A 576,716-nucleotide genomic window follows, 5' to 3' on the forward strand; every position below is an offset into this window, starting at 1 on the left:
GAACCATCTTAAGATGTGAAATAGTTCAGCTGGAATTCTATCAGCTCCACTAGTTTTGTTCACAGTAATGCTTCCTAAGGCCCACTTGACTTCACACTTCAGTATGTCTGGCTCTAGGTGAGTGACTACACCATTGTGGTGGTTTTGGTCACTGCCTCCTGTACAATGTTAAGAACTTACATCCATAGTTCTGCGGGCTCTCTACCAGATCTAATCTCTTGAATCTATCCATTACCTCCACTGGGGATCAAATTAAATCATAAGGGATTTTATTTAGATCATACCTGTATGGCCTACTGGTTTTCCCTACTCTCTTCAATTTGAGCTTGAGTTCCAATAAGGAGTTCATGATCTGAGCCACAGTCAGTTCCAGGTCTGGATTTTGCTGACTGTATAGAGCTTCCCCATCTTCATCTGAAAAGAACATCATCAATCTGATTTTGGTGTTGGACTATCTGGTGATGTCCATTTGTAGAGCTGTTATTTTTGGATTGTTGCAAAAGGGTATATGCTATGATCAGCATGTTCTCATGAAAAAATTCTGTTAGCCTTTGCTCTGCTTCATTTTGAACTTCAAGGCCAAACTTGCCTGTGATTCCAGGTATCTCTTAACTTCCTATTTTTGTATTCCAATGTCCTGTAATGAAAAGGACCTTTTTTTAGGTATTAATTCTAGAAAGCATTGTATATCTTCATAAAACCCATCAAATTCAGCTTCTTTAGCATCAGTATTTGGGGCACAGACTTGCATTACTGTGATGTTGAATGATTTGCCTTGGAAATGAACCAAAATCATTCTGTTGTTTTTGAGATTGCATCCAAGTACTGCGTTTTGGACTCTTTTATTGACTATGAGGGCTACTCCATTTCTTCTAAGGGATTCTTCCCCATGGTAGTAGGTATAATGGTCATCCGAATTAAATTCTCCCATTTACATCCATTTTAGTTCAATGATTCCTGAGATGTCAATGTTCACTCTTGCCATCTCCTACTCAACCACATCCAATTTAACTTAATTCATGGACCTAATATTCCATGTTCCATTGCAGTATTGTTCTTTAAAGCATGGGACTTTACTTTCACCACCAGACACATTCACAGTTGAGCATCATTTTCACTTTGGCCCAGCCACTTTATTCTTTCTAGTGCTATTTGTAATTGCCCTCTGCTTTTCCCAGTAGTATATAGGGCACCTTCCATTCTCGGGGGCTCATCTTCAGGTGTCATATCTTTTTGCCTTTTCACGCTGTCCATGATGCTCTCCAGGAAAGCATACTGGAGTATGTTGCCATTTCCTACTCCAGTGGACCATGTTTTGTCAGAACTCTTCTCCATCTTGGGTGGCCCTGCACAGTATGGATCATAGCTTCATTGAGTTACATACGCCCCTTCATCATGACAAAGTTGTGATCCATGAAGGGAAAAATAAGCTAGTACAAAGAATTAAAATAAAAAATTAAAACATTGTGAAAGTAATTATAAATGAAATGAAAATATAAAATAAAAAATAGGACATCAGAATCATAAAATGGGGAGGGGAGTAAGAAAATGATTTTTTGAATGTGTTTCAGCTCATATGACTACCAGTCTAAAGTAAGAAGATACAGTAATGTGATAACATACTTGAACACCAGGGTAATCGCAAATCAAAAAACATACAAATAGATTCACAAAAACCCCAAAAAAGAGAACTCAAGCATAATATAAAAGAAAACCTTCAAGCCAAAAAAGAAAAAAGAAAACAAGAGGAACAAAGAAGAAATACAAAATGAACTGGGAAACTAGGTTTAAAGTAGCAATAAATACACAGGTATCAGTCATTACCTTAAATATCAATAGACTAAATGTGCTCATCAAAAAATACAAAGTTGCAGATGGGGTAATAAAAAGACCCTTCAACATGATACCTACAAAAGACTCACTTTAGGGTGAAGGACACACATAGACTGAAAGTAAAGGGATGGAAAAGGATATTTCACGCAAATGGAAATGCCAAGAAAAGGGGGGAAGCAATATTCATATCAGACAAAATAGGCTGTAAAACAAAGACATAAAAAAGATAAACATGGACGCTGTATAATGATAAAAGTGTTAGTTGCTCAGTCATGTCTGACTCTTTGAGACCCCATGGACTGTAGCCCACAAGCTCCTCTGTCCACGGAATTCTCCAGGCAAGAATACTGCAGTGGGCTGCCATTCCCTTCTCCAGGGACCTTCCTGACCCTGTGATCAAACTTGGGTCTCCTGCATTGCAGCCAGATTCTTTACCATCTGAGCCATTTATAATCATTTATAATGATAAAAAAACCTTTTATTTCATTTCATTTTTATATATTATATATAATCTACTATATGTATATATTATTTCTTTTATTATAATGATAAGATTATTTCATTTATTGTCATTTGTAATGATAAAAGGATCTATTCAAAACCCCCTGAAGACAAAACTCAGGCTTCACTGGGGAATACTACCAAACATACAAAGGAGAAATTATATGGATCCTTCTCGAAACTCTTCCAAAAGATGAAAGAAAACACTCTCAAAAGTCATTTTATAAAGCCACCATCACTCTGATACCAAAACCAAACAAAGCCATCACCAAAAAAGAAAACTAAGAACTAGAACAAATAATCATAAAATTTATATGGAACCACAAAAAAGCAGAATTGCCAAAACAATCTCGAGGGAAAAGAACAAAGCTGGAGATATGACTCTTCCAGAATTCAAATAATACAGAGCTACAGTAATCAAAACAGTATCCTATTGGCACAAAAACAGACATGGATCAACCGAACAGAATAGCAAGTCCAGAAACAAATCCACACACCTATGGCCAACTAATCGTCAACAGAGGAGGCAAGAATATACAATGGAGAAAAGACAGTCTCTTCAGCGGTGGTGTTGGAAAAGTTGGACAGCTGCATGTATTAGTAACTTAATGAAATTCAAACACAACCTCATACACCCTTACACCAAACAGAAAAATAAACTCAAAATGGCTTAAAGACTTAAATATAAGACATAATATCTCTGACATAAATTGTAACAATATTTTCTTATGTCAGACTCCCAAGGCAAAATAAGTAAATACAAAAATAAGGCTTTCGCAGAGCAAAGGAAACCATAAACAACAATAAAGACAACTTATGTACTGGGAGAAAATATTTGCAAATGATGTGACTGAGTGTGGCTTAATTTCCAAAATACTGCAAATAGCTCATATAACTCAATTACAGAAAAACAAACAACCTAATTAAAAACAAAAAAAATGGGCAGAAGACATAAATAGACATTTCTTTAAAGAAGATGTGTATTGTCCACAGGCACATGAAAAGATGTTCAACATTGCTAATTATTAAGAAATGCAAATCAAACCTACAATGAAGTAGCACTTCACACCAGTCAGAATGACCATCATCAAAAGGTCTACAAATAATAAATGCTAGAGAGGATATGGATAAAAGGGAACCTCCTACTTTGTTAGTGGGATTACAGGGTAGTACAGCAACTATGGAGAACATTATGGAGTTCCTTGGAAATTAAAAACAGGGTTATCATATGATCCATCAATCCCACCCCTGATTATATATCCAGAATAGATGAAAACGCTAATCAAAAAGACACATGGACTTCCATGTTGAACCTTGAAGTGGCACTATTTACTATAGCCACGACATGGAAGCAACCTAGGTGTCCATCTACATATGGATAGATAAAGATGTGGTATACATATTCCATAGTTGTTCAATTGCCCAGTCATGTCTGACTCTTTGCAACCCCATAGACTGCAGTACACCAGGCCTCTCTTTGCTTTACCATCTCCTGAAGTTTGCCCAAGTTTATGTCCATTGCATCAGTGATGCCATCTAGCCATCTCATCCTCTGTTGCCCTCTTCTCCTTCTGCCCACAATCTTTCCCAGCATCAGGGATTTTTCCAGTGAATCAGCTGTTCACATCAGATGACCAAAATGCTGGAGTTTCAACTTAAGTAAGCATCAGTCCTTCCAACAAGTATTCAGGGTTGATTTCCCTTAAATTAAACAGTTTGATCTCCTTGCTGTCCAAGGGACTCTCAGGAGTCTTCTTCAGCACCAGAGTTCGAAGGCATCAATTCTTCGGCACTCTGCCTTCTTTATGGTCCAACTCTCAGAACCATATATGACCATTGGGAAGACCATAGGCTTGACAATATGGACCACTGTCAGCAGAGTAATGTCTCTGCTTTTCAGCACACTGTCTAGGTTTGTCATAGCTTTCCTGCCAAGGAGCAAACATCTTCTGATTTCATGGCTGAAGTCACCATCTGCAGTGATTTTAGAGCCCCAGAAGAGGAAATTTTCTCCATTTGTAATGGAATACTACTCAGCCATTAAAAATAATGAAATTTTGCTAAACTTTACATATGGAGTATCTCAAAAGACCAGTGCAAAATCAAGTAGTAAATGATGCAAATTCCCAAAAAATACATTTGAAAATTTAACTATTCAAATTTACTTTAAAATTTTCATTTTGAGAATTTCTCACAATTAATTTGTATGATTAACTTTATTTTTTTCAATTAGAATCATCAAAATACTTATTTTATACTTTTGTTTCAGTAAGAATAGTGTTACTAGATAAAATACAGAACTTTTTTGTAAATTGAATTTAAGATAAAAAGTAGATTTTTTTAAGTGTATGTTCCATGCAATATTTAAGACATGCTTAGAGTAGAAAAGTATTAATTGCCTACATGAATTTCAAATTTATCTGAGCCTCTTCTATTTCTATTTGCTAAATTTATAAATCAGAGGGGCTGAAACTGAGACAATTTAATATTTACTCAAACATTTTAAAGTTAATTTGAAAATATATGCAAATGAACATCTATTTTTTTCTGTCTTTAGTATCCATCATAGCAAAGTCTATTAACTACTTAAAACTTTTCAACGGACTTTGGGGTGCTGTTAAAGTGCTGCACTTAACATGTCAGAAAATTTGGAAAATTTAGCAGTGGCCACAGGACTGGAAAAGGTCAGTTTTCATATTAATCCCCCAAAAGGGCAATGCCAAAGAATGTTCAAACTACCATACAATTGCATTAATTTCACATGCTAGCAAGGTAATACTCAAAATCCTTCAAGCTAGGCTTCAGCAGTAGCTGAACTGAGAACTTCCAGATGTACAAGCTGGACTTAGAAAAGGCAGAGGAACCAGAGACCAAACTGAAACACCGGCTTTATCATAGAAAAAGCAAGAGAATTTCAGAAAAACATCAACTTATGCTTCATTGACTACTCTGAAGCCTTTGACTATGTGAATCACAACAAATTACAGAAATTTCTTAAAGATATGGGGATACCAGACCACCTGGCCTGTCGCTTGAGTAACCTATATGAAGATTAAGAAGCAACAGTTAGAACCGGACATGGAACAACGGATTGGTTCAAACTTGGGAAAGGAGTACAACAAGGCTATATATTGTTATTCTGCTTATTTAACTTATATACAAGGCTGGATATGAAATACTGGGCTAGATAAATCACAAGCTGGAATCAAGATAGTCAGAAGAAATATCAACAACCTCGGATATGCAGATGATGCCACTCTAATGGCAGAAAGTGAAGAGAAACTACAGAGCTTCTTAAGGAAAGAGATGAAAAGTAGGCTTAAAACTCAATATTCAAAAAACTAAGATCATGGCATCTGGTCACATCTCTTCGATGCAAATAGAAGGGGAAAAAATTGAAACAGCTACAGACTTTATTTTCTTGGGTTCCAAAATCACTGCAGATGGTAACTGCAGCCATGAAATTGAAAAATGCTTGCTCCTTGGAAGGAAAGCTATGACAAACCTAGACAGCATATTAAAAAGTGGAGACATCATTTTGCCACCAAAGGTCCTTATAGTCAAAGCTCTAGTTTTTCCAGTAGTCATGTATGGATGTGGTAGCTGGACCATAAAGAAGGCTGAGTGCCAAAGAATTTATGCTTTTGAATTGCGATGCTGGAGAAGACTCTTTCGAGTCCTTTGGACTGCAAGCAGATCAAATCAGTCAATTCTAAAGAAAATCAACCCTAATATTCATTGGAGGGACTGATGGTGAAGCTGAAGCTCCAATATTTTGACCACCTGTTGTGAAGAGCCGACTCATTGTAAAAGACCCTGATTCTGGGAAAGATAGATGGCAGGAGAAGAAGGGGGCGACAGAGCATGAGATGGTTAGATAGCGTCACTGTCTCAATGTACATGAGTTTGAGCAAACTCTGAGAGATAGTGAAGGACAGGGAAGCCTGGTGTGCTGCAATCCATGCGGTCGCAGAGTCGGACATGACTTAGCAACTGAACAACAACAACATAAACTGTTTGGTAAATGATGCTGAGGCAAATTTTATTTCTATGGAAAATGCATTTACTCTTCATTCTATGAAAAAAAAAACAATATATTTTAAATGCTAAACTGTGGAAAGTCAAATTTTAGTTAGAAAAGCTTGTAGAAATTTCTGTTTATTTATCTTTGAGTTGGAAAACATTGTTAACAAATCTGTATCAAAAGGAATTAAAAAGTTGACAATTTTGAGAGTATTAATATGAAAAGTATCATATTACTTTCATAGCACCAAGATAAGAATAATTGGGCAAGCCATTAGTGGATATTTGTAAGAAAATAAATTATACTTATATGCAAACATATAAGCATCTCCACCATTTCAACTGGTGAAAGCAAAAACAAGCCAAGAAAATACTTGCCAAAAGTCATGAAGAAGCATTTTGCAGGAAAGAAATCACATGTGGCCCATAAACCTCAAAAAGGATGCTTGGCATTGTAAATAATTTTTAAAACACCTTAAAATTCACCATTTTATTCCCAATAGCCTGATAAAAAGTAAAAAGGCTGGCAATGCCAAATCTTGGCAAAAATAATGCAGACTCTTCTCAAAAGAGCATAAATTGATGCCACCATTTATAATGGGTACTATGATCAAATTCTGAATCTATGCTTCAGATTATTCTTTTTTATGAACTATGATTATTTTAGTTTAGGCTTAATAAAGTATGCACAGATATAAAGAATAAACTAGTATATAAACTAATATCAATATAAAAGTCTGTATATGCATAAACCATACTGACTTCAGGATTGCAGTTTCCTTGGAGAATAAATGATATTTAATGGGCTAGAGGTAGTTCAAATATATCTGTATCTCTTTATATTTCCAAAATTCTTAAATTTCTAAAAATCCTTTTAAGTCTGAAAATACATTTTTAGGTGCATATTATTTCTAATAATAGTTAACTTTTTCAGCATTTACTATTTGGCTAGTTCAATGTTAAACACTTTGCATCTATCATATAGTTTATATATATTTTGTTTCTGCTCAGTATTTAATAGGAACACATTTTATAAAGTGAGTCATAAAAGATAATAAGAGGAAAGTGAAAATATTCTTCTTAGGCATTTCTAGTTTTAGCAAAAGCTGCAAGACATTGACCTTTGCAACACTTTGATCAAACTGATTGGCAACATTTGTTGATAGTGAACGGACAATGTGGCAGAGCACCCAGGATGTTGCTGGATCCTGAGGTTGTTAGTACAGCCAAGGAATCAACTGAGAACTGGTTAAGGCTTGTTAAACTTAAGACAATTGGAGAGTATATGTTCTACAGTTTCACAGAGAAGATGCTGATTGATCTTTCAGAAAGTACAGTTCTCCAAACCAGACTGCTGCTGCTAAGTCGCTTCAGTCGTGTCTGACTCTGTGCGACCCCATAAGACAGCAGCCCACCAGGCTCCACCATCCCTGGGATTCTCCAGGCAAGAACACTGGAGTGGGTTGCCATTTCCTTCTCCAATGCATGCAAGTGAAAAGTGAAAGTGAAGTCGTTCAGTCGTGTCCGACTCTACAACCCCATGGACCGCAGCCTACCAGGCTCCTCCATCCATGGGATTTTCCAGGCAAGCGTACTGGAATGGGGTGCCATCGCCTTCTCCCTAAACCAGACTACGTTAGGGAAATGCCAACCTAAATTAGAAAGAGAAATACAGTTGTTTTGATAAAAATATAAGTTCCGTTGAATAATAATGATTAAGTTATAATGATAAGTTCTGTTGAACAAGAAATAATTTTATTACTATTAGTATGGATGCAACATGCAACGGTTATGGCCACTAAGGTTTCTGCTAATGCATCTTTAAGAAATAGATCAAAATATGTACATAGCAAAACAGATCCTTGTTAAATAAATTGCATTTGTGTGTTCAGTCAGTGGTATCCAACTCCTTGTGACCTCATGGTCTGTAGCCCGCCAGGCTCCTCTGCCCATGGAATTTTCCAGGCAAGAATATCAGAGTGGGTTGCCATTTCCTTATTCAGAGAATCTTCCCGACCCAGGGATCAAACCTGCATTTCTTGATCCTTCTGCTTCCTTACCACTACACCACCTGTTTCAGCAAATCAGCATTTACATTGCACTTAATTTTAACGCTATATATCATTTTTACCATCTTATTTTCATTATCAATTTCCTTATGATGACCTTTACAAAGTTTATTAACTATAAAAATAAAAATAACAAAATCTGTTAAGTTCATCCAATGGATTAGATGCTCTACTAGTATTCTATACATTTTAACACTATTCAACACAAATTTTAACGCTGCCCCCTCCACACTTCACAAATAAGAAAACACAGGCTAAGCTAGAAAATTATTGTTAAAAGAAAAAGATGTCAATTCCAGAACCATCTTTATCAAATTCAATGATTTTTTTCACTATTTTTCAGTGACAGTCACTTTTCATTGTATAGAAAACACAAGCTAATGGAGATAAAAGCCAAGACATTTGATTCTGAAGTATACTGTTTGTGTACAATTTCCTGTTTATCTCACATATGCTGCACAACATCACTTTCTCTAAGAATCCCACATCAAAAGGTGTTTTGTAGTTTTGCCAAATAATGTCTGATATGGTTTTACCATTTGTTTGTCAAACAAGCATGAGAGGAATACATGACTTGTACAATTATTACAATTTTGTGAAGAAATTCAGAAGCATGTTCAGCTTGTTCAAGGTCACAGAGCTAGTATATGTTCAGGATTTGAACTCAGAACTTTCGATTTCCAGAGCAAGTAAACTTCCACAATACTCAGGTGATTTTCTAACATCAAAGACATGTAACATGCTTTGAATCTGACAAAAACACAGATGTCTTATTAGATTGATCATCTTACACCTGTGCTAACGCTGTATCTTCTCTTTCTACCTCTTAGACATCAAAAAGCTATTTCTTTATTTATATTTTTACTTATTATTTTGAAAAGTTTTAATTTTTAACTTATCTAAAATGATTTGTGACTCAGATAAACAGTGCACAGCCTTCGTTAAAATTTGATGCAAACTTGACAGAAAATTTAGTCTCAACATTGTCTTTCCAAAGAAATACAATACTGAAAGGCATACTATGATTAGGAAGAAATTTAGAAGACTGTGGAGATTCATCAGAGATCGATCATATTACATGCAACGTAGTCGAAACTGTTAAACCGCTGGGCATTACTGTCTCCTTTTTATTTCTACCTACCGTCCACCATAGCCTCCTTACCTCTTCTTTAGCAAGCAGAGTCGAGGAGATTCCACTGAGAGAGAACAGAGCTTTGATCCACAGACAGAAATCTTTGTTTTTTCCTCAAGCAACAATATTTTGAAGGAAAAAAATAGAAAGAAAAGAGTTTCAATAAAGGCACACTTTATTTGACAGAAATATTCTCTTCATAGACATTAAGAACATAGCTTTGCATCCACTGCAATAAGATGTATAATTGTAAAAACTGTCCCATAGTCAGAGTCCATTTTTAATACCAAGCATTTTTAAGTGTGTAACAATGTCAATTAACAGTTAAATGGAAATACAGCACTCGTGCTATCATACTTGACTTGAAGTTTAACTTTTCTTAGTTTCCTACTATTATTTTATTCACTGGACCAATATATTTAATTGTGAAGTTAATATTTAAGTGTGAAGTTTCATTTACACTAAAATTGAAATTTTGTGAATTTTAAGAATACTACTTACTGTAGGATAATCTTTTATCCTATCTTTTATTGAGATAGGGTGAAACATAAATTCATATTTATGTTTATATATTTTATAAACATTTATTTTGAAATTCATCATAGAAAAGAGTTGTAGACCATAACGGTCCTGAATTAAATATTTAAATATTACTAAAAGGATTTACATATTACATAAGTATCAAGTTAGAAACACATCCAGACATCTGGTTGAGGAGTGAGTAGATATAAAATGGATACCAGAAGTTATAAATAGCAGGAGGTATAAATACCTTATGAACAATTCCAGAAATGAGGACAGTAGCAAATATTCTTTGTTATATACATATTTGTGTTCATTAACCCTTTTTTCCCTGTCCTCTATCTCTACCATTTTGGGTAAAAGGTATATTTACAGTTTAGGACTTACCAGCAAGAAGCACATGTGGAATGTAGGGGGTAAAGAAGAGATCAGTATAGCTCCAGTAGTGGTAGCCAGGAAAATGGGCTTTCAGCTATGGAAGGTTTCAACTTCTCGTGAAATACACATTTTTTTCCTACATCTCACGTTTTATATATTATTAACGTCTCAGATTAAAAAAAAAGAAAATACATCTAGAAAGGTAACTTGCAGCTCACAATGAAGAGAAGAGGTGCCTTACAGAATGATAAATTAAGTTGCTCGGTTCCTGGCTGGAGTGTAGCCGTGTTGGCCTTGGCAGCAGAAGGCGGGTGGAAGCTCCTTCGCCCAGACAGCTGAGTCAGCCCCGTGTCAGCAGCCGGGCCGGCCGGGCCCCGTCATGCTGGCCCTGGACAGGCTCCCAGGCTCCGAGAATACGCTCTGCATGAAGGTGTGGCACTGCGTCACGAAGCTCCCTCTGGTGATCTCCTTGAGATGTCGGGGACGCAGTTAGCTTTCAAGATCAATGCCTGACGTTGCTTAATGCGGGTCAGGGCCACCTGGAAGGTGACCTTGGAGTGCTCCTTGAACAGACTATCCCAGATGTGAAGCAACGTGGGCTGGAGGTTTACAGACAGGCAGACAAACCAGCGCAACACGACCGGGGTCCACAGCACGCCGTGCCTGCCCCTTCCGGGCCACCACCGCCAGCAGCTTGGTCTTCGCCAGCTCCAGGAGGACCTCCTGGCCTGTCTTCGGGCTCAGCAAGGAGAGGCCGCAGGATTCTGGAAGTATTCCGTCAACTGGGACGTCCAACAGCCACAGAATCAGATATCCCGCTATGTAGCTCACTCCCCGGCATCAACCCACCCCGCGGCTGTGGTGCGGGCGGGTCAGCAGCACGTGATACAGGGTCCTCTGGAAGCAGGGGCCCGCGCCCTTCTGGGGCCTCACGCCGACTGGGAAAGCCCCGTTCAGGTGTGTCCTGAGGGCCTCCTCCAGACTGTCATTCCTCTCTCCTCAGAGAACACAGTGGCGACACCAGGGTTCCGGTCCATCTGGGCCAAGGTTTCTCTCACCCCCACCCAGGCGCGGGCCCAGTGCTCCGGCGGGACGCCCCTTCCGGATATGGTGCTTCACTGTCGTAATCTTCTGGACACCACCGCTTCCCTTTAGAAGTTTGGACCACGTTATGGCCCTTCTGGTATCACCGAACGGGCGGGAAAAAAATTCTTCAAAAGCTGCATAATCGAAGTCCTCAGGCCTTTGCAACGCCAAGAACGGATTGAGCCCTGGATGCGGTTACACGCCACATGGGCGCCCCTCGTGCGCGCACCTGGAGGACCCCAGGCATTCCTGGAGGGGGCGACGGGGGCGGGGGCGGGGTGGCCAAACCCACCGCCCGGGGCTCGCGGCGCCCCGCTTCATTACACAACTTCCAGCAATTCCGTGCCTTCTGAACGCCTGAATACTAGCAGGTGTGGCTCTTTTATTCCTCCAGCTCTTTCAACAGATTTTTTACATCTGTCATTCATGGTATGAACTCTTTCTGCTTGATGTGCCTAGCTTGTTTTCTGTTTTTCTGCAGAAAACTGTGTAATACTGGAGAGCCAATATTTTTGAGGAAAGCTGCCTTCCTGTTTTGCTCCTCTCCACGACTTCTTAGAGTTGTTCACTGGACACTGAAAGACTGCGGAAACATCTCCGTGGCTTTGCAGAAGCTTTTAGCCTTGTTCCCCATTCTGTTTATTGCTCAGAATTTAGCATTGTTCTTTGAAGAAAAAAAAAAAAACAACTGACCATATATTTCAGGCACTTGGATTTTCCAGGTTTTTCAAAAGAACCACTGAAAGCTCAATTGATCTTTCTTTTCTCTATCAAAGGCCCAGAATTCTCCACCCAGAATCAGCAGATATACTAAGGGAGAAATCTTGCTGGTGACTTTTTGCTCACCTAAGAATAGTTCTGCTTCTCTAGATTTTTTTTTTTTAATTTGCTTTGCATTCCTTGCATGGTTCTCAGGTGTCTTTTAAGCTCTGTTTACGTATTTTAACGTAGCTAAATCCCGCCCCCACGCCCCCCCACACAGGTACATTGGCTAACAGCCCAGCTGCCTTCCAATGTAGTGAACTTTCTATTACCAGGAATGCTAAACTGGAAGCTGGATAAACATGTAAGCCATTTTACAGGGAGGAATGGGATTATCATGTTGATAATGGAGAGTTACTCTACTCTAAACGTGGTGTGTATTTTGCAATCTGTGGCTTTATAACCATATTTTTAAAGTAATTACTATATTGCTAAAAGTTATTAGCAGCATTGCATATCACATGTGTATATTTTTGTATTTATATGCAATAGAGTTTAATTAATTTAATCTTGCCAGTGTTATTTTGTTATAAATTATTTATATAAATGTTTAGAGACAATCAAAGATGTGTGCATAGGATATTACATGTTTGGAAATTAAGACAAAATATTGATTTGAGAAGGCAGTGGTCTTAAATTTGCACTTGCGTTGGAATCACCTGGGGGATTGCTAAAACAAACCCACCCTAGAGTTTCTGATTCAGTATGACTGGAGTGGGGTCTTTGTTGTTGTGCTTGCTAACAAGTTCTCACACTAATGCTGCTTCTGGGGAACACAGTTTGAGAATCACTGGTGTAAAAACATAAAACAATTGCATGATTGTACTTCTTTTATGTTTTATGTAAACCTGAAATATGAAAAGTGCAAGTGAGGGCACAATGGCCTCCATAGCTTACAGTTCTGCTCTATAATTTGCCCTTACAAATGGCCTGTCAAGTTGGTTATATGATCAACTATTTAAATATTGATGAGACATTTTTTCCCTCCCTGCCATTCTCAGCTATACCAGCTTGGAACTGTAAGCAAATCATTTTGTCAGTTTTTGTGCAATGCACATTACTTTCTCTTTCTCCCCCTCACTGTATCTTCTTCCAATAATTTCCTGTAAAACTTACTGCTTACCTCTGACGGGAATAGCAGCAGCTCAGGTCATCCATCAAACCAGAGCTCTGTGTCAGCAGCTTCTCAAATGATATAAGGTGATTCTTATATGACATAACCATCAGAACGCCACAAAGAAGAAGTCACAGTTGTCAACTTGGGTCATAAACCACAGGAAATCTCATGAGCCTTCTAGTACCTGCCAAGACTAGTATTAAAGAGACAGGAGGATGGAAAGATAGCATGGCTACAAATGGCAGGTAAATATGTCTTTCAATATTATAATGCATACATTACAGCATCTATTTATAGCTACTGTTGTTACAGTTATGTCACCATTTTCCTAATCTCTAGAAATGGAATTTATAGAAAGCATACTATTCTCAGAGATAATTCACACGTGGAAAATACATTTTAAAATTTTAACTACAAATTTAAACATCAAGGATTAAATTTATATAAAGATAATAACGATGTTATTGTTTTGGGCTCACTGCCTAGGTACATATATTCCTGCCCATAAAATAGCCTTTGTTTTGAAATTTCCACCTCAATTATATTTGATAAATATTACTAGTCAAGTTTTATTTCATTGTAATTTGATAATTTAAAGAGAATAAGATATTTGTCTTTTATTTCTTCCATTTACCTGTTACTATTTTTTTTTTTTTAATTTGGCATTATTTCCAACCTAGTTAAAGAAAGAAAAAAAATATTTAGGGGCTTTTGTGTTTGATTCCATGGAGGTCGTGTTTGCCCATGCTTTGGAAACATAAAGAACGTGTTTTCAAAACCCAGTGGATTAGGTACTATGAAAGAAGAAAGAAACAAAGAAAGAGAGAGAGATGAAAGGAAAAGGAGAGGAGAGAGGAGGGAGGAAAGAGAGAAAGGAGGGAAGAAAAGATGGAAGGAAGGAAGGAAAAGAAGAGGAATAACTCCCTTGACAAAAAATAGCGCTGGGCAACACATAAATTGTTAAAGCTGAAGAGAGTCAAAAAGATATGAAATGCAATTTTAATGCAAAAGTAGATGCTTCCTGCGATTTCTCCATATTATCATAACGGGCAAGGAAAAGCGGGAGTGGGGGGAGGGAAGGGTGCGCGGAAAGGGGGAGGGAGGAGGGAAAGACGAGTAAGAAAAGAAAAATGGAAAAAAACTTCCTATGACAAAAAACAGGCTTGGGCAGCATGTGAATTATTGAAGTTGGAGAGAGTGAAACACTTAGATTCGAAATGCAATTTTAATGTAAAAAGTAGACTCTTGAGATTTCTCCATATCATTATAATGATCAAATGTAGACTGAACCTCTTTGTCTCTTAACCTTTCCGTATTTCTAATTTCTTTGCTGTATTTGGTATAAAAGCTGTACAATTATCTGAACATATTTTCAAGGTTTCAAATATATTTTGTTAGTGGTTGTTTTCTAATATTTTTTGATTGTGGCTTTAATCTCAAAAGGCTTTATATCCTTCATACTCCATATAGCATATATATTTTTTTAGAATGTCATTCCTCTCAGATTATTTTTAGCATATTTGTTAGGGCTTTTTATTTGCATTGTTTTTTCTTCTTTTATTACAATGCTTATTAATTCACTTATGTTATTTATTTCTGAAATTATCTTCTGTATGATATTTTTTCATGTGTATGAATAATTATTATCACTGATATTTATATTTAAGAGAGAAGAAATAGATAATTGCCTGGGTTTCCTGGCAGTCTGATTAGTAGGATCATTTCTTGATATATTTTTCCATAGATGGTGCATCAAGAGAAGTAAGTTAAATTATGCTGTAGTGACAAGCATTTAGTGGCTTGACACAAAGGTTTATTCCTTGCTTGTGTTGAATTTCCATCAGGGGTTTGTGTCTATACTGTGTTTTAAATTGCCCTTACTTTGGAACTTGAGCTACCACAGCACTTACTATTTGGATTTTTATTGATCATTATGGCAGAAAATGAACTCTAATGACTCTTCTGTCAACAGTTAAATGCTCCAGTCTGGAAGTGGCGCTGATTGTCTAGAACTAGTGACAGGGGCCACATTAAACCACAAGAAGGCCACAGATTGCACTGCTGTCATTTTCCCCTTGAAAGTCAGAAGATCAAGATGGGGATTTATAATAATAGTCATTAATCACTAGTATAGGTCAGAATTTGATCAGGGGCTCAACATATGATAGAATGTGGTATATTGATTCCTAGACTTCAATTTATGGTGCTTTAGGTGAGAGACTTCTGTGAGGAAATGAACTTTCTATGTGCCAGAATGAAGAAGGTTTTTCTCTAGGAAACAAAATCTACACTAGATCCCTAGTTTTCTCCAGATTCTTTAATCAACTGCATTAAAGAAAACTGAGTTGCTAGTCTTGATGCCAATTCTCATTGCCTCAATTCTGCATAATGAATAAATGGAAGAAAAGGATTGGAGGTGAGTTCTGTTTTCATCCCTAACTTTCATGCTTGCAGAATTTTGTACTTGATGAGTCAGAGCCAAGACCATGTTAGGGTATCAGTGTGAGGACTGCACTACAATTTCTCTTGCACATCCTCAGAACTTACATTAAACAGTAACTTTTTATGTATTTCAGCCACTAAATATGCTCCATCTAACTTATGATTTGAAGAAATTTGCTGTTATAGGTCGACTCTAATCTGATTTTACATTTTAGTCTCAATAATGTTTCAGGAGAGAGAGCCATATGTATCCAGTATCTTTGCCTGAAAGGAGAAGCTAAAGTGTGGAGTGTTTGTTTGTATTTTTTTGGTTTTGTTTTGTTATTTAATTGGTAAATAAGTATTTTATATTAGAATAATTCAGTTTTATAAAACTTTTATGAAGACAGAAAGTTCCCATATACCCATACCCAGTTTCCCCTGTTAGCATTTTATTTAGTACATATATTTGACACAATAGGTGAACCAATATTAATATATTATTGTTAACTGAAGTCCAGTATTTTAAGCTGTTTTCCTTAGATTTTTGCCTAATGTTCTTTTTGTCTGTTCTAGGATCCCATCCAGGAAACCATGTTACATTTTGCTGTTTTGACTCCATGGGCTCCTATTGGCTGTAACAGTTTCTCATATTTTCCTTGTTTTTGATGACCCTAGAAATCCTGATAAATACTGACCAGATATTTTGCAGGGTGTCTCTCTCACATTTTTCCTGTTTTTTCATGGTGATACTGGAGTTCTTGAGATGGATATCACAGAGGTAAAGCATCATCTTCATCACAATATATCAAGAGTACATATTATCAACATGCAGTCATTGTTGATGTTAGCCTTGGTCACCCTACTGGGTGATACTGGTTAGGTTTCAACACAGTAGAGTTACTTTTTTCCCGCTTTCCACACTCTACTCTTTGGAAGGAAGTCACTCTGCACAACCTCACTTAAAGACTGGGGAGTTAATAATCACCATCATGAAGGTGAAATAACTACATAAATTTAGAATTACTTTGCACAAAATATTCCATCAATCATTTATATATAAGTATGGACTAATTTTGAAAAATACAGAGGGTAATTTCTGTATCATTACAGTCTTATTTCTTTGCTTTCTATTCTGTTCCACCAGTCTGGGCAAGTGTGCCTGCTGTCGCTTTAGCTGTGTCTGACTCTTTACAACCATATGGACTGTAGCCCACCAAGCTCCTCTGTCCATGGGATTCTTCAGGCAAGAATACTGGAGTGGGTTGCCATTTCCTTCTCCAGGGGATCTTCTCGACCCAGGGATCTAACCTGCATCTCATGTCTCCTGCATTGGCAGTCGGGTTCTTTATTACTAATGCTACCTGAGAAGCCCACCATTGATATAGGTGTCTATTATTTTGCTAATGCAACCTGTGTACTGTGACTTTACAGTAAATCTTAAAATCTGATATTGTGAGTCCTTCAGCTTTGTTATTTTTCAATATTATATTAAGTTATTCTAGGTCTTTTGTCCTTTTGTATATTTTAGACAGGCTTCCCTGGTGGCTCAGTCGGTAAAGAATCTGCCTGCAACGTAGGAGACCTGGGTTGGGAAAATCTCCTGGAGAAGGGCATGGCAATCCACTCCAGTATTCTTACCTGGAGAATCCCCATATTTGAGAACACTTTATAGAGGTCTATACAGTAGCTCACTAGGATTTCTGTTGGTATAGGATTAGATCTATAATCAAATTCTAGAAGATTGACTTCTTGTAATAGGGAGTCCTCCAATGCATGACCATGGGATGGTTCTCAATTTGTTTAGAACTCCTTATTATTTTAATCTGCATTTTATAGATTTATGAATATATATTTTATATGTACTTCTAAAATATTTATACCTAAGTATTTAATAGGAAATTTTATATAGTATTTTTTTAAAATCCAATTGTTTAGTACTGAGATACTTGAAAGGAAATTATTTTTGTATATTGGTTTTGTATGCTGTGACTTGCTATACTTACTTATTAGAATACTAGAAAGTATTTTTTGGGGTAGATTCATTGGGAGTTTTATACATAAGTACTCATGTCATTTCTAAAACAAAATAGACCAGAACAATTACTTCTCTTTTTCTAATTTGTGTAGTTCCTAGGACTTCCAGGGTGATGTTGATTAGTAGTGATGAGAGAAATCATCCCTGCATTTTTTTCTGAATTTAGGAAAAATTCTCTATTTTGTCAAACTGTAAAAATAAATTTTGATAGGTGCCCTTTACCAATTTAAGGAAACTAACTGCAATTCCTATTTTGCAGAGAGTGTTTATCAGAATGAGGATTGCATTTTGTCAAATATTTGTCCTACCTCTAATAATATGTTCATATGTTTCATTCTTTAGCTTGTTAATATACTGGGCCACATATATTACACTTTAAATGTTGAATAAATTGCACTAATGGGATAGATTTTACTTGTTTATAGTGTATTACACTTCTGTATTAATTTTGCTAAACATATTTCAGCTCTGATTCTCTGTATTCACCTATATCTGTAGAGTTTGGGTAGTGATTTACAATCTCAGTTCTTGAACGGATCTAAGTCATTGATTTTTAGTGATTCCAACTTTTTCTAATTGTTAGGATGAAAGTGATGACATCTAGGTCTTTACATGTTGGAGTTAAAACCAGTGCCTCTGTGTATACCCCCTATAGTTTAAAAAAATTAGTATCTTATTCCTCACAAATTATTGAGTAATTGCACTCCCCTAAAGTGGTTTATGTGGAATTATTACAGATTAATAACATTTCCTCCTTCAGCTTTTCCATAGGCACAAAATTAAATTTTTTTTCTTTGTATCTTCTTTTATATTGCTCACTTTTCTATTCCTTTAAAGTGATAATATCCAAACAAAAAAATAGATTAAATATGGTCAAGAAAGCCAATCAGTAGTGCCACCAGAAACAATGTTTTATTATCCAATTGTAGAGAGGTTTCTAGACATAGAATTCTCTCCTCAGTTCACACTTGGCCAAGTCATTATTTACATGTATAAGTGATGATAATATTTGCCAGTGAAAGTAAATGAGAGATTATCCTAGCATACCTGTGTTAAATCTGTATCCCAAAACATATAGATAGGAAGGAATGATAAGTCTAAGATAACAAAATAAATTTGATTAGAGTGTCCTATATTATATTCTCTCTGAGTGACAGTTACTAACAATGAAAAAAAAGAAAACCAAATTCAGTTACATTCAACAGACTTCTTCAGTTACAGTAAAATGTCCTACGCATGCATCATTCATAGAATTTTTAGCCACATAAAAGAAATAGCAGTGTAATTATTGTTATAATAATATATATAAACTGAGAACCCAAGAGTTTACTTTTCTTGACTCAAAGTCAAATAGTTAAGTAGTATTAGAAAAAATAATTCAATCTATGTTATATAAACTCACTATGAAATAATAAGTAAAAATACAGTTGTTTTGTGTCACATTCTTATACAAAGCTGGGTTGAATTATTTGTCACATACTTATACAAAGCTGGGTCGAATTATTTATTTTGTTTGTGGTTAATGATTTTTTAAAACATTTGGAAAATTTCAGTGTGCACAGAGTAATGTATACAGTACGAATAAATACTTGGAAAGACATTGAAAATACAATGGTTGAGGATGCTCAGAAAAGGTAATGATAACTCTCATCATATGAAATACAAATGGCCTTAGAAGAATATTAGTGACAGAGTGGGGTTTAGATCCTTAATTTCTTTTGTTTTATTTGTTTGATTTATTGGATCTAAAAAATAAATGCTAGAAATAAAGGAGGAACTACTTTTTTTTTTTTTTTCCTGAAATTCACTGAATGTCAAGCTAGCTGTTTGGCATGTGTGATAGGAATCTCCTTCCATTTCATTCTTATTTCCTGGAAAGCTGGCTGGGATGTGTATCATCTTTCTTAACATTAGTAATCCCCCTGGCAAGTACATTCTATCTGTGTGGACATATGTCTAAAAGAGATAAGACATATGAAAAATCTGAACGTATTTTTGTCTTTTTGCTGCTTTTTTTTTCATAATATTCTATTTGGCCAAAAGTTCCTATCTATCTAGATAATGGAATGTGATCTTCTAAGGTGCAGGGGAGAGATGGTTAGAAATCAGAACTCTTATTGCAAGAATAGATAAAGAAATAAAATCTGGATTCTTAATTTTATGGCAATATAATAGTCTGGAAAGCTAGGTAATTTTTTTTAAAAGAGAAAAGTATATTTATCCTTTAGCATTTTTACAAACCAAGAGTGAGACTTGGACAACCAGATTACAAACAATTTCATAGTGTAGGAAGAAATTCAGAGATTCATGATATATTAAGAATTTTGCTGACCAGTGAGTGGTAGAAGGAATACAAACAAGAAAATAAGAGTGTGAGGTAGGAGAGGAAAGCACCGATTAATATTAAACACTCCCTATGCTGATGAATTTGAGGAAGTGTTTGTTATGTTGATAGTTTGCTATGTTTGATGTTTGGTGAAGAGAAATGCCACCCTGCTTGCCTTTTGGGACTCTGGGAGGAAACCTTTCAAGTGAAGAGGCCTTGCCCTGACACAGGGTGGTCTCAGCAAGTAAAGACAATGGTATAGAATGAATAAGCAGAAACAGGGATTACTTAATAGTCCCAAACTTCACTACTCTTGCTTGAAGTGCATCATCATACAGGATTTCTTCCATTTCCTTGATGATTACAGAGGTCGGTCAGCCTAATTGAAAGCCTGTCAGTCAGATCTAAATGTCCTTAAATTGCCGCTACCAAGTCTAGCAGTTTCTGAGTTGATGGAACAGCAGAGGAGGTGGCATAGAAATCCTGGGCCAGGATTTGTGGAGACAATGTGAAAGACGTTTAGGAGCTTGAGGTAAAGGAGACCTAAAACGATTCAGAGGTGTATATGGAAGCCGACTAGGCCCTAAACTTAAGACAAAAGAATGACCAAATCACAAGTTGAAACAGTTAAGGGCTTCAACAGCAATTAGTCTCTCATCCAGGAAAGGACCAGTCTTATCTTTTCCTATCCAGGGAACAGCTCAAAGTAGCCTCTCCACAGTGGATACTATAAGGAACCAGTGGACAAAACATCAGTGTGTGGATGCCTCTCTCCTCTGCTATCACGAAGTTATGGAAAACCACTAATTTTTCCATGTATGAGGAGCAGGAAGAGGAGAAGTATTAGAGCCAAAGGAACTTATTAGGGAAAATAAATCATCAGACTATCTAAATATAGCACAATAATTTGCTTTCCTTTTTACTCAATCAAGGAAATTTTAATCTGGCTATGTCAGTGTTTTGTTTGTAAAAAACATATGCAGAAATATTATTAGCAATTTCTTTGTTTTGTTACTGATTTGTTTTGATCTTTTAAAACCAGGATATGTTGTTTACTCTTAAGAGAAAATCATTGGGAGGAATGTTTGCTCAGTTGTGTCCAACTCTTTGCAAGCCCAAGGACTATAGCCCTCCAGGCTCCTCTGTCCATGGGGATTCTCCAGGCAAGAATAGTGGACTGGGTTGCCATGCCCTCCTCCAGGGATTGAACACAGGTCTTCCATATTGTAGGCAATTCTTTACCGTCTGAGCCACCAGGGAAGCCCAAGAATACTGGAGTGGGTAGCCTATCCCTTCTCCAGGGGAACTTCCCAAACTAGGAATTGAACCAGGGTTTCCTGCATTGCAGGTGAATTCTTTACCAGCTGAACTACCTGGAAGCCCAAAAATATTTATTTGGCTATGCTAGGTTTTAGTTGTAGCATTTGGGATCTAGTTCCCTGACCAGGAACTGAACTTAAGCCCCTTGCAGTGGGAGCAAAGAGTCTTAGACCCTGGACCACCAGGGAAGACCCCATCAACTTCAAACTTTAATTTTATGTACTTTGAGAAAGTTTTAAACAATGACATGCAAAAACTACATATTTCCATGTATCTGTTCCTGATTTTACATTCTTAAATGTACATTTTCAGGTACCTATGTATTAAAAAAATAGCAATGCCAAGATAGCATATATATGTTATATTATGACAAATTAAAGTACATTTCATTGATAAAGTTATACAAAAAACAAAATATTGATTAACTATTGTCAATGATTCTTCATCTTTTGTTAAAGGGTGCTTGTTTTCTAATGATTCTGATACATATTGTTAAGGGGAAAAACAATGATAAATAGAAAAAAGGATTCCAAGATAAAAAGGAATACAGAAAACAAGTTCTTCTTTTATATAATATTTTAAGATCACACAATTTAGCTCACAGTTTTAGGATAGTTTGAATATTGCATGTGCATGCTTGTTGTCTAGTAATTATGGAAGACAACTGTTCTTAATTGATAAGTAGAATGTTATTAAATGTGCACCTGTTTTTTTCTCATTCTTCCAACGTACAAAAACCAAATGACAGCCCTAATTTTTTCTGAAATTTTCCTCCATTTTAACCAGCCAGAATCTACTTCAATCCTACTCTTAATCCACAATAATGAGACTGTTTAATTCTCTAATCATGAAGAAAAAGATGTTCACCTAAAAAGACACAACGATGTGTGAGCATTCAGACACCTGTTCAACTTTTCTTTGTGGGTGGATTTAGCATAAAAATATTCCATGACATTTGTTAATTAAAACTGAAATCTTTAAGTCTGTAGACATTGAACGTAATATACAAGCTTCAATTAAAAGTTGCATGCCTCCAAATCTGCCTGTGCTCCTACATACGTTGAAGTTAAATTTTCATCTATATGTGAAAGTTAGTTGCTCAATAGTGTCTGACTCTTTGCAACCCAACCCTGTGGACTATATATAGCCCACCAGGCTCCTCTGTCTGTGGAATTCTCCATGCAAGAATACTGGAGTGGGTTGCCATTTCCTTCTCCAGAGGATCTTCCTGACTCAGGGATTGAACCCTTGTCTCCTGCATTGCAGGAAGATTCTTTTAGCATATGAGTCACATAATTCTAAATATCTTATTATTGTAGGGAATACAGTCAGGAATATTTAATTTGATTGACTTTGGCTTATGAGTAGATTGTTCTTAGTTTTATTTAATAGTAAGATACAATTATTTACTAAATAAACTTAGTCCTGTCCCAATTTCATTTGGTTGACTGTCCTTTTTTTGTTATTACACTTTTTAACTCCCTCCTTATTCCTTTGTCCTTTCCCTCAACTATTTTGCTTTTATCTTTGTTTTATGCCTCCCCCAGAGGAATAATATATCCACTTTCTCTCTTTTGGAATATGAAGAATTACCAAGTTACAAGTAACCATTTTATTAACTTCTCTGCTCCACAGCTGAAAAGGATTTTTGCCTCAGGATGCATTATAATCAAAGTCTCTCTTGTATATGACAATTTAACACATGAGATTTAGGATTAATATAAGATTTTGGACTTAGAGTTGATGCTGTAATATTTTGAGAATTTTGGATGTTTGGTTGGGGTGAATGTATTTTGCATATGGGGTGGATAATTAAAATATTTTAGAATAAATTCTATAACATATAGTGCATTAATATGAGAAGAAATATCTCTAAGTACTATCCCCTTGTACCTGATAATACGACCTTGTTTGGAAAGTAGTCCTTTGCATAGGTATTAAATTATGGGTCTCAAGATGACATCATTCTGGATTTAGTGTGGACCCTAACTAAAGAGGGCTTCCCAGGTAAGGCTAGTGGTAAAGAACCTGCCTGCCAGTGCAGGAGATATAAGAGATGTGGGTTCAATTCCTAGGTCCAGAAGATCCCCTGGAGGAGGGCATGGTAACCCACTCTAGTATTCTTGTCTGGAGGATCCCCATGGACAGAGAAGCCTGGCAGGCTATGGTCTATAGGGTTGCAAAGAGTCAGACACAACTGAATTGACTTAGCACACATGTACGCACTAACTAAGCAGTCTCTTGATGAGGGTGAAAGAGGAGAATGAAACAACTGGTTTAAAACTCAACATTCAAAGCACTAACATCATGGCATTTGGTCCCATTACCTCATGGCAATCAGAAGGGAAAAAAGTGGAAACAGTGACAGATTTACCCTTCTTTGGCTCCAAAATCACTGTGGATGGTGACTGCAGCCATGAAATTAAAAAACACATTTGCTCCTTGGAAGGAAAGCTATGACAAACCTAGACAGCGTATTTAAAAGTAAAGGTATCATTTTTCCAACAAAGGTCCAGATAGTCAAAGCTATGGTTTTTCCAGTAGTCATGTAAGGATGCAAGAATTGGACCATAAAGAAAGCTGAGCACCAAAGAATCAGTGCTTTCAAATTGTAGTGTTGGGGATGACTCTTGAGAGTCTCTTGCATTGCACGGAGATCAAACCAATCCTAAAGGAAATCAACCCTGAATATTCATTGGAAGCACTGATTCTGAATTTGGAGCTCCAATACTTCAGCCATCTAATGCAAAGAGTTGACTCGTTGGAAAAGACCCTGATGCTGGGAAAGACTGAAGGTGAAAAGAGGAGGAGGCAGCAGAGGACATGATGATTGGAGAGCATCACTGACTAAATGGACACGAGTTTGAGAAAACTCCAGGAGACAACGAATGAAAGGGGAGCCTGGAGTGCTGCTGTCCATGGGGTCACAAAGAGTTGGACACAACCTAGCAACTAAACAACAACAACTACATCTGGCTTCTAGTGCCCTTATAAGAGACACAAAATGAAAAGACACAGAGATACTTAAAGGGCAAAGTTACATGTAGACAGAGGCAGAGATCGGAGTGATGTATTCACAGGCATGTCAAAATGCACCAGCAGCCACCAAAAGTTAGGAGAATGGAACTGAAAAGAATCTTGAGACTTCAGAAGGAACTCAGTCCGGCTGACATCTTGACTTCAGACTTCCAGCCTACAATACCGTGAGATAAATAAGTTTTTGACATTTTAAGATTCTAAGCTTGTGCTAATTGTTACAGCAATACTCAGAATATTTAATCATCTTACCATATGATCTGCAATCACACGCCTAGATATATACACAAGTAATTATAAAACGTTTAACCATATAAAACATGTATGAAAAGGCATTCGGCAGCTTTATTCATAGTCACCAAAGCTGGAATCAGCTCTTCAATAGGTGAGAGTATATAGGAACTGTGGTATAGCCACTCAATGGGATATTTAGCAATGATAAAAAGCTAGGAAGTCACAAAGGAAATTGATGAATCTTAAATATATATATATATATATATTAGTAGGATAATGAAGCCAGTCTTACAAAGCTACATACTATATGCTTCCAGTTATATAGCATTCTGTAAAAGATCAATCTATAGCAATGATAAAAAGATTAATATTTGCAAAGGGTTTGAATGGGAGTGGTATTGAAGGGGAATTAAGTAGAAGAAGCATAGGGGATTTTTAGAACAGCGGAACTGTTTTGTATGGCAGCATAGTGGTAAATACAAAGCATTGAGCATTATCAAAGCGCCATGCAACCTTCACTTTCTTTCTTTCTTTCTTTTTTTTTTTTTTAATTTGTTGTACCCTTAAATAGCTAAGAGAATGGCAGCCCACTCCAGTATTCGTGCCTGGAGAATTCCATGAATAGAGGAGCTTGGTGGGCTATAGCCTAGGCTATATGGGGTAGTATAGAGTCAGACACGACTGAGCGACTAACACACACAAATGGCTAACTTCAAATGATCTGTCTTCAAGCTCGTCATTTTTTTTTACATGATCAAGTCTGTTGTTGAAGTTCTCTATTGAATTTTTCAGTTCTTCCATTGAATTCCTTGGCTCCAGAATTTTTGTTTGGCCTTTTATGGTGTGTGTGTGTGTGTGTGTGTGTGTGTGTGTGTGTGTGTGTGTGTGTGTGTGTGTGTGTGTGTGTGTGTGTGTGTGTGTGTGTGTGTGTGTGTGTGTTTTAATGAAATTCCTCATTTTGTTCATGCATTGTTTCCTGTTTCTGTTTAGTTGCCTATCTTCATTTCCTTGCATTTCATTCAGTTTCTTTAAGATAATTATTTTGAATTTTTGCCAGGCCAATCATAATTTCTTTAGGGGTAGGTTACTTGAGCTTCATTAGTTTCCCTTCAATGGCATCATGTTTACCTGATTTTTCATATCTGTGTAGCCTAATGATGTCTGTGCCTTTGAAGTAGCAAACATCTCTTCTAGTCCTTACAGAGTGGATTTAGCAGGTAAATCCTCTCAGTTCCCCCAGAGTGTAGAATTGCAGTCTTGGTGAGTTGATGCCAGTTACAAGGCTGTCGCTGATTTTGCAGTGGGGTATGCTGTTGTCAGGCTTATTTCCAGGCTCCAGGTGGGTATAAATTCTATCCCATGGGTACGTCTTCTAAATTCAGTGACCCCTGGAGTGCAGCTGAGGGGGCTAGAGCCAGCTGATGTGCCACATCAGTATCTATACCCAGGGCCAAGTTCTGTCACCCAACACGTGGTGGGCATGACTCCTCCAGGATCTTTGTTATGTAGTACTGGTGTCAGACCCAAAGCCAAATGGGGCTGCAATAGTCCTCAAGGATATGGATGTGTTGTCATTTCTGTAGCCAAGACCATGGGTGGGCAAGCCAGATACAAGTTTGTGAACCTGACTTTTCAATATGGCCCTCTGCAGTCTCGGACTCTGCACTGAGGTTTTACAACTGTTCCTGAATTCCAAAAGCTCCCAGGAAACTTTTGTGAATATATGCCAAGTTATTTTTGTTGAAGAGGAATCTTATTCAGCTACTTGATGACATCATCAGATTCAGATCTATATTTCTTAATATGTAGCCTCACAAACTGATGATAAAAGAAATTCTTACATACAGAAAATGTTGTTACAATTTCATAATAAATTCAAGTAGTATACCACATTATAGCAACACTTTAGTTTATGATAACAAATTTGCTGGTCTGAATTATTGAATTACTTAATAAATATATTAATAACTACCAAAGGATCATGTGAAAAACCAAATTCAAGACAATTTTGGATTACAATACTAAGTATAAAGTCTGCCTACAAAGCATGTAGTAATACATTGCAAATTTTAGATGAAATAAACATTTTTAAATGTCTCATTTTAAAAACATTTATAAATTATGAGTCAGGTGCCTTAAGTGAGTACACTCAACTATTAAATGGTATAGAAAGGAGATAGTTGATTCAATATTTTTCTAGAAATAATACTTCAGTCTAAATTTGGGAGTTAGGTAGAGGCAGACTTTGGTTCAATGTAAACAATGAGCCTAAATTCTGGACACTGGAGTTGTGTCAAAATTTGTTCCTGATTACCAGAGATTTTCTACAGCAGATAGAGGACTCTCTCCCAGTTGTAAGATAGTGAGTATCCCTACCTTTTGTTGTTGTTTATTTGCTAAGTTGTGTCTAACACTTTTGCGACTTGCACTGGGATTACTTTGGTGGCTCAGCAATAAAGAGCCTGTCTGCAATGCAGGAGATGCAGGCTCCATTGCTGGGTCAGGAAGATCCCTTGGAGAAGGAAATGGCAACCCACACCAGTATTCTTGCTTGGGAAATACCCTGGACAGGGGAGTCTTGTGGGCTTCGTCCATGGAGTCTCAAAGTTGGATGGACACTCTTGGTGACTAAACTACAACATCCCTTTATTGGGTCATGAATTAGAGCAGATATTTTGTATTATGTTGCCTTCTAATTAAATATTCTACAGTTGTGTCATTTTTTTCTTGCTAAATATCTCAGTGTATTATTATAAATCAGGGGTTATATCATTTGTTTGTGTTCAGTTGCTCAGTCATGTCCAGCTCTTGGTGACCTCATGAACTGTAGCCCTCTAGGCTCCTCTGTCCATGGGATTCTCCAGGCAAGAATATTGGAGTGGGTTGCCATTTCCTATTCCAGGTGATCTTCCTAACCCAGGGATCAAACCTGCATCTCCTGCATCGGTATGTGGATTCTTTATCACTGCACAATCTGTGCCTTCCTTATATCATTTACATAATTCTTTTCCAGATGTAACTCTCAAATTAGGTTTGATGAAGCAGTGAGTATTCTTGAGTTTTTCATGAAACAACATAACTTAAAAATAATTTACTTCAAATAAACTTGCCATTATTTAAATATAATAGTAAGACCATTTGTATCATCATAGAATGTGCTTCATTCTTCTAACCAAAATATAAACATATTGTGAATCAGTGAGTTACATTTTTATTGTTCTTCTTTTTCTTATTTCCTTTCTGTAAAAATGAGCCAGAAATTAAAGAGTACTTCTGAGTAAAAATTGCTTATGAAAAGAAATTGTACCTTATCAAATTCATCAGCAGCTTGTCTTTCACCTCTTTAGAACTGAAATGATCTTAAAACATGTATTTACTTTATAATGAGTAGATGGCAAATACGGAAATTTTAATAATACTGTAGGTGGTAACCTTTTTAATTTCTAAAAGTAAAGTAGATACAAGATGTCTAATAATTTGCCACTTTATGTCAACTGCATTGTAATAAATAGCAATTATCCTGAACTCTCAGCCCAAATTCTAGTTATCAACTTTCTTTTTCTCAAATAAAATTTGGTTCTGAGACAAAATAAATGCAGGAATAATTAGGTCACTTTTTTATATTGCTAGTGTATCATGTAATTGAATGATGGCTCAGAATACTGAAGACATCTTCGAGTTTGGAACCTTCTACAGTATTGTCATTTATTTAATGACAGCATTCTCTATCCTCTCTGTCTCCCCTTGTGATTAAAATTAACTATGTGGGATGAGACTGCCTTTCAATATGACAGATTTTGTTTCCACTGTAAAAAATTTAGTACTCTCATCCTCTACATGAAAGCATTAAAATATAAAAATATTATTTTCTACATATTCTCTAAACTGATTAATTTAAATAAGAGATGCAGCATTTTGTCCTATCATTTCATATACATGTAACCAATAAAGCAATTCACTAGCCTTTGTCTTTAAAATATATGATTTAATTGCTCCCTCATGCATTTCATCTCTGTGGAACTATAGCCAGAGAGTTGATACTTGTTCATTTTAGAGAGCTCAGATGAGCCTATATTTCATTTCTATTGATGCTAGTTTCTTGATTTCTTATTGAAGAATACAAACACATATATACAATACACAAAACAATAAGAAACTTAAACACATTTTTTAATTGCTGTAAGGACAGAATTATATTACACTATAATTACATGAATGCTTTACTAAAAATAAAGATATATTGATCAAGAATGCAAAGAGTTTGTAGTACTTTAAAATTTATAATAGTGATTTGATTTACATAATATTTTCATCTCTGATTAACTTTTGTTGTTTTCTAGTAAATTTTACATGTTCTTTTCAAAGGTCTTCTCTGCTTGTTATATGTCAGCAGGGAAATTACTTGATTCAATAGCAATTTTTCTATTCTCTAGTACATGAATATGAGATCTACCTTTTTTCTCTTATCCTAGTCCATTGATACATACATCAGTTGAGTTCAGTCGCTCAGTTGTGTCTGACTCTCTGCGACCCCATGAACCGCAGCACACCAGGCTACGTGTCTATCACCAACTCCCAGAGTTTACCCAAACCCATGTCCACTGATGATACATACATAATCCAACATATTCAGAGAAAATCTGAATATACTTAATTTAATTTTGTTTATATTCATAAATTCTCCATAAAAACTATTCAGATACTTGTATCATAAAGTCTGCCTTATTTTATGCACATTTACCCACAATACAAAGATAAGCTTAAAAACTGAAGTATATACCAAATTCTAAATGGAATATGTATATACTAATTCATTGACTCATAAGGATATCTCATTTAAATATAACAGAGACTTCCCTGACTGTCCATGGTTAAGACTCTGCTTTGAATATATGGGGTATGGGTTTGATTCCTGGTTGGGGAACAAAGATCCTACACACATACCAAAAAAAAAATTTAAATGTATAGAGATCATTTCTTTCTCATGACTCGAACTGCTTATAAGCTCTAAACCTGTTAATTTCTACTTGAGCACTGAACATTAAATTTATATAGTTTTATGCAACCAAACACTTAACTTAGAAGCTCTTGGGGAAGAAATGCTGGTTAGCAAGGATGGAATAGGAATAATTTCTAGCCACTAATTTTAATTCTTACACTTGAAAGGTTACTGTGATTCTAAAATATTAGATGACTCTAGTTTCTCTTATACGAAAGATATGAAATAACTTAAATGAATATAACTGAACCCACTCAAAAATAATAACTAAGCCTATTTTGATATGGAATGTGAGAAGCAGTGAAGTAGAAAAAGTGTGGCTGATAGCACTCGTAATCTTTCCTGGAGAAATTTGTGTTTTTTTCAGAAAGCCAAGAAGAATGGCCTTTCTCTCCATATTTGGAAGGAGATTATTTTACTTCTCTTATCATCTTTCTATGTGAAAGCACATAATAAAAATTAATGTATAATTGAAAGCAGCTCTCCTCCTTCACAAGTAAGAATCAGGTTGATTAAATGAATAAGACTTTGAGGTAAAACATGAAAACTCTCTGTAAAACTTGCAATGTTTTAATCTTCTATTCAGAATTTCAAAACCTCTAATAGCAGATTCTATGCTATTTAAAACTTGTCAGCAATGCAGTTATTCTGATGAAATTACAATAAGTGTCAGTGAAGGGAAATTTTAATAAGTAAAATAGTTTCTGAGTTAAGCATATTTTCATCCCCTCAGAATTTTACCACCTGCTCAAGCAGCACATTATTCTGCCTCAGAATAAGGAATATTCATTTCATATTTCTTCAAATGTGACAATTAAGCTAGTGGAATATTAGAGTTGTTTAAAGCATTAAGTTAGCTTAACTTAGCCAATATAGCATAAAGGAGTGGCTCAGGTGCTCTGGGAGTATGCTGACTATATTTCTGACTATATTTCTATTGGATCACTGGTATCTCTGATTTTGACATTAGATAAATTTTCTTAATAACTCTTTGTTTAATCTCTTTACTGAATCTACACAAGGGAAATGTGTGTAATTGCCTAAATTCATTAGCTCTTAGACTAAAAATTGTAATGAGAATAAAATTCAACAACTATCAGAAAGTATTTAGAATACTCAGTAGACCAGATATGGAGGGTTGGCACTTCCTTGTTTCCTTTTTGCATTCATTTGCTATTGAAATTGCAGGCAACTTTTTTTTTTTTTTCATTTGTTATCCATTGCTGCATAACAAACTATCCCAAAATTAAGCATCTTAAACAACATTTATTATCTCACCATTTCTGAGGGTCAAGTATTTGGTGGTTAACTTCTCTGAGTGATTCTATCATCCTAGGTGATGACAATCTAGTTGTCAGCTGGGAATGCAGTCAACTGAGGGCTTCATAAAGCTAGAGAACCTACTTTCAAGATAGCTTTCAGATATAGCTATTAAAAAAAATTCTCAATTCCTTAGTAGCACATGGTAAGAGTTCCACATCATATGAACCTCTGCATAGGGCTGCTGAGTGTCTTCATAATATCCTTATAGTGAATGATTCCTTAAAGCACAAGGTGGCATAAGGGCTTTGATTACCTGGTCTCAGAATCACATATCATGACTTTTGCAATATTCTGTTGATTACACAGGTTGACCCTATTTGTTTTGGGGGAGAATTATAGAGCAGTATGAATGCCAGGAGATGAGGTTCATTAATGTCCATATTGGTCCATACTGGAGACTATGTTTATTTAATATTAAGCTTTATTAAAGGAATATCAAGGAAGGTTGGAAATAAAATTTTTGCTATTTAATGCACATCACTTTTTCAGAAGCTTCCCCATTAGAAGTTGATGAGATTGGCTTTTAAAGAATTTCAAAATATCCTTTCAAAAATATTTCTCATTTTCCCCAATTAAAAGGGCTCATCAAGTCAAGAGAGCTACCTTATATACTTTACTCATTTTCTTCATTTTTTCTTAATTTATTTTTAACTGAAGGATAATTACAATATTGTGTTGGTTTCTGCCATATCATCATTTTCTTCTTTGCAGTTAATGTTTTCATCCACTAATTCATATATAATTCATATATATATTCATATATACATGAATAAGTTCCCTCTTTTCAGGCCTCATTAATGTATTCCCTAATTGACTGTGAGACCACCAGAAACTCTAACTTACTCTAAGCATTCTAACCATCAGTATGGACACATACTGTGTTTTTTTCATTATTATGAAATAGTTCATATGTGAAGATGCTTTTTCTTACGAAGAATATAATTTTCTTGAATGGATAACATATGTTCTTTTCTGAAATTCCTCATTACATCACTCAGGACAATCCTGAACACAAAGTAACATTTATTCAGCTGAATCATCTATACAAAAGTAACCACTGACAGCATCTCAGACAATGCTCTGTGCCAAAAGTACTCCAACATACTGCTGCTGTGGCTCTTCAGCCTACACTAGTCTATTTTCTTTCATTCATTCATGATGATTTTCCTGAAAAATAATAATTTCCTGTTGATCACAGTATACTAGAAAAACAAAGTTCTAGTATATATTTTATCAAGCAATTCTCAAGTCAGTTTTACTTTCTTGTGAAAAGATTTCTTTTAAATTTGAACCGCTATTTTCGAAAAATCTTCATCCTGGGGATTTTGTCATAACTCAATTAGAACTGACAGCACATTTCAAATTCTACTTTTACTTGAACAAATTACTGTACCAAACTACCTTCAGGCTGTACTTTGATTATTAATTAGCACACATATCATGTAGCTAAAGGAAGATAGGCATTTTATGGCAGGGATTTTTGCCTAATTAAGTGTAACATCTTATTCATTTCCAGTGACTTTGAGGTTAACTTTCTAAAATCATGTTTTAACTCCTTCTTTATTATTCTTAGTTATAGAGGACAAAAATGCCTATGAATTTCAGCTGCACTTAAGTGGTAAGTATTATTACCAGTCTATACTCAGTGGTTGTTTTGTCCCAGAAAGGCAGTTTCCTTTTATTAGGTTATTGTTGCCAAGTGTATCAAAGTTTACATGGCTCTGTAATAAACAGGTTTTTTTGAACTATGGGAAAAAAAAATAGAGTTTTCCTAGCTATCTTTTGGAGAAGACAGCTTTCCTGTATTGAATATACACGGTAGGAACTTATTATTAACTTTATCAGTAATGACATTTTCTACTCCTTCAGTTTGAGCTCCAAAGTATGTTTGCAGATGGTTTTCAGTCTCACTTTTCTATTCTCCCTCCTGCCTGGCTTTCTGCTTCTTCTGACAATTCAAGGAGATAACTTAATTCTGATCCTATTCAACAAATCAGTCAAGATTGTTCCTAAGTTTTGAGCCTGGAGTATTTCACAACCACCAGTTCTGCTGTGTCACCTGACTTGGAGACAGCTAAGCAGAGGTCTCAAGAAATGCATCATGGGTGTCTATTGCCACCTCTCACCTTTCACACTTACTCATCGAGACAATGAGCCTGCAGCAGCCTCTTCTAATCACAAGCAACTACTGTAAATGATCACCACCTCTCTGTTAAAGTATAACAGAAAGAAAAAAAATTCAACTTACCTGTCACAGAGTGGTATGAATAGGTGAGAATGTTTCATATAAACTTGGGCCTGACATTTCAACCTAGTTCTAATTAGGTTTAAAATCCCACAGGCAGCTTGAACCATGCTAGATGCTCTAGTGTTGACCATATTGTAGATGTAGATTCATATTCACAACTGTTAGTCTGTTTCTGCAGGATCAAGTCCATGGATTTCATTAATTTTTATATTGTGATTTTTTAATTGGGCTTCCCAGGTGGCACTCTTGGTAAATAACCTGCCTACCAACGAAGGAGACTAGAGTTCAATCCCTAGGTCAGGAAGATCCCGTGGATAAGTATATGACAACCCACTCCAGTATTCTTGCCAGGAGAATTGCCACGGACAGAGGAGCCTGATGGGTTACAGTCCATGTTTTTTCTATTAGGGTACTCATTACTGAGCAGGGTGGTTCATACTATGTTTAAAGAAATACACATTTCAGGAAAAAGGTTATAAAATCTGTTCTTGACCTCTAGGAAGACATATTGGCACTTTATAATTAATTTTCTCCACTGCTTCTCAGAAATCATTAAGTAAGTAAATATATTTTTCACTTACTAAGTCCCTCCTAAGCAGACAAACTGATTACGTATCTGCAAATATGCATATAGATGTACACTAGCATTAGTTTGTGTGTGTGTATGTGTGTTTGTGTGTATATAAATATAATTTGGCGTTTGAGTTTTCTTGCTTTCTTTTGTATTTACTTCATCCTTCTTCAAAATTCTAGGTACATACTGGAAACATATATTAAATAAACTGTAACTGCCCATAAGCATAGCTTGAGCAAGCAGACAAAAGCAAGGTTTTTTTTTTTTTTTCCCCTACTGTGTATTGATGGCACTCCCTACAAGCACTCTACTTATAGACGGGAGTAAAAATAACAATGGCAAAGAAAACTTATATAACTGTATGTTTTAAAAGACAAAAATAATCTATAGACTCTCTTAGAACTTGAAATATGATCCTTTTAAATCATGTTCTTTGTAAAATGGTAGGTCAAACACCTACAAGAACAAATTTTCTGGAAGTTTACCTCTGCTGCTCTGTGTTTATGTCCCCATGTCTTGGTTATGATTTTATTAATGACAAGATTCTGTTACATTTGCTCTCATGGATTTCAGATCATTTTACTTCAGGGAATTGTTCACTAATGCTGTTTCAATTTGTGGTCTAGTAGTGGATTTAATGAACCGCTTAAAATACAGTACACTTTCACCTCATCTGTAAGTTTCTGCATTATCCATATAATGCAGTCTGTTGGCTCCCAAGAATCATAAGCAAAACACAACTAGCTTATCTCAACGTTTCAAACAGTCTATGTAAAATATGCTAACCACATCTCTCAGTTATCAGGTTGTCATACAGTTATATGTTTACAAACCAGCCAATTATATTTAAACTAATCAATTTAATAATTACTGAATATCTCACTATTTTTACCCCTGGTGGCTCAAACAGTAAAGAATCCGCCTGCAATTCAGGAGACCTGGGTTCGATCCCTGGTTTGGGAAGATCCCCTGGAGAAGGGAATGGAAAGCCACTCCAGTATTCTTGCCTGGAAAATCCTATGGACAGAGGTGCCTGGTGGGCTATAATCCACGTAGTCGCTCAGAGATAGACACAACCGAGTGACTAACACTTCCACCATCTACACCAATTGATCAGTGCTAGGAGATATTTACAAGTTTAACACTTAATGGGTTAATATAACTATGATATAAAGTTGAAAACCAATGAAGTGCAGTGATAAGGCAAATTACAGGAAAGGTAATATAAATTATTTACCAATTACACTAAGTGAGAGACATATTAAGTGAGAAAACCGATGAGTATATAATCTTACAACATTACAAACAGACTTTTAAACAGAAAAGTCACCTCATAGTTTGTCTAGATAATTTGTCATTGTTATGGTTCAAATAAATCATTATTTACAGGTACTTTCAATATTCAATTGCCTCAACATTCTGAGACTAGAAAAGCATAATTCTAATGAAATAGTATCTGAGTTGACTTATTTGTAGAAATAGAAATGGAAACGTGGAAAATGTCTACTGTCTTATCCTCCCACCTAAGAATCATGTCACCTAATAGCAATGAGGAAGCAATGCATAACTATTCATGTATGCAATCATGCTAGTCACTTTGAAAATGTTCAATGAAGTCTCCAAGGATTAATTTCAGTTTAAAGACAAGATCTAATCTAAAACAAGTACTATTTATTTACATAGGTTTTTATGCTGTTGTCTTGCTTTTTTCCAATAATTTATTTTCAGTTCAGATAAGTTGCTCAGTCAGGTCCGACTCTTTGTGACCCCATGAATTGCAGCATGCTAGGCCTCCCTGTCCATCACCACCTCCTGGAGTTTACCCAAACCCATGTCCATCGGGTCAGTGATGCCATCCAACCATCTCATCCTCTGTCGTCCCCTTCTCCTCCTGCCCCCAATCCTTCCCAGCATTAGGGTCTTTTCCAATGAGTCAACACTTCACATGAGGTGGTCAAAGTATTGGAGTTTCAGCTTCAACATCAGTCCTTCCAATGAACACCCAGACTGATCCCTTTTAGGATGGGCTGGTTGGATCTCTTTGCAGTCCAAGGGACTCTCAAGAGTCTTCTCCAACACCACAGGTCAAAAGCATCAATTCTTCGGCGCTCAGCTTTCTTCACCGTCCAACTCTCACATCCATACATGACCACTGGAAAAACCATAGCCTTGACTAGACGGACCTTTGTTGGCAAAGTAATGTTTCTACTTTTACATATGCTATCTAGGTTGGTCATAACCTTCCTTCCAAGGAGTCAGCGTCTTTTAATTTCATGGCTGCAATCACCATCAGCAGTGATTTTGGAGCCCCCTGCCAAAAAAGTCTGACACTGTTTCCACTGTTTCCCCATCTATTTGCCATGAAGTGATGGGACCAGATGCCATGATCTTAGTTTTCTGAACGTTGAGCTTTAAGCCAACTTTTTCACTCTCCTCTTTCACTTTCATCAAGAAGCTCTTTAGTTCTTCTTCATTTTCTGCCATAAGGCTGGTGTCATCTGTATATCTGAGGTTATTTATATTTCTCCCGGCAATCTTGATTCCAGCTTGTGTTTCTTCCAGCCCAGGGTTTCTCATGATGTACTCTGCATATAAGTTAAATAAACAGGGTGACAATATACAGCCTTGACGTACTCCTTTTCCTATTTGGAACCAGTCTGTTGTTCCATGTCCAGTTGATTTTAATGTGATATAAATATGATAAAATGCACAGAAAACTCTACAGATCAGTAAATTGTGAAAAATGCATATAGCCTTATAACACATACTTTTTCATGATTGTTCCCTTATATCCCTTCCAGTCAATCCACTATACCTTCTGCTTCCAGGTATTATTTATATAATCATGGATTTATTGCCTGCTCTAGAGCTTCATGATAGTGGAACTGGATAGTCTGTTCTCTTTTGTGTTCCACTTCTATTGCTCACCAAAATGGTTTTCAGCGAATATTTTTTGTTGCATTTTTATTGTTGCATATATCAACAGTTTGTTCCTTTTTGTTGCTGAGTAGTGTTCAGTTTTACTAATATCCTACAGTTTATCCATTCTTCTGTTGATGGATACCTAGTGTCGGTTATTTCTTACAAATAAAGCTACTATGACAATTCTTATTTAAGGTGTTTAGCATTCTTGTTTTTATTTCTCTTAGATAAATAACTAGAAGTGACATTCATAAGTCATAGTTTTAAGAAAATGTCGAACTGTTTTTTTTAATAGTTTATGCTTCAATTGGCAATTTATGAGTCTCAATTGCATTGTCAGTTTTTTTGAATTACTCTTCTAGTGTATATGCAGTGTTATACTATTGTGGTTTTAATTTTTCTTTCTTGGTAACAAATGTTGTTGAATATTTTTTTATATGCTTTTTGGCCATTTGAACATATTCATTTATGAACTGTTTAAGATTTTCCTACATAGTTTTGTCAATATAATGTTATAGCAGAAAGAGTGAAAAGGCTAAAAATAAGAAAATAGGAAATTATTTCTATGCCTATATAGTCATGCACAAATCTTTGTTCTACACCTTTGAACTAAAACTGTGTTCTTGGCTTATCTAAATGTTGTAGTTACAAAAAAATAAAATATTCTCTGCAATTTCCCCTTTTATTTGTGTATGTTTTCCCAATATACCAATGGATAATAAATACTCTTTAGATTTCAATAATTTAACCATATTTTCTATTAAATCAACATTCCAAATATATTATTTCATTATCATTTTCTTTCTATAATATTAAACAGTGATATTTTACATCTATATAATTAACTTTTAAATTCTCTGATTCCAGTACTATGAATTTCATGATAATACATTGAACTAAACTATCTTTGATTGTTCTCAATACAAAGCTTTATAAGTAATAGTGATATCACTATATTAACTATATAATATTTAATGTTGCATTTGAAGTAGTAAGATTAATGCATTACACACATACTGTTATTCATTCTTGAAAGATGATATTTGATATTTTAATCATCCATGATTTCTAAAATGCTGTTTTGTAGTACCTTAAAATGTCAGGTGAAGAGCATACTGAAGATACACTTCCTTTATACAGCTAAGATTTCTGTTCATGCAAATCATGCTGGCAACCGTATTTGTACCTATGTGGAAGCAAATGTTGAGAGAATACGATGCCAAGAAGCAGAGATGGGAAACTGGGCCATGGAAGCTTTTAATTTTCTGTGTCCAGTTATCTTGTTCCAGATGCATTCGGTCTTTGCTATGAGTAGCCTACATTTTCCCATATGTTTTCTGCCACATGTATGTATTTGACAACATAAAAAACATTTGCTGTGGGCCAGGCACCAACAAAAGCATTTTTCAATTATTGACCCAAGACAAAATTATGAGGTAGATACTGTTATATCTCCAATATTACAGATAAGGAAACCTCAGAGAATTTAAGAAATCTGCCCTTTTCAGTTATCTGTTGCTGCATAACAGACCACCCAAAACTTAAAAGGACAACTGTTTATTTGCCTATGATTCTGTGGGTCAGTACTTTCCTCTGGGCTCAACTAGGTAGTTCTTTGATCAGTTTCACCTGGGATCACTCATGCAACTTCAAACACCTGGTGGCATGGTTCGAACACTGGGACAGCATGGTCTCAAATGGTTGTACATATATAACTGTCAGTTGATTCTGGCTATCAACTGCAGTCCTTTGTTCCCCTCTGCAAGACAGCCACCCTTAGGGGGCTAGACCTAGTTTTTTGTTTGTTTGCTTGTTTGTTTTAGATGGATTCTCTCACAGGAATGGTTCAACACTGTGGGAATATAAACCACAATTCTTAAAACTTAGGCTCTGCAAGTTGAGCAATAAAACATATTCTATATTCTGCTGTTTAAAGCAAATCAAAACACAAATCCAGATATAAGGAATGGGAAAATAGATTATACCTCATTATAGAAGGTGTGGTAAACCTACATTATAAAGAAGTGTGAGTTTAAGGAGAGGGATTATTGTGGTCATTTTTATTGCGGTCATTTTTGCAAATATTCTATCACATTGAACAAAGTCCCATAGATAACAAGCTTTAGCAGCCATGGTTGTAATGACTACACTACAGTGCTTTTCATGTAAAACAAGAAGCTAATTTAATAGGACACATACCCACCTTCATAAAAGGAGTATAATATTTTTTTACCTCTCTTTATCTCACAGTGTAATATAAAATAAAAATTATGTTATAGTGTATAATTACTAATTATAAAAATTATACATTCATACAGGTACACACAGTGATTTACTATTTTATTCTTTCCCTATATTAAAGTATTTAAGTTTATGTGCTCTTTTACATTAAATTATTGTATTATAAAAATTTGTATATTTGCACATTGTAGTGGTTAAATTATGTTTTTAGTACATTCACATTTTTAAGTTGTCAACATTCTAAGCTCCTTGTGATCAGTAAAATACATTACATAAATATAATAGTGAAATTAGTGAAAGCAAAAGTTGTTTATTTGAAAATATCAACACAATTGACAAACATTACCTAAAATGATCAAGACAATGAAAGAGAAAATACAGATTTACAAAATTGAGGATAAAAAGGGGAGGAGAATCACTAAAACTTGTGAAAATAATTTTAAAAAGGACATATTACATTAAAAACTTCATGCCAATAAAATAGTCAATTTTGATGACAAGCAAAAGCTTCCAGAAAAAAGTAAAATACCAAAACTGAATTGAAGGGAAATAGAAGGCCACCTATTTTTCGTAAACTCTTCCAGCAAATAGAAGAGGGACACATCGTAACTGATTTTATGAGGCCAATATTACCCTGATAACAAAACTAGATAAAGTTGTGTTAAGAAAACTGAAGACTAATACCTATCATGGACACAAGATGCAAATTCTTGAAGAGCCAAATTTAGCAACATGTAAAAATTATTGTGGGCTTCCCTGGTGGCTCAGTGGTAAAGAATCCACCTGCCAATGCAGGAGATGTGCATTTGATCCCTGGGTGGGGAAGATCCCCTTGAGAAGGAAATGACAACCCACTCAAGTATTCTTGCTTGGGAAATCCCATGGACAGAGAAATCTGGCAGACTACAGTACATGGGATTGCAAAAAGAGTTGGACAAGACTTAGCAACTACAACGATAACAACGATGATTACATACCATGACCAATTGGGATTCATCCCAGGAAATCAAGACTGGTGAAACATCCTGTACTACGACCAGGTGTATCTAGTATGAACTATCATATTACATTGTATTATGTTACGTTACAATATAATAAAACACTAGACCTGGACTTTTATCTCAGGGAATTTATATTTTATAGAAAGAGAAATACAAATGAAGAAAAGTATATTTTGAGATGTTTATAACCACTTAGAAGTTAATAGAACAGTTTCATGGTTTGAAGGGAGTGGTCTACTTTAGATATTATGATCAGAGAAATCCTCTCTGATAATATTTGCTCATTATCTCACATAATTCATAGTATACATTATGTATTAATAGGTCAGACATCTTTGCTAAATATTAGGTCACAGATAACTGAAAATATTTTCTGCTTAGATGATTTGTAAAGAGATAAGTGGATACCCAATTAATGAAAATGAAACTATGGAATTTGAAAAGCAGTATTTCGATTAACAGTCACTAATTATAAACAACTTCCAGATTAAGCATTCATATCAAGACAGACAATGTACTGAGCAAATTGCAAGCCTTATCCCTCTCATATACTACTCACAACAGCTCTGCTATCGTTTTTAGCAGATGCAGAAGCAGGACTTAATAGAAAACACTTGAAACACTTGACTGAGATGCTACTGTAGGGAAGGTGTAGATGTGGGTGTATAATCCAATTCCATCTCACTTTAACATCTGTACACTCTTCAGTACACATTCTATATTCTGATTAGAAACATGAATAATAGAGCAAAACAGAATAACATTCCTAAGGTGAAGTATAATGCATACTGGATGATGCAACAAAAGCATACCAATGAATTAACAGCAGAACTTGATAACACGTGTCATTTGTGATGAAGAATCAAAAACTATTACCATTATCAAAGCAGATTTCACTCTATTAATTAATTGCAATTAATATTTTTTTCATTTTGAGATTTCACAGAAAATAGCCTACCTATGTATGTATAATTCTCTGAGCTGAAAGACATTCATGAAGAATAAAATGTAAACAGATGATGCAGAGGAAAAGACACAGAATTGTACGATAGAAGCCTAATTGTGAAATCTAATCCTAAAATCTGATGACTTTATTAATTGTACTCCAGTGTCCTCCAGTGCAAAATAAATACATATAAAACTAAATCTCTATGTCAGTATCATAGAAAGCTTATTTACTTTTTTCAAACACCAATAGTAAATTATTATTTAAATACAGTTTAATTTTAAAGATTCTATTATTATGATGTTTTTACTCTTGATGTTCTAGATATTGTGGATTGTCTTTCTCAATTTCCATTTCTCACTTCCTTCTTGGAGAAGTTGGAAAGCTACAACTTTATTTCTTGTGATCTCTTGTATCTTTGGGTCTGGATTTAAGAAAAATCTAAAAATGTGCCTAAATTTGGAAGATAAAAGTGAAGTAGAGGCCAATATCCTGGATATGTTTCTTTTGTGATGGCAAAACAGGGTTGTGCACATTTGAAGGTTTCCTGTAGCCACCACTTAGGTCTCTTCATCAGCTTCCACTGTGTTAAGAGATAGTTGTGGCATCACTAAGTGGTAGCTTCTTGACACTGGTTTTTCATCCCTTGACCTTCATTTTCAGGTGTGTATGTTTGATGTCATGGCTCCAGTTCTCAGTGCTAGGTAGTAAGAGAATGGGAATTATTCCTTATTGTTATCTAAGAACTTGTCCTTCAGTGCTTGTGATTTGTGACAGAAAATGTTTAAAACCACCTGTTTAAAACTAGTTTCTGTTTCCTGTACTTGCCTTGGCTGATACCAGCAGTGGGTGCAAAAACAGATATTCAAGGATGAGAATATTTTTGTTGTTGTTTGTTTTGATTTGTTTTATTTGGCCTGCTTGGATATGAGTTGATCTGGTGGTTATAACTGGAGGATGACAACTGTACAGTGTATGGAAAGCAGTGACAGAAAAAGTAGTAAAGGAGACATGGCTTCAGTGAAGAGTCCCTGTTCAATAGAGTGTTGTGGTGAAGATGAGGATTATAAGAACTGGGAGATGGGCTAGTTGCCTCTGACACTACAAATCTTTAAGAAAGACACCTGCAAGCTCTGAGCTTTCTATTCATAATTTAAGATAATTCTTTTTTCTATACTTAGTAGTGTTAGGGTAATAAAAACACAGATCAGATACATGGTTTTATCCAGTTATGGAATTTATAAACAAATTGTTGGTCTCTTATGTGAAGGCTGGAACACTGACTGGGAAAGAGTGGAGCTGGAGAACTGGAATGTGATCCTTTATGTGAAGTTGTCTGGATATGAGTTGTGTAAATCCCTAGCCCTTGTTCTTCTCCTGGCTCATGGGTGTGCATGCAGTGATGGAGAGTTTCAGTCATTCACCTGAGCTTTTTGCTTTGCAATGACACAGCAGTTCTTCTCACTAACCACTCTTACTACCTCATAGCCTCTAGCCAGATAAACTGATTCTGATAGCATTATGTCCCAGAAAGTGAAGTGACAGTGTTAGTCACTCAGTCATGTCTGACCCTTTGGAACCCCATGGTCTGGACTGTAGCCAGCCAGGCTCCTCTGTCCATGGAATTCTCCAGGGAAGAATACTGGAGTGGGTAGCCATTCCCTTCTCCAGGGTATCTTCCCAACCCAGGGATCAAACCCAGTCTGTATTGCAGGCAAATTCTTTATTGTCTCAGCCACCAGGGAAGCCCAGGGGATAACCAGAAGTAGGATCAAGATAAATATTCTATATGCCATGGATTACATTCTTTCACCATTTATTATTGGCAAAAATCTGATAAATTTAGTTAGAGCTGCATTCTAAACGTGACAGAAAGGAAATAAAACGTTAGATTAGGGCAACTTAATCAATATGGCTACACTTACATATGATTCTAATTGTAATGTGCCATTCTGAGCAACAGGAGTAGTACTTCAAGCACCTTGTTCAGTTATTTGACTAAACCTAGTCTTACAGGTTGCTCCCACTAAATGTATATGAGACACCAGGCATTTATTGGCATAACTTACACGTGTAACAGTTCACTGGCTCCAAAACAGTGTTAACCTCTGCAGATGTGTAATACCACTGTGCTCTATCAGAGGTGGGGCTTATAGTCATGTAATAGAGCTTTGGACTGAGTCATTTTCAGAGCAGGTTCTGTACAGAGAAGCTAAAGATTTGCCCTGAAACTTTCCCCTCCCTGGGCTTCTCTGGTGGCTCAAATGGTAAAAATGTGCCTGCAATGCAGGAGACCTGAGTCTGATCCCTGGGTCAGGGAAACTCCTCTGGAGAAGGGAATGGCTACCCATTCCAGTATTCCTGCCTGGAGAATTCCATGGACAGAAGAGACTGGCAGGCTAGTCCATGGTTTGACAAAGAGGTGGACACGACTGAGCACTAACCCTTTCATCTTCTTCCCATCCCTCCCTATCAAAAGAGAACAATAAAAGCAGTGCTGTATTCCTTGGGGAATTTCAGAGATTTAGCACAACTCCATTTAGCATGTCTGTTTGGCTGTTGCAGATGAAACATGGCAGGAATGGGAGATAACCACATAAAATCTGATGATGACTCCAATTGTTCCAGATGTAGTCTCTTTATAGGAGCAATTAACTTTGCCCCTGGCACCTATCATGCAGCTATCAAACTGCCAAAAGATTTTGCTTTCTATCAATAAGTAGAAAACATGAGCAGCAACTGGCTTTCAACTTGCAATGACAGCACTAAAATTCTATTGTCTCTTTTCTTTTTATAATTCTCTCTCATAATTTAGTTTAAGAAATCTATATTAACCCAACATCTCAAAAGACATTATGCTGGTCCACCACATTAATGTCTACATATTGACAAGATAAACACAGTTTATATCCTCTAACATTTGGCAAGAAAAAAAAAAAATGCTTGTTAAAGAGGAATGTGTGTGTGTGCTAAGTTGCTTCAGTTTTGTCCGACTCTGCAACCTATAGACTATAGCCTGCCAGGCTCCTTCTCCATGGGATTCTCCAGGCAAGAATATTGGAGTGGATTGACATGCCTTCCTCCACAGGATTTTCCCAACCCAGAGATCAAACCTGCATTCCCTGCAGCTTCTGCATTTCAGGTGGAATCTTTATCGCTGAGCCACCAGGGAAGCCCTAAAGGGAGATAAAACCTATCAAATTTCAATTTTCTACTTCAGTTACGATTACTGGTGTTTCCTGGCCTGAGTCAAATTAGAGTTACTCTAAAGTCAAAGACAAGTATGATGCCCATTATACTCCCCAGGACTATGCAAGTGGTACATGGCTCATTTGTCCTCTTTTGACTTGAGAGGTATATGACAAATTAAACGTGCTGTATTTTGCAAATTTAGTTTTTGAAGGCTACAAGGTTTTGAATTTGGGGTCCAGTCCTTACAAAGACTCTAAGAGCTGGCCCAAATTTTAGTGAATGTATCTTTGCCACATATGACTTGGCAGAACTAATAATACTCAATATTTCTGTCACAAATGAGGAAGTACCATCAATCTATTGTGAGTCCTCAAAGAGAATTAGAGAGACCCTTAGGGTTTGGAGAAAATCCTCTTTGAGCACTAGGAAAATCTAAACACCACTGGCCTACAACTGAGCATATGCAAATAAACGGGCATTATCTAATCCACCAAGTGACGAATGCATGAGCAGCATTCCTGCTCCATCAAGTGAAAATGTCATATTGAAGAATGGCTTCAAGCTTGTTCCCAAAGTAAAAGTAACTTGTTCAAGCTAGTGGGTCATGGTCCCAGAGCACCTATTCCTGGTATACTGCCACTCGCCCTCAACTTACTGCCATGGTCTCCTAGGGAGTTTGCTATATGTTAACTATGGAAGGTGACATTTTAGTCTGCTTTGCAGTTGGTTCTGCATGATAAGTTGTCATCAGCTTGAGGTGGAAGACTACAGTATTAAAATCTTGTTTATGAGAATAACTGAATTTACAGTAAGAGGCAAAAAAAATGGACTGATTAGCACGGATCTTACTGGTTTTACTCTGTATTCCACTCACCTGGGATAACCATTAGCATCTGGCCTTTCAGGATGCTAGAATGACGTTCTGAAGAAAGCAGAATCCAAGTGCCAAGAGAATGGATCTAGGCGTGGCGTTTTTATACATCATGCAATCCACTCACAGACCATTGTTTATTCCTATCCACAAGACATTATACATCAACAGTTTAAGATTTTTCTTGGCTTTTTTTTTTAAACAGCTTATTGTAGTATAATTGATATACAAGAATTGCACACATTTATCGTGTACAATTTAATGAGTTTGGACATGACCAAACACCCGTGATGCCATCACCACAATCAAGGTAATGATCATATCCAACACTGTCTAAAGTTTCCTTATGTTTTGTGGGTGTGCAGCAAGGACACTTAACATGAGATCTACCCTCTTAACAAATTTTTAAATGCTCAATAGCGTATTGTTAACTAAAGGCGGTATGCTGCACAGCAGATTTCTAGAATTTATTCATCTAGCATAACTGAAATGTTATACCTGTTGAACAGCTACTCCCCATTTCCCCCATTCCTCAATCCATGGCAACCACTACTGTATTCTCCTCAATGAGTCTGACTATTTTAGATGCCTCATATAAATACAATCATACTGTATCTGTCCTTCTGTGTTGACTTATTTTATTTCACATGATGCCCTCCATCCTCGTTGTGCCAAATGGCAATATTTCCTTTCTCTAAAAGGCTGAATAGTATTCTACTGTATGTATTTAACACATTTTCTTTGTTCATCTTTTGATAAACACTTGAGTTGTTTCCATATCTTGGCTACTGTGGATAATATGGCAATGAAACTGGGAGTGCAGTTATCTCTTCAAAATCCTGATTTCAATTATTTTGGATACATGCCTAGAAGTGGGATTTCTACATCATAACATGCATATGAAAGCTATTCAACATAATTAATAATCATTAAAATGCAAATAAAAACTATAGTAAGATATCATCTCATATCTATTATGATGGTTATCAAAAAGCAAAAGATCACAAGTGTTGTTGAGGATGTAGAGAAATTGGAACCCTTAGACACTGTTGGTGGTAATGTTAAATGGATTTGTGTCTTTCCCAAATTCATTATATTGATGCCCCAATCCCCAAGTGATACTACTTGGGAAGTGGGCCTTGGAAAGTAATTAATTTAGTTGAGGTTAGGAGGATGGGGCCCTCCTGATGGAGTTGGTACATGTATAAAAAGAGACACCAGCATTTACTTGCTCTCTTACACTTTCATTTGAGTATATATCAAGCCAGGGAGGGAGATCTCATCCAACAATTCTAGCATTCCTAATCTCAATTTTCAGCCTTTGGAACTCTGAGAAAATATGTTTCTGTTGTTTAAGTTACTGATCTATGATATTTTGTTACAACAGTCCAAGACAAGACTACCTATATTCTCTCTCTCTCTATACACACACACACACACACACACACATATATATATACACACACACACATACATATGGCTAATATATATATATATAGTCTCTTCATTTATTATTTTTATTTTTATGTGCTGGTGGTAATGAATATGAAAATTTAGTTCCTAGACTAAAGGATATCAAGGTCATATTAGATTTTGACAGTTACAGAAAACAAATGAGCACCACCATCTCTCTGCTGAAAATCTATGTCCTCCTTCAGTGAGAGTCTGTTTTGGCAGCAACAAAGCTATCTTTATTCCAATTTTCTGATCCTTTTCCCATAATTATGAAGTTGAGGCAAATAAATATATCAGTTGCTTCAAAATAGTACATACCTTGATGAGTCTATTTTCTGTTGTTTAAAGGGACATTCCTGAACTTCAAACAAAAACTTGCCCCTTCTGACTTTCAAAAAATTTCATTTGCTCAGGGAGTAAAAAAAAAAATATTTACTGCTTAAAATTTTGATATTATGTTTTGAACCATGAATAAAAATTTAAATGTGCTCATTTTGAAGAGTCTGGCAGAATATATATATGTATGTGTGTGTGTGTATACATTCAAAGAAATTGAAATCATTCAAAATTCTACTGTCAAAGGATATCAAGAGATAAGCATTCACTATTAATAATATTTTGTATAAGTGTCCTGATGATTTTAAGTGCGTTTATGATATTTTAAACAAAAATTAGAGTCTATTTTAAATACTAGAAAGTACCACAGTGCTTAAAAAAGACTAATTATCTAAGTATTCTCTCTTTGCTTTCAGGCAAGGAAGCCTATAGAAAATATGTCAGCAAAATTAATATGCAGTTATAAAAGTTTAAAACATGAAAAATTACCTTGAATTTTTTTCTATTTTTTCCTCTTTATTCTCTCTTTCCTAATCAACACATTTAACATCTTTTCCCTTGATCTGCATTTGCTTCATTCATAAATATAGCTATCTTCCTTTCCTATTCTCTCCTGTCATTAAAAGACACTTTAGATCTTCATTTCCATATTTTTCCCTTTTTCCTGAGCTGATCTAGCTTGTTTTATCACATCTTTCATTTTCTAAGGAGCTGTAAGAAACTGAGCCAGCTAAAAACTTCAATATACAATATTCTTAAAATAACACTTTTGTCTTTTAAATAAGTCAATGTCACTATTGGAATTTCTGCCAAGCATTCCTAAAATAATGAAAGATGAACATCTAATATTTCAACATTCTCATGTGTCAATATTAAAGAAAATCTAGATAGTGAGTAACAAAAGCAAGAAATTCTGTCTTCCCCCTTATCCACAGACCTTTTACTCAGCATAAGACTGAAAATATGCAGCAACATTACTGAATCTATTAGATAACCAAGTGACCCTAAGTTAATTTATTTTCAAAAATTTAAAACTATTTACCATTTTACCCATGTCTCAGATGTTGGTAAATAATGATTTAGAGTATGACAGTGATAAGATAAGCGTACATTAAACATATTTTATTTAAAATAATACTTACTTAAAAAAGATTCATTTGGACCTGATCAAAGAACTAGTTATAACCAAAATTATTAAGCATTCCTATTTTAGAAAAATGGTATTGATGAACCTACTTGCAGGGAAAGAATGGAGATACAGACATGGAGAATGGACTTGTGGACACAGTGGGGTAAAGAGAGATTGGGATGAATGGAGAAAGTAGCATTTACACTATCATTTGTAGAACAGATACTTGGTGAGAAGCTGATATATAATACAAGGAGCCAAACCTGTCAATCTGTGATTACCTAGAGGAGTGGGATAGGGGTGGGGGAGGGAGGATCAAGGAGGGGATATTCATATAATTATGGCTGATTGGCATAGCTGCATGGCAGAAACCAGTTCCACATTGTAAAGCATTTTTCTTCCAATTAGAAAATAAATTTTAAAGCACTAAAAAATTCCTATTTTAAATGTATTTTAGTACTTAAATTCCTGTATGTTCTAAATTAAGCATCAAAGTTTTCAGATTAATTTATGTCTGCTTAGTAACTTTCATAATTCTGTAACAATTTATTGTCAAAATCTTATTTCCTCTTAAAATTTATTTTATTAGATTTATAAAATTTGATTACTTTGTCATTAAGTTTAGAAAACAGACCTATTTAGATGTTAAACATATCAATGGTACAATATACAAACTCAAATGAGGTTCATCAAATGATTTTATGAAATTATGCCCACTCAACATATTTCTAAAAAGCAATTATAAATGGATAATAAAAAGAGAATGATTATAATACAATGTATGATGATTTTCTTTAATAAGTCTATTTCTCATCAGGAGATTAACGATTTATAGAAAGTCTCTGCAAAATGAACTAACTAATGTATAACAACATAGCACTTCCAGGATCAATTTTTTTGTGTGCTGTTTAATACTTTTTGTGTTTTGAAACTGAAAGTTCAACAAATAGCTGGAATATTAGTATTACAGATTCCTGATGATCCAGAGCTCCTCTTGCAGTATCCTTCTGAAAATGGCAACTGTCTTCTTGGATTTAAGCTCAGTATCATATTGTGCCTAATTTGGCTTTGCACTAGGCCCTTTCCCAGCGTTTGCTTATTTATATTGGCAGATCAATCTCCCCAAGGATAGCAAGAGTCTCAGCATCTGTGAATACATGTTATTTTACCATCTTGTTTTCATTCACATCAATACAGGATAATTCCAAAAGCTGTTTTATTCCTAAGGAAAGAGAAAAACAAAAGGACTACTAACTCATATAAAGAGAGAATCAGTTTCACCTTTCAAAGAATTTGATGCTTTTGAACTGTGGTGTTGGAGAAGACTCTTGAGAGTCCCTTGGACAGCAAGGAGACCCAAGCAGTCCATTCTAAAGGAAATCAGTCCTGAATATTCATTGGAAGGACTGATGCTGAAGCTGAAACGCCAATCCTTTGGCCACCTGATGTGAGAAACTGACTCATTTGAAAAGACCCTGATGCTGGGGAAGATTGAAGGCGGGAGGAGAAGGGGAAGACGGAGGATGAGATGGTCGGATGGCATCACCAACTCAATGGACATGAGTTTGGTTAAACTCCAGGAGGTGGTGATGGACAGCGAGGCCTGGCGTGCTGCAGTCCATGGGGTTGCAAAGAGTGAGACACGACTGAGTGACTGAACTGAACTGGCTGAACTGATAAATATTTGAGAATCGGTTCCACCTTGTTGCTGTTCAGTCACCAAGTTGTGTCCAACTCTTTGGGACTCCATGGACTGCAGCACGCCAGGCTTCCCTGTGCTTCACTATCTCCCAGAGTTTGCTCAAATTCATGTCCATTGAGTTGCTGATGCTATCTAATCATCTCATCTCGTCTCTGCTGCCCCCTCCTCCTTTTGTCTTCAATCTTTCCCAGCAACAGGATCTTTTCCAATGAGTAGGCTGTTTGCATCAGGTGGCCAAGGTATTGGAACTTCAGCTTCAGTATCAGTCCTTCCAATGAATATTTAGGGTTGATTTCCTTTAGGATTGACTGGTCTGATCTCCTTGCAGTCCAAGAAAAATAATTGTATTATTTGCAATAACTAACACTTGGAGCAACTTAATTATGCTTCAATATATATTAAATTATAGTTCCATTGGTTAGACATATATATGATAGAATAGTTTTCTAATTCCATTTCTTTAATTTATAGATAAAGAATGGTTAACCTATGGCATATTGTAAAACAGAATGCCATGCATCATTAGTGAGACAGAAAGCTCTGTATATACTGATATAGGAATATCTCTATCATGTAGTAAAGAGTATAATCATGGCCACCATTATATGTAGCTTCACAGCTTGTACACTTCACAACTTCAGGGAACTCTAGGTAAGGTGAATTGTTCCCCATAGAGTTCTGATCTGTATAAATAAAATATACATTTTATTAACATCTTGTATTACTTTCCTATTGAAACTCATAAAGTCACCAAAAATTACCCCAAAATGTGGTTAAACAGCACAAATTTATTTCCTTATATTTCTGGAGGTTAGAATTTCAAATGGGTTTCACTGGGCTGAAATAAAAATATCAGCAGTGCTATAGTCTTCCTGAATATTCAAAGTCAGTAACAGTATATTAAATATTATGCAGCCATCACTCTGCTTGTCCTTCTCTCTTGCTCTTCCACTTGTAAGGATTCTATGATTATATTGAAACAACCCAAATAAGAAAATTTCACTATCTTAGAATTCATCCATTTCTCTTGGTTGTCCATTTTACTGGCATATAATTGTTGTTAGTGATATCTTTTTTTAAATTTATTTTTGTGGTTTCAGTTGCAACTACTGTAATTTATGATTTGTTTATTTGGATGTTCTTTTAGTCCATATGCATATGGAGAAAGATTTACCAATTTTCTTTATATTTTCAAAGAACCAACTCTTTGTATCGAAAGTTTTTAAGTTGATCTTTCATAGCAAGATTAAATCAGGAAGAAATACAAAATATAAACAAGCCAAGTGCCAGTAATGAAATTAAATCGGCAATAAAAAACTCCCTATATAAATAAAAAGGTCCCAGACCAGATGATTTCATAGATGAATTCTACCCAAACATTTAAAGAATTAATGCCTATCCTTCTCAAAATAGTCCAAAAAATTAAACAGAAGGAAATGCTTTTGGATCCATTCCACAAGGCCAGTACCAACCTGATACCATAACCAGATAAAACTGCTGAGAGGGAGATAGAAAATTACAGGCTAATATCACTGATGAAAATAGATGCAAAAATCCTCAGCAAAATATTAGCAAACTGAATTCAGCAATTCATTAAAAGGATCATACATTGTGATCATGCAGGATTTATCCCAAGGATGCAAGAATGGTTCAATACCCACAAATCGGTAAATGTGACATAGCATATTTAAAATTTGAAGAATAAAAATAGTTATTCCAATGATGCAGAAAGAGCTTTTGACAAAAATCCAACATCCACTTATGATAAAATAACTCTCCACAAAGTGGATAGAGAGGGAAAATGTCTGTGTTTAGTCACTAAATTGTGTCCAGCTCTTTGGTGACCCCACGAATTGTAGCACACCAGACTCCTCTGTCCATGGAATTTCCCAGGCAAGAATAGTGGAGTGGGTTGCCATTTCCTTCTCCAGGGGATCTTCCCAACCCAGGGATTAAATCTGTGTCTCATACTTGGCAGGTGGATTCTCAACCACTGGCAACTGGGAAGCCTATATCAAATGATGAATGTTCATAAAACTTATCATGGTAATCATTTCATGATGTATCATCATGCTGTATACCTTAAGCTTCTACAGAGCTGTTTGTCAATTTTATCTAAATAAAAGTAGAAAAAGATAACTTCACCATCTCAAGGTCAGCTAATTAGCACCCTTAATTAGATCTGAACCTAATTGCTCTTTTTCATGTTAATATAACATATTCACAAGTTCTCACAATTAAGGCACAATATCTTTGGGATCCGTTATTTTGAGACGGCAATGGCACCCCACTCCAGTACTCTTGCCTGGAAAATCCCATGAACGGAGGAGCCTGGCGGGCTGCAGTCCATGGGGTCACTGAGTCGGACAGACTGAGCGACTCCACTTTCACTTTTCACTTTCATGACCTGGAGAAGGAAATGGCAACCCACTCCAGTACTCTTGCCTGGAGAATCCCAGGGACGGCGGAGCCTGGTGGGCTGCCGTCTATGGGGTCGCACAGAGTCGGACACGACTGACGCGACTTAGCATATAGCATTTTGCCTACTATAGGTTTTGTTAGCACTAAATTAAATAAGGTAGCATTATTAGTAGATGCTTTGGGGAAGAGGATAATTCTTTTTTTTAGCTTTATTTTTCACCTTTCCATGGTGTTTGAACTATTATCATATACATGCATTTTTTATAAGAATAGATTTTATATGTAATATTTTTTCTTTCATTTCAAATGTTCAACTATGTATAAGTAAATATTTTTACTTGTATATATTAACTCCAGCTCCAACTAGCAAATGACTGATGAGACATAGTTGTTGATTCAAGTTTTCTTTTGGGCTTTCCCTGATTGAATGCACACTGCTGCTGCTAAGTCGCTTCAGTCGTGTCCGACTCTGTGCGACCCCATGGACGGCAGCCCACCAGGCTCCGCCGTCCCTGGGATTCTCCAGGCAAGAATACTGGAGTGGGTTGCCATTTCCTTCTCCAGTGCATGAAAGGGAAAAGTAAAAGTGAAGTCGCTCAGTCGTGTCTGACTCTTAGCGACCCCATGGACTGTAGCCTACCAGGCTCCTCTGTCCATGGGATTTTCCAGGCAAGAGTACTGGAGTGGGGTGCCATTGCCTTCTCCGGAATGCACACTATGTTTAGAAACTCAGCTAACTCTGGCAAACCTAATGAGGTATTCGCATAGAAAATGGGACAACAACATTAACTATACCTTGCTATATATCCACCCTAAGTGTCCGTGAACAAATGTGAAATACTATATATATATATATAAAGAATACATTAAAGTAGATATTAAGCTCATGATAGGAATATTTTTTTAACAATATAAACGAGAAATGAACTACAGTTAAACATGAATATTTTTATAAGAAAAGAAAGCAAGGTTTAAATAAATTGTGAAGAATTTTCATTAGGAAATGATATTAAAAAGCTATTTGAAGCCCAACCAATTTTCTTTGATCATAACTAATATTATTTTCAATTTAAGCAACATACCTTTTACTGCACAATTTAAAAATCGGATTGCATTTTTTAATAATGTAGTGTGAATTCTTGTTACCTGAGTAATAGCTATGTGCCTGCTTGTTTGATAGTAATATTGGCAGGAAGTACAAACATCTATTAGGGTAAGTGAATTGGTGAACTAAAGAGCTTCTTGATGAAAGTGAAAGAGGAGAGTGAAAAAGTTGGCTTAAAACTCAACATTCAGAAAACTAAGATCATGACATCTGGTCTCATCACTTCATGGCAAATGGATGGGGAAACAGTGGAAATGGTGGCAGACTTTATTTTTCGGGGTGCCAAAGTCACTGCAGATGGTGATTGCAGCCATGAAATTAAAAAACGCTTACTCCTTGGAAGGAAAGTTATGACCAACCTAGATAGCATATTAAAAAGCAGAGACATTACTTTGTCAACAAAGGTCCATCTAGTCAAGGCTTTTCCAGTAGTCATGTATGGATGTGAGAGTTGGACTATAAAGAAAGCTGAGTGCCGAAGAATTGATGCTTTTGAACTGTGGTGTTGGAGAAAACTCTTGAGAGTCCCTTGGACTTCAAGGAGATCCAAACAGTCCATCCTAAAGGAGATCAGTCCTGGGTGTTCACTGGAAGGACTGATGCTGAAGCTGAAACTCCAATACTTTGGTCACCTGATGCAAAGAGTTGACTCATTGGAAAAGTCCTTGATGCTGGGAAAGATTGAGGGCAAGAGGAGAAGGGGACAACAGAGGATGAGATGGCTGGATGGCCTCACCCACTCAATGGACATGAGTTTGGGTAAACTCTGGGAGTTGGTGATGGACAGCGAGGCCTGGCGTGCTTCAGTCCATGGGGTCGCAAAGAGTTGGATACGATTGAGCAACTGAACTGAACTGAAGTGAATTGGTATGAAGATTAGTTAGCTGTGAGTATGTCACAGAGCTAGAAAGAACTCACCCATGATATTTATCGGAGGACTGATGGTGAAGCTGAAGATCCAATACTCTGGCTACTTGATGCCAAGAACCAACTCAAGGGGAAGACCCTGATGCTGGGAAAGATTGAAGGCAAAAGGAGAAGAGGGCGGCAGAGGATGAGATGGTTAGATAGCATCACTGACTCAGTGGACATGAATTTGAGCAAACTCTGGGAGATTGTGAAGGACAGGGATGCCTGGTGTTCTGTAATCCACGGGGTTGCAAAGAATTGGACACGAGTTAGCGACTGAACAGCAACGATAATTTTTTACATATTGATAGTCTCCCTATATGTACCCAATGCCCTCTTTTGTTTTCTTGCCAGTTCTTTGAAATAGCATAGATCCTATACATTTAATTTTGTGTTTTAAACTTTCATGTACTATTATAACTCATTCAACTTCTCATACATATATATTATTTGTTTTGAAAAGAAAAAAGTGAAAGTGTTAGTCACTCAGTCCTGTCTCTTTGTGACTCCTATATGTGGACTGTAACCTACCAGGTTCCTCTGTCCATGGAATTCTGCAGGCAAAAATACTGGAGTGGGTAGCCATTACTTTTTCCAGGGGATCGATCGATCAATCGATCAATCTATCTATCTATCTATCTATATGATTATATATAATATAGTCTCTGTATAAAATATTTTATAAACTTTTAAATTGAAGGATAACATATATATATATAAAAGTTCACAAAACACAAAACATCAGTAAACAGAATTATCAATTATGAGTGTAAATATACCAAAAATGACTAACAAGGTCATAAAATAGAATATTAGCAGAAGAGTCTAAAGCTCCTTCCCAGTCATCACTACCACTCTGTTCCTCAGGTAACTGTTGTTTAATTTCTAATATCAAAGATTAGTTTTGTCTACTCTTGAAATTTTTATGAATAAAATTAAGCAGTGTGTATGTGTATTTTACATCTTTCACGAATTACTGTGAAATGTAAATTTTATGTACCACAAGTTGTTCTTTTTACTACATTAAAATTTTAAATTTTGAGGCTACACAAGTGTGTTATTTTTGTTTCTTCTGTAGACTAACAATGGGTGTTTATAGTTTGGGCTTATTATAAACAATGCCACTCTGAGTATTTTTATAAATATTTTTGGCATACATCTATATTAATTTTATCATTGATACACATATAAGATAAAGTTCTAGATCATAGAGTATATGAATTTTCAACAGTTTTACTATCTAACAGATACGCAAAAATAATTATATAGTTGTACTTTCACTAGCAATATATAATTGCCATTATTCCGTATTCTTGCCTGCTACCTACCTATGGCATTTTCTGTTTGTTAATGTAGTTGAGCCCACTGTATGCATATTGGCCATTTAGACAGAATTTTTGAGGAAGTGTTTGTTCAAGTTATTTAACAACTTTTAATTTATTTACCTGTTTTACTGTCTATAATTAATTATGAAGATATTCTCCAGACATTCTCACAATTAAGATGTACAATACATCTGGAATTATCTTTGTATATTATGTGAATAATGGGTGAAGATTCTTTTGGTTTTAAAAACTATAGCTATTTAATTGGCCTAGGGTCATTTTGTCTAAATCATTTTGTAATAGATGTGTTTGTGTGTAAACATACACACACATATACATATATGTGTGTGTGTGTGCATGTGTGTGTAAGTCAGATTCTTCACTCTTTATTGTTTACCATTAGTACATCTATTGATACTTCCTTTATGCCATTAGTATATTAGTAATATCATCACACTGTTTTACCATGGCTGTGCATTTAGTATTAACAGTGCACAGTGAAAGTCCTGAAACTTCTTCAGTAACACCTTGGATGTTATTGGACATGTGTATTTCTATGTAAAGTTTAGATCCTGTTTAAATGTACATACACACACAAAATATACTGGGCTTTTGATTGAAATTCAATCTATGTATTTACTAGGAGAATACTGACATTTTCATAATCATGTACCTTTCAATCCATGAATATGGCATAGCAGTCCTATTATTTAGTTTTTTTCTCTGAAAAAGTATTATAAATTTTTTTAATGTAGTTATCTTTGTATATCTGGAATCACTTCTTTTTGCCTAAAGTAATCCCTTTATAATTTTCTTTATAATGACCTGCTAAAATTAGTTTTTTTTCCCACTAATTTTTAAAATTTCAACTTCATTTGTAAAATGGTTGTTTTTCTATATAAAGAAATGTTAGTTATTTTCTTTCTTTAGAAATGTCATTCCAAATTTTTCTGTCAACATCATTTTTGAGAAGTTAACTTCCAAGTTATTGTTGCTCTTTCAAGAGAAATTGGGCCTTTTCTTTTGACTATTTTAAAAATTCTACTTTGTCTTTAGTTTGCAGTCATTTTCATATTTTGTATTTACATGTGGTTTCATTTGTTTTTGTCCTATTTCTAGCACTTCAACTAAACATAAATTGTATTTTTTAACTGTATTTCTTGCATTACTCTTGAATTCCTTTCAGTACTTTTCATCATATTATTTCACCATATTTGCACATTTTTTCAGCTGTATTCTAGTAACTGATTATTTCTTCAGCAGTTTCTAGCATGCCATTAATCAGATTCTTTAAGTATAAGCACAGATAAAATACTTATCTTTATTATACAAGTTTACTTCTTCATTTTTTCCATTGTCATTTAATTTCTTGAACATATTTAAAATTATTTTAAATTTTCTATCTGGAAATTTCTGCATATATATTTTTGTGGTTACAATATATTCTGTATTTTACTGTTTTGGGACAATTATTTACTTTTTAATGACTAGTTATTTTTATACTTGCTTTAGTTTTATAAAGTGACAGAGTATCAAATTTTGTTGAAAATAATGAAGACTCTTGGTGATATTATGTTCCTCCAGAAACAATTTTGCCAGAGGAAAAACAGAGTGAAAGGAAGGCTTTTTTCCTTGTGAGGTCTGGTTCTTTCCTGCCCTCGCTTGCTTCTAGGGAATAGCAGTAGAATAGCCTGGCTATTTATCAGGACCCTCCTTTTTGGTGCCCTGTGGACTCCATTTTTTTCCCCCTGCTCTAGCTCTTGTAAGTTAGTTTGCCTCTCAGTCTTTACACTGAAACTTCTTTAGAATTCATAACTGCCTCAAGCAGAGAAGCAGATCCAACTATTGGATTTAATGCTTTTGGTTCACCTCCTTATTTCATTCTTAAAAAGCTGACTGTCTTGCTAGTTTCTCAATGCCTTCAGAGAGGTATTTTTATTTTTTTCCCAGGTTTTCTGGTTGTTCTCAGCAGATTAGCTTCAAGCAGCACAAGCAGTCATTATCTGAAAGGAAATCAATGATTACCTTTAAATTTACCAAAAGCAGCAACATATATTTATTTTATAAATTTTAGAAACATGAAAGAAAGAGAAAGAGGGAGGGAGAGAGGGACAGACTATATGTATGCAAAAATAACAAAATAAAAATTTAGAAGGAAATTGTCCTACACTTTATTGATCTATTTCTAGGTTAGAAGTCATGGGGCACCAACTCTTCTATTCTATATCGACTGGGTTTTGCAGGAAAATATCTTCAAAGAAAGCATGCATTCTCATATAATATTGGTTAAGTTATGGACCATGGACCATAACAAATTCCTGGACCTCTTCTGAGCATAGATAATGTAGACTTAGTTTGGAATGTGGGATCACTTAGAATTTACTGAAGAAATGTGACAAAATTCTCAACTAAAAAAAAAGTTATGTGTATGTTGGATGTATCTTCTACCAACATGACTTTTGTATTGATTTACTTATACTGAGGTATTATTGATTACAATATTATATTAGTTTCAGGTGTATAGCATAGTGAGTCAGCATTTTTACATTTTATAATCTATTAAAAGTTACTACAAGATAATTTTATAATTCATTAAAAGTTATTATAAGATAATGGCTATAATCACCTGTGCAATTTAGTATATCCTTATTGTTTATTGTATACATAGTAGTTTGTATCTTTTAACCCCATATACTTAATTTGCCCCTCTTTCCTTCCCTCTCCCTGCTGGTAACTACTAGTTTGTTATTTCACATGCATGAGTCTACTTCTGTTTTGCTGTACACATTCATTTGTTATTAGTTTCTAGATTCCATATATAAGCAAAATATCATATAACACTTTTTTGTTTGACTTATTTTACTAACATCATATTCTCTAGTTATATCCACAATGCTGAAATGGCAGTATTTCATTCTTTTTGTTTAGCTAAGTAATATTCACATATATGATTATATATATTCAACATTCTATAAACATATACATACCTACACACACACACACACACACACACACACACACACATATATTCTTCTTTACTCACTCATCTATCTATGAATGCTTGAGTTATTTCCATATCTTGGCTATTGTAAATAGTGCTGCCATGTACTTTGGGGTTGGCACAATCTTTACTAATTAGTGTTTTCACTTTTTCCAGATTTATATACAGAAGTGAAAATTCTGGGTCATATGGTAGTTTTATTTCTAGTTTTTTGAGGAACCTCCATACTGTTTTCCACAGTGGCTGGACCAAATTACATTCCTACCAACACTGTTTGAGGCTTCTCTTTATATTCACATACTCACTAACATATGCTATTTTTGTTGTCTTTGATGACAGATAGCAATTCTAACAGTTGTGAAGTGACATTTTATGTGGTTTTGATTTGCATTTTCCTTATGATGAGTGATGTTGAACATCTTTTCTTGTGTCTATTGTCCATCTGTTTGTCCTTTTTGGAAAAATATCTATTCAGGTCTTCTGCCCACTTTTAAATTAGTTTTTTTTTTTTTTTCCCTTGGGAGGGTGGTGAGTTAATGGGTTTTATGAATTATTCCTATAATTTAGATATTAACCCCTTGTCGGTCATATCACATCATATTATCTCCCATTCTATAAATTGTTTTTCCATTTTGATGATGCTTTTTATCATTGTGCAAAAACTTTTGAGTTTAATTAGGTCCCACATTCTCCTTTTCGCAAAAACTCAACAGTAACTACAGGACTGGAAAAGGTCAGTTTTCATTCCAATCCCAAAAGAAAGATAATGCCAAAGAATGTTCAAACTACTGCAAAATTGCACTCATCTCACACGCTAGCAAAGTAATGGTCAAAATTCCCAAGCCAGGCTTCAACAGTATGTGAACTGTGAACTTCCAGATGTTCAAGCTGGATTTAGGAAAGGCAGAAGGACCAGAGATCAAATTTCCAATATCCGTTGGATCATTGAAAAAGCAAGTGAATTTCAGCAAAACATCTACTTCTGCTTCATTGACTACGCCAAAGCCTTTGACTGTGTGGACCAGAACAAACTGTAGAAAATTACTAAAGAGATGGGAATACCAGACCAACTGACCTGCTTCCTGAGAAATCTGTATGCAGGTCAAGAAGCAACAATTAGAACTGGACATGGAACAACAGACTGGTTCTAAATTGGAAAGGAGTACATCAAGGCTGTATGTTTTCACCCTACTTATTTAAATTATATGCGGAGTACATCATGCGAAATGCTAGGCTGGATGAAGCACAAGCTGGAATCAAGATTGCCAGAAGAATATCAATAACCTCAGATATGCAGAGGACACCACCCTTATGGCAGAAAGTGAAGAAGAACTAAAGAGCCTCTTGATGAAAGTGAAAGAGGAGAATGAAAAAGCTGGCTTAAATTCAACATTTGAAAAACAAAGATCCTGGCATCCAGCTGCATCACTTCATGGCAAATAGATGGGTGGAAACAGTGACAGACTTTATTTTCTTGGGCTCCAAAATCACTGTAGATGGTGACTGCAGCCATGAAATTAGAAAAGATTTGCTCCTTGTAAGAAAAGCTACGACCAACCTAGACAGTATATTAAAAAGCAGAGACATTACTTTCCCAACAAAGATCCATCTAGCCAAAGGTCTGGTTTTTCCAGTAGTTATGTATGGATATGAGAGTTGGACTATAAAGAAAACTGAGCACTGAAGAATTGATGTTTTTCAACTGTGGTGTTGGAAAAGACTCCTGAGAGTCCCCTGGACTGCAAGGAGATCATACGATTCAATCCTAAAGGAAATCAGTCTTGAATATTCATTAGAAGGACTAATGCTGAAGCTGAAACTCCAATACTTTGGTCACTTGATGGGAAGAAATGACTCCTTTGAAAACACTCTGATGTTGGGAAAGATGAAGGCAAGAAGAGAAGGGGACAACAGAGGATGAGATTGTTGGATGGCATCATCGACTTGATGGACATGAGTTTGAGCAAGCTCTGGGAGTTAGTGATGGACAGGGAAGCCTAGCTTGCTGCAGTCCATGGGGTTGCAAAGCATTGGAAATGACTGAGCGACTGAACTGATTCTTCTTTTTGCTTTATTTATTTTGCCTTGAAGGATAGATGTAAAAATATATTGCTAGGATTTATCTCAAAGGATATTCTGTCTGTATTCTCTTCTAGGTATTTTATGGTTTCAGGCCTTAAGTTTATTTCTTCAATCCATTTTTATTTTTTGTATATGGTATGAGGAAATGTTCTAATTTTTCTCTTTTACATGTGGTTGCCCAGTTTTTCCAACACCACTTATTAAAGACTGTCTCTTATCCATTGTATATTTTTGCCTCCTTTGTTGGATATTACTTGACCATAGGTGTATGAGTTTATTTCTGGGCTCTCTTTTCTGTTCCATTGACCTATGTATCTGTTTTGCTGCCAGTAACATGATGCTTTGATTACTGTAGCTTTGTGATATAGTCAGAAGTTTGAGAAGGTGATGCCATCAGCATTGTTTTTATTTCTTAAGATTGCTTTGGAAATTTGAGGTCTTTTGAGGTACAGTGTAAACTTTATGATTACCTGTTCTCTCTGTGAAAATGCCATGGGTATTTTTATAGGGATCACATTAAATTTGTAAATTACTTTGTACAGTATGAACATTCTGTTAATATTAACTGTGTCAACATTATAGCATAGGATAGCTTTATAATTTTTTGTTGTCCAACTGGTTGGCATATAATTGATAGTAGTTTCTCTTATGATTTTTTTATATCTCTGTGGCATTGTTTGTTAACTCTCCTCTATCATTTCTTATTTTGTTTATTAGTGTCTTATCTCTTTTTCTTCTTGGTGAGCTTGGCAATAGATTTATATATTTTTTTTATTCTTTTCAAAAAAACAGCTCTTGGTTTCATTGCTCTTTTCCATTGGCTTTTTAAAAAATCTCTATTATATTTAATCCTTTCTTATCTTTATTATTTCCTTCTTTCTGATGATTTTGGGCTTTGTTCTTCTTTTCCTAATTTCCTTACGTGGTATGTCAAGTTGTTTGAGATTTTTCCCATTTCTTGAGGAAGGCCTGCATTGCTATAAATTACTCTCAGGTTGTTTTGGCTACATCCCATAGATTTTGAAAAGTTGTATTTCCTCACTAGCCTTGAGATATTTTTTGGTTTCCTCCTTGATTTCTTCATTTACTTCTCTCTTTTTTTGTAGCATGTTGTTTAGTCTACATAAAACTGTTCTTTTCCTATTTTTTCTAATTTTTCTTATAAGATCGCTACCTGTGCTTTATTACTGTTTCCATTTGTATGAAATATATTTTTCCATTCCCTCCCTCATTTTCAGACTGTGTGTATCTTTAGCTCTGTAGCAAGCTTCTGTAGGCAGCAAAAGGAAAGGTCTTGGTTTCTGATCCAATTAGCTACCCCGTATCTTTTGATTCAAGCTTTGTTTTTTCATTTAAATTTAAAGTAATTTTTGATAAGTGTATACTTGTCATTTTATTACCGTTTTCTGAGTTTTTGGTAGCTCTTCTCAGTTTATTTCTTCTTTTTGTTTCTTTCCTTGTGGTTTGATTATTTCTCTTAATAGTATGCTTGTGTTCCTTTCTTTTTAGTTTTTGTGTATCTATTGTAGGTTTTTTATTAATGGTTACTATGAGGTTCAATGGAGAAGGCAATGGCATCCCACTCCAGTACCCTTGCCTGGAGAATCCCAGGGATGGCGGAGTCTGGTGGGCTGCCATCTATGGGGTGGCACAGAGTCGGACACGACTGAAGCGACTTAGCAGCAGCAGCATGAGGTTCAAATATGTTGACCTATAACTATATTTACTTGTTTGAAACTAGTAATTGTTCAGGTTCAAAAGAATTTTAAATGATCTTCCTTTTTTATCCCTTCCCCTACACTTTGTGTTTTTGATGTTGTATTTTATATCTTCATGCATAACACTTAATATATTGTAGTTATAGCTGTTTTTGCAATGTTTTCCATCTTTTAATATTTGTACTGTTTTATTTAAGTGGTTTATATTCTTTAGTATACATTTGCCTTTCCTACTGGGATTTTTCCTTTCCTATAGATTCTTACTCGTTTTTCTCTTAGAGAAACCATTCAATATTTCTTTTAGAGTAGGTTTGGTATTGAGGAAATCTGTTAGTTTTCACTTTTTTGAATCCTTTGTCTCTCTCTCTATTTTACATGGCAATCTTACTGGGTAGATTTTCCTAGGTTGCAGGTTTTTACTCTATTAGCTCTTTGAATATATCATGCCACTTCTTCCTAGCCTACAAAGTTTCTGCAGAGAAATAAGCTGACAGCCTTAAAAGGATTCCCTTACATACAAATCTTTCTCTTTAATTATGATATGTCTTCATGTGAACCTATTTGGGTACATTTTATTTGGAATCCTCTATGCTTTCAGTGGGCTTCTCAGGTAGTGCTAGCAGTAAAGAACTCACCTGCCAATGCAAGAGATGTAAGAGACATGGGTTCGATCCCTGGGTTGGGAAGATCCCCTGGAAGAGAGCATGGCAACCAACTCCAGGTTTCTTAACTGGAGAATTCCATGGACAGTGGGGTCTGGTAGGCAACAGTCCACAGGATCACAAAGAAGTGACTTAGCACACAGATGCGTGCTTCCTCTACTTGACTCTCTGTTTCTTTTGTCAGGTTTGGGAAGTTTTCAGCCATAATTTCCTCCAATACATTTTTTTAAATCTCCTTTTTGATCTCTTATCCTTCTGAGATCCCTATAGTGTGAATGTTGGTATTTTTGATGTTTTCTCAGAGATCTCGTTTGATTTTTCTCATTTCACTTTGCTTTTTATTTTACTGGGTGATTTTCATTATTATGTTTTCCAGATCACATACATGTTTGTCTGTATCACTTGGTCTACTATTCATTCCCATTTTTTAATTAATTGTAGCTATTGAATATTTCTGATTGCTTCTTTTTAATATTTTCTAGTTCACTGTTAAAATGTTCAATATGTACATCATTTCTTTTCCCTAATTCAGTTAACATTTTTATTACCAATCCTTTGAGTTCTTTATCAATAGGTTATTTATTTATTATTTGTTTTTCAAGGTTTTCTTGCTCTGTTCATTGAGAGAAGTTTCTTTGCCTTTTCACTTTGGTTACCTTTCTTTACTTCTATGAATGTAGGTGAAACTGTTCCGTATTGCACTTTTAATGGGGTGATGTTATGTAGAAGCATCCTTATACAGATTGCATGAGCTCAGTTTCTTTGTTGGGAGAGCTGAAGTTCACATGTAGGTAAGTCACATCTTTCTCTATAGTGTGCTGGCAGCTCTCACCTTGGTAGGTGGTGAGCTGGAGAAAGAGCAGCTAGAATTAGTGCTGGGTGTGAGGCTGGACTTCTCTACTCAGTTGCAGTCACTGCCAAATCAAGAATGGGTCTGATACTAAGTTGCTGAAACAGCAGCCCTAATGCTCAAGCACAAGCTAGATCTTTTCCCTTTAAATGTGTGTTTTCCCTATTCCAGTGCCTTTTGTTTTAAACATATATATAAAGTGACATTTGTTTTAATATTGTTTTAATTAATTAATATTTATATTTTGAGTTTTTTGATCTCTTGCTTAATGATCGATTTTCCTACATAAAAGGAAAACACATCATTTTTTTTCCAAATTTAGACTTTTGTTTCAGATGGAATTTTATTTCACCTATTATATGACATTACTGTCTAATTTCTTTATTTTCAATATATAAGTCTAGTTATTCTTACTTTATTAAGTTTTTGGTTTTTGTTTTGCTTTGGATAGCAGAGCTTTACATACTGATCTTTAATATTATTTTAGAATACAATAAATAATCTTATCATCATTTATCTGTTTCGGGGGTCTCTGTTTTGATCATAAATCTACTCTTACTTCTGAGTAAATATAAAATGTTTTGTTTGCTATACTTTTCCATAAGTGTTGCTATGGCAATTTCTCTTCCTTTTCCTCCTTCGTCTCCTCTACATCATCTTCGTCTCCTCCTCCCCCACCCCTTCTCTCACTCTGTTCCCTTTTCTCCTTCTTCTTCTCTTCTCCTTCTTCTAAACTCAAAGTTTATCCCTCTTAATTTCCATCACCAATATTACTCATTCCCAATACTCTATATCCTCTGGCTACTGCCTATTTGTTTCCTTGCTATCAAATGTTTGCTAATTTATTTTGTTTTTAGAGTCTACCTATAAGTGAAATCAAGCATTATTTGGTTTTCTTTGCCTAACTTATTTCACTTAGCCTAATAATCTCTCTACTCCAACCAGTAATGCAGAAGAAGCTGAAGTTGAATGGTTCTATGAAGACCTACAAGACCTTCTAGAACTAAAACCAAAAAAATATGTCCTTTTCATCATACAAGACTGGAATGAAAAGTAGGAAGTCAAGAAATACCTGGAGTAGCAGGCAAGTTTTGCCATGCAGAACAAAATGAAGCAGGGCAAAGGCTAACAGAGTTTTTTCAAGATAACGCACTGGTCATAGCAAACACCTGCTTCCAACAACACAACAGGTGACTCTATACATAGACATCACCAGATGGTCAATACCGAAATCAGATTGATTATATTCTTTGCAGCCAAAGATGGAGAAGCTCTATACAGTCAGCAAAAACAAGACTGAGAGCTGACTGTGGCTCAGATCATGAGCCCCTTATTGCAAAATTCAAAAAGTAGAGAAAACCAGTAGACCATTCAGGTATGACCTAAATAAAATCCCTTATGATTATACAGTGGAAGTGACAAATAGATTCAAGTGATTAGATCTGATAGACACAGTGCCTGAAGAACTATGGACAGAGGTTGGTAACATTGTACAGGAGGTGGTGACCAAAACCATCCCAAAGAAAAGGAAATGCAGCAAGGCAAAATGATTGCCTGCGGAAGCTTTACAAATAGTTGAGAAAAGAAGAGAAGCAAAAGGCAAAGGAGAAAGGGAAAGATACACCCATGTGAATGCAGACTTCCAAAGAACAGCAAGGAAAGAGAAGAAAGCCTTCTTCAGTGAACAATGCAAAGAAATAGAGAAAAAAAAAAATAGAATGGGAAAGACTAGAGATCTCTTCAAGAAAATTAGAGTTACCAAGGGAACATTTCATGCAAAGATGGGCACACTAAAGGACAGAAATGGTAAGAACCTAACAGAAGCAGAAAGATTAAGAAGAGGTGGCAAGAATATACAGAAAAACTACAAAAAAGGTCTTAATGACCTGGATAACTACGATCGTATAGTCACTCACCTAGAGTCAGATCCTGGAGTATGAATTCAAATGGGGTTTGCATGTGTCTGTTGGTTAGCTGTGTGTCTTTGGAAAAATGCTTATTGAGGTACCCATCCTTTTTTTTTTTTTTTAATCTTGTTTGCACACTGGTTCAGTAGCCGCAGAGCACGAGTACAGCTGCAGTGCAGCATGTGGGAACTTAGCTCCCCAACCAGAGATGGACTCTGTCCCCTGCATTGGAAGGTAGATTCTCAATTACTGGACCACCAGGGAAGTCCCTACTCTGGGTATTTTAACAAAATTTTGTTTATTCAACTTGGAAAATCAGTGCTTACAAAAATGTTCAATGGGTTGGAGGAGTGGTTTTTAGGCCAAGTCTCTAGCATTTCCCTCTAAATTAGAACATATGCTCTCACATCTGAAGCCTCTACGGGAACCAGTGAGAAAATGCATATTTTGCTACCACTGCTGTGGCTACTGCGACTGTTTCTTGATACCCATGAACAGGTAATTCGGTACTTCCTGACATTTTCATAACAGGTATAAAATATGAAACTCGAGACAAGGACACTGGAACAAGGAATATGACCCATCTGGGCCCAATTGCCTCTTGACATCAATAAATACCGAGAATTAATTAAAAGTTAAGGCTTCAGAAAAGCCTCATATCTCCATTACTTTTCTGCCTACAGAATGCCAACTAAAAGATAGGACATTAACTTTGGCCATATTTCTCCCTACTAAGCCATATGTTACTATATTTACTTTGTGTAATAACTTATACTTTCCCCAATGATAAAGGAGAAAATAGATGACAGATATTGCTTTACTGTTACTTCCCACCATTAGAAAATAAAATACTCAGTGAAAACAAACATTCTAAAGCACTTAGGGATAAATTTAAGAAATCTTTTATAATATTTTTTGGAAAATATATATATAAAATATAGAAGAAGATTTACATAATTGGAATAGCTTAACATGTTGGTTGATATTAAAATTTAATATCATAAAGAAGTGAATTTTCCATGTATGTATTTAAAAATAATAATAATCAAAACATACAGTTTTCAAAGTAACTTGGAAAATTTCAAGTGTCTTATAAAAATGTAGAACTACCAGATCAGACAAGGCAGTGTTCTACAAAGAAGAATAAGGAGAAGAAAAAAAACAAAAAATACAACATATTTTTTACAAAGTGAAAAATAGGACACAACTTTGAATGTTTCTATGGAAATTTTATGTTAATTATAGCCACAGAAAAACTAACCATGCATATGCTGGCGGAAGGCAACAGAAAAACTGAAATTTTCCAGTATTTTAGTTACATAATTTCAGTTTCAGCTGAGGTGTTAAGTAATGAATTACATCTTAGATATAGAAAACATTTTCAGAAAAGCAAACCTACAAAAAAGAGGTAACTTGAAAGATGTGACCATCTATAAAAGGTCACCAAGAGAGAAACAACATGAATCTTACCAACAAGGAATATTCTAAGAAAAGAAGATTCTGTTTCCTTCTAAAGCAAATATTCTCAGAAGAATTTATACTTGAGCTGTCAGAACTCCAATAGTAAAGTCAGCAATTATTTATCTACCTATGAGCAGAAGTCATCCCAAAGAAATAGAAGCAAAAATATCTTTAGACTTCTGAGGGATATATTTATCATATTTGGTTTATATCTATAAGAAATGATGTTGGAAATCTAAGGTAAAAAAGAAAAACCATATAGCATAAACAAGAAAACAATGGAGAATAAATAAACTATTTTAATAATCTCAAGGCAGGCATAAGGAGTATCTGATTTCATATCAAGAATACATGCTGTGTTAAAAAATAAGAATAATTCCTAAACTATCTCAACATAAGTGTAAGTGAACTAAGCAGATTGTATTTTCTTCCTTTTTATCATAAGCATTTAATCCCATAAAAATGTATTCGAAATGGCTAGACTATCAAGGTTATATGATACTGTCAAGAAATGCAGATGGCACAATTCTGTTTTTCAAAGCTCATGTTTCAAGTTTAACATTTTCTTTTAAGTTTTATAAACTGCACCTAATATATATCCTCAAATCAAAGTGGGAAATAACATTATTAAAATAAATTGAATTTTTAAAATCTATTCTATGTAAATTAAATTTTAATTTTTCACATCTTTATCAATTTGCTAAACGCCTAAATAATATTTCCTTCATATACATGTATTCAGAATGCTGACTTCATGAAGCACATGACAGATATCTTAAATTAGATTTTAAACTTAATACTATATTAATTTACAGTCAGGTAGGTAGGTAACTTACATGTTGTAAATACAATAGAATTTTATCATATTTTAATATCCAATGTAACTACTAATAATACAATATATAAGACAGGTCATAATCAAGTATTTGTATAGTCATACAAAATTTGTTCAATATATCAGATATTATTTTGAAACAGAAAATTTAAAAATAGTGATGTATACAGTTTGGGGGTATTCTACCTTGAAAATATAATTAGACTTATTTGCTATGTATTTTGGTATTTTTAGTTAGTATTGATTGAATGTTTCCTTAAGTATTTCAAAGCTATATTTGAATGTGTAAAAGTATTTTGAGTTACCTTGATTTTAGAAAATAACAAAGAAAAAATGGAAAAGGAAAAAGTAAGTCTTAAAATGATTTATTTGATTCAAAAGGAGAAATGTCTGATTCTGGCACCACTTATTCTGGCATCACCAACTCAATGGACATGAGTTTGAGTAAACTGCAGGAGTTGGTGACGGACAGGGAGGCCTGGCGTGCTGCAGTCCATGGGGTCGTAAAGAGTCAGACACAACTGAGCGACTGAACAGAAAAGAACTGATTCTGGCACCACCATATAATATGGATATTGCTAAAAACTCTAAAGTGAAAATATTTTATTGTTCTATAATTAAAATGGAAGCCACTGTGTTCATTCTAATGACAGTATTGTGTTAAGATGTTAAGATGTTGCTCTGAAAAATATGTCAAAATGCATGCAAATTACTGTTTAGGGGAACACACTTGAAATTCTTACTTCTAATTTTAAATCTTTAGTACAAAAACTTTGATGTCAATATACTCCTTATAGGCAATATTTATTGAATGTCTATACTACAAACAAAACGAAACCAAAAAAAGGGTCATTACAATTCTTCAAGTAGCATAAATAGTGTCATTGCATATATTAACTAAATCACTCATAGTAGTTGACTTAATAAAGGATACAGATGATTACTTTCCATTTCTACAATGCAACATTCTTGATAATTCATCATAGCTCAGACTCACACCAACCTAATTTTGACTAAAACACTAAGAATATATCAAATAAATTTGTCACAGCTCCAGTCAAGGAACAATGCTATATTGTTAGGATACACATACAATTTATATTCTGTTGTAACAGGTACATAGGAAAATAAAAATTTAAATGATATTTCACCTAGAAGTCCAGGGCAGATATGACAGCTAGGCTATATCTTTGACCCATATTACTTCTAGCTTTCTCTCCCACACTGAAGATATGGCTTTTATCCTCATGATAGAGGATGCAGCTCAGCCCATCACCGTGTCCTAAACCTCATTAAAAGGCAGAGGTTACCAAGAGAGATAAAAAAAGCAAAATCCAACACTATGATGTCTATCAGAAGCCTCATTTTATTATAAAAGTAAAAAGGCATTAAAATTTGAAGAATGAAAAAGGATATATAACCAAAGAAAGCTGGATTAATTGAGTTCATAGCAAACAAAGTGGATTTAAGAACAAAGTAGGGAAAGGAGGGTTATAAATTGATAAGGGCTTCAATTTATTGAAAAGATATAAGAATTATGTTAATGTATCTAATAGCAGAGCTTCAAAATACAGGAAGCAAAAATGGATAGGAATGTGAAGGAAAAATTATCAATAGACAAATCCACAATTTTGGTCATGGAATTAAATTCCTCTCAATAATTGATAGAACAGGTGGAGAGAAATCTGTAAAGATATAGAAGATTTGAACAATATTATCAACAAAATTAATACATTTTACATTTCCAGAACACCCTACCTAATATATATCAGGAGGAGTGATAGTATGTATATTCTTCTCTAGTGCACATGAACTTTTATCAAGACAGACTATAAAGTAAGCCATAGTAAAAAGTTTCACTAGATTTAGAATACTTAGAGATATTAAAATGATACGTTAATATTACAGTAATTTAATGTCAAAAAGTTCAACAACATGGATAAAATGCATACATTTTTTGAAAGACACAGGTACCAAAATTCACCCAAAATAAAAATAACACGTGTGTTCTTATATTTGTTAAAATAACTGAATTTGTAGTTAAAACTCTTCCCACAAAGAAATCTTCAGGTTAAGATACATTTATTGGGGAGAGGAATTCTACCAATTGCATGTATACTTTACCTCTAAAGTTGAAGCATTAATACTATGCTACTAATGAGTCTACCATTGTTCTGAAATAAGAACCAGGAAAGCTAGTGTGCAATATTAGTAAAGTGGGCAGTAGCAGAAAATGTGCTTATACCACATGTGAGGCTCTACAGTATCTCATGAAAATATATGGTGCTAACTTAAAGATGAGTAATATAAACCCGAGCTGTAGATAAGAAGCCAATAAATATTTGAAATGAAATAATAAAAAGTACTCAATCCAGAAGAGGGAACTAAGAAAGAGAAAACTGATGACAGAAACAGAAAGTAATTATTGATATGCTATATTTTAAAAAAATATATTAATATATATATTAAATGTAAATTGGCTAAGCAATCTAATGAAAAGTGATTTCAAGAAAAGAAAACTACAAACTCATGGGCATAGATGCAAAGATTCTTTAAAAATTTTAAGTCCAATAATAATACAAATTGATAAAATGTTACAACCAAGTATGGTTTATTACAGGAATTTAATGTTGATTAAACATTTTGAAACCAATGAATGCAACTCACAACACTAACAGACTAAAAATATTAAAATATATGATCATCTCTACTGATGCAGGAAAAGCATTGTACAAATTCCAAGTCATTCTCTACAAGTTCCACTAAATTAAGAATAATAGACAAATTATTTCTTAATGATATTTCTCAATATGATAAAGGGCAACTTGAAAAAAGCTCACTGCTTCCAAACTGACATGGCTTCTATTAAAAGTTATGGTGAAAATTTACTCTCAAAAATAACCACAATATTTAATTATTACAGCATAAAATTTCTGTGGCACAGTGGTACGGAATCTGCCTGCCAATGCAGGAGGCACAAGAGACCCAGGTTTGATCCCTAGGTTGGGAAGATCCCCTGGAGTAGGAAATGGCAATCCACTCTAGTATTCTTGCCTGGAAAATTCTATGGACAGAAGAGCCTGGAAGCCTACAGTTCATGGGTGGCAAAGAGTTGGACATGACTGAGCACCTGAGCACAGCATAGAATCATCATATAAAATCAGATGATATCTGATGCTTTCTTTAAATCACTTCAAATTCCTTGCCTCCTGAGGAAAAAAAATCACTTGTATTTTTAGATAAACATATTTGATTTTTTAAAAATTCCTTTACATCTTAAATATTTTTAAAGAGGCATACATTAGAGCGTAAATGATTTTTTAAGTGTTACTTAAAACTAGAAGATGTGTTTTTCCTTTTGCTTAAATAAAAAAAAAAGAAGATGCAGCTAACTTTTTATAAGTATAGTTATGATCTTACATTGCAAAATGTACTATTTCTCTCAACAGTATTCAGGTAGAAACTAAAAACTAGACTATTTGACTGCCTTGAGTCATTTGCCTTAATTTTCCATAAGAATAATCTCACAATAAAAATCAAAGAAAAACATGGGAAAATAAGCCAGCCATTCCAGGATTTGACAGCAACATTTTAATGGTCCTGTTAAACTCAAAGTAATATGTTACAGTTAAGGACTATAGTCTTCCACACTTGGAAGATATTCCTTAGGTTAAATGAACTAGTATATGAATAGATTGTATTTATTCTGTTACTTGGGTATATTTACAGCTCTTTATACTAAAAAAAAAAAATAAGTATACAAACAGTTTTTAAGAAACTTTGAGAGTATAAAATATTTTTCTTTAAGGTTTATTTATGATTATCTAAATTTTCATTTGGGAAAAGATAAGGTGTTGAAGCTTCTTATACCAGTTTGCATATGGCAGATTTCCTCTACAGATGGTTTCCTTGGTAAGAGAAGAGCCAAGGTCATTTTAATGTTTAGCATTCTTACAGCAAGTATATTTTGGCTCATTATGCGTCATGAATCAAATAATGTTATGCTGGTCAAGATGACCCAGACAGAATTTTTTTTTAATTAAACTGATCTCTCCAAGTGATATTATATAAAACAGTTGCACTAAACATACTTGGATTGTCACACTTCCTCTGATTCCTGAAAGCAAATAAGACAAGGAAGGAAACTATTCCCTTGACCCATATTTTCAGGGAAGAAATGTGAACATTATGAAAAATGTGCAAACTTAAAAATACAGAGATAATGTAATTTGAGCAAGATGGACAGTTTTTGCAAATGTCTTTTAAATCTGCTCTATTAACCTGATATTCTGAGTTTGAACATTGTTCCTACAGCTCTACTAGGACTGGAGAGACAAAGCCATGTGCACTCATGGTTCAGGAGTAAAGTTAAACCTAAGCAGCATAAACTTTCCACTCCAAGGGTGTACATGCTGAGAGTTTTATTTCCACAAGGCAGAAATAAGAATTGGTGCTCTGGATCTTCCCAGGATCACAAAGCCCTTACTTCTTCTCCACATGTCTTGTGTTAAATGATGCTTAACCTGTTTATTCACGGGAAGATTGCAAAAATGTGTCTAAAAATTAATGAAGTTTGCACAAATAAATCATTTTGAATATAAGAATTTCCATGCCTCAGTTTAATCAGATAACAGAATGAGTACATGATTAAAGTTCATTTTAGGCTGTGCTTGAGAGTACATCTCTCAGATTTAATTTTATTGTTTAAATGTCTCCTCTGAAAAACCATCACATCTTAACTGCTCCTAGAGGGATGTAACAAAAACTATCTCACAGCTCTTCAGTAAAAACTCTATGATAACTCAATCTTTAAAAAACATTTGTTGAGTTCCCATTGTAAGAAATACGTATCTTTGTTTCTGAGAATTCAGATATAACCATAGAATTCTGTCCCCATTTTATACATGTAGTTTCAATTTGCTCATTGTTATATATCTAACAACTGTTGAACTGAGACATATATAGGTGTATCTGATTTCATAAAGACATGTGCTTTTATGTTTTAACTTTTCTATATAATTGCCAAGTAGAAAAGCTTAAAGTCATGTGGGGTTTAGGAGAAACTGTAAGGAAGGAGAAATTTATGCAAAATAGAATAAAATGAAACTAAAAGGCAAAAATACAATTAGAAAAATTATTCAAAATTTATAAGTTCTCTGATTTACTGGGAAGATTGAAAGTAATAAGGTAAGATTTAAGGTAATGCTCTAATAGAAATGCCTTTAAATCTCTTTATACATTTAAAAAATTTGGTTATATTGCTGTATCAGAGAATGCTTTTCTTCTTGTAGCAGATGATACAAGTTAATGAACTAGACAAGGATCAGGAGAAAACCTGCTGGTTGAACATTAGTGGTCATATACTTTTTTTAAATAATTGTTGTGAAGAATGGATAGGGATGCAGGTCACATTATATCAGAGTACTACTGTAAGAACTAAAATAAAAGTAAATTGATAGTTATACGTAATTTGGACAGAATTATGCTAGTTTCAGGATTTTAATGCTTTTTAAACACATTTACAGTTATATACAAAGTCTGCTAATACAACAGGATTTATATGGTCATATCTTAAGGAACTGCAAAGATACAGCTTGAAAAAGAGGTTGATTTTGAAATAATAATAAAGAGAAAACAGAATAAAAAAGTTTAGTAAATGACTCACAAATAAAAAGGTATTAATTTTTGACAAATTTTTCACTGCAGAACACTGAGGGATTTTATTCTTTTCAGTAAAAGTTTATGGGTCCAGTAAGTGTCCAAATGGACAAAGTATACCATTAACCTACCTCAATCTCTAACATAAATTAAACTCTAGGTGGGCTCCCAATCTAATCTGTGAGTATATAAAACACAAATGTTTCTTGACTTTGGGTTAAAGAATAATGTTTAAAATCAGTACTCCAAAAAAAACAGAACCTAGTAAGTGTCGTAATCATTTAGAAAAAGTCTGTGAATTTAGGCTATGTTAAAGCTAGAAAATTCTGTTAATTAAAGAAAAAAAAACATCTTTAGCAAGAGGAAAAGGAAATTCAGAACATGAACATAAGTAACAATCTAGTAGCAAGTTTTTATATCCAGAATATATTGATAATGAAAACTCTGCTAAGCTTCAGCAATACATACCTCCCTAAGGAATCTTAGGACTGCTGGCTCTTAAGCAACTCATATCAGATTTGTTTAAAACCAGATTTGCCAGCATCTGTGATGTGAAAACTGAACATGTCCAATCAACCACAAAGAATTTACAGTCCACCTTGTCAGCTGAGACTTGCATTTAGAATATTGCCTCATTTGGGATACATGCTTTTTTTTTTTTACTATACACTCTCAAACTTCTGTGTGGAGAAGTACTGTGCAAGTTTTACCTTGCCAGATAAAGATAAATTTCACTTAATTTTAGAATCTTATTGGGACACCCCTTTTTTTTTTAATTTATTAACAATTTAATTTAATCCAAAATAAATGTAAGAGAAGTCAGTCCAAACTGTTAAATAAGTAAAAAATAATGTATGCAATTGGTTGATAAAAACTGAAAATGTGGTTACCTTCCATAATGATCCCGAAAACACATGTTAAAGAAGAACAGGAAGGCAAATTTTACCTCTACAGTCTTAGTTATTTTTCCCCCCTGGGCTTGATAACTAAATTGACAAAATACAGATCTACAGGAGAAAAAGCATAGACATTTATTTAATGCAAGCTTTATGTGACACGGGAGCCTCCATAAGGAATGCAGATCTAAAAAACTGCAAAACCAAAATGCTTTTACACAGTTCAGTTCAGTTCCGACACTCAGTCGTGTCCGACTCTTTGCGATCCCATGAATCGCAGCACGCCAGGCCTCCCTGTCCATCACCAACACCCGGAGTCCACCCAAACCCATGTCCATCGAGTTGGTGACGCCATCCAGTCATCTCATCCTCCATCGCCCCCTTCTCCTCTTGCCCCCAATCCTTCCCAGCATCAGGGTCTTTTCCAATGAGTCAATTCTTCACATGAGGTGGCCAAAGTATTGGAGTTTCAGCTTCAACATCAGTCCTTCCAATGAACACCTAGGACTGATCTCCTGTAGGATGGACTGGTTGGATCTTCTACCTTCAGGTAGAACCAGCATGTTCTTTATTTATACATTATTCTAGACAAGCAGTAGTTACAAAAAAGGCATGTAAAAATCAATACAGGCGTACCTCAAAAAACAAGAAAAAAATCAAATAAATAACCTAACTCTACACCTAAAGCAACTAGAGAAGGAAGAAATGAAGAAACCCAGGGTTAGTAGAAGGAAAGAAATCTTAAAAATTAGGGCAGAAATAAATGCAAAAGAAACAAAAGAGACCATAGGAAAAATCAACAAAACTAAAAGCTGATTTTTTGAGAAGAGAAACAAAATTGACAAACCATTAGCCAGACTCATCAAGAAACAAAGGGAGAAGAATCAAATCAACAAAATTAGAAATGAAAATGGAGAGATCACAACAGACTACACAGAAATACAAAGGATCATAAGAGACTACTTACCAACAGCTATATGCCAATAAAATGGACAACTTGGAAGAAATGGACAAATTCTTAGAAAAGTTTAACTTTCCAAAACTGAACCAGGAAGAAATAGAAGATCTTAACAGATGCATCACAAGCACAGAAATCAAAACTATAATCAGAAATCTTCCAGCAAACAAAAGCCCAGGACCAGATGGCTTCACAGATGAATTCTACCAAAAATTTAGAGAAGAGCTAACACCTATCTTATTCAAACTCTTCCAGAAAATTGCAGAAGAAGGTAAACTTCCAAACTCATTCTATGAGGCTACCATCACCCTAATTCCAAAACCAAAGATGCCACAAAAAAAGAAAACTACAGGCCAATATCACTGATGAACATAGATGCAAAAATCCTTAATAAAATTCTAGCAAACAGAATCCAACATCATATTAAAAAGATCATACATCATGACCAAGTGGGCTTTATCCCAGGAATGCAAGGATTTTTTAATATCCACAAATCAAACAATGTGATACACCACATTAACAAATTGAAAGATAAAAACCATATGATTATCTCAATAGATGCAGAAAAAGCCTTTGACAAAATTCAACATCTATTTATGATAAAAACCCTCCAGAAAGCAGGAATAGAAAGAACATACCTCAACATAATAAAAGCTATATATGACAAACCCACAGCAAACATTATCCTCAATGGTGAAAAATTGAAAGCATTTCCCCTAATGTCAGGAACAAGGCAAGGGTGCCCACTCTCACCACTACTATTCAACATAGTTTTAGAAGTTTTAGCCACAGCAATCAGAGCAGAAAAAGAAATGAAAGGAATACAGATAGGAAAAGGAGAAGTAAAACTCTCACTGTTTGCAGATGACATGATCCTCTACATAGAAAATCCTAAAGATTCTACCAGAAAATTACTAGAGCTCATCAATGAATATAGTAAAGTTGCAAGATATAAAATTAACACACAGAAATCCCTTGCATTCCTATACACTAACAATGAGAAAACAGAAAGAGAAATTAAAGAAACAATACCATTCACCACTGCAACGAAAAGAATAAAATACTTAGGAATATATCTACCTGAAGAAACAAAAGACTTATATATATAAAACTATAAAACAATGATGAAAGAAATCAAAGAGGACACAAATAGATGGAGAAATATACCGTGTTCATAGATTGGAAGAATTAATATAGTGAAAATGAGTATACTATCCAAAGCAATCTATAGATTCAATGCAATCCCTATCAGGCTACCAACAGTATTTTTCACAGAACTAGAACAAATCATTTCACAATTTGTATGGAAATATAAAAAACATCGAATAGCCAAAGTAATCTTGAGAAAGAAGAATGGAACTGGAGGAATCAACCTGCCTGACTTCAGGCTCTACTACAAAGCCACAATCATCCAGACAGTATGGTACTGGCACAAAGACAGAAATATAGATCAATGGGACAAAATAGAAAGCCCAGAGATAAATCCACGCACCTATGGACACCTTATCTTTGACAAAGGAGACAAGAATATACAATAGAGAAAAGACAATCTCTCTAACAAATGGTGCTGGGAAAACTGGTCAACCACTTGTAAAAGAATTAAACTAGAACACTTTCTAACACCATACACAAAAATAAACTCAAAATGGATTAAAGATCTAAATGTAAGACCAGAAACTATAAACCTCCTAGAGGAAAACATAGGCAAAACACTCTCTGACATAAATCACAGCAGGATCCTCTATGACCCACCTCCCAGAATATTGGAAATAAAAGCAAAAATAAACAAATGGGACCTAATTAAACTTAAAAGCTTTTGCACAACAAAGGAAACTATAAGCAAGGTGAAAAGACAGCCTTCAGAATGGGAGAAAATAATAGCAAACGAAGCAACAGACAAAGCATTAATCTCAAAAATATACAAGCAACTCCTGCAGCTGAATTCCAGAAAAATAAATGACCCAATCAAAAAATGGGCCAAAGAACTAAACAGACATTTCTCCAAAGAAGACATACAGATGGCTAACAAACACATGAAAAGATGCTCAACATCACTCATTATTAGAGAAATGCAAATCAAACCACAATGAGGTACCATTTCACGCCAGTCAGAATGGCTGCTATCCAAAAGTCTACAAGCAATAAATGCTGGAGAGGGTGTGGAGAAAAGGGAACCCTCTTACACTGTTGGTGGGAATGCAGCCACTATGGAGAACAGTGTGGAGATTCTTTAAAAAACTGGGAATAGAACTGCCATATGACCCAGCAATCCCACTACTGGGCATACACACTGAGGAAACCAGAATTGAAAGAGACACGTGTACCCCAATGTTCATTGCAGCACTGTTTATAATAGCCAGGTCATGGAAGCAACCTAGATGTCCATTATCAGACGAATGGATAAGGTAGCTGTGGTACATATACACAATTGAATATTACTCAGCCATTAAAAAGAATACATTTGAATCAATTCTATTGAGATGGATGAAACTGGAGCCCATTATACAGAGTGAAGTAAGCCAGAAAGAAAAACACCAATACAGTATACTAATGTATATATATGGAATTTGAAAGATGGTAACGATAACCCTACATGCGAGACAGAATAAGAGACACAGATGCATAGAACAGTGTTATGGACTCTGAGGGAGAAGGTGAGGGTGGGACGATCTGAGAGAATAGCATTGAAGCATGTATATTATCATATGTGAAACAGGACGCCATTCCAGGTTCGATGCATGAGACAAATGCTCAGGGCTGGGGCAATGGGATGACCCAGAGGGATTGGATGGAGAGGGAGGTGGGAGGGGGGTTCAGGATGGGGAACACATGTAAACCCATGGCTGATTTATGTTAATGTATGGCAAAAATCCACTACAATATTGTAAAGTAATTAGCCCACAACTAAAATAAATAAATTAATAAAATAAAATAAAATCTTGTGGTTGAAATGAACTTCTAATTATCTACTTTGAAGAGCAATGATTATCCAAATTTTAGAAGAAGCCTGACTGATAAGAATCTGTAGATTCTCTTAAAAACAGAAATAAGAGCTAATATGTTGAGTGCCAGACATTGTTCTAATAGATTCATATATATTTTCTCCCTTGAAATTAGCAAAAATGTACCCATGGCTTACTGCCAGTGAGCTTTGGTAGACCTTCCGTATTTTTCAGATATTACAAAATGTCACAGTGTTTGTAGTGACAGGGTGAATTTCTCCTAGTCATTACAAACTGCAGAAAATTGCTTCTTATAGCTGGAAGATCTAGAAGTAGAGAAACCCCACCTCCCCTCTGTTCAAGATAGCTCAGCAACTCACTAGAATTGTAATTATTTGCCAAGTTTTTGGCCCCTGACTCATGTACAGAAATGCAGGACTCGCTGCTCATTTCCATCTTCCTTTTAACCAAAGAAACCAATATTCTGCTATATGGAAGTACTGACCACATTGAATATGAAAGAAATTTAAAATTATTTTAAGATAGATTCAGCAACTCAAAAACCCTCTCATTTACATTAAAATTTTAGATGAGTCAAAGGAAATTTGACAAGAGTGACAACTTTTCTGGAGACATCATGAGTGGAATAGAAAAACTTTCTGAACTATATAGTATCATGAAAATGATCTTCATAAATGCAAATGACAAAAGATCAACAGGAAAGAATATGATCAACACTTAACGTTCTAGAAGACCAAGTGAGATATTTGATATACTAAATTTGCAAGAAAATTGATGGTAAATACAAGTGATGGTGTAAGAGGCTTGGAAATAAAGGTGCCCTATGTTAAATAAAATATTTTTGCACTTGTTAAAAGGATAAGGAAGATTTAACCAGGACTATCAAGGCAGATATTAAAACTGTTGCATTAGGAGAGAAAGATCAAATGCAACTCTAAAGACAGCAAGGACAAGTGGGGATTCACTGCCAAAATAGAATGACGCGGTCAGGGGATGGGAATTTACTAACAAGAGACATTAAGGATAAGGATATTCTTGCCAAGCCAACTTAATAGGACTCTTGCTAAAGGCAGATCAGGCTGATAAGATATCAAGGTTGGGGAGATTCTCACTAACCTGATTTAGCAGCAGTCTTGCTATAACTGAGAATGTAAATCTAGCAGGGAAGTAAGAAGGTGTAAACCTAGCACAGAAGAAAGCACAGGGGAACTTCACTCAAGCTTGGGTCAACGAGTCTCTGTCACCCATAATGTGAAAAAATGTACTATTTCTGAATGAAGGAGAAAAAACTGAAAAAAGAAATCAAAATTAGTAAATGAAAACAAATAATAGAACTCAATATCACAAAACTAAAGAAAAACCTGTTTCTTCATAGTGAAATATTTTAATTAAATCACCATTTTTTAAAATAGTTTTTTAAAAAAATCTTATTTATAAAATTTTAGTACAATTAAAATGATATTTTACTTTATAAGAATTATTTAAAGGTTTTATGTTGAGAGCATGTTTTGTTGCTACTATTATTTTAAAACAATATATGTATATAGATAAAAAAATTTAAACTAATCACTTTTTACACTAGATTTCTATGATAATACCCACAAGCAACTCTGTTGACTATTATTATTTTTCCAAAAAATATTATTTATAGCTTTATTGAGATATAATTACATATAACTTTGGATGAGTTCAAGGTGTACAACATGTTGATTTGACACATTTACATACTGCAAAATGATTACCACCAGAGCCTAGGCTAACACCTCTCTCATATCACACAATTATCATTTCTTCTTTATGATGAAAAATAATCAATATTATCAACTTTCAAGTATAAAATAAGTATTATTAGCCATAATCATGATGCTGTACATTAGATTCCAAGAACTCATGCTTATTCTAAGTGGAAGTCTATACTCTTTGGACAATGTCTCCCCATTTCTCCCATTCCCCAGTCTCTAGTAACTACTACTCGATTCTTTGTTTCTACAGGTTGAGCTTTTTCAAACTTTGTATTTAAGTGATATCATACAATATTTGTCTTTCTCTGACTTATTCCACTTAGCTTAATGCCATCAGGATCCATCCATATTGCTGCAAAGGGAAGATTTCCATCTTTCTCATGGCCAAGGCTGAATAATATTTCTTTTTGTGTGTTTCTGTATTACATTTTTTCTATTCATTCATTTGACAGACACTTAGGTTGTTTCCATATCTTGGTTATTGTGAATAATGGTGCAATATATATGGTAGTGCAGACATTTTTAGGTTTTAGAGGAACCTCCATACTGGCTGTACTGATTTACATTACCTCCAACAATACACAAGGGTTCCTTTTTCATTCTCATCCTTGCTAATACTAATTATCTGTTGTATTTTTGTAATGGCAATTATAATAAATGTGAGGTGCTATCTCACTCTGATTTTGATGTGTACTTCCCTAATGAATAGTGATGTTGAGCTTCTTTTCATGCTTTTATTGATCATCTGCAAGTCTTCTTTGGGGAAAAAATATCTATTCATTTCCTTTGCACAGTTTTAATTGTATTTTTTGTTAATGCTGGATGAGTTATTTATATATTTTGGATATTAACTGGTAAGATTGGAATTGGAGAAAATACTTGCAAACCATCTATCTGGTAAGTGGTTAATGCCCACATAAATAAGAATCTCCTAGAAGCCAGTATCAAATAAAGCAAGGAACTCAGTTTAAAAATGGGCAAAGTACTTGAGTAGACATTTCTCTAAAGAATACATCCAAATGACTACCAGGTATAAAAAAAATTGCTCAAAATAACTAATTATCAGAGAAATACAAATCAAAACCACAATGAATATCTTTTCATACATGTTAGGATGGTTATTACAAAAAAATACAAAAGATATTTAAGTGTAGGCAAGGATGGGGAAAAATTGAAACCATTATATACTGTTGGTGGGCAGGCAGAATGGTGTTGTCACTATAGAATACAGTAGGAGATTCCTCAAAAAATTAAAAATAGAACTATCATGTGATCTAGAAATTGTATTTTTGTGTACATGTATCCAAAAAAAATGAAATTAGGATCTTGAAGAGATATCTGAACTCCTATGTTCATTCAGTATTATTCACAATAACCAAGATATGAAAATAAGCTAGGTGTTAATAAATAAATGGATTAAAAAATGTGGTATATACATATGTGCCCAGTCACTCAGTCATGCCCAGCCCTGGACTTAGCCCACCAGACTCCTCTGTCCATGGGATTTTCCAAGCAAGAATTCTGAAACGGGTTGCCATTTCCTTCTCCAAGGGATCTTTCTGACCCAGGGATCGAACTCGTGTCTTCTGCATCTCCTGAATTGGCAGACATATTCTTTACTACCGAGCCACTTGGAAAGCCCCCAATATTACAAATACAGTGAAATATTACACATACAGTAAAATATTACACATACTGTGAAATATTATTAAGCATTTAAAATGAAGGAAATCTAGCACTGAGACATGGATGAATCTAAGGAGAATTATGCTAAGCGATATAAGCAGTCACAGTAAGACAAGTACTGCATGATTCCATCTACATGAAGTTTTAAAATAGTCAAAATTATAGAAGCAGAGAATAGAATGGTGATTCCCAGGAGCAGAGGGAGTAGGAAAGAGGGAACTGTTGCTCAATAGGCATAAGGTTTCAGTTACAAAGTGAATAAATTCTAGAAACTTGCTGTGCAACACAAAACCTATAGTTATTAATATGGTGCTATGTATTTTAAAATATATAAAGGAGCTAGATCACATGTTGTATCCTTAACACAGTAAAATAAACAAAAATAAACACACATATACAGCCAAAAGAATCTAGGAACATTTTTGGAGGTGACAGATATGATTATCACCACCTTGATTGTGGTGATGGTATCACAGGGGTATGAATATGTGCAAATTCATAAAAATATATACTTTAAATATGCATAATTTTTCATGTATCAATTTTACCACAAAGAAATTTAAAATTTTTGTTTTGGTGAAAATTGATGAATTTCAAGAATAAATAGAAAATATTACAATCTCCTAGAGAAAAAGAACAGTGTACTCATAGGGTAAAGAAAACCATATCATATTCAGGCCTCTCACATGTAACCAGAATTCAGCACACTGAAGAGCAGCACCCACAAACTCTGTTGAGAAAAGAGTTCCTCAAGGACACTCTGCCCAACAACATAGCAGTTGTACTACAATTTTTAGGGCAATTTTTAAAAATTTACTCTTATAAAAGTCACTATATCTATAAAAATATCTGAAGGCTAAGAATAAACAAAAACTTGTAGCAATATACCTGACCAAATGACCATTCAATTAGAGCAGGATTTCAAAATAGGCAAAGAAAATATTAAAGGAATAGAAAACAGAAAAAATTGGTCTTATGACATGTTTGTTAAACTTGAAATGATGTTCCTTGAAAATTGTGTGAAATTACTGTATAAGAATTATTGAAATAAAGAGATACAACACTAATGACGTTAATACTGTTAACTAAGTCATGAAAATTCAACCTCATAGAAGTTTACAGTAAGAGCATTCTATTTTTCACTTGATTATGTTGTACACATACTAAATTTTGTGTTAGAATCTATTTAATTTTGTATGAGTCATAATTTATTAATAGAAAAATGTAATTGTGATCACTAAATTTTTTCAATAATCATTTCTAAATATATACATGTATGATATCATTATGTTGCAGGCCTTTAACATATTATGCTTCAATTATATCTCAATAAAGCAGGGGAAAAAGTTTATGAAATGTGAAATAATCAAATACACTTTTTTGTTTGATAGGAACAAGATGGTAAACACCAAAAGAATTAAAACACGTAGTAGACATCAAGATAAATAAGAGGACAGAGTCATCTAGAGGACTAACCAGAGACAATTAACTAAGCAGGGTGAAATACAGAAGGAATAGCAGTAAGAAAACAACTGAAATAAACAGTTTGGGGTAGTAGTTTTATGTTACTGAATTTTAATAGGCAAAGTTGTTTCTTATTGGCAAACCTCTAAAATAAATTACGCTCTTGTTCATTGGACCTATAGAATTTTGTGAATCACATATGGAACAGAAGTTGACAGTACTGTGAGAAGTCACAGGCTGTATACATCAGATTATCTGATATTCAACAAGTTTTCAGTGGTGTTAATTTGGGGGAAAACTGCTTATAAGCAATGGTATTAAATATATTTTTAAAAAATCTTTAAGACTGGTATTGTCACTGAAAATGCAAGAGTCAGATTGCTAGAGGTTAAACTCTGATTCAGTCCTTCACTAGCTATGTGATTCGGGTTTTTGTTGGCTGATGTGTGCCTTAGTTTCTTCATCTGTATAAAAGAGATGATATCTTTATGTTTCTCTTTGAATGAGTAAGGTAAAATGGTTGTTGCCTCTAAAGCACTCACTGTCTGTCACATAGCACTGCCACAATAGTTCTCTACATCTTCCTCTGAGTTCCACACCAAATATACATCCTGCTCTCCTGCCACTTTTTCCAAAGCTGTAGAAAGCTAGTTTGCTCTACACTGGTATACTCCGAAAGTGTGGGAGATTTGATAAGTCCAGAAGGAATCATTAACCTATGGAGTATATAGGGTGGTAGATAAATTCTCCAGTGTTCTTGTTCTCTGATATTACAGTTCTAAGGTGAATTCCACACAGTTAACCAAATGGTCCAAGAAAGAAAGAAAGAATAAGCCTACCTTTTCCATAGTTATGACCAGCTCAACAAACTTTTTTTTTTTTTTCACTTTTATCCTTTCTCTCTTACTTTTCACCACTTTCTCAGTTCTGCTCCCTGGGGTTACCTTCCAAGTAAGCCAGCTGCTACCATATCCTTGATTTAGATATTTTCCATTTTCTTTCATTCTGTGAGAATATGTTCATAATTGATTACAATTAGATATAAAGTTTTTTAAAGGTGTAAATTAGGAACAAAGTTGACAAACAAAGCAACAGTAAATATACATAGAACTAATTCCAAGTACATGATGTAACTCAGAGTCTAGTCTCACTTTATTTTAATATTTAATATTGATAAGGCCCAGAGAGACCATGTGACTAGTCTAAATTATATATTTAGTTCAGCACTAAAGGATGTATTTCATCACAAATAGCAACCCAAATTGACAGTGAACTTCAGGAAAACGAAGAGAGGGGAGGATCTATAGACATTAATTCAAAACAACAAGCACTTAGACATAATTCCATTAAGAGGACTAGACTTGATATGTTATCATGGCTATCTGTTTTTTTTTCTTTTTTTTAACTCTGAAAGTATAATAGCCCCTGGGCCACAAAATTCCATACTTCATAAAATTTTAAAATTCATGTTAAAATTTTTAGCTTTGGAAACCACAAAAAATACTTTCTTTTCTAAATGCTATGGAATTAATAGCTGTAGATATATAACATTCCTAATTATATTAACTAGAGTAAGTAAGAAGAGGCTCATATATCTGCAATCTGTTGGCTAATATTTCCAGTTGAGAAGACAAATTATCTGCTGATTCAAAGTAAGTGCAAAGTAATGCTTTTCAGAGTTTGCTAAATGGCAGACACTGTACATTTATATTCTTATAATCTCTAGGATAGATATTTTCCTTACATATGAGGAAGCAGATGCTATGGAAGGAGACAGGCCATTGGTCACAAGGTCAAAATTTATATCCCAAGTCTTTCTGATTCTAGGGAACATGTTATTTTAAACATGAAACACTGCTGTCTCACAGAAAATAGTCATTATGATGTACAACTGATTGGATTTGGGCTAGTGCTTTTTTAACTATTTGCTTCATAATGAGCTACACTGGATATGAATCAAGATATTTATTTATCAAATGACATACTTTCTTTTTAAGAGTGTTTTTAGATTCACAACAAAATTGAGTAGAAGGTATAGACAGGGATTTCCCATAAACCTCATGACCCACACATGTATAGAATTTCCCACTATCAGTGACCCCCACCAGAGTGGTAGTTTTGTTATTACTGATGAACCTACACTGACACCTCATTATCATCCAAAGTCCACAGATAACATTATGGTTCCCTTTTGTTATTGCACATCCTATGGATTTGAAAAGAACTTTATAATGACATGTATCATACAGAACAGTTTCACTGCCCTAAAATTTTTCTCACTCTAATTGTTCATCCCTCACTCTCCCTAATTCCTGGAAATCACTAATCTTATCATCTCCAGGGTTTTACCTTTCTAAAATGCCATATAACCGGAGTAATACAGTATGTAGCACTTATTTTTACAGAATATAATGCTGGAAATACTTGATTGAAAGTAACAAGATTTGTTTGGTTTTATTTTATCCAGGGTTATATAAAATAGGAGTTTTAACTAGGTCAAATAATATTTCTGAATTACTAAGAATGGAGAATATTAATTTTTTAATTGGCTGAGTTTTCCTATTTAACTTATAATAATGTTACCTTGAACTCTGCATTCTTAATCATAATCTACAATTTTGTATATATAATAGATATGTTAAATTCATGATCATTTTATATACACTTTGTTTCTGGTGATAGCTTTCTATTTCTGTCTGAGATTTTAAAATAAAGTGATTTTAGACATTGCATACAATTTAGACAAAAAACAGGGAAATCTCAGATGTCACCATAGTTCTAATTTACTTTCATGTTTCTTTTTTGAGAATACATTTCTCTGAGAATATCTTGATAATTGTTCATGTCATGTTTGATTTCCTTTTTGAGCTTAAAGATAAACAATGATTTACTAGGCGAATGTGTTTCAGGCCTAAGAAAATGAATATATTGAAACATGTTGACACAAAAGATGAATTCTCCTCTGCCAGCACTTCTGTCCAGTCTCTAATCTTGCTTTATAATTAATTAGCTGTCAGATTTGCTAAAGTTCCATGAAGAGACTACACAGATGTCATGGCAAATTGTTCCTGAAATTAAGATCTGAACTGGGAATGTTCTTCATCCTGACTTACAACTCTCTTTATTGATTTTACTGTCATCTTCACCTGTTCAGAACAGAAAGAAATGGAAATGGTGCTTTATTTGTTTCTAAGAAGGAAGTGTCATGTAACAACTGAAGAAATAGTTTAATGATCATCTCAAAAATTATATATGTGAGTCTATGTATCTTTGAGTAACAACTCATCACTGAAGAGCTGAAGTAGCAACATCAATGTAAGACTATAAATTTTGCAGTTTTGATGATGTTTAACATTTAAAATGGATTTGTAAAATAAAACCATTAAAATAAAATTGGAATAAAGTATTGAAACAATATTTGTCACTTTCCTATTATTCAAATATAGTTTAGGTCATTTATTAGTTGTTAAATTATTGATTTTTATTTGTATAGAAAACAATTTAGACATTTACATTTCCAATGCAAGTCCCACAGCACATTTGGAGTCATTTGAGAAATAAAATGTTCTCTTAATATCTTAAATTAATAAGAAATTATTAAAGTTTTTGATAATATTTGAACATATACTTGTATCTATACATATGCGTGTCTATAAATATTCACATCTTTAATACCTCATTGTAGTAACAAATTCTAATTTTCACCTGTGTGTTCAGCACTGAGTCGCTTCAGTCCTGATGGGCTTTTTGCGACCCCATGGACCATAGTCCACCAGGCTCCTCTGTCCATGGGAATTTTTCCAGCAAGAATACTAGAGTGGGCTGTCATGATCTCCTCCAAGGGATCTTCCCCACCCAGCGATGGAACCCTAATCTGCTGCCTTTATTGCACTGCAGGCAGTTTCTTTGCCACTGAGTCACTGAGAAAGGCCCTTTAAATTTCTCAATGAACATTAAATATTTAGAATGTTCTGGTGGCATTAAAAGGTCCATGTAAATATCATTTTTATTGCATATAATTCCATTGTAAAAATTACAGTCCATAGGTGTGATGGCAATGACACGCTATTTAAGTATTCAGTATTCATGGGGCATTCCAATGTAAGCACGGTGTTAACGCCTGCTTACACACATATTTGTGCTTTTAAAAATCACCTCTTTAAAATGGCTTTCTGAAATTGAGTTGCTGCGCGTAAAACTTGGGTAGTATAAAACCCCTCATTCATGGGAGTGTATAAATTACCTAAAAAAAGTACCTAAAGAAACATACAAGCCCATCTTCGGCCCTTTCACCTTTTCTCTGAGGGGCGCCTCGGAGATTCCGACTCTCACCCACTTATCATCGGGGGAATGAGCGTCCAGTTCACGGATCTCGCGAGCATACGTCGCGGCTCCGGGTAGCCCAGGTGGATGGCGGAGAGGTTGTGCTGGGCCTGCAGCATTTCGTAGACACGTGTTTTTCTGTTTTTAGTAGAAACGTGTGCTTCTGTCAGTGCACGCATGTGAGCGAGGCTCCGCTGCCCTCAACCCGCCGGCGGAGCGTGCCCTGTAAAGGTGCTCTGTCACCACACACCGCCGCAGAAGGCCAAGCAGGCTGCCATTCCTCCTGAGAGCCCTGTGGCAAGTGGAGGCCCAGGAACAGCCACGGGCCAGGCGGGCCTGTTGAAGCTTCTGCAGTTTGAAGTCCAGTCACCGAGCATGGTACCCTGAGTTCACAGTCTTCATTGACTGTCTCCTGCCTTCTCTCAGTGCTGTCCTTCCATACCAGTGTTTTCTTCAACCTAGGGAATGAGCTCCTCTCTCAAAACCAGGTAGGAGTATACTTTTCTTAGCTCACTCACTATTTCTGTAGATTTTTAAATATTTGTTTACTTTTACAAATGACTTATTTTAAGTCAGATATTTGAATATAAATGTGAGGTCTGAAGTGTTATTCCAATTAGTCTGTTCATCATGTCAGTGGTAGAACTGTTTAACTCCTAGCGGTTTGGGGCTTGTTTTTGTTGTTTAATTCCTATTAGTCACACAGTCGTGTCCGAGGCTGTGCGACCCCATGGACTGTAGCCTGCCAGGCTCCTCTGTCCATGAGATTCTCCAGGCAAGAATACTGGAGTGGATTGCCATGCCCTCCTCCAGGTGATCTTCCTGATGCGGGGATCCAGCCCAGGTCTCTCGCATTGCAGGCAGATTATTTACAGTCTGAGCCACCAGGATATAATTCCTAAGAGTTAATTAAGAAAAATGGAGCATATTTAAAAATAAGATCTGTAGGAAGCTATCAGAAGACCAGCAAACGGAAAGGATATGATGGGTTGAGATCCTGGGGTAAAAAGTTCTCTGAGCTAGGCACAATTTATGATGTGACTTTTTCTTGTGTCATTTGGCACCTTGAAAACAGGGCCTTTATAAGTCTGAATAGGATTTTTTCAGTCATCACCTGGGGGCTTGGGGAATACAAGTTAGAATTAAGGATCTGTTGAAAAAGGACACAACATAGAATTAATAGTGAACCATACAGTAACCTAACTCACATTATTGAACTTCAGTTTTGAATCAATTCAGTCATTTAATAAGTGTATCTAACCCGACAACTTGCTGGTCAAAAGAAACTGTCGCTCCTATTGGAAAGCATATAGCGTCATTCAGTCTTAAATTGACACCACATATGTTTAAACAAAATGTTCAGCAGCTGATAAAAATAACCAGGTACACCAAAGACTTAAGTATAAAATGATACAAGAGAAGCAGATCCTTTTAAGACCAGATGTGAGTTTATTTAGGTAGACTTTAAAATATGTGTTTTATTTGTTTAAAAACATAAGCGGTTAGAGAATTCCACCTGAGAACTGGAAACTATAGAAATAAATTGACTTATAAAAAAGAAAATAGATGATAATAGAAAGAAGAACTCAGTAGAGGGATTTAACAATATGTTAGACAAAGGTAAAAAAGAGCCTGAATGAGTTGAAAGACTATGAAAATATCCAAACTAGAACAGTGAGAAACAAATACAGAAAACTTATAGAAAGTGGTGAAAAGGGACTTGGAGAAAAAAATGTAATAGTGAGACCCCAGAAGAATGGGGGAAAGTAAATAGGCAGAAGCAAGGTTTTAAGTGCATATGGCTGGAGAAAGTTTTTAGAACAATAGGTTCCTTAGCCACATATTCAAAAATATTGCAGACTCAAAGCTGAATATATACAGAGAAATCACATGTAGACATAATAGTAAAATAGCTATAATTTAAATTTTAAAAGCTTTAAAGCAATTAGGGCAAAAAGAAAACCTTTTATGTATTTGTAGAATAAATATTAAATATTTGTATTATTTGTGTTAACATTTTAGTACTCACATTGTGACAAAATGTGAGTGTAGTACTGTGCTTTGCTATGAGAGGATTGTCACAGACATTGGTAATACCCCACCTCTATTCCCACCAGCCTGACAGCTAAGGACCTGTTCTTTACTGAGACGTTCAGATCGTATGTGCCAGTGATTTAACTTGTTTTAAGGACTGTCAACAGCCGAGGACTGACCCAAAACACCAACTTCTTTGCCCCTTGTGTTGATAAATGTGAATGGTCTATTGTAGTGACTCCTGGAGTTTCTCCTATAGTTTTAAGTCAAGTCACTCAGTGTGGTTCCTGACTTGATTCCATACCCTCTGACACATATCCATGGCTGTGTCTCCTGACTTCTCTCAGTATTCACCTTTCCTTTATGTAAGTGATAAGCTACTCACTTAAAACCAGGTGAAACTGGAGCCCATTATACAGAGTGAAGTAAGCCAGAAAGAAAAACAACAATACAGTATACTAATGCATATATATGGAATTTGAAAGATGGTAATGATAACCCTATATGCGAGACAGAATAAGAGACACAGATGCATAGAACAATTTTATGGACTCTGAGGGAGAAGGTGAGGGTGGGACGTTCTGGGAGAATAGCATTGAAACATGTATATTATCATATGTGAAACAGAACACCATTCCATGTTCGATGCATGAGACAAGGGCTCAGGGCCGGGGCAATGGGATGACCCAGAGGGATGGGATGGGGAGGGAGGTGGGTGGGGGGTCCAGGAAGGGGAACACATGTAAACCCATGGCTGATTCATGTCAATGTATGGCAAAAACTATTACAATATTGTAAAGTAATTAGCCCCCAACTAAAATAAATAAATTTATTTAAAAAAAAAAAAGAATATATATGTTCTAAATCTTTAAAAAAAAAAAAACAAAACCAGGTGAAAACCCTTACCTATGGCTGATTCACATTGAGGTTTGACAGAAAACAACAAAATTCTGTAAAGCAATTATCCTTCAATTAAAAAATAAATTAATTAAAAGAAAAACCAGGTGAGAGTGTACTTCTAGAATATTAAATAAACTAAGACAAGGATGGCTTTTCTTTATTGTATCAATAACAAGGCAGTCTAAAGGACATATTAATACATTTGGCATTTTTGCTATTCTGTTGTCAAATTACTAATCTAGTGATAAATTAATGGTGCCTTATTAAAAATTTGACAGTGATTGAACTTACAGTGTGAAATTATTTTAATTTAAGCTCTAATTTATCATAGTGATAATGATACCTATAAATGTGATATCTTTGCTTTTGGCTTATAGAGTAAAAACAGCTTACATAGACATTCATACTCATTAATAATTTGATAATATCATATATTATCACTACGTGTGTATATACTGAAATAGATAGACGTGTGTGTGTGTTTGTATTTATTTATTTAAAGGAACTAGTACCACTGTGGAGAAGGCAATGGCACCCCACGCCAGTACTCTTGCCTGGAAACTCCCATGGACAGAGGAGCCTGGTGTGCTGCAGTCCATGGGGTCGCTAAGAGTCGGACACGACTGAGCAACTTCACTTTTCCCTTTCATGCATTGGAGAAGGAAATGGCAACCTACTCCAGTGTTCTTGCCTGGAGAATCCCAGGGACGGCGGAGCCTGGTGGGCTGCCATCTATGGGGTCGCACAGAGTTGGACACGACTGAAGCGACTTAGCAGCAGCAGCATGATGTATATGTGTGTCTGAATTTGTGTTTAAACCAATTTAGGTGATTCTACTAATCCGTGGATAAATATTAAAACTATAGATGTTTTATGGTTAAATATAGCTCCAGTTTGGGATATTCATTTCCCATTTGTTTTTATTTAATGTCATTTGTTTCCTTTTAATAATCTACCTTTTCTGCTAATTATTAAGCAAATATGGACAAAATGAATGAGAGTTTTAAATTTTAATTTGCTAAAGTTTGATATTGAGAGACTTTACTATAAGAAGTAATATTTTAGTAAAGTTTATTGTGAAGATCTAAAAAATTAATATAGTAAAATATCACCATCTTCCTTATCACCATGTCTTATCTCAATACTATCACTTTTGATTCATTTCAAAAGAGATCTTCACTTTTTCTCAACATCAAAACACAAGTAAATTACTATATGACAAAAATTGCTATTTCTTTTTACAATCTTTGATACAGTAAATACAACAAGGGGAATGGAAATGCCACTTGAAAAGTGTTATATGAATACTTTACTAACTCATTTATATGTGAAATTTCAAAGCTCTTTATCAAAAATACATAATGTGAAATATTTTCTTAAAATGAATGAGAAAATGCTTTTTATCTAGGCAGTGCTACTTGAAGATTATAATTTGAGATAATGTCTTTGCAGTTTTTATTTCAGTTTATAGGATGCTTGCTTTGAGTCATTCCAGTTTAGAAAGCTACTCTTTCAGCAATTAAATTTTACCATAAGTGTTTATGAGAATTTAGCATGATCTTTGGAAACATATTTATTGATTATCTTTATATTCATAACATAACTCTATTTTTTTTAAAGTTAACCTTTTATGTGACATTTCAGCCAATACAACCAAAATCCAAGCAATTTGTACTATAAAATGGATCTTGTAAATACATAGCACTGCTAATTTAATGTATAAGACTTATAGATACTTATTTTTCTATTTTATATACCTCTAGTGTGCAATGTAAGAGCATTTTGTAGAGTATGTTTGGATGAGTGCTGAGTTCTTGGGATGTTTTTAGATTTTGATTAGAAAATTTAGATCTATGGTTGTAATAATTTTATACATATGAATTCTTTGCCTCCAAATATATTAGTTTCTCATAAGATATCTTTACAAATTTTTTAACTTCATCTAATGTAACTTCTTCCATTCTATGCTGTAGCCATTCAGGCCAAACCCTTTCTTGTATCTGGGATTTTGCTCCTGATATTTTCTCTATTCTTAGCCCTGTTCTAAAATTTTTTCAAGTTATTTCCTCCTATTCATCTTCTATTCATCAGTCTATGTGTCATTTTCCGTGGAAGGACTTCTCTATCACTGAATTATACTATAAGGCCCCTCCCCACATAGTAGTATTATTTTTACATCTGCTGTACTTTGCATAATTTATAGTTGTTTATATTAATTTAAAATGAAGGGAAAAAAGGAATATTAAAAAAATAGTGAATCGAATGGAAAATACTTCAAGAACATACTATGACTTTCAGAATATGTAAAAAGCAACACACAACTGCAGGCTTCTTTCAAGAGCAATATGCCACATATAAGGATATAGAAAATTTTTAAAGTAAAATATCAAATATATCATGTAAGCACTAAACAAAGCAAACATACTCTGTTAAGAGTAGTCAAAGTACAAAAGCAAAAATGCATCACAGAAAAGGACAGAGAAATATTTTGTAACTTAAATAAAGAAATTAAAAAAGAACACATCATATTTCAAATGTATGCACAAAATAATAACAGATTTTAAATATTTAAAGAACACATAGAAAGAAATGTATTAGGTATAAACATATATATTTTATTATATCTCCTATACATATATACTCAAATTTAATGGGAAATATGCATACATTTGTTGTATTATAGCTAATATAATAAAGAAGTAGCAGCAAAATTGACGTAGTTTTAATGAAGTGAAACTTCACTCAAGCAAGAGTGCACATTGTTTTCAAATGCAAATGGAAAAGTTACTAAAATTGAATGAGCATATTATAAATCAAATGTTAATAAATTTTAAATGCTTTTTATCAAGTTTTTTATCTTCATAATGTTAAGATGGTGGTCTATGTGATAACTAGAAAATTCTCCACTGTGTGTAAAAGGATAGTTTACTTCTAATTAATAAATAGCTCAAAAATGAATAATAATAAAATTTGCAAAATATATTTGAAAATATATGGAAATATTATATGGACTATTAAATTTTTAAGGTGCAGAGTAAACAACGTTTAAAAGTCATTTGATAGTTTTTAATGCATGTTAGAAAACAAGGGAAGTATACTATGAATGATATATTGATAGCATCATGATAATTCAGTGACATCAACTCAAGGGAAAGAGAAGAAAGGAAATAAAGAGCAGAAATGAATATAATAGAAAATAGATGGTTGATATTGAAAATTAATAGAGTTAAAAGTAGGTTCTTTGAAAACATGAATAAATTGTGACTCCTCGGAAGACTGAATGGAAGTGTGAGAAAATTGAATGGGATGAAGTTACTACAGATCCAACAATTTTTTCAAAGAAATAAGGAATTCTACTTATGTACCTAAATGGGCAGCTGGAAATCACTTAACTTTCCCCCATAAATGACTGAGAAAGTTGCAAAATAACTGCTTTATGACATTGGAAAAAAAGTATAAGATTATTAACATTGAAAGAAGCAAAGCCAATTAGGTACATCGTACAGTTGCCTCCAGATTTCTCCCTGGAATTACTTCGTGAATCATGGTGCAGGAGAGCGAATCCCAATAACACAGTGGTGTTGCTGAGTTAAGGTGAAGTTAGAAAAGTCTTGCAAATTAAACCCAGCATAAATAGAAGAAACAGAATAAGTGTCCCCAAATTAATCTATAGGTTCAGTACAAATTCAGCTAAATTCCAACAGGTTTTCTTTTTTTTTAAGAAATAGATAAGATGATCCTAAACTTTATGTGAAAAGAGCATATATTTTATATATATATATATAATATATATGCATATATTTGTTATATATATATATACACACAAATATTTGTTTTGTATATATACGTGTGTGTGTATATATATATATATATTTGTCCAAAACATTCTTAAAGAAAAAGTACCAAGCTGAAGGATTTATGCTTACTTACTTCAAAACATAACTATAAATCTATACTTGATATAATGTGATAAAAGTAAACAGAACAGAATAGATAGTCCAAACATATACCTACGCATATAATAGGTTTATACTTTTACTTAGGTTGCCAGTGTTATGAAATATGGAAAAAAAAGTTTTAAAAAAGCTGTTGGTTTCATGTATTAATTCTGGTCTCTTAAGATGAGTTAGTGTTTCCTTTTGATTTTTGGAAGATTTTACAAAATTATTATTTCTTCCCTATATCAAATTATACACCTAAAATTAAAGACTAACCATATACACCTTCTAAAAAATAGGAAAAAATATTTGCAGTTTTTATCAGGCAGAGATTTTTAAATAGGATACATAAAGCATGAATCATAAATGAAATAGAGAAAACAATGATTAACTGGGCTCCATCAAGATGAAAAGTCCACTCTTCCAAAGTCTGTGTTAAGAAAATGAAAATGTAAATGACAGAGGATAAATTTCTTGTAGTATATATAGGTAATGCAGGATATGTATCCAAAGTATACAAATAACTCTTGCAAATCTAAGATAGGAAAAAATAACCCAATCTATATTGCTAAGAACAGACACTGCAGAGGGGATAAAGATAAAATTAATTATCAATATTTAGAGAACAGATGCCAAACTTCATTGGGTGTCAGACAAACCCACAATAAAATATTGCTGTACGTATACTCTAGACTTGCTAAAGATAATATCAAATATTAGAGAGAAGGTTGTGCAACTGATAATGTCATAATTTGCTAGCGGAAACTTAAAATGGTGTGATCACTTGGGACAATATTTTTCAGTTTTAACAAAATTAAGCCTAAAATGACCACATTACTGGAACTGAATATGTATTTTCAAAGTAAATGAAGTAAGCATCTAAGTCAATTGTTTTGCATTTATAACATGTTATAAGTGTTTATAACAGCTTAATATACAAACACAAACTGGAAACCATCCACATGACCCTCACCGTTTGAGTGGATAAACACATTGTGATGTATCCATTCAGTTCAGTCACTCAGTCATGTCCGACTCTCTGCGACCCCATGAATCCCAGCACGCCAGGCCTCCCTGTCCATCACCAACTCCCGGAGTTTACCCAAACCCATGTCCATCGAGTCAGTGATGCCATCCAACCATCTCATCCTCTGTCATCCCCTTCTCCTCCCGCCCCCAATCCTTCCCAGCATCAGGGTCTTTTCCAATGAGTCAACTCTTCGCATGAGGTGGCCAAAGTATTGGAGTTTCAGCTTCAACATCAGACCTTCCAATGAACACCCAGGACTGATCTCCTTTAGGATGGATTGATTGGATCTCCTTGCAGTCCAAGGGACTCTCAAGAGTCTTCTCCAACACCACAGTTGAAAAGCATCAGTTCTGCGGCGCTCAGCTTTCTTCACAGTCCAACTCTCACATCCATACATGACCACTGGAAAAACCATAGCCTTGACTAGACGGACTTTTGTTGGCAAAGTGATGTCTCTGCTTTTAAATATGCTATCTTGGTTGGCCATAACCTTCCTTCCAAGGAGTAAGCGTCTTTTAATTTTATGGCTGCAATAACCATCTGCAGTGATTTTGGAGCCCCCAAAAATAAAGTCTGACACTGTTTCCACTGTTTCTCCGTCTATTTCCCATGAAGTGATGGGACCATTCAAAGGGATATTTTAAACTACTGTTATAAATGTAGCAGCCCAGGTAAATCTAAAAATGGTGCTGAGTGAATCAATCACACAAAAGAGTAATTACTGAATGATTCAATATTTTAAATTCTAGGTAAACTAAATCCAATGTATTGTAACAGCAGATCCAGGATTGTCTGAGGCCAGGAATAAAGAAGACTGATTTTATAGATAAAGTGGTGGATAGAAAAATTTTATACTGTAAATCTAAATGGTGTCTAAAGGAGTGTAGACATTTGTCAAAGGTCATCATACTGTACACTGATAGTGCAGACTCTGTAATGTAAGTTTTACTCGATATTATTTAAAGGATATAAAGAGGTATTATGAAAAAATTTATGTTCATATATATTCAATAACAAAATAAATGATCAAATGTCCTGAAAAACATAATTTATCAAATGTATACAGAAATAGATATAATGTTTGAAAGATCTTATATCTTTTGAATATAGAGTATTTTTAAAAATTATTATAAAGAAAAGCTTAGATTTAGATAAGCAATGAATTCAATACTTCTAAACCTTCAAAGATTAGTAGTTTTTCAGAGGTTTGAAAAGCGATAGAATACCTCTGTGTCTAAAAGCATTTAATATATCCAGCATATATTAGGTAACAAATCCTGACAAGGACATTATTGAGAGAGTAATTTAGAAGCCAACCTCTGTCAAACATGGATGCGAAAATTATCAGAAAAAATCAGCAAATGAATCCAGTAATACATGAGTATAATGTAAAATATCACCAACAAGGGAGATTTATATATGCAAAATGCAGAGTAACACTTGAAAACTTAGCATTGTTGTTGATGAAATTGACAAAGGCAAAATATTCATATAATTATCTTGATAGGTAAAGGCAAATTATTTGATGTAATTGAAAGTTCATTGATGAAAAAACAAAGTTTTGACAAAATATGGTTAAGAAGACAACTTCAGCAAATTTCATATTGAAAGTGAAATATTGAAAACTTGTCATCTCATGGATAGTGAGATAGGGAGCTCCACTATCTGGCTTCAACTCAAAATTATACTGAAAATGTTGTAAGCTATAACTTTTCATAAGCCAGTCTGTCTCCTCCCAAGAAGTGTATCCATATTATATAAACTTTTAGGAGTGGACACAAAATTAAGAATGAATAACACTATATAGTTAAAGGAAAAAGAAAGTCTAGATAAAGGTTGGCCATTGGAGTATAGACAAGAACTTTCAGGAACCAAGTCACCGTATTTTTTTGCACTCCAAGAAAACAACAAAAAACAAAACTTCTTGAAGTTTACAAGGATATCCTGAACTTTTCTTCCTCCTAAAAGTCAATAGAATTAATTTTACAGTCAAATAAACATCAGAAAAGCATTGATGTAAGATTCCATACTTGGTTAAGAAAAATGAGATTAAGAAACAATATTAGTATCCCTTGTGACTAGGACTCCAAGCCAGTTTGCACCAAGAAGGAATATATATGTAGTTGAGCATGTTGGGTTTATTGCTCTTTGCAAGAGAAACCACACAACTGTGGTGACCTGTGGAGTATTTCAATTACAAATGCCAAAAAAAGAATTTTAATAGAATTTGGCCTCATTTTAGGTGACCTTAGAGGATGATTTACTGAGGTTTAGTTTATTCTAGATTGGTTGATCCCAGAAAAGAGGGATAAATTTGTGACTCGTTGTTGTTCAGTTACTCAGTCATGTCTGACTCTTTGCAAGCCTGTGGACTACAGAACACCAGGCTTCAACCTCCTTCACCATCTCCCGGTTGCTCAAACTCATGTCCATTAAGTCGATGATGCCATCCAACCATCTCATCCTCTGTCACCCCCTTCTCGCTCTCTAACTTTCCCAGCATCAGGATCTTTTGCAATGAGTCGACTCTTCGCCATCAGGTGACCAAAGTATCAGAGTTTCAGCTTCAGCGTCAGTCCTTCCAATGACTATTAAGGGTTGATTTCCTTTAGGATTGACTGGTTTGATCTCATTGCTGTTCAAAGGACTCTCAAGAGTCTTCCCCAGCGCCACAGTTTGAAAGCATTAGTTCTTTGGTGCTCAGCCTTCTTAATGGTTATTTCTCCCAGCAATCTTGATCCTAGTTTGTGATTTATCCAGCCAGGCATTTCACATGATATACTCTGCATGTAAATCTTATCTAGAAGAAGGAAGCCTGCATCAAGGCTAAAGCTTTAATTACTAAAGAAGTAGCAGTCCCTGACATCCAATATATTTTGCAGTAAATATGTCTTCAGTAGAAACTTATTGAGCAATATGTTATCCTTAAACTTTAATACTTCTATGGTAAGCTTAATAATTTGTTTTCATCATCTTTAAGCTTTTTAATGATCAAACACATTAATATTTATATAGTGAAACAGATAGAAATTCACATTAGGTGGAATGTGGGAAAACCATAGATAGCTTCAGGGCTCCCAGTTCAAGGTCATCACAAAACTCAAGTCAGCCTAGTTTACTTCCAAATGAGTTCTACAAAAACCTTGCAGTTTTCAGAGTTTTCTGGATTTTATACTGTATTCTCTCTCTCTTTTTTTCTATTTTTGTGGGTAGCTATGGATATTTTTTAAATTGATTGTGGTGGTGATTTCAATTATATATACATATTTTAAAATCAATACACTTTAAACATATGCTTTTACTGTTTGTCAGTATTGCAATAAATATAATTTAAAATGATGCAACAATTATGAATAAAAACATAGTCATTTGAATTATAATTAAACAAATATACATCATTATCTGTTTGGTTTATCTCAAGAATGCCAAAGTATTTCAATATCTAAAGTCTCTGGAGGTGTAATACAACATATTAGCAGGTTAAAAGGGAAAAAATATAATTGTTGTAGTATGTACAGAATCTGATAAAATCCAATACTCAATTATGATTTTTTTTGCCATCTTAAATATATTGATTGTATTTTCCCTTGGATATTTTTAGTGTAAGGTAGGCAAAACAATCATTCTTTTTATTTATTTTGTCTAGTATTGAGATATAATTGACCTATAACATTGTATTCGTTTTAGTGTACAGTGTGATGATTTGATTTATATATATAAATTGCAAAATAATTATTAGAGTAATTTTTGTTATATCTGTCAGTCTATACAATTACATATTTTTCTTATGACAAGAAATTTTAAGATCTACTCTTAGAAACTTTCTACTACATGACACATTATTGATAACTTTTGTCACCATACAGTAAATCACATCTCTAGACCTTATATATCTTATTACTGGAAGCTTTTACTGTTTGACCACCTTGACCAATTTTACCCAGCTCCTCCAACCCCACCAATTCCTCTGGAAGCTATCAATCTGTTCTCTGTATCTGAGTTCAGGGTTTTTGTTGTTGTTGTTTGTTTGTTTTTAAGAGTATACAAGTAAATACAATCATACAGTTTTCTCTTTCTCTTATTTATTTCACTTACCAGAGTACCCTTATGGCCCCTCCATGTTTTGAAGATAGCAGTGTTTTCCTTTTGGCTGAAAAAATTTCCGGAGTGTGTGTGTATGTGTGTATCACAGTTTATTTGCTGATTCACCTGAAGATGAATACAGGTTGTTTCCATGTTTTGGCTACTGTATATAATGAAGTAATGAACCTGGGGGTTTACATAACTTTTAGAGAGTGTAACTTTGTTTCCTTCGAATGTATACTCAGAAATAGAATTGCTAGATATATGGAAGTTTTTTATATATATATATATATATTTTTTTTTTTTGAGAAAATTTTCCATAGTAGCTGTTTTCCATAATGGCTGCACCGCTTTACATTTCCACCAGCACTGCACAAGAGTCCCCTTTTCTCCACATTTTTGCCAACACTTATTTTATTTTATGATAATAACCACTTTTAACAGGTGTCAGGTGGGTAGCTTATTGTGGTTTTGATTTGGATTTTCCTGATGATTAGTGATGTTGGGCACCTTTTCATGTACCTGTAAGTAGTTTTTGTATCTTCTTTGGAAAATGTCTACCCAATTCCACTGCCCAATTTTAATCAGATTATTTGCTTTTTTTTTTGCTATTGATTTCTATAAATGCTTTATATGTTTTCCAAATTGAACTCTTATCACATATATGATTTGAAAATATTTTATCCCATTCTGTTGATTGATGTTTAATTTTTTTGATAGTTTCCTTTGCTATGCAAAAACATTTTAGTTTGATATCATCTCACTTGTTTATTTTTGTTTTTGCTGCTTTGGATTTTGGTGCCAAATCCAAAATAATCATCACTAAGACCAATATCAAGGAGTGTACTGCTTACTTATATTTTCTGTTAGCAGTTTTTTGGTTTCAGATCTTATGTTCAAATCTGTATTCATTTTGAGTTGATTCTTGTGTATGATGTGAGATAGAGATCCAGTTTCATTCTTTCACATGTAGCTATCCAGCCTTCCCAGCACCATTTATTGAATTCACTTTTTCTTGTTGTAAATTCTTGGCTCCTTTGCATAAATTAACTGACCATATATGTGTGGGATTTTTTTTCTGGACTTTCTAGTCTGTTCAATTGATCTGTCTTTAATGCCAATACTTTACTGTTTTTATTACTATAACTTTGTAATATAGTTTGAAATCTGGAAGTGTGGTGCCTCCAGTTTTTTTTTTTCTCAAAATTGCTTTGGCTATTCAGTGTCTTTTGTGGTTCCATACAAATTTTATGATATTTTTCTTCTATTTCAGTGAAAAAAGAAGTTGGGATTTTTGATAGGTATTGTACCAAGTTTATAGATTGATTTGAGTAGTATGGATATTTTAACAGTATTAATTCTTCCATTCTATGAGCCTGGAATATCTCTCCATTCATTTGTCCTCTTCAATTTATTTCATCTATGTATTACCATTTTTTAGTGTACAGATGTTTTATGTCCTGGATTATATTTATTTCTAGATATTTTATTTTTTGGTGCAATTCTAAATCAAGCTGTTTTCTTAATTTCTCTCTCTGATACTTTGGTGTATGTGCAGCATCAGTTTTTTACTTTTAATTGCAAATTGCAGATTTTTTTTTTTTATTGTGCCAAATGTCTTATTGGCTATTTCTCTTTCCTAACATGAATTTCTACATGCTTTGACACAGAAAATTCATCAGGTGTTCTCTTACCTTCTCTTTGATCCTGACTGTGCCAACTTAGCTAGCATGGTACTTCATTTTGAGTATTCATACGTTTTGTTTTACTGGTGACAGTTTTTTGTTTTCTGTTTTGTCAAAATCACTTGCTTCCCATTATCTAGACATTAATATGACTAGGAAATGATATTTGACTATATATAAAAAGCAGAAACATTTTAACAAAATTTCACAAAATTAATAAAGTTTCATTATAAGAAGAATGTAGATTCTGATTTCGGTCTTAAAATATTTTATTAAAAATTATAAAGTTCAGTTACAAAAATAATAAAACATTTTAATTAATTATTTCTACCTTAGGTTCTCCCCATCATATCTGTTTAAGAGTTGAAACTCATTGGCAGATTCAGGAAATCCTAAAATGGAGAATAACATTTAAAAAATTTCTGGGTATAATAATATATTTTGTGATATAGTGTCACTTTACAGTTGACAATGATTAGTTACTATCTCTAATCCTTCCCAATGGTGGAATACTATGCAAAATACCTACATTACCTGACATGGTATCTGAATAATGTTACCTTCTAACTGCAAGACCTTCTTTGTGCTATGGATGAAAGACAGAAAAACAAACAAACAAAAAAACCCCCTTGTTTATCTCTTTGAAATATTTATTTTTGATTGTCTTATTGCAGTTAATTTTAAGGAAGATAAATATTTGAAAGAAAAAATAACGCCAAATATAAACAGAGAAAGTTAGAAAAAAATTAAGTAGCAGATACTTCTGACAATTATAGCACCAGCTATATTAATGAGCAATGTTCATGTTCTCTAGAGATTTCTTAAAAAATTACATAAAAGTAAATTTTCATAAGAATTATGTTAATAGTTATGTTTAGTAATGCTTACATGAATGGGGAAGGGATATTAAAAACAACAACAACATTTAAGAAGCACATAAACACTCATTCTACTAGTTTTGGACAAGTATTACCTCTGACTATGATACTGCTTCCGTTTCCTCTTTCAACATCCTTGTAGGATTCATTTGAAGTCCTGATTATGATATCTGAAATTTGTAGAATGAAATTTTCCAGTCCATTGATCTGAAATGTGATTAAAAAAAGATAGCAGTTTGCATGAAAATATGGTTAGACCATTAAAATTCATCTATGAAATTGTATACTAATGCCTTGAAATCTGAGATTTGTTTAAAGTTTGGCATTTAAAATATTTCCAAAAATCACTAGTTTCCCCAGTTTAGGAGGTAATGGGTTTGGTTATTGCCTTACATTTTTAAAACAGTGAAGTAAAATAAAAAAATATTCTTTTGTGGTCCTATAATAATTTAGTCTCTGCAGGCAATCTAAAAATTTCCTTCAGGTGAATATGAGTGTTTCCTGGATAATGTGCAACAACGTGCATACTTGGATACTTTGTTTGTAGAATTTCTAATTGTCATTATAACTATTTTGAAGTTTTCAGTCAGTTGATAAAAATAAAGTATATTAAATTTTAAGCACTAGTTATCAAAAGAAAATTTTTAGCTTTTATTTCACATTTCAGATTTTATTAAAATATAACATATTTATATCGCAATTTTAATAAAATGAAATGTAGAGTAAATAAATGAAAGGATAATTTTATACCTGTGAATTATTGCTACATTCTTGTATTTGTGTTAATGCTATGCACCATATCTTCAAATATAGCCCCTAAATAGCAGTCCTTCACTTTAATAATTGCACACAGTCTCCTTTTCTTTTCCTCTAGGCTACAGAATCTACCTTAGCTTCATGGCTTTTGTAGTAACTCATTTCCAATAACTGAAAGTTTATTTACCCCAAATTTTGGCTTTGTGAGTACAGGCTTATCATTCAGTGCAATGCCATAAGTCAGAAAAGTTACTTCCTGTAATCATAGTCTGTTTTACCTCCTTCTTTAATGTATCACAATCTTAAATATTATTTATTATTTTGATTGCATGTTTACTTATTATTCTTTTAGAGTACAAAGAATGTGAGCCAAATACCTTACCAATTAGAAAACACTTATATCTGGTATTTACCATTATAGATTTTGAGAGAAGAAGATGGAATAACTATAAACCTTATTTGGCATGCAGTTTGTATTTTTAAACTTATTCAGTATCTCTTCATTCTTCGAGAACAAAATAAGACCTCTGAACTATTATGTCTCATCATATCCTCATATCAGTTATGCTATGACTTAAATTTTTGCTTATGTTTTATCATATTTAAATTTAGATATAATTATTATTCTTTTCCTAAATTGTTTTCAGTACAAAGATATATGTGCTAGGATTATTAAAAATGCTTGCACAGCATATATATTGTAACATTTCATCATTTTCAGTTTTATGACAGTGCTATGCAGTATTTGGTATTGTTAGAAAATACAACCGGTAGCAAACCTCACATAAGAAAAAATAGACCTTAAAATAAAGGATATTACGAGAGATAAGGACGGACACTACAAAATGATTAAGGGATCAATCCAAGAGGAAGACATAACAATTGTAAATATCTATGCACCCAACATAGGAGTACCTCAATACATAAGATAAACAATAACAGACAGAAAAGGAGAAATTGACAGTAACACAGTAATAGTAGAAGACTTTAACACCCCACTCACACCAATGGACAGATCATCAAAATGGAAAATTAGTGAGGAAATGGAAGTCTTAAATGATACATTAGATGAGGTGGATCTCATTGAAATCTTCAGGACATTCCATCCAAATGCAGAAGAATACACCTTCTTCTCAAGTGCACATGAAACATTCTCCAGGATAGACCATATCTTGGGTCACAAATCAAACCTCAGTAAATTTAAGAAAGTTGAAATTGTATCTAGCATCTTTGACCACAACACTATGAGTAGTAGTGTAGCGTTAGTCGCTCAGCCTTGTCCGACTCTTTGTGACCCCATGGACTGTGGCCTGCCAGGCTCCTCTGTCCATGGGATTCTCCAGGCAAGAATACTGGAGTGGGTTGCCATTCCCTTCTCCAGGGTGATTAGTAGTAGTAGTAGTAGTAGTAGTAGTAGTGTTAGTCGCTCAGTTGTGTCCGACTCTTTGCGACATGAGGGACTGTGGCCCACCAGGTTCCTCAGTCCATGGGATTCTCCAGGCAAGAATACTGGAATGGGTTGCCATTTGAGACTAGATATCAAATACCAGAAAAAACTGTAAGAAGCACAAAGACATGGAGATTAAACAGTACATTTCTTAATAACCAATAGGTTACTGAAGAAATCAAAAGGGAAATAAAAAATTTCTAGAAACAAATGACAATGAAAACATGACAACTCAAAACCTATGGAATGCAGCAAAGGCAGTTCTAAGAGGGAAGTCTACAGCAATACAATCCTACCTCAATAAACAAGAAAAACATCAAATAGACAACCTAAGTTTACAACTAAAGCAACTGGAAAAAGAAAATCAACAAAACCCCAAAATTAGTAGAAGGAAATAAATCATAAAGATCAGTCCAGAAATAACTGAAAAAGAAATGAAAGAAACAATAGTAAAAGCTGGTTCTTTGAGAGGATAAATAAAATTGACAAGCCTTTAGCCAGAATCATCAAGAAAAAAACAGAGAAGAATCAAATCAACAAAATTAGAAATGAAAAAGCAGAGGTTACAACAGACAATGCAGAAATACAAAGGATTATAAGACACTATTATGAACAAATATATGGCAATAAAATGGATAACCTGGAAGAAATGGACAGAGTCTTAGAAAAGTTCAATCTTCCAAGACTGAACCAGAAAGACATAGAAATTATTAACAATCCAATTACAAGCACTGAATTGAAGCTGTGATCAAAAATATCCCAAAATACAAAAGCCCAGGATCGGATGACTTCACAGAATTCTATCAAACATTTAAAGAAGAGCTAATACCTATCCTTTTAAAACTCTTTCAGAAATTTTCAGAGGAAGGAACACTTCCAAATTCATTCTACAAGGTCACCATCACCCAGATACCAAAACCAAAGACAGCACAATAAAAGAAAACTACAGAACAATATTACTGATGAACATAGGTGCAAAAGTCCTCAACAAAATTTTAGCAAATAGAATTCAGCAACACATAAAAAAGCTAATACCTCATAATAAAGTTTGGTTTATTCCAGGGATGCAGAGATTCTTCAATGTATGCAAATCAATGTGATACACCATATTAACAAATTGAAAGATAAAAACCATATGATAAGTGCAATAGACGCAGAAAAATCATTTGACAAAATTCAACACCCTTTTATGATTAAAACTCTTCAAAAAATGGGCATAGAAGGAACCTTTCTCAACATAGTAAAGACCATATATGATAAGCCTACAGGAAACATTATTCTCAGTGTCTCAGTGATGAAAATTGAAAGCATTCCCCTTAAGATCAGGGACAAAACAAGGTGTCCACTTTCACTACTATTATTCAACATAGTTCTAGAAGTCCTAGCTACAGCAATCAGAGGAGAAAAAGAAAAGGAATCCAGATCAGAAAAGAAGTAAAGCTCTCACTGTTTGCAGATGACATGATACTATACATAGAAAACCCTGAAGATAGTATCAGAAAATTACTAGAGCCAATCAGAGAATTTATAAAACTTGCAGGATACAAAATCAATACACAGAAATCACTTGCATTTCTATATACTAGCAATGAAAATCAGAAAGATAGATTAAGGAATCAATCCCATTCACCACTATGACAACAAAAAAATAAAATATGTAGGAATAGACTTACCTAAGAAGACAAAAGAACTGTACACAGAAAATTATAAGACACTAATGAAAGAAAACAAAGATGACATAAACAGATGGAGAGATATTCCATGTTCCTGGGTAGGAAGAATCAATATTGCCAAAATGACTGTATTACCAAATGCAATCTACAGATTCAATGCGATCCCTATTAAATTACCAATGGCATTTTTCACAGAACTAGAAAACAAAAATTTTTCAATTCATTGCAAACACAAAAGACCCTGAATAGCCAAAGCAGTCTTGAGAAAGAAGAATGGAGCTGGAGGAATCAACCTTTCTTACTTCAGATTATACTACAAAGCTACAGTCATCAAGGCAGAATGGTACTGGCACTAAAACAGAAATATAGACCAATTGTACAAGATAGAAAGCCCAGAAATAAACCTTTGCACCTATGGGTACCTTATTTTTAACAATGGAGGCAAGAATACACAATGGGGCAAAGACAGCCTCTTCAATAAATGGTACTCAGAAAACTGGACAGCTACATGTAAAAGAATGAAATTAGAACACTTCCTAATGCCATACACAAAGATAAACTCAAAATGGATTAAAGACCTAAATGTAAGACCAGAAACTAAAAACCTCTTAGAGGAAAACATAGGCAGAACACTCGATGACATAAATCAAAGCAAGATCCTCTATGACCCACCTCATAAAGTAACAGAAATAAAAAAAAAAAAGTAAACAGGTGGGACCTGATTAAACTTAAGAGCTTTTGCACAACAAAGAAAACTATAAGCAAGGTGTAAAGACAGTTCTCAGAATGGGAGAAAATAGTAGCCAGTGAAACAACTGACAAAGGATGATTTTCAAAATATATAAGAGCTCATAAAATTCAATGCCAGAAAAACAAACAACCCAATAAAAAAGTGGGAAAAATACCTAAACAGACATTTCTCCAGAGAAGACTTACAGATGGCTAAAAAACACATGAAAAGATGCTCAACATCACTCATTATTAGAGAAATGCAAATCAAAACTACAATGAGATATCACCTCACTGGTCAAAATGGCCATCACCAAAAAGTCTACAAACAATAAATGCTGGAGAGGATGTGGAGAAAATGGAAGGCTCTTGCACTGTTGGTGGGAATGTAAATTGACACAGCCACTATGGAAGATTGTATGGAGATTCCTTAAAAAACTAGGAATAAAACCACCATATGACCCAGCAATCCCACTCCTAGGCATATACCCCGAGGAAACCAACTTTGAAAAGGACACATGTATCCCATTTTTTTTTTTTTTTTGCAGCACTATTTACAATAGCTAGAACATGAAAGCAACCTAGATGTCCATCAACAGATGACTGGATAAAGAAGTTGTGGTACACAGAAAAAGTTTATAAACTCGAACCCAAAGGAACAAAGTAAATGGCAACGGGATCATGATTATCAATAATTACCTTAAATGTAAATGGATTGAATGCCCCAACCAAAAGACAAAGACTGGCTGAATGGATACAAATACAAGACCCCTATATATGCTGTTTACAAGAGACCCACCTCAAAACAAGGGACACATACAGACTGAAAGTGAAGGGCTGGAAAAAGATATTTCATGCAAATGGAGACCAACAGAAAACAGGAGTAGCAATACACATATCAGATAAAATAGATTTTTGAAATAAAGGCCGTGAAAAGAGACAAAGAAGGACACTACATAATGATCAAAGGATCCATCCAAGAAGAAGATATAACAATTATAAATATATATGCACCCATAATAAGAGCACCACAATACATAAAGAAAATGCTAACAAGTATGAAAGGGGAAATTAACAGTAATTCAATAATAGTGGGAGACTTTAGTACCCCACTCACACCTATGGATAGATCAACTAGAAAGAAAATTAGCAAGAAACACAAACTCTAAAAGATGCAATGGACCAGTTAGACCTAATTGATATCTGTAGGACATTTCACCCAAAAAACAATGAATTTCACCTTTTTCTCAAGTGCACACGGAACATTCTCCAGGATAGATCACATCCTGGCCAATAAATCTAGCCTTGGTAAATTCAAAAAAACTGAAATCATTTCAAACATCTTTTCTGATCACAATGCAGAAATATTAGATGTCGACTACAGTAAAACAACTATTAAAAATTCCAACATATGGAGGCTGAACAGCAAGCTGCTGAATAACCAACAAATCACAGAATAAATCAAAATATGCATTTTCAACGAAAATTTCAATTTCAACGAAATTGAAAACATGACAACCCAAAACCTGTGGGATCCAGTAAAAGAATTGCTAAGGGGAAGGTTCATAGCAATACAAACTTACATCAAGAAACAAGAGAAAAATCAAATAAGTAACCTAACTTTACACCTAAAGTAACTAGAAAAAGAAGAAATGAAGAACCCCAGGGTTAGCAGAAGGAATGAAATCATAAAAATTATGGCAGAAATAAATGAAAAAGAAACAAAGGAGACTATAGCAAAAAATCAACACACTACAAACTGGTTCTTTGAAAATATAAATAAAATAGACATAGCATTAGCCAGACTCATCAAGAAGAAAAGGGAGAAGAATCAAATCAACAAAATTAAAGATGAAAATGGAGAAATCACAACAGACAACACAGAAATACAAAGATCATAAGAGACTACTATCAGCAACTATATGCTGATAAAATGGACAACTTGGAAGAAATGGATGAATTCTTAGAAAAGTATAACCTTCCAAAACTGAACCCGGAAGAAATAGAAAATCTTAGCAGACCCATCACAAGCACAGAAATCAAAAATCTTCCAACAAACAAAAGCCCAGGACCAGATGGCTTCACAGATGAATTCTACCAAAAGTTTAGACAAGAGCTAACACCTATCCTACTCAAACATTTCCAGAAAATTGCAGAGGAAGGTAAATTGCCAAACTCATTCTGTGAGGCCACCATCACCCTAATACCAAAAACAGACAAAGATGCCACAAAAAAGAAAACTACAGGCCAATATCACTGATGAACATAGATGCAAAAATCGTCAACAAAATAATAGCAAACAGAATCCAACAACATATTAAAAATATCATACATCATGCCCAAGTGGGCTTTATCCCAGAGATGCAAGGATTCTTCAATATTCACAAATCAATCAATGTGATACACCGCATTAACAAATTAAAAGATAAAAATCATATTATTATCTCAATAGATGCAGAGAAAGCCTTTGACAAAATTCAATATCCATTTATGATAAAAACCCTCCAGAAAGCAGGCATAGAAGAAACATACCTCAACATAATAAAAGCCATATATGACAAATCCACAGCAAACATTATCCTCAATGGTGAAAAATTGAAAGCATCTCCCCTAAAGTCAGGAACAAGACAAGGGTGTCCACTCTTACCACTACTATTCAACATAGTTCTGGAAGTTTTAGCCACAGCAATCATAGAAGAAAAAGAAATAAAAGGAATCCACATTGGAAAAGAAGAAGTAAAACTTTCAGTGTTTGCAGATGACATAATCCTCTACATAGAAAACCCTAAAGACACTACCAGAAAATTATTAGAGCTAATCAATGAATATAGTAAAGTTGCAGGATATAAAACTAACACACAGAAATTCCTTGCATTCCTATACACTAACAACAAGAAAACAGAAAGAGAAATTAAGGAAACAATTCCATTCACCATTGTGACAAAAAGAATAAAATACTCAGGAATAAATCTACCTAAAGAAACCTAAAACCTATATATAGAAAACTATAAAACACTGGTGAAAGAAATCAAAGATGACACAAATAGATGGAGAAATATACCATGTTCATGGATCATAAGAATCAATATAGTGAAAATGAGTATACTACCCAAAGCAATCTATAGATTCAATACAATCCCTATCAAGCTACCAATGGTAATTTTCAGAGAACTAGAACAAATAATTTCAAAATTTGTATGGAAATACAAAAAACCTTAAATACACAAAGCAATCTTGAGAAAGAAGAATGGAACTGGAGATATCAACCTGCCTGACTTCAGACTATACTATAATGCTACAGTCATCAAGACAGTATGGTACTGGCACAAAGACAGAAATATAGATCAATGGAACAAAATAGAAAGCCCAGAGATAAATCCACACACCTATGGACACCTTATCTTTGATACATATATACAATGGAATGTTACTCAGCCATAAAAATGAACACATTTGAGTCAGTTCTAATGAATTGAATGAACCTAGAACCTTTCATACAGAGTGAAGTCACTCAGAAAGAGAAATATAAATATTGTATTCTAATGGATATATACAGGGGATCTAAAAAATGGTACTGAAGAATTTATTTACAGGGCAGCAGTGAAGCAACAGACATAGAGAATAGACTTACGGACATTGGGGGAGGGGAGGAGAGAGTGAGATGTATGGAAAGAGTAACATGGAAACTTATATTATCATATGTAAAATAGATAGCCAATGGGAATTTTCTGTATGGCTCAGGAAACTCAAACAGGGGCTCTGTATTATCCTAGAGGGGTGGGGTGGGAAGTGAGATGGGAGGGAGGTTTAAAGAGAGGGATATATGTATACCTATGGCTGATTCATGTTTAGGTTTGACAGAAAACAATAAAATCTGTAAAGCAATTATCCTTCAATAAAGAAAATAAATTAAAAAAAGAAGAAAACAGAACTAGAATTTACTAGAGATGGGATATGTTAATTGTACAGAGTAATATTGTGCTTACACAGTAATAAGATTAAAGTTATTTGTCATTCAGTTTATGTAATATAACCAAACATATGTAAATAAGCATGTTACCTGTTTCAGTTAAACCTCTTAAATTTAAATATAGAAAATATATAATCTTATTTTCATAATAATGTCATCATGATATTAACATCATTGATATTATAGAAATTGGTATAGATAGAATAGCTTTCATGTTTTGAAGGTTCTGCTTGTATAACATTGCAGTTTTATATGTTGAAGCTGTAGAATGCTTTTTAAAAGCATTATCAAGAACCTTATGATTTAAAATTCCTTTATACACTCAGGACACAAAATTTTCCTGAGTTAACTCCTGAAAATTTCCACTAAAAATTCAACCAAGTTAAAATTTATTTTTCTATTTTAATATAAATGAGGTATAATGATAAATTTCAGAAATACATTTGTAGAAAAGTGCCTGTTCATGTCTTTTGCCCATTTTTAAATCAGATCATACATTTTTTGCTCTCTAGCTGTATGAATTTCTTGTAGTTTGGGGGCATTACTCTTTTACAAGATATACGATTTGCAAATGTTTTCTCAAGTTCATTGCTTGCGTTATCCTTTGTTTTATACAAGATTTTTTACTCTGAGTCTCTCATTTTTGTTTTTGCCTGAGCTTTGAGTATCATATCCAAGAAAAACGTTTAACCTGAATGGACATTTTTACAAAGCAGACATACAAATGACCAAAAGGTATATGAAAAGATGCCCAGCATTATTAATTATCAGGGAATTTGCAAATCACAACCAAAATGGTATATTACCTCACATCTGTTAGGATGGCTTTTTTTCATAAAAAGAATACAAGTGTTGGCAAGACTTGTGGAGAAAAAGGAATCCTTGTACACTGTTGAGGGGAATGTAAAGTTATGGAACCATTATGGAAAACAGTATGGTGTTTTCTCAAAAAACTAAAAATGCTACTACCATATGATCCAGAAATTCCTCTTCAGGATTTATTCCTGCAAGGAAGTGAAATTAACACTTCAAAGAGATATCTGCACTCCCATGTTCATCGCAGCATTATTCAAAAACCAAAGTGATTATTGATCGATGAAGAGACAGTTGTTATGTATGTACAATGGAATATTATTATATTTATCCTTAAAAATAAGAACATTCAGCCATTTGCAGCTGTATGTATAAATCTGGAGGACATTATGCTAAGTGAAATAAGTCAAACACAAAAAGAGGAAAAAATGCATATTATTGCACATACATATGGAGTCTAAAAAAAAAACTACTTAGAAGCAGAGTTTATAAACTTGGTTACCAGGGACTGGAACATGAGACAAGCAGGGCAAACTTGATCAAAGGGTACAAAGTGGAAGTTATGTAGGATGACTAAATTCTAAGACCTAATGTACAGCATGATGACGACAGTAAATAGTATTGTATTGAAGACCAGAAATTTACTGACAGTAGATTTCAGGTAGTTACATAAAAAAAAAAGGCAACTAAATTAGACATATATATTAGCTTGACTGTACTAATCATTCACTATGTATATCATTTCATCATGTACACCTCAAGTATATTTTATTTGAAAAGGAAACACATTGGCAAAGTTAATTCTGTTGTCTCTTTAAGTATTTTTGATAGACTTTTGAATGAGTGTGAATCATGGTAGATGCCATAAAAACACATATGTTTGAATAAATGTGTTAGACTCCTGTTTTTGAAGGATCAGTTCAGTTCAGTTCAGTTCAGTCGCTCAGTCGTGTCCGACTCTCTGCGACCCCATGAATTGCAGCACGCCAGGCCTCTCTGTCCATCACCAACTCCCGAGTCTACCCAAACCCATGTTCATCGAGTCGGTGATGCCATCCAACCATCTCATCCTCTGTCGTCCCCTTCTCCTCCCGCCCCCAATCTTACCCAGCATTAGGGTCTTTTCCAATGAGTCAACCCTTCGCATGAGGTGGCCAAAGTATTGGAGCTTCAGCTTCAACATCAGACCTTCCAATGAACACCCAGGATTGATCTCTTTTAGGATGGATTGATTGCATCTCCTTGCAGTCCAAGAAACTCTCAAGAGTCTTCTCCAACACCACAGTTCAAAAGCATCAATTCTGCGGCGCTCAGCTTTCTTCACTGTCCAACTTTCACATCCATACATGACCACTGGAAAAACCATAGTCTTGACTAGACGTACTTTTGTTGGCAAAGTAATGTCTCTGCTTTTAAACATGCTATCTAGGTTGGCCATAACCTTCCTTCCAAGGAGTAAGCGTCTTTTAATTTCATGGCTGCAGTCACCATCATTTTGAAGGATACTCTTAACTTATGGGTACACACATTTTATCATGTCATAACAGGTTTTGCCTTGACAGGATGCAAATATGTTATTTGACAGATAATGCTAAAACAAAATTGCTTCTCCAGAGTGCCATACTGATTGATTATTCAGTATTTTTAACTTTTAAGGAATGAGTGGTGAAGAAATTGACTCTAATTTTGACTCAAGACAGTGGCAGATCTCAAATGACTTATGTGAATATTTACATATTTACATATGTTGATCAAATAAATTTGTCATAATTATATAGGAAATAAGTAGATATTTGTTTCTTATGTTGGTCAATTCTGTGGACATGTATTACAGAGGATAGTTCAACAGATTTAACTAATTTGATTTTTGAAATATTAAATGTGTAGCATCAGAACAAAATTGACTTGCATTGTGCAAATAGTTATCCATTATGTTAGCAAAACAAGTAAGACTACAGTCTGATCACAGTCTGTGTTCTTAAGGCAGGGGGATTGTTTGATCCTATCTCCGATTCTGAGGTGTGAGAGAAGCCAGTTCAGCACTTTTCTCTGGTGTTCTCTAAATCCCTGAGGTCATTTCCTCACCTCACATGGAATTTCTGACATGGAGTTGCTTCTCTCTGAAACTTTCCAACAATTAAAATCATGAGTTTCAAGCCCACAATAATACATTCTAGTTTCAGATAAAACACAATGAACAGTTTAACAATCAGTTCAGTTCAGTCACTCAGTCGTGTCCAATTCTTTGCGACCCCATGGACTGCAGCACACCAGGCTTCTCTGTCCATCACCAACTCCTGGAGTTTACTCAAACTCATGTCCATTGATTCGGTGAAAACATCCAAACATCTCATTGTTTGTCGTCCCCTTCTCCTCCTGCCTTCAATCTTTCCCAGCATCAGTGTCTTTTCAAATGAGTCAGCTCTTTGCATCAGGTGGCCAAAGTATTGGAGTTTCAGCTTCAGCATCAGTCCTTCCAATGAACACACAGGACTGATCTCCATTAGGATGGACTGGTTGGATCTCCTTGCAGTCCAAGGGACTCTGAAGAGTCTTCTCCAATACCACAGTTCAAAAGCGTTCTTTGGTGCTCAGATTTCTTTATAGTCCAACTTTCACATCCCAACATGACACTGGAAAAACCATAGCTTTGACCAGATGGACCTCTGTTGGCAAAGTAATGTCTCTGCTTTTTAATATGCTGTCTAGGTTGATCATAACTTTTCTTCCAAGGAGTATGTGTCTTTTAATTTCATGGCTGCAGTCACCATCTGCAGTGATTTTGGAGCTCAAAACAATAAAGTCTGTCACCGTTTCCTTTATTTCCCCATCTATTTCCCATGAAGTGGTGGGACCAAATGCATTGATCTTACTTTTCCGAATGTTGAGTTTTAAGCCAACATTTTCAGTCTCCTCTTTCACTTTCATCAAGAGGCTCTTTAGTTCTTCTTCGCTTTCTGCCATAAGAGTGGTGTCATCAGCATATCTGAGGTTATTGATATTTCTCCTGGCATTCTTGATTCCAACTTTGGTTCATCTATTACAGTGTTTCTCATGATGTACTCTGCATATAAGTTTAAATAAGCAGGGTGATGATACAGCCTTGACGTACTCCTTTCCCGACTTGGAGCCAACCTGTTTTTCCATGTCCAGTTCTAACTGTTGCTTCCTGACCTGCATACAGGTTTCACAAGAGGCAGGCAGGTGGTCTGGTATTCCCATCTCTTGAAGAATTTTCCACAGTTTGTTTTGGTCCATGCAGTTAAAGGCTTTGGCATAGTCAATAAAGCAGAAGTAGATGTTTTTCTGGAACTCTCTTGCTTTTTTGATAATTCAGCGGATGTTGGCAACTTGATCTCTGGTTCCTCTGTCTTTTCTAAATCCAGCTTGAACATCTGGAAGTTCTTGGTTCACATACTGTTGAAGCCTGGCTTGGAGAATTTTGAGAATTACTTTGGTAGTGTGTGAGAAGAGTGCAATTGTGCAGTAGTTTGAGCTTTCTTTGGCATTGCTTTTCTTTGGGATTGGAATGAAAACTGACCTTTTCCAGTCCTGTGGCCACTGCTGAGTTTTCCAGATTTGCTGGCATGTTGAGTGTAACACTTTCACAGCATCATCTTTTAGGATTTGAAACAGCTCAACTGGAATTGCATCACCTCCACTAGCTTTGTTTGTAGTGATGCTTCGTAAGGCCCACTTGACTGCACATTCCAGGATGTCGGGCTATAGTTGAGTGATCATATCATCGTGTTTATCTGGGTCGTGAAGATCTTTTTTGTATAGTTCTTCTGTGTATTCTTGCCACCTCCTCTTAATATCTTCTGCTTCTGTTAGGTCCATACCATTTCTGTCCTTTATTGTGCCCATCTTTGCATGAAATGTTCCCTTGGTATCTCTAATTTTCTTGAAGAAATCTCTAGTCTTTCCCATTCTATTATTTTCCTCTGTTTCTTTGCACTGATCACTGAGGAAGGCTTTCTTATCTCTCCTTGCTCTTCTTTGGAACTCTGCATTCAATTTGGCATATCTTTCCTTTTCTCCTTTGCCTTTCACTTCTCTTCTATTCACAACTATTTGTAAGGCCTCCTCAGGCAACCATTTTGCCTTTTTTGCATTTCTTTTCCATGGGGATGGTCTTGATCCCTGCCTCCTGTACCTGTACACTGTCACGTACCTTCTTCCATTGTTCTTCAGGCACCCTGTCTATCAGATCTAATCCCTTGAATCTATTTGTCACTTCCACTGGATAATCGTAAGTGATTTGATTTAACGTTACTAACATCTATCTTACTTTTCTATGATATTTCTTCCTTACATGACATAAAATCTACTGTTTTACTCCTTGCAATTTATGTTCTTTCTTATGGTTTATTCTCTACCTTCCTGCATATCAACACTCATTTGACATTCCATCTTCCAAACCTGCTACTGGATTACTGTATTTTTATTCCAGTCTGACATACAGTGGCAGGTGTCTTGTGTCACACAGACAATATTTTCAGCCTATTCACACAAATGGAATAAAAAAGGTTATTTTGTTTCTCCAGAGAAGTAGAAATTATTACTTCTATTGGAATAATCTCTTTAACTTCTCCAACTTTTCATCCACAAATGTTCTTAGGAATATTATCATTTCCAGATCTGTTATTACTTTTCCAGTAATAGTAATGTTATTGGAAATGAAAGAGCATTTGGACATGCAAATTGTACTAGGATCCAACTCTCATAATAATTCTATACTATCACTCAAGCTATCATTGCATTTAAAATAATATATATTCTTGAGACTACTCCACTCTTCTACCAGTTTCTGTGCAATTTTAGTACAATACAAAAGACAGGGTAGTTGGAGAGCAAGTGAGGTGAAGGATTTGGTAAAATAATATTTATTAAATGGTAGAGTGTTGTGGTAAAAGAGAGAGGAAATAGAGGAAAAACTAGAAGATAAACTTTGTGTGTGATAGTCATGATTGAGTATCACTTGTATAAACAGCAAAAATTGATTTCTCACTCATTTAGAGGGGAGTGAGTTACCAATATGTGATGCTTTCATCTTGTTTTACCAAAATCTCAAATTGAAATCTGCTTAGATACCATAACTTTGGAACAAATGAAAAATTGCATAATGAAAATTTAGTTTTGTCTAAAAGTAATATGTTGTCTTTCTTTAAAGCCCACTAGTGAAACTAGTCAAATGCTTTTCCTATATGAAATGAACATGGGAAATTAAGTGTGCCAATTGCCACAGAGGTAGGATTGCTGGAAAACAATACAGGATATCCAATTGAACTTTAATTTCACACACAAAACATTTTTAGAATAAAAATTGTGCATACTTATATAAAATCTTTTATTTGAAATTCAAATTGAGCACATTGCTCAATTTGCTGCCTTGTCCAGAAATCAAAAAGAAATAGATAGTGACAAACACCGTTAGTATCTACCATAGTCCATATTTTTATAGCAAACTATTTGGTTTACTCTCTCTCACATGTTGAGTACACTCCCTGTGGCAGACAACCCAAACCCTATCCAATCAAAAGGGTTCCTATCCAGTTCAAAAGTCCTGGATAGTCCTGGATAGAGGTGATGCCATCGCTCCATCAAGAACATTTCCTTTAGACACACACTCTAAAAAGAAAAGCTATCTGTCTAACACACACACACAGAATGGGTACACCAACTGCAAGGAACATTCTCGGGTAGAAAAGAGAAAAATGGGTGACATAGTACTGAGCAACTTCACTTTCACTTTTCACTTTCATGCACTGGAGGAGGAAGTGGCAACCCACTCCACTGTTCTTGCCTGGAGAATCCAAGGGATGGAGGAGCCTGGTGGGCTGCCGTCTACTGGGTCACACAGAGTCGGACACGACTGACGCAACGACTTAGCAGCAGCAGCAGCAGCAGCAGTAATTACTGGTTCTGACGTCTCACTAGACAGACAATATAAGACTGCCTGTATTGGGATAAAGATATTCATTAATTATTCCCTGATACTCATCTCTCTGACGGAGAAGGCAGTGGCAACCCACTCAAATACTCTTGCCTGGAAAACCTCATGAATGGAGGAGCCTGGTGGGCTGCTGTCTGTGGGGATGCACAGAGTTGGACACGACTGAAGCAACTTAGCAGCAGCAGCAGCAGCAGCATCTTTCTGAAAAGAGTTGTAATGTGCACAATGCACAGTTTTGTTGTTGTTTTCACTCTTCCAGTCTTTTTAGAGTTTCTTCTTTCATCATATTTGAAATAAGTGGTGAGTCTGTCCTTTTAAGGGCTTCATAATGTTAACAGTGATATGTTAACTTTTAAGTATTGAAGTGTTATTTTAAAACTCAGCATTTTGCTTGTATTTGTATACTATATATACCTAACCTATATACAAACTACTACACTGTGTTTGTATTATTTCATTTGTACAAAAGTATCAACAATTTAGCAAGCAATTTTTTCATGTATTTGCTGCCAGCACATATAGTTATCATATATTTTTTTTCCTGACATAATCCATGACTGTAATAACTTCATGAGGGCAACATAAAGGCCATCTGAAACATTTAGTTTGGGTGCAAACTGACCCCCAAAGACTCAAATTAGTACAAAGCAACATTAAAAAAAAAGTGCATTTTGTTTACTTTTGGTAAAGAGATCCAAGAGTAAACAAAGCAAAATGCACGAACATTCTGACTTTTCCCATTCAATTCTCCCATAGCTACACACTTAGTATGTAGTGTGTAGTACTACACACTACATTTACATGTAAATTAGTAGGTTAGAAGATATACCTCCTAATTTTTGCAGATGAAAGTTTTGGGTATTTTTGTTTTTTCTTCGGTCTTTCTTCCTTCCATTTTATAATATTAAGTAAATAGTTTTGGAAATAGAATTATTTTTATATACCACTTTGTAAGATATATGATTTCATGGTTTCATATTCAGATATTATCTAGAAATATACATATATATGAAATCTAATATTTAGAAGTACAAAAATGATAAAAGGCACGTTCCTTACTGACTGAGCCACTAGGGAAACCATTCTAAAGTATAGTGATTTTAAATGATTTCAGCAGTTTTAATGCTGAATATTAAGTATTAACTAGAAAATATTTCCCTAAGGATACTTTAAACCAGAAACTTGTATGGAAACATAGGACTTTTTTGTAATTGCTATTTTATAGAATAGGGTTCAATGATAGCCAGGTAAAACTTCCAAGTCTTATCAATGCTAATTAAATTTTAACTGAATAAAGACACGTTTTGGAAAAATAAAAGTGAAAGTCACTCAGTTGTGTCTGACTCTTTGCGACCACATGGACTATACAGTACATGGAATTCTCCAGGCCAGAATACTGGAGTGGGTAGCCTTTCCCTTCTCCAGTGGATCTTCCCATCCCAGGGATCGAACCCAGGTCTCCCATATTGCAGGAGGATTCTTTACCAGCTAAGCCACAAGCAAAGCCCTTGAAGAAAGAAAGTTCCGCTTCAAAAAAACTAGAGACCAGCATCTTTCAGACTTTTCTACATTACAAATTATTAATATATAATTTGCATATTTTGCAAGCAACTATAAAGATAACTCCTTATAAGTACTTTCATCATATGTAAAACTCTTGTTCTATGGTTTCTTGCAGGACTTTTAAGATGTTAAACACACACACACAATATATGCAGTCCAATAAATACTCATCTGAATTACTCCAAAAGTTTCTCATTTCATTTTTATTGTCTTGCTCAGATTTAATATATCTCTTCCACTGACATCCACAGTAATGTCATTCTGTATGCAAGTTAGAAAATACATTCAAATGGAATAATTAAATTGCAGAGAGAATATATTGAATAGGAGTATGATAATTATCAGTAAATTATTCAGTAAAACTTGCTCTTCCCACAAGAACTGCAATTTAAGCTGTGCAATATAATTTCCATAAGATGAACCTGATAATCTTAATGAGTCAAATCTAAAATATTTTCATTCTCCTCAGGTGGGCAGAGTCATTTTTCTATGCAATTAGTTAATTATAAAATAAATATTATTTCAGATATGTTTTTCCTGAAAATGTCATTGTATGTGGTAAATTTTGAAGGCTTCAACTTCTGAAAAATTTTTAAAATACGGATTAATTTCTCAGAGCATAAAGAAAAAATCTAAATGTGTCACCAACCAGGAACTTTCAGTCTTTTATCATTTTTGTACTTCTGAATATTAGATTTCATATATATGTATATTTCTAGATAATATCTGAATATGAAACTATGAAATCATATATCTTACAAAGTGGTATATAAAAATAATTCTATTTCCAAAACTATTACTTAATATTATAAAATGGAAGGAAGAAAGACTGAAGAAAAAACAAAAATACGCAAAACTGGAAATATTACTGGAGAAGTAAATGGTGACTTACTCCAGTATTCTTGCCTGGGAAATTCCATGGACAGAGGAGTCTGGCAGGCTACAGTCTGTGGGTAGCAAGAGTTGGATATGACTTAGTGACTAAACCACCACCATACTTTTTAGAAAAGACCACTATAAATTGCCAAAAATCAGGATATTCCTTTATTGTTCATAGTGAGTTGGAGCTTTAACAAGATTGATTCTGCGATGAAATTATGAAAGGAAAGTCCTTTGTATTATTGACAAATTTGTCAAGTTTTGCGCAATTATAAAGACTTATTGTGTACTCCTTCCCATATATGAGTGCACTCTTAAGTTTTCCATTCTGTACCATTGATTTCTTTCCACTATTATGTCAACAACTCCACATTGTGTAAATTATGGTGGGTTTCTGACATCTGAAAAGCTAGCTTCCCTTCATTCTTCTTTTTTGAGAATTCCTTGTTAAATATTACATGTATATTCTCCACCTTGCTTATTTACAAAAATAGCTTCATATGTTTCTACTGGATTCAGTATCTTATATATATTGGATAGCAAAGATATAAAAAGTTGAATTTTTACTGGATTATAGTAAAGCTATAAAAGAATTGAATTTTTACCTTAACTTTCACTTTTTTTCACTTTTTAACTGAATATTTGTATTTTCATTTCTTTAAGGCTTTGCTAAAAGTATATCAATCTTTTAAGTTTTATATATGTGTTCATATTAAAAAAATCATATCAATTTATTGTTTTTGTTCTTTTAAGTACAATCTTTAGTTTTATTTTTTTCTGAAGAGAAAATCAATTATTTTTTTCTAAATTCTCTCTACATTAGTATTTTTAAAATTCTTTGTAATATTTTCAGTGTTCCTATGATTTTTCCATTTTATAAAGCTCTATCACCAGTGAATTCAATGTCTAGTTGACAAAACACTTAAACCACCTCTGAAAATTTTATGCTATGTGCCAATTTCCTATTGCTGCTTTATAAATTTTCACACTTTAGTGACTTAAATAAGTAAAACAAATTTATTATCTTACCGTTCTGGAGGTCAGACATCTGAAATATTCACCGTGGGCTAAAATGAGGTGTTGATAGGTATGAATTCCTTTCTGGATTCTATAGGAAAGACTCCATCTTGTCTTTCCAGAGGCTGCCCAGATTCCTTCACTCATTGTCTCCTTCCATTCTTAAAGCCAGCAATGGCCAGTGAAGTGTTTCTCATACTGAATCCATTCTAATACTAACTTCTCTCTCCAACTTTCACATTTAAAGGATCCTTGTGATTGCAGTGGGCTCGGACAGATATTCCGGAATATCGCCTTATTCTAAGGTCAGTGAAATAGCAATCTTCTTTCCATTTTTAAATTGTATTCTCCTTACCGAGTAACATTGTCACAATTTCCAAAGGCTAGGGCATGGACACCTTGGAGGGGGGACGTTATTTTCCATACCACAAACAATTATTATTTATTATTATTTTCTCTGGTCTATCTATGCTGATAAGTAGATGCAATCAATGTTAAAAATTTAGTATGAAAGGACACTTTCTGTTATATTTTGTTTCATATGCATGAATATTAAAATGTAAGGACACAGCCTATATTCAAATTTTATTATAAGTTCTATATAAATGAATACTGAATGTTGAACTTTAATGAATATAGCTTTAGTATCTATGCAGATAATCCTTTGATATTTTTCTGTGATTCTCTTGAAGTAAAAGATATACTCCTAGGTTTCCTAGTATAGAGCCATATTTCTTTCCATGTAAGAAGCCTATTTGGTCTTGTAATACAGTTTCAAGGATCTGATTTTTATTTTGTTAATTTTATTTGAGATGTTTGCTTCAGTATCTGCAGGTGAGACTGACCAATTGTTTCTATTTTCAAGCTGTTAGTTTTGATAACAAATCTCACTTTTTACTTACTTTTTAAATAAAACATATAAGCAAAGCTTGCATATCTGTTTTTCATATTAGTATACATATTCCTATAGTGTGATGTTTTAGACTTGTATTAATTAAATTATCTGTAAAAATGAGTCTTTCAGTGTGACTGCAGTGTAATACATCTGTGACTACTCTTTTAAACCAAACTCTGAAATCTGAATTATTATGAACAAATAAATATATTAATTATTTTATGAATAAATAAACACATTTTATGAATAAATAAATGAATGTAATCATTAATTTATTCATTGGTGTATTTATGCAGGTATCACTTTAAGAATCATTTCTTTACCATCCATTATTTCCCATTATGGTTAATTTTTCATAAATTTTTATTAATTTCTGGGGTTCTTTTAAATGACAGTTTCATATCTGTGTCTAATTAAGAAAAGTTTTCTTTGATTTCATATATTTGAGGTTTATTGAGCTCAAAATGTATCCTAGTGATTTCATGTCCTTGTGTTTTTACATAAAAGGAAACAGTCTTTGAAAAGTGGCAGTATCATTTACTGTTTTTAGAAATTACCACTTAAAAAAAGCTATGTAAATTCCATCAGCTCCAGGATATTTTTATCTCCATCTCTTTCTACAATTTTTATCATGTTTCATAATTCAAGACTCATTTGCTCTTTACCTCCCTCCTCTGGCCACTCCTTATACTACTGAGTTAGAGGTATCCAATCTGAAGTATGATTTAATAACCATAATACACTGTAATAGGAAAAGATAAATTAATTCATTGTTAATAACAGAAGTTACCACTTTAGAAATTATCTGTTGAAAATAATTGTTTCCAAATACAGAAAGGATTATTAGAAATCCTCTAATAGCTTCTTGGTTGGCAAAAGGTATTCTTTCGCCTCCATCCATTTGTGGTTTTAATTTAGTTTTCCTCCATGGTCTCATCCCTAGCATTTTTGTTGTTCAATTTTGCACCTACCCCTATGTGTTACTTCAATAGAAAGCAGATGGGGAATTTTTTTTAACACTAAATTTATATTTTAAGTAGAAGTCCCTTATCTCCTTATAATTCTCTTAACAATCAGAATTCAGTAATATGATGATTCTCCTCCTACTTTGATTATTTCAGTTTCTATATTGTTTTTCCTTAGAATCTTTCTGAAAATTTTTCATTTTTTACATCATTCTCATAGTACACATCTCCTTAGAAATATTTCTCTACCAGTGACTTTAGCGTTGATACTACCTATTTTCTCATGACTTTTACATCTTTATATGCATGTACACTGGCTTCCCAGGTGGCTCAGTGCTGAAGCATAAGCCTGCCAATGTAGGAAGCAGGGGACTAATCCCTGGGTCAGGAAGATCTCCTAGAGAAGGAAATGAAACCTACTCCAGTGTTTTTTCCTGGGAAATTCCATGGACAGAGGAGTGTGGTGGGCTACTATCCACGGGGTCGCAAAAGAGTTGGAGGCAACTTGGCAACTAAACAACAACAATTCATATACATTCTAAACTCTCTTAACTTTCTTATAAACTTCAAATACTTATATGCAACTGCCTGATAGACATTAATCAGTATTTCAAAAATCTGTGTGTGTGTGTGTGTGTGTATGTGTATATGTAATCGCTTATACCTTTTATATATATTTCATATAATTATACTCTTTAATATAGTAGATCTTTGGACCATATGGAAAAGAATATATGTGCATGAACATGTGTTTGTAAAATAGCATTTATGTTTAGAAGTCCTATGAAATATTTGAAGTATTTTCACATATATGATAAATGCATAAAATCAAAAAAATCACTGAAGTCTTTTAAAAAAAGTAATGATTTGTCTTTACAAAGTCATTTATGAGGATAATGCATTATATTTTATCAAATATATTTCTTATAATATGAATTGTTAAATATGTCAAATCTCCATTATTCAAATTGATATTTTCATATTTATTCTCATCAGTCACTCAGTTCAGTCACTCAGTCGTGTCTGACTCTATGCTATTCCATGAACTGCAGCACACCAGGATTCCCAGTCCATCATCAACTGTATAGTATTTTTATAGAAGCTTTTTTTAAATTAAATACTTTATGATATTTTTATTTTACTTTAAATATCATACATACATTTTAAAACCACATGATAGAATAATGTAAATGTATGCTTTCTTGGACTTGCCTCAGAGTAATTTAGGTTTGGGACACGATGGGCAAGCGGATGACTGACCATAGTTAAAAAATTTTAAATTTGAGTGACAGATGTACTGTGGTCATTATGCCTGTCTCTGTACTTTTTAACATATTTGACTTATTAACATAAAGTTTTATCATTAAGCTTATATCATTTCCTTATAGCTAGTTTATACTTTATTGTTCAGGATTATATCAGGTCACTGAATGCTATAATATTTATTGTATATTTGTTTGAAATGCAAGAGCATTTATGAAATAATTTTCCACTTCTTTTTTGGAATTCTTTCTAAATGTATTCAGCCCAGTTATTGGGTGAAAAGCCATATGGCATCTGTCATGTGTGTTTTATTTTTTTAAAAGGCCATTCAATTTCTTCTCATCTGCTGTCACTATTTTTTAAACAAGAATAAACATGACATATTCATGGTTGGAGATCACAGGAAAAACAACTTGTCAGTCATTCTTGAAATTCTAGTTGTATATCAGTACACAGAAGAGGCTGAATGGTAGTGAAGATTATTTTGATAATATTATTATTACATATCCTTTGCTGGTTTTTGCATTTTAAATAGATGTTTAATATTTTAATTAGAAGTATTCAAATTATTCTTAAATGATTTAAATATTGATCTAAATTGCATTATAATACATTTATTGTTTCTGTTTTTCAAAATATTTCAAGCTTAAAGGAATAAAACAGAGAATGTGTAAAGGAAGTTGGATGATAGTTCTAACTCAGCCAACCAAAAATTGTTTTTCAACAAAAAAGACTTAAACCAATATTTTTCCCCATTTCTTTACTCCACTCTACCCACACATCCCTGTGTAGTTGCAATAAGTAAATATACAATAAGGCAGAAGAGTATGATAAAATTGTTCTAAATGAGAAGAAATATTGGCATAATGATATAAATTAAGAAGGGGTGATTGAAAAAAATTACAATATAGGACTAGGTTAGTAAGAAACACTTGCCAATTTACCAATATTTTTGGACATTGAAGTTGTTTGATTTACTTTCTTAAACATAACTACATGATTTTCTTTTCAAAATAACCATGCACAATTGAAAAAGTCAAAGTCAGAAGGCCATTATGGTGGTCAACAGCCATAAGTTGTGAAACAATGAATAAATTACCTATCTTCAGGAAAAAAAAAATTCTTAAAATGGGTCAGGCACTGAAATTATGTGTCAGGTTTCTTTTTCTTCCTCTTGAGATAGTTATTGCCTTCACCTAATAGCCACCATTTGTTTTGTGGGATGCATAAATAGAATATAAAATGGAAAGCATGCTACTGAATTTATTTAACAGACTTGCCAGTATTCCTTGGAAGGAATTAGTTTTAAAAGTCTGTTTAGTTTTAATTCTATGATAAATAATTTTCAGAACTAAATGCTTCATTAATATTTCAGGTTTCACCCAAGTATATAAAATAATAATTATTATAATGTAATTTGCATAATTATTTGGTGCATATATCTTGGAAACTTAATATGATTTTACTGAGGGAATGTGACACATAAGAAAAATTATATATATTAATTGATATACATAATTATATAATTGATCAGAATATCCTGATGGTTAATTCAATCCCAAATATATAGTACGTGATTAAATATAGTTGTTCAGCTAGAATAATACTGAGTTATAAAAGCTACTTTAAGTTATTTGAAGCCCCAGAAACCATTTTTGAAAAAAGATTGTATGTGTAGTTTTGTGTGTATGTGAGAGAGTATGTATTTTTGTGTGTCTGTGTGTATGACATTGTCTCCCTACTATACTTTTGAAAAAGTTTGCTAACTACATTCACTTTTGATCTGATAATACAGAAGCTGAGTAGCTTTCAAAATTTAAGGCACATAATATTACTCTTGTCTTTCATAGCTTTGGTGCCAGTTATAATGACCAGCACATTTTATATGAATTGACACTCTTATCTGTTGGCCAGAATGCAGAATGGATCAGCTCCTTTGGAAATCAGTTTGGCAATGTTTTAGAAAGTTAAACATACAACAGCCATTTGACAACAACAATTCTATGCTGTTTAAGTATCTTCCCATTGGAAATGAAAATGTATTTTTATACAAAGACAATGACACAATTGTTCATATCATCTTTATTCCTTGATCACTAAAAACTGGGAAGAATACAGACATCCTTTAACTAGTTAGTGGACTAACAATTGTAGTACATTTATGCTGCTGCTGCTGCTGCTAAGTCGCTTCAGTCGTGTCCGACTCTGTGCGACCTCATAGACAGCAGCCCACCAGGCTCCGCCGTCCCTAGGATTCTCCAGGCAAGAATACTGGAGTGGGTTGCCATTTCCTTCTCCAGTGCATGAAAGGGAAAAGTGAAAGTGAAGTCACTCAATCGTATCCGACTCTTAGCGACCCCATGGACTGTAGCCTACAGGCTCTTCTGTCCATGGGATTTTCCAGGCAAGAGTACTGGAATGGGGTGCCATTATGCAATAGAATATTAATTTGCAGTGAACAAGGACAAACTGTTGATGCATACAATATGAAAGAAATCCAGAAACAATTTACTCTAAAGAACCCAGACCTCAAACATGATATGTTGTATACTTCATTTCTTGACGTTTTGGGTAAAACAAAAGCTATAGAAATGAAAAAAAAAAATCAATGATTTTTAGGATTTGAGAGGCAGAGGCAAGGATTGACAGAAAAGAGTCAGTACAGAAAGTTTTGTTGTGAACCAAGTGCTGTATACAACTTTATAACTGAAGCAGTGGATGCAGTAGTCATGGTTTCATGGCTCTGTGGGTTGTTCAAACTCATAGATCTTTATACTACAAAGAGTAAATTTTAATTAATATAAATTTATAAAAAAATTAATATGTGACTGTACTCAAGGTTCAGAGGAGATTGTGACAAATGAATATAAGTGTATTACAAATTAATCACTACCTTTAAAGTTCTTAGGAAGAGGAGCACTAAGTAACTTGGGAAAATAATGTTCTAACAGGATACCGAAGGCTAAGGTCAAGAACTGTATGCACGCACTGTGATTTAAAGTGGTAAAATTCTTCTTTAGAATGTATTGATTAACAATTCTAAAATTAATTTGTGTGTGTAATAGAAGTGAAAATATGCATATGCACATTACTGTAGAGAGTAAGGCCCTCATTTCTGTCTGTAACAGAAGGAAGTTACAGTTTTAAATAAGGGAAGGGGAAAAGCTAGAACAAATCATGTGCTCTGTTGAGTTAAAAGTAGTCACAAAACCTAGAAGTTGAGAATTACATTTTATTCAGTGGTAAATTTTAGGACGTCAAGCCTGGGAGACAACATCTCAAGTGACCTGAGAGAACTGCTCCAAGGAGGCAGGGAGAGGAATCAAGTTATGTAGAAGTTTGCAACAAAGGGCAGGTAGTCTCACCATCAGAAGTATTTTTGTGAATTAAAACTAGATATTTCAAGTTAAGGAATCTATATATGGGAAGATTCAAGAGTCTGGGCTCACTGAAATCATTCCTTTCATATGCATCTCAGCTGTCTGGGGCCAGCTCGCTGCATTTTTCTTCAGTGCTTACCTTATGGATTTTATGCAGCCTCATGGCTGCCACATCACAGGTATTGTTCTCCTTCCTGGTTGGCCTAGAGGGCTGGAATTGTTGATGACTGTGACATGTCTTCTCCAACACCATAGTTCAAAAGCATCAATTCTTCGACTCTCATCTTTCACATCCACACATGACTATTGGAAAAACCATAAGTTTGACTAGACAGACAATCGTTGGCAAAGTAAATTCTCTGCTTTTAATTCTCTGTATGCTCTCTAGGTTGGTCATAGCTTTTCTTCCAAAGAGCAACAGTCTTTTAATTTCATGGTTGCAGTCACCATCTGCAGTGATATTGGAGCCCAAGAAGATAAAGACTGTCACTGTTTCCATTGTTTCCCCATATATTTGCCATGAAGTGATGGGACCAGATGCCATGATCTTTGTTTTTTGATTGTTGAGTTGTAAGTCAACATTTTCACTCTCCTCTTTCACTTTCATCAAGAGGCTCTTTAGTTCTTCGCTTTCTGCCATGAGGGTGGTGTTATCTGCATATCTGAGGTTATTGAAGTTTCTCTTGGAAATCTTTATTCTAGCTTGTGCTTCATCCAGCCCAACATTTTGCATGAAGTACCCTGCATATAAGTTAAATAAGCAGGGTGACAATGTACAGCCTTGATGTACTCCTTTCCCAATTTGGAACCTATCCATTGTTCCATGACTGGTTCTAACTGTTGCTTGTTGAACTGCATGCAAGTTTCTCAGGAGGCAGGTAAGGTGGTCTGGTATCCCCATCTCTTGAAGAATTTTCCACATTTTGTTGTGATCCACACAGTCAAAGGCTTTGATGTAGTCAATAAAGCAGAAGTACATGTTTCTGGAACTCTTTCACTTGATATGGTCCAATGGCTATTGTCAATTTGATCTCTGGTTCCTCTGCCCTTTCTAAATCCAGCTTGAACATCTGGAAGCTCTTAGTTCAGGTACTGCCGAAGCCTCACTTGGAGAATTTTGAGCATTTCTTTGCTAGTGTGTGAGATGAGTGCAATTGTGCAGTAGTGTGAACATTATTTGGCATTGTCTTTCTTTGGGATTGGGATGAAAACTGACCTTTTCTAGTCCTGTGGGCACTGCTGAATTTCCAAATTTTCTTGTATATTGAGTGCAGAACTTTAACAGCATCATCTTTTAGGATTTGAAAAACCTCAGCTGGAATTCCATCACCTCCAATAGCTTTGTTTGCAGTAATGCTTCCTAAGGCCCACCTGACTTTGCTCTCCAGGATGTCAGGCTTTAGGTGACTCATCACACCATCATGGTTATCTGGATCATTAAGACCTTTTCTGTAGAGTTGTTCTTTGTATATTGCCACCTCTTCTTAATATCTTCTGTTTCGGTTTGGTCCATACCATTTCTGTCCTTTATTGTGCCCATCTTCGCATGAAATGTTCCTTTGGTATGTCTAATTTTCTTGAAGAGATCTCTAGTCTTTTCTTTTCTTTTTTTTTTTTAATAAATTTGTTTATTTTAGTTGGGGGCTAATTACTTTACAATATTGTAGTGGTTTTTGCCATACATTGACATGAATCAGCCATGGGTTTACATGTGTTCCCCATCCTGAACCTCCCTCCCCATCCCATCCCTCTGGGTCATCCCATTGCCCCAGCCCTGAGCATTTGTCTCACGCATCGAACCTGGAATGGTGTTCAGTTTCACATATGATAATATACATGTTTCAATGCTATTCTCTCAGAATGTCCCACCCTCACCTTCTCCCTCAGAGTCCATAACATTGTTCTATGCATCTGTGTCTCTTATTCTGTCTCGCATATAGGGTTATCGTTACCATCTTTCAAATTCCATATAGCTACATTAGTATACTGTATTGGTGTTTTTCTTTCTGGTTTACTTCACTCTGTATATTGGGCTCCAGTTACATCCATCTCAATAGAACTGATTCAAATGTATTCTTTTTAATGGCTGAGTAATATTCCATTGTGTATATGTACCACAGCTTCCTTATCCATTCGTCTGCTGATGGACATCTAGTTTGCTTCCGTGTCCTGGCTATTGTAAACAGTGCTGTGATGAACGTTAGGGTACATGCGTCTCTTTCATTTCTGGTTTCCTCGGTGTGTATGCCCAGCAGTGGGATTGCTGGGTCATATGGCAGTTCTATTCCCAGTTTTTTGAGGAATCTCCACACTGTTCTCCATAGTGGCTGTACTAGTTTGCATTCCCACCAACAGTGTAAGAGGGTTCCCTTTTCTCCACACCCTCTCCAGCATTTATTGCTTGTAGACTTTTGGATAGCAGCCATTCTGACTGGTGTGAAATGATACCTCATTGTGGTTTTGATTTGCATTTCTCTGATAATGAGTGATGTTGAGCATCTTTTCATGTGTTTGTTAGCCATCTGTATGTCTTCTTTGGAGAAATGTCTGTTTAGTTCTTTGGCCCATTTTTTGACTGGGTCGTTTATTTTTCTGGAATTGAGCTGCAGGAGTTGCTTGTATATTTTTGAGATTAATTGTTTGTCTGTTGCTTCGTTTGCTATTATTTTCTCCCATTCTGAAGACTGTCTTTTCACCTTGCTTATAGTTTCCTTTGTTGTGCAAAAGCTTTTAATTTTAATTAGGTCCCATTTGTTTATTTTTGCTTTTATTTCCAATATTCTGGGAGGTGGTTCATGGAGGATCCTGCTGTGATTTATGCTGGAGAGTGTTTTGCCTATGTTTTCCTCTATTTTTTTTTATTAATAGAAAATAGTCTTTTCTATTCTATTGTTTTCCTCTATTTTTTCCACTTAGGAAGGCTTTCTTATCTTTCCTTGCTGTTCTTTGGAACTCTGTATTCAGATGGATATATCCTCCCTTTTCTCCTTTGCTTTAGCTTCTCTTCTTTTCTCAGCTATTTGTAAGGCCTCCTCAGGCAGCCATTTTGCCTTTTTGCATTTATTTTTCTTGCAGATGGTCTTGGTCTTGATCACTGCCTCCTATAATGCCAGTGTTGAACTAAATATAAAAGAGCTGCAACAAAACCCAGATTTCACTGCAGTTTGCTGTGTCCATAGTTTTCAAGCACTCTGTCTTTCAGATCTATTCCTTTAAATCTATTTGTCACTTCAACTGTATAATCATGAGGGATTTGGTTTAGGTCACACCAGAATGGTCTGGTGGTTTCCCTACTTTCTTCAATTTAACTCTTAATTTGGCAATGAAAAGTTCATGATTTCAGCCATAGTCAGCTCCTGGTCTTGTTTCTGCTGACTGTATAGAGCTTTTCTATCTTTGGCTGCAAAGGATATAATCAATCTGATTTTAGTATTCACCATCTGGTGATATCCATGTGTAGAGTCATCTCTTGTGTTGTGGAACAGAGTGTTTGCTATGACCAGTGCATTCTCTTGGCAAAACTCTGTTAGCCTCTCAGTTTAGTTCACTCAGTCGTGTCCAACTCTTTGTGACCCCAAGGACTGCAGCACACCAGTCTTCTCTGTCCATCACCAACTCCTGGAGCTTGCTCAGACTTGCGTCCATTGAGTCAGTGGTACCGTTCAACCATCTCATCCTCTGTCTTCCTCTTTTCCTCCTGCCTTCAATCTTTCTCAGCATCAGTGTCTTTTCCAATGAGTCATTTTTTCTAATCAGGTGGCCAAAGTATTGAAATTTCAGCTTCAGCATCAGACCTTCCAATGAATATTCAGGACTGATTTCCTTTAGGATGGACTGGTTTGATCTCCTTAAAGTCCAAGGGACTCTCAAGAGTCATCTCCAACACTGCAGTTCAAAAGCATCAATTCTTCGACCCTCAGATTTCTGTTAGCCTTTACCCTGCTTCATTTTGTACTCCAAGGCAAAACTTTCCTGTTACTCCAAGTATCTCTTGACTTCCTACATTTGCATTCCAGTCTCCTGTGATGAAAAGGACATATTTTTGGTGTTAGTTCTAGAAGGTCTTATAGGTCATCACAGAACCATTCAACTTCAGCTTCTTCAGCATTCGTGGTTGCAGCATAGACTTGGATTACTGTAATAATGAATGGTTTCCCTTGGAAACAAACCGAGATCATTCCGTCATTTTTGAGATTGCATCCAAGTGCTGCATTTCAAACTCTTTTGTTGATTATGAGGATACTCTGTTTCTTCTAAGGGATCCTTGCCCACAATAGTGGATATAATGGTCATCTGAATTACATTCACCCATTCCAGTCCATTTTAGTTCAATGATTCCTAAAATGTTGATGTTCACTCTTGCCATCCCCTGTTTGACCACTTCCAATTTACCTTGATTTGTGGACCTAACATTCCAGGTTCCTATGCAATCTTGTTCTTCACAGCATCGGATTTTACTTTCAACACCAGACACATCCACAACTGTGCACCGTTTCCCCTTTTGCTCATCCTCTTCATTCTTTCTGGAGCTGTTTCTTCGCTTTTGCCAGCATATTGGATACCGACCAACCTGGGGGACTCATTTTCTAGTGTCATATCTTTTTGTCTTCTATTCTGTTCATAGGATTCTCAAGGCAAGAATACTGAAGTGGTTTGCTATTACCTTCTCCTGTGGGCCATGTTTGTCAGAACTCTCCACTGTTAAAATTCACTGTAATATTAGTGAACATAATTCAGATATGTTTTCAATATTGTCTCTTAGATCATATAATATATATTCCCTAATGATGTTAAATTCTTTGTAAAATAGTTCCCATAATTTGGCCATTTATGGATTTATTTCTGTTGACTATTTTTTACCCTATGTATGTATTTAACATTTTTCTGCTTCTTTGCTTTTATTATTTGCCAGAATCATATGCCAAACAAAAATGGAGAATTTTTTATACTTGTTTGTATTCAGAAAATGACATACACCTAAATTGCAAACATCTTTGTCAAAATATTTATATGAGAAGGAAGCCAGTCAGATCCATAGTGAAATCTGGGTTTTGTTGCAGCCTTTTTTATATTTAGTTCAACACTGGCATTAAAAGTTATTAAGACAGGATCACTGCTTCTGTTTAAGTAGGATCTACATCTTTGCTGTGGTGAAATTTCATAGAACTCTTTATATTTTGTATACAAGCTACTATATACATTGCAACCAATTCGTTGGTTGGTTTAGAATCTTTCTCTCTGATATATAGCATGATAGCTAGACTTTGGAGTTCTTGAAAATTTTCTTCACACAGAGACAAACCTTAAACTAGTTGGTGCTTTGGCAATTTCTCTTTGTTTTGCTACCTTCTTCCCTCACCCCACTTATCTTTGTCCATGGTAGTGTACTTTATGAAAGTCTAATGTACCTTGGAGGGATGTCTCTCATTTCTTCTCTCTCATTTTCATCCTTCAAATGAGATGAAGGATCCCAGTGCCTCAGGAATAATTTTGATCAGCTTTCCTTCCCAGCCTCAATCCATGGAATCCACAGGCTTGTATTCAGTAGGAGAACTGTGCAGCTTATAGAAGGGTTATCTGTTGCTAAATCTCCTGAACAGTTTCCAGGCTACAGAGGTTATACTGTATGCTCTGAAAACATCAGTGGAAGAAATGGCAGGTGCTAGCTCATCATGTAATTATGGCTCCTTTTATTTCCAAGTCATCCCTTTACCTCTTTACAGTGGTTAAAAGTTGGGGTGATTTCACTTTACCACTGTTCATGTTGTATTCTCTCCTTTTCTTGCTGACCTTATAGGTTTGAAAACAGCCATGTGTTGCTTATATGGGCTTCCCTAGTGGCTTATATAAAGGAAAGATATGATATTGCTGAAAACTTAAGTCATTTAGTTTCAATCAGTTCACTTCAGTCGCTCAGTCATGTCACACTCTTTGCGACCCCATGTACTGCAGCATGCCAAGCTTCCCTGTCTATCACCAACTGCCAGGACCTACTCAAACTCATGTGCAATGTGTCAGTGATGCCATCCAACCATCTCATCCTCTGTCGTCCCCATCTCCTCCCGCCTTCAGTCTTTCCCGGCATCAGAGTCTTTTCCAATGAGTCAGTTCTTCGCATTAGGTGGCCAAAGTATTGGAGTTTCAGCTTCAGCATCAGTCCTTTCAATGAATATTCAGGACCGATGTCCTTTAGGATGGACTGGTTGGGTCTCCTTGCAGTCCAAGGGCCTCTCAAGAGTCTTCTTCAACACCACAGTTCAAAAGCATCAATTCTTCGGTGCTCATCTTTCTTTATAGTCCAACTCTCACATCCATACATGACTACTGGAAAAACCATAGATTGACTAGACGGACCTTTGTTGGTAAAGTAATGTCTCTGATTTTTAATGTGCTGTCTAGGTTGGTCATAACTTTTCTTCCAAGGAGCAAATTTTTTTTTTTTTAAATTTCATGGCTGCAGTCACCATCTGCAGTGATTTTGGTGCCCCCAAAATAAAGTCTGTCACTGTTTCCCCATCTATTTGCCATGAATAAATGGGACCAGATGCCATGATCTTAGTTTTCTGAATGTTGAGTTTAAGCCAACTTTTTCGCTATGCTCTTGCACTTGCATCAAGAGACTCTTTAGTTCTTCTTCTCTTTCTGCCATAAGGGTCGTATCATCTGCGTATATAAGGTTATTGATATTTCTCCTGGCAATATTGATTCCAGCTTGTGCTTCATCCAGCCCAGTGTTTCTCTTGATGCACTCTGCGTATAAGTTAAACAAGCAGGGTGACAATATACAGCTTTGACATACTCCTTTCTCGACTTGGAATCAATCTGGTCTTCCATGTCCACTTCTGTTGCTTCCTGACCTGTATACAGATTTCTCAGGGGGCATGTCAGGTGGTCTGGTATTCCCATGTGATCCACACAGTCAAAGGCTTTGGCATAGTCAATAAAGCAGAAGTAGATGTTTTTCTGGAGCTCTCTTGGTTTTTTGATGATCCAACAGATGTTGGCAGTTTGATCTCTGGTTCCTCTGGCTTTTCTAAATCCAGCTTGAACATCTGGAAGTCCACAGTTCACGTATTGCTGAAGCCTAGCTTGGAGAATTTTGAGCATTACTTTACTAGCATGTGAGATGAGTTTAGTTTAGCTTTTTTTTTTTTTTCTTTTGAGTCCTTATCACCATGTTTGTTTTTAAATACTGAAATTTTCTGGTTTATGTGACTTGTTCTCATTGGTGAAATGATAGTCATCAGTGAAGTTCTGCATTCTAATTGACAGTGGAAAGCCATGAAATCTACTTTTAATTGTTCTTTAAGTTAAACTTAATTTTGAAGTAGAATAAGAAAGGACACTCCTTCTGAGTTACAGAGGATAGAAAAAAATAATTGCCATCTGTGTAATGATAGTAGGCACGATCACTTCACTCTCTCATGTATATCAAGTGTAATAAAATACAGTTATGCTGGCTAACGCACAGATGATCTGTCCTTAGATGAGTGATTTCCAATTGAATAATGTGAAAAATCAACCTTCCTCATAATGAGCATATAAAATATCCATTAAATTTTTGCTATAAAGCAAGGGACTGACTAAGGGACTAGATCAAAGGAAAACCTTACACACAGATATTTAATAAAAAAATGCCACCACATATGTAGTATTAGCCCATTCTACTTATGAGTATTCAAAAAGCTGAAATATTTTGAAGGACTTCTTTGCTCTTTAACAATAATTAATTAAAAGTTGTATATTTTTAAAAAATGTTGAAATTTTCTCCACTGGTATTTATCATTTAGGTTTATCAATTAGTCTTTTTGTAGTGATTAGTCAGACCATGCTGTGGATAGGATAGAAACAACATTCCTAGAGGAAAGTGGAATATACATATATTTTTCAATATACTATTAACAAAAATGGGGAGAGCATATATATCCTTACATATACACATCCCTACATATACACTTCTCTAATTGTTAGAGCTATGAGCTGAATTAACTGGATTTTTGGTTGTTATATAGGATATCATTTTTACTAAAATGAATGATAACGTGTGCTTATTCAGATTTGGATTTTGGCAGGTATTCTCTAGGAAATGACTGGTGTAGATCATTTACAGGAAAAAAAATGGCACTATTTGTTGCCAATAATAAAATTTGAATGTTAAAGTGAAAATTTGAATTTTGGAAAGCATACTTGGCACTGTTTGCTTGTAAGCTTACCAATCTTAAATTGCTTTAAAATGAGATTGTAAGTGATATTTAAAAATGTGATTATATCAAATAATAAAATATTTCAGCGTATGAAAACTTTGTACAACTCCATGAACTAACATTTTCTAAGTGATCAGTGCATGCTGCTGAAAAATAATATACCAATTAAAGATCTATTCAAAGTGTAAGATAGACCAATAAGCTATAATTTAATATACTATAAAATGTAATCAGTATGATTTCATATTCTGCACTTCAATAACTAACATTTAATAAATGACCACTTGTCAAATTTTATGTATTATCTCAGTATATTCACAATTACCTGGAAAAGCTACTGAGACATACTATGCTTTTTCAACTACATATTTTTTCAGCACTTTTATTGTTTTATGATTCACAGATGAGAAGTGTGCATATTTAAACTGTTCAGACTGACATTTTGATATACATCTATGTTGTGAAATGGCCAATATCAAAGATACACGAGTCTTTGATTTTGATCAGAAATCTCACTCACGGAAATCTGTTTCAAAGTTACAGTGACAAAAATACAAATATGTATGTCTGTTTATTTTGTAATTAATTGTTATATAATAATGAAATTATAATGTAAATTTAAACGTAACATATTGCAAATCGAGGCAGATGAGTAAATATTTATTGTGACTCGGATCTTAGATTTTGGCATGGGGGAAAGGAGAAAGAAATATTATATAAAGTTAAGAATAAAAATCCTGTAAACTTAAATTTGAATTGGAAATGTCTGTGCAAACTCATGAAAATTGATTTTGGAAAAATTAGGACTTTGATTTTCTTTTAATAAGTACAAAACCAACCTTGCTTGGGGTGGGGGGGCACACATAACTCAAAGGTTGCTGGCTCTAAATGCCATTATCTATTTGTGAGTTAGTTGATTTTTAAGGCTGGAACTGCAAACATTCAGGATGAGCCTGTAATATTTTGTAATTATCATAAGCAAGGTGCTATTAAACATTGTTAAGCATTTATCAGGTTGACTCAGGAAACAATTTGAAAGGGTTTCCTTGCCAAAGATGGATATTTGTAACATTGGTAATTTAACTGAATGACAAATAGAAGGAAGAAAAGTAGAAGCAGTAACAGATTTTATTTTCTTGAGCCACAAAATCAGCCACAAAATTAAAAGACACTTGCTCCTTGGAAGGAAAGCTATAAAAAAACTAGACATCATATTAGAAAGCAAAAGCATCACTTTGCTGACAAAGGTCCATTTAGTCAAAGCTGTGGTTTTCCAATAGTCATGTACAGATGTAAGAGTTGGATCATAAAGGAGGTGGCGTGCTGAAAAACTGATGCTTTTGAACTGTGGTGCTAGAGATGACTGTTGAGAGTACTTGAATAGCAAGGAGATCAAACTAGTCCATTCTAAAAGAAATCAATGCTGAGTATTCATTGAAAGGACTCATGCTGAAGTCTAAGCTCCCAAAATTTGGTCACCTGATGCAAAGAGCCAACTCATTGGAAAAGACCTGATTCTGTGAAAGATTGAAGGCAAAAGGAGAAGAGGGTGCCGGAAGCATCAGGATCTTTTCCAGTGAGTCAGTTCTTTGCATCAGGTGGCCAAAGTATCGGAGCTTCAGCTTCAGCATCAGTCCTTCCAAAGGATATTCAGGACTGATTTCCTTTAGGATTAATTGGTTTGATCTCCTTGCTGCCCAAGGGACTCTCAAGAGTCTTCTCCAACACCACAGTTCAAAAGCATCAATTCTTAGGTACTCAGCTTTCTTTATAGTCCAATTCTCACATCCATACATGACTACTGGAAAAACCATAGCTTTGACTATAAGATACTTGTTGGCAAAGTAATGTCTCTACTTTTTACTATGCTGTCTAGGTTGGTCAGAGGTTTTTTCCTGAGGAAGAAGCGTCTTTTAAATTAATGGCTGCAGTCAAAATCTGCAATGATTTTGGAGACACAAAAAACAGAGTCTCTCACTGTTTCCACTGTTTCCCCATCTGTTTTCCATGAACTAATGGGACCAGATACCAAGATCTTAGTTTTCTGAATGTTGAGTTTTAAGCCAACTTTTTCACTCTCCTCTTTCACTTTCATCAAGAGGCTCTTTTGTTCTTCTTCACTTCCTGTCATAAGGGTGGTGTCATCTGCATATCTGAGGTTATTGATGTTTCTTCTGGCAGTCTTGGTTTCAGCTTGTGCTTCATCCAGCCCGGCATTTTGCATGATGTACTCTGCAGGTTGCATAAGCAGATGACAATATACAGCCTTGACATACTCCTTTCCCAATTAGGAGCCAGTCCGATTTTCCACGTCCAGTTCTAATGGTTGATTCTTGACCTGCATACGGGTTTCTCAGGAGGCAGGTCAGGTGGTCTGGTATTTCCATCTCCTGAAGAATTTCCCACAGTTTATTGTGATCCACACAGTCAAAGGCTTTGGTGTAGTCAATAAAGCAGAAGTAAATGTTTTTCTGAAACTCTCTTGCTTTTCTGTGATCCAGTGGATGTTGAAAATTGATCTCTGGTTCCTCTGCCTTTTCTAAATCCAGCTTGAACATCCTGAAGTTCACAATTCATGTACTGTTGAAGCCTGTCTTGGAGAATTTTGAGCATTACTTTTCTAGCCTGTGAGATGAGTGCATTTGTGCCATAGTTTGAACATTCTTTGGCATTGCCTTTCTTTGGGATTGGAATGAAAACTGAACTTTTCCAGTCCTGTGCCACTGCTGAGCTTTCCAAAATTTCTGGCATATTGAGTGCAGCACTTTTGCAGCATCATTTTTTAGGATTTGAAATAGCTAAACTGGAATTCCATCACCTCCACTAGCTTTGTTCGTATTGATGTTTCCCAAGACCCACTTGACTTTGCACTGCAGGACGTCTGGCTCAAGGTGAGTGATCACACCATCATGATTATGTGGGTCATGAAGATCTTTCTTGTATAGTTCTTCTATATATTCTTGCCACGTCTTCTTAATATCTTCTGCTTCTGTTAGGTCCATACCATTTCTGTCCTTTATTATGCCCATCTTTGCATGAAATGTTCCCTTGGTATCTCTAATTTTCTTGAAGGGGAAATTAACCTTTGTCACATACTAAACATGAGAAAATGTTAGCTGATTACCAGTCTCAAATGCATCTGCAAACTTATTTCCCCTTTACATGATCCAGAAGCTATTATTTTACCTTATTTGTATTTGGACCTGTATAATAGAAACAGGTCTTATAGGCAGCCATTTGACATAAAAGCCAGAAAACTCAGTTGTCCCTCTATATCCTAATTTTGTTTCCCAACTGTAGATTCTTGAATGCTTTTTTGAAAGGAAAAATAAACACTGGGTGGCCAGCACTTCTTTAACAGTATTTGCTAGTACATGCCCAGAATTGCCACATGTTGCCAGGTTAAAGTCTGTAAAGTCAGTTTACCTCACTGAGGTCTCCTCTCTTTGGAGTGTTCCCTCCTCAAGGTGTCCACTTTTCCAGTTCTCTGTCTTCAACCAGTTGGTTTGTATGCTATGAATTATTTTTTCCTAGTGGTTTTGCTAGGCCTTTACTAGCTAATAATCCCTCATGGAAGTTGAAGTCTTCCTTTATTTTATGTTTCAACCTAAAAATATGTAACAGAATTTTTTAAATTTACAGATAAAAAACAACCAAAGAAAACAATAAAATGTCCAGTGATGGCTTGTCTGCTATTGTGGTGTTTAGGTGATAAGACTAGTATAATCTTGATATTTAGACTGTAACTTTTCACATTAGACCATTCTGACATAAATAACATAATTCCATCTTCGGTTATAGAAAGTGCCAAGAAAGTTAAATACTTACAGATACTTTATAACGTATAAGGAAACTTCATAAATTGCTGTCTAAAAATTCTTTAACTTCAGAACTTTAATCACTGGTCAAATGATAGTTTGTCCTGTAACAGATGACTTAAAATATTTTCTTTCTAATATTCCATAAGTGAACAATACTAGCTGGAAATTAGATTAACAATATAACTATATTTTTAGATTATGAATTATGTATAGCTCATGTAATAAAGCACTGTAGATATTAAAATCTAAAATCCCTTCAGAATTTAAAATTTTTTAAATATATATAAAAATGGAAACAACATTGGATATTTTTTGAAATATCACTAGCTAAAAGATAAGTCATGAAGAGTTTAGATCAATAGTTTAAGTTTTCATAAAAGCACAGGCAATTCCTGTAGTGCCTAGATGATGACTCTAAGCTTGGATTTATCCTAAGAATTCAAGCCTTTTACATCCCCTTAGGAATTCTCTAATAATTTCTATAAGCTCTTCATGCAATCAAAAGTTATTTAAAAGCTACTATTTTATCCTTAAAATGAATTCATACTCCATTGCTTGAAGTTGAGCTAGTGTGGTAAAAATGGTCCTTTTAGACAGCATTTGAGATAAAAACCAGAAAATTCAATTGTCCCTCTTTATTCCTGAAATTATAGCTCAATTGTACATCCCTGAATTTTTTTTTTTGAAAGAGAAAATGAAGAGTTACTGGACACAACATTTCTTTCACTATATTTACTAATTCTTTTCAAATGTACTACCTTGCAGATACACAATCTTCAGCCTTTAACTGCTCCTTTGTTAAAAGAATGCAGATAAAAATCTCATTTCCTGAAAACTGAAGAGACAAAGAGAGTACTTTTGATTTCTTCTGATATTATAATTCTGAAGGGTTAACAATTCAGATTGATCCCTGTAAAGCAATAGAGAATAATGTATAAAAATGAAGAGGCTGGAAGCCTGATAGCATATAATGCAGTCCCTGCATTCAACCTATTGACTGTATAACTTGCACTAACTGCCCAGGTCTTAGTTTCTCTATTTGTGAACAGAGATAACAATAGTAACTTGTTTCATTGGTTTATTGTAAGAATTAAATATTTTAAGATTTAAAATCTATAATAACATTCCTTAACACATAGTAAGTGCTCAATGAGTGATAGTTGTTTTCGAATGTGTGGTGCATGCTTGAAAAGCTTAGTAAAGGCAGTGTGTATGTGTGTGTGTGGGTGCGCAGGTGCTCAGTCATGTCCAACTCTTTGCAACCCCATGAAGTGTAGCCCATCAGGCTCCTCTGCCCATGGAATTTTCCAGTCAGGAATACTGGAGTGGGTTGCCATTTCCTCCTCCATGAAAGGCACTGTGTAGCGTCAACTAATTGAGATGCTTTATTAGTGACAGACACCAGACATTTAATATCATGCATATACATACATTGGCAGTGCTCAAACAGGAGATAGCAAGAGTGAACATCGACATTTTAGGAATCAGAGAACTAAAATGGACTGGAATGGGTGAATTTAACTCAGATGACCATTATATCTATGACTGTGGGCAAGAATCCCTTAGAAGAAATGCAGTAGCTATCATAGTCAACAAAAGAGTCCAAAATGCAGTAGTTGGATGCAAACTCAAAAACAACAGAATCACCTCTGTTCGTTTCCAAGGCAAACCTTTCAATATCACAGTAGTCCCAAGTCTATGCCCCGATCAGTATTGCTGAAGAAGCTGAAGTTGAACAGTTCTATGAAGACCTAAAAGACCTTCTAGAACTAACATCCAAAAAAGATGTCCTTTTCATTATAGGGGACTGCAATGCAAAAGTAGGAAGTCAAGAAATATCTGGAGTAACAAGCAAGTTTGGCCCTGGAGTACAGAATTAAGCAGGCAAAGGCTAATAGAGTTTTGCCAAGAGAATGCACTGGTCATAGCAAACACCCTGTTCCAACAACACAAGAGAAGACTCTACACATGAACATCACCAGATGGTCAAAACTGCAGTGGGACTGATTATATTCTTTGCAGCCAAAGATGGACAAGCTCTATACAGTCAGCAAAAACAAAACCAGGGGCTGACTATGGCTCAGATCATGAACTCCTTAAGGCCAAATTCAGACTTAAATTGAAGAAAGTGGGGAAGACCACTATACCATTCAGGTATGATATAAATCAAATGCCTTATGATTATACAATAGAAATGATAAATAGATTCAAAGGATTAGGTCTGATAGAGTGCCTGAAGAAATATGGATGGAGGTTCATGACATTGTACAGGAGGCAGCGATCAAGACCATCCCCAAGAAAAAATAATGCAAAAAGGCAAAAGGGTTGTCTGAGGAGGCCTTACCAATAGCTATGAAAGAAGAGATGCAAAAGGCAAAGGAGAAAGGGAAAAATATACCCATTTGAATGCAGAGTTCCAAAGAATAACAAGGAGAGATAAGAAAGCCTTCCTCAGTGATCAATGCAAAGAAGAAGAGTAAAACAGTAAAATGAAAAAGGCTAGAGAGCTCTTCAAAAAAATTAGAGCTATCAAGGGAACATTTCATGCAAACATGGGTACAATAAAAGACAGAAATAGTATGGTCCTAACAGAAGCAGAAGATATTAAGAAGAGGTAGCAAGAATATACAGAAAAACTATACAAAAGAGGTCTTCATGACCCAGATAGTCACGATGGTGTGATCACTCAACTAGAGCCAGACATCCTAGAATGTGAAGTCAAGTGGGCCTTAGGAAACATCACTACGTACAAAGCTAGTGGAGATGATGTAATTCCAGTTGAGCTATTTCAAATCCTAAAAGCTGATGCTTGAAAGTGCTGCACTCAATATGCCAGAAAATTTGGAAAGCTCAGCAGTGGCCACAGGACTGGAAAAGGTCAGTTTTCATTCCAATCCCAAAGAAAGGCAATGCCAAAGAATGCTCAAACTACCGCACAATTGCAGTCATGTCACACGCTAGCAAAGTAATTCTCAAAATTCTCCAAGCCAGACTTCAACAGTACATGAATCGTGAACTTCCAGATGTTCAAGCTGGATTTAGAAAAGCCAGAGGAACCAAAGATCAAATTGCCAACATCTGTTGGATAATCAAGAAAGCAAGAGAGTTCCATAAAAATCTCTACTTCTGCTTTATTGACTATACCAAAACCTTTGACTGTGTGGATCACATGGGAATACCAGACCACCTGACCTGCCTCATGAGAAATCTATATGCAGGTCAAGAAGCTGAGATTTATTCACTTGGTAATCTATTGTCTTATATTTAAAGTATCCTTGGGAAATGATATAGTTATCCAGGGTTCCATTGTTTTTTTTTTCTGTTCAACAGTTAGAACTGACCATGGAACAACAGACTGGTTCCAAATCGGGAAAAGAGTATGTGAAGGCTGTGTATTGTCACCCTGCTTATTTAAGTTATATGTAGAGTACATCATGAGAAGTGCTGGGCTGGATGAAGCACAAGCTGGAATCAAGATCGCTGGGAGAAACATCAATAACCTCAGTTATGCAGATGACACCACCCTTATGGCAGAAAGCAAAGAAGAACTAAAGAGAATCTTGATCAAAGTGAGAGAGGAGAGTGAAAACGTTGGCTTAAAATTCAACATTCAGAAAACTAAGATCATGGCCTCTGGTCCCATCACTCCATGGCAAATAAATGGGGAAACAGTGGAAACAGTGACAGACTTTATTTTTTGGATCTCCAAAATCATTACAGATGTTGACTACTGCCATGAAATTAAAAGACACTTGCTCCTTGGAAGAAAAGTTATGACCAACCTAGACAGCATATTAAAAAGCAGAGATATTACTTTGCCAACAAAGGTCCATCTAGTCAAAGCTATGGTTTCCCCAGTAGTCATGTATGGATGTGAGTGTTGGACTATAAAGAAAGCTGAGCACCCAAGAATAGATGCTTTTGAACTGTGGTGTTGGAGAAGACCCTTGAGAGTCCCTTGGACAGAAGAGGTCAACCTAGTCAATCCTAAAGGAAATAAGTCCTGAATATTCATTGTAAGGACTGATGTTGAAGCTGAAGCTCCAATATTTTGGCCACCTGATGCGAAGAGCTGATTCATTGGAAAAGACCCTGATCTGGGAAAGGTTGAAGACAGGAGGAGAAGGGGACGACAGAAAATGAGATGATTGGATGGCATCACCGACTCAATGGACATGAGTTTCAATACATTCCGAGAATTGGTGTTGGACAGGGAGGCCTGGCGTGCTGTAGTCCATGGGGTTGCAAAGAGTTGGACACGACTGAGGGACTGCACTGAACTGCAGTGAATATACATACAGACTCATATTTACACTTTAATATTATGTGATCCGGAGAAGGCAATGGCACCCCGCTCCAGTACTCTTGCCTGGAAAATCCCATGGATGGAGGAGCCTGGTAGGCTGCAGTCCATGGGGTCGCTAAGAGTCGGACACGACTGAGCGACTTCACTTTCACTTTTCCCTTTCATGCACTGGAGAAGGAAATGGCAACCCACTCCAGTATTCTTGCCTGGAGAATCCCAGGGACGGCGGAGCCTGGTGGGCTGCCGTCTATGGGGTCGCACAGGGTCGGACACGACTGAAGCGACTTAGCAGCAACAGCATTATGTGATCATTATGCTAAATGTACATGTATACATTATGCAAATCATAGTTATCATCATCATCATATTTATCCTTGCTGTCAAATATTGAATGCTTACCATTTGCCAGGCATTTTGTTGTGCTTTGCATTAATATATCTTTTTATCCTTAGAACAACTATTTGAGATGGGAACTGTTATTATCACTATATTAATGAGGTATAGAGAGGTTAAGTAACTTACTTGTCATATATCTAGAAATAGCAAGGCAAGGATCAAACTGAGTCATTACTTGACCCTAAAGCCAGTTCTCATAATCACTTCACTGCCTAGGCAATGATGAGATCAATTTATACAGTAAAACTGTAGAGTTGGATTAATTATGTGAAAAAGTTAATTGTTAAATAAAAGTCTTTTAAGAAATTTTGCTCTTCTGCTGCTAATGAAAAAAAAAAAAGGGTGAAATGAATTGCTCTTCCCTCCACATTCTCTTTAGCTTTTCACAGGTACTTTTTTCTTTTTTGAACTTGTTTTTCAACTCTGAACAGCATACTTGACATATATTGGAAAATCAATTTTCTTTTCTTTTAAGCCAAGAGACTTACTGGCAGTAGCATTAAAACCTACAAATCTCCAGAGCACTCTGAAATTTACCATCTAAAGAGACAGACTTTATTTACCTAGTTAATAATATGGTACTTCACAGCTCCAATCCTCCAGAAAGAAGATTGGTTGGGCTGGACTACATTTTATTGAGAATGACACTGGTAAATAAAAAGAAAAAAAAACTGAAAAGTATCATGTTCTATCATCCAAATTAGTATTTACAGAAAAGAATCATAATCAAATATTTTCTTCAAAAGATAACTTTTATTAAAATGTATTTAAATACTTTTAGAAAGCCTTATATTGACATTCTGTATTAGAAGAAAAATGATTTAGTGTGATAAAATGACACAGTGATATGTCCCTCTCATATAGTTAGAAGGAACTGATTTGAGATTTATTCACTTGGTAATCTATTGTCTTATATTTAAAGTAACCTTGGGAAATGATATAGTTATCCAGGGTCCCATTGGTTTTTTTCTGTTCAAATAGACTACTCTAGAATATGTTCGATACATTCCTAAGTCTTCTGATTCCTTTACTTTGGTGCATTAAACATAGCATTGTGTTTAAGGAAGTGCTGTAAAAGGCAGGAAGCCCTTTGCTTGTCATGTAATTAGATAAGGTGAAAAACTGACTACACAACAGCCTTTTTAAATATTTTACCACAGTCCTAATATAGCGCTTACAAGAAGGAACTCTCAGGATACGGAATTAAAATCAGCATTTGTGAGTGAAGCATGCAGGAATTATAGACTGCTTTGAAAAGTCAAAGTGTTTGTTACTCAGTCATGTCCAACTCTTTGTGACCCCATGGACTGTAGCCCACTGGGCTCCTGTGTCAATGGACTCTCCAGGCAAGCATTCTGGAGTGGGTATCCATTCCCTTCTCCAGGGGATCTTCCTGACTCCTTCTGGATCCCTGGATCAAACCCAGGTCTCCTGCACTTCAGGCAGTTTCTTTAGTCTGAGCTACCAGGAAGTCCCCATAGCAACTTTAAGCATCTGTCTAAGAAGCGCATTCTAAGAAAACCTAGGGAATTTGTGACGGGTGAAGATTTTGAAATACTTCAAGATGGTGTACTAAAGGTATAGGTTTAAGAATGAACTGCTTTGAAAGACCTGGATGCAGAGATTAAGAAGATGCATTTCAGCATTAAGATCTGCAGCATGCTCACCATCCGGCTTAATGAAAGGTTAAATTTGTCCTGTAGAGTTGTCTCTATAGATGATTTATTTAGTCTCTTTTTATTCAAATGTGGACATCAGTTTGTCACAAGTCCCATCATTCACTGTTGCCATAAATCTTGCCTGGAACACTTAACACTTTCACTTAACCATATTTTATGATCCATGCAGGGTCACTGCCTCACCTCCTCTTAATATTCTAGTTACTTGTCTGAATGAAATTAAGAACATTGGAAAAATAATATTTAGTCCACAGTAACATAATTCTGAAAGAAGTTAATAAATTGGAAAACGTATTTCTCTGTTCATCTGTTTATGCAATTTTAATACATCAGAAGTTTTTTGTTTTTTTTTTTTTAAGATGGAGGAATATATAGAAGGAATACATTGTTTCAAAAAGATTCACACTACTCAGAAATTAGTACCTTGCTTGAACTCTTATGTGATTTTGAAGGAACTGTAAGATCTTCTGAAAAGAAAATACATTTATTTATCTCAGAATCTTTAATAAGAGATGGCAAAATCCCATTACTAGGAGGTACTCAAGAAATAAAATAAAACTTAAATAGTAGTCTAATCAAATCACTACCTAATTTATCTATTCATAATATGTAACCACTTTCCAAAATATTATGTCAGAGGCCTATAAAATTCCTTGAATAGAAATAAATATATTGGCAAATTAGAGGAAACTACTACAACCTGAAGGGTCATATCAAGATGAATATAGTTGATTTGCCTAAGAATAGAGCTGTGTTTGAGAGTGAAACAGCTGGCCCGGTAGCAAGTGGCAAAGAGATAGGATCTTCAAGATGAGTTGACATTCTCTGAGGATTGCCTGAGAAAATGGACAAAGAGAACCTGTATAATGCTTGACTTCCTGGAGCCAGTCAGTATTTTGCAATAACCAAATGGGAAAAGAATTTGACAAAGGATACATGTATTTTTATCACTGAATCACTTCACTGTACACCTGAAACTAACACAACACGTTAATCAGCTATACTCCAACATAAAATAGAAATTAAAAAAAAAAACTTAAATAAATGTAAGTGTTGGATTGCTAGATAGAGAAAATAGAAGTCAATATGTTAAAAAGGCACACCTATTTGAAAATGACTTTATTATAATGATATAACATGTCAACATTTTCTTGTGTAGCACATTATGTGCCTTATATTAACAGAAGGTGATAATGATATTAAGCAACAAATTGCAGTTGCAGATTTTTCAGATATTACTCTTAATCCTTTACATGTACTATTTCATTAAATTCTCACTTACACTTTATAAATTAAGTACTCATTATACAGAGAGTGAAACAAACACAAGAAAAATATGTGCAAGGTTACAGATTTAGACAATGGTCTTGCCAGTACCTATGAAAGCTTTATCTACTAAAGGCATTTTTCCTAAAACTATTTCACTCCCAGGTATATACCAAACAATAATGAGTACTTAAGTTCAACAGAAGATTGTCATAGTAAACATTATAGTTATATATGATATATTAAAAGATGCCACAAGCAATGAAAAAGAACAAACTGTTTCTATGTGTAATAACATAGATTTGTTAAAGATAGATGGTGGGTTTAAGAATCTTTCTAATGAATTATCTGTCTTTTTCCATGTGCTTTATTTTCTTTTTTGACAAGTGACACTAAATATTGCTTAAATTATTTTAAATTGATAGATTATATAGTAACACCTCTTTTTGTTATCTGTCTTTATATCTTTTCATCAATTAATTCTACAGTTATTAAGTTTTTCTGTTATGTCTGTGATCGTCAAAAAAATATCAGAATCTCCTTATATAACTAATTTATGAGTGTGTTTATGTATTCATACATATGTATATAATATCTAATTAATACCAACAAATATTTTTGGGTCAAGTATCTGTTTAGTCTTTTTATAAACTTTGCCATATTGCTTTCATGGATGTGTATCATGAAATAGTAACAATATACTGTGTTTATCATAGTGATGTACAAGGGAACCTAATTTCCAACTTAATATGCTACCAAACACTTAGAACTGAGTTGCTCTAAATGACTGAAAATATATTTCAGCTTAATTAAAATATTCATTTCTCTTTCATTAGTGCAATGAGTATTATCACATCATATTTAAAGGACATCTTTGCCTCAATGTGGGCTTCCCTGATTGCTCAGTGGATACAGAATCTGCCTGCCAATGTAGGAGACACAGGAGACCCGGGTTCGATCCGAGTTGGGAAGATCACCGGAGGGGGAAATGGCAACCCATTCCAGTTTTGTTGCGTGGGAAATCCCACGGACAGTGGAGCCTGGAGGGCCACAGTCCATGCGGTCACAAAAAGTCGGACACGAATGAGCAGCTAAGCACACATGCGAGGATTGCATCAGTAAATTTACTGTGTAAAACACTTTTCAATTTGATATTCACCAGTTGACCTTTTTTATTGATTTCTAATTCTTTATCATTTAGAGAAATTATTCTTTTTAGTGTGCATTGCAAATGTTTTCAATTTGCTTTTGTCTCTTCAAGTATTGTAGTGGGACTTTTATCCCCACATGCTTTTTTAAATTATATATTATATTCTGCAATCCTAGAATTTCTGGTATTTTCATTTATTTTTGTCTAGTGAGAAAAGACTTTCACATCCTGAGATTAAAAGTTTTATCATGATTAATTCTTTCTCTCTGCTTTTCTTTCTTTTTCTGGTCCTCTTCTACAGTTCTCCTCTTCTCCTTCTTTTTTTTAATGGTTTTATGCATCTAGAGATATTTAAAAAAACTTTATTATTTAACTTATTAATCTATTTGTGTACCAGTATGACATGATTTAATTATCATTGCATAATAATATATCTTGTCTGTTATGACTAGTGTTGCTTTATTATTCTTAATTTTCTGAATTTTCCCAGATATTTTTACTCTGTTTTATTTTTTCTACAAAATTGAAAATCATCTTTTCTAGTCAAAACTCTTCTGTAGGTGTTATTGAGAGTACATTAGATGTATTAACTGCTATAGGGGAAACTGATAGTTTAGTTGTTTTGAATCTTTCCATCTATAAACCTGACTTACATATATCTTTGTTCTGTTCTTTTAAGGAAATGGTAAAAGATTTTATTATATTTAATTCTGTTTATATTATTATATATGTTTTATATTTTTTGTTTTATTATTTTAAATGAAAGTTATTATTTTATTTTCTGATTGGTAGTTGTTTCTGTATGAGAAGGTTATTGATTTCTGAATAGTATTATTTTTTAATCAGCCAGCTTCCTCTAGTCTCTTAATTTTTTGTATTGTTTTAGTTAATCTGTTGGATTTTCCATTTATCAAAAAACAATGTAGGCAAGTAGTAATCCTTAAAACTCTTTCTATCCTGTTGTTATATCTCTTATTTCATTGTCTTTACAGACAGTATTAACTAGAACTTCCAAAGCATCTTTGAATAATAAAAATAATGGCTACAAAATATATCTAGGTTCTGAATTCAATGGTACTGCTTCTAGTATTCCAGTTAAGCATGATGATAGCATTTTTGTTGCTGTTGTTGTTAAACTAAATATGGTTTTTAATTTTTAAATAGTTTTCTGCTATTATTTTACTTTAGCTTTTTTCTTTTTTATCAGTAACCTAATGATGGGTAATTTTTAAAAAGTTTCTTCAGGATATAGAAATTGACCAGCATGTGGTTCCTTTTTCCTCCTTAGAATATTTATCATATCCCATTTTCTGATTCGTTAGAATCTTTTGGTGCTCTTTTTTGGGAGAATTCTCAGTCTTTACGATAGCCATCCTCTACCATATTATAATTCACAAGACTTATTTAGTGAGGACCAACTATGATCTTCCCAGTGGTCATGTACAGTTGTGAGAGCTGGACTGTAAAGAAGGCAGAGTACCAAAGAATTGATGCCTTTGAACAGTGGTGCTGAAGACTCTTGAGAGTCTCTTGGACAGGAAGGAGATCAAACCAGTCAATCCTAAAGGAAATCAACCCTGAATATTCATTGGAAAGACTGATGCTGAAGCTGAAGCTCCAGTATTTTGGTCACCTGATGGGAACAGCAGACTCATTGGAAAGGTCCCTGATACTGGGAAAGATTGAGGGCAGAAGAAGAGGGTATCATAGGATTAGACGGTTGGATGACATCACTGATTCAGTGGACATGAACTTGGGAAAATTCTGGGAGATGGTGAGGGAGAAGGAGGCTTGGCGTGCTGCAGTCCATGGGGTCACAAAGAGTCGGACACAACTAGGTGACTGAACAGCAACAACAATTTTAGATCTAGGTCCAAGAGAACCAGAAATTCATCAAAATGTTAATACCTACTCCCAGAGACTTTTAGAGTCAGGAACTTGAATATTCAGAATCTCTGTAGAATTCATTTTGTTGGCAAAAGTACCTAAGTTTCATTATCAACAGTGGTGGAAGAGAAAAAGTCAGCTTGTCAAACCAAGTTCATAGCATTCTTCTGGATATTATATCTGGTAGCTAAATTCATGCTTTCTAGTTCAGTTCACCAGTGATTTAGCAAGCTATTCAATATCCTTTTGTTTAATTGGCTACCACAAATGATATATGTTTATTAAAGTTAATTACTATGAATCTATATAATTTGGTAGTAAGTATGAATAGAAAATAACTCACTTTCATGGTACTTTTGGAGAGGAGAATTGATCTTCTGGCCTACTTTGAAATTCTGTTGGTTATAGACAGACTAAATGGATTAAGATAAAGGTAAGTTAATAAATGTATTAAGATGTGTGATTCATGGCAACCCATGCATTCCATGCAACTGAAAAGTAAATAATTTACCACCTATGGATAACCAGAATAAAGTCCAAGTGAAGCCATTTACATAGAAAAATATAAAAGACATGAGGAATCCAAGGAATATGTGTGATGAACTTTTCTTTATCTATACTGGATCTTCAAGAAATGGAATGAAAAGCTCAGTGTCACAATTCTTCTGTTCAAGTAAGAGATGGTATATAATAGCATGCCTGTTACTGCATTTAAAGAATTTCTCATCAATTACAGCTCCTGCTGCTGCTGCTGCTGCTAAGTCACGTCAGTTGTGTCTGTGCGACCCCATAGACCCCATAGACGGCAGCCCACCAGGCTCCCCCGTCCCTGGGATTCTCCAGGCAAGAACACTGGAGTGGGTTGCCATTTCCTTCTCCAGTGCATGAAAGTGAAAAGTGAAAGTGAAGTCGCTCAGTCGTGTAAGACTCTTCGCGACCCCATGGACTGCAGCCTGCCAGGCTCCTCCATCCATGGGATTCTCCAGGCAAGAGTACTGGAGTGGGTAAATTAAAATAAGACCCCGTGGGCTTACGAATTACAATGCCTGATAAACTCTGAGCTTCAATATAATGGTTAAATATAAAGCCTATTTTGTTTTAAGTTCTGGTTCTGCTGTTTTCTCACTTTTTATCTTTGGGCAATAAAACATCACTGTGCTCCAGTTTTCTCATTCAAAGAATATTAACTTCTTTAAAATTTTGTGAAAGGTAAATAAGTTAATACATATGACGTGCTCAAAATAGTGTCTGAAGCAGTACTTACTCATTGAAGTTTAGGCATTATTATTTACAAGAATCATTATATCATGTTAAACTCAGGTTATTAATAAAGTAAATGAAAGAATATGAACATTAAAACAGAAATGGCTGCATGGTGGAGGGAGTGGTGTGTAATTAGACTGCTGGAGTACTCTAAAACCCCACCAACCACACCTCCTTTGTCAGCAGAAGCAGACTTATCTCCCCAGGATCCCATGAGACTATTCTTGCATTGCTTGAACACTCTTCACACAACCCCTGGGGCAATCAAACCTCCTCATGCACACCTCCACTAACTCTAATTTTATAATTTTATCCAAATCTGTAATGAGACTGAGAATCTAGCATTCCCCAGGGGCCAATTATAAAGTTAAACTAGAAAAAAAGTAAAAGGGTTGCAAAGCTTTGTTAATTTATATTGGAAGAAATCTATGAATGATATTTGTGAATATGGATTCTGAGAGTGTTTGATCAATGAGAAAGAAACATAGTTTTAGTAAAGCTGATTTTTTTCAAGAGTACATTGATTGAGAACTTCATATTCCAACTGGAAATAAAAAAGCAACTGTTTCTAGATTTTGTTAACTTAAATACTTTTAACTCAGAGTTATCTCTCACTGAATGGGGATGAGATGCTGGAAATTCCTTGGTCTTATGTAGTGAAAGAAATAGAAAACATATTTATCAATATCAAAATATATTTAAAATGTGCAGTGAACTCCTATTGAAATTCATCAAAGCATCAAGAACTGTCAGTTTACGAGAGTGATAGTATTGTTGAAATGTATTGTGGTGATATTTCTGTGAAAGTCAGAGATGTTGCTAGTAGATTCTACTTTTTAAAATATGTTCCCTAATATTTGAGTTGGTGTAACAATTATAGATAATGGAGGCCAAATAACTTCATGTAAATGCAAAAGTTATTCAGTGATTGTGGAGTTATTGGTACTGAAAGAGGCAAGACATTAAAGTCCAATTGGTTTATAAGAAAGATAAATAACTATACAAAACTAAACGGAATGAAACAAACAATATAAATCTAGATCTGGCAGCTAAAGGTTTATCCTTAATCAGTGTAATAGAAACTTAAATTATCTTAACATGTTCTCAAAAATCTGTCATTTCATAATCCCAGGTTCTATTCAATGAAGTGGAATCTAAGTAAGAAAGAGAAAAGGTTTTATGATAACATAGGAAGTCTACATTATAAATCTTCATTTTTGCCTTTCCCAAAGTGACTTGTCAATTGTACACCATTGTAATTGTTAAGGATTTGGGGATTATTGGATATACCTATATTGTGGTTTAGTCACTAAGTCATGTCCAACTCTTGTGACCTCGTGGACTATATAGCCTGCCAGGTTCCTCTCTCCATGGGATTTTTCCAGGCAAGAGTACTGGAATGGGTTGCCATTTTCTTCTCCAGGGGATCTTCCTGACCCAGGGATCAAACCTGGGTCTCCTGCATTGCAGATGGATTCTTTTCTGACTGAGCCACTAGGGAAACCCTTTGGACATATGTCTATGTGAATGCAAATTCCCTGGGACACAGAATAAAATTGTGTTCCACAGATCAAGATTGAGGGTTAGCATGGTCTAGTGATAGAGTTTTACTCATGGTTTATATATAGTTGGTCCATGATGCTGCAAGCATGTTCTTTGATTAAATTTTAAATGACTGGATATAGAATTTTAATAAATTCACTTGGTAGCTGGAAAATTGTCCATGTTAGCTTACTGATTTCTGGAGCAAAGTCTACTATAGAATATAAACAAGCTTATGCTGTATATGTTAATTGATCCCTCAAATATCTTCATTTAGTTTACTTTTGAACTGTACAGAATGTGAATAGGGCTTGGGAAATGACCTTGGATTGTAATACATTAATAGAGTAGTAATCCTAATTGAAGTTTCCATCTGGATGTGTTCTCTATCATAATAAATTAACATAGTTAGTGTTATTTACTACTCTGGAAGTTACCTTGTTTATTCCTACTAAAATAAGTTAAAATTCCTTTGGTGGATTTATATTCCTAAGGATTCTATAAACTGGGGGACATTTTTCTTAGAAAAATTAAGTATACATGTATATATTAATTTAAAGTTGATAAGACATTTCTCAGGGATATGTAGGAAACTATACAATTGATGCGTCCTAAAATTAAAGCTTTATTAGCTTCTTGAAAAATCTGTCTTTGAGCACAACGTCACTGTTTTGTTTCAGGACTCCATGAACTCTTCTGCTCTCTTACACAGTGTAGTCTGAAGGAGCCTTCCTATTCTCCATATTCGGTAAAAATATAATGGTAGCCCAGTGAAAAACAATCTGATGACATTTCCTGGATAGATCCTTGATATTTTGAAAAGAGACATGTATTCCCAGGTTAGAAGGTAATTCGCAAGGAAATATTTGGGCTTGCCATCCAGTCAGATTATGGAATTGTGTAGCTTAGGACATTTTAAAATAACCCCTCTAAAGAATATTTACAACACAGTTATGAATGCAGAGTCACTATGCATGGTAGGTATAAGTAAAGGTTACAACAGACCTTTTCCTCTTCTATTCTCTCTCTCCCCCAGTGTATATGGGCCTTAATTTTGCCACACGCTAATTACAGAAACCTGAGAAAAGTATCGGAGAAGGCAATGGCACTCCACTCCAGTACTCTTGCCTGGAAAATCCCATGGATGGAGGAGCCTGGTAGGCCACAGTCCATGGGGTCGCTAAGAGTCGGACACGACTGAGCGACTTCACTTTCACTTTTCCCTTTCATGCACTGGAGAAGGAAATGGCAACCCACTCCAGTATTCTTACCTGGAGAATCCTAGGGACGGCGGAGCCTGGTGGGCTGCCGTCTATAGGGTCGCACAGAGTCGGACACGACTGAAGAGACTTAGCAGCAGCAGCAGCAGCAGCATTCCCATCTCTTGAAGAATTTTCCAAGTTTGTTGTGGTCCACACAGTCAAAGGCTTTGGTGTAGTCAATGAAAAAGAAGTAGTTTTTTTTTTTTTTTCCTGAAATTCTCCTGCTTTTTCTATGATCCAGTGGATGTTGGCAATTTGATCTCTGGTTCCTCTGCCTTTTCTAAATCCATTTTGAACATCTGGAAGTTCTTGGTTCACGTACCATTACCTGGCTTACAGAATATTAAGCATTACTTTGCTAGAATGTGAGATGAGTGCAATTGTGCAGTAGTTTGCACATTCTTTGGCATTGCCTTTCTTTGAGATTGGAATGAAAACTGACATGTTCCAGTCCTGTGGCCACTGCTGTTTTTTCAGTTTGTTGACGCATTGAATGCAGCACTTTCACAGCATCATCTTTTAGGATTTGAAATAGCTCAGCTGGAATTCCACCACTTCCACTAGCTTTGTTCGTAATGATGCTTCCTATGGGCCACTTGACTTCGCATTCCAGTATGTCTGGCTCTAGGTGAGTCATCACACCATTGTGGTTATCTGGGTCATTAAGATCTTGTGTGCATGGTTCTTCTGTGTGTTCTTGCCACCTTTTCTTATCTTTTGCTTCTGTTAGGTCCATACCGTTTCTGTCCTTTATTGTTCCTATCTTTTCATGAATGTTCACTTGGTACTCTAATTTTCTTGAAGAGATCTCTAGTCTTTCCCATTCTATTTTTTCCCTCTATCTCTTTGCGTTGATCACTGAGGAAGGCTTTCTTTTCTCTCCTTGCTATCCTTTTAATTTCATGGCTACACTCACCATCCACAGTGATTTTGGAACCCGAGAAAATAAATCTGTCACTGTTTCTATTTTTTCCCCATCTATTTTCCATGAAGTGATGGGACCAGATGCTATGTCTAGACTAGGTGACTATTAAAAAACAAACTAATAAAAATCTGGGCAAAGCCATGGCCTTGGGTTTTTCTCAGCTTGGTGATTGAATCTCCTCCTCTTTTGGTAAATTGGAAACTAAACTTGGAAAACAGAAGAGAGATTGATTCCTATGTGGAACTCAGAATTCTAAGTCAGTGTGAACCCCTACACCTCTCCATGGTCTCATTCTCCGCATTGAGCTGCCATTTGTTAAGGCTAATAAATAGCTCCTGTGAATTTGCAAGGACTCCCATATAGTCATTGCTCTTGATGCTGGCATGCTGAGCTTCCTATTGTGGGGTTTTCTATAAATCTGGGAAATCTAGTGCTGGATGTGGCCTCTTTCAATCTCATGAATCTGAAATCTCCAATTGAACCTAAAATTGTCAAGATTGGTTGTCACAGGTGACACTTCAGAAATTTGAGGGCAACATATACCACATCTGACAATAATATTTAGAACAATGTGTTAAACAGGTGGCAGGACTGCCACGTTTGAGCAGAGGACAGAAAGCTCTTAGTTGAATAGAGACTATGAGTGAGAGAGTGAGAGTGAAAGTTGTTCAGTCGTGTCTGACTCTTTGTGACCCCATGGACTATACAATCCATGAAATTCTCCAGGACAGAATACTGGAGTGTGTAGCCTTTCCCTTTTCCAGGGATCTTCTCAACCCAGGGATTAAACTCAGGTCTGCTGCATTGCAGGCAGATTCTTTACCAGCTGAGCCACCAGGGAAGCCCAAGAACACTGGAGTGGGTAGCCTATCCCTTCACCACTGGATCTTCCCAACCCAGGAATTGAACCAGGGTCTCCTGTATTGCAGGCCAATTCTTTACCAACTGAGCAATCAGGGAAGTCTGAATAGAGACTGTAGTACATCTATAACCTGCTACTTGATCCTTTTGTTTCAGTTAGTCAAATGTTGATATGTGTGTGTGGCAAAAGAGGCTGAATGAAAATATGCCAAACTCTATTAAGAGTGGTACAGAGGAGACCTCTAGGGTACTGGTGTGATGCCCTCTTTGGTAAGTAGCTTTCCTCACTTGACAAATATCTATGTTTGCTCTTGGATTAGGTGACTAGATAATCATGGTTCACAAGGTGATGATGGTATTTGCACTACCGATTTTAAACTGTGTGTTATGCAGTTCACTGTATACTCATAAGGGATTTGATCTAGGTCATACCTGAATGGTCTGGTGGTTTTCCCTACTTTCTTCAATTTAAGTCTGAATTTTGCAATAAGCAGTTCATGATCTGAGCCACAGTCTGCTCCTGGTCTTGTTTTTGCTGACTGTATAGAGTTTCTCCATCTTTGGCTGCAAAGAATATAATCAATCTGATTTCAGTGTTGACCATCTGGTGATGTCCACGTGTAGAGTCTTCTCTTGTGTTGTTGGAATAGGGTGTTTGCTATTACCAGTGCGTTCTCGTGGCAAAACTCTATTAGCCTTTGCCCTGCTTCATTCTGTACTCCAAGGCCAAACTTGCCTGTTACGCCAGGTGTTTCTTGACTTCCTACTTTTGCATTCCAGTCCCCTATAATAAAAAGGACATCTTTTTTGGGTGTTAGTTCTAGGAGGTCTTGTAGGTCTTCATAGAACCGTTCAACTTCAGCTTCTTCAGCATTACTGGTTGGGGCATAGACTTGGATTACCGTGATATTGAATGGTTTGCCTTGGAAACAAACAGAGATCATTCTGTCGTTTTTGAGATTGCATCCAAGTACTGCATTTCGGACTCTTTTGTTGACCATGATGGCTACTCCATTTCTTCTAAGGGATTCTTGCCCACAGTAGTAGATATAACGGTCATCTGAGTTAAATTCACCCATTCCAGTCCATCTTAGTTCGCTGATTCCTAGAATGTTGACGTTCACTCTTTCCATCTCCTGTTTGACCACTTCCAGTTTGCCTTGACAAACTATGGACAGAGGTTCGTGACATTGTACAGGAGACAGGGATCAAGAAAATCCCCATGGAAAAGAAATGCAACAAAGCAAAATGGCTGTCTGAGGAGGCCTTACAGATAGCTTGGAAGAGAAGAGAAGCAAAAAGCAAAGGAGAAAAGGAAAGATATTCCCATCTCAATGCAGAGTTCCAAAGAATAGCAAGGAGAGATAAGAAAGCCTTCCTCAGCGATCAGTGCAAAGAAATAGAGGAAAACAACAGTTTGGGAAAGACTAGAGATCTCTTCAAGAAAATCAGAGATACCAAAGGAATATTTCAAGCAAAGATAGGCTCGATAAAGGACAGAAATGGTATGGACCTAACAGAAGCAGAAGATATTAAGAAGAGATGGCAAGAATACACAGAAGAACTGTACAAAAAAGATCTTCACGACCCAGATAATCACGATGGTGTGATCACTCACCTAGAGCCAGACATCCTGGAATGTGAAGTCAAGTGGGCCTTAGAAAGCATCACTACGAACAAAGCTAGTGGAGGTGATGGAATTCCAGTTGAGCTATTTCAAATCCTCAAAGGTGATGCTGTGAAAGTGCTGCACTCAATATGCCATCAAATCTGTAAAACTCAGCAGTGGCCACAGGACTGGAAAAGGTCAGTTTTCGTTCCAATCCCAAAGAAAGGCAATGCCAAAGAATGCTCAAACTACCGCACAATTGCACTCATCTCACATGCTAGTAAAGTAATGCTCAAAATTCTCCAAGCCAGGCTTCAGCAATACGTGAACCGTGAACTTCCAGATGTTCAAGCTGGTTTTAGAAAAGGCAGAGGAACCAGAGATCAAATTGCCAACATCCGCTGGATCATCGAAAAAGCAAGAGAGTTCCAGAAAAACATCTATTTCTGCTTTATTGACTATGCCAAAGCCTTTGACTGTGTGGATCACAATAAACTGTGGAAAATTCTGAAAGAGATGGGAATACCAGACCATCTGACCTGTCTCTTGAGAAACCTGTCTGCAGGTCAGGAAGCAACAGTTAGAACTGGACATGGAACAACAGACTTGTTCCAAATAGGAAAAGGAGTACGTCAAGGCTGTATATTGTCACCTTGCTTATTTAACTTATATGCAGAGTACATCATGAGAAACGCTGGGCTGGAAGAAACACAAGCTGGAATCAAGATTGCCGGGAGAAATATCAATAACCTCAGATATGCGGATGACACCACCCTTATGGCAGAAAGTGAAGAAGAACTAAAGAGCCTCTTGATGAAGGTGAAGGAGGAGAGTGAAAAAGTTGGCTTAAAGCTCAACGTTCAGAAAACTAAGATCATGGCATCTGGTCCCATCACTCCATGGGAAATAGATGGGGAAACAGTGGAAACAGTGTCAGACTTTATTTTTTTGGGCTCCAGAATCACTGCTGATGGTGACTGCAGCCATGAAATTAAGAGACGCTTACTCCTTGGAAGGAAGGTTATGGCCAACCTAGATAGCATATTTAAAAGCAGAGACATTACTTTGCCAACAAAAGTCCGTCTAGTCAAGGCTATGGTTTTTCCAGTGGTCATGTATGGATGTGAGAGTTGGACGGTGAAGAAAGCTGAGCACCGCAGAATTGATGCTTTTGAGCTGTGGTGTTGGAGAAGACTCTTGAGAGTCCCTTGGACTGCACGGAGATCCAATCAATCCATCCTAAAAGAGATCAATCCTGGGTGTTCATTGGAAGTTCTAATGTTGAAGCTGCAACTCCAATACTTTGGCCACCTCATGCGAAGAGTTGACTCATTGGAAAAGACCCTAATGCTGGGTGGGATTGGGGGCGGGAGGAGAAGGGGATGACAGAGGATGAGATGGTTGGATGGCATCACCGACTCGATGAACATGGGTTTGGGTAGACTCCGGTAGTTGGTGATGGACAGAGAGGCCTGGCGTGCTGCAATTCATCGGGTCGCAAAGAGTCGGATACGACTGAGCGACTGAACTGAACTGAACTATGCAATTCACTGTCGTATACTCTTATTTTCATAAATCTCTTCCTTTAGTTTGCCTTATACTTATTCTGTTGTGCTTTTCTACTATCTTATTTTTGATGTTAAATATAATTTGATTCCTTGATTTATTACTGTTAATACATAAGACTTTAAATTGTCTTCTAAAGACTAATTTAACTATGTTGAGATTCTTTTTTGTTTAATGTTTTTATTTACTTACTTTTGTCTGTGCTGGGACTTAGTTGCTGTGTGGGCTTTTCTCTGATTGTGGTCAGCAGGCACTACTCCCTGGTTACAGTTCATGAGCCTCTCATTGCATGTCTTCTCTTGTTGCGGAGCACAGGCTCTAGAGCGTGCAGACTTCAGTAGTTTTTGGTTTTGTCTCCTAGGCTCTAGAGCACAGAGTAAATAGTTGTGGATCATGGGTTTAGTTGCCTTGCCGCATGTGGGATCTTCCCAGATCAGGGATCAAACCTATGTCTTCTGCATTGGCAGGTGTATTGTTTACCTCTGAGCCCTCAAAGAAGCCCTGTTAAGATTCTGATATTTAGGTTTTCACATTACTCTAGCTCTTGTATTTTTTAAAATATTTTTAATTTGACCCAGAATATGTTTAGGAGGGAATTTATTCTGTTGTATAATTTCCTTTAGAGAGGGCCTTTTCTAATTTTTTTTCCTCTAATTGTGTTTTATCGTGATAAGGCAGTATCATCTGTACTTAAAACTTTTTTTTTTACAACTTTTTTATATTCATTTTAGTTTAGAGCCCAATATATGACCAATTTTCATGAATATTCCATTGCCACTAAAAAGTTGTATTGCCTTTTTAATTTCTGTTGTTGATGTCTGCATATTTATTCTGTGATTTAACTTCTCTATATCCTTACTTAAATACCTTTAAATTTTTACTTCATTGGTCATTGACTGAGAGAAAATTTTAAGTTTTCTACTATTAAAGTATTTGTCCACTCTAGCTCCTGTATTGTTGAATTATAATAATTATGTTGTTATTAAGCTGCAAACATATTAATTATATCTTTTTTATAAATCTTTCTCCTAAGCATCATAAAGTTATGAGTGCCTTTCTGAGTCTGAAAGTCTCAGCATATGGCCCAACAGTCTGTGTTTTAATACTCTTCTGGTGATTCCAAATGTAAAAGAAAGTTTGGAAATCGCAACCTTGAGGCATTGCCCTTGTGAGCATCCTTAAAAGTGGGCCCCTGCCTTATCCAAATCTGATATTAGAATTAGTGGCAAACACCTAGTGTACAGCAAAAGTAGATTGTATTCACTCTGTAGAGGATTCATATGCACATACCATCTACTGCTTACAATCCAATGGTTCAAATTTATAGGGTCATATCTAATTAACTGAAGAGAGACTTACTGGCATGGGCTGGATGTTTTTGTCCCTCCCAGATTCGTATGTGAAGTCCTAACTCTCAACGTGTTGGTGTTTGGAGATGGGGCTTTGGGGAGGTAATTAGAGCTGAATGAGGTCATAAGGATGGGCCTTGGCCCCATGGATTAATGCTCTTATAAGAACACTAGAGAGTTTACTCTTTTCCACTTGTACGAAGAAGAGCTCATGTGAAGACATAGTGAGAACGTGGCCATCTGCCAGCCAGAAAGAGATTTCTCCCCAGGAACTGATTTAGTCTCTGTCTTGATCTTCGACTTCCCAGCCTCCAGAATTATGAGAGAATTTTCTGTTGTTTAACTCAACCAGCCTGTGATGTTTTGCTATGGCAAACCGGGTTTACCAATACACTTACAAATGTAGAATCTATTTAATAGAACATGTGGCTAGGCAGAGTCACTGTATGTGACTACATAGCTTGGTCAACATTCATATAATCTGTAGTATGAATTAACACTATTTAGGTCATACAATACAATTGCTCTGTGGTGGGAATAAGATGATAACTGATTTGAGGAAACAAGTAATACCCACAACAGTTAATTACTGTAAATGTTAGTGTCTATTTTCTTTTCAATATGCAAACATGTTCATATATATATGTACACACACATATATACACATACACACTTACACACACATACACAGTCACACACATACACATAATGTTCTTGACTTTAAAGTTTAAATAATACCTTTCAAACTAAAGAGTAATGGTAAGGAAATCAACATGGACAGTTCTCTGACATCATTTCCCATCAGTCAACAGCTTGTTTACTCTGTTTCAGTCACATCAGCCCCTTGTGGCTTCTCAAGGAGTTCAGGGATACACCTACCTTTTTTTTTTTTTTTTTCTAATTTCTTGGTTTCATTGCCAGAATGCCAGTCTTGCAATTGTTATCTTAGAAAATTCACTTACTTCCTTGGTATCCCTGCTCGTCTTACCTAACAATACTTTATTACATTGCCAGCCACCTTTATCCTCATATATTGACCTTGTTTTTCATATTACTTGTTACTTTCTTACATAGTGTATCATTTATGTATTTATTACCTGTTCCAGTATCTTAAGTTGCTCAAACAGTGCCTGTCATAAGATCTCAGTAATTGTATGATTAATAAAATGTTCTTTGAGTGAAACAAATTCACGTTTTTTCTGAGCTCATTCAGTATTACTTTTAAAATCTCTATTACTTTACACTTTTTCCTTGAGCTCTTATATTTCTGTTATATGCTTGTGATTCATAGCGGTGATGACTGTATTAAGCATATTATTTTAACTCTGTTTTCACCAAGGTGTAACTATATTTTTAGTAACTATTTTTTGTCTGTTTTTTTAAAAGTTGTCTTTCCTGGTAATATCTTTGTGCTGCCTGCCTGAATACTCATTGTTGAAGGAGGGGAACATGCCTTAGATTATATATTTGTAGGAGTTCTATGTAGAAAAATGGTTATTATCACTAACATGAAGATTACTTGTTATTTATTTATTTATTTTTGCATCAGAATTTTGAGAGTATATGTGTTTATCCTTCCTTCTCACCAGTCAGAGAGGATAGTAGCTCCTTTACCTCTCTGACAAAGAAACAGGTATCAGCTTACTTGTGTGATTCCTTAGCCTCTTGTTTGTAAGAAGCAGACTGGTTCCAGAGATGATCCTGATGATATATGCCATTGTCTTTCTCTGATAAACAAAAGGAATTAATTGCATATTTGGCCATCACCTTTAAAAAACTTATTTTTCTGGTGATTTCTGATATTGATTGTCATAATTCTGTTTCCTAAACAATCATTACTATTTGAAGCTTATTGCACTTGGTGCCTTTTCTACTCACTTTTTAAATATGTTTTTCAGAGGTAATTAACTGTGTCTGAATTTTTGTATAAATGAAAGTTACATTTCTCTCTCTCAGTTTTCTTATTACTTTTACGTGATTTCCGAGGAAAAAACAGGAAGAACCACTTTCCTCAAATCATTGTATGTCTACCTTCCAGAATTGAAAAATATAATTCATTTAATCTAAAAGTTTATTATTCTTTTTTCTAATCACCTGTATTTAATTGTTATATTTAAATACTGCTTTAGTAGCATCCTATGATATTGATATATAACAACAAATTTTAAATCAGTTCTAAATAGTGTATTTGTTTTTTGTTTGCTACAAAATGATACCACAAACATGATGGTTTAAAACAACAAAGATTTATTATCTTTCAGTTTTTGATGTCAGAAATCCCATGCCTTTCTGACTAGGTTAAGATCAAGTGTCTGTAAAATTGTATTCCCTTTTGGAGGCTGTAGGGGAAAATTCCTTTCCTTGCTTTTTCCAGTTTCCAGAAGCTACCTATATTTCTTGGCTTTGGGCCTCCTTCCTCCATTTTAAAACCTGCAAAATAGCATCCCTGTTTTCATGGTCACACCTCTTTCACTGACTCTGACACCTTTTCTGCTACCCTCTTCCATTTCTAAGAACCCTTATAATTACATTCTGTTCAGTTCAGTTCAGTCGCTCAGTCATGTCCAACACGTTGTGACCGCTTGAACTGCAGCATGCCAGGCCTCCCTGTCCATAACCAACTCCCGGAGTTTACTCAAACTCATGTCCAATGAGTCGGTGATGCCATCCAACCATCTCATCCTCTGTCATCCCATTCACCTCCCGCCTTCAATCTTTGCCAGCATCAGGGTCTTTTCAAATGAGTCAGTTCTTTGTAACAGGTGGCCAAAGAATTGGAGTTTCAGCATTAACATCACTCCTTCCAATGAATATTCAAGACTGATTTCCTTTGGGATGGACTGGTTAGATCTCCTTGCAGTCCAAGGGACTCTCAAGAGTATTCTCCAACACCACAGTTAAAAGACAAAAACTCTAATTCAAAAAGATATATGCACACCAATGTTCACTGCAGCACTATTTATAATAATGAAGTTCTGTTCAGTTCAGGTCAGTCACTCAGCCGTGTCCAGCTGTTTACGAGCCCATGAACCGCCGCACGCCAGGCCTCCCTGTCCATCACCAACTGCCAGAGTCTACCCAAACCCATGTCCATTGAGTTGGTGATGCCATCCAAACATCTCATCCTCTGTCATTTCCTTCTCCTCCTGCCCTCAATCTTTCCCAGCATCAAGGTCTTTTCAAATAAGTTGGCTCTTCACATCAGGTGGCCAAAGTATTGGAGTTTCAGCTTCAACATCAGTCCTTCCATTGAACACCAAGGACTGATCTCCTTTAGGATGGACTGGTTGGATCTCTCTGCAGTCCAGGGGACTCTCAAGAATCTTCTCCAAGACCACAGTTCAAAAGCATCAATTCTTCAGCACTCAGCTTTCTTCACAGTCCAACTCTCACATCCATACATGACTACTGGAAAAACCATAGCCTTGATGAACCTTTGTTGACAAAGTAATGTCTCTGCTTTTTAATATGCCATCTAGGTTGGTCATAACTTTTCTTCCAAGGTGTAAGCATCTTTTAATTTTATGGCTGCAGTCACCATCTGCAGTGATTTTGGAGCCCCCAAAATAAAGTCTGTCATTGTTTCCACTGTTTCCCCATCTATTTCCCCATCTATTTGAAGTGATGGGACCAGATGCCACGATCTTAGTTTTCCAAATGTTGAGCTTTAAGCCAACTTTTTCACTCTCCTCTTTCACATTCATCAAGATGCCCTTTAGTTTGTCTTCACTTTCTGCCATAAGGGTGGTATCACTGGCATACCTGAGTTTATTGATACTTCTCCTGGCAATCTTGATTCCAGTTTGTGCTTCTTCCAGCCCAGCATTTCTCATGATGTACTCTGTATACAGGTTAAATAAACAGGGTGACAATATACAGCCTTGAGATACACCTTTCCCTATTTGGAACCAGTCTGTTGTTCCATTTCCAGTTCTGTCACTTCCTGACTTGCATACAGATTTCTCAAGAGGCAGGTCAGGTGATCTGGTATTCCTATCTCTTTCAGAATTTTCCAGTTTGTGCTTATCCACACAGTCAAAGGCTTTGGTATAGTCAATAAAGTAGAAATAGATGTTTTTCTGGAACTCTTGCTTTCTTGATAACCCAAGGGATGTTGGCATTTTGATCTCTGGTTCCTCTGCCTTTTCTAAAACCATAATTACATTAGGACTATCTATATAATGCAGGATAATCTCCTTATTTTAACGTCAGATGTTTAGCAAACTTAATTTTATCTGCAACCTCAATGCACTTTGTCACGTAATTTAAAGTAGTCACAAGTTCTGAACTTTTGCAACTAAGACATTCTGGGGAGGAGAGGCAGCATTATTTTTCTTAAAACATTGATTTCTTGTTTTAGTTGGATTTTATATATCATGCATGTCTTTAGTCACATACTTTCAAGGTATAAGTATATAGTGTTATGTTACCCCGGTGGCTCAGCTGGTAAAAAATCCACCTGCAATGTGGGAGACCTGGGTTCTAGCCAGGGTTGGAAAGATTCCCTGGAGAAGGGAACAGCTACCCACTCCAGTATCTGCCTGGAGAATTCCATGGACTCTATCTTCCATGGAGTCATAAAGAGTTGGACTCAACTGAACGACTTTCACTTTCACTTTAAATACAAAATTTAAAAACTCAGAATTAATGCAAAAAAATTCATAATGTGCAACTGTTGAGTAAAAACTATAAAAAATTAGATAAGGACACAGTGTTTGTTTTATTACCTCAAATTATTGTGCATTGGGAATGGTCTTTCCAATAATCCCATACTTCTGGATTCATGAGTGTTTACAATGCCTAGGAATGAATTGGGCAGCATGGAGTTTTGTACATCAAATATTTTCTGATTGGTCAGCATTAATTCACTTTTCCCTGTTGGTCACAATGTACAAGGAAATTTTGCTAAAAGTATATGTATATATCTGGGCACCTTTTTTTCCTTTTGCCTCAGGCTCTAATATGGTGTGGCATGAGCTTATCCTGCTGTTCTACCCCCAGGCCTGAGTGGAGGTCATGCTTTGCAATGTCTGCTTGCTTTTTAACTGTCTTTCACAAATGAAAAGAACCTTCTCATACCACTTTTATCCCACCTTCCATTGCCTCAATTTCAAAAAATGAGACTGGATCTTATTTCTTAGCCTCACTAAACCTTCAATGCTTCTACTTACTTCTGGAATGAAAGCAAAGCTGAAGTGACTTTAGCACTGATCACTGTGGTATATGTTCTGATGTTTGGAAATACATATCTTGATTTGGAGCCATCTTTGTTATCTAATTATCTAAAATTTTTTGGTAAACTTTATGAACCATTTCTATGTGTTTGAAAGAGAGGAAGCACGTGAAGAGTGAGACCTTATTAAGTTTCTTTGATCAGTAGTACATTTTTTTTAACACATGCAGTCTAGAGAGATGATAGTTTTTGTAATGAAAATGGCACTGATGATGTGTCATGTCACATCTTTTATTTCTCATACATGCTTTTACTTAAGGCTTCTGCTTACTAAAATCTAATTAGACATTACAAAGAAATAATACTAAAGCACATGTAACTAGGGCAGTTTGCTTCATCTCTGACCTTCTGCTATCAAGAATTTAATACTTTTACAAGGTTATTTTTTCCTTTGTGGTAGTGGATCTAAGTATACAAACATATGAAGAAAAATGTTACTTATTAGGTGTATATTTCTTTCTAATTTTTCCTTGTAGTATATGATTCCTTCTGTAAAGGAACACTGGCATAGCTTTTCTATTATAAGAAACTATTTATACCTTTGGTTCTTTACTCAGTTTGTTATAAAAGATTGAAAAATATCCTATTCTATTTCACATATTTTCCTTAAATTGTGAAACTTTAAAATGCCAGTGGTTCTTGTTTTTGTTGTTGTGGTTCAGTCACTAAGTCGTGTGTGACTCTTTGCAACCCCATCGACTGCAACATGCTAGGCTTCCCTGTCCTTCGCTATCTCTCTGAGTTTGCTCAAACCCATGACCATTGAATCAGTGATGCAATCCAGCCATCCAGTCATATCCAACTTTGTGCGACCCTGTAGACTGTAGCCTGCCAGGTTTCTCTGTCCGTGGGATTTTTCAGGCAAGAATACTGGAGTGGGTTGCCTTGCCCTCTTCCAGGGGATCTTCCCAACCTAGGGGTCAAACCCAAGTCTCTTACATCTGCTGCATTGGCAGGCAGGCTCTTTACCACTAGCAGCACCTGGGAAGCCCCAGATCATTCCACTCTGTGACAACTTTTACTTATTTCACAAATATATATTCATTATTCATCATTAGTACAAAAGATTGAGAAAAGTCAGATAGCTAAATCTGAAAATTTTAAAAGAGGACATCAGTCAGTTCAGTCAGTTCAGTCGCTCAGTCATGTCCGACTCTTTGCGACCCCATGAATCGCAGCACGCCAGGCCTCTCTTTCCATCACCAACTCCTGGAATTTACCCAAACCCATGTCCATCGAGTCAGTGATGCCATCCAACCATCTCATCCTCTGTCATCCCCTTCTCCTCCTGCCCCCAATCCTTCCCAGCATTAGGGTCTTTTCCAGTGAGTCAACTCTTCGCATGAGGTGGCCAAAGTATTGGAGTTTCAGCTTCAACATCAGTCCTTCCACTGAACACCCATACACTTTATCAAATGTTGATCATGATAACAGATGTAGTCCATTTACTTTTGGGTAACTATATCAATGAGTATTATTTTAGTACCTTTAATATGAAGTAAAAGGAAACATGAATTATTAATGATTATGCAGATACATAAAACTTTTGTAAGTTTTATATAGTCATACATTTTGTATAGTAATATTGACCTGTAATGTTAATTTTGATTTTCGTGGCTAATAGTGTATGTTTTTAATTATACTTTTAGTATTTGTTTATAAACAATTGATAACAAAAAAACTGGTCTTTCAGAAAAATTGAGAAAGCTTTTGATATGTTGAAAATGAAATTTGGAAATTTAAAATCTTGATTCAGTTATAGACCCTGCTTTAGTCTCATTTGACTATATGTGGTTGTGTTACTCTTGCAATTTGATTTGATCTACTATTCTCTTCTTCAACCTCATTATTCAAGAGCTTATCAACTTGACGTATAATTATTACCCTAATCCAACTGCTAAGTGCAAAATCTTTGCACAGTGCTTTACATTTAATGAGCACTTAGATATAGTGTGTGAGTGACATTAAAAACCAATTGTTGATCCTATTGTAAAATTTCAAGATTTTCTACAAACATTTAAAACAGCCTTAGTCCATTTTCCTATTTGTTCCTTCTACTGCTGTTCATGTCATTAAGGATTTTTTTTGAGGTGGGGGATGATTGCTTTACAATATTGTGTTGTCTTCTGCCATACAACAACGTGAATCAGCCATAAGTATACATATGTCCCCTCCCTCTTGAACCTCCCTCGACCTGCCACCCCATCCCACCCCTCTAGGTTCTTTGTTATACAGCAACTTCCCGTTAGCTATCTATTTTACAAATGGTAATATATATGTTTCAATGCTACTCTCTCAATTTGTCCCACCCTCTCCTAGTTGTACGTTTTAAATGACAGTGCATATGAAAGACAATGTTTGGCATTAAAATAGAGCCCTCAATATCCCTTATCTGTTTCTTATAGACATTTTACTTTTACATTAAAACCTCTTCCTCTATATGTATTTATCCCTGAATGAAAAACACCAGGAGGGTATACTATGAAGATACTGAGTTTCATAATGTTCAAAGTATTATTTTTACTGAAGTGTAATTTACATACCTCCAACTCACATTTTGGTGTACAGTGCTGAGTTTTGACAAATTCACATACTTATATAACTATCACCACAGTGAAGATATTGAACTGCTGCATCATCGCCTGAAATTCTCCATGTTCCTTTGTAATCAGTACCTCTCTATCCAATCTCAGTCCCCAAAAACACTCTTCTGTTTTCTATTCCTATAGTTTTGACATGGTCAAGAGGTCACAGAATTTAAAAAAGTATAGCACATAGCTTTTTGAATCTGTTTCTTTCATTTAGCAAAATAAATTTGAGTTTGATCTGTATTGTGCATAGCACAGGTTATTAGTTTTTATTACTGAGGAGTATTTTCCTGTATGGGAAAAAAACAGATTTTGTCTATTCACCATTTGGAGGACTTTAAGTAGTTTCCATACGTTAATGATCATGAATAAACCTGTTGCACATATGCAATGGATGAACATGCGTTTTAATCATTATGAAAATAATTTCTCTCAGCAAGTATGACAGAAAGCAGGGAAAATGCATGTTTCATTCTGCCTTGTTGTCTGAACTCTGAGAATTTTTCAGTTGGTTAATCACATGTTAAGGAAGATAATAGGCTTAAAATCAAGGCATCACAACTGATGCATTCATTTCTTTTGATTCAAATATTTAAAGAATAAGGAGGTTAGAAATAGTGGAATATTTGACAAATTGTGAACTAAATGGAGTTTAAAAAGAACTGAATTACCTTACTCCACGTTTTAATGAAATAATTCATAACTACTGATTTTATTAGGAGACAGATGTTGATGAAAATATCCCCAAACCATCACTCATGAAGATCATTACTTGCGATTTGTCACAAAAAATTTCAGCCTTTGATACATAAAATGTTTATATATAATGGACTGAACTGACATCACTGCAATATGCATCAGCATTTAGAGTCACAATATGGACATAAATGTCAACATCTATCAAATAATGATAATTAGATATCTATATAATTATCCTTGCCTGGAGAATCCCAGGGATGGCAGAGCCTGGCGGGCTGCCATCTATGGGGTCGCACAGTCGGACACAACTGAAGCGACTTAGCAGCAGCATATAATTATCATTTTGCTTGTGTTTCCTTCTATTAATAGATATTCTAAATAATCTACTAATTATAAAATAGTAAATGGGTCATGCACAATGCCAAAAATTTCCTCTAGTTGTAAATTAAGGAAAATATACTCACAAAAATGCTATATACTAACAGAAAAAGAAAAAAAAAAAGCTGATCATGAAAAATATCATATTCAGCCACTGGCCTGGGAAGGCAATGGGATTATAATATTAGGTAGCAAAGACTTCCACTGTGATGAAAAACAGTTCAAAAATATTACCTCTGTTATAAAACTTCAAATTCTATTAGATTTCTTATGGTTCTGGTTTTATGATAGGAAAAAATAATATGAACTATAATATACTTTTGACGCTGGGAGAAGAAAGAAGGTAAAATGGCACAGAGTAAAAGTGGCTTTCATATTTCTTCACAGAAGCTGTACCCTATGAAAATTTGTGATATAAAGGACTAGGTGATAAAGAACCTGGCTTTTATTAAAAGGAAGTAAAACTATTTCAAAGGTTTAGAACAATCAAACAAATACTAAATCTGATTTGAGAATTTTTTCATTTCCTTCCTGTGGAACACTTAACCACTTTTTGAATAACTGTAAGAGGTGGATTGAGTCATTTTCTTACTTTTTTTTCCATTGATGAAGCTACTGTCCACAGCTTGACAAAGTTCAAGGGGAGGGCAGAAGTTAAACACTAGCAGCGCTGCTCTTCTGCTCAACGTGGAGATGACTCTGGTAAACGCAATATCCTGCAAGGGATCTCCCCAAACCTGTTGGTTGGCATTATGCTTTTATTTCTCCCACAAAATTGGCAATTGAAATACAGATTAAAAAAAAATAGTTCTAAAATATACTATCACCTTAAAAACTGTTTTAAATATACTTTTTTAAATTCTGTAAGTATCGTAAATTCTAAGTCACATATGTGTGTGTACTCAGCAGCCTCTGACTGTTTGCAACGCTATGGACTATGGCCTGCCAGTCTCCTCTGTCCGTGGAATTTTCTGGGCAAGGATACTGGAGCAAGTTGCCATTTCCTCCTCCAGGTGATCTTCCTGACCCATGAATGGAACCCATGCCTCCCATGTCTCCTTCAGCCACTGGGGAAGTCCAAGTCATAAGTACCTGGAATGTATAACAGGAGAGAAATCACTTTGACAAGAAAAGTTTTTCTTAGTTTGTTCTGATTAAGAAAAAGGAATGTTTTAAGTTGAAATTCTAAGGAGACAGTTTAATTTAACCATTTATTAGGCTCATCTGATAGCATAGGATCAGTTTGGCTGTAGTAAGGTATGGTTAGATTGCACCTAAAACTGTTCCTAATCCTAAATCTGAAAATGCAAGAATGGGGATAGTAATTCAGTTTTACCACAGTTAGCAATTTTAACATGCTCAACATTTAATTTCATCATAATTCAAATAGTAACAAAATACAGAACAAAATTATGAAAATATATTTTATTTGTTGTAAAAATGAATGTTCAGCTTTAGTATTATACTCAACACACATAAACCTTAGGCATTTGAAGAAAGAAGTTGCTGTATCACTTTAAGTGGTAGTTAAAATTGTTTTTCAAATTGAAAAGCCGAGTTCTGACATATTATGGTGATTTTTATCACTAGCCCATGAATCCACAATATTCTCTAAATATATTTGTGTGTTTCAATGCTTCAGGAGTTGGTGATGGGCAGGGAAGCCTGGCATGCTGCAGTCCATGGGGTTGCAAAGATCAGACATGACTGAGCAACTGAACTGAACTGATTCATTTAGAGCATATTTCCTTTATAACAATGATATTTATCTTTTTACCCTAAGTATCCTTAAACTATAATATTTTGGACCACAGCTGTCACCTGGTTTGTAGCCACTTATATTTTGCATACACATAAGAAACACCAGACTAGTGTTAAATATCAGCTGTGATTTCTTAGAACTGCATCCAAGAAACATTGGAGAAACCTCAGTATAAGGTTACTGTATGCTAATGGTTATCTCAGACTGTATAGCTCATTGATAGTCCTCATTTTTCTGTCCGTGACTCAAACCCAGGTCCTACTTTTGCTGATTTAAATTCTCATGAATTCTGGAGTTGTAGTAGTTAGTACCTCTTTTCCATTGATTTTTCCTGGACATGATATTTTAACGACAATATAGCTAGTTAAGATAGCTTAACTAAATGTTGGGCTCTCTCTTCTTGGACTGATATTTCTTATGGGTAAGTTTTATCCTGACTCTAGTGACAACAGATGGCAATGTCAGAAGAAAGCTGTGAAGAGGCTATATGGAACTGGATAGATGTATGTTTGGGATTTTGCTTATTTCAGCTCAATTTCCCCAAACTTAAGTAAAACAAACCTTCAATTACAGTTGATTTATGGAGATTTATATACAAGTGAAACAACAGCAACAATTAAGAATTTTGTTTTCTGATTTGTTGAGAAGTACATGTTGTTATTTAAAGAGATGGATTAAAAATCATTCTATTATAAATCTATATTCCAGAAGGCCCTTATTTAGATTTATACTGTTACTAATATTATATACAGAATGAACATTCTTAAAGCATTATCTGAACTGTGTTTATATACAGATTTATCAGGACTTCCCTATAGCTCAAATGGTAAAGAATCTGCCTGCAATGCAAGAGACCAGTGTCCTATCCCTGGGTGGGGAAGATCCTCTGGAGAAAGGGAATAGCAATCCACTCCAGTAATCTTTCCTGATGAATCCCATGGACAGAGAAGCCTGGCGGGCTACAGTTCTTGGGGTTGCAAAGAGCCAGACATGACTGACCAGCTAACACACACACAGATTTATCAATTAATCTGTTACATATACAAAAAGCTAAAACCTAGATTTTTTTTTTTTTTTTTACCTTTGGGGAAACTCTCTGTTTTAGTAAAATAAATTGATTTAAAATTTAATGAATATTTTAAATTCTAATTGGGAAAATATTTACATAAAGGATTGCCAAGGGCAACAGTTTCATAACAGTTCTAAAGGTACATGTTTAATAATACCCCTGCTGTGTGTGACCTATAGTTTGCTATAATAGTGCCTATATAACTCTGTGTATCTATAAATTTTGAATTTTGTTCTCCTTCATATATAATTTAATCACAATAAGAACATTTTAGGGCAGCTAGGATCTATAGGAAATTCAAGCAAAACTAATACATTTGATATTTCATAAAGATTCATATTGTAACAGTTTGCAGGAAAAGATAAATAGAAGTTAAGAGAGACAGAGGAGATAGACAAGATATACTCTTATCACATAATTCCAGGAATAAATTGATACATCTTAATTTTTACTTCAATGTCAATATTTTCATACAGTAATATACTGTTCATATTTTTCTCCCTAGTTTTCATGAATCAGACTACTGCTTAGAACCTCTCTAATTTTTTTGCTCGTTATTAAAATTCAGAATTGCTTGCGGCTCATGTTTCCTTCCCTTATTTTAAAATTCTCCTCTAGGCTGTTTTGTTTTTTTTGGAAAAAATCAACACCACTTAATGTATTGACTATGTAATGACCAAGTTTTATTCTTAAATTCTGAATATAGTAGTTCTTTCTCAAAACACAAAAAGAAAAACTTTGAATATTACTCTTCTTGTAGACTTGTGTGATTGTGCTTAATGATGAAGATCCAGAATGACAGCCCAAAGCAGGCTATCTCTCTATAGCATAATGGAAAGGTACACAACACAATATATTTTATTTTACATCATATTCAGATTGGATATTCGATTGTAGATTTTAGTGGCAATCAAAACATTTAAGGAACCATGTGAGGAAAAGTACACAGAAATGCAGAATTAGACACTGCCCTCTCAGTGGCTTATAGAACCAAGAGTGGGCCCAGATACCCCCAAAAGGGTCATATCCTCCCAAGTCAGGATTTGTAATTGGGATTCAAAGATGTTAGTCAGATTCTGCTGGTCATAAATAAGAGTCATGTGAACTTTGGAGGTATAGGATGCGTAACTTCTGCCACAAAGCCAGAAAAAAAGAGAGAAATCTGTTTGAAAAGGTAAAAGGATAAGAAAATATAAAAATACAAGGTGGGGAGGGGGTGAGGCCTGTTGTCGTAGAGGGATAGAGGGACAGAGGAATTTTCAGGCTTGTTTTTTTTTTTTAAAACAAGTTTCTGATTTAATATTTATCTGACTATGTTTTCCACACTTAGGATTCCATGGAATATCTTTGTCTTCTTTTGATAAAGTCTACCTTTTCTGTTTTTCCCGCTTATGCTCATTTATGTAGTTTTAAAACTTGCAACAAAAAGATCCTTGATTAAAGCCTCAGGCTGTGCAACACACATGCCAGCAGAAGCCACTCTTCCTGGAATGGCCATGTGCTATACAGTCCCAGAAAATGAAGCAACCAGTAATTCAGTCTCTGGCTTCAAGGAAGAAAAATTGAATGCTATGAACCATGAGCAAAGTAAAGGCTAAGATTCAGGGAGAACAAACCAGATTGGAGTCCAAGGGGAAGAATTCAGAGAATTTCTGAAATGGCTTATTTGCAGGTTACTGTGAAGTCAGTGAAATAATCTACATAAAAAGTGCTTTCTCCATGTACACCTGTGGCTGATTCATGTCAATGTATGGCAAAAGCCACCACAATATTGTAAAATAATTAGCCTCCAATTAAAATAAATGAATAAAATTTTTTTAATAAGTGTGTTTTCTCCAGAATAAAGGATGAGCTAATTTAGTGGTTCAGGGCACAGATTCTACAAATGCCAGAGTTTAAATCTTGGTTCTGCTGCTTTCTGGCAAAGTGACCTGCAATAAGTTTAATTCTCTTTGTCTCAGTTTCTTTAATATTCAAATTGGAAATGAGAAAGATTTTTCTACTACATAAGATTACTTTGTTGATTAAATGAGTTAGTACACATAAAGCGCTAAGAACAGCTCCTGGGACTTGATAAGTGCTATTGAGTCTGTGTTAAGTGTTTGCTGTTATTAGTGTTTGTAGAAGTACACTGTTGGCTTTCTTTGTCACACAGCCATTGTAATACTTGCTTTATAATAAATGATGATTTTCTACACTATAATCTACAGAACACACTGAATGTGACATAGATTTCCCTTGAGGTAAGATTATATGGTATTAAAAATGATAAAATTAAAAAAGCAAGAATACAAAACTAGGAAAGAAATCACTATTATATGACATACTGGTAGACATCATTGTTAAAAAATGTATTCACTAAGAAGATATTCTACAAATGATACACTGAAAGGAAATGCAACATAATCCTGATATAGTAAATCATAAAAAGGAAAAAACATATTGGGAAGTAAACTTAATAATGTTACAATGATGAAGTGAAGTCCAGTTGAACTACCCACCCCACACAAACATAATTAATAAGTTAGTAAATACTTAAGCAAATTGCTATAGAGTTAGTTGCAGAGGCTTTAGGTGCTTGACATGGCACAAACAGTTACTCCTTAAATGAATAATATCACCAAATACAAACTTCTGTTTAAAATAAAATAGCCAATTATAGTTTCTTCCCTGAATGTGATTTATGTGACTACTGTTTCTTAAAGATGATGACTGACACACTGAGAAATGGGAAGGTATAAAATATTGTGATTCTTAAAAAAACATCTCCAGCAAAATATGTCTTCAGTTTCATCCCAGCAGAGCATTGTGTGGTGTACGCTTAAAACAATGAAGTGGTTGAATCCCTTTGTGTTTACCTTTGACATTAGACCTTCATATAACATTAGTTAGTTGTAAAGACAGTAAAGAATGTCTGGGACCTTTTCATGACAGTTATTTCATCATTTTTGGCTAGCACTGCCTTATGTAACTAATGACACAAATATATAAGCTTAATATACTTACCAATACATCAAATCAGAACCTCCAACATATACAGAATCTGCTAATTTAGCAGAAATTTTCTTTAAGGCAATATTAAGGTACTATTTTTTATAAAAAGAATTTTTCCTTTGTTATACAAGCTTTGGCTGGGTTGGGAAGAGCCCCTGGAGAAGGGATAGACTACCCTTTCCAGTATTCATGGATTTCCCTGGTGGTTCAGATGGTAAAGAATCTGCCAGCAATGCAGGAACCTGGGTTAAATCCCAGGGTTGGGAAGATCCTCTGGAGGAAGGGCATGGTGACCCACTCCAATACTCTTGCCTGGAGAATCCCCATGGACAAAGGACCCTAGTGGGCTACAGTCCATAGGATCACAAAGAGTTGGATGCGACTTAGCACACACACACAAACTACTATGCTTAGGGAAAATACTGGGTTAGATTCCTGTAAGCCTCTGGTCACAATATTCTCCTCGACCAAAATGCCACATGTGTTGCACAGTTCACTTACCGAGGTCCTAATAAAATAAGCTAGTCTTATCAGCATTGAACTCTGTGGTTTGTTATAACCCTTCTTCTATATAGCATTTATCAGTAATTAAAAAAAAAAAGAATCATTCTGTAGTTCTTCCAATCTGTAGAACCTGCCCAGCCTACAGGTTTATTTTTTGCACCATGTTGCCTTTTGAAACATAAGAGCCAGCCAGCACTGACGAAGGGCTTAGCATTTTTCTGACCTTTGGTAATGTGACTGTGTACTTCTTGATCTTGAATCCCACAACAGTACTGTTCATTATACATTTTTATAGTTGTTTCTTGAATTCACAAATTTAATGTCTTTTCCTTTCTTTTGTAGAACTTCATCATGAGCTATAGATGTTGCTTTAGCACTTTACAAAGTGGATTTATGCACAGATCAGTGAATTTTCTCTTTCTTTTTCTGGATATGCATATTATTGGCTCATTAACACAAAACTCATTGCCAAGAGCACTAAAACTCATGCATGAACGAAGCTTGTCTAACACATGTATTTCTCCATAGGGCACACTTGTGTTTAGGAACATTAGATAGCAGTTCCACACTGTGTTTGGGAGCTATTATAAACAGCAAAAGCACCAACAAAGAGCACAAAATGTGGCACTAATTATAACATGAAAATGGCACTGTCTTACAGCATGACAGCAAAATAAGAAGGCATGTTTTCTTATTAGAATTCAGCTGAGAACATGGACTTTGAAGAAGTCAGTTTCTGAGATTCTGTGTATATCTTTAAATGATTGTGAAAGTCGTGAATATTGGTTTTGAAGTTATAAATAAATAAGGGAGTTACAAATATGAAATCCACGAACAATGAGTATATATAGGTGAACCAATATCTATTAATAATTGAGTATATGATACTATATAGTTTAATTACCTTAAAAGGAAAGCATTTATGGTTAACAATGAATGCAAACATTTATGTGATAATTGTCTCTGTGTTAAGCACTTTAACTTGATTATCTAATTTAATCTTTAGAACAACTCAATATAAAGACACTATCATATCTACACTTTGGGGGGATAGAAGAAATTAAATTCATTTAAACTAAATAAATTAATAAAATTTAAGATTGTATGGCTGTGAGTTATGGAGTTGGTGTTTAATCACATGCAATATGACTCCACAGCCTGCGATATTCACCACACCATTACACACTGTATGTCAAGATTCCTTCTAGACATCATGGCTGATAGAGCTTAAGGAAAAAAAAGTTACATAACAGAAGAGGAATTAGTAAGGTCACAGAACCTAGCGTGGGTGCTGTTGGAGCAGAGCTGGTCACAGGCTAAAGTCAACAACCACATTAATAGATGTCATTACTTAAAACTAAAAGAAGTTGTAGAAACAGGAGTCAGAGAAATAGCCTGAGGGCAGGGCTTGTGGTACTGATAAGAAATCAGACCAAGGAGTGCAGAACACACTGTTCTGTTGAGTACTGTTGTCTTCAGGCAGCTCATACCTCTAGTGTTGTAGGTCGGAGTTTTCTATTCTCACACATATTCACATCTGATGCAGGTGGGTTTTTTACACTGCCCCATCTGCATTAGAAACATTTATGACACAAGCCACGTTACTTGAATTATATTTGGAAGAACCAGATATATATGTTTTTTAGTGTCCCTAACAAAGAAATAATTCAGTTCTGCCGCCATCAAAATTGCCAATAGCCCATAGCCTGGCATCTGCAGTAGCAGATGGCCCATGATATTAAGATATCAAGTCAAGAAGAGTATTGTCACAAATGTTCAACCAAAAATATCCATGTGAAAATGCTATACTTTAATTATGGTCATAGCCATCCTTATAAGAGCTCAAAAAATTGTACACATTTTAAAATTATGACCATGGTTGCATATATGTGTATCTTCTGAACATTAATGATAAAAGCAAGGGATTATTTTCTGCTAATTTCTTTACAGAAGGTCTATTAGTAGGTGGCACTGCTTTTGTGTAAGTAACAATTTCTCATTACCATATGGAAATTTTTTTTCAATAAATTTGTGGTAGACCATAGTCAATCTAGGGCTTTCCTGGTGGCTCAGATGGTAAAGCATCTGCCTGCAATGTGGGAGACCCAGGTTCGATCCCTGGGTTGGGAAGATCCCCTGGAGAAGGCAATGGCAACCCACTCCAGTATCCTTGCCTGGAAAATCCCATAGACAGAAGAGCCTGGTAGGCTACAGTCTAAGGGGTTGCAAAATTAGACAACGACTGAATAACTTCACTTTCTTTCTTTCTATAGTCAATCTATTAAATTAGAATATACTTGAGAGATAAAGTTAACTCATTTCTTGCGCCTTTTTCATTGAATGTATCAAAATATATTAAACCACATTTTATAGGTGTTACATGGTTTTCAGTGTTTCACTCTTATTCAGTTCAGTTCAGTTCAGTCTTTCAGTCGTGTCCGACTCTTTGCGACCCCATGAATCGCAGCACGCCAGGCCTCCCTGTCCATCACCAATTCCCGGAGTTTACCCAAACCCATGTCTATTGAGTTGGTGATGCCATCCAACCATCTCAACCTCTGTCATCCCCTTCTCCTCCCGCCCTCAATCCCACCCAGCATTAGGGTCTTTTCCAATGAGTCAATTCTTCGCATGAGGTGGCCAAAGTATTGGAGTTTCAGCTTCAACGTCAGTCCTTCCAATGAACAACCAGGACTGATCTCCTTTAGGATGGACTGGTTGGCTCTCCTTGCAGTCCAAGGGACTCTCAAGAGTCTTCTCCAACACCACAGCTCAAAAGCATCAATTCTTCAGCACTCAGCTTTCTTCACCGTCCAACTCTCACATCCATACATGACTAATGGAAAAACCATAGCCTCGACTAGACGGACCTTTGTTGGCAAAGTAAGCTTTGAAATATGCTATCTAGGTTGGTCATAACTTTCCTTCCAAGGAGTAAGCGTCTTTTAATTTCATGGCTGCAATCACCATCTGCAGTGATTTTGGAGCCCCCCGCCAAAAAAGTCTGACACTGTTTCCACTGTTTCCCCATCTATTTCCCATGAAGTGATGGGACCAGATGCTATGATCTTAGTTTTCTGAATGTTGAGCTTTAAGCCAACTTTTTCACTCTCCTCTTTCACTTTCATCAAGAGGCTCTTTAGTTCTTCTTCACTTTCTGCCATAAGGGTGGTGTCATCTGCATATCTGCGGTTATTGGTATTTCTCCTGGCAATCTTGATTCCAGCTTGTGTTTCTTCCAGCCCAGCGTTTCTCATGATGTACTCTGCATATAAGTTAAATAAGCATGGTGACAATATACAGCCTTGACGTACTCCTTTTCCTATTTGGAACCAGTCTGTTGTTCCATGTCCACTTCTAACTGTTGCTTCCTGGCCTGCATACAGGTTTCTCAAGAGACAGGTCAGATGGTCTGGTATTCCCATCTCTTTCAGAATTTTCCACAGTTTATTGTGATCCACACAGTCAAAGACTTTGGCATAGTCAATAAAGCAGAAATAGATGTTTTTCTGGAACTCTCTTGCTTTTTCAATGATCCAGCGGATGTTGGCAATTTGATCTCTGGTTCCTCTGCCTTTTCTAAAACCAACTTGAACATCTGGAAGTTCACGGTTCACATATTGCTGAAGCCTGGTTTGGAGAATTTTGAGCATTACTTTACTAGTGTGTGAGATGAGTGCAATTGTGCGGTAGTTTGAGCATTCTTTGGCATTGCCTTTCTTATTAGTGCTGCAATTTTCATGGTCTCCACTTTTGTTTACCTTCAGACCATTGAAAGCTATCTTCTGTTTGTAATGGTCAAGGTGCTAAAATCTTTCAATGCATAATTGCCCAGATGAGTTAATCCTTTTAAGTGTTGATTTTATTTGTTTTGTTTTCTTTTTGTATTTAATTCTCTAAACAATTAAGGGATATTAATTATAATGTGCATCCTGGATAACTGATTGGTGTAAATGATAAGAACTCCTGTGTCAGGGTTTAAAAATGAATGTGTGTATGCTCAATAGCTCAGTTGTGTCCATCTGTTTGTGATCACATGGACTGTAGCCTTCCAGGCTCCTCTGTACATGGGGTTTTCCCAGCAAGAATACTGGAATGGGTTGCCATTTCCTCCTCCAAGGGATCTTCCTGTCCCAGAGACTGAACTTGCATCTCCAGGGACCAGACTGTCTCCTGCATCTCCAGCATTGACAGGCAGGTTCTTTACTACTGAGCCACCTGGGAAGCCCTAAGAAGATGAATAAATGTGAATAAATGTAGCTATATATATGTGGTTTCATGAGAAGATACACATAAGAGCTTCTGTTGCCCTTTTGTGAGTTTCTTCCTTAGTATTGCCACTACCAGGTCAAAGAATAGATGAGAAAAAAATGTAAAGAATTTTAATTTTATAGAATTCATAAATGTTAAGACTGGGATGAGATCATGAAAAAATATAAATTACTGCTGCCCTGTCTGTTGAGAATACACAACTACTGCTTTTTTTGTGGTGAGGGGTGATGGTTGGCAGAAATGGAGATATTTTTGTTGTGTATATTTGTATCCTTTTGTCTTTTTATACAGTTCATAGGGTTCTCACGGTAAGCATACTGGAGTGGTTTGCCATTCCCTTCTCCAGTGGATCATGTTTTGTCAGAACTCTCCACCATAACACGTCCATGTTGGGTGGCCCTGCACGGCATGGCTCATAGCTTCATTGAGTTATACAAGCTCCATCACCACAGGGACAAGGCAGTGATCCAGGAAGGGATTCAAGGGATTAGATGTAGTAAACAGAGTACTTGAAGAACTATGGACAGAAGTTCATGATATTGTAAAGGAGGCAGCGAATAAAACCATCCTGAAGAAAAAGAAATGCAAGAAGGCAAAGTGGTTGTCTGAGGAGGCTTTGCAAATAGCTGAGGAGAGAAGAGACATGAAAAGCTTCATGTGGATGTATGGCAAAAACCATCAAATGTACGATTTCAATGTCCCGATTAAACTTGAGATGTTTTGAAGACTGGGAAATTGTACTTTATAGATTTGAAAACAGTGTATTTTCTACAGTTGTTTTGTGTGCTTTTATCAATTTAATTTAACGCAAGGTGATTGAGAGTGTAATTTCAATCTTCTAAAATTTCGTTGAGTTTTTGCCTAGCTGTTGTTTGAATTGCTGAGTGATTTCAAATCTGCAGCTGTGTCAGGTTGTTGATTCCTGCCTATGATTCTGCTAAATTTTAATTCATTTATTTTGAATCTTTGCTATTGGGCAGATGTGCATTTATGATTGTTAATCATTCACGTAGATTGACCATTTCATAATTTTTAAATGTTAATATTTCTGGTAATACTTTTTGTTGTGAAGTCTATATTATGTAATATTAACAAATCCTCTTCTGTCATCTGTTGTTGCTATTTACAGGGGTATCAGGGCTTCCCTGATGACTCAGACGGTAAAGAATCTTCCTGCAATGCAGGAGAACTGGGTTCAGTCCCTGAGTGGAGATGTCCTGGAGAAAGGAATGGCTACCCATTCCAGTCTTTCCTGGGAAATTCCAAGGGCAGAGGAGCCTGGCAGACCACAGTCTCTTAGTTGCAAAGAGTTGGACACCGCTTAGCGACTGTCACTTTCAGAATGGTATCACTTCCATCCATTTGCTTTTAGCAGATTCCTTTATGTTTTTCATTAATTTTATTTAACTGTAGTCATTTTACAATATTGTGTTAGTTTCTGCTGTACAGAAAAGTGAATCAGCTATACCTACACATATATCCACTTTTTAAGATTGTTTTCCTATATGGGTCATTACACAGTACTGAGTAGAGTTCCTTGTTTATTTGTTTTAGAGCATATGCGTTTATGGTTAAAGAATTTTATATATATATATATATATATATATTAGGCAGCATATAGTTATTTTTCTTTTTAATATATTTTAATTTTTGCTTTTTAAATTGAGAGCTTATCAAGTGATAATGTAATTTTACATGATTAGATTTGGGTCTATCATTTATGTTTTTTTGTACTTGTCTTCTTTGGTTTTATTTCCTTTTTTAAAAAAATGTTGTGTTGGTTATTTGAATAAACTTAGGAACTAATTTCAAATCTCATTTTTCTTATCGCTAGTTTTTATTGTGGGCTGTGTGTGTGTTAAGTTGCTTCAGTTGTGTCCGATTCTGTGAGACTCTAGGGATTGTAGCCCGCCAGGCTCTTCTGTCCATGGGATTCTCCAGCAAGAATACTGGAGTGTGTTGCCGTGCCCTCTTGCAGTGGATCTTCCCGACCCAGAGATTGAACCTGCATCTCTTACGTCCCTTGCATTGGCAGGAGGGTTCTTTACCAGTAGTGCTCAGTCTCTTCAGTCGTGTCTGACTTTTTGTGATCCCATGGTCTGTAGCCTGCCGGGTTCCTCTGTCCGTGGGATTCTTCAGGCAACAGCCACCTGTCTTTATTGAGTATCAATAATTATGTGTCTCAGTGTGTATCAATAATTATTATCTGTCTCAATATGAGCCTCTTTGGATTTATTCTGATTGGTATTTGTTTAGTATTTTGTATCATTTATTGCTCTTTTCATATCAGATCTGAGAAATTTGGAACTTTTTTTTAAACCTATTCCACATTACAATTACATATTTTGGACCACATCTTACTCACCTGTTCTCTGTAGCTCTGGTCATTTCATTCAGTCATTTCTGTATTCTTTACTGTGAATGATTTCTGAGATCTACCTACAAATTCACTTTCTCTTTCCTCTGGTCTTCATTTGGCTGTTAAGCAGTCCGACTTGTTTTTCTTTTTAAAATTTTAGATATATTTTTCAGTTCTACGATTTCCATTTATTTCTTTTTAACCTTTTCTAGCCCATAACTAATATTTATGGTCATTTTTTCATTTTGCAACTCTTGATTTGATAGTGATAATTAAATAATTCAAAATATTTGGGTATTACTTCTGTTAATAACATCTAGTTATTCCATATCAGTCCTAGTTGTCTTTCATCTGAAAAAAAAGTTTCATTTTATTAATTATTTACTTTGAGTAATTCAGATTTGTTTTAAATATGTTATATGGTTCATGCATCAGAGATATAAGTGTATTCCCTTTTTGTATTTCAGGATCCACCCCACCCTCTAGTAGTCTCTGTCTCTTTGGATTTATTTTTTTTTCTAGTTCCTCAACCCAGAAAGATTGATTCTTTTTCATTGCCATCTCAATTGCCTCATATACACATTATATCAATTATCTTTACCTGAGACTAAAACATGAAAACAGAAATGTACATATTACAAGTCCTATCTGTCTTTCAGTATGTACTTCTGACCACAGTGTGTCTGTTTCTATTCTGTTCTCTTTAGTGCATCCTATTTAATAAATAGGATGTATTTTAAAATACTTGTAATTTTATGTAATATATATATATTTATGTAATTAAAATTATATTAATGCAGTTAGTTTTCTTGGTTAAGTGGTCATCTTAAATTTCACTTTAATAATTGTCTTCCAACCATCCTGCTTCATTTAAAAAAAATATAAACTTTATGTTGTATCATATTGAACTCTTATTACAAACTCTAAAAATTTATAAAAATGTTTTCCCTTGGGAGGTAAGAGGGGGATTCAGGATGGAGGAACACATGTGCACCTATGGTTATTCATGTCCATGTATGGCTAAAACCATCACAATGTTGTAAAGTAATTATCCTCCAACTAAATTAATTAATTTTTAAAAATGTTTTTCTCTATCAAGAGGAAATTGAAATATTTCCATATACATATAAATGAAGCACATGTACTATTAAAAGAAGCATACATCAAAAACTTTAAAAATAAATTTTCTTAAGTCTATATTATGGAAAAAATGATTATGCCATCTGTGTTTTCTTGTAGTCTAAATTGAGTCTTGAATCTATTTCTATCTCAAGTAATCTTTACCATAAACTTTGGTTTGAGATTTCTTTCCAAAGAGATTTACCTCATGTCTCTCAAATTTACAGTGTTATAGTTTATAAGGCAGTCACTTTGATATTTTTCATTCTTTCCATGATTTATATTGTTAAATGCTAGCTTATGGTTAATGCAAGGGAAAATCAAACCATCAATGAAATGATTTTTTTAAATGAATATTTTCTTTGGTAAAATTTCCTGCATTTACTATATTGTAGTTAATTTTATGGATATCTTGCTCTCTGACAATATTTTTACCAAAAAATCATTTTTACAAATAGGGATACAGTGTCAGTTCTTTTAATTTTAATACTATTATTTTATTCTTATGTGTTTAAAGTAGTAATGCTGTAATTTTCCACCACTACTTCATATTTCCCTCCTTAAGGTAATAATAGATATTTATTGTTTTTGCATAGCTTTGTTTTTAGCTAAACATTTTAAAATCATTTTATTGCATGTTAAGAGGCATATTTTTTCATCAGTAGTAGAAATATTGGCTAATGCAAGGGTTTAGCCCTTGAATTTTTCTATCAGCCCCTTAGTGACCAAATTTGTCCACTGTTGATTGACACTGGACTTTCACAAATTTATTTTTCGGGCTTTGAGTTCTTAACTGAAGCCAGGTCACATCATACAACTGCCTACTTAAAATCTCTTCTTGGAAGCCTGATATGATATTTTTGCAATTATATTTTGTTCTTTAGTCCAATCACCAGTCTACTTCTTTAGCAATCCTTCCTATCCTTTATTCATCACTATGGATCTGGAATATGGAAATTACCACCAATCTTTTTTATCTTATGTTCCATAATCAACTCTACAGTAAACTTTCTCAGTGTTATTATAAGGAAAAAAAAAATTGTGTTGTTTTAACAAAGGATTATCCCAGTCCATGCCTTCATAATCAAGCCCCATCTGTTTAATATAGGAATATTTTCCTAAAGATTTTCCTTCTGCCCTTCCTCCGTTTAGCCTGTTCCTTAAACTATAGTAAGAATGTTATTTGTAAATCAACTCTTTCATTAAGATGCTCCTTCCATCTGTCAATACCTTCTTACTTCATTCCAAGTAGAGCCAAAATCTTACATTAGTCTTGGGAGCCTATATGATGTAACATGGTTTCTTGCCTCTGTACCCTTCTAAGGTTGTTTTCCTGCTTTTCTCACTCTGCACCAATCATACTGGTCTCTTTTCCAACTCTTCTACTGCAGGGATTTTCATTTGTTTTTCCTTCTAATAACAATAATATCCATTATCTGCAATAAGATATTCATTCAACTGTCTATTCAGTTCAGTTCGGTCTCTCAGTCGTGTCCTACTCTTCGCGACCCCATGAATTGCAGCACACCAGGACTCTCTGTCCATCACCAGCTCCCGGAGTCTACCCAAACCCATGTCCATCGAGTCGGTGATGCCATCCAACCATCTCATCCTCTGCCGCTCCCTTCTCCTGTGCCCCCAATCCTACCCAGCATTAGGGTCTTTTCCAATGAGTCAATTCTTAGCATGAGGTGGCCAAAGTATTGGAGTTTCAGCTTCAACATCAGTCCTTCCAATGAACACCCAGGACTGATCTCTTCTGGATGGATTGGTTGGATCTCCTTGCAGTCCAAGGGACTCGAAAGAATCTTCTCCAACACCACAGTTCAAAAGCATCAATTCTGCGGCGCTCAGCTTTCTTCACCGTCCAACTCTCACATCCATACATGACCACTGGAAAAACCGTAGCCTTGACTAGACGTACTTTTGTTGGCAAAGTAATGTCTATGCTTTTAAATATGCTATCTAGGTTGGCCATAACCTTCCTTCCAAGGAGTAAGCATCTTTTAATTTCATGGCTGCAATCACCATCAGCAGTGATTTTGGAGCCCCCAAAAATAAAGTCTGACACTGTTTCCACTGTTTCCCCATCTATTTCCCATGAAGTGATGGGACCAGATGCTATGATCTTAGTTTTCTGAATGTTGAGCTTTAAGCCAACTTTTTCACTCTCCTCTTTCACTTTCATCAAGAGGCTCTTTAGTTCTTCTTCACTTTCTGCCATAAGGGTGGTGTCATCTGCATATCTGAGGTTATTGATATTTCTCCCCGCAATCTTGATTCCAGCTTGTGTTTCTTCCAGCCCAGCGTTTCTCATGATGTACTCTGCATATAAGTTAAATAAGCATGGTGACAATATGCAGCCTTGACGTACTCCTTTTCCTATTTGGAACCAGTCTTTTGTTCCATGTCCACTTCTAACTGTTGCTTCCTGACCTGCATACAGGTTTCTCAAGAGACAGGTCAGATGGTCTGGTATTCCCATCTCTTTCAGAATTTTCCACAGTTTATTGTGATCCACACAGTCAAAGGCTTTGGCATAGTCAATAAAGCAGAAATAGATGTTTTTCTGGAACTCTCTTGCTTTTTCGATGATCCAGCGGATGTTGGCAATTTGATCTCTGGTTCCTCTGCCTTTTCTAAAACCAGCTTGAACATCTGAAAGTTCACGGTTCAATCCAAGTCTATGCCCCGACCAGTAACACCGAAGAAGCTGAAGTTGAACGGTTCTATGAAGACCTACAAGACCTTCTAGAACTAACACCCAAGAAAGATATCATAAACTCAGTGGACTTGTTTGAGTAAACTCCAGAAAATGGTGATTGACATGAAAGTCTGGCATGCTATAGTCAATGGAGTTGCAAAAATCTGGACATGACTTAGTGACTGAACAACAACATAATAAACTATAATTATATCTTTTATAAGTTTGAATCTTTTTCTAAATTATGATATTTTCACTTACTGATTGCCTTAGTGCTGTAATGATGGAATTTGAAAGCAAGTGAAAGTGAAGTCGCTCAGTCATGTCTGACTCTTTGTGACCCCGTGGACTGTAGCCCACCAGTCTCCTCCGTCCATGGGATTCTCCAGGCAAGAATACTGGAGTGGGTTGCCATTTCCTTCTCCAGGGGATCTTCCTGACCCAGGGATCGAACCCAGATCTCCCGCATTTCAGGCAGACGCTTTAACCTCTGGGCCTCCAGGGAAGCCTATGGAATTTGAGCTACTGTTTAATTCATAGTCACCAATTATATCATCACCAAACCAAATTTTATACTAGGTGATTAATAAGTTGTTGTTGAGTTCTGGTTTCTATCAGAATAGAAATAAGCTGTCTTGAATTATTTTGTATTCTTCCTGATCCCTGAAAAGTCTACATTGAATATATTTTTACTTTTTCTTTTCTTATAATTTTATTCCACTGTTTTCTGCTTCTGTTTCAAAATACTCAGTTTACTAACTTCAGCTTGAAATTAATGTTAAAATATTCAACTTTTGCAGGGATTCTTTGGTCCAAGGAATGCTGTGTGTGAGAGTATTCAATTTGCTTAGTAGTTCCTCTGGGAAGTACCAAGTTAAACCTTTATTTAAAAATTGCTGTAATTATGTTTCTGTATCTCTTCAGTTACTGGTCTCTTTAGAAGTCTGTTTGCAATTTTTCTATCATGAAAATAAAATGTAATTCCAAGGAGTCACATAGTCACAAGGATTAAACAACTAGAGGTGGAAATTAAGGAGATAAATGCCCCTTTACACTTTATTCAGCATAAAAGTATTTATCCAGTTCATCAGAAAATTAATATCAATTCTTATGACATACTAGGATACAGATATGCTTTTTATTTCAAATTAACAAATCTAAAAATATTGCTATTATTACAGTTTGCCACTCATGAAATGATGCATTTTTTTCCCATTTCTCTCTTTGTTTTTTTTCATTTATTTCCTTCCTTTCTCTTTTTCTCTGAATTACCTCATAAACTCAGAGAAGTCACCTCTTCTAGTGACTTGCCTCAGGAAAGCATCCCATGCTAAGTATCTGAAATGATCAACTAGTTTCTTAAGCCTTTTAATGAGTTTCTTAATCAAAAATATCTATTGAAAGTGAAAATAAAATTTGCTAAGTCATGTCCCACTCTTTGAGACCCCATAGAGTATGCAGTCAATGGAATTTTCCAGGCCAGAATCCTGGAGTGGGTAGCATTTCCCTTCTCCAAGTGATCTTCCCAACCCAGGGATCAAACCCAGGTCTCCCACATTGCAGGCAGATTCTTTACCTGCTTATCCACCAGGGAAGCCCCAAAATACTGGAGTGGGTGGCCCATCCCTTCTCCAGTGGATCTTCCCAACCCAGGAATTGAACCAGGGTATACTGCCCTGCAGGCAGATTCTTTATCAGCTGAAGGCTACCAGGGAAGCCTTAAGTACTTATATTCAAATCAAAATGAGAAGCAATGAGGATGTTCATTAAATATAATGTTTGTCATCCCAACATCAATTTTAGCCAACCCATGTTAAAAAGTTTTTGACATCAGATTCTATTGAGCGACACCATTGATTTGAAGCTAGGGCCTGGCTTTTCTAAAACACTGATTCTCAATATGAAGCAATACTTCAGCACCATCTGCCATTTCATTGGTGTCAAATTTTTGCAGTCATATAGGGTCCCTTGTTTAGAAGAGTTCATGCTTGGCTTAATGCTCTGTTGTTACCATCTTGAAATTTTTAATGATATCTCAACATGGAATGTCTATTCTCATCTTGCACTAGGCCTTGAACACTGCATTGCCTGTCCTGGCTCCCGAAGATGTTCAGGAAGCGTGCTCATGTTTGCCTTTCACAATTACTGAAGGTTGCTAGTGATATTCAAAACCCAGATAGCAGAGATGGTAAATGTTCTGAAATGCACCACTTTAAATGTTAAACACATAGAGAGAAGCACTGTTATAAACCAATCAGGATAATCCCCAAATTCTTTGCAAAAGTGATTGCAATGGACATGAAATATATGACTAAACCAGTAAGATCAAGATTGCGGCATTTCTTTAACAGATTGACTGAGTTACAGATAGTGCAAGGAATGAATCTTTGGATTTGTGCTTAATATTATTAAAAGGTATAGGAATCATTATATTATTTCTCTCTCTAAAGGTAAGCAATAAGGCATGTAATTTCAGTGGCTATAAACATACAGGGCAGAGCTTAGAATGGAAGATGACTGAGCTGAGAGGACCAAAGGAAGAAAAAAATAAATAAATAAAAGAGGCATGACCCAGGTTAAGACATTTAACTCCTAGCATTTTTTGATATAATATGAGCAACTTGAGTATGGCTATTGGCTCCCTGCATCCAAATTTTCTTTACTGTTAGAATTTAATACCAGAGTACAATTATCAAAGAAAGAAACACTAATAGGAAAACTAGCTGATGTGAAGCATTGAACACTGATGTCACCACTGCATGGGGTTAGAACTTTAGCAGTCACGGTTATGTGGTGGAGTGATAGTTTGTGACTGCTTTCCGTTGTCCCTTGCAGTTGCAATCCATCTTGACTGTTTCTATAATGTTTCACTTTGTTGAAGACATTCATGGTTTCAATTTCCTCTGACCTTAAATAATTTCTTAGTGAGTTAAGATACAGACCTGAATAAAGTCAGAAAATGAAGCAAATATATCTATATCAATCAGTAGAATAGTCATTCATCCTGATAACAATGGCTTAAATCAATAGAAATTTGTTTCAGTTTCATGATACCTGATGTAATTTCTGTGACCCTCCATGATTTATTACCTGATTGTCTGGAAAATTTGTTCCCTAAAGATGATGTGCCTGAGGAAAGAGGCTTCAACCCAGAGGTCAGTAGTCACAACTAAACCTGTGGCCTCACATAATATATAATAAAGATTGAAATATACAAGAAAGAATTTAAAAATTTGACTTGGATTGTCACTGCTAGAGTTTAATCAGATTATAAGGAAGCCTTGCAAATTAGCTAATTTAAAATTGGTTATAACAGTATGTCAAAATATTATTGCTTTAAAGAAAATAGACATTAATTTCTTGTCCATGTATGTTTGTCTTTGTATAGGTAATCCAAGGCTAGTATTAGTGCCATTTCTCAAAGTTCTCAGGGATCCAAGCTTCTTCCAGCTTACTTCACAACTGTTCTTGGTGTTTGGCCAAAGTCACCAAGATCCAAGATGGTAACATCTACGTTTCAGGCCCTAGAAGAGATGAAGGAACAAAGCAATAGAGAGAAAATTGTGAGTGCTAATTAGTTCTTAAGAAGTATGGAAACTGATGCATGCTATTTCTCTTTCATTCTACTGTCCGCCATTTTGTCACATGACCAAGTCTAACTGCAAAAGGGTTTGGCAGTCATGTTCTCAAGCAAATACTAACATATATAGAGGTCAAAGGGATAGAGTGGGAAGTCCAGCAGTCTCTGTCATCAACACCATAAATTAGTTGAAAAAGCAAGATAAACAGTCTTAACTCCAGGGGAAACGTAATGAATTAATTTTTAAGTGTTCGTTAACAAACAGAATTTTTAAATACATAATTTTATACATTTTACTACACAAACAACCAAAGGGAGTTTTTCCTTATATCCACACTTACCATGGTGCCTTGTTTTTCTTTGATTTTAAGAAATGGATTTATACATAAATATTTATAATTTTCTTATTATTCTCTATATCTTGAAGCTAACAAATTTTACCTTAGGTCTCTATTTCAGGTTATTTCTGCATTGTAATTTTGGTACTTACTCTTTAAAGCAGATGAATATTTATACAAATGTAGTCTTTCATTGGAGAAGGCAATGGCATCCCACTCCAGTACTCTTGCCTGGAAAATCCCTGGACGGAGGAGCCTGGTAGGCTACAGTCCATGGGGTCGCTAAGAGTCGGACACGACTGAGCGACTTCACTTTCACTTTTCCCTTTCATGCACTGGAGAAGGAAATGGCAACCCACTCCAGTATTCTTGCCTGGAGAATCCTAGGGATGGCGGAGTCTGGTGGACTGCCGTCTATAGGGTCGCACAGAGTCGGACACGACTGAAGCGACTTAGCAGCAGCAGCAGCAGTCTTTCATTCAACATTTTTGAGAAAATGCATTATTTTGAAAGTGCTATTCTCAAAATAATATTGTGCAAAACCAGTTGAATGTAAAATTCTTCTTTTAAATAATGAATGAAACTATTTTGAGTCATTTCTAAATAGATCAGAGTTCTGTCAGAAAATAAATTATGTTAATTAATGTTGCATTCTCCATTTAACAAACATGGGACAGGTTGATTAAAGAAACTTTACCCTGAAGAGCTGCTAATGTTATTATCATAGTTGACTTTATTAAACTTCTATAGTTCTATTTTTTCTTTTCTACTTTTTTAATTATGGAAATATAATAACACATTTGTAAGAGACTTGGAAAGTACAGAACAAAGTTACATATAGTTCCACTATATATTAGAATTATTTTTAAGTAGATTACCTAAGATTAGGAGTTTCAATATCAAACTCTCAAAAATTAATGGAATGAATATATAGAGATGTAGAAGGATTTAGTAGGCCTGAAAAGCACCATGAACCGATTCAACATAAGTTAGATTTATACAATTTTCACACAACAGTAGGAAACAAATTCTACTGAAGTTCCCATAGACTATAAACTAGGAGACACTGGAACATATCCAGGACATAAAACAGGGCACAAAAATTTCATGGTATAAAGGTATTGAAATCATACCAAGTCTGTTTTCTATCACTGTGGAACTATGTTAGAAATCAATATCAAAAGATATTTGAAAATAACCCATATATTTTCAAGTGCTATATGATATTTACCAAGAGAGACCTTTGACTTAGCCATTGAAAGCCTAAATAAAGTTAGAAGACGGCAAAAACACAGAGGGTGATTGCAGAGAAGAAAGCATTTACGTGAGAGATTAATATCAAAATGGGAAATTAATATCAAAGATATTTAAAAGCCACATATATTTGGAAATTAAATGGACAACAGTTGTATTTTATTAGTTTATTTTCAGAGGATAATTAGTCTAGAAAGTTATAGAACTTTTCAAAATTTTAGAGTGACACATGAATGTAAAAGTTATTATTTAGTTGTTACTAGACCAAGAAATGGACTTTCCTGGTGGCTCAGTGGTAGAAAATCTGCCTGCCAATGCAGGAGATGCAGGTTTGATCCTTGGGTCTGGAAGATCCCCTGGAGAAGGAAACGGCAACCCATTCCACTGTTCTTGCCTGGGAAATCCCATGGCCAGAGGAGCTTGGTGGGCTAATGTCCACAGGGTTGCAAAAGAGTCAGACATGACTTAGCGACTAGACAACAACAAAATCATAGATGATATAAGTAATTTTCCCAATTACTAACAATAAAGGAAAATATGAATAAATTTGAGAACATAATAGTGTTATCTTTTAGAAACAGAGTATCAGAAAGAATACGAAATGAACATCAATTGGGAAAATTATTCCAAAAATTGTACAGCAAAAAAAGTATGTGTGCATGTGTGTGTGCATGTAGTAAAACTTACCTTCTGAATACCTGAAAATATCTTTGAGAATATGAAAAGGAAGTGATGCTTGGGAAAACAGTTGAAAACTATGGTGAAACAAGTATTATATAAACAGTTCTAACACCAAAAATATAAAGTTGATCAAAGATGTGGTCGATCTCAAAAAAATAAAGATAAAATGTTAGTAAAAATAAATAAAAATTTTAATATTACTATTAAAAAAGGATATAAGTGAAAATGTTAATTGAAATTTAAATTACAATTAATTCCCTCTCAGTTCAGTTCAGTCACTCAGTTGTGTCTGGCTTTTTGTGACCCCAGGGACTGCAGCACGCTAGGCTTCCCTGTCCATCACCAACTCCTGAAGCTTACTCAAACTCATGTACATCGAGCTGGTGATGCCATCCAACCATCTCATCCTCTGCCATCCCCTTCTCCTCCCGCCTTCAATCTTTTCCAGCATTAGTCATCATCTGCATTGATTTTGGAGACCAAGAAAATAAAATCTCTCACTGTTTCCATTGTTTCCGTATCTATTTGCCATGAAATGGTGGGAACAGATGCCATGATCCATGATTATACAGTGGAAGTGACAAATAGATTCAAGGGATTATATCTGATAGACAGAGTGCCTGAAGAACTATGGATGGAGGTTCATGACATTTTATAGGAAACAGGGATAAAGACCATGCCCAATTCCCTCTCAGGAGCATATTTATAATGAAAAAATATATAGTATAAGTCTCAGTTTTAATTCCAATCCCAAAGAAGGGCAATGCTAAAGAATGTTCAATCTATCTCACAGTTGCACTTATTTCACATGCTAGCAAAGTAATGCTCAAAATTCTCCAAGCCAGGCTTCAACGGTATGTGAACCGAGAACTTCCAGATGTTCCAGATGAATTTAGAAAAAGCAGAGGAACCAGAAATTAAATTGCCAACATTCATTGGATCATAGAAAAAGCAACAGAATTCCAGAAAAACATTACTTCTGTTTGACTTTGCTAAAACCTTTGACTATGTGGATCACAACAAATTGTGGAAAATTCTTTAAAGTGATAGGAATACCAGACCACTTTACCTGCCTCCTGAGAAATCTATATGCAAGTCAAGAAGCAACAGTTAGAACCAGACATGGAACAACAGACTGGTTTCAAATCAGGAAAGGAGTAGTTCAAGACTGTGTATTGTCACCCTGCTTATTTAACCTATAAGCAGAATACATCATGTGGAAATGCCAAACTGGATGAAGCACAAGCTGGAATTAAGATTGCTGGGAGAAATATCAATAACCTCAGATATGCAGACAACACCACCCTAATGGCAGAAAGCAAAGAGAAACTAAAGAGCTTCTTGATGAAGGTGAAAAAGGAGAGTGACAAAGCTGGCTTAAAACTCAACATTCAAAAAATGAAGACCCTGGCATCTGGTACCATCATTTCATGGCAAATAGATGGGGAAACAATGGAAACAGTGACTGACTTTATTTTCTTGGATTCCAAAATCACTACAGATATTGACTGCAACCAGGAAATTAAAACAATTGCTCCTTGGAAGGAAAACTATGACAAACCTAGACAGCATATTAAAAAGCAGAGACATTACTTTGCCAACAAAGGTCCATATGGTCAAAGCTAGGGCTTTTCTAGTAGTCATGTGTGGATGTGAGAGTTGGACCATAAGGAAGGCTGAGCACTGAAGAATTGATGCGTTTGAACTGTGGTGTTGGAGAAGACTCTTGAGAGTCCCTTGGACTGCAAGGAGATCCAACCAGTCCATCCTAAAGGAAGCCAATCCTATATATTCATTGGAAGGACTACCATTGAAGCTGAAGCTGCAATACTTTGGCCACATGATGCAAAGAGCCGATTCATTAGAAAATACCCTAATGCTGGGAAAGATTAAAGGCAGGAGGTGAAGGGGATGACAGAGGATGAGATGGTTGGATAGCATCACTGACTCAATGGACATGAGTTTGAGCAAATTCTGGGAGATGGTGAAGGATAGAGAAGACTGGTGTGCTGCAGTCCATGGGGTCACAAAGAGTCAGACACAACTGAGCAACTGAACAACAACAGTAAGTCCCTCTGAATGGCAGCAATGTCTTTATGCTTGAAAGAATCCTCACTGCATTAAAAGCTGAAAGATTAAAGATATAAATAGTTTACTTGTTTTAACAGTCTTTTCAGATCCTATGTTCCAGGACATTTTTTGTCATAATATAGAAGGTGGCATGAAATACAAAGGAGTTTGGCTCTAAGAAAAACAATATTTGGTACAATTTCTAGTTTAGCAGCTTTTTTACTTGATAACTACCTACCTGTTGTTTTGTTTGTTTTTAAGTACCACATTTCACACCCAGTAGTCCTATAACACTATAGAACTCCAAGTAGCTTTATTTTTATAACTCTTTATTTCAGAAGTTCTTTTTGGCTATCTTATCAGTGCTTTGAAATTTTGTAATGTCTTTAAAGAAGACAACAATGACAACTTTGGAATAACTTTAAAGAAATTGCTTATTCTTAAAAGGATGCAGACCTTTGAGTTTTCTCTTTAAAAAAGAGAGATTTTTTGATATATTAAACTGCCTATAAAATTGAATGTAGGTTTATATTGTTGCTAGAAAAAAATATAGTTACAGGCATTTCATCCTAGGTAGTGAAAGGGAAGTTCATGGAAATGTTTTCCAAAAGAAAACGCATTAACAGCTTGCATTACTCATAGGCACTCAATGACACTCTGTAGAGTATTGCTTTGTAGTCTTTGGCATAATGTTTGGGTGTTGGTGATAATAAGTTAGTTGTTTGTGGGAAAACTTGTTTTGTTCACGTTGAACAAGTTTACATCAATGAAATAGGTGAAGATAATTGTAATTTAACAGAGTATTTATTTCTTACTCTAATTTATTGATCCAATGTAATTATATAATACAGATCCTTAGTTTATCAAAATATGTAAAGTGGTTTGCCAATTTTATTTATCTTCTCAAAGAACCAGCTTTTGGCTTTGTTGATTTTTGCTATGGTCTCTTTTGTTTCTTTTGCATTTATTTCTGCCCTAATTTTTAAGATTTCTTTCCTTCTACTAACCCTGGGGTTCTTAATTTCTTCCTTTTCTAGTTGCTTTAGGTGTAGAGTTAGGTTGTTTATTTGACTTTTTTCTTGGGGTTCTTCATTTCTTCCTTTTCTAGTTGCTTTAGGTGTAGAGTTATGTTGTTTATTTGACTTTTTTCTTGTTTCTTGAGGTAAGCCTGTATTGCTATGAACCTTTCCCTTAGGACTGCTTTTACAGTGCCCCATAGGTTTTGGGTTGTTGTGTTTTCATTTTCATTCATTTCTATGCATATTTTGATTTCTTTTTTGATTTCTTCTGTTATTTGTTGGTTATTCAGCAGTGTGTTGTTCAGCCTCCATATGTTGGAATTTTTAATAGTTTTTCTCCTGTAATTGACATCTAATCTTACTGCATTGTGGTCAGAAAAGATGGTTGGAATGATTTCAATTTTTTTGAATTTACCAAGGCTAGATTTATGGCCCAGGATGTGACCTATCCTGGAGAAGGTTCCATGTGCACTTGAGAAAAAGGTGAAATTCATTGTTTTGGGGTGAAATGTCCTATAGATATCAATTAGGTCTAACTGTTCTATTGTATCATTTAAAGTTTGTGTTTCCTTGTTAATTTTCTGTTTAGTTGAGCTATCCATAGATGTGAGTGGGGCATTAAAGTCTCCCACTATTATTGTGTTATTGTTAATTTCCCCTTTCATACTTGTTAGCATTTGTCTTCCATATTGTGGTGCTCCTATGTTGGGTATATATATATTTATAATTGTTATATCTTCTTCTAGGATTGACCCTTTGATCATTATGTAGTGTCCTTCTTTGTCTCTTTTCACAGCTTTTGTTTTAAAGTCTATTTTATCTGATATGAGTATTGGTACTCCTGCTTTCTTTTGGTCTCTATTTGTGTGGAATATCTTTTTCCAGCCCTTCACTTTCAGGATTCATGTCAATGTATGGCAAAACCACTACAATATTGTAAAGTAATTAGTCTCCAATTAAAATAAATAAATTTATACTAAAAAAACAAAATATGTAAAGTGGGGAAGATGAATAGAAATGTTAACATCCAAAAGTCGTTCCTTCTATTTATTTCACATACCTAAAGTTGTATAAAGGCATGTCCTTGATTTACAACTAATTTTAGGCAGAAGCACCGGTGAATTATAATTTGAACTAATAAGAAAATGAACATGTCATTAAATTGGTATGTAGAAATGAGATATTAGAAAAAACATAACCTTCTTTAACACTACACTGATATTTAATTCCTCTATAAAGTAGTTAAACTTTGAAATGTCATGCATAGTTTGTTTTCAACATAGCTATTTCTATGTAATTTCATCCCACTATTGCGAACTATAAACATTCATTTCTACTAGGAAAATACAGGTGTTTATTATTTCCTTAGGCAAAGCTATATGCTGAATGATATCCAGGGAACAAGGAAAGAAAGACAGTGCTTTTACAATAGTCTAGGCCTGTACTCTCCTTTCTGAAATAACATGATGGCACTCTCCCTGCTGAAGTAACATGATTATACCCTACCTTCTTTAGTTTCAGAATCCTTGGTACATTACTCAAATTTTTCAATGGTAGACCACCACTATATTTTCCATTCCTATGACTTGTAAAACATACAACATATATTCAAACATAGTATTTGAATCAAATTAATTTATCTAAACCAATACAAATATATTAGATGTTTGAATATCTACTATATACAGCATACCTGGGAGTACAAAGTAAACGAGATCTTTATCTATGGAGACTTATATCTAATAGGTAGATATCTACTCCAATTCCCAATGATTATTATAAAATTATATGTATTATAATGAAAATATATTTTAAAACCCAGGAGGAGTGTAAAAAAGCAATGCCCTTAAGCTAATTTTGGGAGTTTATGCAATACTTTACCAAAGAGATGGAATTTAAATTGAGACTTACAATAGAAATAGAAATTTCTGAAGCATATGGACAGCTAGTATATTGATAAGGAATTCTCACAAAGAACAGATGCTTATTCAATGATTTGATAGCATCAAAAAATTCAGTATTTCTCAAATTGCTGGAGCATGCACTGCATTTGAGGAACACATTATTGAAATTAGTCTTGATAGGAAGGTTTAAATGGAGATATATATATATATATATATATAAAATTTATTCAATAAACTTTATATTCATGAACAGTTATACAATTGGCTTCTACTCTTTTCCTGGTGGCTCAAAGGTAAAAAATCCACCTGCCAGGGCAGGAGACGTGGGTTTGATCCTTGGGTCAGGAAGATCCCCTGGAGAAGTAAATGGCAACCCATTCCAGTATTCTTGTGTGAGAAATCCCATGGACAGAGGAGCCTGGTGGGCTACATACAATCCATGGGGTCACATGGAGTCAGATATGACTTAGCGATTAAGCAACAGCAACAAATTCTCTGGCCAGACTTTTCTTAAAACATGTGAAGCTCATTCCTATCTCAAGAACTTCACATTTGTATTCTGCATCTGGACTGTTTTTACCTCAGTTTGTCTCATATCTGGCTCTTTGTCAGTATTTATGTCTCTCATGTGACATATCCTCTAGTTTCCCACTGACCATTTTTCACTAACTTTTTACTTTTTCTTAAGAGTCTCTTAAACAGCAAACATTGTTCACTGATTTGTGTATGTGTTTATGTCCTTCTCTCTAAAGTACATGCTTAGTGTAAACAGATGACTAGTTCACATCATTGTATCCAGTACTTACATATATTAGGCCCAAATGAGAATAAATTTAAAAATTAAACACATGTTATTTTTGATCATTTAAAAAGTCTTTATTTTCAATCCATAGAGCAGCCTAAAAGGACTTCAGCCAGTGTTTACTGTACTATAATTAACAATATAACATATAATAATTTGTAATACAATAAAATTAAATGAATTAATACACAATTTTTGTCATAATTTAAAGTGTTTTAAATAATTTCCAGTGAAAAATTAAAGCACAACTCTAACAAACTTAGTTTTCTAATGTATATTGACATTTTTATTTTATTGTATATTAGTAGTCATGTCTGATACTATTTTACACGTAAAGAGCTTTGTAATCAGAAAACTGAAATTTAGAAGAAAAATATATTTTCTTCCCTATGGTGCTATGAATAATAGAATCACAGGAAAATATTTATTTCATGTATGTTCTTTATTCCATCTATAAAAATATGTGTTGATTAGAAAGATTTTAGCATTTCTTACTTTCAAGTCAATTTGTATATAGTAAATATCCTCTGTAGCAGTCTCAAAAATTAGACTAAGAACTCCTGTAAAAATTAATGATCATTTTTTTACAACTTACAAAGAAAATAAGGGACCACATTTTCCTCAAGTGTTAAACTTAGCTGCAGAAAGAAATACATCTTTTTATCAAAATGCCATATAAAATTATTAGAATAAAATTTAACATATGTGTTGAAATATCAAAGAAGATCTATAAATTTAAACATCTCTAAGGCTAGTTCACCCAGAAACAATATAAACACAACAAATTCAATACAGAAAGGAACAATATGAATATGACGGTGGCGATAAATTAGTCCTGTATACTTAGCATTATTCTGAAAACTGTGCCTTTTCACAGTAGACATTTTTACTTTTTTTATTTTTCTTCTTTTCTGTCTGGCTGTCATGGGGAATTTGAGCAATTCAAAAATCATAGTTCCAAATGCTTCTGTTGATAAACCCAATTACAGTCCAAATGATTCTGTATGGTTATAGGAGAGAAATTTGTGATGAGAAGGATGAGCTTTGTTAATACATTCCTCTGTTTTATCCACCATATACTAAACAATCTAATGTAACAGGCAGTTATTACAAATCTGCTTTTCCTTTTGTATATCTCACCACAAGCCTTTGACTTTACAAAATCTAAGCTCTGAACAGGATCATGAAGTTATCTTATTTATTCCTTTGCCTTAGATCAGTGTTCACTTTAATTATTCCCATGAGGAAGGGAAGGGTACATCATCACATATCTACTCAGTGGCATTGAGATAGGAGGTAGATAGGTCCCCCCCAGGGTAAAGCAATTGGAGATTCATTCCCTATGGACTGAAACTTCAAGATGAGAATGCATGCGTGCAAGCTCAGATGCTCAGTCGTGTCAGACTCTGTGATCCCATGGACTGTATAGCCCACCAGGTTCTGCTGTCTATGGGATTTTCCAAGTGAGAATACTGGAGTGGGTTGCCATTTCCTTCTCCAGTGGATCTTTCTGACCCATGGATCGAACCCAGGTCACCTACATTGCAGGCAGATTCTTTACCATCTGAGCTGCCAGGAAAACCTGAAACTCCGAGAATAGCAGGACAATTAAGGGAGGAGGCTGGGCCTGCCCAGACCACATATTTCTCATTCTTGAAGTCAGGAGACCTCCTCAACCAGACATGTGCAAGGAGTGATGCTACCCACAGGCCTTTGCAGTAGGATCCATCTTGGCTAGGATCCATCATCCATGTGCACACATGGAATGATCCTGAGATATGCCAAATATGGACTTGAACCAGGCAAATCAAAATGATTAGCCAAAGGAAAACCAGAAGTAATGCACCATATAAGTGATTTAACTGGCCCAAGGGTTACAACACAGGGACTCTTCCTCTGAGTCTACCCGTATGTCTATCCATACCTACTGCACTCTTGCTGTTCTTCATTCCAAAGTAATGGTTCTGTATCTGGGCCTTTAGTGGCTTCATATAGGGGCTTTAGAGGTTTCATAAAGTCCCTGATGCTGGGAAAGATTTATAGCATATTGAGAAGAGGGCATCAGAGGATGAGATGACTGGGTGACACCAGTGATTATTATTTTTCTTTCTCTATTTTTAAGTACCTTGTGAACATGCATTTGACAGTGTTGTAAGCTATGACAACATCTTTATAAACATGGAAAGTTTAGAATAAGGTCTATTTTGGGTTTAAAATTTAGAAATAATAGATAATAAGTCAAAACATACAAAATAACTTTAGAGACAAGTACAATCTAACCAGCTTGAGATTCTACAATAAACAAACTATGATAAAACCTAACTTTAATAATTGCATTAATCAGAGTGAGAATGTTGATCAGAAATGTAAATGCAATAAAAACTGTCAAAGTAGTGATCCAGAGATGAGACTGATAGAAGTGGCTCTTAGGGAAGAGAAATCTATACCCCAAGGTATCTTTTAATTGCAGATTTTATATTTCTGGATGTATGCTAATCCAGATGATTTAGTCAGATACTGGTAAGCATGTAAAATATAGAGCATGATCTTTTTATTTTGATTTTATGATCAGTAAGCAATCTTCTATTTATAGTTTAGTTTTCCATACATGATATGATTTCATAGAGAAAATATTTAGAAAAGAAATTTAATTTCTGCTTCGTTGCCAATTACATTTTACTGTTCAGTTAATTTATTTTTATTATCCTTATAAGTGTGGGTCATATAATCCTGTCCCTGATGACTTAGAAGCATCATTCTGACAAACTATAATTTATGTCTGCAAAACTAAGAGAAATGCCCTCCGAGATATTTTGGGAGACAATAATGTGGTCTTTTCTAGGAAACTACTCTGAAATCTTTGTGGGCCATACATTTACTCCAATACCTGTCTCTCTGATTTGTTTTATGTTTAATCTCTTGTAATACATTGCCAACTATTTGAAAGTATAGCTATTAACAGTTTTTCATATTCACTTCAGACTCATGCATTTTCTTATTCAATAAATATTATTTGAAGGTTTACTATATTCCAGATATTCTTCTGGATTAACTGAAAATCAAAACATAGCAAAACAAAAATCCTTACCCTCATGGACATACCTTGCAGTGTATGTCATATATATAATATGCAATAGATATATTTAACTTGTAAATGATTTACTGTATTGGGAAATGAAAGTAGAAAGAAGACAGTAAAAATTTCATTTTACAAAATGGAAAATCAATAGATGTTTCCTATAGTTTGTGAGTCATGGAACAAGAAATTGCGGTACAAGTATATTATTTAAAATTGCAGAGGCATAGAACTTGCAATTTCAATTCTGACACTTAAACTCTTACTCTCACTTTTACAGCTAGAAAAATAGTGAACAAACAAAAAGGTGAAACTTTTTTTTCTTGAATTTATCTAATAGCTGATGTTGCAGAACAAACTGCCACCTAAAAATCTGAAGAAACAAAGGACTTTGATAGAGCCGAAATCAACTAACCTGGAACAGAAAGAACTGAAAATGTGAACTGTTGGGTTTATTTAAATGCTAATTTTGATAATTTGCTGGAAGCTAAATATAGACTGACATAAGACTATAAAATTTCTAAGAGCCACAGTCTAAGGGATGGAATTTTACCTCCAACAACTTCACCAAGTTCTCTTAGTGAACAGCCAAGAAATATCCTCTGTTAGCTTGTCATGGGAAGGGAAAGAAATAATTGAAAAATAAAATGCATTAACAGCATTCTCCATTTAAAAAGGCCTATCCTATAGTGTAAAAACTTTTAACAGAGCCTTATCCAATGGTGGCAATAGTGGTAAAGAACCTACCTGCCAATGAAGACATAAAAGATGCAGGTTCTATCCCTGGCTCAGGAAGATCCTCTGGAGAAGGAAATAGCAACCCATTCCTGTATTCTTGCCTGGAGAATCCCATGGACAGAGGGGCCTGGCAGGTTATATATAGTGCATAGAGTCACAGAGTCAGACACAACTGAAATGACTTAGTACATATCCAACCTGGAAGAAGGTATTCTCTTGACTCCAGGTCCTGCTCAACAGGTTTTTTTGTTTCACCCAAGGAAAAGGGAGCTAAGAATCACTTGTAAAGTCATAGCCAGAAACAGATATCCATTAAAGACTGAAATTTAATCATAAGATTGTTGCAAAAAGAACAAATTCTGATCCCATGTTGGAACTGTTTCTTTGACCTACTTTTCATTGTTACTATTGTTCTTATAATCATACATAATGGCTCACCTCAGAGGTCCCTACTCCTCTGCCTGACTGTTAAAGTGCCTTTGTTCAGCTCACAAAGAGATAATCTGACCCTGCCTACCAGTGAATGGCTGCAAGAAAGAAGAGATTAATACATCCCTTCCAAAGGCTGGCCATTCCTGGAGATGTTTTGCAAGACTGATGACCTTTTTTACTTTACTTCCTTATTTCCCTGCCCTTTCTATTATGCCTTTTGAATTTAGTTTCTCACCACTTCTCTCTCTGGTTTGATAAAAGAATCTGGCATCCAGACTCTGACAAGATGGTTATTTTGAGACATTAGTCTGTCAGCTTGTCTGTAGGCTGGCTTTCCAAATAAAATTGTATCCCTTGCCTCAACACATCATCTCCAATTCATTGACTTGTTTTGCAGAGAGTAGAGCAAGCTTGTACTTGGTAACAGATCACCGAATTCTCTTGCACCACACCACACCATCACTTCAACAAAGCCCAAGTATTAAAAAAAAAAAAAAAAAAAGGCATAGCTGAAAGAGCTGCAAGGCAGACTCTAAAGAAAGCAGAAAGACAACAGGAGATGCAAGAATAGGGACATTAGAGGGATTTGAATGATCTGGGTACAGAAAATATTAAAGATAACTCAACTCCTACCCAAAATAGCATAAAACCTTACACTTCAGCCCTATTAACATTAATCCCTAAAGTCCAATATGTCCTTTCTGAGTTAAAGCAAAAAAAAAAAAAAAAAAAAGCAAAGCATACTAAAAATGCAAGAAAAAAATTTGAAGATACAAAGCAAATTGAAATCACACCTAGGTAAGAAACAGATTTTCGATCTCTGTAAAGTGTAAAATAATCAGGATTAAAATGTTAAGAGCTCTAATGAAAAAGATACTATGCAAGAACAAATAGGTGATGTAATTAGAAAGATGGATACTCTGAGAAAGAATCAAAGGAAGAACTAAAAATCAAAAATAGTGTAACAGAAATGAAGAATGTCTTTGACAGCTGATTGGTAGGATGGATGAAGCTGAATCAGTGAGCTTGAAGATAAATGAATAAAAAGTTTCCAAAGTGAAAGGTGAAGAGAAAAAAAAAAAAAGAATAATAAACAAAGTTGTGAAGTTATGAAGAATTTTCTCATCCTGACTTCCATTTATTCATTCAGCAAACATTTATTCAGTACTCAATATGTGTCAGTTTCTTTTCAGCACTGAAGAGAGTCAAGATAGTGACATGGTTGCTACTCTTGAAAATCTTTATTTCTAGAGTGACAAGTTAAAAATAAATGTAAAATCTGCATCTAAGCTATGTCTAAGCATCTTTTAAAAAGGGAAAATCTATCTAGTCATTTAAGGTCAGGATAGTTTTCCCTAAAGCATAATAATCAAAATAGCCACCACTGACTGTTTTGTGTTTTTCTGATACTTTTCTATACTGTACTGTGTATTAATTCATTCATTCAATATTCATAATCATTTTATGAGGCAAATAACATAAATTCCCCATGTTACAGGTTAAGAAACTAACCCACACAATGTTTGAATAATTTACCTAAGGCTCCACCAGATTATATATTAGAGCTTGAATTCTAATTCAGTCTTGGATGTTATGTTCTGCTATCTGTTAAAGAAGTGATCTTTGAGCTGAGTATTGAAAGATATTTTATTGAAGAATAAAACTTTACTAAGTGGAGTAGAAAGATTGACACAAATCTCCTTTTCTAATAAAGAGGAGACGTTATATACAAAAGGTCTCACAGAGGGAGGGAAGAAAATAATTAAAGAAATGAAGGTACATCAGTGCAGCTGGAACATGGGAAGAGATTAGAATTGAGGAAAGAGAATACTGAGGAAGGTAGGAACAGACCAAGCAGAGTTCCTGGATTATATTAAAGTTGTTATTCTTCACTGAAAGGACAATGGGGAAATAGTGTGATGTTTTAAGTATGGAAATTATAGTATTCTATTTGCATTTGAAATAAACATTTTTGGTTCTCAGAGGATAAGTGGTTGTAAGAGAAACCACAGAGTTGGCTCTGAGAAATCAAGAAATTCACGATGAGAATTATAGACTATTAAAAAATACAAAAAAGCAAACTTCTCTTTCGTGGCTTGCCTTCCTATAGTGCAAAGAAAGACAAGCAACCTAAATACTACGTTACTCATGTTTATTTGCAGCTAGGATTCTTGTGATCAAATTTTCATGAAGCAGATGTACTTGTGAGAAACTTGATGGTGGAACAATAATTTTGTTTTCAGCAGTGTCTGAAACCACAAAATCTGACTGTGGGGCAGGGGTTGGGGTTAACTATAACCTGACTCACTGCAGTGCAATATGTGCCTCTCAGGTGGCTCTAGTAAAGAACCCAACTGCCAGTGTAGGAGAAGTAAGAGATGTGGGTTCAATCCCTGGGTCTGGAAAATCCCCTGGAGAAGGAAATAGCAACCTACTGCAGTATTCTTGTCTGGAAAGTACCATGGACAGAGGAGCCTGGCAGGCTACAGTCCATGGGGTCACAAAGAGTTGGACACAACTGAAGCAACTTAGCACACCTGCAGTGCAATAAGAACAGCTTTGTAAGGAGTATAAGCAGTACTTGTGTATCCTCAGTTAGCTGAATTCTCAGGAGCAGGATTGTCACACTGATTCTTTGGCAACAGTAAGGTCTTAATACTTTTTTGCACAGATACATCTTAAGGCCAGCAACCAACTGTGGATCTTCGGTTCATTAGAACATCAGTTTTGATGGTATCCCCTTAATAAGGAGCTCATCTAGGTTTTATTCTGTTAATTTAGCCCAGTAACTGATTACTATGACTCGGTGGATTAATATGTTAATACAACTTTGGTACACTAATATGGAACTTCACACACTGCTTTAGAGGAAATTGTTGTTCAAAATGCATTTCTGAATTCTCCTAGATATGTCTCAGTCTTTGATATCTTTAGCCCATTAATTCTTCTTCTGGGTCTTTGTTGTTTAGTAGGCTGCTCTAAATGAAAAGCAAAGCTCTAGCCTTAGATATTGGAAGTGCTGAATTAAATGTGCACAGATAACAATACTGAGGACTCCACCAAGCACCATTATAAAATTTTTGAATAAAGTTTATTTAAGTATATATAATTTACACATTATATTTTAATACTTTACATTATTCCTTTTTGACAATGTATTATCTTTCAAACACATATCTGTTTCAGTGCTATAAATAGATACTACCATACCTGAGAAAACCATAATTGAAAGAGATACATGTACCCCAATGTTCACTGAAGCTCTAATTACAATAACTAGGATATGGAAGCAACCTAAATGTTCATTGACAGATTAGTGGATAAAGAAGTGTGGTACATATATACAATGGAATATTACTCAGCCATAAAAAAGAACACATTTGAGTCAATCCTAATGAGGTAGATGAACCTAGAACCTGTTATACAGAGTGAAGCAAGTCAGAAAGAGAAAAACAAATATTGTATATTAATGCATATGTTTGGAATCTAGACAGATGGGATTGATGAGCCTATTTGCAGGGCCACAGTAGAAATGCAGACATAGAGAAGAGCCTTGTGGGCACAGTAGGGGGAGGACTGTGGGATGAATTGAGAGATCAGCATGGAAACGTTAAATTACCATATTTAAAATAGGTAGCCAGTGGGAATTTGCTGTATGACACAGCTCAAATCAGGTTCTCTGTGACAACCTAGAGGAGTAGATTGGGGCGGGAGGTGGGAGGGAGATTCAAGAGGGAGAGGGCATTTGTATACCAATGGCTTATTCACATTGATTTTTGGCAGAAACTAACACAGTATTGTAAGTCAATTATCCTCCAATTTAAAAATTGTAAAAAATAGAGATTATCAAAGCATTATCAATATATTCAATTGTATCCTTTTTCTTTTTTAAGTTTCTACATTTAAAATGTATCTCTTAGAACCATATTTTACCTATGTTCTCATCATAATAACATTCACTTAGTGAAGTCACTGCACTTGTAAAAAAGCATCTAAAATATAGAAAGAATTATATAGAAAAAATATGTATATAAACATGTTCATGCACACATATATATCACCTTGCACACAGTAAGAATTCAATGCACATTTGTTGTGGCTGAAGTGAAGTAGTGAAGTAATAAATTGTTAATTAGTGCCTACAGAAAAATAATGATACAATTCTAGAGCATATGTACAAATTTTCAAGATATTGATGGAACATGCATTTAAGTCTAGCTTTATCTCAGTTTTTTAATTTTCTTTGCATATAGTTTAAATGATGTTATGTAATTACTAACTTACTAAAAATACAAAATGTGTAAAACACATGTAAGAAAATTTCCAAAACACTAGAATGCATAATAACTAGTCTGATATCTTTAGTTTTACATTCAAACTCAAATCTTTAAACACCTAAGATCATGGCATCTGGTTCCATCACTTCATGGCAAAGAGATGGGGAAAAAGTAGAAGCAGTAACCTTTTATTTTCTTGGGCTCCAAAATCGCTGCAGACAGTGATGGCGGCCATGAATTTAAAAGACGCTTGCTCCTTGGAAGAAAAGCTATAACAGACATACACAGCATATTAAAAAGCAGAGACATCACTTTGCTGACAAAGGTCCAGATAGTCAAAGCTATGGTTTTTCCAGTAATCATTTATGGATAGGAGAACTGGATCATAAAGAAGGCTGTGTGCTGAAGAATTGATAACTTTTGAATTATAGTGCTTGAGAGTCTATTGGATAGCAAGGAAATCAAATCAGTCAGCACTAATGGAAGTCAATGCCAAATAGTCATTGGAAGGACTGATACTGAAGCTGAAACGTCAATACTTTGTCCACCTGATGTGAACAGCTGACTCATTGGAAAAGACCCTGATGCTGAGAACGATTGAAGGCTTATTGAAGGATAAGAGGGTGGCAGAGGATGAAATGGTTAGTTAGCATCACTGACTCAATGGACATGAATTTGAGCAAACTTTGAGAGATAGTGGAGGCCAGAGGAGCCTGGTGTAGTGCAGTCCATTGGGTCACAAAGAGTCAGATACAACTTAGCAACTAAGCAACAACAGCATAGTTCTTTTACAGTATTATCACTTGTAGAGATATAAATGCAGTGTGTTTTAGAAAGAAGTGTTTCTATAGTAAAAAAAAAAAATCTTTTGAAATGTTAATAAGTAAAAATGTTTATAATTTTTGTTGGCCCTAGCAAGGTTTTAATCAGGTTTTCTGGAGTTAATGAAAATGCTTGAATTGAAACACATGATGCTTTTTAGAGTCATAGGGCAAACAATGGGATAAAAGGGCAAAAAAATCATGAAGTTTTGTCATATTTTGTCATTTCTTTGTTTTATAAAAATTCATTAGCCTTCAAACTAATTCCATAATATATGCTATATATACAAATAAGATTCAATTTGATAGTATATACCTCATACATTTGAATGCTTTTATTTTCAGAATGGATACGTTACAGCAAAAAAGAATTTAAAAGTAAATTACTATTCATTTGTATTTCAAGTATTAAGAAAATGAATTATGCAGCTTACCTGAGAGATAACAATGCCTACAGTTCATACTGTAACTATGAAAAGAAGCATCACATGAACTATAATTTTAGTAATACTGTGTAGTAGACACCACTTCGGAGACTCAAAGTATATTTTAAAAGACTTTACAATTTATACCCAGTTGGTTCTACAAGAGGCTTTTCCATTTGTTTTGTTGTTGTTGTTTCTTCATTTAACTAGTTTCTCAGATACTGGGGGCTGTGTAATTAAGAATGTTGAAACTGCCTAAAATAGGAATTGCTGATATTGTAAAAAAATAAAGATAAAAAGTCCTGGAGAAAAATGTGAAGTGGGACAAGCTCTTTCAGTGCCCTGGTATCTCCTTCAATTTTTGTATCTCAGTCATCAGTGCCCTGGGCTGCTGCCTTAATTCCCAGGACACTCAGCTGCAGACACACTAAAACTTTCCATCCCAATATATTTTTTTTGCTTTCCTGTAGCCTAGTTTATACAACTTATGTTTATCACATATCATATTAACTTTGAGCTTCTGTTTCCTGTTAGTGAACTGAGATATGTTCTTTAAACCAGAAATCTTAGTTCTCTAATAGCTGATATCCCAAGAGCTCCTACATATAGCCATACTAAATATAAATGCACAGCAAACAAATGGATAAAACTATTATTAATTGGTATCATGTTAAGAACTGAGCCACACCTGTAAAGCACAACATGCACACACATGCATGTTCTTTTTATTATTTTTTAAAATTAGTTTTTTTATACTTTTCACATGTATAAAATTATTACTTTTATTTAGAAAAATGCTTAGTGTTTCATAATGAGTGGAATTTCCTATGGCATAGATTAAATAATAAATATTATGAAGTAAAGTACTCTGAATACAAAAGGAAACTGAGCTTTTATAATTAAATTCTTTTAATGGGTGTTTTGTTTTATTGTGTTAGTCTCTTTTCATGGCTTATTTGTTATTTCAGAAACTGAGGAATATTTTATATTTGAATATTTTCCTTTGTGTGTGCTCTAATAGTCTCAACTTTTTAAAGTTTGAGGTAACATATACAGTGGTAATGAAATACAGTTAAGTTAAATATATTCTTACAGATGAGATATTGCTTTATCTGAATAAGATGAGGTTTTCCTTTCCTCTGCTTCTTTTTATTTTTATAAAAATTTCTTGGTTGGAGGGCATATTCATATTAAAATGTAATACACTGAAAATTCTTTAGATGACTGGAGTTTAAGTAATGTTAATAACAGTTCTTTTAATCATGTAGAGATCACCCAGGGATGAAATCTTACTTTTATCATGATGTTTGAAGGAAACATGCTACAAGTAAATACTCCTATCTGAATGGGAAGTTCACACCACTGGGAATCCCAATGCCTTTTCACTGAAGATTGTGGCTTCCAAGGGGGAAAAATTAATGACAGTATAATTTATTTTTCTAAACACATGATAACACTTTATGTTAGTATAATTTGTTAGAATAATTTGTGTACATTTTTTTTTCTTCCTTCAGTTCAGTTCAGTCACTCAGTCATGTCCAACTCTTTGCAACCCCATGGAGTGCAGCATACCAGGCTTCCCTGTCCATCACCAACTCCCAGAGTTTACCCAAACTGATGTCCATTGAGTCGGTGATGCCATCCAACCATCTCATCCTCTGTCGTCCCCTTCTCTTCCTGCCTTCAATCTTTCCCAGAATCAGTCTTTTCTGAGTCAGTTCTTTGCATCAGGTGGCCAAAGTGTTGGAGTTTCAACTTCAACATCAGTCCTTTCAATGAATATTCAGGACTGATATTCTCTAGAATGGACTGGTTGGATCTTCTTGCAGTCCAAGGGACTCTCAAGAGTCGTCTCTAACACCACAGTTCAAAAGCATCAATTCTTTGGCACTCAGCTTTCTTTATAGTCCAACTCTTACATCCATACATGACTACTGGAAAAATCATAGCTTTGACTAGATGGACCTTTGTTGGCAAAGTAATGTCTCTGCTTTTTAATATGGTGTCTAGGTTGATCGTAACTTTTCTTCCAAGGAGTAAGCGTCTTTTAATTTCATGGCTGTAGTCACCATTTGCAGTGATTTTGGAGCCCTTAAAATTAAAGTCTGTCACTGTTTCCACTGTCTCCCCATCTATTTGCCATGAAGTGATGGGACCAGATGCCATGATCTTTGTTTTCTGAATGTTGAGTTTTAAGCCAACTTTTTCACTCTCCTCTTTCACTTTCATCAAGAGGCTCTTAAATTCTTCTTCCCTTTCTGCCATAAGGGTGGTGTCATCTGCATATCTGAAGTATGCATTTTCTTCCTTAGACAGTCCTTAATTTTAACTTGTGTTTTTTTCAGAATTAAAGGTAAGAAAAATATCTATTTTTGTTCCCTGATATTTTCACAGGAAATTTTTATTCTCAGTGTAACATAGCTTGACAAAATTGAATACAGTGCAATACACAAAAGGTATAAATGAAGCTGTAGTTTCTGAAGAAATGGAGCTATTATTCAGGATCAAGAGCACTGGGAAGAATAGTTTATGTTATTTTTCCTTCAATGGTTGTAAAAGATCAATTTTTACTTCATATTATATTAAATGAACTGACTTAAAAAATAATGTCTATTGCTTTTCCTACAAAAGAAAAAAGTGTCATATAGCTCATTTCTAGGACATTATCTAGTCTTATAAAGATCTTGCCATATGTTTCTAGGTAAGAATAATCTCATATGCAGTACCTATCTCAAAATATTTCAGTTTGTAACCATTTTTGTGGTTAAATGCTCACACGTGGCACAATGAAAAGAGTAACTGAAAAATTTATTAAGTGACAATTTATAAATTTCTTTTGGAATTGAGTCAGGAACCAATAAAAGGGAGTTGCTATGAGAGAAGTTCTGAGGGAAAAGAGCTGTTGCTCTAGATCAGCAAGCTCTTTAGTTAGGATAGAGGCACTACCTGCCATCAGCTATGACCTTCGTTTGAAAGTGTTGACAGTGGCAAATAATGCCAGTCAAAGAAGCATAAAGACAAACAGATAATACTTTGACTTCATTTTCTCCTCTTGTCATCTGAGCTAATGATAATTGACATGGAGGTCAGCCTGAGTTAGTACATGAAGGGCAGAAGCCAAAACCCAAGTACTGCAAAAATGTGACAAATAGATCTAGAGTGGTAAAGAGGAAGAAATACAGCACAGCACTTTAGATGCTGCAGTTTTAAACACAGTTAACTGTTATTTACAAGTTAGGCACAAAATGCATAAGGCATTTCTCTTTCTAACCATAAAGGAATAACTAGAACTAAAGCTCCTCTTGCTATAAGTAGACAGCACTATGAAATATACACAAGTTTGGTTTTAGTCATTGGAAAACAGGAAGTGAATACATGTGATCTATGAGGGAATATAACTGAATGATGTGAGCTCTGTTACTGCTTGGCTTTCTGCTCTAAGTCATTGTGTGTACCACAGTACAGGGAACGAGACTCATAGCAGGGGACACTAATATAAGTCGACTGAGGCAACTGATTTTTGCTGGTTGAAGTAATAAACATGAAGTAGTAGTGAGCTTAGAGAAATTTTAAAAACAATGAATTAATGACCCAGAGGAAGATGTACTAAAGAGACTTTTGATGAAGGTGAAAGTAGAGAGTGAAAAAGCCGACTTAAAATTCAATGTTCAAAAAATGAAGATCATGGCATCTGATCCTGTCACTTGATGGCAAATAGATGGGGACAATGTGGACAAAGTGTCAGATTTAATTTTCTAGGGTTTCAAAATCAACGTGGAGGGTGACTGCAGCCACAAAATTAAAAGATGCTTTATCCTTAAATAATAGCTATGACAAACCTAGACACTGTATTAAAAAGCAGAGACATCTCTTTGCTGACAAAGATCTGTATAGTCAAAGCTATGGTTTTCCAGTAGTCATGTATGGATGTGAGAGTTGGACCATAAAGAAGGATGAGTGCCAAAGAATTGATGCGTTCAAATTGTGGGGCTAGAGAAGACTCTTGAGAGTCCGTTGGACAGCAAGGAGATCAAACCAGTCAATCTTAAAGGGAATCAACCCTGAATATTCATTGGAAGGACTGATGCAGAAGCTGAAGCTCCAATTACCTGATGCGAGAGCTGACTCATTGGAAAAGATCCTGATCCTGGGCAAGACTGAGGGCAAGAGGAGAAGGGGGCGACAGAGGACAAAATAATTGGATGGCATCATCAGATCAATGGACATGAGTCTGAGTCACCTCCAGGAAATAGTGAAGGACAGGGAAACCTGGTGTGCTGCAGTTCATGGGGTTGCAAAGAGTGCGACATGACGTAGTAATTGAACAACAACAACAGGACAAGCTCAAGAAATCAAAAATTTATGTAATTGGAGGAGAACAAATGAATGATGATCAAATGATTTCAAAATTTTATGAAAAAATAAACCCACAGATACTAGATGCTCAAAAAATCTAAAGATAAATCCAAAGAAAACTGTAGCAAATCTCACTAAATTGAAATTATTGGACTCCTACTTACATATAACTTGATCCTATATGTAAAAATGTTGGAAGTTGTCACTCCCACTGTTACAAAAAAGAAATGCTAAACAACTTTAAAGTAATGACTTTTCTTCCACCCATCAGAGAACTGGGGTTTCAGGGCAAACTACCACCCGGAAATCTGGTGTTTGTTAGTTGATCAGTCATGTCTGACTCTTTGTGACCCATGGACTCTAGCCCACCACGCTTCTCTATCCGTGGAATTCACCAGACAAGAATACTTGAGTGGGTTGCCATTCCCTTCACCAGGGGATTTTCCTAACCCAGGGATTGAACCCGGGTCTCCAACATTGTGGGCAGTTTCTTTACTATCTGAGCCACCAGGGAAATATGAAGAGTAAGGTTATTTACCAAGTGAATCCAGAGTCACAGCCTAGATCCACTTACCTGAAACAGAAATAGCTGAAGGCATAAACTGGTAAGACTACTTCAGTGGTGTTTTGATGAATTGCTGGAACCTGATTAGACCAGAATGAGAATCACAGACTTCTTGGGGCCACAGTCTTGGGGATCCCATACAGTTTTGTGGATTTTACCTCTAGGAACCACGTCGGGCCTCACAGTGAGAGCTGGAAATGTTCTCCCATGATTATGGCAGGATGGGCAGAATAATCTTGTGAAATATTTCAGATCATTTTTCATAACCAACATCTACTTTTCAAGGGAAATATTTATCAGTATCTTATTCCATCTGGGGAAATGGCATTTCTTCCACTCCATTTCCTCTAGCCTTTTTATATCTGAAGACTGGGAGAAAACCAAGAAACTCTTGTGAAGTTAATCCCCAAGAAACACCAACACATTGATAGACAAATTTAATCATAAAGTTTCAGAGCACACCATAGCAACAAGATTCCAGTATAATAACAATGAATTATGGCTGCAAGACACAAGCACTTTTCCTAGAGAAGTGTTTAAGAGATCCAAAGTCAACAAGGGAGATGTAAACAATGACATTAGAAGAATGTGAAGCCTCTGATGTCAACAGATACAGCAAACATTGAAAGAAGTGAAAGTGTTAGTTGCTCAGTCAAGTCCAACTCTTTGCAACCCCATGGACTAAAGCCCTCCAGGCTCCTTGGTCCATGGAATTCTCTAGGCAAGAATATTGGAGTGGGTCACGATTCCTTTCTCCAGGGGATCTTCCTGACCCAGGGATCGAACTCAGGTTTCCTGCATTGCAGGAGGATTCTTTACCATCTGAGCCACCTGGGAAGGCCAACAAACATTAAACACAGCCAAACTTGGCAGATTAAAATAAAACCTTGTACCAAAGGCCTCTTTACCTCAGTGCCTGTACATCCCATGTGGTTTTTAACAAAAAATCACAAGGAATATTAAAATGCAAGAAAAATCGTAGTCAGAAGAGGCAAAGCAGGTATCAGAATGAGACATATACGGCAAAGCTGTAGGAATTATAATATAGGAAATTTAACATAACTACTATTAATATATTGAGGACCCAAAAGGAAAATGCCAACAGCATGCAGGAACAGGTGGGGAATGTAAGCAGAGCAATAGATAAGCAGAGAGATATAAACTCTAAGATAAGGAAAAAGAAAATGCTAGGGAAAAAAAAAAAACCCGACAGAAATGAACTGCACTTTTGATGGGCACATCAGTGTACAAAAAATTGCCAAAGAGAGGAATGAGTCTGATGAAAGACCAATAGAAATTTCTCCTGCTGAAATGTGAAGAGAAAAGAGAATGCAAAAAGCAAAATAGGACATCAAAGTCAGTGGGACAATTTAAACATGTGTAACATATGTGTGGTGTTCAGTCGCTTCAGTTGTGTCCAACTCTTTGCGACCCATGGACTCTAGCCCGCCAGGCTCCTCTATCTATGGCATTTTCCAGGCAAGAATACTGAAGTGGGTTACCGTGCCCTCTTCCAGAGGATCTTCCCAAACTAGGAATCAAACCCACATCTCCGGCGTCTCCTGCATTGCAGGCAGATTCTTTACCCAGTGAGCCACCTGGGATGCCCGTTGGCACACTAAGAACCCTTAAACCTTGTTTCCATTAGCTCATGGTATCAGAATGTGGAGAAGCAAACCTCCAGATCTGTCTCCAGACTACCTTCATAAGGCATTAATTGGTCTGTTACCAACTGCACACAGTCCTGAATGCAGGGTTTCTCCAGCCCTGCAGAGTTCCTTAAACTGCTGCTGTAAGCGATATATGCAGTAAGCAAGGGCACCAGTATAAAGACAAATGCTAATTGAATAGTGTCAGAGCAGCATGTCACACACTCCCATGAAGCAGAGGATATGAAGTAAGTGAGGAACAGAGCCAGGAGAAATCGTGTCCTGGAGCAGGGCTGGTGGGCACTGCGAGTGGGCTGTGCAGGAGTGTCCTGTGCACTAGGAGGAAGCCAAGAGATGCCCTCCACACCATGCTTCTACCAAGAAATGGGAGAACAGGGTCTGACAGGAAAACGTTCTATCCCTCAATAAAAACAGAGCATGGTTCATGGACTCTGAATGCACATGTATGGCATAAAAGAATTTCAGTTCTCTGTTTTCATAAAGCAAAACCTCAAGTCTTTGTGATTGGGTTTCACATTAACTGGCATTTTATTTGCATATAGTTAAAATACCAAGGAGAAGAAAGAGAAACTGGAGTAGAAGAAATATTTGAGGTAACCAAGACCTTTCAAAGTTAATAATATATACCAAACCATGGATCCAGGAAGCTGAAATAACACTACGCAGAATAAAAGCAAAACAAAACATGACCCATAGGAATACTATACTCAAACAGAAACAAAATCCAGAGAAAAATTGTGAAAAAAGCCAGAGGAAAATAAAACCTGACCTAGAGAAGTAAAGATAAGCACTATAGTGGGCTTCTTGTCAGTAACTGCAACATAAGTGTTTTTTTTTTTTTTAAACTAGAATTATGTATCTAGTGAAACTGTGTTTCAAAAGTGGAAGAGAAATAAATATACTCTCAAGAAACAAAAACCGATGGAATTCTGTAGACTTTCCTGTGAAAATATTAAGACATTCTTCAGGCAAAAAGAAATACCTGAATATCTAGATTTATATGAATTTTGTCACATAGGAGAAGGAAAATATTGGGGTTAAAATGTCTTTTACTTTCCTTATTCTTCATATACATAAAAGTAACCATTTAAAACAATAGTAGTAACTTACTGGGCTACTGTACCATAGGAGTAAGTGAAATGGATAATAGTAATATCATAAAGATTGGAGGGAAGATTAGGGAATGTTCTCTGGTAAAGTATGTGAACTACATCTGAAACAGTAGGATATTAATTCTCTTTCCTTCAGTTCTTGAAGAACTGGCCATTCTAGGGTTTAGGACCTGATATCCAAGATATGTATGGAGCATCTTTCAGTGCCAGAAAGTAAGGAAGTGCTAAGAAATAAAATCAGTGTGTCAAAGAGACACAGAAGTTCCCAACTGCCAAAGCTGCAACAATTTGAGTCAGAAATTAAATGTATTAGTATTGCATTATAAACCTAAAAGTACAAAATATATACCCATATTGTTTTTCTCACCTTTAATAAACTTTTGCATGCCCTGAAGAAATAGTCAAACATTTAAATTTGTTTTGGATGCTGAAACTGGTGATACAGGCCAAAAGCATGAAACAGTTTGGGACTTACATAATAGAGACTGCTGGGGAGAGACCAGGGCAGGCCTCACAAGCAGATCCAGAACAGCTTGAGAGAGTCAGATGAGGAAACTGGCTCTGGGCTTTTACTGTGATTAGAGGATGGGGTCAGAAGAGGGTTTGGGACTGTGGACTGGGGCTTGCAAGGTTTGACTCTTCCACCTGAGCCAAAAGGAAGACCACCCAGGCTTACTTAGCAACTCCCTCCTTCCTTGTGTGAGGCACAAAGGGAAAGGGAGGGGTGTGGCTCTAAAACTATCAGCAATCACACATCAAAAAATTCAACCAGACTCCTATCGTTCATGAATCCATACTGATACATACAAATGATGAAAAACAATTAAAGAAATGAAGGAGAAGAGACGAATCTTCTGTGTCCAAGAATTCCAAATATTTTTTAAAGAGACTTCATCTGCAAAGAGGGATGGTAGGATATGATTCCCCACTCCTTAAGTGTAGAAGAAAGTATGAGACTTCTTCCAAAGACTGTAATACAGAAAAAGAGAGAAAAAAATAGATTCTTTAGTGTAAAGAACTTTAATATTAGTTTATGTCTGTGATTAACAGTAAGAATGGAAATTCATGTTGATAATATGAACCTTTGATAACAACTTGATCAGAAAGGATTTTGCCTCTATGGTCTTTCTTCCCACGATAACCTCAGTTTAATCATGAAAATAATATCAGACAAAACCCAATCGAGGGGAATTCTGCAAAATACCAGAAGTTTTGGTATTGATTTTGGTTTGACAAAACTGTCAAACTCATTAAAAGAAAGAATGTCTAAGAAACTGTCACTGTCAAGAGATGCTGAGGGAGATATGAAAGTTAATCATGGTGTCCTGGATGGGATTCTTGAACATGAAAAGGACATTAAGAAAATTTTGATTATTTTAATAGTATTTGAACATTAATTAATAAATATATGTCAATATTGGTTCATTACTTGTAACCGACATACCATACTATAGTAAAATTTTATTAATAGAGAAAACTGGGTGTGGGATACAAGGAAACTGCAGTTTCTAAATCTTTCTCTAATTGTATAGCTTTTGAAATGAGGATATTAGTAAAAATAAACAGCAACATTCTAAAAAGTTGTGATAAATAGAAAATATTAAAGCTACTAAAGAATAAAGACATGTTATTATTGTACTATTCATCTCTAGAAGGTCCATATTTTAATCTTTCATTTCATTATTTATACATTTCACAATAAACACATGAACATATTTACAGTAACCCTTTTAAGGTCTTCATGTGTATAATTCCATGCATATATTTCATTGTATCATATCTGTGTTTGTTTCTGTTGACTGACTTTTCTTCTGAGAATGCAAGACATGTGCTATGCATGTGCTAAGTCGCTTCAGTCATGTCCAGCTCTTTGCAGCCCTATGGACTGTAGCCCACCAGGCTCCTCTGTCCATTGGATTCTTCAGGCAAGAATGCTGGGGTGGGTTCCCAAGCCCTTCTCCAGGGAATCTTCCTGACCAGGGATCGAACCTGTATCTCTCATGTCTCCTGCATTGGCAGGCTGGTTCTTTACCGTTAGTGCCACCTGGGAAGCCCATGCAGGACATATTTCCCTGTTTCGTCATATATTCTTGAATTGGATGCTGGATGTTATAAACTTTACATTTTTGAGAACTGGATTTTATTGTTTTAAGATTGTCAGAATTTGTTTGGCAGATAAGTTATTTGGAGATAAAATGAATCCTTTCAAGTTAGGCTTTTAGGTATCATTAAGGCAGTTAGAAATCACTCTAAGATGAGATGTTGCAGAATGTTCTCAGTGATTAATGAGGACATCCCACTCAGTCTGGTTGAACATTAAGGGTCTCTAGCCCTATATGGAATTGGAATATTAAGCAGATTTCCAGTTGATTCCATGACTCTAGTGAAGTATCATCCGAAGTATACACAGTTTAGTATTTAGTCACAGGCTCAAGAGAAACACTATGCATATTTCTGTAGTAATTTCTCTATATAGTACTGCAAGTTGTCCTTCATATTCCATATTCAGACATCTAGACCTCCAATTCTTTCTATTCAAATCACCAAGACCTCTAACTCTTGCTTGGACCCTCTACTCTGCACTGCATTACTAATTGTGAATGTTGAAAAAAATTTGGATCAGTCATGAAATTGACATCATTTGTTTTATTATCCTGTATCAGGTATCATAATCTTGTGCTATCTATTGTTCAATTTCAAAAGAACAGTTGCCTTGTATATTGTGTACTGTGTTCTTGTTTATGCATGGAGGGTTACTAGTGCTAGTTATATTATAATGGATGAGAACAGAAATTCCTCTGATTAAACTTTATTTAATATTCATAAAAATTAAAGATTTCTTAAAATCTGAACTCTTTCTTACATTTAAGTTTCATTTGCATGATTCTTGAGAGATTTGGTCATAACTTCTGTAAGTGTTACAAAGGAGTAATGCTCCATTGTAAATTACTTCCCACAATGAACTTTTTAAGATATCTTACATTCCCAGGATATCTACATTCTCACTAGAATGACTTTTCTCTGTAAATTGACAGAGTTTCCTGAAATTTCTAATTATTTTTCTAAATTATATCTTATATTTATTATTTTTGCTTTATTGAATCTGAGTGTTCCTAGGTCTCTGTTATGTGAGGCAGGGGACATATTTTTCACCCGTTTTCTTCAAATTATGTAGTGTAATTTTTCTAGGTGGGGTAGCTGAAAGAACTAGAACATTGATGTGAAGAGCCGCATATTTTGTCACCACAGTTCTCGAGTGGAGCAGTTCATTCCTCAAATAAGGATATGCTTTGACCAGTAAACCACTAAAAGAATAGTGGTTTATTCTTTTTGTTATTCTCTGAGTTTACGTCACAATCAATTTTAATACTTATTCTTTATAACACCAACTCCTAAAACATAAGGCCTGATGTTTAATGAGTTGTATTTGGTTTAATAACAGCAATAGTAACACTAATAGTAATGGTCACGTTATACTCTCTCCTCACAGAATTAAGGGCATGAATATACATTGCAGTCTTCTTGTACTATGGGATAAACCATTGTCTTCTGTAGCTTACACTTTTGTAAAATGGAGAAAAAAATGAGGAACCTAAGTTTATAAGAATATCTTGAAGACAAAATATGAGATAATATCAGTCATTTGATCAGCAATACAAACAGCATAATGGGGAGAAAAAAGCAGTTCCCCTAAGATATGTTTTGAACAGGAAAGTGATAAAATTCTACCATTTTTTGTTTCCTATTTCAGCTGGGGAAGAAGTACTCTTTAAGAGAGAAAAATGATTGAAAATAAGAATAGATTGAAATGAATGCCAATGACCAATGAAACAGTAGCAAATAAATTAAAATGTAATCTATTATGCTTTAAAATGTAATATAATTATAATTTGTACTTGATTCCCACAGAAATATGAAAAGGTAATGGTTCACTTAAAATAATTTGTAAAATAATAACAGCTTTTACAATGTTGTGTTGTTTGTTAGTCACTCAGTCATGTCTGACTCTTTGCAACCCCATGAACTGAGGGCCACCAGGTTCCTCTGTCTATGAGATTCTCCAGGCAAGAATATTGGAGTGGATTACCATGCTCTTCTCCAGGGGATCTTCCCAACCCAGGGATTGAAACCTTGTCTCCTGCATTGCAGGCAGCTTCTTTACTGTCTGAGCGACCAGGGAATAACATCAGTTTGTAAATCCAAAATTCTCACTGAAACCTAATCAAAACAAATTACTCATAGGCATTCTCATACTACTACTGACAGCATTCAAATATAAAGAGAAAATATTTAAACATCCAAGAGAAAAATAAATATTATACAATGAGTGACTTTTTAGTAGCAACAATGAAATTAAAAAGATTCATGTTGATGTATGGCAAAAACCATCCCTTTATTATAAAGTAATTATCCTCCAATTAAAACAATAGGAGGAAACACTTAAAGGGGAAATAAAATTTGTCAATCCAGAAAAATTTCTTAACATATTAAAGTGATATAGAGTCAGTTTCAGATAAAATATAGCTGAGAAATTTTACATGCAGCAGACTTATGTTAGCTAAAGGAAGCTGTTTAGACTGAAAATGACAAAAGAAAAAAATTGGAAGCTTGGTTCCATAGGACAGAATGAAGAGCAATAAAATGTAAATATTTGAGAAGAGGTTAAAGGTATCTTTTATTTCAATTACTTTATTGAAACAAAACTAACTGTAAAACAAAAGTAATAGTATTTTGTGTAGTAGCTTACAAAAATAGACATAAAATACAAGACAATGTTGGTTTATCCTCTTAGGCATGGATTTGGTTTTAATGCCAGTTAAGCCTTCATTAGGGCTTCCTTGATTGCTCAGTTGGTAAAGAATCCTAAAATGCAGGAGACCCTGGTTTGATTCCTGGGTCAGGAAGATCTGCTGGAGAAGGGATAGGCTACCCACTCCAGTATTCTTGGGCTTCCCTTGTGGCTCAGCTGGTAAAGAATTTGCCTGCAATGTGGGAAACCTGGGTTCGATCCCTGGGTTGGGAAGATCCCCTGGAGAAGGGAAAGGCTACCCACTCCAGTATTCTGGCCTGGAGAATGCCATGGACTGTATAGCCATTTGGGCTCACAAAGAGTTGGACACGACTGAGTGAGTTTCACTTTCACTGTCAAGCCTTTATTAGCATTACTACGTATGGGCAAACAGAATTTCTGATACAAAAACAAAGTGTCTCATATGACATGGAACTCATTCAGAAGATTGACATCAGAGGAAAGAAGTTCTTTAGTGGGTCCATTAAGATGTGATCCATTGGCCATCCAGAATAAGTCTTCCTCATATAGCAATGGAAACTGCCATAGAAAGCAGCTTTGAAATGACAACTAGGGAAGAAATTCTAGGAAAAGATGAATTTCATTTTTCAATATGCACTGTGCAATATAGGTTGTTGTTGTTCAGTCATTAAGTCGTGTCTGACTCTTTGCAACCCCATGGACTGCTGCATGCCTGGCTTCCCTGTCCTTCACTGCCTCCCATAGTTTGCTCAAATTCATGTCCATTGTTCTGATAATGTCACCTAACCATTTTCTGTTGTCCCTTCTCCTCTTGGCCTCAGTTTTTCCCAGCATCAAGGTTGTTTCCAGTGAGTTGGTTCTTCACATCAGGTGGCCAAAGTATTGGAGCTTCAGATTCAGCATTAGTCCTTCCAATGAATATTTAGTATTGATTTCCTTTAGTATTTACCGGTTTGATCTCCTTTCTATCCAAGGGACAGTTTGAAAGCATCAATTCTTCACCGCTCAGCCTTCTTTATGGTCCAACTCTCACATCCGAACATGACTACTGGAAAAAAACATAGTTTTGACTATAGGGACCTTTGTCTCAAAATGATGTCTCTGCTTTTTAATATGCTGTCTAGGTTTGTCATGGGTTTACCCTGTGGTTCAACAGTAAAAAAAAATCTGCCTGTAATGCAGAAATGGCAGGAGATGTGAGTTTGATCCCTGCATTGGGAAGATCCCCTGGAGGAGGGCATGACAGCCCACTCCAGTATTCTTGCCTGGAGAATCTCATGGACAGAGTAGCCTGGTGGGCTACAGTCCATGGTGTTGTCTCATGGACAGAGTTGAACACGACTGAAGAAACTTAGCACACATACACAGAGGTTCATCATAGCTTATCTTCTAAGGAGCAAGCATCTTTTAATTCATGGCTGCAGTCACCGTCCACAGTGATTTTGGAGCCAAAGAAAATAAAGTCTGTCACTGTTTGCGTTTTTTCCCCACCTATTTGCCATGAAGTAATGGCACTGGATGCCATCATCTTAGTTTTTTGAATGTTGAGTTTTAAGCAAGCTTTTTCACTCTCATCTTTCACCTTCATCAAGAGGCTTTTTATGGTCCAACTTAGTTCCTCTTCATTTTCTGCCTTTAGAGGGATATCATCTGCATAGCTGAGGTTAACACTTTTCCTGGCAAACTTGATTCCAGCTTGTGATTTATCCAACTCAGCATTTCACATGATGTACTGTGCATATAAGTTGAATAAGCAGGGTGACAATATACAGTTTTGTCATACTCCTTTTCCAATTTTGAACCAGTCCATTGTTCCACGTCTATTTCTAACTGTTGCTTTTTGACCTGCATACAGGCTTCTCAGGAGGCAGGTAATGTGGTCTGGTATTCCCATTTCTTGAAGAATTTTCTACAGTTTGTTATGATCTACACAGTCAAAGGGTTTTAATGCAATATAGGTACATTGTGCTGTATAAGTACATATGTGTCTGGGAAAAAGGGAGAGAATTCTTATTGACATGCTAGGATTATAAAGTTGGAAGTTCTGATTTTCCATGTGTTTGACATGTGCCTTCCAGTGGATACAAAAAGCCTTCCATTGAACTATAAGCTATAGCTTCCATCTGGGCACATTGGACTTCTATCCAGGAACCAACAGTTGAAAGAGGATTACCATTTTGATAATTGACCCTGATCAGCAGGATGCTATAGGCTGTTTTCACACAAAATGAGATGAAGGAATATGTGTGGAAATGCCACCTTCACTTGTGCTCCTCCTGTTCCTCTTTTTAACTGTGTTTGTACAAATACAGCAACTGTGGCTTGAAATTACCAAGTGATACCAAAGCCCCAGACTCTCTAGGAAGGAGAGTGTAGTCACATCAAAGCCAATACTTTCTAAGGTGATAACTGGAGGGGAGGAAATTTGTAATGGATGATGCAGAAGACAGTCATAAGTATTAAACGCTGAGGCCGACTGCAACAAAGGGTGCTGTATTACCCTTACTATTACCTTCTTCTGAATTTATCCTCAGGAAGATGGCTCCACAGGAAGTATGGATGAGCTCCTCCACAATTCTTTGTAGAAAGGGGTGTGCTCTACTGGCCATTGAATGTGCCCTACTCAGGTCTTTAGGCAAAAAATAACCTACTTCAAACAGTGTTGATAGTGGAATCCATGGACATCTAGACAAATTATTTTCCATTTAATTCATTAAAAAGTTGACAACATATATGATTTGAATATGTTTGAGAAAAGCAAGTGTAGAGAAAAAACAGCTAACCAGGATACTTGGAATTATTGAAGTAAAAAAAGGAAAATAACAGATTGAAGAGCTATGAAACTCCTATAACCCGTTTAGTCAGGAAGTGATTAATATCCACTACAGGTCAGTGGGTATAGTAATGAAGAATAAAGTGCAAGACTAGTTTATCAGTAACTAAAAAAAACAAATTCAGTGTGGAGAGGAGTTCACTGAAGTGCTTATTGTATCATCATAAATGCTACCAATGTTTTCAAATACTATTATGTATAAAAACATGGAAAGGTGACAGAGGATTCATTTCTGAGAGATAAACAGATACGGAATAAATTTAGGGAACAAAATTTTGGGTATATCAGTGAATATGAAAATTTAAGAAAAATAAAGACTACTCATCAATATGCAAAGTTTTAATAAAATATGACATAATGGAACAATGTATTAAAGTCTGCTAAACCCGATTATCACTAATAATGACAGGACTGTGATGTTTTGGATATGCAAAAGAGGGGTAAAGTAGGGGTGGAAAGAAAAACACATAAAATGCTGTAGTGATTTATCTTTATCAACACCTTGGAAGACAGCAGGTTACAAATAGCTAGCTCATATTGCAACCAATTTAAACAATTCCCTGAATATAATAGCAGCAAGATGAGTTTGTTTGGAACCTCAATTCAGATCAAATATGTAGACAATCTATCATAATTATTTATGTCACCATCATCTTTTATGTTGACATATGCTGAAAACCTGTTCCCTAAAGTGATTATTCTGAACTAAATACTTCAGAGTCAGCCAAAAATAAATATACCTGCATCGAGTATTATGTAATATATATCTTCAAAAATGGCTTTTGAATTGTGAAATAGTGGAGCAAGAGAATTAGCTGGTAGTTTGGCCTCTTGGGTTTGAAATTTTCTTTGAAGCTTGTGTAATTTAACCACTTGACCTCTGAGCTTGTCTTACCTCATTTGTAAAGTGGAAATAATAACTCTTCCCTGAAAGCATTTGAAAATTAAAGGCTTCATCATAATTAATGTTATTCATTTTAATATGTTGAATTAATGCAGCATGGCCACTTAAAGTAGGGAACTGCAAATACTATTATATTGAATTTTACCTAATTAAATTTGGCTAGGAAAATACAATTTCATATGTGAAATTATCCTTTCAAACTGACAGAAGAGCATGTTTGTTATAAGAGTGTAATGGTCTGAATCTGATGTATGCATTAAATATGTTATATTCATGATATATATCTACATATGGTATATATTATACACATACATGTTGAATTTAAATATGGAGTAAATTAAAATGTACACAGATGTAAAATAAAGCTATTAATATGAATACTAAAAAGCCTGAGAAATCAGAGGAAAATAATTAAAAGTATGTTTAAATATTATTTTTATGCCACTATTATGAGAAATAAAGTTAAGTAGAATTGCATCTGGGTAAGTAGTTTTTAAAAAAAAAATAGCGTGGTTTTTTGGGGACTTAACTTCTGATAAGTTTCCTCACCCGAAAAATAAAAAGATGAATATTTGCTTTAGGAACAAGTGAATGACTCAATGTCTGAAAGCTTCAAAGACTGATGGTAGTTGGCAATCAAAAAAAGTTGCCTTATTTTACCTCATGTTAACTTAAGGACACATAAAGATACAAAATTTGTAAAAGTTATAATGGACTTCACCAGGAAGATGAGTTACCTTATATTATTTTTTTAGCAATAACTTTCTGCAAATCATTAAGAAAGAATATCTAGGAGAAATCACTTTAGAGTAGTAATTATCAGTGGTCTTGGACTTGATAAAACTACATAGGAGAGTAGTGGACTTTTCCATCATGTACCGTAACTCTCCTGCCTTTCTAGTAGTATCTCATCCATCATGCCTGTCTACCACCACTGTTTCACTGCCATCTGAAACATTTATTTATTTATTCTTTAAACCGGTCAGGGTTTTGCATGCTTTGGTTTACTGCTTTGGAACAAGCATCAACTCCTCATCCAAAAAGTAAAGACTGTTCACCTTCCAATTGATAAGTTTCACAAACAGCTGTCAGAGCAAATGTATTTTCTTTCTCTCTTTCTAAACCATGTCTTTTTCTGTTTTAAATTGAGGTATAGTTGATTTACATTAATGTGATTCAGATATAAAGAATATATATATATATATATTCCTTATATATATTCAGATATAAAGAATATATATATATTCCTTATAAAATTGTTTTTTATTATAGGTTATTAATAAATATTGAGTTAAGTTCCTTGTGCTATACAGTAGGTCCTTGTTGATTACCTATTTTGTATATAATAGGGTGTATATGGTAATATCAAACTCCTAACTTATCCCTCCCACCTTTCCCCTTAGATACCCATAAATTTGCTTTATTCTTCTGTGGTTTTATTTCTATTTTCGTATATAAGTTAATTTGTATCATTTTTCTTTCAGATTCCACATGTAAGCAGCATAATATGATATTTGTCTTTGTCTTGCTAATTACTTCACTGAGTATGATAATATCTAGGTCCATACATGTTGATGCAAATGACATTATTTCATTCTTTTTTATGGCTGAATAATATCCCATTGTATAAATATACCACATCGTTATCCATTCCTCTGTTGATGGACATTTAGGTTGATTCCATGTCTTTGCTATTCTGTGTAAGGCTTCAGTGAATATCAGGATGCGTTTATCTTTCCATATTATGGCTTTCCCCAGAGGTTATTGTTCAGTTGCCCAGTTGTGTCCAGCTCTTTGCAACCCCATGGACTGCAGCATGCCAGGCCTCTCTGTTCCTCACCATCCCCCAAAGTTTGCCCAGGTTCATGTCCATTGCATCTGTGATGCCATCTAGCCATCTCATCCTCTGACACCATCTTCTCTTTCTCCCTAAATCTTTCCCATCATCAGGGACTTTTCCAATGAGTCAACTGTTTGCAACAGATGACCAAAAACTCCAGTGGAGTTTCAGCTTCAGCATCAGTCCTTCTAACAAGTATTCAGCATTGATTTCCCTTAATTGATTGATTTGATCTCCTTGCTGTCCAAGGGACTCTCAGGAGTCTTCTCCAGCAACATAGTTAGAAGGCATCAATTCTTTGGCATTCTGCCTTATTTTTCCTCAGATATGGAAACACAAAATACTCTGAATAGCCAGAGCAATCTTGGTAAAGAAAAATGAAGCTTACTGACTTTAGGCTATGCCACAAAACTACAGTAATCAAAACAGTATGGTACTGGCACAAAAACAAATATAGATCACTGGAACAGGATATGAAGCTCAGAAATAAACCAATGTACATATGGGAAATTAATCTTTGACAAAGGAATCAAGAATATACAATGGATAAAAGACAGTCTTTGCAATAAGTGGTATGTATAAAACTGACTAGCATCCTGTAAAAATAATGAAAATAGAATATTCTCTAACAATACACTAAAATAAACTCAAAATGGATTAAAGACCTAAATGTGACACCAGATACTATAAAGCTCCTAGAGGAAAGCATGGGCAGTCTACCCTTTGACATTAATCGCAGCAGTGTCTTTTTGGATCCTTCTCCTAGAGTAATAAAAATAAAAACAAAAATAAACAAGTGGGACCTAATTAAACTTAGAAGCTTTTTACACAGCAAAGGAAACCATAAACAAAACAAAAAGACCACTTACAAAATGGGAGAAAATATTTGGAAAAGATTTGCATAAGGAATTAATATTCAAAATATGCAAACAGTTCATATAACTCAATATTAAAAAATAAAAAATGATCAGAAGATCTAAATAAACATTTCTCCATAGAAGACCTGCAGATGGCCTAAAGGCATATGAAAATATGCTGTAATCACTGATTATTAGAGAAATGCAGATCAAAACTATAATGAGGTACTACCTCCCATCAGTCAGAATGGCCATCATCAAAAAGTCTGTGTCTTTCTGGTGGTTAACATAGATTATTCTCTAAAAATATGTTTTATGTTAAATAGATATATGTCTCTTGACAGTTTTTGAGTTCCCACTACCGCATTAGTTTAGTACTGCTTGTTAGATGGCAGGTTGGAGCAATTTAGACACTTTGCAGTTATTACAATTTCTCTTGAATGGAAAGGTAAAATCTAAAAACAGCCTCTTACTTTTTATTTTCTTTACTGTATTAAAGATAATGAAACCTAAAGATTATCACTCTGGTGTCTTAAATAAATCTGAATTTGGCAGTAAATATTTTGATACTTATTGTACATTTAAGTAATGTTTTTTTCACACACTAATTTTAATCTACATTAACTTGAAAAGAATTAAATTGGAAGGTCAATTTTAATTTATGGATCACTAAGTGGATTTGACAAGTTTGATTATGACATTTAACCTGCAAATGGGTAACAGAATCAGGGACTAAAATGATAAATGGTTCCCTGTAAGCAAATTACAAACATTTTCACAACAATTGTGTTAGAGTTGAATTCCTTGTCTCTTTTGTCTAATTGGAAAACCTTTTTAATTACATCTGACTTTGTATTATGCTCCATTGTACACAGATATCAAGAGTGCTTTGAATAAATTTGTTTTTAAATATAGCATAAATGAATAGTATGACAGATTTTTTTTTAGTTCAAAACCTAGTTTGTTTTTTTAAACTTATTTTTAATTGAAGAATAATTGCTTTACAATATTGTATTGATTTCTGCCATACATTAACATGAATCAGCCATTGATATACATATATCCTCTCCCTCTTGAGCCTCCCTCTCACCTCCCACCCCATCCCACCCCTCTAGATTGTCACAGAGCCCTGGCTTGAGTTCCCTGAGTCATACAGAAAATTCCCACTGGCTCTATGTTTTACATATGATACTATATATACTTCCATGCTTCTCTCTCCATTCATCTCATCCTCTCCTTCCTGCCCTGTGACCACAAGTCTGTTCTCTATGCCTGTGTCTCCATTGCTGCCCTGCAAATAGGTTCATCATTACCATCTTTCTAGATTCCATATACATGTGTTAATATACAAAATTTGTTTTTCTCTCTCTGACCTACTTCACTTTGTATAATAGACTCTAGGTTCATCTACCTCATTAGGATCGACTCAAGTGTATTCCATTTTATGGCTGAGTAATATTCCATTGTATAAATGCATCATAGCTTCTTTATCCATTCATCTGTCAATGGACATCTAGGTTGTTTCCATGTCCTAGCTATTGTAAATAGTGCTGCAGTGAACACTGGGGCACAAGTATCTTTTTCAGTCATGGTTTCCTTAGGGTATGTGCCCAGTAGTGGGATTGTTGGGCCATATGGTAGCTTTATTCCTAGTTTTTTTTAAGGAATCTCTATACTGTCTTCCATAGTGGCTTAATCAGTTTACATTCCCACCAACAGTGCAGGAGGGTCCTCTTTTTTCCACACCCTTTATAGCATTTATTGTTTGTCGATTTTTTGATTATGGCCATTCTGATCAGTGTGAGGTGATATCTTATAGTAGTTTTAATTTACATTTCTTTAATAATGAATGATGTTGAACATTTTTTTCATGTGTTTATTAGCCATTTGTATGTCTTTGGAGAAATGTCTCTTTAGGACTTCTGCCCACTTTTTGATTGGGTTGTTCAGAAGGTATTCAGTTGCATAGACTGGTTTTATATTTTGGAAATTAATCCTTTGTCAGTTATTTCATTTATTATTCTTTCCTCCCATTCTGAGGGTTTTCTTTTCACCTTGTTTATAGTTTCCTTTGCTGTGCAAAAAGCTTTTAATTTTAATTAGATTCCACTTGTTCATTTTTGTTTTTATTTGCATTACTCTAGGAGGTTGGTTATACAGAGTCTTGCTGTGATTTATGTCATAGAGTGTTCTGCCTGTGTTTTCCTCTAGGAGTTTTATAATTCCTGGTCTTACATATAGGTCTTCAAGCTATGACAACAGTAAACTATCAGATAAATTAAAAAGAAAATTCATTTAAAATAACATCAAAAAGAGTAAAATATTTAGGAATAAATTTAACCAAGGCAGTAACACATCTGTACACCAAACCCATAAAATATTGATGAAATAAATTGCGTGCTTTTGCTAAGTAGTTTCAGTCATGTCTGACCCTTTGTGACCCTATGGGCTGTGTCCCGCCAGGCTCCTCTGTCCATATGATTCTCCAGGCAGGAATACTAGAGTGGGTTGCCATGCCCTTCTCTAGGGGATCTTCCCGACCCAGGGATTGAACCCGCATCTCTCATGTCTCTTGCATTGGCAGATAGGTTCTTTACCACTAGTGTCACCTGGGAAATAAATTGAAGAAGACACAATTAAATGGAAATATAAACTATACTCATGGATTAGAACAATGATTATTGTTAAAATGTCCATCTTATCCAAAATGATCTGCAGATTCACTGCAATTCCTATCAAAATCCCTAAAGCATTTTTCACAGAAATCGGAAAAAAACAAACAAACAAACTAAAATTGGTTTGGGATCACAGAAGACCCTGAAGAACCAAAGCAAACTTTAGGAAGAACAAAGCTGGGTGGATCACATTTTCAGATCTCAAAATGCATTACAAAGTTTTAATCATCAAAATAATATGGTATTGGTATAAATGCAGAGACTTAGATGAGTAAAACAGAACAGAAAGCCCAGAATTAAGCGCATGCATATATAGTTAATTAATTTACAACAAAGGAGTCAAGAATATACAAACGGGGAAAAATAGCCTCCTACATAAACGTTGGTGTGAAAACTGAACAGCAATAAGTAAAAGAATGAAATAAAGTTAGAAAAGTCATTACCAGAGGTGGCTGCATGGGGAAAATAGGAAGAGATTGATAAAGGAGTATAAACTATTAGCTTGGAAGACCCATAACATTTAAGAGCTACCCAGGTGGCTCAGTGGTGAATCTGCATGCCAATGCAGAAGACATGGGCTCCATGCCTGGGTCAGGAATATCCCCTGGAGAAGGAAATGGCATCCTACTCCAGTATTCTTGCCTGGGAAATTCCATGGACAGAGGAGCCTGGTGGGCTATGGTACATGAGGTCGCAAAGAATTGAACATGACTTAGCAACTAAATAACAACAAAAATAACGTTTAAGGATATAACATGGTGATGTAGATAATACTGTTCAGTTTGACATATTTGCTAGGAGAGTAGAACTTAAATGTTTATATATAAATATAATAACATATAATAAATATCTAATTACCTAGATGAAAGACAGTCATCCTTTCACAATGCATATGTTATCAAAACATTATAATGTGCACTTACAATTATCTTAAAATTTTATTTTTCAGTTATACCGCAATAAAACAAAGAAAAAAAAAAAACTCTCCTTCTTTAGTTCAGAAAAACTAAACTCCAGTTACGCTATGTGAATTGGTATGCCTGTGTCTAGTAAAAACATTTTTAAATAACAAAAAGTATTTTGGTCCTTGAGAGAGAAAGTCGCTCAGTCGTGTCTGACTCTTTGTGACCCCATAGACTATACAGTCCATGGATTTCTCCAGGCCAGAATGCTGGAGTAGGTAGCATCCCTTCTCCAGGGGATCTTCCCAACCCAGGGATTGAACCCAGGTGTCCTGCATTGCAGGCAGATTCTTTAACAACTGAGCTATAAACCAAGGGTTCCTTCTAATTCTGTCCAGTCTGTTCTTTGGATCACGTCAAGCACTCAGGCCATGGAAGGTGGTCTAACTTGTATGCTCCTGAATAAGGCTCCTCATGACAATGGTACATTCCCCTTTTCCCAAATTCTTCCCATGGAAACTCACTTTACTAGTGGGAGACAGCCTATTGTGTGTTTGAGACTCACTCCCTGAATCAGTTGAGGTTCCTCAGTTTTAGAAATGAAATCCCTACTATGTCTGGACTGTCAAAGGGAAAGAAAATTGAAAATACCTTATAGGGAGAGCCGGACTCATAAGGACAGCTACATTTCCACTAGCATGTGAATTTCTCTCCAGCCCTATACAGCTGGTTTTGACCAACATCCCCACCAAGTCCTTTGAAAAGCAGAGGCAGCTTCCATTGGCTACCAGAGCACCTCTTCCTACAAGGTGTCAGCCATCTCTTTAAAAACTTCTTTGGAAGCTGATACCTGGGTCTCCTGACTTCATCTCCCAATCAAACTGGAAGATTTGGGGAAACTCCCAGCTTCCATTTTTAAACCCCCATTTTAAACACAAGAGCAACTGAACACCAGCCCCTGGAGATCAGGCAGTGCATAACTGATAACTTAGACACAGTTTAGAAATGCACTGTAGTCCTGTGGGCAAGAGACATGGAGAATTCTATGTCTTCCATGTCATGGCTGAAGGAGGCTGGTTGTCATGTTCCTGTCCATAGAACTCTATAAGAGAACCACTGAATCACACCCTAATGAACAGCCCAGTCATCAGTGATCCAGAGTCAAGAAACTGTTTCAGCACCTCTTGCAGGTCCTTGCTGCTTTGGGTCTTTAAAATTCTACTCTCAGGGATGCAAACGGTTCAAGAAAGCTTGGAATGAGGCATACTCATCCAGTCTCTGTTTTTCTCTCTATCACATCTTAATAGAATGTTGCCATCGTTTCCTAATCTGAACTTCTTGCTTTGCTTGAGACCAGGCATGCTATTCTTTGAAAAACATTATTTATTTAAAACAAATACTGGAGTGGACCTGGTTGCCATTTCCTCCTCCAGGGGTTATTCCTGACCCAGGGATCAAACCCACATCTCCTGGATCTCCTGCATTGACAGGCAGATTCTTTGCAGAGAGTGACATGGGAAGCTATTAATTATTAATGAATGGATTTTTAGCTTCATTATTATGTATTTATGGAGAGATAAATAAGTTATACCTTTAATAGAACAGGAAAGACTAGAGATCTCTTCAAAACAATCAGATATACCAAGGGATCATTTCATGCAAAGATGGACACAATATGGACGGAAAAAGGAAAAAGGACACAAAAAGGACGGAAACAATATGGACCTAACAGAAGAATATATTAAGAAATGTGGCAAGAATACATGGAAGAACTATACAAAAAAGATCTTGATGACCCAGATAACCATGATGGTGTGATCACTCACCTAGCCAGACATCCTGGAGCCTGAAGTCAAGTGGGTCTTAGGAAGCATCACTATGAACAAAGCTAGTGGAGGTGCTGGAATTTCAGCTGAGCTACTTCAAGTCCTAAAAGAAGATACTGTGAAAGTGCTGTACTCATTATGCCAGCATATTTGGAAAACTCAGCAGTGGCCACAGGACTGGAAAAGGTCAGTTTTCATTCCAGTTCCAAAGAAAGGGAGTGCCAAATAATGTTCGATCTACCACACAATTGCACTCATCTCACACACTGGCAAAATAATTCTCATATTCTCTAAGTGCAGCTTCAACAGTATGTGATCTGAGAACTTCCAGATGTTCAAGCTGGATTTATAAAAGGCAGAGGAACCAGAGACCAAATTGCCAGCATCCATTGAATCATAGATAAAGCAAGAGAGTTCCAGAAAAACATCTGCTATATTGACTACTCCAAAGCCTTTGTGTGGATCACAACAAAATGTGGAAAATTCTTTAAGAGATGGGAATACCAGACCACCTGACCTGTTTCCTGAGAAATCTGTACGCACGTCAAAAAGCAACAGTTAAAACCGGACATGGAACAACCGGACTGCTTCCAAATTGGGAAAGGAGTGCGTCAAGGCTATATAGTATCAACCTGCTTATTTAACTTACATGCAGAGTACATCATGTGAAATGCTGGGCTATATGAAGCACAAGCTGGAATGAAGATTGCCAGGAGAAATATCAGTAATCTCAGATATGCAGATAACACCACCCTTATGGCAGAAAGCGAAGAGGAACTGAGGAGCCTCTTGATGAAAGTGAAAGAGGAGAGTGAAAAGCTGGCTTAAAACTCAACATTCAAAAAGCTAAGATCATGGCATCTGGTCCCATCACTTCATGGCAAATAGATGTGGAAACAATGGAAACAGTGAGAGACTTTCTTTCCTTGGGCTCCAAAATCACTGCAGATGGTGATTGCAGCCATGAATTTTTTTTTATTTTTTATTTTTTATTTTATTTTATTTTATTTTATTTTTTTTAATAAATTTATTTATTTTAGTTGGGAGCTAATTACTTTACAATATTGTAATAGTTTTTGCCATACATTGACATGAATCAGCCATGGGTTTACATGTGTTCCCCTTCCTGGACCCCCCACCCACCTCCCTCCCCATCCCATCCTTCTGGATCATCCCATTGCCCCGGCCCTGAGCCCTTGTCACATGCATCGAACATGGAATGGTGTTCTGTTTCACATATGATAATATACATGTTTCAATGCCATTCTCCCAGAACGTCCCACCCTCACCTTCTCCCTCAGAGTCCATAAAATTGTTCCATGCATCTGTGTCTCTTATTCTGTCTCGCATATAGGGTTATCGTTACCATCTTTCAAATTCCATATATATGCATTAGTATACTGTATTGGTGTTTTTCTTTCTGGCTTACTTCACTCTGTATAATGGGCTCCAGTTTCATCCATCTCAGTAGAACCGATTCAAATGTATTTTTTTTAATGCAGCCATGAATTTAAAAGATGCTTGCTCCTTGGCAGAAAAGCTATCACCAACCTAGACAGCATATTAAAAAGCAAAGATGTTACTTTGCCAACAAAGGTCGGTCTAGTCAAAGCTATGGTTTTTCCAGTAGTCATGTATGGATGTAAGTGTTGGACTATAAAGAAAGCTGATATATATGTGTATGTATATATATATATATATGTATATATAATTTACAAATATGAAATATAAAAATTGATATATCCAAAATTCATATGTAGAGTTTATATACACATGTATGTATAGACTATTTTTCTAGCTTATGTGTGTGTATAAAGTTCTCCTAAATTGTTCATATATATTTGAATAGCAGGAAAATTCAGCTGTTTTTAAACTAAATATATTTAAGAATCTGCTACCAAGTTTTTAAAATTGCAGTCTCCTATGTCACCTCACTAGACTGATTTTCTCAAACTTGGAGTCCATCCTTTACATTTTCTACAAACACCTCAGGAGAATAGAAAGAAAGTGATATTGAGCCCATTTTGAAAATTAAAATTCAGAATGTTTATTGACATAAAGCATTTTCAGAACAAGTATTAAAAGATTCTATGTGTGCATATTTTCTTGGGCTCCAAATTCAATGCAGATGGAGACTGCAGCCATGATATTAAAAGACACTTTCTCCTTTGAAAAAAGCTATTATAAACCTAGACAGCATATTAAAAAGCAGAGAGATAACTTTTCCAACAAAGTCCATATAGTCAAAGCCATGGTTTTTCCAGTAGTCATGTAGGGATGTGAGATCTGGACTAAAAAGAAGGTTGAGTGCCAAATAATTGATGCTTTTGAACTCTGGTGTTGTGCGTCCCTTGGACTGCAAAGAGATCAAACCAGTCAATCCTAAAGAAATCAGTTCTGAATATTCATTCGAAGGACTGATGCTGAAGCTGAAGCTACGATACTTTGGACACCTGATGCAAAGAACCGACTCATTAGAAAAGACCCTGATGCTGGGAAAGATTGAAAGCAGGAGGAGAAGGGGATGATAGAGGATGAGATGGTTGGATGGCATCACCGACTCAGTGGACATGAGTTGAGCAAGTTCTGGGAGATGGTGAAGGACAGAGAAGCCTGGTGTGCTGCAGTCCATGGAGTTGCAAAGAGTCAGACATGACTGAGCAACTAAGCAACAACACATGTGTGCATATATTATGAAAATATATATCCATAAGCAATGGGAAAGGCATTCAAGATACCACAATGTTACCAGTATTTAGAAGGTTTGAGGGGGGCTATCATAGTTTACTTCTTATATAAATTAAAACGCTTGACACATTTATGCAAGAAATGCATTCAAGAAATTATATGTATATTTCATTACTTGTATTTCTGTATAATTTGTTTGTGTAGCTATTCTTCCTGAGTTTAAAATATCTAGTTGCATGCTCTTCTTAAATCTTACAGTTTAGATAAATAAACAAATCTTATTTTCATAGGATTACTTTTGTAGCATGAAATATTAGGTGTTATATAAATTTCACAGTGAATCCCTAAGGGTCATGATTTCATGATCATCTAGGTCATGTCACTGGAGGAAAAACTAAGGCTTTGTATGTAGTATCTCAGTACAGTTTCAATAATACTATATGTCTCTAATGGAAAGAAAATAATATGAAATATATCACATTTTTTCTGTAACTTTTCATAAATGATGATGAATGTTTTATTAGCATTATTTGTGATTCAGACAATGGGGTAACAAATGGCGCTGCCTTTGATTTCACTGGTATATTATGTCAGCCAATGAGGACATTTTTCGATGTACACAAGCAGGAAGCAGAGTGAATTTGCTCAAGCAACGTTTATGTTTGTGCGATGAGGCAGCATAAGCTAAATAAATGATCTTTCCATGACATTTTAATAATCCAGGAGGAGAATGGTATAAATGCACCCAAGGGAAAAGGAAATATCTTTTATTGTTGAGAAATTTAAAGGTTCATGGAAATAATGGAAGCTTAAAAGTAGAAGCTGGCTTTTTATTTTAAAAAATGCTGTGTTCAGAATTAAATATGCAGTTATAATGATGCTGCATGTCCTACCTAAATTAGTTACAGTAGCCTCAGATCACAGGATCTACAGTTTTTTAGTACCTATTTTGCCATAAATAGGTACTATATGTATAAATTGTTAAAATTCAAATAAAAATTTCCAAAAGTAATTTATTACTTTTAACCTAATTATTGTGCATTCTCATAATTCATATAACATTCCCTTTATTTGGCAGTAAAAGTGCCATCAAAGTCTTAGTTATCCTTTCCAAACACATGAAAACATTGACACTGTGAATTTCATGTCTTGGTAGGTATGTATTTCCCATAGTGACTGGGATGGAAATTCATTAAAACTTAATAATTATTTGAGATTTCAATTTCTTTCATTTAAAATGTGAATGTAGCAAAAGCATATGATACAAAAATTCAGTATGAAAAATTAAAATAAGTAGTTGAAATTTCTATTCTTCTACACCTAACTTTGAGTCAATTCAAATATGAGTGGGTTTTTCTCTCTGTTTTTGTTGTTGTTCAGTCCCTCAGTTGTGTCCAATTCTGAGGACACAAGAACAGGAATCCCTGTCCTTCACTATCTCCCAGAGTTTGCTCAAACTCATGTCCATTGAGTCAATGATGCCATCTAACCATTGTCGCCCCTTCTCCTCCTCCTGCTCTCAATCTTACCCAGCATCAGGTTTACAGTTAAACAAACGCAAATGGCCTAAACATATCATATACAGTTACATTTTACACTTAATGAAGTATGTATTACACAGAACAGTGCAGTTGACCCTTAAACAACACAGTTTTGAACTGCATGGGTCCACTTATATACAGATTTTTTTCAGTTAAATATGTACTACAGTACTACAGGAATGTCTATTGGTTCAATCTTTGAATGCAGAGCCATTGAAACATGGGGCTGACTGTAAAGTCATATGTAGATGATGACTGATTTGAGGGTTGTTACTCCTACTCCCCAGTTGTTCAAGGGTCAACTCTAAGTGCATTTTGGACATTTATCAGGCTTTAAACATTGAAGCCATTCCCTTTAAACTTGCGTAGTATTTTATTGTATAAATACATTATGTTTTACCTATTCTACCATTGTTGTAAATCGCTTCCAGATTTGTTTTAGCTATGCAAACTATTAATATACAGCAAGAAACATTTTCAAAGTACATCTTTGTGGACATATGCGTGTACATCATTAGGTTAAATTGTTACCAGTAGAATTAAGTGAGCCAGTGGTTTTGAGTGATATTGCTAAATTGATCTTTGAAAATAATCTCACTTTCTATTATCATTAATACTTTATAGGAGATTCTGTTTCCTTCTCTCCAATCCTAAATTTAAAATATAATTAGACTGTCTCAGTTTGGACCTAGTACCTGCTTTCATTATAAACCACCACACTCAGATCTCTCGTAACTATAAATATCAACTCAGCTTGAAATAGCAGAAAGATCTCCCAAGTAATAATTGAGTTTTTAACCATTCATTATTTCTGCAACCTGGGACTATAAAAGTGGTTATAGCAAAGGTGATTACAGCCTAGAAAATATGGACAGATATACAGGTCAATGTGAGTTTAAAGACAGTCATCAGTCAAGTATTTTGAAATAATATTTAACTGAAAATATACTGCTGATATAAGAAATTAGACCAATAATTGAAAAAAAATCACAGGAAACAGGTTGTATGTTCTCAGTCGCATCTGACTCTTTGTGACTCCATGTACTGTTGCATGGCTCCTAGCCCGCCAGGATCCTCTGTCCAGGGGATTTTCCAGGCAAGAATACTGGAGTGGGTTGCCATGCCTTCCTCCAGAGAATCTTCTCAACCTAGAGACTGAACTGGCTTCTCCTGTGTCACCAGCATTGCAGGCAGATTCTTTACCACTGAGCCACCAGGAAAGCCTAGGAAACAAGTTAGCATGTCCCAAAATTTAAAAGACATAAGGAATTTATTTTTATTAGTACACAATTCATTAAAAGCTAGTTCTATAAACTCTATCACCTTCCTCATCAGACTACTTACTCTCTTTTATCTTTCTCCAGTCTAACTCAGTTAAAAATATAATTAACATGAGTAGAGTGACATTAGCGATGATGTCCAGTGAAATTTTTTGATAAGATTTGTTTGCACTGAGCCTCTACTTTGGGACTACCTTGTAAGACAGCCTGACTGAATACTGTATTGTGCAGAAGAGAGACCTCCAGTCAGTAACTAGAGGAGACATTCTCAGTGACCTTCTTATCCCCGTGACCCTGACTGTATCCCTGCATTCAACCCCCAAACTTTCAATTTTAAGTTCTTGAAAACTCTGCCTGATAATTTATCTGATTGTTCCATTGTAATTTCAAGGTCAGTTAATGGTTTTCAGGAGCAGGTCTCAACCAGTGACTGATAATATTTGGTAGATAAATACTTCGCTTCATTCTAGTGAGATGATTGAATGTTGTTCCCTCTCAAAGTTCCCCCTCAAAGTTCCCCAGTTGGGAGAGGGCTTTTCCAATCATGTGTTCTTTATTAGTTCCTTTTCCTTCTCTTTTTCACTTGTGGACCCTCAAAAAATTGAATTCAATTTCTTTTGTCATTTTTTCCCCCTAAGGGTAACTCCAGGGAAGAGAGAAACTTTCCAGGCACTTATATTATTATATTTATATGATATAAATATATAATATATATTATAATATTGGGATTATATTATAATATATATTATCCCGGGCATTTACATTAAATATATATTTTATTTATCATACCATAGCCATACCCAAGTAACAAGCAGGATTAAATCTGATTTATAGCACCAAACTGAGTTTCAATCCCGTCCTACCTCCGTCAAAAATAGAACTTAAAACTCATGCATATGTGTGTGTGTGTGTGTGTGTGTGTGTGTGTGTGTGTGTGTATAGCAAACTTTGTGCAGTCTAAAATAAAGATATAGGATAATATGATCACAACAGCAGTTTAAAACTTGGGTTGAGTGTGTTAAATTAAAATGTAAAGTAAAGTGAAGTGGAAGTTGCTCGGTTGTATCCGACTCTTTGCAACCCCATGGATTATATAGTCCATGGAATTCTCTAGCCAGAATACCAGAGTGGGTAGCCTTTCCTTTTTCCAGGGGAATCTTCCCAACCCAGGAATTGAACCCAAGTCTCCCGCATTGCAGGCGAATTCTTTACCAGCTGAGGCACAAGGGAAGCCCAAGAATACTGGAGTGGAAAGCCTATCCCTTCTCCAGCGGATCTTCCCCACCCAAGAATCAAACTGGGGTGTCCTGCATTGCAGGCAGATTCTTTACCAACTGAGCTACCAGAGAAGCCCCAAATTAAAATGTGCATATCTTTATTTGGTCTTCCCTCCTGGCTCAGCTGGTAAAGAATCCACCTGTGAGGCGGGAGACCTGGGTTCGATCCCTGGATTGGGAAGCTCCCGTGGAGAAGGGAAAGGCTACCTACTCCAGTTTTCTGGCCTGGAGAATTCTGGAGTCGCAAGGTCGCATATGACTAAATAACTTTCACTTTATTATTATTTTAAAACTCTATACCTCAATCATTACTAGGCGATAAAATTAGTAGCCTGCTTTGTTGGGTAATCACATCTATTTGACATACAGTGTATCATCTATTGGAGGAAGAAGTTAAACTAGTTATAAAGTTTGTTCATATAGAAACTGCCCTCAACCTTTACCTGTGGAGAAAAATCATGAAATTTAATTGAAGCTATAGCGCCTAATCAGAGATATGTGGTGCACCTATGCATGGTTAAAGTTGTAATAGAAACAGACTCTTTAAGTCAAAGTTAATAGAGAGACAATTCAGTTCAGTTCAGTTGCTCAGTCCTGTCCGACTTGTTGCAACACCATGAACACAGGCACACCAGGCCTCCCTGTCCATCACCACTCCCTGAGTCCACCCAAACCCATGTCCATCGAGTACGTAATGCCATCCAGCCATCTCATCCTCTTTTCTCCCCTTCTCCTCCTGCCCTCAATCTTTCCCAGCATCAGGGTATTTTCCAGTGAGTCAGTTCTTCGGATCAGGTGGCCAAAGTATTGGAGTTTCAGCTTCAACATCAGTCCTTCCAATGAACACCCAGGACTGATCTCCTTTAGGATGGACTGGTTGGACCTCCTTGCAGTCCAAGGGACTCTCAAGAGTCTTCTCCAACACCACAGTTCAAAAGCATCGATTATTTGGTGCTCAGCTTTCTTTATAGTCCAATTCTCACATACATACATGACCACTGGAAAAACCATAGCCTTGACTAGAAGGACCTTTGTTGACAAAGTAATGTCTCTGCTTTTTAATATGCTATCTAGGTTGGTCATAACTTTCCTTCCAAGGAGTAAGTGTCTTTTAATTTCATGGCTGCAATCACCATCTGCAGTGATTTTGGAGCCCAGAAAAATAAAGTCAGCCACTGTTTCCACTGTTTCCCCATCTATCTGCCGTGAAGTGATGAGACCGGATGCCATGATCTTAGTTTTCTGAATGTTGAGCTTTAAGCCAACTTATTCATTCTCCTCTTGGTTATTGATATTTCTCCCGGCAATCTTGATTCCAGCTTGTGCTTCTTCCAGCCCACGTTTCTCGTGATGTACTCCGCATATAAGTTAAATAAACAGGGTGACAATATATAGCCTTGACATACTCCTTTTCCTATTTGGAGCCAGTTTATTGTTCCATGTCCAGTTCTAACTATTGCTTTCTGACCTGCATACAGGTTTCTCAAGAGGCAGGTCAGGTGGTCTGGTATTCCCATCTCTTTCAGAATTTTCCAGTTTATTGTGATCCACACAGTCAAAGGCTTTGGCATAGGCAATAAAGCAGAAATAGATGTTTTTCTGGAACTCTCTTGCTTTTTCGATGATCCATCGGATGTTGGCAATTTGATCTCTGGTTCCTCTGCCTTTTCTAAAACCAGCTTGAACATCTGGAAGTTCATGGTTCACGTATTACTGAAGCCTGACTTGGAGAATTTTAAGCATTTCTTTACTAGCGTGTGAAATGGGTACAATTGTGCCGTAGTTTGAGCATTCTTTGGTATTGAGAGAGACAATATTATAAAGTAAAAGCAAAACAATTTTTATAATTCTTGTAAAATTTTGGAATTCTAACATAAATATATGTGCTCCAAAATAGCTTGATGCCAAAGATGTTTAAAGTCAGTGTTCTAAATCATGATCAATTACAGTAATAAAGTTAAATGTAGTAAAATAGAAAACAGTAAAATTAATCTTAAATATTAGTAATAATATTAAAAATATTAAATGATAATAAAACTAATACAGGAAATACTGGTAAAATAATATAATAAGTAATAGTAAATGTAGTAAGTAATAGTAAAAATAGCAAATAGTAGTAAAAATAACAGTAAAAATAATTATTTTTTTAAATACAAATATTTTGTTGAAACAGTTCTTCACCTATCTCAAGGCAATTAAAGGCTACATAAAATAAAGTATAAAATAATTTCAGCCCCAAATTTGAACATCTTTTCTTTATAATTCAAAGTGCCATTGTAGACAATAAGTATTTCTATGGATATACAACTTATATAGAATGAATTACTCTTTTGTAAATAAGTTATATTTTTGTTTTAACTCTTTGTCTCTTTGGCTATATTACAAATATACTTTAAATTTCCACAATGGGTATTTAATACATAATGTTTTCTGTAGGTCATATACTGATTATATCTGTAACTATTAATGTTGTAATAGTTAATTATAATGGTATCTATTAACATTTCTTGAAATAGTGTTTGCTGAATAGCTTAGGAAGTGCTCATCTAATTTTGCCCAAAGGTTTTATGATCAATTTTTACCAATTATAAACTGTTTTTTAGCATGACTGTTCTGCTTATTTCAGTGACCTTTATATCAAATGAATATGTTTTACTTTGAATGAAATTACTATTTTTAAAGACACTCAAGAACTACCATAAGAGAATAATGTTTGAATATATGTAGACATCAGAGGATAAAATGTTGTTCACATTTTATTTCAGTTAAGTGGTTTTTACATAAGAATGCCAATTAGAATCAGTCAATAAGATTGTCTAAATACAACTTTCTTGCTTCTTTCTCTGTGACTCAAGATATTTATGTAGACATATACCTGGGTAGGCATTTGCTAGAAGTTCATGCTAGATCTGAAATCAATTGACACACTTAAGTACTTGCAGAAACTAAGTAGAAGAATGGGCACCAGGAAGGGCTGGAGTGAAAGTTCACTGCCATTACCCTCATTCATTTATTTTTTATTCATTTATTTAACACATTTTATTGTGACTCTGCTCCAGGGACTATGGTGCAGCATTGGACATATAATGGTAAATAAGCAGGCCTCCTTTTTTTTTGTTTTTTGGTTTCCTTTGTTTCTATGTTTCCCCTAATTTTCATTCTCCTATTCTATCTTCTGTTATCTCTTTCTACTCCTCTTTTCCTCCTCCCCCAGTTTTATCTTCTTTATTTCTTCCAATTCTATTTCTATTTCCTCTTTTCATCTTGAGTAGAAAATAGGATCATTGCTGGGCCTGAAGAAGTTACAGATTTGGCCACGCAAGGGAGAATTTTTGTGGATTCCCCTCCATCCCCATGGTAAAGTAACAACATATTTGAGGAAGAGAGTGTGTGGTCCAGATTGAGTTGCCCTTATCTATAGGCAATCAGTTGTGTCTGGGGAATAGTACTGAGAGCTAAGGGCTACTGGAGTTTGCAATGTAATAAATGATACCTTTGAAGTAAATATATAGATGACCGAAGTACTAGGTATAATTATTTGAAAATATTTAACGCTCCTCCTGTTAGGGTCTACTTTTGAACAATAAAGAAGAAAGAAACTTTAACAAATCATTTTCCCCCCAGTTCACTCACTGATATATTTAAGCCTAGTATACACCATGGAAAATTGTAAAAGTAATAGATGTGTCTTAAGTATCACACTTTTTCAATATGTTCAGTGCCCTACTGTCTCTACTATGGCAATATAGGATTTTCACTATGTCTACTACACAAAGGTTGCTGTTATCAAAGAAAACATATGTTTCTGTTGTCTCAAGCCCCTCTTATAGAAAAAAAAAATGGAAGAATCTCTTCTAGCGCATTCCAGTTAGAATATAGAAATGACTAAGTTGTAAATGCTCAAACTACTGCACGATTGCGCTCATCTCACACACTAGTAAAGTAATGCTCAAAATTCTCCAAGCCAGGCATCAGCAATGTGTGAACCATGAACTTCTAGATGTTCAAGCTGGATTTAGAAAAGGCAGAGGAACCAGAGATCAAATTGCCAACATCCACTGGATCATCGAAAAATCAAGAGAGTTCCAGAAAAACATCTATTTCTGCTATATTGACTATGCCAAAGCCTTTGACTGTGTGGATCACAATAAACTGTGGAAAATTCTGAAAGAGATGGGAATACCAGACCACCTGACCTGCTTCTTGAAAAACCTGTATGCAGATCAGGAAGCAACAGTTAGAACTGGACATGGAACAACAAACTGGTTCAAAATAGGGAAAGGAGTATGTCAAGGCTGTATATTGTCACCCTGCTTATTTAACTTCTATGCAGAGTACATCATGAGAAACGCTGGGCTGGAACAAACACAAGCTGGAATCAAGATTGCTGGGAGAAATACCAATAACCTCAGATATGCGGATGATACCACCCTTATGGCAGAAAGTGAAGAAGAACTAAAGAGCCTCTTGATGAAAGGGAAAGAGGAGAGTGAAAAGTTGGCTTAAAGCTCAACATTCAGAAACCTAAGATCATGGCATCTGGTCCCATCACTTCATGGCAAATAGATAGGGAAACAGTGAAAGACTTTACTTTTTGGGTTCCAAAATCACTGTGGATGGTGATTGCAGCCATGAAATTAAAAGACGCTTACTCCTTGGAAGGAAAGTTATGACCAACCTAGACAGCATATTAAAAAGCAGAGACATTATTTTGCCAAGAAAGGTCCGTCTAGTCAAGGCTATGGTTTTTCCAGTGGTCATGTATGGATGTGAGAGTTGGATTATAAAGAAAGCTGAGCCCTGAAGAATTGATGCTTTTGACCTGTGGTGTTGGAGAAGACTCTTGAGAGTCCCTTGGACTGCAAGGAGATCCAACCAGTCCATCCTAAAGGAGCTCAGTCCTGGGTGTTCATTGGAAGGTCTGATGTTGAAGCTGAAACTCCAGTACTTTGGCCTCCTGATGCGAAGAGCTGACTCATTTGAAAATACCCTGATGCTGGGAAAGATTGAGGGCAGGAGGAAAAGAAGACAGCAGAGGATGAGACGGTTGGATGGCATCATCAACTCAATGGATATGAGTTTGGGTGGACTCCAGGACTTGGTATTGGACAGGGAAGCCTGGCGTGCTGCACCTCTTGGGTCACAAAGAGTCTGCCACGACTGAGCAACTGAACTGAACTGAACTGAAGTTGTAAATAACTGCAGTTTTTTCCTCCACAAATAATACTCATGTAGAAATTTGGAATAAGTATTATAATTGTAGACTATTTTTAGTTATTTTTCTAGAATCACATACCAAGATTGTGAAATAGACTTAACAATATTACGTTTAATGGAGTATTTCTCTTTGGAAATATGTCTAAAAAGTTTGCTTACAGATAGCTCCAAAAGCCTTGGTGCATTCCACACCTCCTAGTGTTTCCCTGGTGGCTCAGATGGTAAAGAATTCGCCTGCAATGTGGATGACCTGGGCGATCCCTGGGTTGGGAAGATTCCCTGGAGGAGGGCATGGCAACCCACTGCAGTGTTCTTGCCTGAAGAATCCCATGGACAGAGGGCTACAGCCCATGGGGTCGCAAAGAGTCCGACATGACTGAGGGACTAAGCACAGCATGCCGACAGCTCAAAGTTTGGTTTGTTGCTAAGTTAGTGCTTGTTGAATGAAACATTTTATAAAAAGAAATTGGCAAGATAATGATTTTACAGAACAAAAAATTTCTCTGTTGACGATTCCATTTCAGAAAAACATTACCATTTGGGGATGTTACAGACCCTTCCAGGTTGGTCCCCAACAAGGGTCTCTCGGCCTGATATTGCTAGTACCAATAGAACAAGATAGACTTCTGTTTGGAAGGAAAGGAACGCCTCTGCTCTTTGATTCGAGAACGAGAGGTGCAAACATGCCCACTAGAGCCCGTTCTTGTGCCCACTGACTGTGAGCGGGACTACTCTAGGGATTTGTCAGTGAGGAGGGAGTGGAATTCTCCCAGGATGTGGACACAGCTGTGTTGCTTAAGGCTGCAGATCACAGAGCACAGGAGCAGCGTCTCTGTGTAGCCGTACTGCCTCCGCCATCTTGAATTGAAGTATTGTGCCTGGTACTTAGCCCGGACAAGCTGAGATGTCTGCATAGCCATTTCACACAAAGAACTTGGATCTGGAGTGCTGGTTCCAAGGTCTTTGCCTGCGGCGCCCTATGAGTAACTGAAACTAGACAAAGCACAAAGGAAAAGAAAAAGGTTAGACTTTATTTTATTATCCAGATACTACTTTCATTTCCTGAGAATTGTTAGTGGGCTTTGCCAGTGACAGTGACTCATCTCTCTCTCTCTATATATATAAATCTCTCTCTTTGAAACTTATCCTCAGTGTGGCATACAGAACAGATTCCTGGACTGTCTGGAGAATTTAGGGCATATTAGCTCATATTGATTGGGAGAGAATGGTAATCCTAGTTACCAAATCAGCTTCTGCAGCTGTGGTGTTTCCTTAGAAAAATGTATTCAGTTATCAGTCATGCCACACTCAGCGACTTAAGATTGACTGTATAATATCACGCCAGTTTGGATGTACCCCATTGCCTCTGCTCTGAGACTCTCACATGTAGGTATAGTAACAAAAATGTCGTGCTAGCCTTGGAAAGGGCATTCCTAGAGATTGATATTAACCTTTAGCTTTTTGAAAACCTCTATTCAGAGTTATCAATCGTTTGAAAATGTATTTTGACACTTGGCTATTACAACTGAATATGTAAAAATTAAAAAAAAAAAACAGAAAGGAAAAAAAATGTTAAATTGAGTTTTGCGTTTCTTTGGGCCAGGTAAAGTTGAAACATATTCTTGAATAGGGCAAATAAAATTTTGAAGACTGCTACATTATGAACATTTAGGTTACTATTAATGATGAGTGAATGTGGCTACATTAGATCAGTGCCTTTCAGGTTCACTTATTCTGAGATGTTTATTGGAAATTAACCTTGTATTTGTGGCTTTCCAGGCGGTACTAGTGGTAAAGAGCCTGCCTGCCAATGCAGGAGATGTAGGAGACATGGGTTCACTCCCTGGGTCAGAATGCTCCCCTGGAGAAGGGCATGGCAACCTACTCTAGTATTCTTGCCTGGAGAATCCTATGGACAGAAATGGAGCCTGGCGGGTGACAGTCCATAGGGTCATAAAGAGTTGAACATGACTGAAGCAACTGAACATAGCATAGCAACCTTGTATTTATGTTTGCTTGCAAATTAGTATGAAAAATGTAATCTGGCTTACTATTATAAAAATTCATTTTTTCATCTTTACATTTAAAATATATTGTGTTCAAGACTACACAAAACAAGAATATACAGCTCATTGAATTATTATAAAATGCAAAATGAACCAAAGAAATCATGTTTATCACCTTGGATCACCATCCCTGCCTCCAAAATAAGAACTCTTTGATTTTCATAACATATGGTTTCTTTTCTTTGTTCTTTTTTTGTTTTTTCATTGAAGCACAAATATCTAACCGTCATACTATAGTTTTACCTGTTGTGGAACTTCGTATAAATCAAACAGTACAGTGAATATTTTATTTTCTCTTGCTTCTTTTGTTCAGTGTTGTTCAGCTCACCTCTGCTGTTGATGTAGGGACAGTAGGCTCATCTTTATTGATATGTAGTATTTTATTGAGTATTCCATAGTTCATCCATTTTCACTTTATCTTAGCCAAAAGATCAAGAATGGATTTGTCATCCGTTTTAATATTGATAGATTTTTGAGCTTTTGCAGTTTGACATGTTTGCAAACTCTATATATATTTGTAGAATTTTTTTACTGCACATGTGCACATGTTTTTCTTGGTGTATACCTTGTGGTGGAATTATTATTACAGTATGTGTGTATGTACAAGTTTAGTGACTGATTCCAAACTTTTTTTAAAATGATTGATTTAGTGTTATAAAAGTTCATTTTATTATAACTAATTTTTACAATGTTATTTTATTTATAGGACAAGAGTTTCAAAAAATGTATGGGAAAACTATCATCTGAGATCTGTTTTGCTGATTCTAATCAAATAAGTTGAAAGTGAGGTAAGTTCAAACTAATGAATAGCACAGTTACAGCAGATAATAATTCATGACAGATTATTAAAGCATACTGCTTTACATTTCCATGTAAACTGGAACTTCTAAAATTTCTTATGTTATACAAATAATTTTATAATTCTTAATGATTTGTTTCTTTAAGATTTATACAGTCTATATATAATTAAATCTAGAAAAACTTGAAATTTTAGAGCATAATGTAATTTACTCAAATTAATGTTACTGAGTAGAGCAATTGTCACAGGTGGTATTAGAAATATGATAGAATATTTGACATTTTAATGGCGTTATCAATGGTTGAATTCCCATGCAACTCCTTAGAAAGCTTGTAATATCATTTTTAAAAATTATTCTAAAGACACATGATGAAATTTTGGCAAGATATTTATAAAAGTAGCCTAATAGTACAGGTAAAGTTTGATAGTACAATATGAGAATCTATACAAAAAACTCCACAAAAAATGTGTAGGCTGTTCTAAATAAATGTAAAAATTGAGTAACATAACCAATAAAAAGTTTGAAAAACTTCAGGAAATTATAAATGAGATGAGGCTGTGGAGACATTGTCTGGAATGAACAGAAACTGTGTCTGCAAACCAATAGATTATTAAGCTAATCAAGAAATAAATCCATACACTGAACTGGTCATCTGTTTTATATATGGTAATATACATGTTTCAATGCTATTCTCTCAAATCATCCCACCCTTACCTTCTCCCACTGAGTCCAGAAGTCTGTTCTTTCCATCTGTGCCTCTTTTGCTGCCCTTCATGTAGGATCATCGGTACCCTCTTTCTAAATTCCATATATATATATATAATGTACAGTATTTGTCTTCCTCTTTCTGACTTATTCACTCTGTATAATAGGCTCCAAATTCAGCAACCTCTTCAGAACTGACTCACATGTGTTCCTTTTTAGAGCTGAGTAATATTTCATTGTGTATATATACCATAGTTTCCTTAACCATTCATCAGCCGATGGGCATCTAGGTTGCTTCCATGTCCTAGCTATTGTAGATAGTGCTGCAGTGACACTGGGGTACATGTATCTCTTTCAATTCTGGTTTCCTCAGGGTATATGCCCAGCAGTGGGATTGCTGGGTTGTATGGCAGTTCTATTACCAGTTTTTAAAATAAATCTCCACACTGTTATCCATAGTGGCTATACTAGTTTGCACTCCCACCAACAGTGTAAGAGAAATCCCTTTTCAGCACACCCTCTTCAGCATTTATTGTTTGTAGACGTTTTAATGATGGGCATTCTGACCAGTGTAAGATGATACCTCATTGTGGTTTTGATTTGCATTTCTTTAATAATGAATGATGTTGAGCATCTTTTCATGTGTTTATTAGCCATCTGTATATCTTCTTTGGAAAACTGTCTGTTAGGTCTTTTGCCCACTTTTTGATTGGGTTGTTTGTTTTTCTGGTATTGAACTGCATAAGCTGCTTGTATATTTTGGAGATTAATTATTTATCATTTGTTTCATTTGCTATTATCTTCTCCCTTATTGAGGGTTGTCTTTTCACCTTGCTTAGAGTTTCCTTTGTTGTGTAAAAACTTTTAAGTTTAATTAGGTCCCATTAGTTTATTTATTTATTTTTTTAATTTCCATTACTCTGGGTGGTGGATCATAGAGGATCTTGCTGTGATTTATGTCATAGAGTGTTCTGCCTATGTTTTCCTCTAAGAGTTTAACAGTTTCTACTCTTACATTTAGGTCTTTAACCCATTTTGAGTTTATTTTTGTGTGTGGTGTTGGAAAGTGTTTTAGTTTCATTCTTTTACATATAGTTGACTAGTTTTCCCAACAGCATTTGTTGAAGAGATTGTCTTTTTCCCATTGTCTATTTTTGCCTCCTTTGTCAAATATAAGGTGTCCATAGGTGCATGGATTTATCTCTGGACTTTCTATTTTGATATATATTTCTCTCTTCGTAACACTGTTTTTTTTTCTGTATCAATTCAATGGGTGTTTATTGATTACTGTTATAAGATGGTTACTCTTCTAGTTGCTAAGAATACAGCAGTGAAAAAAGATATCAGTACAAAAATTACTGCCATCAATGATAAATACAGCACAATAAACTATAAAATATTTTATTTTAGGTATTCATGCATGATATAGCTGTAATATAAAACACAAGAGGAAGATTAAACATAAAATGTCATCACAAAAGTTAAATAGCAAAATATGTGTCAATTTAAAATATGTTTTCATCATTTTCTTTTCCCCTGCTGGATAGACAGTAAAAAACTTGTTAAGAAAAATAAACAAAAATAGTGTTCATTGTTTCTCAGCATCAACTATGGATGATATTTTCCCATCATGCTATTAAAACCTACCCAAAAGAGTTTTAGGGTTTTACTTGCCTGTGGAAATAAGTACTGTATTCTTTAATTCTTCTGAATCTTGATTTCTTTAAACTATTGTTTAACATTAGCAGTTGAAAACAAGGCTGAAAGCTTGGTCAAAAGTGTTTTGAATTTGGGTTTATTATCATAAGGAGATAAGAAGAAAATGAGGATTTGCTTCGCTTTTGGTATTCAAATAATTAAAAGGAAAAGAGATTGCATCTATATATTTTGGTTTACATAGGGTAAAATGTCTTTATAATGTATTTTTTTTTTAAGATGACAGGAAGAGATATAATTAAAGACCTACATAAGCAACACTTGTTTTTTTTTTAAGAATATAAATGCATATATAATGAAATATTAGATAAAAAACACAAGTCTCACTCTTTAATAATTGGTAAAATAGTACATTTAACAACATTGCGTAAGAGTGAAACAAGCATTACAGTGGTCCTGCACTATTACAGGTGTCTCTTTTACAGTGTCTTCTCTTTCCTTTTGAAATACTGTGTGGATGTTTGGAGACTCCAAACCCAGGAGTTTCCTTGCATGTGCTCTCACTCATTTCAGTTACTGCAGTTGATGTTATATATTTATGTTTCACTGACTGCCGTTGATGTTCTATATTTATATGATATAGCACAGGTAAGAGTGGTCTCAACCATTAATCTTTATGTTTGATGCAGACACATTCCTTGTTGTTTTCTGTTCAATATTATATCCCTAACCGTCTGCAATGTCTTGTGTGTGGACACTATTTTCCCTACTGTTAAAGAATGATATAAGCTCTGAGAGAGAAAAGGTTTGGGGGCAAGAATTTCTTTTCATTTGCCCCCTCATTTTACTGTTCCTAATTCTAAACCCCTACACCTAAGAGAGTTAAACAAAAAAAAAGATTTGCAATGAATCTTCTGCTGTTAAAACCAGGTATTTCAGAGGAGATTTACTTGTCTTTTTTGTGCTGTATTTGGAAACTTCTTTGTGTTGAAGAGAACAGATTTCTCTTAAGTGTTAGGTTATGTTTCTAATTCAAAAATATTCATATCAGTAGAGGAATTAATGAAGAGTAATATATTAATGCAAATTTAATTATGGTAATTGAACATCAGCCTTTTCTTCTTGCTTTCTAAATAAAGTCAGAACAGCAAAAAGAGATTAATATTTATTTCTAATGTTCAGTCAATTAATGAATCTATGTGGCTTGCCAAGATTCACTGTAGGTTCTGAGATTAAATTAGTCTTGAATTAGTAATACAGATTTTATATAGAAGATGTATGTATCCTAGTGGAAGGAATTATGAAAAGATACTTTATAAATTTGAATACCAATAAGAATTTACAAGTTTTAGCTTAGTTACATTTATGTGCTTAAGGCCAACCATAGAATGATTTTGTATTCATGTTTTACTATACTTTGAAAATCCACTTTTAATGAGAAAAACTGAAAAAGTTGTGTATTCAGGGTTGTGACTAAAACTTACTAATGGAAGTAGGTGACTAGAAAATTAATTGATATGAGTCTATGTATCTCACTTGTGAATGTTATCTTTTTTCAATTGAGCATGCTGCTTTCTCAATTTAATTATTGTACATTAGTAGATATATCATGGCTTTCACAGCAGGAAGTCATACTTATAATTTTCTATTATTTCTAACTTGAAATCAAAGCATAGAGTTTCACTGAGATAAACAAAAGTATTTGGAAGCAAAATAACTTCTCACATCTTAATTATTTTTTCTCACATTTTTGCTACTTATACATTAATTATTGCATAGAAAAGCAAAACAAGGCTGAAAATGTACAAAGATTTCTGTGTATGTGGGGTACATGTTACATTACCAAAACTGATACCAGGTTTATGTCAGTTATATTATCAGTGTAGATGAAAATATCCCTAAAGTATCTTACAGACAAATTTTGAAACTATGGAAAACTATTAACTATAAAGAGCTTGATAGTAAACTTTACCAAAGGCAAAAAAGAAAAGATTTTTATTTGTATTATAGCACTTATAATTTATCTTTGAAAATAAAACTATCTCTTTGACATCAAACTGAAATTAACAGATTTTATTGGTATTTTTAATAATTCAATAAATTATGTAATTTTAGCTATTGATGTGGCTTCTCTCATGGCTCAGTGGTAAGGAATCCTCTTGCCAATGCAGGCAACATGAGTTCAGTTCCTGGGTCAGGAAAATTCCCTGGAGAAGGAAATGGGACCACTCCAGTATTCTTGCCTGGGAAATCCTATGGATAGAGGAGCCTGGTAGGTTACAGTCCATGGCGTGGCAATGAGTCAGACATGACTTAGTGACTAAATGATAACAAATGTAAATTCACTTATGAAAGCTTTTTCAAGTAACTTAAAAGTAACTTAAAAGTTTTCAAATACTGAAATGTGTTTAAATTTAAGTTTAAGTTGAATGAATTTTTCTTTTTAAACTAAGGTCCTCAGTCACACTAGTCATGTTTCAAGTCTTAAGAGCTATGTGTCACTGGTGGGTACCTTCTAGAACAGTACAGATCTCTAGAGTGTAAATCTTTTACATATATGGAGCTATTCTTTTCCTCCAAGGCAAATTGAAATGCAATTAAAAGTTATTTGTGAAATTTGAAATGTTGTCACTCTAATTAAAACATATTCTATAAATTCATTACCTTAAAAAATATTTCCAATTGAGTAGCTCATTACATGTATAAAACTCATAAGATAAATTTAAAGTTTTATGTTAAATATGCATAATAAAATTGCAACAGTTTTGGCAATTTGAGATATTTAAGCCAAGACTTTATTAGTCTCTCTGAGAGAGTTTTATGCAATTGCACTGTTCTGTTCCTTTCCACTATTCTGTAGATTTAATCTTAGATGCCTCTAAACATATCGTGTATCAGAACTTCAAAGGGTCCACCAACATTTTTTTTTGATGAAACAAAGTATAAGATTTTTTGTTTTTTTCCATCTGAGCAGAAATCTGGCTTTAATAATCTGTTACTGTTTAGTTATTCCATCTTAAACTTCTCTTTCAGTTCAGTTCAGTTCAGTTCAGTCGCTCAGTCGTGTCCGACTCTCTGCGACCCCATGAATTGCAGCATGCCAGGCCTCTCTGTCCATCACCAATTCCCGGAGTCTACCCAAACCCATGTTCATCGAGTCGGTGATGCCATCCAACCATCTCATCCTCTGTCGTCCCCTTCTCCTCCCGCCCCCAATCCTACCCAGCATTAGGGTCTTTTCCAATGAGTCAACTCTTCGCATGAGGTGGCCAAAGTATTGGAGCTTCAGCTTCAACATCAGACCTTCCAATGAACACCCAGGATTGATCTCTTTTAGGATGGATTGATTGGATCTCCTTGCAGTCCAAGGGACTCTCAAGAGTCTTCTCCAACACCACAGCTCAAAAGCATCAATTCTGCGGCGCTCAGCTTTCTTCACCGTCCAACTCTCACATCCATACATGACCACTGGAAAAACCATAGCCTTGACTAGATGGACTTTTGTTGGCAAAGTAATGTCTCTGCTTTTAAACATGCTATCTAGGTTGGCCATAACCTTCCTTCCAAGGAGTAAGCGTCTTTTAATTTCATGGCTGCAGTCACCATCAGCAGTGATTCTGGAGCCCAAAAAAGTAAAGTCTGACACTGTTTCCACTGTTTCCCCATCTATTTCCCATGGAGTGATGGGACCAGATGCCATGATCTTAGTTTTCTGAACGTTGAGCTTTAAGCCAACTTTTTCACTCTCCTCCTTCACCTTCATCAAGAGGCTCTTTAGTTCTTCTTCACTTTCTGCCATAAGGGTGGTGTCATCCGCATATTTGAGGTTATTGATATTTCTCCCGGCAATCTTGATTCCAGCTTGTGTTTGTTCCAGCCCAGCGTTTCTCATGATGTACTCTGCATATAAGTTAAATAAGCAGGGTGACAATATACAGCCTTGACGTACTCCTTTTCCTATTTGGAACCAGTCTGTTGTTCCATGTCCACTTCTAACTGTTGCTTCCTGACCTGCATACAGGTTTCTCAAGAGACAGGTCAGATGGTCTGGTATTCCCATCTCTTTCAGAATTTTCCACAGTTTATTGTGATCCACACAGTCAAAGGCTTTGGCATAGTCAATAAAGCAGAAATAGATGTTTTTCTGGAACTCTCTTGCTTTTTCGATGATCCAGCAGATATTGGCAATTTGATCTCTGGTTCCTCTGCCTTTTCTAAAACCAGCTTGAACATCTGGAAGTTCACGGTTCACGTATTGCTGAAGCCTGACTTGGAGAATTTTGAGCATTACTTTACTAGCATGTGAGATGAGTGCAATTGTGCGGTAGTTTGAGCATTCTTTGGCATTGCCTTTCTTTGGGATTGGAACGAAGACTGGCCTTTTCCAGTCCTGTGGCCACTGCTGAGTTTTCCAAATTTGCTGGCATATCGAGTGCAGCACTTTCACAGCATCACCTTTGAGGATTTGAAAGAGCTCAACTGGAATTCCATCACCTCCACTAGCTTTGTTTGTAGTGATGCTCTCTAAGGCCCACTTGACTTCACATTCCAGGATGTCTGGCTCTAGGTGAGTGATCACACCATCATGATTATCTGGGTCGTGAAGATCTTTTTTGTACAGTTATTCTGTGTATTCTTGCCACCTCTTCTTAATATCTTCTGCTTCTGTTAAGTCCATACCATTTCTGTCCTTTATCGAGCCTATCTTTGCATGAAATGTTCCTTTGGTATCTCTAATTTTCTTGAAGAGGTCTCTAGTCTTTCCCAATCTGTTGTTTTCCTCTATTTGTTTGCATTGATCGCTGAGGAAGGCTTTCTTATCTCTCCTTGCTATTCTTTGGAACTCTGCATTCAGATGAGAATATCTTTCCTTTTTTCCTTTGCTTTTCGCTTCTCTTCTCTTCCCAGCCATCTGTAAGGCCTCCTCAGACAGCCATTCTGCTTTTTTGCATTTCTTTTCCATGGGGATTTTCTTGATCCCTGTCTCGTGTACAGTGTCACAAACCTCTGTCCATAGTTCATCAGGCACTCTGTCTATCAGGTCTAGTCCCTTAAATCTATTTGTCACTTCCACTGTATACTCTTAAGGGATTTGATCTAGGTCATACCTGAATGGTCTAGTGGTTTTCCCTATGTTCTTCAATTTAAGTCTGAATTTGGCAATAAACAGTTCATGATCTGAGCCACAGTCTGCTCCTGGTCTTGTTTTTGCTGACTGTATAGATCTTCTCCATCTTTGGCTGCAAAGAATATAATCAATCTGATTTCGGTGTTGACAATCTGGTGATGTCCACGTGTAGAGTCTTCTCTTGTGTTGTTGGAATAGGGTGTTTGCTATTACCAGTGCATTCTCGTGGCAAAACTCTATTAGCCTTTGCCCTGCTTCATTCTGTACTCCAAGGCCAAACTTCTCTTTACTTGATGTATAAACTATTTTTCTAGAATCACACATATCTCAAACTTCTTGATCAATATTATGCAATGATAATTTAATACATGTGTTAAAGTATGCATGAACTATTTACTCCATAGATGCAGTTTAAATGAAGAATAAATATAAATTAAAGAAATGCATGCATGGGTTATGAAATGGTAGAAAGGAAATGCAATAAACTTTTTCTGTTTTAGTTTTTTCCATCAGAAACAGCCAATGACATTAATCACAGTTTATGAAAAAGAAGTCTGACTATTTCACAGGGATTCTAATGATCTCACCAAAATTTGAAATTATTCCAAGTAGTTTGGTATTATGCTAAGTGAAAGAAGCCAATCACAAAGGATCACATATTGTATGATTCCATTCATATTGAAACTCCAGACTCGGCAAATCTACCCAGACAGAATGTAGATCAGTAGTTTCTTGAGGCTCTGGAAGAAGTGGAGGAAGTGATGAATGGGAAATGACTGCTAATGGGTATGGGATTTGGGAGTGGTGGTGATAAAAAAGTTCTAAAATTAGATTGTGGTTATGGTCATTTTAAAAGAGTCAGACATGACTGAGGGACTGAACTGAACTGAATACTCCATACACTTGTACCACAACTATAAGGTCAACTAGCTTTTTCTCACTCTACTCTTTCCTTACCTAAGTGTTTAATTGTAGAGACTGGAAATCTGTTAGTTTGTGTTCACTTACCCAAGAATTAATCTTTGAAGTAGTCAAGGTCATGAGCATCAATCCTTTCTTTTCAGTGGTATCATAGAATGAAGTCCCTAAAAGCAAAGCACCTTGGCATAGCCATGAGAGTAGAAAATTGTCTTTGAGTTTTTATTATTCAATCAGTATGAAGCCTGAAATGAAGAGATAGGTAGATTCTTAGAGAGTGTGTTTGACCATAAATGCATTCTCTCATTAATCTGTGAGTCCAAAAGTAATTTTAAAAATTTCCTAGTCATTTGCATATGTGGTGAACAAATCAACCTGGATTTTGTGCTCCTGAACTTGATTGTGTACCTAGTATTTGCTCAAATTCTTTTAAAATTTGTAAGTGTGCAAAGTGGTCCCCATTCAAAGTGCAAAAAGAACAAATCACTGTGAAATATAGCTTAGACTCCAGAGTTCTGAACAGCTTCCCTGGGGAAACATTTTTAAAGATAAAATCTGGAGACTAAAATTGACTCATACAGAATAATGTATATTTATCTCACAGTAGTCAATGAGGTAAATGAAATTATTACATTTCCTCACCAGAGAAAAACTAAATGAATGTAGGCTGGTTTTTTTACACTATTTTAGGAACTGTGCATAATAACACTCAAGCAACTCAAGAAATTATTAAAAATATTTCACCAATAATGAATTACCAGTAAAGTTGTGGCTGTTACTCTGTTTGTTGGCAATTAAAATCCTAGTCATTCTTGCCATTAACATTTGGGAAAATAAAGCAAAAAGAAAAATGCAGTGTAAACACATGAGATTATTTTTCAGATGGAGAGGAAAAATTATAACATTAATAGTTATCATTTTTTAAAATCTGATAACAGCTATCTATCTAAAATTAGGTAGAAATGATTATATTAGATTCAGTTAGAGAGAAATGATTACATTAAGAAAATGAATCAGGATGATTCCTTTTACATTCAAGTTACATTAGGAATCTTTAAAAATGATAGCTACTTGTCTTTATTTTTTAAACTACTTATTGTGGTTTGATTAAAATACAAAAAGCTGCACATATTAAAGTATATACAACTTGACGAGTTGAGAATAAGTATATGCCAGTGACACTATCACTATAGTATCTGCATAAACATATTCATAACTTCTAAAATGTTCTCATCTTCATTATTATTATTTATTATATATTTATGATAATACTTAAATGTAAGTTCTGCTATCTTAGCAAACTTAAGTATGCAGTGTGATACTGTTAACTATAGACTCTATGCAGTAGACCTCTAGAACAGATACATTTTGTGTAACTGAAATTTTGTACCCATTGACTAACATCTCTTTGTTTGGCCTCCCTCTAGTGAAAGTAACAACCATTCTATCCTCTTCTTCTATGAGTTTTACTATTTTATATTCCTTGTAGAGTTGATATACTATAATATTTGATTTTCTGTTTGGCTTATTCCACTTAGTATGTCTTCCAGGTTCATCTATATTGTTGCAAATGATAGTTTATTCTTTTATAAAGATTGAATAATATTAAATTGTATATATATAAAACATTTGTATATCCATTTGTTGATTGACGTGTAGGTTGCTTCCATCTTTTGACTATTATGAATTAAGTCACAATGAACATGAGTATGCACATACTCTTTGGGGCACTGTATTCAGTTTTCTTTTTAATATAAACTCAGAAGTGGAATTGCTGGAACAGACATGGTCTTTTAAATAGAAAACCCTAAAAGAATCTATATAAGTTACTACTAGAGTTAGTAAGTTTATCAAACTCATATACAGAAAAGTCAATTTATTTGTATGCACTAGCAATAAACAAACAGAAAAAAAATTAAAATACCATTTATAAAAGCATAACAATATTTAATATTAAACTTAAAATATATGCATGGTCTATATTCTAAAAATCATGGGGATATTGCTTAAAAAATTAAAGAAGACCTTAATAGAGAAAAAAGCTATCATTTTCATAGACTGAAAGTTAAAATATTTTTAGGATGTTGGTTCTCCTCAAACTGAACCAACAAAATCCAAGTAGAAATCCCAATAGGCTTTTTTGGAAAAATATATGAGAATGAAAATGATCCTAAAAAAACAAAAAATGAACAACAGCAACAAAAAAAGAAGCCCGCTAAAAAAATGTGAATTATAATATCATTCTTTATCCTGTCTCAAGGTGAGTTAGATATTCTCATTCTTTCATTAAGTACTTACTTAGCAGCAGTCATGTTTTGGGCACAGAAAACATACATAATAAGAAAAATGAATGGGTAAATGAATGAATAAATGGTGGATTATCTTACATCAAGGTATTTACATTCTTTGAGGGGATATACGTCGCTGTAAAATCACATAATAATTATGAAATTACTTCTTATAACACCATTGTGTTGCTATGCTATAATAATTCTATAGAGATAGAAATTAGCAGTATTATCTATTAACAAGTAAACATTCTTGTGTAAATATTGGACTGAGATTTAAGAGAAAATGTGTAGAGCTTGGAGTAATGTTGGCAAAGTGTGATGTAACTGAAAGGGCCTTTTCAGTTTTATTTGGGCAGAGAGTTAAAGTTACTCCTTATAAGATTTGACCAAAAGTTGTTAAGATAAATTAATAATATAAATAACTTCTATTGCTCAGTCCTTACCTTTTAAATTCGATAATCATACTCACTATTTGTATATAAAATATGTATAGAGATGATCTCTATAGAAATACAGACATAAAATAAATATAAATGTCAGTTAATTATATGTAAAATAATCATTTAACTATACTTTTAAATTGCTGGCTTACTCAAAATTATTTTTCAGAAAATTATACTGATAATTGGGCTTCCCTTGTGACTCAGCTGGTAAAGAATCCACCTGCAATGCAGGAGACCTGGGTTCTATTCCTGGGTTGGAAAGATCCCCTGGAGAAAGGAAAGTCTACCTCCTCCAGTATTCTGGCCTGGAGAATTCCAAGAACTGTATAGTCGCTGGGGTTGCAAAGTGTCGGACATGACTGAGCAACTTTTCACTTTGCTCATATACTGATAATTAGCATAAATATGCATGTATGTGTATATTATGTTATATTTATAACAAATATATTCACATATAAGTATCATTTTAATGAAACATATTCATTATGAAATAATCTTATTATGGAAATATAAACTATTATAACCTCATTATCATTTTGCACTAACATAAAATATACACCTGGAATGGAACTAATCATAAATATTTATCATTGAATTTGCACTGCAAGGAGATCAAATCAGTCAATCCTAAAGAAAGCAAACCCTGAATATTAATTGGAAAGACTGATGCTGAAGCTGAAGCTCTTTGACCACCTGAAGCAAGAGCTGATTCATTGAAAAAGAACCTGATACTGGGAAAGATTGAAAGAAGAAGCGGGCAGCAGAGGGTGAGATGATTAGACAGCGTCAGTGACTCAATGGTATTGAATTTGAGCAAACTCCTGAAGATAGTGGAGGACAGAGGAGCCTGGTGTGCTGTAGTCCTTCGGTTTGCAAAGATTTGGACGTGACTTAGCAACTAAGCAACAACAGCAAATTAATATAAGATTGTTTAGAGACTCACTATTTTATGAAGAACTTCATTCTGATAAAGAAGAAATTATGTTTTCCAAAGGAATGTGACACAAAAAAACTTATGCCTTTCAGAAAACAGTATTCTAATAATGACAAATGATATAAAAGAAATTGAAAAATCTGGATTTCCCCCCCAAAAAATCTAGAAGCTATATTAAACATTTAATTCTTTTAAATTAAAAGAACAAAAATGTCAAAGTAGATTAATTTGATAGCTCTCATTCACTGAAATTATTTCATGACTCTGATAACATGATAGTAACAGAAGGGAAAATATTACTGTTGTAATAGCAAATGAGTCAGCTAAATATTCTTATCTGTGTAGGACCCATGAGATAGAAAATCATCAGAGGCAACTAAAAATGCAATGTCAACAAGCTGCAATATATCCACAGGGAATCTGCGGCAACAGAGAAAAAAAATGAACAGGCAATAGCAGATGTTTTCTCCTAGGGACATTTATAGAGCAATAATTAAAAATCAAGACAGTATCTAAAAAGGAGCATAGTAATACTAACAGGAGGAAGAAATTAAGAGGATGATGAAACCCTTTTAAAGCAGTTATACCACTATTTGCTACAAGTTGATTACCCTAATCAAAAAGACACACAAACAAAAAAAAGTGAAAAAATACTTGATTATTCGAGCAAAGTTGCTTCTATAGAGCATATCCATGATTTGTTTCACCAATGACTTTAGCATCAAACAATAACTTTCACAAAGCTACTTTTTATACTTAGATCATTTATGTATTCTCTTTATAGAATTAATCCAGTTCAGGATATGGAACAAAATATTCTAATTTAGTTTCTAGTCCTCCCTATGCCACTAACCTACATTGTCCTCGATATAGTCTCTGATATTCTTTGAGATCCATTTTTTTAAACTGTTTCACACAAAATGATCTGCAGTTGCCTTTGTCTGATCGAACTTTCCGTGATATGTCTTGTCATCAAACATATATGTGTTTGATTTTAAAATATTTTCACTAAAAGGTCTTGTGCATGCATGCATGTGTGCTAAGCCACTTCAGTTGTGTTCTACCCTGTGTAGTCCTATGAGCTGTAGCCTGCCAGGCTGCTCTCATCCATGGGATTCTCCAGGCAAGAATACTGGAGCGGGTTGTCCAAGCAAGTAGATTATTCTTGGAAAACCAAGCAAAGTTTTTACAAATACTACATCCAGTTTTATTGCTATTTAGTATAATGACAAAAATCTGAAGATATCTAACAATATTAATTCTATTTTATAAAATATGGACTTTTAGAGTCTGTTATATAATTAATTTATATTCCGATTCTGTTATTAAACATCTATTAACTTTGACAAAATCAGGTCTAAAATTTAATAGTATTATTTTAAAATATATGAACTAATTTAGAAGATAATAATGAGTTGTGTTATTACTACTTTAGCTGTAAAACTCATCACTTTGTGTAGAATAGGAAGTTTTGGAGTGCAGACTTTAAACTTTCCTTATAGCATAGTATATAAACATTTGGTCTAAGAAAGAAGAAAAGAGCAAAGAAAGTGTTACTGGCTGAAGCTGGAACCAAGCTGAGGTGGTGCTGCTCATTTCTCAAAAGTCAGTGTTCATCATTGCTCAAAACTCAGTGTTTCAGAGAAAAGGAGTGGTGGAGAAAGAAAGATACTTCATTCAGGAAACCGACACCCTGGGAAGATGGCAGACTAGCGTTTCAGACACCATCTCTGAATTGCCAATTAGAGGACCAGAGTTTTCAAAGGAAAGTTTCAGAGGTATACAGCTGAGGCTACCAAGGTACACCATAGCCATCTGATGATCATCATCTGATGACCAGGGGTATTCTGGTCAGCCTCAGCTTGATTGTATAAAGAGAGCAGAAAATCTAAAGCTGCAGAGTTGAAATATCCTGTAGTTCCTGGAATGTCTTAAGCATGAAAGAGGGTATTCCGTAAGCATTTAATCATATTACGGCTTATTCAGGGCTGTTGTTGTTTAGTTGCCAAGTCCTGTCTGACTCTTTGGGACCCCTGTGGACTGTAGCACACTAGGCTCCTCTGTACATGGAAATCTCCAGCAAGAATACTAGGGTGGGTTGTCATTTCCTTCTCAAGGGAACCTTCCTGACAGGGATCAAGCCCACATCTCCTGCATTGGCAGGCAGATTCTTTACTGGTGAGCCACTAGGGAAGCTCTCCTTAGGACTAGGTCATTTTTTTGTTTTTCCCCTAAAAATGGAACTGGAGCTTCCAATATGGATTTGCCTTCTCTAAGCTAGAAGCTCAGGTTCCTTTACCTCTTTCTTGAACAAGTGTTTCAGAGCCTGGTTTCAAATAGAAGAAGGAAAAATTGGGTTATTTTAGTCAAGCACAGCTTCAAGTTACATTGTCTGACTAATAGTAAACTACATGCCCAGAGTCTCCCTTTGGAAGGAAACTTAATGAGAATCAAAAAATTCATGTGCTTTATAGTAAAGATTAGATGGTCACATCTAGCTCTTCTGTTTAGTCTACTTTAGTTGAATATGCTCGTATCTATTTTACATTGACAAAATCAAGTCTAAAATTTAATAGTACTATTCTTTATTGAAGTAGAGTTGAGGTATATTACTATATAAGTTATAGATGTACAAAATAATGATTCATAATTTTAAATGCTATACTCCATTTTTAGTTATTTTAAAATATTGACTGTATTCCCTATTTTGTATAATATATCCTTGTAGCTTATTTTATAAATAATATTTTGTATCTCTTAATCCCCTGCCTATAAATTGTCCCTCTCCTGTTCTCTTTCCCCTCTGGTAAGCACTAGTTTGTTCTCTGTATCTGTGAACCTGCTTCTTATTTTTTATATTCACCAGCATGTAGTATCTTTTAGATTCTGCATGCTAAGGATTACCACACCAGTTTTAATTTCACCAGTAGTGTGTGAGGGTTTGCTTTCTCCACTTCTTTACCAGCATTTGCTGTCTGTGTTCATTTTGATGATAGTTACTCTGACAGATGTGAGGTGATATCTCATTGTGGCTTTGATTTGTGTTTTCCTGATGATTAATAATGTTTAACATCTTTTTGTAAACATTTTTGCCATCTTCATGTCATGTTTGGAAAAAAATAAAGGTCTATTCAAGTGTTCTGCCTATTTTATAATCAGGTAGGTTTTTTTATGTTGAGCTGTATGAACTATTTCTATATTGTGGATATCATCCCCTTAAGGGTCACATCATTTGCAAATGTTTTATCCCATTTAGTTGGTTGTCTTGTAGTTTTGTTGATTTTTCTTTGCTGTGTAAAAACTTTTAAGGTTAGTTAGGTTGCATTTGTTTACTTTTGCTTTTATTTTCATTACTCTAGGAGATGAATCTAAAAAAAATATTGCTATGATTTATGTCAAAGAGTATTATGCCTATGCTTTCCACTAGGAGTTGTATGGTGTCATGTTTTACGTTTAAGTTTTTAATCAATTTTGAGTTTACTTTTGTATCTGGTTTGAAGAAACGTTCTAATTTCATTGTTTTGTACATAGATGTCCAGTTTTCCCAGTACCACTTATTGAAGAAATGTGTCTTTTCTTATATAGTCTTGCATACCTTGTTATAGATTAGCTGACCATAAGCACACAGTTTTATTTCTGGGCCCTCTAGCCCCCACATTAATCAGTGTGTAAGTTTTTGTGCCAGTACCATCTGTTTTGATTAATATAGCTTTATAGTATAGTCTGATGTCAGGGATTATATTCCTTCAGCTCTGTTCACTTTTCTCAAGATGATTTTGGCTATTTGGGGTCTTTTGTGTTTCCATACAAAATTTAAAAGTTTTTGTTCTAGTTCTCCAAAAAATACCATTGATATTTTTATAGGAATCTCATTGAGTCTACAGATTGCCTTGGATAGTATGGTCATTTTAGCATTGTCCATTCCTCCAATGCAAGAATATGGTATATCTTTCCATTTGTTTGTGTCATCTTCTTTCATCAGTGTCTTATAGTTTTCCTAGTACAGGTGTTTTACCTCCGTAGGTAAATTTATTCCTAGGTATTTCATTCTTTTTGATGCAATGAAGGATGAAATTATTTCCTTAATTTCTCTTTGTGAAATTTAGTTGTTTGTGTAAAGAAATGCAACAGACTTCTGTATGTTTATTTGTATCCTGCTATTTACTGAATTCGTTGATAAGTTATAGTAGTTTTCTGATGGTATCTTTAGCATTTTATATATATAGTATCATGTCATCTGCAGACAGTGACAGTTTTACTTCTTCCTTTCCACTTTGATTTTTTAAAATTTCTTTTTCTTGTCTGATTGCTGTGGCTAGGACTTCCAGTACTATGTTGCATGAAAGTAACGTGAGTGGGCATTTTTGTCTTATTCCTGTTCTTATAGAAAATGCTTTCAGATTTTTTACCGTTGAGGGTAATGTTAGTTGTGGGTTTGTTGTAAATAGCCTTTTTTATGTTGAAGTATGTTCCCTTTTTGCCCACTTTCTGTAAAGGTTCTGCTATAAATGGATACTAAATTTCATCAAGAAGTTTTTCTGAATTTATTCAGGTGATCATACGACTTTTATTCTTCAATCTGTCAATGCGATATATTACATTCATTTATTTGTGTATATTGGAAAATTCTTGCATCTCTGGGATAAATCTGACTTGATTGTGGTACATAATGCTTTTAATCTGTTGCTGAATTTGGTTTGTTAATATTTGTTGAGCATTTTTGCATCTATGTTTGCCAGTGATACTGACAAATAATTTTCTGTTCTTTTAATATCATTGGTTTTGCATCAGGGTTATGCTGGCCTCATAGAATGAGATCAGCAGTGTTCCTTCCTCTGCAATTTTTTGGAGTAGTTTGAGAAATGATCTTGTCTTCTCTAAATGTTTGGTAGAACTCACCTGTGCATGTGTGCACAGTTGTGTCCAACTCTTTGTGACCCCATGGACTATAGCCCATGAGGCTTCTCTGTCCATGGAATTATCCCAGCAGGAATACTAGAGTGGGTTGCCATTTCCTCCTCCAGAGGATCTTCCCAACCCAGGGATCAAACCCACATCTCCTGTGGCTCCTGCATTATTCTCAGGCAGATTCTTTATCACTGAGCCACCTAGGAAGCCCAGAATTCACCTATAAAGCTATCTAATTCTGGAATTTTGTTTGTTGGAAGGTTTTTTTTTTTTTTTTTTTTCTGAATTACTGATTCAATTAGATCACTTGTAATTGGTCTATTCATGTATCCTATTTTTTTCCTGGTTCAGTCATGGGAGACTTTACATTTCTAAGAATTTGTTGATTTCTTCTAGGTTGTTCATTTTAATTGGGAAATAGTGGTTTGTTGTAGTCTGTCATGATGCTTTGTATTTCTGTGCTGTTGATTATGACCTCCTTTTTCACTTCTGGCTTTATTGATTCAGTCCCTCTTCCTCTTTTCCTTGATGAGTTTGGCTGCAGGCTTATCAATTTTGTTTATTTTTTCAAAGAACCAACTTTCAGAGGCATTGATATTTACTAAGTTTTTTAGTCTCTATTTCATTTATTTCTGCTCTGATATTCTTTTTTTTTTAAACTTTGGTGTTTGTTTATCTTTCTTTCTCTAGTTCCTTTAGGTATAAAATGAGGTTGTTTACTTGAAATTTATCTTGTTTCTTGAGGTAAATTCATATTGTGATAAATTTTTCTCTTAGAACTGCTTTTCCTGCATCCCAGAGGTTTTGGCTCATCTTCCTTTTGTTTTCAATTGTGCCAAAGTACTTTTTTATTAAATTTCCTCAGTGATCCCTTGGTTGTTTCATAGTATATTATTTAACCTGCACATATTTGTGTTTTTTGTAGATTTTTTTTCCTGTAGGTGATCTGTAGTTTCATATAGTTGTGGTTGGAAAAGATGATTGATATTTCTTCTTTAAAAATCTTTATAATGCAAAAATATGTGTGATTTTTATTTTTTTTAAATTTTAATTTTTTTAGTTAAATTTTTTTTGGAGTATAGTTGATTTACCGTCGGAGAAGGCAATGGCACCCCACTCCAGTACTCTTGCCTGGAAAATCCCATGGACGGAGGAGCCTGGTAGGCTATAGTCCATGGGGTCGCTAAGAGTTGGACACGACTGAGCGACTTCACTTTCACTTTTCCCTTTCATGCACTGGAGAAGGAAATGGCAACCCACTCCAGTATTCTTGCCTGGAGAATCCCAGGAATGGCGGAGCCTGGTGGGCTGCCGTCTATGGGGTCGCACAGAGTCGGACACGACTGAAGCGGCTTAGCAGCAGCAGCAGCAGTGATTTACTGTGTTGTGTTAGTTTCAGATGTATAGCAGAGTGATTCAGTTATACATATACCTATATTCATTCTTTTTCAGATGTTTTTCTCATATACGTTATCACAGAAGTTGAGTAGAGTTCCTTGTACTATATAGAGGTCCTTTTGGTTATATGTCTCGCATACATTAATGTGTGTATGTATTTGCAAATTCCTGACTTATCCCTCCACCCCAAGTTTCCTCTTTGGTAACTTTAAGTTTGTTTTTTTATATCTTAAATCTGTCTCTGTCTTGTAAATAAATTTATTTGTATCACTTAAAAAAAATAGATTCCATATATGAGTGATATGTTTGTCTTTCTCTCTTTGACTTACTTCACTTGTATGATAATGTCTAGGTCCATCCATGTTGGTGCATATGTCATTTCATCTTTTTATGACTGAGGAATATTTTGTTGTACACATGTACTACATCTTATTTATCCATTCATCTGTCAGTGGACATTTAGATTGCTTTGATGCCTTGGCTATTGTAAATAGTGCTGCAGTGAACACTGGGGTCCATGTATTGTTTCGAATTATGGTTTCTTCTGGTAAATGCCCAGGAGTGGGATTGCTGGATCAAACAATAGCTCTATTTTTAGTTTTTTAAGGAACTTCTATACTCTTCTCCGTAGTTGTACAAATTTACATTTCCACCAGAGTGTAGGAGGGTTCCCTTCTCTCAACACCCTCTCTGGTTCTACTTGTCTGTAGATTTTTTGATGATGAGCCTACTCACCTGTGTGTGGGGATACCTCATAATTTTGATTTCCATTTTTCTGATAATTACTGATGTTGAGCATCTTTTCATGTGCCTTAGTTGATTTCTCCCTTTATTTCTGTTAATATTTGCCCTATATTAATTATATGCTCCAATGTTGGAGAAGGCTCTTGAGAGTCCCTTGGACTGCAAGGAGATCCAACCAGTCCTTCCTAAAGAATATCAGTCCTGAATTTTCATTGGAAAGACTGAAACCACTACAATATTGTAAAGTAATTAGCCTCCAATTAAAATAAATAAATTAAAAAAAATAAAAAAGACTGATGCTGAAGCTGAAACTCCAGTACTTTGGCTACCTGCTGTGAAGAACTGACTCATTGGAAAAGACCCTGATGCTGCGAACGATTGAAGGCAGGAGGAGAAGGGGACGACAGAGGACTAGATGGTTGAATGGCATCACCGACTTGATGGACATGAGTTTGAGCAAGCTTCAGGAGTTGGTGATGGACAGGGAAGCCTGGTGTGCAGCAGTCCATGGGGTCACAAAGAGTCAGACAAGACTGAGTGACTGAACTGAACTGAACTGTTTGGTGCTATATGTATTTGTAAGAATTATATCGTCTTGGATTGATCCCTTGATTATTATGTTGTGTCCTTCCTCGTCTCTTGTAACAGTCTTTAAAATCTGTATTGTCGTATGTAAGTACTGCTACTCCAGCTTTCCTTTGACTTTCATTTGTGTAGAATGCCTCTTTACCATCCTGTCAGTTTCAATCTGTGTGTGTTTTAGATCTGAAATGAGTCTCTCCTAGAAAGAGTATTTATGGGTCTTGGTTTTGTATCTATTCACTCCCTCTTTCTTTTAATTGTAGCACTTAGTTCATTTATATTGAAAGGAATTATTGATAGATATGCACTTATTCCCATTTTGTTAATGGTATTAGAATTGTTTTGTAAGGAGTTTTTTTTTTTTATTGTTCCTTTATACTTTTTCTGTCTTCTCTGGTGACTTGGTGACTATCTTTAGTGTTATGTTTGGATTCCTTTTTATTTTTTTTTTTGGGTGTATAAATCTATTACAGATTTTTGGTTTGTGTTTACCATGAGATTTCTATGTAGAAATGTGTGTGTATACATACCTATGTACACACACACACACACACCTGATTGTTCTAAATTGCTTGTCTGTTAATTTTAAATGCAGTAAAAAAAAAACCCTGGGTTTGTGTTATTCTCTGCTTACAATTACTGTTTCTGATATTATATTTCACATCTAATTGTTTTGTGTATTTATTAACTGCTTTAAGAATGCATATGATATTACTGCATGTCTTTTGACTTCCTCCTAAATTTGTGCATGGATGATTTCTTAACTTTATTGTACATTTGCCTTTACCTAATGTGCTTTTTCATTTTGTAATTGTCTTGTTTCTAGTTTTGGCCTTTTCTTTTTCTTCTGGAGAAAATCTTTAACCTTTGTTTCAAAGCTGATTTGGTGTTGCTAAACTCTTTTAGCGTTGCTTGTCTGTAAAGCTTTTATCTCTCCATAAAATCTGAAAAAGAGCCTTGCTGTGTAGAGTGTTCTTGGCTATATTTTTTTGTCTCCTTTCGTTGTTTTAAATGTGTCCCTCTCTTCTAGTCTGAGAGTTTCTTCTGTAAAATCTGTTGATAGCCTAATGGGAGTTCCTTCGTATGTTATTTGTTGTTTTTTCCCATGCTTCGTTTAAAAGCCTCTCTTTATTTTTAATTTTTTTATTTTAATTGCAGTGTGTCTTAGTGTATTCCTCCTTGGGTTAACCCTTTATGGTACTCTGTTCCTCCTGGTCTTCGATGACTGTTTCTTTTCCCAGGTTAGGGAAATTTTCAGCTATCATGACTTCCAGTATGTTCTCAGCCCCTTTCTTTCTCTTTTCTCCTTCCTGGAAGGCTGTGATATGAATATTTGTACAATGGATGTTGTCCCAGAGGTCTCTTAAACTGTCCTAATTTCTTTAGTTTTTTTATTTTCTTTTTTTTTTTGCTTTAGTGTCAGTAATGTCCACTATTCTGTCTTCCAACAAACTGAACATTCCTCTGTATCACTTACTATAGCTTTGATTTTTCATTCGTCCTACTGTATTTTTCATCTTAGTTATTATAGTTATCACATTTGGTTTTAACTTATTTTTTCTTAGAAACTTCTAACTTTTCTTCCTTTGAATCTATTCTTTTCCTGAGCGCTTTTGTCATCTTTATGATTATTTCCCTGAACTCTTTCTTATGCATATTGCCTATCCTAGCTTCCTTCTTCTGGGGTTTGATCTCGTTTCCTTGTGTGGAGCATGTTCTGCTGCCTCATTTTGCCCAACTTGTTGTTTGTATTTTTATGTATCCAGTAGGTAAGTTACATCTCTCAAACTTTAAGTGCCTTCTGTAGGAGATGTCCTCTTCATCTCAGCAATTCAATCCCCTCTTGTCATCCTAGCTGTATGTTTTAGGGGTTCCCTCTGTGAGGGCTTGCTGGTCCTTTCTGTTGTGGCTCGCTATGTGGGCAGTTTTGTAGGTTTGTGTTGGCCCCTATTCTCACTGGTTGCCAGCCCTTGCCTTGTGCAAAATCTGCCAGGTACTGGTTTTTGGGATCTGGTCATGAAGCTGCTGACTGTAGAAATGCAGAGGGTCCCAGGATACTCATGTAGGTATGATCTGCTAGGTATCCTAGCCAGGATAGACCTGCTATCTCATTGATGGGTGAAGCCCAGTCCTGGGATTAGTGCTAGACTGTTGGCAGGCAAAGTCATGTCCTGGAGTCTTACTGCAATAACCAGGGTTCCCATAGCTCATGACAGATCCCTGGACTGGGGTGTGCGGTAGGGATAGTGGGTGATTACTGACAGAGTTGGTAATCCTGGTGTGTCTTGAAGTTTGCCTTAGCCTGCTAGTAGACAGGGCCAGGACCCAGTTGGTCCCAGTCAGGATCTTGCCTGCTTTGGAAAAGCTGGTCCATAGAGTGGTTTTCTTGCATCAGAAGTGTGCTTCCTGGTAGGTCAGGTTAGCCCAGAGGCTAGAGCAGGTCTCCTGGAGGGGAAAACTAGTAACTGCCCACTTGTGGGCAGAGCTGGATCCTGCCTGGCCTGTGGTTGGCTGAGCTATGTCTAGAAGCAGGTCTGGAGATGGCTGTCAGCTCAGGAAGTTTTAGGCAGCTAATCTACTGTACTTGGGGGTCGGGTCTTGGTGCTAATGAGCTAGAGGATAGATTCCACAATAGCATTCACCAATACTAGTGTCCATGTAGTAGAAGGGTCTCCTGAGAGTGGTTGCCACCGGTGTCTGTGCGCATGCTGTGAATCACAGCTGCTTCGTACCTCTCTGGAATATTCTCCAAGACTAGCAAGTAGGTCTGGCTCAGGTTTCTGTCAGTTTGCTGCTTTTGCCTTGGGTCCTGGAGCATGTGAGATTTTGTGTACACCCTTTAAGAGTGAAGTCTTTGTTACTCTTATTCTTGTGTGACTCTTGAAACTAAGCCTCACTGGATTTCCTGGCACAGAACTCCTGGGCTGGGGAGCCTCTTGTGAGGTTCAGAACTCGCACTGCTGTGGGAGAATCCCTGCTATATAATTATTCTCTAATTGGTAAGTCACCCACCCAGGGGTATGGGACTTGATTTTATCTAGAGTCCGCCCCTCACACCTATCTCCTTGTGGTTCCTTCTTTATGTCTTTACTTATAGAAGATCTTTTCCAATAGGTTCCAATCTTTTTTATTGATAGTTATTCTGACAACAGTTATGAGTTTTGTTGCACTCATGAGAGGAAGTGAGCTCAGCGTCTTTCTACCACACCAGCTTATATGAAGTAGTTTAGAAAATAGTAGTGAATTTCCTTATTGTCATTTTAGTTATAAAACATCACTTTGGGTAGAATAGTAAGTTTTTGAGGACAGGCTTTAATATTTGTATAGTTTTATATTTCATAAAATATAAAACCTATGCTAGGACCTATGCTAGCATATTTAACACTATAAATCTTATTACATCATGAAAAGTGGCTCAAAATAGACTTTCAAAAACCAGACATCAGCTGTGTCTTGTATGTTCAATTCTACTATATTGAAGACTGTGATTTTCTTATCATGATATATAATAATGGACTATAATAAATGACCCTTGCTATGAATTTTCTTTAACTGAGTATAGACCTCATCCTTACATCCTATTCTCAATCCTATATTGAAGGCAATATATTTATGTTTATAGAACTAGATATTATTTGAATTTAACACAGTTTGTTTTTTAAACTGAGTTCATGAATAAAGGAGTTGTATTTGAGTTCTCCCTACGAGATTTCCAAATCCTCAGTGACATAAATTGAAAAACCCAATATTCATACTATGATAATTGACCTGGTGATGTTAAAAAAAGGTAACTTCTTTAAAGAAATAGGTTACATAGATTCACTCTAAATGGTTTATATTATTGTAATTGGCAAACAAAATACAAATCCAATGTATTTGAATACAAAGTTCTAGGATAATTTTATGAAAGGAGAAATGAGTCCAAAGAAAACTTTCTGAAGGAAATAAGCTTTGCAAATAAAAGCTGTTACCTCTGTGTTATTTTTCACTCCTATAATGATAAACACCTTTCCATTTCAGTAGGTAACACTGCAGAGATGACAATATGAGTACCTAGTTGATGGAATATATCTGCTTTTATGCATCATGAAACTTACATTTCTGAAGATTTTTTTCAAATTTTTACTGGGCTTTATTTATGAAACCAAACTTACAAAATTCAAAATATATATGCTAAAAATTAATCCCATCTAGTAAACTAAAAGTTTTAAGTTATTTTTTCTAAGGTGACTTCCACTGTGTTCAGCTTGATTTATTTAACTAATGATCATCTAATTTAAATGTGCTTGCAATGTTAATTTCTAAGTAATTTGTATCAACTCCAAAATTCCCAAGTGTTGTTGTCTCTTGAGTGTTATATTAAGGAATGGAAAAACCTGTATCATTTGGAAAATTATTTTAAGGCAATAAGTTTTCACATCAACTTCTTTTGGCAAGAAGTCAATTCTAGCTGGTATTTTTATTAGCAGTGGAAGAAATGGAAAAATGGGAAGAAATGCAATTTTATTGCCAGAATCTCATTGTTAACACCTGGGGAGAGAGGTACATCGATATCAGGAAAATGGATAAAAACTGAAATTTCAAGTCAAATAACATGTATGTCTGTTAAATAAGTCTATTAAATAATAAGTCTGTTAAAGAACAATAATGAAGAGAGAAAAAATACATTAAATTCTTGAGACAGTGAACAGCTTAAATGTTATTAAGTATGTTTAAACACGTTCTACCTAATTAATAAAATTCCTGATTAAAGTGATTATTGTATTATTAAAATTTTTATATAAGAATGTCAGAGTTGATTACACATACTAACTTGCTAGTTGAATTACTATGGTATTTTGGGTTGGATTCAAAAAGTCATAAAAGAATCTAAACTATTAGGGGAAATGAATTAAATAAAGTAGTTGGCTGAGTTTTCACTTGACCCTTTAACATCTCTTGATGCATTAGGACAAACATTTATTTTGCAGCAAGTTTTGAGTCATATGTTGCCCTCCATTACAGATACAAGCCGTCATTTAAGATAGATGGTATTTTTTGTCAAGAATATGTTGCTATATTGTCATTGTTGTTTTAGTTGCTAAGTCATGTCCAACTCTTTTGCCACCCTATGGACTATAGCCCGCCAGGCTCCTCTGTCCATGGGATTTCCCAGGCAAGAATATTGAAGTGGATTGCCATTTCCTTCTCCAGGGCATCTTCCCGATCCAGGGATCTAACCCGCATATCCTACATTGCCAGGCAGATTGCTTAGCACTGAGTCACCAGAGAAGCTCATATTGTGATACAGTTGCTTCAAATCAGTAATAAAACTTAAGAAAATATTTTAAAATGTGTTATCATACAAATGAATATTTTTTTTTCAGTTACAGTGAATGTTAGTGAAATAATTTTCATTTGGAAGCATTTTTTGGTTTCTCCTGTTGGAAAGCAATTATTTTGCCATGATTTTAGATTTGCCACATGTATTTATCAAAACCATATGTGTTGTACTTTTCCAAACCATATGGGGTTAAATTTAAGAATGCCCAATTGTTTCACATAATTATGATATGGAGATGATATTGTCTTTCAATGATTTCATTTAAAGAAATAATGACCAGGTACTTCATGTAGCAGTTTTCAAAGGAAATATCCACACAATTAGTATCTCCAGCTATAGAATTGGTTCCCTAACACTTGTATTCATATTAGAAAGTTAATCTCTATATAAATGCATTTAAAAAGCCTTATTATTTTTGAGTCTATTAATTTCAAGGACATTGTATGTGAATGAGCTGATAATTTTACTGATACCCACACAACTGCTCGAAAGTCTAGTATATGAATAATTATTCATAGTACTATGTTTCAGGGAATTATTTGTTGTGAAAGTCTTTATGTCTTAAATTTAGAAGAACAATGTTGATTTAACAGATAATAACAGCTAATGAAAAGTTGGCAGAATTAGGGATCCCAATTATCCCAGTTATGTGAATATAATTAAGTCTTTTTTGAAAATGTAGCTTTTAAATCATAATCCATAAAGTGATAGGTTATGCATGCAAATGACAACTTACAAGGTAGGATACTTTTAGAAATCCACAATTTCTCATCCAAAAACCTCTATTTCTAACCTATATCAAGACTTCTTTTATCTAATGTGACTTTACTGCTTTGTATTGTAATATCTATTTGTATCTTAGAAAATTATCTTTGTAAAATCCATGCCAAGTTGCCTTAACATTTTCTTTCATTGTTATTGTTGTTAAGTTGCTAAATCATGTCTAATTGTGACCCTATGAACTGCAGCACTCCAGGCTTCCCTTTCCTTCACTATCTTCCACAGTTTGCCCAAATTCATTTCCATTGAGTCAGTGATGCCATCCAACTGTCTCATCCTCTGTTGCCCACTTCTCCTTCTGCCCTCAATCTTTGCCAGCAACAGGATCTTTTCTAATGAGTATACCATTTGCATCAGGTGACCAAAGTATTGGAGCTTCAGCATCAGCCCTTCCAATGAATATTCAGAGTTGATTTCCTTTAAGATTCATTGGATTGATCTCCTTGCTGTCCAAGGGACTCTCAAGAGTCTTCTCCAGCACCACGGTTTGAAGGCATCAATTCTTTGGTGCTCAGCATTCTTTGTGGTCCAGCTCTCACATCATACATGACTATTGGAAAAACCATAGCTTTGACTATATGGATCTTTGCCAGCAAAGCGATCTCTCTGCTTTTTAATATGCTGTCCAGGTTTGTCACAGCTTTCCTTCCAAGAAGCAAGTGTCTTTTAATTGCATGGCTGTAGTCATTGTATGTAGTGATTTTGGGGCCCAGGAAAATAAAGTCTGTCACTGTTTCTACTTTTTCCCCATCTATTTGCCATGAAGTAGTGGGATCAGATGCCATGATCTTAGTTTTTTGAATATTGAGTTTTAAACCAGCTTTTTCAGTCTCCTCTTGCTCCCTCATCAATAGGATGTTTAGTTCCTCTTCAATTTCTGCCATTAGAGTAGTATCATCTGCATACCTGAGGTTGTTGATATTTCTCCGAGAAATATTCGTTCCAGCTTTTGATTCATCCAGGCCAGCATTTTGCATGCTATACTCTGCATATCAGTTAAGTAAGCAGGAGGACAGCATACAGCCCTGAAGTACTCCTTTCCCAATTTTAAACCTATCGGTTGTTCCACATGTGATTCTAACTGTTGCTTCTTGTCCAGAAACAGTCCAGGTTTCTCAAGAGACAAGTAAGGTGGACTTCTATTCCCATCTCTTTAAGAATTTTCCACAGTTTGTTATGATTTGGGCCACACAGTCAAGGCGTTAGTGTAATCAGTGAAGCAGAAGTAGATATTTTTTTCTGGAATTATCTTGCTTTCTCTATGACCCAACAGATGTTGGCAATTTGATCTCTGGTTCCTCTGTCTTTTCTAAACACCACAGGTACACCTGGAAGTTCTCTGTTCACATACTGTTTAAGCTTAGCTTGAAGGATTTTGAGCATTACCTTGCTAGCATGTAAGGTGAGCACAATTGTGTGGTAGTTTGAACATTCTTTGGCATTGCCTTTCTTTGGGATTGGAATGAAAACAGAACTTTTCCAGTTTTGTCAGCACTGCTGAGTTTTCCAAATTTGCTCACATATTCAGTGTAGAACTTTAACAGCATCATCTTTTAGATTTTTAAATAGCTCAGCTGGAATTCTATCACCTCCACTAGATTCATTCATAGTAATGCTTCCTAAGGCACACTTGACTTTACATTCTAGGATGTTTGGCTCTGTGTGAGTGATCACACCATCATGGTTATCCAGGTCATTAAGATCTTTTTTTATATAATGTATAAAAAAGTGTATTCTTGCCACCTCTTCTTAATCTCTTCTGCATCTCAGGTACTGCCATTTCTGTTCTTTATTGTGCTCATCTTTCCATTCTATATTTTTCCTCTATATCTTTGCATTGTTCACTTAAGTAGGCATTTTATCTTTCCTTGCTATTCTCAGGAACTCTTTATTCCCTTTCTCCTTTGCATTTCACTTCTCCTCTTTTTTCATCTATTTGTAAAGCCTCCTCAGACAACCATTTTGCCTTCTTGCATTTCTGTTTCTTGGCAATTATTTACATCATCTCCTCAATGTTATGAACCTCCGTCCATAGTTCTTCAGGCCTTCTGTCTACCAGATCTAGTCTGTTGAATCTATTAACCACCTCCACTCTATAATCATAAGGGGTTTGATTTAGGGCATACCTGAATGGTCTAGTGATTTTCTCTTCTTTCTTCAGTCTAAGTCTGAATTTTGCAATAAGCAGCTTATGATCTGAGCCACATTCTGCTCCAGGTCTCATTTTTGCTAACTGTATAGAGCTTCTCCATCTTCAGCTGCAAAGAATATAATCAATCTGATTTCGGTATTGACCATCTGAGATGTCCACATGTAAAGTCATCTTTTGTGTTGTTTCCAATGACCAGTGTATTCTCTTGACAAAACTCTGTTAGCCTTTGCCCTGCTTCATTTTGTACTCCAGGGCCAAATGTGCCTATTACTTCATGTATCTCTTGACTTCCTACTTTTGCATTCCAATCCTCTCTGCTGAAAAGGACATCTTTTTTTGGTGTTAATGCTAGAACATCTTGTAAGTGTCATAGCACCATTCAACTTAAGTTTCTTCAGCATTAGTGGGTGTAGCATAGACTTGGATTACTGTGATATCAAATGGTTTGCCTTGGAAATGAACCAAGATCACTCTGTCATTTTTGAGATTACATTTAAGTACTGCATTTTGGACTCTTTCGTTGACTATGAAGGCTACTCCAATTCTTCTACAGGATTCTTGACCACAGTAGTAGATACAATGGTCATCTGAATTAAATTTGTCCATTCCAAATATTATTTCATCATTCTGTGATTTATCATGGGATTTCATCAATTAATCCAACATGAAAATAAAACACATTTGATTATTCATTCTTTTAACTTCTATGGGATTTTTGTTACTCAAAGTTCAATTATAAAGATCATTTGCACAGAAAGATAAAGAGAAATCTTTTTATATTAATTTTGCTCCTCATTGAAACACAAAAATAACTTGTTTGGGGCCATATTACACATAAAACTGCCTGTTAAGAATCATTATATATAGAATTCACTTACTGTCCTTCAGAATATCCTTGTATTTGATCCTATGATCAAATGTTTTGTGGTTCAGTCACTCAGTCATGTCTTACTCTTTGTGGCCTCATGAACTGCAACATGCCAGGCTCCTCTGTCCTCCACTATCTTGCTCAGCTTTCTCAGACTCATGTCCATTGAGTCAGTGATGCCATCCAACCATCTCATCCTCTGTCTCCCCTTTCTCCTCCTATGCTTAATATTTCCCAGCATCAGGGTTCTTTCCACTGAGTTGACTCTTCACATCAGGTAGCCAATGATTGCAGCTTCAGCTTCACCATCAGTCCTTCCCATGAATATTCAGGGTTGATTTCCCTTAGGATTGACTGATTTGATCTCCTTGCAGTCCAAGGGGCTCTCAAGAGTCTTCTCCAGCATCATAGTTCAAAAGCATCAATTCTTCAGTGCTCATCCTTCTTTATAGTCCAACTCTCACATCTGTACATGAATACAGGAAAAAACATGGCTTCGACTATACAGACCTTTGTCGACAAAGTGATGTCTCTGCTTTTTTTTTTAAAATAAATTTATTTATTTTAGTTGGAGCTAATTACTTTACAATATTGTAGTGGTTTTTGCCATACATTGACATGAATCAGCCATGGGTTTACATGTGTTCCCCATCCTGAACCCCCCTCCCACCTCTCTGCCCATCCCATCCCTCTGGGTCATCCCATTGCCCCAGCCCTGAGCATTTGTCTCGTGCATCGAACCTGGAATGGTGTTCTGTTTCACATATGATAATATACATGTTTCAATGCTATTCTCTCAGAACGTCCCACCCTCGCCTTCTCCCTCAGAGTCCATAAGACTTCTATGCATCTGCGTCTCTTATTCTGTCTCACATAGGGTTATCATTACCATCTTTCAAATTCCATATATATGCATTAGTATACTGTATCAGTGTCATTAGTATACTGTATCAGTGTTTTTCTTTCTGGCTTACTTCACTCTGTATAATGGGCTCCAGTTTCATCCATCTCAATAGAACTGATTCAAATGTATTCTTTTTAATGGCTGAGTAATATTCCATTGTGTATATGTACCACAGCTTCCTTATCCATTCGTCTGCTGATAGACATCTAGGTTGCTTCCATGTCCTGGCTATTGTAAACAGTGCTGCGATGAACATTGGGGTACACACGTGTCTCTGCTTTTTAATACATTATCAAGGTTTGTCATAAATTTTCTTACAAGGAACAAGGGTCTTTTAATTGCATGGCTGCAGTCACCATCTGCCTTGATTTTGGAGCCCAGGAAAATGAAATTGGTCACTGTTTCCATGGTCTCCTCATCTATTTGCCATGAAGTGATGGGACCAAATGCCATGTCTTCATGTTTACATCTTCACATCTTTAGAAATAGCAGAGTGTCTAATGTAATGAAAATAGTTATGATGACCAGTAATGGACTTTCTTCCTTGACATCATTTCTAGAGGAGCAATCAGGATTGATCAATAGGACTGCTTTAATGATAGACCCTGTTATAGTCAGATAATTTTTCATGATCAAGGGACTGTGTTAGTGTCATTGGGATCATGGACTACAGATCTGCAAAGCAGTCCAACAAAAATAGTTCAACAAAAAATCCTGATGATACTATGTGTGACAAATTAGAGGAACTTGAGAGAGCCCCAAAGAGCATATTTAGGCTATTCTTAAATTTATTTATAATAGATATATTGATTTTCTCTATAAAAAATAAAATTTTGATAAAAATATAGCATTCACTTAAGTGATATGTGGTTTGAATTGTCATCTTTCTTCTTAGTTTGAAGCATATGGAAATCAACAGAGTTTTTAGACTCACAAAGCTCAGGAAAATGACCCAAGGCTTAATTGCTTACAGCATTGCATAGCATTACATCTTTGCTTTTTAACAGTAATGGCACTATGTGTCTTAAAACAAATGCTGGAAATAAGGCAATTTTGATTTTTGAAAATATGGTATTTTTGACCAAAAATTTACCCTACAATCAATAATCTTTTTTTTTTTTTTTTTTTTAATTTAGGGATACCCTCTGGTTTTGAGAATGTTTGATTCTTGTTTTGCAATTCATTTGAAGATATGCTGGGGATCAAATTTCTTTTTATCTAGTATTTTCTACTATTTGGCTATAAAAAGTGATATGGTATTGCAAATATGCATAGTGCTTTCCTTTAGAGAGATTAAAACAAAGACTATTGATTTTTTTTTTTCTTTTATTCCTTTAGAGTTCTTAAAATAAATATTTCATAATTCCATTGATAGTCAACTGGCTGTCAGCCACCAAACTATTAACGGAGCACTTATTATAGGCTTTGGATTTCAATTTAAGCAAACTACTTCTTGACCAATTTTCTTATACTAAGGAAGCAAAGAAAAATAATAACTGATAAAAAATAACTGATCTAGTCACAATTTTCAATAAATATTGAAGCTATCTTCACAAATCAAAGTTACAAAGAATCAATAATCTTCTAAGGAAAGGTATATATGTTTAATTAATGACACTTTACTAAATATGTATTGCATATTCATTTATATCATATATTTATCATAAAATATTAATGAAGAATCATCTTTTCCCTGTGTTCTGGGAATGTAGAGGTGACATATAATTCAAAGTTTCTGCTATCATGAAGTTGGCCTTTTAATGAGGCAGGACTGAAAATAAGTAAGCAAATACATATGATATTAAAGAATATAAGTGAATAAGTTAATGGAGAATGATAGTGGAAATGGAGCACATGGGCAAGAGGGTTCAGTTTTGCATAAAGTTTTCAAGGAAGACCTCCCAAATTAATAGACATTTGAGCTAGATGAAATCCAGATAAGTGAGGAAATAGTGAGAATGAGGATGAGAGTATACTAGGATAAAAGAATTGTGAGATGATAAAGACAAGGGCAGGAGTCAGCTTATTTGAAAGAAAATAGGATTAGAGATTTAGTTTGATGCCACATATCAGAGTTAAATCCCTGGGTTGGGAAGATTCCTTGGAGAAGGAAATGGCAGCCCGCTCTAGTATTCTTGCCTAGGAAATTCCATGGACAGAGGAGCCTGGTGGGCTGCAAAGAGTCGGACTTGACTGAACAATGAACACACTTTCACTTTTTTTCACGTACTTGTACAGTGGAACTGAACTTACTAGCTATCAAATAACAGTGCCTGATGATGTCATGAGGAAAACAATCATTTACTTACAAGTTGTAGTATAATCTTCACTCTAACTAAAAGGAGAAAAACAAATTATTTTCCTCACTTGGGAATATAGTTTCAAGAGAAAGTAATTATAGTTTTCCAACATGCATTGCTAATTTAGTTCCATAATAAGTGAAAGACCCTGTGGCTAAATGATACTCATTCAATCAAGATTACTATGCTTAGGGGAGTAAAACCTAAATATCCTCCTGACCCTTCAGATACTTTAGCCACTCTTGCCAAAAAGTCTCATCAGTGGCTTATTTAGAGATATCATTTTATAGTTGCAGATATTACTATGCTGTCAGAATTTCCAAATAAATCTGAAAACAGTGATTTTCAAAAATGGCTGTGTAATATAATGATCTATCTTTATGTATGGTTATATTGCAATTCTGAGGGCCCATCACATACCTGCTAACTTAGAATGTCCAGGTCTAGAGCCTGAAAAATGTATTTTATGGAGGTTTATTAGTGACTTTGAGGCCTCTGTTATTTTAAATTGGGATATAGAAACTATATGCAAGCACACAATGCATCCTCATATTTATATCCAATTATGTTCTAATTATGCAAAATTCAGCATACTAAACACTGGTTTATCCACATGAAACCCTTAAGGAGATATGTATCTGTGTTTGTTAGCTTGATTGTCTAGACTTCACTAACATTGTTTCAAAATTATAGTAACTTAGAATTTAATTAGCTATTTTAATATAACTAATTAAATTAATTGACTTAATTAATAATAAACAACAGGCTGGTTCCGAATCATGAAAGGAGTATGTCAAGGCTGTATATTGTCACCTTGCCTATTTAACTTTTATGCAGATTACATCATGTGAAATGCTGGGGTGGATGAAGCACAAGCTGGAATCAAGATTTCTATGAGAAATATCAATAACCTCAGATAGGCAGATGCATTATGGCATGAAAGCTAAGCAAACTAAAGAGAACCTTGATGAAAGTGAAAGAGGAGAGTGGAAAAGTTGGCTTAAAACTCAACATTCAGAAAACAAAGATCATGGCATCCAGTCTCATCACTTCATGGCAAATAGATAGGGAAACAATGGAAACAGTGAGAGACTTTTTTGGGGGGGAGGGCTCCAAAATCACTGCAGATGGTAACTGGAGCCATGAAATTAAAAGACGCTTGCTCCTTGGAAGAAAAGCTATGACCAACCTAGATAGCATATTAGAAAGCAGAGACATGACTTTGCTGACAAAGGTCCATCTAGTCAAAGCTATGGTTTTTCCAGTAGTCATGTATGGATATGGGAGTTGGACTATAAAGAAAGCTGAGTGCTAAAGAATTGATGCTTTTGAACTGTGTTGTTGGAGAAGACTCTTGAGCGTCCTTTGGACTGCAAGGAGATACAAACAATCAATCTTAAAGGAAACCAATACTGAATATTCATTGGAAGGACTGCCACTGAAGCTGAAGCTCCAATACTTTGGCCACCTAATGCGAAGAACTGACTCACTGAAAACGACCCTGAAGCTAGGAAAGATTGAAGGCAGGAGGAGAAGGGGACGACAGAGAATGAGAGGGTTGGATGGCATCACCGACTCAATGGACATGAGTTTGAGCAAGTGCCAGGAGTTGGTGATGGACTGGGATGCCTGGCATGCTGCAGTCCATGGGGTCGCAAAGAGTCAGACACGATTGAGCGACTGAACTGAACTGAACTGAAGGCATTTAAACTTAATCTTTCACTATCATAATATTCCAAACAGATGTTCAGATCAGAGACACATATCTGCATCCCTTTGTTATTCAGGGACTCATAACTGGATTTTTCATCATAGTCATCTGAAAAGGGGAAGGGACATAAAAGATTCGTATTGGAAATATTAATAAGCTGGGTACAGAAGTGGTAAGCACTTCTTCTGTTCATTGTCCAGTGAAGACAATTTAGTTACATGTTAAGTATAAGGGAAACTAAGAAAGGTAGTCTATCTTTATGCTCAGGAAATGGAAGATAGATTTTATTAGAAATCTGGTTGTTTTGACTTCAGTGTGAATGTTATAGTTTAGAAATGAGTCCTGGTCAGTAACGCATGGAAAAAACAAATTTTAAAATCCTGTCAACAACAATATGTACTTCTGCAATGTAAGATGAATACAGAGGAAAGAGTGTATTTGGTTGTAGTATCAAATTATTGGACCACTATCCTTAGATGGGAAAGTTGAGTTTATGCTTACTGGGATGTAATAATTTGAAAGAAGTAAGTGAGGTAGAATTTTTCTTTTTCTTTTTTTTTTTTCTCTTCAGCTATTTTAAGGGAGAGAGATTTATCTGATACATCACTTGAAAAATAGAGGAACACAATCACTTGTGAAAAGTTAGCTCCTTAGCAAAATGGTTGAGATTAGAGCTTAAAATGTAAGTTGCAGTTTATAAAAATATATATTAGGTACATGTATGTATATATATGTAATATACATATGTATTCTTTAATATGTATGGATGTATGCACATACACACATACCTGCTGGGGGAAACACTGAAATTCAGGAAAGGTGATTTTGGTATTCAAGTTTCAGCTTTTTGTGTTTTATTGTTTGCTATTATGATACTTCTAAAATTCATACACATCCTCTTGTATAGACTATTGTTTGCTTCTGGTTTCTTTGTGAATGGATAAGGTGATGTGCTAGCTTGAATACTGGGGAGATATAGACAATGTGGAGTAGGAACAGCATGGATGGTTATTGGAAAAATGAGAAGAGCTCACACCATGGGAGCAGACAACTAATCAGTAGTAATAAAACTTGGGGCGAGAATAGGGTTTTTAATAATACTGAGACAAAAAGTCCTGTTATTTTCTGGATTGTTAAAAAAAGGTTTACCTCCTAGTTATAACTTTATAAGTTATACAAATATGTATTAATTAGTTATATAATACAGTGGGATAATGATATGAAGATGGCATTCTAAGGAAGGCAAATAAGAGGGACATATCATCCAGAAGAGGACATGCATGTTTATCTACAGGAAGTACCATCTTTGAATAAGTATAAAAGATGACTGGATCAAACCACACAAGATATAAATGGGAGAATTTCAGGAAAATATAGTAGCATACATAAAGGACCTCAGTTCAGTTCAGTTCAGTTGCTCAATTATGTCCAACTCTTTGCAACCCCATGGACTGCAGCACGCCAGGCTTCCCTGTCCATCACCAACTCCCGGAGCTTGCTCAGACTCATGTCCATAAAGTTGGTGATGCCATCCAACCATCTCATCCTCTGTCATCCCCTCCTCCTCCAGCGTCAGTATTTCCCAGTTATCAGGGTCTTTTCCGGTGAGTAAGTTCTTCGCATCAGGTGGCCTTGGTCTTATTTTCCTGAAAGTTGTATTATAAGCCAACTTTTTCACTCTCCTTTTTCACTTTCATCAAGAGTCTCTTTAGTTCTTCACTTTCTTCCACAAGGGTGGTGTTATCTGCATATCTGAGGTTATTGATATTTCTTCTGGCAATCTTGATTCCAGCTTGTGTTTCATCCAGCCTGGCATTTTGCATGATGTAATCTGCATATAAGTTAAACAAACAGGGTGAAAATATGCTCTCTTAATGTACCCCTTTCCTGGATTGGAACCAGTCTGTTTTTCCATGTACAGTCCTAACTGTTGCTTCTTGACCTGCATACAGATTTCTCAGGAGGCAGGTAAGGTGGTCTGGTATTCCCATTTCTTTAAGAATTTTCCACAGTGTGTCATTATCCACACAGTCAAAGGCTTTGGTGTAGTCAAAAAAGCAGAAGTACATGTTTTTCTGGAACTCTATGCTTTATCTATGATCCAGTGGATATTGGCAATTTGATCTCTGGTCCTCTGCCTTTTCTAAGTCCACCTTGAATGCCTGGAAGTTCACAGTTCACATACTGTTGAAGCCTGGCTTGAAGAATTTTGAGCAATATTTTGCTAATGTATGAGATCAGTGCAATTGTTCAGTAGTTTGAACATTCTTTGGCATTGCCTTTCTTTGGGATTGGAATGAAAACTGACCTTTTCCAGTCCTGTGGCCACTGCTGAGCTTTCCAAATTTTCTGGCATATTGAGTGCAGCACTTTCACAGCATCATCTTTTAGGACTTGAAATAACAGCTGGAATTCCATCACCTCCACTAGCTTTGATCGTAGTGATGCTTCCTAATGCCCATTTGACTTTGCATTCCAGGATGTCTGGCTCTAGGTGAGTGATCACACTATCATGGTTATCTGGGTCATTAAGATCTTTTTTGTATAGTTCTTCTTGTATTCTTGCCATGTCTTCTTATCTTCTACTTCTGTGGGATCAATACTATTTCTGTCCTTTATTGTGCCCATCTTTGCATGAAATATTCCCTTGGTATCTCTAATTTTCTTGAAGAGATCTCTAGTCTTTCTCATTCTATTGTTTTTCTCTATTTCTTTGTACTGATCACTGATGAAAGCTTTCTTATCTCTCCTTGCTCTTTGGAACTCTGCATTCAAATAGGTATATCTTTCCTTTTTTCCTTTGTCTTTCGCTTCTCTTCTTTTCTCAGCTATTTGTAAGGCCTCCTGAGACAACCTTTTTGCTTTTAATTAATTTTTCTTGGGGGTGGTCTTGATCACTGCCTCCTGTACAATGTCACAAACCTCCATCCATAGTTCTTCAGGCACTCTGTCTATCAGATCTAATCCCTTGAATCCATTTTTCACTTCCACTGTACGATCGTAAGGGATTTGATTTAGGTCATTCCTGAATGGTCTAGTTGTTTTCCCTTCTTTCTTCAATTTAAGGCTGAATTTGGCACTAAGGAGTTCATATTCTGAGCCACACTCAGCTTTCGTCTTGTTTTTGCTGACTTTATAGAGCTTCTCCATCTTTGGCTGCAAAGAATATAATCAATCTTATTTCAGTATTTACCTTCTGGTGATGTCCATGTGTAGAGTCTTCTCTTGTATTATTGGAAGAGAGTGTTTGGTATGATGAGTGTGTTCTCTTGACAAAACTGTCACCCTTTGCCTTGCTTCACTCTGTACTCCATGACCAAATTTGACTGTTACTGGTATCTTTTGATTTCCTCCTTTTGCACTCCAGTCCCCTATGATGAAAAGGACATAGTTTCTTTTTTTTTTTTTTTTTTGGTGTTAGTTCTAGAAGGTCTTGTAGGTCTTCATAGAACCATTCAACTTCAGCTTCTTCAGCATTACTGGTTGGGACATAGACTTGGATTACTCCGATATTGAATGTTTGCCTTGGAAACTAACAGAGATCATTTTGTTGTTTTTGAGATTGCACCCAATTACTGCGTTTCAGACTGTTTTGTTGACTTTGAGGGCTACTGCATTTCTTCTAAGGGATTCTTGCTCACAGTAGTAGATATAATTGTCATCTGAGTTAAATTTGCCCATTCCAGTCCATTTTAGTTCACTGATTCCTAAAATGTTGATGTTCACTCTTGCCATCTCCTGTGTAACCACTTCGCAGCATCACGCAATTTCAATTCACATCTGCAGGACTTAACAGAGGGCAGGTGAATTTGGTTATAGGGGAAGAAATGGAACAAGCTCAGAAGCAATAAGAAGATAGAGCTAAGCAGGAGCTAAATTAACATTATACTATATTGGTTATAGTTTATATTTTGACTTTCAGAGCAACAATTATTGGGTGACCAATAATTATCAGGTATTAGTAATAGGGCAAGATTTATGACAATATATTGAAAATCCAATTATAGCTTATGTGCTTAAAAGCAAGATTGGTAAAAAGATACGTTATTGCTCCAAATAAAAATATATGCAAAGGTTAGGAAGAGAAGATTAAGAGAGTGATTATTGTGTAGGATATGTTATCATGGAAGAGATGAGCTTCTAATAAACATAATACACATAATGTTGAAAATAAACTTCTTCCCTCCCTTCTATCCATTGTTTTTTTCCTTCTCTCATATCACTCTCCTTGCTTTCCATGGAAATTTGTTTTAAAAGAAAGAAAGAAAGAAAACTGTTATTCTTAAACTAAGAAAACCAGAGTCTTTGGTCGACAAAAGTGAAAGAGAATATCTACATTAGAGTGATGAATAGGATCAAAGAGCTCATAAATGGAGTAGAATCTGATATAATTCCTAATGTCTGGGAGTTAGGGCTTAAACTCGGTAATAGAAAGGATATTATGAAAATAGTTTTCTTTTTGTAGAACCAGACTAAGCTAGATAAATGAAGCTGGGAGTCATGAAACTGTCTACTGTTGGAGATATAGAAAACAGGAAAAAAAATTATCTCCTGTACCAAGAGGCAACAAATAGATTGGCTGGCTGTCCTGGGCTGTGAATAAATAGCATAGTAATAATCTATAATAAATCATAATCATAGGATTCCATGGAAAACCATTGTGAGGTTGCCCTACAATGATGTGATTAGAAATAACAATCAACCTTAAAACCTACTTGGCCTCAGTAAAGCCATAAGCCTCAGAAAGAGTGAAATTCACAATAACCTTATAACAACACATTCAGATTCCAGGACACATGGGTTCTCACAGATAACATCCACTGAAAATATGTTTGCCATTAGAATCATTGTAAATCACATGTATAAATAAATCATCTTGAAGGATAGTCAGCAAGACAAAACAAATAGAATAATATGCAGTCTAATAAGCAGAGAAAAGATGATAATAATAAGGGTATTTCATAACAATGAATGAAATGATCATAGATGTTGGAAAACAATGTAAAAATGAGCCAAGACCAGGATGTCATGGAAAATGTGTAGGCAAATTTTAGAAACTATGAAAATTGAAAGAAAAAACATAATTTTAAAATATAATCTCATGTATGGCTGCTGCTAAGTCATCTCAGTCGTGTCCGACTCTGTGCGATCCCATAGACGGCAGCCCACAGGCTCCCCTGTCCCTGGGATTCTCCAGGCAAGAACACTGGAGTGGGTTGCCATAGGAGAGCAAAATAGACCATCTGTAAAGAATAACTGATAATTTATAGATGTGTTTGAAGGGTAAAACTAGATTAGACACAGATGAATATATTAAAAATATTTCAAAAGATTTTAAAAATGAAGGATAGTATGAAAAGTCTGGGTACAGTGATAGTCTTTAAGGATATACCTAGATGCAGAGTAGAGAAGGCAATGGCACCCCACTCCAGTACTCTTGCCTGGAGAATCCCATGGATGGAGGAGCCTGGTGGACTGCAGTCCATGGGGTCGCTAAGAGTCGGACACGACTGAGCGACTTCACTTTCACATTTCCCTTTCATGCACTGGAGAAGGAAATGGCAATCCACTCCAGTATTCTTGCCTGGAGAATCCCAGGGACGGCGGAGCCTGGTGGGCTGCCGTCTATGGGGTCGCACAGAGTCGGACACGACTGAAGCGACTTAGCAGCAGCAGCAGATGCAGAGTGAGAACTCAGCTTACGCAGGTCCTACATCTAGCTCGGAACTCTAGCTTGGAATGGGAGCATAACACAGAAGTGAGTTATTTGTACTGCGTAACAGTGCTCTAGATTTAAGACATTTACATATAAAATAACCTTAGAAATGAGGCAGGAGATGATTTGTATTCATAAGTTTGAAGAACCTTCTGTACCTACATCCAATATAATTAAAAGTGCCAGGAAATAGCATTGCTCTGTCATTTCACCTTTGTTAATGACAGTTACCTACTTGAGATCTTGTTTTCAGAAGTAAAATCTGGGTCCCAATCCAAGAAATATTTTCTAACACATAGCATTTCTTTAAATACAGAATAGATTAGACATCTTTTTAATTATCTTTATTACAGATTTTTTTAACCAATAGTCTTACCATGAAGTAGCATGTATATTCAAAATAAAAAGGAGGCTGAATTAATGTAAATTTCTTTACATGTTCTTTACATATATATATATATATATATATATATATATATATATATATGATCTGTAACTATTAAAACTTTAGAAATGCATTAGTATTGAATAGTGACTCAGAGTTACCATGGGTCTTTAGGAAACAGTATCTATTTGGTTATATTTATGATAAATAATCATGACTATTTCCAAAATGATACAATATTCATGTTTTTAATTATATACAAACTACCAATGGGAATTAAATTTGAAAAGTGCCCCAAATCAAATTATGCTAATCTGCTTTATTCTGTGAAATACCTCTTTATTAAATTTTCTAAGCCTGTTGTGTTATTGCTAACAACTGGGTTAAATGAAAATATTGTAGAAGACTGATAATTTTTCACCTAGGAATATTCAGATAAACAGGATTTACCTAGACTCTCATGCCAAATTGGAAAATGAAAATCTTCTTAGTGGTTGGTAAATGAAATACCTGTATGGAATAATTTCATATCTTTTCAAGCATGTATTTATTTGTAAAATAAAATTCCCTAAAGACTTGACAGTGAATTTACTAGTGTGCTAAGCATTTCCAGGAAATTCAGAGGAACAAATTGATGTAGGATTGATTACGAACAGAAACTGATAAAAAAATAAAATAAAATATTGGTGTGAATCAGAATTTTGGGGTGGAATTTGTATTCCCCCTCTATAACTTCAAAAAGCATCAGCAATGTTTCTCAATCTCACACTCAGAGAAAAAGCAAATTGGGACTTAAATAAGGAGAGACTGGATTCAAATGCATCTCTTTTGCAAATGGGATAAAAGGGACTATTGTAATAGAGGAAGGGATACTGTTATGATAAGGATAATACTTTGACCATGAGATCTGTAAGCAACTCAAAAATTGGATAGAAAGGGGCTTTTAATTTACCAATGCTCAGTTAAAGTAATTTTTTTTTTTAATTTTGGAAATGAAATTGTGGCTTAGATTCTCAGTGGACTTAATTTGGTGTAAGATAAATATAGATGGAAAGGCTAAAGAACTATAGTTTATTAGGTGGCACTGAGAATATAACAGAAAATTGCAGAAATCTTGAACAGAAGTATAGAATTTCCATGAACTATTTAATTAGTGTAGATTCTATTAAAATTAATCTTTATCTACAGCCATTAACATTAACTTGTTACTATTTTATATCCTCTTTCATGGACACTCCAAGATCTATAATGTGATGTTTTTATTTCACCTGGAGTGAATATACGTAAACTTGAGTTCTAAAGTGTATTGGTTTGGTAAGGGTATGCTTATTTCAGAAGCACATTGTAAAATAACCAAATTTTAATTTTCCATTAGAGTTAAGATTATAGATGGAGCAGTGGTAAAGAATTTGCCAATGCAAGAGACTCAAGAGACTCGGATTCGATCTCTGGTTTGGGAAGATCCCCTGGAGAAGGAAATGGCAACCCACTCCAGTATTCTTATCTGGAAAATCTCATGCACAGAGGAGCACAGGATCGCACAGATTTGAACATGACTGAACTTACACGTCCTAAGCCTAGACCACAATTTAAAATCAACACAAAACAAGGTGCTATACTATTTAAAAACATGAAATCAAACACCAGAAATAAAGTAAACCAACATGAAATTAAACACAAAAAGGAAGATAAATCAGAAAGCTGATAAGATTTAAATTGGCTTGACATGGAAAGACAGGGATTACAGTGAAGAGAGCTGTGACAATGGCTACCAATTTATTTATATTTTTACTTCATTTTTAAAATATATATTACCTAAAATTAATGTAAATTAAATGAATTTAAGAATAACAACTCACTAAAATTGTTTCTACAGAAGTTCCTCAGAATCAATTAATTATTTTTTCCTTTGTGCCATTTTAACTATATTTCTTAAATTGTCCTTTGATGAGTAATGGATAGGGTTTGCGAGGAAAGAAGGCATGGGAAAATTAGTTGTTAAATCTAAAAAATAATTCTCAAGGAGTTTTATTTTGATGAGATATTCTTTGCTTAGAAGTCTTGAAAAGTCAATAGGTTTATAGATTTTTTTTTAACCTTCAAAATGGAAATAACAGTGTAAGTGTATTTTGCAAAGGTGTTAAGAGAATAAATTATTAGCGATAAACCTGACACTCAATATTTTTACACATTTGTACTTCCCTTGATAGCCTCCATACCTCAATTCTTGATTTTTAAGAGCTTCAAATTTCACAGAAATAACATCTAAGGGAAGGGAGTAAAAAAGAAGGTGAGATATTTATGTCAAAATCAGTGTAATCTTAAACCAAGAAGATATTTAGGTCTTCCCAGTGGCTGCTTTACTTGTGATAGGATCCTCTCCATTTAAGTCAGCTCAAGCTGTTCATGAATGAGTCCTCTGCAGTTTCTCCTTTTACCAGCTGTGGCTACCCACTAACTTCTGCTTTATAAAAAAATGCTTTAAATCTGAAATAAAACACACAATTAGAAGTTTATGTACATATGGTACTTTTATTCACTGCATGAACTTTCTACAGTATTATACACAAAATGGCATCTTTTCTGAGTTCAAGACAATGTAAACGTATGAGGGTTAGTTAATTACTAACAGGGGTAATTAAGTAGCTGCATATACCACTTTGCAGATTTTCATGTAACTCACAGTTGAAAATTCAAACCTGTATTTCTATTAAACTTAAGAGAATTGTAAAAACTATTGTTTTTCCCCTTCACTGTTCCTTTGCAAGTGATAGGCAATATACAGCATGAGCATATTTAAGTTTATTTGAGCTGTTTTACTTTATGTGATGATTTCCATTATAGAATCTTTTCTAGGGTGTTCACTGTTTGGTCACAAGAGTCATTTGGAGAAAAAAATGGTTTAAAGTGAAAGGTGTTTTGTAATGCAGATAAGTTTCAGTGATTCTACTGTTACTTGTACTGAAGACTTCCAGGAGCTTACCTAGAGTATTTATAAACTACCATTATAGGAAAAACAATATTGCATTTAACAAATAGTTATCCTTTCTTGTGCTCTGACTTCTCTGAAAGAAAATGAAATAAAAATGCCCTAAATATTTTCTTTTTAAAAAAAATTTATTTATTTATCTATTTTTTTACTTTACAATATTGTATTGGTTTTGCCATACATTGACATGAATCCGCCATGGGTGTACATGTGTTCCCCTTCCAGAGCCCCCCCTTCCACCTCCCTCCCCATCCCATCCCTCTGGGTCATCCTGGTGCACCAGCCCCGAGCACCCTGTATCATGCATCAAACCTGAACTGGCAATTTGTTACACATATGATAATTTACATGCTTCAATGCCATTCTCCCATATCATCCTGCCCTCTCCCTCTCCCACAGAGTCCAAAATAGTGTTCTATACATCTGTGTCTCTTTTGCTGTCTCACATGCAGGGTTATCTTTACCAATTTACTAAATTCCATATATATGCGTTAGTATACTATATTGGTGTTTTTCTCTCTGGCTTACTTCACTCTGTATAATAGGCTCCAGTTTCATCCACCTCATTAGAACTGATTCAAATGGATTCTTTTTAATGGCTGAGTAATATTCTGTTGTGTATATGTACCACAGCTTCCTTATCCATTCGTCCGCTGATAGACATCTAGTTTGCTTCCATGTCCTGGCTATTATAAACAGTGCTGTGATGAACATTGGGGTACACGTGTCTCTTTCAATTTTGGTTTCCTCGGTGTGTATGCCCAGCAGTGGGATTGCTGGGTCATATGGCAGTTCTATTCCCAGTTTTTTGAGGAGTCTCCACACTGTTCTCCATAGTGGCTGTACTAGTTTGCATTCCCACTGACAGTGTAAGAGGGTTCCCTTTTCTCCACACCCTCTCCAGCATTTATTGCTTATAGACTTTTGGATAGCAGCCATTCTGACTGGCATGAAATGGTACCTCATTGTGGTTTTGATTTGCATTTCTCTGATAATGAGTGATGTTGAGCATCTTTTCATGTGTTTGTTAGCCATCTGTATGTCTTCTTTGGAGAAATGTCTGTTTAGTTCTTTGGCCCACTTTTTGATTGGGTCGTTTGTTTTTCTGGAATTGAGCTGTAGGAATTGCTTGTAAATTTTTGAGATTAATTCTTTGCCTGTTGCTTCGTTTGCTATTATTTTCTCCCATTCTAAAGGCTGTCTTTTCACCTTGCTTATAGTTTCCTTTGTTGTGCAGAAGGTTTTAATCTTAATTAGGTCCCATTTGTTTATTTTTGCTTATACATATTTTCTAAAAATGAATATATAGTATATATGCTGCCAGCCCTTTTGAACTAATAGAACACGAGAAATTTTGAAATAGAGTAAAATAAACTTAAAAATATGCTTCAAAGTGCAGGTTATAGGCAGAGAACAGTGATTTTTGGAAACTCAAACACATGTGTTTTTTTCAGCCCCTATTAGGACATATCACAAATGTCACTAAATAAAAATTCCACCTTTTTGAAATCCCATTCACCCTTGCCTATCCTGGTAGGGGAGGTCATACTGGTTAAGAGAACATTCTGAATATCCCTTCTGTGAAAGTAATTATGCCAGCTTTGCTGAGGCCCAACGGGTCTCTTCCCAGAACCAGCCCTGTGTTTTGGAAAAGCTTTCCAATGAGCTTGTTCTTCTTGTCTGTTCTATGTGAAAATAATCCAAAAAAAAACAAACTAGACTCACGTTGTCTACTTCTACATGGTTGGCTGTGATAACACTAGTGTTTGCTGAACCTCATTGATAGGATCACTTCATCAAAATTAACATATCTGGTTTGTGTACCTTCTGGTTTGATCCATATCCATCATGAAGTCAAGTAAAACTGAAACATTTATATTTGCCACTTGCTCACATGAAATATTAAGTAAAAGATTATTTTAAAGAAAATGTGCTACTTAGTGAATCTTAGTCATTTTAGAAAATTAATTATTGACTGCACATTCTAATAGCTGAATCACTTCCTATTCAAACATGCCCCTCTGCCAAGTTCAGCTTATTGTCTCCTCTTCCACTACTCAGCAGAAAGAACTCCAACCCTCCACTTGAGCATTTATCACATCCTTATGCCGTTTATTGTTTGCTACCTTTTATTGTCTAAATGATGTTTTAATAGACTTTGCATTCAGCTATATTTTTTTTCTACAGATAGATTGCTGTGTAACCTAGAACCAGCAGTAAAGCTCTTAAGGTCTTTTCTACAGGTATCTCCACAAGCAAAAAAAAAGGATACCTTTGAAACATTGTTTTTTGATGATTGATAGGGAAATTTTAATAGAACATTTAAAAAAAAAGGAAAGTGATAGAGCCAAAATCTGTTTGCCTACTTTCATGTTTGCCTTCCTCTCTGTTCTTCCAACTCATCCCACTTCAGCCTTCTCAAAGTAGCCCTTGCTTTAACATACAAACTGTTTCACAGCTCTTCTTTGTTTGAAATCCTTCATAAGTTTCCCTTTGACCTACAATAAGTTTGAATTTATGAGTGACTATCTACTCACCTCAGGTTTCCCTGATGGCTCAGTGGTAAAGAATCCACTTTCCAAGGCAGAAGACATGGGTTCAATCCCTGGGTTGGGAAGATGCCTTAGAGCAGGAAGTGGCAACCTACTCCAGTATTCTTGCCTGGAAAATCCCAGGAGCCTGGCAGGCAATAGTTTGTGAGGTTGCAAATGAATTGGACCTGACGTAGCGAATAAACAACAAAAATCTACTCACCTCACTCAAATGTTATAATTAAAACCCCAGTCCAAATTCTGTCATGTATACAACTGTGTATCAGAAAAACATTCATTAGAAAATAAGCACCAATAATTCATGAGCCTGTTCATTCAGCTCTCTGTCTTCTGTCATACACTCCTTCCTCTTGTACATAAAGTTCTTCAAGTAATATGGGACAGCAACCCGTAGGTTAGGTTCTGTAGCCTTGTAGCTGGCGTAAGACAATGGCATTCAGCCCATACTAATGGCAAGATCATGCTGATTAACAAGCTATGCTGCTGCTGCTGCTAAGTCACATCAGTCGTGTCCGACTCTGTGTGACCCCACAGATGGCAGCCCACCAGGCTCCCATCCCTGGGATTCTCCAGGCAACAACACTGGAGTGGGTTGCCATTTCCTTCTCCAATGCATGAAAGTGAAAAGTAAAAGTGAGGTCTCTCAGTCGTGTCTGACTCTTTGGGACCCCATGGACTGTAGCCTACCAGTCTCCTCCATCCATGGGATTTCCCAGGCAAGTGTACTGGAGTGGGTTGCCATTGCCTCTTCCGAACAAGCTATGATTCACTAGCAAAAATTCACATCTCATATTTATCATACCAACTGGCAAAGCCTCATGCCCTCTGATGGGATTATAGTAGTGCCTCTGAAGTGTGATCTTTCCGAAATGTCAGTTGACTACTACTCTTTATAGATTTTTTCTAAGTATAAATTGTCACCTTGATTTGAAACTAGAATTAACTAGGAAAATATAATATAGTTTCTATGCTGAAGTATGCAAAAAACTCATAGGCATCCTAAAATGATTTTGACTTTTTCCCATATTGTTAAATTTTATTCTTCAAAGTATTACAAACTTCTTATTAAAAACTAAAAAAGTAAGGGAGGTATAAAATTAAAACAGAAGTTCTTTTTCAAAAGCGATCCTTTTTTTCATGGGAGGACCCATGTCAAAGGCTAGAGAATTAGACAGTTGGAGGAAAAGGGAAGATGTCAACAATAAGAACATTGTGTGAAGCATGAGAATTTAGTAGATTTGGGCAAAAGAACGCAGAGAAGAGAGAGATTGCTACCCATAATTTTAAGTCAAGGGCTGAATAGCAACCACCCTCTGGATTTAAAAGAAAATGAAAACCAGCCATCATTCATGGATTTAATTTCAAAGTCTGTTATTCAATTACATGAATATGCTTTGGTACCATGGTCATTGTGAGGTTAGCTATGGTGGGCCATGATAAAACTAAAAGTTGTGATAATATATCCTTTCTAATAATTTGGACCAGTTTTAGTGCTATGAATATGAGCTAATGCTATAAAATAATTTATTATTCATTAGCAAAGTATTAGAGAATACTTGTTTTGAAAAGTTCTGTAATGTAAATTAATTGTTAGAGAAAATAAATGTAGAAATGAATTCAATTGTTCCTCACCTGCAATGGCTCAAAAAGCAGAGCTTTACCATCTTTCACAAGAATCTATTATTGTAAGCATACAACACAGGGAGCAATACAGTGCTCATATATATCTATATTGACAATCCATATGTTCACTCACTGAAGTTTTGATTCCCATTGGACATTTGATTTTATTCAAATGTACCTTCCTACAGGGGAAATTGTTTATTGATATGTTTTTTTGTGAAAAGCAGTTTCAAGGAGTTATGGTACAATGATCTTAGTAATTCACAATATAAATTGCTAAAGTAAAAAAATGTTAACAGTGTAATTGAACTACTATGCCTCTGACTATAGTAATAGGTTAAGAGTTATACCTATTCTTATCCAACATTATCTGATATAAGGAATAGGGGGGAGAATTCAGTTCAGTTCAATCGCTCAGACATGTCTGACTCTTTGAGACCCCATGGACTGCAGCACGCCAGGCCTCCCTGTCCACCACGAACTCCTGGAGTTGACTCAAACTCATGTCCATTGAGTCAGTGATACCATTGAACCATCTCATCGTCTGTCATCCCCTTCTCTGCCTGCCTTCAATCTGTGCCAGCATCAGGGTCTTTTCAAATGAGGCAGTTCTTCACATTAGATGGCCAAACTAATGGAGTTTCAGCTTCAACATCAGTCCTTCCAATGAATATTCAGGACAGATTTCCTTTAGGATGGACTGGCGGGATCTCCTTGCTGTCCAAGGGAATCTCAACAGTGTTCACCAACACCACAGCTCAAAAACATCAATTCTTTAGCTCTCAGCTTTCTTTATAGCCCAACTCTCACATTCATTCATGACTACTGGAAAAACCATAGCCTTGACTAGATGGGCCTTTGTTGGCAAAGTAATGTCTCTGATTTAGAATATGCTCTCTAGGTTGGTCATAACTTTCCTTCTGAGGAATAAGCATCTTTTAATTTCATGGCTGCAGTCACCGTCTGCAGTGATTTTGGAGCCCCCAAAAATAAAGTCTCTCACTGTTTCCATGGTTTCCCCATCTATTTGCCATGAAGTGATTGGACCAGAGGCCATGATCTTAGTTTTCTGAATGCTGAGTTTTAAGCCAAATTTTTCACTCTCCTCTTTCACTTTCATCAGGAGGCTCTTTAGTTCTTCTTCACTTTCTGCCATAAGAGTGGTGTCATCTGCATATCTGAGGTTATTGATATTTCTCCCAGCAATCTTAATTCCAGCTTGTGCTTCATCCAGCCCAGCGTTACACATGATGTACTGTGCATATAAGTTAAATAAGCAGGGTGACAATATACAGCCTTGACATATTCCTTTTCCTATTTGGAACCAGTCTGTTGTTCCATGTCCAGTTCTAACTTGCTTCCTGACCTACATACAGATATCTCAAGAGGCAGGTCAGGTGGTCTGGTATTCCCTTCTCTTTAAGAATTTTCCACAGTTACACAGAGTCAAAGACTTTGGCATAGTCAGTAAAACAGAAATAAATGTTTTTCTGGAAATCTCTTGCTCTTTCGATGATCCAGTGGATGTCGGCAGTTTGATCTCTGGACACTCTGCCATTTCTAAAACCAGCTTGAACATCTGGAAGTTCACGGTTCACATATTGCCGAAGCCTGGCTTGGAGGATTTGGAGCATTACTTTACTAGTGTGTGAGATGAGTGCAATTGTGAGGTAGTTTGAGCATTCTTTGGCATTACCTTTCTTTGGGATTCAAATGAAAACTGACCTTTTCCAGTCCTGTGACCACAGCTGAGTTTTCCAAATTTGCTGGCATATCAAGTGCAGCACTTTCACAGCATCATCTTGTAGGATTTGAAATAGCTCAACTGGAATTCCATCACCTCCACTAGCTTTGTTCATAGTGGTGCTTCCTAAGGCCCACTTGACTTCACATTCCAGGATGTCTGGCTCTAGGTGAGTGATAACACCATCGTAATTACCTAGATCATGAAGATCTTTTTTGTACAGTTCTTCTGTGTATTCTTGCCACCTCTTCTTAATATCTTCTGCTTCTGTTAAGTCCATACCATTTCTGTCCTTTTTTGAGCCCATCTTTGCATGAATTGTTCCCTTGGTGTCTCTAATTTTCTTGAGGAGATCTCTAGTCTTTCCCATTCTATTATTTTCCTCTATTTCTTTGCATTGATCGCTGAGGAAGGCTTTCTTATCTCTCCTTGCTATTCTTTGGAACTCTGCATTCAAATGGGTATATCTGTCCTTTTCTCCTTTGCTTTTTGTTTCTCTTCTTTTCCCAGCTATTTGTAAGGCCTCCTCACACAGCCATTTTGCTTTTTTGCATTTCTTTTCCATGGGGATGGTCTTGATCCCTGTCTCCTGTACAGTGTCATGAACCTCTGTCCATAGCTCATCAGGCACTCTGTCTATCAGATCTAGTCCCTTAAATCTATTTCTCACTTACACTGTATAATCGTTAGGGTTTTGATTTTGATCATACCTGAATGGTGTAGTGGTTTTCCCCACTTTCTTCAATTTCAGTCTGAATTTGGCACTAAGGAGCTCATGATATGAGCCACAGTCAGTTCCCGGTCTTGTTTTTTTTTGACTGTATAGAGCTTCTCCATCTTTCGCTGCAAAGAATATAATCAATCTGATTTTGGTGTTGACCGTCTGGGTATGTCCATGTGCAGAGTCTTCTCTTGTTTTATTGGAAGAGGTTGTTTGCTATGACCAGTGTGTTCTCTTGGCAAAACTCTATTAGCCTTTTTTCTGCTTCATTCTGTACTCCAAGGCCAAATTCACCTGTTACTCCAGGAATTTCTTGACTTCCTATTTTGAATTTCAGGCCCTTATAATGAAAAAGACATCTTTTTGGGGTGTTATTTCTAGAGGGTCTTATAGATCTGCATAGAACCATTAAACTTCAGCTTCTTCAGCATTCTGGTGGGCGTATAGACTTGGATTACCATGATATTGAATCATTTACTTTGGAAATGAACAGAGATCATTCTGTCATTTTTGAGACTGCATCCAAGTACTGCATTTCGGACTCTTTTGTTGACTGTGATGGCTACTCCATTTCTTCTAAGGGATTCTTGCACACAGTAGTAGATTTGATGTCATCTGAGTTAAATTCACCCAATCCAGTCCATTTTAGTTTGCTGATTCCTAAAATGTTGACGTTCACTCTTGCCATCTCCTGTTTGACCACTTTCAATTTGCCTTAATTCATTGACTAATATTCAGGTTCCTATGCAATATTGCTCTTTAAATCATCAGACCTTGCTTCCATCACCAATCACATCCTCAACTGAGTGTTGTTTTTGCTTTGGCTCTGTCTCTTCATTCTTTCTGGAGTTATTTTTCCACTGATCTCCAGTAATATCTTGGGCACCTACCAACTGGAGGAATTCATTTTTCAGTGTCCTATCTTTTTGCCTTTTCATACTGATCATGGGGTTCTCTAGGCAAAAATATTGAAGTGGCTGCATGGCGCTGGAGCAGCGATTGGCCAAGAGAAGATACCCTACATCCAAGGTCAGGAGCAGTGGTTGTGCTTTGCTGGACCAGCCGTGAGGAGATCCCCCATGTCCAAGGGCAAAGGAGAAGCCCCAGCTAGACCATAGGAGGGGTGAATTCGCATTTAGAATAAAACCTCATTCCCGCCAATGACTCTCAGAGGCCTAAAACAGACTTTGTGCACACCAGGACCCAGGAACTCCACAGAGACTGAGACAGATCTGTGTTTGAGCATCTCCTGTGGAGGTATGGGTCAGCAGTGGACTGACACAGGTACAGGGGCTCTGGCCCAGCAGACTTAGGTATGGCATAAGCCCTCTTGGAGGAGGTCACCATTAACCGCATCATAGAGCCACCAGAACTTACACAGGGCTGGGAAATAGACTCTTGGAGGGCACAAACAGAACATTATGTACCAGGACCCAGAAGAAAGGAGCAGTGACCCCACAAGAAATCAACCCAGACTTGCCTGTGAGTGTCCAGGAGTCTCCAGCTGAGGCATGGGTCAGTGGTGGTCTGATGCAGGGTTGGGGGCACTGAGTGTAGCAGTACATGCGTGGGATCTTTTGAAGGAGGTCACCATTATCTTCATTACCTGCACCATAGTTTGGCCTCAGGTCAAATAACAGAGAGGGAACACTGCCCTTCAACAGAAAATTGGATTAAAGATTTACTGAGCATGGCCCCACCCATCAGAACAAGACCCAGTTTCCTTCTCAGTGCATCAGGAAGCTTCCATAAGCCTCTTATCCTTCTCCATCTGAGGGCAGACAGACTGAAAACCACAATCACAGAAAACTAACCAATCTGATCACATGGACCACAGCCTTGTCTAGCTCAATGAAACTATGAGCCATTCCGTGAAGGGCCACCCAAGATGGACTGGTCATGGTGGAGAGTTCTGACCAAACATGGTCCACTGGAGAAGGGAATGACAAACCACTTCAATATTCTAGGGAGGTGAGAACAATGATCAAAGAAACATAAAAAAAAATCGCCACATAAAACCAGTTTTCCCTTTAAATTAGAAGCCTTTTATGCTTGCTTATATTTCAAAAAATGTATTTTGTTTATTGTGAGAAGCCTATTGAGGAGCCCATAAGCCCTTGTCCCTAGAGTGGTTAACGAATACAACTCTATATCCTCATCCCTTCTCTTCTGTTTTTTCAAAGCTGAAAAGCAGCACAAATCCCAGGAGAATAGCCCCAGTTATGAAAGCAAGCCTACTTGTATAGCTGAGAGGAATCTCATAAGGGCTCATGTGAAATATTTCATACAGAATATATTTTCATTCTCAGATAACTTATCATTTACTGGGACGTTTTTGTGGTTTGGTTTCTTTTTGCTCTGAACATCATTACAGTGAGCTGAGTCATTGACATTGCTTTAGAGAAAACTGCACACTTTGGGAATTAAGCCTTGAATATTTATTATCTACAAACAGAGGTTCATGACATTGTACAAGAGGCAGTGATCAAGACCATCCCTAAGAAAAAGAAATACAAAAAGGCAGAATGGTTGTCTGAGAAGGCCTTACAAGTAGCTGAGAAAAGAAGAGAAGCTAAAGGCAAAGGAGAAAAGGAAAGATATACCCATTTGAATGCATAGTGCCAAAGAACAGCAAGGAGACATAAGCAAGCCTTCCTCAGTGATCAATGCAAAGAAATAGAGGAAAATAATGGAATTGGAAAGACTAAAGATCTCTTCAAGAAAATTAGATACCAAGGGAACATTTCATGCAAAGATGGGCATGAAATAAAGGACAATAAAAGACAGATATGGTATGATCCTAACAGAAGAAGATGTTAAGAAGACGTGGCAAGAATACACAGAAGAGCTGTACAAAAAAGATGTTCATCACCCAGATAACCAGGATGGTGTGATCACTCACCTAGATCCAGACATTTTGGAATGCAAAGTCAAGTGGGCCTTAGGAAACATCACTACGAACAAAGCTAGTGGAGGTGATGGAACTCCAGTTGAGCTATTTCAAATCCTACAAGATGATGCTGTGAAAGTGCTGTACTAAATATGCCAGCAAATTTGGAAAACTCAAAAGTGGCCACAGGCCTGGAAAATATCAGTTTTCGTTCGAATCACAAAGAAAGTCAATGCCAGAGAATGTTCAAACTACCACACAATTGCACTCATCTCACAGGCTAACAAAGTAATGCTCAAAGTTCTCCAAGCCAGGCTTCAACCTTACGTGAACTGTGAACTTCCAGATGTTCAAGCTGGTCTTAGAAAAGGCAGAGGAACCAGAGATCAAATTGCCATCACCTGTTGGATCATAAAAAAAGAAAGAGAGTTCCAGAAAAACACCTATTTCTACTTTATTGACTATGCCAAAGCCTTTGACTGCGTGGATCACAACAAACTCTGGAACATTCTTAAAGAGATGGGAATAAAAGACCACCTTACCTGCCTCCTGAAAAATCTTTGTGCAGGTCAAGAAGCAACAGTTAGAACTGAACATTGAACAACAGACTGGTTCCAAACCAGAAAAGGAATGTATATTGGGTGTATATCGTCACCCTGCTTATTTAACTTATATGCAGAGTACATCATGAGAAACGCTGGGCTGGATGAAGCACAAGCTGGAATCAAGATTGCCAGGAGAAATATCAATAACCTCAGATATGCAGATGACACCACCCTTATGGCAGAAAGTGAAGAAGAACTAAAGAGCCTCTTGATGAAAGTGAAAGAGGAGAGTGAAAAAGTTGGCTTAAAGCTCAACATTCAGAAAACTAAAATCATGGCCTCTGGTCCCATCACTTCATGGCAAATAGATAGGGAAACAATGGAAACAGTGACAGACTTTATTTTTGGGGGCTCCAAAATCACTGCAGACGGTGACTGCAGCCATGAAATTAAAAGACGCTTACTCCTTGGAAAAAATCTATGACCAACCTAGACAACATATTAAAAAGCAGAGACATTACTTGGCCAACCAACGTCCGTCTAGCCAAAGCTATGGTTTTTCCAGTAGTCATGTTTGGCTGTGAGAGTTGGACTATAAAGAAACCTGAGCATGTAGAACTGATGCCTTTGAACTGTGGTGTTGGAGAAGACTCTTGAGAGTCCCTTAGACTGCAAGGAGACCCAACCTGTCCATCCCTAAGGAAATCAGTCCTGAATATTCTTTGGAAGGACTGATGCTGAAGCTAAAACTCCAATATTCTGGCCACCTGATGTGAAGAATTGACTCATTTGAAAAGACCCTGATGCTGGGAAAGATTGAAGGCGGGAGGAGAAGGGGATGATGGAGGATGAGGTGGTTGGATGGCATGACCAAGTCAATGGACATGAGGTTGAGTAGGAGCCGGGATTTGGTGCTGGACAGAGATGCCTGGCATTCTGCAGTCCATGGGGTCGCAAAGAACTGGACTGGACTGAGTGACTGAACTAAATTTCACTGATGTATTATCTTTCTAGTGTATTTGGTTACTGTTTTTTAATCCCTGAGCTTAAGTTTTAATGATTCATTTATACTCTCTTCTATACTATATGTAATTTCTTTCATCATAGACTTATGATTTAATATGAGTTCAATTACTCCAAAAAGTTTAACTACACACAAATAAGGTATTATACTCATTTTCCAATTGTCATATCTTCTACCAGTAGATACCCTGATAAACAACATAAACAACACTACTGTTCATTTGACCAATACTGAACTTCACACTCATCTTGACTTCTCTTTCAACAGAGTAAGTAAAATAAAACTATATTTTAAAAAAATTTGAAATAGTATTTAAGTATTATTAATTTGAAGGGAAAAATACATATTGAATAGATAATACATGACACAGAATAAATAGTTATTCTAGGGCAGCTTTTCAAATGGAAATTTAGCCAAAATTTCATACAGTTAAAAATATAGAGATTTAAGAAATCCATGCTCTGTAGTAAGACTTTCTTTCTAAGAAGAGTAACTAATGCATTGGAGTTCAAAAACTTGATGTTGCTCTGCAGATGCTAACAGGTACCATATTTGTTTTGAATTTAAGTATGTGTGGGTGGGTGTCTGCTGGAAGAATAAATTTTCATTAGTATCTGCATTTCCTTCCTCTTGTAATTTATGAGAAATGATTATCAGTTCAGTTCAGTTCAGTCACTCAGTCGTGTCCGACTCTTTGCAACCCCATGAACTGCAGCACGGCAGGCCTCCCTGTCCATTGCCAACTCCTGGAGTCTACCCAACCCATGTCCATCGTGTTGATGATGCCATCCAACCATCTCATCCTCTGTCGTCCCCTTCTCCTGCCCTCAATCTTTCCCAGCATCAGGGTCTTTTCAAATGAGTCAGCACTTCGCATCAGGTGGCCAAAGTATTAGAGTTTCAGCTTCAACATCAGTCCTTCCAATGCACATCCAGGACTGATCTCCTTTAGGATGGACTGGTTGGATCTCCTTGCAGTCGAAGGGACTCTCAAGAATCTTCTCCAACACCACAGTTCAAAAGCATCAATTCTTCGGCGCTCAGCTTTCTTTATAGTCCAACTCTCACATCCACACATGACCATTAGAAAAACCACAGCCTTGACTAGACAGACCTTTGCTGGCAAAGTAATGTCTCTGCTTTTTAATATGCTGTCTAGGTCAGTCATAACTTTCCTTCCAAGGAATAAGCGTCTTTTAATTTCATTGCTGCAGTCACCATCTGTGGTGATTTTGGAGCCCAGAAAAATAAAGTCAGCCACTCTTTCCACTGTTTGCCCATCTATCTGCCATGAAGTGATCGGACCAGATGCCATGATCTTAGTTTTCTGAATGTTGAGCTTTAAGGCCTGATGACATTTGTACATGCAGTGAGTTATGATAGAATAGAGGACCTCTCAACTTAGGGGTACCCAATTTTTTTATGAAGGGCCACATTCCAACTAAATAAAACTGTTTCTTAGAGAGAGGCATTATCTTTATTATACTAATCTGGAAACAATTCTTATCTCTTGTGGCTCATCTGGTAAAGAATGCGGGAGACCTGGGTTCGATCTCTGGGTTGGGAAGACCCCCTGGAGAAGGGAAAGGCTACCCTCTCCAGTATTCTGGCCTGGAGAATTCCATGGACTGTATAGTCCATGGGGTCGCAAAGAATTGGACACAACTGAGCCACTTTCACTCACTCACCACTCACCTTGAATTGAAGTATTTCTCACTCTTTCAAGGCCGTGTCTCTATTCACATCTCTGAAAAGATAGTCTGGAACAAAATGCAACCAGTACCTCTCCTCATACAACATGCAGAAATGCACAGAACCCATAAAGTACTTAATAAACAATTAAGTTTATTTCAATAATATTCCAATAAATATTTTGTATACTGAATGCATCCATGTAACTGACAGGTCAGGGAAAGAATATTGCCAGCATTTGTAAAACTCCTCTCATTTCCCTTTTGATGAACCCCTCCCTCACCAAGTATAAGCACTATTCTGAAATGTAACAGAATAAGTCAATTTTTCATCTTTTTTTACTTTCACTTTTTTTTACTTAAATACACACACACATATGTATATGTATAGTGTGTACTTTGACATGGCTGGCTTTATTCATTCAAATTATATTCATGAAATTATTCATGTTGCTGTGTGTAGTTATAGTTTTTTTTTTTAAACTGAGATGTAATTGACAACATTCAAGTATACTGAATGATGATTTAATATTTATGTATATTTAAAAATTATCACCACAATAAGTGTAGTTGAAATAGGTCACCATACATAGTTTATTGATTTTTGTTCTTCCTTGTGCTGGAAACTTTTAGGATCTACTCTCCTAGCAACTTTTAAATATGCAGTACTGTGTTATTAGCTATAGTCATGATGTTGTACACTACATTCCCATGATGTATATATTTTATAACTGGAAATTATACCTTTTGATTCCCTTCAACCATTTCATCATCCCCCATACCCTGCTTCTGACAACCACCAATATATTCTCTGTATATAGATATAGGTTTTCATTGCTATATGAATATCTCATTTTCAGTATGAAGTTGGTAGTTTCTAATTTTGGCACTTTAAAAATACAACTAGTTTTGTAGCCTTTAGAGATCATTTGACTGTTGAGTGTTCTTTATCTTATCACCACACAATAAAACAATATTTCTGATTATAAGAAAAAAAACTTAATATGAAAATGCTGGCTTTACTTTCAATAACAACCAACACAATGCCTTTATTCTTTAAATTTAGCAGATCTTTGGGTCCAAATGTTTATTTTGGCATATAGTTAAGATATGCTAAACAACCAAATTCTATTTTGAGATGATTTATTTTCTCTTGAGGCAAACATGTAAGACTGTTAAGAGAAATAGAATGTTCTCTGACTACTCTGCATGGTAAAACTGTGACCCAAATATTTGCCATAATTCAATGTAATTAAAATGGGCTTCCCTGATAACTCAGTTGGTAAAGAATCTGCCTGCAATGCAGGAAACCCTGGTTCGATTCCTGGGTTGGGAAGATACACTGAAGAAGGGATAGGCTACCCACTCCAATATTCTTGGGTTTCCCTTGTGGCTCAGCTGGTAAAGAATTCGCCTGCAATACGGGAGACCTGGCTTAGATTCCTAGGTTGGTAAAATACACTGGAGAAGGGAAAGTCTACCCAATCCAGTATTCTGGCCTGGAGAATTCCATGGATTGTACAGTCCATGGGGTCACAGAGTCAGACACAACTGAGCGACTTTCACTTCACAAGGTAATTAATGTCCACGCTGCACCCTAAATAATGATACATGACACAAATATATGCTTTATGTATTCTATTTATCACCAGGACCATTGGTTAAAAAAAAATCCCTAGATTTAAATATAAAGATCAGAATCAAAATCCTTATGAAAATGTATGCTATGTACCACAGAAATTGTGATATATCTTAAAGATGCAATTTTCATGCCATATTAAAATGTCTTTTGTGAAACCCTAATGTCCCAAAATTTATTTGTTTGTTGTTGTTGTTTTAAAATGGAACCAAATATTTAAATTGTAGAACATAGAATGGGTAAGGCCCTATCAAAAGATCTTGCTCTAAATAGGAACATCAGCATATAGACATTGCAAAATAGATATTGACTGAAAATATGCCTTATTTAGAGACCACTGTTTAGATACCAGACCACCTGACCTGCCTCTTGAAAAACCTGTATGCAGGTGAGGAAGCAACAGTTAGAACTAGACATGGAACAACAGACTTTCTGACGTACTCCCTTTTCCAGATGGGAAAAGGAGTACATCAAGGCTGTATATTGTCACCCTGTTTATTTAACTTATATGCAGAGTATATCATGAGAAATGCTGGTCTAGAGGAAGCACAAGCTGGAATCAAGATTGCCAGGAGAAATATCAATAACCTCAGATATGCAGATGACACCACCCTTATGGCAGAAAGTGAAGAAGAACTAAAGAGCCTCTTGATGAAAGTGAAAGAGGACAGTGGAAAAGTTGGCTTAAAGCTGAACATTCAGAAAACTAAGGTCATGGCATCTGGTCCCATCACGTCATGGCAAATAGATGGGGAAACAGTGGAAACAATGGCTGACTTTATTTTGGGGGTCCAAAATCACTGCAGATGATAACTGCAGCCATGCAATTAAAAGATGCTTACTCCTTGGAAGGAAGGTTATGACCAACCTAGATAGTATATTAAAAAGCAGAGACATTACTTTGCCAACAAAGGTCCATCTAGTCAAAGCTATGTTTTTCCAATAGTCATGTATGGATGTGAGAGTTGGACTATAAAGAAAGCTGAGCACAGAAGAATTGATGCTTTTGAACTGTGGTGTTGGAGAAGACTCTTGAGAGTCCCTTGGACTGCAAGGAGATCCAACCAGTCCATCCTAAAGGAGATCAGTCCTGGGTGTTCACTGGAAGGTCTGATGTTGAAGCTGAAACTCCAATACTTTGGCCACCTGATGCGAAGAACTGACTCATTTGAAAAAACTTAGCCTAATGCTGGGAAAGATTGAAGGCAAGAGGAGAAGGGGACAATAGAGGATGAGATGGCTGGATGGCATCACCAACTCAATGGACCTGAGTTTGGGTGGACTCCAGTAGTTGGTGATGGACAGGGAGGCCTGGCGTGCTCTAGCTCATGGAGTCGCAAAGAGTCAGACATGACTGAGCGACTGAACTGAACTGAATTGATTTAGATACTATTCCTTAAATTTTTATCAATTTTGGATATCAGAATCTTGCTAGTAAATGAATTAAGATGGTAGTGGTTCGGATACTTTCCTTTAAAAATATTTGAAATGGTTCTTTTAAATAAGAAAAGGTCCATTAAATAAGAAAAGTGATTAGTTTCTGTTAAATTTCTGAAGTCATTTGGTTTATGTAAGTGCTATACTCTAGGTCCAGTTGATATTCCCCCCTGATAAGTTCTATTGTATTTCTTTTTGTATTTACAAGTTTTGGCTAATCTTAGACTTCTTATCACCATATACCAACAATTGGAAAACTCTTCTAGACACCTTACACTTAGAGTTGGCCTGACTTATTATGTTTATCCCAGTCTTTGTCTATACTTTTCCCTTTCTTGTCCTACTGCTAGATCAATTTACATTACAGTCTGCTCTATATAATTATGTTAGCTTTATAGTCAGGTTTTTTTTGTTTTTACTTTTCTGTTGCATTTTTAACCATGTCAGAATATATGACAGTAATTTTAAAGGGCACTGGATAAGAAAAGAAGCCTTTGAAGCATAAAATATATTATCTGAAATCTTCTAGTGTTGAATTTATATCCGCAACTCATATAATAATTCTTCTCTTCATATCATTATTTGGAAAGATATAAGTTCACAGCCATTCTCTTCTCCAGGGGATCTTCCTGACCCAGGGATCAAACCCTGGTCTCCCACATTGCAGACAATTTTTTTTATCATCTAAGCCACCAGGGAAGCCCACTTACAAGAAAGGTTTCCCCAGTGAGTCAACTGGTAAAGAATTCAATCCTCCTGCAATACAGGAGACACAGGAGAGACAGATTCAGTCCCTGGGTTGGAAAGGGCCCCTGAAGAAGGACATGGCAATCCACTCCAGTGTTCTTGCCTGGAAAATCCCATGGACAGAATATCTTGCTGGACTACAGTCCATGGGACTGCAAAGAGTCAGACATGACTGAGTGGCTAACACACACACACACAATCTCTAAGTCACGTCTAACTCCATGAAACTGCATGGACTATAGCCCTCCAGGCTTCTCTACCCATGATATTTCTCAGGCAAGAATACTGGAGTGGGTTGCCATTTCCTTCTCCAAAAGATCTTCCTGACCTAGGGGTCAAACATGTGTCTCCTGCTCGGCGGGTAGATTCTTTTTCACTAGCCACCTGGGAAGCCCGATTCAATTCTACATACATATATATCTTTATTTCATATTCTTTTCCCGTATAAGTTTATAACGAAATATTGAGTATAGTTCCCTGTGCTATATAGTAGGTCCTTGTTGGTTATCTATTTTATAGATAGTAGTATATATATGTTAATCCCAAACTTCTAATTTATCTCTCTGTTCCTTTCCTCTTTGATCATCATAAATTTGTTTTCTATGTCTATGGGTCTATTTATGTTTTTATATAAGTTAATTTGTATCTTTTTTTTTTTTTTTAGATTACACAAATAAGCAATATTGTATGATGTTTGTCTTTCTCTGTCCGGTTTACTTAGTATGAGAATCTCTAGGTCCATCCAGGTTGCTTCAGATGGCATTGTTTCATTCTTTTTATGGCTGATTAATGTTCCTTTGTATAAGTTACCACATCTTCCTTATTCATTCATCTGTTTGATGGGCATTTAGGTTGCTTCCATGTCTTGGCTATTGTAAACAAGGATGCAGTGAACATTGGAGTGCCTGTATCTTTTTGAATTATGGTTTCCTCTGGATATATGCCCAAGAGTGGGATTACAGAATCATATGGTAGCTTTATCGTTAGTGTTTTGAGAACCGTCATACTGCTTCCATAGTGATTGCACCAATTTTCATTTCCACCAATGGTGTAGGAGTGTTCCCTTTTCTCTACACCCTCTCCAGCATTTATTATTTTTAGACTTTTTGATGATGGCCATTCTGACCAGTGTGAAGTGGTACCTCATTGTAGTTTTGATTTGCATTTTTCTAATAATTAGTGATGTTGAGCCTCTTCTCATGCCTTTTGGCCATCTCTATGTCTTCTTTAGAGAAATATCTATTTAGACCTCCCACACATTTTTTGATATAGTTGTTTGTTTTTCTTGATATTGATCTGCCTAAACTGTGTATATTTTGAAGATTAACCCCTGTTCATTGCATCATCTGCAAATATTTTCTCCAATTCTGTAAGTTATCTTCTCAATTTGTTTATGGTCTTATTTTTAATGTTATTCAAAACAAATTTAAATCTACCCTTCTATTTCACAGTCATTGTGGTAAATGGTGGGAATAAAGACAACTTTGTCATCATATGTGAACTCCAGACCTCACAGACTAGAGGAATAGGAACTAATATTCTTTTTTTCTTATAATGTTTTGCATTATGCTCACAGTTTCTTGTGGAGAAGGCAATGGCACCCCACTCCAGTACTCTTGCCTGGGAAACCCCATGGACGGAGGAGCCTGGTAGGCTACAGCCCATGGGGTCGCGAAGAGTCAGACACGACTGAGCGACTTCACTTTCACTTTTCACTTTCATGCACTGGAGAAGGAAATGGCAACCCACTCCAATATTCTTGCCTGGAGAATCCCAAGGACGAAGGAGCCTGGTGGGCTGCCGTCTATGGAGTCGCACAGAGTCGGACACGACTAAAACGACTTAGCAGCAGCAGCAGCAGCACACTTTCTTGTAATTAAAATCAGTTCCAATCACAAACTGTGAGGAACAGTTACCTTTTTCTTTCCATTTATGAGAAAGTAGAGACTTAGAAGTGCCTTAAAGTTCACATATTTAATGAGACACAGTCATGACTCAGATTTTCTTAATCTGACTCAAAATTCCATTATTTTCCTCAAAACAAATAATAAACAATAACAAAGAAACAAGACCATGCTGGTTCCACAGATGGCTTGTAAATGATGGAGGTCTTTTCCTGTCCCAAGAATATTTGGCTTTATCTCTTCTTGTGACAACTAATATTTTGTTTTGTTTCCTCACTTGCTACTCTTGGCTATGGGCTCCAGTGATTTAGAGACATGTAGAGGAGACATCCTGAGTATGTCCATAAGAAATAAAGAATGCTTGGTGTTCTGTCTGTTCCTTTTGTCAAAATTTAAAATGATACCCTATGTAGAAATTGCAGCATTCTGGGCAGAACTAAGAAATAAACATTTTTATATCCACAGGTCAGTTTAATTACATGATATTGACTAAAGACAATTTTAATGTTAAGACTATTTCTAAACAGTCACATTATTACTAATGTCAAATTGCAGGAATTGCTAGAATCAAAAGTAGAAAAGGCTTAAATTCATGAATACTAAATCCTAGTCCAGAGATGACTCAATATCTTTAATGTTATTAATGAGAATCAATTGGTTAAAAGGGAAAAATGATAGACTTAGTTGAGTGAAATATTTTTGAGAAAAATATTGTTTTACATGTAAGTTAAGAAAGTTAATTCACAATGATTGCCCCAGGAGGAATATGATTTATACAAGAATTATTAAAATGCAGATTAATTGCACACTAGCCAGTTTTCCTTAGCATGTATGCTAGATTTCATTTGAGTTTCATTTAGTAGAAACAAATGTTTGCCTCTGACAATTTGTATTTTAATTTCATTTCAGGAATTTAATAGAACCAGTTATCTTATATTTCTATGAGGCAGATATAAATCTTCATCCTGTAGATCTCAAGAAGGGCAATGTATTTTGGAACTTATTTATATGTGTAGCACATCATTTTATTTAATAGTGTAGTACCTTGCTCAGAGAAGTTAAATAGTTGATTTAAATCTCAGGTTTCATTTTATTTTTCCAATGAAATTGTCCCTAATTATCTCAGGTAAAATATCTTCTACATGGCTCTGTTTTTTCCATTCACATTTTTCTAGAAGGGAACCTGTCACATTGGATTGTACTTATTGTTTTATTTATGCTCCTTTACACCATGAATGGTTAAAAGGGACAGTTTAGTCAATACATATATTTTGAAAGCCTCTTCTGCTTTTTATTTTTTTAAGAAGATGGATTAAACATTCATAATCCCCAATATATGGGTTGGGTTAATTATTGATCTTTAACAAGTTACTCCAAAACATAGCACCACACGACAAACAAACAAAAGTTCATTATCTCATCATGTTTTCCTTGGATCAGTAATTCAAGATCTGTGTTGCTGTATGGCTCTGTTCTGGCTGTCTGAGAAAGTTGCAGTGAACAGATCAGTCTGAGATGCAGTCATCTGAAGTTTCTGAGATGACTAATTTACATGGCAGGTAACAGGAAGACTTGAGTCTTGGTTAATATGGTTCTGCCAATTAACCAAGGACTGAAAGAATATCCTTATAATATGGCAGCTAGCTTTCCCAAAAGTGAGTGACCTAAGAGAAAGCAATGAGGAAGTCACATTACTTATATTACCCAGTACCAGAAACACCATCTTACTTACATTAGAAGTTGGTCATTAAGTCCAACTCATATATTTATAGGCTCACATGATTATGGAGGCTCAGAAATTCCATTATCTGCTTTCTTCAAGCTGGAGAATCAGAAAAGCTGGTGCTGTAATTCAGCCCAAGTCCCTTGAAGGTCAGGGAACCAGAATTGCCAATATCTATGGGCAGAAAATAGATGTTCCATTTCCCAGCTTAAGCAGACAGCAGATGCATCCACATTCCATCTTTTGGTTCTATTCAGGTTCTCATAAAATGGGATAATGTCCACTTGCATTGGTAAAGAAGATCTTCATAAGTCAGTCTACCGATTCAAATTCTAATCTCTTCCAGAAGCATGCTCAAATGCATATCCAGAAATGCTTTACCAGCTATCTGGTCATCCCTTGTTGTTCTTCAGTCACAAGCAGTTCAACTCTTTGTGATCCCATGGACTGCAGCACACCAGGCTTCCCTGTCCTTCACCATTTCCCAGAGTTTGCTGAAACTTGTCCATTGAGTCAGTGATGCCATGCACGCATCTCATCCTCTGTTGTCCTTTTCTCCTCCTGCCCTCAATCTTTCCCAGAATCAGGATCTTTTCCAATGAGTTGGCTGTTCGCATCAGGTGGCCAAAGTATTGAAGCTTCAGCATTAGCATCAGTCCTTCCTGTAAATATTAAAGGTTGATTTCCTTTAGAATTGACTGGTTTGATCTCCTTGTTGTCTAAGGGACTCTGTAGAGTCTTTTCCAGCACCACAGTACAAAAGCATCAACTCTTAGGCACTCAGTCTTCTTTATGATACAGATCTCACACCCATACCTGAGTACTGGGAAAACCATAACTTTGACTAGACAGACCTTTGTTGGCCAACTGATGTCTCTGCTTTTTAATATGCTGTCTAGTTTTGTCATAGATTTCCTTCCAAGGAGCAAATGTCTTTTAATTACATGGTTGCAGTCACCATCTGCAGTGATTTAGGAGCCCAAGAAAATTTATTTATCTCTCACTGTTGCCAGTTTTTTCCACATGTATTTGCCATGAAGTGATGGGACCAGATGTCATGATGTTCGTTTTTTGAATGTTGAGTTTTAAGCCAGCTTTCTCACTCTTCTTTTTCAACATCATTAAAAGGCTCTTTAGTTTTCTTTCTCTTCCCGCCATTAGGGTAGTATCATCTGCATATCTGAGGTTGTTGCTGTTTCTCCCAGCCATCCTAATTCCAGCTTGTGATTCAAACAGCCTGGTATTTCACATGATGTACTCTGCACAGAAGTTAAATAAGCACGGTGACAATATACAGTCTGACCTTAACAATATAAAGCCTAAACCTTTCCTAGTTTAGAACCTGTCTGTTCCTCCAAGTCCGGTTCTAACTGTTGCTTCTTTACCTGCATACAGCTTTCTCAAGAGGCAGGTTAAGTGGTCTGATATTCCCATTTGTTTAAGAATTTTCCATAGTTTGTTGTGATCCACATGGTCAAAGAAGCAGAAGTAGATATTTTTCTAGAATTCGCTTCCTTTTCCTATGATTCAACAGATGTTGGCAATTTGATCTCTGGTTCCTCTGAATTTCTAAATCAAGCTTGTGCATCTGGAAGTTCTCGGTTCACATACTGTTGAAGGCTGTTTTGAAGGATTTTGAGCATTACCTTGCTAGCCTGGTAATTCACACATAATTAGTCTAATCAAGTTGACACGTAAAATTAACCATCACAGGAGTGTCAAAGAATCTGTGGACATATTTTAAACTACCACATCCAGTAACTTCCTACTATATCGACAAATATACATACATATATTTGTTGTTTTGTTGTTTGTTTGTTTCCAAGGATCATTTAAGAACTTTCAGCTAACTATAACTGGTCTTTGTAGGTATATTAGGTTAGGCAAGTATAAACTCATGGATATCTTTTATTTACACTTGTTTAAAAATTGATTTGCATCCTTCACCAAGCTTCAGCTATTCTTTTTTTGATCTATAACAGTAGATTTGTCATAAGGATTTATGAGAGTTAAATGAAAAAATGCATGTCAGTGCTAAATTTGCGACTCCTACATAGCTGTTAACATTAAGTGTTGAGAGCACTAACATTAACTGCCATCACTGTGGTCATAGGCAGACACGAAGTTCCTTCACCATGTGGTTTTCTTTGTTGAGTTGTGTTTTGTCTCATCACAAGGGCGAGAGGGATCCCCAGTTCACGAACAGCCCTAGTTTTCTTCCACGTGGTTGAATGGAAAATGCAAAAGAAGAGAAGATCATGTGGAAGAATTGAACTTTTACCTCCTTACTTATCTCACTGGAAAATAGGTCTCTAATTTTAAAGCTTCTATGTCATGCTTAATATAGATCCAAACATTCCCTTTTGGTGAATAGGAAGGAGAGGAAGAGCACCCATAGACTTCAGAAGTTTTGCACGATAGTTAACACATTGCCTGATAATGTAAAATCTCAAGTAAAATGTGTTGGCTTAATTTATATATGAATGAATAGAATTTGTGAGTACCATAGAGCTGCATATTAATAAGTAACACTTTACTCATTTTACTTGAAATGAATAGATAGTCACTGAATACTTTTTTACCTCAGCATATTCTTTGATGGCTGGATACAAAAAAGAAAACATAGAATTTGGGGTTAAAAAGTTGCCTAACTGACTTCATTAAGTGGGCAGTCAGGCCATTTATTTCCTAAATAATTACTTTCATCTAAGTCTCAAAATGACCACTCATTCTATTTTATCTTGCCAATTTAGAGTTGTTTCTAGAACACATAAAGAGAATAGAGATAAAATTTATTGCTTTCATTTTCCTACTCTTACTAGGGGTGAAATTAAAATACATGCATAATTCTATTTTTTCTCAAAGGAAAATTATTCCCATTTACTCTCATTTCTATAAATAACCTGAACACAATTTTAAAAGCTACTTTCTTCAAATCCTATATTGCTAACTAATGAGTGGTTGAAACATATGATGTGCCCTAGATATGCTAATGACATAACATGTCGTAACACTAATGAGTTTTACTAACGAGTGGTAACACTCAACTCATGAAGCCAAAGTCTTTCTATTTCCCTTCTCTTTCTTTTCAACTGACTTGACATTTGGTAACATTTCTGAAGTTAGTGTTAGCCTTTTTGTTTAGATGTTTTGTTCAGGTTATACATGAAGAAAACATGAAATCACGGCAAAAAATACCTGAATTTGGATCCCTCTTTCCACATGGTTTTCCTCTCAGCATTAGAAAAATATCACAGCTTTTTTTTTTTTCCCCTAAGAGTCATGGCCTAGACAGGGATACAAATTCAGGTATTTTTTTGCTGTGATTTTGTGTCTGGGTTGTTCCATGCAAAATAATTACATAAAGAAGAAAAGGGTACTGGTCAAAATATTATTCATTTGAAAATAAAATATGAATAATTCTTCTGACCTCATGATGGGAAAAGCTAGATTCATTGTTAATCCACTCTTCACTGTCTGTTGCTACCTGTCTTTCCTGCCACATCCCCAACCTACCATGTCAAAGCAGGAGAAACAGACATTGAAAATCTACATGTGAAGACTAACACAGAAAGTGCCTTTGCAGAAAGTTTAGAAAGTTCTAGGGACATTCTCTAAGACCCAACCTTAAAACTTTGGTTTTTCTTCAAACTTATGAGTTCCTAGTATAAGTTCCATGCTAAATTTTTTACAAAGTGAATTCATTTTATTCCATTTACTTTTACACTATGGGTATTAATAAACCTACTGAGCTTTGCTTTCTGAAAGAACCTTGTTTTTAGGACAGTAGAATGAGAAGAAGAAGCAAAGATGAAACCATTTGTCAGTTTTGGAATACATTTTCTTATTTGATGTCCTTTTCAATAGCTTGAATGTTAAAGCTATTTTTGTTATAATTCATTCTTTCTTTCATTCAGATTATAAGTAGTAATTGAAATAACCATTACAAAGTAAGTAGGAGATTGAACCTGAGAAAATGAGGTAGTGATAAACCAAACATTTAAAGAAGTTGATGGTACATTTAGGCCAAAGAGCATAGTTGAAGAACATTCTTCACATTTGAAGGATAATTTTGGACTACTGAACTGGACATTCGTGCCTGGAAAATCCCATGGACAGAGGAGCCTAGGGGAGCTACAGTCCCTGAGGTCACAGAGTCAGACGTGATTGAGTGAGCACACACACTGAACTAGATGTTAGTGGAGTAAAGAAGTGAAATGAGTTAAAGAAAAAAAAAATCACAGAATTCTGCCTAGACTTATCCTAGGGCAAGTTATTGTTTGCGTTTTATCTTATTAATAGTTTGTATAAATTCTGTTACTATAATCCCATCTGACTGAATCAAAAATGTAAAGAAATTTAATGTTGATTTGTTTTTCAAAGACACAGTGCAAGCTAGTAGATTCATTATGAATGCAGCTGTTTGGAGATTATTAACTTAGAAAAATTTTAGTAAGTTTGAAACTTTGCATCAAAACTAGTGAGGAACTTGCTGTATTATAAACCATGTCAGGTAGTACATACTTGAGATGAATCCTTTGATATTATTAAGAACTCCCACAGGTGAAATAGTTGCTAGATGTAAAATTTCACAGTGGTGAATTAACTGGAAGGGATATCTCTGACAAACTTCAAAATGGGTAATCTGATGAGCAAGGTAGAAGAAATTAATTTGCATAACAATGTGGCACGCACAAATTGTACTGTTTCTTCAGAGTTACGTTGAGTGTTAGCTGTTGCATGTTTATGATTTGAAACATATCAGCAAATTCTAACTCCATCACTTTCCACTTCTTAAGTTTTTCAACAATAAAAGTTGAATTTCAAACTATTGACAGTGTCCTTATAAAGATGATTTTCCCTCTTTCTGTTTATACTTAGGATATAGAAAACAGAAAAGAGTTTATCTCCCAACCTAACAATAAGAAAAACCAGACAGACTGAGTGTAAATTTATAATTCATCTTGAAACTATCATAAAGTTAAGGTTGTAGTGTAGCCAAGTAGCTTGAAATTCAAGGAAAGAAAGGTATCACCAAAGAGATATGAGTTTCAAACTGTAGATAACCTTAGATACAGTACAGCATTAATAACATTTCAGCTAAAACTTTGAAGCAGTTCATAAGATAATGTGAGTTAATGTAATAGTATAGAATCCATGGGGCTTTCAGAAACAATGCACATCAATTCTCACTTGAGTCTCTCTTCCACAGATGTCATCACAGGCGTTTGAGAAGGATTATTGTTGTTGTTTAGTCACTAAGTCGTGTCTGACTCTTTTGCAACCACTTGGACTATAGCCCACCAGACTTCTCTGTCCATGGGATTTCCCAGGCAAGAACACTGGAGTGGGTTGCCATTTCCTTCTCCAGGGGGGCTTTCTGACCCAGGCGTAGAACCCACATCCCCTTCATTGACAGGTGGATTCTTTAAAACTGAGTCACCAGGGAAGCCCTGAAAAGGATTAGATAAAATAAATAAATAAATAAATAGTGTTAGTCCTGGGTAGTGGAAACAACAAAAATTCTTGCCTTGAACTTCATATCTTAAGGAAAAAAGGCTGAATCCCTTGATAAAAGGACAGCAAACACTGAGATCTTAATGACAGCTGAAGAGCATTGCAACTGGAGGAGAGAAATAAAGAAAAACAAAGAAAACAAAAACCTCTACATCTGGGAAATGAAAATGTTTTGGTCCCATCTAATGCTGGGGAAGGAGCAGGACCACTGTAAAACCCCACAACAAAGATCCAGAAATATAGGCAATGCTTACATCGGTGCAAGAGACAAGATGCCCCCATATCCTGAACACAAACTAGAAAATATTGAGAATGTTAGTTTGCTAGAGCTGCCATTAACAAAATATCACCAACTGGGTAGCTTAAACAACAGAAATTTATTTCCTCACAGTACTGGAAGCTGAAAGTCCAAAATCGAGTTGTAAGTAACTCTCTCCTTGGCTTGCAGATAGATATCTCCTTGCTGTGTTTTCACATGGTCTTTCCTCTTATGCACACAGTTCTGGTGTCTCTTTATCTGTCTAGATTTTCTCTTCTTACGAAGTCATATGTTCAGTAGCATTAGGGCCCACCCTAAGGGCCTCTTCTTAATGTAATCACCTCTTTAAAGTCCTTATCTCCAAACATAGTCACACTGAGAGCTTCTGGACCAGAGGTTAGGGCTTCACCGTAAATTCTGAGGCCACACATTTAGCTAAAGCACTGAGTAACCAGTAAAGCAGCTGTCTGCCGCTGAAGGAGAGGCTAGAGGGCAGAGAGAGACCGTCTGTGAGTAACAGGCACTCAGGAACACTCCGAAGCTGAAAGTGAACAGGAACATTGAGAAGATTACTCCAGGAACCCTGCTCCCGCACTAAGCAAAAGGCAACACTGGAGAAATACGAAGCCAATGTTAAATGAATAGAAGGGAATCCTAAGCACACATCCAAATTCAGTATACCTCTTAGTTCCCTCACAGACAGCAAAGTTCTAGCAAATAGATGCATGCACATTTTCTAGCATAAAGATCATTCATCTCAGTCTTTCCTACACAAGTTTTACAGAATCAGAGTACAAAACAAAAAGCATGAACACACATGTACACACACACACACACACACACACACACACACAAACATGCACACATACACACATTGCAGAGACAAAATAATCAAGAGCACTGGAATTGGAAATGACCCAGATGTTGCATTTCTCAGGGAATGCAAAGTAACTATGATTAATATGCTAAGGGTTTAATTGCCTATAGTGGATAATATGAATGACCACATGGGAATTTTAGTGGAAATGTGGAAACTAATGAGTTAAATTGAAATGCTAGAAATAAAAATAAATTAATAACAGATAAAGAATGTCTTTGATAGAATTATCAGTGAATTCAACACATTTGAAGAAAAAAATCTGTGAAATTTGAGTATGTCCAAATAAATCATTGAAACAGAATTGCAAAACAATAAACAAGTAAACAAAGCAATAATCTAAGATGTGTTAAAATAAAAAATGGTGATCAATTCCATGAACAGACAAAGTCAATTTAGTCATACACACAAAGTTTGGTTTATTTTGCAGGACTAATTTTATCCTGTGTCATTTCTTATTTGTGCTTCTGGAATTTATTAGGGAAACTTAAAGTGTTTCCCAAAAATTAACCAATTCTCTATCATTTAAGAAAATTCTAACACTATAACTACTGAGAAGCATAAGCAGCCATTGCTTTCTCACCGTATAAGCTGCTTTACAACAAAAGCCTAAACCTAACGCTGTGTTTGGGTTTGAAATGTTCCATTCATCAAGTGTATCTTGGGTGTGTATCCAATAAAGTTTTACAATACTACTCTGTTTATTCATTGGCAGGATGACTTTTTGGCAAAGCTCTGGGATAATATCAAATCATCTGATACCTGTGTAATTGGAACCTCAGAATAAAAATAGAGAGTAATCAAGAAAAAGTCAGACTTATTTTGGAATTGTAAGACATGTTAAGATTCAAAAATTGATCACTGAGATGCATTCATTAAAACACTAAAGAAAATTAATGTGATAATGTTTAATAGATGTATAAAATGTGACAATATTCATTACTATTGTTGATTTTTTAAGAGCAGTTTACAAATATAAAGGGAATACTTCATCCTGATAATGAGCACCTATAAAAGTAATCTGTATTTAGTACCACATTTATTGGTAAAAAGCAACAAAAATAACAAAAAATGAGAAACAACTTTCCTGAAGTTAAAAACTTCTGCTTTGCAAAAGCTGTTAAGGAAATGAGAGAAGAAACCATAGGCAAGAAGAAAGTATTTGCAAATTATATACCTGTTAAAAAAACAAAAAACTGGAAGTTGGCATTGAGATCTGACCTCTTAAAATTGGTGAAACTGATGAAAGTTTAAATATTTGCACTAATTTAAATACATAGTCTTATATATATAAATATGCAACCTTAGAAGGACCTGTAGAGTATGGTTACCAGAATTTGAAAGTCTGTTCACATCTCTGAGTTACAACTCCCTGCATCTAAGCTGTATAAAAGTCCATTTTGACCTTTAGTATTTCTAAATATGAAAAAAAAATCCCAGACATCCTAAAGGAGAATCTCAAGTTAAAAAAGAAAAGAGAAAGTGATGCAACACAAAATCTAAGTTATGTGGCAATAATATTTGATAGACTATTTATTAAGATACTCAGATACAGTGTCTTGATTATATATATAACCCAACCATATGCCATTGTCATTCTTTGCTTTAGGATCTATATTTGCAGGACTTTAAATTTCACCTCATATCTGCCAAAGATTTCTGTATTCTCAAAGATTTATATTTATGAATATACATAGATAAATTTATGTCTTTATTCCCTTGAATTATCTTAATATCATTGGTTGGATGGCATCACCGACTCAATGGAGATGAGTTTGAGTAGATTTCGGGAGTTGGTGATGGACAAGGAGGCCCAGCGTGCTGTCATCCATGTGGTAATGAAAAGTTGGACACAACCAAGTCACTAAACTGAACTGAACTCAGCTGATTGGATAAAGCCCACCCACACTGAGAAGGATAATCTGCTTTTCTCAGAGTCCACCAATTTATATTTAATCTTATCTAGAAAACACCTTCCTAGAAACATACAGGTTAATATTTGAGGGCACTTCTAGTCACTGTGGTCCATCCAAATTGACACATAAAATTATCCAACATAATACTATATATTATGAACTTGCTATAGAAAAGGTAAATAGGCATTGCATTAGTCACTTTATTTGTTTAATATCATCTACTTTGCTACCATTATGGATCTTTTAACATTATCATATTTGAAGTTGCTGTTTTTAAAAAAGAAAAATGCTTATTTTTCCTCTTTGACAATTGTGGTGTTAATTTTCAGTAGAAAACCCTTGGATATTATATTTTACATATGATAAAGCATGAAAAAGTCATCCAATAATATAACCATCTAAAGTTGAAAATTTCATTTTGTGAGTTTGATATAATTTTGGCATTTATAGAAAAATGTGTAAGAACTAGTATTATTATTTAAGTGAAAATTTAGTATAACTGGAGAAGGAAATGGCAACCTGCTCCAGTATTCTTGCCTTGAAAATTCCATGGACAGAAGAGCCTGGCAGGCTTACAGTTCATGGGGTCACAAAGAGTTGGACACGACTGAGTGACTGACACACATTTAGTATAAGAACTTAATCTTAAGCATGTTCTCTAAATTGTAAACACATCAAGTAAATCTCTAGAAGTTGCCACTCTTAGATTCCGACAATGATTATCTAGGAGGCAGGATTACGAGCAGTTCTTATTTTATCGTTATATAATCTGAATTTTAAAAAAATAAAAATGTGAATCTGCAGTACCAAGCAATGTTCATACAGTCATCCCTCCATCTCTGGGGGACTAGCTGCAGGACAAACGTGGAATCTGCACATGAGGAGCGTCCATTGTAATATACTGTTGCTGTTGTTGTTTTTATGCTATCTCACTGAAAACAGAATGACTCCTCTTCACAACTGCTTGATTAGCAAACATTACCATGTATTAACACAAGCTGAACAAAGCTGTTTTATCTTTCTAGACCCAGATAGTAATTATTTATAAGTCAGAACAGGCTCTTATTTTCAACAAATGATAAGGAATTTAATGTAACCATTGTAATCAATTTAGCTGCATTTAGGAAAGTAACTGAAAATTTATGAAATGAGACTACTATTAAGTAGAGATGAAGTTGAAGTCATACCACATCTTCCAATTAATCATTCAGTATTTATTAAGACATTTATGGGACCAGGTAAGTATTCTTTGAATAGCTAGTTGAAAGCCATTTGCTGCCATCTGCACATTGATGGTCAAGTATTGCAGTTGTGATGCAATTGATTTCCTCATGACTTTAGCAAAATAGTGTGAAATAACTCAATAAATGTATAGAATATCTTCCAGTAGCATATATTCTTAGTTACAGCCATGCCAATTTGGATTTGAATTTATATATGAAATTCTAGATTGGCTTCCTTTGTACTGTAAAATGATACTTAATTGAGATATAAAATCAATGTGTTGATCAGCAAATATTTGTAAAGCTAGAAATTCTAATAAAGTAAAACATAGAGGCTAAAAGACAAACTTTTTAATATCAACATGGGAATGTGCCTGTGACTCAATTTTTAGAGCTGTTCTTTTAAGACAATAATGGTATGAATAATTAGTGCACCATAACTTTCATCAGGTAGTTAATAGTGAATGGGATCTACATTTTAAATTCACATGACAGTCTTTGGAGAAATTGAGAAAAAGAAATATGACCAATGTAATTTTTTGAATAGTTTCTTATTCTGTTATAAAATGAATTAAAGAAGCAATTAGTCTAAAACAGCTATTTGAGATGAAGTGGAAAAGAGTATTTCTGTGATGCAGAACATCAGTTAGTTAAGTCGCTCAGTCGTGTCTGACTCTGCAGCCCCCTGGACCACAGCATGCCTTGCTTCCCTGTCCATCACCAACTCCTGATGCAAAACATATTCTAAATTAAATTCTAAATATTAATAAATAATATTTCAAAGGATAATATGTCTCAATTTACAGGGTTGGCAACTCTATTTTGTAGCACATTCAATTTGTTAGGAAGTAAAAATGGTGGTGTATAAACACTGTCATATTGGAATGAACTCTTGCCACATGAAGAAACATTAACTTATTATAATCAAATAGCAGTATATTCATTTAGAGGAAACATGTTTCATGTTATCCTATGTAAGTTGATACCTACCTATTTGTTTTCTCTAAACAATTTACATCAAGGTCAAGTTACAGAGCTTAGATGTTATAGCTTACTCTTTCATCTGAACTTGGAGTTAAATCCTAGATAGTTGAAATACACGCACAGTAATGCAAAATCCCATGTATCTAATTTCCAGGAAATTTTCTTCCAACTTCATTCAAATATATGGTGTAGGAAAAAGTACAGTCTATGAAAAGTCTTTTGATAATAGCCCTCAGGCTTGAAACAGAGGGTCACATTCCTTTGCCCTTTTCCTCAATCAAACTTAATATGTTTCTACCAGGTAAATTGCAAACTTAATATCCAAGAAGTTGGGATAAATATTAAATGTATGTGTTAGTCAGTCAGTTATGTTCAACTCTTTGTGACCCTATAGATCGCAGCCCACCAGGCTCCTCTGTCCATGGGGTTCTCCAGGAAAGAATACTGGAGTGGGTTTCCATTTCATCTTCCAGGGGATCTTCCCAACCCAGGAATCAAACCCAGGTCTCCCACATTGCAGACAGATTCTTTACCTTCTGAGTCACCTGGGAAGCCCAAATACTAAATAAATTATAATAATAATTGGCTAATTGTTGGATCTATTTGAGATGAAATATATCCTCTCTAAAATTTATCATAATAATTGTACATGCAATACATTATTACAATAACACTAAATTTATTAAAATCTGTAAGTCAATATTTTGGAAAATGTCTTTTTTTCATTTTATCGTAATCCATGGTAAATAAAATGTTAATTTTTATTGCAACCCTGTACACATATATACATAGTCTCTAGATGTATCTATAAATTAAAATATAGAAAAAATTTAGTTTAACAAATGCAATTCTTATGCATTCTTTACTTCATGATATGAATTCTGGTATGTGCTACTTTATATTCTACTTTCTTTTAATCCATCATCACACTAAGATTTCTTCATACAAAAATTTGGCATTTGTTTTTCCTCTATCACTAGGGAATAGATCTAAAATGTGCTACCCTGAAAAAAGAAGTGGTAATTATGTGACATGCCAGAGGCATTAGCTAATGCTATGGTGATAATCATTTTACAATATATCAGTATATCAAATAAACATTTTGTACACCTTAAATTTATGCAATGCTATATGTCAGTTATATCTCAGTAAAGGTGGAGAGGAAAAAAAGAATGTTATTTGAGCCTATCATCACACAGCTTCTTCTCAGCATTCGTGACATACTTTATATCCTTCCTCAGAGAAGATTCCCTGAATACCTTTGCCAAAATATCTTTCTCTCCCCACCCATCTCTCTTTCTCTCTCTCTCTTTCTCTCTCTCTCACACACACACACACAAATACACACACAGATTCCCCACTTTGGCCTATTATTTCCTACTATTCTATTTCATTTGTGACATAACAGTTTTGAACACAAAAATCTGTCTTATTTTTCTGTTTATGTCCTAGTTTATTATCTTGCCAAGTAAGCAAGACTTATAAAAGCATATTTTATTAGTTACTTCTGTAATTTCCAGAACTTATGTGATAGAGAATAAAGGAAATTTTTCTAAATGGATAAATCCATTGATAATTGAATATATAGTCAATTCTGTGAGCTACTTTAATAAATATCTTGATAGTTTACTGTATAGATCAAAGAGCAAAGAGATTTGGTGACTGCTGAGCACATAAATGAAATCTCTTATACAACTAGTGTAGACCCTATACAAGAAGTATAACAATAAGCAAATATAAAAGCTTTTTTCTGGTTTTAAAAGTATTTAAAATGCCTAAAATATGTGTTTTTTTAATTCTTAATCAAAAGTTTTTTATTTAACACTGCTGTTAATGCTTAAATGCAGTGATTGTTTCATGTGATATCTCTTAAATGTATACTTCCAAACATTTGCAACAAGTTCTATCAATATTATCATATATTTACTTATCTATATTAGTTGTGAAAGGAAAGAATTTCAAAATAAGCATATAAATTCTGGACTAGTGACAATGTCAGATATACTAGTATCACCGTGAAAATATATGAAGTAGCTCTAGGTTATTCATCAAATATAGCTTATATTTCATAAAATTTATTTTCTCACCCTCTGGCTTGCTAAACATTAGTTTCTAGCCAATGTTGTATGTAATAAAAATAAGTATCAAGGGAATTTTTCTTTGCAAGTTCAATGTATTTTTCTCTATATAGGAAGAGAAGATTAAGCCTCAAGTGTTTTTAATCAGAAATTAGATTTGGGAATATCCGTATTACTTGGTTGACAATGGCTACAAAGCAGACTTCAAAACTCTTTAAATCTATTTTAAACATGTTTCAAACTTATACAGGTTCCGTATTTCCCAAGCTTCAGTAGACTCTTGAAGCAGAAATACTATGGAAATAACAGTGATTTAAACAGATCATGATATATGGGTCTCTATACAACCCATATTCATCTTAATGGTGGTTAAAACTGACAGTCACTGCCAGAGTCTATCAAGGAGTGTGTGCACCTTTACAAAAAGACAATTCCACTAAGGCATATAAATGTTAATATAATAATTCATTTTTAATGGAAGGTGAAAGTGGTACAGAATTTGAATTGTAACTACTATTCACTATCCCCCTTTATCTTAGAAATAATCTCTTTTGCAAACTATATGCAATATACAGTAAGGATGCTTATTTATAGGATGTTGGATATATTTATGGGGCTTCCCTCATAGCTCAGTTAGTAAAGAAACTGCCTGCAATGCAGGAGACCCTGGTTTGATTCCTGGGTCAGGAACATAAGTGCCTTTTTTTTTTTTACTTTTTTATACACAATAACTGAAAAATTTAAGATGAATAAAAACAGTAAAAAAAAAAAAAGGTAATTTGTAAACTCCCTTATGTAAATAACATAATAATTTTGTATTTTTTTATGACATGAAAGAAAATTCATTAGAATGTAATGAAAAAAATATGTTAAGAAAAAGAGTAAAGAAACAGTGTGTGTGGGATATGGAGTAAAGAGCCCTAACTCTTTACTTAATTATTTTGGTCATTTAAATATGCAAAGCACTTTACTTATAACTTGAAGTGACCTGAGATAAAACCAATCTTTCAGTGTTAATAAAAAGGGAATACAAAATAATACTGAGTAAAACAAACAGCAGCGACTCACATTGATTAGGGCTTCCCAGGTGGCGCTAGTGATAAAGAACCTGCCTACCAATGCAGGAGCCGTAAGAGATGCACGTTCAAGCTTTGGGTCAGGAAGATCCCCTGGAGGAGGGCACAGCAACCCACTCCAGTACTCATGCCTGGAGAATCCCATGGACTGAGGATCCTGGTGGACTGTAGTCCATAGGGTCGCTTAGAGTTGGACACAACTGAAGCAACTTAGCATGCACAATGATTAAGTACTTATTGTATTCTAGTCCATAAATGATCATGTTTTCCTTATGTGATAGATATTGTAAGCCTTTTATACCAATAAGTTAACATGCTTAAAAATTTTAAATGTTTTACTTAAGAATAAATGATTCATAAAAAATTTAATTTAGTTTTTTGTCATTATGTATAATTTGTTCTTTAGATCACTATGCAACACCCACTTATTTGCCTATATTCCCCCTAGTCATGCCAGAAGCTGCCTCTATGATTTTCCTTTCCTTTAATATTCCAGTTCTAATGAGCAGTGTACAGTAACATTTACTTTGGACTAAAATGTATTATGTAATTCTGGTACTTCTGCATTGAGAAATAAATGTATTTCTCTTATTGCTAAAAGCAATGATTACCATCATTCTTAAAATTTTATAATGAGAATGGCTATAACTAAGAAAATCATATATCAGTGCTGTAAACAATATAGCAATTTATTTTAGTATTTTTTTTAACCACCTTACTCAACCTGGAGGCAAGACACGGTCCAAAGTTAGGATAATGTCTCTGCTCTAGGAAATTCTCAACTCACAGTTAACTCTTCCACCAATCCTAAGACATGGTTCTAAACCATATGATGCAAGATGTTGCATCAACTTTTTAGGTAGTAGTCAAATGGAGGGCCAAAGAAAGTGAAAGGATCTCTTAAGAAAAGTAGCTAATACAAGTCACTTTGGGTTACTTAACTTTGGACAGACTTTAGTTACGTGTCCACTGTTATTTACAAGGAGATTTTGATCAATAGTTATTATTTGGTCTAGGAGATCTGGTATGTTGCTAAGAGCAGTTGATATGAAAAAAAAAGGGTATTATCTCTGTTGTGTTTCATATAGCATATGAAAAATAGGGGTCAGATCAGAAGATTAAATATATATATATATATATATATATATATATAGCAGTTTTTTGTTTGTTTTTTAGTGAAGAATTTTGGGTAGGATTGCTATATGCCAAGAGTTGTGCAGTTTTTATAGGTAGAAATGCAAATAGCTTAGCCAGTTTGAATGGCATTTTGACCACAACAGATTACATTAGTCATCTCCTCTGAGGTTCCATAGATACTCAAAGATATTAATGGTCAAAAGGAAACGACTTCATTAGAACCTATTTCATGTTGCGAATATCTCATGAATTACTGGAGACAAGGGTCATAACTACTGAGCAGGAAATGCTCAGATGTGATGTCATAAAGAAAAATTTAAAAGAGAAAAGCATAGTAAGAACAATTATATGACACTGTTATATCTTTTCAAAAACACAATGGTGGAATGTCAGTACTGCCTTTGAGTTTGTGCAGGTGATGTTAAAACAGATGTGATTCATGGGGATTTTTGTGCATCTTGATCTGCAGATAAAAACAAAAATTCCAAAAAATAAATAGGATATCAGTATCATTGAGCCTGTCTTTTTGGCATCTTAAGGGAAGTATGCATGAAGTTTTATTTTTCAGTGCAAAAACTGATTTATTTATTCTATATTCTGTGTTTATGAGCTAGCCAGTGCCAACAAACCTGTTATTTAACAGTCTTAGCAGGATGATGAGGTAAGAACAATCCTACTTCTCAGAAATAGAATGTTTCTAAGTGTATTTGTGTGGAGAGCACTACAAAGTTTGATCTTAGTAAGTAAGAAGCTACAACAGCAACTTACTTAGTTTATACAGGTGATGCTCTGAGTCCCAATGTAACCACGAGGACTTCAACTTCAAGAACAATAGAGCCATGTTATGGTTTGAGAGTCAAGTAATGGTCCAATCCATGGTCCAACCTTTGCCAGCTTTACTAATGTGAAGAAAACACAGAAAGCATATGATGTTTGTAGTTAGGTCCAGTGGTAGAAGTTCAGTAAATGAGGAATTCATGGCATTTAGCATTATTTTCTTTTCACTCCATTTCATCTCCAAATGATTAAGTGGGGTGAAACTGTCAGTTGTTTCAGAGTGTGTGTATAAGCTAGAGAGGATTGAGATAGATTATTCTAATTTCTTGAGCAATTAACTTTTCTGCTGTGCTGTCCAGTGCTTAGTTGCTCAGTTGTGTCCAACTCTTTGCGACCACATGGACTTAAGCCCCCCAGGCTCCTCTGTCCATATACTTCTCCAGTCAAGAATACTGGAGAGAGTACCCATTCCCTTCTCCAAGTTGCCCACATTGCAGGAGATTCTTTACTGTCTGAGCCATCAGGGAAGCCCAGAGGATAGGTATTATGTCTGTTTTAGTTAGTATTCCATCCTCAGAAATTGGTATTGTGCTGGCACACAGTAGCCAATGATTTTTTTTAATTAACTGATACATTAAAGAGATGATAGAGGCATTACATTTTGGATATATAGTGGACTTCAGAAACACGACAGTGACTTTGACATCAAATGTACCGGTAACAAGAATAAACAGTGATGCAGAAGAGAGGGTAAAACAAGAGATGCATAGCATAGATTCAATAAAATAATTCAGGAAACTAAGGAAAGCATTACTTGTGAACTCTAGGCAGTAATTACAAAGTAGATATCCCCAAGAGTAAAATAACTCACTAAAAAGTCACCCTTATTACTTTATAACAGTTTTAATATAAAACAGTTACAATATGTAACAGATATATGTCATAAAATTCAACCATTCAGTGTACAATTCTATGATTATTTTTAACAACTTTACTGAGTAATGTGACCATCAACATATCATTTCTAGGACATTTCCTTCTCTACAATAAATTCCCTCATGCCTCTTTATAGCTAATTCCCACTCCTACCACCAACTCCCAGCCACCAATAATGTATTTATTTATTGAGAGAATAACTCAATAAATTTATATTTTCTGGGCATTTTATGTAAATGGAATCCTAGAACAGTCTCTTGTGTCTGGGTACTTTCATAGAACATAATGTATTTGAGCCTGTGTCAGTAGTATGTACCTTTTTTTGCAACTGAATAATGTTCTATTGAGTGGATATAATATTTCATCACTGTGGTCTGTAAACACACACACACACATTTGTATATATGTATGAAATATATAATTACATATTTTATACAAAACACATATCAGTTCAGTTCAGTCGCTCAGTCATGTCTGACTCTTTGGGACCCCATGAATTGCAGCACATCAGGCCTCCCTGTCCATCACCAACTCCCGGAGTTTACCCAAACCCATGTCCATCGAGTCAGTGATGCCATCCAACCATCTCGTCCTCTGTTGTCCCCTTCTCCTCCTGCCCCCAATCCTTCCCAGCATTAGGGTCTTTTCCAGTGAGTCAACCCTTCGCATGAGGTGGCCAAAGTATTGGAGTTTCAGCTTCAACATAAGTCCTTCCAATGAACACCCAGGACTGATCTCCTTTAGGATGGATTGACTGGATCTCCTTGCAGTCCAAGGGATTCTCAAGAGTCTTCTCCAACAATACAGTGCAAAAGCATCAATTCTGTGGCCCTCAGCTTTCTTTACCGTCCAACTCTCACATCCATACACGACCACTGGAAAAACCATAGCCTTGACTAGTTGGACCTTTGTTGGCAAAGTAATGTCTCTGCTTTTAAATATGCTATCTAAGTTGGCCATAACCTTCCTTCCAAGCAGGGTACCTCATGTGAAATGCTGGGCTGGATGACTCACAACTCATTTGACTGGAAAACTCATGACCCACACTCCAGAAATTCATCACATGGAATCAAGATTGCCAGGAGAAATACCAACAACCTCAGATATGCAGATGATAACAGTTTATTGGCAGACAGTAAAGTGAAACTAAAGAGCCTCTTGATGAATGTGAAAGAGGAGAGTGAAGTTCAGATCAGTTCAGTCGCTCAGTCGTGTCTGACTCTTTGTGACCTCATGGCCTGCAGCACGCCAGGCTTCCCTGTCCATCACCAATTCCTGGAGCTTACTCAAGCTCATGCCCATTGAGTCAGTGATGCCATCAAACCATCTTATCCTCTGTCATCCCCCTCTCCTCCCACCTTCAATCTTTTCCAGCATCAGGCTCTTTTCTAGTGAATCAGTTCTTCGCATGAGGTGGCCAAAGTATTGGAGTTTCAGCTTCAGTATCGGTCCTTCCAACGAATATTCAGGACTGATTTCCTTTAGGTCTGACTAGTTGGATCTTCCTGCAGTCCAAGGGACTCTCAAGAGTCTTGAGTGAAGAAACTGACTTAAAACTCAACATTCAAAAAACAAAGATCATGGTATACTGTCCCATCACTTTATGGCAAATAAATGGGGGAAAAGTGGAAACATTATCGGATTTCATTTTCTTGGGCTCCAGAGTCATTGCAGACAGTGACTGCAGCCATGAAATTAAACGTTGCTTGCTCCTTGGAAGAAAAGCTATGATAAACCTTGATAGTGTATTAAAAAGAAGAGACATCACTTTGCTGACAAAGGTCTGTATAGTCAAAGCCATGTTTTTTCCAGGATTTATGTACAGATGTGAGAGTTGGACCATAAAGAAGTCTGAGAACCAAAGAATTGATGATTTCAAATTGTGATGTTGGATAAGACCCCTGAGAGTCCCTTGGACTGCAAAGAGATCAAACCAGTCTACTTGAAAGGAAATCAACCCTGAATATTCATTGGAAGGACTGATGCTAAACTCAAGCTCTAATACTTCAGCCACCTGATGAAAAGAGTGGACTCATTGAAAAAGATCCCGATGCTGGGAAATATTGTGGGCAGCAGGAGAGGAGGGCAACAGAGGAGGAGTTTGGACGGCATCATCGACTCAATGGATATGAGTTTGAGCAAATTCTGGAAGATAGTGAAGTACAGGGAATCCTGGCACGCTGCAGTCCATGGGGTTGAAAAGAGTCAGATACGACTTAGCAACTGAACAACAAAAGCAACATCTATAATGAGTGAGGAAACTATGGAAAAAATATAAAAGTGGCTAAATTTGGAATTCATTTGATGAAGACTGATTTTTTTTTTTTTTTAATTTAGCATGTGGCATTTTTATGAGGCTGAAAACTCACTCATGACTATATTCACCCAATGGATGGATTGAACAAAAAGTCCCAAGGTCATTCCTGCTGGATGCCTCAATTTTCTGCCATATGACCTTTCATCTCAAGTAATTTAGACTAGGCTTCATACATAAAGTTCTCAAGTTTCTAAAATGTGAGAGCAGAGGGTGCAAGCCCTCTTATGTTCTATGTTCCAGAATCATCTATTTCTTCTGCCACATCATATTGGTCAATACAAGGCTCAACCAGTCCAGATTCAAGAATATGAATAATTATTTTTCATAAGAGGACCCAGAACAGTTATATGACATGCATGTTTGGACACGAGAAGATGTGATTCACTGTAATGCATTATGAAATTGCTTACTACACTGGGTATCCTTTTTCTAGAAGGGGAGAGAATCTTTCCCATTCCATTTGAAAACATACTTCAAGCAGTACAAGCTGAACTTATGTAAACTGGTCTACATTTCACATACCCTCTGTGAAACTGAGACAATCTCAATTCTCTGTAATATGAAGTGACATCTCACTTAAAAAATTTTACTCATTCTATGAAGCATGTATATAAATACAATATAAACACTGAAAAGCCTTCTAATTACCAAAGAAATTGAATCATTGGATACGTATCTGCCTACAGTAAAAAGCCATAGGATAATTCCTATACAAAACCTTTTAAATAATAATATAATAAGGATATGTATGGCTGAGTCCCTTTGCTGTCCACCTGAAACTATAACAGTATTTTTAATCAGCTATACTCCAATATAAAAAAAGTTTAAGACAAATACTAAAATAAGGATATTCCCCAATGAATTATATGATTCAAGAATATTCTTGGTACACAATAGTTAACTGGAAAATTAGAAGTCAGTTACATATATGAACATAGCTGCGACAAAAATCACGTACAAAATATTCTTAACCCAATATGACTAAAATGGTAGATGAAGGCAAAATCCTTTAGAAAAGATTGAGATTCATTCTCATCACTGTTCGAAAAATAGCTATGAAAAAAAATGTCCCAGAAAATATACAAAATGAAAGCAATAACCTAGACATGGACCTTGCATATTTTATAGAAATTGACTCAAAATGGAATGTATATCTAAATGTAAAGTGTGAAACTATAAGACTTCTAGTAGGAAACTAGAAGAAAATCTAGGTGATGTTCAGTTTGGTGATGAGTTGTTAGATGCAACATCAAAAGCAACATCCATGAAAAAAAAAATTGACGTGTAGCACTTTATTAATATTAAAAACTCTTTTCTCAGAGCCACTGTTAACAAAATATAGACAAACCACTGACTGGGAAAAAATATTTGAAAAGCATATACATAGTAAAGCTCCTGATATTCAAGTTAAAAAGAATTCATAAAAGTAAACAATAAAGAGAACCCCAAAATGGGCAAACGGAACAGATACCTAACCTAAGAAGATATATAACTGGCAAATAAGTATAGATCATGAACATCAAATATCATTAAGGAATTACAAATTAAAGCATCGAGATACTGGTAAATGCCTATTAGAATGACGCATATGCAACAATCCTGGTGAGGATGAGGAGAGGCTGGAACTCTCATTTATTATAGTTGGGAATGCAAAATGGTACAACCACTTGGGAAGAGTTTGGCTGTGACATACAAAGCTAAACATAGATTACCAACCAGCAGTCACATACTTAGTTACTTATTAAACTGATGGAAAACTTACATCCACCAAAAGACTGTGCATAAATGTTTATAGCAGGTTTATTCATAATTGCCTAAAAATGAAAGCAGCATTATGTCCTCCAATAAGTAAATGGACTTCAGAAAATCTGTGTGATATCCATACAATTGAATTTTATTCAGCAATAAAAATGACTATCAAGCCATCAAAGACATTGATGAATGTTAAATGCACATTACTAAGTAAAAGATGTCATTGTGAAAAAAGTATGAGTTCTGTGATTTGAATTACATACCATTCTGAAAGAGGCAAAAGTATAGACAGACAAATATAAGCATGTCATACCGTGAAGGCAGGGGAGAGGAAATTTGAAAAGGTAGAGCATAGGGGATTTTTCAGAGGTTAACCTGTTCTCTCTGATATGTACTGCAGTTATATGACTTCTTGCCTTTGCCAAAATCTGTTGAAATTTAATGTATTTAAAAATTTTAAGAATATATTATTTTGGAGTTCAAGGGTGCCTAGAACAAAATGCAGAATGACAAATAAATCACCTGTATTTCACATATATTTAACAACCTTTTCCATTGTCTTAGTCCATTTTGATTGTTATCACAAAACACCACAAGCTAGTTGGCTTATGAACAGCAGAAATGTATTGTTTCTCCATATACCTGGAGCCTGGAAGTGCAAGATCAACCAGCGTGATTGAATGAGGGCCCTCCCACAGCGGAAGGAGAAGCTCTGTGGGATCTCTTTTTGTATAATGTCATTAATGCCATTCATGAAGTCTCCTTCTTCATGACCTAATCACTTCCCAAAGGACTTATCCACATATATTATCATGCTTGGGAGTTAGAATTGCAATACATGATTTTGGAGGGATCAAATTTTCAGTTCATAGCACTAATTAAAGGGAGTGAAGTAAACTATGCTGACCTGAATGACTATGTCATGGACTATTTCAAACTGAAGGCAAAAGGAATTATACTGTAAACATTCTAATGTAGTTTTCTATTTGATAAAGTTCTTTCCATGGGGACATAGATTAATAATTCTGATAGTGCTATACATGTGCAGAGGAATTAAACCATTAAGTAAGTGGATAGTAGAAGGTGAAAGTCAGGTTTTTCACTTTTAGAGTGGGCATTTATACATAATCATGGGGGTGAGACTATAATGGCCCATGAGATAATGGATTAAAATTGTAGAAGTCAGTATGAACATGTGTATATGGATGGCTAGATATAGAAACAGTTACAAATGTATGCCTACCTATAGGTTAGCTCTTTACATATATTTTCTTGCTCTGTGAGCTGGAAGTGCCTAGAAGCAATGAAACTCAGTAGCAGTGTTCATGGTTGATACCTGGATTACAATTTCTAGTACCATTCTCCAAAATAATAATCAAGGGCTATTGATTGTAGGACTAGTAAAGGAAATGCATAAGATGAGCCTGGAGGATCTTGTAATGCCAGAGGATAATTTATAGCTTAGTACACAACTCATGATCACACACAGAGACATGTATACACACAATGGTGGTGTTATGTCAAAGAGACTTGAATGTCAAGTGAAAGGGCTTCTGATGGTCAAAGCTACAACAACTTGAGTAAAACAGTAAGCACATTTGTACTGGATTATACTTCAAAATAAAAAAAATATTCTTGAGTCCATACTGACATAAATAAATTACTTTATAAGTAAATAAATAGAAAAAAAGAAAAATTTTCCATGCAGATATAGTCCAAATAATATAGATGATAATATAGATATTTCACCCTGGAGATGGATCATAACTCCTCATTACTTAAATGTAGATTGTACTAATTGACTTGATTTCAAAAGTGCAATGTGAAAGTGGAGATGGTGAGTAACTTTACAGTGGAGAAATTACACAAACACTACCTCAGGCAGGTAATTAAGGTCAGTATCGATATGATGGCAATAAGTCTGTAGCTTATGGTATGTACCCTTCATATGATGTCATAAAAATGATACCTTGCTTATGTGGCCTTGCTCTCAAAAACCAATAATTCCAGTCTAATTATGAGAAAAAACATCAGACACATCCCAACAGAGGGGCATGCTACAAAACATCTGTTAAGTTAATTAAACAAGGAGTCTATTAGGCTGAAGTAACGCTAATGTTTTGGTAGCCAATGTAGGCAAAGCAAAATCTAAGCCTGTAAATGCCTCAAGATTAAGAAATCAAAACCTAGCTACAACACATCACAAATAGTCAGCTGGCTTTACAGTCAATCAATCAAATAATTTTCTTTCTTTGATTCTATAACTTGCCTACCTAAGTCTTTCCCCTAGCTTTCCTCAGCAGAGCACTTCTAATCACCTTGAGCTTAGCACTGCCATTTCTACTGCATTTTTGCTCAAATAAACTCTTAAATGTTTTAATATGCCTCAGTTTATATGTTAACACAACTTACCAGCATCTCTCAAAATATTCTTTAGAAACAAGGAAAGTCTAAGAAACTGGCACAGATGAGAGAAGCCCAAAGAGATATTACAACTAAATGCAATGTGGTATCCTGAATGGGTCTCTTAAGCAGGAAAAGAGGGTAAGAACTAAAAATGAAGGAAATCTGGATAAAATACAAACTTTATCCATGGGGTCACTTTAATTTCCTTAGGTAGTAAAATCATATTAACATTGTTTCATTAGTTTTAATAAATTTACCATAGTAATGTAAAATGTTATTAGTAATGGAAAGTGGATGCAGGATATATGTACTAAATTTTCAATCCTTCTGTAATTCTAAAGCTATTCTAAAATATATATACTTAAAATTATAATTAGTATTATTCTAAGTAGGAATATTTGAAACCGTTACAATCAGCAACAAAATATTTCCTACTATTAATACTTCTATCATTATTCAGAAGATCTAGGTAACAAAATTAGGCATAAACTCAAGAGAAAATAGGAGAAGGGAATGGCAACCCACTCCAGTGTTCTTGCCTAGAGAACCCCAGGGACGGGAGAGTCCGGTGGGCTGCCGTCTATGGGGTCGCACAGAGTCGGACACGACTGAAGAGACTTAGCAGCAGCAGCAGCAAGAGAAAATATGTAACATTTTGAACGTGAAAAACAGCACTCCTGTTATATGACACAATGCATTGCTAAAATTTAAAACAAATTTACAGGGCAACTGTCAGAATTTTTAGGTGATTTTAATTTTTAAGATGGTTGGCCAACCTATAGAGTAAGGCAACCTATGAAATGGGAGACAATATTTGCAAATCATATGTATGTTTGGAAGTTAGTATGAATTCAGAATATATAAATAACACAACTCTCAGTAACAAATAACAAACAACATTTAAAGTGTCCATTTAAAAATGGACAAATGGACGGGCCCGGCGGCCGCGGTGTCTTCGGCAGCCCTCAGTACAGGACGATGCGGAAGGTGGCGGCATTGTTGGCGGCACCGGGAGGGGGCGCTGTGGCAGCAGTGGCGGCGGCGCCCGCGGGTGATATAAAATGGCGGATTTCGAGGAGTTGAATATGTTTTCCAGTTTTAGGGTTTCTGAACTAGAAGTGTTACTAGGCTTTACTGGACGGAATAAAAGTGGATGTAAGCATGACCTCCTGATGAGGGCATTGCATTTATTGAAGAGTGGCTGCAGCCCTGTGGTTCAGATTAAAATCCTAGAATTGTATAGACGCCAATGCCCACGGACACTTGAAGACCTTTCTGATTTATCCACAATCAAATCACCGGTTTTCAGTTTGGATAGGAGCTCGTCACCTGAAGAACCTGACTGGGCTGTGGCTGGAACCCACTTGTTGCCTTCCACTTTAGTTACACCTCACTTGCCGTTCCCTCCTGTTGGTTCTGTGCTGCTTCAAGATACTAAACCCACGTTTGAGGTGCGGTAGCCAACTCCCCCAGTCCCTCCTGTCCAGCGTGATGTGCAGTAAAAAAAAACAAAAACAAAACAAAAAAAAACACTTAACCGTTTTATGATGCCCTTAATGTTCTCATCAAGCCCACGAGTTTAGTTCAAAGCAGTGTACAGCGGTTTCAAGAGTTTTTATTTTCACTCTTACACCTCAACAAGTTAGAGAGATGTGCGTATCCAGGGATTTTTTTTTTGCCAAGTGGTAGCAGAGGTTATGCAGTACAAGTTCAGCTGAGACTTTGCCTGGCAGAGACAAGTTGCCCCAAAGAAGATAACTATCCCATTAGTCTCTGTATGAAAGTAAATGGAAGTTGTTTTGTTTGCCTGGCAATGCACCACCACCTAAAAATGGGATTGAACAGAAGCGCCCTTGACGCCCATTGAGTATTACATCTTTAGTTAGGTTATCCTCAGCTGTGCCAAACCAGATTTCCATTTCTTGGGCATCAGAAATTGGAAAGAATTACTCTATGTCTGTGTATTTTGTATAGCTCACATCAGCCATGTTATTACAGAGATTGAAAATGAAAGGTATTAGAAACCCTGATCATCCCAGAGCACTAATTAAAGAAAAACTGAGGATTCTGACAGTGAAATTATTATCACTAGCCTTCGCGTGTCCTTGATGTGCCCTTTAGGGAAAATGAGGCTGACAATCCCATGCCAGGCGGTGACTTGTGCACACCTACAGTGTTTTGATGCTGCTCTTTATCTGCAAATGAATGAGAAGAAACTCACCTGGATTTGTCCTATGTGTGACAAAAAAGCTGCCTATGAAAGTCTAATTTTAGGTGGGCTTTTTATGGAAATTCTCAATGACTGTTCTGATGCGGATGAGATAAAATTCCAAGAAGATGGTTCTTGGTATCCAATGAGACCGAAGAAAGAAGCTGTGAACCTATCCAGCCAGCCATGTACAAAAATAGAAGCTTCAAGTGTCCTCCGTAAGCCTTGTTCAGTGACTGTAGCCAATGAGACAAGCAAGAAGAAAGTGGATGTCATTGACCTAACAATAGAAAGCTCTTCTGATGAAGAGGAAGACCCTCCTGTCAAAAGGAAAGGCATCTTTATGTCAGAAAAACAAAGCAGCCTAACCAGGGGTTCTCATGTATCAGCCATCTTCTGTAAGGGTGCGCAGTGTGACTTCCGTTGATCCTGCTGCTATTCTGCCTTCATTAACAGACTACTCATTACCATTCCACCACACGCCAATCTCAAGCATGTCCTCAGATCTGCCAGGTTTGGGTTTCCTTTCCCTTATTCCAGTTGATCCCCAGTCTCACCTCACCCTTAACAGAAAGCAGTATGTCTGTCAACACTACCAGCCCCTATGAAAGCAGTACTCATGTGAGTTCATCCAGCAGCAGAAATGAGACAGGGGTCATAACCAACAGTGGAAGTAACATTCCTGACATCATCTCACTGGACTAAAGAAGGACTCACTCAATTCTAGAAATCATTCATCAGAACTGCTCTTTCTTGGATCTTTGCTCCATGGAAGCTATTTTTTGCTAATGATTACTTTGATATTTATTGAAATGTCAGATGGATTCTTTTGCCTTCTGAGAGATGAACACAGATGATTGCAACAAGAACCACATGACATGCAAGGATTTTTGTTACTCTTGGTGTACTCTTGAGCATCAGATACATTCAACTGTAATTATATCCTCCTGAGAAATGGATTTCAATTTCATGTTACTGGATGGATTCTACAAATCAGGTAAGTTTTGTTATACACAACGATAAAATTATGTAAACATTCAAGTATACTTGTTTCTAATTAAAAAAAGATGTAATCAGTGATTCTAAAATGACAACTTTTCATTTAACCTGAAGTGAAGGAAAAATATATGGAAAGAACTTATGTTTGCTGAGTGAATCCTTTCCATGGATCTGTTCTGTTTCATTGAAGTAATGAAGTCTAGATAAGTGGCCACAGCTTGGGTTCCACTTTTATCCGTTTCCATCAAAGAAAAATGGCCTTTGTGTTAAGCATTTCCCCTGGTGGTTGTTTCACTCCGGTATTATGTGCCCGTGAGTGCAGAGTGGGGTTCTGGGATTTGGCTGCTCCCTAGTAGTGATTATGTTGAAGAACACCATGCAGAGTCTGCCCTGATATAGTGTGTGCTGTTTTTGGTAATTGAACTTTCTCATTCTAGAGATGTCTGTAAATTAGGGGCTTACCTTCTCAAAGAAATTCTCTGCAACTGTTGAATGAAATGCTTTTGGATTAAGGTGTGGCTGGAATGTTTGTTAAAATTTTGTTCACACTGTGCAGAAATATTGAGAGCATGGGGGCAGTGGAAGAACAGATTTAGGGGCAGTGGGAATAGCAAAGTTTAATTTCTTCCTAAGAACTTCTTTTACTCGTTTATTTTATAGGATAATGCTCAAATCTGTGATGAGTAATACTGACAAAGAAAGTATGTCATAGATCTCATTTTGCTCATAGCAGTGATTTTTAAACTTAAAGAACAAACAATAGCAAAGGGATGGAGATGGCATCAGGTTTCCTTTTTTTATAAAAGGAAATGTTTCCTGAAACCACAAAAGATAAAACCAGAATTAGAAGTGTTTGAGTATAGGAAAAGTTTGAAGAGGAAAGGATGGACCTGAAACCACTTTGCAAGCCACTCTCTTACTATGTGTTTGATTTTAAATCTCTCAGGAAACTGAATTTTACCCTTAGGGAAATATTTTTATCCAAAGTTTATACTTAGCTTTCATTTGGCTGCACAATTTTGATTTCTCAAGGAGTCAATTCCTTCCTAATGTTTAGTTTCCTCTCCCTAAGCTGTATCTAAATAAACCTTTGTTTAAAAATCATTAATCTAGCTGATTTCTCAGACTGAAATGCCCAGATGAAGAGTCTGATCAGTTTCATATAGGATAGGGAACAGTCAGGGTTGGTGCAGCTTCAGGGAGCTGCCTTGTCACTGCTTGGTTCTTCACACCTTCTCAAGTTCTCATGACCCTTGTGCTGTTTTTGTACTCATTTAATCTTCTGTGATTTTCTACATCATCGCCTCTTTGGCTGTATTGTCCCCTTAATGTATTACTCCTTTTGGAGAGTTAAAAACATGGAAAACAAACCTGAATCTTCTTGCAGTCGTTGCATCATAGTTGCCAGTTTTACCTTTTTAGGACATGTTGCAGTCCTTTGGTCCATATACAGAATTTCTTCCTGGTAAAACTTTATGTTGCTGCTCTAAATGTGGATGCAAGTTCTGTTAACTCTGTAATCATACAGAAAGAGTAACGTGATTTGTGTGGTATAATTTGTTAATAAAGAAATGCTGTATATTTGTTATCATTTCATTACCCATTAGATTTTCAGAGACCCTCCCCTCTGCAACTTAACCAATAAAGTTTTAAAAGGTAAATGAGAAAAAAAAGAAATTTATTTATTTACTTGATTCCTGTAACTGATAACCTCTGCACTTTTATAGTTGTACTTTGTTTTCTTTTCACTATTTTATGTGAACAGTTTTATTGTTCATTTTTGGTACTTTACACTAAATTACATAAAATTTTAATTTGTCCCCCCAAAAATGGACAAAGGATTTTAATAGACATTTCACCAAGAGTGATATACAAATAGATGAGCATATGAAAAGGTGCTCAATATCATTAATTATTGGAGAAATGTAATCAAAACCACAGTGACACAGCACATTGCAGGCATTATGATGGCAACTATCAAAAAAATAAAACAGTAACATTTATTGGCAAGAATATGGCAAAAATCAAAACTATGTAATGCTGGTGGGATTGCAAAATATTTCGACTGCTATGTAGAACAATCTGGCAGTTTATCAAAAAATTAAAAATAGAATAACTATATGATCCAGCAATTCTGCTTCTTAGTATGTAATCAAAAGAATTGTAAGCAGGTTCTAAATGAAATGTTTGTATACCCATGTTCATTGTAGCATTTTTTAGATAAAGCAAAATTTGAAAGCAACCAGAGTCCTTCCTGGCAGCTGAATAGATAAGCTAAATGTTGTATATAGATACAGTGGGATATTTAACATTGCAAGGGATGAAAGTTCTGCCATAGGCTACAGTAGGAGTGGACCTTGAGGGAAGTATGCTAAATGAAACAAGCCAGTTGTAAAAAGAAAAATTACCACTTATAAAGGATACCTACAGAAGTCAAATATATTGAGACAGAAAGTAGGATGATGGTTGTCAAGGGCTACAAGGGGTGAGGGGAATGGAGAGTTGTTGTTTATTGTGTATAGTGTTTCAGGTTTTTAAGATGAAAATAATCCTGGATATATATTTAGTGTGAATATACTTGAACTACTGAACTGTATACTGTAAAATGGTTGGATGGTGAATTTTATGTGTATTTTGTTGTTGCTCAGTCATTAAGTCTGGCTCTTTGGGAATCCATGGACTGCAGCACATCAGGCTCCTCTGTCCTACTGTCTCCCAGAGTTTTCCCAAATTCATGTCCTTTGAGTCAGTGATGCCATTTAGTCGTCTCATTTCATCCTCTGCTGCCTCCTTCTAACTTTTGCCCTCAATCTTTCCCAGCATCAGGGTCTTTTGAAGTGAATCAGTCCTTCCCATCAGGTTGCCAATGTACTGCATTTTCAGCTTCAGCATCAGTCCTTCCAATGAATACTCAGGACTGATTTCCTTTAGGATGGACTGGTTGGATCTCCTTGCAGTCCAAGGGACTCTCAAGAGTCTTCTCCAACACCACAGTTCGAAAGCATCAATTCTTTGGAGCTTAGATTTCTTTATGGTCCAACTCTCACATCCGTACATGACTACAGGAAATACTATAGTTTTGACTATAGGGACCTTTGTCAGCAAAGTGATGTCTCTGCTTTTTAATACGCTACCTAGGCTTGTCATAGCTTTCCTTTCAGGGAGCAAGTGTCTTAGAATTGCATGGCTGCAGTGATTTTGGAGCCCAAGAAAATAAAATCTGCCATTGCTTCTACTTTTCCTCTTCCTATTTGCCATGAAATGATGGAACCAGATTCTAGGATCTTAGTTGTGTGGTTTTTTTTTTTTTTTAATGTTGAGTTTCAAGCCAGCTTTTTCACTCTACTCTTTTACCCTCATCAAGAGGCTCTTTAGTTCATCTTCACTTTCTCCCATTAGAATGCTATCATCTGCACAGTTGTTTATCTGTGTTTACCTCGTGTTTTTCTCAGGTATAGAGGCTGGTACATGTGTGCTTGCTAAGTTGCTTCAGTCCTGTCTGATTCTTTGCACTCCATGTACTGTAAGCCACCAGGCTCTGCTATCCATGGGATTCTCCAGGCAAGAATACTGGAGTGGGTTGCCACGCCTTTCTCCGGGGAATCTTCCCAAGTCAGGAATCAAACCCACGTCTCTTATGTCTCCTGCTTTAGCAGGTGGGTTTCTTAGCGCTAGCACCACCTGAGAAGCCCATAGAAGTTGGGAAGATGGACAAATGGAGGAGAATATAAACAAGTAGAATGTGCAGGTAACGTTCTACTGCTTAGGTTTGATGTTGTCTTTACAGCTATATATTTTAAAGAAAAAAAATGGAAAAATTTAAATAAAAGAAAATCAATTTGTCAGCAATTTTTACCCTTATAGCAATCACTTTTAAATTTTAAGTAGAATGATTTTTTTTTTCAGTAGAAAGATTGGATTTGGGAATTCAAATAGTTTACCTTAAAGAAGAAATCCTACATGTGATATTCTTTTAGAAGAAAAGCTGAAACATAAGTGAATTATGTACTCAGAAGCAGCAAAAAAAGTGACAGCATTCCTCCTTTCTGTTTTCTCTAATTCTTTGGATGTATTGTTTTATGACTGCAAGCTCATAATACACGTGAGTTCTGATACTCCTCCATTTTACCAGTTACCACAAAGTGGAATAAGTCTATCTGAGGACCTGCTTCAGCTAATTTTATTATCATTCACTTAAATATCATCTTCTTTGGCACATAATCAGCCAGGATGGAGTGCATCAAATTGCTCTTCACTATTACTATTGCTGCATTCTGGACTTTTATGCTGCCAAACATCATATTGAGTATGATCATTTCATATAAATTTGGTATAGAAGAATGTTAAGAATATTGGTGTTTAAGACAATATGATAGAGTATATGAATAGAGAACACCTTAAAACATGAGACAGCTAATGCAGCCAAATATTCTAAATCATTTTAAAATTGACATTTGGATTTCTAAACGGCAAAGTTAAATAACAAATTTATTCAGCTCTAATGAATATTTGATTGGTTTTCAAAGATAATTGCCCTCTATCAGGGTCATAGTATTAACATGAAGATTAGTCATTATCTTCTTTATGAGAATTGGAAAGAAATCCCTATTAAGATTTTTGAAGGAGCTTGTCAATGAAATGGCTTTGCTTACTGATGGCATTATATGATTTGAAAATGTTTCTTCAAACCTGCTTTTTATATTTTTTCTAAGTTCTGTTTTTATATTCATGGAAAAGGACTTCAAAAACTTGGGTATAATATATATCTTCACATAATTTTGTGCAATAATATTCATTTTAGTTCAGGTGCTCAGTCATGTCTGATGCTTTGCAACCCCATGGACTGCAGCACACCAGGCTTCCCTGTCCTTCACCAGCTTCCCTGTCCATGACCAACTCCCGAAGCTTGCTCAAACTCATGTTCATCAGGTTGGTGATGCCATTCAACCACCTCATCCTCTGCCGACCTTTCTTCTCCTGCCTTCAATCTTTCCCAGCATCAGGGTCTTTTCCAATACCCATTGCAAAGTATTGGAGCTTCAGCTTCAGCATCAGTCCTTCCAATGAATATTCAGTCCTTCCAATGATTTCCTTTAAGATGGACTTGTTTGTTCTCCTTGCAGACCAAGGGACTCTCAAGAGTCTTCTAAACACCATAATTCGAAAGCATCAATTCTTCGGCACTCAGCTTCTTTATAGTCCAACTCTCACATCCATACATGTCTACTGGAAAAGCCATAGTTTTGACTAGACAGACCTTTGTCAGTAAAGTAATGTTTCTGCCTTTTAATATGCTGTCTAGGTTTGTCATAGATTTTCTTCCAAGGAGCAAGCTTCTTTTAATTTCATGGCTGCAGTCACTATCTGCAGTGATTTTGGAGCCCAAGAAAATAAAGTCCATCACTGTTTCCATTGTTTCTCCATCTATTTGCCATGAAGTGATGGGACCAGATGCCAGGATCTTAGCTTTTTGAATGTTGACTTTTAAACCAGCTTTTTCACTCTCCTTTTTCACTTTCCTCAAGAGGCCCTTTAGTTCCTCTTTGATTTCTGCCAGGTGGTGTCATCTGCACATCTGATGTTATTGATACTTCTCCCAACAGTCCTGATTCCAGCTTGTGCATCATTGAGCCTGGCATTTTGCGTGGTGTACTCTGGATATAATTTAAATAAGCAATGTGACAATATATAACCTTGACGTATGTCTTTCCCAATTTGGAACCAGTCCACTGTTCCATGTCCGGTGGCAACTGTTGCTTCTTGACCTGCATACAGATTTCTGAGGAGGCAGGTGAAGTGGTCTGATATTCCTATCTCTTGAAGAATTTTCCAGTTTGCTGTGATCCACATAGTCAAAGGCTTTAGTGTAGTCAATAAAGTAGAGATGATGATTTCCTGGGATTCTCTTGCTTTTTCTATGATCCAACAGATGTTGGCAATTTGATCTCTGCTTCTTCTGCCTTTTCTAAATCCAGCTTGAACATCTGGAAGTTCTTGGTTCATGTACTGTTGAAGCCTCACTTGGAGAACTTTGAGCACTACCTTGCTTGCGTGTAGTTGTGCAGTAGTCTAAACATTCTTTGGCATTGTCCTTCTTTGCGATTGGAATGAAAACTGACCTTTTCCAGTCCTGTGACCATAGCTGAGTTTTCCAAATTTGGTGGAATATTGAGTGCAGTACTTTCACAGCTTCATCTATTAGAATTTGAAATAGCTCAGCTGGAATTCCATCACCTCCACTAGCTTTGTTCATGGTGATGCTTCCTAAGGCCCACTTGACTTTGCATTCCAGGATGTCTGGTTCTAGGTGAGTGATCACATCGTCATGGTTGTCTGGGTCATTAAGATCTTTTTTTGTATAGTTCTTCTGTGCATCGTTCCCACCTCTTCTTAATATATCTTACTTCTGTTAGCTGAGAAAAGAAGAGAAGCTAAAAGCAAAGAAGAAAAGGCAAGATATTCCCAGTTGAATGCAGAGTTCAAAAGAATAGCAAGGAGAGATAAGAAAGCTTTCCTAAGTGATCAGTGCAAAGAAATAGACAAAAACAATAGAATGGAAAAGACTAGAGATCTCTTCAAGAAAATTAGATATACCAAGAGAATATTTCATGCAAAGATGGGCACAATAAAGGACAGAAACTGTATGGACCTAATACAAGCAATAATATTAATATAGTGAAATTAGGAAGAAAAACAGGCACATTCTTTCTGTTGGTTTATCTGTTATGAATTATTAATTGTCATATTTAGCAATTACTAAATTAAATTGAATAAAAAATTTTGGGAAAGTAATTTTAAAGATTATCTAAGCCATATACCTTTAAATATGAATTGTTATTAAAAATAACAGCCTTCAATATTGTATAGCTGAAATGATTTAGGTGACCACAGAAATTAGATATTGCCGTTGAATCTAATCATAGTTCATGAAAATTGCATCCAGTGCTTATATTTTGTCAATAAGAGAAATGTGCCGAAATTCCACATCAAAGTATAGTAGAAAATCCCCAACTGTGATACACAATGGAAGAGTTAGGAGGAATCATGCATCTAAGATACATTTGACATGGTACTCTTTGAGTAAAATGGCTATACAGGACAGAAATAGAATGCATGTAAACTCTCAAAAAGATCTCTGGCATTTCCACATGAAATTTGCTAGAGAAATACTTCAATGTTGTAACATCAAAAATAAAAGCGAAAGATTGAAACCTAGCAGCTAATAGCAGTTTGCAAACTGTTACAGCACAGATAAGAAAGGCATGGCGTTATCCCATTCCCATTAAAAACTGGTCTGAATAGATAAAAGCTGAAACTATTAAAATCATGACAAAAGACAAAGAGTAGCACTCAATACATGGACTCCATGAGGACATATCACACTTACAGGAACACATTTTACTACTGTATCACTGTAGGATTGTAGAATTTAGACACAGAAGAGTGATATTATTAGGTTGGTGCAAAAGTGATTGCAGTTTTGCATTTTTGAACTTTGCCATCTGATATTGGAATATATTCTTAAATAAGTTGTTATGTTATACATCATTTTAATGCACATTTCTTGCTTTCTTTCTGTATGTTTTTCTATTTTTGCTAATGACTTATTACCTGTTCTTTATGTTTATTTTAGGCTACAGAAATGATGTTAGTGAAAAAGCAAATTCAAGGTATTTTTTTTTAATTTGAGTTCAAAATGTGTCATAAAGTAGCAGAATGAACTCACAATATCAGCAATGCATCTGGCCCAGGAACTGCTAACAAATGTACAGTGCAGTGGTGGTTCAAGAAGTTTTGCAAAGGAGACGGGAGCCTTGAAGATGAGGAGTGTAGTGGCCAGCCATTGAAAGTTGACCAAGACCAACTGAAAGAATCATCGAAACTGGTCCTCTTGCAACTACACGAGAAGTTGCAGAAGAACTCACTGTCAACCATTCTAACGTCATTCAGCATTTGCAGCAAATTGGGAAGATGAAAAAGCTCTATAAGTGGGTGCCTCGTGAGCTGACTGAAAATAAAAAAAAATCATCATTTTGAGGCATCAACTTTTATTCTATGCAACAACAATGAACGATTACTCGATCAGATTGTGACGTGAGAAAGTATGCATGTTAAGTCACTTCGGTCCTCTCTGACCCTTTGCAACCCTATTGACCATAACCTGCCAGGCTCCTCTGTCCATGTGATTCTCCAGGTAAGAATACTGAAATAGTTTGCCATTTCCTCCTCCAGAGGATCTTCCCAACCCAAGGATTGAACCAGCGTCTCTTACGTTTCCTGCATTAGCAGGCAGAGCTCTTTACTACTGCTGCTGCTGCTAAGTTGCTTCAGTCGTGCCCAACTCTGTGCGACCCCATAAACAGCAGCCCGTGAGGCTCCGCTGTCCCTGGAATTCTCCAGGCAATAACACTGGAGTGGGTTGCCATTTCCTTCTCCAATGCATGAAAGTGAAAAGTGAAAGTGAAGTCACTCGGTCGTGTCCGACTCTTCACGACCCCATGGACTACAGCCTACCAGGCTCCTCCATCCATGGGAATTTCCAGGCAAGAGTACTGGAGTGGGTTGCCATTGCCTTCTCTTTACTACTAGTGATTGTCAGAAAAGCGGATTTTACAGTTGACGACAGCCAGCTCAGTGGTTGGGCAAAGAAGCTCCAACACACTTCCGAAAGCCAGTGAAGTGAAGGTCACTCAGTAGTGTCTGACTGTTTGCGACCTCATCAACTATACAGCCCATGGAATTCTCCAGCCCAGGATACTGGAGTGGGTAGCCTTTCCCTTCTCCAGGGGATCTTCCCAACCCGGTGATCAAGCTTAGGTCTCCTGTATTGCAGGCAGATTCAAGCTGAGCCACAAGGGAAGCCATCCCAAAGCCAAATTAGCACCAAAAAAAAGGTCATGGTCACTGTTTGGTGGTCTGCTGCCTGTCTGTATCACTACAGCTTTCTGTATCCCAATGAAACCATTATATCTGAGAAATATGCTCAGTGAATTGATGAGATGACAGCTGCAGCCAGTATTGGTCAACAGAAAGGCCCCAGTTCTCCTCTAGGACAACACCCAACCACAGATTGCACAACCGTGGCTTCAAAAGTTGAACGAATTAGGCTACGAAGTTTTGCCTTATCTGCCATATTCACCTGACCTCTGGCCAACTGACTACCACTTCTTCAATTATCTTGACAACTTTTTGCAAGGAAATGCTTCCGCAACCAGCAGGATGCAGAAAATGCTTTTAAGAGTTTGTTGAATCCTGAAGCATGAATTTTTAAACTACAGGAATAAACAAACATTTCTCACTGGCAAAAATGTGTTGATTGTAATGGTTCCTATTATGATTAATAAAGATGCTTGAGCCTAGTTATAATGATATACTAGCTGCATTTACTTTTATAACAACCTAATATGTTCTTTACTTACATGTGCTGCCATAAACTCCCTTTCTATTCTTTATGACATAACAAATATTACTTATCGCTTATGACATAGCTTAAATATCCTCTCCTTTGTTCTCTCAAGAAAAATAAATCTTAGCTACCTCTATTTTCAGTTTGTCTTCTCTCTACCACTTGATAGAGCATTTATCACACTGATGCAAATATCATATTGTAGATATTCTAAATGCATATTTTTCTACATTATAACACCTATAAAATATGGATATGTGTTATAATTGATGCAATAAAAGAAGATTAGATCTTTTTAATTGCACTTTTTTCTTTCTTATTAGAATATAAAATAATGATGTTATAATCAGTAGCAACAATGTCTCTGATATACAGTGGTAAATATACAGTTGACTATTCAAGGATGAAATTCATATCTTACTCCTTTGTGTTTCTTAGAGCCCCAAAGAGTGGCTGTCACATAATTGATGAGTAATAAATGATAAGGCAATGTATCTCATCAGTATCAGTCTGATAACTATTGCTCCATTAAAAATAACAAATCTTCAGAACTTTTTATATAAGCACATGTAGCCAAAAAAATAGTAAATAAAAACAGTAACATGTCTCTCAGGTGCAGATTATTTACACTACCTGCTTCATGAAGAATTTTTTCAATACATTCATAAACAGAAAGATGGAGAGCGGATTCATGTAAAATAGGGAGAGGATATAAATATAAAATCAGCAATAATTTGTGTAACATTGTCTTTAGAGAATATATTTTTGTATTTTATTATTCCCTGATTATTGACAGTGGTGCCAGCTTATTATTGGACAGGGTTAAAAAAGTATGCATAAGAATAACCAAGAAATTTAGCATATACCTTAGGCCTAATGAAACAGAATTTTCTCTTCAAATACAAATTAAAACTGAGACAATGAAAATTATTATCATCTCTCAAGTGTTCTAACAATTGCATCAAGCTAAATTTAAGATTTTTCTTTTGAAAATTTATCTGTACATTGTAAAATATAGAGACCAAACCATTTGCAACATTAGTGAATTATATAACAGTATGCAGTTATTAATTTTTGCAAAAGATACTTTTGAAGGAAAAATAGTGATAGAGTTAAAAATGAGATTGCTTTCAAAATGACTCCTAGTTTTTATGTATGTTTCATTGATAATGTATATTTTTCTCCTCAATTTTGTTGTGGATTGCATTGTTTCAGTCAACTCAGCTTATAACCACTGTGCTCTTTGTCCATTACTTACAGTGGCATTATAATCCTGAACCCTAATATAGTGTATTTCTCAGCACAGGGAAGTGAAGGGAAGTTAAATTTGATGTTGATAAGTGAAATGAAATATTTATTTTCACATCAAGTATAAAATCTCCCTTATTTGCTTCTAGACTACATGGATATCAGTGACCTTTATGATAATTCATCCTTTAAGCAAAGAAAATAATTGCTCTGGCTCTTACCATTTTTAACAGTAGGGTGAAACTATGAAGTAGAATAAGTTACTGTAATAATTTTCGTCTAACAAGATTTGAAGTGTAATTAATATACTGAATAGGATATTTTACTTAGAAGAAGTGATTATAACTTTATTGCCTTTAAGTTATATAGTGTGTGTGTGTGTGTGTGTGTGCACCAAGTAGCTTCAGTCTTGTCTGATTTTTGTGACCACGTAGACCATACCCCTCCAGGCTCCTCTGGGATTTCTCAGGCAAGAATAATGGAATGGGTTGTCATGCCTTCCTCCACAGAATCTTCCCAACCCATGGTTCAAACATGCATCTCTTATGTCTCCTACATTGACAGATGGGTTCTTTACCACTACTGCCACCTGGGAAGTCCTGTGTTGTAAATTCTGTACATTAAATTTCAACTCAGTCTGCTAAGCCCTAGGTTATGCCTGACTACAAAATTTACACTTGATAGATGCTACTTTAAAATTAGGATTTGATGTAGTGTTTATTTTATTAGTATTTATATCTTGACATTCTGGAACATAGCTATTTATTACAGTATGTTTTAGTTGTGAGAGTCAGATTATTTTCACCTTTTTCTTGACACACAACTAGATTCCATTTCCCAGTTTCTCTTGCAGTTAGATGAGGCCATGTGATTATGTTGACAAACGAACTGTGACAGAAAGTAATGTTCAAGACTTTCAGGTCCAGCCCATAAAAATTTCCCACAGATGATATTTCTTGTTCTTTTCCCTTATAGCTGGATGGAATAGAGAAAACTTCTAGAACAAATTCAGTAGCCATGTGGGGAAGAGCATAGATCACAGGATCACAACTGAGAGGAATGATGTCCATTCTGCAATATCAGTGTTGGATTGTGAGGTAAGGGGGAAATAATGTATTTCTGAATTTTGGGGATTTAGTCATTTCAATAGGTAACAATAACTGATGTAATGTAGTTGGTGGATAAAATACTGAACTGACAATGACAAAACATTACTATTCATACCTCTGGTCTTCAACCAATAGTACTGTGAATTTAAGAAAGCTTTAGACCTCAGTTCTGCTTTATTGACCAGGACAAAGCCTTTGACTGTGTGGATCACAGCAAACTGTGGAAAATTCTTCAAGAGTTGGGAATACCAGACCACCTGATCTGCCTCCTGAGAAATCTGTATGCAAGTCAAGGACCAACAGTTAGAACTAGACATGGAACAGCAGACTGGTTCCAAATTGGGAAAGGGGTATGCCAGCGCTGTATATTGTCACCCTGCTTGTTTAACTTATATGCAGAATACATTGTGAGAAATGCTGGGTTGGATGAAGCATAAGCTGGAATCACGATTGTTGGGAGAAGTATCAATAACCTCAGATATGCAGATGATACCACTCTACCACTCTTATGACAGAAAGTGAAGAAGGATTAAAGAGCCTCTTGAAGAAAGTGAGAGGAGAGTGAAAAAGTTGGCTTAAAACTAAACATTTGGAAAACTAAGATCATGGCATCTGGTCCCATCACTTCATGGCAAATAGATGGGGAAACAGTGACAGACTTTATTTTTTTGAGCACCTAAATCACTGCAAGATGGTGACTGCAGCGATGAAATTAAAAGATGCTAACTCCTTGGAATAAAAGTTATGACCAACCTAGACAACATTGTTAAAAAGCAGAGACATTACTTTGCCAACAAAGGTCTGTCTAGTCAGAGCTATGGTTTTTCCAGTAGTCATGTGTGGATGTGAGAGTTGGCCTATAAAGCAGCTGAGCGCCTAAAAATTGATGCTTTTGAACTGTGGTTTTGAAGACTCTGGAGAGTCCCTTGGACAACAAGGAGACCCAACTAGTCCATCCTAAAGGAAATCAGTCCTGAATATTCATTGGAAGGACTGATGCTGAAGCTGAAACTCCAATACTTTGGCCACTTGGTGCGAAGAATTGACTCATTAGAAAAGACCCTGATACTGGGAAAGTTTGAAGGTGGGAGGAGAAGGGGCCAACAGAGAATGGATGGCATCATCAACTCAATGGACATGAGTTTGAGTGAACTCCGGGAGTTGGTGATGGACAGGGATGCCTGGCGTGCTACAGTCCATGGGGTCGCAAAGAGTTAGACACTGAACTGAGCGACTGAACTGAACTGAGCATAAAAAAATGAGTTCCTAAGCATCTGTAGGTAAATAGAGAGGTAGATAGGTTGATAGGTAGATAGATAAATTGAAAGATAAAAAGCTACATATCTTAAGATATCATAATAAAATGAAAAATCACACAACTTTTTTGAGTCTGTTTCCACTCGAGTTATAAAATTTTCAGTAAACACCAAAATTCTTGATTAAGTATCAATATCATATGGTATATGAAAAATGCACATTAAGACAAAATATTTACATACAATTTTGATATATTGCTTTAAAAGGGATAATACTTTACATTGTCAAAAAAAGCAATATAGATTGTTTTGCCCATATATCTTATTCATGAAAATGTCTTTTTGCCAATTCATTTTCACACAAGTTGAATGAAATTTATTAATTCTTTATTTTCTTAAACATTTAGCCTACATGTGATTAACCTGTAATAATGTGATATAGATGTAAATCCATTGCATAAAATGTATTAAAGTATAAATATAATTAGCTTGCTTAGCAGTAATATGCTTTAATTAGCTTATTATTCTCTCATATTACATTTTACTGCCTTTGACATTGGCCTCTTTAAAACAAATTTAGTAAACAGTATCAGTCAACCATGCAAATAGATGAAAACTATTTACCAGCCCACAAAATGTTTTACCAGCCCTTCTGCTTTGGTGATATCCCAAATGTAGTAAAATTAATGTGATTAGCATCCTTTATGAGTCACTCAGCAAAAGCTCTCCTTCTCTGAATCCATAATGAATGAATGATTAACAAATGTTAATCATTATTTCTGTATTATTTCCAGCTTGAAACTGTGAATGTAAAGTCATGATCTAATAATGTCTTGATTGTCACCAAATAAAGTAATTCTTCCATAACCAATATTTAAATATGTTCATGTATATTTTAAAACTTGAATATTTAACAGAATAGGAGAGAAGAGTGGGAGTATAGTTAGGACAAGAAATTATTGAACAAATACCTCTCCTGCGATGACTACACCTAGGTAATCACTAACCACTTTCCATAAGAACTAAATTCATTTGTTTGTAAAGATAGCTGTAAGGTTTTTGCTTCAGCCACTACTCAACAGTTGCTTTTGCATTATTCACAGAGAGATCAGTGACTGGGAATTGACAACAGGAAGGAACATGATAAAAGGTAACTCAGGCAGATTGCTGTGACCATCTTGGACTTTTAATACTGTGACAGTTTCCTTGGTAGTTAGTTGCTGAGTGACAATTGGCATGTGACTCTAGAAACATGATTCTTCTCTCACCTCTTAACATTATTATGCAATGTAGGGCCTAAGCTTTGTCATTTAAACTTGTTGGACTCAGATATCTGTAATATTAGAGTAGGATTATATAATTAATTAGAAAATACCTAAGCCCATCTGGATCATTAGAAGGTTGCACCATTGCCTGGCCTGTTTAGTGCAGTGTGACATAGCATAGCTACTGACAAGTACATCCTCAAGGCCACTTTGCTTAATATACGTGTCACTTTAAAATTCATGAAAAATCATTGGTAACTCTATACATTAATTTATCAACAAAAGATAAATGTCGTTTATTCTAGGCAACTAAGAAAGGTGGGGAAAAAGTAAAAACAGTATCTAATATTGAAAAAAAATTATACAACATAAAAAAATAAGTGACAGTAGGAATGTATACTTATAGGCATAAGCTGGTAGTAGTCCATGTAGAAGGATTTTCACAAAAAATTAAAGAGTTCAAAAGGTACAGAAATGGTAAGGCTTGAAATTTTAAGAAAACTGACATTTACAGTCCAGACAGGAAGCTACGAGTCTAAAAGAAATGGAAGGGTTATAGCATTGGTCAAAAAGTGGGGGAGTTTATCAAAGATATCGAAAGGAGAGAGTTCTATGATTAGAGGAATCATCAAAAATGCCAAATTCTCCCAAGAGCCCAAATGCTCAGTGTCATAAAGGTGACACTGGTGAGCCTAGCAAGGACAGGTTAAGAATACATTAAGTCCTTCCTCATAGTAGTCAGTTGTCTTTTCCCACTGCTTATAAAGCTCCTATCGGCTCCTAGACTCACGGACAGAAAGAAAGCTTCCTGAGACATAGTAAAGTCTGCATAGGCACAGAGAAGACATCAAGTTGGAAGTTGTCATATTCTTTTTATTAAAATATTTGTGTTTGCTCTTTTACAGTTGTTATTTATTTACCTTTTGTTCCCAACTTTCAACAATGTGGTTTCAATTGTTAGGTTTGATAAGTGTAAAATGAGTTATATAGACATTTATATCTATAAAGAGACTATTCTAAAATTATAATGACTTCTATTTTGTGAACTTATGGACTTTGTTTCAAATTTCTTGAGAGATTTACATAACTCTATGATGCAAACAAAATGATCTAGGTTAATAGGATTGTTTTGGGCTACATATACTTAGATTTTTTTTTTTTTTAAGTAGTAAATTTCCCAGCAAATTCACACATGCTGAAGTGATGTAATCCTCACCCACACTGCCTATGCTTATTCACAAATCAGACTTGAAAATTTTCTAAGCCTTTTCTTTGTTTTGTGCTCAGTGTCCATTTGCTCTGCATTTCTCTTTCAGGATAGAATTGTGAAATAGGATTTTCGTCCCCTCGATGGCCTTAGTTATGTGTGAAGCTGTGATTTCCGGCAGGTTCACTAATTATAAAACAGATCTCTGTATGAGGCAAAAAGCTTAAACACGCCTCATCAATAAAACCCAAAGAAGAGAGTTCCTGGAATTCATCCCCAACACTGTATGAATTTTTAACTTTTTTCTAGTCATACCTATGAGAAGCCTTTCCAGGAAGATATGTTCATGCTGCTTCAATTAGTATGATCTCTTCCTGGACTTGGTGAGACAATATCTTACAGATTTCAATTAGAATGGGCTTTTTATTGTTAAATAGGTGAAGTCAGGACAACCTATATTCAAAATCTGCTCTTTCATATTTCACACATTTTCCAGGCACTGAGAACTTTTTGTCTAACCACTGTGGCATTCCACCTCTTACTTCTTCACAGTTTATGTGGCTGAGTTCCTCAGTAATTTGTTAACTGACAAATTGATGTTAATGAGCATCACTCTTTTACTTCAAATGAATCTTAAATAGGGGAAAATACGACCTATCTATGAATGAAAGCTCCTACAAATGCAGTTGGGGAGCATGAGTGAAGGGGAATATTCTGAAGCACACGAGTTACCCTTTTCTTCTAGTTTACCCTCCTTCATGCCTGAGAGTGGTCCATCCAACCAAAGATTCAAGTCATGTTGGTAACTTAAAAAAAAAAAAAAATCTATTGATTCTTACTGACTGCCAGTTAAAATCCAAGCTGTTAAACATATCATGCATTGCTTTCCAAGATTTGATCACACTTCTTTACAGTTGATTCCACATACTCTAGTGCAATACTGGAAGAGTAAAGGTATTGCTTGAGTTTTTTTAACTAAAATAAAGATTGAATTTGTTTAAGAGATATTTAACATGCTGATACTTATAGGAAAAGGGCTTCCCTGGTGGCTCAGTAGTAAAAGAATCTGCCTGCCAATGCAGTAGACGTGGATTTGATCCCTGGGTCGGGAAGATCCCTGGGAGGAGGAAGTGGAGACCCAGTCCAGTATTCTTTCTTGGAAAATCCCATGGACAGGGGACCCTGGCATGCTACAGTCCTTGGGGTCACCAAGAGTTGGACATGACTGAGCGACTAAACTACCACCACTTAAAGGAAAATAATTTGTCCATATGATCGTTTTTATCTGCACACGAGAGAGAAGTCCATGCCAATATATAGGGTTTTAATATTCTCTGCCTTTTTTAATGTAGTGCTTTTAGTTTATATGTCCTAGGTATGTGAATTCATAGCAACAAAATATCTAATGTTATTAACCCTCATGAGATTAAGTACCCGAAAAATACAAAGCTCCCGGAAGAATAGAATCCTTATACTGCAAGTAAGACTAGTAAGTAAGCAGAAAAACACAAATAGGCCAGCAGTTTTATTACACATTAGAAGCAACATCATTGACTCAAATTTGACAAGAAGTTGTCCCACAAAGTTGGAATTTTCAAAGAAAAAAGACAACTTGAAAGAGAGATTTGTGTCTATTGCTGTTAAAAATAAATTTCTCCCTAGGAATACAGTATGCTAACGTTATTTATAAAACATAGTTGAAGACATTTACAAACTAAAACCTAGAACACAGCCAAAAACATTCATAGTAGAGAAAAAATTATACAATATCATTTATTTCATATTTACTTACCCTATGAAATGTTCCCTAATGTATCACTGGAAATACAAGAGTAGATGTATATCATTTATAAATAGAAGAAAATATCTATATTGAGGTTTCATATTCTTTTTGTCTTTCTTTTTGTTTGTATTGATGATTTCAAGGCTTTAGCATGCCAGCATTAATTATAATATGAATGCACTCCTTCACATGCGCAATACAAAGGCTCTGGATGCATCAATAAAAGAGATGAAATAACATTCAGGCACTGTATCCAGTCACATGTCTCATTCTTCTAGGCTATGAATTCTCAAAGGAAGAAATCAGTTCAGTTCAGTCACTTAGTCATGTCCAACTCTTTGTGACCCCATGGACTGAAGCACGCCAGGCCTCCCTGTCCATCACCAACTCGCGGAGTTTACCCAAACTCTTGTCCATTGAGTCCATGATGCCATACAACCATCTCTTCCTCTGTCATCCCCTTCTCCTCCTGCCTTTAATCTTTCCCAGCACCAGGGTCTTTTCAAATGAGTCAGCTTTTCGCATCAGGTGGTCAAAGTATTGGAGTTTCAGCTTCACCATCAGTCCTTCCAATGAACACTCAGGACAGATTTCCTTTAGGATGGAATGGTTGGAATTCTTTGCAGTCCAAGGGATTCTCAAGAGTCTTCTCCAAAACCATGGTTCAAAAGCATCAATTATTTGGCTCAGCTTTCTTTATAGTCCAACTCACACATCCATACATGACTACTGGAAAAAACCTAGTGTTGACTAGACAGACCTTTGTTGGAAAAGTAACATCTCTACTTTTTAATAATGCTGTATAGGTTGGTCATAACTTTCCTTCCATGGAGTAAGCACATTTAATTTCATGGCTGCAATCACCATCTGCAGTGATTTTGGAGCCCAGAAAAATAAAGTCTGTCACTGTTTCCACTGTTTCCCCGTTTATTTGCCATGATGTGATGGGACGGGATGCCATGATTTTAGTTTTCTGAATGTTGAGCTTTAAGACAACTTTTCACTCTCCTCTTTCACTTTCATCAAGAGGCTCTTTATTTCTTCTTCACTTTCAGCCATAAAGGTGATGTCATCTGCATATCTGAGGTTATTGATATTTCTCCGGGCAATCTTGATTCCAGCTTGTGCTTCATCTAGATCAATATTTCTCATGATGTACGCTGCATAAAAGTTAAATAAGCAGGGTGACAATATATAGCCTTGACATACACCTTTTCCTATTTGGAACCAGTCTGTTGTTCCATGTCCAGGTCTAGCTGTTGTTTCCTCACCTGCATACAGATTTCTCAAGAGGCGGGTCAGATGGTCTGGTTTCCCATCTTTTTGAGAATTTTGCACAGTTTGTTGTGATCCACACAGTCAAAGGCTTTGGCATAGTCAATAAAGCAGAAGTAGATATTTTTCTGGAACTCTCTTGCTGTTTCGATGATCCAATGGATATTGGCAATTTGATCTCTAGTTCCTCTGCCTTTTCTAAATCCAGCTTGAATATCTGGAAGTTCATAGTTCATGCACTGCTGAGGCCTGGATTGGAGAATTTTGAGCATTACTTTACTAGCGTGTGAGATGAGTGCAATTGTGCAGTAGTTTGAGCATTCTTTGGCATTGCCTTTCATTGGGATTGGAATGAAAACTGACCTTTTCCAGTCTTGTGGCCACTGCTGAGTTTTCCAAATTTGCTGGCATATTGAATGCAGCACTTTCACAGCATCATCTTTCAGGATTTGAAATAGCTCAACTGGAATTCCATCACCTCCACTAGCTTTGTTCGAACTGATGCTTCCTAAGGCCCACTTGACTTTGCATTCCAGGATGCGGCTGTAGGTGAGTGATTACACCATCATAATTATCTGGGCTGTAAAGATCTTTTTTGTAAGTTTTTCTGTGTATTCTTTCCACCTCTTCTTAATATCTTCTGCCTCTGTTAGGTCCATAATTCTCTGTCCTTTATTGTGCCCATCTTTGCATAAAAAGGTCCCTTGGTATCTCTAATTTTCTTGAAGAGATTTCTAGTCTTTCCGATTCTGTTGTTTTCCTCTATTTCTTTGCACTTATCACTGAGGAAGGCTTTCTTATCTCTCCTTGCTATTTTTTGGCACTCTGCATTCAAATGAGTATATCTTTCCTTTTCTCCTTTGTTTTTTGGTTCTCTTCTTTTCACAGCTATTTGTAAGGCCTCTTCAGACAGCCATTTTGCTTTTTTGCATTTCTTTTCCTTGGGGATGGTCTTGATCCCTGTCTCCTGTACAGTGTCACAAACCTCTGTCCATAGTTCATCAGGCACTCTCTCTATCAGATCTAGTCCCTTAAATCTATTTCTCACTTCCACTGTATAATCATAAGGGATATGATTAAGGTCATATCTAAATGGTCTAGTGGTTTTCCCTACTTTCTTCAATTTAGGTCTGAATTTGGCAATAAGGAGTTCATGATTTGAGCCACCGTCAGCTCCCTGTCTTGTTTTTGCTGATTGTATAGGGCTTCTCCATCTTTGGCTGCAAAGAATATAATCAGTCTGATTTCGGTGTTGGCCATCTGGTGATGTCCATTTGTAGAGTCTTCTCTTGTGTTGTTGGACGAGGGTGTTTGCTGTGACCAGTGCGTTCTCTTGGTAAAACTCGAATAGCCCTTGCCCTGCTTCATTCTGTACTCCAAGGCCAAATTTACCTGTTACTCCAGGTGTTCTTGATTTCCTACTTTTGCATTCCAATCCCCTATAATGAAAAGGATATCTTTTTTGGGTGTTAGTTCTAAAAGGTCTAGTAAGTCTCTATAGAACCGTTCAACTTCAGCTTCTTCAGTGCTACTGGTCGGGGCATAGAATTGGATTACCGTGATATGGAATGGTTTGCCTTGGAAATGAACAGAGATCATTTTGTCATTTTTGAGATTGCATCCAAGTACTGCATTTCAGACTCTTTTGTTGACTATGATGGCTACTCATTTCTTCTAAGGGATTCTTGCCCACACTAGTGGATATAATGGTCATCTGTGTTAAATTCACCCATTCCAGTCCATTTTAACTCACTGATTCCTAAAATGTCGATGTGCACTCTTGCCATCTCCTGTTTGACCACTTCCAGTTTGCCTTCATGGACCTAACATTCCAGGTTCCTATGCAATATTGCTCTTTACAGCATCAGACCTTGCTTCTAGCACCAGTCACATCCACAACTAGGTGTTGTTTTTGCTTTTGCCATGTCTCTTCATTCTTTCTGGAGTTATTTCTCCACTGATCTCCAGTAGCATTTTGGGCACCTACAGACCTGGCCAGTTCATCTTTCAGTGTCGTGTCTTTTTACTTTTTCATACTGTTCATGGGGTTCTCAAGGCAAGGAAATATGTGTGTGTATTTATGTATATACACATATATATGTATTTTACACACACACACACATATATATATATTTATAGTTACATGTGTTTGTAACACAGTGCCTTAGGGTCTCCCGGGTGGTTCACATGTTAAAAAATCCACCTGCATGCCAGAGACCTGGGTTCCATCCCTGAGTTAGGAAGATCCCCTGTAGAAGGAGATGGCAACTCACTCCAGTATTCTTGCCTGGAGCATATCCATGAACAGAGGAGCCTTTTGGGCTACAGTCCACAAGGTCTCAGAATGACATGACTGAGCGACTAAGCACTATATAAATGCATCAAATCTCCCTGTTGATCACCCCAGGCTTCTGGAAATCAGATTGTCTGATATTTTTCAGTAATTATAGCATAGCATATTTTCCTGAAACTTATTTAATACTTGAAAAACAGTGCTGTTAGATCAAAGGTAAAAATAGTTTTGTGGGATTTTTTTTCTTTTTTTTTCAATGCTATCTAGAATAGAATTCTTTCACAGAAGTAAAAACACTTTGAGTGACCTTGGCACGTGGTCAATGGCAGAGACATTCTGTACACATTATTAAACACTCATTTCAACTATAACTAAAATTTGTGGTAAAGAGAATAATTTTCCTTCATTAGTCTCTATTGTGCAATATCAAAAAGAATAGAAGAGAATTTCAGATAAAAAGTCCCAGTGACCTTCAAACATCCCTAGAAAAACTTCTTGTAATTTAGAGTTTTAAAGTTTTTTAATACAAAATGTATTTCACTGAATATTTAAAATTGTATAATATACCATACGTATTTATTATAAAAACTTGAGAAATTTTAGAAAGGAAGATGAATAAAATTATCTAAGTACACAGTCTAGAGAAAATTAATACTAAAATGTTTAGTATTTATTTTTTATTTCTGTATTGTGTATATGTTATGAGGTTTAACAGAGAATATTTAATATTAAAAACTAAAATAAGTTAAAGATGCTTTAGGGTATTAGTTTCATACAACAACTTTTTTTTCCATGTTTTTTTTCTTATGTAACTCAGGGCTACAGAAATAAAATAATTAATATTATTGGTTCATGGATGCCCCTTTCCTCTCTAATAAAGTAGATTTCTTTTAATAAGGGAATAAGTAACTTTGAAATCACCATCTGACATAACCTATGACTTTGGTAATAAATTTTATCTAGCTCTGTTGTGCTCTATCATTCCACTACTGTTTATTATATAACTTCCTTTATCCTATTGTTACAAATTCATTTTCTTTTTATGTAATTTTACTTTATTAGTATGTATTCCAGAAGCATTATTTTTTGGTGTGTTCATTTTTTAACATGAGAAGAGTGTAATTCAACTTTTGCCACATAAGTTAAATTTATCAACTCCCTTGATCTGTTTATTATTAATAATTTAAAACTTGTACGGCCAAATATATCCTTTAAGATAATTTACATTTTTCTATTAATAAGGTTTGTCATACAAAATTAAAACTTGTCCCCAAAGTAATGTATATTCATACTAAACTCTTCAAATAATAAAAAGAAATCCATAAACTGGAAAATGAAAGTTCATCCAATCTCACCATCAAAAAAGGCCAGAGCTAAAAATTTGATATATCTTCCTCCAAATAAATATTACACCTAATTTTGAAAACATTAGTCCCAGTTAGTATACACAGAGCAACATCAGTTTTTATAGATATGATATAAAATGTAAATGTGTCTAATTTAGGGTCCTTTGTGCCAAATCATATTTATAATCTTTTAATTTGTATATATCACTATTATTGTACATCTCTGTACATGTTCCTAAAGAGACATTTAAAGGTGCAGAACATTAAAATTTTGAATTACAAAGAGATTACTTCACATTGGGGGTGTTCTAATTCACACTCACAAACATTGTTTGAGAGCTTGTTTATCTCCACTTTAATAGTCATAATTATCAATCCTTTTAATTCTTCTGTACTGTATTAAAAGGTAAAAGCAGTAGTCAAACTGCCATACAGAAGAAAAAAATTTTTTCTGAATTCTGAACATTTTCTTTATATTTAAATAAAATGTACTTTGGAAACGTATTCAAAGCCACATGGTGAAACAGACAATTTCACTCTTTGGGAAAGATATAGCTTAGTTTTTTGTGTATTAACACAAGAATATATCCAGAAAAGAGGGGTTAATGGTTGTTGGCTCAATTAGTGCAACTTGAATGAATAACTTTTTTTTTTTTTTGAGAGCTTGAGGGTAAATTAAGACAACATTTAGCTCTGCTTCTTATTAGCTGTGCATAAATTCTCCCAAGAGCCTAATTAGCTCTGTCACAGTAAGTGTCTCATCCATTTACACAAGAGAACATTTTCCTTCCCCTTACATTTTCTCATGTAATAAATGATTGTGATACTGAATTTAAACTTGCTTTTAGAGTAATGATATGAAGTTTGCTGAAGGTTACAATATTTCCCACATCTAAATAGACCTTTATGTAATTTTTTTTTCTTTTGAACCTTGAGATATCGACCTAATATTAAAAAACAAGTAGTAAAGTCTCCTTCCTCCTTCTTTCCCCCCCACATAGCCATTATACGCTGCACTTGATAAAAGTTTACTTTGGTGTTTAAAATGTATCAGCTATTATTTTAATAGTTGTTTATTGGGAGTTAAAAATGAAAAAGGAAAGGTGGTAAATAAAAAATTGAGAGAAGGAAGAGAAAACTCTTTTAATATAGTAAAACAAAATTGGTGGCTTTTATATCAAATATTTAAAAAATTTTTGTATTATATTTTAAGTCAAATGCTTGCTCCTTGGAAGAAAAGATATGATCAACCTAGACAGCATATTAAAAAGCAGAGACATTACTTCGCCAACAAAGTTCCATCTAGTCAAAACTTTGGTTTTTCCATAGTCATGTATGGATGTGAGAGTTGGCCTATAAAGAAAGCTGAATGCCGAAGAGTTCATGCTTTTGAACTGTGGTGTTGGAGAAGACTCTTGAGAGTCCCTTGGACTGCAAGGGGATCCAACCAGTCCATCCTAAAGGAAATCAGTCCTGGGTGTTCATTGGAAGGACTGATGTTGAAGCTGAAACTCCAATACTTTGGCCACCTCATGCGAAGAACTGACCCATTTGAAAAGACTCTGGTGCTGGGAATGATTGAAGGTGGGAGGAGAAGGGGATAACAGAGGATGAGACAGTTGGAAGGCATCACCAACTCAATGGACATGAGTTTGAGTAAGCTCCAGGAGTTGGTGATGGACAGGGAAGCCTGGCGTACTGCAGTCCACGGGGTCACAAAGAGTCAGACATGACTGAGCGACTGAACTGAACTGAACTGAACTGACATATTTAAAATTTTCGATCAAGATAATGATTAAGTGTAAATCACAGAGGGGCACATTCCTTTCATTTTATTTTCCAAGACTTCCCTTGATCTCCTGCATGAAGTCCCCTGCCCTGGCTGAGAGGTATAGTGGGCTTGGCTCTCCTATTATTTGACTTTGCACCATGATTGAGAAGACTCAAATTGCCAACATCCACTGGGTCATCAAAAAAGCAAGAGAATTCCAGAAAAACATTTATTTCTGCTTTATTGACTATGCCAAAGCCTTTGACTGTGTGGATCACAACAAACTGTAGAAAATTCTCAAAGAGATGGGAATACCAGACCACCTGACCTGCCATTTGAGAAATCTGTATGCAGGTCAGGAAGAAACAGTTAGAACTGGACATGGGAGAACAGACTGCTTCCAAACCAGGAAAGGAGTACATCAAGGCTATACATTGTCACCTTGCTTATTTAACTTATATGCAGAGTACATCATGAGAAACGCTGGGCTGGAGGAAGCACAAGGTGGAATCAAGATTGCTGGAAGAAATATCAATAACCTCAGCTATGCAGATGACATCACCTTTATGATAGAAAGCGAAGAAGAACTAAAGAGAATCTTGATCAAAATGAAAGAGGAGAGTGAAAAAGTTGGTTTAAAGCTCAACATTCAGAAAACTAAGGTCGTGGCATCTGGTCCCATCACTTCATGGCAAATAGATGGAGAAACAGTGGAAACGGTGGCAGACTTTATTTTTTTGGGCTCCAAAATCATTGCAGATGGTGACTGCAGCCATGAAATTAAAAGACATTTACTCCTTGGATTAAAAGTTATGACCAACCTAGACAGCAAATTAAAAAGTAGAGACATTCCTTTTCCAACAATGGTCCATCTAGTCAAGGCTATGGTTTTTCTGGTAGTCATGTGTAGATGTGAGAGTTGGAATATAAAGAAAGCTGAGCACTGTAGAATTGATGCTTTTGAACTGTGGTGTTGTAGAAGACTCTTTAAGAGTCCCTTGGACTGCAAGGAGATCCAACCAGTCCATCCTAAAGGAGATCAGTCCTGAGTGTTCATTGGAAGGACTGATGTTGAAGCTGAAACTCCAGTACTTTGGCCACCTGATGTGAAGAGCTGACTCATTTGAAAAGACCCTGGTGCTGGGAAACATTGAAGGCAGGAGGAGAAGGGGACGACAGAGGATGAGATGGTTGTATGGCATCACTGACTCAATGGACAAGAGTTTGGATAAACTTCGGGAGTTGGTGATGGACAGGGAGGCCTGGCGTGCTGCGATTCATGGGGTCGCAAAGAGTCGGACACGACTGAGGGATTGAACTGAACTGAACAAGGCTTTTTTAAGATTTCCTGTCCTTCATTTTGCAAAGGAAGCAATTGTTCCTCCTATCTTTTCATCTCTATTTCTATTTCCTTTATGAAGTACAGTAGTACCCCTCATTCATAGTTTCCCTTTCTGCAGTTTCATACCCATGGTCAACTGCAATCTGGAAATATTAAGTAGAAAATACTAGAAACATAATTTGTACACTTTAAATTGTACACCCTTCTGTGTGGTGTGATGATATCATGCCCTTCTTCTTCCTGCTTGGGATTATCAGCTGTTGGTGTTGTGTGCTTCTGACATCCAACTATCTATGTCATCATGGCTTGATGATTCAGGGTCACTAGAAGCAGATGATTCTCCTCTGATATACTGTCAGGACATCAGTAGTAGCCTAGTGTTACCTCACAATGCCTAGATCATTTACATCACTTCATCTCATGGTGTAGGCATTTTATCACTTCACATCATCACAAGAAGGGATAGTGTGTTACAATATTTTGAGAGAGACTGTTGCAGAATCCAAGCTCATACTACTGGCTGCATGACATGTCAATAAATCAAGAGATGAGTTTGGGACAAGTAATACTGACTTTATTTATAAAGCCAGCAGACCAAGAATATGGTGGACTAGTGCCCCAAAGAACCATCTTGCCAGATAGAATTCAGTCTTCTTTTAAACAAAAAGAGGAGGGAGTAAAGTCAAATATTTTTTGTTCCAGTCAGCCTCTGGAGGGGATGTGTTAATTTCTTCCTTCCTGCAGTCATTCACCGGAGAAGGCAATGGCACCCCACTCCAGTACTCTTGCCTGGAAAATCCCATGGATGGAGGAGCCTGGTAGGCTGCAGTCCATGGGGTCACGAAGAGTCGAACACGACTGAGTGACTTCACTTTCACTTTTCACTTTCATGCATTGGAGAAGGAAATGGCAACCCACTCCGGTGTTCTTGCCTGGAGAATCCCAGGGACGGCGGAGCCTGGTGGGCTGCCGTCTATGGCGTCGCACAGAGTCGGACACAACTGAAGCGACTTAGCAGCAGCAGCAGCAGCCTAAATGTATTAATAACTGCACTTAAGAGAAAAATGGAGATTTGACCAGAGAAGAGAAGGAAGCAGAAGTTGGACTGAAGCAGCCAGAAGTGAAGTAAAACCTGCAGCCAACAGAATCTAAAATAGACAAAGAATGCACACATTTTCTTCTGGAGCCTCCTAAAGGAACCAGACCTTCTGAGGACATCAAAGCCATTCTTCTTAAAATGTATTCACACAGCTGTCCGAAAAATACATATTCTTTTCATCTACATTTTACAGATAAAGGAAACTAAGTCTCAGCAAGGTTAAATAATTTGCCCAAAGTTTCCAAGCTACTTAGTAGAGGCCTTGACTTTCAAATGAAATTTATAATCTACTCATTTAATTTTTTATATCTATTATAAAGCATGCTTATATATGTTTCATTTACCACATTTCAAGTCCCCTAATATCAGATACCATACCTACCTCAGACCTTAATATATGTCCTTAGTACATGCCGCATAAATCTTAAGCAAGCTTTCCCATTGTCATGTCTGTGAGGCCACTCACAATCTTTAAATGATGCCTCATTTTCTTTAAGGTCTCAGAATTTAAAAATTTTATGTTGGTATTAACATACAATTTTAGAGTGAAATTTACTCAGATTTACTCATATTTGTCATATCTAGACTTTTTTAAGTAGCAGAAAAAATGCTTTAAATTAAAAGAGCACGAACATCAAGCCGAACAACTTGAGTTTATGTTCTGTTTCTACTACTGTTATTGTCGCTTTGTTCGGTTGCCAGGTCATGTCCAACTCATTGCGCCCCCAGGGACTGCAGCGCACCGGGCTCCTCTGTCCTCCACTGTCTCCCAGAGTTTGTTCAAATTCATGTCCACTGAGTTGGGACTGCTATTAAGTTCTATTTCCAATTTATTTCTCTTTTAAATGATGATAATTATACCTTCCTCAATGATTCATTGTAAAAACTACTGAAAAATGTGAAAGAAAATATCAAGGATGCATTTTGACAAATATTTATTAAAACTAGTGTGAGTTTCTCTCTCCAGGGACAACATATATGAAATCAGGAATTTTAATTAATTTTGTGCTTTGTTTAGAAACTATGCTACCACCTTCTCTTGCTGTTAGCTCATGGCATGCTTTTATTTCTGATTTTGTTTTTCTGAGAATACCACTGGCATTTTTTCTTCATATTTATGTTAAGAATCCATCAAAGTTTAAAATTATATATGTATAAAATTTATAATAATATTCTTCACGAATTTTTTCAAAGAACTGATTAAAAGATATTCTCTAGAAAGCATTGAGTTTATGGATGACATTTATCTCTTGATGTTCTTATTCCGTAGGAGTTACAGGAGCTAATTTTGAAAAGAAAACATTTGTAATTGAGAGACTATCAGTTCTGTTACTTATTTGAGGAACCAAGTAAGAAAAGTGGCTTTCTTTAAAACATAGTCACAATGTATATACCCTTGTTGTTCTTGAAGACTATATTATGGCTATATGACCTCTCATTACTACTGGCATTTTCAAAGTAAATGTCAGAATTATACTTCAGAGAAAACCCAGTGTGCCATGTCACTTTCTATATTATAGGTTTGTCAACCATGAGATCATCATAACCATAGCTTATAATATAAGAAAAGGTAAATGTGACTCTCTGTATTAATTACTTTGGACATGTACTCAAAAGAACAGATGTCACAGTATAATTTCACTATTATAGATTTAGATTCTTTTGCTATACAGCTTCTTAATATGTACATCTCAATTTTTTTGAGAAAAAAATCTCAATTTTTTTATTTTAATAATTTTTAACTAAAATGTCATTGCTAATATCAAAATAATTCATGATTAGGAATTTAATGTTCACAGATTTAGAAATCTAAAATGTCTAAAATAATTTCTAAAAGGCAGAGAATAGAAGGCACTATTCAATTCTGTGAAGCAGTTAGCAAGATTCTCTTTTGTGGTCACCAGTTATATTGCACCCTTGACTGACCTCAGTCTTAGGTGATAAAAGCAAGTGTCTTGCAGTTTAAGTTGCATAAGATCAAAATCACACCTGATATGTATTATTCACTCCTTCAGACCCCTCTAGAAAGTTTCTTAGCTGAAATAAATTCCAACAACAAAATCAGCAACTGTAAAGTATAGGTGTCAGCCTGACTTTAGCCTCCAACATTTTCCATTCAGTTCAGTACAGTTGCCCACTCATGTCTGACTCTTTGTGACCCCATGGACTGCAGCACACCAGACTTCCCTGTCCATCTCTAACTCCCAGAGCTTGCTCAGGTTCATGTCCATCAAGTCGGTGATGCCATCCAACCATCTCATCCTCTGTCATCCCCTTCACCTCCTGCCTTCAACCTCTCCTAGCATCAAAGTCTTTTCTAATTGAGTCAGTTCTTCATATCAAGTAGGCAAATTATTGAAGCTTTAACTTCAGCATTAGTCCTTCCAATGAATATTCACAACTGATTTCCTTCAGGATTGACTGGTTTGATCTTCTTGCAGTCCAAGGGATGCTCATGAGTATTCTCCAACATCACAGTTCAAAAGAATCAATTTTTTTGATTCTTTTTCCCCCCAAATAAATTCTGTCACAGTTTCCATTGTTTCCCCATCTATTTGCCATGAAGTGATGGGACCAGATGCCATGATCTTAGTTTTTTGAAGGCTGAGTTTTCAGCCAGCTTTTTCACTCTCCTCTTTCACTTTTATCAAGAGGCTCTTTAGTTCTTCTTCACTTTCAGCCATAATGGTAGTGTCATGCATATCTGATGTTATTGATATTTCTCCTGGCAATCTTGATTTCAGCTTGTGCTTCATCCACCCTGGCATTTTGCATGATGTACTCTGCATATAAGGCTTCTCTAATGGCTCAGATGGTAAAGCGTCTACCTGCAATGCAGGAGACCTGGGTTCGATCCCTGGGTTGGGAAGATCCTCTGGAGAAGGAAATGGCAATCCACTCCAGTACCCATGCCTGGAAAATCCCATGGATGGAAGCCTGGTAGGCTACAGTTCATGGGGTTGCAGAGTCAGACACAACTGAGCAACTTCACTTATGACTCTGCTTATAAGTTAAATAAGCAGGCTGACAGTATATAGCCTTGATGAACTCCTTTCCCAATTTGGAACCAGTCTGTTGTTCCATATCCAGTTCCAACTGTTGCTTCCTGACCTGTATACAGATTTCTCAGGGAGCAGATCAGGTAGTCTGGTATTCCCATCTCCTGAGGAATTTTCCACAGTTTGTTGTGATCCACACAGTCAAAGGCTTTGGCATGGTCAGCAAAGCAGAAGTAGACATTTTTTGAAAATTCTCTTGTTTTTTCTATGATCCAACGAATGTTGGCAATTTGATCTCTCGTTCCTCTTCCTTTTCTAAAGCCAGCTTGAACATCTGGAAGTTCTCGGTTCACCTACTATTGAAGCCTCACTGAGAGAATTTTGAGCATTACTTTGCTAGCTTGTGAAATGAGTACAATTGTGAGGTAGTTTGAACATTCTTTGTCATTGCCTTCCTTTGGGATTAGAATGAAAACTGATGTCTTCCAGTCCTGTGGCCACTGCTGAGTTTTCCACATTTGCTGGCATATTGAGTGCAGCACTTTCACAGCATCATCTTTCAGGGTTTGAAATAGCTCAACTGGAATTCCATTACCTCCACTAGCTTTGTTTGTAGTGATGCTTCCGAAGGCCCACTTGACTTTGCGTTCCCGGATGCCTGGCTCTAGGTAAGTGATCACACTATCGTGGTTATCTGGGTCATGAAGATCTTTTATTGTATAGTCCTTCTGTGTATTCTTGCCACCTCTTTTTAATATCCTCTGCTTCTGTTAGATCCATGCCATTTCTGTCCTTTATTGAGCCTATCTTTGCATGAAATTTTCCCTTGATATCTCTAATTTTCTTGAAGAGATGTCTAGTCTTTCCCATTCTATTGTTTTCCTCTATTTCTTTGCATTGATCACTTAGGAAGGCTTTTTTAAATCTCTCTTTGCTATTCCATTAGCACAGATTAATTTGTCTGTTTAGCAAGATGTCAAGAGAGAGAACACCAGTTTAATATCTACTAAACCTCAACTGCCATACCTCTAGTTGCATGTCTCTTCTTCAGTCTCCACAGCTATACAATTAGCCAGGAAAAAATATTTTCATTTTAACAAAGAGGAAACTGAGGTTCATTTCTGGTAAGAATCAACTCTTCAAAATGTGCAGAGCTTAGGATTTAAATCTAAGTAATTAAGATATCAAAATATATGATGTTTGGTGCAGGCTAATGGAAAAACATAATACAGTGATAAATTTTAGTAGTAAGTTAAAATATGAGGGAGGAATGGGTCCTAAGAACATATCTACCATAAGCTAGGAAACCAAAGGAACTTCTGGTCTCAAATTGTTAGGGCAAACCTCTCTAGTCTCAAACTGTTACCTAGGACTTCACCTAGTTAATGCAGACAGAAAATAAGGAAATAATAGTATGTCAACGTATAAATAGAAAGAATGAAATGGAGACGAATGAAGAAAGGAAAGGATTAATAAAACAGAGGAGAAAAAATTAGTAATCTATCTCTCTCTCTCTCTATATATATATATGTGTGTGTGTGTGTGTATATACAGGTTATGTAGTGTCTATATATAGGTTATGTATATACAGGTTATGTAGACAAGTTTGTTATTTTAATGAATTACTCATTTCCTTATATTTTGCAAGTACAAAATACTTTTTTTTACTTATTATCTCCTAGTTTGATATGTCTTGATCACTGTCTCCTGTACAGTGTCAGGAACCTTCATCCATAGTTTTTCAGGCACTCTGTCTATCAGATCTAATCCCTGGATTCTATTTGTCACTTCCACTGTATAATCTTAGGGATTTGATTTAGGTCATACCTGAATGGTCTAGTGGTTTCCCTACTTTCTTCAACTTAAGTCTGAATTTTGCAATAAAGGCGTTCATGAGCTGAGCCACAGTCAGCTCCTGGTCTTGTTTTTGCTCACTGTGTAGAACTTCCTCATCTTTGGCTGCAAAGAATATAATCAGTGTGATTTCGGTACTGACCCACTGGTGATGTCCATGTGTGGAGTCATCTCTTGTGCTGTTGGAAGAGGGTGTTTGCTATGACCAGTGCGTTCTGTTGGCAAAACTCTGTTAGCGTTTGCTCTGTTTCATTTTGTATTCCAAGGCCAAATTTGCCTGTTACTCCAGGTGTTTCTTGACTTCCTACTTTTGCATTCCAGTATTCTATGATGAAAAGGATATCTTTTTGGGGTGTTAGTTCTAAAAGTTCTTGTAGGTCTTCATAGAACTGATCAAATTCAGCTTCTTCTGCATAAGTGGTTGGGGCATAGACTTGGATTACTGTGATACTGAGTGATTTGCCTTGGAAATGAACAGAGATCAATCTGTCATTTTTGAGACTGCACCCCCTGTACCGCATTTTGACTCTTTTGTTGACTATGAGGGCTACTCCATTTCTTCTAAGGGATTCTTGCCCTCATTAGTAGATATAATGGTCATCTGAGTTAAATTCACCCATTCCAGTCCATTTTAGTTCACTGATTCCTAAAATGTCAATGTTCACTCTTGCCATCTCCTGTTTGACCACATCCAATTACCTTGATTCATGGATCTAGCATCCCAGGTTCCTATGCAATATTGTTCTTTACAGCATTGGAGTTTACTTCCATCATAAGTCACAATACAACAATACAACTGGGTATTGTTTTCACTTTGCCTCCGTCTCTTCATTCTTTCTGGAGTTATTTCTCCACTGATCTCTAGTAGCATATTGGGCACCTACAGACCTGGGGAGTTCATCTTTCAGTGTCCTATCTTTTTGCTTTTTCATACTGTTCATCAGGTTCTCAAGGCAAGAATACTGAAGTGGTTTGCCATTCCCTTCTCCAGTGGACCAAGTTTTGTCAGAACTCTCCACCATGACCCGTCCATCTCAGGTGAACCTACACGGCATAGCTCATAGTTTCAGTTAGACAAGACTGTGGTCCATGTGATCAGTTTGATTAGTTATCTGTTATTGTGGTTTCCATTGGGTTTGCCCTCTGAGGGATAAGGATAATAAGCTTATGAAAGTTTCCTGATGGGAGAGACTGACTGTGGGGGAATCTGGGTCTTGTTCTGATGACAGGGCCATGTTCAGTAAATCTTTAATCCAATTTTCTGTTGAAAGGTGGGGCTGTGTTCTCTCCCTGTTTTTTGACTTTATACCAAACTGTGGGGGAGGTAATGAAGATAAGGTGACCTCTTTCAAAAGGTCTTATGCAGGCACTGTTTTATTCTCTGCCCCTGACCTGCAGCAGGCCACTGTCAACCCTGGCCTCCATCGGAGACTCCTCGACACTCACAGGCACATCTGGGTCAGTCTCTTGTGGAGGTGACTGCTCCTTTCTCTTGGGTCTTGGTGCACACAGGGTTTTGTTTGGACCCTCCAAGAGTTTGATTACCCAGCCCTGTATAAGTTCTGTAATTAAATCCCACTGGCCTCCAAAATCAAATTCCCTGGATGTCTCAGTCCCTTTGCCAGATGCCCAGGGAGGGACATCTGTTGTGGGTCCTAGAACATTCTTAATGGTGTGGGGATGTAATTGGCATAATTATTCTGCAGTTTGTGCAAGTTTTATGAAGACCATCCCAAAGAAAAAGAAATGCAAAAAGGGAAAATGGTTGTCTGAGGAGGCCTTACACATAGCTGAGAAAATAAAAGAAGCTAAAGGCAAGGGAGAAAAGGAAAGATATACCGATCTGAATGCAGAGTTCCAAAGAATAGCAAGGAGAGATAAGAAAGCCTTCCTCAGTGATCAATGCAAAGAAAGAGGAAAACAATAAAATGGGAAAGACTAGAGATCTCGTCAAGAAAATTAGAGATACCAAGGGAACTTTTCATGAAAACATGGACACAGCAAAGTACAGAAACAGTATGGACCTACCAGAAGCAGAAGACATTAAGTAGAGGTGGCAAGAATCCACAGAAGAACTATACAAAAAAGATCTCCACAACCCAGATAATCACAATGGTGTGATCACTCACCTACAGCCAGACATTCTGGAATGTGAAGTCAAGCGGGTTTAGGAAGCATCACTACGAACAAAGCTAGGGGAGGTGATAGAATTCCAATTGAACTATTTCAAATCCTAAAAAGATGATGCTGTTAACGTGCTGCACTTAATATGTCAGCAAATTTAGGAAACCCAGCAGTGGCCACAGGACTGGAAAATGTCAGTTTTCATTCCAATCCCAAAGAAAGGCAATGACAAAGAATGTTCAAACTACTTCACAATTGCAATCATCTCACACGCTAGCAAAGTAATGCTCAAAATTCTCCAAGCCAGGCTTCAATAGTATGTGAACTGAGAACTTCCAGATGTTCAAGCCGGATTTAGAAAAGGTAGAGGAACAGAGATCAAATTTACAACATCCATTGGATCATAGAAAAAGCAAGAGAGTTCCAGAAAAACATCTATTTCTGCGTTATAGACTACATCAAAGCCATTGACTGTGTGTATCACAACAAACTGTGGAATATTCTTAAAGAGATGGGAATACCAGACCACCTTACCTGCCTCCTGAGAAATCTGTATGCTCTCAAGAAGCAACAGTTAGAAATGGACATGGAAAAACAGAGTTATTCTAAACTGGAAAAGGAGTTTGTCAAAGCTGTATATTGTCAGTCTGCTTATTTAACTTATACGCAGAGTACATCATGCGAATTGCTGGGCTGGATGAAGCAGAAGTTGGAATGAAGATTGTTAGGAGAAATATCAATAACCTCAGATTTGGAGATGACATCACCCTTATGACAGAAAGCGAAGAAGAACTAAAGAGCCTTGTGATGAATGTGAAAGAGGAGAGTGAAAAAGTTGGCTTTAAGCTCAACATTCAAAAAACTAAGATCATGGCTTCTGGTCCCATCACTTCATGGCAAGTAGATGGGGAAACAATGGAAACAGAAAGAGTCTTTATAATCTTGGCCCCCAAAATCACTGTAGATGATGACTACAGCCATGAAATTAAAAGATTCTTGCTCCTTGGAAAAAAAGCTATGATCAACATAGACAACATATTAACAAGCAGAGACATTACTTTGCCAACAAAGGTCTGTCTAGTCAAAGCTATGGTTTTTCTGGTAGATATGTATGGATGTTAGAGTTGGACTATAAAGAAAGTTGAGTGCTGAAGAATTGATGCTTTTGAACTGTGGTGTTGGAGAAGACTCTTGAGAGTCCCTTGGACTGCAAAGAGATCAAACCAGTCAATCCTAAAGCAAATCCACCCTGAGTATTCATTGGAAGGACTGATACTGAAGCTGAAACTCCATTACTTTGGCTACCTGATGCTAAGAGCCAGCTCATTAGAAAAGATCCTGATGCTGGGAAAGGTTGCAGGACGGAGGAGAAGTGGATGACAGAGTTTAAGATTACTGGATGGCATCACCAACTCGATGAATGTGAGTTTGAGCAAGCTCTGGGAGTTCATGATCATCAGGGAAACCTGGCGTACTGCAGTCCATGGAGTCACAAAGAGTTGGACATACTGAGTAACTAAACTAAACTGAGTTTGAGATACTTGTTTCATTTAGATCATGTATGTGTGTGTGTGTGTGTGTGTGTATATATATATATGCATATACATATACATATATATGAATCTAGTTCAAGATGAAATCTCATCAGAAACTGTATAAATCAGAAATGGCGCTAATTGGTATATTTTCACTTGATTATCTTTTCTTGCATTTGAAATTCCATGAAATTTTTTAAAAATATATATAATATTTATATAAAGCAGTGAAGTCCTTATACTTATATTTAATGTATAAATATATATATGTATATCTGTTGTAATGTTTAAGTAGTCAAGAAAAATGTAGTGTTTAATTTTTTGCTTATAGAGCAGCTACATTATCACTTGGTTCTTTAGCTATGAAAGAAAAGTTATGAGGAGGGTGTATGAAATAGGCTTCTTTTACTTTGCATTACACATAATTTGAAAAGACCCTGATTTGGGGAAAGATTGAAGATAGGAAGAGAAGGGGATGACAGAGGATGAGATGGCTGAATGGCATCACCGACTCAATGGACATGAGTTTCAGTAAACTCCGGGAGTTGGTGATGGACAGGGAGGCCTGGCGTGCTGCCGTCCATGGGGTCTCAAACAGTCGGACACGACTGAGTGACTGAACTGAGCTGAACTAAACACATAATTTAACAGTGTTCTAATAATCCTTTTGCAGTTTAAAGGAGCTTTTATCCTGAAAAGAAAACATAGTGAAAAATATATTTTAGTGATGTATCCTCTCACATTGATACACATGTGGCTGCCCTATATACAAAAAGGCAATAACCACATTTTTATTGACTACTTAGACATTACAATAGATATACCAATATACACATGTATATTCTAATTAATTTCAATTATGAACATTTCACTGCTTTCCCTAGCTGCATATGCAATTTGTAACTTTTGCTCTGAAACACAACGTACATGAGGTTTCCTTTTAGTAATTTAATTGAGGAGTATCCTAAAGAGAGGATTTGCTTGTCTCAGACATCAGGATATTTCCAGATAGATCTGACATTGAGGAAAGTTATGACGAAACATAGTAATTATCCACTGGAACATCATAAGGATTTTCTAGCACATGTAATGCTTATTATGGTTCTTGATTTTAAAATAAAAGTTTCCCTTTGTTGTATTCTCTATTGCCTTTCAAGCCAGAGTGTGATCCAGGATTCTGGTTCCCCATAATGTAAAGATGTCAGTTTACTTTACCTACAAATTTATTCCTGTTAAGCAGTGAATTCAAGCTCTTGTCCTATAAGAAAAAGTTAATTCGTATGTTTGTACTAGATAATAGGATATGGTGAATCTGGACTGATTTCAAAATGTTCTAAAACACATAGAACATACTTTAGATTGCTGAGAAAGATTGAGGGCAAGAGAAGGGAGCGACAGAGGATGAGGTGGTTGGATGTCATAACTGACTCAATGAACATGAGTTTGAGCAAACTCTGCGAGATAGTGAAGTACAGGGAAGCCTGGTGTGCTGCCCTTCATGTGGTCACAAAGAGTCAGACAGAACTTAGTGACTGAACAACAGTAACAATGCTTTAGATTGCTTATCTTCTGTTGACTTTTTTGTTAGATACTATGTATCAATTAGGAAAGATCAGTTCATGATCTAATAACAAACAACAACAAACTCTAATTTATAGTCCATGAGGCTATAGAAACAAAGATTTGTTTATTGGTTGTGCCAAATATACATCAGAAGTTGGCTGGAAACTGCTCATCATAATCTTAAAGAAATTCAGCTGACTATGGTTCAATTTTCAAATGTACTTCCATGACCATTGAGTTAGAAGGATGAAGATACAGTGGATCTAAAAGTTTCAACTCAGAAGTGATACACATCACTTCACTTCTGTATACATTTTATTGTCCAAAACAAATTATGTGATGTTATTTAATCCAAGGGGCTGAGAACATGCAATCCTATGAGAGTCCAAAATGGAAATGAATATTTGATGAATAGGGCCAGTGAATACACATAGTGCGTTGGTTGTTTCTCTAAGGAGTTTTCAATTTCTCATAATCTCTGAATACATCCTGCTGTTATATGAGTTACAAATATTTATTTAAATTCAGTCCTTTATCTTTTCATTTTACAAATCATATTTTCTGTGCATGTGAAGCATTTTTATATTCAATATGTAATGGCTTCTGATTTATGGGCTGTTGTCAGAAAGAGCTCCCCTACTCGAGTTAAAATATATGTTTCTAGAGTAAAAATAAGAGATCTTCTATGTTTTATTTACTTGACAAAATAACTATAAATCTGATGAATTAAGAGTGTGTTTCTATGTGAGCTGGCCATTTTACTTCTGGGTATATACCCAAAATTCAGTAAAGGAAGTTACCGCAACAGGTTTGTACACTCATGTACATTGCATCATTATTCACAGTAGTCAAATTCTGGCAGCAGCCCAAGTGATTATTAACAAGATGAATGGATAAGAAAAATGTGATATATAAATCTTTAGCCTTAAAAAGGAAATTTTGATACATACTACAACATTGAAGACATTACACTAAGTGAAATGTTAGCCACAAGAAAGGACAAATATTGTATTACCCCAAAACGTTTCTAGAGATGAAAATTAGAATGGTGGTTGGCAGGGGTTAGAGAAAGGGCTGAATGGGGTGTTATTGTTTAATGGATACAGAGTTTTAGTTGGGAAAGATGAAAAAATTCTGCTGGTGAATACTGGTAATGGTTGCAAAACAATGTGAGTGTACTTAGTGCCACAAAATTGTACATGTAAACATAGTTAAAATTAAATTTCCTTCTCTCTGGAGAGGGAAATGGCAATCCACTTCAGCATTCTTGCCTGGAAAATCCCAAGGACAGAAAAGCCTGGCAGGCTACAGTCCATGGGGTCACAAAGAGTCGGACAAAACTGAACATGCACACGTATTTTACCACCAAAAAAAAAAAAACCTACAAGGAACATCTCTGATGAAGTTGCCAAGTCCCATTGTCAGTAGGCAAATTGTATTTTAAGGTGTTAGAGCCTCTGATGCTAATGCAGATTGAAGTGAAATGCAATCAACTGAAGACCCTCAAATGTTCATACATCACTTCAAGTCATGAATGTCCTCAATTTATAGAGGAAGTTTGGATTTCTCTTGCTGTTGATATTGTATTGGTTATAGGCAGTTTTTGTTTTAACCAAAAATAATGGAATTTTGAAATTTCCAAAACAGCTCCCCCAAAAAGAAATAGATATCCTTTTCTGTTGATGATGCCATTTGGGTTTGACTTTCCAAAGAATTGTTAAAATGTTGTCTTACACATTGAAGCAAATAACCCAATTTACAGTTCTTCAAAGAACCATGTTGAAATGTAATAAAAATATATTAATGATTCTGAGTCAAATGGAATGCCACTGTTGCCTTTTCTTTCTCTTGTTTCAGTAACAGGTGTTCTGGACTATTTCCAAGCTTGATCATTCCCTCTCTATTAGTATTCATCATAGCATATATTTAATAGGAAAATAATACTAACAGCTGATATTTCTGGAATGTTGAGTGCTTGTCAAATAAAATATCTAGGTTATTATGACTATTACCTCAAATGAACCCAATATAGATTGTCATGCATCATTCTTTTGAGTAGGAAATTGAGGTCTACATAGACTGAAAAAAACTGACTGATACCATTTGAAATCAATCTGAGAGAGAGATCAAATTTAATTATCTTTAAGTATGTTTCTGTATGTATGTGCACAAGTCTGCTCTTAACCAAATGTTTGTATTGTGAATCAATAACAATTCTAGGTTTTCGTGACCAGGCTTTTCTCTTCTCTAGGAAAAATCTCAATTCTGACATTTTCAAATCATCTTCTTTTCTGTGTGTGAAAAAAGATTGTAGCTGTTGATTTTTAGGATGGACTGACATACATGGTTCTCAAGGTATTTTGGTAAGAATGTTATTAATAGTTTCATTGGCAAAGACATCACTTCTTAAGAGACTCTGGATATTGGTCTCAATGCTTATAGATGAGTATCAGAATAAAGGTAGTAAAAACTTCTTTATGCTAGTTTCACTTGATATTTTCTATCCTTAACTCTAATATAACCAAAACTAATATTTGTATTCTAACAATAATAAGCTACCTTTCATAACAACCTGCATTCATAACTTAGCCACTTGACACTTGCTTCAGAAGTGCACACTTTAAAATACACTTAAATACTGTACATTGTAATTTGGCATTTTTAACAGAGGACTTTTTAAATAGCATGAAAAATGCCTGAAGAGAAATGATTATCCATATCTGAAAAATTATTGCTTGTTTGAGTTAAATTAGGGATATTAAAAACTATCAGTGACAATGTGGTAATGTTGAGAAATAAGTGTTAACTCTATACACTAGGTAGAAAAAAAATGAATCAGGAATGCATATGGATTACTGTGTCTACCCCTGTACGAAAAAGCAACTGATTACTAATATAATTGCAATAAATCCTGATTTTAGAGAGCAGACTGCTATCTTCAATAAGGAGTATGAATGTTTAAGTCACTAGAAAGATGTAACCTCCTATTTTGCATTCAACTCATTTTCCATTCATCAGTCTTAAGTAAATTTTATTTTTATGAACACTTCACTGAGGTCTACTAATTTTCTAAGTGGACAGATAAAAATAAGTTTAACTGCATGACAGCGGACCAAAACTCCAACTGACAGTAAATTAACCATATTCATGCTTCTCCATAGAGTAATTTATCAACCTTTTGCTGAGCATTTTCTCTGAAATGAAATGCAATAGTTTCATATTCATACTCTACACAGAAAAAATGGTGAATTATTCAACAACTCTCAATAATATCAAATGTTTTTGTTTTGATATTTTTTTTCCCTTGGCTTTTATACACAAGGTGCAATACTTTAAGAGCAAACCAAGTAACTACTCAAATTACTGCATATGTGTATACATACATGATGTATATTACATATATCTATGTATATAATTTATCCATATAAAATGTGTTGATAGACAAATAGAATGAAGGCTGAGGTCGCACGGGTAATAATCTCATAATCTTTTACAATATCTGCTGAACTCCATAATTTGATTTTACTGTTTTATTCTAATATTAAATTAATTTTTCCATAAAAATTCAATTGCAAGTAGAAATCAATCCAATTATATTAAGATCACAGTAAAATAGAATTTCCTACATATGGTTGTATACTGAAACTGAAATACTATTACTAATGCATTTGACCACAAATTGTATTAAGACCTACAAAATATTCTATTTTTTTTTAAATCTGACAATTTACTTTAGGTATTCTGTAGTAAGGAAATAAAATCAAATAAAAAATTACAGAAAAGTGCTATGAATGATGTTATCCATATTATGTTGTTAAAATAGTGAAAAAATTGAAAGTGACACAAACATCCAAATATATGGCATGATTAAGTCACTAATAGAGAATTAATAAATGAATGCTATTTAGCCACAGGAATTATGTAAGTAATTGATAATAAGCTGGAAATTATTTTGTGCAAAAAGCACATAATTGAGAAACAAAGAGCACAAAATATTGATTTCATCTTCTCAGCAATATTGCTATTGTTACTGTTCCATCACTAATGATAATACTATGTATTCTAAAGAACTTTAATTTTCTCTCTGAACTATTCACTGGATAATCCCTGATTTAGTTTTATTCTGAGAGATAAAATGTGTGCCTCCCTTTCTTTTAATAAAATACATATTTAATATTAAAATTTTATAAGCATTTTCCGTTACTTTTATCATTCTGAGGGAATATCTTCCATGTTTGTTTACTGAAAGAGACATCTTTTTTATTAGAAAATATCACGGTATGTATCATTTCATCAAAATTTCCTTCCCAGTATCTATCAATACATTTGTATCTGTTATTATCAATTGAGGTGTTAGTAATTCTGTCTCCAATGAAGCATGTGGCAATGCCCTGAGATATTTTTGGTTATCATTGCATATGATTCTGTTGCTGGTGGATAAAGGCTTACAAGCATCCCACGGTGAAAAGGACAACCAGTCCCTGGCTACAAATAAAGAATTATCTAGCCCAACATATCAATAGTGCCAAAGTGAAAGAATACTAATTTGTACTTCCATTATTTCGCATTTTTTAACAAAAGTAATTAGGACAGAATCTGGCTAATTCATAAAGTTAGGTAAATGACTTCTTGATCTATGGGATGCAGAATGGATGTTGTGTTGGCAGGCATGAAAACATTCTTCTAATTATACATCTTCATCCGAGCTCTTGGGTGACCAAGTACATTGTTAGTGAACAGTAATATTTTGAAAGAATCCTTTTCTCTTTTTTTTTCTGAGCAGTAGGTCTAAATAGTGGGCTCAAAATATACAGTGGCCATGCTGTAAACAGATGTGCTGTCATCAAGGCTTTGCTGTTCATTTAAAGTGCACAAGCACAAGATTTAGCACAATTCTTAAGACCCTAGGATTCTTAGAATGGTGATGGAACACTGACTTCAAACTTCATGTTGCAAGCTGCATTAACCCTTAACAAGAGAATCAGCCTGTCCTAACTTTGAGGCCAGACACTGACTTATCTTCTCCTCCTATGAAAGTCCTACTTGGTATCTTCTTGCAATAGAAAGCTGTTTCATATGCATGGAAAATCTCTTGTTTAGTGCAGCCACTTTCATTAATTATCTTAGCTAGATCTTGTGGATAACTTGCTGCAGATTCTACATCAGCACTTGCTGCTTTACGTTTTACTTTTTTGTTGTGGAGGTGGCTTCTTTCATTAAATCTTAAGAATCAACATCTGCTAACTTCAAACTTTTCTCTGCAGCTTTTTCACCTCTCTCAGGTTTCCTAGAATTGATGAGAGTTAGGGCCTTGCCCTAGATTAGGTTTTGACTTGAGGGTATATGGCTGGTTTGATCTTCCATCCTCCTTATCAGCATTAAAGCTGTTTGGCTTTCCTATCATTCATGTGTTTACTGGAGCTGCACTTGTAATATCCTTCAATAGCTGTTCCTTGGCATTCACAACACAGCACATCTATTATATTTGGTACAAGAGGCCTGGTTGTAGGCCTGTCTTGGTTTTTGACATGCCTTCCTAAAAGCTTAATCGTTTCTAGCTTTTGATTTAAAGTGAGAGACATGTGATTCTTCTTTCACTTGAACACATAGAAGTCATTGTTGTGTCTCAGGAAATAGGGCTGAGGAGAAGGAGAAAGATGTGAGAATGCTGGTCAATGGAGCAGTCAGAATACACACAGTATTTATCATAAGTGATACCTCAAAGTAATCAGATTACCATAAAAATATAATAATAATGAATAAGTTTGAAATATAGTGAGAATTACTAAAATATGACACAAAAACAAGAACTGAGTAAATGCTTTTGAAAAATTGCACCAACACATATTCTCAGTACAAGACTGCCAAAAAATCTTCAATTTTAAACAAGGCAATATCTGCAAAGCTCAATAAAGCAAAGCACATTAAAACAAAGTATGCCTGTATCCTTTTTTTCTGCCATATATGCCAGGTGAATTCTTCCCCTTAATGCTTTCCTCCCAAATAAAGATCAAGTACCATACTCTAGACACAAGAAGCAAGAAAAGCATCTGAAATTTTCAGCTTCTCTTATGAATATTGGAAGAATTTTTAGCTGTTGAGCTGACAAAATAAAGAATGAAAAAATCTTCAAATATCTTTCTTTACTCAGTATTACCAACTTGAAATGATTTTTTAAAAACTACTTTGATGCTATTTAAATCACTTCAACAATTTAAAATGCAATATGTTTATATAGTAATGTCCATTTGAGTATAGCTAAATATACATTTATAAACATCATATTTTCCTGTTTGGTATAGCTTACCTTGAAATCAGTTTAGTTCAGTTCAGTCGCTCAGTCATGTCCAACTCTTTGCAACCCCCTGGACTCCAGATTCCCTGTCCAGCACCAACTCCCAGAGCTTACTCAAACTCATGTGCATCGAGTTGGTGATGCCATCCAACCATCTCATCCTCTGTTGTCCTCTTCTCCTCCACCTTCAATCATTCCCGGCATCAGGGTCTTTTGGTTTTAAAGTGTAATAACTGCTGCTGCTGCTGCTGCTAAGTCGCATCAGTTGTGTCTGACTCTGTGCGACCCCATAGATGGCAGCCCACTAGGCTCCTCCATCCCTGGGATTCTCCAGGCAAGAACGCTGGAGTGGGTTGCCATTTCCTTCTCCAGGGCACGAAAGTGAAAAGTGAAAGTGAAATCATTCAGCTGTGGCCGACTCTTAGCGACCCCATGGATTGTAGCCTACCAGGCTCCTCTGTCCATGGGATTTTCCAAGCAAGAGTACTGGAGTGGGTAGCCAGTGCCTTCTCCGGTATAATAACTAATACATAACAAATTCTATTTATTATAGTCTATATAAATATTAATTATATGCAGTCAAAAATAAAGACATTATCAACAAAATAATATGTCCAACAAATCTATTCTAATTGGTAGAAAAATTTTCAAGATTGCCTTATAAATTACAAAAGTCAGTTGGGTATGTTAATGTATCCTTGTTTTGTACTTCTGAAAATTGCAAAGGCAAGGATGTCTGGGCATCCGTCAATTCAGCTTCTTTGTGGAAGCTCTATTCCAGATGTGCCATTCTACATGTAATGCTTGGTTCTTACACACACTTGAACTTGTTCATGGATAAGTATATCTCTTTTCCAACTTTCTCTGAAGAATTTTTATACATATTATGTTGTTTGAAAGTTGTATACTTTGGAATTCCAAAATTATCTACCACATTACATAAAATAAATTACATAAAGCAAAGTAGTTAATGAAAATATGTTTTAAATTATCTGAGTACATCTACAGAAATCAATTACTTTAAAAACATAATAGGAAACATGTTCATTTATAATAACAATACTTAGGAATAGGTATAATACAAAATAAGCAAAATATTAAAATATAAAAATGTCTCCTTACCAATCTACCACTCAAAATGCAGAAAATAATAGGATTCCAGGTATGTAAGTAGAAGATAATCTCATAAATATTAATTCTACTTACATTAAAATTACATCAAACTGAATCAATCAAACCCACCAGTAGAAAATTAGCTACTGTAATTTATCTATATAATGAAATCATTTGAAATTAAAAGTCATGTTTCTGTATTGATGCAGAATGATTTATAAGATATGATATAAATTATAAAACATACTATAATGTGTTGAACACACTATCTTTTGTATAAGAAAATTAAAATATAATATATGCATTTATCTTTGTACAGATGTAGAGATTTTCTAAAAGCTGAAAACCTTGCCTGGCTATCATGTAGGGAAACTGATTGGCTGGCTGTTAGGAAGGGAGACTTTTCACTATATACTTCATAACTTATTCAAAGGATAAACAGATTTGAAGTAATATATTCCTCTCTAAAGTCAGACCATAGGCAGATATTTATGCTATTTATCTTCTTTCTTCTCTTCATTAATTTGGGATAAGTTACAATATTGATTATATACTACCTCTCTGTTATTGCTGTTTTTATTCAGTCACTAAGTCGTGTCTGACTATTTGCAACCCTATGGACTGCAGCACGGTCTTCCCAGGTGGCATTAGTGGTAAAGAACCTGTCTGCTACTGCAGGAGACATGAGAGACTTGGATTCAGTCCCTGGGTTGGGAAGATCCCCTGGAGAAGGAAATGGCAACCCACTTCAGAATTCTTGCCTAGAGAATTCCACAGACGAGTCTGGGGGACTACAGTCCAAAGAGTCCCACACAACTGTGCCACTTTCACTTCGGCCTTCTTTATGGTCCAACTCTCACATCCATACATGACTACTGGAAAAACTATAACTTTGACTATATGGACCTTTATCAGCAAGTGATGTTTCTACTTTTTAATACACTATCTAGGTATGTCATAGTTTTCCTTTCAAGGAGCAAGCATCTTTTAATTTAATGGCTGCAGTCAGAGTCCGCAGTGATTTGGGAGCCCAAGAAAAGAAAATCTGTCACTTTTTCCACTTTTTCCCCCTTTTCCCCTTTGATTTGCCATGAAGTGATGGGACTAGATGCCATGATCTTAGTTTTGTGAAGGTTGAGTTTCAAGCCAGTGTTAACCACTCTCCTCTTTCACATTCAAAAAGAGATTCTTTAGTTCCTCTTCACTATCTGTCATTCATTGGTATCATTTGCATATCTGAGGTTTTTAATATTTCTCCCAAGAGCTTCCAGCTTGTGATTCATTCAGCCCAGCATTTCACATGATGTGCTCTGCTTAGAAGTTAAACAAGCAAGGTGACAATATAAAGCTACCTATTCCTCTTATATTCCCAAGAAAAATTATGTTCCTTTTTCAAGTTCAGTTCCATTCAGTCACTCAGTCGTGTCCAATTCTTTGAAACCCCATAGACTGAAGCACGCCAGGCTTCCCTGACCGACACCAACTCCCTGAGCCTACCCAAACTCATGTCTATCAAGTCTGTGATTCCGTCCAACCATCTTATCATCTGTTTTCCCCTTCTCCTCCTGCCTTCAGTCTTTACCAGCATCAGGGTCTGTTCCAATGAGTCAGTTCTTCATATCACGTGGCCAAAGTATTGGAGTTTCACCTTCAGCATCAGTCCTTCCAGTGAATATTCAGGACTGATTTCCTGTAGGATGGACTGGTTGGATCTCCTTACAGTCCAACGACTCTCAAGAGTCTTCTCCAACACCACATTCAAAAGCATCAATTCTTAGGCACTCAGCTTTCTCTATAGTCCAACTCTCACATCCATACATGACTACTGGAAAAACCATAGCTTTGACAATACTTTGTTGGCAAAGTAATGTCTCTGCTTTTTAATCTGCTGTCTAGGTTATTCATAGCTTTTCTTCCAAGAAGAAAGCATCTTTAATTTCATGGCTGCAGTCACCATCTACAGTGAAAAACTAAAGTCTCTCACTGTTTCCATTGTTTCCCCATCTATTTGCCATGAATGGAAGGGACCTGATGCCATGATCTTAGTTTTCTGAATGTTGAGTTTTAAGCCAAAATTTTCACTCTCCTCTTTCACTTTCAACAAGAGGCTCTTTAGTTCTTCTTTGCTTTCTACCATAAAGATGGTGTCATCTGCATATTTGAGGTTATTGATATTTTGGCCAACAATCTTGATTCCAGCTTGTGCTTCATGCAGTCCAGCATTTTGCTTGATGTACTCTGCATATAAGTTAAATAAGCAGGGTGACAGTATACAGCCTTGACGTACTCCTTTCCTGGTTTGGAACCAGTCTCTTGTTCCAGGTCCAGTTTTATCTGTTGCTTATTGACCTGCATACAGATTTCTCAAGAGGCAGGTCAGGTGCTCTGGTATTCCCATCTCTTTAAGAATTTTCTACAGTTTGTTGTGAGTCCACAGAGTCAAAGGCTTTGGTGTAGTCAATAAAGCAAAACTAAATGTTTTTCTGGAACTCTCTTGCTGTTTTGATGATCCAGTGGATGTTGGCAAATTGTTCTCTCATTCCTCTGCCTTTTCTAAAACCAGCTTGAACATCTGGAAGTTCACGGTTCACGTACTGTCGAAACTTGACTTGGAGAATTTTGAGCATTATTTTGCTAGCGTGTCAGATGACTGCAATTGTGCAGTTGTTTGAACATTCTTTGGCATTGCCTTCCTTTGGGGCTGGAATGAAAACTGACCTTTTCCAGTCCTGTGGCCACTGCTGAGTTTTCCAAACTTGGTGGCATATAGAGTGCAGCACTTTCACAGCATCATCTTTTAGGATTTGAAATAGCTCAACTGGAATTCCATCACCTCCACTAACTTTGTTCATAGTGATGCTTCCTAAGGCCCACTTCACTTTGCATTCCAGGATCTGGCTCTAGGTGAGTGATCACACCATCGTGGTTATCTGGGTCATGAATATCTCTTTTGTATAGTTCTGTGTATTCTTGGCACCTCTTTTTAATATCTTCTGCTTCTGTTAGGTACATACCATCTCTGTCATTTATTATGCCCATCTTTGCATTAAATGTTCCTTTAATATCACTTATTTTCTTGAAGAGATCTCTAGTCTTTTCCATTCTGTTGTTTTGTCCCTTTTCTTTCCATTGATCATTGAGGAAGGCTTTCTTATTTCTCCTTGATATTCTTTGGAACTCTGCATTCAAATGCGTATATCTTTCTTTTTCTCCCTTACCTTTATCTTCTCTTCTTTTCCCAGCTATTTGTAAGGCCTCCTCAGACAAAAATTTTGCCTTTTTGCATTTCTTTTTCTTGGGGATGGTCTTGATATTTGCCTCCTGTACAATGTCCCGGTCCTCTTTCCAGAGTACGTCAGGCACTCTTTCTATCAGATCTAATCCCTGGAATCTATTTGTCACTTCCACTGTACCATCATAAGGTATTTGATTTAGGTCATATCTGAATGATCTAGTGGTTTTCTCTACTTTCTTTTAATTTAATTTTGAATTTGGCAATAATGAATTCATGATCTGAGCCACAGTCAGCTCCCGGTCTTGTTTTTGCTGACTGTATAGAGCTTCTCTATCTTTGGCTGAGAAGAATATAATCAATCTAATTTTGATATTGACCCTCTGGTGATGTGCACGTGTAGAGTCTTCTCTTGTGTTGTTGGAAGTGGGTGTTTGCTATGACTAGTGAGGTCTCTTGGCAAATCTATTAGACTTTGCCCTGCTTCATTCTGTACTCCAAGGCCAAATTTGCCTGTTACTCCAGGTTGCTCTTGACTTCCTACTTTTGTACTCCAGTCTCCTATAATGAAGAGAACATCTTTTTTCGGTGTTAGCTCTATAAGTTCTTATAGGTCTTCATAGAACCATTCAACTTCAGCTTCTTCAGCATTACTGATTGGTGCATAGACTTTAATTACTGTGATATTGAATTGTTTGCCTTGGAAATGAGCAGAGATCATTCTGTCATTTTTGAGACTGCATCCAAGTACTACATTTTGGACTCTTTTGTTGACTATGATGGCTACTCCATTTCTTCTAAGGGATTCTTGCCCACAGTAGTAGATATATTGGTCATCTGAGTTAAACTCACCCATTCCAGTCCATTTTAGTTCACTGATTCCTAAAATGTCGATGTTCACTCTTGCCATCTCCTGTTTGGCCACTTCCAATTTGCCTTGATTCACGGACCTAACAGTCCAGGTTGCTGTGCAATATTGCTCTTTGCAGCATCAGACCTTGCTTCCATCACCAGCCACATCCACAACTGGGTGTTGTTTTTGCTTTGGCTCCGTCTCTTGATTCTTTCTGGAGTTATTACTACACTCTTTTACAGTAGCATATGGGGCACCTACTGACCTGGGGAGTTCATCTTTCAGTGTCCTATCTTTTTGTCTTTTCATACTGTTCATCCGTCTAGTCAAGGCTATGGTTTTTCCAGTGGTCATGTATGGATGTGAGAGTTGGACGGTGAAGAAAGCTGAGCGCCGAAGAATTGATGCTTTTGAACTGTGGTGTTGGAGAAGACTCTTGAGAGTCCCTTGGACTGCAAGGAGATCCAACCAGTCCATCCTAAAGGAGATCAGTCCTGGGTGTTCATTGCAACGTCTGATGTTGAAGCTGAAACTCCAATACTTTGGCCACCTCATGTGAAGAGTTGACTCATTGGAAAAGACCCTGATGCTGGGAAGGATTGGGGGCAGGAGGAGAAGGGGACCACAGAGAATGAGATGGTTGGATGGCATCACCGACTCGATGGACGTGGGTTTGGGTAGACTCCGGGAGTTGGTGATGGACAGGGAGGCCTGGCGTGCTGTGATTCATGGGTTTGCAAAGAGTCAGACACGACTGAGCAACTGAACTGTACTAAACTAAACTGAGTCTGTTTCTCCAGTCCTGTGTAAGTTCTGGTGGTTCTGTAATGAGGTTAATGGACAGCTCCTCCAAGAGGGCTTATGCCATATCCAGTCTACTGCACCCAGAATCCCTGCCCCTGTAGCAGGCCACTGCTGACCCATACCTCCACAGGAGGTACTCAGACACAGTTCTGGCTCAATATCTGTTGGTTGGGCATGTGTTTTGTGCCATTCCCAATTCCAAAGAGCTCAGGCGACCAGGTGCTTGGTAAGTGCACTGTCCCAGGTGGGTCGTGCATCCACCTGCCTGGTCCTGGCTACTCATTTTCCTGGGTGTACTGTGAGAGCACCATCTCAGGTGTGCCGTATGTCTCCTCTGGAGAGCTGATCTCAGACTGCGACCGTGTGGTGGCTGTCAACTATCCAGGATCTCAGGAAGACATGGGCAGCAGCTGGGAGCCTGCTCACAGTTTGGTGGAAGCTGCCATCTCTGGAGCTGAGATTGCAGCAGCCCCTTGCCTTCTGGCTCTGGCTGTTGCAAGCCTGCCTCTCTATCTCCAGGTGAGGAGAAGCTGTTATGCAGCAGACTAGCTCTCCTTTGGTATTCTTTCAATCCTTTGTTTTGTGAGCAAGCCAGGCTGTGTGTTAGGTTGTTAGGTTAGAGCCTTTTGTGTTGCGATTAGGCATGTATTCTGTGCGTTTTTCTTTTCTTTTCTTTTTTTTCCAGTTATGTTGCCTTCTGAGATTCCGAAACTCCCCACAGACCTGTCTGTAAGAGGGTTTCCTCCTGTGGTCCTTTTTTATGTGATGCTTATTCTTACCCCTGCTCAGTTTTTGTGTTCTATTTAAAAGAAAGAAAGGAAAAAAATTTGAATTTTTCAGCCTGTCTTTGATTATACATATATGCATTGAGAGTTAAAGAAAAGGAATCTGGACCTTATCAAAATGAAGAAAATCACATGAAATATTGAAACAAGTATCTTTTTAATTCAAGTTGAATATTACCAACTTTTTCAGGTTTCATTCCATGCTAGGTTTTTGTTTTTGTTTTTGTTTGCTCCCGTATTTAGACAAGCTAGACTAACCTAGCTGGAATTTTCTGCTTTCTAGTAGAAGCCTAAGCTGAACCAACATACAACTACTATCAATACTAATAACAATGACAACAGTGATTATAGTAACCCAAACAAAATCCCTAGAAATAACGAGATAGCATGTAATAAGTTATATTGAACCATAGTCAGAGTCTCATACATAGGGTAGCTATGTCTGTTACCCTAGTACTTTTAAATACTTAATTCAGAATATAAAGGTTAATATATAACATTTCATTTATGTAAATTTAACTAAGTTAATTCTTCAGTTTCATTTTCCTTTTATAAAACAATAAAATGTGTAAAAACTGAAATTTCTCTCGAGTACACTATTTAAAATATGTTAATTTAAAAACATTATATATATATATATAAAACTGACAGTATAATTCTGAGGAATATTATAAACAATGTTCGTAGTAAATCCTAATATATTTTTAATTCAAATTCTCAGAAATTTATAACAGAGCCAACTTCTAAACAATGTGTAGTATTTTATAATGCATGTATTACACAGCAAACATAATGAGGTGACACACTCATAAATGTATTGCTTCTGAGATTAATAATGAAATATCATGCAGTTCTATAGCCCCTTCAGCAATTACAGAAGTTGGTCTTTATTCTAAAGATGTATTCATGTATATCCGATGAAACGTGACCAAGAGGTCTTCACCTCTATTTTGGTGGTTAACTCTTGCTCAGTGATCTTCTGAGAACAGCTTGCCATAGGTTATAGCAGTTTAATGGCCTAGTTGGCCATTTTTACCATCTCCTTGAACTTACAAATGAGAAAATTTAGACATCCCACAAGGGATTTTGCTCCAATTGCCCTCAGAAAAAAATGCATATTAATAATGATTATCATGATTACCATGTTAATAATTAGCATGTGAATAGGCAAATGTACTAAATAATTAACAGTCTAAATGGATAGGAGGAAATGAGGTGGTAGTTGAAGAGAGTACCCCATCTGCAGTATGAACATACCACATGACCGTCATGAATTGCACTAATATTGTTAAATCTAACATTCAGTCTCTATATTTCCATATGTAAACAATCATACATTTTATCATATATCAGCTGTCTTTGTCATTGAAATTGTTCAGTAACAGGGAGTCCTGCCTGGAATTACATATCTGTATTGATCAGCAGCTCTTCTCCTGGTTGTCCTTCATAGTCCATCTTCTCAGTGAGGCTTTCTCTAAACCCCATTCAAGATTGGAGCATTCTTCGACTCTCTTTGACCTGTTCATGTTTTACTTTTCCCCCATCACTTGTCACTATATGACGATATACCCTATAATCTCTCTTTTTTCTTTATTATCTCTCTCACCTAACTAAACAGGAAACTCTTTGACTGCTATGTTCACTGATATATTCATAGTCCTGGAACATTGTCTGGAACATAGTGGGTTCAACAGATATTTATTAAATAAATTGGTGAATATATGAAATAGAAAGAGATGATTAAAGAGTAGGAGTCTTTTAGATGTTATATTTTAGATACCAGTATTTTATATACACTTTCAGTTGTGACAAACCACTCTAAATTTGAATTATATCAGTGGTGCAAATTTTAGATGACATTTCAAAGGTGACCTATGTTGCTGGCTAAATAGAATGGATAGATAAAACATTTTGTGGAAAGTTGTACCAAAAAAGTAAAGAATTTTAGTACATGGTATGTATACTATTTTAATTTTAGCCATTCTAATAGATGTATAATGGTATTATGGTGAGTATTTAAGTTCCCTATTAACAGATCTTTTCATTTGCTTATTATAAGTAAAAGTCGCTCAGTCATATCCGATTCTTTGCAACCCCATGGACTGTAGCCTCCCAGGCTCCTCTGCCCATGGGGATTCTCCAGGCAAGGATACTAGAGTGGGTTGCCATGCCCACCTCCAGGGGATCTTCCCAAGCCTGGGATCGAACCCAGGTCTCCCATATTGCAGGCAAATTCTTTACCAACTGAGCCACCAGGGAAGCCCTGCTTATCATATGTACCATTTTGTTTTTAAGGATGCTGGATCAAACATATCCATTTTAAATCTTCTTTGTCTTGTTAAGTTGCAAGATTTTTTACATTTTTATAGGTATTTAAAAAATTATGTATATAGATATATAAATTTTACATATACATGTAATTTCACCCTAGAAATTATATAGATATTTAGTTAGAATTATGAGGATATATTGTTTTGATGCTGTAGTGTTAGCCTTATTCTATATCTTATAAGATACTTTATTATACTGATAATAACATTATAATATAAAGTATACTTATATACTTATAAGTATAAATTATAAATTATTATAAAGTATTATGTTATGATACATCATATCAGTAACTTGTACTGTAAGACAGTATTTTTATATTATTTTCCAGCTGTTCATTAATTGTGTATATATGTATATGCATTTATATATATTTTTTATTTTAATATATTGAATATATATCTTCCTTATCTTGCAAAATTCTTATTAGTTCTATTAACTTACTTGTAGATTATTTTCAGCTCAATGCAAAAAATGTAGGAAGAAATATAAAACAAAATAATCAAAAGCAAATAGAATGCTTAATATGTATTTCTCTCCTATTTCTTATGCTGAGTATTCATGACTACATGTTTTTAAAAATTACTCCTTACAGATGATTCACAACTTTTCATATAGCTGTGTGTGATTGACTATTTTTTATAGAAATTGCACTTTCAATTAATATGTCCAGTTTGTACTGTGTAATTTATATTTTTTAGTGCTTGGTTTAAACTCTTTACATGTAATATTAAAGAAATCAAATCCCTTTCTATCATATATATTGCAAATATTTTTACTCAATATGGCAGTTTGCTTTTTAACTTGTATTTTGTTTTTTATTCATGTTCAAAATGTTAAATATTTATGTAGTTAAATTTATCACACATTTTCCTTATTGTCTCTGAATTTTATGTCTAGCTAGAAACAATTTTTCATTCTGCAAACATTTATTCATAATTTGGGAAGTTTTATGACTTATTTTTTGCTCAAATATTTGATTCATATAGAATTGATTTTAGTATAAAGAATATACAAGGAGAGAGAGTTAAATTTCTCTTTATATATATTTGGGGAATAGTGGTAATAAGTTGTGCAGTTTGTCTTAGCAGCATAAACTGCACTGTATAAGCCGTCTTTTACTCACTATCGTAAAGTGAAGTCTTGCATGTATGCCTATTTTTAGAATTTCATGCATTTAATTTACATTTAATGTTATCACTTCTCTAGAATTCATAATTCTGTGATCATAATCATAATTACCAGAGATTCATGGCTTGTTTTACTATCTGGAATATTGGCCAAATATGTTTATTTTTCCTTTTGCTTTGTAAGTTTCCAGAGCAAATCTGTCGTCATTTTAATTGGGATAACACTTAATTCATTGCATAGTATTATGTTTTCAGTACTATGTCATTCTTAATTATCATTAATGCAAGAGTCAGACTCCCATACTTCCCTGATTTTATACCCAGAGCACAGCAGATCCGATGTGCCTGGGTTACAGATATGTGTTCCAGTTCCTCTGTAGTTCAATGAGAAAAGAAAAATTAAAAAACTATAATTTTATTGTAACAATATATTTTAATTAAAAATTAACTTTTCTTAATTTTAAAGACTTATTTTTTAGAATAGTTTTAGCTTCATAGCAAAATTGAAGGGAAGATAGATATCACACATACCCCCTACACATGCATAGCCTCTCCCATTATTTATTGTTGTTTTGGGAATGGAAAAAGAAGTTTGAAAATGGATCTCACAGTGCATTTTAAGTACTATCTGGTAATACTGTGTTTCAAAATTATTTTAAAACTTTTCTTCTGAGAAATTTGAGCATAACCCAAGTTGAACTCACCAGTACACACACAGAAAAATCAATACCTAACAAGTAGAAATAATGGAAATTATTTAAATGGTTATGATTTGTTTACCTCTGAGTACTCTTTAAATTCTAAAAATACATTTGAATTTACCACTACTGTTTCAAGACTGATCAAGCACATATGCTATAACTTCATAAGATTTTCAGTATTTATGATTTAAGTACCATTTTCCTCTCTCTCTCTCTTTCTCTCTCTCTCTCTCTCTCTCTCTCTATATATATATATATATATATATATATATATATATATACACCTCTCTCTTAAATTATCATGCCTTTAAAAAATATTCTAAACAACTGACCAAAAAAACTCAAGAGAGTGAGAATAAGTAGCTATATTTCCAAGCATGAATACACCTACCCCAGAGATAGTTTTGCTTCTGTGCTATGTTTAAACATCTCCTGGGAGGGATATTTCAAACTTCTTCCTTACTATTTCTTTTGTTTCCCTGACAACTTAGGCACTTAAGACTTTTGGGACTGGTAAAGGTAAAAAATAGCTGAATTTACAACACGCTTAGACTTTAAAATGACATCATTGATTCCTTGGTAAAGATACATCTTACAGTGAGGTGAATTAGTTGTCAGAAAAGTGGCAGTGATGATCTAATCATAAGCCAGGAGCAAGTAGATATGATCTAAGGAGAAACAGTGGTTCTCTGTTTGGAGAAATTGAAAAATTTCTTAGGTTTAACTAGTGTTAAAGCCAACATTCCCTAGGTTCCTGCTCCAGCTGATGGGGAGACAAGAGTCATAACATTTTAAATAAAATAAGGATGTGAATTTGAATATTAAGCATCCTGTGAACAAGCAGTACAAAGAGAAGAAAGGAATAATTGCTGAAATAAACATCTGTTAAAAATTAATTGTATAGTCTTTCAATTTATCTAAAAAGCAAACAAAACTGGAATGCATTTATATTCAGCTGTAAAATATTTAACAAATGTTAAATGTCATTGGAAATAATTAACAATTTGTGATTTACATTAGAAACAAATTAGAATGCCAAAGCAGCAACATGAACACCTATGTATGTGTATTTGTGTAAATCAGAAACAAAGCAATGTGTAATATATACACCATATATTTTGATTACCTATATGCATAAATATGGAGAAGAAAAAACAATTAGATGGGATGTGAGGTTTGGAATTCACCAGAGGAGGTAAACACATTAAGAGAATTGAAACCAGAGATTATGAGAATAAAGCAGGGCAAACCAGGGATACTACAATGAAAAAGTAGTGTCAACAGGGAGAGGCAATTTTTTTTTCTCTTTTTAGTCTTGTCTTTTTCACATATGGTCACATATACACAAAATGTATTGACATAAATGTGCATTTAAACACAAATACATGCAAATTACAGCAGCACTGTATTATCTACAAATCATTTCACATAATAAAACACTGTTTCAGATATATTATCATCACTGAACAACTTGGAAATATAAAGCACTGACATATGCATATTTTCAGAATTAGGGTGTTAGATATATTTTGCATCTACCACTCTACCCTATCCTGTCCTCTTTCAGGTTACCTGATCCATATGATTCACATCTAAGAGTTTGTATGTCCCTTGCCTTCCTGTTGTGTTTAACCAGTGGGGAACCATGGAGGATCATTGAAGAGTTTGAGGAGAAAGGGGTCAAAGTATACAGTTCCCTGTACCCCACACTGTGAGTCTACCCTGTGCCTGCTGTGTCCCTTCACAGAAGGGTGCTGCTTCTCCTAAAAAGACCTGTTCTAGAGAATTCTCCTTTCTTTTGGAATTGTAAGCTCCTTCTTTATCTCTATTATTTGGATCTAGAGGTGGTGATAGTTGTATTGATGCCAATCTCAGATTCGAGCACTATTCATTATGGTTCCCCCATGTACGAGCCAAGCTTTTGAAATTATTTTTTGTGATTAAACTTTTAGGTATTCAAATTTGTTTCTGCCGTCTGTCTCTCATTGGGTCCTGACTGAGACAGTGAGAAAATGAAATTGATAATGAGAAAACAAAGTTGATCAATGCAAACAATGGAAGTGGCAAAGCTTTATGTAGGAAATACATTCTGAGGTGGCTCAGCAGTAAAGAATCTGCCTGCAATGCAGGAGACAGGGGTTCAATCACTGGATTGGGAAGATCCCCTGGAGAAGGGAATGGCTACCCACTCCAGTATTCTTGCCTGAAATTCTGTGGACAGAGGAGCTTGGCAGGCTGCAATTCATGGCGTCACAAAGAGTTGGACAGGACTGAGGAGCTAACAATTATTACTTACATAAATGATAATTTAATCAAAGGAAAGAAGAATGAGAAGCATGCTATCAACTATCATTACAATGCACTCTGATTAGAATATCCTCTACACGTTCTTGATTCTCAGACTTCATTTTCAGTATAATTTACAGGAAGTTGTTAAGATTCCTCGGACCTCTCCGTAGAAATTGTGGTTTAGCAGATGAGGAATGATTCATGAAGCTGCATTTTAAACATTGCCACAGATCATTATACTACAGGTGTTCCAAAGAGCATGCTTTGAAAACAATGCATGGGCATAAATAAGATTACGTTACTTAAGAACAAACAAAATAAAAGATAACACTGCAAAACACTTAGCTACTTATAACTGAAATATCTCCCTAAACACTTGCTTGAGAACTTTAGCCAAACCACTACTGCATTCTTTATAAAGTAATATAAATGAGAAACTGCAACAAATGGTTGCAGGATAGTTGTTTAAAGAATATGCCTTTTGCTTGTTGAAATAATTTATCTGATTTTGCTTATAACAGACATTGTTTCTACAGTTTCATGAAAGAAGCACTATGTTCAAGGTACAATAGATTTAAATATATGTCTTGAATTTTATTTCTGTGATTATCTAAATTCAAGATTGGGGAAAGGAGGAATAATTTGAAGGTTTCTCTTGAAATCAACATTTTTTGATAATATAAAGATTTATATTGATAATATAAAACATCAATTAAAAAAACCATAATATCTTAGAAACTGAACTTACCTAAGTTAGTAAGCACGAATGAACTCAGAAGGTTATTTGGTTAGATTTATAAGTAATGTGACCTCTTTTTTGTGGCTACCTAAATAACTAACATATGTAAAATGACTTTTGATTAAGATTATTCTAAAACATTTAATAGGTGTCTTGGCAATACTCCTAAATACATATAATCATCATTATGCTTGTCAGGCATTAAAATGTCTGTATAATATTTTCAGATCCTATTTTTCTAACTTTGGGAGTTTATCAGGTTCTTTGATGATGTATAATTTCTCATACAATATTTTTGAATGTTAAATAGAAAAGTAAAAGTCTCAATAAATTCACTGAAAGCTGCAACTTGAAGTTCTTCCTTCAGATGGAGTTGTCTCCATGATTAATGAAAAGTCAGTCATGAGTAATGAAAATATTATGAAATGAAAGAGATAACAGTATAAAGCACAACCTCATCTTGAATAGACATGATTACATAACTTGATTATCTGGTAGAACTAAGGACATGTTCTTGAGTACCCTGAATATTTCCCATTCAAAAGTCATCTCAATATGTAATTTAATGTAATTCATCCTCACACTGTTTCTTGTTTGGTTTCATTCTAATTACAATACAATCACAGAAAACATTATTGAACATTTGTATTAATCCTTGATCAAATACTCAAATTTGTATTTGATGACTATTTCTTGAATTAATACTGCTTTTGTTTCTGCATACTAATACATATAAAATTATTAAACTACAAATTAAAATTTTCTTTTAAAGAAATCCTAAAGAGCCTTCATTAAGGGAGAAATTAAAAGTAGAAATATAAATTTATTGATAACATATTTCTGGAAGCCACAGTGAAAATATGTTTGAGATCTATCATAGGAATTATCTTTCATGGTGAAGAGCTATAGGGATTTTTACCTTAGCTAGAATTTGTTCTTAAATTATTTTGTTTAGAGCTAGTTTGATTATAGTGATTACTTATAATAGTCAAAATTGAATGCTTATTGTATGCTCTGCATGCCCTAATATGTTATATTTCACAGCTGCTAATGATATAGGTATTATGAATTAAAACATGATGATTAGCCTCTATTTTGAAAAATTTTAATTATAAAGTTAAGTTTTGAACTCAGATCCACTGTATTTTGGATTGGCCAGAAAGTTTATTGGGGTTTTTCTGTATGATGTTACTGTAAAACTCAAACAAACTTTATGGCCATGCAATATTTTAGTAGACTGCATTTAGAAGTATATGTTTTTGAATTATTTATCAAAGTCACACAGAATAAAGAAGCATATGGTTTTAAACTGTTCTTTATTTCTCTGTAATGCATGGAATTTAAAAGCATCCAGATATTTACACAGTGGTACATATGTAGAATATTAGAATAACTGGAATGCAACCACATTCCCCAGGAACCCTAAGAAAGCCTTACAGTTCCTGTAAGCTCTAAAATAGCCTTGTATTTCATATTTGCTTACAAGAATCCTTTTTCTCAAAAAAACAATTATCATCCTCATTTCCATTAGGAAGGAGTATCTACCAAACATGATTTTATAGATAATAACAGTTTTCCCTTTATCCAAATTGAATCAAACTCCTCTTCCATGAATTTTCTGTCCCAAGTCTCACATAGCATGCTAGTATGCTTAGATTTTACACTATTTCCTTCATGTTGAGAGTATAATTTTGTATTATAAGCAGCAGGAATTATATCTGTGTCTCCAAATCTTATCATTGTATATATAAGATTTTTTTCATTTATTTCAGGTAAACTGTTTAGTGTAAATAGAAATATGTACATGAAAGACATATAATCACTTGATATATTGCAAATTAAATGAAAAAGGGGTAAAATCGTATCTTCAATAGCTGGATATTGAATATTTCCTGTTGGAAATTATAATTTGGGAATGTCTCTGCAGACTGTTCTATATTTTTTGTCAATGGAAGGGATGTAGTAAGAGGAACAGGGCATAATGTTAATGGCACATTCTCATTAGGACCAGGAATTAGAGGTAAATGTCTATACATTTTTATACCTCATCCTTGAAAACTTTGGAAAACATATTTAAGAATATTTAGGAAAACACACTAGATTTGTTAATATAGATTTTCACAGTCAAATGTATTTTTTAAATTCAGTATCAATTTAATTTCCATTTACATCATCACTTGAAACATCAAATGTGGTATTTCATCATCACATGAAGCATCAAATATAATGTGATGAATTCTCATTGAAATATTCAAAGCTATAAAAATATTCGAGTGTAGGCAGAGAAAGATGCAATGTTGTTATTTAATAACAAAAAGTCAGGTGTTGTGTTGAACTTCTTACCTGCTTTTGTTATCTTATACATACAATACTCCTGAAAGTTTGATATTTCTAGGAAGCTCAGAATCAAATATGTGTGAATTTCAATAGAATATGTTCTTTAAAATATTCTTCTAGTCTAATCCTGCTTCTCCACATGAATGTTCTCTGGACTTGAGTTTTTACTTTTTAGTACATGTATTATTCCCCTTCATGTATCATAACCTTGTCATGGAGAAGGGGCTTGTGTAACTCAAAGAAGCTATGAGCCATGACTGACGGATCATAGTGGAGAATTCTGACAAAATGTGGTCCACTGGAGGAGGGAATGGCAAACCACTCCAGTATTTTGCTGTGAAAACTACATGAACCGTACGATAAGGCAAAAACATATGACACCGGAAGTTGAGCCACCTAGTTTGGATGTTGTCCATTACGCTACCGGCAAAAAGCGGAAGACAAATACTAATAGCTCCAGAAAGAGTGTAGCTGTGAGCCAAAGTGGAAACGACGCTTAGCTGTGGTTGTATCTGGTAGTGAAAGTAAAGTCCAATGCTGTAAAGAGCAATATTGCATAATACCTGAAATGTTAGCTCCATGACGCAAGGGCAATTAGACATGGTCAAGCAGGAGATGGCAAGGATGAATTTCAGCATCTTAGGAATCAGTGAATTGAAACGGATGGAAATGGGCAAATTTAATGCAGATGACCATTATATCTACTAATGTGGGCAAAAATCCTGTAGAAGAAAGAAAGTAGCTCTCAAAATCAACAAAAGAGTCCGAAATGCAGTACTTGGGTACAACCTCAAGAACAACAGCATGACCTAGGTTCGTTTCCAAGGCAAACCATTCAACATTACAGTCATCCAAGTCTATGCCCCAACCGCTGATGCTGAAAAAGCTGCAGTTGAACAGTTCTATGTCAACCTACAAGACCTTCTAGAATTAACAGCAAAAAAAAAAGATGTTTTTTTCATTATAGGGGAAGGAAAGCAAAAGTACGAAGTCAAGATATTTCTGGAGTAACAGGCAAGTTTGGCCTTGGATTGCAAAATGAAGCAGGGCAAAGGCTAACAGAGTTGTGTCAAGAGAATGCACTGGTCATAGCATACACCATTTTCCAACAACACAAGAGACAGCTCTACACCAGGACATCACCAAATGGTCAATACTAAAATCAGAGTGATTATAGATTAATTATAATATTTGCAGCCGAAAATGAAGATGCTCTATACAGTCAGCAAAAACAATACATGGAGCTGACTGTGACTCAGATCATGAGCTCCTTTATGCAAAATTCAGACTTAAATTGCACAAAGTAGAGAAAACAACTAGGCCATAGAGGTATGACTTAAATCAAACCCCTTATGATTATACAGTGAAGGTGATGAATAGATTCAAGCGATTAGATCTGATAGAGTGCCTGAAGAACTACGGACAGAGGTTCATAACAGTGTACAAGATTCAGTGATAAAAACCATCCAAAGAAAAAGAAATGCAAGAAGGCAAGGTGGTTGTCTAAGTAGACTTTATACAAAGCTGAGGAAAGAAGAGAAGCAAAAAGCAAGGGAGAAAGGGAAAGGTACACCCAACTGAGTGCAGAGTTCCAGAGACTAGCAAGGAGAGACAAGAAGGCCTTCTTAAATGAACAGTGCAAAAAGTAGAGAAAAAAATAGAATGAGAAAGACTAGAGGTCCCTTCAAGAAAATTAGAGATATCAAGGGAACATTTCATGCAAGAATGGATATGCTAATGACAGAAATGGTAAGGACTGAAAAAAAAAAGCAGAAGATATTAAAAAGAGGTGGCAAGGATATCCACAAGAACTATACAAAAAAAGTGTTAACGACCCAGATAACCACAATAATGTGGCCACTCACCTAGAGCCTGACATCTTGGAATCTGAAGTCAAGAGGCCCTTAGGAAGCATTATTGTGAACAGGACAGCTGAGCTATTTCAAATCATATCAGATCATGCTGTTAAATTGCTGCCCTCAATATACCAGCAAATTTGGGAAACTCAGCAGTGGCCACAGGACTAGAAAAGGTCAGTTTTCATTGCAATCCCAAAGAAGAACAGTGCCAAAGAATGTACAAACTACTGTACAATTTCGTTCATTTCACATGCTAGCAAGATTATGCCCAAAATCCTTCAGGCTACGTTTCAGCAGTGCATGAAGCAAGAACCTCCAATTGTAGAAGCTGGGTTTAGAAAAGGTAGAGGAGCCAGAGATCAAATTGCCAGCATCTGTTGGATCATAGAAAAAGCAAAGGAATTCCAGAACAACACCTTTTTCTGCATCATTGACTACACTAAAGCCTTTGACAGTGTGATCACAGCAAACTGGAAAATTCTGAAAGAGATGGGAATACCAGACCACCTTACCTGTCTCCTGAGAAACCTGTGTGTAGGTCAAGAAGCAGCAGTTAGATCCTTACATGGAACAATAGACTGCTTCAAAATTGGGAAAGGAGTATGTCAAGGCTGTATATTGTCACTGTGCTTATTTAGCTTATATGCAGAGTACATCATGGGGAATTACTAGCTGGATGCAGCTCAAACTGAAATTAAGATATCCAGGAGAAATATCAATAACCTCAGATATGAAGATGACACCATCCTAAAGGCAGAAAGTGAAGACGAAATAATGAGCCTTTTGATGAAGGTGAGAGAGGAGGATGAAGAAGCTAGCTTAAAATTCAACAATCAAAAAACTATGATGTTGGCATCCAGTCCCATCACTTCATGTCAAATAGATGGGGGAAAAATGGAAACAATGACAAAGACTTTATTTTCTTGGGCTCCAAAATCACTGGGGATGGTGACTGTAGCCATGAAATTAAAAGATGCTTCCTCCTTGGAAAGAAAGCTATGAGAAACCTAGACATATTAAAAAGCAAAGACAACCTTTACCAACAAAAGTCCATGTAGTGAAAGCTATGGTTTTTCCAGTAGTCATGTATGGAGGTGATTGTTGGACCATAAAGAAGAAGAATTGATGCCTTCAAACTGTGGTGCTGGAGAAGACTCTTGAGAGTCCCTTGGACAACAAGGAGATCAAACCAGTCAATCCTAAATGAAATCAACCCTGAATATTCATTGGAAGGGCTGATGCTGAAGCTTAAGCTCCAGTACTTTGGCCACCTGATTTGAAGAGCTGACTCACTGAAAAAAAACTCTGATGCTGGCAAATATTGAAGGCAAAAGGAGAAGAGGGTGGCAGAGGATGAGATGCTTAGATAGCATTTCTGACTCAATGGACATGAATCTGAGGAAACTTCAGCAGATAGTGAAGGACAGGGAAGACTGGCATGCTGTAATCCTTGGGGTCACAAAGAGTTGGACACAAGTTAGCAACTCAACAGCAACAACAACATGTATTCTCTGAATGACACAAATAATTGGAGTAACAAAATTACATACATGCTGGAAAGGGTACTTAAAATCATTCAATAAGTTGCCAAAGGCTACATATGAAGACACATTTTTTTTTTAACTCCAAATCAGGTACTTTTTTGTTGTTGTTGTTTTGCTATGTATAAATATTTTATTTAACATAATTAAAGTGGACTAACGATGTGAGATATCATTGCTTGTACTTTTTAATGATATTTTTGTAGTTTATTGATCCCATGCTTTCTAAGGAGTATTATGAAGACATAAGAATACAACACATTAGGGTTTATAATTCATTAGATTAAGCAGCATATGTCAATGACTTGGGTGTTTTTCTTCAAGGTGTTCCTGAAGAAATTAGAACTCAGCTCAGCTAGCAGCAAGTTCAAGATACGGAGTTAGCATATTTTTTTTTCCTCAGAGTATGCCCATGAATGTGCTAGAGTAGCTTTTTTGTGTGAGAGCTGAGCAGAATTACTGAGAGCCAGAGAGGAAATAGGCATCAGGTACACAGTAACCCCGTGTGGCTGTGTCTAGTTTGGTATATCAAGAAAGTAAATGTTAGGATCATTACTGAGTAATTAGCACAGAGGCAGTGGAGGTCAGTGTTTCCCCTGGCCAAATAAGAATACTTTATTACTTTAGAATAAAGTGATTTTTTTTCTTATTTTTTGCAATTTATTAGATAACTGTTACCTTCAGTTCAGTTCAGTCTCTCAGTCATGTCTGACTCTTTGCGATCCCATGGACTGCAGCACGCCAGGCTTCCCTGTCCATCTCCAACTTCCAGAGCTTACTCTAACTCATGTCCATTGAGTTGGTGATGCCATCCAACCATCTCATCCTCTGTCATCCCCTTCTCCTCCTGCCCTCAATCTTTCCCAGCATCAGGGTCTTTTCCAATAAGTCAGTTCTTCACATCAGGTGGCCAAAGTATTGGAGTTTCAGCTTCAGCATCAATCCTTCAAATGAATATTCAGGACTGATTTCCTTTAGAATGGACTTGTTGAATCTCCCTGCAGTCCAAGGGACTCTCAAGAGTCTTCTCCAACACCACAGTTCAAAACTGTTGTCTTAGTTTTAGCTACGATACTAACTGAAAATTGTTTTCTAGTTTTCAAGAAAAAGCTAGAGACAAAATATTTCAAGTTTAAAATAACCATATGCAGAAGACTGGTTATTTTTTAAATTACCAATCCTAAACTAAGTTAGATTTTCATTCTCCACCTTCTAGAAAAGGACTGTGTTACTGAATAAAATCATAATTGACTGAAAACATTTAAAGAAAAAAAATAGCTTTTGTGGTTACATCTCAGAAGATGAGAACAGACTCATCAGACATGCTAAATAACCTTGGGGGTTGTCCCTAGAGAAGGTTCCTATAGGTGGAGTTAGATTAAACTGGAGTGTTAAGTGACAGGAAGGGTTCCTATCAGAGGTGTAAATACAGATTCCAGGATGTAAAATATTCACTCCAATATAGGAGGAATCCCAGGTCAATGTCATTGGCCTAGTCTTAGGGATGCCAATGAAAGTAAGAGATAACAGACAGATCAATTCAGTTCAGTTCAGTTCAGTGACTCAGTCATGTCCGACTCTTTGCAACCCCATGAATCGCAGCACACCAAGAAACAAGAATTCAATGGAATAAAATTAATTATATAAGAATACATTGTATCAGTTATATAATTGATGTATTATATATTGAAAGCATGTAATAGGTTCCGGTTGATTCTTATAAGCTCAACTAAGAATAGACTGCGCACTCCTTCCTGAGCTCATCACGTCTTGACATAACTTAGTCTCTATCACCTCTCCAAATATATCTTCACCCTTTGCCTTCCTAGTTCACTACATGCCATACCTACAGGTTTGTTTTTCTTTTCTACTTATATGCTCTATTCCTGTTTCCCAGACTTTGTAGTTTCTGTAAACTGTGCTAGAAATTTGTGCCTTCAGATCTTAATGCTGTTATTTTCTTCTTATTTTTCATGTTTTAGCTCAAATTTCATACTCCTGAGACATGCCTTTCTGATAATCCCATTCAAGTCCTAAAACTACCCAGGGCCAAAGACCCAGTGTAGATCATCAATAGTGCCTACCACTCTTTTTCTTTTGTTTGTTTACATATTTGTTGGTTTTCTTCTTCATCACAAATGTCAACTTCATGAAGGGGAGGAAGGGGGTTCCCTCTCATGCTAACATCCTAGTAATGATTGGCACATAGTAGGCAAAAATGTATATTCACTGAATGTGTATTAGTCAATTTTTATTAAATTCCGTAGAAACAAATACCCATCCCCCATAATCTCATAAGGCTATTTCTTGCTTGTATTTTATGTTTGCTGCCAGTTAACAGCCAAAATGCTTCAAAAGTTTTTATTCTAGGTCCCCGAATGAAGTAGACACCTTCAGCTGGGTCATGAGATTGTTGTTGCAGAAGGAAGATAGGTAATGTGAAAAGAATTCAGTGAAACTTAAAGTTATCTCTTCTGTGCACATTCTGTTGTCTTACCAAGTGACTTGACCAAGTCTGATTACAGTGGGAATTATTGCAATTCACATGGCAGTGGTCAAAGTTGTACAGTTCTGGCAACATGTTATAGGCATAGGTTAATTAAAGTGGATTATGCTAGAAGAAATTATACACACTGTTCTGTGCCTTATAGGGAGGAAAATCAGATAATTATGAACAATAATTCACTTTATCATAGTATAAGAGTTGATAAAATTAGCTGCAGCAAAAAGCCATAGAGAACATTATTTTCTGAGTGAAGCTGAGTGAATTTTAGGTAAAGTTATCAACCTGTAACTCAGCTCTCAAACACAAGTAACATACTGACCTAAGTAATACTGCACACTCTTTCTAAATATATGTATTTCATGAAACTAAGTAATCAACCATCCTAAGACAACAGTATTTTACGTATACCTATGAAAGAAAAAAATAGCCAGTGAAATAGACACAATGTTAAGAAACATTTATCAGAGCTAATAAAAGGAGACTAAATACAGATATTAAAATTGATAAAAGATGATGGTGTTAGACATTAATTATTCAGATAATTAGTAATTAGTATTCAATATTATTTAAGCTTATGGTACTTTCCCACAAGCTGAATATATATTTATTTTAGACTAAATAAAGAGAAGATTAACTATGCAAATTAACAGATCAAATATCCTTATGGGAGCATATTTAATCTGCTTAATGTTCTTTAAAAATAATCAGCTATTAATTTTGATCTATAAATGATTATTATTTCTAAGAAAATATTATCTGCATGTCAGTTGGACAGCTGTTGATATTTCAGTTTGAAAAGCTACTGGGAGGCAAGATAGAAAATCTGGTTCTTAGCATCATTTCCGCTAATGAGCAATACTTCTTTGCAAATAAATGTTGACCTAAATGTGTCTCAGTTTCACATTCTGTACAATAGGATTGGATTAGAGCAGCTATTTTCAAGCTGTGCTTCATGGAGTCTTAGGATTTACGTGTTGGTATTCAGGGTCCATTAAGGGGTAGGGATGTGGAGGAAGTAGGAGTTAAAAAAAAAAAACAAACCCTTTATATTTTCCCTAAGTAGATAACTTCATGGATCATCTATCAAGTAACATCTCATGTAAAATTTTTAAAGGAAGAAAATGTCTTTCTGACAAAAAGTTGAAGACTAGATAATTTCTATGAATTTGTGTGTTCAAAAATTTAAATGAGAAATCACATATGTAAATTTCATGATTTCTTGGCATGTCAGTCTTAGATACTAGAACAGACTAGTAGTTTAGGGTCTGTCAGGAAGTGTGAGTTTTATACACTGAGGTTCAATTCACAGTATGAACTAAAAAGTATATTAAATGATTTCTGATTCTTATTAATAAAATATATATAATACCATGATTGCCAGTTCTAGAAGGTCTGGAATTATTTGAGCCATTTTACTGAAGTAAACCATGTATTTTTATGTAATGCTAATCCCTAGTCAAGCCATGTGTTTACAAATTAATACTGTTGGCCTTATAACCTTTTATACAAAAACCAGTTTAAGCGTAAGAGCATAGTTTATTCATAATAGAGATAAATGATTTGCATGTAGTCTCTGGCAGACCCACAAGAACAAGCTGCGATTGCAGTAGGTCACATAGTACAACTAAGCCTGTGTGACCTGCAGGGTATAAGAAGTCTGGGCTTATACCCTGTTGTGGACTACCAAATTCCATGGTTCTCTGTACATAAGATAGTGATTCCTGACCCCAAAAGAAAGCAGATCATGGTACCCCTGCAGAGGAAGGATGGTTGGAGTTTGTATGGAGATTCTTCGAACCTCAGCTATGAGCCAGCCTTTCAATTGTGATCATTATTATTTCTTTAATGCTTGCTATATGATTTCAGTATCCTGCCTTAAACCTTAGATTTTTAAAACTTGTCATTTTAATCCTGTGGGTCATCTGTAGCAAATGAATCCTGTCTGGCTGGCACCATTAACATGTGTGTGGGCACACACCTAAATTTGCTGTTTCCTAAATGATTTACTATACCTTTTACATACCTCCTGTCATTTGACACCTTTATTAAATGACAATAAGAAAATTAATGGATACTGATGAGACAGGAAGAAAATATGGGTGGTGTCCTCAACATAGACAGTTTACCGTCCTGCAAGACAAAGAGAGTGTACAGAGACAGCAGATCACAGCAAGATTTGTGGAGTCACACAAACCAGAATTTGAGATTGGTTCTTCATTTATTCTCTTCGTAATCTTAACCAAGGATATTAAACGCTTCAAGGATTATATGTAAAGGGAAAATAAAATAATACCTTGCATGTCCTTATCATGTTGTGTATTAGAAAAAATATATCCCTATCTATGTCTATATATATATATATATATATATATATATATATATATATATAGTGCCTTTTAAGCTCCAGTCCATGGGGTCACGTGGAATTGGACACAACTTGGCGACTGAACAACAGAAATAGAGCTATATATATATATATTCTTTGTAAATATACATATATATGTACATATGTATATGAATAGCTATACATCTATATCTATATATTTCATATTAGTATTAAAGTTACCTGCTTCCCTGCTGACTCAGATAGTAAAGAATCCACCCACAATGCAGGAGACCTGGGTTCAATCCCAGGATTGGGAAGATCCTCTGGAGGAGGGCATGGCAACCCACTCCAGTATTCTTGCCTGAAGAATCCTCATGGATAGAGGAACCTAGGCGTCTACAGTCCGTGGGGTTGCAAAGAGCAACTAAGCAACTGAGCAACTAAACACGGCACAGCATTTGGCTGGTACTCAGTAATACCAAAAATAAACAACAAACAAACAAAAAAATCCAAAACCAAAAACAACTGATTTAAACTCCTTTGACATCCTTGGAACTTTCATTTTACTAAGTAAATGTAAAATTCCTGATATCATGGCCACACTTGATGACTCTTCTTTGAAACAGTTTATATAGTAGCCACAGAGAATTGCTGCACTTAACTCAAAAATAAGACAATTAGAAATTAAAGGCAAACAAAACGACAAAACAAATTTGTCACAGAAGAAAATACATGTATTGTTAATTGTATATTATGGACTGTATAGCATGTAAAATGTATCATAATCTCTACTTTTTCAAATAAACTTTGAACTTTTAAAAATGTTTCTGATCACCTGAGCTGGGAAACAAAATTAGATGTTAATGTATCAAGGATCTAATTTGGAAAGCATGAAACAAATTATTTCTCAAATAAATATATGTTTGATTCCTGTCCATTTTTTTCCAATAATAGTTTGTAATATTGAAATTATCATATTAGTGACAACAGAGGTATGAAATTATAAATCAGAGATATATTTTGCAGTGGTGTTTATAAAATAGTAGGTGCAATATTCCTGTGCACTAATATTCATATGCATAATAAATAATTGCTATGAAGTATAAATAAAGTAGACATAATGTTACAGATGTTTACATGTATAAGAAATTACTTTAGACATTCTGAAAAGTATCACTCAGGAAATGGTATTTCAGCCATGAAAATTTAGGACAATTTGAACTTGGACAAATTGGCGTGGGTGATACTACATTTGGAGTAAACAGAGCAAGAAAAGTACAAGCGTGGGAGAAAAGGGCAAATAAAATTCCTTTATTTTTCCTCCTAAATCACGTTTTATGTTTTAAAAATGAAAGTGAAAATGTTAGTTGCTCAGTCATGCTTGACTCTGCGATCCCATGGACTGTAGCCCACCAGGCTCCTCTGTCCATGGAATTCTCCAGGCAAGAATACTGAAGTAGGTAGTCATTCCCTTCTCCAGGGAATCTTCCTGTTCTAGGGATCAAACCTGGGCCTTCCGAGTTGCATGCAGATCCTTTATAATCTGAGCCACCAGGGAAGCCTCATTTTTTTGTTTGAAAACCTTTTAAAGTCTACTCTCCTTTGCCTATAAAATCTGCTGCTAACATTTTCTCTGCCTCTTTCAAATGATCAGCAAGTGATTCATGATTTACTCTCATGGAATTTATTCAGTTCAGTCGCTCAGTCATGTCCGACTCTTTGCAACCCCATGGACTGCAGCACGCCAGGCTTCCCTGTCCATCACCAACTCCTGAGCTTGCTCAAACTCATGTCCATCGAGTCCGTGATGCCATCCAACCATCTCATCCTCTGTCATTCCCTTCTCCTCCTGCCTTCAGTCTTTCCCAGCATCAGGGTCTTTTCCAATGAGTCAGTTCTTCCTGGAATTTATACTCTCCCACTGAACATGAAGTGTGAAAGCGAAAGTGTTAGTCGCTCAGTCTTGTCTGACTCTTTGTGATCCTATGGACTATACTATCTATGGAATTCTCCAGGCAAGAATGCTGGAATCGGGTGTCAGTTCCATCTTCAAAGTGAACATGAGATATTTTAAATAAATAAAGAAATTCATGTCATATTTTAACATGTAACTTGAAGAAAAATTGAGTAATGTAATGTAAGACTGCCTCAAAATACTGGGTATACTTTAGTAAGAAAAATAGACAAGGCTTTTCTAAATGTATACACTTTGATTTGAGAACAGATTTGGCAAGAAGATGCAACAGGAAGAATGGCAATACAATCCTAGTGAACTAGGAGAATCTTGTGCATTTAAGTTGAGGAAGCAGGCAGGATCTTTTTAGTTAGGAGGAAGGAGTTTGGATTCATTCTAAGTAATGGGAAATTTTTTTGAAGTCTATAGGGAAGAATGATATTGTAAATTGGATTTTCTTTAACATTAACACACTTGCTTTTGTGAATCCAATTTTCTCACTTTGTTTTAAAAAAAAAAAGCTATTTTTTGTACATTTAACTTTTATCAGGGAACTTGACTGAATTATGTTAATTCTAATAGTTTCTTTGATACTTCTTTTAGATTTTCTGAGCAAACATCATATCATCTGCAAATAATGAATTCTGTTTATTGTAAATTTGTCTTTTTGCATTGATTAAACCCTCTAAAGCCATGTTTATTAAGAGTAGTGTGCATCCTTATCTTATTCTTCACTTTGATGGCATAGATGCTGTTTCTTTTTTATATGCGTATTTGTTTTCCTATTAAAGTTTCATTCTATTTCTAATTTATCAAGACTGTTAATTTAGAATGGCTTTCTCAAATTCCTTCTTCTAGAATATTGTTCTCCTCCTTTAATGTAAAAGTTTTATTAATACATTTCCTAATGTGCATCTAATTTAGCCTTCCTGAGATAAAATATCTCAAAAGGGTACATTATTCTTATGGTATAATGCTAGGAGTAATTTTTTATAGTTGGTGCAAGAATTATTTAGAATTAATTATTTATATTACATATTGTTAAGTTTTTTTCATTCCAGTTTTAATGTATTTTAAAATATTATAGTCAGAGTATATCTAACGAGAATTCTATTTTTTTTAATTTAGTAAAATTTGTCTTTTAGCCAGTTTTTCTAAATATCTTATATACATTTATTAGCAATATATAAAATGCAAAGCTTTAAGTGTATCTGTGTAGAATGTAGGGTTCTAAATCTGTTATATTAAAATTATTAATACCATTCAAGATGTTTCCATTCTTATTTTTTCAACATTCAAAATATTCTCAGGGAAATGTTCAGTAATTCTCACTATGATTTTATGTATTTTTCTCATATTCCTTCTGGTTTCTTCTTTATATATATGTGTCTATTTGATAGGGGTATAGTGGTTCAAAAAAGCAAGAGAGTACCAGAAAAACATCTATTTCTGCTTTACTGACTATGCCAAAGCCTTTGACTGTGTGGATCACAATAAACTGTGGAAAACAAAGAGATGGGAATACCAGACCACCTGACCTGCCTCTTGAGAAACCTGTATGCAGGTCAGGAAGCAACAGTTAGAACTGGACATGGAACAACAGACTGGTTCCAAATAGGAAAAGGAGTACATCAAGGCTGTATATTGTCACCCTGCTTATTTAACTTATATGCAGAGTACATCATGAGAAACACTTGGCTGGAAGAAGCACAAGCTGGAATCAAGATTGCCGGGAGAAATATCAATAACCTCAGATATGCAGATGACACCACCCTTATGGCAGAAAGTAGAAAGAACTAAAAAGCTTCTTGATGAAAGTGAAAGAAGAGAGTGAAAAAGTTGGCTTAAAGCTCAACATTCAGAAAACTAAGATCATGACATCTGGTTCCATCACTTCATGGCAGATAGATGGGGAAACAGTGGAAATAGTGGCTGAATTTATTTTTCTGGGCTCCAAGATCACTGCAGATGGTGATTGCAGCCATGAAATTAAAATACGCTTACTCCTTGGAAGGAAAGTTATGACCAACCTAGAGAGCATATTAAAAAGCAGAGACATTACTTTGCCAACAAAGGTCCATCTAGTCAAGGCTTTGGTTTTTCCAGTGGTTATGTATGGATATAAGAGTTGGACTATAAAGAAAGCTGAGCGTCGAAGAATTGATGCTTTTGAACTGTGGTGTTGGAGAAGACTCATGAGAGTCCCTTGGACTGCAAGGAGATCAGTCCGGGTGTTCATTGCAAGGACTGATATTGAAGTTGAAACTCCAATACTTGGGCCACCTCATGCGAAGAGTTGACTCACTGGAAAAGACCCTGATGCTGGGAAAGATTGAGGGCAGAAGGAGAAGGGGACGACAGAGGATGAGATGGCTGGATGGCATCACCGACTCGATGGACATGGTTTGGGTGGACTCAGGGAGTTGGTGATGGACAGGGAGGCCTGGCGTGCGGCGGTTCATGGGGTCAAAAAGAGTTGGACACGACTGAGTGACTGAACTGAACTGAGCTGAAGTGGTTCACAGTGTCTGCTTTGTGAATTGTACCTTTTATCATTAAAAATAGTCATTTTTGTTCCACTTACTTTTTTTGCATTGGAGTCTGTAGGCTGTTAGTATAAGTTATATAGTTAGATAGACAGTTAGTCTCTCAGACTTATGTGAGACATTACTTTGAACTGAACTGAATATTCAATAATAGGTAAACATTAGGTTTGGTGCAATAATGACCTTTGGTAATTTGGCAGTGATTATTTCTGTGAGGAGGAGACGTGCTTTATCAGAGAAGATTAGCAAAAAAATAAATGATGAATGTGAAGCCATTGAGTATGTACAGAATGTTAAGCCATTGAGTATGTACAGTCTAGAGGGTTTTCCTGTGAAGTAGAGGAGAGCAGACTGAGGTAGTCTGAGGGGAACAGAGTGATGTGAGTGCATATTTCTCATAAAGAAGGATATAGTAAAACTATAACAATGGGTAAGATAAATAGAAGGAGAGCAATCAGAGGAGCAACATCCTTGAGAAGACAAGAAAGACCACCAGATAGTTAGTATTACTGTTTACATTATATCAATTGGGAAGACATTGACAATTGGTTTGGTAGATATGAAATGTGGTAGTTCTTAATTACTTTCATTTCCATTGTTATGGAAGTGCTGGTTGATAGTTTCAGATGAAGGTAAAAAAAAAAAATGAAATAATTATTGGGACAGTTGAAAATATAGAAGGATTCCCATGCAGTGATTCTACCCATTTGAACTCTTTGGTCATCAATGCAAAGTGAGACTAATCAACTCTATTCTTAATCTTAGATTGTTTTTTCCCCCATAAGTTAAATTGCTTGAGAAAGATCTGGATGGGCCAAAGAGATGACTGGTGTAATCTAGGCTGTACCATTTACAAAGAACTGATTTTAATGATTGAAGATGGACAACTTATTCAAAAGGGTATCTGGGACCCAACGTTTAGGACAGATATTACATACTTCAGTGAATAATAAAGTATGTGGGACACAGTGCTGTAATGACACTGTGCTAATTACAGCAAATATTGAGAGAAGAGTGATGGGAGAAATTAAAAATAAAGTTAACTTTCAGAATCATAAAGAAGATCCAAGTGATTAAAAATTGTTTTGTAGGTTTCACCCTGACTCATACATATTTGTAAACAGAAAAAGAAAAAAAATCATAATGGTAATGTACATTTTGGTATTGAAAACTTGAATCTTGTAGGAATGAACATGGAAAATAATTTTAAAATCAGGTATAGAAAAAATATTTGCATGATTATAGTTTGGTTGCTTGTGTGATGTCATAATTGATATATTAACTAAGTGATAAATAGATAAAACAGGAATATTTTCAGAGCCAAATAATATTTTCGTAAACTCCCTAATATAACTTGTCAAAATCAGTTTCTCCTGAGAGTATATTTTACTCATTGTGTTTTTATGACCCATTTTTCTAATAGTTTGTCATCCATGCAATGAAAATCATAATCTCTAACTTTACATATTTTTCCAATTAAATTTTATCTGTGGACTTCTCTCTTTAAAGTGTTATATTTTTAACACTCATATTAAAAGCTTAATTTGCTCTGAACAAATTGGGTTGGAAGATGCCTATTTTTTAAAGAATTAAACACATGAAAAAAGAAGAGTTTAAAAGTAACAATGTCATTTTTGTGGAACTAGTGAAGGCAGATCACAAGTTTCAGATAGTATAAGAAGAATAAATCAAGTGAGAAAAGGAAAATTTTGAGGACTAAATAGTAAGAAATTCTTGAGTGACTAAAGAGAGACTGTGTTATTGGTGTTGATGAGGATTGGAAGAAAAATAAAAATTACCAGATTTTCCTGGAATCAGATTATACTTAGATGATTTTAAAATGAATATATGGGCTGTCATTTTTATAAATTATATTTTTGTGTAAAACCTAGTTCCTGTAATTTCCAATTTTGTATATATTTCTTGCTCAAAATCTTAATAGCTATGTAAACTTCAGAAAGTGTAACCTTGCTAAACTATTCATTTCTATAAAATGAGTATAAAATTGCCTCAAACATTCAAAAATGTATTTAGCAAGTACTGTTTACTATAGTGTATTGCAGGCATTGGAACAATGTTGACAAAACAGGCATAGTCTCTGCCCTCCATTGTAAAGAGAGATAATTAGCAATTATGTAAATGAATATTTAATTAAACTATGAAAGAGATATGGAAGAAGATTACAAAAGCATTAATAAAGGATAGCTGAAGAAACTAGCTCAATGTAGGGCAGTCTGAAGTAAAACTTTTCTGGGAAGTGAAATGGTACTGAGGAACAGAGTTAGTTAGCTCATTTGAGAAAATATGAATGCAGCCAATTATTATATTTTTAAAATCTTCATTGTTGTTCTTCAGTCATGGAGTCATTTGCGAACCCATAAACTGCAGCACACTATGCTTCCCTGTCCTTTTCTACATCTCAGAGTTTGCTCAAACTCATATCCATTAAGGCAGTGATGCCATCCAACCATCTCATACTTTGTCACCGTCTTCTCCTCCTGCCTTCACTCTTTCCCAGCATTAGGGTGTTTTCCAAAGAGTCAGCTCTTTCTATCAGGTGGTCAAAGTATTGGAGTTTCAGCTTCAGCATCAGTCCTTCCAATGGATATCCAGGGTTGATTTCTTTAGGATTGACTGGTTTGACCTCCTTGCTCTCCAAGGGACTCTCAAGAGTCTTCTTCAGCACCACAGTTCAAAAGCATCAGTTCTTCAGGGCTCAGCCTTATTTACTGTGCAGCTCTCACATCCATACATGACTATTGGAAAAACCGTATCTTTGACCATATGGACCTTTGTTGGCAAAGTGATGTCTCTGCATTTTAATATGCTGTTGAGGTTTGTCGAGGTTTCATAGATTTTCTTCCAAGGAACAAGTGTCTTTTAATTTCATGGCTGCAGTCACTGTTCACAGTGATTTTGGAGCCCAAGAAAATAAAGTCTGTCACTGTTTCCATTTATTCCCCATCTATTTGCCATGAAGTGATAGGATCACATGCCATGATCTTCATTTTTTGATTGCTGAGTTTAAGCCAGCTTCTTCACTCTCCTCTTTCACCTTCATCAGAAGTCTTTTTAGTTCCTCTTTGCTTTTTGCCGTTAGGGTGGTATCATCTGCATATCTGAGGTTGTTGCTATTTTTCCCAGCATTTTTTATCTTTTTCCAGCTTTCGATTCACCCAGCCCAGAATTTCACGTGTTGTACTCTGCATATAAGTTAAATAAGCAGGGTGACACTAGACAGCTTGAAGTTCTTCTTTCCATAGTTTGAACCAGTCAGTTGTTGCATGTCCAGTTCTACCTGTTGCCTCTTGACCTGCATTCAAGTTTCTCAGGAGGCTAGCAAGGTGGTCTGGTATTCCCATCTCTTGAAGAATTTTATAAAGTTTGTGGTGATCCACACAGTCACAGACTTTAAGCGTAGTCAATGAAACACAAATAGAGGTTTTCTGGAATTCTCTTACTTTTTCTATAATCCAATGTGTTACTTGCTCAGTCACTTCTAACTCTTCACAACCCAATGGACTGTAGCCTGCCAGGATCCTCTGTCCATGGGATTCTCCAGGCAAGAATACTGGAGTGGGTTGTCATTTCCTCCTCCAGGGGATCTTCCCGACCCAGGGATTGAACCCGGATTTCCCGCATTGCAAGCAGATTCTTCACCATCTGAGCCACGAGGGAAGCCCTGTGATCCAATGTTGCACTTTGATCTATGGTTCCTCTGCCTTTTCTAAATCCAGCTTGTACATTTGGAAGTTCTCAGCTTACATGCTGTTGACACCTAGCTTGAGCGATTTTGAGCATTAACTTGCTAGCACGTGGAATGAGCCCAATTGTCTGGTAGTTTGGACATTCTTTGAAATTGCCCTTCTTTGGGGATGGAATGAAAACTAACCTTTTTCAGTCCTATGGCCATTGCTGAGTTTTTCAGATTTGCCCACATATTGGGTGTAGCACTTTAAAAGCATCCTCTTTTATGATTTGAATAGCTCAGCTAGAATTTCATCACCTCCACTAGCTTTCTTTACAGTAATGCCCCCTAAGGCCCACTTGACTTCACACTGCAGGATGTCTGGCTCTAGGTGAGTGATCACACCATCATGGTTATCTGGGTCATTAAGACCTTTCTAGTATAGTTCCGTGTATTATTGCCACCCGTTCTTAATAACTCCTCCTTCTGTTACGTCCTTGCAGTTTCTGTCCTTTACTGTGCCTATCTTTGCATGAAATGTTCCCTTGGTATCTTTAATTTTCCTTGAAGAGGTCTCTAGTGTTTTTCATTATATTGTTTTCCTCTATTTCTTTGCATTGTTCACTGAAGAAGGCATTCTTATTTCTCCTTGCTATATCTTGGAACTCTGCATTCAGTTGGGTACATCTGAATGCAGATACACCCTTTCTTTTTCTTTTGCCTTTTGCTCCTCTTCTTTTCTTGACTATTTGGAAAGTCTCCTCAGATAACCATTTTGCCTTGTTGCATTTCTTTTTCTTTGAGATGGTTTTGGTCACCATGTCCTGTATAATGTTATGAACCTCCATCCATAGTTCTTTAGGCACTCTGTCAGATCTAATATCTTGAATCTATTTGTCACTTCCACTGCATAATCATAAGGGATTTGATTTAAGTCATATGTGAATGCCCTAATGGTTTTCTATACTTTGTTCAATTTAAGCCTGAATTTTGGAATAAGGAGTTCATGATCTGAGCCACAGTCAGTTCCAGGTTTGTTTTCATTGACTGTAGAGAGCTTCTCTATCTTGGGGTGCAAAGAATATAATCATTCTATAATCAGTCTGATTTCAGTATTGATCATCTGGTGATGTCCATGTATAAAGTTGTATCATGTGTTGTTGGAAATTGGTGTTTGCTGTGACTAGTTTGTTCTCTTGACAAAACTCTGTTATCTTGCCCTGCTTTACTTTGTAATCTAAGGCTAAGCGTGCCTGTTACTCCTGGTATCTCTTGACTTCCTACTTTTGCATTCCAATCCCCTATGAAGAAAATGACATCTTTTTTTTTTTTTGGTGTTAGTTCTAAAAGTTCTTGGAGGTCTTCACCGAACCATTTAACTTCTGCTCCTTTGGCTTTAGTCATTGGTATACAGACTTGGATTGCTGTGATATTGAATGATTTCCCTTGGAAACAAATCGATATCATGCTGTCTTTTCTGAGATTGCACCCGAGTACTGCATTTTGGACTCATTTATTGACTATGAAGGGTACTCCATTTCTTCTAAGGGATTCTTACCCACAGTAGTAGATATAATGGTCATCTGAATTAAATTTGCCCATTCTCGTCCATTTTAGTTCATTGATTCCTAAAATGTTGATGTTCAGTCTTGCCATCTTCTGTTTTTCTGCATTGAATTTACCTTGATTCATGAACCTAAATTCGTGTTTCCTATGCAATATTATTCTTACAGCATTTGACTTTCCTTTAACCACCAGACACATCCACAACTTAACCACCAGACACAACCACAATTGGGTGTCATTTCTGAAGTCATTAAAATGAAATTTAAAATATTATTTTTTCTCCCTCTATATAGCAAAATATGATGGTATCCAATACTGAAAAGGACTTGGAGAAATGAACATTTTGAGCCAATGCTAGTGAAAGTTTAAAATATTACAAATAGCAAATTACAAATTACAAATATTACAAATACTTTTTTCTTGTTTTGCCCAATATATAAAAATTATCAACCCTAAACTATTATAATAACAGATGTTATTATATAGCATCTGTTCTATAACATTATATATTATATAATATTGTATATTATATAACAGAATAAGGTTATAATTAAATATTATATATATATAAATAACTAAAATTATTATTTTAGTGGTTCTTATTATATTTTCAGTTAAAGAATTTCAAGTTTGAATATGTTATGACTAGAATACACATAATTGTATAAGTTTTATTACTAAAAAGTATATGAAAATGCATTCACCAAGTTTGAACTGTTGTTCTGTCTGAACTTTGGGATTAAGAAGGATTTGTATTTTATTACTTATTTTTACTGTAGCTGTAAGAACACTTTCATAGGTTAAAAAACACAATGTTTACCTATTTATCTTGTCTATCAAAGAATTGGGCTTTCCAGATGGCATTAGTGGTAATGAACCCATCTGGCAAGGCAAGAGATGTAAGAGACGTGGGTTCAATCCTTGGGTCCGGAAGACTCCCTGGAGTAGGGTATGGTAATCCACTCCAATATTCTTGCCTGGAGAATCATCGTGGAGAGAGGAGCCTGGTGGGCCACTGTCCATGAGGTCACAAAGAATCGGACATGACTGAAGTGACCTAGCATATGGAAGGATTATGACATATCTTTAATAATATTGAATACTTTCATTAATTATAAGATATTATTGCATGAAGAATATATTTGAGATGTAATAGATTTGTTAAAGTGAACATGGCTGAAATATACATTTTTTTCAGGTTAAATAGAAGTAAAATAGATTACAAAATCAAATGTTAGAGGAGCACCAGTCATAGTGCTACCTTTACAGAGTTGGCAGGAATTGTTCCTGATATGGTAAGTAATATTTTAATAAATCTGTTGCCTTAGACTTCTGCCTAATGTAAACGTTATCATGTCCTATGAAAAATGTGAATAACTTTCTATACAAAAAAAAAATTCACAGATTTCTCTGCAACTGAGAAAATATTAAATGAACTTGTGCCATTTATGTGTCTCTGACCTACCAAAAACACGAAACACAATTAAACAAAACTCAAATATTGATAAGCCTATCAATTTACAGATAGTCTATAAATTGTATTCTATGATATTCCAAACACTCCTAAGTCATTTGTGCTGAAGCATGAACATGTGCTTTGAAACAGGAAATAGTAGTGTCTTTTCATCAATTAGGATTATAATTTTTATAGAATTGCTTGCATAATCCAACTAGAATTCTAGTACAGTTTGGAATTGAAATATCACAGTTTCCATTAAGACTGTGCTCAGGATGCTGGGCTAAATCTGGTAGTTCTTAAAAATGTATAATGAGTAAAATGTTTCAATTCGAACTTGAAAATTCACAACATATTTTATGTTGGAGCATCTCTGTTCAGCTCTGACTCCAAAGTCTGCTGCTTTGCAGACAAACATTATCCAATTTCTGCAGCAAGTACTGTGGAGATGGTGCTTCCGTATAGGTCAAATATTGCTTCCACACAGGGGATATTTATTGTGTTCTACTTTGCTGGAGAAACGCTGACATTGCAATACTATATTTAACTTGTGAGCTCAGATACCAGGTTGGGTTGATAATATTAGTTCCCGCTTTTACATTTCACCTTTCTTCCTTCTTAGCCCATTTCTGTGAATCACTCTATCTACCTATGTGCACGCATGGCATGTCTATCCATTCAGGGAAATAACTGTTCCCTATTTCTGTTTCCACACTTGAGCATGCACTTTACCTTAAGAGGCACAAAATGAAAATAAAGTAAGTCAGACTATTTCTCTAAGCAAGCTGATAAAAATGCATAGTGTTCTTGTTTTTTTTACCACCCTCAGAAAAAGCAGTACATGCAGTCATAGGCTCATGTAAGTTCAAAAGCACCAAATACTGATCTAAATATGCAGAATCACTAGCACAAATCAGTGGAGCCACTTAACCCTAACGGAAGTCTCTTACTGGCTCAAGCAGCTACAGCATAATTAGAGTATATGCAGATTTGACATATATGGCATCTATGGTTAATTTACGGAAGAAATATGCTACAAGTATCACTAACTAAATAATAAATAACTAAAATAAATAACTATATCATTATACTTGTCTGATTTTTAGTGTCCTTTCACGAATTTACACCTAACCACCCCAAAAACCCTAAACCAAAACTTTCCATTGAGTATATATTACGGCCAATAAAAATAATTTTCAAGGTATATAAAGGTACCTTCTTGAACAAAGTTCATTTGAATAATATAAATATGAACTGAGATTGTCCTCATCATGAATATGAAAGAGTAATGAAGTTAAGAAATTCACAGCGCCAGTATGACTATCAACCTTAAATCATCTCAGCTTGTTTTACCAAAAAAAGACTGAAATATTCAAAACAGAAAGTTATTAGAATAGGCACAATCAAACTTTCACCACAAAATGTGTGAAATTTAACAATGAGGGCAAATCTTTGGAACATTTAGTTACATAAGGATTTCTTAGGAAGGGCACAACAAGCATGAGTGAATAATCAATAAATCAATAGTAAAATTTTTAAAATTAAATTACATTTCATGACACTTGATAAAATGAAAAGGTAAAGTACAAACTTCACAAAACATCTAGGAAGTCATCTGTTCACAAAGTATGTAAGTAACTCTTACAATTTAATAAGATAAAAATCTCAATAAAAAGAGGGAAGTTTTTTGAACAGTTTACGAAAAAAGATGTGGTTAAACTCACCAAACTGCATTTATGTGAATTCAATTTAATGTAAAAAAGAATGGCTAATAAGCACATTAAAATTTCTCCAGATAAGTAGTTTCATGAAATGTAAATTAAAAGCTCAATGAGAAACGTTTACACACAAAAGCATAGCTAAAATTTAAAAGGATGACAGTAGTAATTATTGGCAAGTATAGGAACATCTAGAACGTTCATTCGTTGTTGGAGAGATTATAAATAGTATGACAGTTTCAGAAAACAGTTCAATTGTTTCTTATAAAGCTTAACAGACCAGAGAATCCAGTCAATTGATTTTTGATAAAATTTCGATGTAGTCCAAGGCACTTTGTACTTTTAACAAATAGTGCTGGAACAGTTGTATATGACTATGGGAAAAATGATGCACAAACCTTAGTTAACACCCTACAAAAATTAACTCGAAATGAAACATACTTCTATATATGAGATAAAACACAAAATGTGTGAAATTTAAAAATGAGGGCAAACCTTTGCAACTTTCAGTTAGATAAGGATTTCTTAGCAAGGGCAGAACAAACATGAGTGAATAAATGAATCAATCAATCAATAATAAAAGTTTTAAATGTATTTACCAAAAATCCTACAAGTTCAGTTCAGTTCAGTCACTCAGTCATGTCCAACTCTTTGCAACCCCATGGACCGCAGCAAGCCAGGCCTCCCTGTCCATCATCAACTCCTGGAGTTTACTCAAAACCATGTCTATTAAGTCAGTGATGCCATCCAACCATCTCATCCTCTGTCGCCACCTTCTCCTCCCACCTTCAGTCTTTCCCAGCTTCAGGGTCCTTTCAAATGAGTCAGCTCTTCGCATCAGGTGGCCAGAGTATTAGAATTTCAGCTTCAACATCAGTCCTTCCAATGAATATTCAGGACTGATTTCCTTAGGATGGACTGGTTGGATCCCCTTGCAATTCAAAGGACTCTCAAGAGTCTTCTCCAACACCACAGTTCAAAAGCATTCTTTGGTGCTCAGCTTTCTTTATAGTCCAACTCTCACATCCATACATGACTACTGGAAAAACCATAAGCTTGACTAGACGGACCTTTGTTGGCAAAGTAAAGTCTCTGCTTTTTCACCTAAGATAAATAATTAATATGTTAACCCAAAGATTTAGTTGCAAAGGTTCATAACAACATTCATCTTAATATCCCAAATCAGAATATCTGTCAACTGGTGAATGAACAAATTATAGTGAATGGATAATACCATTGGTATGTACAACATGGATTAATCTCAACATTAATATACAGTTTTCAGAAGCTAGACAGAAAAAAAAACAATTATGCACTTTATGCTTCTATTTACAAGCAACTTTAGAAAAGGCAAAACTATAGGAACAGAAAGCGGGCCAGTTTTTCCATGTTACTGGGGCCAAAAAGATCAACTGCAGGGAACACAAGAAAATTTGGGGGAGATGAAAAAATAACGTATACCTATATTGTGTGGATTCATTGAGCTGTGCACTTAAAATGAGTGAATTTTATTTTGTGTAAATTAACCTGATTAGCAATTTTAGAATGTGTTACCATTCTCCTTTTCCTCACTTGTCCTCCTATTTTTCCCTTCATGAAAGAATCAGTCTAAAGCTACCAGATAGGGTTAAAAAGGCAGGCAGACTGTTGTGCTGGTGTGGTGGCCATGTTGTCTCACTAGATGTCGGGGAGTGCTTCTAGGCCGGAGAGTGAAGGCCAGGCATAGGAAGAACGGGAGTCAGAACCTAGGCAGGTCAAAGTTCTTTCCTGGGGATGTTGCTAGTTGAAGGTGTATAAGCTTTGTTGTTGTGGTGGTGGTGTAGTCACTCAGTCGTATCCAACTCTTTCCAACCCCATGGACTACAGGATGCCAGGCTTCCTTGTACTTCACTATCTCCCAGAGTTTGCTCAAATGTCGGGAGCCGCGATAGGCATTACTGACAAAATGGAGGCTCGGCCCCAACCCCCTCTCCTCATCTCGCAGGCACGGTCCCGGGATGAAGGAGTTAGGTCTTGTGATTCTGACTTGTCCTTTCCTTCCTCCGGTTGAGTTGGCTGGAAAGAAGGTTATAATCCATAAAGTTAACTATTGACATTTGTTCAAGGATCTTTACAAAGAATGCTCCAGGATGAGCACATAGGCTGCAGCTTGAGACCATGGGAAACATTGTTATCTGAAACCTGCCTGTAAGGGGAATGTTTATGGCAAAAGAAGTTTGCTGAGTTTAGGGGTTAGGAATAATTAAGAATAGTTAGAAGCTAAAAGTTTAAGGTATGTTGTAGTGTTGGCATATTTTACTATAGCTTATGGAAACTAGGTATTTTAGAGATACTAATAGCTAAAAGCCTTTTTAGGAGATGATGAGCTTAAGTTACTAGGGGATAGCAGGATTTAAAGAGATAAGAAATAAACTGAGGAATGTGGTATACAGCCCAGAGACAAACTTGAGTTACAATGTTATCACAAGGACACTTAAGAGGGAACTCTGAAGGACAACAATGATTTATGGAGACAGTAAATATGGGTGAGGGGAAACTGAAGATGTCATACCTCTGACCTAATGCTTTTGTAAAAGTATAAAAGAAAACCTGATGCTTAAAATAAACATGCAGCCCAGTGCTTTGAGAGAGAGACTGCATCATTTTCTCCGCCGAGATGCAGTCCAAATGAGTGAGAGGCTGCATCATTCGCCCACCCAGTTCATCCCTTCAGGGCGATTCCCTGGCTGCAGGAGCTGGACTCCGGCACTCAAACTCATGTCTATTGAGTCAATGATGCCATCCAACCATCTCATAATCTGTTGTCCCCCTCTGCTCCTTTCTTCACTTTCTCAACACCACAGTCTTTTCCAACGAATTGGCTCTTCGCATAAGGGACCAAAGTATTGGAGTTTCAGCTTCAACATCAGTCCTTCCAATAAATATACAGGACTGATTTCTTTTAGGATGGACTAGTTGGATCTCCTTGCAGTCCAAGGGACTCTCAAGTGGCTTTTCCAACACCACAGTTCAAAAGCATCAATTCTTCTGCGCTCGGCTTTCTTTATAGTCCAACTCTCACATCCATACATGACTACTGGAAAAATCATAGCATTGAAAGATGCACCTTTGTGGGCCAAGTAATGTCTCTACTTTTTAATATGCTGTCTACGTTTGTCATAACTTTTCTTCCAAGGAGTACGCATCTTTTAATTTCATGGCTGCACTCACCATCCACAGTGATTTTGGAGCCCCAAAAATAAAGTCTGCCACTGTTTCCACTGTTTCTCCATCTATTTGCCATGAAGTGATGGAACCAGATGCCATAATCTTTGTTTTCTGAATGTTGAGCTTTAAGCCAACTTTTTCACTCTCCTCATTCAATTTCATCAAGAGGCTCTTCATTTCTTCTTCACTTTCTGCCATAAGGGTGGTGTCATTAGCATATATGAAGTTATTGGTATTTCTACCAGCAATCTTGATTCCAGCTTGTGCTTCATGCAGCCCAGTGTTTCTCATGATGTACTCTGCATATAAGTTAAATAAGCAGGGTCACAATATACAGCCTTGAGATACTCTTTTCCCTATTTGGAACCAGCCTGTTCTTCCATGTCCAGTTGTAGCTGTTACTTCCTGACCTGCATACAGGTTTCTCAAGAGGCAGGTCAGGTGTTCTGGTATTCCCATCTCTTTCAGAATTTTGCAGTTTATTGTGATCCACACAGTCAAAGGCTTTGGCGTAGTCAATAAAGCAGAAATAGATGTTTTTCTGGAACTCTCTTGCTTTTTTGATGATCCGGCAGATGTTGGCAATTTGATCTCTGGTTTCTCTGCATTTTCTAAAACCAGCTTGAACATCTGGAAGTTCACGGTTCACGTATGGCTGAAGCCTGGCTTGGAGAACTTTAAGCATTACTTTGCCAGCGTCTGAGATGACTGCAATTTTGTGGTATTTTGAGCATTCTTTGGCATTGCCTTTCTTAGGGATTGAAATGAAAAGTGACCTTTTCCAGTCCTGTGGCCACTGCTGAGTTTTCCAAATTTGCTCGCATATTGACTGCAGCACTTTCACAGCATTATCTTTTAGGATTAGTAATAGCTCAGCTGGAATTCCATCACCTCCACTAGCTTTGTTCACAGTGATGCTTCCTAAGGCCAACTTGACTTTGAATTCCAGGATGTCTGGCTGTAGGTTAGTGATCACACCATTGTAGTTATCTGGATCATGAAGATCTTTTTGGTATAGTTCTGTGTATTCTTGCCACCTCTTCTTAACATCTTCTGCTTCTGTTAGATCCATGCCACTTCTGTCCTTTATTGTGCCCATCTTTACATAAAATGTTCCCATGGAATCTCTAATTTTCTTGAAGAGATCTCTAGTCTTTCCCATTCTATTGTTTTCCTCTATTTCTTTGCATTGATCACTGAGGAAGGCTTTCTTATCTCTCCTTGCTATTCTTTGAAACTCTGCATTCAGATGAGTATATCTTTCCTTTTCTCCTTTGCTTTTCAGTTATCTTCTTTTCTCAGCTATTTGAAAGGCTTCCTTAGACAACCATTTTGCATTTCTTTTTCTTGGGGGTGATTTTTGTCACGGCCTCTTATACAATGTCATGAACCTCCACCCACAGTTCTTCAGGCACTCCATCAGATTTAATCCCTTGAATCTACTTGTCATTTCCACTATATAATCATAAGAGATTTGATTTCGGTCATACCTGAATGGTCTAGTGATTTTCCCTACTTTCTTCAATTTACGTCTGAATTTGGCAATCAGGAGTTTGTCACCTGAGCCACAGTCAGCTCCCAGTCTTTTTATTGCTCACCGTATAGAGCTTCTCCATCTTTGGCTGCAAAGAATATAATCAATCTGATTTCAATGTTGACCATCTTGTGATGTCCATGTGTAGAGTCTTCTCTTGTGTTGTTGGAAGAGGTTGTTTCCTATGGCCAGTGTGGTCTCTTACCAAAACTGTTTTAGCCTTTGCCCTGCTTCATTTTTTACTCCAAGGCCAAACTCGCCTGTTACTCCAGGTATTTCTTGACTTCTTACTTTTGCATTCCAGTCCCCTATAATGAAAAGGACATCTTTTTTCGGTGTTAGTTCTAGAAGGTCTTGTAGGTCTTCATAGAACCGTTCAACTACAGCTTCTTCAATGTTCCTGGTTGGGACATAGACTTGGATTACTGTGAGATTGAGTGGTTTGCCTTGGAAATGAATAGAGATCATTCTGTCATTTTTGAGACTGCATCCAGGTACTGCATTTCAGACTCTTTTGTTGACTATGATGGCTACTCCATTTCTTCTAAGGGATTCTTGCCCACAGTAGTAGATATATTGGTCATCTGAGTTAAACTCACGCATTCTAGTCCATTTTAGTTCGCTGGTTCCTAAAATGTCGAGGTTCACTCTTTCCATCTCCTGTTTGACCACTTCTGGTTTGCCTTGGTTCATGGACCTAACATTCCAGGTTACTGTGCAATATTTCTCTTTACAGCATCGGACCTTGCTTCCATCACCGGTCACTTCCACAACTGGGTGTTGTTTTTGCTTTGGCTCTGTCTCTTCCTTCTTTGTGGAGTTATTTCTCCACTGATCTCCAGTAGCATATTGGGCACCTACTGACCTGGGGATTTCATCTTTCAGTGGAATGGCAAACCAATTCAGTATTCTTTCCTTGAGAACTCTATGAACAGTAGCTTTGAGTAGACAGACCTTTGTTGGCAAAGTGATGCCTTTGCTTTGTAATGCACTAAGTTTGTCATAGCTTTTCTTCCAAAGAGCAAGTGTCTTTTAATTTCATGACTGCAGTCATCATCCACAGTGATTTTGTAGCCTAAGGAAATAAAGACTGTCACTGTTTTTATTTTTCCCCATCTATTTGCCATGAAGTGATGGGTCCAGATGTCATAATCTTAGTTTTTTGAATGTTGGGTTTTAAGTCAGCTTTTTCACTCTCCTCTTTCACTTTGGTCAAAAGGATTTTTTGTTCCTCTTCTCTTTCTTCCATTAGCTTGGTGACATCTACATATCTGAGGTTATTGATATTTCTCCTGGAAATCTTGATTCAAGCTTGAGCTTCATCCAACCCCACATTTCACATGATGTGCTCTGCATATACGTTAAATAAGTATGGTGACAATATACATCCTCTACAATATGCATCTTTTCCCAATTTGGAACCAGTCCATTGTTCCCTGTCTGGTTCTAACTGTTGCTTATTGACCTGCATACAGCTTTCTCAGGAGGCAGGTAAGGTGGTCTGGTATTCCCATCTCTTTAAGAAGTACAAGCTTAGAAATGGTAAATAAAATAAACTTGGGGGAGATCATCATTTAGAGGACCCAGCCTCACTTCTCTGATATTCCTGCCAAAGAATAATTGAACAGTTTAATCATAACTTCAAAATTAAATTATTTTCAGCTGCTGCTGCGTCGCTTCAGTCGTGTCCGACTCTGTGCGACCCCATAGACGGCAGCCCACCAGGCTCCGCCGTCCCTGGGATTCTCCAGGCAAGAACAATGGAGTGGGTTGCCATTTCCTTCTCCAGTGCATGAGAGTGAAAAGTGAAAGTGAAGTCGCTCAGTCGCATCCGACTCTTCGCGACCCCACGGACTGCAGCCTACCAGGCTCCTCCATCCATGGGATTTTCCAGGCAAGAGTACTGGAGTGGGGTTTCATTGCCTTCTCCTATTTTCAGCTAGCAACTTCCAAATTCTCATAGAATATCACGACAAGAAGGAAAAGATACAAAGAATGTTAAAATATAGGATAGAAGCTTTTGGTCTGTTAAGGATATATTGAATGTGTGTATGAGAACCAATGCTTAAACTGATTAATATTTGCATTTTAATGTTTAAAATATTTTCAGCTAGCAAATTCCAAATATTTTAAACATTAAAATGCAAATATTAATCAGTTTAAGCATTGGTTCTCATACACACATTGAACATATCCTTAACAGACCAAAGGCTTGTATCCTATATTTTAACATTCTTTGTATCTTTTCCTTCCTGTCGTGATATTCTATGAGAATTTTATTTTGGCAGGAGGATGTTATGACCACTGAAAGTGAAAAATGAAAGTGACGTCACTCAATCATATCCGACTCTTTGAAACCCCATGGGGCTCTACAGCCCATGGAATTCTCCAGGCCTGAATACTGTAGTGGGTAGCCTTTCCCTTTGCCAGGGGATCTTCCCAACCTAGGGATTGAACCCAGGTCTCCCGCATTGCAGGCAGATTCTTTACCAACTCAACCACAAGGGAAGCTTGAGAATACTGGAGTAGGTAGCTGATCCCTTCTCCAATGTATTTCCCAACCCAGGAATCATACCAGGGTCTCCTGCTTTGAAGGTGGATTCTTGTACCAACTGAGCTATATGACCACTGAACATAGTACAGATGATTTTTCAAAACTTCTAAAATAGTTAATATAATTTAATTTAAGTAAAATTATTAACACATTTCTCACCATTCTTTTTTGCCTTTATTTTCTTCCAGGAACAATTTATCAATCAATCCTAAAAATATTTTCTTTTTATTATTCTCGGGTTTATTTGAAAACTTTATTTATATATGCATGTATGTATGTGTAATCAGACAGGATTCTTGTAAATACACAGCACATAATCTTAGTGTGATCTTTCACATGTAATGAAATATTTTTTAATCCCTCCAATAAAAGAAAAGGTAGGATAAATTGTAGTCTCAAAGTTAAAAGACAGTTGTTTCACCCATTTCATGGAAATGCTTAGTTTCATGATAATGTTTTTTCATTTTAATCTTACAGAGTTTCTTGATCTATTGCTATTATTTTTCATTTAATGGTAAATACAAGGAGCTGTGCATGCAACTCACAAATCTCTTTAATTACTTATATTAGCACAACAGAACAAACAAGTGAAGAGGAGCCTTCAGATATGATCAGTCCCAAAACTAGTTTCAGAATCAGCTCAATTAAATCTTATCTGGCAATTAATAAAGTGAATGGTGAATGTAATCTCAAAGCTGTACAGATATTTTCTCTAATATGGCTACTTTTATTAAATACTCCAAAGCATTGATGACATTAGAATATTTTATGTATCTTAGAATCCATTATTCAGTTGCCCTTTTTTATTGCCCTGCATTTGCTCTCTGTGACTGGACTGTAAATAGTGTCCTTATTAAGCCTTGACATTTGACAGATGTTCTTTATCATTGATAATTTAATCAAAATTTAGTAATATTTAAATCTTTTCTAGTGAGGCTTAGTGTAGTTGAAAAACAGCAGGTAAATTAATTATATGTAAACAGATATATGAAATCTCAAATTCTCTAACCATCATCTTAAATATTTTTTGTTTTCTACAACATTTTCTCTCACCCTCTGTTACTGTTCTCCATTCCTCTTTCTTTTGATCTTAGTCTTTTCAGCATAAGGCATTTATTATTTATTCAATAATACTATAATTTATGTCTTCCTATTTTTTCTCCAAGAGTTTATAAAATTTAGGGAAACAAGTATAAGACACCATATTTCCTTCACCCTAATATTTGTGGAGTATATGCCACAAGCTTTTTTATAGGTATTTGCCTACTGACAAGTTATTAATTCTATATTTGAAAGGTGTTATTAAGTTTTTCCCCATGAAAAGCCATGAGATTTTCCATATCCTTTTAGAAAGGTAAGTTTTACTAAAAAGAAAAGAAAGTAAACATTTTTAAGAATATTAAAATACATACAACTATGGTGGAGGTGATATGATTTAAAATGCTTCATCATGACTCAGTATTTCATTTTATTGTACATATATTTTCTGTTCTATTCTGACAAGAATATGGGGAATAGTGGTTAGAAAAAAGTATTTAATATTCAAGGGCTCAATCATATTTTACATAAATCAATCTCCTTAAAAAGTTAAATTCCAAACCTTCCCTTTTTAAATTTAATGATATATTTAAAGTCGTAGATGTTACCTAGGGATACTTCATATTCAGTTGGACTGCAGTTATTTACATATTGTATGAATATTCATGGAGCTCATATATAAGTACAAGTCAAATGTGGATACACTGCATTTGATTAATGCCTCCTAAATAAAATGTTATTTACTGTTTCAGCTCAATACAAATTGCCAGTCAATATAGCTATTATTCACAAGAGAAAAATATAGATCTTCATCCTAGTGTGCACTTTTGTCATATTAGAACAATTGTGATTAGAGACATTCTGGATAAAATAACTCAGTTCAGTTCGGTTCAGTCGCTCCGTCGTGTCCGACTCTTTGCGACTCCATGAACCGCAGCACGCCAGGCCTCCCTGTCCATCACCAACTCCCGGAGTCCGCTCAAACACATGTCCATTGAGTTGGTGATGCCATCCAACCAACTCATCCTCTGTCATCCCCTTCTCCTCCTGCCCTCAATCTTTCCCAGCATCAGGGTCTTTTCAAATGATTCAGCTCTTCACATCAGGTGGCCAAAGTATTGGAGTTTCAGCTTCAACATCAGTCCTTCCAATGAACACCCAGACTGATCTCCTTTAGGATGGACTGGTTGAATCTCTTTGCAGTCCAAGGGACTCTCAAGAGTCTTCTCCAACACCACAATTCAAAAGCATCAATTCTTCAGTGCTCAGCTTTCTTTATAGTCCAACTCTCACATCCATACATGACCACTGGAAAAAATAACTAGACCTTTACCAAAGTTTTCTGTAATATTATAAGAATAAGCACAATGATAATAATCCTTTAATTTTATGAATATATTTCCCCTTCATTAGCATTTACTTAAACATTCCTTTACTTTTAGTGTTATCTCTAGAGATTTTAAGATGAATATAACATCATCCATTTATATTATATCAAGAGGCACCAGCCCCTGTGAATCTAGATTAATTTACTGACATTTTAGCCATCATTTTGAATTTAGCAATATGTAAACAGGGACAAGTGATGCTGATTAGAGCTCACAAATCTTTTCTTCTTTAATTTCTCTGTTAACCATTGTGCTATTAGCATATATTTTAACTCCCCATCTATTTAAGATCAACAGGTGAATATTGTTATTTCACATAGGAAAAATTTATTTGCATTTATCACTAATATGCTTTCCCTGACAAATGCTTAAAAATTTCTTTCTCTCCCATTTGTCAGAACTGCAGGAATTATTTTTCTACTGCATGAATAACGTCACTTTCATCCCAGTTTGTGTACTTCTGTTAGTCTCCTATTTTAGGTCCCATCCCTTAATCCCTATATGCTTTAGTATGTTTATATTGTTCTGAACTGTATTTCAGTTCACCAATTCTCTCTTAGGATCCCTCAAATCCTCTTAAATTCATTGACTGAATTCTTAATTTCAATTTTTATATTTTTTTAAAAAAATTCTGGGATATTTGTTTGCTTTATTTTTATAGTTGCTGATTCTCTGCTCGCTTTCTCCATCTCATGTTCCATTTCCCTGAGCATATTATGTACAATAATATTGAAATTTGTATTTAATAATTGTATTATATTATCTTTTTGATCTTTTTCTGCTGTTCAACTTTGTGTTCATATTTTTGGAGATAGCCCTGTATTTTTATAGGTCTGTCATTCAGATGGAGAGATGCTTCTTCTTTATGAAAAATCGTGTAGATAACTCGAAGCTCTGGCTTATGTTTCCCCATTGAGGATTTAATTTTGCTTCAGGCTGTCAGCTGGGCTGGAGGCAAAAGCAATCATAGATCAACATAATTTAAATTAATTATAACTGGGCTTTGATTCCTATGAAGAGTGGTCTATTTCTGATGTATGCTTGCTCTTAATGTTTGCCCACCATAGTTTCATCCAAAAAATGTCAGTTATACCCTCCTTTCCATTGTCTATAGGTGCAGCTTATGTTTCTCCATTGTTTCTTCCCTTATACTTAAACATTTCACATTCATCATTCACCAGAAGGGAAAAGTAATACTTCATGAAACTTACAATTTTGGTTTTCCCTACTTTTCAGGATCTTAACTGCACAGGTTCTTATTAGCTTGTTAGCTACCTAATGACTTCACAGATACATTAAACATTTATCAGCATCATGATACCAGGATTCATCTCAAAAATATAGAACTAGAAACACTTCAGTCTCCCATATCCCCAACAAGACAGAAGGTGAACTGTACACTAATGGCTTTGTTGAACATATCAGAAAACCTAAGTCACAGAGAATGGTGAATCAAGGGGGAAACCTGAGCTTTTAGGTACTTGTGGAAATGCCACATGATATACAAAATCATAAATTTTAATGTCCCTACAAGAACGTTTTATAAATTGCTAAAGTTTAAGACTAGAGATCTCTTCAAGAAAATTAGAGATACCAAAGGAACATTTCATGCAAAGATAGGCTCGATAAAGGACAGAATTGGTATGGACCTAACAGAAGCAGAAGATATTAATAAGAGGTGGCAAGAATACACAGAAGAACAGCACAAAAAAAGATCTTCACAACCCAGATAATCACGATGGTGTGATCACTCACCTAGAGCCAGACATCCTGGAATGTGAAGTCAAGTGGGCCTTAGAAAGCATCACTACGAACAAAGCTAGTGGAGGTGATGGAATTCCAGTTGAGCTATTTCAAATCCTCAAAGGTGATGCTGTGAAAGTGCTGCACTCGATATGCCAGCAAATTTGGAAAACTCAGCAGTGGCCACAGGACTGGAAGAGGTCAGTCTTCGTTCCAATCCCAAAGAAAGGCAATGCCAAAGAATGCTCAAACTACCGCACAATTGCACTCATCTCACATGCTAGTCGGAGAAGGCAATGGCACCCCACTCCAGTACTCTTGCCTGGAAAATCCCATGGACGGAGGAGCCTGGTAGGCTACAGTCCATGGGGTCGCTAAGAGTCGGACACGACTGAGCGACTTCACTTTCACTTTTCACTCTCATGCATTGGAGAAGGAAATGGCAACCCACTCCAGTATTCTTGCCTGGAGAATCCTAGGGACGGCGGAGCCTGGTGAGCTGCCGTCTATGGGGTCGCACAGAGTCGGACACGACTGAAGCGACTTAGCATAGCATAGCATAGCATAGCATAGCATAGCACATGCTAGTAAAGTAATGCTCAAAATTCTCCAAGCCAGGCTTCAGCCATACGTGAACCGTGAACTTCCAGATGTTCAAGCTGCTTTTAGAAAAGGCAGAGGAACCAGAGATCAAATTGACAATATCCGCTGGATCATCGAAAAAGCAAGAGAGTTCCAGAAAAATATCTATTTCTGCTTTATTGACTCTGCCAAAGCCTTTGACTGTGTGGATCACAATAAACTGTGGAAAATTCTGAAAGAGATGGGAATACCAGACCATCTGACCTGCCTCTTGAGAAACCTGTATGCAGGTCAGGAAGCAACAGTTAGAAGTGGACATGGAACAACAGACTGGTTCCAAATAGGAAAAGGAGTACATCAAGGCTGTATATTGTCACCCTGCTTATTTAACTTATATGCAGAGTACATCATGAGAAACGCTGGGCTGGAAGAAACACAAGCTGGAATCAAGATTGCCGGGAGAGATATCAATAACCTCAGATATGCAGATGACACCACCCTTATGGCAGAAAGTGAAGAAGAACTAAAGAGCCTCTTGATGAAAGTGGAAGAGGAGAGTGAAAAAGTTGGCTTAAAGCTCAATGTTCAGAAAACTAAGATCATGGCATCTGGTCCCATCACTTCGTCGTAAATAGATGGGGAAACAGTGGAAACAGTGTCAGACTTTATTTTTTTGGGCTCCAAAGTCACTGCTGATGGTGATTGCAGCCATGAAATTAAAAGACGCTTACTCCTTGGAACGAAGGTTATGGGCAACCTAGATAGCATGTTTAAAAGCAGAGACATTACTTTGCCAACAAAAGTCCATCTAGTCAAGGCTATGGTTTTTCCAGTGGTCATGTATGGATGTGAGAGTTGGACGGTGAAGAAAGGTCAGCGCCCAAGAATTGATGCTTTTGAACTGTGGTGTTGGAGAAGACTCTTGAGAGTCCCTTGGACTGCAAGGAGATCCAATCAATCCATCCTAAAAGAGATCAACCCTGGGTGTTCATTGGAAGGTCTGATTTTGAAGCTGAAACTCCAACACTTTGGCCACCTCATGCGAAGGGTTGACTCATTGGAAAAGACCCTAATGCTGGGTAGGATTGGGGGCGGGAGGAGAAGGGGACGACAGAGGATGAGATGGTTGGATGGCATAACCGACTCGATGGACATGGGTTTGGGTGGACTCCGGGAGTTGGTGATGGACAGGGAGGCCTGGCGTGCTGCAATTCATGGGGTCGCAAAGAGTCAGACACGACTGAGCGACTGAACTGAACTGAACTGAACTGAAAGTTTAAGTGTGACTTACTGTGAAGCTCCTGTTGTCCACAGACATGGGGAAGTTCCCACCCACTTGCAGACTTTTAATTGAAGGATATCCATCTGGCTCATAAAAGAAGGATTAAAGAGAATTTAGAGATAACCTCCCTTCCCTACATGGTGCTACTTGGTGGAGAGGAAAAACAGCTACTGTTGAAATTTGTGTAAATCTGTGATCCCTATTTCATTTATGGAACAAATAATTTATTCTGCTGGGCAGAATTTCCACAGCAGCTGTTGGATGACCAGGAAAGCCACATTCTGCCAGGACTCATTTTTCTTATATCCCTCAGGTAACCAAGTATATAATCTGCAGAGGGAATGACTCCTAAACTGTAAACACTGGAGGACCTCAACTCCAGATGGATAGATTCCAGAAAAAAGAAACTCAATCCCTAGAGGAGGGAGAGAAAACCTGTGAAGTCTATCTTGTCAGCTCAGGTCCATAAGCTGAAGCTTGAGATGTTCCAAGCTCGGAACATCATAGACTTCTCCCCCTGACCCTTCCCCTTCAGCACCATACTAAGTCCCAAGGAAAAGCTATCAGTAATAGTGGAAAAATTAGGAAAGCTGCAACAAAGAGGCACTTTTGGGGAAGCAGAACAAAGGAAAGCCCAAAACCCAATCAAGGAGATTAAGAAAAAAAATGTATTACTACAGGAATTTGATGTATTCAGTGAACAAAACAACAAAAATTCCAACTCTGGTAATCAGAGTAACAACAAACTTTATAGAAATCTGACTCCTGAATAGATTCATTCAATCCTCATACTAAAGGCCCAGGAGAAGGAAATAGTGCTCTTCTCCAAGCATTAAAAATAAGTCCCCTGTTTCTGTTATCTTATACACCATGTCCAACTTCCATCCAACAATTACCAAGCATACCAAACTCGAGAAAAAATACTCTGAATAGATGAATCAATTTTGACAAACACAGATATGACACAATTATGGGAACTACCAGGCACAGGATTTTAGATAACTATGATTTATGTGTTAAAGACTAATGGAACTCACAGAAACAGATAATTTCAGAAAAGATATGGAAAAGATAAGAAAAAAAGCCAACCTCTGCCCCCCCAATAAAGTAAACGTAACTGAGAGAAATTAGTAACCATGTAACAGAAATAAAGGATGCCTTTGATGGACTCCTTGGTAGCCTCCGCAGGACAGATAAAATAAATGTATGGTGAGCTTGAAGACATTTTGTGAAATTACGCATACAGAAAGCATCAGACAAACCTAACTTGGAAAAACCTTCTCCAAAATACACGGCCGGAACTCCTCAAGATTGCACAAGTCATGTGAAATAAGAAAAGACTGAGAAACATTTACAAACCAGAGGAAACTGTGAAGGCATGAAAATAAACAAGTTTGTTATCCTGTATTGGATTCCTGAAACAGAAAAAACAAACAAACAAAAAAGAACACATTGGTAGAAAACTGGAGAAATTCTGAGCTTGATGTATCTATTGTAACAGCAAATTTGGGCAAAAGGAGCTGCATCTTCAATGATAAAGAGTTCCTTAAAGCTTTACCATTTTTATTGTGTCAAGACATTTCCAAAAAACTATTCAGGAAAAAAAAAATCCATGTACCTATTAGGACACAATAAACAACAGTTTATTCTCAGAACACTAAAGAATGTGAAGTGGGAATTTGGAGTTTCAAAATTATTGTTAGCCTTCCTGGAGTAAATGGAAACATTTTCTTTAATGGGTTAGTAATTCTGAGGCTATCTTGGAAACTGGAGTCACTACCATAAAAAAGGATTATGGAAAGCAATATCCTTTTAGTTTTTTCAAAAGCAAATGATCAGTTAGTGACATTTCAGTAATGCTCTTCTGAAAATGAATTAATTAAATATTTTTTCCAACTATCGTTCTGAGAAACGACAGCAATGTTCTTTGGTTATTTAGGTTAATGGCAGTTGTATGTTTGCAGCAAAGCTCCTTTTAGGACAAATAAACTATCTGTCTCAAAGGTCTTCTAACACAGCTGCTTCAACAGATTTACGGGTAAAATACCCAGCGGCCTGTACGTAGGGGTTTGTGTGTGTGTGTGTGTGTGGAAAACATCAGCTTAATACAAAAAATCCATAGATTATTTATAAATGATGTTTTAAAAATGGAAAAATAAAGACAAATAAGGTTTTATCCAGTTCCATAAAATGTAAAAGATAGAAAAAAAAATGTAAGAGATGGAAAAAGAGGAAAAACTTGCAGAAATGCACGATGAGTTTTAGCCTACGTCAGTGTATTGAAATTAATCCCATAAAGCAAAATCTAGAATACAGTTATTGTTTTAGTCATTTTGGGCTACTATAACAAAATGCCATAGACTTGATGACTTACAAACAACAGAAATGTATTTCTCACAATTCTGGAGTCTGGGAGGGAGTCTGAAATCGAGGTGCCAGTGTGTTTGGGTTCTGATGAGAGCTGCCTTCCTGTTTTCAGGCTGCTAACTTCTCTTTGTGCTCTAATATGGCAGAAAGAGAGGAAGCAAACTCTTGTGAGTCTTAAAAGGGCTTTAAATCCATTTATGAGAAGTCCACCTTCAAGAATTCAGTTAATCTTAATTACCTCTCAGAGGTCCCACCTCTTAAAACCTTTACAATGAGAAGTAGGATTTCAACATGTGGATTTGGTGGGGGGGCACATATAAATATTCAGTCCATAAAAAATGTTAAAATTAATGTTTACAAAAATCTTGTCTGTAATTTTCTTCCTGATATAAGTTTTCAGTGATGACAGTGATATTTTAAAGACAATTTTCTACTTAAAATTGCATGTGCCTTTCAAGTCACAGGTCTACATAAAGATCAGCATCACTTATGTCCGTATCCTGATGGACTATTCTGATTACCTCAATCTTTAAATTTTGCCTGAGTCAGAGCTAATAGTGGAACCAATTGCTGCTACACATTGTCTCATTCTCAAATGGCAATTTGCAGGAGTGCACTTTGAAAAATATGAAAATGTCTTGGGAGAGATATCTCAAACTTAACACACATTGTAGTGATAAATACTCAAGAAGATTTTTCAATTATTTTCCACATGAAAGGAACAAAAAGATCTTTTGAGTAATGAATAGTTGGTGATATGTATTATGCAAGCTGGAAAGGAGCTTAAATTTTTTTTTCATATATAAATTTTTGCATCAATCATAAGAATTTTACAGATCCTCTGTGAATATGTCCTCTGTAGTAAAGGAGTTCACTAATGCAATTGCCTATATTATTTTAATTGGAAAAAGAAACCTTGTTTGTTTTTTTTTTAGTGTTAATTGCTTGCATAATTGTTCATAGAGACTACATTTGGTATATTTTCGTTGGAAAGGGCATGCATGTTATTTGGAATTACACATATATTCATTCAAATGCCTGCTCTACTTTATGACCTTGCAGGCATCATACATAAAAGTTACCATTCTATAGAATCTTCAAAATGTATTAACTCTAAAATGAAAATAATTACTGATAGTTTGTTGAAAGGTTTAAAAGAGGAATTTATCTATGTGTGCTAAAGAAATTATTTCTAAGGCTTAGTTTCCTAGTCTGTTATTGTTATAATGAAAATTATATTCTATAACTTATTTCAACATAAAACAATATAAGTCTATATGTTAAAGGTGAATATTTGTATATATGATATTTATAATATATAATAATATATTTTCCAAAAGTTTGAAATACATATACATATGTATAATTATATAGATAGATAGTAGTTTGATATACATCTAATGGATTCTCTATAATACAAAGGAGATTCAAATGTGCTGTTTTTTTCCCAGCCTTTGAAACATTATCATGAAATATCACATAAAAAGACTGTATATGCACATGCTCAGTTATTTTGTGTGTATTTGTATTCTATATAAGTTGAAACAACAGCAAGAAAGATTTTTAAATATTCACATAGCTTTGGCAGACTGCCACTGGTTCTAGTCTGAATTCAAATTAGTCCATTGCTGAAATTTAAATTGGAATAAAAGAGTTATGCTTTCTTTTTAAATACAGATTTCACGGATGTTTATAAATTTTTAGAACAAACACAATCAATGCAAACACACGTGAATGCTATTATGTTTTCAAATAAATATCAAACTATAATAAGCAAATGTGAGGCTGTAAACTGATATTCTACTTTTTCATAGAATACATGCACTATTTTTACAACATATATGTTAATAATAAACAGTTTTCAGGAATCATAGGTAAATATTGCCTTCTCTAAAGAGTTAAATCAACCTAAGACACTTTTTAAAACAGTCAAAGTAGATAGAAGTCTATTTTGAAGATGTAGCAATTCAAATTTTGAAAATTATATATCTCAGCATGACTTTATCAATCACTGTTTGTTACATGTAAAATAATGTCATACTGCTTAGTAATGTTTCCTTATCTGATGAATTCACTTCATAAAACTTTTCAACTTTGAGTTACAAAATAGTTTATAAGAGCCATTGCCTAAAAATCGTTTATAATTATTTCGCATATTACAAAATACTTATTGCTGGATAATTTTTCTAAATTATGTTAAAAATTCCTCAATATGTCAAAAATTTGAGCATCTGATATGCTTGTTTATTATTACATAATTCAGTTCAGTTCAGTTGCTCAGTCATGTCTGACTTTTGTGACACCATAGACTGCAGCATGCCAAGCTTCCTTGTCCATCACCAGCTCCCAGAGCTTGCTCAAACTCACGTCCATTGAGTCGGTGATGCCATTCAACCATATCATCCTCTGTCATCCCCTTATACTCCAGCCTTCAGTCTTTCCCAGCATCAGGGTCTTTTCCAGTGAGTCAGTTCTTTGCATCGGGTGGCCAAAGTATTGGAGCTTCAGCTTCAGATCAGTCCCTCCAATGAATATGCAGGAGTGATTTAATTTAGGATTGACTGGTTTGATCTCCTTGCAGTCCAAGGGACTCTCAAGAGTCTTCTCCAACACCACATTCAAAAGCATCAATTTTTCAGTGCTCAGCTTTCTTTATAGTCCAACTCACACATCGATATATGACTACTGGAAAAACCATAGCTTTGACTAGATGGACCTTTGTTGGCAAAGCAATGTCTCTGTTTCTTAATATGCTGTCTAGGTTGGTCATAGCCTTTCTTTCAAGGAGCAAGCATCTTTTCATTTCATGACTGCAGTCACTATCTGCAGTATTTTTGGAGCCCAAGAAAATAAGGTCTGTCACTGTTTCCATTGTTTCTCCATCTATTTGCCATGAAGTGATGGGGCCGGATGCCATGATCTTAGTTTTTTGAAAGTTTGAGTTTTAAGACAACTTTTTCCCTCTCCTCTTTCACTTTCATCAAGAGGCTCTTTAGTTCTTTGCTTTCTGCCATAAGAGTGATGTCATCGCATAGCTGAGGTTATTGATATTTCTCCTGGCAATCTTGATTCCAGTTTGTGCTTCATCCAGCCTGACATTTCGCTTGATGTACTCTGCATATATGTAAGTTAGATAAGCAGGGTGACAATATACAGCCTTGAAGTACTCCTTTCCCAATTTGGAACCAGTTGGTTGTTCCATGTCTGGTTCTAACTGTTGCTTCTTGACCTGCATACAGATTTCTCCGGAGGCAAGTCAGATAGTATGGTATTCCCATCTCTTTAAGAATTTTCCACAGTTTGTTGTGATCCACAAAGTCAAACTATGTGATCCACACACTATTCTTTGGCTCAGTCAATAAGACAGAAGTAGATGTTTTTCTGTAACTCTCTTGCTTTCTCTATGATCCAACAGATGTTGGCAATTTGACCTCTAGTTCCTCTCCCTCTTCTAAATCCAGCTTGAACATCTGGAAGTTCACATCTCTTGTACTGTTGAAGCCTGGCTTGGAGAATTTTTAATGTTGAGTTTTAAACCAACTTCCTAAAACTTCTGCATCAGTTTCTGTATTAGTGTCAACTTGGCAACCATATGCAACTCTTTAAACCATACTTAATCTCCAAATAAAGAAAGTAACAAGATCTGTGGAATGACTACCCACTCTAGCCGGGAGAATTCCGTGGACACAGGAGCTTTGCAGGCTACAATCAATGGGGTTGCAAAGAGTCGGACATGACTCAGCAACTCAGAAACACATTCAAAAACATGATTCTGTGGATGATGTAATTTCAAGAATTGACAATATTATTATAAATGCCATAATTTTAAGAACATCCTTATAAATTCTTTTAGACCTGTAATGCCCTTAGAATCTAGTAATCACTTTTTTCCCTGAATCATGACTAGTTTAGACTATTTACATGATATAATGGTTATTGAGTTCAGTTGGGTGAGAAAATATGTATTTATATATTATAAATAAATATATCCATTTGTTGTAGCCACACGTTCTGGGAAACAACTCACTCAGAAGGACAATGCAGGTAGTGGAGTGCAGTTTATTACACCAGTGGGCCCAAGGCAGAGTCTTCTCTTAGCCAAGGACCCCAACCAGCATTTGTGAAAATCTTTTATACCTCACGTGTATGTGTCTGAACCAACCACCCCGAATTCCTTGAGACTTACATAAACAAAGGAAGGGTAAATACAATAACCCCATCATTCATGTGTTATAAGATTAGATAAACAGTGGACATTTGTCAATAGGTTTGTGGTCATATCCTGATAAACATAATGGAATTTATGACTTTGTTCTGTTACAGAGATAATTAGCATATTCTTTTAGGCAAAGGAGAGTCCAAGTACAAGTCTAAGGCTGTTTTATTGGGGTGGGGAGGGGTCTGGTTTTCCATTGGTGTGCCATTTCTATAGACACCGGGCACAAAGTTCAGAGTCCACTGGGAGGGTGACCTTGCATGTAGCCTAATATTCGCAGCCTGGCCTAAGATGGAGTCCAGCTCTGTCTGTTTCCTCCTTCAATTTTATTTTCTCTGCTTGAAAATAGATGTAAAAGCTAACATTTAACTCACACTAAGACTTTTTTATCTTCCTGTGCCTGTGTGTCAAAAAATGCTAAATTTCTTCAAACTATGTGTGTGCTGAGCAAAACTAAATTAGTCACCAGTAAAAGATTAGTCTAGAAGCCATTTAGCAACAAAAGCTATACAGACTTTTGTTGTAATTGCCAATAAGTAAAAAGTACAGACTTTTCCTGGAGTAGCTCCAGGAGTTAATAATGGACAGGGAAGCCTGCCAAGTGGTAGTCCATGGGGTTGCAAAGAATCGGACAGGACTGAGTGACTGAACTGAACTGACAGACTTTTCCATGAAGTATAAAAATTATAATTAAGAAATGAGTAGGCAAAACTGAGGCCCCACTTTCCATATTAGAATGTTGCTACCTAGTCCAAGCTCACTCTGTTCCCTGCATGATAGGTCAATAATTCCAGGAGATGAGGTGTTGAGGCAAGGAATATGACTTTATTTGGAAAACTGTGACCGAGAAGATGGCAGACTAATGTCTCAAAAGACCATCATGTGGAGCTTTGAAAGCCAGGTTGTTTTAAAGAGCCAGAGAGAGATCGGAAATAAGGAAATAAAGTCAAAAGGCAGAATAGAGAAGGAGAGGCAGTAAGGAAGTAAAATAAAAAGGGTCTTCAGACTTGCAAAACATCTCTAGGAAGGGCCAGCCTTTGGAAAGGATGTGTTAATCTCTTCTTTTTGTTGTAGCTGTTCACAGGTGGGCAGGGTCAGATTATCTCTCTATGAACTGAATAGAGGCAGAGGGGCAGGGTCCTCTCAAACAGGCTATTATGTATGATTATAATAGCAAAACTCAACATTCAAAAAACTAATTTTTTTAAACACTAAACACTAAAACTCAGCATTCAAAAAAACTAAGATCAATGGCATCTGGTCCCATCACTTCATGGCAAATAGATGGGGAAAAAATGAAAACAGTGACAGATTTTCTTGGACTCCAAAATCACTGCAGTGTCTGAAGCCATGGAATTAAAAGACTTTTGCTCTTTGGAAGAAAAGCTATGACAAACTTAGACAGCATATTTAAAAGCAGAGACATCACTTGGCTGACTAAGGTCCACATAGTCAAAGCTATGGTTTTTCCAGCACTCATGTACAGATTTGAGAGTTGGATCATAAACAAGGCTGAGTGTCAGAGAACTGATGCTTTTGAATTGGGGTGCTGGAGAAGACTCTGGAGAGTACCATGGACTGCCAGGAGATCAAACCAGTGAACCCTAAAGGAAATCAACCCTGAATATTCATTGGAAAGACTGATGCTGAAGCTGAAGCTTCAATCCTTTGGCCACTTGATGCAAAGAGCTGACTCATTGGAAAAGACCCCGATGCTGGGAAAGATTAGGGCAGGATGAGAAGGGGGCGACAGAGGATGAGATGGTTGAATGGCATCATTGACTCAATGGACATGAGTTTGAGTAAACTCCAGGACATAGTGAAGGACAGGGAATGCTGGCATGTTGCTGTTGATAGGGTCTCAAAGAGTCAGACATGACTGAACAACTGAACGACAACATATAATAACAAAAGCAATTAAAAGCAAGTCAAAGAAACAGTTTTCAACATGGAGTCAAATTTGGCTTCTTCTATGCAACACTGTTACGTAGGAAAGAACATAGTGGTATTCTAAGCTATGTCCAGTGGTAGGAGTAGGCAGTGGACACATCTGATGAACTGATTGACCCAGATTAAATAAAGGAGTTTTTACATTGATAGAGAAGAGAGAAATGAGACAACAGATCCATTTTATCTTTCAGTTCAGACTAGCCTTTTAGGTCTGGGTTTGATTTAGATTTCTATTACTTTGAGAAGACATCAATACAAATTTAGTGGCTAAAAACAATAAATACATTGTCTCGCAGTTCTGAATGTCAGAAGTCTTACCTAAGTCTCACTCAGCTAAAAACAAAGTATACCCTCAAAGGGGGACGCAACACAAGATTTTTTGATCAAATAAATATTCTTCCTCCTTAAAAAAAAAAAAAGTATAGAGAGGGATACATTTTTTCTAAAGACTTAGGAAGACATCTGTTTTCTTTTTATTAAGCTTGTCAGAATTCGGTTGCTTGAAGATATAGTACCTATGTCCCTATCTAGTTTCTGGTTGTCAGTTGAAGGCTATTCATAGCTTTTAGAATATTTCACATTCTTTGCCTCAAGGCTTCCTTCCTTCATCATCAAGGTCATAAATGATGATTCTTTTTATAACTCTCAGACTCACTCTTCTGTTTCCCAGAACTCATGTGATTTAAATGGTTTGTGGACAAAGAATGTTGCTTGCCCTTTCAGTAAATAAAGAATGTTACCTGCCATCCCAGTAAACAAGGAATGTTGCGTGCCTTCAAGCCATTAGCCAGGGTAGGCAGCTGTCTCCCAAGGTGTGATAGTGGCCATAGTAGTTAAGATACATATCAAAGGAGTAATTTCAATGATCCCAGATTCTTGCATCCTCCCATATAGAGAAAAGCAGAAAAGTAATTAACTTGAGATGTCTGGGAGTTCTTGTGATTAGTAGTAGTGTTTTGATATTCCACTGTATATTTTGTTTTGTTTTTCAGCAAAAGCTCTTATATATCCTGACTCTTCCCTTAACTCTTTGGAACAATTCCTCAGGGCTATCTGACAGGCTGTCTCACAGGCAGTAGTTGCCAATAAGTAAAATTTACATCTATTAAGATCAGCTAATATAGCAACCTCAATTCCCTCTTCAAATTTAATTACTTTTTAACATGTAACTTTAATAGATTCAAAAGGTCTGTGAATTAGGAAATGGACATCTTTTTACAAGCATTTATTCTGCCAACCACAGAGTTCAAAAGAGGGTTGATTTCTGTATTGATTGCAAAGAAACTATTTTGTAAAAGCCGTGGGCAATAACTGGGGACATAAATAGCACTGCCTCAACAGAGACATTAGAATTCTGAGATTTACACCAACAACAGAAACAATAATTAGTTACCCTTGTAGGGGAGTAAAACTTGCTGCCCCCAAATGTCTCCTTAACATGAAGAATATTCTGAGCTGAAACAATCAAGACCACAAAGACTCAGGAAGAAACTTCCTGACCTTCCCCCTTAGTGCCTAATAAATGTAGATGAAGCACCTGTTCCAGAATGGGAGCTATTCCATAGATAACTATAGCATGAACATGTTTGTGAACAGGGAAGAACCCAGCAAAGTCTGTCAACATTCCTTTCTCTGTCCCATTGTTATCAAACATTTGCTTTTCCAACTTCATGGCAGTTGCCCTCCTCCCCTCTAACATCCCAAACCACTGTTCCCACCATTGCCTTTAGCTGAAGATGGTACCTCAGCTGAGGGTTTCAGCCATTTTGATGAGTTAATAATTTTCCTGGGTCTTTCGCACGTGTGCTCATGCCTGCTCATTTGTATCAACTGTGTCTGACTCTTTGAGCCCCCATGGAGTATAGCCTGCCAGGCTCATCTGTCCATGGAATTTTCCAGGCAAGAAAACTGGAGTAGGTTGACTTTTTCTCCTCCAGGGGCTCTTTCTGACCCAGGGATCAAACCTGCATCTCCTGTGTCTCCTGCATTGGCAGGCAGATTCTTTACTACTGAGCAAACTTTTGTTTGATTTTCTTGTTAATCTGTCTCATGTCAATATATGCTTAGACCAACCAAAAGAACCAAGAAGGGTAGAGGAAGATTTCTTCCTCCTAAACACCCTCAAACAGAATTACAGCGGAGGTGTTTGGACATAGCGGGGAGAGAAGGAAAACAATAAAAAAAAAAAGCACTGTTACATCTGTTATTGACATACTTGCTCATGAAAAATCATCTGGAGATGCCATAGAACTAAATGGTGTATTCTTCTGTTGTTACTATATTACATGCAGCACTTGCTAGTCTCTAAGAGTGTCTTAAAGGGGCTGGTAGACCCTGTTATGTAATTTGACACAAGAGCATAAATGTTATGTTACTACCTAAAGAATTTCTTTATGACCTGCCTGAGGTGTGGAGAAATTATTTTTGAAAAATAATAAAACTTTGCAAAATCTGCAGTTTATCCATCTATGCATATAGATTATTGCTACTTAAGGAAGATGATTGAAAAGTCTTACTCTGACACCAGTGAGAGGACAAGCCAGAATATTGAATATTACATCCAATAATGGCAAGATTGAGAGTCCTAAGCAATGTCATGTTAAGGGGCTTGATCAACAACTCTAATTTAGGGGACATGCATGAGAAAGAATTAATTGCTTCCTAACAGGTTACTGACATGACTTTGGCTATGAAAGAGGTAGGAATGAAAGAATTACTTGTGCCACCACCTCTTCAACAAGCAGGAATAAAGAGATATAATTTAGGAAGTTCAGACATTATAGTGAGTACTAATATTAAGTATTTCTTGAACAACTCAAAATCTGGCCTCTTCCTGGTCTGTTCTTTCCAAATCTAATATGATTTCCAAAACAGATAATTTATTTTGTGTGCCTGTACATCTAACACTTGAACTCTGAATTATCTACCACTGTTTTCCATATCAGTAAAATGTAAAATTGCCCAATTTTCTCACTAGCATTGGATTCGATGTGCATTTAGTAGATATGATTTTAACACTTGCAGAGTTTTATTTTATTTTATAATAAATGTTTATAAAACTAGAAAATCAGTTTAGATAAATATTATAGGCATTTTAAAAAATAATATGCCTTATTAAAACTTGAATTTTCTTATCATGTAGGTAGTGGTAATGTATTGTATACCTACTGAAAGCTGACATGTAAGCTGTATTGACACTTTCAAGTAATACTGTAAAGTGATAGCTGGGAAATGGCAGAGTAAGACCACTGGAAATTCTCTCCATAAAATCCATGTCAATACTGCACAGAATTTTCAGAATTAACTTTTTCAGACTTCTGAAAATTGGCAAGAGGCATGCAGCAATGGGAAGCTTTTAGTTCAAGAAAATGGCTGAATCTCTCTAAGAACAGCACGGTTTGTAGCATTTTAATGACTCTATTCTTTTTTTCACCAGGTTGTGCAGTAGCTTTAAAAACTCACAAGATAATTTTATTAGTCCCAAGATAAAAGCCTGTAGCCTGGCAGCCACCTGAGGGGTCAGAATGTGATTGAAAGTTTTCTCAAGGCTTCATTCTCAGATAATTGTCATTATTTTAAATTTCCTGGGAAAAACCACTTGCTGATTTTTCAGTTGATTTATTTGACCTGACTCCAAATTTACCCAGTTCAAAAACATATTCCATGAGATAATTATCAATAATGATTGATAACAATTATTTAATTCTGTGGCTTCCTAGAGTAGTGGATAGCTTTTATAGCAAATTATAGACAAACTTGAAAGGGAGAGGTGGAAAATGAAATGTTTATAAGGACTTAGAAATGCAATGGAATAGTCCTGAGAATCTGGAAGGTCACTTGCAGTCATAGGACTATGTGCATAGTAGGAGAGCACAAGCTTATGAGAGACCTAAGATTTCAACTTGTATCTGTAGATAAAATCTTGAGGCTCTGCTTAATTAAGAAGTAAAGGCTAAAGTAAAGAAAATTTCTGGTGAAGTGTAAAGACACACCCAAGCACATGTACAGAACCCCTCGGCAAAGACTGGTTGAATTACTGATTTCAGGCATTCAAGAAAATTTCTGTGGAAACATTAGCTGACCCCTAAGCTAACCAATCAAACACATCAGTGTCCACCAATGACAAAAAACACAGAATTATATCCAGAAACAAACAACAAACAGCAACTCTGGAGAGGAGAAAGAATATAATATTCAGCGTTGCCACTTTATATTATTTACATGTACAGTTTTCAATCAAAAATTAAGAAATGTATCCAAACAAGCAAACAAACAAGATATATAGGCTCATAATAGGAGAAAAAAGACAATCAACTGAAACTGTCCTTGAGTATGTTGAGGCATAAGAATTACTAGACACATTTTTAAAATCAAATTTTTAGAATATGCTAAAGAACTAAAGGAAATATGTCCAAAGAATCAAAGAATAAGAATAATGTCTCAACAAATGGATAACATCAACAAAGAGATAACAGGGAACCAAATAGAAATTCTGGATGTTGTAAAGTTTAATTACTAAAGAAACAGCAGATTTGAGCAGTCAGTAGAGAAAAATCACTGAATTTGTAGATTGGTCAATAAGTTAAACATAGAGTTAGCATATGATTTGACAATTCAACTTCTATGTGTATACCCTTAAAATTGAAAACATGTTCATATAAAAACTTGTACTTGAATATTTATGGCACTGTTATTCATGATAACCAAAAAATGAAAGCAGCCCAAAAATCTATTAACTGATGAAAAGATAAAATATATTACTATTTTACTATTACAAACTGGTCTGATTTCTTTATTGTATTACACCAAGCTATATTTTTTTAAACATGTAGCAGCAAACATGTAGCCCTTGCGTAGAACCCCATGTACAGAGTAGCCTGACAGGGTACAGTCTATAAGGTCACAAAGAGTCAGACATCACTGAGCATGCACGCATGCACAATACATAATATTTATACAATCATTAAGACAACTGAAAATGCATGTATTTCCAAAATGCATCTTTGTGGGAAATAGCGTCCCCCTTGAGAAAGATTCTCTAGATTCTGAGTTTCGTTGTTATTGAATATGTGAATTGTATTACTTCCTATAATTGTATCTGAACACCATTCTATGTAAGGCCGTGAAAAGCAACATTTACATGTATAATTTTATGAATATGATAGTAAATATCTACATTTATATTGATAGTTTTAGCTTTGAAAATTCAAACATGTTGCCACATAGATCTATTATATTTCAGATATGCTTAGCCTGAAACATAAGTATGAGGAATGAAAAATTAAAAAAATACAAAAGAAGTGAATAGCATTGATCAATGCTAAATTGAAAGAAAATAAATCACAATTTTAAAAGGGTCCTATTTGTTTCCTTTTTGAAAAATGTTTTAGCTTATTTCAAAGCATGTGAGACATATGATTCCTGAATTTGGTAAAATAATATGATTAATGCTGTGTTTTTATTTAATATATATTTCCAGAGAAAATATAAAATTAGAAACTAGGTTTTCTTCAGTTTTGTTTAGATGAGAGAAGACTTACACTAGGTCTTTGCACACAGTGATTTTAGAAATCAGAGTGAGTAATTTCAAAAAGAATATAAATGATTCTTTGCCTCTTTCTGCCGTTGTGCCAGAAGCAAGACTGTTGCTGAGGAAAGAAATAGCATCTCCTGCAAGGCCCCATCTTAAAGGAAAACCTGGAATCTGAGCCTCCACTCTTTCCTCAGAAACTAAAAGGACAGCAATTATTGCAGGGTTTTTTTTTTTTTTTTTTTGTGGTACCTACCACAGGCAGAGTAGGAAAGAGACTTATGATCCTCAGCACAATGATGAGATATTATTATGCTTAGAAGACAAATCCTTTTGAACAAAAGGACTATTCATTTTTCAATATACTATTAGGTTGTTGCCACAGAGAGAAAATGACGTGTTAGACAGAGGTGCTTAATTTATAGACTAACGGGTAAGTGAAACTGAGTTCCTCTGCTGAATTTATAATTGACCTCTCTATACAAAATGTTATTCTCAACACCTACCCCCTCAAGACTGAGGTGTATCAAAGGAAAGGGGACGTGAAGGTAGGTTTAAAACCAAGGAGAACCCTTCAGGACCCTCTCAGGTATAAAAAGCCTTCCTGGGTCCCCTGTTTCTTTGTAGGAAAAAGGCCTCAGGCCCCCAGGTCTTCTTGAGTTCCAAAGAGCTATAGTCAAGCAGTTAAATATTAGGACAGTAGAGTCACAGGACTAACACTTCCTGAAAGGATGTAGTTAATAACACGATGCATACTTTTAGATAGTGATTACATGCTGACCACAGGCACTAGATAGACCTCATACTGGTTGGAACCAAAAGATCAAGATTCTGGACACAGGACCCTGTTTGTTACTTTACCACCAATCAGTCAGAAGAAGGTCCGTGAGCTGATCACACATCCTGTGATCTTCTTCCCTAACACTGTCTTTGAAAACCCTTACCTGAATGCCATAGAGGAGTTCAGGTCTTTTGAGTACAAGCCAGCCACCTATTCTTGCTTGATCCTTGCATTAAAACTTTCTCTGCCCCAGACTCGAAGTTTTGTTTTGTTTCACCTCACTGTGAGCTGAACACATGAATTTGCATTTGACAACATAAAGAAGCCTGCTGGCATGCCCTTCTCCATTAAGGCATCTTTGGGATAGAATTTAATTCAGCTTCACTGATTAGTGTTCATAACCCACCCCAAGCCTTTACACTTTTGTAAATGCAAACACTTATATCCTCCTTACTAAGACCTCTGATATTAGGTGAGAATAAGAATTTTGGGCAAATCCCAAAGCAACACTTTCTTTTACATATATGGTGTGATTTGCCAAAGAGTAGGAGAAGTGTGTGTTTTCAAACTGAAAGGCTTCCAGGTGAGGAGAGAGTGAGAGAGAACACGCCAAAGGGAGAATAAGGTGAGGAGTACAAGCTTTCCAGTTGGTGCAATGGTAAAGAATCTGATGGCCAGTGCAGGAGACGAAGTGACGTGGTTTCGATCCCGGGGCTGGGAAGATCCCATGGAGAAGGAAAAAACAACCCATTCCCATATTCTTGCCTGGAAAATCACATGAACAGAGGAACCTGGTGGGCTACAGTCCAGAGGGTCACAAGGAGTCGGACAAGACTGAGCGACTGAGTACACACACAAGGTGAGGAGTAGAAATGATGTTCATGGGATACAAACATCTCTCAGTTCAGTTCAGTTCAGTCGCTCAGTCATGTCTGACTCTTTGTGACCCCATGAATCGCAGCACGCCAGGCCTCCCTGTCCATCAGCAACACCCAGAGTCTACCCAAAGCCATGTGCATCGAGTCGGTGATGCCATCCAACCATCTCATCCTCTGTCATCCCCTTCTCCTCCTGCCCCCAATCCTTCCCAGCGTTAGGGTCTTTTCCAGTGAGTCAACACTTCACATGAGGTGGCCAAAGTATTAGAGTTTCAGCTTCAAAATCAGTCCTTCAAATGAACACCCAGGACTGATCTCCTTTAGGATGGACTGGTTGGATCTCCTTGCAGTCCAAGGGACTCTCAAGAGTCTTCTCCAACACCACAGTTCAAAAGCATCAATTCTTTGGCACTCAGCTTTCTTCACTGTCCAGCTCTCACATCCATACATGACCACTGGAAAAACCATAGCCTTGACTAGACAGACCTTTGTTGGCAAAGTAATGTCTCTGTTTTTTAATATGCTATCTAGGTTGATCATAACCTTCCTTCCAAGGAGTAAGCATCTTTTAATTTCGTGGCTGCAATCACCAGCAGCAGTGATTTTGGAGCCCAAAAAAATAAAGTCTGACACTGTTTCCACTGTTTTCCCTTCTATTTCCCATGAAGTGATCGGACCAGATGCCGTGATCTTAGTTTTCTGAACGTTGAGCTTTAAGCCAACTTTTTCACTCTCCTCTTCCACTTTCATCAAGAGGCTCTTTAGTTCTTCTTCACTTTCTGCCATAAGGGTGGTGTCATCTGCATATCTGAGGTTATTGATATTTCTCCCGGCAATCTTGATTCCAGCTTGTGTTTCTTCCAGCCCAGCGTTTCTCATGATGTACTCTGCATATAAGTTAAATAAGCAGGGTGACAATATACAGCCTTGACGTACTCCTTTTCCTATTTGGAACCAGTCTGTTGTTCCATGTCCAGTTCTAACTGTTGCTTCCTGATCTGCATACAAGGTTTCTCAAGAGACAGGTCAGATGGTCTGGTATTCCCATCACTTTCAGAATTTTCCACAGGTTATTGTGATCCACACAGTCAAAGGCTTTGGCATAGTCAATAAAGCAGAAATAGATGTTTTTCTGGAACTCTCTTGCTTTGGTGGCATTAAATTTTGATCTTCCCTTATGCATAAGAATAGAAAGTTAGATTTTGTCAGGACTTCAGATTTTGCTCTTCTCAACCTTGGTTTTTCTGAGGGATTGCTCTAGGGCTTGTACTTTCAGGTCAAAATTTTTACATGTGCATATCACTCCTTTGTATTTGTTTTTTCTTAAAGGAAATGGCAGTTAGAAGATCCATTGAAAGAAATTCAGAGGTTGAGATCATTATTCCCTTGAGTCAACTTTGATTACATGTAGAAAATTTCAATAAATGAAAGAAATTGTTGATGTCCATAGCAAATGGGTGCTTTGTGCTTTATTTACAGAAGAATTATGTTAACAACTTCATATTTTAGGATAACCTTAAAGATCAGTTTAGTCAAAATCATGTTATATGTTTAAACAAATGGATGTTTGATAATCTTTTTATTCCTTACACGTTGACTATTTTTTAAAGCAAAAGCTATTATTTAAATAGTAGTACTAAGGTGAGGGAAAACAGAATAGGTGACTAAAATTGGGAAGAAGAAATCAAAACATCTTTACAATATATTCCATCTATGAAACAGAATACCTACATTCATGTTGCAAAACTAAAAATGTGGTGCTACCCATAGATATACAGAGATTATTGGTTCCTAAAATTTTGTACTTGGTCATTATGATAAACAGACAAGTCAACATTTTGTGCAGCACCTATGCCATGAAAAGCACATTATTGAATTTATTTTTCAGAACAATTCTGCAGTGTAGATACCACATTCTCATTTATAGGTAATGAACTAGGCTCAGACATAGTAAGTAACATACTCTGTATTCCAGTCATCATTTAATAGTGCAGAGCCCAAATGCTCATGTGTGCTACCCCAGGAGACCTCTCCATCTGCTGACCTTCTCTATCATTGTTTATAGATTATGAAGTATTTGTCATATAAATAACTTTACAGTATAGGGAATAACATATACTGCATTCGGTTATTATGCAATCTATTATTTTAAAGATTCTATTTGAACAAAATCATAAAGGAATGTATTTATGTGCCTTGAAATACCATGGCCAACACAATTTTTGTAAAAGCGTTCTATCATATTTGAAATTCTTATTCCTTTATCAACCTGTCAGATTTTAAAATATATTGTTTTACTTGCTCCATTGCAAAAGGTATAGTTCAGTAAAATAGTTGTTTATAACTATTTGGGTAAATTTTTTAAAACCCATTAGCTAAACCAATGTTTTACACTGCTGTGTCCTAACATATGATATCCACTAGACATATTTTTTTTGTTGAGTTAAATTTAATACAGTTTTGGTAGAACTAAAAATTAAAACCTGATTGTTGGATAACAAAAATAAAAAGAAATTGTAAGTTTAGAGGGATGTATAAATTGTTAAAGTTCTAATGTGTATAAGCTTTTTTGAATTACATATGTCTCTGAGGAAAAGATACCTGAGATATTTTGGAAGGGCAAATAATGATAAAATTGTCAACTGTATCACTTTTAATTTTTTTTTGTTTTAAATGTATATAAATAGAAGTATATAACTAAAAATATGACTGGCAACTAAAATGCATATTTTCAGAAATACTGGCAAATTCAAATATGACATAACTCAAGGTTCTATTTTTTGGAAACAACTATACATTCCATAAAGGCATTAAATTTCCTCAGAGCACCGGCCCAGCTGTGAGAAAGTGATGCTGAAATCTCAGCCTCTGTACACCGATGCCAAATTGTGTCTTGGAGACAAGAGCTTTAGATGAAGTAGAAAAGAATATCTTTATTGCTTTACCAGGTAAAGGGGACACAGTGAGCACCTTCCTTTGAAAACTATGTGTCCCTGTCTGTGAGGATCTGATGAGGAGTTTCATAGCAAAGGTTCAAGAGTGGAGTTGCTGATAAGATGTGTACAGGGCCTCTGTTCCTCTACTCTGGTCTCAGGTAATCTTCTTGTTGAGTTTCTCTGTTTCCTTTAGTGTAGTCTCAGGTGGTCTTTCTCGCCTATGAAGAATGCTGACATCTTAAGGAGCTAAAGGACATTGTTATGTGTATTCCTAGAGGCTGATCAGTACTCTGGCCCAAGGCTGAACTATTGTTTCTTGACTGCTTCGGTCTTTGCTTCCCTTCCCAGAATAGCAGTGGTTGGAATCTGCCTTTTGGAAGTCAGGGAAGGTCATGGAGACTGGAGATGTGTTCTCTCCAGAAATGGTACGGGACGACTTTCACACACAGGAGCCCAACTGGGTCTTGTTTGGTTTCAGTGTGCTTCAGTCCCTTCAGTCCTGTCTGACTCTGAGATCCTATGGACTGTAGCCTACCAAGCTGCTCTGTCAAGGGATTCTCCAGGCAGGAATACTGGAGTGGGTTGCCATGTCCAGGGATCAAACCTGTGTCTATTATGTCTCCTGCATTTGCAGGCAGGTTCTTTACTACTAGGGTCACCTGGGAAGCCCCAAAGAATCATCAAAAATTCAACATCTGCCACTGTGAACACTTGCATGGCAACATGGCCGTGTAGTTTCTATGAAGATCACCCATGGAGAACCTCTGGAATTCTGTCAGCAGTCAAGATTCTCCCTACAGGTGTGTTAATAAAAGCGAAAAGAAAGTTGTATTCAGGATTACTTGTCAAGAATAGTTTTAAATTGTCTGTAACACCTTTAAAGAAAGGACTTTAATTGAGGCTGATGCTCCGGTTTTTCTCACGATTTAGAAATGATTAAATACATGATTACAACGTTTAACTGGGAGCCAGCCTAATGCATTGGAAAAGTAAAACATTTATTGAATGTAAAGCATTTATTTGGTTGAGTATAGTTTTCTATGTGCTGGATGTGGGTGACCGCAGATGAGAAATGGTTCTGACTGTGGAAAAATACAAGAGTCCAGGAAGATATAGTGAGATTCTCCAGGAAGTATTTAATAATGACCATATGGCAGATAGACTTTCATATTTGGCTAATTGATTACCTTTTATATGTTTACTTTTTAGTAGAAAACTCACCAGGGAACAATCTAACACAGCATTCAGTTCTTTCATGCTTCTGAAGAGTTTGAGCTATATATTTTGAATGCAGAACTGTTGCGTGCTCCCAGATGGTTTTCAGGGAAGAGTTTTTATAGGCAAAATTTGGAGGAGGACCACAGGGTATGTGGCCTTCCTCTGATTGGTTGGTGGTGAGCTAATAGGGTGGTGTTCCAGGAAACTCAATCATCAGCCTTCACCTTCCAAGCCGTCTGGGGTCCACATGCTTGTGCTCAGCTTGAAGCTACTATCCTCCACGTGGGTGGGGGCCTAAGTTCATATAGAAGAACTTAGAGATATATACCGAATTGTTATGCATATCCCCTGTGGAAGAACCAGAACCAAACCCCAGCCTGCACTATTTCTTTCTGCATTACCTCACCTGCAGTTAATTAGTAGCTGTTTGCCCTGCGGACAGTGCTCAAAATTCTCCAAGCCAGGCTTCAGCAATATGTGAACCGTGAACTTCCAGATGTTCAAGCTGGTTTTAGAAAAGGCAGAGGAACCAGAGATCAAATTGACAATATCTGCTGGATCATCGAAAAAGCAAGAGAGTTCCAGAAAAACATCTATTTCTGCTTTATTGACTATGCCAAAGCCTTTGACTGTGTGGATCACAATAAACTGTGGACAATTCTGAAAGAGATGGAAATACCAGACCATCTGACCTATCTCTTGAGAAACCTGTATGCAGGTCAGGAAGCAACAGTTAGAACTGGACATGGAACAACAGACTGGTTCCAAATAGGAAAAGGAGTACGTCAAGGCTGTATATTGTCACCCTGCTTATTTAACTTCTATGCAGAGTACATCATGAGAAACGCTGGGCTGGAAGAAACACAAGCTGGAATCAAGATTGCCGGGAGAAATATCAATAACCTCAGATATGCAGATGACACCACCCTTATGGCAGAGAGTGAAGAAGAACTAAAGAGCCTCTTGATGAACGTGAAGGAGGAGAGTGAAAAAGTTGGCTTAAAGCTCAACGTTCAGAAAACTAAGATCATGGCATCTGGTCCCATCACTCCATGGGAAATAGATGGGAAAACAGTGGAAACAGTGTCAGACTTTATTTTTTGGGGCTCCAGAATCACTGCTGATGGTGACTGCAGCCATGAAATTAAAAGACGCTTACTCCTTGGAAGGAAGGTTATGGCCAACCTAGATAGCATATTTAAAAGCAGAGACATTACTTTGCCAACAAAAGTCCGTCTCGTCAAGGCTATGGTTTTTCCAGTGGCCACGTATGGATGTGAGAGTTGGACGGTGAAGAAAGCTGAGCGCCGCAGAATTGATGCTTTTGAACTGTGGTGTTGGAGAAGACTCTTGAGAGTCCCTTGGACTGCAAGGAGATCCAATCAATCCATCCTAAAAGAGATCAATCCTGGGTGTTCATTGGAAGGTCTGATGTTGAAGCTGAAACTCCAATACTTTGGCCACTTCATGCGAAGGGTTGACTCATTGGAAAAGACCCTAATGCTGGGTAGGATTGGGGGCGGGAGGAGAAGGGGACGACAGAGGATGAGATGGTTGGATGGCATCACCGACTCGATGAACATGAGTTTGGGTAGACTCCGGGAGTTGGTGATGGACAGAGAGGCCTGGCGTGCTGCAATTCATGGGGTCGCAAAGAGTCTGACACGACTGAGTGACTGAACTGAACTGAACTGCCCTGCGGAACTCAGGGAAGATCTAGGAGGCTGAATCCCTTTTTCTACAAACAAGAAATGGGGAACACAGAAAGGCTTCTGTACTTGGGAGAGCCCAACAGAGTCCTACCTGGTTCCAATCCCCCGTTTTTTTTGATACTCCTCACTCTTGAGGGGAATAGGTGTTGGACAAGAAAGGGAATAAGATTTTGGATAGAAAGGTTAATCATAAACTTAGCAGAGGAATTCAGTGTTAGCAGGACTCACATTCTGGGCCACTGTCAGCCCTCCTACTGTCTCTGCCACCATCTGGTTTCTTTCTCATTATTTCTTTCCATTAATTCTTTGACTAAGTTTTATAGAACTAAACCTGCACAACCACACACACAGAAACACATTCACACAGTAGACAGATTTTTTGGCTGTATATGAAAATAACAACTGACAAAAAGGTAAGTATATATATATTTGTTTCAATTACCAAGAATTTTGATAATAAATTATTTTAAATTGATATTTCAGTGGTCAATAAGATGTTGCTATTTAAAACATATTCAACAATTAATAGACAGTAAAATTATGATTTAGGATGAAATTTTTGTCTAAAAGAGTTAAGTATGAATGGTATTCAATTCATTCATTAATTCATTCAATGGTTAATTCATCTTTCTTCTTTGGAATCTCACAAGTATCAATTCATTTAAAAAACTGGACTCAAATTATTTACAAATATTTGTATTATCATATTGTTCTATCAAATTTAGTTACCATCCAACCAGGTAGTAAAACTATCTGTTGTCCTTTTTGATTGCTCTTAGTGTCTTTGAAACAACATTAATTTACTCCTGAAAAATAAAATGTCTGATTTCTATATAGATGAATCCTGCTAACACTGGATGATGTGAAGGATGACACATTTAGGCCACACTTGTGAATCAGATAATACTATACCAATTTGATCAATTCTAACAAATTTAATTTGGTATTATGACATAGAAGTTCAGTTTATGCTGGTTGATTATATATGACTGTATATGGGGACTTCCTTGGTGGCTCAAATGGTAAAGAATCTGCCTGCAATGCGGGAGACCTGGGTTCAATCCCTGGGTCAGGAAGATCCCCTGAAGAAGGGAATGGCAACTCCAGTATTCTTGCCTGGAGAATTCCATGGATAGAAGAGGCTAGCAAGATACAGTCTATGGGGTTGCAAAATGTCCGATGCAACTGAGCAACTAACGCACACACACAACTATAGGTGTATGTATATGTTGTGGGAAGGGAGACCCTTTCCAGGGCCCGAGAGTGGGCTATTGTGTAACACTTGGAAATGAATTGTCTGAGGAGACACAAGTACTGACAAAGCAAGAGACTTTATTGGGAAGGGTTGCCTGGGTGGAGAGCAGCAGATAAGGGAACCCAGGAGAAGTGCTCTGCCACAAGGCTCACAGTCTCACATTTTATGGTAACGGGGTTAGTTTCCAGGTTGTCCCTAGCGAATCATTCTGACTCAGGGTCTTTTCCTGGTGGCTCATGCATCCCTCAGTCAAGATGGTTTCCAGTGATAATGACTGGAGTCTCTTCTCTCATTTTGACATTGTCCAAATTCTTCCAGTTGGTGGTAGCTGTTTATTTCCACGTTTCTTAGAGAGGAACTCTTGTTGTAAGATAACTCATGTAGGTGCTTATTACCTTGCCTAGCCAGGGCAGGGGTTTGAGTCACTGGTTCCCCTAACATATATATGATTATAAGTGTATATGTTTGTATATGCACAAATATACACCCATACATATGTGCACACACACACTCACGGTGGTCACATCTATAATTTTATAACTTTAATTTCTAGAGTCATAGATATTTAAGGGTTGTTTTAACAAGCAGATAATATTCAAATACATTCTTACAATTTTGAAGAGTAATGTATACAAATTATAGCATGTCAGAATTTCTCTGACAGATTGTTATAATACCAAATAGATATATAGGGTAGCTGTTGCTATAGCAACAGGATAGGCTTAGGGAACCAAATGCAGGATAATTTTTTTTGAATGATCATACTCATTCACCTCCATCCACTTACATGATCATTTTCCCTCTGTATATGTATCACTAGCTATACATTATTATCAATAATTTGAAAAGTCAGATTGAACTATACATCTGTGATATATTTATATGCAAGTATATTCTAAAAACTTTTTAAAGATTGAGACTGGTTTTCTGTTATTTGCTCTTGATTATGTTATGGTTTCATTCTCATGAGTAATTATTAGATAGATACATGATAGACATGGAGATTTATATTTTTGTAATTTTGTATGCAGTTTCATTCTAATCATTGAGAGACTAGAACTATATATCTCAATTTCAAATGCAAATATATATATATATATATATTCAGTTGCATATATATGTGTGTGTGTGTGTGTATGTGTATATGTATATATATATTCTAAACATTCCCATAAAGACATTTGGAACCAGTAACTCTTTATTAGGGGAGGCTGTCCTGTGCACTCTGGGATGTTTAACCTCATCCCTGGTTTCTGTGCACTAAATGTCAGTAGCAACTCCCACCACTCCCAATTTTGAGAAACAATGAACATGTAGTAATTCAAGCATTGTATACCAAAGATGTTTCTAGATACTGCCAGTTGCTACCTTGGACATCAACTGGCCCCTGTTGTGAAAAGCTGGTCTAATGTTTTAAAAATATACCCTACCAGCCAAATATATATTCAAGATTATCAGGAATAGATTAAATATTTAAACATTTAAACTAGTTGAAAAATCCATACACATCTTTGATGAATTTTCATCGACTCTTCCAATCATTACAATCTTGAGTCTTTAAAATATTTTAAAGTATTAGGTAAATAAGCATTTTTTCTTTCTTAAAAGTAAGTCATTTAATAATAGAAAATATAGTAAGAAAAACCACATAATATGTATGTTAGGGAACTTTAAATCATCTAAGATTTTATATTTACAAGCTAATGAATTAACTTGTCTTGATTTTATTTATGCTGATAAATGATGTGAGATTCTGGAATCTAGGATGGTCAGCTTTAGGAATAACAGCAGCCAGAGAATCAGTTTTATTTTGTTGGTTTCCTAAATTCCAGTTCCCACAGGGAGACCCAAAGATTCATACAATAACTGCCCAGGTGGAGTGGATTTGTATTATGAGAAAGGAATGCTGAGTTTAATGTATTCAAATCTTTTCTAATGTGGAATTAATATGCCTGCACTTTGATCCAGAGGGTGACAGTATCTCTAATATCTCTATCTTCAATCCTGTTTGTTCTAAAAATATTGTTTATATCAATCCTGTTGCATATAAAAATGTCCTTAAAATAGAAATCTGGAAGAAAAGGAAGTCAGTTCTTTGCTTACAATATATACAAAATATAAGAGACCCAGGGAGAATTCTTTCCCTCCAGGTACTGCATGCATAGAGATTACATGAAACCTAAACTTGAATTTAATTATTGTTAAATAAATGCTGAAACAATTTGAAATAAAATTTTTCCAATATATATTGATTTTATCATCAGGACAAAGATATGTAAAACCCATATAAAATAAATACGGGCCTGAATTTTAAAACATAAGTTACCTGCCTTTTTATTTTTCACTTCTAGAAAAAGAATAAGCTGTATTAATTACAGAATCACTTGACAGCACACAAAGGTGATGAATAAACTTGTGCTTGAAAATAGTAGGATATAGCTAGTAGATATAATGGGGAATAAATTTAAGACAGAGGGAGCAGAAAGGGGAAAAAGATATTGAGCAGTTTAAGAGCAGAGTGTGTTTTACTGAAATCACAAGTTGAGTATGTTTGGAATAAAGGTCATGTGATGGGTGAGAAGCTGGCATGGTTCTCTGAATATTAGTTTAGGATGGGTCCAGTTATTGGGGAAATGATATTGCATGCTATTATTGCATTAGACTTTAAGTAAGATGTGACAAAATCACATTGATATTGAAGGCATTTGACTCTGGAAGTAATACAGAACTAGATCATATATGTTAGCAATATCACAAAACTGAAATGCTATCTCACCTATTAAAATATTTGTTTTACATGTTGTTAATATATATGATATATATATGATACATAATTTTATAATATTGCATATATTTACTATATAGTATTTTTTGGTCTGGCAATTACTTTTATATTAATATCTTATAAGTACACATGTTTTCTTATTGTATAAAATGTATATTGGCTTAACAGACATTAATAGATTTACATAAAAATGTCTTCTACTTTATATTTTTTCTAAATATCTGATGTAAAATTTTTCTCATTCCAAATTAATATCCGTAGGGCATCCCATTCTACTTATTTATTCTGGCAATTATCTGTTTTTCTTAGTTTTAGTTTTATATATTGCAGGCTGTAATATTTTCATCCATTGCCATCATTCATTCTTCAGTTTTTAAAAACATTAAATGCTCATTTCCAGAACACATAACAAATCATCTTCAAATGTTTCTTATTTATCTGTCTACTATTCTAAGAAAGGCATATAAGACCAGTATTCCATGAGATTTTGCATTTTTATTGTCTTTTTGTCCCATTTATTCTTTAAAGACACTATTGCTTGATACAAAACCCAAATATCCTATTATAAAAATGTCACTCTGTTCTGTTTTGGGATAAAATGTTGCTTTAAACAATTCATTTTCTTTCTTATATAAATCACTTGATGTAGACATCCAAAATAATTATTTTATTTTCTTCGAAATTTTTCCTGTGTATTTTAAAATCAACTCTTATTCTGTTATCTAGTTAATGTTCACCTTTTTGTTACACACACACACACACACACACACACACACATACACATACACATATAGGTAAATGGATAATCATTCTTACTCACTTTTCATGCTTAAATGAGGAGTGTTTTTCTTGGTTATTAGGAGGTACTTTCCAAGTACAGTGAAGTGATAGAGCAGATTAGCTTTCCAAGTCTAGTAACTAATTACAGATTCTTCCCTTTATATTTGTACCATGATGTACTAAAAAAAAGTGGTCTCTCTCTCTTTGAAGTTACATCTGAATCCCTCACAGATAATTCAATTCAGAGGCACTTTCTTTGTATCTTTTTGTATTTTTCAGAGCTCAACAAACCTTTCCTTTCAAGTGAGTCTCTTGTTTCTGAAAAATGTATTTTGCTGCTATACTATATTCTGAATTTGCCATCCTCGGAACCTCTCTTCCTTTATATTACTTCTCTGTATCTAGGAGTTTTGGCATTTGTTTGCAATACTTCTGCTGCTTGCAGAGTCTGTGTTAAATTTCTATCCATTGGAAAAAAAGTATTCTATTCGTACTTTTCAACAACTTGAAGCCAGTGTGGATTTTGAATTGTGTCAGTTTTCTCAGATTTACTCACCTGGTAGCTACTTAGCCAGGTAACTCTCTTTGGGGTGTAAACTTTATTGGCAGTACCTTCATTCTGAGACTTGTTAGATCTTTCAGTACAATGCTTTCCTTCTATCACTTCTCCAGAGGAGTGCTGATACTGGTCACCCATCCCTGTGTTCAAAGATTGACGAGATCCTTCTTAACCAGTGTTGTTGAAGATGCCATATATGGCTTTTTTTTTTTTCCCTTTAACTCTGCAACCCAGTCTTTCTTTTGACTATAGTAAAAAATAATACAGTTGGCACTATATATTCATCAATGGGAGTCTTCAGTGATATTAAGAAGCATGAAATTGAATGATACAGCCTAGGAAGTAAACATAGATAGAAAAAAGGTCCCGAAGAAACTTATAAGGATATAAGAATTGGAAAGTGGAAAGGACAGAGTAGATGACACCAGTATAGGAAGTCAAAGTTGCCATTTTGGAAACCAAAATTTAAAATGTTTCAACAAAGAGAGTATGTTGCTGATAGGTGAAGTAAGATAAAAACTAATATAAAATGGGATTGGTTTTATGTTAAAATAGTAAAACACCTCCATAGAAGTTTTAAAATCTGGTGTCACTCTGATCAATATTGCAGATGCTCAGCTCAAGGGTACCCTATTTTTTTAAGGATTGGCTGTCAATATTTGTCTTAAATATTATAAATGCTAATAATATTTGTGGATTTTCCAATACACAAAGATTTCTGGACTCCACACTGGAATGAAGTATGTCCAATAAGTTAGCACAAGGAATATAATTATAAATTTTCATATTGAATTTTTTGTAATATGGTGTCAGATATTGACTTGTCACCTTCAGCTCCGAATTCACCCTGTCAGATTGCTCTGTGAAAATGGTACTTGACCTTTTAAATACTTTTTTTCCCTATGTCCCAGCTGGCAAGAAACTTTGTCAGTAGAAAGGGCTGAAGAGACATTCCAGGAGCGGGAGACTCCCACAAGCATTTCCCATCTTCACTGCCCTTTCCTGAGGGACACGGTCAGAGTTGCAGGGGGGAATGTTGAAGCACTAAGTACTAAGCACCCAGACCTTCACCAGGCCCGCCGGTAGCTCTCCGGGTCCCAGCTCCTGCATTGCACAGCTGTGAGCACTCTGCTGTGGACATCCTCCCACACCACCGTTCCCAACCATCAGGCAGTTTTTCAGCAGAGTCCCTTGAACCCCTGCATCACATTTGGCTTCCCCAATGCCCTACCTCTGCACTGCACCTCTAGCACCCTGAGGGTAGATTTCAGGCAGGTTCCAGCACATGTGGAAAAACAAGTATTTCTCTGCCATCCAGTCAGTCAAAGAGACACTTTCTCCAACAAGATCTGGATATCCATCTAGGGAAGCATCAGCATTCTGTCTCAGTCCTAGGGTTAGTAACTAGTTTTTGTATAATTAGATTTCCCTTTACTTCTTAGTAGTTGACCCTCCTTACACTAACACTTTAATAATTAATAATACTTGGTGTCAAACTTCCCTGTTCAAGTTATCATGTCATTATTCTCTCTTGATTGAACATTCATTAACTAAGTGTTCGTGCAGGACAATGCAAAATTGAGTACAAAGATTCATTTATTTGACTGTCTCAATATTTTAGCATCATTATGATTGTAAGCCTCATCATCACCATATGTTGTATTGAATATATAATTTTAATTGGCACTGTTTTAATATGTTCATATGGTTACCAAGTCAGTTAATCTTTACAAAAACCATGTAAGAAAAATAATATTGTTTTCCTTTGTTTAATAGATGAATTAGTTGATAGTAGGTAGATTAACTGCCTTGTCTAAGATTATATAGCTCAGTTAAGTAGCAAAGCTGAGTGGGTTTGGCTCCAGAGTCTGTGTTTTCAGCACTTTCTGTACTTCAATTATTTTTTCCTTTTAAATATGTGTTTATTTTCTTTACAGTTAAAAAAAAAATGACTGGAAAAATGCAATGTATCCCAATTTCGTAAATCACATACACAGCTAATTGAATAGCAAATTCTTACTGTGTTGCATTTCCTTCCTGATATCCACTACTTACCAGTATTTGGGTTTTGTGTGACTAAATACATTTTAGATGCCATACATTGTGAAATATGAGCTATTTGTGGAAAAGGGTCATGTTCATCTCATTCTTTAAAGCTTAGCACAGTGCCTGCTTGTGTTGAATGAATGGATGCATAATAGAAAATAAATAATTCTACCCAATTTTTTTATAATTCATACATTTAATCTGGAATAAATTTTTCTTTGCAGGGAGAAAGATCTGTTTTTACATGTGTGATTCATCAGACTGCACAAATTTAGTTCTTCTCTCATCACATGGTATGTCAACACCATCCTCTTAACAGAAATTCTATTATTTTACTATTAAACTACTGTCTATATTTGATAAATTCTGAACCTTTTGTCGGAGAAGGCAATGGCATCCCACTCTAGTACTCTTGCCTGGAAAATCCCATGGACGGAGGAGCCTGGTAGGCTACAGTCCATGGGGTCGCTAAGAGTCGGACACGACAGAGCGACTTCACTTTCACTTTTCCCTTTCATGCACTGGAGAAGGAAATGGCAACCCACTCCAGTATTCTTGCCTGGAGAATCCCAGGGACGGGGGAGCCTGGTGGGCTGCCGTCTATGGGGTCGCACAGAGTCGGACACGACTGAAGCGACTTAGCAGCAGCAGCAGCAGCAGCAGCAGCAGCAGAACCTTTTGTGCTCAGTAAAAATTGTTGATGGGTCCTTTAATCTACGGCTTTTAACTCTAAAGGAGGAAGTATAATGAAGTAACGCAATGCATTGCATTTTCTAGGTGTCAGTGCTTGGAATTATGTGTTTCTTCTAATGATACAATGTTGAGGAAATGGAATGTAAAGTATCATTTTGAGCCCATAAATGTGGCATGTTGCATAATGAAAAAGAAAAAGTGGCAGTTGTTCAGAGATATGTTGGTGGAGCCTTATAGCAGAATTTTACCAAAGAATACTGAGAGCAAGTTAGAGGATATTTTAAGCCCTGCTCTCATCTCTTTTATTTGTTTCTTCTCCAGCTCTATGTTTTAATTAAGAGAGTAAATTGAAACAGCCTGAATCTTTTAGCACCAATGTTCTCAAGGGATATTATGGAGCCAATTGGGTTAAGAATCAGGAGTCTGCAACATAATTTTCAGCCAACTACTCAATGACTATCACTCTGGCCCCTGATAAATCTCATAATCCCTTTGTAACAGTTTCAACACTGGCAAAATATAATGGCAAGTTTGTAAACTCACAGTTCTACTCACTAGGAATAAAACATCTCTAAAGCAACATTCATGCCAATGGACTTCTGGATTCATTCCAAATCCAGTACTACAAAGGGAAAAAAAAAAGTCGACAGATCTTGATGATTACTTTAAATCATGATGCAATAATTTTATTAATAATTAAAAGCGTAGAAATATTTAATCAAAGAATAGTGAACATGCAATATTTGGTTGAACAATAGTGCGTGCATGCTAAATCATTTCGATTGTGTCTGACTGTGCGACCCTTTGAACTGTAGCCTGCCAGACTCCTCTGTCCATGGGATTCTCTAGGCAAGAATACTGGAGACTTATATTCACTCCTGTGGACCAGCTCATTGACATTTTTCACTTTCATTTACTGATTTCTGTGTAAGCAGTCTGTAAGATTTATAATTTCAGATACGAATGTGGCTTTGAACATTAAGTTGAATTTTTATTTAGACAGCTATGGTTTTCATAAAATTTTTACACTTTTTTCTTTACTGTACTAAAGGATCCAAAACAAACCAACCTACAATTAATATGTTATTGAAGCAAAAGTAGTCATATAAAGGAAAGCAACAGAGTATTTCCCCCAAGTCTTTGTTCTGGTGGGAATGTGCAAGTAATACCCAGGCAGTACAGATTTATATTTTCAAGATAATCCACACATATGAATTTCTGTTTAATGTAGTTACATAACAATACCTTCTATTGAAGAAACTCATGCTACTGTTCATGAGTGGATTCTCTTAAATTGTAGCAGCCTAGGGATTTCTCTAGTGGTCCAGTGGTTAAGAATCTGCCTTGCAATGCAGGGGACCCAGGTTCAATCCTTGGTGGGAAGCATACCGCAGAGCAACTAAGCCAGCACACCACAACTACTGAGCCAGCACATCACAACTAGAGGATCTGTGCGCTGCAAGAGAGATCCCGCATGATACAGCAAAGATTCCACGTGCCGCAACTGAGACGCCACACAACCAAATAGATGAATAAAGAATCGTAGAAGCCTAATAGTAACACTCTGAAAAACCGATATAAATGCAGAGCTGGATCGATGTCTATTCCTTTATCTCCTTTCCTAATACTTCAACATTTTTGTACGCTGGCTCATTTAATTGTCATTTCATAGCTAGCGTCTTATGTGTGTGTGTGCCTGCATGCGTATGCATGTCTATATGTTTTAATGAAGAATCAAAGATTACTTCAACCAGAAGACATGAAAGGAGTTCAACAATCTAAAATTCCTAGAATTCCTACACAATTTGGGAAAAAAATATTGTAATGAAGCAAAGTAGCATAGATATTGCATTAAGAAGAAAGAAATGTAAAAACTGAGAAAGGAAAAAGGAAAGACATTAAGGAAGCAGGAGAAAAATGGAAGAAAATGGGAGAGAGAGAAGGAGAAAATGGATTTCATGATTCCTGGCCAAAAAAGTTTATATTTTTAAATACTTTAAGTTGTTTAAATGGCTGCCTAACTTAGAATCATTCTCTTGTACACAAAATATACTTGTAAGTAAATGGATGGTTAAGGGAAAGGTGGAGAATTTTTCCCATTGTAAATCTCACAGCTTTCAGCAGACTGTGAGACATCTTTCCTTTTTGGTGTAAACTTTTTGTCTCCTCATGTTTTCACCAAATGGACTTTAGGCTTTCACCACACTAACAGTTCAAGACAACTACATGTGGTAATTCTGTATATGCTACATTCAGAGGGCTGTTCACATTGGTTGAAGACTAACTTGGGCTTACCGATTAGGTCCTATTTGATGCATCAAGCTTTCTCTGCACTCACAAATTCAGGCAGGGCTTCTCACTTCATGACTCCACAAAGCATTGTACCTCCCTTCAATGTCATTTACCATGGTACATTGCTGAGGCCTATTAACCTGTTTTCCCTTCCATTCAATTGTAAGCTAAGCAGTAAGGCTACAAAATAATGGTAGTCATGTTTTATAATATCTAAAATGGCCTTTATGCCAAGCAGAGTCCTTTACACAAATTATATTCCTAAATTTGTTACCTTCATTTAATCCTTCCGATGGAGGATTAAATGAAAGGTAGCTGATATCTTCTACTCATCATTAGAGAGAGGCAAACAAAAAGAGATTAAAGAACTTGCCCAGAGCTGGTAAGTGATTAAGACAAGATTCTCACACAGAAAAACTGGTACCCAAGACTTTGATCTTAGCCATTATAGTGTTTGTATCATTATTTTATCCCCAAGTTTTAGCATGAGTATCTGGGACATAATATGCACTTAGATATTACTCAAAAAAGAATTTCTTTATTATGTGCAAATTAAAACTGTATGAAAAATAAACCTAGTATCTTCAGGTGTTTTTATTCTACAGTCAAACTTTCTCAACTGATTCTATTTGCTCTACTAGCATTTTGCCATCAGAAATGCATTATCATACCCTTAAATGTATGTTTGAATTTTCTGTTCTGTTTTTCTTGCTAGTTATCTAAATGAGAGGACAAGGAAAAGAATATCAAAACAAAGTCTCGTATAGAGAAGTAGTCTGTGGAATTATGCAAATAATAATCTCCTCCTGAAAAGAAAAAAAAATTCAGTATATGTTTTAAAGTTTATTCACCCACCTCTTAATGGATCAATCTATTAAAAATGTTAATTGAGTTCCTACTATAAGCCAGATAGTATGTTAGACCTTGGACATATTAGGCTTTATAAGAATGAGTTATAAAGCATGACCTTTCCCTCATGAAACTTAGTAGATTAGGGGTGCAAATAAGCATAAACAAAATAAGATATGCATGTAATTCCAAACCCTGGCAATGCTCTGAAGGAAAAGTATGCAAAATTGTCAAAGCTCACATATAAGGAGCAAACCACAGACTGTGAAATCAAAGAAATCCTAAATCAGGAAGAAGCAAGAGTAACCTAAATAGAGTCTGGAAATAAACTTGGAGAGAATCCTGAAATTACATTACTAAGGGCCTCAGCTGCTGCTGCTGTTCAGTCACTAAATCGTGTCTGACTCTTTGCAACCCCATGGACTGTATAGCACGCCAGGCTCCTCTGTCGATGGGATTTTCCAGGCAAAAAAATGAGTGAGTTGCCATTTTCTTCTTCAGGGGAATTTTCCAACACAGGAATGGAACATTCATCTCTTGTGTCTCCTGCTTGGCAGGGATATTCTTTACCACTGAGCCACCTGGGAAGCCCAAGGGCCTCAGAGGCAGTATTATTTGTTTTGTGTTTCCTTCTAAGAAAAACAGAAGAGAATTGATGAGTTTTTGGTTGAAGGATGGCATGGCGAAATTGACATTTTAAAAAGACTGTTCTTGCTCAAGTTTGGAGAACTGATCAGATTGAAATATCAAGCATATATTTATAGTTACTCTCTCATGCTATTCACAAAAGAGATTATATAAAAGCTAAGTTTAGCAAAACTGTACTAACAGTGTTATGCATATATTAAATGTGTGTCTATCTATCCCTCAAATCACCCTAATTATTAATCCCAATTTTATAGGTGAGGAAACCAAAGCTTAGAGTTTGTATAATTTACCAAATGTAAATTTAGATGATGTGAAATTTTGTCCCCCTTAAAGCATTTTGGGCCAGTGAAAACAGAAAGAAGAGTTACTTGAGAGCTATCAAGGAGATAAAATATGAACGACTTCATGATTAGATTGATTTGGGGTAGAGTTGACTCTGAGGCTTCTCATTTATGCAGCTCAGTACGGTGGGTCATGCTCACTGAGATGGGGAAAAAGACTCTTGCAGAGGAGATGAAAGTTTAAGCGTTGGACATGATGTCTGTAGATGATTTAGAGGTGTTCAGGGTGCAATAGCATCTGAGTCAAAGGTGAGACCTGTGACAAAGGAGGTCCTAAGTGCTTGGGATACTCAATATATCAGCAAATTTAGAAAACTCAGCAGTGGCCACAGGACTGGAAAAGGTCAGTTTTCGTTCCAGTCCCAAAGAAAGGCAATGCCAAAGAATGCTCAAACTACTGCCCAATTGCACCTATCTCACATACTAGTAAAGTAATGCTCAAAATTCTCCAAGCCAGGCTTCAGCAATATGTGAACCGTGAACTTCCAGATGTTGAAGCTGGTTTTAGAAAAGGCAGAGGAACCAGAGATCAAATTGCCAACATCCACTGGATCATCGAAAAAGCAAGAGAGTTCCAGAAAAATATCTATTTCTGCTTTACTGACTATGCCAAAGCCTTTGACTGTGTGGATCACAATAAACTGTGGACAATTCTGAAAGAGATGGGCATACCAGACCACCTGACCTGCCTCTTGAGAAACTTGTATGCAGGTCAGGAAACAACAGTTAGTACTGGACATGGAATCCAAATAGGAAAAGGAGTATATCGAGGCTGTATATTGTCACCCTGCTTATTTAACTTATATGCAGAATACATCATGAGGAATGCTGGGCTGGATGAAGCACAAGCTGGAATCAAGATTACCGGGGGAAATAACAATAACCTCAGATATGCAGATGACATCACCCTATGACAAAAAGCAAAGAAGAACTAAAGAGCCTCTTGATGAAAGTGAGAAAGAAGAGTGAAAAAGTTGGCTTAAAGGTCAACATTCAGAAAACTAAGTTCATGGCATCTGGTCCCATCACTTCATGGGAAATAGATGGAGAAACAGTGGAAACAGGGGCTGACATTATTTTGGGGGGGCTCCAAAATCACTGCTGATGGTGATTGCAGCCATGAAATTAAAAGACGCTTACTCCTTGGAAGGAAGGTTATGACCAACCTAGATAGCATATTAAAAAGCAGAGACATTACTTTGCCGACAAAGGTCCTTCTAGTCAAGGCTGTGGTTTTTCCAGTAGTCATGTATGGATGAGAGAGTTGGAGTATAAAGAAAGCTGAGCACTGAAGAATTGATGCTTTTGAACTGTGGTGTTGGAGAAGACTCTTGAGAGTCCCTTGGACTGCAAGAAGATCCAACCAATCCATCCTAAAGGAGATCAGTCCTGGGTGTTCATTGGAAGGTCTGATGTTGAAGCTGAAACTCCAATACTTTGGCCACCTGATGAGAAGAGCTGACTCATTTGAAAAGACCCTGATGCTGGGAAAGAGTGAGGGCAGGAGGAGAAGGGGACGACAGAGGATGAGATGGTTGGATGGCATCATCGACTGAATGGACATGAGTTTGGTCGGGCTCCTGGATCTGCTGTTGGACAGGGAGACCTTGCGTGCTCCAGCTCATGGGGTCGCAAAGAGTCGGAGACGACTGAGCAACTGAACTGACCTGAACTGAAGTGCTTTGGGTGGGCGTTCATAAGTATTGATAGCAGTTGTTGGGAAGGGTAGCCAGTGGCAAAATTGTGCCTTTCCTCAAGGCAAGAATGTTCATGAAAGTGAAACTAGGCCTATGTTTTTAGAACTCTTGAGATTTAAAAATAGATCTATATGTTTCAGAAGAAGAGGCTATAGTTGTAGGAAAAGCTCAGGGAATTAGAGCATATTTCAGTTGGAAGAGTTATCAAATATATAGAATAATAATATAAAGTCAGGTTACATAAGAAAGAAAATATATCTTTAAATTTTAGTAATAGATGTATTTTCTCACCTTAATGATATCTTCTTTTAGTGTATTGACAGGCGTAGAGGCAAGGTAATTTAAGAAGTGAGTGTTAGATACAGAAATAAATACAGAATATGAGGAATATGTAGACTATTAAGAGAAAGGTCAGGATAGCAGTAAGAAAGGGAATGGATTGGAATAAACATGCTTGATTTTTAAATATAACAAAAATTTGTGGCATTTGAAGGATATGACACCGTGGTGAAGTTGAAGATAGAAGTAAGAGGTAGAGACAATAATATATGTCATTAGAGTGTCAGAGAAAATGTGATCATGTGCTAAGAAAAGGAACCGTTCTTCAACTGAAACAACACTAAATAATACCCATGTCTATATTTAAAATATAGAATGAATAAAAGAAAACTCTACATCAGTATGTACAATTACATTGAGTATGTTTTGTTTTCTAAATAGAAGTAAACACCATAGCTTAATCAGGTTAATATATTTGAGCAAATACTAAAGAGAGCTCTGTACTTGTAGAACTCTCTTCTGATAGGTATAGAGAACTAGTTGAGACAGATGTGTGAAGAGGCCAGTGTTAATGAACAAGAAGGATTTGTGGCATGAGTTCAAACAGTAGAGCCTCTGAGTATATGTCTATCTGGTTCATGTAACATTTTAAGACCAGCAAGAAAAGGAAGCAAACTACCTGAAAATCAACGGTTTTAAGCAGTGAAGTTTCTTGTCTTAAAGAAATAAGCAGCCACTTCCATCCAGACTTGCATGATACACAGGCTTTCCTTGTGTCTTCCATTGGGACCTCGGCTGGAGAATGGAGAATGTATTAACAGCGTCTTGCCTTTATCCTGTGCTCTTGTTTGTTTGATTGTTTGGTTTCCATTTGCATATTTATTTACTTATTAAACCATAATACCTACTACACCACTAGCCTATCTTCTTTGAGGGCTTAGTATTGAGTACTTTATTTGGTTGACTTAAAAAGATAGTACAAGAAGGATTTGCATAAATGAGCCCCTTAATTCATGTAGCTTAAAAATCCATTCTCTGATAACGTAGCTTAAGAGGGGTACAAAATCTTGTTCAAACAAAAATTGCATGAAAAGTTCTGCATTTTAGGATAATGGCAGATAGGAAGATAAGTATTACATGCACAGTTACAAGCAAACAGGTATAATATACGGTAAAACAGAATCACGAAAGTTTCTTGTATGTTAAACACAATAAATCATGGAAACAACTCTACCAAACTGGATTTCTTTGCAATTTTATAAACATTTTGGATTCTGATGACATTTCAGTTGATAAGCTAATAAACAGGTTCAAAGGTGTATATTTAGCTTAAATACAATTTTTACTGAAAATGTATAAATGCATATTTTCCACTAAGGTTTTTATAGGCAAATGATTCCTTTTAACATGCATACATAGTAATAAGTATCTGGCAAGATTTTTGCAGAAAATACAAACATAGTGTATTTTCTGCTGTCTTCATCTTTTTCTTTAGAAAAGATCAAGAAGTTAGACACTTTTATAAACAATCTATGTGTAGAATTCTTATATTTTTTAGATAATTTGTCTGTTAAATACCTGGCATACATTGCTATTTTGAAAGGCTTTCTCAAACTTTTCTAAATATTTCAACAATGATTTTATAGAAAAATACTATTTCTTTTCAAATCCTAATTTATGTAACAGTTCATAAGATAGTTTGTAATATTTAATGAAATAGCTATCATGAGTAAAACTTGCAGAGACTTGAGAGCAGACATTTATAAAATTCACTCAACTAGTAGGATTAGAAGAGAGCATGAAGTAACCCATTATAGTTGGGGCTTTGTGGTCCATGAATACGACACACTAAGTTTAAACAAGAAGCAAGTATGCTTTAATCCAGTAGTCAGCTTGTGTTAAAAAATAATGCCATAGAAGTGTGATAAAAGTATATAGATTAAGAAAAGAAAGAGTAATTATTACTTATTAACAACTAAACATAAATATTGTGGTAAAGAATATAATGTGTTTTCATTGGAGTGAAATAATTAAAACATTGCTAATATTCATTTTTAGAGAGAAAAGAAGGAATACTCAATAAATATTAAAGCATATGTATAACGTCTCTTGACACCAAAGAAACTAACACTTTCATACACTACCTAAAATTATGTATGATTTTCTTAAATAATATGGATGGCTGTAAACACTTTAATGTTCTTGAAAATATGACTAATCATTTCTATTTAGGAAATAAAAATAAAAATTGAGAAAGGAAGAAAGTTAAATATTCATTATAATACGATCCCAGACAATGAGTGGATTGTATCTTTAAAGGATTTATCATATTAACAAAACTAAGTGATTTTTTGACAGAATTGCTACATATGCACACTGACATAAATTGGAGTTATTAAAATGTTGAATATGATGTTAAATGTAATATTATGCAAATGTATTCAAATTTGTTGGGACATGAACAGTCGTGACAACTGATTGGAAAATAGCATATTGTTTAATGATGAATAGAAATGTGTCAAATTGATGAGAAAGCATCGAACTGAGTGCCACAGAATCTGTAATGTTTTCATGTGTACCTAAAATTTTCATGTAATCCAGAAGAGAATTAACAAAATAGTTACTATAAATAAATATTAAATATCAAATTTTCAATTATGTGGGAGGGTTTAGTATACTGTATGATAAAAATATATATTCATAAAACATGTGCTTATATTCTGGCTTTATAATTTATGATTATCTTTTCCCCTTCTTTCTCTTCTGACATTTATAGGTATCTGGAAAAATCTCTACTTATTTGAATTTTCTTTAAAATGTACAATATCACAATAAGTTGAATCTCAGAACGAACTTTGGTTTAAAATAATTATCATTTTTATACTTTTGTTTTTTATTTTCTATTAGTGGTAGAAAAAAAAACAAGATGACAAAGTTGCTATTATATGCCTAGAGTTATGTTTATAAAAGTAACAATTCTCAAAGATATATAAGTTAATGTATCTAACATCTATGACTGTTACCAAATAGATATTCTATAAGTAAAAATATGTCTTCAAGTTTTCCACTAGCAAAGGAGTAAATATTATACTTAAGTAATAACCTCATGTCCTCTTTACCCTTCTTAATATTAACTTTTTCTTTTCCATTTTTTCTTAAAAATGTTACTCAAGATTTATTTCTGTGTAAACTATTTTAAAGGACTTTGTTTTCTTGTATGTCTATTTTTCTTTTACTCTTTTAATGATTTTCTGTTTCGGTTTTCTTTTCTCATTTTTTAAATTTATTTTGTTGCACTTTTATAGAATTATTTAGTAGAATGTTTGTAATTTTTAAATTTTTAAATTCTTTAAACAATTTTTTTAAACCTTGCTATAAAATGTTTAAAAGTTATTTTTTCATTTATAGTTACTACAAAATATTGATTATATTCCCCATGTTATATAATATACACTTTCTTATTGACTAAATGTTTCATACATTGAAACTTTCTCCTGTAACGTGAAGATGTTAGGAAACAGGGGTTTGGGGAGGTAATCGTGATTAAGTGAGGCCATGATGGTGGAGCTCTCGTGAATAGGATCTGAATCCTTATAGAGTCACAAGAAAAGTTTCCTCCCCTATCTGCTCTCTACGATCTGAAGATACAATGAGAAATTTTCAGCCTACAAACAGGAAGAAAGTTCTCCCCAGAACTCATGTTGGCACCTTGATCTCAGACTTTTAGCCTCTCAGTTCAGTTCAGTCTAGTCGCTCAGATATATCGGATGCTTTATGATCCCATGGACTGCAGCACACCAGGCTTCCCTGTCCATTACCAATGCGCAGAACTTGCTCAAACTCATGTGCATTGAGTCAGTGATGCCATACAACCATTCCATCCTCTGTTGCCCCCTACTTCTCCTGCATTCAATCTTTTCCAGCATCAGGCTCTTTTCCAGTGAGTCAGCTCTTTGCATCAGGTGGCAAAAGTACTGGAGCTTCAGTATCAGTGCTTCCAATGAGCATTCAGGACGGATGTCCTTTAGAATTGACTGGTTTGAACTCCTTGCAGCCCAGGGGACTCTCAAGAGTCTTCTCCAACACCACAGTTCAAAATCATCAGTTCATCAGTGCTCCACTTTCTTTATGGTCTGCTCTCACATCCATACATGACTACTGGAAAAACCATGGCTTTGACTGTATGGAACTTTGTCAGCAATATCTCTGCTTTTTAATATGCCATCTTGGTTGGTCAAAGCTTTTATGTCAAGGAGCAAGCATCTTTTAATTTCATGGTTGCAATCACCATCTGCAGTGATTTTGGAACCCAAGAAAATAAAGTCTTGTACTGTTTCCCCATCTATTTGCCATGAAGTGATGCCATGATCTTAGTTTTCTGAATGCTGAGTTTTGAGCCAACTCTTTCACTCTCCTCTTTCACTTTCATTAAGAGGCTTTTTAGTTCTTCTTCACTTTCTTCCATAAGGGTGATCTCATCTGCATATCTGAAGTTACGGATAATTCTCTCAGCAATCTTGATACTAGCTTGTGCTTCATCCAGCCCAGCGTATCTCATGATGTACTCTGCATAGAAGTTAAATAAGCAGGGTGACAATATACAGCCTTGACATACTCCTTGTCCAATTTGGAACCAGTCTGTCATTCCATGTCCATTTCTAACTGTTGCTTCCTGACATGCATACAGATTTCTCAAAAGGCAGGTCAGGTGGTCTGGTATTCCCATCTCTTTCAGAATTTTCCGCAGTTTGTTGTGATCCACACAGTCAAAGGCTTTGGCATAGTCAATAAAGCAGAAACAGATGTTTTCCTGAAATTCTCTTGCTTTTTTGATGATCCAATGGATGTTGGCAATTTGATCTTTGGTTCCTCTGCCTTTTCTAAAAACCAGCTTGAACATCTGGAAATTCATGATTTACGTACTGTTGAAGCCTTGCTTGGAGAAGTTTGAGCATTACTTTGTTAAAATGTGAGATGAGTGCAACTATGCAGTAGTTTGAATATTCTTTGGCATTGCTCTTCTTTTGGATTGGAATGAAAAATAACATTTTCCAGTCCTGTGGCCACTGCTGAGTTTTCCAAATTTGCTCGCCTATTGAGTGCAGCACTTTCACAGCATCATCTTTCAGGTTTGAAATAGCTCAACTGGAATTCCATCACCTCCACTAGCTTTGTTCAGAGTGATATTTCCTAAGGCCCACTTGACTTTGCACTCTAGGATGTCTGGCTCTAGGAGAGTGATCACACCATCATGGTTATGTGGGTCCTTAAGATCTTTTTGTATAGTTCTTCTGTGTATTCTTGCCACCTCTTCTTAATATCTTCTGCTTCTGTTAGGTCCCTACCATTTCTGTCCTTTATTGAGCCCATCTTTGCATGAAATATTCCCTTGGTATCTCTAATTTTCTTTAAGAGATCTCTAGTCTTTCCCATTCTATTTTCCTCTATTTCTTTGCATTAATGACTTAAGAAGGCTTTCTTATCTCTCCTTTCTAATCGTTGGAACTCTACAATCAGATAGATATATCTCTTTCTTTTTCTCCTTTGCCTTTTACTTCTCTTCTTTTCTCAGCTATTTGTAAAGGCTGCTCATACAACCATTTTGCCTTTTTGCATTTCTTTTTCTTGGAGATGGTCTTGATTCCTGCCTCCTGTACAATGTCACGATACTCCATCCATAGTTCTTCAGGCACTCTGTCAGATCTAATCCCTTGACTCTATTTCTCACTTCCACTGTATAATTGTAAGGAATTTGACTTAGGTCATACCTGAATAGTTGATAAAGGACAGAAATGGTATGGACCTAACAGAAGCAGAAGATATTAAGAAGAGGTGGCAAGAATACACAGAAGAATTGTACAAAAAAGATTTTCACAACCCAGATAATCATGATGGTGTGATCACTTACCTAGAACCAGACATCCTGTAGTGCAAAGTCAAGTGGGCCTTAAGAAACATCACTCTGAACAAAGCTAGTGGAGGTGATGGAATTCCAAATAAGCTATTTCAAATCCTGAAAGATGATGCTGTGAAAGTGCTGCACTCAATATGCCAGCAAATTTGGAAAACTCAGCAGTGGCCACAGGACTGGAAAAGGTCAGTTTCCATTCCGATCACAAAGAAAGGCAATGCCAAAGAATGCTTGAACTACCACACAATTGCACTCATCTCACACACTAGTAAAGTAATGTTCAAAATTCTCCAAGCCAGGCTTCAGCAATACGTGAACCATGAACTTCCAGATGTTCAAGCTGGTTTTAGAAAAGGCAGAGGAACCAGAGATCAAATTGCCAACATCCACTGGATCATTGAAAAAGCAAGAGAGTACCAGAAAAATATCTATTTCTGCTTTATTGACTATGCTAAAGCCTTTGACTGTGTGGATCACAATAAACTGTGGACAATTCTGAAAGAGATGGGAATACCAGACCATCTGACCTGTCTCTTGAGAAACCTGTGTGCAGGTCAGGAAGCAACCGTTAGACCTGGACATGGAAAAACAGACTGGTTCCAAATAGGAAAAGGAGTACATCTTATTTAACTTATTTAACTTCTATGCAGAGTACATCATGAGAAACACTAGGCTGGAGGAAGCACAAGCTGGAATCAAGATTGCCGGGAGAAATATCAATAACCTCAGAAGTGTAGATGACACCACCCTTATGGCAGAAAGCGAAGAAGAACTAAAGAGCCTCTTGATGAAAGTGAAAGAGGAGACTGAAAAAGTTGGCTTAAAGCTCAACATTCAGAAAACTAAGATCATGGCATCTGGTTCCATCACTTCATGGGAAATAGATGGGGCAACAGTGGAAACAGTGTCAGACTTTACTTTTTTGGGCTCCAAAATCACTGCAGATGGTGATTACAGCCATGAAATTAAAAGACGCTTACTCCTTGGAAGGAAGGTTATGACCAACCTAGATAGCATATTAAAAAGCAGAGACATTACTTTGCCAACAAAGGTCCATCTAGTCAAGGCTATGGTTTTTCCAGTAGTCATGTATGGATGTGAGAGTTGGACGGTTAAGAAAGCTGGGTGCTGAAGAATTGATGCTTTTGAAGTGTGGTTTTAGAGTAGACTCTTGAGAGTCCCTTGGACCGCAAGGAGATCCAACCAGTCCATCCTAGAGGAGATCAGTCCTGGGTGTTCACTCGAAGGACTGATGTTGAAGCTGAAACTCCAAATTCTTTGGCCACCTCATGTGAAGAGCTGACTCATTGGAAAAGACCCTAATGCTGGGTAGGATTGGGGTCGGGAGGAGAAGGGGACGACAGAGGATGAGATGGTTGGATGGCATCACCGACTCGATGGACATGGGTTTGGGTAGACTCCGGGAGTTGGTGATGGACAGAGAGGCCTGGCATGCTGCGATTCATGGGGTCGCAAGAGTCGGACCTGACTGAGCAACTGAACTGAACTGAACTGAACTGAATTGTCTAGGGGTCTTGTTTTTGCTGACTGTATAGTGTTTATCCACTTTGACTGCAAAGTATATAATCAATTATTTCAGTATTGACTATCTGGTGATATCCATGTGCCTTTAGAAATAAATAAATTTCGATTATTATCTACGAATCTATGGCACTTTGTCAGAGCAGCATGAACTAAGAGTTTGTTGTACATTTGTTTTCAATACATATTTATAAAAAATACTTTATTACTTCAATAGTATATTCAATTACTACTATAGTTTTATGCCTTCTAATTTGATACATGGTGTCATTACCATTTAGTTTTAAATATTTTTTAATTTCCAGTGTGGGTTCTTTCTAATGCTTGGGTTATATTGGACTCTACTAAAAAAAAAAAAAAAAGAAAGAAATTTAACATATTTGTAAGTCATTTTTATTTCTAATTTAATTACAGTATTATTTTTAAGGTTAGACTCTTTGGTAATATTTCTGATTTTTTGAAATCTTTGAGAATTCTTGTATCTATATGATCCAGTTAACTCAGTATTTGTATGTACATAAAAATGAACTTTATCGGGAGAGAAAAAGAGATGTATTCATTCATGTAAATTTTGTTCACATAATTTTGATTTTTAATGTTTTCTATCTGAACTATGTACAGGGTTTTTTTTTTTTTTTTTCATTTTCTAAGGGAATTTATCCCATTCATATTGAGTGGAATAAATACATGTGGTTATTTATTGTATTTCATGATTTACTATTATGCATTTAAGTTTGTTTTCATTTCCTCTTTTCCAGTTTCCTTCCTTTACTGCAGTCTCAAGTTTTGATGTATTTCTTTTGTTCCTAGTTTGTTTAAGATTCTGTGATGGCAAAGCAGCCGTGAAAGCAGACCAGTAGCATTAAGGCTTTATTGTATAATACATGACTATAAAATGTCAAACCTTTCAAAAACGCTAAAATATACATAAAGATCTTCAAAACTAGTATCAATTGGAAAATTGGTACTTCCTGATTTTACGTGTACAATGACAATCTTTTACAACTCTCAGTATTTTTGTAAGTATATGTTGTCGCAGCTCCTTGAGATTATATTTTATTTGAATAACTGCTTATAGTATCAATTTTCTCACAAAATGCGTATTGATATTATTTATTGTAGACATAAATTCATAAGATGTACTTTTGTTTGAATTTAACATTCATATTTTATGATAAAAATATTGGATTTCTAATCATAAACACATAGTGTGCTCACTTTCATTTTTTGTAGTTACATATAAAATGTCAAACATCTTAAGGGGAAAATACATCTTTAATAAAAGAGAATATTACATAGATAAATCAGGTAGTATTCAATGGAATTATGATGTATATATTCCCAGTGTATTTATGAAATAAATCATTGATTTTTCATAAAAGATATCCAATCGAAATCAGTTTATTTATATTTCCCAAGACATGTGTTTGTCTCAAGTGGAGCATTTAAAAGCTAAATGATTTTCTTTTAAGCATCAGGAAGGATACTGATAGCATAATTTAAAGGATTTAACTTCAGAAGCCGTGATGAAGGAAATAGTCCTAATGGTGTTAGCAGGATAAAAGGGAACATATATAGTTGTTAACTGTCAGGCACAAGTACTGTGGGAAACTGTTATGCTCCCCAAAGGTACCAAAGAAACAGAGTTAAAGCCTTGAAGAGATCAGAAGCCTGAATGAGTGGATAGCCTCGCTAAATTTGATAATCCAAACAATCTTATTTGGTAAGAATATATGAATTCAGGTTGTCGACTGAAATACACAGAAGTTAAATGATTTGCTCAAGTCACACCATTCAGAATTCCCTATCTCCTCTTGCATCTAGGAAAGCTTATGGTATTGAATTCTGGCTGAAAGAATTCAGGGTATTTCATTGAATTCTGGCTGAAGGAATTCAGACTAGTTCTTCTTCCATCTATAAGCAGAGTGAGCACATCTCTAAAGTGACTTTGGAAACTATTTGTCAAAAATTAAAGATCCTCCATTTTTTTTCATCCATTAATAACCAGATGAAACAATATTTTCTGATTAATATGACCACCATTAACTAAGCTCAAGCACACATGGAAAAAAATTCTCCTTTGTATTAAGACACTGAAGTTTCAGGAAATATCTATATTTCAGCTAATATCAATACTTCGCTCACCTACAAACAGGGTCTTTATTCTCTTTAGAAGAATGTAATATAATACTTGTTATATGAGTTTCTAGACAAGTTTAATCAGATGTATGTTTATTCATGTGTAGTAAATGTAATAGAATATAGAGATAAAGAAATAAGGACATAATATAACAATGAGATGTTAAGATATTATTCTCATTCCAAAAGCATCAAAGTTTCATTTGGTATAATGCACACACAACGAAAGGAAGGTAAATCTATCTAGTGACTCCATAAAGATAGAGCCCACATCAAAGTAAGTAGACTATTCTTACAGTGGAATCCCACCCAAAGTTCAAGGGGGTAAGAGATGGTAGGTTACAGAGAATTTGAGGTTGTGGTATATTTTAAAATGTATGATTGTCTAATTATGCTGGTCAAAAATCAATCACTTAAGAATTAGCTAGAATAGTTTATGGCATTAACTATAAAGTCATAACTGATACGGAAACAACATCTACTTTTTAGTGTTTAATTAATTATTCAGAGGGATTTACACAGTTAATTATGAGTAATAAATACAATAAATTATTAGAGTGCAAAATTCTGCTAAGGACGAATTTTAGGTGCTTTGTGGATAAGTAATAAAGTGACCACATCAGTTCATACAGTGTAAGTCAAGCTGAGCAAATTGTGAGCCAGGTTCCTCTATCAAAACAGCCCTATTAGAGAAACAGTCACTGTTGTAGCTGAGCTTATTGTCGCCTATAGAATCCAATGGACAAAGGAGCCTGGTGGGCTAGTCTATGGGGTCACAAAGGGTCATACCACTGAAGGGACTGAACATGAGAGAAAGTAGCCACAACACCTAAGAAATCAAACATTCTATAATATGATAAAATTACCTACGTACACTGTATACCAATTATCCTCTTAAAATGGAATGTCTAACAATTATCACATTAAAGCTAAAGTTATGTTTTCTTTTATTTTAGTGGATTTTTTATTAGATTCCTCAAAGACTTATTTTCTGTCAGAATTCTGTATGAACCTTAAAGCAGAATAACTAGATATCCCCTTTCATTAAAACAAAAAAACCCCCAGAAACCAGGAAAAAACATACTGACCAAATAAATTGCTTTAGCAATTTAATAGAAGCATAATCCAAAGAGAAAATATGCCTCTTTGAGAGAGAAAAGTATGTCAAGAATTACATATATTCTTTTCATACATATATTTATCAGTGGGCATTTCCCAGTTTTCTATAGCAAATACATGTGCTATGACCAAATGTATATGATGAGAAGCAGTATAGTGAAAAAAGAATGCATATTAGTTAATAAACAAGTAATTATAGTATAATTAATTAAATATTAATTAACAGTGAAAATCCTGTTTATTTAGTTTCTAATTAATGATATTTTATTGTAGGTTGTGTTGGTAATTTTGATATCTCGTGTGAGAATCATTTGATTCACATATTTAATGCAATTCTGTTTTTGAAAATTTGTATATGTCTTAAAAATAATGAGAGCTTTTCACAATATAGATTTTATTAGACACTTAATAGTTTTCTTAAATGTGAGAACCAGCTCAGCAATTCTGATTCGTGTGCAAATGCGTACATGTAAGGGAGTTAAATGCAATTAGAAACTGTGATTGAAATATATATGTACATATATATATATATATACACACACATACATACACACACATATACTCAAGGAGTCAATTCTCAGGTGCATTCTACATAACCCTTTAAACACCCCAGTGGGATCAAACTCTAGCTCCCCAGTATAGTATTTAGCTCAATAACCCACAGCTGGATTGTGTTTTGTAAGGTCAGGCCACTCAAGATGACTGTTCTCTTGTTCTCTGTGTATCCACTGCCTGAGCAGTGCCTGCTTTTACCTCTGTCCTATGCATATAACTGATCTTCTTTTGTATTTGCCTCAGGCCCCAGCTGGTGATTGTTCTCATCAAAGGCCAGGTGAGGGGCTTGCTCCTCTACTGGTTTCCCTGGTAACTAGTGAGCCCCGGCTGAAATCAATTCCACTTGTAACTGATAAATCTCCTCTCCTGGCAGGAGCAAAGACTGCCGCCAAGTCCTGCCTGCAGACCACAGTGCACAGTGGGGCACGGCTCCAGGACCTTGCCTCAGACAGGTAAGCCTCCCCAGCCATTAAACTGTTGATCTCTCTCCTGCTGACTCTATCCTCTTTCTTTGGTCTTGAAGCTAGGCAAGCACAGGCATTATAGGCCTGTGCGGTGTAGCTCAACCATTTTTGTACCGTTTCCTCTTCACAGTCTCTCGTTCCTGCTCCTTGGGGTCACTTTCCCAAGTAATCGGCCTGCATGCAAGCCCTTGACTCCAGCTTTGCTTTAGGGTGCAAACCCAGGTTACAATTCTTGGTTGTAGTGGCCCTTGAGAAAGTATAATTTCAGGATGGGATTCTGAAGGTGGTATTTAACCCATTGGTCAGATATTGAAAGTAATCACTTGTGGTATATGGGGAGGTAAAAAATATAAAATAAAGCATTATTTGCTGCAGCTCTTGACTATGGTGTATTCAGAAGGTGAACCATTGGTGTTTTGAGGTAGCAGTATCATATGTAATGTATCATATCTCGCAGTCAAAACTGTGAGAATGGTAGAGTGAGAGGACTCAGTAAAACGCTTTACATACCTTCCAAAGCTGCCTACAATCAGAATAGCCAACCAACAAATCCAGGCATACAACTAACAACTAATGCCCCAAGGCATTATTAAAGCAACTTATCCCTTATAGACTCGGGGCAAAACATATTGAAAATCAGACACAGGACTTAATTTTAAGTAAAAGCTACAAAATATGAATAGATAGTTTCAACAAGTCTCCTAAATGGAAATCATGGCCCCCACAGGAAGGAAAAAAAAATGAGACCCGAGTTGTGGGACAAAGTCATTAGGGAAAACAGTTAAGGACCTTCTAGCGCAGATCTGTTGATAGCTGGAGCTGTGTTCCCTCCCTGCTATTTACCTGGGGCCAAACTATGGTGGAGGTAATGAAGATAATGGTGACCTCCTTCAAAGGGTCCCATGCTGTACTGCTACACTCATTGCTCCCAACCCTGCAGCAGGCCACCACCGACCCGCGACTCTGCTGGAGACTCCTGGACACTCCCAGGCAAGTCTGGGTCAGTCTCTTGTGGGGTCACTGCTCCTTTCTCCTGGGTCCTGGTGCACACAACTTTCTGTTGTGCCCTCCAAGAGTCTATTTCCCAGTCCTGTGTAAGTTCTGGCGACTCTATGGTGGGGTTAATGGCGACCTCTTCCAAGAGGGCTTATGCCATACCCAAGTCTGCTGCACCCAGAGCCCCTGTCCCTGTGGCAGCCCACTGCTGACCCACACTGGTCATAGCAAACACCCTCTTCCAAAAGCACAAGAGAAGACTCTACACATGGACATCACCAGATGGTCAATACGAAAATCAGATTGATTATGTTCTTTGTAGCCAAAGATGGAGAAGCTCTACACAGTCAGCAAAAACAAGACCGGGAACTGACTGTGGCTCAGATCTTGAACTCCTTATTGCCAACTTCACACTTAAATTGAAGAGGGTAGGGAAAACCACTAGACCATTCAGGAATGACCTAAATCAAATCCCTTATGATTATACAGCAGAAGTGAGAAATAGACTCAAAGTATTAGATCTGATAGAGTGCCTGATGAACTATGGACGAAGGTTCGTGACATTATACAGGAGACAAGGATCAAGACCATCCCTAATAAAAACAAAATGGCTGTCTGAGGCCTTAAAAATAGCTGTGAAAAGAAGAGAAGCAAAAAGCAAAGGAGAAAAGGAAAGATATACCCATATGAATGCAGAATTCCAAAGAATAGCAGGGATCAGTTGTGTGGCCAGCTTATAATTACCTGGTGTTATCACCTAGCAGATCCTTTGGGGCTATCTGTGATAGATTAAAATGCTGGGTGTTGCCCTTACCACCCCTCTATGAGAATCACAGAGTACAATTCTCTGATTATGGAGAAAATATTTATTTTGCTGCCAAAAAAAATGACTTATCACTTGTAAAGTAAGTCCTTTCATGTTACTGGTTGATTCTAAATGACTGTGAGAGCAGAGCTGTTCATCATGAGCTTAAATTTATTTCACCTACTGAGCCGTAACCTGGAGTAATGTGATGGCAGTCCATTATATAACAGACAAAAACCACATTTGGCATTAGATCTGAGAAGATCCAGAGGGCACAGATTGGTTATAAAAAAAGACTACTCAGAGAGAGATACATTTTTAAAAGTCTTAAAAAATGTCTTCAAAGTATTTTGAAAGTTAATATATGCATAAAGCAAAAACAGAATGTGATATAAGAGGAATTCTGAGACCATAAGAAAAACATCTTTAAGAGAAAAAATGGAAATATTCACATGTCCTCTCCCTTCTGTATCCCTTTCTCAGAACACTAGCAAAACCAATCTATGTTATAACAAAAATAATCTCAAGCTACAAACTTTTTATGCTATGTGACTGCTTTTAATTTTCTCCTGGAAATATATCATCACTTCATTTTACATTGAATATTATTTATGCAATTGTTCTAATCCAAGCATTCTTCATTAATTTTTTTTTCTAGAAATAAAAATTAATGAAGAATGCATTTTAGGTGAACAGCAAAAGGTAGTTTTCATTACAAAATGAGATGTGTACTTTATAAACTATGAAGTTACAAAAACAATGATAAAGGGGGGGAAATTATCCTACAAAATAGTGAAGAATTCCCATATACAGATCCAAGAAACAAGTAATTTGGAGGAATAAACTTAATTTTTGAGAATTTTATATTATAGAAATTTTATGAAAATAACAAATTGAATTAATGGAAACAATTGTATATCTAAAAAAAACTCAGTCACATATGAAGGAGGCTCTCAGGAGGTGATAGTTTAGTCAAGTGAGCTGAAATTATCACCTATGTTTTTTTCTTGATGCTGCCTAAACTGACTAAAGCACATATGACTCAAATGAAGATAATAATAGGGTTGGTTTAGTCGCTAAGTCGTGTCTGACTCTTGAGACTCCATTGATTGTAGCCTGCCAGACTCCTCTGTCCATGGGATTTTCCAAGCAAGAATACTGGAGTGGGTTGCCATTTCCTTCTCCAAATAACAGGGTTAAGTGGTCTAAAACTCCATGTTCTAAATTTCCAAATTTTGCTTTCTGAACATTCACTCCATATCATTCCACTATTGTTTATTTTTCCTTTATTGCTTTTTGTTGTTTGATGTATCTTTTAGAGCTGAGTGGTTTCTAAGTAAGGTTGCGTTCTCTTAAAAGCTAGTTGTAACTTGTTTCTAGAGCTTTTTGCAGTGGCATGTAGCATTATAGAAAACTATTGTATTTATTTATTACTCTTGCCAAAACATCCTCCCATGTGGTCAGTTAAAACTTTCCTCATGATGCATTGAAACAATATATGGGCAGTACAAGGAGGATTCCTCTTCATCTGTAGAATTATGCTAATGTTCTTAATTTTTCCTTGAATGACATATGAAATTATTATAAATGTGGTCATTCTATTCTTGTATATAACTGTGGTTGCACTCTGGTGTTAATAAAAATCTATAGATTTTTTTCATACTTCTTGAATTTCAATTATGTTTTTTATAAATGGCATGCATTTTTCTCAGTTCCAGTCCATAAACTTTAAATTTTTTTGCAAATTCTAACCCAAAAGCTATCAGTTAACAAAGAATGATAAAAATATATCCCTATAATCACTCAACGTTTTCATTTCACTGTGAGTATGAAGGGAAGGGAAGGATTGATGAAAATAGAGGATGAACTCTTTCTTCACGGCATTCCTTCTTGCATGAAAGGTGAGTAGTTGTAGCTAGGATTTTGCCATAGAATAGATGACTGTTGGAGGAGGTCATCAAGGAGACATGACCACTGGTTGACCTGGGAGGGGTGGAGCTAGGCAAGACAATTACAGGCTCCCTCCCTTCTCCCCCAGGGCTTCCCTGGTGGCTCAGACAGTAAGGAATCTGCCTGCAATGTGGGAGACTCGGGTTCGATCCCTAGGTCGGGAAGATCCCCTGGAGAAGGGCATGGCAACCCACTCCAGTATTCTTGCCTGAAGAATCCCATGGACAGAAGACCCTGGCAGGCAATGTCCGTGGGGTCGCAATGTGTCAGACATGACTCAGTGACTAACACTTTCACTTTCCCTTCTCCCTCATCCTTGAATGTACATTCCACTTGCCCTTCCCTGCTCCCAGAATCTGCTCCAGGATACAGCTTTGAAATAGAAATGTGTGCTGAGACTGTCTGGACTGGGTATATGACTGAACTCAAGTAAAGCCTCTATGTACAATTTTAGTATTTGGTGTGCAGGTGCAGAAATCTACTCATCTTGGTCATCCAAGAGAAGTATTTACATTCCCTGGCTTATTAAACTGGCCCCCCGTCAATCTGGAGTGGTCTGCCTCTTTCTTTGGTCTCTCCCTGCCCTCTGAGTGTGGATGCCAGTTTCAGATTATACCCAGCAAGCTCCTGAGAAGGTTGGGAAGCAACAGTGGCATAGCAATTTGATTAAATTCATATTGAATTTCTCATTTCATATCTTCTAAACACCATTAAGCATTTTTTTCTTCTCCTTGACTTTGTTGCATTCTCAGCTGTAATTCTTATATCTTTAGTTTTTCACTTTTCACTTCTACAGTATAAAATATTCTTTTAATTGAAGCACCAAGGTTTTTAATTCCAAGGTCAAAATTTTCTTATATCTTTCTTTACTCTCCTAAACTATGATTACCTTTTAACTTTTTTATTTAATAGTTTAAAATGTATAACATTTTTACTTTGGTATCTTAATGATAGCATAGTTTCTTTAATATCTCTGAAATTATATCTACACTATTTTTCTTAGTTTTTCTTCTGTAAATCATTTCTTTTTGGGGAGTGGGAGGCTATGTGTACTGAGTTTAATGTCTTTCTTTGTATGTTTGTATTATCCTCAAATATTTAATGATTATTTGATGACTATTCAGCTTGAAGATGCTTTTTTTTTTTTTTGATGCATATGTTTTTTGACTTGTAATTTAATATGGTCTCTAATTATGCTGGTTGCCTTCATTGAAATTTTGGTAGGACAAAATGAGTTCTATACCCTAGTGAAACGAAGGTGTAGTTCATTTATATGTCCATTCTTTCTGATGCTCATAATTTGAGACTTTGGTCTTCTTCTCCAACCTTGACACCTACAGTGAATGCCACCATTTTCTACACTTTTATGTCTTTTCCTTTCCTAAATAACATCAATTGCTGCTAAGTCACTTCAGTCATGTCCGACTCTGTGCGACCCCATAGACGGCAGCCCACCAGACTCCGCCGTCCCTGGGATTCTCCAGGCAAGAACACTGGAGTGGGTTGCCATTTCCTTCTCCAAAATAACATCAATTATTTTTAAAGAAATTAGCTTGCAGTGCTTTATAGTTTGATCATGCTACAACAACTGATACATATATGGAGAGCTGAAAAGCCCTGGCTATCCCAGCAATTCTGAAAGCATTTCTTTAATTTTTTCCTGATTAATTTTGAAGATGCTCCAATTTCTTTGTATTTGCTGACTTGTGCTTGAAGTTTATCTGTTACTACTTTCCCTTTCTTTGAGTGTGTGTTCCTTTTCCCATCCTTTGCATTTTTAAAGAATTATTTTTAAGAATTCTTTAATTCTTAATTCATACTTTTAGGAATTATTTAATTATGTAATTCTATGGCATTTTGATATATTTTAGTTTTCCATTCTTATCCAAACTCGAACCTTTTCATTTCAAATTTCATGTGCTTCTGTGACATTAATATTGTTGAATACACTTTGGTAATTACTTTAAAAAATGTATTTGTCTAATTTATTATGCTTATAAAATAATAGTTCATAGCTGACCCACTTTTCTAGGAAACATAAAAAAAAATTGTTTAACAGTAAGAGATAGCTTGTTTAATTTCTCTAGGCATTTGCACTGATGTATTCCAACTTCTAAAAATTGTTCACTTAATAAAATATGATTAGGTTAAATTATCCATTTCAATTTTATCTCAAAGCTATTATCTCATATAACTTCAGTTTGGTGATGTGAAGCATCTCCATTAACCGTTTTTCAACTTCTCAGTTACCACTGCCAATTTCACTAGAAGTATTAGTGGGTTTAATTATTTCTCTATAAACATAAACCTATGTTTATTGAATTTAATAAACACACACTACATTTAAGATGCCGATTTCAAATGGATTTCATTTATACAAGTCCTCTGAACTCTATGAAGAACTATAGCACAATATAGGTGCCATGAGGACAGTTCTGTAGAGCTGAGTTAACAACATTGTTAGTGAAGCTCTATGAAAGTAGAGACTTAGTTTCTTTTTTTTTTTTTTTTACTTTACAATATTGTAATAGTTTTTGCCATACATTGACATGAATCAGCCATGGGTTTACATGTGTTCCCCTTCCTGGACCCCCCACCCACCTCCCTCCCCATCCCATCCCTCTGGGTCATCCCATTGCCCTGGCCCTGAGCCCTTGTCTCATGCATCGAACATGGAATGGTGTTCTGTTTCACATATGATAATATACATGTTTCAATGTTAGTACTTGGATGGGAGACTTAGTTTCTTGATGAAAGTTTTAAATACTAAGTTAGTTGGATTTTGATTAATTCAGAAATGTTATTAAGATTTATCTAAACACCTTATTAAATCCAATCAAGGCTGATTTAAAAAAATTTGAGAAAGTAAGCATAATTAAAATCAGGGTACCCCCAAGAATATAATTTCTAACAGGTCTGGCACACTAAGACTAATTTTAACATGAATAATCAACTCTTCTATTTTTCCTGTTGCACAATAAGAAAAAATAACATTAATAGTCTTTTTAAAATTTTTTAATCTGAAGGAATTTTTCATACTTTACATTTAATGTCACTTTCTGACCTCTTTGCTACCAGAAATAACCTTCAAAATAACTAATTATACTCATAAAATAGTTCCCATATAGTTTAAAAAAGTGCATTTAAGATAAAACTTAAAAAAATAACATACTTTATTTAAACTTTTCTCTTTCACCTTGAAGCTTACCTAAAGCTTTATTCTTATCCTACAGTTCATTAAAGCAACCACTGTTATTTAAATTAAAATAGTGTTTTCACAAAAAGGGGCATAATAAACTGTGGGACCTCAGGGTAATCTGACCTATATCTAATTCTGTGTCTACTCTCCACCTTCTAAAATATAAAAGGAATCAGAAGAAATTTTGTGATTTCGAGTGTTGACAGATGTTTGTGATCAAAGGTGCCCAATAGATAATAACCAGCTTCAAAGCTAAAAACAAAGGAATATTTTAAGAGGTTAAGTTTATACCTTATAGATAGATTTTGGTATTTTATTCCAATTAAAATTAATTTTCTACATTTGCAAAAATAAATAGAATTATTCCACATTGTTACATAGACATGGCAAGCTATGTTTCTATACCAGAATTTAAACTTTCGTGATGTAGAGCTAGGCTCACCTGGTTACTCAGCTGATAAAGAATCCACCTGCAATGCGTGAGACCTGGGTTCAATCCCTGGGTTGGGAAGATCCCCTGGAGAAGGGAAAGGCTACCCATTCCAGTATTCTGGCCTGGAGAATTCAATGGACTGAATAGTCCATGCAGTCACAAAGAGTCGGACATGACTGAGTTATACAGAAAGGTCACACTATTTACATCAGATGATTTTATGCTATTTGTAAAATAATTCCTATCATGCTGATAGACACTGCATTGATCAACTTGGGCTATGCCACCACAACCAAGTTTTTAGTTTAGACAGGTCCAGTAGCAATCCATCACAAGATGAAGTGATTTGGAGCTGAACCTGGGTAGGGGCATGATTCAGAAGATGAATATTGTCAAGATTGTAATAATCTTCAAATTTCCTATAGATAGGGACTATGTATACCATAGACGTGAAGAACCGACTCATTGGAAAAGGCTCTGATGCTGGGAAAGTCTGAAGGCAGGAGGAGAAGGAGGCGACAGAGAATGACATGATTGGATGGCATCACTGACTCAGTGGACATGAGTTTGAGCAAATTCCAGGAGATAGTGAAGCACAGGAAAGCCTGGCATGCTGCAGTCCATGGGGTGGCAAAAAGTTGGACATAGCAACTAAACAATAGCATAGGAATTATCCTGTATAACATTTGTAGATGGGGATGCTTAAAGACCTGCTTACATAAAGTAAAAAATCAAAACAGCTTCAGTATATAAACATGTGGACTAGGAGGTTTTCTTGCTTTGTCCCCAACTGACTTGTAACCCACAACCGAATCCTGGTCAGTTGTCATGATGTCTATTAATAAAAGCAAGTATATGATCAAGGGTTGATTATACTAGATAGGCATAGTAAATATCTCTGTAATTCTTACTGATTTCTTCTGTAATGAACTGACTTATGCCAAGATTATACAATGATATAGTGGAATACTGTCATTGTCAGTAAGAATATGTAAATAAGTTCTATAATAATAATGGCATTGATTATCAAAATATTGGGAGATCAAATTAAAGTCTTTTAAAACTGTATTCTGATGGAAAATTACTGCCTAAGGAAAAACTGGCTTTAGCTAACCATCAGTTTGTTTCTATGCTAAATATTCCTGTTCAAGTTTATCACATGGTCCATAGATTAAGGAGGGAAATTGAGTAATTAAATAACATAAAAATATGAAAATATATGTAATGGCTGTATAGAATGGATTATTTTTTTCAGTCCAGCCTATACCACACTAGACCCCTGAAATGTTAAGCAAATGCAAAATGCTGTTCCTTTTACTTTATCAGGTGCATAATGCTATACTAAATGTAAATAACCAGGAAAATATTATCATGTATTTTGCAATTGAAGGCATTTAAGGGCCATGTTTAAATCGGTTAATTCAGGAAAAACTTAACTCAGTTGGTTGGGTTATGTAAACCCTGCGTATTTCTAGGAAATAGCTGTCTTTAGCCAGGGCCCTTTGCTGATTCCTGAGATCTAAGCCCTTACAATTTTATACCGGATAAGAGTGTTTTATCTGCCAGAGGCCTTTGCAACATTCACTGCCATTTGTTTAAATAGTTAATGCTAACGGTATGATTTAGGGTGAAATTCTGTCTTTGTATGCTTGAAACCTTGGACCATGTAGTATCAGTTGATCAGAGAGTTTATGCTAACAATATAATTTATGAGTAATGTCTTTCTTTGCTCTGGACGGCTGGAGTCTGAGCCCCTGAGGTCAATTATACAGATGCATGCCTATACATTTGAATCTCAGTAAAACTCTGGATACTGAGACTTGGGAGTTCTTCCTTGGTTGGCAGTGATTTACACATATTATAATACATAGTTGCTAGGAGAAACAAGTGAATTCATGCAATTCTAGGACAGGACATTTGGAAGCTTGTGCCTGGTTTCTCCCAGGCATTGTTCCTCACATTTCTCCTTTTGCTGGAGTATATGTGTACCTATATGTGTAATAACCTAGAACGTTGAGTATAACAGCTTTTCCCAGTTCTGAGAGTCCTTCTGGTGAATCATTGGTCCCAAAGCTGGTCTTGTGAAACCCCAACTTACAGCTCCTATCTAATAGCCTCTAATTAATGGCAGAACAATTGGCTCATATTTACAAAATATGTCTGTTCTTTGAGCTTTTTGGAATATAATATCTAACCTAGAATTACCATCAATTTTGCACTTAAAAGATCAAAATACAAAGCCATTGTTCTCTAGTAAAGTAGATTTCAAAACACACACACAAAAACAAAAGAATTAAATGTGTGGATAGCAGGGATTGATATAAATATAAACTTTCAAGGTATGTCAATATATATAGTCAGCATATTTTAAAAGATAATTTATGTCCAGGTTATTTATAAAAAAAAAAATCTGATTTAAGAAAATACATTACCAGGCCCTCAAGTAGCTCGTGCGTAACTAATTTTTCAGTATTTCTTATTGCTAATATAATTTATTATTAGAAAAAATATTGTTGACCCTTATAATAAAAATAATGTTATCAAGTTTAATGCAAAACATATGTCAGGTTCTGAGTTAAATTATTCACATATCTTTTCATCATTTGTTATAATCCTTGTTGTTGTTGTTCAGTTGCTAAGTTTTATCTGACCGACTCTTTGTGACCCCATGGACTGCAGCATACCAGGCTTCCCGGTCTTTTACAATCTCCCAAATTTTGCTCTAACTCATGTCCATTGGGTCAGTTATGCCATCCAACCATCTCATTCTCTAATGACCCCTTCTCTTCCTGCCCTCAATCTTCCCAGAATCTGGGTCTTTTCCAATGAGTTGGCTCTTCACGTCAAATGGCCAAAGTATTGGAGCTTCAGCATTAGTCGTTCCAATGAATATTCAGGGTTGATTTCCTTTAGAATTGATTGATTTGATCTCCTTGCTGTCCAGGAGACTCTCAAGAGTCTTCTCCAGCGCCACAATTTGAATGCATCAATTCTATGATGCTCAGCCTTCTTTATTGTCCAACACTCACATCCGTACATGTCTACCGGAAAAACCATAGCCTTGACTAGACAGACCTTTGTGGGCAAAGTAATGTCTCTGCTTTTTAATATGCTATCTAGGTTGGTCATAACTTTTCTTCCAAGGAGAAGGCATCTTTTTATTTCATGGCTGCAGTCACCATATGCAGTGATTTTGGAGCCAACACATATACAGTCAACCACTGTTTCCACTGTTTCCCCATCTATTTCCCATGAAGTGATGGGACCAGATGCCATGATCTTAATTTTCTGAATGTTGAGCTTTAAGCCAACTTTTTTACTCTCCTCTTTCACTTTCATTAAGAGGCTCTTTAGTTCTTCTTCACTATCTGCCATAAGGGTGGTGTCATCTGCATATCTGAGGTTATTGATATTTCTCCAGGCAATCTTGATTCCACCTTGTGATTCATCAAGCCCAGCATTTCAGGATGTACTCTGCATATACATTAAATAAGTACGGTGACAATATACAGCCTTGACATACTACTTTTCCTATTTGGAACCAGTCTGTTTTTCCATGTCTAGTTCTAATTGTTGCTTCCTGACCTGCATACAGATTTCTCAAGATGCAGGTCAGGTGGTCTGGTATTCCCATCTCTTTAAGAATGTTCCACAGTTTATTGTGATCCACACAGTCAAAGGCTTTGGCATAGTCAATAAAGCAGAAATAGATGTTTTTCTGGAACTCTCTTGCTTTTTCAATGATCCAGCCGATGTTGACAATTTGACCTCTGATTCCTCTGCTTTTTCTAAAACCAGCTTGAACATCTGGAAGTTCACAGTTCATGAATTGTTGAAGCCTGGCTTGGAGAATTTTGAGCATTACTTTGCTAGTATGCGAGATGAGCACAATTGTGCAGTATTTTGAGCATTCTTTAGCATTGTCTTTTTTAGGGATTGGAATGAAAACTGACCTTTTCTAGGCCTGTGGTCACTGCTGAGTATTCCAAATTTGCTGGCATATTGAGTGCAGCACTTTCACAGCATCATCTTTTAGGATTTGAAAGAACTCAACTGGGATTCCATCACTTCCACTAGCTTTGTTCGTAGTGATGCTTCCTAAGGCCCACTTGACTTCACATTCCAGTATGTCTGGCTCTAGGTGAGTGATCACACCATCATGGTTATCTAGGTTGTGAATATCTTTTATGTACATTTCTTCTGTGTATTCTTGCCACCTCTTCTTAATATCTTCTGCTTCTGTTAGGTCCATACAATTTCTGTCCTTTATTGAGCCCATCTTTGCATGAAATGTTCCCTTGGTATCTCTAATTTTCTTGAATAGATCTCTAGTCTTTCCCACTGTATTGTTTTCCTCTGTTTCTTTGCACTTATCACTGAGGAAGGCTTTCTTATCTCTCCTGGCTATTTTTTGGAAGTCTGAATTCAAATGGGTATATCTTTCCTTTTCTCCTTTGCTTCTCTTCTTTTCTCAGCTATTTGTAAATCCTCCTCAGACAGCCATTTTGCTTTTTTGCATTTCTTTTTCTTGGAGATGTTCTTGCTCCCTGTTTCCTATACAATATCACAAACCTCCGTCCATAGTTCATCAGGCACTCTATCAGATCTAGTCCCTTAAATCTATTTCTCACTTCTGCTGTATAATCGTAAGGGATTTGATTTAGGTCATTCCTGAATGGTCTAGTGATTTTCCCTGCTTTCTTCAATTTCAGTCTGAATTTGGCAATAAGGAGTTCATGATCTGAGCCACAGTCAGCTCCTGGTCTTGCTTTTGCTGACTGTATAGATCTAGCTTCTCCATCTTTGGCTGCAACAATTTAATCAATCTGACTTCAGTGTTGATCATCTGGTGATGTCCATGTGTAGAGTCTTCTCTTGTGTTGTTGGAAGATGGTGTTTGCTATGACCAGTGTGTTCTCTTGGCAGAACTCTGTTAGCCTCTGCCCTGCTTCATTCTGTACTCCCAAGGCCAAATTTGCATGTTACTCCAGGTGTTTCTTGACTTCTTGCTTTTGCATTCCAGTTTCCTATAATGAAAAGGATATCTTTTTTGGGTCTTATTTCTAAAAGGTCTTGTAGGTCTTCATAAAACCATTCAACCTCAGCTTCTTCAGCATTACTGATTGGGACATGGACTTGGATTACCGTGATATTGAATGCTTTGCCTTGAAAATGAACAGAGATCATTCTGTCGTTTTTGAGACTGCATCCAAGTACTGCATTTCGGAGTCTTTTGTTGACTATGATGACTACTCCATTTATTGTAAGGGATTCTTGCCCACAGTAGTAGATATAATGGTCATCTGAGTTAAATTCACCCATTCCAGTCCACTTTAGTTCACTGATTCCTAAAATTTTGACTTTCACTCTTATCATCTCCTGATTGATCACTTCCGATTTGCCTTGATTCATGGACCTAACATTCCATGTTCCTATTCAATATTACTCTTTACAGCATCGGACCTTGTTTCCATCACCAGTCACATCTACAACTGGGTGTTGCTTTTGCTTTGTCTTCATCTCTTCATTCTTTCCGAAGTTATTTCTTCACTGATCTCCAGTAGCATGTTGGGCACCTACCGACCTGGGGAGTTCATCTTTCATGTCCTATCTTTTTGCCTTTTCATACTGTTCATCAGATTCTCAAGGCAGGAATACTGATGTGGTTTGCCATTACCTTCTACAGTGGACCACATTTTGTCAAACTCTCCACCATGACCCATCCATCTTGGGTGGCCCTACATGGCATGGCTCATAGTTTCATTGAGTTAGACAAAGCTGTAGTCCACATGATTAGATTGGTTAATTTTCTGACATTGTGGTTTTCAGTCTATTTGCCCTCTGATGGAGAATGATAAGATGCTTATAAAAGCTTCCTGATGGGATAGATGGACTGAGGGGAATACTAGGTCTTGTTCTGATGGGCTGGACCATGCTCAGTAAATCTTTAATCCAATTTTCTGTTGATGGGTGGAGCTGTGTTCCCTCCCTGCTATTTACCTGAGGCCAAACTATGGTGCAGGTAATGAAGATAATGGTGACCTCCCTCAAAAGATCCTAAAAGATCTCATAGCCATACTGACAAAAATCCAGGAGAGTCTTATGAATTTTTTTAAACAGTTAGGTGTTATATTAATAATTAATTTAATTCATTCATTTTCAAGTAGATATTGTCTTCCACATTCTAGAAAAAGTGTTAGTTTCTAGAAATAAAAAAGATGCAAACCAGGTGTTATTCCTCCAAGTACTATCAACCAGTCTTTATAGATAAGAACAGTTGAGAGATTGAACCTGGAAAATGTCATTCAGGTCAACTCCAAGGTCAAATTGCCCACATATATATTTAATAAAGGTTTTTTTTTTTTCTTTTAAAGTAGACATCATCTCGCATGAGACAGGGTGCTCAGGGCTGGTGCACTGGATGACCCTGAGGGATGGGATGGGGAGGGAGGTGGGAGAGGGGTTCAAGATGGCAGGACACATGTACACCCATGGCTGATTCATGTCAATGTATGAATGTATGGCAAAAACCACTACAATATTGTAAAGTAATTAGCCTCCAATTAAAATAAATAATTTAATAAAAAAGATAAAGAAGGCATCTCTAATATTCAGTGCCATCCAAAGGTAGATTTGCCTTTCTTCTTATTATTATTATTTTTTCCTATGCTGTGTGGCTTATGAGATATTAGTTCTCTGATCAGGGATTAAGTCAGGCAGTAAGAACTGCCTGGCAGTGAGAACACAGTCCTAACTACTGGATCATCAGGGAATTCTCTGGAGTTTCTTTCTTTGTCTTCTTCGACAAGTTCAGTTTGGCTAATTTGGAATACCTAAAGTAGTGTTTTGTAGATTGAATATTAAGAAATTATTCTTCTGTCTCTCTACTTTCCTTGGTCATTGTTTTGCACCAGTGCTTCCTGTTTCACTTAGGACAGTTAAAAAGGTTTTGAAAAATCAAATATATCTTTTAGTCAGGAAAATATATATAATGACTTTCTCAAATATTATTTGATAACTGATACAAAATCATGGAAGAAGACAACTCAGGGGTTGTGGCTGTTTCTGATGTTTCCAGTTTCCATTCCATGGCAAGTAAGTAATGGTTAAAACTTACTTCCAGGCAACTGATGAGTTCTTTACTGCCACACCCCATTAATGAATGGAAATTGAAGACTACCACAGAGGAAGAGCAGCAGACAGAGAATATGGTCAGACTCTGCTTTGAAGTAAAAATTGTAGCTCTAACGATCAAGTTAGCTTATAATTTAAAGTGTCTGGTTAAATAATTACAAGAGAAATGTTTCAACTTACAAAATCTAGACAGAATGATATCTCCTCTTGCTACACTAATTATAACTGCTATTTAAGGATTTCTCAAATATATGTCTCCAGATAATTACTTGCAGATACTGCCAAATTCAGAATATAACTGAAATTTGCTTTCTTAAATGGAGTAAAGATGGCTTTATGGTTTGCTTCTTACTTTTATTTTCACAAGATCCTCACAATTATGTTCTTCATGGAGATAATGGTTTTCTAACTGAGTCTTCTATGGATAAAATATGTTTTTTCTGCTTTCACTTAGCAGTGTCCATCCTTAGGAATTATATGACAGAATTTAACCGGACACACTATAGATTATGACAAAAATATTCTTGCTTTTTAACCAATCTGTGTAATTCTTTGAATCCTTTTCATTTTTCTGTTATTAGAGATTAGAGATAAGTGCCTTTGTAACTACCTTTTCAGAAAAGGTAATGAACACCTGTGCCTGATCTGAATTATGAAAAATCTTATTTTCCTCATGAAACACATGAAAAACACAGTGGAATTCTGTTACAATAATAAGGATGAGTAGTTTAGATTAATCATTTTTTTTAAATGATCACTACAGGCCAGTAGCCCTCCCCCCCCCCCAATGCTTACTGTTACTGATTCAAGCATTTCCAAAAGATAAAATCGTTCTCTTTCCAAGGAAAATATATTATATAGGGTATGGACTTGCTAGACAAGTTATTATGAACTATAATTAGGAGTGTCTATACCTGTAACAACAAAGTAGCTCTCAAAAGTTTTTAAATTATTAAAGCTTTGTCACAGAAACTGAAAATTTTTCATTTTTCAAGATCTAAACTAGCTAACCCTTTGTCTAAGACTCTAATATTTGGGAGAAAGAGTCCCACACTTGAATTTAAGTAATTGCCAGCAAAACACTTGTTTCAAAAGTTTTGTTATCCCTGTCAAGTATATTATCTGCAACAGTATGTAGAATTATGTGCAGTTGTATTTTTAAGGAAAGAGTTTTCTAAAATTCCTTCAAAATAATAATTTCAGAGTAATGAATGTTTCCTGAACTAAATTAGCTATTCCAAGAGGTGGGAGAACAAACAAGTGGAACGAAGAGATGGACAGTATATCCTGCTAAAGAATTGTCCTTCAAGGAAGGAAAGTAGATGTTCTTTAGTTTGTAACTCAACTAGCCATAGGTGATGAATATTACCTATATACTGAGATGGGAAAATAGGTTATTTGTTGTTGTTCAGTCACTCAGTCATGCCCAACTCTTTGTGAGCCCATGGACTGCACAGCACACCAGGCTTCCCCATCCTTCACTATCTCACAGAGTTTGTTCAAACTCATGTCCACTGAGTCGAGAATGCCATCCAACCATCTCATCCTCTCACCCCCACTATCCTCTTGTCTTCAATTTTTCCCGTGGTTTTTTCTAATGGTCATGGTCTTTTCTAATGAATTGGCTCTTGGCATCAGGTGGCCAAAGTTTTGTAGTTTTGGTTTCAGCATCAGTGCTCCCAGTGAGTATTGAGGTTGATTTCCTGTAATATTGACCAGTTTGATCTCCTTGCTGTCCAAGGGACTCTCAAGAGTCTTCTCTAGCACCACAGTTTGAAAGCATCAGTTCTTCGGCACTGAGCCTTATTTATGGTCCAACTCTCACATCCGTACATGACTACTGGAAAAACCATAGCTTTGACTATATGAAGCTTTGTCAGCAAAGTGATGTCTCTGCTTTTTAATACACTGTCTAGATTTGTCATAGCTTTTCTTTGACAAAGAATAAAAACAAGCATCTTTTAATTTCATGGCTACAGTCATTGTTTCCTCATCTATTTGCCATGTAGAGATGGGACTGAATGCCATGATCTTAGTTTTTCCAATGTTGAGTTTGAGGCCAGCTTTTTCAGTCTCCTCTTTCACTTTCATCAAGAGGATCTTTTGTTCCTCTTCACTTTCTGTCATTAGAGTGGTGCCATCTCCCTATCTGAAGTTATTGATATTTCTCCCATCAATCTTTATTCCAGCTTGAATTTCACCTAGCATGGCATTTCACATGATGTACTCTGCATATAAGTTAAATAAGCAGGGTGACAATATACAACCTTCAAGTACTACTTTCCCAGTTTTGAACAAGTTCATTGTTCCATGTCTGGTTCTAACTGTGGCCCTTGACCTACATACAGGTTTCTCAGGAGACAGGTAAGGTGGTCTGGTATTCCTGTCTCTTTGAGAAAAAGTAATAGATGAGCTCAAAATACAGTTATCAAATTAAAATCTTTCTGTACTATATAGAAAAAAAAATCACTACTTTATTGCTGACAAGACAAAATACTAAAGGATGTAGATAAGTTAAGGATATAAAGATCATTTGATTGGAGGTTTTAATCTTCAGCACACTCAATTAGGGCCTTAAATATTAGGAATACAGTAACTAAAGTTTGAATTTAGTGAGGTTGGTATTAATTGCGCCAAAAGCTTAGAGGGGATAATGATAATACACAATTATAAAATAATTGTTTCAATGTGGCAATGGTAAGATCATGAGGTGACACCTGCTGTTGTTGAGTAAATGAAAATTATATGCTGCAAAGTATTTGGGAGTTAAAATACAAATGATAGGGATACCACCTTGTAAAAATATCAGTTGAACATTTTTATTATAAGTAACTCAAAAGGTGGACAAAAATTTTGATTTATCCATTCTATTAGTGGACATTAGTGTCAAATTTTAAGTCATTCATTTGTGTAGAGGTGTTTGGGTGGGCATACGCTTTTATTTATTTTCTTTTTTTTTTGAAAAAATTAGGAATAGAATGGATGGATTGTATGACAGGGAAATTTTTAAGATAAGCCCTTGTTAGTATGTAGATCTTCCCTTACAGCTCAGTTGGTAAAGAATCTGCCTGCAATACAGAAGATCCGAGTTTGATTCCCAAGTCAGGAAGATGCCCTGGAGAAGAAAATGGCAACCCACTCCAATATTTTTGCCTGAAGAATCTCATGGACAGAGGAGCCTGGTAGGCTACAGTCCATGGGGTCGCAAGAGTCAGATATGACTTACTGACCAAACCACCAGCACCATTGTTAGTATGTAAACATATAAGAGAATTATATGTGTTGACAAGGTATAGTTCAACATTGCTAAAGTCTTCTGAGTTCTAGTTCATGCATGAGCACTAAGTCGCTTCAGTCATGTCTGGCTCTGTGACTCAGTGAACTGTAGCCCACCAAGCTTCTCTGTGCATGGATTTTCCAGGCCAAGAATACTGGAGCCAGTTGCTATATCCTCCTCCAGGGGATCTTCCTGACCCAGGGCTCAAACCTGTGTCTTAGGTCTCCTGCTTTGGCAGGCAAGTTCTTTACTGCTAGCACCACCTGGGAAACCCAGGTACTAGTAGGCTTCTTTTATAGATTCCTTGGAAGTTTCTACATAGAGAATAATGCCTGTCTCTAACCTCTTGAGACCAATAGGCTAGTTTGTGAATGTCCTTCTTTTGGCAGTGATGGAAAGGCAAGAGAACAGAAAGCAACTCATCAGCTTGCACCAAGGACCATTCATGTGAGTGAGACTGTCTTGGACTCTCAGTTTTAGTTAATACGTCAGAAAAATGGCTCAGCTTAGCCAAGTCCAAATTCCAACCCATAGAATCCTAAGAAAATAATAATAGTTTTTCCTTTAAGCTGCAGAATTTTGGGGATTGTGTATTTTGAAGTAATTGATAAGTAAGTCACAGACCATTGAAACTATATAAACTATAGATACTTTAGAAAACATATGTATACCATCATTTCTAGATTTAAATCAAAATTAATGGATCTTTTTATATTATAAATTCTGTTCCATTGATTTGACAATAAATATCAGAAATATTTTATCATTTCTATTTAAATATCATATTTCTGATATATTTTTAAAAACTCACTATTTTGTCCTCTAAGTGATTTTGTCTCATAGAAAATATTAATGCTTTGTTGCTGAATTTAGTGGAATCATTCAAGTGCATTATAAGTTATTTGTTAATTTAAGCAGATTCTCTATCCTGGTTGAATTTTCAGTCTTGGTTCCGTAAGGGTTAGAATCTGGACCCCTCAAAACCTTAAAGCCTTCAACAAGAATAAAAACAAAGTACTAGGCTGTGTGCACAGGTAATTGCGCTAGATGCTTTTTATTGCAGAGATCACAGAGAAATTCAGCCAGGGAAGTGAAGTTTGAAAATCATAAGTGTTTAAAGGCCAGTTATCCATGTCTCAGTCTAGTTGTCATTCTATGTGTGATATGTCTTATTGAACCACTTCTACCTTTGGCACAAGCAGGCAGTTTTCCAGTGGGTTCAATTGTGATGTCAAAGGTTAAATTGATTTGGAATTATCTGGGACCCTCAAATGCAGAGTTGTAAAGCCATTTCTGTTAAGGTGGAGAAGATACAGTAACTTTGAAATGGCACAGGATTTATAATAACTGATATAAAAAAATGTCTAAAACTCTCTAGCATCTTAAATATAATCATCATGCCGTAGTTTTGAATCATATTGTAAATATACAGCATGTAATATATACTGTATATAACATAATACAGCATATTTATTAGGTTTAAAATACATAAAGAGGAAACTAACGTTATAAAACCATGCCATAGGATAAATTGTTGGAATAAGTCACCTTCATGATGCTAAAAATTTTAAAAATATGTATTTTACTTGCAAAGTTTTTAAGAAACTTTTAGAAAACAAGTTATTGATACAAGTTAGTTGAAGAATGCAAAATACAAAATTAGATATCATCCTTCATTAAGAAAAACATGGAAGATTTTTTGAGACTATTTAAAGACCCAGGTGGCTCAGTGGTAAAGAATCTGCCTGCATGCAGGAGATGCACAAGACACTGGGTCAATCCCTGGATTGGGGAGGTCTCCTGGAAAAGGGCACGGCAACTCACTCCAGTATTCTTGCCTGGAGAATCCCACGGACAGAGGAGACTGGTGGGCTACAGTCCATAGGGTCGCAAAGAGCTGGACATGACTGAAGTGACTGACACGCACATATCATTATCGCAACATGAGAAAGAATTAGTGTACTAAAAAGTTAAAGAAATTTAAAGCTTCTAATATTAAACATTTTAAGTTGTAAAAAACCATGAATGTGACAATTAAATTAGCGTGTTAACTTATTTAGTAAAATCAATAAAAGATACATTTATAACATTATCAAAAGCAGTGACATAAGTCGATAAGATTCAAATATCTACTCCAAACATTTGGTAGACTATGTTCCTTAATAAATTTGAGAAATTAAAAAATCTTCCATCACTTTTCTCAAGCCACCAGAGTGCTTAATGAAAATATGCGAGACAGAATAAGAGACACAGATGCATAGAACAGTCTTATGGACTCTGAGGGAGAAGGTGAGGGTGGGACGTTCTGGGAAAATAGCATTGAAACATGTATATTATCATATGTGAAACAGAACACCATTCCAGGTTCGATGCATGAGACAAATGCTCAGGGTCGGGGCAATGGGATGACCCAGAGGGATGGGATGGGGAGGGAGGTGGGTGGGGGGTCCAGGATGGGGAACACATGTAAACCCATGGCTGATTCATGTCAATGTATGGCAAAAACTATTACAATATTGTAAAGTAATTAGCCCCCAACTAAAATAAATAAATTTATTTAAAAAAATAAATACATAAATAAAGGTCCCCATAACCCTCAAAAAAAAAAAAAAGAAAAGAAAATATGGTGAGCAGGTGTGGTCATGTTTTATTGTCAAAAAAAATTTTTTAAAAGGTGATGCTATAGAATTTGCAAACTTATTTTTAATTCTTAAAAAATATAAATATCCATTCATTGTGTCACCTGAATTACATTTCTAATTGTAAATTGTAAAAATTGTGATTCTTAACATTTTGACTAGAGATAATTGGGGATCGCCAAGGTCCTTTTAAGTTCTGTGTAAGATAAGTACTATTTTCATAATAATACTTAGTTGTAACTTACTTTTTTAATCTTTTTGTACCCTGTATGTACCTTCATGAATGTACAGAGTACAGAAAGCTTATTGAAATGGTTTCTGATTCCATATTTTATTAACCCTTAAAAATACTAACACTTGTGAGCTTTAGTGTACTATTACATTAGAATTTCCATAACTATCTGAAAAGTCTGTTAAACTTTTTCCCAATTATCTCTCTGGATACAGAATTTTTTAATATATCTCGGCCAAAACGGCATATTATGACAAATGAGAAGCAAGAACAGATATAGCAATCCAGATGCCTTACAATAAAACATTAGAAGAAAATACTTATTTGGATCTACTGGTTCTTAGTTTCAATATGTGGGATCTAATACCCTAACCAGGGATCAAACCTGGGCCCCCTCCATTGGGAGCATGTAGTTTTAGCCATTGGACCACCAGGGAAGTCTCTCAAAAAGATATCTTTTAAAATTTCATAAATGTGAAACAAAGGCACTGTCACAGTGTTTTGCTTTGAAATAGTATATTTTTAAAATATATGCTGTTTATGTTAATGTATCTGCCTGCAGTACAGGAAATCTGCGTTCGATCCCTGGGTTGGGAAGATCCCCTGGGGAAGGGAATGGCAACCCACTCCAGTCTTCGTGCCTGGAGAATGCCATGGGTAGAGGCTACAGTCCATGGGATCAAAGAGTCAGACACAGCTGAGCAACTAACACTTTCACACTTTCACTGTGTTAATGTGTATATCCTTAATAATGTCTTTTCTGACAAAAATAATATAGACTTTGGTAGTTAATTCCAACCAAAATCTGAAGAATAAATGAAACTTTTGCTTCTGTATCATGTAGTAAGATTTGTTCTCCTCTAAATCTTTCATGCTGCAGAAAAATAGTGACATGAGAACAGTATTGACAACAAACTTCAAATTTGATTATCTGCTGTGTTAAGAGCATTTCTTGTACAATATCTGTAAATATTTTACATGAGTGACAGTTGTTATTGTTAGTGCTTAACTTAATGTCACTTAAATTGTCAGAAGTGATCTCCTCTACAACAGACATTTGTAATGGAAGTACTAACAAGAACCATGGTTGTTGTAAAGTAGAGATTTGACCTTAAGTTACTTTGCTGAGCTTGTGATCAATCAATTTCAATATTAGAAGTTGAAAGACTTTACAGTTTTTAAGGCATTAAACATTTAGCTGTATGCACAGGAATCCACTTAACAATGAGTAGCTCTGAAAAATATTCAGAAGAGCAACAATGTGCTATTATATATTTTTAAGTGTGAAGAGAAGTTATTTTTAGAAACAGTAAACTATAAGACACAAAATGTGTTCCAAAAAAATCCGATTTAAGGAAAGTTAAACTAGCAAGAGCCAAATTATTTGTAGATTGTTAAAAAATGGACCTGTTGTGCTCAATTATAACCTCACCATAAACATGAGTACTTTTTCGAACAACAATAGAGTCTTAAATTCTACCTGTCTTTTGCTTCTGAAATTAACTCAGTCATGTTGCATGTTTATTGAAACTCGTACAGGTGAACATCTAAGTTCAGTACCTGCAAATCTAACTCTCTTGGCAAAATAGCAGGAGACAAGGCTAAATGGTAGAAATAAATAATCACCTTTCAAAACCTTCTGAGAAGAAATGCATAGATCATATATCTGCCACTAATCCTCAATCCCTTCTTTGTTACAAATTGCAAACGCAGCTATGGAACATTTTTCCATACAATTCCTCTTGAGAAGTATTAGGCCTTAGTAAAAAAAAAAAAAAAATCACGTGTTTTTCCCTGAAAATATCCAAAATATCATAGCCCTATGAACAGCTTTTGATGTTGGAATCAAAATGACCTATCTTACATGTGAATGTTATCTTTTAAACCATCGTATGACACTTGTACTGCTAAGTCACTTCAGTCGTGTCCGACTCTGTGCAACCCCATAGACGGCAGCCCACCAGGCTCCGCCGTCCCTGGGATTCTCCAGGCAAGAATACTGGAGTGGGTTGCCATTTCCTTCTCCAGTGCATGAAAGGGAAAAGTGAATATGAAGTCGCTCAGTCGTGTCCGACTCTTGTACACCCTACACTTATAACTTAAACTTTAAATATTACTATATTTAATTCATCCTACTGCACTCCAGAAATAATATTTTTAGTTGAAAATAAATGAATGACTTGTGCCTTAAATAATTATTTGAAAAGCAATTGCAGATGCTTTTAATAAATGCCATGATACAGGCATAAACCAGCCTTTTGAATACTTGAGAGATAATTTTATTTACTTAAAACTTGAAAAACTATTGGTCTATAAGCCTCTAGCTTATTCTTATTCTCAAGAATCAATACCCAAATGCAAGATTTATTTTAATTTTTGTTTTTATTTTGTTGTGCTGGGTCTTAGTGAGGCACATGGGACCTTGAGGCATTGCAGCATATGGGACCTTTTTGTTGTGGCCTGAAACTCTTAGTCGCAGCATATGAGATCTGGTTCCCTGCATTGGGAACATGGAGTCTTAGGGACTAGACCACCAGAGAAGTCCTGCAAGGTTTACTTTAAAAGAAATACTATTTTCTAATAGTGTGGGAAACTACAAACATAAGGAAAATACATTGTGATTAATTGATGGAATTTTTTTTAAAAAAGTAGATATAAACTCTTAATCTTAAAAGAATATATAAAAATTTAGCAAGATGATAATTTTTTTCAGTTCATCTATTCCTTGAATTGATGTAAATAATACCTCCCAATAAAAGCAGAGAAACTCCATAACACCACTTGTTTTTAACAAAAATAATAATTATGTATGTCACATAAATTCAAGAAATGTAACATCGGTATGTCAGTGATGGACTAAACTGAATCTAGTTACCAAGGTCCAGAGTAGTGTTCTTTAGAAATGTTCTAATTTTGAAAGAGATAAGTAAAAGATTATTATATTCATGCAACCCCAACAAAACTCTTTAGGCTAAAAGAGCCCAAGAAAACATGAGCATCATTTTTTCTTCAGAGTTTGTTCAAAATTATGGATCAAGTTTCTGGAAAGTTTCAGCTTGTGGCATAGAGAGCTATTAATAATTTGAATTCAGCCTTCCACTCCACAATACTTTCCCAAGGATATCCTTTGTCTGTTTTGGGAAGAAGATTGCTTCCCTACCCACTACAAGTGCTAAAACATACAAAGTACACTTTGGAGGAAAACTATCTGACCTATCCATATTAGAATCAGTAAATAATTTTAGATTAAAGCACTTCATAGATAAAAAATCAATATAACAAAAATTTGATTCAACTGTATGATACATGTATTTTAAATATGCTGTACTTGAAACATAGCCCGTATACCATTAGTAAAATAGCATGAATTATTGAAGAAATCCATTATTACAGTGGGAGATTTAAATGGAATTTTCATTAATTGACAGATAAAACAGATAATAACTAGCAAAATAGTATTGAACAGCACAGTAACAAGTATGATATAGAAAACCTGTAAAGAATTCCACTTTCAGTAATTATTATTGTTCCTTATTTGCAAGCACGTACGGAACATATGCATGTAGTAGTTATGATGCAAATCTCAGCAATTTCATTGACAATTTATTATGTGTATTGTATTTTCTAACTACAGTGTAATTAAATCGGAAGTTAGTTTTCAAATAATGAATTAAAAAGCCAATATATTTGTAAATTAAAATAAAAATACTTAATTGAATTATATAATCTTGAATCATTAAATAATTTATCAAATATGAATTATAAATTTATATTTTAAAGCATTTTAAATCAAGCATACATGAAGGACTAATCAAAATTTATCATATATCATGCAAGTACAGTTTCAGTTTCACATTTATAGTACTAAAAGGCACTTGAAAAGCAGGTAAAAGTTAAATATTCTTGATCTGGCAGGCAGTTTCTAACACATATAGAAAAATGTTAGGTGACTAAAGATTAAACTTAAAGTAAATTGAAGGAAGTCTTTAGCAAATATAAAGCAGAAATAAATATGGAAAGAGGAAACAAAAGATTTGTTCTTTGAAAACTATCAAAATAGTTTTTGGTTAAAAAAAACATACTATTACATTCAAGCAAACAAGCAAAAAACATCTTTGGTTAATTAGGAATGAAGAGAACTGATCTCATAAATCATATCTTCAACACATTAATTTAGGAGACCCTGAAAACATTTCCATTTAAAATCAAGAAGATGATAAGATGATTTGTACCACTAAGTTTATTATTATTGTTTTGAAAGTCATAGTGATATAATAAGAAAAGGAAAATATAAAAGTATTAAAAAGGTGGCAGTTAAACTTGCATTATTTGCACACCATGTGATTATATAGAAAAAAAAATACACTTAAAGCTAAAATTAGTATACAAAAGATCTCAATGTATGGAGTCAATTGCATTTCTATACAATGGAAATATTAGCTCTCAAATATTAGAGTTGTAATTTTAAAATGTCACATTTTACTATTGCAAAAATCTATATGCAAAAGATCTATACTGCAAAAGCTATATCTATATCCCAGGCCCCTCTGTCTATGGGATTCTCTAGATAAGAATACTGGAGTGTGTTGCCATTCTCCTCTCCAGAGGATCTTCTCAAATATATAGTATATAGAATTACACAAAAGAATTATAAAAACTTACACAATAGGCATTTACTTAACTAAATCTTATTAAGTCTATAATTATTATAACCATAATTTGCCAATAAGTCACTTGTAATAAGAACATCAGACTCAACATTTAGCAGGTGAGCTGTTACAACCTTTCAAGGTTGCTATAAACAATTACCTTTTTTGTACACATATAAATTATCAACACATAAAATCTCATGTCCTGCTAAAACTAAAACACAAATTAATAAAATGTTATGTGAATTATGTTTCAAAAAGTGAAAAAAGAAAATCCAAAAATCTATAAGAACCTGAACTCTCTGTTGGACACAAGGGGAAAGACATCTCTGTTTACTATGAACTTCCCTGGTGGCTCGGTGGTAAAGAAATCACTTATAATGTAGAAGATACAAGAGATGTGAGTTGATCCTGGGTCAAGAATATCCCCTGGAGTAGGAAATGGCAACCCTCTCCAGTATTATTGCCTGCAATAATCTATAGACATAGGAGCGTGGCCAGCTACAGTCCATGGGGTTGCAAAGAGTCGGGTACGACTGAGCGTGCACACACACACACCTCCCTTTCCTTGCAGCATTTATTTAAAAAATCAATTGTATCTTTTTGTTCTGTTCATTGGAAATGTGGGTATATCTCAAGGATCTAAAAGTCATCACTTTGAAATGTGTTTATCAAGGAAAACTGTGCTCTTAGCTCCCTCTTTCTTTGGAAGGGTAAGAGCCAAAATTTGTTGGCATCTAGCTCCAAGATGCAAACATCCCTCCTCCCTAAGGATATGAGAAGCTTATTTTTCCTTTGGATAAATACAATTAGCTAACACAGAAAACCATTCCAAATACCAATTGAATTTAGGATGGAGTATGTCTGACAAATAGATCGTGTGGTCAAGTCCTGTTATTTGAGGACTAGGTACTGTTCATCTTGAGGACATGTATGAGGTGGGTTATATTTGCTTGCCTACGTAAAGAAGGTGAGATTTCTTTCAGTCTTTGCAGTCCCTTTAGTGGATTATCTGTGATGCAATCCACATTGTGGCTTAATGCTTATTCATTATAAAATTATTTTCTTTCACATCTCTATTTGAGTGAGGAGGTTTTCTGGTTTGGAGGGAGAGTGTAATTATATTTCCCCAACAATTCTGGTGATGAAGACTGTCTGGCAGCTACTGATCAAGACTAGTGAAAGATCTATGGCTACACCAGTCAGTTCAGAGACCCTCCCTCCATTATAACAAGTTCCTCTTCTGGCTCTCTACTCGTTTGGAATACTAGCTGGACACAGGTTTCTGTTCCTGGGGACTTAGCCCGAAGTTCATGCATTAGACCACCTTCCACCTACTATAGTCTCTTCTTATCCACACACCATGTAGCTAGGAAGAGAGATCTAATCAGGGACTAAGGATAACTTGGATAAACCGTGACTCCTATGAAGGCAACAGGATGGAGAGTTGTTACTCTCCATAACTGTAAAAAAAAAAAAAAATCAATCAAACAAGGCATTAATCTGATAAATGTAAACACAGAAAGAAAAAAAGTGATATATAATTTAATTCTGTTGTTTTGTTGCAGTGCTAGGAAAACCAGCTCTGTTTGGATTCCAAACAAATGCCCTGAGAAGCTACCCAGGCTTAAAGGTACCTCTGTTTCTATCTATGTGAATTAAAGTTAATTGAGCCTAATATGAAATATTGACATAATATCTGGTTTAGCATTGTTGAGAATTAATAAGATAATGTATGCAAATCTCCTGATATATTTTTGGCACTTAGCAGGCATTTATTTAATGATAGATCTTATTAAGGTTATAATTATCATAATCATAATTTGCCAATGAATCACTTATAATAAGAGCATCAGACTCAACATTTAGTAAGTGAGCTGCTTTAATCTTTCAAGGAATATATACATCACTGACATAAACAATTCAGTTATCTTTTATTGTGGAAATAAAACACTAATAAATCAAGTCTAATATCCAGCTAAAATTAAAATATACCACAATGATATTTTTTTAATTTCAAAGATGCTAGCGGGGCCCGATAATTTACTGAGATATTAATTTGTGTTTTATTCTCCTTTGTACTCCCCATACCCCATTGAAGTGGGTAGAGACACTGTTAGTTTTTTGCCCCTTCCTTTTGTGTTGCAGGCTAAATAAGAGAATCATGTATACAACTGTGTTCCTGATTTTTGAGTTCTAGATACTTGAGGTTCCTGAGGGTATTTTGCTGATAGAGAAGAGAAACAGGTGGATGGCTTTTAAACTTGTGAAAAAGGGAGGGAAGCTCCCCTAAGATCCTGAATAGATGCTAACATGAAAAGTATGCTGTGACTGACATTCTTGAGACAGCAGGATGAGAGTTAATAAATATTAAAGGCAGTGTCTGAATGTGAACCTTAAGGGAGCTCGAACTCCATGGCTCCAACTCTTAGAACTGAAAAATCCAAGTCCTTATAATCTGGAAAGTTAGCGTACAGAAAATGATGATGCAATCAAGAAAAAAAAAATACACTTTCTTCAGTTTGAAATCATTGCTTAAGACTCCTTGATTCTTCTGTAAAGAGTCTCAATAATGACTGAGTGATTTTCCTAACAGGCTTTACAGGTTCTGAGCCATATTTAATCTGACTAAAAAATACAGATTTATTTGATGTGTTATCTCTTGCATAATAATTTTTGGGTGTAAAGTTCACATAAAAGAGAGTTTAGTATTTTATTTTTTCTGGCAATCCACTCTTTTTAAAATGTATTTTGCTGAAGTATGGTTGATGTTAATGTTGTATTAATTTCTGCTGTACAGCAAAATGACTCATTTACACATATATATGTTTATTTTTCATTTCCTTTTCTATTATGGATTAACACAGGATATTGAATATAGTTCCCTGTGCTATACAGTAGGGACCTCATTGTTTATCCATTCTATGTTTAATAGTTTTCATCTGGCAATTCACTCTTTTTCTTTAAGCTTTTTATTTTATATTGGAATATAGTTGATTAGCTGTGTTGTGTTAGTTTCAGGTATACAGCAAAGTGATTCAGTTATACATGTATCTATTCTTTTTCAAATTCTTTTCCCATTCAAGTTGTGACATAATATTGAGCAGAGTTCCCTGTGCTATACAGTAGGTCCTTCTTGGTTATCCATTTTAAATATAGCAGTGTGTACATGTCAATCCCAAACTCCCTAACTGTTCCTCCTCCCCACCGTCCCCCCAATAGTTTAATATTTTAATATAACAGTCTATAATCCAAAGATATCAAAGTACCAAAATAACCTTAAGTGTTGCATAAAACAAATTTTACATTTCTTCTTGCTGCTCATGATATTTTTTGTCTGTCTTAGACAAGTCATGGCACTTCCATCTTAATCCTCCTGTTTAACTGTAAATATAAGGAGCCCAACAGCTCAGCCAGGTTCCATGAAGAGCCCTCACTCTGTGCTACATGAACCATATATTATAGGAAATTGAAGACCTATGTTAAAGACTATCTGGGCCTGTGATAATAACTTTTCCTGGGCCCAAATTGGGAGATAACATGGACTTGTCCTTTGACGCCACTGCCTTCTTTCCTGCAACATCTTTAAAAGCCTATATTTAAAGTATTTGGTTTAAAAATTGATTCAATTGAATTAAACATCAAGGGGGAGAAAGAAGAAAGAAGATAGGTAAAGTATAAAATCCGCAAACTAACCTGAAATATATTCTGCAACAAAGATGTCATGCTGACGGGCTGGTTGATTAGAACAGACATTTTGAGTTCAGTGATCCAGCAGCCCTTAGGAGTCCTTGGAGAGAGCTGCCACTTCTGAGAAATACATTTTTTTTCTGTTTGGCTTTACTGATTAGTTGAAACAGTATTGCCGAGGCCCAAATTTCAGTCATATCTTTATTGTTGCTCTGCCATTATAATGCTTATAAGGTGTGTCTCTTCCTAGTCTTACCACTGATGCTTACCTCCTCATAGTGTCATATGAGGAGGGACCGCAGAAGTACCAGATTTCTGCTTTGTTTAAGAAAATGCTGGGGCTTCCAGCACAGCTGCTTCTCAAAGCTGTTGATTTGCAGTATAAAAATTGATCCAAATGGTTTGTTCTCCATCTGTCTCGTGGCCTGCTCTTGCTCCTCCAATTAGGAGGTGCTAGTTAGCTCTGCTAGTGTCTCTTCTTTTGCTGTTTTCTCAATAAGTGGAATTGCACGTTGAAGGTATTGCCTCTGATCAGGCTAGCCCCTCTGCATTTGACCAGGGGAAAACATCATAATCAACAACAATAATAACATAAATTTCTTATCTATGCAATGTACTCATCCTTATTCTCTTATTTTTTTTGTACATAAGAGTATCTGGAAGCTTTTTTTTTTTAAATAATTTCAGTGCACATGTAAATGGAGCATAAAACAGATCCCTGAGTGATCCATGTACAAAAGATTGCATTACATCTATTCCTGTCAGAATACATAATAACTTAAAACAATATTTTAACTAGGTGATCCCTGATCACTTTAGTCAAGAGTATGTCATTCTTCAGATAAACATCACCACTGAGTTTTCCTGAGAGCCTTAATTCTGTTTTCTACAATTTACATTCATTCCATAACAGTGAATGTTGAATTGCTGAATGAATTAATAAATAAATTCATTAATAATGTGTGGAAATAGAAGAGTTAGAAAATGGTAAATAGGATGAAAAATTCTTGTGTAAAGGAAACCATTATATTTTATGCCACCAGAAGGTTCTTTTATGTAATGAAGGAAATAAAGTAGGGACAGGAAATAAAAGTAATTTTTAAATAATCTTGTGGCATAAACTAATTTTTTCATGTAAATGGCTATAGCATTTTAAATGGTCATCCTTATATATAGACTTTATATTAAGTGGATGATTTTTTATATTAAGTGGAAGACAAATAGATATAAGGGACTAGATCTGATAGACAGAGTGCCTGATGAACTATGGACAGAGGTTTATGACATTGTACAGGAGACAGGGATCAAGACCATCCCCATGGAAAAGAAATGCAAAAAAGCAAAATGGCTATCTGAGGAGGCCTTACAAATAGCTGTGAAAAGAAGAGAAGTGAAAAGCAAAGGAGAAAAGGAAAGATATTATCATTTGAATGCAGGGTTCCAAAGAATAGCAAGGAGAGACAAGAAAGCCTTCCTCAGCAATCAATGCAAAGAAATAGAGGAAAACAACAGAATGGGAAAGACTAGAGATCTCTGCAAGAAAATTAGAGACACGAAGGGAACACTTCATGCAAAGATGGGCTCAATAAAGGACAGAAATGGTATGGACCTAACAGAAGCAGAAGATATTAAGAAGAGGTGGCAAGAATACACAGAAGAACTATACAAAAAACATCTTCATGACCCAGATAATCAAGATGCTGTGATCACTCACCTAGAGCCAGACATTTTGGAGTGTGAAGTCAAGAGGGCCTTAGAAAGCATGACTACAAACAAAGCTAGTGGAGGTGATAGAATTCCAGTTGAGCTATTTCAAATCCTAAAAGATGATGCTGTGAAAGTGCTGCACTCAATATGCCAGCAAATTTGGGAAACTCAGCAGTGTCCACAGGAGAGGAGAAGGTCAGTTTTCATTCCAATCCCAAAGAAAGGCAATGCCCAACAATGCTCGAACTACTGCACAATTGCACTCATCTCACACGCTAGTAAAGTAATGCTCAAAATTCTCCAAGCCAGGTTTCAGCAATACGTGAACTGTGAAATTCCAGATGTTCAAGCTGGTTTTAGAAAAGGCAGAGGAACCAGAGATCAAATTGCCAACATCCACTGGATCATCAAAAAAGCAAGCAAGTTCCAGAAAAATACCTATTTCTGCTTTACTGACTATGCCAAAGCCTTTGACTGTGTGGATCACAATAAACTGTGGACAATTCTGAAAGAGATGGGCATACCAGACCATCTGACCTGTCTCTTGAGAAACCTGTATGCAGGTCAGGAAGCAACAGTTAGAACTGGACATGGAACAACAGACTGGTTCCAAATAGGAAAAGGAGTACTTCAAGGCTGTATATTGTCACCCTGCTTATTTAACTTCTATGTAGAGTACATCATGAGAAATGCTGGGCTGGAAGAATCACAAGCTGGAATCAAGATTACCGGGAGAAACATCAATAACCTCAGATGTGCAGATGACACCACCCTTATGGCAGAAAGTGAAGAAGAACTAAAGAGCCTCTTGATGAAAGTGAAAGAGGAGAGTGAAAAAGTTGGCTTAAAGCTCAATGTTCAGAAAACTAAGATCATGGCATCTGGTCCCATCACTTCATGGGAAATAGATGGGGAAACAGTGTCAGACTTTATTTTGGGGGGCTCCAAAATCAGTGCAGATGATTGCAACCATGAAATTAAAAGGCGCTTACTCCTTGGAAGGAAAGTTATGACCAACCTAGATAGCACATTAAAAAGCAGAGACATTACTTTGCCAACAAAGGTCCATCTAGTCAAGGCTATGATTTTTCCAGTAGTCATGTATGGATGTGAGAGTTGGACGGTGAAGAAAGCTGAGCGCCGAAGAATTGATGCTTCTGAACTGTGGTGTTGGAGAAGACTCTTGAGAGTCCCTTGGACTGCGAGGAGATCCAACCAGTCTATCCTTAAGAAGATCAGTCCTGGGTGTTCATTGGAACGACTGATGTTGAAGCTGAAACTCCACTACTTTGGCCACCTCATGTGAAGTGTTGACTCATTGGAAAAGACCCAATACTGGGAAGGATTGGGGGCAGGAAGAGAAGGGGACGAAAGAGGATGAGATGGCTGGATGGCATCACCGACTTGATGGACATGGGTTTGGGTCGACTCCAGGAGTTGGTGATGGACAGGGAGGCCTGGAGTGCTGCGATTCATGGGGTTGCAAAGAGTCGAACATGACTGAGAGGCTGAACTGAACTATCAATTTTATATTAAGTGGAAGATTTTAGGATATAAGGTGGAAAAACTGCATGGCCCTGTTCACAGTCAACTGTTTGCAACACTAATTTATTCCAGAAAGCTCAAGCTGAAGAGGATTAATGCTGGTGTCTATATATAACTGCAGTTCAAGAAACAGTGGCTATTGTACTGTAGGTACAAAGCTGAGTCAGCATCTTCCAGTTCTGAGTGATAATTTTTTTTTTAATCCTGTCTGTTTATTTTCTCCCCTTGGAGCAGCTGAGAGATACATACACTTTTTATTAGGTAGAAAAGAAATAATGACTTTCTTAGTATCTGAGCTCAGCAGCAAAGAAGTCTGCAATTATAGCAAAAAGAAAAAGAAGAAAAAAAACAAACAAGAAGCTTGCCCCAGTTTTACTTAGAAGCCTGCAACTTGTGTTTATTTTTTCAGGAAAAGAGACACTGAACTGTATCGTCTATATGCAGTCTCTTGTGAAGGAATGATAAATCTGGCAGATATGATAGGCCAGCAGGAAATTTAAGAGACCAGGAATTATAAGTAGTTAATTATGAGTATTCACTAGTTATTATCATTAAACCAGGTTTTGATTTCGCAGAATCTCTCTTCAAAGAAGTGAGTTATTATAGAATTGTATTTCATCTAACTCAATTTTTGTCCTTATTCATGAAATATTTTATTCTACAGACTATTTGAGACAGGGATACATAAAAACAAAGCCTAAAAAAAACAGATACATGTATTTTTCTTCTAACTAGAATTTTTGACTTGTAAATACATAATGCGGCATGGTGATTTCTCAAAAGATTGGATTTTAGCACAACTTCATCAGTTGAAACATGGATAGTAAGCAGTGATGGTTTTAATCATTATATAATATTGGAATGAAAGATAACCATTTCCAGTCCTGTGGCCACTGTTGAGTTTTCCAAATTGGCTGGCATATTGAGTGCAGCACTTTCACAGCATCATCTTTTAGGATTTGAAATAGCTCAGCTGGAATTCCATCAGCTCCACTAGCTTAGTTCGTAGCAATGCTTCCTAAGCCCACTTGACTTCACACTCCAGGATATCTGGCTCTAGGTGAATGACCACACCAGTGTGGTTTTCCAGCTCATTAAAACTTTTCTATATAGTTCTTCTGTGTATTCCTGCCACCTCTTCCTAATATTTTCTGCTTCTGTCAGGTCCATACAGATTCTCTCCTTTATTGATGGGTACATCATTGCATGAAATGTTCCCTTGGTATTTCTAATTTTCTTTAAGAGATCTCTATTTTTTTCCCTTTCCATTGTTTTCCTCTATTTCCTTGAATTGTTCACTTGAGAAGTCTGTCTTATCTCTTCTTGCTATTTTTGTAATTCTGCATTGAGATGGGTATATCTTTCCTTTTCTCCTTACCCTTTCACTTTTCTTCTTTTCACTGCTATTTATAAGGCCTCCTCAGACAATCATTTTGGCTTCTTGCAGTTCTTTTTATTGGGGATGGTTTTGATCACTGCCTCCTCTACAATGTTACAAACTTCTGTCCATAGTTCTTCATGCACTCTGTCTATCAGATCTAAACCCTTGAATCTATTTGTCACTTCCACTGTATAATATTAAGGGATTTGATTTAGATCATACCTGAATGGGGTAGTAGTTTTCCATGCTTTCTTCAATTGAAGCTGAATTTTCCAATAAGGATTTCATGATCTGAGCCACAATCAACTCCTGGTCTTGTTTTTGCTCTCTGTATAGAGCTTCTCCATCTTTGGCTGCAAAGAATATAAACAGTCTGATTTCAAGATTGACTATCTGTCGATGTCCATGTGTAGAATCATCTCCTGTGTTGTTGGAAGAGGGTGTTTGCCAGTGCGTTCTCTTGGCAAAATTCCATTAGCCTTTTTCCTGCTTCATTTTGTCCTCCAAGGCCAAACTTGCCTGTTACTCCAGGTATCTCTTGTCTGACTACTTTTGCATTCTAGTCCCCTATGATGAGAGGGACATCTCTTTTTTGGTGTTAGTTCTAGAAGGTCTTGTAGGTCTTCATAGAACTGTTTGGCTTCATCTTCTTCGACATTAGTGGTTGGGGCATCGATTTGAGTTACTGTGATGTTGAATAGTTTGCCTTGGAACCAAACCGAGACCTTTCTGTCGATTTTGATATTGCCCCCAGATACTGCCTTTTGGACTCGTTTGTTGACTATGATAGCTATTTCATTTCTTCTCAGTGATTCTTGAACACAGCAGTAGCCATAATTTGTTGTTCACTCATTCAGTCGTTTCTGACTCTTTGTGACCCCGTGAACTGCAGCACCCCAGGCTTCCCTGTCCTTTGGCATCTCCTGGAGCTTGCTCAAACTTATGTCCATTGAGTCGGTGATTCCATCCAACCGTCTTGTCCTCTGCCACCCTCTTCTCCTCCTGCCTTCAGTCTTTCCCAGAATCAGGGTCTTTTCAAATGAACTGGCTCTTCACATCAGGTGGACAAAGTATTGGAACTTCAGCTTCAGCATCAGTCCTTCCAATGAATATTCAGGTTGATTTCCCTTTAGATTGACTAGTTTGATCTCCTTGAAGTTCAAGGGACTCTCAAGAGTCTTCTCCAGCACCACCATTCGAAAAGATCAAGTCTTCAGCACTCAGCCTTCTTCTTGGTACAAATCTCACATGGATACATGGCTACTAGAAAAACCATAGCTTTGACTATACAGACCTTTGTGGGCAAAGTAATGTCTCTGCTTTTTAATATGCTGTCTAGGTTTGTCATTGCTTTTCTTCCAAGGATTAAACATCTTTAAATTTCATGACTGCAGTCACCATCTGCAGTGATTTTGGAGCCCAAGAAAATAAAGTCTGTTACTGTTACCATTGTTTCCCCATTTATTTGCAGTGAAGTGATGGGATGGAATGCCATGATCTTAGTTTTTTGAATGTTGAGTTTTAAGCCAACTTTTCACTCTCCTCTTTCACCTTCATCTGCATCATCTGAATTAAATTTGCCCTTTCCCATCCATTTTAGTTCAATGATTCCTAAAATGTCGATGCTCACTCTTTCACCTGCTGTTTGGTCACTTCCAGTTTACCTTGATTCATGGAACTAACATTTCAGGTTCCCATGCAATATTGTTCCTTACAGCATCAGTCTTTACTTTGCCACCAGAAATAACCACAACTTGGTGTCATTTCCGCTTTAGCTCAGCCTCTTCATTCCTTCTGGAGCTATTTCTCCACTCTTCTTTAGTGGCATATTTGATACCTACTGATGTGGAGGGCTCATTTCATATATATATTTTTTATATAATATTTATAAATTATATATATATATATATATGTCAGTCTCTAAATAACCTACATAAACATATGCCTGACAAATAAGATGTTGGAAATGTTTACCTTTTAAAGTATTTAATGCTGTTTCATTTTTAAAGTTAAGGTTAATTATAGTTAATTTAGGGTGTCTATAGTTCATTGTTTGTTTTCGTGTTTTAAGGAAAATGCACCTGTGATTGGTGTAGTGTACTTTCAGATATTTCAATTCTACTCAGTGTTTCAAAATTAATCATATTGGTAATAAGTATATAAATAAATTAATAGCACAAAGTCCTCTTGAAATACATGTATACTGAATGTGCTTTGCATGTATTCTCTCAATAGACATTATAAGCAGGCATATTTTGTGTGGTAAAAAAAACAAAAGCCATATTTTCAATAAATATATTTATGAACTGTGAATTTTTCTACTATAATTTAATTGTAAATTAATAATATTAGAAATGTTTTAGCTGTAACAAAATCTTTTCAAATTATGATATAAAATATGAGAGGCAGTCCAGGCTATATTGTTGCTCAAACATGTCAGCAGGAATCTGAACAACTTCCAGCTTTCTGTTCTTCCCATCTTAGTGTTTTGGCTATAGACTTATACCAGTTGCAAGATGATTATCATATCTCTAGATGAATCTCTTTTTATTAGCATCCCAAGTATGAAGAAGAAGAGGTCAAAGGTTTGGTCTTTGGTTTGTTTCTGTTTTCTCTATGAGACATTATCAGGATCCTTTAAGCATTCTTTCTCTCTCTTTAACCATATTTGAGTCACATGGTAGCCCCTAGTTGGTGGATGCCAAGCAAAGACATATCTGGCCAAAGGGAAGGCAATTGACATAATTGGCTTAGCTTGACTATGGTTATTTTGGAAATTTGGGAGTATTGTTGACCTAAATATCTATTGACTCTAATAGAAAGAAGTGGAAAAGTGGGGACGGATAACTACAGGTTAGTCAGTATATTGTGTGTGCAACAGAAATATAAGAGAACAAGAAACATATAATTTTTATTTGATTTTGAGATTTTATATTAAATATTCTTTAGTGAAATGTAAGATTACAAAACTGAGTCTGACATTGTCATTGAGTATTCTAAGATATTATATTTTATTTATTTAGTGATTTTATTATTAGATTTTGTAGATTTTATAATTTATCTCCATTTAAAGTTATAAAATAATGGCTATATTTCCCTGTTCTGTACAATATATACTTATTGCTTATCTATTTTATATGTAGTGTGTTATATCTCCGAATCCCACACTCTTGTCTTCCCCTCCCATTCTTCTGTCTTCAAACTGGTATTCACTAGTTTGTTTTCTACATCTGTGAGTCTGTTTCTGTTATATACATTCATTTGTTCTATTTTTAGATTCCATGTAGAAGTGATAATATACAGTATTTTTCTTTATCTGACATTTCACTAAGCATAATACTTTCTGTTGTTGTTCGTTGTTTAGTTGATGAGTCATGCCTAACTCTTTGTGACCCCACAAACTGTAGCCCACCATCTCCTCTCTAAGTTCATATTGTTTCAAGTGGCATAATTTAATTCTTTTTTATGGCTGAGTAATATTCCATTGTATTTATATATACCACTATTCTGTATGGTGGCTCAAATGGTAAAGAATCTGCCTGCAGTGCAGGAGACCCAGGTTTGATCACCTAGAGAAGGGCATGGCAACCCACTCCAGTATTCTTGTCTGGAGAATCCCATGCACAGAGGAGCCTGGCAGGCTACAGTCCATTGGGTTGCAAAGTGTCGGGTATGACTGAGTGACTAACTTTCATTTTCATCTTCTTTATCCATTTATCCTTTCAGGGACAATTGAGTTGTTTCTATATCTTGGCTATTGTAAACAATGCTGCCATGAACATTGGGATACATGTATCAAGTTAATGTTTTCTTTCTTTTTTTGACATGAACCTGAGAGTGGAATTACTAGATCATGTGGAAGTTTTTTCTTTAGCTTTTTGAGGACTTTCCATAATGTTTTCCATAGTGATTGCAACAATTTATGTTTCCACCAACAGTGTACAAGGGCTCTCTTTTCTCTTTGTTCTCACCAACATTTGTTATTTACAGACTTTTTGATGATAGGCATCGCAAAAGTGTGAGATAATGTCTCATCGAGGTTATAATTTGCACTTGTCTAATGATTAGCAATGTTGAGTATATTTTCATATGTCTTCTGGCTATCTGTATGTCTTCTTTGGAATATGTCTGTTTAGGTCTCCTGTTCATTTTCTAATCAGTTTCTTTTTTTGTTTGTTTTTTTTGTATTGAGTTGTATGAGCTATGTATATATATTTTGGATATTAACCCCTTATTGGTGATCTCATTTTCAATATTTACCATTCCATAGGCTGTCTTTTCATTTTAAGGCATTATATTCTACAGTACTGTACACAAGTCCCTTCAAGTTCTTTAATGGGTTATAATATTAATACATAGAAAACACATTATGCGTCAGTTATTATTTCAAAAAGCAAATAATTTTTAAAGTAATACTTTTACAAATACGTGACCAAAAGAAAAAGGCTGACTACATTTCTATTAAAAATTTACTTTTCTCTTAACTATGATTTTGTATAACAAATATGTATTTTAAAGTCATATGAGAGAGGTTAAGTCTTGATTTATTTAAAATTATTTTTTCTGATGCTAAATAAGTTTAGTCAGCAATACACTTTGTGTGGGTAGATAAAATAATGAATATTTCATTCAAATATAATGCTGAAATTTTCACTGGCTTTCAAAAAGCACCAAATTTTGGCTTGAAGCCCAGATGTTTGTTGAGATTCTAGCCAGTAAAATCTGTTTGAAATTGTGAGGAAAGATGGAGGGTAAGGAAGTAACCAAAATGCTTGATATTATAAACTTTGTAATTTGGCTGATAAATCCATTGCCTGTAGTTATGTGTAGGACTACGATGGTTTTCAAATTATTTAATTATTACAGTTAATAATAAAAAGTACATAATCTCTAAGAGAAAAACATTTTAAACCCAGGTTCGATGAAGTAGGTAAGTAAATAATTTGCAAAATTTTAAGTCCTTCACCTCAGTCTCATTAATAGTCACAGAAAGATCTCTGGTAAATAATAGACTCTTGAGTTAATGAGGTTCTTTACTTCAGGACAGTAGAGCACCATTGGGGTTACTCTTCCAAGTCTTATTTTCTATTTGGATTAATTTATCTCTGATAATTTCAAGTCTCCCTTGGGATCAGGAGAAGAAGCTTAACAGAGGATAAAACTCAGAGGCACCGATTATAGCTGTAGAATAGAATATGGCTAAGTGGTCCTAGTAGGGATAGACCTACTCAAAACTTTTATTAAACTTTATACCTATACAACTGGGCCCTGAAGCCTCTGCATATGGCCTAGTAATGAGACTCAGTAGAAGTATTTTTTTTTCACTTTCCTAATGCCCCTAAATTTCCCTATAAGTGTGTTCGAGGAAGTCCACCCTTTCCATGTGGCGCAGTGGTAAACAATCCACCTGCCGATGCAGGAGACGCTGGTTTTGATCTCTTGGTTGGGAAGATCCCCTGGAGATAAAAGAGCAACCCACTCCAGTATTCTTGCCTGGAAAATTCCATGGACATGTTCAAGGTAAAGAGAGTATTGTGTAAATATCTCAGAGGAAGTTACCATGAAATACAAAACATCATCAAAAGGTATAAAAGAAAACTTAAGTTTCACAAGGTAAATCAAAGCTATAGATCATAGAACCTTTCCTCTGGCCTTTGTCATATTTCTCACTCTACTAAACTCTTGTCTATTTATCCTAGTAAAAAAGGAGCATCTTAATATGAATTTATATGAACATACAAGAATTAGTTGATATTTTCTTTTACACAAAATGAAATAACTCAAACTTGGGGAACATTATCATGTAACTGTTTAGACCTATTTCTTTCCCTGTGAGATCAAAGTTTCTTTCAGAATATGCGGATCAGATAATGAACTTCTTCCAGAAGTAATACGTGACTAAGAGCTCACATAAATGACCTTTATGGATGGAATTGTTAGTTGAAAACAATTCACTTATTTTTTTATCCAGAATCGAAGGCCATAAGGTTTTTTTCACTAGTAACTTTAAATCATTCGAGTGACTGTATTCATCAGGGTCAAGTCAGGAATAGAAATCATGCCAGTTATTTTTGGAGAGAATTTAAGGTAAAGAATTATTAATACATATGTTACAATGTAATGATGAACCTTGGCAACATTATGCTACATGAAATAGCCAGATATAAAAGGACAAATATTGGATGATTCCACTTATGTTGTATCTAGAATAGTCAAATTCATAGGCACAGAAAGTAATATGGTGGTCTTTAAGCATTGAAGGAAGAGGAGGATGGAGAGGTATTGTTTTTTGTTTGGGTTTATTTTTTTTGCTATTATTTATTGTATAGATTGAAATCTAATGTTGCTATTATAACAAAATGCCTTTGTTGGTATGAACAAACATTGTTGGAGTAACCCTGATAATAGCTGTAGGAAAGAGGAAAGAGCCAGTTCCTTTCTGCTTGAGCCCTACATGGAGCCATTTGGCCAAAGAGAAATGAAGTTTGCAGAGTCCTAGGCCCAACAATCAAAAAGTAGAGTACATAGTGATGGGCAGGGAGATGAGAGACCAAATATTAACCATTGCAGTCACCTTTGAGTTGTTGTCGGTTCTAGCACAGTATCATAGACTAGAATCATATCATTAGAATCACAGTATCATGTCATTATATATGGTGAATAAACAAATTCATATGTATGCCCGTACTCTTTTCATGATCTTTTGAGGCAACATTGTGAGCACTGAGGTCTGTGATTTTCAAGAGTTTGTGTAGATTTTATTTTAAAAGTTGCTTATGTTTATAAATTTTAGGTAACACATAGGTTGTATAATTAAAAATATTTTCTAAACTACTGTCCATAGGCTTAGAACATGAGCGATTCTTTCTATTTTATTTCTGGTGAATATTCCAGAGTTTCTAATTCCTGCACAAACACTGTCACCATCTCATTAGCAAGACAGTAAAGACACCTGTGAGCAGTTTGCAGCGTGGGCAACAAATGATCTTTTTAACTGAATACACTTCAATGGAGAGTTTACTGCTGATTAAAACCACCTTTCAAACATCCTGCAAATAAGAAAAACTCATGGAAATACAATGAGGCCAAGGTTAAAAGTGAACTAAGACTTTTATCAATTATGTCAGTCTAAGGGTTAAAATGCATGAAACTAATGAGCCATTCATTCAACAATGAGTTTATATTCTGTTCACTCATGCAGCTATTCTTCGTCTTCTAATGATATGCTATATTGAAAATAACTATAAAAGACAAAAGATAGTTTTAGAGATGAAGATAAAGCAAACAGGTAGCTTTCATTCTGTAGCCCAGAACCATAAGCATGAGGAAAAGCAATCTACTTAGGGACCTGGGCAATGTTTGCTTTCCGGTTCCTGCTTTCCTGAACACTTATAAATACTACTATTGTTTTTTTTATGTTTTCATTGATTTTATATTTACAGTTTAGACAGTAAGTGCTGTGTAATTATCAGAAGGGAACAAATACAGAATATCTTAGAAAGGCATTAAAATATCAAAAATACATTAGTTAATGCAATTGAATGATTCAACTCCATACACAGACATAACTACATCTTGCAGAACACATATTAGCTCCCACATCAGAGACTAAGATATCTGATGTTCAAATCCCTACTAAGTCCTCTGGGTCAGTAGCACAACTTAGTTAAGGTCAGGTTCCAATAGTCCCATCAAGAACCTCTTTTAATTATTCTTACAGCAACATTTCTTTCTTTGAGGCACTCTTGTCTCCTTCTCATTAGTTTCCACTGATTGGCAATAACTTCATCCATCAGGAATTGGTGACTGCACATCTGGATCAATCAAAGGTCAAATTCACAGAGATAACTTTCTTAATAAAACTCATGTCCTTTGAGTCGGTGATGCCTTACAATCAACTTATCCTCTTTCATCCCCTTCTCCTCCCACCTTCAATCTTTCCCAGCATCAGTGTCTTGTCCAGTGAGTCAGTTTTTCCCATCAGGTGGCCAAGTATTGGAGTTTCAACATCAGCATCCATCATTCCAGTGAATGTTAAGGACTGATTTCCTTTAGGATGGACTGGTTGGATCTCCTTACAGTCCAAGGGACTCTCAAGAGTTTTCTCCAACACTACAGTTCAAAAGCATCAATTCTTCAGCACTCAGCTTTCTTTATAGTCCAACTCTCACATCCATACATGACTACTGGAAAAACCATAGCTTTGACTAGATGGACCTTTGCTGGTAAGGTAATGTCTCTGCTTTTTAATATGCTGTCTAGGTTGGTCATTATTTTTCTTCCAAGGAGCAAACGTCTTTTAATTTCATGGCTGAAGTCACCATCTGTAGTGATTTTGGAACCCAAGCAATAAGGTCACTCACTGTTTCTGCATCTAGGTGCCATGACATGATACCATGATCTTAGTTTCCTGAATGCTGAGATTTAAGCCAACTTTGAACTCTCCTCTTTCACTTTCATTAAGAGGCTATTTAGTTCTTCGATTTTTTCAGTAAGGGTGATGTCATCTGCATATCTGAGGTTATTGATAATTTTCCCAACAATCTTGATTCCAGCTTGTGCTTCATCCAGCCCAGCATTTCTCAAGATGTACTCTGCATATAAATTAAATAAGCAGGGTCACAATTTACAGCCTTGATGTGCCCTTTTTCCGGTTTGGAATGTCTGTTGTTCCATGTTGAGTTCTAACTGTTGCTTCTTGAACTGTATACAGATTTCTCAGGAGGTGGGTCAGGTGGTCTGGTATTCCTATCTCTTTCAGAATTTTCCACAGTTTGTTGTCATACACATAGTAAAAGGCTTTGACATACTCAATAAAGCAGAAGCAGTTGTTTTTCTGGAACCCTCTTGCTTTTTTGATGATCCAACAGATGTTGGCAATTTGTCCTCTGGTTCCTCTGCCTTTTCTAAATCCAGCTTGCACATCTGGAAGTTCACAGTGCACATACTGTTAAAGCCTGGCTTGGAGAATTTTGAGCATTACTTTGTTAGCATGTGAGATGAGTGCAATTGTGTGGTAGTTTGAACATTCTTTGGCATTGCCTTGCTTTGGGATTGAATGAAAACTGACATTTTCCAGTCCTGCAGGCACTGCTGAGTCTTCCAAATTTGCTGACATATTGAGTGTAGCACTTTCATGGCATCATCTTTTAGGATTTGAAATAGAGCAACTGGAATTCCATCACCTCCACTAACTTTGTTCATAGTGATGCTTCCTAAGGCCCACTTGACTTCACATTCCAGGATGTCTGGCTCTAGGTGAATGATCACACCATCGTGGTTGTCTGGGTCATTAGATCTTTTTTTTTTTTTTTTTTTTTTACAGTTCTTCTGTGTATTCTTGCCATCTGTTCTTAATATCTTCTGCTTCTGTTAGGTCCATACCATTTCTGTCCTTTATCGAGCCCATCTTTGCATGAAACATTCCCTCAGTATCTCTAATTTTCTTGAAGAGATCTCTAGTCTTTCTCATTCTATTGTTTTCCTCTATTTCTTTGCACTGATCACTGAGGAAGGCTTTCTTATCTCTCCTTGCTCTTCTTTGGAACTCTGCATTCAAATGGGTATATCTTTCCTTTCTACTTTGCCTTTTGTGTCTTTTCTCTGCTATTTGTAAAGCCTCCTCAGACAACCATTTTGCCTTTTTATATTTCTTTTTCTTGCAGATGGTCTTGATCACTGCCTCCTGTACAATGTCATGGACCTCTGTCCATAGTTCTTCAGGCACTCTATCAGATCTAATACCTTGAATCCTTTTGTCAATTCCATGGTATAATCATAAGGGATTTTATTTAGGTCATACCTGAATGGCCTAGTAGTTTTTCCTATTTTCTTCAATTTAAGTCTAAATTTGGCAGTAAGTTCATAATCTGAGCCACAGTCAACTCCTGGTCTTGTTTTTGCTGACTGTATAGAGCTTCTCCATCTTTGGTTACAAAGAATATCATCAATCTGATTTCAATATTGACCATTTGGTGATGCCCATGTGTAAAGTCTTCTCTTCTGTTGTTGGAAGACGGTGTTTGCTATGACCAGTGCGTTCTCTTGGCAAAACTGTGTTAGCATTTGACCTGCTTAATTTTGTACCCCAAGGCCAAATTTGCCTGTTACTCCAGGTATCTCTTGACTTCCTACTTTTGCATTTCAGTCCCCTATAATGAAAAGGACATCTTTTTTTGCGTGTTATTTCTAGAAGGTCTTGTAGGTCTTCATAAAACTGTTCAATTTCAGCTTCGTCAGGATTACTGGTTGGGGCATATACTTGGATTACTGTGATACTGAATGGCTTGCCTTGAAAACGAACAGAGTTCATTCTGTGATATTTGAGATTGCATTCAAGTACTGCATTTTGGACTCTCTTGTTGAGTATTTTGGCTACTCCATTTCTTCTAAGGGATTCTTGCCTACAGTAGTAGATATAATGGTCATCTGAGTTAAATCCACCTATTCCCACCCATTTTAGTTCACTGATTCCTAAAATGTCGATGTTCACTCTTGGCCGCCTCCTGTTTGGCCACTTCCAATTTTCCTTGATTCCTGGACCTAGCATTCCAGGTTCCTATGCAATATTGCTCTTTACAGCATCGGACTTTACTTCCATCACCAGCCACATCCACAACGGCGTGTTGTTTTGGCTTTGGCTCTATCTCTTTATTCTTTATTCTCAAGATTGAGGAATAGAAGGTCATATGCTCATCTTCTCCTGTGATAACTCAAAAATTACATCATTAGCGTATATCAATTAAGAACATAATGCTCATGGTCAATGAGAATCACTCTTTGATATCTAAAGTGTGAATTTTTTTTTTTTTTCACTTTTTACCTGCATCTGAAATTATAGTTATGAGGCCATAAGTACTCTGCGTCTGTACTTCAGAATGCCTTTATCTCTCATTGGGTAAGTCTGTAATGTTTTTCTGTCTTTACAGAATCAATAAATTATAAACTTTCCAGAATAGATGTTATCTGATGGCTTGGAGAGATGAGTAAGCACACTTTATGTTCCTAAAATTCCCCTGAAATAAGAAGTTGAACTTTTAATACATTAAGGACGATAGAGTTGAAAATAACTTTCCTTTTAGAGAAACTAACTCACAAATATTTTATGAACTCACACACATAAAAATAAAATGCTAAAATTTTGGCAAGCTAGACTACTTTAATAATTGTGTTTTAAAAATCTATCTTTCCACTAATTTATCAGTGTTAAGTATTATACAAGTGTACATTTTATTCTACTTGTTCTTTTGCTTTTCTGAGCTTATACAGGGTAGTCAAATAAGTTAACATTATATCTGCATGATTTTAAACATTATTTTAACAGTACTCATATTTTGTAGCATACTTGCTCAATGTTAGTTTCCAGGCGAGTTGAGTAATTGAAAATCTTGGATTGATATAAAAATGATTTTAATTAATGGATAATCACTAGCTCTCTAAATAATTTCTACTGAGGAGAGAGTTCTGAAATATACCTTATGAAGCATAAATTTAAACTTACATGTTTTACTTCTTATTTTTATTCTGTGTTTGTGTGTGTGTGTGTGTGTAGAGAGAGAGAGTGTCTGTATATGTGTGTGTGTGTCTTTGGTAGTATTTCTGATTTTGTTTATTCCTGCCCTTTTTAGAAGATGAATGGACGTGTGACTGTAGAGTTTGTCACCTTTGCTCACGGGTTTGATAATCTGCCAAATGCTTGAGTTACCAGATAGTTCTCAATTGTTCATCCCTACTCCCCAGTTTCTCTGTGAAACAGAGGTTAGTTAACCTGGCTAAAGTTAATTAACATGAGTAGTTAAATCTTTACCAGGAGCAGTAGTGATGCAGCAAAATGCAATTATGTAGATACTTCTGTAAGGAAAAAATGAGCAGTTAACTATACAGCATTGAATCAGACATTTTTGGTTTCCAGCCCTGTTAATACTTTTGGGCTTGCTGAAGTCTCTACAGAGCTTTTGTTTATGTAGATTATAGCCATCAATGTTTACTGTGTTGAAAATGTGAACCTTAAAAATCATTAAGTACATATTTGTCAATTCATCTGAAGATAACAATGATGAACGTAGTGTGCTTTAACAAAAATAAAGTCTTGGTATATTGTGTAAATAGCTTTGGCTTCGCAAATCCCCTACGGGAGAACTGTTGACCTTAAGTATTATTTTTTCTCAGAACATGAAGCAATAAAGGATAACACTTAGAAAGTGAATTTTATTTGATTTGCTTAGAATGACTGAGTTTACTTAAAAATAAAACAATAAAATGTGTTAAAATCGAGAAAATCTTACTCAAATTTGATGAGTTTGTCTCCTTGATTTATTGATGAGTAACTTCAATAATATGATAGAGTTTATCTTGTATATAATCTGTTTTGTTCGCTTTTATGTCTTAGAAAAAAAAAACTGCTTTTTTCTTGAATCTGTTCTCTTCTTGATTATTTATTCAAGAAAAAGCAAAAATAAAGATTTCTCACTTATAGATTAGCTAAGGTCTTTTCAATCACTCATGCTTATTTTTAAATGTTTAATTATCACTTTGTCTCAAGACTTAACAAAATGTTGTTTATTATTATATCTTGTTTGTGTGGAACTTGCTTCTAATAACTTGAAAAAATTTTTCTTACTAAACTGCTCCTGAATAGAAACATGTAACTTTTACATTAAGGCTGTTTTTGAGATGTTCTAGAAGGCTTATGGAAATAATAAACTTGCTTTATTTTCTAAGAAGAAAGAGTCTCGAAATACAACTGTTTGGTGTCTACTGTTGTGAGAGTTGCATGGGAAGAAGAGTTATACAACCAGAGATGGTGCACAGCCTGCTCTTGTAAAATGGTGGGAATGTAAAATTGTTAATATGAGTATCTCAGAAAGTTTACCTTTCAATATAAGTTCACAAGGATTTCAATGCCCTTGTTGTTGTTGCTGTTCAGTCACTCAATCATGTTTGACCCTTTGTGACCCCATGGACTGCAGCACACCAGGCTTCCCTGTCCTTTACAATCTCGCTGAGTTTGCTCAAACTTATGTTCATTGAGTCAATGATGCCATCAAACTATCTCATCCTCTGTGCCCCCCTTCTCTTCCTGCTCCCAATCTTTCCCAGCATCAGGGTCTTTTCCAATGAATTGGCTATTTCTATCAAGTGGTCAAAGTACTGGAGCTTCAGCTTCAGTCCTTCCAATGAATATTCAGGGTTGATTTCCTTTAGGACTGGCTAATTTGATCTCCTTGCTATCCAAGGGACTCTCAAGGGTCTTCTCAACACCACAATTCAAAAGCATCAATTCTTTAGTGCTCAGCCTTCTTTATATAGTCCAGCCCCCACATCCAAACATAATTACATGAAAAAACCAAAGCTTTGACTATACAGACATTTGTTGTCAAAATTACGCTTCTGTTTTTTAATATGCTGTCTAGGTCTGTCATAGATTTTTTTCCAAGGAGCAAGTATCTTTCAGTTTTATGGCTGTAGTCATTGTCTACAGTGATTTTGGAGCCCCCAAAATAAAGTCTGTCACTATTTCCATTTTGCCCCATCTATTTGCCATGTAGTGATTGTACCAGATGCCATGATCTTAGCTTTTTGAATGTGAGTTTTAAGTCAGCTTTTTCAGTCTCCTCTTCACCTTCATCCACAGGCTCTTTAGTTCCTCCTTGCTTTCTACCCTTAGGGTGGTGTTATCTGCATATCTGAGGTTATTGATATTTCTCCTGGCAAACTTGATTCCAGCTTGTGCTTCATCCAGCCCAGCATTTTTCATGATGTACTTACTCTCCATATAAGTTAAGTAAGCTGGGTGACAATATACACCTTTGATGTACTCCTTTCCTGATTTGGAACCAGTCTGTTGTTCCGTGTCCATTTATAACTGTTGTTTCTTGACCTTCATACAGGTTTCTCAGGAGACAGGTAAGGTGGTCTGGTATTTCCTCTCTTTTATAATTTTCCAGTTTGTTGTGATCCACACAGGCATTAAAAGGACATCTGTTTTTGGTGTTAGTTTTAGAAGGTCTTGTACATCTTCATAGCATCATTCAACTTCAGTTTCTTCATCATTAGTGGTTGGTACCTAGAGTTATATTACTGTGATGTTGAATAGTTAGCCTTGGAAATGAGCTGACACCATTCTGTTGATTTTTGAGACTGCACCCAGGTACTATTTTTCAGACTCTCTTGTTGACTATGAGGTCTGGTCTATTTTTTTCTAAGGGATTCTTGCCCACAGTAGTAGATATAATGGTCATCTGAATTAAATTAGCCCATTACCATCCATTTTAGTTCACTGATTCTTAAATGTCAATATTCACTCTTGCCATCTCTGTTTGACCACTTTCAATTTACCTTGATTCACGGACCTAACATTCCAGGTTCCTATGCAATATTGTTCTTTACAGAGCCAGACTTTACTTTCACCACCAGACACATCCGCAACTGGGTGTCCTTTCTGCTTTGACTCATTCTCTTCGTTCTTCCTAGAGCCTATTCTCTACTCTTCCCCTGTAGCATATTGGACACCTACTGACCTGTGGGGCTTGTCTTTCAGTGTCATATCTTTTTGCCTTTTCTTACTAATCCTGGGGTTCTCGAGGCGAGAATACTGAAGTGGTTTGCCATTCCCCTCTCCGGTTTCTTCAGGCCCTTCAGCTGCTCTGCAAAGTGTAGGATATGCTCACTGCTGGTCCTCTTGCCCTTACTATTCATAATATGTTTCTAACCTCAGGGCAAACACTGACTACAAATTATGTGATAATTAATTATGTCACTTGATAGAGAATTTTACTCTATTCCGTTCTGTTGATTTTAGTTACCATATTCATTATAGCTATATTCATTATATTATATATACTATATTCATTATACATTCATTATAGCTATTAATTTTCTGTCATCTACAGATAGTTTTTATTTTACTCTGTTTCTGGCTTGAAAGCTCTGTCATAATTTTCAGGCCAGATTTTGTATTCTTAACAAAAAAGGAAGGTCTCAGAGCCTCATGGAGTGGGATTGTATTGGGTATTTAAAACTCTTGCAACTTCAGAGAATAGATACTTGGGTAGAGGCTGCTAAGATCATATCACTTAGAAATGTTCCATCTGTACCTGGGATTGAATTAGGATCTTCAGAATTCTCTTTATTCTAGAGGACTTCATTAAAGTAGATTGCTCACCCAAGCTCTAATGAAAAAAAAAAAATTAATGATATAATTAATTCCTGTTAAAAACAGGATGAACTGTGAAGGAAGTTTTGTTGTGGTATTTGTTTGAAATACTGAGATTATAATAATGTTCTTTTTCATGTGTGTATACGCTGCTGCTGCTGCTAAGTCGCTTCAGTCGTGTCCGACTCTGTGCGACCCCGTAGATGGCAGCCCACCAGGCTCCCCCGTCCCTGGGATTCTCCAGGCAAGAACATTGGAGTGGGTTGCCATTTCCTTCTCCAATGCATGAAAGTGAAAAGTGAAAGGGAAGTCGCTCACTCATGTCCGACTCTTAGCGACCCCATGGACTGCAGCCTACCAGGCTCCTCTGTCCATGGGATTTTCCAGGCAAGTGTATATAAGAGGAATCTATTTCTCTGTCGCACTAAAATCTTGGCCCATAGCAAACTAGTAAACTCCAGTTGTGTGTAAAATAAATGTTTTTTTTTAAATTGACATAATTCTCACTGACTTCCAAATATTCAGAAATTTACTAAGCTTTTTTCGTTTTCATGGAAATTTATTGATTTCCAAATGTTCAAAAGCATTTGTCTACATATAGGATATATTTAGTCAAATCAATTGTGTAACTGAGATCTTACCTTAAGAGTGTTTGTTTAATCAGATAAAAGAGACCACTTTTAAGGAACTAAGGTTGGCTGTATTTGTAGAGCTTGTGCCTACAGAACCCTCTCAGGAGTGCTGGAGTTCCAAGTTTTACAATGAGGGCTATTATTGTGATGGTGAATGCTGTTGGATTAAAATCTTTGTAATTGTCATTGACTAGAATATAATAGACTAATAGTAACAGCTATTATAGGAAGTATTGATACTGTGGCTTGTGTTACAAAAATTTAGTGGATGCTTCAATGGCTCCTGGTTTAAATGTGCTTAAATTGGCATAACAGCTAGTGTATATATTTCCAAACTGACCTTAATTTTTAATTAGCATGAGGTTATTATTTTAATTCTTGTTCTTGAGATGATGGCTATCGTGTGTGTGTGTGTACCTGATCCATCGTGTCTGACTCTTTGCAACCGTAGGGACCATAGCCCACCAGGCTCCTCTGTCCATGGGATTTTCTAAGCAAGAATACTGGAGCATGTTGCTATTTCCTCCTCCAGGGAATCTTTCCAACTCAGGAATTGAACCCGAGTCTCCTGAGTCTCCTGCACTGGCAGATGGATACTTTACCACTGAGCCAAAAATTAGTAGGATGGTAGTAAAAATAAGGGAAATTGTTAGTATGGAAGGATATATTAATAACATTTTCAGCATATAGTCTGACTGCTGCATGGGTTATAGGATTCCAGCTTGACAGATAGTAAGTGGGGAGAACATGTCTCTGTAGGCCAGGAACCTTAATAAACTTTAGTTCAGTTCAGTTCAGTCGCTCAGTCGTGTCCGACTCTTTGCAACCCCATGAATCGCAGCACGCCAGACCTCCCTGTCCATCACCAACTCCCGGAGTTTACCCAAACCCATGTCCATCGAGTCAGTGATGCCATCCAACCATCTCATCCTCTGTCTTCCCCTTCTCCTGCCCCCAATCCTTCCCAGCATACTGAAAAGAGAAGTCAACTAAATTTATAGATAGTGAAGGTGAAACCTGGTAGAGTCTTAAGATTGGTTTCCTAGCAAGTACTAAACACTTTTAATAATTCAATCCAACTTTCCATATGAAACCCTTTACATAATAGTTTAGTAGTTATATTTATGCCTTTAGGAGTTGATTATTCAATATGGTGGCCGAGACAGTGAAGAATCTGCCTGCAATGCAGGAGACCTGGGTTTGATCCCTGGGCCAGGAAGATCCCCTGGAAAAGGGAATGGCTACCTACTCCAATATTCTTGGCTGGAGAATTACATGGACAGAGGAGCCTGGTGGGCTATAGTCCACAAGGTCTCAGAGAGTCAGATACGACTGAGTGAAGAACAAGTCAGATACGACTGAGTGAAGAACAATTTTGTTCAATACTATGTGGCTCTAGATTTGTGAAGCAAATTAAAAAAACAAATATATGGTTAATTGACATTCTTTTTGCAATTATATATATAATGAGAACACCATAATGATGGCAGGTTTTTGTGTTATGTTTTTGTATCAAGAGTAATCTTTGTGATCATTATCACAGGTGAGGAGTATTGGAAAAAAGGGCTAAAATGGGCAAAAACAATTGCTGGATGTCTTCTAGATCACTGCTTGGAATTATCTCCTGAGCTATTTAAAACTAGGAACATTGTTAGAAGACTGTATTTTTGTCTGTAGGAATCCAAATAAACAGTATGTGATGTATCTGACTATTGCACTGTGAATACTGACAGATTTTACTTCTATTTGTAAATTTCAGTATTCTTTTAAAAAATTTTTATTGAAGTATATTTGATTTATAGTGTTGTGTACATTCAAGTGTAGAACAAAATGAAACAGATATACATAGTCCAGTTTTTTTTAGTTTCTTCCCCATATAGGCCATTACAGAGTATTGAGTAAAGTTCTTTGTGCTATACAGCAGGTTATTATTAGTTATCTATTTTATGTATAGTAATGTATATATGTTCATCTCCCAGTTTATCCCTCCAGGCCACCTGTTCTACTGGTAACCATAAATTGGTTTTTGACATCCATGATTCTACTGTTTTGTTGATAAGTTCATTTGTACCCTTTTTTTGATATTCCACATATAAGAGATATCATATGATATTCGTCTTTCTGTTTCTGACTTATTTCACTCAGTATGACACTCTTAAGTATAACCATCCATATTGCTGTTAAATGGCATTATTTTGTTCACTTTTATTGCTGAGTAATATTTCCTTGTATTTAACTACCACATCTTCTTTATCCATTCCTCTCTTGAGGGACATTTTTGTTGCTTCCATGTCCCAGTTATTGTAAATGGTGCTGCAATAAACACTGAGATGCATGAATCATTTTTGAATTATGGTTTTCTCTAGGTATATGACCAGGAGAGGAATTGCTGGATCATGTGATAGGTCTATTTTTAGTTTTTTAAGGAACCTCTATACTGTTCTCTATAGTGACTTTACCAATTTACATTCCTACTAACAGTGTAGGAGGGTTCTGTTTTCTCCACACCATCTTCAGCATTCTGTTTGTAGATTTTTCTTCATGATGATCATTCTGACTAGTATGAAGCAATACCTCATATTAGGTAGTTTTGATTTGCATTTCTCTTATAACTAGTGATGTTGAGCTTCTTTTCATATGCTCTTTGGCTATCTGCATATCTTCTTTGGAGAAATGTCTGTTTAGATCTGCCTTTTTTGATTGGATTATTTGTTCCTTGATATTGAATTGCATGAAGTGTTCGTATGCTTTGGAGGTTAATCCCTTGGTTGTTGCTTCATTTGCAAATATTTTCTCTCATTGTGAGGGTTGTCTTTTTGTTTTGTTTATGGTTTCCTTTGCTGTGCAAAAGCTTTAAGTTTAATTAGATCCCATTTGTTTACTATTATTTTTATTTTCATTACTCTTAGAGGTGGATCAAGAAAGATCTTGCTGTGATTTATGTCAGAGATTGTTCTGCCTATGTTTTACTCTAAGCATTTTGTAGTATCTGGCCTTGCATTTAGGTATGTAATCCATTTTGAGTTTACTTTGTGTAGGGTGTTATGGAGTGTTCTAATATCATTCTTTTGCATGTAGCTGTCCAGTTTTCCCAGCACCACTTATTTAAGTGACTGTCTTTTCTCCATTATATATTCTAGCATCAGTTGTTATAGATTAGGTGACCGTAGGGACCATAGAAGGATAATATACCATGATCAAGTGAGATTTATTCCAGGGATGCAGTGATTTTTAATATATGGAAATCAATCGATGTGATGTACTGTACTAACAAATTGAAGAATAAAAAACATATAATCATCTAAATAGATGCATAGAACATTTTTGACAAATTTAACACCCATTTAAGATAAAAACTCTTCAAAAGTGAGGATGAAAAAAACCTACCTCAACATAATAAAAGCCATATATGACAAACCCATAACAAACATCATCCTCAATGATGAAAATCAGAAAGCATTTCCCCTAAGATCAGGAACAAAACAAAGATGTTCACTCTCGCCACAATTTTTTAAAATATTTATTTATTTGGCTGTGTCCAGTCTTAGTTACAGCTTGTTGCATCATGCAGGATCTTTCACTGTGGTGGATGGGCTCTGTAGTTGCAGTACATAGGCTCCAGAGCATGGGAGCTTCAGTAGTTGTGGTACATAGGATCTCTAGTTGTGGCATATGTGCTCCAGTGTGGGCAGGCTTCATTATTTGGGCACACACAGGTTTAGTTGCTCCTAGGCATGTGGGATCTTAGTTCCCTGACCAAAGGTCAAACCTGTGTCCCCTGTGTTCCGAGGTGAATTCTTAACCACTGGACCACCAGGGATATCCCCAGCGACTATTATTCAACATCGTTTTTAAAGTCCTAGCCATGGCAGAGAAGAAAAAGAAGCAAAAGTAATTCAAATTGGAAAAGAAAAAGGAAAACTGTGTTAAGAATTTTTGTGTTTACATTCATCAGTGATATTAGCCTGTAATTTTCTTTTTTTTGTGATATCTTTGGCAGGTTTTTCTTATCAGGGTGAATGTGGCCTCATGGAATGAACTTGGGAGTGTTTCTTCCTTTGCAATTTTTTAGAATAGTTTGAGAAGGATAGTCATTAGCTCTTCTTTAAATGTTTGATAGAATTTGCCTGTAAAGCCATTTGGTCCTGGGCTTTTGTTTGTTGTAAGATTTTTAATCACAATTTAAATTTCGTTACTTGTGATTGGTCTGTGACTATTTTCTAATTATTTCTGGTTCAGTCTTGGAAAATTGTATCTTTCCAAGAATTCGTCCATTTCTTCCAGCTTGTCCATTTTATTAGCATTTACTTGCTTGTAGTACTGTTTTATGATCCTTTATGATTTCTGCTTTAGGTGTAAAGTTTATTTGAGATTTTTGTTTCTTAGAGATAAGATTGTATTTGTATAAACTAGCCTCTGGGAACTCCTTTGCTGCATACCGTAGGTCTGGGTTGCCATGTTTCCATTGTCATTTTTTTGTAGGTATTTTTAAATTTCCTCTTTGATCTTTTTCATGATCCATTGGTTATTTAATGCCAATCATTTTTAAAAAAAATTTATTGGAGTATAGTTGATTTATAATGTTGTGTTAGTTTCAGGTATCCAGCAAATTGCATTAGTTATACATGTACACATTGGTGCATGCATGCTCAGTCATGTCTGCCTCTTTCTGACCCCATGGACTGTAGCCACCAGGCTTCTCTGTCCATGGAATTTTCCAGGCAAGAATACTGGAGTGGGCTGCCATTTACTACTCCAGGACATCTTCCTGACCCAGGAATTGAACCCATGTCTTTTGTGTCTCCTGCATTGGCAGGCAGATTTTCTACCACTATGCCACCTGGGAAGCCCACATATACACATGTCTACCCTTTTACTCCCTAGTATTCCTTTTTGGCTAATTGTCTGTAATACATCAATGATTCCTTCATTGACTAATTACATGCATTTTGACATATGTCTCTTTTTTACTAAAAAAAGATGGCATTAGATTTTTCCTCTGATACATTAACTATCAAAATATATTATTCATGTCATCACTGTTTTAAGATAATGAGTGTAACCTATCAAAGAAACTTATGCATCCATATAAGCAGCCAAAAACATGCTCAGGTTTTCAAGAAATCAGAAAATGTGTTTTCACTGAACACTTCAAAAATTAGTTTTACTTGGTATTATATTGTTCTCAGGGAACCGAGAATTTACATGAAATACTGGAAAATCTAAATAATACTTCCATATCCAAAAGATAATAATTTTCAAAATCTAAGATGTCATATATAATAATGAGAATTTAATCATATGAATGTATACTAAGATTATAGCTATACTTAACAAATATTAGAAGAGGGACACTAAAAATCAATATTTTGAGTTATAGAGGATCAAATGACACTGTGGATTTTGTCAATACAATTGAATTAATGTATTAATGATTTAACGGGACTATTAAGTTGATCAGAAATTTGTATGTATACATTACTGTAATACTGCATAACACAAGAAAGCAAAATATCCAAGTAGCTACAAGCAGAGAATGAATTTTACAGAAAGCCTAAAAACCAGAAGCATAGAATAAAAACGTAGCATAAGCTAAGGTTGGTTTTTATGATTAGTGAGTAAAGGCTTCATTTTGCAACAAATATTATTTAGAGCACTAGCTAAAGGTTTTGGACACAGAACAGTATAAATATGGTCTCCACTTGAATTTTCCTGGGGAGCACTCTTAAAATTTTTCTTTGGCATCTTCTTGGAAGCTGAAGCTTGTGCAGTCTGTACCACTGTAGGAGGCAATCCTGACTATCTACCACAACCTATTCCAAAAGGATAAGCATTTAAAATAAAAGCTCCAAACCACAGAAAAGTTGCAAAATGTAAGAGAATATAGACTTTTCCACAAGTCTGGAGGCAAATAAATGGATAATTTTCAATTATAAAAGGTGTAATCCTTAATATGAACTTATTTGTGTATATTTTTCATTGTTTTCAGATTACTACGAATTTCATATGGGAGGTCTCAGTGAGTTTATTTAATTTTACAATGCACAAATAGAAGGATACATACCTTAGTAGAAAAACAGGTGAACTATATTAACATCTGTTTTACAGAGAATAATTTCAAGATTTCAGTAAGCAAATAAATATTACTACTGATCTAGAAAATGCAGAATAATTGTGATTTTTTTTCCATTTACCCAACTTGCAATGATTATAGATTAAAATTCACATGCTATCTAGATTTTATGAAAATGGTTATAGTGTACAGATGTTAAAAGAGAATAAATTAAGATGAAGTTTCTAAAAATACAAAATTGCAATAGGCACCAAATTAAGCAAAACATTGTACCAATGAACCAGGAATGACATCTCCTATAAATTATGTTGAAAAGGCAATAAGTTTGTAAATTTATATATGTAAATATATTCTAGAAATGACCACAAGAATGTAAACCACAGAAATGCATGTAAATATAAGAATATTTAAATCTATTACAACATATCTGCACAATGGAGTTGTATTTTAGTTTCAAAATATGATATAAATGTATATAAAATAAAAATATTATAATGCAATTATAAATGAAAAAACTAAAATTAGTAAGTGTATGTGTATATAATAATTATAAAATAAACACAACTGGGTTAACATTTTTTCAAACATACAGGGTTAAAAATAGTAAGCAATCATTCTAACAAGAATGTGGAAAAGGGGGAAATAAACCTATTGCTTGAATTTTCTTTTTAGAGATATATATGACATCCATCTTTCCACTGATTCCCTTTATTCCATGATGAAATATTTTCACTGCCTAGGCATTTGTCTTTTTGCAGTAGATATAGGTCATGGCAGCTAAATTGTCATTGGCTCCTTTTGAGTCCTAAGTCTGTTCTCTAACCCTTCCCTCAAGTATCTGTTTGGAGTGGGGGAAGGTTTAATTATCAGAACATTCTTAATACAGATTCACTGTGTAATCATAAACAATCATTTACACTGTTCCTAGAGCCTGTTCCTCATTTGCAAGCATGGCTGACCTGTTTGCCTATTTCCCTAAAGGAAAAGGTTCTAGACTTCAAGTAGAACCTTGTTTTTCAATATTGTGTACTGAATTTTATGAAGTGCTTGTATTTGAATATATTGAGTTCCTTATAAAGTTTTCTTCCTCTTATCTTTTAGAGTAGTGAATTATATAAATAGGTATTTCTAATATTAACCAGCCTCAAATTCCAAAACAAATCTTTCTTAATTGCTATCATCTATTTTTACCTTTTATACACTGATGGATTCAATCTGTTAAGACTTCTCAGTACATAAAAGTGAGAATTTTCTAAATGTTCTTTTCTTGTACTGATTTTGTGTAGATTGGGTATCACATTGAAACATCCTTCATTAACCCACTAAATGGGATTTCCACATTTTCTTGTTCAGTTCAGCTCAGGCACTCAGTCCTGTCTGACTCTTTGCGACCCCATGGACCACAGCACGCCAGGCTTCCTTGTCTATCACCAACAACCAGAGCGTACTCAAACTCATGTCCATCACGTCAGTGATCCCATCCAACCATCTCATCCTCTGTCATCCACTTCTCCCATCTTCAATCTTTCCCAGCATCAGGGTCTTTTCAAATGAGTCAGCTCTTCACATCAAGTGGCCAAAGTATTAGAGTTTCAGCTTCAACATCAGTCCTTCCAATGAACACTCAGGACTGATCTCCTTTAGGATAGACTGGTTGGATCTCCTTGCAGTCCAAGGGACTCTGAAGAGTCTTCTCCAACACCACAGTTCAAAAACATCAATTCTTCTGAGTTCAGCTTTCTTTATAGTCCAACTCTCACATCCATACATGACTACTGGAAAACCCATAGCCTTGACTAGACGGACCTTTGTTGGCAAAGTAATGTCTCTGCTTTTTAATATGTTGTCTAGGTTGGTCATAGCTTTTCTTCCAAGGAGCAAGCATCTTTTAATTTCATGGCTGCAGTCACCAGCTGCAGTGATTTTCGAGCCCCCCAAAATAGAATCTGTTACTGTTTCCCTTGTTTCCCCATCTATTTGCCAAGTAGTGCCAATATGCCGGCATTTTCTTGTTAGATTCTTATTAATCAGGTCAGGTGATCTGGTATTCCCATCTCTTTCAGAATTTTCCAGTTTGTTGTGATCTACACAGTCAAAGGCTTTGGCATAGTCAGTAAAGCAGAAGTAGATGTTTTTCTGGAACTCTCTTGCTTTTTTGATGATCCAACGGATGTTGGCAATTTGATCTCTGGTTCCTCTGCCTTTTCTAAATCCAGCTTGAACATCTGAAAGTTCACATACCATTGAAGCCTGGCTTGGAGAATTTTGAGCATTACTTTGCTAGTGTGTGAGATAAGTGCCAATGTGTGGTAGTTTCAGCATTCTTTGGCATTGCCTTTCTTTGGGACTGGAATGGAAACTAACCTTTTCCAGTCCTGTGGCCAAGGCTGAATTTTCCAAATTTGCTGGCATATTGAGTACCATATTGGTTTTTTCTTGTTATATTCTTATTAATATACTCTGACTTAGAAGGAGAAGAATGAGGCTCCAACAACTTCTTAAGAAAGGCAAATTTCCCTAATCAGGTGTTCTTCTGACCTGATCTCTAAAAGTTATATACAGTTAATTTAGATTCAGACTGTTTTTAAAACAGAATATGATGTATTTGAAGCAGCTACAATCTGTGCAGTTTATTTTTTTTTACCCCTCTCCTTCTCAAGAGCAGATTATGTATTAACCAATCCCAATTTTCCCTCTGCATTGTTATAATTTTTGAAAATATGTTTATTTTTAATGATATATGTAAATATTTGCCCTAAAACTTTTTCCAAATGCTTACAATTTGAAAAGTACTTTATGTTTTCCTATTTAATTCCACTGTCTACTAATCTAATAACCTTGGTATTTTGAAAGATACTCACTTCATATTTTATAAGATAAACAGATGTAGTCACATCTTATTATGTATTTTTCATGTAAGAAAATGTAATCTGCCTATTTAAATGTGCAATATTCTAGAAATCCAAATGATATGAAAATTATCTGTGAAGTGATTTTAATACAAAAAAGTACAATGCATTGCTACGTACATCACATGGACTAATTGTACATTTTCTTTCTTGCCCAAAGGGGTTTATAAAAATGCATTGCTGAAAACCTAAAGGATACTCAAATTTTACAATGCCTATGTGATTTTTGTATTTTGGTAGCAACTTGTGGAGTTGGAAAGACGACTCAAGCTTTTATGGAATCAAATAAAAATATTATAGCATATGAAAATATTTGATTTGCATACAAATCCTAACTGAATTTTATTTATGCACAATTGCAGCTGACAAGTACTTATTTTAAAAAGGAAAGGACTGAGGCATTTCATTAGCAAGAATACTTTGATATTTATTTTCCCCACAGGTGAAAAATCATTGAAAAAATTTACCTAGCAAAAAACATAATTTAGGTTTAAATCTCAATTGGTGAAATGTGTTACATTGTCTCCTTCATATATAAAGTATGTGTTTTATTTGATTAAACCTATTGAAAATATGCTTTTAGTGTTTTTTATTATAATAAATTTCAAAAGTGGCTGATTTTAAAATATCCATTTCTGTTTTATGTTGCTTATTGCCATGTGCACATTTTTGTTGTTGTTGTTCAGTCACTAACTCGTGTCTAACTCTTTGCAACCCCATGAACTACAGCACGCCAGGCTTCTCTGTCCATCACTATCTACCTGAGTTTGCTCAAACTCGTGTCCATTGAGTCAGTGATGCCATCCAACCATCTCATCTTCTGTTGCCCCTTGTCCTCTGGCCCTCAATCTTTCTGAACATCAGGGTCTTTTCCAAAGAGACTGTTCTTCCAAGCAGGTGAAAAAAGTATTAGAGCTTCAGCTTTAGTGTCAGTATTTCCAATGAATATTCAGGGTTGATTTCCTTTAGGAATGACTGATTTAATCTTGTTGTCCAAGGCACTCTCAAGAGTCTTCTTCAGCACCACAGTTCAAAAGCATCAATTCTTTGGCTCTCAGCCTTCTTTATGGTCCAATTCTCACATCCATATATGACTACTGGGAAAACTTTGACCATAGCTTTGACTGTACAGACCTTTGTGGGAAAGTAATGTCTGCTTTTAAAAACACTGTCTAGGTTTGACATAGCTATTCTTTCATTTATAAAATCAATGTTATTATAATCATTGTAGAAATCATGAATAGAATCACTAGTTAGCTTAATTCAACCATTTTCATTTGGTCTAGTATTCTAAGAATATTTTGACTAATAATTTTTAATTTCTCTAAGTTATAATTATCTCTGGTTTTTATAAAGCATTATTCATTTTAAAGCTCTCTATGACTAATGAATCAACTGGAAAATTAAGAAAAGGAAATTGAAGTTAATCATACTTCTTGGAAGAGTGGAAAGCTACTCTCTATTTTGTTTGATAGAAATGACTCATTATAAACTTTGTCTATAATAGGCCTATCATCAGTGGAAGGAATATGGTAGTGTTTCTTTTTTAGTATTTCCCATGGACAGAGGAACCTGATGGGCAACAGTCCAAGGGGTTACAAGAGACATGACTTAGTGACTAGATAACAACAACAATTCTTGTCTATAGTGTTGTTGTTGTTCATTTGCTAAGTCACGTCTGATTCTTTGAGACCCCGTGAACTGCAGCACACCTGCCTCCCCTGTCCTTCATTATCTCCTGGAGTTTGCTCATATTAATGTCCATTGAATTGGGGATGCTATCTAACCATCACATCCTCTGCCGACCCTTCTCCTTTTATGTAGATGAGGCATAATATGTAGTGTAGATATAACAAAAACAATAGAAAGTCTTGCCTTAAGAGTTTATTAAAATGTCCTAAAGAGCTCAAGATGACTATTGGGGTGAGAACACAAGATTAAAGATTTCATACATGCATTGAATAAGGTAAGTCAAAGTTCAGCTCTATTTCAAGAATTACCTGTTCAAATTCTCAGAAAGATTGAGAACACTGAAGTTTTGTTAATCATGAGAAAACCCTTTGCTTATTCTTTATATAGCAAGAATTGCCACAAGGTTTTTTGTTTTCCCAATACTTAAACATGACGCACATTCCTCTTCCTTATAAATCTTAATACAAAGCAGAAGGAAAGTGAGAGTAACATCCGATGTTTTTGGTGAGAGGGAATAAATAGCCTCTTATTTTTTTCCATTTTTAATTACATCACTATACATTATTAGAACACAAGTAAATTTTTATAATATCTAATAAATAGAACTAACTTAGATGAAAAATAAGGTTTGGAGAATATATGTGAACTCAGTGACAAGCCAGATGTACAATTTAGAATTAGACATCTGAATTCTAGGTAGTGAATGTTCCTGAAGGCTTGAAAATTTAGTGATATCCTTATTTCAGTTTTTAAAGAATGCTTTTCTTGTTCAGTCACTTAGTCGTGTCCAACTCTTTGCGACTCCATGGACAACAGAATGTCAGGCTTCCCATTCTTCAATATTTCCCAGAGTTAGCTCAGTTTTCATATCCACTCAGTGATGCTATCTAACCATCTTACCCTCTGCTGCCCCCTTGTCCTCTTGCCCTCAGTTTTTCCCAGCATCAGGGTCTTTTCCAATGAGTCAGTTCTTTGCATCAGGTGGCCAAAGTATTGGAGCTTCAGCTTCAGTATCAGTCCTTCCAATGAACATTCAGGATTGATCTCCTTTAACACTGACAGGTTTGATCTTCTTGCAGTCCAAGGGACTCTCAAGAGTCTTCTCCAACACCACTGTTCAAAAGCATCAGTTTTTCAGCACTCAGCCTTCTTTATGGTCCAACTCTCACATACATACATGACTACTAGAAAAACCATAGCTTTGACTAGATGGACCTCTGTTGGCAAAGTGATGTCTCTGCTTTTTAACATGCTAGCTAGGATTGTCACGACTTTTCCTCCAAGTAGTAAGAATATTCTAATTGTGTGGCTATAGTCACCATTCACAGTGATTTTGGAGTCCAAGAAAATGAAATCTGCCACTGTTTCCACTTTTTCCTCAACTGTTTTGCCATGAAGTGATGAGACCAGATGCCATAATCTTAGTTTTTTGAATGTTGAGTTTTAAGCCAGCTTTTTTCACTCTCCTCTTTCACTCTCATCAAAAGGCTCTTTAGTTCCTCTTCTTTTTCTACCATTAATATGGTATCATCTGCATATCTGAGGTTGTTGATATTTCTCCTGGAAATCTTGATTCCAGCTTGTGCTTTATCCATTACCACATTTCACATGGTGTACTCTGCATATAAGTTAAATAAGCAGGGTGACACTATGAACCCTTGACGCACTCCTTTCCCAATTTTGAACCAGTCCATTGTTCCATGTCTGGTTATAACTGTTGCTTCTTAACCTGCACACGGACTTCTGAAGAGACAGATTTAGGTGGTCTGGTATCCCCATCTCTTTCAGAATTTTCCAAAGTTTGTTGTAATCCACATGGCCAAAGGCTTTTGTGTAGTCAATGAAGCAGAAGTAGATGCTTTTTTGGAATTCCCTTGATATTTCTTGATCCAGCGGATGTTGGCAACTTGATATCTGGTTCCTCTGCCTTTTCTAAATCCAGTTTGTACATCTGGAAGTTCTTGGTTCACATGTTGTTGAAACCTAGCTTGAACAATTGTAAGCATTACCTTGCTAGCATATGAAATGAGTGCAATTGTATGGTAATTTGAATATTCTTTAGCATTGCCCTTGGGATTGGAATGAAAACTGACCTTTTCCAATCCTGTGGCCATTGCTTAGTTTTCCAAATTTGCTGGGATATTGACAGCAACACTTTAACAGCATCATCTTTTAGGATTTGAAATAACTCAACTGGAATTCCATCACCTCCGCTAGCTTTGGTCATAATAATGCTTCCTAAGGCCCATTTGACTTCACATTCCAGGATGTCTGGCTCTAAGTGAATGACCACACCATTGTGGTTATCTGGTTCATTAACACTTTTTTGTACAGTTCTTTTGTGTATTCTTGCCACCTCCTCTTCATCTCTTTTGCTTTTGTTAGGTCCTTGCTATTTTCTGTCCTTTATTGTGCCTATCTTTGCATGAAATGTTCCCTTGGTATCTGCAATTTTCTTGAAGAGATCTCTAGCTTTTCCCATTTTATTGTTTTCATCTATTTCTGTGCATTGTTTACTTCAGAAGGCATCTCTTTGCTATTCTTTAGAATTCTGCATTCACTGGGGAATATCTTCCCTTCCTCCTTTGCCTTTCACTACTCTTCTTTTCTCAGCTATATGTAAGGCCTTCTCAGACAACCACTTTGCCTTCTTTCATTTTTTTTCTTTTGGACGTTTGTAGTCACCACCTCCTGTACAATGGTACAAACCTCCGTCCATTGTTTTTCAGGCACTCTGTCTACTGGATCTAATCCTTTAAATCTATTTGTCACCTCTTCTGTATATTATATTGGATTTGATTTAGGCCATACCCAAATGGCCTAGTGGTTTTCCCTGCTTTCTTCAACTTGAGCCGGAATTTTGCAATAAGGAGTTCATGATCTGAGCCACAGTCAGCTCCAGGTCTTGTTTTTGCTGACTGTGTAGAGCTTCTCCATCTTTGCTGCAAAGAATATATTCAATCTGATTTTAGTATTGACTCTCTGGTGATGTCCATGTGTAGAGTCGTCTCTTGTGTTGTTGGAAGAGGGTGTTTGCTATGACGAGTGTGATCTCTTAGCAAACTCTGTTAGCCTTTGCCCTGCTTCATTTTGCGCTCCAAAGGCATACTTGCCTGTTACTCCAGGTATCTCTTGACTTCCTACTTCTGCATTCCAGTCCCCTTTGATGAAAAGGACATGTTTTTTTTTTTGGTGTTAGTTCTAGAAGGTGTTGTAGATTATCATAAAACCGGTCAATTTCAGCTTATTTCCCATCAGTGTTTTGGGAATAGACTTGGATTCCTGTGCTGTTGAATGGTTTTCCTTGGAATAGAACCAAAAGCATTCTGTCATTTTTGAGATTACACCCAAGTAGTATTGCATTTTGGACTCTTGTTGGCTATGACAACTGTACCATTTCTTCTAAGAGATTCTTGCCCACTGTAGTAGATGCAATGGTCATCTGAATTAAATCTATCCATTCCCATCCATTTTAGTTAAGTGATTCATAATATGTTGATGTTCACTCTTGCTGTCTCCTGTTTGACCACTTCTAATTTACCTTGATTCATGGACCTAACATTCCAGGTTCCTATGCAATATGGTTCTTTATAGCATTGGACTTTACTTTCACCACCAGACACATCCACAACTGGGCATCATTTACACTTTTGCTCAGCCTCTTCATTCCTTCTGAAGCTATTTCTCTGCTCTTCTCTAGTAGCATATTGGATACCTACCGACCTGGGGTGTTCATCTCTCAGTGTCATATCTTTTTGCCTTTTCATATGTTCTTACTATTTAAAGAATAGTAAGAGAAAATAATGTGATCCCCATATTCTTTCAAACAATGATCTTGTAGTTTGTAAGTATCATACAAGTATTTTTAGTTCCATTCATTCTACACTTGAGTAAGAATAATTATCCTTATGTCAAAACTTCTGAGTTAGAGCTCGAATGCATTTTATGACTCAGTCCTGCCATTAAATAAAAAACTTTCATTATGTTGTAAATAATACAAATCTACTCTGGATCAAATAAAAATCTCTCATGAAAGTTAGCATAATAACAAGATATATATTTTATAGGGAAATGACACTGAATTTTTTCAAACATTTTTAACAAAATAACATGTAGCTTTTACATTAAATTCATCTATTTCCATGGGGGCTGATATTTTAAAATGTGCAATAGTGTAGAAGCCAGTACAATAGAAGGACCTAAGAGAGAATTCATGTTTTAGCAAAAATGTTGAAGACCTTGTAAATGCATCCATTTATTTACACACTTTTGTTGATTCTGGTGACATAAAAATATATTAAAATAAATTTTGCATTCCTTTTAGCTATGAAATTTTATCTATACAATTTGCAAAAGGCTAAAGAATTTTATTAACAATGATTGGCATTTGTACAAGAAACAGAACTTCTTGTACAAAAATTTAGTAATAAATATCAAAAGCAATGACAATGCTAATATATTTTGAACTAAATATGCATCTTATAATAATTGAACCCAAAATATAAAAGTATAGACAGTTGGAAGTATGAGTTAATCAAAACAATAAGAAATCTCATTTAGTTTATTAATTCTTATGTGATAGATATTTTCCTAAATGCATTAACATTTCTGATTATTTCTCAACTGAATAAACAATAGAATTGGCCCAACTCTGTATATTCTTTAGTTTTCCTTTTCATACTGCTTCATTTAATTAAAAACCTTTGACTAGGAATCTTCCCTGGGGATCATGGATAAGTACCATTGAAGGACTGAAATATAACAAAATCTATGTATAAATGCAAGTGGAATCTATACACAGAGTTTGTGACTCTGATTTAAAATTCTTGTGTTATTTAAATTAGCAATACTTTGTGTCAAGTAATCAAAAAAATATATTTTGTGTGTTCCATCCAGTGGGTACTATGTCATTAGACTAATTTTAAGAACAACTGTTATCCCTGTTGAAACACCTCATGAAAAAATATCAAAAATTCTCAATAATAAAAGGGATTTTCTGGGCACCATTTCAGCCTCAAAGGATAGATAGTAATACATATTTTTTCCCCCAAATAAGATTCTATTTAATATCTCCAAGGACATTGCAGAATTCATGAAAAACATACACAGATACTTTATAGATAAAACATTTGCATACAGAAAAACAGGTTCAGCATTTCAAAAATACTTAAATTACAGTGAAATGCAGTTGAGGAAATTTTTTATCATGATTGAGTTTTGGACAATAAACAATGAGAAATGAGACACAACAACCTAACTGCAATAAAGCATGAGTCCGATGGATGCCAGCAATGAATCACTAGTGAATATAAATCAAAATTGGATGTTGAATAACATCAGGATATTTCAAAATCCAAAGAGTAAAAAAGAAAAGAAAGTCACGTTATAGAAAAAACATAAGTGAAAGTGAAGTCGCTCAGTCGTGTCCGACTCTTTGCGACCCTGTGGACTGTAGCCCTCCAGGCTTCTCTGTCCATGGGATTTTCCAGGCAAGAATATTGGAGTGGGTTGCCATTTCCTTCTCCAGGAGATCTTCCCGACCCAGGGATTGAACCTGGGTCTCCTGCATTGTAGGCAGACAGCTTTACTGTCTGAGCCACCAGGGAAGTTACACAAAATACATGCCTATCAGGCAAATCCTATGTAGATGTCATTTTATAAAACTAACATTTGTAAAAAAAAATAAAATAAAATACGTGTTATACATATTATAAATATGCACACACTTATATGTTATACATATGTATAACACATAATCTCCTTGGTTAAATTTATTATTAAATATTTTATTGCTTTGGATGCTATTGTAAATAGCATTGCTTTCTTAATTTTTCTTACATATAATATGTTAATAGTGTATGGGAATACAGTTGATCCTGCAATTTAACTAATTAATTAATTAGCTCTAACGATTTTTTGGTGAGATCTTTAGAGGTGTGTATATGTATACAGGATATCTACATACGCTTCCTTTCTGATCTGGATGCCTTTTATTTCACTTTCTTGACTAATCACCCTGGGTAGCACTTCCATTACGATGTTGACTAGAAATGATGACAGTGAGCCTCCTTGTCTTGTTCCTGATCATAGAAGAAAACCCTTTGCATCAGATTTTCACTGTTGAGAGTGATGTTAATTTTGGGCTTCTCATGTATTGCCTTTATTATGTTGAGTTAGAGTCCTATACCTAATTATTGAGCATTTTTATCATGAAAAGGTGTTGAAATTTTTTGATTTCTGTATCTGTTGAAATGATTATAAAATTTATATTCTTTGTTTTGTTAATACGGTGTGTCACATTTATTGATTTGTTTTTGTTGAATTCTCTTTGTGTCTAAAGATAAATCCTTCTTGATCATGGTGTATGATTTATTAATGTGCTCTTGAATTTGATTTGATGGTATTTTGTTGGGGAATGCTGCATTGATGTTCATGAATGACATTGACGTGTAATTCTCTTTTCTTGTAATGTCTTTGTCTGGCTTCAGTATCAGAATATGTTGAATTTATGAAATTAGTTTGGCAATAACCTTCTTATTGAGTTTTTTGGAAGAGTTTGAGCAGGTTTCGTTTATTATTTCTTGTTTAAAAGTTTGATATAATCCATCTGTAAAGCATCTAGTCCTGCACTTATTTTTCTTAGGAGATTTTTTATTACTGATTCAGTCTCTTTGCTTATTATTGGTCTGTTCATATTTTCATTAGTTCATAATTCAGTATCAGTTAAGTTGTATATGCATTTCACTAAGTCACCTAACTTGCTGACATGTAATTTTTCATAGTAGTCTCTTATGATCTTTTGCATTTCTGTGATATCAGTTGAGATATCTCTTCATTCATGTACAAATTTATTAATTTGAGTCATTTATCTTTTTTAACTAGTAAAAAGTTGGTCAATTTTGTTAACTTTTAGAAGAAACAACTCAGTTTTTTTGATCTATTGACTTTCTAGTCTCTATTTTGTTTATTTCTTCTCTAATATTACTTCCTATTCTATAACTTTAGGTTTAATTCTTTCTTTTCTAGTTCCTTAATGTGTAAGATTAGGCTGCTGTAGTTTTACTTACCTATCCAGAGAATTCTTGTTCTTCACTTGCTAAGTCATGTCTGACTCTTTGCAACCCCATGAATGCGAGGCTTAGCTATCCTCCACTATCTCCTAGAGTTTGCTCAAACTTATGTCCATTGAGTCAGTGGTGCCATCCAACCATCTCATCTTCTGTTGCCCCTTCTCCTCTGGCCCTCAATCTTTCTGAGCATCAGGGTCTTTTCCAAAGAGACTGCTCTTCACATTCAGGTGAAAAAAGTATTGGAGCTTCAGCTTTAGCATCAATCCTTCCAATGAACATTCAGGGTTGATTTCCTTTACAAGTGACTAGTTTGATCCCCTTGATGTCCAAGGGATTCTCAAGAATCTTCTCTAACATCACAGTTCAAAAACATCAATTATTTGGTGGTCAGCCTTCTTTATGGTGCAACTCTCACTTCTATACAAGACTACTGGAAAAACCATAACTTTGACTATACAGATCATGACAGTAAAGTGATGTCTCTGCTTTTTTACTACACTGTCTAGATCGTCATAGCTTTTCATCCAAGGGGCAAGCATCTTTGAATTTCTTGACTGCAGTAACTGTCCACAGTGATTTTGGAGCCTAAGAAATAAAATCTGCCATTGTTTCTATTTTTTCCAATCTATTTGTCATGAAGTGATGGGACAGGATGCCATGATCTTAAAGTTTTGAATGTTGAGTTTTAAGACAGCTTTTTCACCCTCCTCTTTCACCCTCATCAAGAGGCTCTTTAGTTCCTCTTTGCTTTCTGTCATTAGATGGTATCATCTGCATTCTAAGGTTGTTGATAATTCTCCCAGCAATCTGAAACCTGGCTTGTGCTTCATCTTGGGGATGGTTTTGATCCCTGTCTACTGTACAATGTCACAAACTTCTGTCCATAGTTCATCAGGCACTCTATCTATCAGATCTAGTCCCTTAAATCTATTTCTCACTTCCACTGTATAATCATAAGGGATTTGATTTAGGTCATACCTGAATGGTATAGTGGTTTTCCCTACTTTCATCAATTTAAGTCTGAATTTGGCAATAAGGAATTCATGATCTGAGCCACAGTCAGCTCCCAGTCTTGTTTTTGCTGACTATATAGAACTTCTCCATCTTTGGCTGGAAAGAACATAATCAATCTGATTTCTGTGTTGACATCTGGTGATGGCAATGTGTAGAGTCTTCTCTTGTGTTGTTGGAAGAGGGTGTTTGCTATGACCAGTGCGTTATCTTGGCAAAATTCTGTTAGCATTTGCCCTGCTACATTCTGTACTCCAAGGCAAAACTTGCTTGTTACTCTAGGTGTTTCTTGACTTCTTACTTTTGCATTCCAATTCCCTCTAATGAAAAGGACATCTTTTTTGGGTGTCCATTCTAAAAGGTCTTGTAGGTCTTCATAGAACCGTTCAACTTCAGCTTCTTTAGCGTTACTGGTCAGGGCATAGACTTGGATTACCGTGATATTGAATGGTTTGCCTTGGAAACGAACAGAGATCATTCTGTCGTTTTTGAGATTGCATCCAAGTACTGCATTTCGGACTCTTTAGTTGACTATGATGGCTACTCCATTTCTTCTAAGGGATTGCTGCCCACAGTGGTAGATATAATGGCAATCTGAGTTAAATTCACCCATTCCAGTCCATCTTAGTTCGGTGATTCCTAGAATGTTGACATACACTCTTGCCATCTCCTGTTTGACCACTTCCAATTTTCCTTGATTCATGGACCTAACATTCCAGGTTCCTATGCAATATGGCTCTTTACAGCATCAGACCTGCTTCTATCATGTCACATCCATAACTGGGTGTTGTTTTTGCTTTGGCTCCATCCCTTCATTCTTTGTGGAGTTATTTCTCCACTGATCTCCAGTAGCATATTGGGCACCTACCGACCTGGATAGATGCCCAATATGAGAAAGCATTCCTCAGCAATCAATGCAAAGAAATAGAGGAAAACAATAGAATGGGAAAGACTAGAGATTTCTTCAAGAAAATTAAGAGATACCAAGGGAATATTTCATGCAAAGATGGGCTCAATAAAGGACAGAAATTGTATGGATTTAACAGAAGCAGAAGAAATTAAGAAGAGTTGGCAAGAATGCACAGACAAACTTTACAAAGATCTTCATGGCCCAGATAATCACAAAGGTGTGATCACTCACCTGGAGCCAGACATCTGGAATGTGAAGTCAAGTTGGCCTTAGGAAGCATCACTACAAACAAAGCTAGTGGAGGTGATGAAATTCCAGTTGAGCATTTCAAATCCTAAAAAGATGATGCTGTGAAAGTGCTGCACTAAATATGCCAGCAAATCTGGAAAACTCAGCAGTGGCCACAGGACTGGAAAAGGTCAGGTTTTATTCCAATCCCAAAGAAAGGCAATGACAAAGAATGCTCAGACTACCACACAGTTGCACTCATCTCACACGCTAGTAAACTAATGCTCAAAATTCTCCAAACCAGGCTTCAGCAATACATGGACCGTGAACTTCCAGATGTTCAAGCTGGTTTTAGAAAAGGCAGTGGAACCAGAGGTCAAATTTCCAACACCCAATGGATCATTGAAAAAGCCAGAGAGTTCCAGAAAAACATCTATTTCTGCTTTATTGACTATGCCAAAGCCTTTGACTGTGTGGATCACAATAAACTGTGGAAAATTCTGAAAGAGATGGGAATACAAGACCACCTGACCTGTCTCTTGAGAAACTTGTATGCATGTCAAGAAGCAACAGCTAGAACTGGACATGGAACAACTGACTGGTTACAAATAGGAAAAAGAGTATGTCAAGGCTGTATATTGTCACCCTGCTTTTTTAACTTATATGCAGAGTACATCATGAGACATGCTGGGCTGGAGGAAGCACAAGCTGGAATCAAGATTGCTGGGAGAAATATCAATAACTTCAGATATGCAGATGACACCACCTTTATGGCAGAAAGTGAAGAAGAACTAAAGAGACTCTCGATGAAAGTGAAAGAGGAGAATGAAAAAGTTGACTTAAAGCTCAACATTCAGAAAACTAAGATCATCGCATCTGGTCCCATCACTTCATGGCAAATAGATGGGAAAATAGTGGCTGACTTTTTTTTCTGGGCTCCAAAATCACTGCACATGGTGATTGCAGCCATGAAATTAAAAGACTCTTACTCCTTGGAAGGAAAGTTATGACCAACCCTGACAGCATATTAAAAAGCAGAGACATTACTTTGCCAACAAAGGTCCATCTAGTCAAGGCTTTGGTTTTTCCAGTGGTTATGTATGGATGTAAGAGTTGGAGTATAAAGAAAGCTGAGCGCCGAAGAATTGATGCTTTTGAACTCTGGTGTTGGAGAAGATTCTTGAGAGTCCCTTGGACTGCAAGGAGATCCAACCAGTCCACCCTAGGGGAGATCAGTCCTGGATGTTCATTGGAAGGACTGATTTTAAAGCTGAAACTCCAATACTTTGGCCAGCTGATGCGAAGAGCTGACTTATTTGAAAAGACCCTGATGCTGGGAAAGATTGAGGGCTGGATGAGTACGGGACAACAGAGGATGGGATGGTTGGATGGTATCACCAACTCAATGGACATGAGTTTGGGTCAACTCTAAGAGTTATTGATGGACAGGGAGACCTGGCGTGCTATGGTTCATGGGATTGCAAAGAGTCGGACGTGACTGAGTGACTGAACTGAACTGTGCTTCATCCAGCTCAGCATTTTGCATGATGTACTCTTTATAGAAGTTAAACATGCTAGGTGACAATATACAGCCTTCATGTACACCTATCCCAACTTTGAACCAGTCTGTGGTTCCATGTTGTATTCTGACTATTGATTCTTGACCTGCTTACAGGTTTCTCAGGAGGCAGGTAGAGGTAGTCCAGTATTCACATCTCTTTAAGAATTTCCCACAGTTTGTTCTGATCCACACAGTCAAAGGCTTTCACTCAGTCAATGGAAGAGAAGTAGATGTTTTTCTGAAATTCTCTTGTTTTTTTTATGATCCAATGAATTTTGGAAATTTGATCTCTGGTTCCTCTGCCTTTTCTATATCTAGCTTGTACATCTAGAAGTTCTTAGTTCACATACTCCTGAAGCCTAGCTTGAAGGATTTTGAGCATTACTGTGGTAGGATATGAAATGAGTGCAATTGTGTGGTAGTTTTAAAATTCTTGACATTGCCTTTCTTTGGGATTGGAATGAAAACTGACCTTTTCCAGGCCTATGGCCACCGCTGAGTTTTCCAAATTTGCTGGCATATGGAGTGCAGCACTTCACAGCATCATCTTTTAGGATTTGAAATAGCTCAACTGGAATTCCATCACCTCCACTAGCTTTTTGTATTAATTCTTTAAAGGCCCACTTTACTTCACAGTCCAGGATGTCTGGCTTTAGGTTAGAGACCAAGCCATCAGGGTTTTCCTGGTCATTGAGACATTTGTTGTATAACTTTTCTGTGTATTCTTGCCACCTCTTCTTTATCTCTTCTGCTTCTGTTAGTTCCTTGCCATTTCGGTCTTTTATTGTGCCCATCATTGTGTGAAATATTCACCAGGTATCTCCAGTTTTCTTGAAGAGATATCTAGTCTTTTCCATTCTATTGTTTTCCTCTATTTCTTTTCACTGTTCACTTAAGAAGGTTTCTTATCTCTCCTTGCTGTTCTCTGGAACTCTGCATTCAATTGTGCTGGTCTTTTCCTTTTTCCATTGCCTTTTGCTTCTCTTCTCTTCTCAGATATTTGTAAGGCCTTTACAGACAACCATTTTGCTTTCTTGCATTTCTTTTTCTTTTGGATGGTTTTGGTCAATGCCTCCTGTACAGTTTTATGAACCTCTGTCCATAGTTCTTCAGTCACATTATCTACAAAATCTATGCCATTAACTCTATTTGTCACCTTGATGCTTGCTCCTTGGGAGGAAAGTTATGACCAACCTAGACAGCATATTAAAAAGCAGAGACATTATTTTGCCAACAAAGGTCCCTATAGTCAAGGCTATGATTTATTCCAGTAGTCATGTGTGGATGTGAGAGTTGGACTATAAAGAAAGCTGAGTGCAGAAGAATTGATGCATTTGAACTGTGGTGTTGGAGAAGACTCTTGAGAGTCCCTTGGACTGCAAGGAGATCCAACCAGTCCATCCTAAAGGAGATCAGTCCTGAGTGTTCATTGGAAGGACTGATGTTGAAGCTGAAACTCCAATAGTTTGGCCACCCGATGCGAAGAGTTGACTCATTGGAAAAGACCCTAATGCTGGGAAGGATTGGGAGCAGGAGGAGAAGGGGATGACAGAGGATGAGATGGTTGGATGACATCACCGACTCAATGGGCATGGGTTTGAGTGGACTCTGGGAGTTGGTGATGGACAGGGAAGCCTGGCGTGCTGCAATTCATGGGGTCGCAAAGAGTCAGACGTGACTGAGTGACTGAACTGAATTGAACTGTATAATTTTAAGGGATTTGATGTAGGACATACCTGAAGGACCTAGTGGGTTTTTTTTTTTTTCCTAGTTTCTTCAATTTAAGCCTGAATTTACCAATAAGGACCTCATGAACTGAGCCATAGTCAGCTCCAGGTCTTCCCTTTGCTGACTATATTAAGCTTCTCCATCTTTGACTGGAAAGAATAAACAATCTGACTTCTGTATTGACCATCTGGTGATGTCCATGTCTAGAGTTTTATTTTTGTTGTTGGAAGAGGGTGTTTGCTATGACCAGTTCATTCATTTTGTAAAACTCTGTTAGAATTTTTTCTGCCTCATTTTGTACTCCATGGCCATACTTGTCTGTTACTCCAGGTATCTCTAGACTTCCTATTTTACATTCATGTTTCCTATGATGAAAAAGACATCTTTTTTGGTGTTAATTCTAGAAAGTCTTGTAGGTCTTCATAGAACTGTTCAGCTTCAGCTTATTCAGTGTTAGAGGTTGGGGCAAAGACTTGGATTACTGTGATGTTGAATGGTTTGTCTTGGCAATGAATTGAGATAATTCTGTCATTTTTGAGATTGCACCCAAGTACTGCATTGCAGATCCTTTTGCTGACTATGTGGGCTATTCCATTTCTTCTAAGGGATTCCTACCCACCATGGTAGGTATAATGGTCATCTAAATTAAATTCACCCATTCCCATCCATTTTAGTTCACTGATTCCTAAACTGTCATTGTTCACTCTTGCCATCTCCTATTTGACCACTTCCAATTTACCTTGATTCATGGACCTAAAATTCCAGGTTTCTATGCAGTATTGTTCTTGACAGCATTGGACTTCATTCTTTTTTGGAGCTATTTATCCTCTTTTCCCCAGTATTCTGCTATACACCTACTGACCTGGAGGTACATCTTCCAGTGTCATCTCTTTCTGCCTTTTCATACTGTACAATGGTTTCTTGAGGCAAAGATACCATTGTGGTTTGCCATACCCTTCTGCAGTGGACCACATTTTGTCAAAAATCTCCGCCATGACCTATCTGTTTTGGTTGACCCTGCATGGAATGGCTCATAGCTTCATTATGTTACACAAGGATATGATTCTTGTGATCATTTTGGTTAGCTTTCTCTGATTCTGGTTTTTGTTCTCAAGGCTGTTGTAGTTCTTGCTTCTTCTGCCTGCCTTCTGATAGATGAGGAGAAGAGGCTGTGTGAGCTTCCTGATGGGAAGGACTGTCTGTGAGTACAACTAGGTGTTGCTCTGGTGGACAAGGCCATGCTCAGTAAATCTTTCATCCAATTTTCTGGTGATGGGTGGGGCTCTGCTCCCTCCCTGTCAATTGTTTGGCCTGAGGTGGCCCAGTCCTGAAGTCTACAGGCTCTGTGTTTATGCTAATTACTTCAGTCCTGTCAAACTCTGCAACTCTATGGATTGCATTCCAGCAGCCTCTTCTGTCCATGGGATCCTCCAGGCAATGATACTGGAGTGTAATGTCATGCCCTCCAGCAGGGGATCTTCCTAACCCAGGAATCAAACTGCATCCTGCATTGTGGGTAGATTCTTTACTTCTGAGCCCCCAGGGAAGGCTACAGGTTCTATAGTGGGGTTCTGTCTTAAATAAATGAGGGACTTGGCTCCAGGCCAAATCCTGTATGAGATTTTTCAGGCTAGGTCTTACCCACACAGACCTGTTTGGCAGCTGGTGCATCTCAGATTCTGAATGTTGTTGCAGCAAAGGACTCAGGCACCCTGGTTGTCTGTGCTCAGAAACATAGCTGTCTTGCTACCCCAGTGCCTCTGCTGGAGGCTAATTTGCCTCTGATGAGACTTCATTATAGGGATACAGGGGTGCCTTGAGGATACTTTTCTGCACATTTAATATTTTCCCACCATAGCCCTTTCTCCTCATTTTCCTCCCAGATCTTAGAGGGAAGAACCAAATGCATCAACTATTTGCATTTCAATCCATTATTATTGCTTTTGTAATCATGGATGAAAGTGAAAGTGAAGTTGCTCAGTCGTGTCCGACTCGGTTGCAATCCCATGGACTGTAGCCTACCAGGCTCCTCAGTCCATGGAATTTTCCAGGCAAGAGTACTGGAGTGGGTTGCCATTTCCTTCTCCAGGGGATCTTCCCAACCTAGGGATTGAACCCACGTCTCCCGCATCGCAAGCAGATGCTTTACTGTCTGAGCCACCAGGGAAATGTCTACTAATCATATTACTGATATGAATTAGTAAAACTCAGGTTGGTGTTTTATTGTAAACTCAGTCACAGTATAATTATAAATTGATATCCATGATTCTTTAAATGCTTCTTAAAGGAGTGATTTGATTATAAATATTCATATATACTAGGTCAAGGATACCTGATACTTTAACTAGAAGATCCACTATTAAGTTGTGTATTGCTGCTGCTGCTGCTGCTAAGTCACTTCAGTCATGTCCGACTCTGTGCGACCCCATGGACGGCAGCTCACCAGGCTCCGCCATCCCTAGGATTCTCCAGGCAAGAATACTGGAGTGGGTTGCCATTTCCTTCTCCAGTGCATGAAAGGGAAAAGTGAAAGTGAAGTCGCTCAGTCATGTCCGACTCTTAGCGACCCCATGGACTGTAGCCTACCAGGCTCCTCCATCCATGGGATTTTCCAGGCAAGAGTACTGGAGTGGGGTGCCATTGCCTTCTCCGAAGTTATGTATTACTCCCCAGTATTTCGTATGTAAGAGAAAAATATCTCAATATAAAGATTTTCATATTTTCATCTATAATCAAGACTTTCTAATGGATGTTTTATATTTCTGAAGCACATTCAAAATGTTAATATTTTTGGCTCCATTTAAGCTCTGTAATTCTATATAACATTCAAAATACTTTTGGCTCAATTTGAACTCTATAAAACTTCTTAAGCTAAATTCAATCAAATAATTCTTTTGGATATGTTAGTATTGATACTAATAAATGCCATTTTAATATGTAATTATTTAATTTGATTTGAAACTAGCATAAATTAAAAATTATCTGAAACATTCTGTCTTGGATAGTAACCTAAACTCTTGTAACAAGAGTCAAAAATTTCTATTTTTTCCCCCATTACAAAATAATTAGACCCTATGATAAAGGAGAATGTATAGAATAGAAAGTCATATTAAATTTATTTGTTGATACCTTTTAAACATATTGTTGGAGGAAAATTACGTGCAAATATGATGACTAACAAGTCCTTTCATCCCTGTATGTATTTGCCTCTCCTCTCAGCAAGAGGTAGAGGCCATTTCTTCATCTTTTGAATCTTGACTGGGCTTTTGATATGCTTTTTCCAATAAAAAGTGACAGAAGTGACTTGCCTAGATTTCTGAGCTTAGCTATGTTTGAAGATAACTTTCAGGTCACATTTTCATCCTCTTAGAGCCCTGTGCCACTGTGTAAAAATTCTGACCTCTCTGCTGCAAAGAGTTCCAGCTGACTGTCAGCATTTCCAGGTACCCCAGATGAGGCTCCAGAGAGAAAAGTAAAGTTGTCTTGAATGTTCCAGCCCCAGCCCATCTCCCAGCTAAATTTAGCCACATAAATAACCCCAGCTGACACTATGTGGAGCAAAATAACTGTGTACTTGAGCCTAGTTTCTGGCAAAGGATTAACCATACCCAAGAAAGATTTTGCTTTGGTGGTACTAGTGGTGAAGAACCCACCTGCCAATCCAGGAGATTTAAGATACCTGGGTTTGAGCCCTTGAGTTGGGAAAATCCCCTGGAGGAGGGCATGGCAACCCACTTTAGTATTCTCGCCTGGAGAATCCCAAGGACAGAGGAGCCTGGCGGGGTATAGTCCATGGGGTTGCAAAGAGTCGGACATGACTGAGCAACTAACCACGCATGCAGGCTCCTGAGAGGTAACCCCTAGACCCTTGGAATCTCCTGCCTGATAATCATGTTTGCTTTCCAGGGGGACTTCAGTCATGCTAAATAGTCTATGTTAAACAATGTGATTTACAATGTGGGCCATGCAGGCCTTTGAGTACCAGTTTCCAGAAGGGCTGAAAACTAAGATCATCCTTATCTATACAACATTCCCCCAATAAAATCTCTGGATGCCAAGGTTCAGGAAAGTTTCCCTGGTTGGTCAGTGCTTTACATGGTCACACATTTTTTTCCTGGGAAATTTACACATTGTGGATAGCACAATCAGAGGCTCAGTGCTTGAAAGTCTTCTAGGCCCTGCCTGTGTGATTCTTCCCTTGGGTAACTTAAATCTGTATCCTTTCATTATAATAAATCATAACTATGAGAATAACATTTGTACTGATTTTGGTGGGTCCTTTTAATGAAATATTGAAACTGAGAGTGGTCTTGCCCCACTCCCCCTGCAACTGCATTTATTTCAGAAACATGAGTGATCTTGGAGACCCCTGGACTTGTAGTTGCTGTCAAAAATGAGGGTCAAGTTGGAGACTCCTGTCCAAGCCAACCCACAGGTTTACAAGAAATAATAAGTTGACGTTGCTTTAAGACATTCAGGTTTGCTGCATTTTGTTATACACCAATATATAAGGATGTGTGATAAGTTGCTTCAGTCATGTCTGACTCTGTCCGTGCCCTCCTCCAGGGGATCTTCCCAACCCAGGGATCAAACCCACTGCTCTCTATCTCCTGCATTGGCAGGTGAGTTCCTTACCACTAGCACCAGCTGGGAAGCCCAAGGTACAGAGATGTCTTTTTGTCTTTGAAGTGCCTAGGCATAATACAACTTGTTTTTAATCTGGAAATAGTTGTTTACTTCCAGGATTTATAATGTATCCCATGTATTTAACTTCTTGCTTTGAGATTTGTGCATTTTCTGGGAGACCAAGGAAATTAAAAATTTCAATGATGTTACAATCTTAGGCCTCAATGAAGGGGCTACATATTAATATATCTGCATACTGTAGAATAGCCCCTTCTTTTAAATGTATTTTCCTTAGTTCCTTTCCTAGGGCCTAGGCAAACAGATGTGGGCTGTCCACAAACCCCTAAGGCAATACTGTCAAGGTGTACTGTTGCATCTAGCCCAAGTGGGAGTTAGTCCACTCAAAGGCAAACAGATATTGAAATGAGAGGTGAACTGGGATGCAATCGAAGGCATCCTTGGGGTTGAGCATTTGAGCATAATAAACCATTTAGCATCCTCAGGGACATGGACTAATATGTTATGAGGATTAATCATGAGGGAGTGTATAGGAACCACTGTATCATTTACTGTTCTGAGGTCATCCAGCATCTTATATTCCCTGTTTGGCTTAACAGCTGGCAGGACAGGGGTAGGAGACTGACAAGGCACCAAGAGGCCATGCTTTAAGAATTTATCTATGGTAAATTTATCTGTATTTACTGGGAGCTCTTTCACTTAGTTCCTATGTCTTTCTCACATGCTCCATGCTTTGCTGTTGTTGCTGTTTTTAGCAGCACAAGATGCTTCAGGTTTATCTTGTATATATGCTGTCCTAGCTATAGAAACAGCCATTTCTCAAGCGAGGCCTAATTCATTTTACTGGGGAATAGTATTTAAAATCTAAGATGTGGGCACATAGTATGGTTATTGCCACTGGTTGTCACCACTTTTGACTCATTCAGTGAATAGTGTTAGAAAGTATGTGTGTGTGTGTGTGTGTGTGTGTGTGTGTGTGTGTGTGTGTGTGTGCGTGTATATCAGTTCAGTTCAGCTGCTTAATCATATCCGACTCTTTGCGACCCCATAGACTGCAGCACCCCAGGCTTCCCTGTCCACTCCTGAAGCTTGTTCAAACTCTTGTCCATTGAATCTGTGATGCCATCCAACCATCTTATCCTCTGTTGTCCACTTCTTCTCCTTGACTTCAGTCTTTCCCAGCATGAAGGTCTTTTCCAATATGTCAGTTCTTTGCATTGGGTGGCCAAGATTTGGAGCTTCAGCTTTAGCATCAGTCCCTCCAATGAATATTCAGGAATGATTTCTTTTATGATTGACTGGTTTGATCTTCTAGCAGTCCAAGGAACTCTAAAGAGTCTTCTCCAACACCACAGTTCAAAAGCATCAGTTCATTGGTGCTCAACTTTCTTTATGGTCCAACTCTCATATCCACACATGACTACTGGAAAAACCATAGCTTTGAATAGACGGATCTTTGTTGGCAAAGTAATGTCTCTGTTCGTTTTAATATGCTGTGTAGGTCTGTCACAGCTTTTCTTCCAAGGATCAAGCATATTTTAATTTCATGGCTGCAATCACCATCTGCAGTGATTTTGGAGCCCAAGAAAATAAAGTTTCTCACTGCTTCCACTATTTCCCCATCTATTTGCCATAAAGTGATGGGACCAGATGCCATGATCTTAGAGTTTTGAATGCTGAGTTTTAAGCAAGCTTTTTCACTCTCCTCTTTCACATTCATCAAGAGGCTCTTTAGTTCTTCTTCACTTTCTGCCATAAGGGTGGTGTCATCTGCATATCTGAGGTTATTGATATTTCTCCTGGCAATCGTGATTCCAGCTTGTGCTCATCCAGCCCGGCAGTTTGCATGAAATACTCTGCATATAAGTTAAATAAGCAGGGTCACAATATACAGCCTTGATGTACTCCTTTCCCATTTTGGAACCAGTTCCTTTTTCCATGTCCGGTTCTAACTGTTGCTTCTTGACCTGCATACAGATTACTCAGAAGGCACATAAGGTGGTCTGGTATTCACATCTCTTTAAGGTTTTTCCACAGTTTTTTGTGATCCACACGGTCAAATGTTTTAGCGTAGTCAATGAAACAGGACTAGGTGTTTTTCTGAAATTCTCTTGCTTTTTCGATGATCCAACAGATGCTGGCCATTTGATATCTGGTTCCTCTGCCTTTTCTAAATCCAGCTTGAACTGGAAGTTCTCAGTCATGTATTGTTGAAGCGCAGCTTAGAGAATTTTGAGCATTGCTTTGCTAGTGTTGTGAGATGAGTGTGATAGTGTGGTAGTTTGAATATCCATTGCCTTTCTTTGGGATTGGAATGAAAACTGACCTTTTCCAGTCCTGTGGCCACGGCTGAATTTTCCAAATTTGCTGACATATTGAGTGATCACTTAACAGCATCATCTTTTAGGATTTGAAGTAGCTCGGCTGGACTTCTATCACCTCCACTAGCTGTGTTCATAGTGGTGCTTCCTAAGGCCCATTTGACTTTGCACTCCCAGATTTCTGGCTCTAGGTGAGTGATCACATGACCGTGGTTATCTGAGTCATTAAGATTTTTTTTTTTTTTATAGTTCATCTGTATATTTTTGCCACCTTTTCTTAATATCTTCGTTTTTCTGTTAGGTCCATACCAGTTCTGTTCTTTATTGTGCCCATCTATGCCTGAAATGTTCCCTTGGTATCTCCAATTTTCTTGAAGAGATCTCTAGTCTTTCCCATTCTATGGTTTTCCTCTATTTCTTTGCACTAATCACTGAGGAAGGCTTTGTTATCTGTACTTGCTATTCTTTGGATCTGTGCGTTTAGATGGGTATATCTTTCCTTTTCTCCTTTGCCTTTTGCTTCTCTTCTTTTCTCAGCTATTTGTGGGGCTCCTTAGACAACCATTTTGCCCTTTTGCATTTCTTTTCATAAGGGATGCTTTTGATCACTGGTTCCTGTACAATGTCACAGACCTCTGTCCATAGTTCTTCAGGTACTCTATCAGATCTAATTCCTTGAATGTATTTGTTATTTACACTGTATTTAGGTCATACCTGAATGGCTTAGAGATTTTCCCTACTTTCTTCAATTTAAGTCTAAATTTGGCAATAAGGAGTTCATGATCTGAGCCACAATCAGTTCCTGGACTTATTTTTGCTGACTGTATAGAGCTTCTCCATCTTTGACAACAAAGAATATAATCAATCTGATTTCAGTATTGACCATCTGGTGATGACCATGTGTAGACTCTTATCTTGTGTGGTTGGAAGAGGGTGTTTGCCATGACCAGTGCATTCTCTTGGCAAAACTCTGTTAGCCTTTGCCCTGCTTCATTTTGCACTCCAAGGCCAAGCTTGCCTGTTTCTCCAGATACCTCTTGATTTCCTACTTTTGCATTCCAGTCCCCTATGATGAAAAGGACACCATTTTTTGGTGTTAGTTCTAGAGGTCTTGAAGGTCCTCATAGAACCATTCAACTTCAGCTTCTTTGGCATTAATGGTTGGGGTATAGACTCGGATTACTGTGATATTGAATAGTTTGCACTGAAAATGACTAGATAACATTCTGACATTTTTGAGATTGTATCCAAGTACTGCATTTCAGACTCTTTTGTTGACTATGATGGCTACTCCATTTCTTCTAAGGCATTCTTGCCCACAGTAGTAGATATAATGGTCATCTGAATTAAATTCACCTATTCCCATCCATTTTAGTTCACCAATTCCTAAAATGTCAATGTTCACTCTTGCCATCTCCTGTTTGACCACTTCCAGTTTACCTTGATTCATGACCTAACATTCCAGGTTCCTATGCAATACTGTTCTTTACAACATCGGATTTTACTTCTATCACCAGTCACATCCACAACTGGGTGTTGTTTTCGCTTTGCCTCTGTCTCTTCATTGTTTCTGGAGTTATTTCCCCACTCTTCTCCAGTAGCGTGTTGAAGACCTACTGACCTGGGGAGTTCATCTTCCATTGTCATATCATTTTGCCTTTCATACTGTTTAAAGGGTTCTCAAGGCAAGAGTGCTGAAATGATTGCCATTCCTTTCTCTAGTAGACCACGTTTTATCAGAACTCTCCACCAGGACCCGGTAGCCCTACACAGCATGGCTCATAGTTTCATTAAGTTAGACAAGGCTGAGGTCCGTGTGATCAGTTTAGTTAGTTTTCTGTGAATGTGGTTTTCATTCTGTCTGCACTCTGATGGATAAGGATAAGAGTATTTTGGAAGCTTCCTGATGGGGAAGGGACTGTCTGTGGGGGAATCTGGGTCCCTAGAGAACTGACTAGAGTTGGAGATATAAAAATGAACTCATTTTAAGTGATATGATGATCTCATTTTAAGAGATAGATGATAAATTGTTGATGACTGACACTTGATATATGCATACATAAACATGTGTATGTGTATGTATATAGGTGTGTGTTTATGTGTGTGGGGGGGATATATATGCAGGCTACCCCAATAGCTCAGCTGGTAAAGAATCTGCCTGTAATGCAGGAGACCCTGGTTCGATTCCTGGGACGGGAAGATCTGTTGGAGAAGGGATAGGCTACGCACTCCAGTATTCTTGGGCTTCCCTTGTGGCTCAGCTGGTAAAGAATCCGCTGCAATGTGTGAGACCTGGATTCGATCCCTGGGTTGGGAAGATCAGCTAGACAAGGGAAAGTCTACCCCCTCCAGTATTCTGGCCTGGAGAATTCCATGGACTGTATAGTCCATAGGGTTGCAAAGAGTCAGACACAACTGAGCAACTTCCAGTTTCACTTTTGTATATATACGTATGTATGTTTGTGTGTATGTATAGTTTCAGTCTATCAACTATTTATCATCTCTCTCTTAAAATGAGTTCATTCTTACATCTCCAACTCTAATTCAGTTACCTATGGTGTTTTATTCTACCTTACCTTTTGCTTTCTGTAACTGTTTTTTGACGTGAGAAACCTGACTCCCGGTATCTATATATTTTAAAATTATTTATTCAACTTCCTATACACATAGATTCAGAATGGGCAATCCATATTACTGTGAGCAACCAGTTTAGCTAGTGTACAGTTTTTATGTACAGTTCTAGTTTGACTTTATATTTAGAGTATCCATTAAAACTATTGAATTAAAAAATTGAAGTTTGGCGACTGTAGTTGTAAAGAACTCGCTTGCCAGTGCAGGTTAGATGCAAGTGATGGGAGTTCGATCCCTGGTTTGGGAAGATCTCCTGGAGGAGGAAATGGCAACCCACTCCAGTATTCATGCCTGGAGAATCCCTATGGACAGAGCCTGGCCAGACTACAGTCCACAGGATTGCGAAGAATTGGACACAACTGAAACGACTTAACATGCATGCACAGTTTAAAATTACTTATTCAGCTTCTTTTTCTGCCTACCCTTTCTGTATTCTATCTCTGCATCCCCCAACATCTTGGTTGATTATTTTTTTAAATACATGCAGTAAAAAATCTCTTTTTGATGCATGCTTCCATGGTTTGTGACAGATGCAACATCATATATGCAACAACACAATGCTGTACGGAGCAACTCCACAACCCAAATAGACTTGAGCTGTTCCTTTCTCATCAACCTCTCTGCTCTCCCTCAACCCTGGCCATCATTAATCCATTTTCTTTTCCTGTAGTTTTGCATTTTCCAGAATGTCATATAAATGAAATTATACATATGTATACTTTTGAGTCTGACTTCTTTTACTTAGCAAAATACATATGCATTGTCCATGTTTATAAAGGCTCTATAGCTGATATTTTTAAATTGTTGAGCAGTATTTCACTTTGGGAATGTATCACAGTTTGTTTATCCATTCACCTGTTAAAATACAACTTATTTCCAGTTTTTGTGATTGTAATAAAAGCTTTTGTGAACATTTACAAGCACCTTTTTGTGAACATCAGTTTGTAGTGCACTTGGGAAAACACCTAAAAGAAGGACTGTGAGTCACGTGGTGACCTTTTTGAAAGTGGCTGTGCCATCTTACATTCCCAACGCAGTGTGTGAGAGTTCCAATTACTCTACATGCTAATCTAAACTTATCATCTGTCTGTATGATTGCAGCCCTTTAGTGAGTGTGAACTGGTGTTTCATGGTATGTGTTTCAGGCTACTCATTTATAGTTTCTCCCCAAACACCCTGCTGCTCACTATGTCAAGCCTTTTCTACCTACTCATCTACTCTCATCTCTATAATTTTGTCACTTTAAGATTTTTTTTATAAGTGAAATGACACAGTATGTGGCCTTTAGAGACTGGCATTTCACTTACCATAATGGACTTGAGATATATCCTAGTTGTTGCACGTATGGAGAGGCAGACAGAGAGAGCAGACTTGTGGACATGGAGGGGGAAGGAAAGGGTGGGACGAATTGAGAGAGTAGCATGGAAACATACTCATTACCATATGTAAAACAGAGAGCCAGTGGGAATTTGCTGTATGACAGAGGGAGCTCTGTGACAACCTAGAGGGTGGGATAGGGTGGAAGGTGGAAGGGAGGTTCCAGAGGGAGGGAACATATGTATACCTATGGTTGGTTCATGCTGATGTATGGCAGAGACCAACACAATATTGTAAAGCAATTACCCTCCAATTAAAAATGAATAAATTTTAAAAACCCATTCCTTTTAATTGTTTAATTTGAATTGTTGGTATTCTGCATTATAGATATGTCAGTTTGTTTAACCTTTCACTCACTGAAAGGCATTTTGGTTGTTTCCAGTTGCTGATTATTAGAAACAAAAGTGCTATGAATATCTGAGTGTGAATTTGAAACCATGGATAATCATTAGTCAAATCCATTTCACTTGCCTTCACTGGTAACCAAGGTCGTTTTAGGACTTGCATGTCCTCCAAGTAGCATATAGCTTAAACTATAAGATGTTTGCCTGAGTTGTTTTTCAGCCGCTTGGAGTCAGTCGTGTCTAGTTAGAATTGAATTGGTAAAGACTGGATAGGACCATGGACCCTTCTATTTGGTGTGAGCAAGTGTCTACTCAGTGACCTTTTGACATTAGAAGGCCCCAAACTCCACCCTCAGATCACCTCCATTTTTTAAATGTGCAGCGGCCTGTAGATTAATAACACCTGCCCAGGACAAATATTACAGAATCTTTTTCCAGTCACCTTTCCCCACCCTCCCCAAGCTCGCCACACTTCAGAACACCCTGTTTCTTTATGCTTTATCCCATAAACCTACCAAGGTCCTTACCCTTGAGGTGGAAGTTTGGAGATTTGTTCTCCCTTCTCACTTTTGCGTTGAGAATAGATCCTCTCTGCTGCACACTGCAGCTTCTCAGCAATTTGGCTTGCTATGTGTCAGATAAAAGAATGTGGTTTACTAACAGTATTTTCTGTTTTTTACTTGTGCCTCTGTGTGTGTGAATATAACATTTTAATTTCTCTGGAATAAATGCTTCAAAGTACAGTTGCTGGGTTATATGGTAAGAAGTGTTTAGTTTTATAAAAAGAGTTACAGTGCTTTCAGTGTGGCTGTATCATTCTAGAGTCCCAACCACAATGAATGAGTAATCCAGTTCGCTCCATCCTTGTCAGCTATAGGGTATTATTGGTATTGTGCATTTTAGTCATTCTGACGGAAGTGGTATCTCATTGTGGTTTTAATTTGCATTTCTCTAAAGGCTAATGATGGGAAATAGATGGGGAAACAGTGGAAACAGTGTCAGACTTTATTTGGGGGGGCTCCAAAATCACTGCTGATGGTGATTGCAGCCATGAAATTAAAAGACGCTTACTCCTTGGAAGGAAGGTTATGGCCAACCTAGATAGCATATTTAAAAGCAGAGACATTACTTTGCCAACAAAAGTACGTCTAGTCAAGGCTATGATTTTTCTGGTGGTCATTTATGGATGTGAGAGTTGGACAGTGAAGAGAGCTGAGTGCCGCAGAATTGATGCTTTTGAACTGTGGTGTTGGAGAGGACTCTTGAGAGTCCCTTGGACTGCAAGGAGATCCAATCAATCCATCCTAAAGGAGATCAATCCTGGGTGTTCATTGGAAGGACTGATGTTGAAGCTGAGACTCCAATACTTTGGCCACCTCATGCAAAGAGTTGACTCACTCGAAAAGACCCTAATGCTGGGTAGGATTGAGGGCAGGAGGAGAAGGGGATGACAGAGGATGAGATGGTTGGCATCACTGACTCGATGGACATGGGTTTGGGTAGACTCCGGGAGTTGGTGATGGACAGAGAGGCCTGGCGTGCTGCAATTCATGGGGTCGCAAAGAGTCGGACACGACTGAGCGACTGAAATGAACTGAACTGAACTGAACTGAAAGGCTAATGATGTTGGACATGTTTTCATACTTAATGGTCATCCATGTGTCCTCTTAGGTGAAATATATTTTCATGTCTTTTGCCCATTTTCCAATTGGAATTTCTTTTAGTTGTTATTGTTTTGTTGTGGTTTCTTTTGTTTTACTGTTGAACCCTGGGAGTTCTAGATTCAAGACTTTTGTAGGATATATATTGGGTTGGCCAAAATGTTCATTTAAGTTTTTAAACATCTCATGTCAAAGTAGAATATGCTTTTCTGCCAGTCCAATAGTTTGCAAAAATGTTTTCCCAGTCTGCAGCTAGCCTTTTTATAATTTTGACTGGATCACTTTCAGAGAAAAAATTTTAATTTTAATAATGGTTTCCTTTGGTGGATTGTGCTCTTGGTTTAAGTCTAAAAATAGCCAACTCTTAGTTACTGAATTTTTCTTCTATTTTTTTTCTAAAAGCTGAGATTTTTCTGAGTTTCCCTCCCACAGAAGTTATAAAAAGTGATTTATTTTAGTTAATTTTTGTATAAAGTTTGAAATTTAATTCAGGCTTCCTTTTTTTCCCTATCAATGTCCAGTTGATCCACATCGTTGTTTAATAGGCTATTCTCCCTACACTGAATTGGCTTTGCAATTACCAATTGGGCATATTAGTGTGGATCTAATTCTGAGTTTCCATTCAGTTACATTAATTCTTGTTTACTGTGGGTATAAAGTAGATGATAATGTCAACAGAGTGATTCCTTCTACTTTATTCTTCCTTTACAAAATTATTCTACCTATTCTAAGTCCATTGTCATTCTATGCAAATTTTAGCATAAGCCCATCTATGTATGCAAAAAAATCTTTCTGGAACTCTTGTAAGAATTGTGTTTAATTGCACATATATGTCACACAGAGTTGGACATAACTGAAGCAACTTAGCATGTGCAAACACATGCACATATATGAGGGCTTCCCCAATGGTAAAGAACCTACCTGCCAATGCAGGAGACATAAGAGACATGGGTTTGATCCATGGGTTGGGAAGATCCCCTGGGGTGGGAAATGGCAACCCACTCTAGTATTCTTGCCAGGAGAATCCCATGGACAGAGGAGCCTGGTGGGCTACAATCTATAGGGTTGCAGAGTCAAACATGACTGAAGTGAGTTAGCATGCACACACCTACATGTATTTGGGAAAAATTTTTATCTTTATTATATTTAATCATCCATTCCGCGGACATAGTACACCTCACTTATTTAGGTAATTTTTTGAATATTTATCAGTAATTTTGTTAGATTAATGCAAAACTTTTATTTTTATGAATTTTTGGAAATAATATAATTATTTTTACCTTTGGTTTCTGATTGATTTTTCTGTTTTGACTTTGTATCCTGTGAGGTTTCTAAATGAAAAAAGTCTGTTCTCAGATATTTTTGATGATTCATTCAGGTTTTTCTATGTAGACCATAATGTTATCTGCAACTAAAAATGTTTTATGTATTTATTTTAAATCTGACTTTTAGAGGCCTTTAATTTCTTTGTCTTGCCTTATTGTGCTGACTAAAATATCCACTAGATGTTATTGAGTTCTTTTGTTTGGGGGATGGAATATCACTATTGATTAAGAGTTGTGACAGTGCATATTCTTGCCTTGCTCTCAAAATTAGACAGCTATTCTTCAGTATTTCATCATTAAGTACAATGTTAATTGGAGGTTTTCTTAATAGGAAATCTTAACAAGTTGATAAAATGTATCCTGTATTTATAATGTGCTGATAGTTTTTTATCATAAATTGATAACTGACTTTTTTCAGATGCTCTTTCTGCATTAACTGGTATGATCACATGATTTTTCTTCCCTAGCTTGTTGATATGGTGGATTAATTTTATTGATTTTCAAGTATTAAATCAATCTCACATACTTAGAATAAGTTCTATTTAGTCATGGCATATAATTTTCATAAAACTCTAGATTATTCAATTTACTAATATTTTCTTGAAGAACTTTAGATATAATTTTATGACAGAGAATCTTCCTTAATTGTTATGCTTCAGTCTTATTTTGATACCAGGGTAATGCTGCCTCAAATGATTTGAGAAATGTTTCAGCCTTTTACATATTCTGGAAGAGATTGTGCTAAATTAGTATTAATTTTTCTTTACATATTTGTAAGATTTCTCCAGGGAAGTTATCAATTTGTCTTACAAAAATTTTTAATTAAAATTATTTAATATGTTTACAGGATTGTTCAGTTTCTCTGTTTCATTTTAATTTAATTTTGGTAGCTCGTAGTTTTGAAGGAGTTGATCCATTTCTCAGATTTATGAGTAAAAAGTTGTTCAGACTGTTATCTTATTTTCCTATTGACTACAGAGTCTGTAGTTCTATACAAATCATGCTCTATCATTTCTAACATTCATGATTTATTTCTTCATCTTTTTATTTTTCAGTCTTGGTACAGGTTTATCAATTTAATGATTTCTCTTTCACTTTTGAAACAGTTTTGCAAGGTAATAATTCTGTTTGAATATTTTTATTTCAGCATTTTGCAAATGTCACTTTATTTATGGATGCTATTTATTTAAACCATTTACTGATGGTTTATGATGACAAGTCTGCTGTAATTCTCATCCTTTTTCTTTTAGAGGTAGTGTGTCTTTTTCTTCATTTGCTTTCAAGGTTTTGTTTCACTTTTCATATGAATCCTGCTTGGTGCTCTCTGAGCTTCATAGTTCTATTTTAGTATCTGTCACTATTTTTGGAAAACTGTAATACATTATTTTCAGTATTTCAGAAAAAAATATTTCTCAAATAATTTCAGTCTCTATTTTCTCATCCTAGACTTCTAATTTTATATGTTAGGCCGTTTAGTATTGTCCCGCAGTTCTTGGATGTTATATTCTGTTTTTAACTCATCCTCTGTTTCTCTTTGCATTTTAGTTGAGTAATTCTGATTATACAAGCTTTCCTTCAAGCTTGTTGATTCTTTCCTTGACTTGTCTCATCTACTGATGAAACTGTCACAGATATTCATTTTCTGTCACTGTATTTTTAATTCTATCATTTCCATTTCTTTTCCATATATTCTATAATTAAAGAGAATTATTTATCTAGTATTTACATTTTGCACATTTTCAGTGATCACATTTATCATATTCATCATAACATTCTAAATTTACTGTCTGATAGGCCTAACATCTATGCCATATGTGATTCCAATACCAATATTTTTGCTTTATCTCTTTAGACTATGTCCTTTCTTATCTTTCTGTATGCCACATTACTTTTTGTTAAAATCTAGTATTCTATATAACCCAATAATATTTATATAAACATTTTTTTTTCTTTCTATTTGGAGATGGGTACACCTTTTTTTGCTGGCTAGGCTTTTAGAGTGTGGGTTTGTGTTTTTCTAATCTGACATTGAGCCCTGTTTTAAGTTTTCTTTACAGGTGGCATGCCTCTTTTAAAATTTATTTATTTTTGCTGCTCTCCAGAAAGATTCTTTCTCTTGCAGATCTTTTGGCTGTTCCTATTGTTATTTTCATCTGATGCTTGTTTGCCTGGTGGTAGGGGCTGGAGAATGATGTGTTCTCTGATTATTGTGACAAAGGTTCAGTCTTAAGTAGATACTCTAAACCTTTTTCTCATGGCAGGACTGTAACAAGGGATATTGTCTGTATGAGACTACTCTAGCAGTTAAAATAATCTACCACAAAATCAGTGGCTTAAAATACCACAAACTAAAATCATTATCTTAACATCCTGAAGTTCAAAAATCTATAACCAAGGCATTGTCAGGACTGTGCTCCTTTTGGAGGATTCTAGAGAGAATCTGTTTTCTTGACTTTTCCAGTTTCTAGGGAGAGTTTTTGGCCAAGGACTGCTTCTTTCACCTTTAAAGTCCTTTCTAACCTCTGGTTATTCTATTCTAATCACATCGCCTTACTCTATCTTTTGCAGATGAAGTGTAAAATTAAACAAATGAATAGCAATAGAAATTGTATGGTATAGCAGGTTTACTAGAAGAAATGTTCACAAAATTTAATTTTGGCAATAAATGGTTGGTAATTCTGTATTTGTTTCCTGTTGCTACTGTAACAAATTATCATATATTTTATGGCTTAAAAGAACATAAATTTATGATGTTGCAGTTTTGGGGATCATACTTCTCAGATGGGTCTTGTATGCTAGAATTGAGGTGTCAGCAGAGCTGTTCCTTTGAAAGGCTGCAGGGAGGATCTGTGCCTCTACTGGGTATTTGCTAGAGGCTTCTTGCATTCCTTTGCTTGAGGACCCTTCCTCCATCTTTATGACACAATATTTTATCCTTTAGTTATGCCATTTCATCACCTTTATCCAACACTCTTCGTCCTGTTTTCCTCTTAATAAGACATTGCCATTACATCTGGCCCACTAGAGAGTCCAGGTTAATCTCATCATTGAAATATTCTTCATCACATTGTCTAAGCCCCTTATATCATGTAAGGTAACAATGCGTCACAGGTTCTGGGACTAGGCAGTGAACAGTTTTTTAGAGGTCATTATTCAGCCTAATGTGCTGCTCTTCTTCCAGGCACAATGCTGGAACTAGTAAATATTCCTGTTCTTCCTCAGGCTAGAGCTGTTTTTTCCCCTTCTCAAAGCTTCAGTGGATTTCCAACAATATATTCAGACTACAATTCCATTGCCCTTGACTATGTAAATTAAGAATATTGTTATTTAGGGGAGATAGGTGACATAAGTTTGGGTGAAATTTTGATTGTTGTTGTGGGTCTTTGCTTCAAGCTACAGCAGGTAATCACTTTTACCCTCAGGAAACTATTTTATTTGCCTTTCCTTCTGCAAATTTAAGTTTTGGTTCTATATATGGTGTGAGAGGGGTACTATTTGGGATGAACTATCATCAATAGCTGCTATTCTCTTCCCTCAGCCGCATCATGGGGAATATTTCTCAAAATTCTCCTCAACCTTCACTGTGAGCACTCACTAGTGTTCCTGGATTTAAAAGCCTGGAAGAAGGTACAAATCCTCACTATGTCCATGCTGCATAGGGTTTTTCCACTTTCACTCTAGTCTTTAGCAATTTATTAAAAATGTCTAGCTGAGTCTTCTAGTGGGGTTATACACAATGTCTTGCCGAGGTAAGCAAGTGATTAAATTCTATTACATGCCAGTCTTCCTTCAGTTTTCAGTTGTTTGCCCCATGACTGTAGTTTTCCAATGGGTTAAAAAAAAAAATTCTTAATTTGAAAATTTCTAGGTTTTTATGTTAGTTTGTGTTAAGAGTGGAAATAATGCCCTTTCAGGTCTGTACCTTCTGAGTTCAATCCAGAATAAGCTCTTCTCTCTTAATTTTTTTTTAAAGAAAATAAAATGAATATAACAACAAAAGAATTTCTCAAGCAATGCTTGAAGTCCTTAAACTTACCCCTGCAAAAAGTGAGCTGGGAAATCTGCTCATCTCTATAGTCCCCAGGGACATAATCCCTAAAGACCATTTTCTATCAGTGAAAGTGCATGAACAAGAAAGTTCCATCCAGAAATAGATTCATTTTAAAAATAGAAATATCTTCCACTCTAATATAAGGGCTCCTCATAATTGTTTAACATTATTTCATCATTGCTCTGGATTTCTCACCTTTTACTGGATGGAACTTTTCATGTATCTTCTCTGTCACCGTCCCTCATCATTGTTTGCATGGAGGTAAATATATCATTTTTACATTATGGGACATGTGGGTCACTCTCTATGGGGACATGTGCCCTGAACTGACAAAGAAAGCATTGCATATTACTAAAGAATTTGAAAGCCTTGACGACGTATTTATTACAAACTTTGCTGTCTAGTGGGGCTGAACTCTTAGTATCTTGTGACTCTGTATAGGCTCTGAAATCTCTGTGGAGAGCTCTAGGCAACAGTTTCCTGCTGAGACATCTGGGTCATACTCTGAGTATGCAGATCTTAGGAGTTTGGTCAGGAACCAAGGGAAGGTTTACACATATTTTAGAACCCCCTTTCTGTGCCCCCATTCTATTACCCGCTCCCTCAAATACCCTTGTCAACACCAATCTTTGATCCCTGCATTTTCTCCTCCAAGTCCCACCAATCTCTACTTGGACTCTACTTCCCTGATGTAAGGTTTTGACAGTGCCCTGCAGGAGCGAGCTGAGTTGAATGTGGCCCTCACTTCGTGAGCTTCTCCTTATCTCAAAGACAGTAGAATTATTTTAGTCCATGTGAAATGTATCAAAAGAGACGTTGTATATAATTTTTTTAGCTTTTACTGTATTGAATACTGTATCGTAACTGGAAAAATACATACAATATTTTTGAAAGAAAGAAAATATATTTGATGCACATTAACAGGTCAATAAATGATGTATTTGTGAGAGTTTATGGAAACCATATGATAGAGCCTCATCACCTCTAAATTCTAGTTAAGTATATTCTTAAACGTAAAAAAAAGAGAGCCAGAAATAATCAGCAGTAGTAAATATTTTTCTTCTCTTGGAAGTGTCTTTCTAACCACACATACCACAAACGAAATGAGAAAAATAAATTTCACTAGACCTAAGCAAATAAGTATTTAAAATTGTTATACATAAAATTTTATATATATGCAATGAGAACACAAAAGTGTGGGCAAATGTATAGAATGAGTAACACAAAATATTTAACATTCCATATGATTAATAAAATGTAATATTTTCCATGATAATCTTGGTAGACAAGTCAAATACTAGGAAGTAATGCAGTATAAAAATGGTTAACACTGCTCAAGGAAGAAATATGATACTTAAGAATTATCAAACACTTAGAAATAGTTAAAAAACTATTTAATATTCAACATTTATTATGGTGAGTTCAAAGAGGCACTCTAATTAAAATGCTAGTGTGAACATGAAATTACTTGATTTTACTGAATATAAAAATTTAGCAGCATTTTTTATGTCAACAAAATTCCAAATTCTAAATATATAAAATAGCTAATGTGTAAGCTAAGCAGCAATTTAATGTGGATTATTAAAATGTTCAAATATAGATAATACTTATATATAACTTATGGCATCATTGACTCGATGGACATGAGCTTGAGTAAGTTCCAGGAGTTGGTGATGAACAGGGAAGCCTGGCATGCTGCAGTTCATGGGATTACAAAGAGTCAGACATGATTGAGTGACTGAAATGAACTGAACTGATAACTTATACTTCATTTACATGATAAAATATCATGTAGACAAGCTTATAAACAATTCCTATGCCATGCTATAATTTTAAAATAATAGCAAAAGGCAAGAATTTATGTAGAAAGTGAATTTCACAACATAAGTGAATTTATATTGTCTGTGTTTGTACATCTAAGTTGGGAGGCACAGGAAGAAAAGAAATTCTAACAAAATTTGTCATTGGACAATAGAAACACAGGTGTTGTTTTCCTTTCTCTGTATTTTTAAAGTTTTTCAAGAAACATGTTATGAAATCTGAAAAATAATTTTGAGTATATGGTTCAGTTTGGATGGTATTTACTATAATTGCATATTTTCAACTTTTCAATTAATGACAAAAAGTAAATATGTAAAGCAAAATAGACCTACACTAGAACTGAGAAGAAAATTTGTCAAATTTGTTTACATTTTGTCTATAGCATGTATGTATAGAAAGAGAGAGCATAAGAGCAAGAAAGACAGAATATAGAGTATATATACAATATACAGGGGCTTCCCAGGTGGCACAGTATGAGAATCCATCTGCCAATGCAGGAGACATGGGTTTGATCCTTGGATTGGGAAGATCCCCTGGAGGATAAAATGTCAACCCACTCCTTGTCTGGAAAATCCCATGGCGGGCTACAGTCCACGGGGTCACAAAAGAATTGGACAGGACTCAGTGACTAGACATACAATATATAGGTAAATAACTGTATAGCATATAAAAAGGTGAGATAAAAATGTGTACTCAGAGCATAAAAGTTGGAGTAAGGGATAATGGATAGCATGAAAAATGAAAAAAGTATGGATTATGCAAATTGAGTTTTTTGTTCAACTAAAATACATTAGCATCAAATCCATCTATAGAGAATGACTTCAGCACATGGTATACTTTATGACAAAATAACGTTCTCAAATGCTTGTACCAAATGGGTAACATAAAGCTTGGAAAACTGACCCAACAATTTATGCCTTAACACTTGTTCCAGAATTACCACTGGGTCCATCAACCACCTGTCCAGTGATTTCAGCAACTGGTTGTGCCATAATACAGATGCAGCTGTTTCTTTTCTTACTCCCATAAGCATCAAAACCATGTGAAAACCAAGCAGCAAAATTTCAGATTTATAAGAGATCAGTCAGTCATAAAGTTTGGATATAAACTCTCAGTATGTCCATGATCATTTATTGAGCACCCACAATGTCTATAGCTGTATCCTAAGTGCCATCAGAAAAATAAACAAAAAGCATGAATTGACTTCCTGTACTTCAAAAACAAAGTATATACTTGAAAGTTTGAGATAATTTCTGTGAGATCAGGAGAATATGTTTTGGCTAAACTATAGCTATTAGTGTTTTAATCATAACTCAAAGCTGCCCTTAGCATGAGGAAAACAAGTACATTCAGAGGTTAAAATGTATTTCAAATCTTTAAAAAATACATATTCATTGGTGAATTTTTATTGTCAGAGGAATGATGAATTTAATTCTAAGAAAGAGCAGATACATCTGCTCTTTACTTTACCACCAAAACGAGTAAATGTATGCATAGCAGAGCCTAAGAAGCAGCCATGACCCAACCAGGTCATGAACTTTTGTTGAGACCTTTGAGTTAAGGTAATTTCACTAGCCTCATTCTTTATAATTTTCAATTTTTAACTTAATAGAAGTAGCTTTTTAAAAAGAACAAAATAGTCCCATTTGCCACAACATGGATGGACCTAGAGATTCTCATACTGAGTAAAGTAAGTCAGATAAAAAAAAAATCATATAATATCACTTATATGTGTAATCTAAAAGTAAGTAAGTAAGTGTTAGTTGCTCAGTCATGCCCGACTCTTTGCGACCCCATGGACTGCCACCCACAAGGCTCCTCTGTCCATGAGATTTTCCAGGCAAGGATACTGGATTGGGTTGCCATTTCCTTCTCCAGGAGATCTTCCCTGACCCAGGGATCAAACCCAGGTCTCTTGCTCTGCAGGCAGATTCTTAACCAACTGAGCTATGAGGGAAGCCCTCTAAAAAGAAGGCTATGAATGAGCTTATCTAAAAAACTGAAATAAAGTTACAGATGTAGAAAATAAACTTATAGCTAGGGTAACAAGAGGGTTAAATTGGAAGATTGGAATTGGCACATACACACTGCTATATATAATGTGGATAACTGATAAGGACCCACTGTATAGCACATGGAACTCAATACTCTGTAATGGCTTATATGGGAAAAGAATCTTAAAAAAAAATAGCTGATATATTGGTATAACAGATTTACTTTACTGTACACCTGAAACTAACATAACATTGTAAATCAATTATACTCCGGTATAAATTAATAAAAATACAAAAAAAGTTTAAAAAATACAAAAAAGTCAAAATTTGCAATCAGTTACATAGAGCATACATTTGTAATTAAAAGTACAAATACATGAATTTAAGCTTTGAAGCCTTTGTATTTCAACAGCAAAAATTCATGGAAAAACCATTTTAAATAGTTTTCATTATTCCAGTGTTTGAACTGTTTGAAAAGAAAAATTTCATAAAGTCATGGAAACTGCTGGAGTTCCAGCAGTCAATCTCAGCCTAAAAAAGTTCATTTTTTTGATACTTGGATAGACAACCAGTGTTTGAGGTAGCATTGAGGAAGATATGGCTTAAGTGTTAATTAATTGAATCCATAGCCTATTTTTGAAAATGGGACTGCTAAAGCAACTAATCTTCTCTACAGTTTAAAATCCTTTATTTCTTTACATTTTTGTCCCTTTCCTTTTAAACAACATAACTTTTAATAAATCTACCAGTGACAGACATGAGGCACCACTGCTGAAACTAAAGTGGGCGCAGCTTTGGAGGAATGGCCATTCCCTGCAGCCAACAGAGCTTTAAAATAATAAGCAAAAAGAAAAACAAAAACATTGCTTTGAAATTTAAAATGGATCTGAGTTTTGGATGGGAATTATCCCTTGGAGAACCTTAAATCTTATGTTTGGGGGCTTTCCCAGTCTCCTTTACCAAGTAATTACCTCATCTGGATAGGCTTGATGCAGCCAGTGGCCCTAAAGTGTTTTTTTGCCTGGTGTATTACGTTTTGAGAAAGTCATTCAATTTTTTCCACTTGTTTTTTTGTCTTGTTTGTTTGTTTCCCTTTTGTTTCTCAAATAACAAAGTATATGTTAGGTTTGTGAACATAGGGTGTTAATATTTTGGTAGAGTTTTGAAAATTTGCAAAATGCTGGTTTTAAAAAGAAAGACACTCTTGTTGGTTTTGAGAAATTGATGGTATTATATACATTCAGCTTCTTAAATTAGCAATTTATAATTTTTTCTGTATCTTTAGGGCAGACATTTCTTAACAAGCAGGATTCATTTACAGGAATGGATATTTTGGTGAAGATTCTGAACATATCTAATCTTATTTTCAATTTACATATAAAAACCAACCTCTTTGGGGTAAAATATAAACAGCTTAAGAACGTGGAAGGTAATCTCTAACCTAATCCATATATTTTGTCTCTCGTTTTTGATGAGTCAGGTTCTTCTACTCAGTCATCATTTTTCTGAATTCCATTGCCTCAGGTTAGTTTTTGAAGATACCGTGTTGAAGATAATAAGCATGACAGGATATTTGAGAAAATCTTTTTAAAGATACTTGTAATATTCCTATTATACATTTAACATAAACATAATCACTTCATTTTTGGAGTTCCTTTTCAAGTCTTTTCCATGTGTTATTCACACAGCAGGTATCTCTCTCGCTGATTTTCAGTCATTTATCTTATGTAGGAAGTAGGTCAGAAAACACCATGGATTTTTTCCTTCTGCCAGCTAACACAATTTAAAGTACTCATTTGGGGATCCATGATCAAAAATATAGTTGAGAATATCAACACTAAATATTAGTCTTAATGCATATATGATTTCCTTCAAAATTTAATAGTTTCCCAGTGGCGAGCAATATCGTCTCATCTATTACTAGAGAGCCAGCATTGTGGATTTGCTTGTAATAAAACAAATTGATGGCAGCAGCGGGTTTGGCCATACCAAAGTCTTTGCATGTTCTCAAGTTTTCCAGACTCTAATATATTTTCCATTGCGTTAGAATGTAAGCAGATTGAAAATGGCATGTAAACAGAAACAAATTGCAAACGAACCAGAATATGACAGTTTCTGGATCTTCCTAAACTTGTGGACACTTAATTTTCACTTAAGTACTTATCTCAAATACATTAATTAATATCAATTCAGTTCAGTTCAGTTCAGTTGCTCAGTTGTGTCTGACTCTTTGCGACCCCATGAATTGCAGCACGCCAGGCCTCCCTGTCCATCACCAACTCCTGGAGTTTACACAAACCCATGTCCATCGAGTCAGTGATGCCATCCAACCATCTCATCCTCTGTCGTCCCCTTCTCCTCCTGCCCCCAATCCTTCCCAGCATTAGGGTCTTTTCCAATGAGTCAACTCTTCGCATGAGGTGGCCAAAGTACTGGAGTTTCAGCTTCAACATCAGTCCTTCCAATGAACACCCAGGACTGATCTGCTTTAGGATGGACTGGTTGGATTTCCTTGCAGTCGAAGGGACTCTCAAGAGTCTTCTCCAATACCAAAGTTCAAAAGCATCAATTCGGCACTCAGCTTTCTTCACCGTCCAACTCTCACATCCATACATGACCACTGGAGAAACCATAGCCTTGATTTGAGGGACCTTTGTTGGCAAAGTAATGTCTCTGCTTTTAAATATGCTCTCTAGGTTGGTCATAACCTTCCTTCCAAGGAGTAAGCATCTTTTAATTTCATGGCTGCAGTCACCATCAGCAGTGATTTTGGAGCACAAAAAAATAAAGTCTGATACTGTTTCCACTGTTTCCCCATCCATTTCCCATGAAGTGATGGGACCAGATGCCATGATCTTAGTTTTCTGAATGTTGAGCTTTAAGCCAACTTTTTCACTCTCCTCTTTCACTTTCATCAAGAGGCTCTTTAGTTCTTCTTCACTTTCTGCCATAAGGGTGGTGTCATCTGCATATCTGAGGTTATTGATGTTTCTCCCAGCAATCTTGATCCCAGCTTGTGTTTCTTCCAGCCCAGCGTTTCTCATGATGTACTCTGCATATAAGTTAAATAAGCAGGGGGACAATATACAGCCTTGACGTACTCCTTATCCTATTTGGAACCAGTCTGTTGTTCCATGTCCAGTTCTAACTGTTGCTTCCTGACATGCATACAGGTTTCTCAAGAGACAGGTCAGATGGTCTGGTATGCCCATCTCTTTCAGAATTTTCCACAGTTTATTGTGATCCACACAGTCAAAGGCTTTGGCATAGTCAATAAAGCAGAAATAGATGTTTCTCTGGAACTCTCTGGATTTTTCAATGATCCAGTGGATGTTGGCAATTTGATCTCTGGTTCCTCTGCCTTTTCTAAAACCAGCTTGAACATCTGGAAGTTCACGGTCCATGTATTGCTGAAGCCTGGCTTGGAGAATTTTGAGCATTACTTTACTAGCGTGTGAGATGAGTGCAATTGTGCGGTAGTTTGCACATTCTTTGGCATTGCCTTTCTTTGGGATTTGCCTTTCTTTGGGTATTAATTAACATAGAACTTATTCAATTAAGTAATTAAAGTATAGAAATATATTTACTACAGTAAATGCCACTTTCATGAATTATTTTCTTACTTTTCCTTATACTTTAACACTTATCGATCTCTAAGCCTATAGCTAATTTTTTTTTATTACAGTTTACATGTATGGAATTATATCAGAGTTATGAGCCCCCAACATAGACTGTGTCATTTTTACCAAGTCTAAGCTCATAGTGCTTGCTCTGTGATAGGCTGGTAAATTGAGAGATGAGGTGTTCAGGCAAGGAATAGGGGCTTTATTAGGAAAACCAGCAGACTGAGATGTTGGTGGACTAGTGTTGCAAAGAACTATTTCACCTGAGTTAGAATCCAGACTTCTTTTAAAGGAGAGGGTATGTGGCTGGTTGTTGCAAACTTCTTGTTACTGGAATCCTTTGTTCTTGCAGTTGTCCACATAGGTCTGGTCACAGTGTTCCTGTAAACCTCCAGCAAGACGAATGCTAATATCTGCTCTAAAACTTTTTTTCTCTATATGAGTGAAAAGTGATATACCTTTAAAGGTCAAGCCTGGGTGGAGAGCCTTTGAGAATGGACTCTGTTGGTCATTCTTTTACAAAAGTGCAGCGCCAGCATAACTAAGCACAGAAGAGACAGCACAAAGGTTAGATCTCAAGGAATAGATCCAATATTTCACTAATATAAGGGACCAGGTAGAATGTCCAAGTGAAGCAATACTGTCTCAGGTATCCTATAAGGTCCTTTTTATTTGAGGAGGTCTGAACAGGCAGCAATTATTTTTTCTTCCCTAACTGCCAAAACTATTGAGAGTGTGATCTGCCA

The 576,716-nt window shown here is 35.9% G+C and overlaps 2 long non-coding RNA genes and 2 pseudogenes across 2 annotated transcripts; 3 read left to right on the top strand and 1 right to left on the bottom strand.

The window, feature by feature from the left end:
• Positions 1-10,809: 10,809 nt before the first annotated feature.
• On the bottom strand, positions 10,810-11,972 carry LOC145528585 (growth hormone-regulated TBC protein 1 pseudogene; annotated as a pseudogene).
• Positions 11,973-87,740: 75,768 nt separating this feature from the next.
• On the top strand, positions 87,741-351,102 carry LOC145528918 (uncharacterized). The gene is made up of 7 exons (XR_014070790.1): positions 87,741-88,191; positions 121,302-121,359; positions 189,713-189,887; positions 246,828-246,909; positions 344,093-344,129; positions 348,089-348,210; positions 350,582-351,102. It is a non-coding gene; the product is annotated as an uncharacterized LOC145528918 (long non-coding RNA).
• Positions 226,223-229,443, top strand: LOC145528901 (uncharacterized). The gene is made up of 3 exons (XR_014070779.1): positions 226,223-226,390; positions 226,559-228,050; positions 228,861-229,443. It is a non-coding gene; the product is annotated as an uncharacterized LOC145528901 (long non-coding RNA).
• Positions 334,313-336,165, top strand: LOC145528917 (E3 SUMO-protein ligase PIAS2 pseudogene; annotated as a pseudogene).
• Positions 351,103-576,716: the final 225,614 nt, after the last annotated feature.

The sequence above is a fragment of the Giraffa tippelskirchi genome, chromosome 12 (genome assembly GCF_054371585.1).
Source record: "Giraffa tippelskirchi isolate mGirTip1 chromosome 12, T2T-mGirTip1v1.2.pri, whole genome shotgun sequence".
Classification (NCBI taxonomy): domain Eukaryota; kingdom Metazoa; phylum Chordata; class Mammalia; order Artiodactyla; family Giraffidae; genus Giraffa; species Giraffa tippelskirchi.